The 537,976-nt window shown below is 50.7% G+C and overlaps 20 protein-coding genes and 2 long non-coding RNA genes across 56 annotated transcripts; 8 read left to right on the forward strand and 14 right to left on the reverse strand.

The window, feature by feature from the left end:
• Nucleotides 1–7,628: 7,628 nt before the first annotated feature.
• Nucleotides 7,629–14,723, reverse strand: LOC311441039. Its single transcript, XR_014695759.1, has 3 exons — nt 14,559–14,723; nt 9,527–9,616; nt 7,629–8,738 (listed from the first exon to the last, which is right to left on the reverse strand). It is a non-coding gene; the product is annotated as an uncharacterized lncRNA (long non-coding RNA).
• A 7,529-nt stretch (nt 14,724–22,252) lies between these two features.
• On the reverse strand, nt 22,253–57,538 carry TMEM121 (transmembrane protein 121). 8 transcript variants are annotated; one of them, XM_084527045.1, is made up of 4 exons: nt 38,254–38,509; nt 37,037–37,166; nt 36,039–36,926; nt 22,253–24,847 (listed from the first exon to the last, which is right to left on the reverse strand). In XM_084527045.1, the coding sequence occupies exon 4, from the start codon at nt 24,373–24,375 to the stop codon at nt 23,437–23,439; it is 939 nt and encodes a 312-aa protein (XP_084383171.1). In that variant the 5' UTR covers nt 24,376–24,847; nt 36,039–36,926; nt 37,037–37,166; nt 38,254–38,509; the 3' UTR covers nt 22,253–23,436. The 8 variants fall into 8 exon arrangements, with proteins under 8 accessions (XP_084383171.1, XP_084383170.1, XP_084383169.1 ...); XM_084527044.1 differs by having other exon boundaries at nt 36,352–36,926; nt 37,037–37,169; XM_084527043.1 differs by having other exon boundaries at nt 37,037–37,169.
• A 2,802-nt stretch (nt 57,539–60,340) lies between these two features.
• Nucleotides 60,341–68,686, reverse strand: LOC311441028 (uncharacterized protein). Of its 3 annotated transcripts, XM_084528667.1 has the most exons (9): nt 68,581–68,686; nt 66,509–66,574; nt 64,677–64,834; nt 63,551–63,658; nt 63,221–63,349; nt 62,914–63,124; nt 62,565–62,713; nt 61,451–61,785; nt 60,341–60,823 (listed from the first exon to the last, which is right to left on the reverse strand). In XM_084528667.1, exons 1-6 carry the CDS (start codon nt 68,605–68,607, stop codon nt 63,052–63,054), a joined length of 561 nt encoding a protein of 186 aa, XP_084384793.1. In that variant the 5' UTR covers nt 68,608–68,686; the 3' UTR covers nt 60,341–60,823; nt 61,451–61,785; nt 62,565–62,713; nt 62,914–63,051. The 3 variants fall into 3 exon arrangements, 1 of the variants encoding a protein (XP_084384793.1); XR_014695746.1 differs by lacking the exon at nt 63,221–63,349 and having other exon boundaries at nt 60,341–61,785; XR_014695747.1 differs by lacking the exons at nt 63,221–63,349; nt 68,581–68,686 and adding an exon at nt 68,088–68,359 and having other exon boundaries at nt 60,341–61,785.
• A 14,329-nt stretch (nt 68,687–83,015) lies between these two features.
• On the reverse strand, nt 83,016–159,148 carry TEDC1 (tubulin epsilon and delta complex 1). 3 transcript variants are annotated; one of them, XM_084527707.1, is made up of 8 exons: nt 159,022–159,148; nt 158,387–158,465; nt 151,816–152,018; nt 140,690–140,860; nt 134,696–134,794; nt 114,718–114,804; nt 110,120–110,332; nt 83,016–84,268 (listed from the first exon to the last, which is right to left on the reverse strand). In XM_084527707.1, the coding sequence occupies exons 1-8, from the start codon at nt 159,130–159,132 to the stop codon at nt 83,909–83,911; spliced, it is 1,323 nt and encodes a 440-aa protein (XP_084383833.1). In that variant the 5' UTR covers nt 159,133–159,148; the 3' UTR covers nt 83,016–83,908. The 3 variants fall into 3 exon arrangements, with proteins under 3 accessions (XP_084383833.1, XP_084383832.1, XP_084383834.1); XM_084527706.1 differs by lacking the exon at nt 159,022–159,148 and adding an exon at nt 158,852–158,982; XM_084527708.1 differs by lacking the exons at nt 114,718–114,804; nt 159,022–159,148 and adding an exon at nt 158,852–158,982.
• A 4,583-nt stretch (nt 159,149–163,731) lies between these two features.
• CRIP1 (cysteine rich protein 1) lies at nt 163,732–166,903 on the reverse strand. 2 transcript variants are annotated; one of them, XM_084527111.1, is made up of 5 exons: nt 166,714–166,903; nt 164,524–164,618; nt 164,364–164,421; nt 164,194–164,241; nt 163,732–164,075 (listed from the first exon to the last, which is right to left on the reverse strand). In XM_084527111.1, the coding sequence occupies exons 1-4, from the start codon at nt 166,751–166,753 to the stop codon at nt 164,201–164,203; spliced, it is 234 nt and encodes a 77-aa protein (XP_084383237.1). In that variant the 5' UTR covers nt 166,754–166,903; the 3' UTR covers nt 163,732–164,075; nt 164,194–164,200. The 2 variants fall into 2 exon arrangements, with proteins under 2 accessions (XP_084383237.1, XP_084383238.1); XM_084527112.1 differs by having other exon boundaries at nt 163,732–164,066; nt 164,190–164,241; nt 166,714–166,902.
• A 156-nt stretch (nt 166,904–167,059) lies between these two features.
• On the forward strand, nt 167,060–175,570 carry LOC311440335. The gene is made up of 2 exons (XR_014695343.1): nt 167,060–169,944; nt 173,138–175,570. It is a non-coding gene; the product is annotated as an uncharacterized lncRNA (long non-coding RNA).
• On the reverse strand, nt 175,182–185,726 carry CRIP2 (cysteine rich protein 2). Its single transcript, XM_084527108.1, has 8 exons — nt 185,580–185,726; nt 178,859–178,953; nt 177,253–177,310; nt 176,732–176,872; nt 176,575–176,643; nt 176,298–176,392; nt 176,081–176,138; nt 175,182–175,995 (listed from the first exon to the last, which is right to left on the reverse strand). The coding sequence occupies exons 1-8, from the start codon at nt 185,713–185,715 to the stop codon at nt 175,928–175,930; spliced, it is 720 nt and encodes a 239-aa protein (XP_084383234.1). The 5' UTR covers nt 185,716–185,726; the 3' UTR covers nt 175,182–175,927.
• On the forward strand, nt 183,715–443,374 carry NOTCH2 (notch receptor 2). The gene is made up of 34 exons (XM_084527072.1): nt 183,715–183,733; nt 358,599–358,713; nt 367,372–367,453; nt 377,090–377,349; nt 378,034–378,369; nt 384,432–384,554; nt 398,757–398,990; nt 399,832–399,987; nt 401,105–401,293; nt 402,414–402,527; nt 403,569–403,682; nt 406,951–407,184; nt 407,672–407,782; nt 409,439–409,631; nt 411,442–411,587; nt 412,838–412,957; nt 413,069–413,221; nt 415,902–416,130; nt 418,532–418,733; nt 421,459–421,612; nt 422,581–422,765; nt 423,607–423,739; nt 426,073–426,318; nt 428,406–428,518; nt 429,068–429,597; nt 430,355–430,702; nt 430,977–431,119; nt 431,862–432,072; nt 432,920–433,016; nt 433,377–433,545; nt 437,337–437,638; nt 438,010–438,157; nt 438,658–438,755; nt 439,631–443,374. Exons 2-34 carry the CDS (start codon nt 358,632–358,634, stop codon nt 440,972–440,974), a joined length of 7,299 nt encoding a protein of 2,432 aa, XP_084383198.1. The 5' UTR covers nt 183,715–183,733; nt 358,599–358,631; the 3' UTR covers nt 440,975–443,374.
• On the reverse strand, nt 192,598–273,416 carry MTA1 (metastasis associated 1). 4 transcript variants are annotated; one of them, XM_084527102.1, is made up of 21 exons: nt 273,276–273,416; nt 256,833–256,900; nt 254,316–254,409; nt 246,510–246,636; nt 246,269–246,332; nt 240,393–240,510; nt 238,767–238,869; nt 235,272–235,371; nt 233,650–233,838; nt 232,480–232,554; nt 224,241–224,299; nt 217,997–218,112; nt 217,030–217,181; nt 215,178–215,367; nt 214,697–214,786; nt 212,722–212,874; nt 211,476–211,511; nt 205,150–205,161; nt 200,827–200,858; nt 197,804–197,955; nt 192,598–194,300 (listed from the first exon to the last, which is right to left on the reverse strand). In XM_084527102.1, the coding sequence occupies exons 1-21, from the start codon at nt 273,301–273,303 to the stop codon at nt 194,162–194,164; spliced, it is 2,097 nt and encodes a 698-aa protein (XP_084383228.1). In that variant the 5' UTR covers nt 273,304–273,416; the 3' UTR covers nt 192,598–194,161. The 4 variants fall into 4 exon arrangements, with proteins under 4 accessions (XP_084383228.1, XP_084383229.1, XP_084383230.1 ...); XM_084527103.1 differs by lacking the exon at nt 205,150–205,161; XM_084527104.1 differs by lacking the exons at nt 205,150–205,161; nt 211,476–211,511.
• On the reverse strand, nt 276,537–345,748 carry PACS2 (phosphofurin acidic cluster sorting protein 2; the record flags this gene model as incomplete). 10 transcript variants are annotated; one of them, XM_084527073.1, is made up of 25 exons in its annotated part: nt 276,537–281,259; nt 282,225–282,338; nt 283,754–283,980; nt 286,484–286,619; nt 287,244–287,286; nt 290,741–290,783; nt 295,228–295,260; nt 297,092–297,200; nt 299,314–299,424; nt 302,792–302,946; nt 303,666–303,772; nt 305,259–305,363; nt 306,094–306,229; nt 306,965–307,086; nt 307,694–307,771; nt 309,068–309,158; nt 310,758–310,915; nt 312,109–312,168; nt 314,384–314,464; nt 315,233–315,306; nt 316,330–316,492; nt 318,766–318,891; nt 321,789–321,878; nt 325,335–325,422; nt 345,621–345,748. In XM_084527073.1, the coding sequence occupies 25 exons, from the start codon at nt 345,746–345,748 to the stop codon at nt 281,141–281,143; spliced, it is 2,697 nt and encodes an 898-aa protein (XP_084383199.1). In that variant the 3' UTR covers nt 276,537–281,140. The 10 variants fall into 10 exon arrangements, with proteins under 10 accessions (XP_084383199.1, XP_084383206.1, XP_084383205.1 ...); XM_084527080.1 differs by having other exon boundaries at nt 314,408–314,464; nt 345,621–345,745; XM_084527079.1 differs by having other exon boundaries at nt 306,094–306,226; nt 307,694–307,768; nt 345,621–345,745.
• Nucleotides 346,018–353,140, forward strand: SEC22B (SEC22 homolog B, vesicle trafficking protein). Its single transcript, XM_084527109.1, has 5 exons — nt 346,018–346,221; nt 346,390–346,499; nt 349,757–349,917; nt 350,693–350,839; nt 351,178–353,140. The coding sequence occupies exons 1-5, from the start codon at nt 346,147–346,149 to the stop codon at nt 351,330–351,332; spliced, it is 648 nt and encodes a 215-aa protein (XP_084383235.1). The 5' UTR covers nt 346,018–346,146; the 3' UTR covers nt 351,333–353,140.
• Nucleotides 443,375–445,243: 1,869 nt separating the features above from the next.
• On the forward strand, nt 445,244–447,156 carry REG4 (regenerating family member 4). Its single transcript, XM_084527110.1, has 6 exons — nt 445,244–445,434; nt 446,119–446,206; nt 446,292–446,404; nt 446,502–446,636; nt 446,709–446,814; nt 446,994–447,156. The coding sequence occupies exons 2-6, from the start codon at nt 446,143–446,145 to the stop codon at nt 447,065–447,067; spliced, it is 492 nt and encodes a 163-aa protein (XP_084383236.1). The 5' UTR covers nt 445,244–445,434; nt 446,119–446,142; the 3' UTR covers nt 447,068–447,156.
• An 897-nt stretch (nt 447,157–448,053) lies between these two features.
• On the forward strand, nt 448,054–451,303 carry HMGCS2 (3-hydroxy-3-methylglutaryl-CoA synthase 2). Its single transcript, XM_084527107.1, has 9 exons — nt 448,054–448,196; nt 448,324–448,772; nt 449,052–449,177; nt 449,378–449,542; nt 449,617–449,785; nt 449,899–450,069; nt 450,572–450,678; nt 450,791–450,916; nt 450,998–451,303. The coding sequence occupies exons 1-9, from the start codon at nt 448,093–448,095 to the stop codon at nt 451,102–451,104; spliced, it is 1,524 nt and encodes a 507-aa protein (XP_084383233.1). The 5' UTR covers nt 448,054–448,092; the 3' UTR covers nt 451,105–451,303.
• Nucleotides 451,304–451,792: 489 nt separating this feature from the next.
• PHGDH (phosphoglycerate dehydrogenase) lies at nt 451,793–455,232 on the reverse strand. Its single transcript, XM_084527106.1, has 12 exons — nt 455,012–455,232; nt 454,480–454,631; nt 454,305–454,370; nt 454,173–454,227; nt 453,998–454,096; nt 453,784–453,916; nt 453,529–453,677; nt 453,266–453,418; nt 452,997–453,129; nt 452,722–452,849; nt 452,334–452,562; nt 451,793–452,039 (listed from the first exon to the last, which is right to left on the reverse strand). Exons 1-12 carry the CDS (start codon nt 455,147–455,149, stop codon nt 451,885–451,887), a joined length of 1,590 nt encoding a protein of 529 aa, XP_084383232.1. The 5' UTR covers nt 455,150–455,232; the 3' UTR covers nt 451,793–451,884.
• A 1,787-nt stretch (nt 455,233–457,019) lies between these two features.
• On the forward strand, nt 457,020–487,323 carry PDE4DIP (phosphodiesterase 4D interacting protein). Of its 4 annotated transcripts, XM_084527116.1 has the most exons (44): nt 457,020–457,054; nt 459,224–459,473; nt 459,847–459,957; nt 460,529–460,605; nt 461,382–461,505; nt 461,582–461,736; nt 462,462–462,549; nt 467,647–467,766; nt 469,236–469,355; nt 469,597–469,689; nt 469,797–470,012; nt 470,467–470,625; nt 470,973–471,086; nt 471,300–471,437; nt 471,691–471,870; nt 472,139–472,333; nt 473,291–473,434; nt 474,504–474,579; nt 475,125–475,207; nt 475,385–475,501; nt 476,045–476,182; nt 476,438–476,550; nt 477,204–477,331; nt 480,485–480,576; nt 480,665–480,810; nt 480,896–481,211; nt 481,287–481,458; nt 481,568–481,684; nt 481,769–482,243; nt 482,440–482,675; nt 482,896–482,947; nt 483,163–483,380; nt 483,540–483,758; nt 484,234–484,434; nt 484,560–484,691; nt 484,826–484,945; nt 485,048–485,225; nt 485,296–485,420; nt 485,537–485,626; nt 485,740–485,897; nt 486,123–486,260; nt 486,329–486,467; nt 486,562–486,608; nt 486,799–487,323. In XM_084527116.1, the coding sequence occupies exons 1-44, from the start codon at nt 457,035–457,037 to the stop codon at nt 486,829–486,831; spliced, it is 6,363 nt and encodes a 2,120-aa protein (XP_084383242.1). In that variant the 5' UTR covers nt 457,020–457,034; the 3' UTR covers nt 486,832–487,323. The 4 variants fall into 4 exon arrangements, with proteins under 4 accessions (XP_084383242.1, XP_084383240.1, XP_084383239.1 ...); XM_084527115.1 differs by lacking the exons at nt 457,020–457,054; nt 459,224–459,473; nt 459,847–459,957; ... (2 more) ...; nt 461,582–461,736; nt 462,462–462,549 and adding exons at nt 463,156–463,547; nt 463,646–464,606; XM_084527114.1 differs by lacking the exons at nt 457,020–457,054; nt 459,224–459,473; nt 459,847–459,957; ... (2 more) ...; nt 461,582–461,736; nt 462,462–462,549 and adding an exon at nt 463,154–464,606 and having other exon boundaries at nt 486,335–486,467.
• Nucleotides 487,324–487,561: 238 nt separating this feature from the next.
• On the reverse strand, nt 487,562–494,518 carry PRKAB2 (protein kinase AMP-activated non-catalytic subunit beta 2). 4 transcript variants are annotated; one of them, XR_014695344.1, is made up of 8 exons: nt 492,255–492,715; nt 491,897–492,063; nt 491,073–491,166; nt 490,394–490,514; nt 489,120–489,253; nt 488,831–488,899; nt 487,987–488,400; nt 487,562–487,636 (listed from the first exon to the last, which is right to left on the reverse strand). XR_014695344.1 is itself a non-coding variant. In XM_084527121.1 (8 exons), exons 2-8 carry the CDS (start codon nt 492,414–492,416, stop codon nt 488,323–488,325), a joined length of 825 nt encoding a protein of 274 aa, XP_084383247.1. In that variant the 5' UTR covers nt 492,417–492,432; nt 494,384–494,518; the 3' UTR covers nt 487,562–488,322. The 4 variants fall into 4 exon arrangements, 3 of the variants coding, with proteins under 3 accessions (XP_084383247.1, XP_084383248.1, XP_084383246.1); XM_084527121.1 differs by adding an exon at nt 494,384–494,518 and having other exon boundaries at nt 487,562–488,400; nt 492,255–492,432; XM_084527122.1 differs by having other exon boundaries at nt 487,562–488,400; nt 490,400–490,514; nt 492,255–492,716.
• An 81-nt stretch (nt 494,519–494,599) lies between these two features.
• LOC311440338 (flavin-containing monooxygenase 5-like) lies at nt 494,600–498,596 on the reverse strand. Its single transcript, XM_084527118.1, has 8 exons — nt 498,271–498,596; nt 497,420–497,608; nt 497,179–497,341; nt 496,950–497,092; nt 496,434–496,633; nt 496,007–496,356; nt 495,595–495,667; nt 494,600–495,514 (listed from the first exon to the last, which is right to left on the reverse strand). The coding sequence occupies exons 1-8, from the start codon at nt 498,403–498,405 to the stop codon at nt 495,157–495,159; spliced, it is 1,611 nt and encodes a 536-aa protein (XP_084383244.1). The 5' UTR covers nt 498,406–498,596; the 3' UTR covers nt 494,600–495,156.
• Nucleotides 498,597–499,002: 406 nt separating this feature from the next.
• LOC311440337 (flavin-containing monooxygenase 5-like) lies at nt 499,003–502,258 on the reverse strand. The gene is made up of 8 exons (XM_084527117.1): nt 501,898–502,258; nt 501,501–501,689; nt 501,262–501,424; nt 500,889–501,031; nt 500,511–500,710; nt 500,046–500,395; nt 499,840–499,912; nt 499,003–499,713 (listed from the first exon to the last, which is right to left on the reverse strand). The coding sequence occupies exons 1-8, from the start codon at nt 502,027–502,029 to the stop codon at nt 499,368–499,370; spliced, it is 1,596 nt and encodes a 531-aa protein (XP_084383243.1). The 5' UTR covers nt 502,030–502,258; the 3' UTR covers nt 499,003–499,367.
• Nucleotides 502,259–503,629: 1,371 nt separating this feature from the next.
• PLPP6 (phospholipid phosphatase 6) lies at nt 503,630–507,554 on the reverse strand. 2 transcript variants are annotated; one of them, XM_084527127.1, is made up of 3 exons: nt 507,436–507,554; nt 506,132–506,564; nt 503,630–504,413 (listed from the first exon to the last, which is right to left on the reverse strand). In XM_084527127.1, exons 2-3 carry the CDS (start codon nt 506,523–506,525, stop codon nt 504,043–504,045), a joined length of 765 nt encoding a protein of 254 aa, XP_084383253.1. In that variant the 5' UTR covers nt 506,526–506,564; nt 507,436–507,554; the 3' UTR covers nt 503,630–504,042. The 2 variants fall into 2 exon arrangements, with proteins under 2 accessions (XP_084383253.1, XP_084383254.1); XM_084527128.1 differs by having other exon boundaries at nt 507,422–507,481.
• On the forward strand, nt 507,539–515,141 carry FAM78B (family with sequence similarity 78 member B). 4 transcript variants are annotated; one of them, XM_084527125.1, is made up of 5 exons: nt 508,079–508,155; nt 508,246–508,318; nt 508,499–510,186; nt 510,394–511,526; nt 511,651–515,141. In XM_084527125.1, exons 3-4 carry the CDS (start codon nt 510,077–510,079, stop codon nt 510,914–510,916), a joined length of 633 nt encoding a protein of 210 aa, XP_084383251.1. In that variant the 5' UTR covers nt 508,079–508,155; nt 508,246–508,318; nt 508,499–510,076; the 3' UTR covers nt 510,917–511,526; nt 511,651–515,141. The 4 variants fall into 4 exon arrangements, with proteins under 4 accessions (XP_084383249.1, XP_084383252.1, XP_084383251.1 ...); XM_084527124.1 differs by having other exon boundaries at nt 508,085–508,155; nt 508,215–510,186; XM_084527123.1 differs by lacking the exons at nt 508,079–508,155; nt 508,246–508,318; nt 508,499–510,186 and adding an exon at nt 507,539–507,923.
• On the reverse strand, nt 514,649–520,361 carry PRDX6 (peroxiredoxin 6). Its single transcript, XM_084527129.1, has 5 exons — nt 520,115–520,361; nt 519,837–519,993; nt 516,300–516,446; nt 515,645–515,791; nt 514,649–515,285 (listed from the first exon to the last, which is right to left on the reverse strand). The coding sequence occupies exons 1-5, from the start codon at nt 520,204–520,206 to the stop codon at nt 515,154–515,156; spliced, it is 675 nt and encodes a 224-aa protein (XP_084383255.1). The 5' UTR covers nt 520,207–520,361; the 3' UTR covers nt 514,649–515,153.
• Nucleotides 520,354–533,291, forward strand: TADA1 (transcriptional adaptor 1). The gene is made up of 8 exons (XM_084527119.1): nt 520,354–520,489; nt 520,562–520,653; nt 520,860–520,925; nt 526,578–526,675; nt 529,534–529,743; nt 530,700–530,851; nt 531,794–531,956; nt 532,839–533,291. The coding sequence occupies exons 1-8, from the start codon at nt 520,416–520,418 to the stop codon at nt 532,989–532,991; spliced, it is 1,008 nt and encodes a 335-aa protein (XP_084383245.1). The 5' UTR covers nt 520,354–520,415; the 3' UTR covers nt 532,992–533,291.
• Nucleotides 533,292–537,976: the final 4,685 nt, after the last annotated feature.

The following is a 537,976-nucleotide window of genomic DNA, read 5'->3' on the forward strand; positions in this document are numbered from 1 at the left end:
CTCCGTGTGTCCCCTCGGACCCCCTCCGGGTGGCGGCTGGCGCTGCCCTGCCACCTTCTGGGCAAGCCCCGAAGCGCAGCCGGGGAGCGCCGCGCAGCGCCGGCGTGGCGAGGCTGAAGGAGAGCCGGCAGCTCCTCTCGAGTGTCCTGCTCGTGTCCGGAGCTGTCTGCTCCTGCTCCCCCGAAGCTACTCGGGCTCTGCACCCTTTGCATCAGAAAGACGTGCTCGTGGCTGTTCGCAGCCTGTAGCAGAAGGCACCTGCAGTGCTCGCTGTGCTCCAGGCACCGCAGCCTCTCCGGAGAGCTTCGTGCCCCCAGCCCTGCAGGACACCACCTGTACCTGGGCACTGGCAGCAGCTCAGCACACACCCAGGAGGACAAAACCCTCCTCTTGCTGCCAGCCCTCTCGAAACAAGTCATCTGATGTACCTACAGCCAGCTACTCCGTAGCCATCATCACACACATTGCTTCCATGGCTGTACTGTGGCAGAGATTTGGGAAAACACACCGGGCCCTGTTTGTGCTCGGCAGGCCCCTCCTCCAGGGAGCGATAAGAACAAGGGCTTTTGGCCACATGCAAATATTTTTGTTATTCTGCTGGCGGTGGGTGGGAACGAGAAACGTCACAGAGCATGGCAATGGGAGGAAACGGGCAGATGGCTGATTTTGCAGCTCTAAGCAATAAATCGTAATGAAAATCGGATCTCCGGCAGGAAGTCAGATAGGAAAGGTAGGATCCAGCTCAGAGCTCAGCGCTGCAGTCTGCTTTAATGCCCTTCCACAAACTCCTATAGCAGCAAACTGTAGCAAGACTCTGCTAGGGTCGTGGCCCTGCAATTAAACAGCCTAACGAGTAGAGCTTACGCTGCTAACATCAAGTCCCTGCTGGCACAGAGCATCCCAAAGCTCAATATTCATCCAAAATGCATTCCAAGCATCCCTGAACACCGCAGTGAGGCTGAGCAGGGAGTCACCTTGTCCCCTGCCACCTGCACAGTCCCAGGAGGAAGGAGCGCTATGCGGTGCACAGGGGTCAGCACAGCAATGAGATGCATTTTCTGCCTAATAAAGCCCGGTGATTAGCATCTAAATTGCCATGATTGGGAAGGAAGCAAAAAGTTCAGGAAGGGGAGGAAGGCAAGCCTGCTGGAATTAAGGTCAGGAACTTGCTGGCATTTTCTGACATTTTGTTCTGATGAGCTGGCAGCGCTCATCAGCCAGCCACATTTTTGTATTTATTTTAGAGGTGTAACTGGGAACAGTTTCAGAGTTGCTTTTAAAGCCACAAGCCTGCCTTTGATACCTGCTGGAGTACAGAGAAAAACATTAACGGGACAGCCTGAAAACTCAGGTTTGGCCTTCACAGACACTCCGATTCTTCTCAACACCATTTCCTTTCAATTTGCAATTAGCCCAGTTTTTCGGAAGCCCTCCAGGGACCCCCAGTCTCGAAGCATTTCTGTTGCAGAAAGACAAACACTCGGTGCTCCTGAAATAAACACACCCCCTGGGGCAAAACAGGTGCCTGCTAACATCCACATTCCTCCCTGCCAGCCTCAGCCAGCCTCACCACAAACTGCAAGCAGGCAGCGAGAGCCAGGAGGTTTGGGACCGCCAGGAGGTTTGGGACCTCCAGGACCTTCCAGGGGAGCTGCAGGCTGTGCAAACCCGTCCCTGCGAGCCTCCTGCAGGGCTCCACACGGTGCCAATACCCAGGCCCAGCAGCCAGGGAGCTCCCACGGCAGGCTGAAGCATCGCTGCCGCGCGCTCAGCATTTTGCAGGCAGCCTGTGCAGCACTTACTCATCCTGTGCTAATCTCAGCGGCCCGTTAGCGATAAGCGTGCCTAAATGCCATTAGGAGAAAGTCAACACGCTGCATAAACACGGCTCTTAACCACCCTCAGCACAATCAGCCGTAGCAGCTCTGGGTAAACTTATCAATACACGTATTAACAGCCATTCATTCAAGAATAAGTGCTTACCTTGATATGTGGGGCCTCTTATCCCCACACGCACCCCACAGCTCAGCTCCAAGAACCTGGATGGTGGATGGGACTGGAAAGCACCTGCAGCAAGGCACCAAGAGCAGGGTGCAGCCACCCCCACTGCTGCCTGCCCCCATAAAACCACCACCCTACTGCACACAGACCTGGCCCCAGCTGCAGGGGGAGTCCCAGCTCCTTAAATCACCACTCTCCAGGTGCTCTGAATGAGGGAAACAAGATGCACCACGCTGCTGCTGCAGCAGGGAGGGGGGGGAATTAAAATAAAATAAAATAAAATAAAATAATAATAATAATAATAATAATAATAATAATAATAATAATAATAATAATAATAATAATAATAATAATAATAATAATAAAAATAAAATAATAAAATAAAATGCCAAACCAACAGCTATGGGGGTTGCTAAGGGCAGAGGGAAGGACCCCAGGTGCTCTCCATCCCAAGGGGCCACCTGCAGCAGCCCTCTGGGTGTGCAGCAGGGCACTGTGCTGGCTCTGCCAGCCATCGGGCTGAAATTCATCCACAGCTTGTCATGATGGTGTTCCTAAGGCAGGTTCAGGGCAGAAAGGGAGGTCTTGAGTCGGTTTTGTCTGAATACAGAGAATTTGCATGGCCAGACCTGCCCTCTCCATGGGTGCCTGGCCCCCTTGACCCCAGTCCGGAGAGCGTGGCTTTGGCCCTAGCTTTTATGGTGCATCAGGAGAGATGTGGAGACCTGTAGCTTTTGTAAGCTTTTACAGCAAGGAAGAGCAGCTTCTTTATGTGTGCAACAAGCCAGTAGCCATATTCGAGTGGAACATTACCAGAAGACCCCAGCACGAGGAGGAGCCGATGTCCTGGGGGCTCTCCCCCGTGAGCACGCAGCTAACTGGAGCTACCTGTGATGTGCTTGCAATTTGCCGGGCCTTGTTTGCTGTATAATCAGGCACACGGCCCCTTCCTTTAATTGCTGTGTAAGCTGCCAGAGTGATTAATTCTGACACATGCCAGATCTGTGGAGGATGTGTGGGGACTTCGGAGTGTGGCACGGCGGGGACAGGGACAGCCTCATCCTGCCCACCAGGTGACATGGGCAAGCAATTTGTGACGGGTCCTTGCTCCTGATAAATGGGTAAACAGGCACCCTTTTCGCCACGTACAAGGTCGTGTGTTTCAGTTCTTGGATCCCACCTGAATTTTCCCTTCCTTCTCCTTCTTGGGCCTGATCCATACCCGGCTGAAGCCCGCTGCAGCCAGCTCAGCCCGCTCGCAGCGCCGAGCAGGGAGTTAAAGAGGGCTTTGTTTCCAAACAATTGCATACGCAGAGCTTGGGAATCTGTAATTTAAACTCGGATCGTGCTTCTCTTAGCAGTGATGGATGGCTTTTTCCTCCTGCTCTGAGAGCCCTGGCGGCATGCACGGCAGATGCCTGCCTGATTTATGGCTCGCCTCCGCGTGTGGTGGGGAGCAGGCAGCCCGGCTCTCGGTCCCGTGCTCTCGTTAGGGTTTTTTTCCTGTTTGCCTCCTCTGATTGCCAGGGCTCCTCACTCCACCTCTGTGCAGCTGACTTGTGTTTATCGGTCACCCTGGCCTGGATTCAAACCATCTCTGCGTACGGCAGCAGGCTGGTGTGCCTTGTGTGCAGATGAAGCGCTAGGGACGGTGATTTTCTGAGGGGCTCAGCCAGTCAGGGGGATCAAAAAGGGATTGTGGGGACTCTGCCCTTCTAGGAAAAAAAAAAAAAAAAAGCCCAAATTTTCAAATCCACTCCAGCGGTAGGATGCTCCAAAAAAAAATAATAACCAGCCTAGAGCACGGGGATGGGGAGGGAGGAAAAAAACCTCCCCAGGTGCCGGAGCGCTCACCGCCTGCAGGGACAGGGAGGGAGGGGGCCGCACGAGAGCTAAAAATACATCTTCTTCTTCCAAAAGGGAATCTTGCTGCTTCGACTCTTTCCCATTCTTTTCTGTGCGAGAGTGGTTAATTCTCCTTGGGAGCCCATTCATGGAGCAGATGTCGCTTTTCTTTGTGTGATTAGCCCGAAATCAACAGAAAATAATCGTGTCCTTTACCAAATATTTGAGCACGCGATTCTAGTGCTGCAAGGTGCTTCAGCAGCCAGAGCAGATGCCGGAATTGCCGTCTGTAAGAAAAGTGCATGCAGATGTACGTACACGTTTAAAATAGCGTCACACGAGCTTGGGAGCTGGTGGGGGAAAAGTGCCCCTGCTGTAGAGGACATGACTACTGCCCACCCTGAAACCATCAAATCCCAATAAACTTGCCCTGAATTTGGTGGCATTAATGAGGGATGCCTGAGCCCATTTTGGGGGAAAATACACTTATTTCTGGTTACACCACTCCTGTGTATGTGCAGCAGCTGACCTGGGACAGCACCACAATGCAGGGACAGCCGTGCCACTGCTCTGCACAGAGCCTTGTCCCAAAACCACCAGCTGGCTGGGGTAATTGTTTCTTCTAGGAGAACCTTTTTTTGGAGGTGGTGTCTGTAATCTTCCTCCCAGACACACAAAAATGCATGTCGAGGGCCCCCCGGTGCCGTGCCACTGCAGGAACCTGGATCCAGCTCCATCAGGAGCGGCTGCCAGGCAGCTCCCTGCCTCCTGCCGAAACCGCTCTCCCATTGCAAAGCTGATTAACGGAGCGCGTCCAGAGTATTTAATTAACTTAATGAACCCTGGTGATAAAATTAGAGGCCTCTTAATTCCTTGTCCCCCCACTGCGGCATGCAGGTGAAGCAGCTCACGAAGCTGCTGCGACCTGGACACGTGCCTGGTAGCACGCAGCAAGCAGGGACCTAATCTCAGATTAAAAAAGAAATAAATAAAAATTGGATTCTGGGTGAAAAAAAGTTTGCAAGGAACTAAGAATCCCACATAGCCCCTGTGCTTGGCCGCAGCAGGCGCGGGGCTGCTGGTGCTGCTCTGCTGCAGCGATCCCGCCGTAGATGGCAGCAGCCGGCTGGGTTCGTGCTGGCCCTCAGCCTGCCCCTGCTCTGCGCCTGCTCCTGATGCTTGGAGGGGAGAAATGTGTGAAGCAGGGAGGGTTTTGCTGGTGTAAATGGAGCGCCGGCTTCATCGCAGGGAGCTGGCTGCAGTGGGGATGTCTGGGGGTGGGTCAGGGGGATGGGGTTTGGGTGAGCCTGAAGCCAAACACCGAGAAGCGTGCTGTTCCTCTGCTTGCAAAGCACCTGAAAACATGAGGGGATTTTGCTAGCGAGGGGAGCAAGGACCTGCAGCAGCCCCCACAAAAATCGGTGGTCATCCCCCTTTGCCATATCCCGGCACGCAAAGCACCCTTATCACACTCCCCTTTTCTCAGGCCGTGTGTGGGGCTGTGAACTGCAACCCCGGTGATGTCCTGCCCGTGTAGGACGGCCACGTGGGCTCAGTTGGTGTGAGCAGCCACCAGCATGACCACCACACACACCGAGACCTCCAGCCGAGCACACCAGGGCTCCCTGCAGCCGCTGCGGCCTACGAGTCCAGGGCTGCTGGTCCCCGGCAGAGATAACCCCAGTCCCCAGGGATGTACAGCAGCATATTTAACTCCATCAATTAAAGCACCTTCCTCTCCTATAGCACATTCCCAACACCCCTGGGACCCCATACCGCCCTCATCTGCCTCTCTGCTGTCAGAGGGAGAGGGCTCGGTGTGCAATGCCACAGGTACTGGCACCCACAGGGTCTGTAAATTCTCCAGCTCTCGCTGCTTTCTAATTACAGCCGGGTTTCTCTCGTCTCCGTCTGAAGATGGATTGTCACTCAGCCAGAAACTCAAGGCTTGAGGGAGGAATCATCGGGTGAGCTTCTCTGGCCGCTGCTCCGCAGACCGTAATAGTCCCTCCTGGCCCTAAAATGTATGAATCTATAAAACAGATAATTACTAAAATAGCTATGCCATTTCCATGTGACATAACAATCATTTAAAATGTGTTTTAATATACAAAATGTAAAAGGAAAATGTCCCGGAGAAAGACAAATGCCAAAGAGCATCAATTCTGCCACTTGCAGCCAGCCAAGAGGCTTTTTGTGATGGAAATACAGATTTTATGAAAACGAGAAAAGGCCCAGGTTCCCAGAAGCCCAGTTCCCTGCCCCAAATTACCTCCACATCTCCCGTAAACTCTGCAATTTGCAACCTGCTCCATAGTCAGGTGTGCAGTGAGAAGTGACAATACAAATGGGGGTTGAAATAAAAGTCTTATTCCCTTTGTGCCCATCCCTGCCATGGCAGAAGTTTGAAACCTGCTGTAGCTCCAAGGCCCTGCCTGGATTTCAGTATTCCTCTGAAGCCTCAGCGTCTGGGAAAAGGGAGGTGAGACGGGGGAGAAGCAATAGTTCATCTGATCAGGCTGCTCACAGCTGCAAGGGGATAGTAAATTAAAAAAAAAAAAAAAAAGGAAAAAAATAAATGAATGGGATTTTTTACAATTTTGAACTTGTAATAAGCTGCACTCATGTTTGTCCAGCAGATAAGCAAACAGATACTCTAAATCCAGCTAGACGGAGCTGTTCAGTGTGCCAGGAATGAAAATGGAAATGAAGTTTAATAAGTCTCCTGAACTCTTTTTCTGCTACCCTAAGAGACAACCAAAAGGCATTTAATTTCCTGCTAGCCAAGAGCACAAACTGCACTCAGTCCCTTTATAAACCCCACCAGGCATCTCGCTGAGTGATTGAAGGAGTAGGGCAGCATTTTTGGGAAGCCACAGGGGAGCTGCACCAACCCTGTGCCATTGCCCAGCAGCACGTCCCCTTCCCAAAGGCTCAGTGGGTGGACAAACAGTGATACAGGGCTGAGGTGACCATGTAGGCTCAGCTCAGGCTTCCCTTCTCAGGGCTGGATTTGCCACGGGAAGAAGTCCCTGTGGGTGCAGGAGGGATGCCCACGGGTGTCCCTCCTGCACCCCAGAGCACAGGGACAGTGTGTTGCAGGGGGAACAGGGCCAAATCCTGCGTGTGCATTTCTTGTGCCTCCTTTCTGCACAGGAGGCACACTTTCTGTATCAGACACGGAAGCTGGAGAGAGCCCAAAAACCGCAGCTGTGTTGAGCAAATTGGATCTTTATATTAGAAACCGAACTGGGGGGATCTGTGAATGAGAGCAGCTTGACGCGAGCTAGTTTTCATCTGAAGAGGGATGCGGCAAGGCAAACCCACCTCCCACCGTTACCTTGGCCACGAGATGACGGAGATGGCAGGTTGGTGCTCACTCCTGTCACATCTCCTGCTATCAGTGCAAATAGCCCCCGGGGATCCCACCCTCTCCAGCTGGTTTGGTGCAGCCGCCAGGCTTTGCCCATGGACCCCACCACGTGCCCCAGCCTCAGAAGGCACGGAGAGGTTTTTGGCTGGAGAGCAGAAGGGCTGAGACACACAGCAAGGTGAGACGCATCCCTGAGACAAGGTCAGAGCCCCTGGTCATGGCAGCAAGGCGATAACCACATGGAGCTGTCACTGCTGCCATCCTCTGCCGCCCACCCTACCCGGTGGCACAGGGCCGCACGGCGCTTTTTGGCAGGAGCGACATCCATTCTCTGCCATTCTCTGCTTCCTTGCTGCCCTTGAGTCGCTGTTAAATTTGTCAGGAGTGATTTATGGCCGTGTCAGCGAGAGGGACCCAGGCTGCTGGGAGGATGTGGGAGCAGCTCCTGTAAGGCCGTGCAGACCGGGCGCCTGGGAGAGAAACACACAGCAGCAGCCCAAAGTCTCACTGCCCGGGCATTGCTCTAATTGCTCTGTATTTCACAGCTTCTGACATCACCTGTGGGCATTTCCTACACCTTTCAAATGCTGCTGAGTCTGTTTGGCAAGGCTGAAATTCAGAGTGTGGTTAAGGGGGGGTCAATACCTCCAGCATCTCCACAGCGTGCCGAGATCTGACGCGCCGCGCTGCCTGCCCAGGGGTGCCACGGCCCCCACCTCACACAACCACCAGGGTTTGGTGCCTGGCCTCCAGCCTGGGTGCCTGCCCCTCCTGCTGCTGACCATGTCAGCCAGCTCTGAGGGTGAGGGTAAAGAAAATGCCCTTGGGGATGGGAATTGCTGCAGAGTATGGCCATAGAGGAATGGGAGACACCAAGCAGCCTGTGGGACCCCATGGGGCTGGTGCTCCCCTCCAGGCTCGGGGTGGGACCTTTTGCAAGACCACATCTTACACTTGGACAATTCCCTGGTTTTGTCTTTTTTCTTTTTGCTAATCGTTGGCTTCAGCACTCCTCTCCTCATGTTCCTGAGTGGAATTGTTTACAAGACATCGCCTGCTACAGACTTCACCAAGCTGGCCCCTGGGCTATGAAAGCATCCTGCATCCGTGCCCCTGCCTTTCTGTGATGCACAGGGAGCAAGGCTGTGAGTATAGCCCTGCTTTGGGGTCCCCAGCAGTGACACAGCACCACCAGAGAGCTCAGGTGGGGAAGGATGCATCGTCACTCCCAGCAGACCTTCAGAAGCAGGCACGGGGAGGTGACATTTTCCTTCTGCTTTATCACCGAAGCAATCTGGACAGAAAGCTGCTGTCTGCTGGAGTGAAATGCCACAGCTGCACCCAGCTGATGCGTATTTGCTCACGGAGAGAGCCCCCGTAGCCACTGATAAATCTGTAATCACCAGGAAAAACAGCAATGGAAACAACCCCACACAGGAGGCTGGGGGAATGAGTCCCGTATCCATGAAATGCACCCACAGAAGCATGACAGCACTGGAGCTGCTCCAAACTGCCATACCTATTGGTGAACAAAACACAAAACACACCAAATACAGCCGACTGCTCTTATTGTTGCTATTGCTGTCATTGTTATTACATATCACTTTTTAATTGCCTGGCAAATTCGCAACAGCTTGGAAAAAAAACACAAAGGGAGGCGTGTAATTTGAAATGCTAAAGAGAGCAAGAGTAAAGACAATGAGAACGCACCGCATCTAGTGGAATTACTGGAGAGGTGATGAGGACATTCTTAACCTTAATTATTTCAAATCAACTCATTTTGTAGAGTGTGTAGGTTTATGAATCAGATGAAACGTAAATTGATTCATAATTTCCCTTAATTTTCTGCTCTTTGGAGAATTTAAATCCATATTAACATAACCTGGAACAGCCAGTTACTAAGAGACAGGGGAAATTAGCATGGGCGAAGCTGGCAGAGTGGCATTTCGAGGCGCTGCAGCCCACCTGCTGCTCGGAGCTCGGGGACGGGGCTCATCAGCAGCCCCCCCACATCCCCAGCTCCTGATTGCTGCCGGCTCCCTTGGGGACAGCTTCCCACCCTACAGACACCTGGGCTGCAGGGCAGGGAGGTGAGGAGTGACCCAAAATGTGTCTCCACACCTTCCTGTGGACATTTGCCTTTCTTTCTGGGTCGCTGCCTGGGGATATCCTTTTTTCCCCATTCTTTTTAGGTGGTGTGGGGTGACATCCTCCCCAGGCATACACCAGTAGATTTCTCTCCACTGTCACCTCGTGCAAGTATTTTTGCTTCCAGTGCTTTTGACTTTTTAACATTCCCCTCATTACCTGCTCTCTCGGAGTTATCCTTCTGGTGCAGGTTTTCTGCTACCCCAAACTGCCCGTTAAGGGAGGTGTACATGTCAATCCCATGCAGTGCTGGGGGAAAAAAAACACACACACACAAGGTTCTTGCTGTCTTCCTTGGTAAATAAGAACTGCACAGGAATTTTGGCTGAAGACAAAGCTTTACCTTTGGGAAATAAGAAAATGCAACGGTTACCAGTTATGGGAAAAGCAATTTAGCCTGGGGGACTGCAGGGGTAGGGATGCCCATAGGTAAAATTGCTGCCTCGCTCGCTGTACCCGCAGGCTGAGGGGGGTGCGGGAGGAGGTTTGGGGGCAGCAGCTGAAGGAGATTTGTTTCTGCGGAGGAGAACAGAGCAGTGCTGCCTGAGAGAGGCGCAGTTGTGCCGTGGCAGGTGGTGTGGGAGCTCCTAGGAGCGGTGGCACTGCTGACCCGGGGACCGAGCAGAAATCAGCCCCCGTTTGGAAGGAGCAGCGGGGGAGGCAGGCAGGCAGGTCAGTGCCTCGGCAGGGTTGCCCCAGGTCCTAGAACAATCCGGATTCTGATTTCCTGGCACCTTTCAAGCACTGGCAGCTACCACCAGCACCAAACTGCTCTTTTTTGCCCTGCTCTGCAACAGAAACCTCTCACTGCAGCCCTCACTCATCCTACAAGCTCTCCTTCCTCCTCCTCGAGCCAGCTGCAGAAGTACCCCTAGGGGGGATTTGCCTCCGAGCCCCCGCTGCCAGCACAACCCTGGGCACTGCCAGGCTGAGGGCTCAGCCCCGTTTTGCATCTCCCTCCGGTGACATTTGGCTGCCAGTCGCTAAATCCCGGTGCTTTGTGCCGCCAGCAGTAAGCCTGCTTTCATTTTAAACGTGTTTAGAGAGGCTTTGGGCAAATCTCACCGACACAGTGAGGTTATCAGTCCCTTGCAAGAGCGACGGGGCAGCGGAGTGCCCATGTGGGAAGTGTCACCAGCTGCAGGGGGGTGCCAGGGTTTGTCCCCAGGTGGGATTGAGCCAGGGTGCATGTCCCCAGGAAGGTGGGCGTGGTGGGGACAGCAGCACACCAAGTCCCCACTGGGTGTTGGTATGAAGACTTTGGGATCTCTCTCACAAGGCACGTGAGGTCTGAGAGCCAAAGGGTTTCTCAGAAGGGATGCTGAATCCAGTACAAGGGTTTACTCAAATCAGAGGAGCAGAGGAAATCTCCATTCACCCGCTGCTGGTGGAGGAAGGGCTGCATGGGTACGCTCTCACCCATGCATCAAGCACATCAGGTAAGAAAAACACCAGGTCACAACAATATTCATTCCATAGAGCAGAATCAGTGGTGGAATTTGGGTCAGGATGGAGGCATTTCATGGCTGCCTTTCCCACATACAGAGACTGCTCTGCTGATGGCATGATGCAAATCAGCATTTTTGAGACCGGCTGCCCAATTACCAAGGCGGATAGATGATGGGGACTGTAAATGAGATGTATGCAATTACATAGCACGAGACAGGAAAGTAAACACCTCCGGGAGTCACTGAAAGACCTCAGGACCAAGCCACCACCGGGGCAGCTAGCCTGGCATGAAGACACATGAGGCTTGCAGCAGGGACCATGCTGGGATGCCCCCAGTGCTCACCCACCTTCCCCAGGGCCCCACCAGCTTGTGATGCTCACACTCAGGAACAGGGTTAAATAAAAATCAATCCCTCCTCTCCTCCAAATTCTTGTGCATCAACAATTACCTGGCACCTGGGGTCAGGCAGGGCAAGGTGGATGAAGGGGATCTGCACTGCTGGGCTAAATCCCTGCAGGGCTTTTTCTGAAGTCAGGACATGGTGTGCCTGGTGCTGCCCAAAAATATTTTCTCCACAGGCAGCTTTTCTTCTCCTTCAGGGCTGTGGACCCCTGTGTTCCTGCAGAGCTGCAGGCTGTGAGCACACACCAAGGCCAGCTTCGTGCAAGCAGTTTGAAGGTGAGATAACAGGTGTTTATTTCCCTGTCCTTGCTCCGCAGTGCTAAGAAATGCCAGTTCTGCCTAGCATCTTAATAAAAATGTACATCTTTAATTGCTTTCCTCCAAGTACAATTTTCCTTCTCTGTCCTGCTTGCAGAGAAGTTAAAACTGATTCAAAGGGGAGCTGGAGAATTTGCAGCTCTGGCGATGGGAGAGCTCAGAGCACATCCGTGCCCACAGAGGTGAGGAGGAAACTCAATTTAACTTGTTTGCAGGAAGCTTACCTGGGTCAGAAGGCACTGTGAATGTCCATAGGGAGCACACCTTCTCCTCTACTTTTTCTGAAGGGCCTCTCTCTGAAGAGCTTTTCTTCCTCTGGCTTTGGTTCCTTCTGCCTGCCTTCCCTCCACCTGCTGCCTGCTTTCTCCTGGGGTCCGTCCATCCATCCATCCCTCAGGACAGCCCTGCTCATCACTGCTGGCCACATTTGTGGATCTGAGGGCTTGGGAGGATCACAGAAACTTTCTGCTTGGACACTGAAAACCTGGGTGTGCTCTGACCCCAAGTGCCAGCTACTCTCACACACGTTCACTGCATTTTTCCCCACTAGAAGTTTGCTGAGTTTCCATTGCTGTCCACTGCGATGTCTTCATCAGCCGCTGTAAAGACCAATTTAATACCATACATCTCCCCACACAGGTGCTTAAAGACTGCAATCATATTTCTACTTACCCAGCTCTTTAATAAGCTAAGCAGACCGAGCTCCTTAAATCACTCATTGCTGTAAAGACAGCTAAAGAGCTTATTATCTCAGAGACTGCTCAGGGACAGCAGAAGTGACTTTTGACCTGGCTTCCTATGGAAAATGGCACCTAACCCTGTGCTGCCTGCCTCGTGCCCGTTTCTCTGCCCATCCCATCCCATTCTCCCCTTCCTCCTCCTCCTCCTCCCAGCCCGTTGTACCACATCTGGCAGAGGGACCAGGCACCACCCAGATGCACGCAGTGGCAGAGGTGGGGAGAAGCCCCCTCGCTGCCTCTCCCTCACCCTGCCCAAACCACAAGGGGAGCAGCGTGCCCCTAGCCCCCAGCCCTGCCCCACATCCCTGCGGGGTGCTCCCAGGCTGAGCCTGGCACTGTGACACCAGGAAATCCCCTGCCAAAGAGGGAATGGGTTACAAATAACCCCACAGCCACGGGATGAGCCTGGGGGAAAACACAGCACAGGGAGAGCTGCGATGCTTGAGGCCTGACCCCCAGGTGCTGGGGGGCATGGGTGAGCTCCTGGAAGGGGTGACAGGCACCAGGAGGAAAGGTTTGTTGTCTGCAGGGTGAGTGATGCCATGTTTCTATCCCCGTGCTAGAAATCTAAATATCTCTGCATCGCGGGGACTTCCCTGCCAACCTGCCTTGAGGGCTGGCCCACTCTCCTGCTTGACCCCAGGGGCTTGGCTTCTTTTAATCCCAGCTCGCTAATGGGATTAGTGCTGGCTGCTGATCCCACTGCCTGCCCTGAGCCAGCAGCAGCTCGCTGTCACGCCGCACTGCTTTCTTTTGGGGTCTGCGGCCTCTCCCACAAACAAGAGGTTGGGACGGTCATTAGCGCAGGCAACGAGGAGTGCACGCATCAGTAACCATGGCAACTCCCAGAGCACCAGCCTCCGGGAGAAATCAGGAATTAAGCTCACAGGGAAACGCTGAGGGCTTCACATACATCTAAAAAATAAAAAAAATAAAAAGGTCTGAAATAGTCCAGTAAACCGGGCAATTTGCAGCCCAAGTGGGAGCTGCTTGCTGAGATGTCAGGGATGGATTTGGGAGCACATCCCCATCCTTATGGCTATGCGTGCTGTCCCGGGGTCTGTGTGCCACCTGATCACACAGCACTGCTTTCTGAGAGCTGTCCCCATCCTTCCTGGGGAGCATTTTCCCCTCCCTGCCCAGCAGAAGGGGAAGGTTTGGGCACAATGGGGTCCAGCTGCCTCAGAGCCCCAAACCACTCTGCGCCCAGGGCCTGACATGGCTGGAGCAGGACAGCTCTGCCCTCCTCCTTCCCAGTGCTTATTTCCATAGGGATTGATCTTTAGGAAAAAATGATGCTGTAGCACAGCTTCCAGAGCAGTGATGCTCCACAGCAGAGGGTTCGGGCAGGGATGCCTGGAGCATCCCTAATTAACACTGGAGAAACAACCCCACCAGTTTGGGCTGTCTCAGGGTTTGGTGCCACTTGGTTTTCACACAGCTTTTAGATAAAGCTGTTTGCTGCTCTCCATGCAGGCATCGCAGGTTCCCCCGTAAATAATTCAGGCCCTGTCTTTGAGGACTCAGCACAGGAGGCCTTCCCCTAGCCACGCTGCAGAAAGCCTTCGCTCTGCATTCCTGAGAGCTCATCGCCTCATCGCTATTTTCCTTATCAGTTACATAATTGAGGAGGCGCAGAGCCACACCGCCGGGGAGAAGTTACTAGACGCCACCCCTCCGCAGAGCAGCCAGAGGAGTGCTGTTTGGCACTGCTGGCAGATCACAGATATGGAGGGGCCGCAACAATCCGCAGGCACCCAGGGGCTGCACCATGTCTGGGGTCTGCTTACACAGCCCAGGGCTGGGATGCCGTGTGAGCAATGTGCTGTAAATACCTGACAGCTGGGACCTAAAAGAAATGAAGCCCCTTCTTGCCGTTTCCTAAAGAAGCTGCTTTTCCAGAGCTGTTTTTTTCAGAGTGGCGCTCCCTGTGATGATGTTTGCCCTGTGCTTTTAGTGTAATCAGGCCCTAAGTGTTCACATGGGGATCTCTGCTGCTGCTTCCCTGAAGCAAAGAGATTTTGAGAAGGAAACCAGAGGGGGAACAGGGCAGGAACATCTGGCAGCTGGTGTAGGCTGGAGGGGACCAGCAGCCACGCTTGGAGGGCAGGATGGCCAGGCTCACCCCCAGCGGGGGCAGCCCACAAACAGCCCCAGCTCAAAAACCACATCCTGCATCCCCCCATCAGCTCCAGGGACAGCCCTGCTGCCCAGAACCAGCCGCAGCACGCACCCCACACAGCCCTCCTGCTGCCCAGATAACACACAGCTCCCTGCTTACCTTCCCTCGAGTACATCCATACACGAACAACATGCACAGAGCACAATTAAGAAGCAAATCTGCACATCCCATGGCATCACAGCTGACATAGCACAGGCTCTGGCTGCAGCAGAGAATATTTCCATCCACCAGGGAAGACACAGGGAGACAGCAAAACCCCCAAACATCCAGCTTCTAAACCACAAGGGGCTTAGGAGCTGCCCTCTTGCTAAATGCCCTGCCAATTATCGTCCCCAGCTGTGCCTGCAGCTGGGGGCCCAGGTGAGCACAGACCGCAGGGTGGGCACGCAGGAAAAAAATGCAGGGCTTGCAAGCATGCTCCAGTTAGCCAAGCTTTTACCAGGAACCCATGTACTCCAGCTGAAAAAAATCATCAGGAAAATTTTTAAGGATGAAAACTTAGAATTCGTTTGGAGCCCTGAGATACAGATGCTCGTGGCCCTCTCCTGCCCACCATGTGGTTTTGGTGCACAGGGTATGATTTGCAAAGACACTTAGCGTGAGCCTGGAACCTTGATCTAAATCCAAATTAAATGTGGTCCTTTTTTTTTTTTTTTTTTTGGCAAAAGAGGCTTACTTCAGATGAGTTTTTATCCTTACCGAGAGCACTTTGTCCTTTGCAAATTACCTGCAGGCTGGCAGTCCGTACATTTATTATGCAGGTAATTAAAGGGCCTTTTCCAAATGGCATGGCATCGTCTCCTCCTTGCTGCTCCTCGCGAGCCATGGCACGTTTCCTCTCCACACGCGTTCTGTGGGAACAAGCAGATTTTCTTGGGCATCCACAAATAAGAGGACCACAAACACCGACGCAGCACACCACCCAGAGCCAAGTGCAATAACCCTGCACCCCGCCAGCTGAGGATGCAGTGCCCTCGGGGCAGGTCAGCTGGGCTCCCCCCCGTCCCTTCCCTCCTCTCCCATCCCTCCCAGGCCACGGTGCACGGCCTGGGTCGCCCCCACTTTGCTTCCTGCCGGAGGCAGGCAGGGCCAGGAGCGGCTGGCAGGATTTTTTCCCTTTCAGGAGAAAACGATGAAAGATAAATTCTCTTTGGCCCGGTGCCCAGCCGCCTTTGAAGGCTGCTCTCCCCTGCTTTATTGTCTCCTTTGATGCGCTTGCTTTGATTTGAGCTGCGGAGGCTGTACCAGGGCCCTTGTGCTTTCCTGGCAGGGAGGGCCAGGAGGCTCAGGAGGGGGAGCAGCATCCCGGAGTGTGCTGATCTGCTCCCAGCTTTGTAGGAGCACCCTGCAAACAAGGGATGGTGCTGGTGGGGCTGGCTGTACCCAGCCCTGCGTCTTCACTAGCCCGCTGGGCTGTGGGATCAGCCCTGGGGCCAGCTGGGCGTTTAACACCGTGCCCCTGCTCACCTTGGGGCTTCCCGATGGGAAATGCTGCCAGCTGCAGCAGGCTGGGGCAGAGGTCTGATAGCGGTGGGGTGCCACCAGAACTGCAGCCGTGGGGCTGTACCCCCTTCCAGGTACTCTGGGGTCTGTCTGTGTGCCGATTTTCAGTCTGTGAATGGCACATGTCTGTACGGTGCGTGCGTTAATCAGCCTGACGGCTGGCACCACGGCGCGTGCCTGTGTGTAACCGTATCATGTCAACACATTCACTTTTATCAATCAAGCCCGTAAGTATATGGAAAAAACCTAACTCTCAGGGTTTGACAGGATTTATTTCCCATTAAAGCACGCAGATTGGAATTCCTCCTCTCCCTCGCGAGGAAGGCAGGGCGGCAGCTCCTGTGTCTGCTGCGAGGCCGTGCGGTGCCCGGGACCTGTCCGCCCGCGTTTTCCTCATCGCCATGCCCTACATCCTCCAAACGCTCTCAGCACCTCCCCAGCAGCGAGCTGCCTGTGAAAGAAGGCTCCTTAATTCGGGAGCGTTTCGTTGAATTCAGACATTTTGTTTTTCGTGGAAGTCGGCGTGGTGCCAAGCAGAGCTTTTCCTCCAAGCAATCCCTGCCCTCTCCTGCGCCGCCGGGCTCGTAGCCGCTACTTCTGAGCCAGCCCCGTGCCTGTGCCTATGATGAAGGGGGAAAGGAGGCAGATGTGGGTTGGATCCCACATTCCCCTGTTGCAGAGATCTGACTTGTGCTGTCTGCCTCCCCCCAGATTCGCAGAAGCCCCTGCAAAACTCGGGAGGCAGCAGAGCATGATTAAGGGGAAGGCGAGCTGCAGATGACACTCGTTCTGGAGAGCAGGGCTTCCCCCTCCCTGCCCGTGCTTTCTCATGGCACAGGACGCCTGCTGGGGGCATGAGTCACGTTGTTTCTGGTGATGGATGAAATTAGCTCCGATGTGAAACTGGAAATAAAAAGCCATTCACCAACAAGACAGCTGCACCGGCGCAGGGCTCAGGGCAATGATCCTCTGTGCCTCTTTCTGCTCTTGCGCTTTTCACGAGCAGCTCCGTTTTAATTAGATGGGATGCAGTTCTAAGTCAACTATAAATGATATTATCAAACTAATAGAGTGTGATCATGGCCCGGCTTTTATTGGGCTGGGAGCTGCTGCTGGCTGCCATGGGAACTGTGTATTTCACAGTGCTCCTCGGCTCTGCTCTGTGCAGGCTGACAGAACTGTACAGAGGGGAGGAAAGAGGTGAAGAACCCCTCAAATTCCCTTGCCTTGTGGGGATCTGATGTTTTTTTCTACCCAGAGAGCCTCCCACGGGGACCTCTTCATCCTCCCTTGCTGTGCCAGGACACCTCCAGCACCGCTCTCCATTTGCCCGGCTGCTGCCCTGCTGCAGCTCAGCTGGGCGAGGACCGAGATTGGTGAGGAAGGGAAGCAGAGAGAAGAGGCAGGACTCTTCTCCCGAGCTGCAAAGCCCACGTCGGAGCTGAATTGAGCAGTGTGTTCCCTGGCTCTGTCCCCAGAACAAGCCCCCTCTGTCCCCTCCGCAGGAAGCCGTGCGTGCCACACCGCCGAGCCCCGGCACAACGTGCCTCTGTGCCAGACAGAAAGGGGAGCCCCGAGGAACCAGGCCTTGTGCAGGATAGCTTCATTATAACCGTGGGGCTGCAGGGTTTCTGCCCTGCTGCCTGCCCCAGCCCTCCAAAAAGATCTGCCCGTGCTCCCCAAGCAAGGACATCGAGTACCAAACCCCACGCCCCAGCTGAGGTCTCCTCGACGCAGCCCCAGCTGCACTGATTTCTTTTTGCACGGGACTAATTTTTTTAATCAGAGCGATGTAGGACATGATCAGAAGCAATCAAAGGCTGGCAGACTAATTAATGTCAATCAGCACGGTTTATGGGTATCGGCCTTGTCAATCAAACTCGATGCTGGGTGTTGGTGAGATCACTTTTGCTTCCAAAGCTAACACCGTACAGAGTTTGTTCTTTCCTGAGACGCTCATTAAAACTACAAGTCCTTCAGGAGCCCGTTAAAGGACACACTTAAAAGTTCTCCAGCACTGACAATTACAGAAAAGTGCTTTGCTAAATCCTGCTGCAGATTAAATGCTGAACTGGCTGCCGTGCTCCTGGGCACCCTGCGAGGTGCAGCTCAGCCCTCCCGGGGCCGGCGTGCCAATGTGTCCTGCGAAGAACCCAGCAGCCTTCTTCCCGAATCCTGAAGCTGTCCTGTTTTTTTTTATTATTTTTTTTATTTTTTTTTCCCCCCAGTTTTGCTGCTGTGCTTGGTTTTCCTTTATCTTTTTGCATTCAGTGGCCCAAATCCAGCTACAGAGATGCCTCAAAGCGAGTGAAGACTTAATGTTGACTGGTTTTAAAGCAATAACAGATGAAATTCATTAATTTTGCCATACGCTTGGCATTGATTTGTAGGTGTCATAAAAGGGGGTGTGAGGTGAAAAGTGCTCATAGCCTGAGCGGTGCTGGGGGAACACCTCCCTCCCCTTGGCAGAGCCCCAAACCCAGGGAACAGACACGGGCGGCTTTGCCTTGTCGCTGGGGAGATGTCACCGTGGGCTGGTGGCATTGTGTTCCCAAGGGAAAACGCCTGCCCCACGGACTGCCAGGTGCCTAGGAGGTGTCGGGCTGGGGTTGCGAAGCTGTCCTTACTTCATGGTGGTGGCTGTGCCAGCTCCTTCCCACGCGGAGCTGGAGAGGCTGAGCCTCCGCCCCGCCAGCCTTTATGGGCCTCCCTGGCTCTGAGAAAGACCGGAATTTGTTTCAGCAACATCATCAAACATTACGGCTCAGCCAGCAGGTTCTCTAAGTGGCCACCGTTAAATTTATCTCTTTGATTGCTGGGCTCACATTATTAAACTCCGGAGCCGTATAACTTTATCCCTTCCGAACAGCGCTCTGCCGGGCGGAGATGCCTCAAGGACCCAGCACTCCGGGCTTGGCTCTGGTTGCGAATGAGCTGGGAACTCATTTGCTTTCCCCTCCCTCGAAGCAATTCATTTGCAGCCCAGGTAGCCCAGAGATCCTGGCCGTTCGAGGGGAGCCGAGCAATTCCTGCAGCTCCGTTATCCTCCTGGCACAAAACCACGCACTGACGCTACGGTGGAAGATCCCGTACCCTGTTAGTGCTCGGAGAATCACATTTTATCTAAGCAAATGCTTAATTGCTCCTCGTTGGACACCAGTCATGGGACATTAGGCATCACTAAAAGAAGGCTCTTAAAATATGAGCTGAGTGGTCTTTCCAGCTCCGCGTGGTGGTTACAGATGCAGAACTGATTTGCTTCGCTGTGTTTTGATCTTTCCATTTGCAGGTCGCTGGGCCACCACATCTCCTGCCCAAAGCCCGGTCACCGAGGATGCTTCTCCTCCGAGGGCTGCTGTCCTCTTCCCAGGGGGAGGTCAGGAGGAAAATTTTATGAGGATTTATCCTTTATTTAGAGTCTGGGACTCTCCTGGTACAGCTCACTGCCTACCTGTTCCCCCGTGTCCTGGTACATACAGGTAAAGATTTATGCTATTCCAGGTGCCAGACTCACCAGAAAGATTAATGAGAGATAATTTCTTACACAGAGGTTTATTGAGTTCCCTGAGTTCATTCGCCAGCTGTGAAGTGAAACATCTGAAAACAGTTTCTGAATACTAAGTTCTGCCTGGCACCAGTGCAGGAAGGGAACAGTGTCTTTTTCTGCTCCTGGCTCTGACTCTGCTGGGCACAGCCAGCTTCGTGTGCTCAGCCCTGAGATATCTGCTGGGGACAGAGGAGGCATTGCTGTGCTCGGCCCCTCAGCATCCTCAGCCCCACAGCCCCACAGCCCCGTCCAGCTCCATCCCCCTGCTGCTCCCCCAGGAGCAAGACGTGTGTGTATCAGCAGCTCGAGTCTCCTTCGGACAGAAGTCACTGCTGCTGGGGCTGGGGGAAAATGACTGCAATTACTAAATTGCCTTTTCAAAACTTCCTCCCATCAGCAGCTGGACAGGTGATTGCACAGCGGCCGCTGGAGCGTGGATATGTACCTAGCTGTTGGCCACCAGGCGCTAATTACCTTCCTCTCCTGTCTTGAGTGCTTTCCCAGCCACAGCAATGGGTCATCCTGCTAATTTTTATCTCCTTTGGACTCAGCGTACCATGCCCGTAATGAGTTTGCAGCTTTGCAGAGATGCTGGGGGCACATTTTCTGGGAATTGTTGCTGGGGCCATGCAGGCTGTGCGGCCAGGTGTCCCCACAGCCCCAGGGCTTCTCCTCTGGGTGACGGGGGATGAGGGCATCTGCTTCTCTGCCCTCTGCCCTCCCAGCTCTGGCAACAGGACTTCTCCACAAGGATCCCGCTGGTTCCTCACGTCCCGACAAAGAACTCGCAGGGATGTGTTTGCAAATGTGCTGTAACATCAGGGGAGCTCACATGGAAACACGCTGCAGTGCCAGCGCTTCCCCTTGCCTGCTCTTTGTCTCCAAAGAACTGCAGAAGAGGGCAATCAATATGCCTTGCCAGGGTCTTTTTAACGCTTCCTGAGACATTATGGTCGTAATGTTTCTCCAGGCTGCTGTGATCAATACATTCGAGGCACTGAAGATGTCAAAACCACATAAAATCTTTATTAAGGCAAAATTAAATGAGCACGCGTGAATCAGTGACTTAAATGGATATTACCCTTCCAGGACACCAGGCCTGGAAGCCAGACCCACGCGAAAAAAAAAAAAAAAAAAAACAACAGGGCATTCAAAGTTTGGATTAAATTAACGAGAAACTCCAGCTTTTTGGCACAGGGCATGGAGCTGAGGAATGCAGGGGGACGGGGATCCCAGAGCGGAGCTCAGGGTGCCTGCTGCCTTCCTTCCTCCTGCAGTGCTGGAGGGAGCTGGGGAGGTGTGGTGAGTCTGGGACGGGCAGGACTGCATGCCTGGGTTCATCCTGCTCAGCAAATTAGCCCAGATTTAACAAAATCAAATGAAATAAGTTATATTCCTGCATGCAGGTGGGGGTGACGGCACGCGGGGATGCGCTGGGTGGCACCGGGATGCGTGGCACTGCGTGGGGAGGGCACACAGCACCCTGCCAGGGACAGGGGTTTGCAATAAAAGGGAACGGGCAGCTTTTATGACCTGCCCGAATAAATGCAGCCTGGCAGCTTCCAGCCCTCCCCACCGTACCTCACAGAGCTCTCCAGGAGCTCAGAGCCATGGGGAGACCTGTGGGTCCAGGGGTACCTCACTTCACGTTCTCCTTTCACAGAGGAGCTGTTTGCCAACACACCTGCACAGCAGAGAGCTGAGAATTGTCTGCCCCAGCCTATTTAGCTGTAATTTAGCTCTCCGCACCCAGCAGCCAGGCTGGAGGCAGCCCTCCCCACAGCCAGCCGGGCTCCCCACTCACTGCGATGCCAGCAGAGCCGTGTTTTGGGGCCGTTTGGGAACCTTCCCTCATTTTCCGTGCCACCAGGGTTAGCCAGGGCACTGCCACCCAGGTCCACATCCCGTGGGGACTCCCAGGCCTGCTCAGAGGTTACGGCGAGGGAAGACGAAGCATTTGGCACACAGACACCTCCCAGAGGCCCGGCACCTGCAGGGCACTGCGAGCACCTGGGGGCCCCCCGTGCTCAGCGCCGGGGAGGAGCTGTACCATAAAGGCTCGTCAATTAATTACCTGAAAGAGTAACAGAACGTTATTAGATACTTGGGAGTTAATTGCACGGGTGCTAATCATGTGCATCTTAATGGCACCAGTAGAGATGCAATATGCACTTCCATAGGTATTGCAGAATAATTTAGCCATTTAATTAATTCCTGCTAATACCTTTTAAATCACCTGCTCTCTCCCTCCTGAGGGAGAAACTTCTCCAGCCAGATCTCCTGCAAACTCATGGTTGTTGGCAAGGATGCTGCTTTATTTCTCAGCGCATTTATTCCCAGCAGAGCCCCCGCAGTGTCACCCCCGGGTGACAGGGTGTCCGCGGGGAGCCTGACAGCCCTGCGATGCGCCGCTCCTAAGTTGGGAAGGCTGGAGCAGGGCTGCGTGAAACGTTTTGGACAGATCGTGACGGGTTGAAAAGATGGAGACTCAAATGACTTGTGGATCTAGGTCAAATCCAGCAAGCAGAGCCAGGAGAAAACGCGGAAGGAAAATGTAAACAGCAGCAGGCTTTTTATTCCGGTCTTCTCCAAATGAAATGCTTGGTTTAGAAAAAGCAAAAAATATCCAATTTTGGTGTGCTGGAGATGCAGTGTGACTGCTTGTCTCCCTTTTCCCAAGCCAAGGGAGTTGAGAGCTGCCTGAGGCCATGGGGCAGTGTTTTGGCTGGACAAATATTTCAGCTTTTGCAAGCTTTTTGCTGTTCCATGAGTGACTGGCACAGCACCAGGGGGCAGGAGGGGACAAGGGGTTTGGGCTGTAGGTGAGCTGCCTTCCCTGCTGCCCCCTCCCTCCCCACGTTGGCAGAAAAGAGACCACACGAAGCCATCGTTCTCACTGGGCTTTTATTGTCCCGCTGGCCCTCGCTTCCCACCCCTCTGCCCAGGGACCAAGCCCCTTGCCACGGCTCGGGGGGCAGAGAAGAGGAGATGTCCCCAAACATCTGGGCTGGGGACATCCCCAGGTCTCCACCACCCGAGCAGTGGCGAAGGGCAGCACCGCTTTCCCAGGCGTTTTTTGCATTATTTTTTTTTTATTATTTGAAATATTTTCTTTTAAAAATATAGTAGCTGTGGAAAGCAGCCCTCTTTACAAACTCTTGATGCCGGAGTGAAAGGCATCGTCGCCGTCCTCCTCGGTGCCTGCGGGCGCTGGCACGGGACGGGGGCTGCGGGGCGGGCGCGTGGCAACACCGTGGGGAGGGACGGAGAGACCCTCCCGAAAATAGAAATCTTGTGCTGAGTCGTCTGCAGTGAAGGAAATCCATAAAACACCAGCGTTAGGTCGGCTCCGGCTTGGCACGTATTGCTCCCGGCAGCGCCGGGACGGGGCTGTCCTCGCTGCCACCCGCTGCGGGGACAGCAGCACCGGGGAGATTATAAATAGGGAACTGTAAACACGACCAGTCGAGATAAGAGACACGTATAATCATGGGATTCACCGGTTCAAACGCCTGCCCTCCCCCCAGCCCCTGCACCCAGGGCCCCGTCCCCGCGCTGTAAAAAGGGCTCCGGTAATAAAATCTTGGGTCCAGGCTCGGAGTCGGGGTGAGGTGCTGGAGGAGTAGAAAGGGACGTCGCACCCTCAGCGGTCCTTGCTCGGAGGGGAGAATTTGGCAGGAGGGAGGGGGTTGGCTGGTTCAGGTCCTTTGCAAGTTCATTTGGTTTTCCCGGAGGACTCCTAGGGTTATACCTGAGATGAAGACGTCTAGGGGACCCTCCATAGCTCAATTACAACGCGGTTGGTGCTCCGTGCCCAGAAGAGCCCTCGCTGCTGGGATGTGTCCCTCGCGCTCGCCCCGTGCAGCAGGAGGGCAGCAGCGTCCCTCCCCGGGGGCTGTCTGAACCCACGCTGGGCAGGGGCACCCGTCATGTGTCCAGGATCTCGCTGGCGGGGGACGGCTCGTGGGGGATGCCCTGCGTGCTGTGCACCGTCTGGTTGTGGGACAGGGAGTTCTGCTGCAGCTCCAGGGCGATGGCGTTCTGCGGGAACTCCTTCACCTGCCGCTTGTACTCCAGGAAGGTGCACGCCTTCGTGGCGATGGCGATGATGTTCTTGCCGATGAAGATGGTGGAGACCCTGCTGTCCTGGAACAGGACCATGTTGATGGCCCGGATGAAGATGGTGACGATGTTGATGGTGACCAGGCTGAGGACGGGGTAGAGCATCATTTTCTGGGGGGCGATGTGCTCCCCTTGCATGCTGATCTCGCTGAGGGACACGCAGGGCAGGATCAGGAGGAGGATGTAGCAGTAGAAGAACATCAGCCCCTCCGCCCAGATGGGCAGGCCGGTCCTGTGCGGCTCCCACAGGTTGGCCTGGATGTCCAAGATGTCCAGCAGGTCGAGGGCCACCCAGAAGAGGCGCCCCCTCAAGTCCTCCTTCTTCCGAAAGGTCCGTATGTACTCCATGCTGTCCAAGGCCACCAGCACCAGGTAGAGCCCCGGCACGCAGATGGAGAGGAGCAGGGTCAGGGCCTTCCTGGCCACCGTCTCCAGGTTCTTCTTGTCCGCCTTGTAGTTCTGAAAGATGAAATACAGCTTGATCTCCAGCACGAAGATGTACAGGAACCACAGGATCATGGCGTAGCCCCGCTTGGCCGTCTTCACCTCGGCCCCGACCCACACGGCCACGTAGCGCAGCACGATGAGGAAGCAGATGTCCCCCACCAGCACGATGATGCAGACGCCGATCTTGCGGGGCCCCTGGTTCTGCTCCACCAGGTAGGCATCCATGAAGGCCATGCTGGTCATGATGACGATGGTGGTCAGGCAGACGTGGCGCTTGTCGGGCGGCGGCAGCACCATGGTGAGACGAGCGAGCCTCCGCGCCGGCACTAGGGGAGCAATCCAGCAGGAGGGGTACAGGGGGACATCAGCGGCCAGCCTGGGCACCGTGGGCTCTGTCCCCACCCCGAGGAGCCCCTGTGGCCACGTCCCCAGTGAGCTGTGCCCCGAGTCTGCCACCAGAAGCCAGGGCTCACACAGGGTCCCTCGTCCGCGTCCCCATCGCCGTCGCGCTCTCCAGCCCCGTGCAGTGAGGAGCCTCCTGACTCCCAGTCCTGGATCCTCCTGCAGATCCCAAGGAAATGTGGCAGGTGATCAGGCAGAAGGGAGAAGCTGGGAGAAGGAAGGGGAGGCAGTCCTGGAAGGGGGTGTCCCTGTGTCCTCACGGGGAACCACCTCTGCACTGATCCCGGCGGGGCTGTGCCGTGCCCACAAAAAACACCGTGCGCTCCTGCTGCGCCTGGCCACGTGTGCCTCCCTCCATCCCGTCACTCTGGAAAAGACAGAGGAGAAGGGGTGTTAGGGTCAAGCACAACAGCCCCCCAGCTTCCCCAGCCCTGCAGTGTGACCGGGGCACTGCTCACATTGCTCCCACCAGGCACTGTCCCCCCATGGGCACCCAACACCATGCCCTGTGCGTGCCATAACGCAGAGTGGATTTTTGTGGAAGATAGAGGCTGAAGGGAAGAAACCGAGCCTAAAGAACCACAGCCACCATCCGTCCCCTCACCTCGCTCCTTCCCAGGCTTTCAGTGAAAAATATACAGCCACTGCTCTGACTACTTTTAAACCTGTGCCAAGTTTTACAGGGGATTTACAGCCCGGGATGGATAACTCCAGGTAAATTCGGTCTTTCAAGAGGGAACGAACGGGGCGTTTCCTTTTCTTCCTCCCTTACCCCGTGCTCCTCCCGAGGACCTCCCTGTGCCGAGCAGACTTTCCAGCAGACCCAAGCTCAAACGCTGGGTTCTCTCCTCTCCCTTCAGCCCCTGCACAACTCAGGGCAGCCCGGGATGGGTTTAAAACCACGTTCATTTGTCACGGTGACCTTTCGGAAGGGGATTGTGGGCTGAGCTCAACCACAGGGCTCAGGCTCTGCTCTCCCTCGGGTTAATGCCTGTATCACCGGGGGCAAACACCTCTCTCTCCTTTTGCAAACAGTTCCCAGGCATTTGCTGCGCTGCGAGCTCTTCTCGTTTTCCAGCTGGTATTTTCCCCACCGCTCGCAGCCCTGCCTACATGGAAACAGGGAGGTCTCCAAAATTCCCCTCGGAGGACTACAAAAACGAGCAGGTAGTTCTAGAGCAGTCCTTACCCGGGAAGCCCCGAGTCATAATTTTTAAATGACATTCAGAAACCGCTTGAGAAATGTGCTGGATAAACAAGAAAATGAGCTTGTCAGATAGCCACGGGAGCACACGTGAGGCAAATATTTGTTTAGACAAGGACACACAACGTTTGTCTTCCCGCACAGCTCTCCCTTGGGCGAGAGCGTGAGCCCGGAGGCAGGGGACATACAGCAGCATCCTCAACCCTCACCAACGCAACCCCCAGCACCCAGCACTGTGTCTTTCTGCATCTCCTGTGCTCGCTGCCAGCTGCTGGGCACTGTGCATGGCCCGGGTTTGTCCCCACACACAGAGCCCTTCTCCAGGTATGAGGGGCCAGAGGCCGCCGGCAAGCCCCGAGGGCTGCTGTGGGCGGTGGAGCCTGTCAAAAGGCATCCTCGTTAATGCCAGCAGGCACTTCCCCGAGCCCGGCCCTATCTGGCAAATTAGTTTAATTATTTAAATGATTTGAATTCTGTCTATAAATAAAAGAGGGAGCGAGCGAGGCAGAAGTACACACACCGCTCTTCCCAGGTAGTTAGGATGCCGCATAGCTTAAAGCTTCATTTGCACTTTAATTGCTTTGATTTATTCCAGCTCTCCTGGATGTAAATCTGGAGCTCCCCTTCAGCTAGTCCTTCAGCAGTGCTGCTGCACCACCTTGCCCAGCACACCCCCCCTGCCTGCCCAAAGGTCACCACCAAGGTGCCCTGCGCTGCTCAGCGTGTCCTCGGGGACACCTCAATGCATCCCCAACCCTCCTGCTGCCACCTTCCCTCCCCAAACCTCAGGCTGGGGGCCAGGGGTTGCCCCCCAAGCAGTCCCTGGGCACTGGCCAAGAGGCTGCTCGTGCCCTGGGCTGGCTTCTGCGGCCAGCAGCTGCTCTCTGCCTCCTCCCAGGCATCTCAAGTGCATCCTGTGCAGGAAATGAGATTGAGGCAGATTTTTTTTTTTTTTTTTTTTTTTCCGGGCCCTGCCCACTAATTGTGTCTGAAGGAGGAAGCAGCCCACTTGCTAATGATTACATATAATTTGCCGTGTAGGCAGAGCGAAGCGGGCAAAGAGCTGCAAACTGTTCCCAGCCCCTGCCCAGAGCAGGCAGCGCAGCAGGGCTGGCAGGCAAACCAGCCCCTGCCTGCAGCCACGAGCGCATCCACACAGCAAACCCCTTTGGAGGGACCCTTTCTCCCTCCTTTCCCAAAATATAGGACCTCAAGCCAAAAGTACAAGAACCATTGCCTGTTGAGGGAGAAACAAAACAGCTTTGTTTCTGTGCTGGTGCCCACAGCACCCCCTTGGTGCCCCAGCTCCATGGCCACGTGCGCCCAGCTCAGCACCCCAGGGGTGCTCCAGCCGGGGCTCTCCTGGTGCCTGGAGCTGTGGGGAACACCCCCCTGCTCACAACCACGCTCAGCTGGGTGATGTGTGACAGGCGTGTCAAAAATAAAGCCCTATTCAGACATTTCAGGTGCTTAAACATAGTGTTCAGGGAAGGTAAATGATTCATTTTGACTTGTACAAAAAAAAAACGTAAAAATGATAATACCATCCTTCAACGCTATCAAAACAATTTACTGCTTCCCCAGTAAAACGTGCTGTTTCTTTAGAGGAATCACTTGGTGTTTCCAAGTCGGGGGATTTTACTCCAATCAGGCCCAAACCCCATGAGTAAAAGTACCCAAATCCCCCAGGCTGGAACGCCCAGTGCCCGCAGGTCCTGCTGCCAGCCCCCTGTTGGGGAGGACGCCTTGTTTTTGGCTGGCTGGGCTGTGCCATGCTCGTGCCTGGGGTGCAGCACATCGCGTGGTGACCTGGTGCAGGGGCAACTCTATTTCCCCAGCAGGCAGGGTGCATGGCACTCCTGGAAGCTGCCTTTGCAAAGGCGACCAAACTGAAATACACAACCATACCACCGGCTTGGAGCTCTGCTGGCATTTTCCTGGCTACAGAGGCATAACCGAGCTGCTCTGGGAGTCCCACCTGCGAGCAAAGCCCGGTGGCTCGATGTGCTCTGAGTTACAAATGGGCACGAAGGCGAACACAAGCCCAAGGCAGAGCAGAGCACACAGCTTGGCTCCGAGTTCGGGGGCTCGGGGCTGCTCTTTTACGCACGATTCACTGCCAGGTCCTCAGATAACCCCACGTTGTCAATGTTAGGGGGAAGGAAAACAAGGAAGCAGTGCACAGCCCTCATACAACCACTTTTCCCCACTGCCTGGGCAGCAACAAATGGGAGAGAAGCAGCAGTACCCCTGGCATCCTCTCGGCAGGGGTTTGGGAGGTGGGAGCCGGGCAGCACACGGAGCATCCCATGGGCAGCCTGCTGCTGCTGCTGCCTCCGGGCTGGCCTTTGATGAAGAGCAATGGTCCTGCTTGTAATTAGCACGAGGCAGCTGCCTACTGCTGTGGTGGAAGGGCAGGAGCTGAGCTGGTGACGGTGATGGAAGGAGAACACGTCTGCTGGCTCCAGCCTGGCTCCTGCCCAGCCAAGTGACACCGATCCTGCAGTGCCTGCGGGCTCCCACATGTCTGCACCTCCTGGGAGGTTTGCCTGGGACAGAGCCCCTCCGGAGACAGCAGGGCTCACCCTGCAGTGACACCCAGCCCGCTGCTCATCTGGGCTGAGACCATAAGCACCTCAGCCAGGAAAATTACTCCTCAACATGAAAAACCCCGGGGTGTTCCTCACCCTGAGAGGTGAAGGGAAGCCTGAATGATCTACAGACCCCCCTAGTAAAGGCTCCTCTGAGAACACCGTGTCTTTTTGTTGTATTCAAGCACAGAAAAGCTCACCTCACAACACAGGGGACAGCAAGCAAGGGAGAAACGGTGGGTGACTTGCAAAACCAAGGGAACCTGGCCTTGCCACGCACTCACTGAATTTATTTAGGCAAGGCTGGCCCGCTGTTAATTATCGATGGCAATAGCTCACCACCAAGAAGTCTTAGCAGGAAGAGAGCTCCCCGTGGCACATCCTCCAGCAGACAAACGTGAACGTGACTGGTCTTAAATTAAGTTGGGGGTCAGGGGGTGCCACTGCACCCCCAGTGCCAGACACTCCACAGGGTGACGTGCCAGGGCCATGGTGCTGGCCGGGCTTGGGAAGACAGAAGGCACACATGGCTGGTCCTCCACGTAGACACCGAGCTCAGGGTCACTCTCCCAACCCTACACACGTCCCAGCCAGCAGTGTGGGGGCAATGCTGCCACCCACTGCTCCGACATCCCCAGGAGACAAACAGCTCACCCATCTCGGCCCGGCGCAAGAGTAATGCCAGCCCAGAGGTCGCCAGGGAGACATTTCTCTTCCTCTGTTTTCCAGCTTTCCTTCTACCAGCCATCTAATAAATCTAATAAGATCTGTCTTGCTGGTGTCTAATTCAATTGCAGCACCCAGAGACCAGACTTCTTCCATCACTCACAGACCTAACCAGCTACATCCCTGGCATATGAGCCCGGCCACGGGGCTGCTGCAGGCTGCTCCAGAAGAGAGCAATTACCTGGGATCAGGACTCACTCTCCCAATCAATTATATGCCATAGGTTTTCCTTGGGTCACGTCTAATTGAATTATTTAGATGCTTGAACACCGTGGTCAGAAGCAGCTGACTGAAGGGCCTGAGGTCTGGGTGCTGGGCGAGGTGCCTTGCGTAGCATCCTGAGGTCTCCACAGCAACTCTGATTCCTTCAGGAGAAGACTTCCAAGGTTGCATGCAAAGCCATCACCCAGCCTTGATCTCCAAATTCGCTCCGGCACCTGGAAACACAGGAGTGGGTGGCTCTGCTCCACGGAGCATCCTGGTCTGCACTGGGTCCTGGTGCCATTTCAGCTGTGCTTGGAGGCTGAAAAAGCCACCAGCAGATCCCTTTCCCTCTCGGGGAGGCAGTGCCTGCTCCTGCGAACGTGAGCGCAGACAGACTGACGTGTGCTCTGCGGAGCTCCCAGCGGGACGTCTGGCGAAGGCTTCTGGTCTCCTCATCTTCAAAATGAGCACGCAGGCAGGATTCGTGCTCCTGAGCCTCCCCATCCCCACAGGGCCAGCACCCACACGTGGGGGCTCTGTTCTGCCCCTTTGATCCCGGGTCTGCTGGATCACGCTGTTCCTACAGCAGGGGCTGTAGGTTTTCAGGCTTTCTTCGCTAATGAATTTTTTCCTCCACCTCCACACACACACATACAAAAAGCCTTTTGCCAAATAAAGTGAAAAATTGATCTTTGCGGAGGGAAAACCCTGCTGAGGATGAGCACACGGGAAGGATCCCCACCCGGCAGCGAGCGGCAGCCTCTCCCCCAGGAGGATGTGGCAATTTGCTGCGCTGGAGCTCATTGCCAAGGAGATAAAATATTTATGGCCACTCTCCCTTGCTTTCCGTTTCGAGCCGTGGTGACTTATTTGTTACAAATTTACATGCATGTTCAAAGGCGTCCTCACATTCCTTCCAAGAACAAAAGGTTTGTTTCTCCACGCGGTGTTCTGCCAGCCAGGCCCGGCCACCCCATCTCCTCGGTGCCCGCGTCCGTCCCCGTCTCCAGCGCTCATTTTCCTCTTGGTAATGATTATCATTATGCTAAGAAAAATGGGTCATTTAGAGCGGCTTCTCCCCAAATGAAAGGCTGTGGGACACAGGATATCATTAAAATTCTAAACCTGGCTGCCAGCCTCAAAAGCTGGCTCCGGGCGTCTCTGCGGATGCTGAACCCCTTCGCGCCCGCCTGCCCCTGGATGCCCAGCGCCCTGCTTCCCTGGGGCCGTGTTCCCAGCTCCTGGGAGCACCAGGAGGGGCTGAACGGGAAATGTTTTGCTTGGAAAGGCGATGCAACTCCCGCGCGAGCCCGAAATTGTTGTGTGCAGAGCTGTAAGGCAAAGCTAATCCATTTTGCAGCTCAGCCGGCTCCTGAAAGATGCTATTTAGGGATGGGGAACCACGAACTGCTCTGCCCCCCGCTGCGATACAGGAGGGGCAGGGGATATTTGGAGGATGAGAGATGGAGACTGAGCCAAAACAGCTAATTTGGGACCTGTTTTTAACAAGGGAAACCTGCCCCGAATTGTCAACTTTTGAAGCTGATTTTTTTTTAATGTTTTTTAAATCCCACCGAGCACGGGAAGCACTTCTGCTGCTGACCATAACCCACCGAAGGCACTGCTGTTGGGTCTCATGTATGAACCACCAACTTATCAGCATGAGTCGCTGCCAGCCCTGCCCTGGGGTACCAGGGGCACCCAAAAACCATGGCCAGGTTCAGAGCCCTGAGACTACCAGGGAGAACGGGGCCAGAGACACGCAGGTGGGATGCAGAGCATCCCCAGGCAGGGCAGGGTGAGCATCGCTCCTCTGCGGGTGTCTGAACAACGAGTTAGTTTTGGTCCAGTGGTTAGGCTGAAAATCCAATACGAATTATTTCTCTTTGACCACCATATAATTATTTGCACTCGGGTTTTTCAGCCAAACACAGAACTGTGAAGAACGGCTAGGAGTCGATCTGAAATGCTTTGTTCAGCCTGGAAAAAGCTGTCCTTTCTCTCCACGGCCATTTTACCCTTCTCCTCCTCCGCTCACCTGAATGGCTCAACTTTAGATTGACTTCAGAATAGCGACATGGTTGGGCTCCTCAGGAGGAAGAAAGACGACGAGCACCACGTGGGGCACCCCGCTGCTCCCTCCACCAGGCTCCTGCTTCCCTCTCACAGCGGGTCAGCCGTGTCACCACCAGAGCTGGGACCTCCTTCCCCATCTGTCCCATTTACACACAGCCCGTGGCTGAGTAAGTAAGGAGCAGGTAAGGAGGAAAGGAAGAATGAAGCTCCTGCAAGAGCCACATCTGCCCCGCTGCTGGCAGCAGACAGGCACGGCGCATCGCTCGCCACCTCCCCCGGAGTCATTGCTTATCCCTGGCCTGCTAGACAGCATCAGCTGCAGGCGAGATTACAGCCGGACTGTTAGCAGTGATAGTAGGTGCGAAGATCCCATTACAGGCATCATTTCCTCTGTCAACACGCGGGGAGTTTCTATCACAGCTCCTGGTCGGGGCGCGCGAGCTCCCCGCAGCAGCCAGGCAGGAGCTCGTTACCCGAGGGCTTTTATGGGGAGCGTGCCCTCTTCCCCACGCTGAAGCTGGGGCATTGATATTTTTGGCAGGAATCGCCAGGGAAAGTCTCCATTTTTGGGTACAAAGTCTCCATTTTTGGGTACAAACACTGCATACCAGGAAAGGATCTCCAGGCCCTGACAATAAATGCTGGTTGGGCACAGAACCTGCAGAGGTTTTGGCACACGCAGTCCCCATGGAGAGCACCCGACTGCCACCCTCGCCCTCCTTTTCCACGTCACCCATCCCAGCAGAGGAGGGGAAGCAGCCACAAGGCTCCGTCCTCCTCTCTTTACCTGCACTTTGCACATCACCGCCTTATTTTAATCTTTATCTTTGGGCACATGGAAGAGATTTATGAAGGCAAAACTGAGCACGGCCTCTCCACCATCCCTCACCTCCTGCTCTGGAAGCGGCAGAAGACAGAAAATGCTCTGGCCGTGCTGGGATGCCAGCCCTGAACCTGAGCCTCACACTCCACCCCCAATTCCACCAGGAATCGGAGCGCTGCCTGAGAGCATCCAGCAGCCAACTGCCTCTTGCTGGCAGCTGTTCCCTTTGGCTCTGCATCCTCCTGCACACTCACGGCAGGAAAATGGGATGGGTAATTTAATCTTAGCCTGCTAGAAGCAAAGCAACATGCAAGCCTGCTCGTCCTCTCCTCTAAGTTTAGCCCGATAGTATATTAAAAACCTGCTGCTGGGCGCTCGCCAGCCCCTGCTTAGCTAAACCAACAGGCTCTGCAAAACATCAGAAAATTCTCCACCATCAGCCAGGACAATGCCGGCCCTTTGTCCCCCTCCTCCCCTCCGCTGTACAGCCCTGAACAGTGATGGATAAACCGGTCCTAGCTCACTGATAAATAGTTTATAAAAGGTTTGTAAGCGGTTTCTAGATGCTCTAATGAATAGTTAATCAATTCTCGTGGGGCCCACAGGGTCAGCAGATGGCTTATCAATGGCCATCAATTACGGCGCCTGCTGATGAGCTTATAAGCATCACTAGGAGTCCATCGATGCCAGCAGCGGGCTCAGAGCATCTACAAAGACTTACTAAATAATGCATGAACGACACAAGTTCCCTTGCTTAAAATCTGCAGAAGGCCACCCGAAATGGCATTCTTGGAGAGCCGAGGGAAGCACAACGAGGGAGCAGCGGCTGCTGGGGCTGAAGCCAGGCTGCCAGCAGCAGAGGGGCTAGCCCAGCGTGGCAGGAGGCAGGCTGCTGGAGGGAGAGGATTTCCTACATCCAGCTCACTCCAGAAAAATCGGAATGAGTGTCCAACCATGGGCTGCAGCGAGGCAGGCTGCCCCAAAACCCAGCTGAGCCCAGCTCTGTGGGCACAAGCTGCTGCCAAATGTGGCCAGTTCCTCCCCAGCACCCTCGGCCACAGGCTGCACTGGGCGAGCTGCTGCTCCCCAGGACTCTGCCATCCCCACGGGACTGCAGAACGTACCCAGGAGTTGTGCTGCAGCAGCCTGAGACAAACCATACGTGGCGCTTGGCCTCCCCAACAGAAGTGCTTTATTATCATTAAACGCAGAATAATTCGGGATGATAAAAGCAATTAAGTGTAAAAAAAGGTAATGATCCGTTGCCTATTGCATCCAAAAGGTATGAAAATCCCTCGTAAAATTATCACCCCAGCACAGAATCGGACCTAAATATCTTTATAATGTAAGGCGGCGAGCTTTGCTTACAGGCAGAACATTCACGAGGTGCTCAATGAGCCACCGGGGGCTTTCTTACCATTCCCAGATCTCCACGAGCGCAGAGGCAATTACAGGATGTTACAATCCTAACTTTTTTAATTGAAGATGAAAGACGAGAGAGCTCGGATAAAACCTGCTCCCAGGTCCATCCCGAAACGCACGTGCCAAGGAAACTTCACACAGACGGGGTCTGATTTGGGGGCTCTGTGGGACCCCCCTGAGCCGACCCTTCCTGCGCCCTCGCTGGCGGTGCCAAGCCCTGCAGTCATGGGGCTGGCTGAGGCTGGAAGCAGGAGGGTGTTTGTGGGAGGCAGCTGATTTATAATTTGAGAGCATTTCAGTGGGTCGAGGTGTCCAGCCCAGACAGAGGAAGCACCATGCTCTGACCAAGCAGCCGTCGCGCCATCTCCATGCCGTGCCACCTGGCCAGGGCAGACCTCACCCTGATCCATCCCTCATTCTGGGGTCTGGACATGGAAATGTGCTTCTTCAAGGCATTTTGCAGCATGTTACCACCTCACACACCCCCAGCCCCAAGCGTTTGGGTCTCCCGAGATGGATTATTCACTCACTGCTTCATGATCATGGCAATATTTTAGAAAGCGATCCAAACCCATGCCTTGTGCTTCGCTTGCTGGCTCCAGAGCCTGTAAGATTTGCTTGGCTCTCGTTTAGAGCCTTGTTCTGCAGCCACGAGTGCCAGATGCTTCCCGCTGCCTCCCAGCACAAGCCAGAGCCGCGCCGCAGCCAGCCGGGAGCCTGCTGCCCTTCGGCTGCGAACACAACCGTGGGCACCAGCTCCGTACCCAGCCCCTGCAAAAAACACCTCCAAAGCACGGCGGAGACAGGCTCGGGTTCAAAGCTAAACCAGGAATAAATACGCCTGGCAACACCACAAGGCCCATCCAGGACTGTGTGGCCACAAGCAGCATCGCCATCGCGTGCAACTGGAAGAGCCCCGGTGGCACCTGGAGCTGCGCAGGGCAAGGAGGCTCTGCAGGTTTCACTGACACCACGCAAAGAACAGGAAAAAAGAGCATGCAGGGGGAGGAAACCCCGCTTAAAGGTGAACTGAAAGTTAATATAGCTGCAGAAATGGGCTCAGACTCTCAGCAAAAGGGAAAAGGCAGGAAAGCAAAATGCTGAAAAGCAATTTTTTTTTTTTTTTTTTTCTGAAAAGCAAAAGCTCTCTGCTACTTTTCCCAGAGTGCTTTAAAACCTGAGCACATCCTAAATCCCTCGGAGCATTCCCTAGAAGTCTCTGGCCTTCCCTGAACTCTGCCGGTGGGCATCAGAGGGCGTGCAGGCAGTTTAATCCCCTGTCACAGCGCGTTTGGAGGCTGTGGGTCTGCCGGAGCAGCTCAGCACTGCCGTGCTCGCTCCCTCCAGCACTCCTGGGGCACGCTGCCCTGCGCCCCATCACGGCCCCCTGTCCATGCCAGCCCCAGCTCTGCTGGAAGCCAGCGTTAAAGCCACGCTTCGGTGCCTCCTGACTGCTGCTGCCCAGAGAAACAGCCCCAATTATAATGGCGTTATTAATATTAATATGTTAATATTGCAGGGCTGGGAGCCTGCGCTGGCACGACTGTGCCTACGCAGGGAAGAAAAGGATCGCTGGAGAGCAGAGAGATTGCTGACTGAGAGGGTAACCGGGACGCTCAAATTCAACAAAAAAAAATCATAAAAAGAGCGCGTGTACAAACACATTTATATCTATATGCAAGGCTATACGTCGTTAAGCTTAAGCATGGGGAGATAAAGTGGATCAGCTACAGTCCTGACGTCCTAAAATTAGTTTTTATGTAAAATAAGCACTTGCTTCACAGAGGGCAGTTGGTATTAAGATTTATTTTCATCCCGACGCCTATTACTGCCTGATACGCCTGGCTAAAGCCTAGGGCACGTGCACACAGCTGCCATTCATAACGTATACGCGGATCCGTGACCTAGCTAGCAGGCTGAATCGCCGGGCAATCTTTTTTCTGCTGCAGAAAGCTTGATAAGCATACAAGTCTGGGAGCAAAAAGGGAGCCTACGTCTTCACTGTGCAAAGAGGAGCTCCCGAATGGAGTTGTAGGAGCCAGAAGCAGCCCTGCACCGACTGAGGGGAAAAAACACCTGCCACAAGCAAGGAGATGGAGAGAGAAGAGAAAGGGGCTGGGGGCAGCACTGCACAACGCAGCCAGGCATTAAGGTGGGCGAGGGAGAGGAGCTGCATGAGGCAAAGGGCAGCACTGTCACGAGAGCAAACAAGGAGCTGGGACGGATTCAGAAAGCAGAAGGACAAGGCTTCGAGCCAGCCCCAAGCAGAGAGGGCACCAGTGTCACCCCCAGCATCCCCACGAGCTGCCAGCGCCCAGGCACAGGGCTCCCTAAATCCCACTGCCCCACGTCTCCCCTCACACGTGCTTCCCTAAAAACATCCGTGGCATTTCTCCACAGCCGCCAGCACCGACCTTCGTAGCTGCCATGGTGATGAGCGCCACGGAGAAGCCTATAAATAACACCCTGTGCCACACGCTGGCCCCTTACGGCCCCCTTCTTTTTCATTTACCTTTATCCAGGCATTTCCCAGGACAAGCCCGTGAAGCCCAGCAGCCGGCTGGCAGCTCGCAGGCACCTTGAATTAAACACAACGAAACGAGGCAAAAAAAGACCACCAGAAGGCACCGGGGGGGAGGTTGCACAGGTACACACCATTACAGAAGCACAGCCTCCGCCTCACAAAGAAATGAAGCCCTCTTCTTACAGCTCCTTCTGGCCAAAGCCCGGATTTCAGGCCCGAATACCCCCGTTCTGATTTTTGATCCTGAATGATCTAACAGTACCGAGGAAGGCAGCTGCCTCGTAAAGTCACAGCCATTCACCTGCAAGCCCAATTTTCCAGCAGTTTTTCAAAGTGAGGAGGTTTGGTCAGCTCTGGTTTGGTGCTGGGCTGACACTGGGCAGCTGAAGGCTGATGTAAATCGAGTCCCCAAAACAGGACCCGTGCTACCTGAGCTCAGTGACCTCGGGTTTGTAAATCCCAAATCCAAATGAAGGGAGCCACTTCTCCCCTTTCTTCCAGCATCCTTTGATGGATGGAGGCTGCTGCATTTGCCTCTGCTATTTTTTTCCCCGTATTCTTTTATTTTGCTTTTACAAAGAAATCAGCTGCCACGCAGTTTTCAAACTAAAAATTTCCTTGTGCATGCAGACGAGTTCAAAGCAACACGCCTCTCCTCCTTTGCATTCGAGGCACGGTCTGCAGAGGGCTGAGAGGCTTTCTGCCCAGCCTGCTCACACGGGGCACAGGGGATTCATTCACATCTCCCCTCACACAGCACCTCCATGGGGACGGGACCACCAGGACCTCGGCCACAAGGCAGGATGGGTGCCAAAAACCAGCACACTCAGCACCAGGGGAGGCAAAATCCTTGCTGGTGATTGCATGTGATGACTTCTGTGGCAAAGATGAGAAAAGCTAAGAAACCAAAGGAGAACCCCCCCCCCCAAAAAAAAAAAAAAAAAAAAAAAAACAAAAAACACAAGAAGGGGGTACGGAAAACTCACCTAAGTCACCTGCCTGTGCTGCTGCTGCAGGGAAGCAAAAAGTCACCCCAGGGCAGGGCAGGCTGAGGGTCTGTAACTGCTACAGGCACCAGGAGCTGGTGGTTTGGGTTTGCTCGCTGCCTTGCTCTGCCTGCTGCGTGGGGAGGGAGAGGGGATGCTCACACACCGCATGGCTCACAAAGAGGGTCGGGGGAAAGGTTCAGGGGAAGCAGCCATATATAAAGGAAAACTAAAAAAAAAAGCCATAAAAAGCCATATTAAGGATAGTCAGCTTCTGAACTGGAGGGACTAACGAGACCCCAGAGCTGTGCCTGTGTGAGGAGGTAACGCTATGAGCAGTTTAATAGGGCTGGCCTGAAGAAGACCCAGGGGAACTGAGGACTTCTCCCCTCCACAGGTACAGGATCTGGATCTGCTTGCAGATGCTTTGGCTGTAGGGAAGGAAAAGTGCAATGGGCTGGCGGGGAGCTGTGGAGATGTCCGTGTGCATCCCCAAAGGTGGCTGTCTGCGGACGCCCTGCACAGCTGGGCTCTCACACAGGTTTGTATCTGCAGAGCCGTCACAGCCCGGGCCTGCCTTGCAGCCAGATTTTTATGTTCCGTGCTGATTTCCCAAGGGGCTTCATTTGGGCTCATCATCCCCACAGGGATCAATAGGACGGCAGCTGCCATCCCAGCATCTGCAGCCAGCTTTGCCGAGCAGCAATGTGGGCTGCTGGATAAAGCGGGGGCTGGCAGCCAGGAGCACGGAAAAGCCAGGAGCACAGAAAAGCCAGGAGCACAGAAAAGCCAGCCCAGCTCCTGCCAGGAGCCACCACCAAGGACTTGGTGGATTGTCCACCACCCCCCAGCACAGGGGACGAGCCTCACCAGGAGCAGGGAGAGCCCTGCAGACCATGGTGCCCTGCTGGCCCCTCCACTCTGGAGGAGCTAAAACCACAGGGGAACACGCTCACACCCCACAGCATCGCCCTCAGCCTGACCCACGAGCACGTTTCCCCATTACGTGCTGCTTCAGCTCCAATAAAGCTCCAGGGGAAAAATTAAGGCTGCGTTTTGTCAGGTGGCTTGGTACGTGGTGATGGATTCCACCTCCAGTTATTAACCTCTTGCAAAAGCCCCGTGTTATCTCGTACGGCAGTAATATTAGGTTAAGCAGCTGTTGATAACTCATCTCCCCTTATCAGCGAGTTCCTTCGAGGCCAATATTTACTCACATCCAAGAGGCGTCGCTCTATTCCCAACGGCGCTCTTCGTGGAGGCAGACGAGAGCAGCTTTTAATAGATCCTGGGCACTTACGAGGCCCATTTCTGGGGAGAAGCCCTGCTGGCACAGAGGAGCAGGGGAAGCTCCAGCACAGACATCCCCAGGGACATGGGGTTTCGCCCTGCCAGCCCCAAAACACACGGAGAAAAGGCAGGAGGGCAAGGGCATGCTTCCTTCTATAGGTGCTGCACCACGGAGGCAGGTGAGCTCGTGCCTGGCCCCAAGCAGCCCCTGTGCCAGCTGATAGCAATCAGGTCATTATCCCTTAAAAGAGCCAGGAATAATTTATTAGTGTGTTTTGGGGAATTAGTGCATTTTGAGGAAAAACAGACATGCCCTTAAAATCAAGTAAGGGCAGTCAGCCGCCTTCAGATGCTCCTTTGCTCCTTTTATTTCCCCGGTCTGTCTCTCAATCACCAGCTGCACACCTTGTAATTTTTCTGCAGCGTGCACCTGAGTGGACGAGCACTGGTTTTATCTCACCAGGCAGTTATCCTCCCGGATTTCAGTAACAAACCGATCGCAGGGTCACGGGGGTGCTCGCCGTGTGCCATCGAACCACTTCAGCCGTGTTGTGCTCACTTCACCACGCAGGCTGGTGGCGTGCACGCAGGTTTTTGACGCTCCTTTCCTTGTTCCTTTGCGCTTCCATGCCCGGTCCGCTTGGTTTTTATGACGAGAGGCAAACTGAGATGTTTGCAGCTCCAGGAAGGGGTGTCTGGGAGCCCTCTGTCCCAGCCCCAGCTGATCCCATGCGGATGAAGGCAGAATTTTGGAAGGGTAATTCACACATCCCAAGGGGCATCCATGGCATGATGAAAGCTCTGTTTCAATGTCCAGAGGTCTGTGGTCCTGCCTGAGGGGTCTCAGCCCCGGCACTGTCTATATGCAAGGGCTATATGCAGGGGAGAGGAGGAGGAACCCCAAATCCCTGGGGTTTGAGAGGTCGGCGCTCAGAAAAACAGCCTGCAGGACTCACAGACAGCCCCTGCCACACCGCTCAGCCCCCACGGGGCAGGTGCCTGAGCCACGAGGACGAGCTGCCTCTGTGGTTTTTGTGCTCCCACTGGGTTGCTTTGTGGCATCTGTCCGGGGAGCCCATCCTCTCCTTCATTACCTGTGCTGGTATTCTGACAGCGCTGCAAAGCCGTAGGCACAGAGCAGGACCCCACTGTGCTGGATGTGGTGGGAGCAGGGATCAGAGAGAGGAATTTGCATCCAGGAGAGCCTCCCCCACTATTTATTGAGCACGAAATCTCACAGCTCAGGCGTGGGATGGGGACTGGGGGTGCTGGGATCGGCTCCAGGCATTTCCCCCAGCACAGGGGGCAGCGATGGCATGGGAGGCACAGGTTCCCAGCCCGCTGCACGGTCAGGACTCTGCTCACTGCCTCTCCTCCCCTCTCCTCCACCCATGATGACAAACACCACGTCGGCGATCACCAGGCTGTTTTAGCCAAGGGCTGGGGAGAGACCGTGGTTAATGCTCGGTCCATGCTGCGAGTGGCAGGGACATTGTAAGCGTGTCCCCTGACACAGTACCCAGCTGTGGCGAGTTTCCAGCCCTGGGTATGGTTACATTCATCATAAGGAATCTCCCAGCTCCTTGGCAATACAGCAACAAGCTCTCCGGGGCTGGTTTCGGCAGTTTTATTCCTAGGTAATAGCCCTCTGCCTCATTTATAGCTGTGTCTAGACACAAAGAGAGGAAGGTGCTATAAATACTTGATGTAAAAACCCTGCCTACTCCTAATTCCTGTGTTCCACATCCCGAGCCTGCTCTGAGAACAAGGGCACCAGGCGCTGCCACTCGCTAGCAGGGAGCAGCGAAGCCAGCCCTGCACGGCTGCGGCTTTCCATGGCCCCAGGGACAGCCCAGGGGGTCCCCAGGGGCAGGACGTTTTCTGCTCGAGTCCTGCTGTCTGCCACAAAACAGAAATGCCCAGGTGGGAAGGACAGAGGCGAGGCGTGCTGCAGGTATTCTCAGCGAGACACAGCCCAAGCAGCTTTGTTCCCGGTGGCATTTGTCAGTGCTGCCCTTCCAGGCACCCTCTGGCTACACAGGACACTCAAGAGGAAGAAATCAAGCTGACCCACAAACAAGAGGAAGGAGAAGAGCTCTCTAATCCTCTCTTTCCTTTTTTTTTTTTTTTTTTGGAGGCTAATTCATTATTGATCAAACCCATCAAAAATTAACATCATGGGATAAAACGCTAAAACGTCCGAGGCCTCTGAGCTTTCCAACAGCATTTACTGAGGTTTGCACGCTGTGTTGGCCGTGCCCATAGCCTCAGTACCACCAGCCAGCTCCTGGAAACCTCTCGGTGTGCTTTAAGGCTCCCTGGGGCACCCGAAATAAAGACTCAGGGCAGGGAGAGGAGAGCGAGTGCCAAGGAGGACGCGTGCTGGAGCTTGGGCAGACCCAACACCAGCGAGACCGGGCACAGCAGGAGCAGCGAGCGGTGGCCCAGGGGACTTGGTGGGGATGCTGCCAGGCTGCCCAGGTGCCAAAAACAGCATCCAGGAGGGTCGGATGCTCCGCCGTGCTCCCTGGGGAAGGGGTCTGCAGGTACAGGGCACACTGCATGAAAGGTGCTTCCCCAGCACTCCAGCGCCTTGTTTCCCATTATAGGTCTGCTTTTGACACTCCCCCACCCTCTTATCTAACTTTCTCTACAAAGCTCTTCTCCCTTTTTCATCTTTCTTCTGTGGTCCCTAGCCAGCAAAAAATAAAAAAATAAATAAATAAAAAAGAACCATATTTATTTCCTTTTTGGAAAGCCTGAGATTAATCAGACACAGCGGTCTGGGGACAGGAGGCTTCAACAAAGGTGGATCTTTTACAAAGAAGCCTGCATACTTTTCTGTGAACTCCTCACTTAAAAAATAGCTTGGTGCTTAAGGAAAGCAAGAAAAGCCTTTGTTTTTTCTGCTTTTAACGAGCCTAGAGGATGTTTTAATTAAGTTGGATAGGAATTTTCGGAGTTACTTGATGTGAAAATGCGAGCCTGTAAGAGCCGCCTTTGATGCTCGAGTTGTGTTTTAAACACTTGATGAGTCCTGCAGAGCTGGTAATCCTTTTAGCATAGCTAATAGCTGCTGCTGGAGTGCTCACGAAATCCTGCTTTGCTCGTGGCTCTGCTGAGCTGGATGGAGGCTTCCCTGCAAATCTGGAGCGCTTTGCGCATCCCGGCCCCAAAAGGTGTCAGGAGGGGGCCACGAAGGGCTCCAGCACATCGGATTGGGGTGATGCCAGGCCACCCTGCACCCAAAAGCACCCCCAATGTGTGCTGGGGTGTGCAGAGCCCCCTGCTGCCCCCACCTCCATCCCCTGTCTGCCCAGCCCTGCTGCCCTGGGCTAAGAGCTCCCCTTCCCAGGGATTTGGGTTCACCTCTCTCCATGTGCAGAGAGATGCCCCAAATCTTGCAAGGTTTTCCCCTGCTCCATGGCTCCGGGTTTGCTGGAGGGACAGGTAGGGAAGAACTGGCTTTGGGGAAATGCAAATATCTTCCACAGAGGATGCTGCAGGGAGAGATGAAAGCCAACTCGATTTGCATTAGTTCCGTAACTCTGGATGTTTTCCCTTCCCCGTTTAGACTGGAATACACACACACACACACATTTTTGCCACATAGCTCCTCAGTTGCCAGCTGCTCCTCCCAGAAGTTTTGAAGAAATCCCCGTTTACACACCAAGCTACTTGTCAAAGCATCCTCGGGAAGGCAGAGCGCGCTTCCCAGCCGGCTCCGATTCGGCACGGCCACGCTGCTGCTCGCGGTGGGCTCAGCCCCTCACCCCAAAACCTGCCCCAAAACCTGCCCCGTGCAGCCCCCCTCAGGTTCTGGCAGCGAGCAGGGGGTGCTGAGCTCCACCGCAGTGGCTGTGCTCTCAGGCAGCACGCAGCAATCTGTCACTTCGCCAAAGCAGAACGGGGGCAGGAAAGCCTTGAGGTCTGCGTGGTGAACAACTCGGCGAGCCGTGCTGCTCCCCAAGGCGGGTGTGAGGTTGTCCCCAGCCCTCCCGGGGACATCCCACCGCCTGCTCCTGCTGCGGGGAGACAGGGCTGTGCTCCCCTGGGTTCCCTTTGCACAGCTCCTCGGGCAAACCCCGGCTGTGCCGCACGCAGGGCAGGTTAGGGATGGTTTTGCTCTGAAGGCACAGAGGTAAACAGGATGGTGCTTCAGATCCGAGTACTGCCGGTGTCTCAACCAGAGGCGATTTTCTGCAAAACTGGCTGAAACAGGCAGCCCAACATCTGTTTTCATTCCGACAGCAAAAGCTTTGCGTTGGGAACGAGAGGAAAAAAAAACGTTTTATATTCAGCCCGATCTGCCGTTAGCTGCTGCAAAACCTGTAGAGAGCCCTAAAACCGCAGGATCCGAGCTTGTTTCATCCGACATCACGGATACTTGGGGGAAGGGGATTTCTGGGGGAGGATTTCGCATGCAGAGATGAGACCCCTGCATCCACCTCCGTTCCTGCAGACGAGCACAGGCACCCTCTGCACCCACCAGGCACACAGGGGAGAGGCAGAGGGCACGTGCTGCCCTTTCGGGTGGCTGTGGGGTAGAGGGATGGATGAGCATCCCTCCCTTTGCAACCCGGCACAGCATCAGTGCTGGCAGCCCGAGGAGCTGTGCAGGACCCCGGGACCAAGAGCCTTGGGCAGATGGGGGGGGGTCTGGGCACTACAATGGGCTCAGGACCACCCAAGGGTTCCCAGGATCATCTGAGGGTCCCCCCTTAACCAGATACAACACCAAATGGTGCTACCCAGATTTTGCACTGCGTGGCTATCAGACAGCATCTCCACAGCCCTGGGGACACTATGGTGAACTTAGGAATTCCAGCTCATCCTGAATATCCCTTCCCACCACAATCTAGAAGGCATTCTGGATCCTCTCTGCCCTTCCACCACTGCACACAGCCAAAGAGGCACCCAGATTCCTGGCAAGACCCCCCCCCAAGGGACACAAGAACCCTTGTGCCCCCGCCAGGACTCTGTCCCCCAAATTCCTCCAGGCGGGGAGCACCCAGGGGACACGCAGGGCTGAGCACAACTCCCGCAGGGGCTTGGGCAGCGCTGCGGATCCACGTCCCACGCCCACATCAAGCCACGCCAAGCCCGACTGCCCCACGGATGGGGACAGAAAGGGGCAGGGGCTGCGGATGGGGAGAGCTCCCGGGAGAATTCACCCAGGGAAAGCAGCAACAGGACCCCCAGCACCGCCTGCATCCACGCTGGGGGGAGGTTTGGGAGAGGGGAAGGTGGCAATCACAGCACCCCAGGGGGGCACAGGGCAGTGCCCCCCAGGCTGTGCTGCTTCCCCCACCCCGCTTTTTGTGGCTGTGAAAGGGAAGGGCTCGCAGCGCCGAGAGCATCCTCCCGAGCATCCTTCCCCCTGAGCACAGTTCCCACCCCACTCCCCACCATGAGGAGGGGCTGGGGGAAGTTGAGACTCCCCAGAGAGGACAGGGACGAGGCTCAGCTCCCACACCCTCCAGCTGAGGCCTATCCACAGCCCCCCCCCCGGCGGGACGGAGCGCCCAGCACCCCGAGCAGCAGCGGGATGCTCTCACCATACCCCGGGGGACCCCCAGCTCCCACGGCGCGCACCCCAGACCCAAGTTCGCTCCGACAGCGACGGAGGCTTCCCCCCTTCCTCCCTCTCCCTAAAACGAGCCGGGATGCCCAAAACCGAGCCGTGCCGGAGCCGGAGCCGCCCGATCTGTGCCTTACCTGCGGGGCCCGCTCGGGATGCTGCAGTGGGCGCCGTGGAAATGCGGGTGCCGGCTGCGGTGCAGGGGGGGCGGGCGGCTGCCCCCAGCCCTCCCGGGGGCCGCGGAGCCCCCCCCCGGCCGCCCGCCGCTCAGCCCCGCCGGCCCCGCACCGCGCCGCGCTCCGCCGGCCGCGGGAGGCGCGCTGGGGGCGGGCGGCGGGGAGGGGCGCTGGGGAAGGAAAGGGGGGGCTGCCCCCATCGCCCCCCCTTCGCCGGGAGGAGACGGCCCCCCCCCGGCCGTGGGAGCCGCCCCCGAGCCCGCTGCTCCAACCCCCGGCACCCCCCGGCTCGAGCATCCCCGGGGGTGGGAAGCGCTCTGCGGGATGCCGGCCCCGGCGCCGGTCCTAAACCTCGGGGATTTTGTCTCCAGTCCTTGGGATCGCCGCCCCCAGAGGCTGGGAGCGACCCCCGGAGGGTCCCCCGGAGGTGGGGGGCAGCTCACAGCTGGGGATCCCCGTCCCTGTTCTCGGCAGCCCCACAAGCAGGGGGCCTGTCCCGGGTCCGTCCTAGAGCCTCCCCAGCCCCAAAGCTGTCTTCAGCCCTTCTCCAGCCTCAGATGGAGGGGGCTGCTCGGCCTTCCCCCCCCCCAGCACATCCCACCCATAGCAAAGATCCTGCTCCATCCCCCGGGAAGCCCAGGCTGCCCCAAGCCCTGTTTTATTGTCACTTTTCCAGCCCCCCCGTGCCCCCTCCCAGCCCCACCTGGTGCCTTCCCAGCCGAGGGAAGGCACCTGTGCACTCAGGGGGGTCCTTTCCCCCGCAGACCTGCTGCTGCTCATTAGTGCTCATTAATTACCCATGGCCAAACGGCAGCGATGCACGCAGGGGCAGCGACACCCCCTGACATTTTGCACTGAATGTCTCCTTTTGGGTAACTTCCCATCGCTTTACCAAACAGCTCGCTTGCTTCGTGAGATGCTTCGTGAGATTCCCGGGGAGAGTTTTGGCCTCCAAGTGTGAAGACAACATTCTCAGCTGCGTTTGCAGTTGCTTCACAAAGCCATGTGTGTGTGCCCTGCGTGTATGGATGGGGCCACCGGGAGCAGGGGACCCTTCTCGGGCAGCCGAGCGCAAGCAGCTTAAGGCACCGAGTGTGTTTATGGGAATATCAGCTTAATCCGCTAACCAGATCAGCCCAACTGCCTGTGATGCTTTCCCCTGGAGTGCTTTGCTGCTCCTGCACCCGTTCCAACATCACCGTGGGAAGAGGAGCTGTGCCTGGTGCACAGCCACTGCCCTCCCACCTCTGGACCTGCTTTTTATCTAGGCAGGCCAGCCGCAGCCTCAATTCCCAGCTGTATTAAGGAGCACTGCTCAGAGGGACCCGGTGAGGTACGGCAGGGAGGCCTCACGGCTCAGCACCGAGAGATCCGCGCTGCGAAGGCTCGCGGAGAGGGACAATTTGGAGACCTCTCCGCGCGCTGCCGGTCACTGAGCGCACTCGTGCTGAATTATGCCACACTTACACAGCTCCGAGGTTGCTACTCCAGTGAGGCAAAGCCAGCCCTTATGCTAATTTATCTATTTGTTAGTTTAATAACTCTCACTTGCATTTACTGTGCGGCTTAATATTGTCAACGCTCCTCAATTTCGGCACAAGAGTGCTCGCAGGGTGAATTGTATCAGTAGAGGTTAATTTGCAGAAATGCAGCCTCCCAGCAGGCCGCACCAGGGCAGTTTGTACCCAGAGAGCTCCGTGTGTCACCACGCTGACCCCACGCACACCTGGTCACCTCTCGCCCTCTTCTTTCCATTTCCCACCCCGTCACCCCTCTCTGTTCCCATTCCTCCCATTTTTCCATCGCGTGCTCTCCTTCTGCTTCCTCCCTGCTCAGGGCAGGAGCTTGGGGAGTCTGACCATGAATCAAAGCCTCGGTTCAGCTGAGCTGATTTGGAACAAGGGGAGAGGATTTCACGGGTCCCTGTTCGGAAACACACGTTAGTTCGTCGCCCATGCCATAAATCTGCCCGTTGATCCTGCCGGAGCTGGAGGAATAATTGAAGCTAATTGATTTGCTGATCAGTGGAAATAAATCATGAATAATTTACCCGACGAATATTATTCACCCATCCGTAAAGCTGGTCAGTTACTGAAAATAATTATTGCAAACCCTCCATTTTTTCAGTCGGTGGCTCCGAGAATTTGCAGGCACCCCTCGCAGCCCCCGGCGGGGCTCCCTGCAGGTGCAGAGCCCAGGGCTGACAGAGCCCACCCCGAGCACCTCCCTCTGCCTCTCCCCCTGTTCCTGCATGGCTTCCTGAAGTGCCAGGGCAGAGCCAGCCTCTAAATCCTCTGCTCAATCCTAAATGTTGAAATATCCCCCACAAACCTGTGGTTTGTGGCATCCCCCCCGATGTCTGGCGCTGCCCCCATGGGCACTCTTGCACATGAGAGCACCAGGAGGAGAGGAAAGGAGAGGCTTTGGGGCTTTGTAAATTCCCTGAATTTACAGTTTATTTTCTAGTCCTCACGTGTTAGGATTTCTGAGAAGCCAAACAATCTCTGGAGGCTCTCCGTGTTATTTGCCTTCCAGCAGAAATCCTAGCAGATTCTCCCGTGGCTCCCAGATCTGGCGGGGGCAGCTCCCCTCCCTCTGCCTTTCCACCCCCAAGCAATACACAAGCAGCCTCCCCGTTGAATAAACATCGTCGTTTCCCCAAAACATCCTCTCTGAGTGATTTCCTGGCTCGCAAACATTCGCAAATCTGTTCTCTCTGTGGCGGGGGGCGGGGGGGGATACCAAGCAGCAGGAGCTGTGAGCTGCCTGGCATGTGAGCACTCCTGTGCCGGGCTGCTCTCCTTTGGGAACGAGAACCTCCTCTTCCAGATGAACCTGGCACAATTTGGAAAGCCCTCCAGGAACCTTCCCATGTTGAATTTTGGTGGGAATAGGATGCTGCTCTCTGCACCCATGGGGGTACTGCCGGGGAGCCCTGGCACCGGGGAGGGGACCTCACATGTGCTCCTTGGTGGGCAGGAGAGGGCACGGGGACACATCCTGCGTGCCCTGCTGGCCTCACCCCTGCAGCCAGCTCTGCTTGGCCTGCTGGAAATGATTTTGGTGATGTGCTGGCATTTTTCATGTTCAGATCTGCTGCTGTGCTTGCTTAGGAGGAGGATGGGCCTGGTGGCCCAGGCGGAGCAGAAAGAAGGGGGAAAAGTTTGCTCAAGACAACCTAATTGATCTTAATGAGACAGGAAGGGCTTTGTGCTGCAAACACCCGTGTTTGTTCTGCGGGCTTAATGCGATTTCTGTCTGGGTTTGATTACTCTGGGGAAGTCCTCTGGCCTAATAAACAGAGCCATAGGGAATTAGCACTGATAATTTCAGAGGCTGCTCTCAGCCCCAAACCGCACAGCCTTCCAGGGTGGAAGCTTACCAGGGGAAAGGTAATTACGAGAGGATTCAATTAGCTGCCAATTACCCAGGCTGTCCGGGCTGCTCTGGAGGGTGGGCAGGGGCCAGGGCTGGGTGCCCGGGCAGGGGACGAGGGTGACAGCGGGTCCCTGGGCACCCAGCCTGGGCTGGCACTCCCAGGAGGCTGGGAACCTCTCCGCAGCGAGCCTCGTGGTTTTCCCCCAGCTAACAGCGATGAAAGCTGTTGTTTTCAAGGGAAATGCTTTTCTTTTCAGAGCCTGGACGTTCGGATGGTGGCTTTCTTAGCAAATGCTGCAATTCCTGCTCTCCTCTAAACTGAAAGATGGGTCCGCGGCGCGGTGCCGTGCCGGCTTTTTATCGGTACCTCCTTAAACAGAAGGGGGGAAAAATGGCTGGATTTCACAGCTGCTGCTGAAAAAGTGGGCCTCAGGAGAGCAATGCTTCCTCTGAGACATCGCTCCGTGCCTGCAAGCGGCTGCCTGTCTCCGCAGGCGCCGGGGGTGACGTCCCTGTCTGAAGCTGTCCGAGGAGGTGGCTGCCGGTCACGCATCCTGCTCCTGCTCCACCAGGAGCCTCAGAAACGGCACAGAGAGGCCCCAGGACGCTGAGACCTTGATCACATTAGAAAAATGAGTGAGGGGCCGGTGCCCAGCTCCTGCTGCCATAACCAGTGCCACTGGCCGGGTACCTCCTGCTGTGCCCTCTCCTCCATGCCATCACAGCACCGTGCCTCCTGCCGGTACCGGGGGAAGCCGGGCTCCTGGGCAGGCTGCCAGGCACCGCCGCTGCCGTCAGAAGGACGCAAACCATCCGAGTCAAGCAATATATTCTTACGGCACCGGGAGGGGGAGGCAGGGTGGGAGCATTTGGTGAAAGCACAGCAGTTTCTTAGCGCTTCCCTCGCAGCCAAGAGGAATGCGGAGACAAATCACAGCAAGCTCGCCTTCCCTCCAACAGGAGGAGGGAAAACAAAATGCTCTTTTGTCTTTTGGGGCTTTTTGTCATCTCTGAGCTGGCAGAGATGCTCAGGGCAGGGAGGAGGCACCCAAAGCACTTTGTACCTGAGCACCTGCCTGGCCTCAACCCGAACTAGCCGCTGCCTTTCCATGTCAGCACAGCTCTGGGCCACCAGCCCCAGCTCCCCCTTCCTCTCTTCCTTCAGAGCACCAAGCCTAAAAACTCCCCTTTGCTGCTTTCTCGCTCCTTCAGACCAGAGATATTTTTTTTTCAGCTCACTGCTTTTTCTTCCCAGATCAATTTCCTGCGTTTCACATCGATTGCTGTCTGTTTTCCCGTTCTGGCTGTTGGTGAATTTTGCTTTTTTATTGCTAATTACTCCTCCCGCTCCTCTGCTGGCAAGAATACTTCCCACTTCATTTTCACCTGATGTGAGGACCGGTAGCCAATAGTCGATAGAGAGAAACATTTCCAAATCAGTGGCAAAATAACAGAGGATGCCATATGGGATATGGCTAATAATGCACGGGCAGCTCCCTCGGCACAAAGCGTTGCCACCTGCAGCAGGCAGGGCTGCGGAGCCACGCAGGTGCCCAGCCACAGTGCAGGTCCCTTCCCCAGTTGGTGAGGAAGAGGGGAGGCTCCAGGAGGGAGGAAGGCTCAAGGAAGGGCTCCAGCAACATGGCCCAGGCAGGGAGGTGGCACAGCCCCAGGACAGGGTGCCTCCGAGCTGCTTAAACCACAGCTGATGGCCTCAGGAGATAAATTATTCCAGCCCAGGGCTGCAGAGGAGCAATTTGGGTAACGAGAACTCGTGGCTGATGTGATGGATCCGTCACCTGAAGTTTTTTAACCCCAAAACCCAGCTGAGTCAATCAAGGGTTCACACCAAGGGAGCTGACCGTGCCCACCAGGTGCCCTGGGTGCCACTATGGGGTGGCACTGCCACCAAAAGCCTTTTCCCATCTTTCCTCCTTCCCCTTTATTTGTTTTTTTCTTTTGGAAGACCTAAATAAAGAGGCTGGAAAACCCTGCCAAAGCCTCCGCTAAAAGGCTTCAAGCTCAAGCTTCAGAAATCAGGAAACGCCGGTTTTATGGAAGTCAGGTTGACCTTGGCTCTGCCCCCATTTACATTACGATGCAGTGTTTAGTTAAACGATCACTTACTTCCTCCTCCTGGGGCTTTTCTCTCATTTCAGTGCACACGGAGCAGAATTAAAGTGGCACCAGAACCACAAATCTGGCCTTTCCCAACACCCCGGCACTTAGCTCGCGGCCTGAGCGCTGCTTGTTTAAGGGAGCTTTTCGTCAGCGGTACCTTAAATAAGTCGGCATTAGCTCCATTATCACCGAATTCATGGGATAATTAGATCGTGGTTATAACCGAGCAGCATATAGCAGAGCCTCCTCACCTCCCCCACCGCGAGGCTCCGCGCTTCGCCCAGGCACATTTTTTCTTTCAAAGCCAAATGTTGGTGAGCGCCCCGCGAGGCTCCCAATTCACATGCTGCAGCCCAGACCTTTATATTAAAAACCCATTTAAAGTTCCCCAGAAAACAAAAAATGGGCGAATTAGAAAAAGTTCGATGGTGTTAATTCCTTGCCCATTCATCCCAAGGATAGGCAAGCCCGGGATGCTGCTCCCTGCTCCCACACCCGCTCCCTGCTAATGGGCACTAATTTTCCTGGGGAGCTGGAGGTGTTGCTGTTCAGCGGCGCTCTTACAAATAAGTTACCGGTGCTTTGTGCAGGGAAAATGAGCTCATTTTCCGCACAGAGGATGGTGAATTTGCATCTCAATGAATGCTCTTTCCTTGAAGGAATTTTCCATGCCGGGACTAATAAATTCTTCTCTCGGGTGAGCGGTCTCACCTGTGGGACACGTGTCCTCGCAGCATCCTCGCACCCACAGAGGGATGGCAGAGGAGCCCTGCCTGCTCTCCCTGCCTGTCTCTTACCTCCCTGCCTGGACGGGACAGGGAAGGGCCCCAAAAAGCACCAGGAGAAGACAAACCACCCAGCTGCTCCCCGCGCAATTAGCAGGGCTAATTAGCTGGTGTGATGGGCAGAGCTGGGCCCACAAAACATTTGGTATTCCTGCCCAGCTCCCCGGGAGCAGGCACGGGGAGGGAGGTGGTGAATTGTCGCTGCCCAGGGAGGGCGCAGAAAATCGCAGTGGCGATGAACTGCCTGAATTATTTAGAGGGAGGCAACCTCCTGCCATATGTTGTGTGTCAGTACGTGGGGAACGTGCCGCAGCCCTTATGATAATAATCTCATGCTTCATTTTTTTATTATTATTTTTTTTAAAAAAGACCATTCTCTGGGAGCAGCAGCGCTCGCAGGGAAGAGGTCGGATGCCTGCAGCACCGGGGCTGGGTACGGAGGGCTTGGCGAACCACCAGGCTGTGCCGAGGAACCGACGGAGCTGGGGGTGAGCAAACGCTGCTTCGGAGGCGCTCCAAGAGGACTAAATAAAACATGAACTTCTCCATGGGCATCTGTGAGGTCAGAATTGATGCCAGGCCCTGGGTGCAGGACAACCAGGCATTCACTGACACCTCCTTTGCTCCCAGCCAGGACGGCTCCAGCCCCGTGCCCTGCTTGTGCCGCAGCGGTGGCGGTGCCCGCGGGTGGCCATCCCTCCCGAGGCACACAGAGCTCCAGGCAGAATTCCTTTTCATTAGCAGCCTTACAGGCTCTTAGGCAGCCAAGCAGCCATGCCTGAAAGGCTCGGGGGTGAGCTGGCCTTATTGCACAAAGGTGGCTAAGCTCCCAAATCCTATTAGAGGGGAGGGAAGAGCGCTGTGAGCAGCCCGAGGCAAGGCAGCCTCCAGCTGTGGCAACGAGAAGGGCATCACCTTCCCTTGGTGTCACCCCACCTCTCGCAGGGAAGGCTTGCAGCCTCCCAAAACTGTCCGGAGGCTCCCAGTACGAGCACTGGGGGCTGCCCACATCCCCCCCAGCTCCTCTGCTCTCTCTCCCCTCCGTGGCTGCCTTATCAGACCGAAAGCCCGGCCCCTGGGCTCCCCTGTCGTGCACAACCACGGCTGTGGCTTGATTGCTCCTGCTCATTGGCTTGGCTGGCGAAGGTTACTGTGCAAATTAACTATATTTAGCCTCCCAGGTTTCTGCGAGACACTTGACTCAAGCGTTGCGTGACATTTGGGTTTTAAGAAACATAGAGCTGCCCAACGCCAATAAAAAATAAGTTAGGGGGCAGAGAAGCAGGCCGGGCGAGGAATCGCCAGTGGCAGGAGCTCTGCAAGCAGCAGCATCCCCCTGCGGTGCCCAGCACATCACGGGGAGGGTTCAGCAGCAATGTGCTGCCCTTCCCAGCCTCACAGCCTGCCAGCCCCCAAAGCTCTCCGTGGGTTTTATCCTCTGGTACCCCCCACCAAGAGGTTCCCATCCCACAGCGGCTTCCAGGCAGCGCAGCTCGCAGCAGAGCATTGCAATAAAATTGAGTTATTCTGGCACGAGAAATGGCTCTCGGCACCATTCTTCAAGCTTTGTGCATCCTGTTCCAGAGCAAAGAGAAATCGCCCAGCGATCCATCAGAAAGGGGGAAATAAAAAACCTGGGGAGCTGAGGAGCCGGCTGGGTGGTGCAGCACCCGAGCAGCCCCCGTGCCGTGCCCCCAGCACCAGGAAATTTCTGACAAAATGCTCCGTGGTGATGTAGCTGGTGCACAGCACCAAGCAGGGCGGTCCTTGGAGAGGCTGCTTCCAGCAGGTTTTATTGCCTTTCCCTCCTCCTGCTTCAAAAAGTCATTTTGAATCAGTCAAAATTTGTCGAAACGGAATGGAATCAAATTTGACTTGAATTTTTTACATTCCCCGCCCCCCAAAAAAAAAAGTCTTTGGGGGTTGAAACATGAGTTAAAGACTTGCTGAAGCACAATGAGACTCAAAGTTTTACCCAAACAGCACCACGTGAAGCTTTTGAGCTGGGTTTGGCTGCCTGCTGCCGAGCACGAGCCCCCTTGGCCACGTCCCTGCTCCCCTACGGAGCTCCGGGTGACAAGCGCAGGAGCCTGCCCCCGGGGACAGCAGGAACAGAGCCCTTCCTGCAGAAGTGGCCTTAACTACACACTAAATTTGGGTTAATTATGAACACATGCTCCAAGATAAAGCTTGAAGGAAGAGCGGAGCATCGAGCGCACAATGAATCTAATTAACGCGAACGCAGCTAATGAGATTTGAATCTACACAATATTGCGCGGGTGCTCGAAACGGCTGCCTTTATGGGAGTCATTTAAAAAAAGTTAAGCAGGGTTGGACTCACAGATTAAGCAGCCCTGATGGCTTCCTTTAAAGCACGGGGTCTGTGCATACATTGCTGTTTCTCTTGCTTCCTCCACGGAGCTGCTCGTGGTCCTGCTGGTGCCCCCAGGAGCTGGCAGATCTGTGTTCCCAATGCTGCCATGGGGGCTTTGGGGCAGCTCCGGGGTTTTGGGGAGGGCTCAGGGCTGGAATCAGGACTGAGGACGTGGCCCAGGCTCTCAGGAGGCACCTGAGAAGTCCTCACAGCAGCCCTGGAGGTGGGGAGGCTGCAGGAGGGGGCTGCTGGCACAGCTGGGGGGTCTGGCAGCCCCCCAGGGCACAGAGCAGCCCCCTGCATCCTGATGGAGCGGCCTCAGCGTGCCGTGGGAGAGCATATGTTAAATAAGATGTACGGCTTGAGATGAAATTGCTTAGCCCATAATGGAAATGGACTACCCCGAGTCCTTAAAGCTGCCGCTCTGGCAATTTATTTCCTCATCAGCTGTGAGAGAGGAGGGAATCGCGCTCGGTATTTCATGCTCCTCGCTCCTGCTGCCTCTTGCTGTCAGGTGAAGCCGTGGGCCGTGCTCCTGGTGGCCTCCTTGTGCCCAGAAATCCCCCGTGCCCAACGCTGCAGGCTGAGGACAGCCCTTGGTGGGAGGGGGTCCGGCACCCTGGTGTCCCCATGGGGCTGCTTCAGCACCTGGGGAGGGCTTCGTCCGCCCAGCGCCTGCTTGCAGGGCGAGGGAACAGACTGAAAGGTGTGGGAGATGAAACAGAGAATTGCCTGGGAGTTTCAGCAGCAGCGCGTCCAGCAAAAGCAGTTGGCTTTGCTTAATTAAAACGACCGCGGTGCTGCAGTGCCTAATTAAACGCAGGCACCTGTGGCCAGACAGCCGCAGTGTCGGGCGCGAGCCGTGGGGGCACTCGGCGCCTCCCCGGCTCCGTCAGCCCTGCTCCCACCTGGGCTCCCCGTGCCACATCCAGGAAAGGATGCCCGCTTTTCCTGGGGCTGGCACCCGTGCAAGGAGGGTCCAGGTGAGGATTGCTCACGCTGCCTTCCGCGGGGATGAGGCGAAATTCCCCCGGAGCCCCTGCAGGGATTTTGTGAGTCAGTGCCGCGTTTCGCTGCAGCCCACCCATCTGTCACAGCGCCGTGCCCACGCAGAGAGGAGCAGGAAGACGCCCCGAGCTCTCCAAGTGGAGGTTTGGATTACCAGGGAGCCAGGAAGACGCCCTGAGCTCTCCAAGTGGAGGTTTGGATTACCAGGGAGCGCGGTAACTGGCAGGCACCGCGTGCAGTAATTACTGCTGTGAAAGGAACAGCACCGCCCAACAGGCGGCACGGGATGCGGCCCCGAACAGGGGGTGCCCGCTTCGAAGGAGCCTCGGGAGGAGGAAAGTGGGGTCTGAAAGGGAGAGAGGGAGCTGTGGTGGTGCTGCTGCTGCCTCTGCAGGGCTCGAACTCCTCCAGGAACCCGGCCAGGCTGTGGCAGGGCTCCAGCAAGAGCGCCTGTAGATCATTGTAATGTGGCCGTGTCTTAAAACTGCGCGCTGTGTGCAAGGAAGGGGTGTTGAGATCAGCCGATCTTTGTCCTTTTGGAAACCGTGAGCTGATCTATTTCCCTGCCCCAAAATCTCCGGCGGTTCGGCCGTGCTCCCAGCCCTGCTGCTCGTGGTGCCCAGCACAGCACAGCTCCTGCCACGGCCCTGCCCAAAGCACATCAATTCTCGTTGTGTTTCATTTGCGCCCCGGCTGCTGCGAGGAGCTTCTGGCAGTTCTAGCCCCAGAGCTGTGCTGCGAGGAAAAGGTCAGATCGTTGGGGCCCAGCACTTCATCAGGGCTGTGGTGGAAGGATGTAACGCTGCAGGTTGGGGAGAATTGGCTTCTTGGGTACCCAAACCCCCTCAGGTCACCGGTTTGTTTGCCAAGCTCCTGGAAACCTCATTTCTCTGTATTTCAGCCATTTCCCAGGGCCCTGCACAGCTGGGGCTGCAGGAGGCAGAGATCTTCCTTCCCATCACGCTCCCAAGCCCGATGGCTTTGGAAACAACACCTGACCCTCCCGTGGTCCCAAGGCCTCTGCTGAGGGCGAAGCGATAGCGCTAAAAAAATATTGTTCGCTGCTCCGTGAGCAGCTCGCTTGTTTGGCCTCGCCGCTCAGGCAGCACCAGGCACTCCGGGAAGCCGTCCCCAGCCAACGTCCATTTCATTTCGGAGCAAATCAAACTCTGCTTGTTTGCTTCCAATTGTTTCTGGCTCGCGACACGCCGAGGCAGCTCCAAACAGCGCTCCTCCTCTTGAATGCTGATGAGCACCAGGTCTTACCCAGTGATCAGGGCTCTTCCCCGCAGAATCGATGCACCAGGCTCTCTTAAAAGGCACGAGGGAAGATTTCTCTTTCCCTCCTACTTTTGGCATCCTTTTCTTGCTGCCTGTGGTCTTACGCAGCAGGGCAGCCCGATGTGAGCCTGCCTGCTGTGGGGTTACCCACACGGATGGGTAAAACTGGACCACAGGCTGGGTAAAGCCTCAGACATGGCCATTGCACCCATATTTATGGGAGCATCCAAACACGCGTGTGTTATCAGCCAGGTTATAGCCCTAAACTTAGTCTCAGAGATGTATTTTGAGCGGAGCTGTGACGAGAAGGAAAAAAATAAATAAATTCTTCCTGGTTCAGTGACTGGTGTGTGTTTTGTTTGCTTTTTTTCTTTTTAAATCCTTATGGTGCATTGAGCAAAGCACTCAGCACGACTCCGACGCAAACCCATCGGTTTTGTTCCCCGGCACTTACTGTCTTTATTTAAATGTAGCTTGATTTCTAAACGAAACATTTCTAACGGATCACTGGAGCCTTTCAGGACCGCTTCTGCTTAAAATTATGACTTAGAAGCCATAATATTTTTGGGGAGGGAGAGAAAACCCTTTGCCAAACACAACGTCGTTTAGGTGAGCCTGAGATAGAAAAGACCCCCAGGAGGAGATCTGCGCTTCTTCAGCTTTTCAGGAGCATCCTGGCTCCGTGGCACCCCTGGGGCTGGCCAGGGGGGCTCCGAAGCCTCCTACCCACCTCTCCCCCTGCCCCCTGCACCCCTAAATTATTCACCTCGTTGCAGAGCCCTCATGAATTATGGAGCCAAAACTTGGTGTCTCCTAGCAACATGTTCACTCATTCCACCACCAGCCCCAGCTGAGCCCCCCAGCCCCTCTCCCCCTGCCCTGTGCCCTGCTGTGGGGTCTGCCCAGAGCTCCCTGGCAGGGCTGATGCTGCCCCATGGATGCTCCCCTCCACCTGGAGATGCTCCAAAGCCCCTCGCTGCTGCCAGAGCTGCTCTGCGCAGGTGCCCATTGACCCCCCTGTACCCACATTAAGGGGTTGGTGCAGCCCCTCGGGGCAATTTCCTATTAAACGCCACCTTCTCCCCCTGGCTTTCATGCATAATTCAGAGGATCCTCTAAAAATAAAGTTCCCCAGGCAGCCTCTGCAGCCTGAATAATTTGCCTCCGGGATCAGGGCTTCGTTAGCCCTGGGGCCGCTCATTAGCAGCCAGGCTGGGGGCTGCTCGGGGCCAGCGGGGCACGGTGCTGCACAGGACCAGGCTCTGCTCCCTGCCTGCCCCTCGCTGCAGGGCCAGCTGGTGAAAAACCTCCAATGATGGTTTTTTTCCTCATTGCGTTGTCCTGAGTGACCTGCGCAGCGCGGTGGGGGCTTGAGAGCCTTGTAACACGGAGCCAGGATGGCACAGGTTGGTTGTTAGCAAGGTAATAGCAAAACGAGTATATTTACCTCTTCCATGGTGGCTTGCGTGAGTGCACTCTTTAGTCTGACACTAAATTTTGTGTTGAGGCCTGCAGAAGATGAAATACAGTCCTGCTGCCCATGGCAGCATGCTCCGAGTGACATCCTGCCCCCAGGCTTCATACCCTCGGGTAAGGAGAAAAAGCAAAATCTGAGTCTTCCCTCCGATGTCCCCTGCTCTTCTGAGATACCTTGGGGGTTTTACTCTTAGGTTGAACCATCCTACCGGTGCACATCTTTATCCATGCTTGGTGCCTCGTGGTATGGCACCTGGGAGATGGAAAAGACAGGGCTGGGAAAAGCTGCCCACTGCTGTTGTCAGCCTGCTGGAAACATGGAGATTTCATGTGCTGAGCAACGGACTGATAAACCAAGGACCTGCCTCCTGCTGTTAATTACGCCTTGCCAACTAATTACATCTCCCACTGCTCCGAGGAAGGCCCCTGCCACTCAGTAAGCCCACAAAGCTGCAACGAGGACAGGCAGGAGGGACAGGAGGGTGGCACAGTGCATCCCAGCTCTCCTGTGCGTAACGGCCTTGGTGGCAAGTCCCAGGAGAAGCAGAGCAGCCCAGCAGCTCTCAGAGGTTACTGCTCCAAGGCAAGAAGCCCTCTGCATTTTCTGCTGGTCTGGGGATGCTCACGGTCGTGCCTCTGGGAGAAAGCTTTCTCCAAAGGAATGGCGTTCGCAGGTTTTCCACTGCATTTCCAGACCAAGAGGTAAGGGGATTATAAATTAGAAAGCAGCCGGGGACCCTGCCGTACAGTGGTTCTTCGTTTAAAATGATGTTTCCAGGCTGATGGCATGGGACCTCTGCTTCTGATGCTTTTGCAGCAGCTCTGTCTCATTTCTCCTGCTCCACACCGACCCGAGCACTAGGGAAGGCAGGGGGGTGACTCCAGAGCATCGCTGCTGCCCGTGCCTGCGCCACCCGAGCACGGGGCTGCAGCTGGGAAGTCGCTGACACAGGTTCTCTTGGGCAGAAAATCAATATCCAGTTTTAAGATACTTTTCTATTGCTGTTGATTGCCTTATATTATACTAAGATACAGTACATTCACTTGGCTTGCTCCTGCATTACTTCAAAGCTCCGGAGTTCACGTCAGCGTTGAATACATTTTTTTTTGGCTCTTACCTCAGAGAAGTGAATTCTTCCCATCCCCTGACCTCCCGTGCTAGCAGAAATGATGCCTCTTCCTCTGCAGCTCGTGTTCTCTGAACGGCAAAATGAGTAATTGAAAGGGAGACAGCTGCTGGGGTGTGCAGAGAGCCCGAAATAGTTACGGCAAGCCACGCACATGCTGTGGGACGCATTTCCCTGCCTTCCCGTGCAGGGTGCGGGAGGATTTCTCCTTGGGGGAAGGCAGGGAGGCTGCTGGGGTGAGCTGGGATGCTGGGGCAGAGCCTGGGGGGTTGGTTATCGTTTTGGGGCATCCTGCTCCCTCCAGAGCCCCAAGCTGTGCTCTCCTGCTCCAGGTGCAGTTGTTCCCACTCAGCACGCTCATAGATACACAGCCATTTATTTACAAAGATGGCCAAAACTGTATTAATTCATGTAAAATATGAAGTATGGACAACACCTCCTGAAGGGAGGGGAGGGCAGCACCGGCCAGCACTGTGTGAGAGCTCTTAAATCCCACAGCAGCACAAACACCATGCATATCAATTTTCACTGACCCTTAAAGCCAGGGGATAAATTTGCTGCTTAAAAAGAGGCTTTTAATGCACTTTACATGCTTTAGCATCATTAATGGCTTAATGAATTAGGCTAATGCTGACTCTCGATTGGCACACAGGTCAACATACAAATGCTTCGCTAGCTCCGTGGGACCCAACAGGCAATTCCCATCTCCTTCAGACCAGGACACAGGCTGGGAAGGGGGAGATGTACAGGCAGTGGGAGGACAGATGGGTGCTGTATCCCTGGGGGGGGAGAAATGGGTGAGGGGGAGCAGCAAGGGAACAAATACCAGGGACAGAGCCTGGGATGGGGCAGTCAGGAACAGGAGTCCTGGTGGTTTTGTTTCCTGCAGCAGGGATATGTGCTGCTCCGAGACCACTTCTGGAGCATTTAGCCAGGAGGTCCTTGCTTTGGCCACCTGCCTGGGATGCTCGGGACAGTTCTCATCCTGAGAAGGACTCAGATGATGTCTCTGCCTAAAAGCACACGACAGCCTACTCCCAAACCTGCTGCCCAAATGATTTTTTCCTCACTAAGTAGAAGAGAGGAGGAACTGGTGCACTATAATGATTTTCTTCCCCGTAGCCTTGGCTGAATATTGATATTGGCTCGAGCACGAGGAGGCACACCAGCATCCGAGGAGCAGCAGCAGCAGCAGCCAGCCTCTCAGGGAAGCCTTTTATCTACAGCCCAGGTCTGGACTAATGGCTGCGAGGCTCAGCGAGGAGCAGAACAAGGATTTCTGACCTGTGTGCACACAGAAAATGAGCAGCACAAGAAAAATGGGTAGAAAAGTGGGTAAAATGCAGCGGATGCCACCAAGACACCAAGCACGGGACACGCAGGGAGAGCCAAGAGCACAGGGGCAGCTTGGAAAAGAAGGCTTGGGTGATCGCACTGCTGCAGGTGCAACTGGCAGCTGGGTGTTGGGAGGGATGGATGAATGCAGCACAGAAAGAAAGTCCAAGTAAAGCTTCCCGAGGAACAGCTTCGAAGGAAACGAGCCCCTTCCAGCTCCCCCAGAGCTCTGGGCTCCCTTCCTCCTGATCTGACAGTGCCTCGGGGGGGTTTTGCCCTGACACCTACACTCATTTCCTCCCTGTGCAACCTCTCCCTGTCTATCTGGCGCTCCCAGCAGCCTCAGGCCGGACAGATGAGTTATGTTTGTTATGGAGTTGCCAGCTGGAGGCACAACGAGCTGCAGCTCTGTCATAAATCATGTGCCTGGCCCCTCGTCCAGCTGGGGCTCAGCTACAACTTCTCCAATGCGAAAACCACCAAGGGTGGAAGCAACACCTTGTCCCGGGCAGGAATAAGCAGCCTACAGCTTCCAGCTTCTCCTAGAGCTTTGGGGCTCTAAAAACACCCCCTGGGGATTCAGCAGGACGTTGATCACAGGCTTTTGTCCATGATCCAGCACTGTAACCACCAGCCAGGTAGCACACACCGTGTAACTCTTCCAAAGTGCTCTGCAGATGCAGATGAAGACGCTGTCAGGACGCAGAGGAATTATGAGTGCTCACGAGCAGCTCAATGCCGTGCACAACCAGACTGATGAGCTCCTTGGATGAATCAAAAGGAAAGAGCTAAGCAGAGCCACGGGCCAGCGTTGGCACTTGCTGCCTTGCCTGCGCAGCTAAAAGCACGGGCAGGGAAACCTGGAGAGCTCAGGGAAGGGTCAGCTCTAAAAGCCACTTTACGGGGAGAAACCTAATGGGCTCAATCCATTTAGTTTGTCCGAAGATTGAGATGGCTTGAACACAATTCTGTAAGAATCTACGTGAGGAGATTATACTTCCAGGTCTATTTATTTAAGGGCTTGTTTATATACAGGGCTCTTAAATCTAGCAGGCAGAGCCATAAAAAAGATTAAGGGCAGGATGCCCTAATGTTTGTACGCAAGGAGAGCAATTGACCCTTAGAGGCACCACCACCTCTCCTGGCAAGATGTTCCATCAGCTGGAGCTTTAAAGGCAAATTTCAACAGCTCTTTAAAGCCAGGGCATAGCTGGAGGTAGAACCTCTTGCTAAGGCAGCTGCAAGGAGCGAGCGGTGCTGGGGCTGTGAGCAGTGCCCAGCTCCAGCTCTGGGAGCACAGCCCAGAGCTGCGGGGGTTCAGGCACCCACCCAGGGTGTTAGGGAGAAAATAAAGCTCTGCCCATGTCCCTCCTCGCTTCCCATTAGCTTTATTTTTCCCAGCTTTGTGGCTGTTCGACCAGCACGGAAGGACCCTGCTTTCAGAAGACCTCAGAAGCATTTCTTCTGCAAGGTTCCCCCAGCACCGCGTTACGCAGCGAGCCCTGGGCAAAGCCAGGGAAGCTTTGACTTCTCTTTAATGGCACCGTGCCTGCTCCCGGGGCTCATCACTGGCTTAGGGAGAGCTTGAAAACTGGCATCGAGGAGGACGGACCAAATGCCTCGCAGCGCTTTCTTTCGGAACGGGTCACTTCTCCGGGGATGTCTGCAGGAGCCAGCAGCGCCTCCGCCTCGCGCGCTGCCACCAGGGGCTGGCAGCTCTTCCTTTCCCGAGAGCGGATCAGATGAAACCCTTATCTCAATCTGAAACGCGATGGATTTCTCTTCTGGCTGCCGCAGCACACGTCAGAGGCAGATATTATAGCACAACACGGGCTGTGAAGCGCTAATCAGACACCTAACGGGAAATGCTTAGAATAATGAGCCGAAAAAAAAGCAGCTCTGAAATCCATTCCCTGTGGCAAAGGGGAAGCTGGAGGGAAGACAATTTGCCGTGGTCCAGGAAAGTGCTGTGTTTCTCAAAAAGAGAGATGTGAAACAGTCTTAAGCCTATCTCCTGAAAATTACTTAGCAGGCACTAACTCAGTTAAAATGGGCTTGATGGGATTTTTTGTAAAGCAGTGGGCCATTGCCTGGTGTTTATTTGCATGTATAAATAAGAGCGTGTACTGAAGAGGGGATAAATAAGGGCATGCATAGAGAAGAGGGAAGAATTCAGAACCCTGTGTCCTGGGCAGACCGAGGAGCTCAGGAGCCACCGGAGCAGCTTGGCCAGCTGAGCCCAAATCCGTGCGCCCCTGCTCCTCGCCACGGGCACTCTGTGCATGAGGTGGGCCACAGAGCTCAAAGGGAGCGCTGCTGGTGGGTGTGATCTCCTGAAATTCATGGTGAGAAATACATAGTGCGTCAGCATTATTTTGACGTGGCACATTGCTGCTCCCTCCCCAGGGCATGGTGAAGCTGCGTATGGCACCAGACCCGAGGGGCTCCCACGGGAACAGCGATGGGCACTGATGCACAATACCTGGCTGCGTTCATCCATCGTGGTGCTGGCAGCAGCACCCCGGTCACAGACCCTCCGTGGGACATCACACGCTATGTGCTGGACCTGAACTGCAGCCAGCTCCAAGAAATAAATGGCTAAAAGCGAGACAGAAAGAGAAGCTGCCTTTCTTGCCTTGTGGCCAACGCCTGGTGATCCAAGTGCTGGTTTCTCCATGCCGGGCTTGGCTGCAGGGATGGGGCAGGCACGGGAATGGGGCACCTCCAGGCCATGAGGCTCTGTCCTCCCATGAGATTTACTCCCCCGAGCAGCTCCCCCAGTTTTTTTGCTGCTGCACATTCACGCTTGATTAGTCCCTGGAAATACAGAACAATATTTCCATTGCAATTTATTACAGTCACTGAGACATAAATTCTGTAGGAAGGGAACAACGGGATACTGCAGAAAGCATCTTTCAGATGCTGTGCGGAGGGGTGGGGGGTGGGGGGGGAAGGAAAAGCAAACCCTCTCCATTTATTAGCTCGGAAAAGCTTATTGCAACTTCGTGCTGCACCACCACAGAGAAAAGGCAAGCGTGGGGAGAGCTCAGTGCTCTCAGCCCCGTGCACTCAGCCCCGGCCTTCCCCTCGCAGACACGTTGCCCTTTGCACTCCCTCGGATGCAGAGATCACCAGAAGATGTACTCCTGAATATTGAAAATCAATGCTTCTGTTGGTTTTTAGGGAGTTGCTCCCGGGCACTACACGTCAATATTGCATCAGATAAGGGAGCGGAGTATTTCAGGGGCTGAGGCTGCTCACTAATTGAGCGGAGCCGAGGAAAGCAAGGAGGCAGAAGAGAGGGAAAAGAGGTTTTAGAGAAAGAGGTGCAAGAGGATGGAGCAAGCCAGGACCGACTGCTTCTGCTCTCTTGTAAGTGACCTACGGTCCCCAGTGGGACTCATAAAGCCAGTTACACGCGCAGCAACATGACTAAAAAGGAAACCAAATGGCACTGTAATTGCTAGAAAGCCAAAGCCTCAGGGTGCCCAGCCCATTTAAGCAGAGGGCTGTGCGCTGAAATCCAGCAGATGAATAATAAGTGTAAGGGAAGAGAGAGAGAGAGAGATGGAAACGGCTCCAGCCACAAAAAATACCTCTGTGGAGCTGCGGGCAGGTGCTGGAGGGCTGCAGCTGGCGATGCTGAGGTTCCAGGCCCACGGGACAGCCAAGGGGGTAAAGGTGCAGCAGCAGCAGCCGGGGCTCACCGCGGAGAGGGGCGAGGGGAGCCGCCGTGGAGCAAGGGCTAGGGAGGAAGGAAGGCAGCAAACATTATAAATATCCCCCGAATGCTGCAGCTACGCTCAGTAGGAAGGTGTGAATCTCCAACTAGATGAGCAGCAATTAGAAGCAGCGCAGCAAACGGCAGGAAATGTGAGGAGAATGGTAATGCCGGCGGAGAAAAGCACGCGCTAGGGCGGCCTGCAGGGCGCTTCAGCAGCTCACCTGCGACATCAGGGCCTCACACATCAGCCCGAGGGGCACAGAGCTGGGATTTGAGGTTCAGCCCGCAGGGAAAGCCTGTGCACGGTGCAAATGGGGCACGAGAAAACGCCATCGCTGGGTCTGCAGTCGGTGATGAGGCTAACGTGGTGCTCGAGCCCCGCTTCGGAGGAGATGAGCCTTGGCACGGCTTCCCACCAGGCCAGACGAAACGCTGCAGTGAGACAGGCAGGCAGATACGGGCTGGCTACTGTCAGCATTTTCTGGAAAAGCAGCAGCAGACAGAACAGGGCCGAGAGCACGGACTGACCTGGCGGGGATGGATGTGCCCAGGCTGCGGGCAGGAGGTGGCACCGGGGGGCAGCACCCGTGGGTCCCCAGGGCCATTATTTCTCTGGGTGCTGAGCCTGGCAGGACGGACAGGTCCCAGCTGCAGCCCCTGGGGACAGCAGGGTGTGAGGAGGGGGCTCCAGAGCCAGCAGCACCCGCAGCATGCCCTGGAAGGGCTCTGGGGGCACTCGCTGCTAAGTAACACGTCAGCCCCGAAGTTAAGCACGCACCAAATAATTCATAAGGCGGCATGAATTATTGAATAACCTCTCATTATTGCCATCTTAATTACACACCATAAATTTCATACCTAAAGAATACCTTAACACTCTTGCTGAACCATATTTTACTGGGCTCTGATCCGAGGCTTTCAGCACGCCTGCAGGGCTCGAACAGGTCCACAATTCCACCATTTGCTCTGCAGCAAAACCAAACGATTTCAAACACCTCCCTTTCCCCAAATCCTGGGTAATTTCCAGCCCTGAATCACTGTGTTTCTGTCCTCTTACCGCGGCCGTGAAACCCCTGTTTAAGAGGAGGGGCTGTCTGGAAGCGGAGGGGCTGTTTGCAGGGCAAGGACGTGTTGGAAGGAAAGCAGAGCAGCTCAGCCTGCTCCAGCAGCTCTCCCCTGGGAGCAGCAGCGCTCACCTCCGCGCTGCATCAAGCAGAGCTGTGTTTCCCAGGACAGACACCGTGCTGGGATTGCCACAGGTGCCCCATTTGGGGGCTGTGTGCTTGGGCACGTTCCCCAGCACCGCCGGGGTCCCCCAGGAGCTGTGCTGCTCGGAGAAGAAAGGCTCCTTCTGGGGAAACGGCAGTTCTGCCTGATTTGTGCGAGTTTCCTCCTGCTTTTACGGCAGCCCATAAAACGTATCATCTGTCCTAAAAGACGTGGGCAGGTTATGGCAGGCTCGGCTGAGGGCTGCCTCGCGTGCTTCCCCGCTGGGGACCCCGGGGAAGGCTCCAAACCATCAACCCCATCCCGCACGCCCACGGCGCGTCTGCAGCTCCACCAGCACCCCGAGCTATCTGGGGACTCCGCAGAGAGGGCTTCAGCTGGGGGATGCTCCGCGCTCCCCGGGAGAGCAGGAGCCAGCCACAACTCTATTTTCAGCCGAGGTTTCCAAGGCATTTGTTTACCAGCACTGCCAACAGAGTCTGTTATCACGTCGGCGCTGCTGACAGCTCTCTTTGGAGCTGACTTTTGGGAGAAGGAGCCTAAAAAGCAAGGCAGCAGGGAGGCTCGGGATCCTGTGCAAACCGAGGCTGGGATGCCTGGGCTGGAGGCAGCGCCGGGGCTTTGCAGGAAGGGTGCTGCAGCCCTGGGCACCCCCAAAACAGTCACGCTGGTGATGCACAAGGAGGCAGGGGAGGCCTCCTGCAGGCTGCAGTGTCATTTCTGCCCTGTTCCCCTTGGCTATTCCTTAGGTAATTACCTGGAATATGCTCCTGGAGAGCGAGGGTGAGCCCATGAATGGGCATGGAGACGAGCTGGGGGTGCAAGGGGCTTCAGCAGCACTCGGGGCAGGGTGGAGGAGGCGATTCGGGGAGCGCTGCTTCGAGTTGCCAGCCTCACGTCACTGCCAGCCATTTCCTGGAGCGAGGAGGAGGTAATTAAATTGTGTCGGGGAAGGGAGACTGCACCGGTGGCAAGAGCATATCGAAGCTCCTGATCTCATCAGGGGAAACACCGGGCTCCAAATTAAATGCGCTCACCGTTTCACATACCCGCGCTCAGCGTCGTAATGAACCTGGGAATTAATTGTTTGCCCATTTATAACAAGTCCCCTCTCGCTCCGTGCCGCGCTCCCCCTCTCCAACCCCTCTGTAATTTGATATTCCGCTTAGAAAACAAATTGGCATTCATTGGAAAATCAATCTTTTCATTGTTTAACTCTCATGTCTCCGGGGAGCAGGGGGGAATGGAATTACATCCTCCGACGGGAACCCTCCCTGCGTGCCTGATGGTGGCTGGGGAGCAGCCTGGGGGCTGAGGGTGGCAGCGAGCGATGAGCTGCGGTGGGAGCAGCCCCGTGGGCACAGCCTGGCACCTTCGGGTCCTGGGGGGCCCCATGGTGTCTCCTCTGGTGGCCCCGGGCACGCTCAGGACTCTGCTTTCTGCCTGGACGAGGGCAGTGCTACCACGGCAGGCAGCCGGCCTGGCAGCGCCGCGGCTGCTTCCCGCGGAGATGCTTGCTGCCGAAACACAGCCCTAATTTTATGGGTAACATTGGTCGTCTTTTACGCTCTCCGCAGGAGAATGAACGGCCGCTTTTATGCAAAAAGGTTTTACTGCGGTATCAGAAAGCACTAATGAACATACAGAGCCAAATTACACGGTACCCCCCGAGCCTCCGCGCCTGGACAGAGATTTACAGCGCGACGAGCAGCAGGCACAGATAAAAGCCTGCAACCAAAGCGGGTCATACGAGTAATCAGGGACGATAAATTTCGGAAAAATTGAGCTGTCAGCCCCTTCCGTCCAGATGCTCAGCTCCATCTCAAAGCTGGGTAACTTGGAGCTGCAAAGAGTTAACACTGCAGCAGCTCGCGCCCTCGCCCAGCTCCTGGGGCTCCCTGCGCCCAGGCTGGGGATAGTGTCTGCACCCCCAGGGGCTGGTGTCCCCATAGGGAGTGACATTGGAGTCCTTGTGGCTGTCCCAGGCCAGGAGCTGATGTGCAAGCAGCAAGCTGGGGCCTGTGAGCCTGCAGGAGCATCGCTGGCACAGGAAGCCCCCTGCCAAGCACCCGGCAAGGGGGCATCAGTGATGCCTCGTGCTGGGATTGCCTTCCCTTCCCTTTGCTCATATTCTCTCTCAGCAGCAGCATGCGAGCGTTTTTGTCAGGCACAGATTAGGAACCATTCGTCATAAAAAAATTAAGGGGTATGGAAATAAAGTGACCTCTCCGAGGGCTTCAATTACGCCGCAAGGTAATTGTGTCTTCCCCACGCCTCCATCACGGTGTTTGGGAGTCTTCAGCAGCGACTCGTGTATTTATTACAGTTTAAGTATCCTTAGCCCTCAGCTCTTTCCCGTAATGAAAATATATAGTGCAAAAGCAGAAGCCGGCAAATAGAGCCTGAGCCACGTGGCCCAGCTGCTGGCAGCGGAGGGGAGCAGCACGGACCCCAGCCTCCCGCGGGGCTGCTGCCTCCAGGGAAAAGGGGGAAAGGGGGAGAGGCAATTTTTGGAGCTTCCCCTGTCCCTGCATTGATGGAGGGTGAGCGTATGGGGAAGGAAAAGTGGTCTCAAGGGAACGAACTTACTTTGGCGCTGTGGGATGAGGAGCTGAAGGCTGGGTCTGCGCTGAAGGTGCGACAGCAGAGAAGAGCCTTGGCAGATGCCACATGGAAAAAAAAAAAAAATACAAAAATCAATTTTTGTTTGTTTTTATCAGAAATACACAAAGTCTTACACCTTGGGTGAAACAGAGATGATTTAACAAGAAAAAAAGCATCGCAAAATCCCCAAGCTATAAATCACTCCCCTTGCAATCTTGCAGCAGAAACACGTGGCATTGCGTGCAGCATCGGGGCATGAGGCTGTGCTGCGGGGTGACAGCCCGGGGGAAAGCTGCTGGGGGAGCAGTGACCACCACGATTATGGTCAGGGCAGCCCCAGCCAGTAATACAGCTACTGGATGTTGCACTGGATTAGTATAAATTGGGGAAATTATGGGCTAAAGTGACCAGGTGGAAAAAAATGATAATTAAGTGATTGTGAAGGGCAAGCTAAGAGCTCTGTGTTTAAAAAAGAGTGAAGGAGACAATGTGGCCAGAAGGTTAACCTGCTAAAATACGAAAACAATAATCAGAAAGGAAAAAAGGTCCAAGAGAAAGATGCCAGGAAGCAATTGGGACGAGAAGCAGCGTAATAAGAAAATTTCCAGAGTTGGTGTAGACACTGCTCTGCCAAGGAGGAGACTTTAAATGGAGCTGGGGAAGGGAAAGCGGGTGCTGCTCCTCCCGCGAGCAGGAAGGGCTCACCGCGGATCAAAAAGCAGATCTGCAACGTGCAGCTGCCAGAGCTCCCACCCTGCTGCAGATGAAGCGATTTGGTCAGGTTTTGTTTTTAAATCTTCTCCTTTTGACCCCCAAAACTACAGTCAAGGGATCAAGAGTGAAGTCTGTTCCCTGGCCCCTGCAGGAGCCGCAGGGATGAGGGTGCAATTACCTGGAGGTGCACATTAAGCCCAGTGCAAGCGCACCCTGGCTGCTTTTCCTCCCCTTGTTCTTATTGATTCTTTTTTTGGCTTGTTCTTGCTTCCTCTTTTTAAAGATTTCTAAATTTATGGACAGCTCAAAGGGAGTGCTGCTGTCGTAATGAGAAAAAATCGCGGCTGTGCGCTGCGGCTTTCTTGCTGTTTCCTTGGGCCCTCGTTCCGTTTGTTTTCATCCGAACGCCATTTCCGTATAATGGTCCCAAACAATATTGCATTAGCTTTAATTCTGACCTTGCCTCAATTCCCAGCAGAAAATTGTTTCAGCTTAGAAATGGCCAGATTTACTCTTCAGGCCAATGAAAATAAGTCTGCGAGGCTGAAAAGAAGATGTCAAAAGCAGCCACTAAAGATCACTTTAAATGATAACAGTTGTATTTGAAGCAAAAAATAATATACAAAGATTTCATCTAGCAATTTTCATCCGTGGACAACAAAGTGCTTTACAGCCGAGCTCACTCTCATCAGCCCTGCTTTTAAAGGTGAGAAGAAATAGGGCTTCCGCTTGCTTTGCTGTGGTCCTGCAGCCCAAACCAGCTCGTGAATACGAGGGTCCTGGCTCTTGTCCTCCCCCCATCCCCTGAAATCCCTGCTGAGAATGCTGCAGAGCGTCTCCCTTTCATCACCTTGTCGTCACGAGGCAAAAGATTACACCTCTGGCCCGGCACCTCGTGCTCCTCCTCTGCACCTCCTCAGTGCTCTGGGAACGTCAGCGCTGCAGAGCTTGCGGCCAGGTAAATCCCAGCAAGAAATTGTTCCTGCAGGAGGCTTAATTGCAGCCATAAACCCCTGTTCTGGGTGGTGTTGGTACCACTATTGGTGATGCCACCCCTGAAATATGCGCCCACATCCCCTACCTGTCAGGGCTCCTTCAGCACTGCATTCACATCCCTCTCTCTAGTGAACCAGCATCAGGTAGTTACACACCTCTATGGCCATAAAAAATCATTAAAAAAAAAAAACAAACCATACAAAACTAAACCTATCCATCCTTGCAGAACAAACCCCTTGGTCACAGTTCTGCCAGCTGAGAGCTGTTTGTGGCTGCCTGCCTCTGCTTCTCTGAGTAACGTGGCCCCGTTACCAACCCCGAAGGACTCTGCAGGGTGTACGGGATACCTTACAAATCTGACATGCTGTCCCCATCAGCAGGGAGCACCCCAGCACGGCCCAGCAGAGCTGAGAGCTTCCAGTTGTGCCCGGCCAAGTCACGAGGAGTTATCCTGAGAAGGGGAAAAAAAAAAAAAAAAAAAAAAAAAAGGAAAAAAACACAGCTGCTTAAAAGTTAGAGGCAAACACAAAGTGGGATACCCCCCAAAAGGCTGCTTTAAATAGAGGCTTCACTTAATTTGGATGTCTTATTCCAGTGAAATCTTATCTGCGAGTTTCAGGGCTGCTTGGGAAATCTTGCTGCCTCACCGGGGAAAAGGCTGTTTAAAAAGGATTAAATCTGACAGTCTTAGAGCAAAACGTGGATTTTTTAAGACACGAGCAAAGCTTCAGGAGGAAAAGGTTAGTGGGCTGTTGCAGATGCAGCTGTGTTTAGGCTAATAAGGTTTAATTTCTAGTTAGATACCAACAGGCTGAATGTTAGAGGCCAGGCTGAGAGCCAGGAGAAGGCTGTGCTGGTGCTGAGGGCACCTCCCAACAGCCCCCCAGGATATTCCCTTGGCTGGAAAAAGCTTTGACAGCCCCTCCAGCACAGCATCCAGCACAGCTCCCACCAGCCTGGGGCTGCCCCTGCCCAGAAGTCGGGCTGGGCTTTATGGGGTGAGGTGCTTTGGGGGAAGCGGGACCTGCCTGAATCCTCCCCAACTCCTGCCCTGCGTCCTTCCCACACTGGGTGCCGACCCCCCTGGCCCCATCAATGCAGTGCCAGCAGAAGCAGGAGCATTCCTACGTGGTTTTCTTCCTGCTGCAAACTCCAGATCTGCAGAGTGGATGCATTACATGTACATTACCCAAATCCCAAAGCTGGATCAATGGGATGAGCTCCGTACCCCAGCAGCAGGTCCCTCTCGCTGGGCTCCAGCCCGGAGCTCATTCCCATACAGGCTGGAAATCCTCCCCTTCCCCACACCACAAGCCCCTCAGATCCCCTTTCCCACACCACAAACCCCTCAGACCCCCACGCTGCCCCCAGCGTGCAGGAAAATTGCTTTTCGACTCCACACTCACAGAAAGCAGCCGTGCGCTGCTTCCCAATACCAAACCCGCTTATAAAAACATGGTTTTGCTCCGCTCTAATTGCTTCAAATGAAGCAATTGCATTACGCTTGGTCCCTTCGCTGCACCTCTCCGCCAGACGCTCTCCACCAGCTCCCGAAATTTGCCCTCGACATGGATTAGATCTCGATGCTTGGCGAGCGGAAAGGCAGCAGCCCAGCCCCAAATACCTGGCTGGGATGGGAGGGGGGTGCAGCAGGTCCCCAAACCCTGCTGCAGGCTGCCAGCGGGTGCCAGGACCACAAGCAGGGGCTTCATTTAGGAACGGGACAGAGCAGGCAGCGCTCCGCCACGACACAGGGACACTAACCTGGCACTTAGGTGAGAAGTGGGATAAATAGGCTTACCCAGCTGGCACGCTGTAAATGACACAAGCTGGGCCGTAACTCACCCGGCCTCGTCTTCCACATCACGGCTAATGACATTTCTCATTAATAAGAAGCTTGTCACAGCCCTCTGCTCGCAGGCTGCGGCTGCGGGGCTCGGGGAATCCCTCCTTTGTCAGTGATGCCTGGAGATGCTCCCCTCCGCCGGCAGGGACGTCACTGCTCTGGGTCTGCTCCCTTCGTTTTCCTGTGTGATATTTGTTCAGCAGGCAGCGAGGGGCACGGACCAGGGCTGTGGGAGCAACAGGACAAGGACTTTCTGTGTTAGGGTGGCCCCAAATGCCCCCACGTCCTGGGCAGGAGGGCTCGGGGCTTCTCCCAGGCCAGAACCAGGTGATGGAGCGGGGATGCACACACACAAACACACACAGAGCTCCGTGTCTGTCCCATTGCCATGGAAACAGCCGTGACACCAGGCGCCGTTACCCGATGACTAATTGCGTAGCAAATGACTGAAACCCCTCCCAAGCCCCCCAGACCTGCACCTAAACCCCCAGCAGAGGCTGAGGCCTGTCCTTCAGGCACAGGACCTCTTTGGGCTCCCGTTTCACTTTAAATCCACATTTTCTGAGGACACTTCGGACCTCAGCGGCCACCCAGCTGGGGCTGCAGGCTGTCACCCAAATTCCTGAGATTTCGGGGCTTGGAGCAAGGAAAAGCCCCGAGCAGAAGGTACCTGGCTGAGGCAGCCGATGCGAGAGGCAGGCAGGGGCTCGGCTCTCTGTCTGGGTTGCTTTTAGGGGCCAACCACCATGAGGAGAGGCAGGGCTGGGGACAGAGAAAAGGCAGCACACGGGGCAGTACAGGGAAGCTGTCCCCAGCCAGGGGCTGCACCGACTGCTTGCAGACTCCTTAATCCATCATCCATCACCCAAAACATCCCCACTAGAACTAAGTCCTTAATATAAAGTCTGGCCATATTTTTCAGAAACAAAGCAACCAGTTTGCTTCCTCCCCTTTTTCCCCCTTTATACACAAAAGCATGTTTTCCCATTCTGGATGGAAAGACTTTTTTTTTTTTCCCGCAAAAGCTGGGCTGGGGGTGCTGGGGGCAGGCAGCCCGCACCAGCCCCACACAGCGCTGGGGTGGCTCTGGCCCCGCAGTGCCCATTAGCACACACACACCAGCGAGTGCCTAGGGGTGGGAGCTTCGCTCACCAAATGTGCTATTAAGATCCTAATCCATTTCATTAGTCCGTTTCATTTGACACGTAGTGAGGCTCAAAGATGCTCTGAGCAGCGGGGACAAATGCACAGGGCCCAGCCTGTGGAAAGATCAGCCTTTTCATTAGACCTCTAATTTCCTTTTCCTCCTGTGGGAATAGAAATGTTGTTTTTGCAGAGTTACATTGTTTAGAAGGAGGGAATGTGGTACTGAGATATGCTTACAGTGATAAGAAAGTTTAGCAGGCGACCTTGTAAAATGCAGACAATCAGACTCCTTAGGACAATTAGGTGAAAATCACGGTGTCAAGTCAAGTCAGATAAGTGAAGAAACATTACCACTTCAAGCAGTAAAAATGTCAAAAGAAATTTGAAATTTAACAGGCCGGCGACTGAAGGCCATGCATTGTTTGTGAAGCATCAGATAGATTGTGAACCTGGATTACCCACTCAGTGGGGAAACAGGGGAGGGTCCTGCCATCAAAAGGTATATAAACTGTGTTTTGGAACTAGTAGATGCGCTCTCTCCTGCTTGTGGGGCGCCCGCCATTGCAATCGCGAATAAATTACTACTTCACTGAGATCCTCGCCTGAGCCTAAGTTATTGGCTACGGAGTGTTTCTCACAATTTGGGGGCTCGTCCGGGATCCAGTCACCTACTGGGGAGCCCCACCGCCGCAGCAGCAGGAAGGCATGCCCCGCTGATTTCAGCGGTCCTGTGCATCGACGGTGGCGGTTCTGCGGAAAGCTGACAGAGGGCCCGAGACTGGTTAAAGAGGCAGGATCCGTGAAGTAGTGGGGAAAGGAAGAAGGTAGGCACTCCGGGTTTTTAAGAATCGATCCGGTAACTCTGTGCACAGACCAAGGTAAGAAATATTAAGTATTGCCTTGGGGGTCGGGTGATCTGGTGTATGGTAAGCCCTTGCACGGGGAAGTGCTGGCACTACACCAGGGGAATCTGGTGTACGGTAATCCTTGCACGGGGAAGTGCTTGGAAGTACACCAGGGAATCTGGTAAACTCAGGTGTGCGGTAACGCTGGCACGGGGAAGTGCTTGGCGGTACACCCCCATCTTTCAGTACGTTGGTGTGTGGTGCACTGCAGAAGGGAAAATTCTGTAGCACATACTGGCGAGGGTTAGGAAAGATGGGAAGTACGAGTTCCAGGGAATCTGGTAAACTCATAGGTGTGCGGTAACGCTTGCACGGGGAAGTGCTTTGCGGTACACCCCCATTTTTCAGTACGTTGGTGTGTGGTACACTGCAGAAGGGAAAATTCTGTAGCACATACTGGCGAGGGTTAGGAAAAATGGGAAAATATGAGTTCCAGGGGACAGGGAGATATCCCTGGGGGAGTGCCTACTAATAGTTCTTCCTGAAGAATGATAAGAAATTGGAAACATAATCCCAAAATTAGAGGGATTGTAAAAGAAAAATAATTAAAAAAAAAAAAAAAAAAAAAGGGTTAAATATTGTGTATCAGTCTGGACAAAAGAACCAATTAAGGAAACAGCAGTATTTTGGCCAAAATACGGGTCTGATGAAAATTCAGGCTTTAAACTTATGTGTAAACAATAAGATTCCTTTTTCAGAGAAGGAGCCAAGTTATGCTCCCTATAATCTTAATATTGAACTGGTGGCAGCAGCAGTCACTCCAGGAAGGGAGACAGGGACTGGAATTAACACTGTCCCTAAAGAAGGATCGTACTCTAGGCTCTGGCAAGAATTAGAACAAGGTAGAAGATATGTTGAGAATTTTGCCTTCCCTGATACTAACAGTACTAACGCTAACTGTGTATCCTCTTAGGTGAACTACCCCCTCCTCCTTACCAGCAGAGAGGTTAGGACTTTTTAAGAAGGAGAGGAAGTCTTTATTCAAGGACCCCAACAGCCTAGCTGAACAATTAGACCAGTTCCTACGACCTGATTTATACTCTTGGGGGAGGGAATTATGTCTATAAGTATGTTGTTTACAGGGAAAGAAATGGGAATGATCAGGAGGAGAGCTGCTATACAAGAATGGGAAAGAGCTCATCCTCCAGGACCAGGGGTAATACCGGCAGGGCAGAAATACCCACTTGCCAATCCTGGCTGGAATAATAATAGTGTGCAACACAGAAATTATATGAGAGACTTAGTGTCAGAATGAGAAAGTACTTGGGGATGAGACCTGAGGACCCAGTATCCCAAGGGCTCTTGAAAGTTCATTGTGTGATTAAAGCCTGGCAAAATACGCAGAAAATGCTTCAGAAGGTGGGGGGAATGTAGTGAACAGTCACTGGGGGACCCTCCTGCGGGAGGCCCTGGAGGGGTGTGTCTGGAGGGGAGATAAGAAGGGAAAAAAAAAAAAAAAAAAAGATCGAAACTAATGGTATTGACAGTGCAGCGGGTAGTGAGGCAGAGGGTTGGAGAAAGATGAAGAAAATCTTCAGGGGGAGTCAGGGCCAGGATGGAAAGGAGAGGAAGAGAGATGAAGGAATGGCAGGCAAAGAAGGCTGCCTGTGTTGTGGCCCGAGTCCTAGCAGAGACAGGCTTTGATAAGATGTTTTAAGTGTGGCCTTTAAGTGTGGCCAGGCTGGCCACTTCGAATGGGAATATCTGGAGTGGAAGAAGGAGGAAAGAAGGAATATGGGATGAAATATGCTATATTGATATGTTGTTTCAGTATCTTGGAGGGAAAAGGTATGGAATTAAGTTGGACCCTGACTGAGCCTTTGGTGCTGGTATTAGAAAAGTACAGGCTGGAAAAAGATAAAGGAAGTGTTAAAAGAGTTGCTGAAGGTGTTAAAGGTGTGGCATGTAATATTTAACAGAGCTGTTTGAAGTTGAATGAGCAGGGAAAGAGGATGTAGGCATTATCTAAGTAACAGTCTAGAAGTTATGGTATATTTGCATATTTGCTGTGGTGTTTGGTCAGTTTCCCAAGCATCGGGGAGGGGGGAACAGCCTGCTCCACCAGGGGCCTCTCCAGCGGCCGCAGGGGGGCTTCGGCTCCAGCGCCTGGAGCGCCTCCTCCCCCTACTTCTGCACTGACTTTGGTGTCTGCGGGGGGGGTTTCTCGCTCTCCCAACTGCTGTTGAGCAGCAGGTTTTTGTTTGTTTCTTTGTTTGTTTGTTTTCGTGGATGTGTTCTCACAGAGGCACGGACTGTGTTGCTCATGGCTTGGCTCTGGGCAGCAGTGGGCCCCTTAGGGCCAGATGAAATTGTCCCTTATCTGCCACGGGGAGGCTTCCGGGTTTTTTTTTCTCACGGGGGCTGCCACTGCAGTTTCCCACCCCCCCTACTCACAGCCCCCGAACCTTGCCATCAAACCCAATACACTGGGGAACAGCTAGGTCATTACTGACCTGTAAAGTATCAGGGATTAAATTAACTAATGAAACCCTAAAAAGTGATGGGGCTGGGATAACAGTGTCACTTTGGGGGGGATACCAAGCTGAGACTAGGGGATAAAATGATCACTGGGTAATTATTGTATGTACCCAAGGCAAGGACTAATTTGTTGGGAAGGGATTTGATGATTAAATTGGGCATTCAACTAGTAAATTGTTAGACTGGAATAACAGTGTTATTAATGGAGTGCTCTCTGGCCCTGAGAGCAAACATACATGTATATTCACCTCTGACTGGAAAGACCCTGAAATGGGGGCGGAAGCAACAATATAGGTGGACAATTTTACCTCAGGGGTTTACAGGGACACCTATCTATTTGGGTAAATTCTAAACAAGATTTTGGAGCAATTACAACCTCCCAAGGAGGTATTAATGTTAACAAATATGTGGATCATTTTCTATTGTCAGGACAGGAGAAAAGAGTTGTGAAGGAAGCTACTAACAAGCTATTCAACTTTCTGGGAAAGCAGGGCTTGGGAGTATTAATAAATAAATAAATAAATAAATAAATTACAATATGGAGAAAGAGAAGTCAGGTATTTAAGGCATCTAATGTCTGAAGGAAAACAGAATAAATGCAGAGAGGATTCAGGGAATTGTTGAAAATTAAGAAAGAACTAAAAAGTTTTAAAAGAAAGATTTTTTTAAGGAATCAGGAGCCATGAAGTCTGAAGGAAAATCGATACTCCCTGATGGGAGAAAAATGCTGAATAAAGTGATAATGAGGCAAATATTAACTGTTTTACATCAGAAGAGTCATTAGGAGGTGCAAGCAATGTGTGATGTTGTGCTAAGAAAGTATGTCTGTGTAGGAATATACACTTTAGGGAAGCACATATGTAGAGGATGTACCATATGTCAAAAGGTAAATAAAAAGGTGTTCTGTAACCCATCTAGAGGGGGACGGGAGCCAGTGGTTTGACCTTTCCAAAGTATACAGGTAAACTTTACTGAGTTACTTGTTTGTCCTAATTGACCACGTGACTAGATGGGTGTAAGCTTTACTGCAAGGGTTAAAGCAGGCCTTAGAGATTGAGTGGGATTTTCACAGCCCCTGGCACCCCTCCTCTTCTGGGAAGGTGGAGCGAATGAATCAGACATTAAAGAAGCAATTAACTAAACTAGTGTTAGAAACCCAACTTCCTTGGGTAAAATGCTTACTCCTACAGGTTTAAACAGCACCAAGAAAGGATATAGGAATTTCACCATATGAGATGCTGTTCAGATTGCCCTATCTGGGCAGAAGGGATGAGATACCACAATTCAAAATAAGAGAGTTTCCTTAAGAACTGTATTCTGGGGTTGTCTTCTTCTTTGTCATCTCTCAGGACCTGTGGGTTGTTGGCTCAAACCCCACCTTTGGAATTCCCCATTCACCACCATCATCCAGGAAACTGGGTCCTGATTCGGACCTGGAAAGAGTCAACTCCGGCCTGAATGGGAAGGACAATTACTGACCACTGAAACAGCCGTAAGAACTGCAGAAAAAGGTTGGACTCACTATACTTGAGTGAAGGCATCTGTCGACGCTAGTACCTGGGAAGCTGTTCCTACAAAAGACTTGTTGGAAGTTGAAATTGAAGAGAAAAATCTCGTAGTGGACTCTGAGCAGGATAAGAGCTTACAATTGTAAACTAACCTTTTATTTTCACAGGTAACTAATGAGTGTGACTTGTGATTGAGAGAAAGGACAGACCTATAGCGAACTGCAGTGCTCCCAAGGGGGGGGTTGTTATAGTAGTAGTGTACATCTTATTTTTGTATCGATAATTATTTGGAAACCTAAGGTTTAAAAATAATGACAGGGAAAAATTGATTACTAATTTTGTTTTTAGTGATTCTAGGCCTCAGAGAAGGCCTTGGTCAATTGGTAACTTGGAAAAGGCATGACCAGATAATAGCAAAAACGGGATACCCCATCAAAATATGGGTGACTGTGACAGAGGGTTATGTACCACAAGCCGTCACGTTTGATGCTTGTGAGGTGTTAGCTTGTGGAGATTTAAATGCCCAATGACAATTGAGCAGAAAGAACAAATAACTGGGAGAGACACAACAGCCAGATTGAGAATAGCTGTATGGAAACAATCCTCTATTGCCATCAGAGAAAGGGAGAAACTCAAGGAGAAAACAGGAGAGTAAACAGGAGGCCCTCTGAAATGTGGCAGTTCAAACATTTGAGATTCAAACAGGGTATGGGGACGTGAATGCCTGGATAGAATGGGTCAAATATACTGTCCAGAGTCTCAATCGTAGCTACTGCTATGCTTGTGCCTCGGGATGACCGATTGCCCAGATAGTGCCCTTCCCATGGGGGTGGACCAAAGACTCCCAAGGGATGCGATGTATGATTGCATTGTACCAAGAAAAGACTGCCTGGGGAAATGAGGCCTGTAAGTCTCTCTTTGCTGTTTCTTGCATGATAGCAATATCGCAGTTCCCCCTGCATTCTCTACAGCTATAGGTAACCATACAGCTTGCCTCTCACAGCAGGGTGTGAGTGCTACCTGGCATCTGGGAGAATTTGCCTTGTGCTACCAAGGACTTGATGGGAAACTGCTCAAGACTGGAGATCCCCAGGGCAGATCTCTGGTGGTACGGTGCAGGGAAGATCTTACGGTCCACCCTACCATCTAATTGGGAAGGCACTTGTGCACTTGTTCAATCAGCTATACCCTTCACCCTGGCATTTAAAAGAGAAACATCACAAATACCCAGAAGTAAAGGAGGCTTAGGAATATCATTTGATGATAGAGTATACATAGATTCTATTGGGGTACCTAGAGGAGTTCCGGATGAACATAAAGCCAGAAATTAAATTGCTGCAGGGTTTGAGTTACTGTTCTGGTGGGTAACAATCAATAAAAATGTGGATTGGATTAATTATTTCTATTATAATCAGCAGAGATTCATCAATTATACCAAGGATGCGATGAGAGGAATCGCTGAACAACTAGATGCCATCAGCAAAATGGCTTGGGAAAACAGGATAGCATTAGATATGATGCTCGTGGAGAAGGGTGGTGTATGCGTGATGCTGGGCAACCGTTGTACTTTTATCCGTAACAATACTGCCCCGGATGGCACAGTAACAAGAGCATTGCAAGGGCTTACTACCCTTGCCAATGAATTGGCAGAAAATTCGGGAGCAGACACTTCCATCACAGGATGGTTGAAATCTTGGTTTGGTAAATGGAAAGGGATGGTAATGTCCATATTTACATCCTTGATTGTAGTAGCAGGAGTTTTGACAGCTATTGGCTGTGTAAGTCCCCTGTGTAAGGGGACTTGTCCAGTGGTTAATTGAAACCACATTATTGAAACAAATGACCATAGATCCACCACCCTACTCAGATAAAATGATATTAGAGGAAATGGAGAGCAAAGAAAGCGAAGAAGAGGAAGATATTTACCAAATTACACTTAAAATAAATAAATAAATAAAAATAAAAAGAGTTTTTGCAAAAATCAACAGATTATAAAAAAAGAAAAGGGGGGAATTGTGGGAATAGAAATGTTGTTTTTGCAGAGTTACATTGTTTAGAAGGAGGGAATGTGGTACTGAGATATGCTTACAGTGATAAGAAAGTTTAGCAGGCGACCTTGTAAAATGCAGACAATCAGACTCCTTAGGACAATTAGGTGAAAATCACGGTGTCAAGTCAAGTCAGATAAGTGAAGAAACATTACCACTTCAAGCAGTAAAAATGTCAAAAGAAATTTGAAATTTAACAGGCCGGCGACTGAAGGCCATGCATTGTTTGTGAAGCATCAGATAGATTGTGAACCTGGATTACCCACTCAGTGGGGAAACAGGGGAGGGTCCTGCCATCAAAAGGTATATAAACTGTGTTTTGGAACTAGTAGATGCGCTCTCTCCTGCTTGTGGGGCGCCCGCCATTGCAATCGCGAATAAATTACTACTTCACTGAGATCCTCGCCTGAGCCTAAGTTATTGGCTACGGAGTGTTTCTCACACTCCTTTATTAGGTTATTTCCAAAGCTGCAGGGCACCCGGGTCATGCAGCTCTGGCAGAGGTGCCGTGGATTTCCCTTTCTGACAGTAACAAGACCCTCCACAGGATGTTTTGGGGACTGAAATGATTAAATACAGCTGCAAGAGTGCCTAAGCCTTTTCATAGGAGAAAGCCCTGAAGGCAACTCTCGGAGAGGCAGTGCAGAATTCGCTACAGACTGGCCAGGGGGCTGATAAACAGCCAGGCTGAGGGTGTTATCAATACATTTGACAGATGATCTGACACCTGTTTTTCAGTTCTGGATCTCTCCAAAACAAACAAATAAGACGATGCACGGCCCTATTTAGGAACCGCATGCTGCAGCGGGCATTTGGCACGGGAGGGAAGGCCAGAAGGTACCAAAGAAGCAGGGGGCAGCTTAACAACTTTGTTTCCCTTCATCCCAATGATTGCCTTTCAAAATCACTTAGAAAGGGCTACATTGCCTCGGCATCAAACAACTTACTCACCACGAGCTGTCAGACGAGGACAAGCCATGATTTGGGAACGTCGGTGCCCTGCACAGTGTTGGGGTCCGTCTCCATCCTGAGCCATGCTGGGGATGCTCTCCTACCTCATAGGGCATGGGGATGCATGCCCTACCTCAAGTTTATTGACTGTATTGAAATGCCACTGTTAGTTACATCCTGAGAACGGCTCTGTAAAAGCATCTTTCCTAAACACGTGGACTTCCTGCATAGAAATACACTTGAGACTGCATTAAACCTTCATGCTCTTGAGGAAGCGTTTAACAAAGTAATAATTTTATGAATATAATATTCATCTCGAGAACTAAATCATGGTAGTTCTTCAGAAACAGCTGTAAAAGCATGCGTGCAACTCCCTGAATTATTCCCACTGAGGAAAGCTGAATGAGCTGGGGACAGCCTGGATGGGAGCTGGGCACCAGGGCTTCATGGGACCAGCAATGAATTCAGAGATTTTTCTAAATGCACCATCTGCTCCAAAAAAATTAAGCACAGGTGAAGGATAAGAGGAAAAATCCCCCTCTCCAGCAGCCAGAACCTAATCACTCCCTTTCCTATCCTGGCCATCCCAGTGACCAGCCCCAGCCACGGAGCTGGGAGGCGCAGACCCTAAGCGCAACAATGGGGAGCTCATCTTTACTCACTGGTACGAGTTACAGCATGATGGAACAGCCTGCTAAGGCTGCTTTCTGGAACAAATGCTGCCCCCGTGGCTAATCGGAGGAATATTTCCTTCATTGAGAGAAAAAATTAATATTAGTTTTTGGCAGGCACAAGGATGCCAAGTAAATAAGGTGCAGTCAAGCTTTACGGTTACGGTGCCTTTTGGTGCCCCTTCTTGGCCCCGAAAGGGCAGCGATGAAAAATGGGGAATGCAAATGGGAAACTGCAATAACTGGTGCCCCGGAGCAGCAGGAGGCTGGCAATTAACAGCTGACATTAGAGCACAGGGCACAGCCCGACCGTGTCCCCGTGGTGCCACCGGTGGGTCAGCTGGCACAGCTCCAGCTCCCCACATCCTAAGGCACACAGAAAACACCCCGTAGGCTGAGCTCTGCAGCAGTGCTATGGCAAAGGGCAGTGTGAAATGCCCTCCTGCTCTCCGTGTCGGTGGCTCGAGGCACTGCTTGGCCAGGCAGGAGGTGCTGGGTGGTAATTTGGGGTCACGGAGCTCATCGAGGTGCTGAGGAACAGCCTCGGCACCGTGCACGCAGCCAGAGTGGGGCAGATGGGGTTACAGGAGAGCTGCAAGCAGCAGCCACGTGCAGAGGAGGAAAGGGAAAGCCTGGCAGCACATCCTGCAGGTGGCTGAGGGGCAGAGAAGCGAGCAGGATCACACACAGCCCCGCTAACTGCCACCAGCTCATCCTCCGGCAGGCACCGGTGGAGGAATCCCGCAGGGAACCCAAAACACTCCACGCTGGAAATCACTACTCCCAGCAGCTCTTATTTTTAAACATAGGTTGCAGCCCTTATTTACCAGCAGGCGCAGTGCTGTCAGGAGCACTGACTGCAGATGCCTCGCTTGCCTTTTGCGAAGTAAACCTCCTGTTTTGACTGCGAGCTGATTGATGCTCAGTTATTTGGGGAGGGCTATTTCTAGCTACGCGATGCAAGCCAGAGTTACCAGCCAATTAAGTATTTATGGCCAATTGCGTTTTCCTAGCAAGATGTTTGGAAAGCGGGCACCAATCGCAACAGAGAAACGGGTTAAACCGTGCTTTTCTATCAACACCCCCATGATGGCCTAAGAGGAAATGCACAGCCAACGTCCTGCAGGGGCTTCTCTTGGGGCTATGCTTGGAAACCACCACCAGAATGGGTGTTTTAGGGACAGCACCAGCAAGGCAGCCTGGCTTCAGCAAGTGTACCCCAGCCCCGTGCACAGCACCCTGCTGGGTGCTGGCAGAACCCCCGTGTCCTGCTTTTCCAGCCATCTCTTCCACCAGGCTTCTCTTTCTGAACTCACTTGGAAATCCTGCATCCAAACTCAAACCCAAGTGTCTCCTCAACAAGGACAACCGCTGCAGCCTCCTTACAAGAAAAAGAAAAATCACCCCTGCTGCCTGTTCCAGATGTTAAGGCATCACCATCACTGTTCTTTTCAGTTGAACACCCAGACACACACCCTTCCCTTTTCAGTTCCCTTAGGACAAAGCTCCCTGCTTCCACAAGGAAGCGCACAATAAGCCTGGTGATAACGGCGAGGGACAAATCATTTAACAGCTTGTATCGCTGCCTTTCAGTCTGTAGTGGGTTGTTTACAACCCTCTCCAATTTCACTGAAGTAATACTTAACATTTCCTGAGCATGCTCGAGCCCGTGGATGGAACGTACTGCTTGAGTCATCCGCCGCCTGCCGCAGCATCTGCCAGGGACCAAGCAGAGTTGCCTGCTCGTTGCTGGCCACTCGCCCCCGGAGCAGACATCTTCACCCTCCTTTTACAGCATCTTCCACCGCTCACACAGGGACGAGCCGGCTGTCCAAGGTCACTGCAGCCTTTAAAACCAGTGGGTTGTGACGTGGTTGTGCACAAGAGAAGTCACACACTTCCAGTGCCAATGTAGGAGGTGACAAACATCTCTCCGTTAGGTATAACCTCGGTTATATCGACCACAGTCACCGAGTTCACTTTCCTGACAGAGAACAGGGGCACAGGAGAGAGGGGGCTGCAGGTGTTGATTTCAAAGCCTCAAGAGCCCAAAACGCCTTGCTTACCTTCGAGGGAGCCTGCAGAACATCCGCTTGTTCAAACTGCTAATTGGTGCCCAAACCAAAAGGCAGCGAGAAATCAGCGCCAGAAAATTACAACCACATCTCTCCCTGCTCCTTGCATAACGCGTCTGAAGCAGATGATGCCAGCACAGCACCAAGGGTACAAAGGCTATCTTCTTTCTGTGAAGCTGCTTTCAGCTTCAGCCGAGACGTTAACGCCAGGACAAGCAGGAGCAGCTCCAACCTGCTGGCAGCTCCCCATCCATAACACAGCCACCTTGCCCCAGTGATTTGTGCCGTGCAGTAAACGCAGCTGTCGGAGATTCACTGTGGAAACTTTTATGCTTAGTGCACACACACATATATACGGACACAGCACACCATCATTTTTACATTTCACCAGGGAGAAAAATAATTCTCGGGGGTCAAGCAGGGCCACACGCTGCCAGCTCCGGTCTCTGCTGCAGTGGGATCCTTGGAGGAGCACTGAAAAGCTCTGCACTCAGAGCTGCGTGCTGACAAATATTTGGTGTTAGGAAATAAGTCAGCTCATGAGTTTCTGCTGTCAGTTTAAGTGGATGGCAGCATAATGCATTGAGGCATACAGCATTAAGACAACGCTGATAAGCAAGCTGCGAGCTAGACCCGCACTTGAATCCGAGCTCGCTCTCCCTGCTGAAGAATATTTGTCTGCTCATCTCTGCTGAAAATCCCAGGAGAACAAAGGATCTTTTGAGAGCAACGTTTTAAACCTAAACATGATGCAACATAAAAATTTCCTTGGATAAAAGCCGGAGGAGGATATGAAATGCTCAGAAAGAGACAGATGGGTGCTGCCATCCTTGTTAGGTCTAGGACACACTGGTGTCCTTCCCGTTCACGAGTAACTTTTCTGTGAAGCCTGTGTCTGAACAAGTGCTCTTGTGCTTCCAGTCTCAGCAGCCAACGCGCTCCCAAGGCCGTACCCACCGACAGTGGGGACACGTGCTTCAAACCAGCCCTGCTCAAGCCTGGTCCTTGGAGAAACAAGCTGGGCCACACATCTGGCTGAGCAGGGAGCCAAGAAGAGCTGTCAAGCAGCAGCCCCACCGAGCTGGGACAGCAGGCAGAGCCAGACCAAGAGGAAAGCCCACTGCTCACGGCAATTCAAAATGAGAAGCGAACTGTTTGCTTTTATACTCATTTATTCCTGAAAGTGTACAACTAGAATATAAAAATATTCCTTGGTGAAAGCAAAACAGAGAAGGGCAGGAAATGCATGCCAAGTGAAAAACATTTGCATATTCCACTGAAAGGAGCCTCCAGAGACAGAGCTCGGAGACTCCTCAAGCTTGGAAGCCTGGGCCATGCTTCTCCTTTACAGAAACTTCCCCAGAGCAGATCCATAACTTACCTCCCCGTGACTCATAACTTGGTGGAATTGGTTTCTAGTTTGTTCTCTTTGAGAACCCAATTACTTGAAGTGCATCACAGCAGCAAATGAAAGCAGTGTGCTGCCTTATTTATTATTATGCATTTGTTTTTCCTTACAGTGACTGCATTATAGCTGCCACAAATATGCAAACCAGATGAATTAAAACAGCTCGCTTTCTCAAACATTTCCAATCTCCGAGACTCGGTACTTCACACGTGCTCCAATACCTGGATTTTTTTTTGACTAATGAACACTTCTACTTGCTGGAAAATGTTGAATGCAATTAGTACTTCAATCTGCAGCCTCAAAATATGCCGTGTCTGGCAGCTGAGCATTCTGAAAGAGCCCAGTGCTTGGCAGAAGAACTAGAAATCTGAAAGATAAAAGGGAGATTTAAGCACACTCCCACTAAGGCCTGCTGCAGAATTTAATTGGCAAGGTTAGCAATAAAGAGGCTGCAGAGAGAACCACCAAGGTTATGGCACCAGTGCAAGTCACAAAGCAGTAACAAGTTATGATTCCCGGGCTTACAAATTAGAAATCACATTTGGTTCCTCACCTTGCACTCCCCCATACCGAGCTGCACAAATGTGTTCTGATCAAATAAGTCTACTCCTTTGCTCTTCTCAGTCCAGCTTTATCTCTTCAAGGGGAGATACAAATCACTCCGTCCAACCCTTCCGCAATTTCGTCCAGCCTCTGCCTGCACTCCTCCCGCAGCTGCTTCAGCTCTCTCTGCAGGCTGGCCTCTCTCATCTGCAGCTCTCTGATCACCTCTGTAGCACTGACAGCTGGAGCAGGCTCCTTGGATACAGATCTGCTGAAGCCTGTTTTGCTGGCAGAATGCTTGCTTCTATACACCAGCCTGCACAAGCCATGCACTTTATTTTTTTTTGGAGCACAAAGGTTTGAAAGATCCAGCAGTTTCAGTTCCACAGCTTCCTGGATCTTTCTAACAGTAGCAGGAAAGTCCTCTCTCTGTAGATCTTCTGCTCTTGCTTTCACCTGTAGAGAGGGAAAAAAAAAAAATAAGAGCAAGGTAGGTTTCTGTGAAAAACTCACGCCAGGAAACACCACAAAACGTCAAGTTTGGATCGGGATGTACCAAGGAGACGGGAGCCAAGTGTACACCCAAGTGCATGGCAGTGCAATCTGAATTAAGCTAACACACGGTTTCCATCAGGTAGCAGCACCAGAGACCAGAAAGCTGCCTGTGGTAATTTGTTTGCAGCTTCACAGTCCAGCAACCCCTCCGCCGATGAGTAATACCCAAGGGCTCTGCACTCGTCCCTCGCGCTGCCGAGTGGGTGGTTTTGCTTCAGAGCAAAACACACGGAGCAAGAAGGGAGATCTAGTGGAGTGACCTTCATCACCGTCGTGCTTTAAGCCACCGTGTTGTCATAACAGATTAATTGCTTCATGACTAACAGCGTTAATTAAGTTTGCAAATGCTTTCTGTACTTGGCAATGCGAAAAAGTAGGAACGACAACCGTAACCTAGAAATTCCTTCGTTCTCGTTATGGGGCCGCAAGTAGTACGATGAAAACAGGGGAGCAGAGACAAAGCAGTACAGGCTGAGAACAAGATGAACACCAGGCAACACAGTTTCTCTGCAGATAGGCCCAATAAAACAAAGCTTTTCTCGTGACAGAATCACCGTCTGGGTAAAAGCAATTGTATACGCTGGGGTTTCTCCAAAGCATTTGATTTAATGTTCTCTAACAATTTGATTTGAAGAACTTGCAAGATGGTAATTGCCTTGCCAATTTTACAAGTGGATTAAACATGAATTCGGTGACTCATCTCCAAACGTAGCTGTCAGTGGGAACACATCCATAAGGAGAGGTACCCTGCGCTGAGGGCCCTCGGGGAAATGGCTCGTGGTCCAACGGCACGGTGTGTCTCATACCATCTCCAGGTAGTGGTTGGAGTCAAGTTTAACAACACCCAGAGATCACAGGGGGAAATCCTGGGTGGGGAAGGGCAGCCTGGCACGTGGCAGTCCACAGAGGGGCCGTCCTGGTTCCTTCCCCACCCCATAAACATTTTCCTTTTTACCTTGTCACAGCTCTTCCAGTGCACTTCTCCATCAGCCGAACCCACACAGCTGGCAGCAGAGCAGAAAGACTACAGGGACTCAAAGCCTTCTGCTGTGGTAGCCAGCTGCCTAAGCAGCTCAGCAGAAAACCAGCAAGTCTTCAGAAAACAAAAAAACACATGGAAACCAAAGAACTCAATGCAGGTCACTCAATGAGACTCAGCCCAGAAAACAAGCCTCGTAAGACCTGAAGAGCTCCAAATATGCCATTTATGCAGAGACATAACTTGTTGGAGATCCTGGAAGTGAAAGAGTAGGTAGTGAGAGACCAGAGTTTGCTGACAAAGGCACAGGAAGATCAAATGGATGAAAATTTGAGTTAGATACTCAGCTTCAGATTAAGACGTTGTTTCCTACTATGAGGATAACGAACCATGAAATGCTCCACTGCAGCTCTGTGGGCGAATCCTTCGGCCAAAGCTCAGTGCTGATGCTACCCCTCCTTCCAGCCTCGCAGCTGCTCTGCAGCCCCTTCCTTCCCCGGCCATGGATGAGGATGAACTTCTCCTGGGTGTTTTCATTCTGCAGATCTGCATTAGGATGTTTGTATCTCACGCGTCAGGGCTCAGACCAGTCCTCTGTAAGGTCAGGGATATTTTGGTATCTCAAACACCAGAAATCACTCAGAGCTGCAATTGCAGTTGAATTCCTCCACTGACACCAACGTAGTGAGGGCTTCATTCACTTATCCCAAGCCTTTTATCAGAATTATCTTCATCTGTTTGGCAGCCAAGTAATTAATCCTCTCCAGAGTCTTCTGATGTGTTATCCCTCCCTACCCTCAACAAAGATCAAGAAAATCAATCAAGTCAGAAAAGGAGTAGGTTCCTCTGAATTTTTCTCAACATCTTAAAGGCTTTATCAACGCAGAACCATCTGTTAAAGGAGACCTCTGTTGACTGAGGCGTTTGAATAGAGAGCTGTAGCAGAGAGAAGTCTCTCCTTGCCCTTGTTCAAGAGCCAAGGGTCCCTCTTTATCATAATCCCTAAGGAACCCCAGGACACCTCTTGCTGTTGGCAAAACGAATAGCTGCTGACCGATCCTCTAACGACAATTTAGAAGAAACAAAACTGAAAAAATAAATTCAATGTTACCTGGGCTTGCCGCTGCCAATGAATAAATGGCAAGTGAAGTCTGCACAAAGTGGATTTAACACCGGAATCCAGAACGGGGAACATTTCCTCTTACTTACAGAGAACGAAATTACCAAGCAAACAGAGTCCACAAAACATTATTTATTTTTTTTCGCATTAAACTCAGGCAGAGCACTAGTAGGGCTGTATAAAAGTACTCCTAATGAAACATAGGTTTTCATACCAGCCAAAAATGGAGGATTTTATTACCTATTGTGAAAGCACACAATGGAAGAGCACGCTCCTCTCAGCAGTAAGTGTGCTGAGTTTTAACTCATCATAGGAACAGCTGCGATAGGAATTACTGTAGTGAAGAAGGAGCAGCTGTAAAGACAAGGACAATAACCTAGCTGTAAAGCACTCAGGGAAACAAAAGTATGAGGATGGCACTGCACATGCTGCCTCCTGTAAGCTTCTCTAAGGAGAACCAACGTTTTCTGGGACAGAAAAAATTCTAGATTAATTTGGTAAGAGAAAATTTCAATATAATGGCTATGAAATAAGACAGCAAGTTTTGTAAAGCGCTATTTATATCACAGAAATCTGGAGTTGGGTAACTAGTTCGGTTTATTTTTTGCTCTGCTCTTCCTGGTAAGAGTAAGTTCTGCAACCACATATGTTCACAAATATCCTTGTTGAACAGCTGAAGTCTCTAGAGGTTACCTTCAAGTAATGTTCTTCACTCTTCACATCCTGAAGACTTGTGAAAACACTCGATAACCTCCCTCCTGCATGGTTAATTGATGCTTTTTAACAGCTTGCTATCTCCCATTAGTCAGCACACAATGATTATTCTGTACTGCAAAACAATCTCAGCAGACCACCGCACATTAGGCAAACACACTACAAAAGGTAAGGAGCCTCAGCATTTTGTGCCTGCCCCTCTCTATCCTTTCAGTCTCAATCTAGCAGCTGGAACTTTGACTCCCAATTAGGCTCACGGTGCTGTCTGACAGCTGCTGCGCATCCTCTCCGAATAAATACAACAAGATAATCATCATTTCCACTGCTACAGGAACCACCTCATCCCAGAGGGACACTGCATGTTCTGAGAAAAGCCACACCAAACACAGAGGGAATCAGCTGATGGGAAATCCACATCTTCCAACTGGCACACACCTCGCTCTGGAGCGAGTACCGATCCGGTTAGCTCTTCACAACACTTTTGCATGCCTCTAAGTACAACGGAGCAGTTACTTACTTATCATCCTCCTGCTGGTGCCCTCCGACCCTGCCTCACCATGCCAACAACTCTGCTGGGGACAGGGGAGTGGCCACGCTGCCCTGGCTGCTCCTTGATTTCTGGAAGTCTTCCAGAAGGCTACTGCAGGCTTCAAAACATATTAAAAATTAAAAGCTAAAGGAAAAACTACAACAATTTTACAGGAGAAGGCAAGGCACAAGTGGCTTTGTCTTCTCGCAGGGACAGGGCCACAACCAAAGCTGTTTTTTTTTTAAAAAAAAAAAAAAAAAAAAAAAAAAAACCATATACTAAGGTTGAGGTCCAATTGAGGAAAACAGCCAGGCCAAAGCAGAAAAGGGTGAGCCCAACCCACACATTGCCACATCCGCTGGGAAAGGTGAGAAACTAAGAAACAAGGGGCAGGCAGCTCAGCTCGGTCCCCGCTGCAGCGTATTGACTTGTGTGCTGATGCACAGGAGGGACCTCAATCCTGCACGGACACTGTTAGCTCTCCCGCCACCACCTTTTCTAAAATTTCTCCTACCTAAGGTAGGTGGCTGGATGAGAAGGACAGCCAGTGGCATCTCAGCTCTTTTCAGCCCTGGGAATCTTCTAGCTTGGAATAAATTTCATAGCGATGGGTTTGGTGAGCACTTCTTGGAAAGGGTAACGTGTCTGACACTTTGCACAAGCTGCTTCCCACTTTCTCCGCATGTTCTGAGGTTTTGAGGCCAGAAGAGGACTACCCAGACTCGCTTTCTCTGGATGGTGTATGCATTTGTCATGGGGACAGTCCCAGCCTCCAGCTGCCCACTTTGTGGGAGGTCTGCTCTCACCAACTGCTGACGATGAGCAATCCATTTAGCTCATCCCATCTCCCCTCCAATATCAGCCCTTCCAGCCCTTCCTAATTGCTGTGGTTTCCTCAGCTCCCTCGCATTTGCCTGCACCTCGCTGGTAATGAGCTGCCTGGGGTTTTGTGTCTCATTCTGCATGGCGCGGAAAGATCCCCACGAGGCTGCTCTGCCTCCGAGTTTTAACAGCTTGCTAACAAAAAGTGCAATAAAAATGATGCAAAAAAATTGTTCTTTTTCTGCTAAGCAGCAAGACGGATGGGAACAGACTTGGGGAGAATTTGGCCAAAATGTACAACATCCTAAAATGATCCTATAAGATCTAGAAAACCACATGTAACATTGTTGAAATCATTTCCAGGAACGACCTAACAATAGTGGCAATCTTCCAAATGCTGGATGTCAATAATTCAGCTCGGAAAAACTTCACGTGGCAACCCAGAAGCCTCAAACAGCAAACACTGTGCCCCACTCAGGTACATGCATGAAGGAAGCCACCAGAGCTAGGGATGCAGCAACAAAAGGTCCAAACACCTTTTTCAAGGAAGAGAATAAGGGTGAGAGCACGGGAGCACTTCCATTTTCTGAACACGCTGCTTCGAGGAAGCAGCAGCAAACCAAATTGTGGAGCTCCTTTTGAAGTGGCTGATAAGGACTGGAATCATGTCACTATTTTTAAAACACAATCTCTTCAAATCACTCCAAGAGCACTGCAGAAATGGCTATAACAACGCTATTGTTCCCAAAACAAGCTGCACGAGCCTCCAAACAGCACATTTGCTGCCTCCAGTCCTATCTGACTACTCACCTCTCCCACATTTCTCTTATGAATGGAGAAGACCCTATATGCATATGACACAAAACACAAATTATTCTTCCCACTCAACACAAATAACACGAGATGCGATGCCAGTCCTTGCTAGAAAGCACAGTGCAACCTGCTCCTTTGTGCTCGGAGCCACAAGGAACGAACAAAAAAACTCAGATCTTGTCTTTTGGGGTTGGGCAGGGAAAGGAAATTAGGAAATATGAATGGATGAGATATCCACACCATTAAGTCACACTGCCTCTGCTATCGGGGGCGTAATCGCCCAACCCCTTTCATCAACTCATCCAGTTCCTCCGAAAACACCAAACAGCAGCCAACTCGCAGGATATTTATTCCCAAAGGAAGCACGCTTCAGAGCTTTACTTTAAAGCTATCATATCCACAACAGCCCCCTGTATTTGAGGAGCTGAAAAGGGTGAAGCGGAATATTACATGCTGGGAATTACTTGGTTAATTAGGGGAAAATAGAAAATATTTTGCAGGAATAGGAAAGGGCTGCCAGGCCAGCTGGTGCACTCACCTGGCTGGCTCTGAGCTGCTCCCCAGGGCATGGCAACATCCCAACACGGCACTGGGAGGCATTCCCCCAGCTACTGGAGCTGCCCTCCGAGCTCTCCATCTCCACGTGTACCGAGCAGACTCAGCCAGCAGGCAAGCATCACTTACAGATACAGATCTATGAGTAAAAAATGAAAGCGGGATAACGATGGAGATACGGGCATCGCTCAGAGACTGCCGTCGGGGATGCTGTGCAGAAATCCTGACAGCCGAGTGCTGGAAAACAGGCAGAGCAAAACAAGGCTGGTTTCGAAGTTTGCAGACTTATCCCTATCAGCCCAGCGGCTGAACCTTGCGAACACTTGTCTTCATAACGACTAAAATAACACAGCTTATAAACAATCATTATTTATATATACCCTTTGCTCTGTCTCAGGGTTTATCCCACCACCACCTCCTCCAAGAAAAGCCTTGCAGAACTGCTGACAGTCTATCTGGGATACAGGGAGCACGATAGAGAAGGATTTGCAGATTACTTTTAGGAAAGCCCTCTCTGCCTGCATGGAAAAAACAGCACCAAGTGCAAAAGGAAAGGGAACAAAAGGAAGTAATAAGCAAAAGGATCAAAAACATAGCAGGGGAAAGAGCAGAGTCCACTCTAAGCATAGCAGAAGGACCTGTAAGTATTAAATAAAAGAAGAATACAATAAAACCTGTCGCAGTGATCCCAGAATTCCCACCCACCACCTTTCTGTGTGCCTGTACAAGAATGCACTGACTATGGAAATACACTTTCTGCACCTTACTGCACACACAGGAACGGAGAAGTGCTGAAAACACCCACCACTGTCCGTCTGGGGAAGCAGATGCTCAAGCAGAGTTCACCCCAAACTTCGTCAGAGATGAGCAGGAACTGAACAAGCCACGAGCACTGCTCTCCACGTCTGTGTGGCTGTTTTCTGTACAGAACAGACAGTCATAACCCAAACACTGTGCATCTCTAAAGGCATAAAAGGGAATCCTTTTTCACACATAAGTGGGGTCAGGGCTTCACATTTCTTTAACAATGAACAAATAAAAAAAAATTGACTAGCCAAACTGTTTTAAGTCATACTTCAGTGTATGATAAATGCTTTCCTTCCATAGCAGGGGGAGACAGGACACGCCACGACACAGCCCTGTGAAATTCGAACACCTGCTGAGCAGCATCTTCCAAAAAAATCAGACCCCCAATGTTCAGAAAAATATCTAAAGGCACTTGCTGCTTATACAGAAAGCCACGAATAAAGTAACAGCAAGTCTCTGCAATCAGCTCTTCTGGAAGCACTACAACACTGAGGTATTTTTTAGAGTAAAACACCTGCTTCCTTATTCTAATTTCCAATTCATGTCCTCTAATAACTTGCCCAAATGTCATTTCAAGCCGCTATGAAAGCTATAGAGTTAGCACTGCAGCTCTGTAAACTTGTCTCATTGAATGAAGCTTCTTTGCTAGAAGCTTTCAAGGTTTTTAATTTTCTGCAGCAGTTTCTGCAACCTGAGAGAGTAACCAGTTAAAAACCCTGGAAACCATCATTTCCTATTTTAACAGCTGAACATTTCCTACAATGTCCTGCCTAAATGAGGTTTCTTTCTTCTTGTGTGATCCTTGATTGTACACAGAGAGATTTGATGTTCGTCTAAAATAGCCCATTTAATAGCAACACACACATGCATTTAGAGATTTAAAGCCAAAATGAACTGCTTAAGTAGACTAACCTTCTGCACAGCACAGGCTGCAGTATTTCACCTAGTAATTTCTACATTTTGGTAAGCTACAGGGTCTCTTCTAGAAACAAACTTTTTTTTTTTTTTTTTTTAAACACAAGCTCCAGTTGATCAAAACCCTACCCTATTGCAATGTTATTTCAGCAGTAAGATGTATTTATGGTTTAAAATGTCCGTCTTTTTGCTAAGTTCTGCCTCAGCCACTGCGTCTTGTTATGCCATTTTCCACGTAAAAAAAGACTTCTACTTTCCAAGCGCCACTTCTGTCTAGGAACTTACACAACATGGTCCAGCAATACCTTCGCCTTGGTTCAGTTACACTTCTCTAACCTCTCACCTAGAAGCACCAACTATCATTTTCTAATTGTGATGGTGGTGTAAGTGGGACCATCAGGCTTCGTTAAGCCCTGAATTGTGATCCGTACGTTATTCATCAGTAGCAGATAGTAAAAGTTACCAATAATCTATATGATAGATAATAATCTATCAATAATCTTTTCCATGACTGCATTACCTCCTGTTTCATGAGCCACAAAACATAGTCTGCATATATCCAATACCTGAAACAGTAAGCAGATCAAACTGGTTCAAGGTACATACGTGGGTATTTCTTACTGAAAACTCAAAGCTCTGGCTTATCAAATAGCTAATAGCTGCAGCAAAATTTCACTTTAGTATAATTACTGACTTTTAACAGTCAAATTCAGCGAGAGGAAAAACCTTAGGCCTTTGGAGTTGATGAAGAATAAACTGATATGAAAGTAATATTAATGGGTGTGTTATTTCTACTATAAACTCTGAAGACATTTCTGAAGGGTTGTAAAGCTGAGCTACAGCAACTGACAGAATATGTAATTATACAAGCAGCTGCATTCCAAATTTTGCCCGGATTTGCAATTTCCTGCAATTAGAGAGGAATGTATACATCTCCATCTTATGCATTTTAAGCAAGACACTCACTATTCAAATGTTAGCTGCCAGGCACACCTATTGTCATTTCAAACCAGAACGACAGGGAAGCCACGGAGAGGCAATACACCTACTTTATCTAGCAAGAGAAGGCCAGCTTTTAACCGGGGGAGGAGTTCTCCGAGGAGAAACTAAAAATATAATGCTAATATCAGAAACGCACAGAGCTGCAACCAACGAGAACAGCTACAGCAGCCTGGCCAGGCACCGCTGCTGCGTGGGATCCACGCTGTTCTCCAGTGGAAAGCTTGAGGACAGTGAGGAAGCACAGTAAAAAATATTTAAGAGCTCATTAGAGCACCAGAGAGAGATCATTTGGTGCAGAGGAGTAACCTGACCTCGCAGGGATGCACACCTCATTTCTGTCGTCGTTTTTGTCTTTCTCCCCCAAAACAGACCATCAAGTCGGTCTGCATTTGGCATCATGTATTAAAATACCACATTGATAGGAGTCAGGAAAATCAGTCAAGCTTAAAATGAAGGAAAAGGATAAAGGATTAAGAAAACAGGAAAGGAACGGCAGTAAGATTTTCCAGTGTCTTTACCAGAAAATGCAAAGTAAACCTGCAAATACCAGTGCGAAACACAAAAGTGCAGGACTGATAAGAACACTGCCTGTTTGCTGAGCCCATGAGTATCTATCGCACAGGAAGAGGGAAAGGGAAATTAATCCTCTTAGGCCCAAAAGCAACCAAACTCTGTGGCTGCTGTGAACTGTGCCCAAGGACTGCGGGGGCTGCAGTGGGGTGGGATTGTTAAAGGACACACCAGAGGCGAGCAGAAAGGGAGCTACTGCTGAAAACCTCCAGATACACACCTCTCACCACAGCACCACAAAGAAGTTTCCTGCCTTGCAGATATTTTCTGAAATCTCTGTTCCTCGGTTTTAGCATGAGCTGTTTGCATTCCCAGCGTTTAGCTTTTGAGGAGTATTGAACTCAAAAAAGAAAAAAAACAGATGGGGATCAAAAACATAATGTGATTATTTGGAGCGACACTGTTGGCAGAACCAGCCAGGAACAAATCCCAAAACAGTAGCTGGACTTCAGAGAAATCAGCAATCTCTGCATCACCTCTGCACTGCTAAAAAGATCCCAGCATGAAAAGAAGAGACAAAGCATGGACACAAACACGTAACAAGACTGCCAAAATCACCGTACTCTAGAGCCAGAGAGCATCTAAACCTCTTCAGCTACTTCTCGAGACGGTGTGTAAGCCCACCAGAAGGCAGGCATCCCACCATCCACTACAGACCCACTGCTCTTGGGAAGGTGGCAGGGCTCCAGGCAGGAGCATCAAACTTGCACGTTCTTTACCAGTGATTACAGGGAGATACAATTCAGGCTTGTGAAAATCTCATACGGCACATCCTAAAATGCAAGAGGGACGAGAGATAAATGCAAAGGGAACAAGAGATAGACACCTACTTCATTCTACTAACTGCAATATTAAAAAAAAAATACAGTCTAACAGACCAGCCTTTTATAATGAATGAGTCTTTTATAATGCATTTCTTTTTAATTAGTTTCATCTTTACATGTTAAATCTTTGCATTCATCTAAAGAACCACCTAAATTAATGTTGTAACATGCACATCCTGAAAATACTCGAAAAGCACAGAACGTCAGCTTTGGTCTGCTAGATTAGATTTAGGCACTCGCAAGAAGACTGCGGTGCTACTTTGAAAAAGACACTGACAACGACAAATTACTAAAGAAGGCAGCAGACAAGTATTGCTTCACGTAATAAATTGCTCACTTATTTTTCAATTTGTTCTTCCAAATTTTTATCTTGGGCAGCAGAGACAAACAGTGACGTCGTGAGATACCATCTCAGATCTAAGCGACACAGAGGGCCCCACTTCGCTGTAAGCACAGCTCTATCACTCTGAGCAACGTGAAAGTGGGCACTTCAGAAACCAAAGTGCTGCTTGTGGCTGGCACTTCTCTATATTATCCTGCTCTGGGACGCGAAGCTGAAAAGTCAAGCAATGCAGCACCTGTATACACAGCCCAAAAGAGGAATGTTTATACAAACCACTCCTCAAATAGACCGATGAGAGTAAGGTATTATCACCTGGTAATTCAGATTTTTGGAAAATGGTCTTTCTTATGGAAAAAAACTACATGGAAAATCAAAAAATAAGCAGTTTCTTCAAAGCAGTAAAATTCCAGTTAGTTCAAACCAGTTCAATTTCAGTTTCCTTGCCACCTCTGAGCGCTTTGAGTGACCGCTGCAGAACATCCAACAGCACCCAGCCCTGTGGCTCTCTCCCTGCTTTTTAGGGAACCAGGAGCTGTGCATCTGCCAAAGGTCACTGCAGCAACCCAGCCCAAACACAGCCATGGCATGAGGCAGATGAACAGTAACCCTCAGGTGGAGATTTGTCAAAATAAAACATTTTCAGAGTTTCAACGAAAAAGCAGATGTTTTTGAAAACCACTACTCGAAAAATTTAACCAGCCAAAGCAGTTTCTCTGACAGCTTTGGTGGTGAATTAGCAGCTGTAGTGGATGCGAGGCTGCTTGAACGGCCATCGTGGCTCTGGCAGAAGTTAAAGGCTGAGCCCCGCAGCGAGCCTGCAAAGGGAAAAATCCCACAGCTCTCATTTTGGAGAGAGACGATAAGATGAAGAGTTAAAAGTTGTGAGTTGTGAGCTCAGCAGTGTACTGTTGCCTTATTTAGATGCATTTCTGTCTAGGAAGAAGAGATCTGACAATATTAAATTACGGATTTACTTTTATGTCAGTTCTTCTACAAGCACAAGGGACAAAGAATCTGAAATGAGTTGGATATTTTTTTCTCTTATGATCAAGCACCCTCGACTTCAGGGCAGACAGCTGAGAGGAAAAGGCCAAGGTTTTAAGCAAACGGAAAACTTTGGAGTTAAGCTTTGAATGCACGAATACAAGCAGTCTCTTTCCCAAAAGCACCAAGCTCCTATCAGCTCACCCCAAAACCAAGCAGTACTGTGGAATACGCAAAATGCTCGCAGCTCCTGCTGGCAGAGGAAGAACTCATCCCAACAGGCAGCCCTGTGCTGTAAAAAGCAAGCCAGATACCCTCCAGAAGTTACTGCCCCAAAAAATACACTTGCAAAGGTTCAGTAAAGCTCCCTAATAGTGTCTCAGGTAGAACTGCTCTAAAAGACAGCAGCCAGCTGTGGTGTCTAACACAGTCTCTGCCTGCCAGGAACATCCCGGTGATGCTGGCCTTGTGGAAGAAGATGTACGTCCCAGGGGCTCACCACCTGCAGGACAGCCTTGGCTCCAGAAATCCAGCAGCTCTGTGGTCACAGGTGCCCCAAATTCCCACCCACCAGCCTCCAAGCTTTTTTGGCCATGTTTTATGTATGCCTTTAACTGTGAAAACATAAGTATACACTTATTTCCCTAAAAATGCACTAAAACATTTACAGTGGCTACAAAACGTGTTTTCTCATTGGATTTTTTTTTTTTTTTTTACAGTTTATTGTTAAATAAGGCTCATCTAAAATTTATTGGAGTATAATTCTTCAGCTGCATTTACTACATGTTTCATTGCCTTGGTCAGTATCCAATATCTTGGTAAATAATGCAAGTAAAATATTAACACCGGTTATCGATTATGCCCTAACCGATCCTGTCACCTGAGCAAACATTCTGCATTTTGGCAAAGGAAAAACTGCATCTTTCGGGAAGCAAGAAAAAATAATATTCCACCCACACTTAGTTCAAACCCCACAGTTCTGCGCACAAAACAGGAGACAGCACTCTAGTTTTTAATGTTTCTCTCTTCCCTATGGAGCTGGAGTCTTTCAGAATACATAAGCCCCATGAAAAATGTCAGGCTGGATAATTTATTTTCAGTTAGAGAGTTTTTGTGTGTATTTGAAATCAGTTTGCTGATTTAGCAACTGGTAGATAGAGTCTCTCTCACAGTTCAGCACTCATTCAGCAATCTGCAGAGCAAGTTACATCTGCAAACAAAGAGTATTTATCTTTTTCATCTGTTTGTATGCTGCAAGCTGAGCATTGACTATTCAAGTCCGACCAACCTGCTGAAGTCCTCAGAAGAGAGCAAGATTCTTTCAAAAACCTCCCAGCTCTGCTCATCTGCGGTAACTTTCCACGTGCTTTTACACGCTAGACTTAAGCCGGGCTAACGAGGGGCTGCAGGTCTAATGCAAACATTAGATCTGGCTGTTAAGAGGAGGAATGATGCACAGAGATGGCTTCATTCCTCCCTCCAACGCAGGGATGAGCACACTGCCCTCCAGGAGCAATCGCCTGAGTCTTCACTACAGCCTCCACGGGCACTTACCAAAAGCAAGCAGTCTCTCCCAGTGTGAATACTGATAAAAAGCTGCCAAATAAACCGGCACAGCAACAAAAAAGCGAAGGCAGACATGAACATCTTACTTCCTACTGCTTACAGCAGGTCCACGCTTTCTAATAACCTAAATCTGCTAATACCGCAGCAGTTCCATCAGCAGCAAATGTAATCCTACATTTAACTGGATACAAACTACACATAAAAGCCATTAGCCTTGTCCCTCCTTGCCATCCTCCCGTCCACATCCTCCACTGCTCCCTCTGATGATCTCCCTGGGTTGCCTCCCCCTAGCCGGGCATCTGGGCCCAGCCAACCATGCACTTCCAAAAGCTGCTCTCGTGGCCCTGCTAGTTCTTCAATTTCTTTTTGCATGAAAAGCTCCACTGACAGCTGCTCGGTGCTCCAGATGGAGGTTTTCAAATACAAAGTGGAACGCAGAAACAGTGGGACCAGGGCAGGGAGCATGCGGACTGCAGAAACACGCTGATGCTCCGAACCATTCCCCACTACTCCTTCCCTTCCCACACCCCAGGCCCCCTGGATAACTACTATCTGCTCGCTGCACTAATATCTTCATATTAACACGGAGCCTGGAGAACTAGAACAAACAGTAGAAAATGAAACGCGAACAATTTGCTTTATAAAAAAGTTTGCGTAGGCAGCTCAAATCCCACTGCTGCCCCTGGGCACAGTCACACAGGGCAGAAAGTGGTATTGCGTATTTCCCTCGCCCCCAGCACACACGCTTTGATTTTCACACAGGTTAGCAGTCCGACCAGGCAGCAGCTGCACAGCTCCTCCCGTGACATCTCTGCTCTCCGTGGGCCAAGCACACCAGCACGGGCACCGCTGTTTCTGGAGAGGACTCGGATGCAGAGGGAGCACGTTCCAGCTGAGGTTAATGACTCAAACTCTTTCCCAGCCATGCTTCACAGATGCACACATGAGCAAGTGCCATCCCATCATATCACCAGCTGAAAGGAGTCTGGCTTGTTTTTAAACCCGAGAGAACACAGATCCCACATTACCATGTCCCAAGCTTCAACAGAAGCTCAGTAGCAGGTGAGCATTTATGTGATTAAAACTGAAGAGATCGTCATTTGGGGTCAAATAACCTGCATCCCAGCTGATGGATGCCGGATGTTTAATACAGCCTGAAATCAAGCTCTCCCTCAAAGAGAACAGATATTAATATTTAGAAAGGGAAAAAAAATACACCAACCAACTAACAGATCTGTTTTGAAATTAGGAGATTTCATCTTTCGAAATGAGGAATTTCATATTTCATTTAAGTTTGTTTCAAAGCAGAGAAACCTTTTTAAAGCTTAACCATTTCACTCAACTTTTTGATCTTCTCCCAATCACCATCACATCACTGAAGAAAAACTGATTGCTTACCTAGGGCTGAATGGAAAGGAACAGAGATAAGAACAAGAAAGCCCCATATTCAGATCACACCTCTGCTGGTACAGGTATGTCATATGCCTCTTCTCCTCCAAGATACCAAACACATTACTGCCTGCAGATGGATATCAGTTAAAATGTCATATTAATCAGGGTTTCACAAATCACCCAAATCCCACAGCAACATTCAGTTATCTTCAATGTCACTGAAAGGGGAAATGGTTTCAGGGTCATTCCAAGCACATAACCAAAAAAAAAAAAAAAAGCTGCGGGCAGGGAGAAAAACAAAACCTTCCTAGGGAAAATAGCCTGTTTAATTTTTAAAAGATTAAAGATTGATAGCTTCCACTACTAGAATCACAGTGTACAAAATATCAATCTTGCAAGAAATAGATACATTGCCCTGATACCATATCCTGAATAATAAACAGTTATGCTTAGTGCTGCAAGCCACGCATCGTGGCATAACGTTGACGTTATCACACCTGAAATACCTCTACCTAGTCCTAAATCAATCGATCAATCACAGGTTCAGGTTTCAAGCCTAATCCAGTCTTAGAGCAGGTCCAACTCCTCTCCATCCATCCCTAATCCCTAACAGGTTGTCCTGGTTTCAGTTAGCACAGAATTAATTTTCTTCCTAGTAGCTGGTGGAATGCTGTGTTTTGGCTTAGAATGAGAAGAGTGCTGATAACACCCCGATGCTTTAATTGTTGCAGAGCAGTGCTTATACTAAGCCAAGGACATCTCAGCCTTTGCTCTGTCCTGCCAACGGGCAGGCTGGGGGGGTGCAGTAAGAGCTGGGAGGGGACAGACCCAGGACAGGTGACCCAAACTAGCCAAAGGGGTATTCCATACCATCTGACGTCATGCTAAACAATATATAGGGGTGGCTAGCCGGGGGGAGGGGGCCGGGACTGCTCGGGGTTAAGCTGGGCATCGGTCAGCGGGTGGTGAGCAATTGCATTGTGCATCACTTGTTTGTACATATTATTAGTAGTAGTACTATTATCATCATTGTATTATTATTATTATTATTATTATTATTATTATTTTCCTGTCTTATTAAACTGTCTTCATCTCAACTCACGAGCTTCACTTTCCATTTCTCTCCCCCGTCCCAGAGAGGGAGGGGGGAGGGTGAGCGAACGGCTGCGTGGTGTTTAGCTGCCGGTCGGGTTAAACCACGACAGTCTTTTTGGCGCCCAACGTGGGGCTCGAAAGGTTGAGATAACGGCAGATCTGACCAGAGTGTGTTAAACTAAAATTGGTATAAGTATTAGACCTGCTTAATAGTCACTTGTCATAATGCTGATTGCTTTAATCTCAACTGTGCTGCGCCTGTTTTCCAAATTGAGTATTATAGCACGTTATTTTCCGTATGTGCTCTCTGTCATGTTGTTTATCCTCTCCGGGCCCTGGTTTCAGACCGTTATGGTACTGTGTGTTGTATCAGTGGCTTATGAGATGATGAAATATCTGGCCATGACTCTAACCTGGTATTTGTACTCAGTAACATCTTCGATTCTATACTTTGGAAACTGTATTTTGGAAACTATTAGCAATTGTATCTGTTGCCTTTTTTCATTAGGGAGTCAATCTGTGGAGGGGAAAGGGGAAGATAATTTTTCTTACTTAATCACTCTCCCTTTCTCCTTCACCACCCCTGTACCCTCCTTGATCACTCTCCCTTCCTCCTTCACCACCCTCTTATCCTCCGAGTTTATTACAATAGCTCTCCAAGATATTGAATATCCTTGGGATACTCAGACCAGCATAGTCCTGTTGTTCTGCCTCCTGAATGCACTTCAAGTTCTGCTTAAAGTTAAACAACTACTTAGGAAGCTCATCCGGAGATCTGCCCGGAGGCAGTATAGTTGTGGGTGGCAGGGAGTATGGGTGGATATGGGCAGGCATCTAGAGCAGTTGGCACCCCCAGTGTGTTGGAAATTCACCCCTGAACAATGGCAAAATCCTCAAAAACTGGCAGAATGCTTGAAAAAAAGGTGTAATGATTCTGGCAGTTCCAAAGTAACACAAATCATTGTAACGTGCTGGGGCCTGGCTCATGCCTATCGAGCTGCCATTGATACTGCTGTCAACTTAGTGACAGACCCTGCGGCCACTCCAAACCCTGTGACAGATCCAACGGCCACTGTGACCCCTACGGTGGATTCTGCAGCCGCTCCAGTCCCAGCTCCTGCAGCCGCTCCAGTCCCAGCTCCTGCAGCCGCTCCAGTCCCAGCTCCTGCAGCCGCTCCAGTCCCAGCTCCTGCAGCCGCTCCAGTCCCAGCTCCTGAAGCTGCTCCAGCTCCAGCTCCTGCAGCTGCTCCAGTCCCAGTTCCTGCAGCCGCTCCAGTCCCAGTTCCTGCAGCCGCTCCAGTCCCAGCTCCTGCAGCCGCTCCAGTCCCAGCTCCTGCAGCCGCTCCAGTCCCAGCTCCTGCAGCCGCTCCAGTCCCAGCTCCTGCAGCCGCTCCAGCTCCAGCTCCTGCAACTGCTCCAGTCCCAGCTCCTGAAGCTGCTCCAGCTCCAGCTCCTGCAGCTGCTCCAGTCCCAGTTCCTGCAGTCGCTCCAGTTCCAGCTCCGGCCGCTACTCCAGTCCCAGTTCCTGCAACTGCTCCAGTCCCAGCTCCTGAAGCCGCTCCAGCTCCAGCTCCTGAAGCCGCTCCAGCTCCAGCTCCTACTGCTGCTCCAGTCCCAGCTCCTGCAACTGCTCCAGCTCCAACTCCAGCTCCTGTAGCCGCTCCAGCTCCTGTGGCCGTGTCAGAGAAACGAGCTGTAGCAGTGCAAGTTGACCCTGCAGAGGGCATTCCAACCCCTGTGGCAGACCCTGTAACAAAGTCAGAGAAACGAGCAGTAGCAGTGCAAGCTGCCCCTGTAGAGAAGGTGAAAATACGGTATAGAAATTCAAGTCGTTTAGAACGCAGAGAGTCTTCTGCCAATCCAGGTAAGGCTTCTGCCAAAACTAAGTATAGAGATGACGAAGATGATGACGACGCTGGGCCGTCAAGGATTCAGGAGGAGGAAGATGAGGATGCCGAAAGAGCAACAGTAACTACCCGAAGCCTAAACGAGCGCGAGCTACGAGATGTGCGAAAAGATTTTGGTCGCTGTATAGGTGAGCAGCTTGTCACCTGGCTGCTCCGGTGCTGGGACTCTGGAGCCAATTGTGTGGAATTAGACGGCAGGGAAGCCAAGCGGCTGGGATCCCTTGCTCGAGACGCCGGCATTGACAAAGCAATTGCAGATGGAGCACGACCCACCAGCCTCTGGAGGCGTCTCCTCTCAGCTGTGAGGGAAAGGTATCCCTTCAAGGAAGATATTTTATGTCTACCAGGCAAGTGGACCACTATGGAGAAGGGAATCCAGTACCTGAGGGAATTAGCCGTACGGGAAGTGATTTATGAGGATCCAGACCTCAAACAAACATCCACAGATCCAGATGAAGTCAAGTGTACACGACCCATGTGGCGGAAGTTTGTACGGAGTGCACCATCATCATATGCCAGCTCATTGGCAATAATGGCCTGGAAAGAGGATGAGGAACCCACAGTGGGTGAAGCGGCTAAACAACTCCGGCAGTACGAAGAAAGTCTCTCCTCTTCCTTACAGGCCTGCGTCTCAGCTGTGGAGAAACTTTCTGAAAAGGTTCACCAACTTGAAGAGAATCTATTGTCCTCCCCACCTGAACCAACCAGTGCCCACCGACCAAAGGAGAACACTTGGGAGAAACTTTCTGAAAAGGTTCACCAACTTGAAGAGAGATTATTCTCCTTCGCACCTGTACAAAGCAGTGTCTCAGCTGTCAGGGGTAGGCGTTCACCCACACAAGGAAGACGATATGGTGGGTACTCACCCCGTGCCACCCTGTGGTTTTACTTACGAGACCATGGAGAGGACATGAGAAAGTGGGATGGAAAATCTACCGCGACCCTAGAGGCACGGGTACGTGAGTTGCAAAAGAAAACAATCAGGAAAAAGGGATTCTCCGAAAAGTTTGCTGCTCCAACTTCCAGCAGACAGTCCTTCAAACACAGAAACGAGGAAGATTCTGACCAGGATTAGGGGGGCCCTGCCTCCAGCCAGGGGGAGGAAAGGGACAATCGAGTTTATTGGACTGTGTGGATTCGATGGCCTGGCACATCACGCGCACAGAAGTATAAGGCTTTAGTAGACACCGGTGCACAATGTACTATAATGCCATCGAGCTATAAAGGACCAGAGCCCATCTATATTTGTGGAGTGACAGGGGGATCTCAGCAGTTGACTGTATTGGAGGCTGAAGTGAGTCTGACTGGGAATGAGTGGGAAAAGCACCGCATTGTGACTGGTCCGGATGCTCCATGTATCCTTGGCATAGACTATCTTAGAAGAGGATACTGCAAGGACCCAAAAGGGTTCCGGTGGGCTTTTGGTATTGCTGCCTTAGAGACAGAGGGCATTAAACAATTATCTACCTTGCCTGGTCTCTCAGAGGACCCCTCTGTTGTGGGGTTGCTGAGGGTCGAAGAACAGCAAGTGCCAATTGCTACCACAACTGTGCACCGGCGGCAATATCGCACCAACCGAGACTCCCTGATTCCCATCCATAAGCTAATTCGTCAATTGGAGAGCCAAGGAGTGATCAGCAAGACTCATTCACCTTTCAATAGTCCCATATGGCCAGTGCGAAAGTCTAATGGCGAGTGGAGACTAACAGTGGACTATCGCGGCCTGAACGAAGTCACGCCACCACTGAGTGCTGCAGTGCCGGACATGCTGGAACTTCAGTATGAACTTGAATCGAAGGCAGCCAAGTGGTACGCCACAATTGATATCGCTAATGCATTTTTCTCCATCCCTCTAGCAGCAGAGTGCAGGCCACAATTTGCCTTCACTTGGAGGGGAGTCCAATATACTTGGAATAGGCTGCCCCAGGGGTGGAAACACAGCCCTACCATTTGCCATGGGCTGATCCAGTCTGCACTAGAGCAGGGGGAAGCTCCTGAACACCTGCAGTACATCGATGACATTATTGTGTGGGGTGACACAGCAGAGGAAGTTTTCGAGAAAGGGAAGAAAATAGTCCAAATCCTTCTGAAAGCCGGTTTTGCCATAAAACAAAATAAAGTCAAAGGACCTGCACGGGAGATCCAGTTTTTAGGAATAAAATGGCAAGATGGACGTCGTCAAATCCCAATGGATGTGATCAACAAAATAACAGCTATGTCTCCACCAACTAACAAAAAAGAAACACAGACTTTCCTAGGTGTTGTGGGGTTTTGGAGAATGCACATCCCAAATTACAGTCTGATTGTAAACCCACTCTACCAAGTAACTCGTAAGAAGAATGAGTTTGAATGGGGCCCTGAACAACGACAAGCCTTTGAACAAATCAAGCAGGAAATAGTCCATGCAGTAGCCCTTGGGCCAGTTCGAACAGGACCAGATGTAAAGAATGTGCTCTACACTGCAGCCGGGGAGAACGGCCCCACCTGGAGCCTCTGGCAGAAAGAACCTGGGGAAACTCGAGGTCGGCCTCTGGGGTTTTGGAGTCGGGGATACAGAGGATCTGAGGCCCGCTATACTCCAACTGAAAAGGAGATATTGGCAGCATATGAAGGAGTTCGATCTGCTTCGGAGGTGGTCGGTACTGAAGCGCAGCTCCTCCTAGCACCCCGATTACCGGTACTAGGCTGGATGTTCAAGGGAAGGGTCCCCTCTACGCATCATGCAACTGATGCTACATGGAGCAAGTGGGTTGCACTGATTACTCAGCGGGCTCGAATAGGAAACCCCAGTCGCCCAGGAATATTGGAAGTGATCATGGACTGGCCAGAAGGCAAATACTTTGGGATATCATCAGAGGAGGAGGTGGGTCGTGCTGAAGAAGCCCCACTGTACAACCAGTTGCCAGAGAATGAAAAGAAATATGCCCTGTTCACTGATGGGTCCTGTCGTATTGTGGGGAAGCATCGGAGATGGAAGGCTGCTGTATGGAGTCCTACGCGACGAGTTGCAGAAGCTGCTGAGGGAGAAGGTGAATCGAGTCAGTTTGCAGAAGTGAAAGCCATTCAGCTGGCTTTAGACATTGCTGAACGAGAAAAATGGCCAGTTCTCTATCTCTACACCGATTCATGGATGGTAGCAAATGCCCTGTGGGGATGGTTACAGCAATGGAAGCAAAACAACTGGCAGCGTAGGGGCAAACCTATCTGGGCTGCTGCATTGTGGCAAGATATTGCTGCTCGGGTAGAGAACCTGGCTGTGAAAGTACGCCACGTAGATGCTCATGTGCCCAAGAATCGGGCTACTGAAGAACATCAAAACAACCAGCAGGTGGATCAGGCTGCTAAGATTGAAGTAGCTCAGGTGGACCTGGATTGGCAGCATAAAGGTGAATTATTTATAGCCCGATGGGCCCATGACACCTCAGGCCATCAAGGTAGAGATGCAACATACAGATGGGCTCGTGATCGAGGGGTGGACTTGACCATGGACGCTATAGCACAGGTTATTCATGACTGTGAAACATGTGCTGCAATCAAGCAAGCCAAACGGTCAAAGCCTCTTTGGTATGGAGGACGATGGCTGAAATATAAGTATGGAGAGGCCTGGCAGATTGATTACATCACACTCCCTCAAACTCGCAATGGCAAGCGCCACGTACTTACAATGGTGGAAGCAACCACCGGATGGCTGGAAACATATCCTGTGCCTCATGCTACCGCCCGGAACACCATCCTGGGCCTTGAAAAGCAAGTCCTATGGCGACATGGCACCCCAGAAAGAATAGAATCAGACAATGGGACTCACTTCCGAAACAACCTTATAGACACTTGGGCCAAAGAACATGGTATTGAATGGGTGTATCACATCCCCTATCATGCACCAGCCTCCGGGAAAGTTGAACGATACAATGGCCTGTTAAAGACTACCTTGAAAGCAATGGGCGCTGGGACGTTCAAAAACTGGGATACGCATTTGGCAAAGGCCACCTGGTTAGTCAATACTAGGGGATCTACCAACCGAGCTGGACCTGCCCAATCAAACCTGTTACGTACTGTAGATGGGGATAAAGTTCCTGTAGTGCATGTAAAAAATATGCTGGGTAAAACAGTCTGGGCTACTCCTGCCTCAGGAAAAGGCAAACCTATTCGTGGAATTGTTTTCGCTCAGGGACCTGGATATACTTGGTGGGTGATGCAAAAGAACGGAGAGGTCTGGTGTGTACCTCAAGGAGATTTAATACTGGGTGAGAATAGCCCATGAACTGAATTGCACCATGTTAAATAGTATATTATACTGTATGTTATCACTACCATGATTACTATAGGTGACTAATTAGAATGTATGGAAAAGAGTGTAACCTGAGCATGACATAAATGGTATCGAATAAGGGGTGGATAGATGTCCTGGTTTCAGTTAGCACAGAATTAATTTTCTTCCTAGTAGCTGGTGGAATGCTGTGTTTTGGCTTAGAATGAGAAGAGTGCTGATAACACCCCGATGCTTTAATTGTTGCAGAGCAGTGCTTATACTAAGCCAAGGACATCTCAGCCTTTGCTCTGTCCTGCCAACGGGCAGGCTGGGGGGGTGCAGTAAGAGCTGGGAGGGGACAGACCCAGGACAGGTGACCCAAACTAGCCAAAGGGGTATTCCATACCATCTGACGTCATGCTAAACAATATATAGGGGTGGCTAGCCGGGGGGAGGGGGCCGGGACTGCTCGGGGTTAAGCTGGGCATCGGTCAGCGGGTGGTGAGCAATTGCATTGTGCATCACTTGTTTGTACATATTATTAGTAGTAGTACTATTATCATCATTGTATTATTATTATTATTATTATTATTATTATTTTCCTGTCTTATTAAACTGTCTTCATCTCAACTCACGAGCTTCACTTTCCATTTCTCTCCCCCGTCCCAGAGAGGGAGGGGGGAGGGTGAGCGAACGGCTGCGTGGTGTTTAGCTGCCAGCCGGGTTAAACCACGACACAGGTGTTTGTGTAGCCTGGTTTGTATAGGGCTTACGGATGGACACCACACCAGGAGGTGGTACTCACCAGGTAACATCCTCCAATGTTTCTCTGCCTTGGGCATTGGGAATTTTTTCCCTAGCATGTAATGAGAATGTGTTGTAATTTAAGCATGTTCTTGTCCCATTCGCAGAGGGCATGGGAAAAGAAAAAAACAACCCTTTTCTCCATAGAAACTTCTTCATATTTTGATACTGATTCATATCTCACCTTGGTTTTCCCATCTTTAACATCAAGACCCTCAAAAACCTGTGTGTTCCACACTTAAGACAATCGTCACTTTTCTCGTTTGGACTCTCCCCACTTGGTCTTCCCTGAAAAACTGGATATAAAGTAAGAACAACTGTACCTTGTTTCACCAAAGCTCTTTCTAACCCAGCACCCTGTCTCCAACAGTGTTGAACAGCAACTAGCTAGGGGAGAAGTTTAGGACTAGACAAATACATGTATATAACAATACTGGAAGACACAACTTCCTAAAATCTAATGGTCTGTAGCTGACATACTTCCCTGCCTAGAGAACATTTTTCGTATTTATCACTAACGATGAATTTTTTCCTTGGTGAATTTATCCAGTCGTTCCCTTTTGGTTCACTCATGAGAACAGAGGGGCAGCAGAAGAACAGCACAATTGTTTCCACCTGCTCTGATGCCATACACCCCTGTTCTCTGCCTCCCCTTCCAGTGCAAGGAGCCCTAACCTAGCCAAATGTTCCTTGCACAGAAATCCTTTCACACGTGGTCATCACCCCTCCCCATCCCTGGGCCTTTTCGGTTCAACCACACCTCTCTTTCAGCTCAGACAGCAGCCAGAACTGCACGCAGCGTTGCAGGAACAGATTGAATATTTTAAGTTCCTCTTTCTGCTGCTTTCTTTACGATTCTTAGGATTCAATTTGCTATTTTCACCACTGACATTTCCGCAGAACTATCGTTATAACCCCAAGAGCTCATTCACATGCCACGACAGCCAGATCACATAAACACACATATAAAAATTACGATTCCCCCTTTAGATGCATTTTTGTCACATTTATCTCCCATCCGATTTTTATCTGACATTTTACCGCTTCATTACTCGCTACCACGAGGGCCCTTGGCGATCCTTCCCTGTCGTCCTTCACGTGTGCTCCCAGTGATTTAGCCTCATCTCCCAGCTCGAGCATCTCGCTCGTCACCTCCTTTCCCAGACCACGCACACGGAGCAGCACGGGCTCACAAGGTCCCACTGGAAACTGCCTCTGCAGGCTGATCAGACGCCTCCTCTCTGCTGGCTGCTCAAGGGTAAGAGGAAAGGCATTCACAGGAGCAGTTTATTCTTGCTGAGAATCTGAGTTTATCAAATGTCATTTGAAAATGCAGTAAACGACGTCAATCCAACCTCCTTTGCCCACGTGCTCACTGGTCCCTCCAAGAGCTCCAACAGCTTTCAGATTCACAATTCCTCTCCTCAAAAACCGTGCTGGCTGTTCCCCAGAACATCACATTTAATCACATGCCCTCAATTCTGCTCTTCAGAGCAGTTTCCACTCAATTGCCTGGCACAGACACCCGGTGTACCAGTAACAACGGACGTAATTACCCTGTAGATTATCACGGTTTTCGTGAAGTCAAACGCAGTGGGCACAACAGCTATAATAAACTGTACTGTCCCTCATATGGGCACGATTGTGAGAAACAAGGTAATTTCCAGATGCCTCGATGTTGCAAGATAGAAAGAGAGAGATAATGACTGCTTTAACAACTGCAATAGCTTCTGTTAGACTGAAAAAAGAACACCAAAGGTAAGATTTGATAAGCTTATTTCTCCAGGGAGGAGACTGAAGGGGGCACAATTGATAGAGGAGCCTGCATTCAGCGAGCATCCTGACTGCAGGGGGAGAAAAGACAGAAAGCAACACATAAGCAGCTTCATCGATAGGAGGAAGGGCTGATATGAGGAGGATTGATAGAGGGCTGTCTGACCTCCAGGCTTTCCAAAATGCTGCCACGTAGCATTACGAAACGATTCTGTTCCAGGGGATGTAGAAGCAGAAGCACCTGTGATAAACCATCCCCTTAACAACCTAGCAAGATACACCCCGTTTGGTTCCCACAGTTCTATACTCGAATGACACTCACTGAATCTCAGGAATGCTGGAACGTGACTGGCCAAATCCAGTCAAAGCATCACAGTACAATGGAGAATTCATCAGCTAACTTTTTTGGACTTCATTTCCCAATTTGAACATAAAAAGGTTGTGTGATTTTTACATAATATTTAACAGGACGTGTATTGTTATATATAACAGGAGTCAGAGCATATCTTGCTTTGGAAATCAGATATTGGAAACTTTGCCTTTAGAATTCAAAGTCTGAGACATCCTGCAACATTCATCTCCACTTTGCCACACAAACAACTAAATGGGACCACACCAGGAACCTGCCTGGGTCCAGTACCCCATCACTGACAGTGACTGACAGTAACTGCCTAGAGATGACTACAAGACCAAAGCAAGTATATGTAGGTACTTCAGAATATTCTCCAGCCTGCAATGATTTGTATTCTGCAGCTCCCTAAGCTTGTAATTCACATTTGTATATTTGATAGGTTTTGATGGATTTCTTCTTTCAAGAACGTGTCCAACAGATTTTGAACCCATGTACACTGCTTGCATCCCCAGTGCCCTGTGGGAAGAATTCCTCACACCAAGTGAAGCAGCAGTTTCTTTTACTCATCTCTATCCAACTGATCCCGTTTACTTCCCTCTTACAGGGGAAGAGGGATCAGCTCTTCTCAATGCACTTTTCCCACACAAGACCCTGACCCTTCCTGAGCAAACACCTCCTGATCTGACACAACCTGCTACTTTTCATTGCCAGCTGATCTGTAACCCCATCTACCTATGCTTCAATCAAAAATTAAAAAAAAAAAATAACGCTTGAGTTAATACAGATAAAAAACAATGACAGTTTTGTTACTGTTCTACATGACCCAACTGTTCCTTTTGCTTCTTTTCCATCCACTGGTTTCATGGATTCCCTAGCATCCTTCTTTTCCTGTTTATGCCTAAAAAATATTATTAGCTTCTATGCTTGCATCTCCATCAGATCTTCTCATCATGCCAGCTTGTTAATATTCAGATTCACCTTCTATATCTACATTAACTGGTGCTTCCCAGTGCCCCCTACCCCAGCCCTCTGCCAGCAAATACCACGTACACTTCCTTCGTATCACCTGCTTTCCTCCGCAGCAAGCCTCCCACAGCCAGTCTGTTCTTGCACCAAATCTTGTACTCAGTTCCTTCTCTCACTTCACAGGTTTCAAACCCTTCTTATTCCTTCCCCCATCAGACATTTCAAAGACTACTAGCGCAGTGAAAGATGACAAGGTCTGGCCTCTCCCATCCTCCTTTCCCTCTGAACACCTACCTCTTAATTTTCTCACTCTAACCATTACTGACGCTTTCAACTTCTGCCTCTGTCCCCTCCAGGGGCTGCCACAATTTCCTCCTCTTCTCTTCTCCCTCTGTCCTCTGTAACCTCTATCCTTTGATGCCATCCCTTCCAAATGCAAGAACGCTTACTTTGTTTCAGCACGCTGCCTCTCTGGGACGGATGCCTACTTTGTGTTTGAAAGAGCACCTGGCATGCTGTGGGCATAAACAGACAACTTACTGTAGATCTGCAGCAAGGCTGACACAGAGCAGCAACAGGGAGGCTGCCCTGGGATGGGCTGCAGCAAGAGAGCTGATAAAAACAGGATCTGAAAAGTCATTAACGATCACAAATACCACCTGAAACCTTACCTTCTCCTCCCATGCCGACCTTCGGTGAGTTACAAGCTCGTGTAGCTGGTCGCGGAGAGCCATCAGATCTCTGGATAATTTGTTGATTTGCCCAGTCAGGCTGTCAGCCCAGGGGCAACACGAGGTCACCTTTGGCAGGCTGCTTTTCTCTATGTGAGCATCCTGTGGCTTGCACATATTTCCCTCTTCAGCCATATTATCTAACACAGTTTCCTAAAGGAAAAACAATAAAAGTTACTTTTCAGCAGGAGCTAAAATGCTTCCCCCCCCCCCCCCCTTCCCAGTAATCCACAGCTAGGAATTTACTGCTGCCATCTCAGGATATGGTTGCTCCACAATTTCACAGCTATTTTAAGAGAACCTCCTTAGTTCAATCTAATGTACTTGTAAGTTAACAGAAAACTTATGTTGCTAACCCAGCTTATTTTAGAAAGCACTGCATGCTGTGAGCTACTCTCCACTGCTATTACTAAGGCATGAAGTAACACTTCGGGAACAGAGATCATCAATACTGCAGTAGTTCCAGATACACCCTTTCCTCTCAAACTCTGACGTTGGATGCATTTCTGTAAGAAAGCAATGATCAGGACAGAGGGAAGTGCTCACACTGCTCAGGACAGTGCCACTGGCTACGTGGCACAGTAAGCTGCAGCACCCACAGGCCCACCAGTGTCCGTGTACAGCTCCAAGCCAAGGAACCCCAAGAGATCTCTGCTCCAGGCTGTCTTCAGAAATGGCAACCCTTATTTGAAATACTCAGAAAAAAATTATTAAGTTCAGAGTCCTTGAAATACATGCACCTGCACAATGTAGCACACAAATTATAATGCAGTCCTCAAGCCATGACGGGATAACTAAAGGACCAAGCCTCATCACTCAGAATTAAACACTTATTTCCATTTTGTTACCAAGACAACATCAAGTAGGAGAGGTCATAATCTCTTTTAAGGACATTATTAGCATTCAAAATTATCTTTCAAAAGTGGAGAAGTGACCTAAAAACAGTAAGAGGAAATTCAGCAGTTGAGCAGCATGGTCAACATGCGAGCAAGGGAAAAACAAATGCATAATTACTGACTCAGCAGCAACACTGCTGAAAGAGATGTCAAAAATCATACAGAAGTCACTAACGTAATTCTGATAAAGCCAAGTACCATTTCAGAGAGTATAATCATGAACCTTTGTGATAGAAGAGCTGACCGCAATACTGATGTACAGGTGACATGCCTGGAGTTAAACACAGACAAATGGGACAGAAAAACCCACGTGGGAGCAGCAACCACCACCCAAATTTGAAGGAATGGCCCACAAAGAAACGTTATGAAAACCAACTTTTAGCCTACAAACTAACAGTCTTCTCTGTATATAACATTGTTGTAAAGAGGATGGGACTTTTCTCTGCAGGCAGATTCAAAACTTTGGCTTAATCCATAGCCAGGGGGTTTGGGGCTGATATGAGAAAACTCTGCAATACAGCTAAGAATGGCAAAAGACACCCTGCAAAACCTCCTTTCTAAGAGAGCATCAGCACTGCAAATTGTCCCCAGCTGGACTGGAGGAGCAGCCTGTGATAACATGTCTGGACACTGACAGCCTTAACAAAGTGCACAGCAATAACACTAAACTTTTTTTCCTCCTCTCTTTAATTTGAAATTCATTTAATGACAGAATTTTAAAGTAAAACTACTGCAGTCGCTCCAGTTGCTGTAGTGAAGCCATACTCTGCCCTAAAACAACTGTTTTGTCTTGTTTTAAATGTTACATTTAAGAGCCACCATACTCGCCCTTTTAAGTCAGGGTGCTGTGCCACAGCCCATCAGTGGAAGCAGCAGCTGAAGGCTCCCCACACAAAGTCACGGGGTGGTAATGAAGTCCCTTGCTGCCTTCATGGAGTCTGTTTCATCTCCTTCTGCCTGACTCTTTGCATCCAGTGGAGGACACGCGACTGCACAGAAGAGAACGGATAGCAGAACAGCAAAAAATATGAAGAAAGAAAACGCAGAAAACAGGGGAAAGCTGGAGGGAAGGTCATCAGGACAGCAATGGAGAGCAGAGCCATACCCTAATTCAGGGACAAGCTAAGCATGATGCAGAGCCACACATCCCCAAGTGCATTCAAAGTCGTCTTTTTTACACACATTTACACCAGAAAACAGCAAACTGAAATATAATTGAAGCTTTCAGAAAATTTCATTAATGGGGACTGATCATGAATTCTTGGTGGCTGAAATTATTTATGATCTCCCGAGGCTGACTGCAGTGCATTAACTTAAAAGCAAATTGGTCCACTTCCTAAAATGAGGAGGTAAGGAAGGGGCTGTGCTTTCAAGCAGCAGGAACCTTCATGATCTCATACTTCATGCTGAGCATAGCAGCAGGTACACTTGAGGTTAAAAACGAAAACCCAGTCCTCCCTTTTCTATTTTACCTCTAATTTTCTTGAGTTCTCCATTTCTGCTCCGCATCTGAAGTTAAAACCCTTATGTTCCCCAAAAAAGAATTAAAATCTTTCTTTTCTGGTATGTAAAAAACTGGTTCTATCTGTTTTGGTAACAACTAAAAGCAACTAATTTCAGAGTTTAAAGTTAGTGAGAAAATATCATTAACAGCAGGCTTCAGATAACTGGCTATCATCTATATTTAGCAGTAATGTCTGGTTTATCAAATCCGAAAAGTTGTGGTGTTTCTTTTTTTAAATAATAATGTTTATTTCATCTGACAACCCAGAACTAAGACAGTATGGAAGAAAAATTCTCTTGACAGCTTGCTGCACTTGTTTAAAAAAAGAGAACCAAGCATGAAAAGATGTGGAGATACTAAATAGTTGTTTTCCTACAGAACCGTGCAACTTTAGCTGCTGAATCAGGCAAAGATAAGTCTGAGAGACATACCAATTTCAGAGCAATAGCTGGTAGATCCCTATTAAGGCTTGGGAGCCAAGCCAGGCATTAAGCCAGGCACTTTCCATTTGCAAATACTGAAGGATGCATTAATAGTTTGTGGGCAGATCTTTCCGAACTCATTTGAAATTACCAATTCCCTACCACATGCCAGAGTTCATCCACACCCAGGCAGAGAGAGGCTGGGTTTCCCCAAATTGTAAAGGCACAGAAAAGTCAAGGCACAGGGTAAAGGGAATGGAAACACTCTTCCTAAAAATAACTGCAAATAAGCTTGTAATTTCATGTCCAGTGAATGCTTTATATAAAGATAGAGTAAGGAATGTGACCAATGCATCTAAATTCAGACATCCTCATACAGGGAAGGCTGCAGAGCAGACAATGCCCATCAGTAGGAAAAGGTTCAGTCATCAGAGTAAGGAAGCTGTATCAGGAACCTGCTACACACCTTCCCCACAGCCACCAGGAAGACCTGGCAATAATTCTGCAAGAATCATCTCCTCCATCAGACCAGCAATATAATGTACGGATAAAATGGAAAGAGAAAATTACTGTATCCTCAAAGAGCGTCTCATTCCCATACATCATATGGGGAACACAACCATCACCAACAAAAAACACACCTTAGCCATCCAGCCTGTTGAATGTTTTGTTCAACCTAAACTTCAACTCTTACTTAATAGATGTGCTGGTCAGGTTTTCTGCAAGTATTTATTTAGGACTTAACTCAAGCAGCTGAGTTACCAACAACTGCAGTACTTCCCACACCGTTCAACATGTCAGAGGCAAAGATTTTGGTGAGTACACTGAAATGCCATAGTGCTTGCACCTACTGTTTGACTGCATGTCTTTGGGGACAGGTTTATTCTAGTGCTGATGCTTTCCCAACAGCTATAAGATGGTAGATGAGTAAGTCAAAAACCATCACGTAACTAACGGCAGTTCGATTGGCTCTACACTGGAAGAATTCTTCAAGACAGGTCAGATAACGTTACACTCCTCTGCCTGGCTTTTAGTGTAGAACAACGCATGTGGGCAATTAATAGTCAGCTCACTGATTCTCAGGATTTTGTAAACTCATACCACTAATGCAGTGCTCTAAAGAATTATTTTCAGCAACCGTAAATGGCCAAAAGTTGTAGAGAGAAGTGAGATGGATGCTACCGTTTACACTCACTTGAGAAATCGTAAGATGCACAGAGAAAGGCTTATTGATTTTCTTATGATCATTCAACACAGTTCAAGGGGAAATTGGCAATTTCAACATACTATTTGGCTGGGAAAAAATGAAGTTGTTTTCAATATCAGTTGCTTGCAAATTTAGTTGTTCTGAAGTCTGCAATAAAGCTTAGAGTCCCTCTTCTGAAAACCCATTTAATTTTAATAAAATGTACGAATGCTGTGTTTAAAAACATTAAAGAGATGAAGATCAAGCATTTTCATCTGTATTAACTTTCTGAAATTTTGCTACTCTGCCCTATATTTTCTCAGCTTAGCTGGGTGATTCTTTCTGAAGAAAACTGCGGGATGAAGGACTAAGAAACCATTCCTTACTTTACCAAGGCCTTTTTTCCTTTTTCTCAACTGCTGCTGAACAGTTGTTTTGCAGCGTTTTTGTTAAAAGGAGCCTTTGGAAGTGGTCAGCTCTTTGTTAGATTTGAGAAAGCTGCACCCTTTAAAATTCATTTGAGTCATTACCATCCACTGCCAATAAACCGGTTCCAGTTGCTTCCACTCCAGAAAGGCTTCTAGTTGCATGGTTTCCAGCTCCAGAAGTTGTACCAGCTAGAGGAAGAGAGACAAAGGAAAGAAAATCAGGTAACATTACTCACTTCTGAGTTAAATGAAATGGGCACTTGGTCTGAAGTACAACAAGAGAACTCCATGAGAAGTGTCAGTGGTACATGATACATGTTTTTTTATAGGACTACTGTAAAACCAGCTGCACAGACATGATTGAAAACCTGAAGACACCTCCCACAACATAACCAATTTATTCCTCATTCCAAATGTACAAATGTCATCAGCTTCTACACAAGTGAATGTGAATTTCCATATTATTTTGAAGTATTAAGGAGTCAGAATTCTGATATATTAACACCTAGACGCATGCCCATTTTAAAATCCTCCCTGAATCTCCCATAATCAAATCTCATGGGTTGGAAGGGACCTCAAGAGGTCATTGGGTCCAAACACCCTACCAAAGCAAGATGCCCAAGTAGGCGTCCAGACAGGCCTTGAACCTCTCCAGAGAAGGAGACTCCACCAGCTCCCTGAGCAGCTTGTCCCAGTGCTCCATCACCCTCACCGTGAAGAAGTTCTTTCACATGTTGGTGCGGAACTTCTTGTGATCCATTTTTTGACCATTGCCCCTTGTCCTGTCCCCACAAACCACTGAAAAGAGGTTGGCCAAATCCCACTGTCTCCCACACTTAGGATATTTGTAAACATAGATCTCCTCATACTCAATAGTAACAACCCCAGCTGCGGTATACTGCTCCAGGACAGCTCCTTTCCATCTGCTCCCATACCTGGGGAAAACTCAGAACTACAGTATCTCCATTCCTCCCTACCTCCTCCCCCAAAAGCTTTCATCCCACATTCTCACCACTCAAACTGAGTGGACCTCTGGTGCTCTGAAACAGAGGAACTCCGTCTAAAAATGTTATGTTTTATAAAACCAAATTGTCTGATTTGCTGCATGAGGAACTCCTCCGTTTACCTGACAGTACTTGAAGAAGTGAGAGATTAATGTTCTACCTACACAGTTACACATTTTTTGTAATTATATGAACAGCATGCATGTATGCACACACGTATATAGAAAAAGAGACATTCCAAGACTATTTATATATCAGTAATGCCCAAATTTTTGGAAGGAATGACAGGTGACAACCTAGGAATAAAACAGAGCTTACCAGCTTCAACAGTTTCAGTAGTGGCCATATACACAAACATTTTTAACACTGATCTGACACCAGCAGCAACTTTTTAAGAAACACACCAACAGTAACCAGCCTTGAAAAGGAGGATCAGTATGAGATCAGAAAAGCTACACCTGCCTTATGCAGACAGCTGACTTCTGCCAGCTTTCTTGGGGTTAGTTATTTACTACATACCATATAACTGAAGTAATTGCAAAGCATGAGTTTGCTTTGCAACTTTATTCTGCATATATAGCTTGGAGATAGAGAAATCAGAGAAGGGAATGCACTTGCAAAAGTAACTGCTGGAAATTACGAGCAGTTTCCTCTAAAACACTGCTGGATCCAAAATACAATTATTACACATTTGTTCACACAGCTGACACTTGGCATTACACTTACTGACTCTGCTAGTTTCAAGCTCAGCTGTTACACGAAAGGTGGAAGAATGGGTTTCTGTCTCATTTTTCCTACTCTTAGGTGTATCTGCAGCACAAATGGCTTACCTTATAGGATGTGACGCTGGCAATAAACCCAGATAAAGACCTGATTAATTATTCAAGCTACAGCTAGCGTTACTTGATTTTAAAGTAGCTTTGTAACGTGGTCATGAGCTGTATGTGACTGCAGTCCAAGCATGTGTTGTGACAGCTAAAGAGGACTGAAGACTAGAAAGAGGAATTTTTCACTTTAAGCCTTTTAAAAAAGGGAAACACTTAGGAAAAAATCCATGCACCACTTGCTTTCCCACCACAGCTGAAAGAATATGGTTCTGTAAATGACCTGCTGGAGCTAACTGACCTTAACAGCAATCAGAGCTTCCTGAGCAGTCTCCTAAGCTAAGGACTTTCAGGATTTTTGTTTGTTTTTTCTAAACTGTGCCACTAGTCATGCAATACCCAACCAGCTCACTGGAAAGCAGCCATCTGGCTCACTTACCTATCGCATCCTCACCTTTCACTAAGATGCTACCATCTCAGAAATATCAGGCCAACAACCCTGTGCTCAGTTGTTGCAGCCATAAATCAGTAACGGGATGACTAAGCTGCTGATTTTAGTGGGGACGGTTTTCAACTTAGCTGGAAAGCTCTGTGACAGCGTTAGGCAGCCTGCAATACCCAACTTTTTAGTTTCTGCCCCAGGACTGGATGGCACTGCTCCTAGATGGCATATCCCATATTCCATGCCATTCCTTTTTCAGGTCTTGCAAGACCCTGATGCTACTGCAGCGCAGAGAATAAAGCATAACACAATAAAAAACAACGCTGCGCAAATATCCTTGAAATACCTTAGCAAAAAACATAAAAGTGAGTGAGTGTTTGAGGTGGAGAGGGACGTCAGACTGCATATCTGCATGCCATTAATTTGGCACAAGGACAGTCCCTGCGTGACCCAGGCATGACTGGCTTTCACCCGCACTTGGCAAACAAACAGCTATCTGCCAGCCAGCTTCTTTCCCCCAAGCCTCATCCTTTACTCAAAGCTTCTAATGAGCATTTTTTGTTCTTTAACTAAACCATGCATTTCACAAATTTGAGGTCAATGGCACACGTTTTCTTAGTACCAATAACAGCTCACACAGACGCATCGACAAGCAGTTCCACTCCTACTGCTCTGTAAACACCTCAAAATGCAAGACAAATTCACAAACTGCAGCTAAAGCTGTCTCATTTTCACTGACCTAAGGACCCAGTTGTTATCATCCCTCTTAATGAAATTTCAAGACGAACAGCTTCAGAAGACCACTGATTTTGTCTCACGAACAAAGTGAAGCAGTAAGTCAAAAATGTGCCTCACACAATTATCTAAATGATGCTTAGGGGTAGCGTATGAAAATTGTCTCCCTCCACACAATTAAGTCAAAAGCAATTTCCTTCTTTTTTTTTTTTTTTTTTTGTGGATGAAGTCACAGCTCTAAAATACTTACACTGAGAGAAAAGGTAATGGCAAATTCAAATTGCAAATCTCTGTGGAGAAGTGACTCCATAATGAACACAGAGAAAATGCTCTGCAGTAACAACTCCTCTAAACCATTGTAACGAATCCATCACTGGTGCGAACGACTTGCAAGCAACAGCTTTTCTGCAGAGGCTAAACTGTGCTTAACTGAGATGTTTTGGAGCACTCTGCCAGGAAAGCGCAGAGCCATACAGATGAAAGCGAGCTGTGTACAGAAGATGCCAGCATCCCCTGACATGCAGGTGGGAGCTCCAGAGACAAACCCTCAGCATCCAACGTTTGGGAAACTGAGCTGCAAGAGACAGAGGTAACGGTATCCTCCAGGTGGTTCTGGATACTCAGCAATAGGCCAAAAATCCTCTTCGGTAACCACATAACCTAACTTGCACCGAAGTCATTATTTACACATATCTGAAATTATTTTTTCTGTTGAGACATTAATCTTTTTCGTATTATTTACGAGCATATTGCTGAATTCATTGATGCCTGCAGACTGTTACAGAAATCAATATTTAATAATTTGCAGCATAACGCACCCTGTTCATAGGCTAATTTCCAGAGAGCTCCCCGCAACAAACATTTCATCTCCCATGCCCACAGACCATAATTCAACTATCACACCAACTGCAAGAAGTATTTTTAATCAAAAATTGCTTTGTCTAAATACTCAGAAAGCCATCCCATTGTTAGCCACACATACAAAACAAGCTCTCAACAATAAATCATGTTTCTTGGCTCAGAGACACCAGACTGCTGATTCATCACCTATTCACGCGTGACTGTAGACAGACAACTTGCACTGGGCTCCAGCTCACTGCAAACCTCACTCCAAATGCCAACATCTCTCAAGGATGACTCAGGGCTCAAGACAGAGCTGGAATATGCCAGGTTTTGGAAGCTCGGTATGAAAGCTTATATGGGGAAGGTATCAAAAGATTGTTTCGTGCTTCTGTTTAAAATGGAAATGGTTTTATTCAACTTGAATTTTGGAAAGCTGAATACTATTTCTGAATAACTAGGAACTGTGAGAGAAAAGAAGTTCCTTACCAAGACAAGAAAAGGGTAAATGCTCTTGGTAAAGACAGATGCACCTAACCAAACACCAGATGAAAAAAAAAAAAAAAAAATACAGCCCAGTTTCATTGCCTATGCTACCCATACAAAACTCCCTTGCCAGAAACAAGCAAACCTAGACAAATCAGAGCCCCTCAGCAGGCTGTTAGATGGATAACATTTTGTTTAGGACAGCACGTACCCCCTGTATCGCACATTAGCAGGGCAAATTTTTGGGACCCCTCCACCAAAATGCAGAGAAAATCTTGATATCATACCCAGCGCTGGCTGGGACGAAAATCAGCACTGTAGGTGGACACACTCAGTGCTACAAGATTCAGTTCCACATTGTGATTTCTCCAGAAGCAAAGCTGGTTGAAACATTCCATACATCCCTTGAAGGCTGAAGCTAAAATAAATAGACCTGAAAACTAGCAAGTCACGCTGCAGTACTGTGAAGTACGAGGAGCTGAGGAGCAAAAACCTACAGCCCAATAGGCAGCCTCTAGCCACAAGGCAAATAAAGATCTGTTCAAGTCATTTCACAGGCAGAGAAATACTGTTGAGGGTTGAGAAAGAGGAGGAGAAACACTGCAACACAACTATCACAAGGCACATGGATCAGAAAGGCTCCTGGATGGCAAAGGTGGATGAGCACTTCTCCCACTGCCAGCTGTGGACCCCGTAAGGGACCTTGACCAAAACCCTAATAGGATAGGGAAAGGTTCCCTGTGGCTGCAGGAGCAGGTATTTATCATCACCGCTTCAGAATTGTAATGGCAGATTTTCTTTTTCCCCTCTGGTGCAAGGGAAGATCCAATTTGGATCTTCTGAAAATAAAAATACGTAAAATCTAAAATAGAGCAGCTTTGGATGGAGAGCATAATTCCAGATGCTAGGAAACGTGCAAAACCTCCAAAAACCTGACATAAGAGACCTAACTTTTCCACTCAGCAGCACCGGTTTTATACCACCACGGCTTGAACTTCAATTGAGTTATCTCAGTTTTACATTGCTGAGAGCAGGGAATCAAACCACTAGTTAGAAACTTAAGTGACAACGATCATCATTATAAAACATAATTGCTATTTGTGGACGGATTTAGAAAACATCTGTTTAAAATGAAACTGAAAGAAAATGGGATTTAGAGCAAACAAAATGAGGCATTTGGCACATAAAAAATTGCACATTTCAGATTGCTAGGCAATGAACTAGGAGGTACGAGCAGTGCCGCTCACTTGCAGGGGAGCAGGTCAATGAATGGACCACTTTGCATTTCTCCCCGAGGATATGGCACGTATTAAACACCTGGCAAAAAGATCAGGAAAAAAAGACTGAAGTGCAAGTTTTATACTTTAACAGCCAAGATCAAGATGAGCGAGAATAGAAGCACACGTTTTCTTCCCCAAAGGTATTTTTGATTTGGGGCATGTAACTTTGCATACCTGAGGAGCCAAGTTTCCAGGCAGTACTAAGTCCCTTCCAAGATCAGTTGAAGCACATTCAGTGGTACCCAAAAATCACAATTTACTTTAAGAAATGTCAGCCAGAGGATTTCAAAGGACAACATCAAATTATATCACAGTACTGCCTGACAGCTGTTCATATTGTGCTGCTATCCAGTACCCCCACATAGCTGGTATCAAAGAAAGACCATTACTCATCTGATTTTATTCAGACTGTTTCTGTACACAGAAGAAAGCATTATCCACATTCAGCTTTTTCTTTTTTTCTTCCCCCTGTATACTTGCCCATTTTACTGTATTTTTAACAGACCACAAAAACGCACGCAGAAATAGAAACGAGTCATTTCTAAACCACTTTTTAAACTCATTTAAATTCAATAAATTCAGAACTGAATGCCACATTTCTGAACAATTCTGATATCCCCGTTTCCCTATTATGTTCCCGCACTGGATGTTACCACCCCGTGCAGAAGAGCACGTCCCTTTTGCGCGTGTGGTAGCTGTCAGTGCTATCGTCAACAGGGGAATTTAGCCTTTTGGTTTCACCCTCCCCCCCTTTATTAGCCCATCTATCTTTGCCACCAGTTTATTATGCCTATCTACCGTGTCCTTCCTTAAGATCCTTATCCTGCGTTTGGCAGCGAATAGACAAAAACGCTATCCTTGCATAAAGCTGAAAAAATGGCTTTTTAAAACCAGCTTGCACTGCCAAACACCTACTAAGCCGAGATTGGCATTTTTCCCTCCCCTCAAGCTTTCGTGATTTCTCTTCAAAATAAAGGACCGTGTAGCACAAGTTGCGTACTGATGTCTCACCCTCCTGCTGGGGCTTCTCCATAGGAGTTCACCTGTTCTCATAGGGTACCACTGCCGGTCCTGAAGGAGCTCAGAGGCCAGACTCCTTGGTGGTCCTGAACCTTGGTCTGAAGAGCAGTGACAACCAGGGCTCCCCCAGTTCTGCTTCAAGGGACAGCTCATCAAGGACAGCGCTTACCATCCTCCGTGTCCGGGTCTGCAGCCCACAGCAGCCAAAACCCAAGCTCTCAGCACTAACCAATGTAAATGTTAAACAAAATGCAACTCTCACCCAAGAACAGGGAAAGAAACTTGAAGGATGGCCTTCACCACTGGAGACCCAGAATTAGGGCAGCACGTTCGTGTTACTTAAACAACAAAAAGTTAGTTGATATGCAGATTAGCATAAGCATATCCAGCTGGATATGAATACAGTTTCTCCCAGCCTAGCTCTTTGACAAGCCATCACAGCCTACCATGCGGGCAGGTATTTTCACACATCTTAATATATGCATTATTGACTAGAGAAACTACTTATTTGAAGTCCACTAGTCTCCCTTACATCAATTGATTTCTCTTCATCTTAACTTAAAGGACTGTGTTAAGAGAAGCGACAAATATGTTTTAAAAGACCCACAACTCTGAAAACACTTGCAAAGCATGAGTAGCAGCTGGTTTTACAGCTCTATTTCCTTGGTTAAAAACAAGATACCTGCCAGTAGAACTAAGTTAAGCCAACATAATGGGCCAACTGAACATAAAGTCTAATTTTAAAAGGCTATTGAAAAAAAATCTTTACCAGTCTCCTCTTAATCTGAGTTGCATTCTCACCTCAAAAAAAAAAAAAAAAAATCAGTTCATCTCTCCAGTAACAACTCAGCTGTGAGCAAAGTCACTGGAATACATGAGTTTAACTGTGGTTTGCTTCTTTAATTAGCATTAGCCTGGAGAACACAATAGCCCTACTTTGCTTGACTTTCCAGGTGGGTTACGTGTTGTTTTGAGGCAGTGGAAGCCTAGGCTGAACTAGAGGAAAACAAAGCAGGCGTTTTGCATTGAGGTACCAGGGGAGGGTACCCAACATAGCTGGCAGACTGGCCTGAATGCATCCATTTGGTCCAAGAGGGGCAACCTATACCGAGAAAATGGGGCTTTATCAGACATCCCCAGAGTCCTAAGCATGGCCTTGAGGTTGAATTCTTCTGCACGGGGGACTGGAAGTGCTGCACCAGGCAGTGCTGAGTGTCCACGATAACAGAGGTCCCAGCTAAAGAGCAGAAGACCATCATAGCTCGGTGGCATTTCAGGGTCAGCCTTCATTAACAGCCATACGTTGGCACAAGAGGAAAGTGACAAGCCTGGAGTCCCTTTTCTGTTAGAAGCTAATAACAGGTTTCTTTTCTAGATGAAAACAGCAGCAGCAATGACTCCACAAGCATATTATAAAAACGCTCTGCACTCTAGTGGCTACTGTTAGCTTCGAGGCACAATTGAAGAGATGGGTTATGAGTTTTACAGCTCCTCACCTTACGATTTTGTTTCCTGAGATTTAATTTGTTCCTTCAGGGCCCAGTACCTCAGTTAAGATCCTCTGGGCTGGACCAATGAGACCCTTTCAGAAGCCATCACCAAAGAATGGCAGCAAGTAAGCAACTCTGAATCCAAAGTCTCTTACCAAGGAAGGTTAAGAGATACCACGATGAAGTAGACAGCATATTTTTGCTGTTAATGTGGAGACAAGACACACCTTTAACACGGATGTCCCTGAATAGCAGCTCCTCCTGACCCAGCGGCAGGTGGGAATTTCAGCCAGCAGCTTACACTTCCATCAAGAAAGCATTACCCAGCACCAGCTGATGACAAAGCACCTCAACCTTGTCTCTCCAATTTATTAATTCCAGCTGCATTGTCTCAGGTAAAATTATATCTTACAGTATGTCGCTGTCACAGCATTCAAATTCTGTTAAGTGTGGCATAAAACAAGCAAAAGCACAAAAGCCACAATAAAACTAGTTGTCATCAGATCAGTTCTTCTGCCTGGCAATCACAGCAATGTGTCTCTATCAGTCAATCCACACGGTGCAATTCCTACCTCAGAGCAGTACGTATCTACAGTGTTTCAGAGATACCTTCACTTCTTACGGCTCAGGAGAGTAAGATATTGCTGCTACACAGCCCAACAATTTATGGAGTCCGTGATGAACCACTGCATCGTTTTTCAAGGCCCAAGAACTCTACGGGCTTGGTCAATAAAATATACCAAGTAATAATTCATCCAAAAAAATGGTGATGGCAACTCCAGAACTGCAGCTCTATTAACTTTTTTTTTTTTTTGTATGGATAAGTTTAGCTGAAGGCAATATTAGTGACAAATTGCAGCCTGGGGAAATTTTCAGATCAAGGTAATAATGCCATGAGGTAGAATGATTTGCTTTAGTGTTGCTATATAATGCTGCCAGTTCCTCCAACGGGACACTAATTGCAGCCAGAGGCCACCTTGCTTAAAAAAATATCTAAAGAAATATTTTAGCACTAAAACTGTCTGGAGTAATAAAAAAAAATAAAGCATCCTTCCCAAGAAGGGGCACTGGGAAAGTGAAGCCAGGTGCAGAGTTCAACAACTGAATGATTCAGAGCTGAGGGTAAGAAGCAAACGAACTGCTTGTCAGCTGCCAAGTAGAACCATGTAGATGGGAAGGGACCTCAGGAGGTCTCTAACCCAACATCCTACTGGAAACACAGTGCTCAAGGCTCTGCCAGCAAGTTCTGAACATCTCCAACAACGGAGATGTCTCCCTTTCTCCAGGATCTGCCCCCAGAGTTTGACCATCCTCACAGCATTTTTTTCCCCTCCATGCAGCCAGAACATCTCCTGTTCCCACTCGTGCCTGCTGCCCCTTCTGTCCCAGTGCACCTTTGGGAAGGGCTGATCCAAAGCTGCTAATTAAGCACTCAGCTCCTCCCAGCTTGACCTCTGCAAGTATTTTTTCCACTCCCAGCCCTTACCGAGCTTGCTGAGGCTCCCCTCATCCCGTTTCTCCAGCCTATCTCAGTCCTTCTGCGTGGCAGCCCTGCCCTCCAGCACATTGAATATGCCCAAAATGCTATTTATTGCCTGCAAACCTGCCCAATTTTCCACCCGTTATCATCCACTTACCCAGCCCATCTCTAACCGACTTGGCTATACAGATACAGGGATTTTCCCTTAGCGATACCCAAACACAGGCACATTCTCTGCCCCTACCTGCCTTTTTCAAAGCTCTTTAATTACGTGTCTCTGCCTCCTGCTGGGATGGGACACTCCAAGCTGCTTTGAAAGGGAGGCACCAGCAGGATCTGAGGGGACTGAGGAGGTGGAAGTGCCTGTCCCAGAGCAGGCAGGACTGAACCGGCAGGAACAGCAGGCATCAGATGGGCAGGAAACCACTGACACTGCAGACAGTTGCAGGAAAGGAGGAACACAGAGGGGATTGTTTTGATCATCCTTGTTCTTTGAGATTTAAAGCAGAGGTTTTGCTCCCACAGAGGTTTCCTTCTTTCTGCAGCATGAGGAAGAGTCACTCCATATACTTCTAGCCTCTCTGCCCTCCCTAAATTAACTCTCCCATGGCTACACAGTCATCCTGTCTCCTGTCACCAGCCTCAAACCTCCACCCAGACTTCTAGCTCCTTCCTGACTCACAGATATTCCCTGCTGTCTTCCAGACAGGAGCTGGGGGCCAAGTTCCCACTGCTTCAGGAGGGGGCAAAACCTCCAGCAGCAAAGCAAGAGGGACAGCCAGGGAGGTAGGAGAGGAAATCCTCACCCAGGACATCGGCTCTGTGCTCTGCCCCAACAGGAGAGCACACAAAGCATCCAAAGGCAAGCTCATGCATACTCAACTGTGCGTTTTTTTTTTTTCCCCAAAAATTTATCCCTTCTAAAATTGACTCAATTTTGCCTTAGAAAGATCAATGTATGTTATCTGACATTAATTGATTGTTCTTGCTATTATGATGCCCAGCCAGCCAGAGCCTTTCACTTTCTTAAAAAGGACCAGGAACCCAGCTACAAGTAGGCACTGCATAAAAGCAGCTTTGAAGCCTTCTGACCTCTAATCCTTCCTGATTTTAGATGTACGACAAGGGCTGCATCTGCTCTGCCTCATTTTTGCAAATGAATCTGATCTGCCGTTTCCAACAGGGTTTAGTAACTACTATGACAAGCCACGTTTTATGTGATAAATGTCAGCAAATGAACTGAAAATTAATCGTCTGTGGAATTTCGGGAGGAAAATGACACAGCAACCTCCCCCCCTCCTTCCATAGAGTGAGTCATTAAAATAAGGCAGAAATAAAATTCTTTGTTCTTTCCATGCAGCACAAGGTGGGCAGCACATGCTGTCACTGACAGCCTCTTTGCTCTCTTGGCACTTACTCTTTCCTTACAGCGAAATGAGAGAAGGAAAAAACGTTATCTGAATCGCCGAGTGTTCTTGATTTTATTTTTAAATTGTTTTCTCAGTAGCCACTCTCCTACTCTGTAGGAAATACATGACAACAACCAAGTCATCCCATTTGTAAAACACCATCCACTGCTGCTCCAGTAATTGTAAGGCAGGGCTTGCATGTACATAGCTGGAAGAAATAAAATACAACAGCTTTTTCCAATTTCTACAACCTCCAATGTACCAAACCTCGAGCCAACTGAGCTGTCTCTGAGAAAAGCAACAATAAATAATAAGTACTGTAGATTTTAAAGGTGATCTAGGCAGTCCCAGTGCTGAACATCCTCACACAGAAGGAAAACGTGCGTTTCCTAGCACACAGAGCTCATCCTCCCTGCAGGCCCTGAAGCTCTGCACATCCCCATGTGCCAGACTTCACAGAGCACAGCCCCGCAGCAGGCACTCTGCTCCTGTCATCACACCACCAAAAGACCAAACTAGAGATATGCAGCAAATAAATCTTTCAACCACCGTAATCCGTGGTGGTTTAAAGCCAGTTCCTGCTTTATCCTTCAGCTTAACTGCATCAGGACACCAACAGGAGAGCAGCACCCTGCTCTGCCAGCCCATTGGCATCACTGACGCACTCCAGAAGGCTCCTGACCCAGCTCATTGCACAGCACCACAGAGGCTGTATTTCGTTTGAGTCTGCAGGTGATGCTCATATTCTTTCTTATTTGAAAAACCACCATCAAAATTCCCATGCTTCAGATCATTCGGCTCCATTGAGATTTCCTGTGTGAGCCTCCAGGCCTGCTGCGTTTAGGTGCTGGAGCTGGGCTATGTAATTCAGCACGTTGTAAACTCTGCTCTCCTCTGCAATATTAACGTGTCAGCCCCCATGTTAGTTCTCAGCAATCTGACAACCATGCATACAAAACGTCTGAGGTGGCTGGAACAACAACACAAAACATTAAGTAATTTAACATGGAGGAGAAAAAAACAACATTGGCTTTGACTGGCAGTGTTGTTCAGAGTGCAGGGTAGTAAGTCTTACACTTTTAATGCACAGTGCACTAAGATAACTGCTAGGGCTGGAAACTGAAGCGTTCAAAGTCAAAAGCTGTCAGAATTCAAGCTACCTGAATAACATTAATTTGACCCTCCCATGGCTGTAAGGCCTAGCATTATGTGACCAAAATATTTCCCTTCATCACCTGTCTCACTGAGGTCACAGAACAGCTGGCTGCTTTTCCTTTCTTTAAATTGCATATTATTCTGCCTGTTCTTCAGAGGAAAACCATGGACTTATTTGCCATACATCACTGGAATCCCATTCTGAAGGCAGAATTTCTTATCTTCCGCATAAACAAGTTATCTTTCCTAATGACCCATGTGAGATGAGAGGTAAGCATTATTGTCGTTTTACAAATGGAAAATGAAAGCAAAGAGATGAAAGTAAAACGGTTCTTTTTCTTTTGGATACCTTAACGGAGACTTCTGAGACCTGATTTCCAGAGAATTTAAAAATTATTATAAAGCACTTCACAGATACATCTGCCTAACTCAATTCAACAGCTTGCAGAGATGCTTTAGGTAGTGTTGATCGAGTTAGCTCCCGAGCCAACGCAACCATGGTGTGGGGCCTCTGCTGATCAGCTCCAGTGATAAATCGAGGCGGCTGGCTCAGGATGCATTAACACCACTGACTCCAGGATCCACTCTAATACTTCAGTAGAGCTGTGTGCTGTGAAAACCATTTTGGGTTAAATCTGACATTTCTAAACGATGATGCCAGCACTGCCAAAAGTCTTGAAGGGCTCTAAAGCAGAGGGCCTACTAAGTTCAGAAGCAGCTACTCAACATTTCTACAAATCGGATCCCTGAGTATCAAAGTGGGCACATGAAAGCCATGAAGCATCCATCAGTGGCACACCATGGAAAGTCTAGCTTAAGTAACTTGCCTAGTGGAACTTCAGAGGCACAGAAGTACTGTGATCTTCGGGACAAAGCTCCACTGGCTTGGCCACAAAGGCTTCCTTCCTCTGGCAAGGATTCTCCTACTCTTACCACTGCTTCATCTTCAGCAACCGCTTTCTTCACTGCAGTTATAACTTGGAAACAAGACACTCTGCTCTAAAAATGATAAAATAGTTCTGGGATAAGACACCATAAAAATTACAACTGAAGAAACACTACTCATTACACTGCATCATCTTCTCTTCCTCCAAGTTGGACTATTAATATATATTTGTCTTTAAATATGTTTTTGAAAATTCCCCCTGCAGCACCAGAGATATCCATTGATTATCTGCAGGATCACAGTCTCTAGAGATAGGGGATACACTCAGACTCCTGCGTGAACAGACTGTCTAGCAACTGCAGCAGGTTGTGCACTGCAGCACTGGTTGCCCACTCAACCACTGCATGAGGGGGATGAAATATCTGCCTGCAGGCATGGAATTTCTCCGAATCCTGCCAGGTGCCAGACACGTAACTCAGGTCTCTACAGACTCACCTTTGCCATTCACACCTCTCTGCCCTTACTCTCCCCTCTCTGGTCCTCACTTTCTCATCCATATTCAATACCTCCTGCCATAGCATCTCTTTGGTGCCTCACCTGGGTCTTTTTTCACCCAGATAACCTGAATTCATTATCAGAACAACCATCTCCAAGGCCCTACATAACACAGGTGGTCCAGGGGCATCTCTTCCAGCTTCCGTCTGACTTCACTGCAAGAGAGCCAGAGCCAAGCAGCTCTGTCCATCCTGCTTTCATTCCTCCTCCTGTTCAGAGCCTGCAGCTGGGACTCCTGACACAGTCCATGTTCCTCAATGTTGGAATGGTTTAGTAAAAGCAAGCTAAAGACAGGAAGAGAGGAAAAACTGAGGAAAATATTTAGAAGGGCAAAGCACTTGCTATTTTTATTCAAAGCACTGTGGTGAGTGTAATTATGCAGATTCCAAACACTTGTCATAATTGACCTTTTCAAAACACGTATGTCCATGCGTCTAACATACAATTCATTGGTGAACCCTGAAATGTTGTTGTAAAGGTCATCAGTTCTAGATCTTCTTCTCGTTACATCACTAAAGAAATTAAGATGCACCTAGCAGCAATCACCAATGAAAACAAACTTGCTTAAAAAACAGGTAAAATTTTTGAAGCATTGGTTTAATAAAATAATTCTACCTTGAAAAAGTTCAGTAAATGGAAAATAAAAAAATACACTTGCTACAGAATGCATCAACTTATTTGTTCTGAAAATACAATTCAGCAATGCCAAGGTTTAAAGGTTCTGGTCACCTGAAGCCCTGTAAGCAGATTTAGCAAATGGTCAGAAGCCACCAACAATTCAAACTGAGTTTATTCTGGCAGTGTGTGGAGTAACTCTAAATCTCATTGTGTGCAGATCCTCTGGGGCTTGGCTGTCTCTTCCGCCCTATTGCTCCAAGAATTGTGTCACGGACCTCTCTGTTCCTCTGGGGAAGGTTGTTCTCCACCTTTCTGATCTCATTCACAGAAACACAGCTTCTCCCCGCACTGAAAATATGCTCATGCCGCAGTCTTTCTACAAAGAGCTCACACAGAGCCTGGCATAGCATTTAATAAGATTAATCTCCATGAAGATTGTCACAGAGAGATTTCAGAATATGCACAGAAAACACAAACAGACGACAAATGCACAAATACTCACAAGCCACTATGCAATTACTCTTGAAGTTTGTCGTATTTTCTGTGCAGAGTCAACCTGTGAAATTTCAAGTATATTTTTTTCCTTTCAAGAAACTGAAACACAATAGGTGAAGGTATCCTGAATTAGAACAGTAGTTAGAACATATACAATATGAACCCTGTTCCAGGACAGGATGACAGTATGGCTCTTACCAAGGGACTGAAACAATGAACATTTAAGAAAAAAAAAGAGCTGAGGGACAGATCAGGAGGAGCATAACAGAAGACGAATCTACAACAATTTATGCCAATGAAGACAACTTGTCTTTGAAGCTCAAGGTCATTTTTTCCCCAAAAAGAACAGACCTTTTTTTCTGGAATTTGCATGCAGTACAAGCCTTCACCTCCTGAATTAATCTTCTACACAGCAAAACCACGAACTGTAGCACAAATACTACTTTCTCCATTGGTATCTACGCTCTTTCAGAGAGATGTGTTGGTTCAAACACTTCTTTTACAACAGTTAGAAGGACATCATAAAATACGAGATGGTCCCATAGCAGGCTCTTTGAAATTCAAATAAGGCTACATATCCTTCAGCCCTACCACACAAGGCCATAACGGGGCTGATTACAGCAAGCACACTACACGCACTACACGCTAGCAGAGGTCTGTGTCAAATCAGCGATGGGACACAGTGTCAAGCTTCGCAGCAGGGTTTTAACTGCTTATTCTCACCTAGCGCCTGCCTGAAGCGCCTGTCAGCACCAAGAATATTTCATAAGGTCCCAAACGACCAACTATAAGGACACCAAATTTAGCCCGGCACACAGCAGCTGGAGTCATCCCGCCACCATTATTCCATTTTCATCCAGGACAGTCAGCAACTTAGGATCCATTTCTGGAGATCGTGTAATACTGGAGTAATTGTTCAATAACCAGCCGAATGACTTGCATTAGAGAACTTTTACTGCTCAGCCTTTACATACATTCCAGGAGGTGGTGCTGTTACTCGGATAGAAATGGACTAACAACTTGCACACATCATGTTTGTGCACTGAGAACACTGGACGATCATACCATTTCACATGCCTATGCAGACAAAATACTCCAGCAGATCAGGAAGATTTTATGCCAAGAAGTGCAGGAGCCCACAGGAGCATGCACATGATGCAAACTGAACACTTAATTCTGTGCAAAGCAACTTCTTAAATGCATTCAACATTTTTAAAAATTCAAAGCCTATCAAGCCCTAATATTCCCAGTCCACGTCTACTTGTTCTGAAAGGCACAGGAGCTCTTTAAGGTTTGAATTCATGAACAGCAATAAGTTATTCCTCACAGAGACTAAACCTGTTGTGTCGCCCATCTGTATCAGCCAGCTGGGACAGATGTTTTTAACAGAACCCGCCCAAGAGATTTAGTACCTACAATCAACTCACCTTACAACTTGATTATTTACCCTCTGAATGTCCTGATAAGAAATTATGGAGTCCCATCTGACTGAAGGAAGCAATATACATGGCGTTCGTTGACATCTTCTACTCACACGTGAACAACCCAGAAAGCAGACTCATGCTACGCCAACACCATCCTATCCCAGCCCACCCAATCTCTGCTGCCAGGAGAGCTAAAGCTCACCTGAATTTTTTATGGGTGTGGAATTGACCGTGCATAATGTACACAAAACCAGACAGGCTATTTGTTTGGTGTTATTTACTTCCTACCAAGGACCTTAGATCCTCAGGCCAAAGAAACTCCCCTTAAAACAGGTTAATAATCAGCAAGTATAAACATTTTCCATCAAATTTTGAAGCAAAATTATTAGCTATTCACACCCCAGTTCTTTGGCTTTCTCTGCACATCAATTTGGCAGACAGCTGCATTATTTATTTGCTGACACACACAGTAAATCGATCTACTGGCATTTAAAGGTGTCATCTTTACTCATTACTATTTCAATGACCTCTCCAACACTGCCAACATTGCACCAATGACCTGAGTTCTGACTACAGTTTTTAATCTTTGCTAATCACAAAACCAGCAAAACTGAATTCCATGCATAAAGCGATATAAGAAAGAGAAGGAACCAAAGGAATAGGCTGATTTGCTTCACAGTTCATTGATTGCTAGACACGTTCACAGTTTGATGAGAAAGTTAATTTAATGACTCTGAAGGGCAACATACATTTTTCAAACTCAAAGTACAACATCAGAGCTGGTGACACTGCAGTGCTGAATCAACTAGGTGGGCTTCATACACAAGGAGGGGATTATATCACATTGGGATCACAAGTCTGAAAAACTACATAATCTGTCCCACGTCACAGCCACTCCCTACAGCATCTTGGGAAAGACACACACGTAGAGGACAAGAACTAACAGGAGCATGCACACATCCCTGGAAATGGGACACCGGTTGAAATAACATCATCTCCCATGCACCAACATCTCTGGGCGGCACAGGAATCAAACAAGGCAGTGACCAATGACTCAAAACTGCACACGCAGATAACCACAGCCAAGTCAAATTGCAGGAGAAGTTGGAATTTTGATCGTGCCTCACTAGGGACAAACATAATTAAAACTATTACACTGGGAACGCTTCCAGCTCTATGAACCTGACGAAGACGTTTATGATGATAAAAGACTAATAACATCCAGTAAAATCCCTGTACATAAAAACATATCAAAAGAGTTTTATTGTCAGAAATTCAAGGGAAGAACATTTGAACGAGTTAAAGTGAATGTGCAACTGCTATAGAAGAGGGGTGGCACAACTTTTCCGTTTCATAAACTGAAGTTCAGCTTCATAGCTCTGTATTCTAGCACGCTTCCCCTGTCAGAACAAACATCTCTTGTTTTATTGCAGGTCAGAACATCTTATATCAGGATATTATAGATGAAAATGAACCCTTGGCTTCAATAAAACCAGTCCAACGTCCTTTCTGTGGTGGCTGATTTTTGACACTTCGATCTGTCTATGCATTTCTCTCTTTGAGAGGTGCCTAACGTGAGAAGGAATGTACAACACCATCCACCATTAAGGGGTGCATTACAGTAAGAAATGTATATGCTTGCTCTCTCTATTGATACATGCAGCAGGTTATTATGTGAGGTGACATTAACTGAAATGTCATATTACTCAAAGAGGAAAAAATTACTTCACAGTTTTTAGAAAAAACATTTGGCAGAGTGCTGCCATCTGCACCAATATCTGAAACCAAGCTATTCAAATATGCATAATTCACTTAATCTTATGAAGATATTTGAAAATTAGGCTTTTCACTATGTTTTCCAAAGGAGCAGCACTTTGCATACTGAGTACTATATCCATCTGGAAAACTGGCACTTGCAATAGCCTTGCCTTTTCAAGCCCGCAACACCTTGTTATATCGGGCTCTTCATACACACCAAGCATCTGACTTCTGGAAGCTGCTCTTTGGGAAATAAGGATAAGGGAGACAAAAGCTACTCAAAGGGTGACAGTTAAAATGTTAAGTCTCTTGAAAATATGTATACTGAAGCGTAGTGAGGACAGCCCACAACTTTTCCTTTCATTTTAGAATCAGGCAAAAAGGAATGTTCTAGAGGAACCCCTTTTCTTAAATAAGTTAGAAAGCTTCAAGAAGTCACAAATTTCACTTTTGACTATGCTGAGAAACAATTTCAATTTTGGACCAGTCCAAGCAGTAAGTGACATAGGAAAAGAACTTCTAATACACATGCACTAGAGCTGGAACTTGTCTGGGACCACACCTGCTAGAGCAGCAGACTCTGGAGATGGAAACTGGCCACCCACAGCTCATTTGAAGAAAACATCTCCTGTCCTGCTTCTGTCCATCTCACTGATCAACCATTTTGAAGGGGTGGTTCTCATTTTATTTATTCGCTGTTTAAACTTGGGAAAGGCAGAATGAAACTTTCACAGATTACAACCAAGCAACATGAATGCCCAGTAACATTCCTTGACTGGACCATCCTGTTTGAAATAAATACAGATTGTTTCTATTTTACCCTGATCTTCTCCCTTACAGTACACCTGAAGCAGAAATCCTGACTGTGTCACCAGGTATGACATCCTGCCTGCTCAAATGGTATGGTCTCCCACTTCCAGATTTATGGTTTTAACCCAAGAAAGGGAAGAGCATGCAAAAAAGAAGACTTTCTGAATGATCTATTGACTGAGCTGTCAAAACCAAACAGGCTTCATTAGAGTATCATTATGCTTTAGTGTAAAATATCTGTGACAATTTCAGAATAAGGCTTTGGAAAAAAGTGGTTGCAAAGTTCTTCTACACAGCCTAGAAGTTTCTTGTCCCAGCCCACCAGACCTTTCTGGACACTTACTAAGCTCAAAGTCTGTAAAGTATGGGCCTCAGAGGACCGTGCTGCTGTCTGCTCTGAGCTGCTGAGCAAACCACAGCAGGAGAATTGTGAAGAAGAAAAAAAAAAAAAAATCTCAAGCTGACCTGGCCACTTGCTCTAGGAAAAAAACAGTATTCCAGGAAAACATTCTAAACAGCTGAACCTTTTCAAGAGGCTGGATGCAAACGGTTCATCCAAAGAATACTCAGTGATGAAAGATTAATGTGCACTTTACTTTAGGGAGTTTGAACATAAGACCATCTCCCATCTTCAAATCTACTTTCCTGAATTTCTGTGTGTGCAATATTTACAATGGCCATTTTGACTCTTAAGGTGTCAGCAGAAAGAGTATCTTCCTTGAGTAAACAGACGTGATTAGACTGCAGAATCATGCCAAATACTGATTTTGTGAGGACCAAAGTCTTAGATTTCAATCTGGTTTTAGTTACATATAGAAGAACTTCCATGAACTGCTTCGTAAAACAAATGCATTACATTGTACTAAAACAGGCGAATTGTACTACTACAAACAATAAATTGAAACATCTATGGTAATCAAATATTTGAGAGCAGCAGAAATATATCCTTACAGCTAAAACAGCATGCTAGGAAAAATAATGTTGCCCTAGGAGTTTCAGTCTGAACGCAGAAGAAAATTCTTTTTTACTTCGCAGATGACTGAACATGGAACCAGGTCACTCAAAGAAGTCACAGCAGTCGTCCTGCTATTCTAGGATGGGTTTATTCTACAATCCTTTTCTTCACTGGCACTTTTAGTCAGGTCTCTCCCCACTGCCTATCTACGAGTTTTTGCAAAACCCAGCCTAATATCTATCTTCTGTACCCTTTCAAACAAGGAAAAAACATTTGGTGGATACCAGTTGTAAGTGAGGAGACAGACAGTTCAGTAATACCGGTCTTTAATTCTGTTGGAAATGGTTAAAAGTGTTGTGAGGAATACAGTCTTAGTAAAGATAAGTGTCCAAGTATTACAGGAAAAAGCATTACCTGCTTGTAGTTCTCTGGCTCTCTGATGAGATCCATTTCTGTGACGGAAAAATGTCCAAGGATCTGGTCCACGTGAGAGCCACTAGTGAGTAAATGGATCTGGAACAGATTAAAGATATTTGTCAGTATGATGAGCAGGTCAGTAACAACACTGTTAGCTGCCATCTGACGGCTGCACGGATGCAATGGTGACGTGAAGCAGCAGCTACAAGCCCATTCCCAATGGATAAGCACGAGTATAGCTACTACCACCACCAAAACAGACCTCTTTAAAGCATTCTGCAGGGACTCATGAGCACACTCCACAAAACAGTCTGTCCAACACTATTACAAGAAACACATGCGAGAATTGCTACTGTTGTCACCACAGTAAAAGTGAAAGATTGCTCTCTTCATTATGTCTCTGAGTCTTTTTCCTTGTTTCCTTGCTACACACACTCTTGAATGTAGCATGAAGGATAAAAACATTTACATAGATAGCAGAAGTCTTAACAGGGGTAAAGGATACCCTCAGGATAATTTGCGATTTATTCCTTTAAAGCAGGAAATGCTACCTTGTTACAGCAAGATTCTGTTTTGCTGCTGTATGTTCTTGTTTTTCTCTTCCCGGGACCTTGTCCCAGCTGCACTGGTGATGGTGTCATCAATTACTCGACGAAGAAGCTTCCCAAGTTTGTCAAGGGAACAATAAAAAGCAATCCCTCCTATACAGAGCTGATCCCTTTGTTACTGTAATAACCGCAGCTGCCAAACAAGATAGCAGTGCACATTTGTCAGACAATCGCTCATATTTCATTAATATTTCTGCCAGAAGACAGAGAATGTTTCCTGCTTTTCTTTCTTTATTCTAATATGAATTTTATCATACACTTGGGTATTGACAACTATTTTAAAGTTGACAGGCACTGGGCAATTATCAACCCTTCCTTGAAACTTAGGAATATTTTAGCATTCCTTTCCCCAAACTCACTTCTGGTGACAACCATCTGTCACATGTGCAAAGCTATGCAAGTTTAAAAATAAAAAAAGCACCTCCCCACACAATGTTCTTCCTCTCTACTCACCACTCCTCTCGGCTGCATTCTTGTGTAACTGCAGCAGCAAAACCCTTGGGCCCCAGCACCGGGGCTGAATTTCAACCCCTCTTGCAGCTAGACTACCAGCTAAAGCCCAAAGCAAATATCCTAACGCTGGAAATGCTACTGAGACAAAAGAAATGGGTGAGAAAAGGGTGAGAGACAGGGCATGTGTAGCTGTCGCTGTACTCAACGGGAACAGACAACAGAGGAGGCAGGTTCGATTTAACCTTACACTAACCTTCTTTGCTCCGGAGTACAGGCACAGTTCCTCGAATGCCACTTCTAGGAAGCTTCCCATACCAATTCCTAAATGCCCGTGAGCTTAGGCAATTTGCAAAGAGATCAGCTTGCCTAATCCATGTAAGAGAAGATGAAAAAGGGACTTGTTCATAGCTCACACGCGTGCACAAGAGGAAAAGCTTCTACTGCACTAAAGAATGCACCATTGAGATCTAAGGGCAGATTCATGTTAGGAAAACAAAGATTTTCAAATACCAAAAATCTCCAAAGAAGATTTATTTAACCAATGCAGACATTTACAGCAGACTTCACACCAAGATATAGGTGCACCCAACAGCTGCAGCTCAGATCACTCAAACTACCAATAACGTGGTCATCTCTCAGCATCAGTCTGCCCTGTTATTCACAACAAGACTTGTCCCTGCCCCTTTGCTCTTTTACTCTATCAGATATATAGACACCACCAATCTAATCCACTGTAATACATCTTATTTTATACTGCTTAGTTTGAAGCAGACACAAGAAACCTCTCCTTTCATTGGAGGTATTTCCCAGCACTGCTTTGCATCCCTCTTAACAGAACACAACTCTTGCTCTTACAGTTTCCAAGCACATTACAACCACTGTAGTCATTTTACCACAATCTGATAACAACAGTTATGTTAGAGTCCCTCTCCTATTGTCAGGAACTCCATTTAATATCGTTTTATTCCTACTAACCTATGCCCATAGTCCACAATCAGGTATCTACCTGCTTAACAAAATTCACATCTTAATTCAGCCTAACCCTCCCCTATTTCAGCTGTAATTTGTCCTAGTTTTCAGTGGATAGAGGATAGCTGAAAATACCCACAGGAAATCCATCAGCTTTGCAGAAACTCCACTATTTCTTCTCACATGCTGATTGCGGCACAATGAATTTTTTTAAAAAAAGACAATTTTAAAATATTCAGGTTCCTACCTCTTTGTCTGAAACTATACAAGGCTTCTCATTCACTTTTTTTTTTTTTTTTTTTAAGGTAAAGTGGCAATTCAAGGTCTAACAAAAAACAGCTGCTCTCCCCCATGAATTCAAGAGGGATCAAAAACCTGGCAGATATTCCACTGGTACTTGATAGAAAGAAGAAGAAATGGAACAGCAGGAGCCATGAGGCGTGCCTTAAGATGGTAATTTCTCCCTCATGCTTCGATATATTTGAATGCATACCAGGTAAATAAGTACCACTGAGAATTTTGAGGGAATTAAGGTAGAATTGCTCTATTATACTTTCAAAGCAGGCCAACCTGCCCATGTCGAGAAGCCATTATAACGTTATTCAACAGCTCACAGCCTCAGGCTGCAAAGCTCCTCAGCACCAGAGAGGTTAAGATTTCCCTGAGGAGGTCTCCATCCTCCAGCAGGCCACGTGTGCGTCTGTGAGCTCCAACAAGCCTCCCGGGAGCTGCAGTCGCTCAGAGCAGCTCATGAGGGCTGGCAGAGAGGAGCAGCTAGTCTGAGCACCTAACAAGCAGTTAGGCTGTAGATCCAGGGAAGCTCCCCTCCTCACTAACCCGAATTGCTTGCTGCACAACTTCACGCCATCAACCTTCAGCAGCTGCAGACAGGACAGAGAACACGGGGCTCTCAGCGATCCCAGACCCCAGAGACGAGGGTTTCAGTTACCGGCTGTGCACTTTAGAGAAAGAAGAGTCAGTTATTTTTCCATTTCACCTCCTATTTCCCTCCTACCATTCCTCTTCCCTTTCTCCAGGCAATACAGCGCTGTTTCATTATGACATGAGTCATCACTTGTAACCTGAAAGTACACGTCCCCCATCACCTGAGCAATTCAGTATTTTTTCCACAAAATCACAGAAGAAAAATCCTCTTGTATATCTTCAGTCCAGCCCCTTGCTCTGACAAGGCCTATTGTCAACACATGCATGCAAGTTTTGCAAACCTTTGAGGATGGAAATTGTTCATTATCTTTGCTGACCTGCTCCAACGCTGCCCATCATCCCAAACATGCTTTTTCTAACATGCCTGAACCTGCCATGCTACCACCTGAGGCTCTTTTCTCTTAGCCTGTCATCTGGTACTACTAAAAACAATACAGAACCATTTTCCGTGTAACTACTTGTCATTTAGCTGAAGGCAGCGATTTGCTGGTGCCTCCCACATCCAGACAGCACAAACCCAACTCCCTCAGCTTCATCTTGGAGACCACGTTCATCTTAGCTAGTCCTTCGCCATCTTGGTAGCTTCTTGTTGGATCCTCAATAAACAATTCTCATTTCCAATAGCAATATCCATGCTTAAAAAATAGCGTGGCAAAGCAGTCATTTCCTGAATGAGAACATTTTCCAAGCATGATGCATTTTTCTCAGAAAGCCCCAAATAGAGAATATGGTATTTTAAAGCCTGTGTGAGTCACAAAATGAAATCTGTGGATGTGTCGCCACTGCTTGGCAAAAACCATAGCTCATGATCAGCAGTAAATAAGACTGTTTCACAGCTGAGATACATAACCTGGTAAGTTATTAAACAGAGTAAAAGCCATAATTATCATTTTGTAGAGAAAGCCCTCTACATCTGTCAGTGTAATTAAAAATCATAACACTCATTAGCCTTTCGCATACCATGTTTGTGGTTTCTATGAGAAAAGCAACAGCTCATACAGGTCATATTGGATCAGCTCAGTCCTGTAACAAAGCAGAGTAGCTTAAAAGTTTTAAAACTAAGTTAATGCAAAAACAAAAGTTTTCTATAAAGAATCAGAAAATATCAATTGTTGTTTATGCAGCTGTTAAACTGTACACGTTATGTTCTGCAATACCATGAGAGTTAACATTAATGTGGCACTGTAATGAAATCCCTTCCAGCCACTTTTGCCTTTCAATTTTTCTGCTTTTAATTCAGACTAAAACATAAATCAGAGCCCTGCAATTTATTACAGCTCTGACAGAACTCCCACAGTCACACATACATACCTCACTGTGCATCATATCGGTGTGTGATCACCACTGGAGGAGCTGGACTCCAGTCCATCCTCGGGTGGAGAACTGCATCATATTTAACCTGTCTCCTATGTTCCTGACTGCATCAGTCCTAACATTAACATTTTCCCTCAGGTAGCCAGAGGGGGAAAAGAGCCCAGGTTTATCTCAAAGGACAGTCCCCATAGGAGGTCATCATGTCCCCTGTCAACAATTAAGCAGTGTTGCCTAATCAGCACCTCTTCCTTTCGGCGCCCGATCTGGACCATGAGAGAGTGTCTGTTCTCGAGGCCCCTGGTTTGACCTGCTCTTAATTCTTTCTTGCTCTCATTAACTGCAAGCTGAGGTAGTGAGACTGCCTAATGATTTGTTACTGCCACCTCCTAGCTCAGTCAGAGCACTGATGATGAGTTACGGAGATATTTGCCTCACCTACCATAAAAATCAGCGTACCCAAAATAGAGGTAGCTTTTCAAGGGGAGGAGATACCAATCATTTCATTTGAGCTTTACATCATTAAGACATCTCTTCCAACAGCATCACTGTCTGTAATCTCAGCGCAAAAGCCGAGGATTGCACCTGCACTTAAAGTGAATTGCTATCTTCCTTTCCAGCTCAGGAAAGCACATTCACTGTGGGCAACAAGAAGCAAAAGGTTACTTTAGATGCTGCACACACAGCACCTGATCTTTCCCTTGGGCTGTCAATCAGACATCTTCCCCAGCAATCAATTCATGTAAAGAACAAAATGTAACCTCATTACAGTTTTCAGCCTTGCTCTGTCACATGCAGGATTAAAGCCAAGAAGGCATCTTCATTCAAAAGCCTCTTGTTCTGATTCTGACGACTTTCTGATGTGCCTTCTTTGAGGAGAAGTTTCTTAAACCTGTTCTTAGCCTCAGAAAGATTCTCTATGAAGCTTCTGGGTACAACACCAAGCTGATCCATACAATTACCTGAAGAGATGTGAATGCAGAAGGTGGGGGGAGGCAAAAGAAAACACCACTGAATAACTTTTAGGAGTATTTTTATTTATTTATTTTAACTTGTCTCAGCAGTCGCCACTGCTGTCAACCTTGAGCCTACAGGTTGTTTCTATGCTAAGCAGACATGGTGCTCCCAGATATCTGCATTTCTCACGTGGTCACATAAACATTGTTTGTGAAGCGGAACGGAACGGGAATCTCAGCGATGCAGAGTGCTATTCTATCCCGATTTTAAAAGGAGGTAGGTTTTTTGGGTCCTGTTTGGATGCACCCTAGTACTGCAGAAGGGGAATCTGCATTTTGTTTTGCTGCTATCACTTTCAACACCCGTGCTCAATATTTTGAATGCACTCTTGTGATAAACTAACATCCAGAGTCACAGCTTGGCTCTGGGAGCCAAATGCTCTGTCACGCTTCTAGCAGGCGTTTTCTGAGAAACACAGAGACAGCTTACCTTGCCACAGAAGTGACTAACATGCTAACGTCGAAGGGAAACTTTTATACAACTATAACCTTATGAACACAGTCCGTGCTTTATTTTCTCATTGTTCTGCCCCACTGGGGAAAGGTGAGGGTATTTATATTTAGAGTAATTCACTTTTATCTAGAGAAAATGCCGAACTAGCAACCAAGAATAATTTATACATGTAGCACTAGCTGACGAGGCTTTTAAATAATAAACAGTGCCACAGCAGGTTACAGGAATCATTTACCTTATGTAAAAGTTTGCACTGCTCTTGGTGCTGAGCATGCAAACTCCGCCACTGGAACCTCAGCCTCCCATTTAGCCACTGAAGGTATCGAACGTCAACTCTGTCTTCTGGCCCATATTCAGGTGCTATTTCAGTTGTACCCTGCTCGCTCTGAGACAGATCGTCTTCACACTGAAAGCAGAAGAGAACACCAAAATATTTTAAGATAGCTTCAACATTTTCAAATCAATCAGTAGTGAAGAGCATACAACACAAATGGGGCAAAGAGGAAAAAAAAAATTCCCCAAACTCCAGCAGGCAGAGAGCAATTACAATCTTCTGGAAAACAGGACTGGGAACAGCCTAAAGGAATACTGAAGTCTGGAATTAGCATCAGCTTCTCAGCTAAAATGTGGTGAGCTGTCTCCTCTCTTGTCCTTCGTTTTCCATACCCAGGAAGACACAAAGAGAGATTCTGAAATACTAAGCATAATTTTCATTCTGCTGCAGCCAATAAATAAGCAAACAATCCAACCACCTTCACCTTCTGGATGCAATTTCTCCTTGGCTAATGGTACAAAGCAAGACATTTCTGTCATATTGCCTTCCCAAGGAACACGGAAGGAATTCCAGCTCCCCCAGACTTGCACAAGGAGATTTACAAACAGACCTCCTTCTCCATTTTCAGCTAAGACTGCAGATTGCAAATGAGTAAGAGAGGAACACATGGGCTGGCCCACTTCTGATGTCAGGAACACCACATAAAGGTGGATCTGTCAACTTCATCCAGCCTGAAGGAAGTACATACAGTAAGCAATCCATAACTCTACAGCATGTAAGTAGAAATAACACAGAACTGCAAGGGCCCAGAGGTTCAGAACTGGCATTCTCCAGCTAAGAAAGTGTCTCCCAGTTGGATTCAACACATTCTTTGAAGTAGAAACTCAAGAAGTCTACTTGAAATATGACTGTTTTCAAGAAAACACTTGAGCAGATATTTGTACCCATAGACCTCAACGGTATTTAAACATATGTGCTTCCCTGCTTCGCAGACTTTCACCTTCAATAAAATCTTATCGAGATTCAGCTGGCAGGCAAAGCTGCTTCCAATTTGGATCCGCAACTAAAAATGCAAACTGCAAAAATGCAGAAATACGGCAGTTTCAATCTTGCCTTAAATGCAGGTTTCAGAAGGTGTGCATCTGTAACGGTGATCAAATAACCCCTAATACCTGTTTTAACCTATTGCCGCAGTTGACAATGCCTCTAACACAATGACTGTTCCCATTATTTATAAGCACAAAAATGCTGGTCTGGTCACATAACAAAACGCATCGAGATTTGTTCCCTTCGTTCTATGGCTCAGATAAACACGTGCTATAAATCACAGCAGCAAAGGGTTCATAAAGGGCTTTTCCTTTTAAAGGCACAGATTTGTCTTGAGGAAAAAAAAAAAAAAAAAAAGAAGCAAGGAAAAGACCACCTCCTTTGCAGCAAGCGTGATGTCACTCTTTTTCCTCAGATGCTGTCAGCTTTTAGCACCAAAAACCAAAAAGCACTGAGCTGTGGAGCACTGCAGGCCTTGCTACAGCACCTGCACAGTGCAGATCACCTTGCCACCATCAGGTGAGGTTTGTGGACTATGAAATCATACAGATATGCTTACTGGGTTGGCCCTAAACACTACCCAAGCAGCTGGGTATTAGTACATCAGAGGAAACACACGTGTAAAGAACACTAAAACACTGCAAATAAGCAGCCAGCAAGCCACAGGGCCAAAGACAGAGCTCAGCACGTGACTCTGCCCTGCTCTCATAGCTGGGATTCCCAGACTGAAATATGCATTTCCCATCAATTACAGTTCAACTCCAACTCCCCTGGATTAGAGGCTTGAGAATAGCACAACTACTGCTCTCCTGGGGATTCGTTTAAGGAAGGAATGGCATTAGACTCAATTGCTTTGGCAGTAAAATGACAAACACCATGCAGAGCTAATTTTATAGTAGCAATCTGCCTTATTAATATTAAAATAAGCCAGCCAGCCAATGCATTTTTAACAGAAACTCTATTATTTATTCCACAAACTGCGCAAAAAATTTCCTTTTGCTATGAAATACTTAGCCTGTCATAAAGGTAAACAAGGTTAAAAAAAAAAGTCTTGCATATTATACTGTGACCTCAATTTCCAGAGCCATCTCCACAATCCAAAACTATTTACTGCTCTCCCAGTGCGAGAAAAATCACTAAAATACCAACCCAAGCTAGAGTCCTTGGTTCAAATATCACTGTGAATTTATCTAATCTATGCGGTAATTTGGGTGCACACCTGCGGTTACTTCTGATTTACAGAAGTGCCTATTATTTAGGCAAAGCCACAACAAGGCAGGTACCCAGAGCTCTCAACAGCCTCCCCTCACTTGGATGCTCCACACCAGCTCCAGCAGAGACAGCTCCACAGCCACTTACCAGAAGAGCTTTTTGCTTAGAAACTTTGCTGTAATTAACGTTTCTCTGATTCTATTTCAGACTCCAGCTACAGAACGGTGCCACAGGCTTGCAGGACAAATGCCACCTTATCACGTGTTGATACTGTGGTGCAGTGCTGGATTTTTGTCCCATTACACTGTCGATATCGCAGCAAACTGGATAACGCAGACTCACCAGGGCACCTGTGATCAGCACAACTGTTAAGCAGCAGCTCGCATGAAGCCTCTCCATTTCACTCCCACTGCCTCACCCCAACAAACTTTTCTGCCCTAAACGTTCACGGTACTGCTATAAGAAGATCTCAATGTCTATTTACTAGCAAACTTGGAAAACCCAGCACAGGCCTGATGACAGCACCACGTATATATTCACCCAAGTTCTCTTCCAGCCCCTTCCTGAACTCCCAACCTGCCCACACTTACCCACACCTTAAGCCCAGGCCTCCTGTGGAGAAAGATGCAGGCAAATAACCAGCTAAGCCCCGTAATAAGTGCATGCTCCAGGACAGAGCAGAGCACCAGCCCAAGGAAGGCAGCTTACAAGCTACAAAACCTACCCAAGCTCATTAAATCAACTCTGGTTTACTCAGAGCTAAGAGCATGTGTTTAAAATCACTGCAAAGCACCCTAGAATTTAGTCTCTGACACAAGTTTTGCCCTCAGCATTCCTTCCCAGGCTATTTCAAGCCCAGTTGTTATGAAAAAAGATACCAGAGCATTCTCAAAACACTTGAATACACTTGTGGCTAGACAATGCAAAAAGAGTTAACACGGCCCTCGTGGGGCACTCTGTGCTGGGAAGTTGGGATTCACAAAACACTGAGAAAAGCCACCAGATATAGAAGTACTTAGAAGAAAAGAATAAGGGGTGTGAGAAGGAAGGGTGTGAAAAAAGACACAGGAATGTATCAATTTAATTCCTATTCTATATATCCAAGCAAACAACTTTTATGCAGCTTGCTCAGAGAAAAAGTAAAGATTAAGAAGTTTCAACTTATGGCAGAAATAAAGCCTTCCTCGCTGGTTTGAAATACAAAGCAACTCCGTGTTATTGGAAATGAAAGAGCAATTTCACCCGCAGCGGATGAAGATAAATTAAACAAGCACTTTGTCATATAAATAGTTCATCAAAGAACAACATAAGCATCAATGCGTTAGCAGAAATTGAGAAGGGAACATTTTCTGCACGGCTTGTTCCCTTTGAGATATGAGCATTTTAGGGACCTGGGACGGGGCTGACCTTGGTCTGTTCATACCCTTTGAATAAACTCAACTCCAAAAATTGATTTAAAGTAAAATCCCTTCCAGATTCAGGGGAAATCTTGAGGGGAAAAAAAAAAAAAGCACAAATAGTACTTCAAAGAAAACCCTGTATTGGGCAACTTACTTAAACTTCTACAGCTTCCCAACTCACAGAGAGCTCTTAATGCTTACACATTCTTACATGAATGCAGCTACCATGCAGAACAACCACCACACTGCCTTATTTTGCCCTGCACACTCGATGGAAGTGCAGAGGCCTGTGCTGCCTGCATTGCTGTGAAACAAGGCTTCGGCAGGGCCAGCTCCCTGAGAGATGCTCTTCTGCAACGATGAGCTGCCATCTGTTGGTAAATGAAGGACCACGGCAGGCTCTGGTTCATCCCCAGCTCACTGTAGCTTCTCCCCGTGATGCATCCAAATCCCTCCAAGGACCAGCTCTCTGCTTCTGTATCTGGACGGCCACCAAACCGCTTGCTGCTCTTCCCGTGGCGAAGCAGCTCTGCTGGAACCTGCTTAACCCAGGGATGTATGCACCGAGCCTAATCCCCAGCTGACAGCAACCCTCGAGCACAGCAGCACAAAGCAGCAGCCTGTTAAACCCTCTAATGAGTGCTCCCACCCTCGTGCTCACTTCCACCCAAATTAATCCGTGCCTAGACACAAACTATTTACTCACGGGTGCTGCTCAAATCCTAGCTACCCTGTGCGTGCAGCCTCGCATCCCGGCGGTGGGAAGACGTGTGTCTATATCGCTCGCTGCAGGACTCAGGAGAGACAAAACAATCACATAAATCAGAGCAATAAAGTGCTTATGCAAGCTTTTACTGAGAGCTCATTCCGAGCTGCTCGTAATTCACACAATGGTTTTCATTTGACATAACATATGTTAATCAATGTAATTACATATCTTTAAATAGGGGAGAGGTGTTTTTTTTTTTTAATTAAACACCATAGCCAGAAGTACCAGAGCATCAGACCCACCTTCCTGATACAGCCCTATGTCTACCTGTGGGAGGGAAAACATGAAAAGGAACAACTCAAATACATGGATGCGAAAGGGGCAACACTATTTTCATTAACAGCTCCATCAACATTAATTGGATTTCCTCCTAGACAAGGCAGGATGCAGACAGCTGTGCGCATGAGGAGACAGGGATGGTGTAAGAAACCTCTCCCACGGGATGCACGCAGCAATTAGATACCCAGATATCCACAAACAGACGTGCTCACAAAGTAGAAGCGATACAAATGACTGCTTTATGTATTCAGACAACACACAGAAGCCAAATTACTGAACTAAACACCTGGTAAGGCAGCCCTAACCCACAGGGTCCCACGTTCTGCAGGGCTCAGTGAATGCAATACAGATAACGCCTTGCACTGCGCTTCTGCCTGAGGCTTTCTTTCCATGTCCACGCTTTCCTGAGGAAGAAGTGCTTTCCTTCAAAAGATCTTGCAGTGAGAGTTATCCCTTCTCACAGAAGTGGGACACCAGAAGTAGAGGGTGTTCCCATTTAAACCAAAAGGGCAAAGATAACCAGAAGGTACCAAAAGGTGCTGCCTGCTCCCTGCCACTGGAGGGCAGGAGAGACACCGAATAATTTTAACATTACTTGGCTTCCCCAGCACCCATTTTAGCAAAGGACACAGTACCAGCATCACCATGGCAAGGCTTCCCATGAGCACATCAGTCCTCATCTTCCTCTCAGCCTGTGAAAGCTAGAAGGGCTCTCAAAAAAAAGCTTACGAGCACATTCACTGTGTCAAACAAAAATAAGCGTTGCTAACCATGAATTTTCCACTAGTCTCTAGCAAAAGTTAGGGGAGACAAATTCTGCAGAAGAAACTTTAGGGATCCTGTGCCCTCTATTGAGCTTTCCAGGTCTTTAAAAATAGCGTACATTAACAGCTACTATAATAGAGCAACAGTAGCAGCAACAAGATAAATTGTGAGAGTTACAGTAAGACAGGAGGTCAAACAGAACAGAAGCGTAAGCAAAGGGAATGGGGGAGGCAAATCAAAAAATGAGAGCTGACAGGCTAATATAGCCCGTGAAAACATGGAAAGCAATTATGCTTCCAAGTCAGAATCAATAGGTTAATAAGATTCCCTCCTTTTCTCCACGCTGTAATAGGTTAAAAGGGAAAAAAACAGAAAACTGCTGTTTTCTGACAGTAGTGTCAAAGGTGTCCTGGTTCTGTACTGGGGTGGGTGGTAACGTCAAGCTGGGCTGCTACGTTCACACTTCCATCTAGCAGTGTGGTTTATGGAGCAGCAGGGCCAGGCGAGACTTCTGGAAAAAAAAAGGCATCCTGACAGCAAGATTAGAAATCAGGCAGAAGTCTCACACTATATTGGAAATAGCCAGCGAGCCAAGCTAGGCTGTGACAAACAAGAGATTAATCAAATTGCAAACCCAAGAGTCAGAAGGCACATTTAGTTTCATTTCCCCCCACACGAGAAGTAATGAAACCGAGTTCACTTTGGCATGCTAGCGAGACACCCATGAATTCCAAGTACACCAGCCATAACAGCTCTATTTGTTGATTACCACGAATTCACAAAAGGGGAGGGGAGTCCAATTTCACACAGAGGGCAAGAAGCAGGCAGAGGGAATTACTGGAACCAAGAACAAGTGTTTGTACAACATAGCTTGGTGATAATGAGGGAAATAACATCATTACCCTCATCTGAAAACTCCACAGCCTCCACACATAATTAAATTATTGGGCACATAGATTAATTTCAGCTGTAGAAATAATACCAGCACAGGCCACATACCTCCACAGGAACAGAAGGAACGCATGCCCACAGAGCACTGCTATTATCTGCACAAGCCATTGCACAGATTTGGATAAAGCTGTGGTATTATCAGTAAAATTTAAAAAGCAAAGCAAAAATAAAATCAGTCAAATGCTGGATATGCTAAAGAGGCAGGTTTATATCAATTATCTGCTTCTTAAAGAGACGGGGAGAGAGAATGAGAACTCTGCAGGTCTATTTTATAGGTTTAGTGAAGGACAGTTTTAGTGATGAGTGGCAGAGAAAAATAAATGAGCAATTGCACTTCCATTGTTACGGCCTTATACACAGGGTTCAGGCTTCACTGACACAACTAGATGTTTATTTTATTCTATTTTTCCTTCAGCTGTGGGCAGCCAATGCTTCTACCAGGTTTCTCTCAAGGTCCTCTCATTCTTTGTCTTCCTTCCTGGGTGAAGATCACCCAGACACTCTGCAAGAGATGTCTGGCACACAGTTTTGGTCAGCAACATGTCAGACTGCAAAACAAACACCTAAATTAGGCACAGAGACTCAGCACAACTAGCAGAATTCCTCCACAGGATGCAAGAACCCTAGTTTCATGGAGGAACCTATGCCTCCCTGCATTAATGGGTTTGATTTGGAGAGAAGTGGTGGTTGCTGCCCAGCCTGGCAGTTGTAGAAGCACTGGATTTGTCTGTGAATTTTCACAACTCAAAACAAATTAAGAAAATCCACCACCAACTGCACAGGCATGAAACCAAGCGGAAGAATCTCCCTGGAGAAGTCCATTATCTTGCCAAACTGAGCAGGACTTGCCACAGGTAGTTCTTTATGCAACGCTTTACAGGCTGGTTTTCAGATGTGGCGGTTTTTGGTCTGTTTTTAAACTTTCCCCAGCAGTCTAGGATTTTCATATGGAATCTATGAACAGCACCTGAGAGTATTCCTCACGTATGTGACTATCAAAAGCAACAAAAGATGCCACATCCAACATCTCTGCAGTGCTTATTTGAAACAGAAGTCCACACAGGGTGTAAAAAGCCTTTCAAGGCAGTGTCCATCAACTAATCACTCATGCTTTAAGGCCATAAAAACAGGTGAGAATGCCCAGGTAGACTTCTATATGTGTGCCTCCAACTCAGACCGCACTCAAGTCTTTACAGGACTGATAGAACTAGGGACTTTTTATCTACTTATATATTTAAAGGAGTTGACTAATGCAATATTTTAACTTTTCACTTACCACCTCTGGTGTCATCAACCTGCTGACAAACCCATACAGTAAATATAAAATGGACTTGAGCTACAGATAGAAGGGGCAGCATCTCCCCCAGTCCTGCTAGCTGGTGCATCCTGAAGGAGGAACATCACACCTGGCTCAGCAGAGACACTGCAGCACTGCCCTTCTAAAAACAGGAGCTGGAGGCCATGTGAGACAAGGTGCCCTGCAGGATTCTCCTAACACATCAAAGCCGTCAGCCCATATAATCATCCCAGGTTACTAACCGTACCTGTCCTTACCAATAACTGCCCTCAAGATTATTATTTTTTTTAATTATTTCAGACACACTAAGCACTACCTCCTAGCATCCTAACCCTTTCGTCATGCTTTTACTGTTGTTTAGCTCATAATTTTAGAAATCACTTAACTTTTGACTCTGAAGATCTAAGTGCCTGTAAAATTAAGCTTGTTGGATGCCTTCCCGAGCTCAGGATCTTAAAGCTCTGAACCCCTTGCAGCGGCTGAGCTCAATGTCCATCATGTGTCATGAATACCCTTGTCCTCTATAAATAACTGGCCCGAAATCCTTCAGATGGAAGTGTTCAATTTGCAGGGGGGAAAAAAACTGTGTTGCTAAGGAACAGCAGAGAAGAAAAGGCCATAGAGAGGTAATCTGAAATGAAATGAACTGAATTAATTTAATTGGCCCTTGATATGTTGGGTATTTGGCATATTATCAGCAATTTAGCTGCCTGTAAGCTTTGTTTCCAACATAGCCCGAAAGAATAGTCCTCACTGCATCCTTAATTTTGGGATTAGCTGCATTCTCTCCTCTTCATACAAAAGAGCCCGTCCACATCTGTGGATTTACAACAAAATTTTAAAAACAAGCCACATGCACGTCAGCTGAACTACAGCTATGCCTACAGTTCTTGAGGCTCCATGTTTTTAGACGAAGACAAAGGGGAAGGATTTTCTTCACATTTATTCTCTCTAGTAGACCAACAGATGTGCTTTCCTGGTAAGTACTGGCTTCCATGCTTTGCTGATTTTGGCAGAGATCTCGGCAGTGCACAGAACCAAATAGTATTTCAAGGATTTTTTGTTTTGCAACATTTTCATTTCAAGAAAATATTTTCAATTGTTTATAATACGTTTTAAAAAGGGCTCCATGTGGTGGAACATTTTTCAGGCTCTTTCTCAGCTGAGAGCTTCAGTTGTTTCAAAAAAAGAAACCGAAATGCTCTTTAAGACCGATCTTTCTCTAGAGAAAATTTTTCTAGTTGTCCTGCCTTTTCCTTCAATTTACTCAAACAGAAGAGAGTTGCAATTGCAGAGACTGCATCTCTGGCATGTTTAGAAATGTCTGTACAATCTGTTACGTATCTTCCAACACTTCAGTTTTAAGTACCAGAAAAGCCTGGTATTTAACATTCAGAGTCAAAATTGCAGCACTTCAGTTGTTCAAGCTGTACTTTAACTTACCAGATATCAGGTGTCAGAGTGACAACCTCACCTTCTTTCCTTCCTTCCTATGATTTCAGGGGGTTAAAACATTGGAAGGAAATTCCAATGAGCAGGTACCAAGGAAGGTATCCCACAAAGTAACACAACAATAGCTATCACACTTTTATTCAAACAGGTTTTCCTGAGTGGAATACAAGGAACTGATTCCTTACCATTAGAAGGTGTGTGACCCACCTATCTTCTGGTTCACACCCATCATTATCTCCTGAACTGCGCGCTTCTAGATCTTCACTTGCTCAGGTTTTATTGGTCAATTTGATTGGTTTTGTAATTATCAACCAAAAGATAAGGTATCTCCCTGAAAATTCGGTTTAACTGCCTCGTGATACAGAATCTCAAAGCACGCTGTTTACATGTCCTCCACCACTACAACCTATTATTTCTTTCCTTAATAGCAACTGTTTTTATAAGTTTTATTACTTGCAAGTTTTATAATGAAAACATTCTAGGTGAACACCGAAGAATACAATACAACAAGCCTTACATACATACACTGACTCCAACTCCCAGTTTATAAACTTTTTTGTCTGAGCTATCGAAAAAAAAAATCCAGACCTGTAAACACTGTTTTGGACAGTTATTGGAAAAAAAAAAGAACATGAAATAAGTATGTTTTTGAGAAACACAGGTGGAGCAGATTACAATTGATGCAAAAGGCACAGCAATAAATTGCTTAATGCCTCTCCATGTGGGCATATGAGATAACATTCTTGTACCATAGTTACTTCAGCTTATTTTGGAAAAGGCAAAACTTAGTCCTTCGGAGAAAATAGTCTATCTGCTGCCTTATTTCTTGAATTCATGTTGCTACTACACTTCATTCATCCCTCTTTTGTAATAGAAATTAAGGATCAGAAAAAAAAATCTCTGCTATCACACAACAAAAAGCAAGAAAAAACAAGAAGCTTACAGTAAAAGTGTCTTCACGAGTGTGTTTCTCCTAAGGTCTTCAGGTGCCCTTCTCATCACCAGAGGGCACCACCACTCACACCCAGCACGCCAGGCACCACCTTGCAGCTCTTCTGCTCCCTTTTTTGTGCAGCAGTTGGAGTGTAGTAAGTGTGGTCTGTGTTCCCAAAATACTGCTCGTAAGGTTGTTACAGAAATGACTCTTCCCTTTAAATTGTTTTCCATTTAGCAACACGTGCTCTTAAACGCAAGGGATGGGTTCTACAAGCAGTTATCCTTGATCCATGTTATAACATGGGCTTGGGGTTTTCTTTTTGCCTTCCCCCACCCCGATCACGTACATTGCAGCTGAAATAGACACACAGCTATCCTCACATTACTTCAGACCAGGTTTTCTGTATGCTAACATCTTTTTACTGATGGAAACACAACTGCATACCTCGTTATTCTCTCAAAGAAGCTACAAGGTCATTAGTTACCCCAAGTAACTAATGTCATTAGTCATGTCATTAGTTACCCCAAGATGTTTTCTTTACGTTCTGTTTGCTTTAGGATTACTTGCTTTACCCTGTGCCAACAGACCCAGCATTCATGGCTCATCTGTTTGCCTACTTCCACTTCCATGCCCACAGCCTGGACGCAGAGATCAGTGACGTGCACTTACCTGCACTCCTCCTAACTGGTCTCATCTATACCGCAAGGAAAAAAAGTAATCACAGCATTCACTCAGGGAGGGGAGTTTGAGAAAGAGAAGGAACCCAGACCACCTGCACACAGAAAGTTTAGGAAGGGAATGAAAACAGGTTCCAGCTGCTGGCCCCTGCAGCTTTTTTACAAAGCTAGAATAAGGCATTTATTTTTATAAGGGCACCACGATACCACACACTGTGCACTACACACTAATGATAACACGGCTTCTGTCACAGAACATTACTTAGGGGTGGACGAGGTGGAAGGACACAAACAGGCTCACCATGCACACGGAGGTTTCATCTCCAGTCCTCACTCTGTTCCGAGCCAAGAGCTGTTCCAAGAGGCTGATTCTGTGCAGCAGCCAGGAAAATGCCAGCAGCAGCTCCCGGCTACCTGCTGAGCCATCGGAGGGGAGCCGATGGAGCTCTGGTCTGCCATAGCCCTGGTACCACAGCGCCGACTTCACAAACCTAATTTGGGTATCTGAAAAGAAGAAAACAATCACGAATAACACACTGTGCTACTCAATGCGTTCACCCATTCAGTTCCACAAACTGTTGCTCTGAGAATAAGATTTTTAATTTAGCCTAAGGTTAATGGAAAGCAGTGGAGAGCAGGGTTTGGTACTTTATTCGACAACTGAGAAAGGAAAGTGGTAACAGGTAAGAGATTTCCTTATGCTGTCCCATTCTGACCTACAGAAATTACTGCTAAGGGAAATGAAAAATTCAGAGTTGAGATCAAGGCTTCGTGGAGATTAACAAAAGCAAAAGAGGTAAATAGCCACCCTCGCTTTACCAGGACTCCAATTCACCTATTCATTTTTTATGAGCCACCAAGCATCCCATGAATTAGTAAATACCTCGAGTCACTTGACTCCTGAGCGAAACTGGAATTTAGAGATAGGAGTTTCGCAGCCTGCTGCAAATCTCTAAGCAGCAGTGGGCAGGCAGAGATAACGCAGCACACCACGCTGCATACCAGCCTGCACGGGCTACTTAGTGCTCAGGAACGCTGCAATCCATATTCCTTCACACCAGCAAATTTTACCTGACAGCTACGAGACAGGCGCTACAGAACTGTGAAATACAGATGAAAGAAAGATAAAATTATTATACAAACAGGTTCCGGCCAGGAAGCTTCCGCTCTGTACCAGGTAAAGTCGTCAAAAGTGTAATAAAGAACATAATTAGGGGCCACAATGATACCCAGTATATGCTGGGGAAGAACCAACAGCTGCTATAAAATTAAGTCCTGCTGAAAAAGCTGCTGGAGTTCTGCAAAGGCAACACCAGGCGAGTGGTTAAAGATTCAACTGATGCAGGATATTGAAGCTTCCCAGAGGCATTCAACTAGCAGAAAGAAACGAAGCCAGAAGGGTGAGCTTGCAACAACAAGTGACTAGCAGGCAAGAATCAGAGGGTGGGAAGACGCGGTGGTTTCACAAGAGGGCTCTGAGCTAAACCTCTGCTGTCCAACTCAACGTGACAAGGACGATATGAGAGCGACAGAACGATTGGCGCTGACGTGCAATTACTCTGTGGGAAGGAATGCAAGCTGATAATGAAAAGCCTGGACTCGCTGCGTTCTGTGATTTGGAAACGACAGATAAAATTCCTTTAAAAATAATGAAAAATGATGCACACAACGGGAAAAAACAATCACAACTTTTCTGATGTGGCAACAGGCTTGGAACGGACCACTGCAGTCAGGAACACAATTTTGGTTTATACAATTTTTCTGACAATATAACACTCGACCCTCTATATATCCAAAAACATCCAAATGCAAGAAATCTAAAAAGAAACCTAGACAGAACACAGAAGAACACTATCTGTCTATACCCACAATGACCTCATGTCTCAAACTCTGTGTTATTTCATTTCTTCAGCCCCAAAAGGACCATGAAAGATTTGGAAAAAGGTAAAAGAAAGGATAAGTAAGATCACAAACCCAGAACAGCTTCATTTTAAGAAATGACCACACAAGCAAAGAAGAGACTGAGAATGAGTATGACAAAACTCTTCAAAGCAAAGCCATGCCCTCTGGTTTGGGAAGCCTACAATGTAGATTAGTGAAGGCTGAAAGATTTAACTCCTGGAAGCATCCCTGTGTACTTGTTCTGTCCTTTGCCCTGGGCATCCATTTTTGACAGCTGTCACTATTGGACAGAGCTGGAGGAACCTTCAGTTTGATCCAGTTGAGGCACTTGTACAAGGTAAGGAGAAAAGCTGCTCTCCTTTCCCAGTGTAATGCTTCAGCATCTTTGTAATGCTCCATGTAGAAGGTACACACACACCAGCAAAGCACAAGCCTCAAGCAATCAGGGACTGTCACTGCTGTCCTTAATTAACATACTCATTCATCACATTACATACTCATTTGCCTGCTCCTTGGCCACTTGTGCTAAAAACATCCCTCAGCAGCCCCACGCACTGTAATCATTCTTTTGTCTAGCATCAACTGCTGAAGCCCAAGAACTACATCACGAAAGACTTCAAAACAAAAATGAGAAAAACAATACTGCTCTCAGAAGGAATTGGTTAATTATAAGAGGCTCTCACAGTGAAAAGAGAGGCCTGATTTGCAAAATGCTAAGGGAGTCTCATCTACTGAAAATAACACAAAGCCAAGACAGAACGAGGAGCTGTAACCTGACTTGTGCTGGTAACCCTACAGGAGCAGGGCACTGCTGCAGCTCTGCTGAGGCTGGAAGGAGCTGGTGGTCACCAGCCATCAAGCTCCTTGTGCTTGGACAAAACAGAGGAAGATGTGTTTGAGATTGAAGAGCACCAGAGTGCTCTCAAAACTGATGAAAAAACATCAGGAGCATGATTAAGCAGGCAACGTGAGGTGCAGAGCTACTAAATTTTTGCTGGACTGGTGTTCTGCAGGGCACAGCTTCTGCACAGATGTGTGACAATTGTTTTTATACCTAGCCTGTTTTGGCACCACAGACAAAAAGGAAACCCAAACCTCTAAATGACTGTTTGCTCTTGCTGGAGAACCTGTGAATATTAAAAAACAAGCAGCTTCCCAGCATGATGCTGGGGTGGCAGAGATGCCCAGGGCTTGCTCAAAGCCTTGCCATAGACACACACTCCAATCACACGTACAGGAGAGAGCACTCGGATCTTAAGAGGTTTTATTTTGATCACTACTGAACGTTCTCATATTGGCTGGATTTTCACGCTGCCTTTTCCTTGCACATTTGTCATTTTCAAGAAAGGAACAGCTGGAGCAGGCTCAGGCAGAAACACTCCAAGAGGAAGATCAGTACCTACTTTCCCTCTTTCTCAAGGCACAGAAGTGAGACGTGCTGCCATCTGCAGTTCAGGGAGCTCCCTGAGGAATCACCTATCAAAGAGACAGCATAGGGCAAGCCAGGGTTTTGTTTGTTTGTTTTTTCCCCTCTCTTTTTCATCATTTCCCTCCCCTGGCAGATCACTTGGGACCAGATCCACCAAGGCATTTTGCCACCTGAATTTCTCTGTTGCTCTGGTTCTTCATCTCCCCTTTTCAGCTCTCTCTCTGCAATAGGATGCCCTCCTACAAGAAGGTATGAGTGGTGTGGGCATCAGGCAGGAATTGTGGGCAAGTGGTCCAGGCATGGATCTGGGACGGGGGCTCAGAGAGTCACAGAGCCTTTCTAGAAAGCCTAAGTGACCTTACAGAAGTCACTCGGTTCTCCCCATCTCCACAACGCTCTGCCTTGTAAGGACACAGCCCTGAGGTAAGTGGCAGTGGAGGCTATATAAGTACCAAAGAACAAGATGGATTCTTCCAAAACATGCAGCCAAGAGAGAGCAAAAACATCACGCAGATAAGCAGATAATGCCAGTCACTCGAACACCTTCTCTTTGCCAACATTTTCTTCCAGCATTTTATTAGGATTAGGCAATCCATATAGAAAGACCCACTCAGTCTTTCCAGCTAATTCCTTTCTGCATGCACGTTATTTATAAGAACATGTTCAGCACATAAAACCAAGCTGTGGATGAACCTCACGGTTCAGTTCTCTTAAAACTGTACTCCAGCTGTGCTCTTCTGCTTTATGACTCCCACAAAATGTCTCAGTGAATCACAAGAAGATTTTCAAATAAGGGTTAGGCATTGGTCTAGCAGGCTAAGAGGGAAAGAAACTAAATCCAGTACAAGAACAGACAGCTACGTAACTTCACACACTCAGACAAGAAGCACCTGCAGAGGTAGTGGCTGCTGCAGAAGATAATTTTCCACTTTATTTGTCAAACAAAAACACATTGCAGCTCCAGACCTCTTTCTTATACTAAATAAAATGGAGTTGCAGCTCCAGAAAAGGAACATCTCCTCTAACTACCGAAATGCACATTGCACTGCTACCTGGTGTGGCGTTAACCAGGTCCCTCGGTCCTCAGCCTCTGTCACGAAAGAGCAACGTGAAGCCACTAATTGTGACTTGCTTCATCAGTAAAGTCGTGCTCAGAGTGCCACTGCACAGCTTGCTTTGTCTTGAACTCCACTAATGAGAGATCCACTGCTCCGACACGCTGCAGTGGCTGGAGTGCATTAAATGCTTCCCACCACAGTTTAGGATGAGCGATTTGTAGTATAGGAAGAAAAAAATTCTTCTGAAATAAGAAACCAAAATATTTGCAGAATCTTATAGCCACTGACTGAAAGACTTCAGCAGGGTTTCTGGGTTATTTTTGCAAGAATGCAATGCTTTAAAACATCGATCTGTGGGGATTTTCTTCTACGTGATTTTTCAAATATTTTAGGTTTTGCCAGTGGGGCTGTAAAATGTATCACTCATTTAAAAAACATAATGCAGAATGTTTTTCTAAACAGCCTCACATTACACCAATAAAAAGGGAATGACCATTCAAAGCAAATCTTAATCTTCTCTAAAACTCATTTATGTAACAGAACAGAAACTAACAAAAGCTATTATCTTGAAACAGAAATACACCCTGGGAGTGCAACTTGGAAAGCCACTTTAAAAGGGTTTCCCAAATTAAAGGAACAATTTTTATGTGAAAATCTGTCTTTTTCCATGAGGCTAAATCTGCAAGAGCATTCTGTCCTTACAACGCACTGCTTTATCCTAGCATCTCATGAGCACAAGTGGCCCAACATCTTACACTCTGTCCTTGAAACACAGGCCTCGCTTTACAGAGTAAAGAAAAGAACCACTGTGGCCCTGGCAACATGCACAGACTACAGACCAAAACTTTAACAAGTTTGCCAAACTTCGGAAAAAACTTTTGTCCTAAAAAAAAGTAAGGTTTTTGTTTGAAAAAAAAAAACAAGCACAAGACCATTTGAATGTGGCTTCTTTTCCAAAAAGCTGTTCCAATGGCTATGCACACAACAACCCTCGTACTGGGTTCAAAGCCTTCCTCTGGGATATAGCAAGTGCTTGTGCTGGTTTTTAGCTAAGATAATTAAAAGGTTGTACAAAACCAGCAAAGAAAGACAAGCCTGTTCCAGGGACTAAAGCTCTAGACTTGAATTAGAGGAATCTGTTTCAATTCCTTGCTGTTCTACAGGGTCCCGTACAGAGCTGAGAAAGTTATTTAGTCCTTAATGAAGTGGAAAACTTGGTCTTTCCATGAAATAAATGCACGAAAGACCACAATTGCTCCAAAGGTGGGACAGACAGTGAAATATTGATCCTATTCACAGCAGGCAACTCACTCACCTGACAATCTACCAGCAACAACTGGGTTTGCTCTCTCTGGAGCCAGCAACCTGCCACACGCATCCAGGAATCCTGTCTCCAAATGCTGCTAGCTATTAGTACGGGAGCAGCCAGGATTCAAAGAGATTGCAACCTCACAAAGCTGCTGTGGACAGCCAATAAATTGACTTACCAAACAGTCGCACACAGCAGACTGCGGATGAGCAGAAAATGAAGGACAGCTGAATGAAAAGTAGCAGTCCTGTCTGTAAGAGAACGATGCCAATTCCCTGCTGAGCTACCAGTAAAACCACACAGGTGCTGCCCCACATTCCTTGAAACGTATCAGCTACAATGCTCAGCCTTTTTTTTTAAAAAAAAAAAAAAAATGTTTCCAGAGACATCAGTTTCCCAGCTCTTTAAGGGCTTAAACTTTTTATTTTTTTTTCCTTTCAGCTTTTGTGGACTGATTTTAAGCGGTTTTGGTGTGAGGAGACCTCTGTCCATCAAAGATGATCCTTTCCTCCTGCACTGAAAGGGCTCTGAATCCTGGAGTGGAGAGGGAAACCTGAAGAGTAGTGTCAAATTTGGAACGGCATGTATTTAAGAAAAAATTAGAGCTCTATCACTGTGAGAAGCCAGCCTTTATACAGCTTCTCTCTGTAGTAGAGGCCCCATCCAGAGATATTTATGGTCCCTCTAAAACACTCATATGCATTTTTATTTTGTTGTTTTGTCTAGAACTTCATTCTATAACACTGTCTTCATGGTTCATATGTTAAAATTCATTGCCCTGACATAGGACTTGATAGTAAATTAACCATAATATCATGTATCACATGCAGAATGGGGAAAGAACAGATCATGGGGCACATAAATCTATTTCTGTAATTATCTCTGCAGATTCTCAGAATACGTAAGGCCATCATAGAGTTTTACCTGCAGTGAAACGTCTATGGGAAGCAAGAGACCCTAGCAGACACAAGACCATCCCATTTTCCTGGATGCCAGGACCAAACAAGAGCATACCTGTCTCACATTTGTGCTAAAACAGCGAGGGCCAGTGGCATATACTAGTTGTTCGGAAGGGTGTGCTCCTTAGAGAGAGTGACCCGCCAGAAAAAAAGGTGCTAAAACACCAGCCCTAGCACTTCCCCAGGACAGACATAAACCGGGCAGCCACGGTTACCTATGGCATCAGCCTCGCTCCACTTGCCTCCGTGGATTTGTTTCAGGAGAGCATAGAGCAGCCTCCAGAAATCCAGGGTCTGCAAAAGAACGAGAGGAACACGGGGAGATCAGCACACCAAAAAAAAAATGTCCACCAACAGATTCAGCCCTAAATAAGCAATAAAGCCTGTAAATGAGCATCAGGGGTGGCTCGGGAGAGCACCCCTGTCCCATGCAGGGCTCGGGAGAGCACCCCTGTCCCATGCAGGGCTCGGCTGCCTGATGAACGCTACCTAGGGGCAGGTGCATGTGGGAAGGGCTGCCGGTGCTGGTCACACACAGCCCAGCACCGCTCCCCTTTATCCCAGAGGGGGCTGTATCTGCTCCACCACCACCACCACAGCACCCCCAGAGCTGCTGTCACCCCCATCGGCTTCACAGCCGGGAGGCAGAGGGCGATGGAGCTCCCTCCACCCGGCCTCACCGCCTGAGGCCGGTCCAGCTTGGCCCGGCGCAGGGCTTCGGGCACCAGGCGGGCCGGGGGCGGCATCGCCCGGCACAACGCCCCCACAGCCCCCGGCAGCGCCCGGCCCCCCGGCATGGCCCCGACCCGTCCCCGTCCCGTCCCGCTGCCGAGCCCGGCCCCTTCCGCACCATGGCCCCGGCCCTTCCGCGGCTCCCCCCGCAGCGCCCCCCGCAGCCCCGGAGGAGCCCCCCGGGTGCTGAGGGGTCCTGGGGGGCTCGGGGGGGACGGGCTGGGCACATTGAGGTGAATAAATGTTGGGAGCTGCCGCTAGCAGGCTGGAGCGCAAAGGCGATTAAAACGCCTTCCCCGCAGCCAGCCTCTGCTGCCTGCTCCCCCGTGTGGTGCTGGGGAATGGCGGCTGTGGTGCTTCTCCATCGCCCCTTCATGCTCGCTCCCTGCCCCTGCTCCCCTCCTTCCATCCTTCCCGAACTGATCCCTCATGGGCTGCCCACAGGCAGCAGCTCTTCAAGCACTGCTCCTGCACGGCTCCATCCCACAGGGTCCATCCCCCAGGAGCAAACTGCTCCAGCACGGGGCCCCCATGGGCAGCAGCTCCCCCCAGACCCCCTGCTCCTGCGTGGGCTCCCCTCCACGGGCTGCAACGTGGAGATCTGCTCCATGTGGGACCCATGGGCTGCAGGGGGACAGCCTGCTCCACTGGGGCCATCCCTGCAGCTCAGCTGCTACCAAAACCTTGCCACGTTCACCCAACACAGTGCCCTGCCACCCTGGTGCCGGGCCCTTGTGGTGCTTCTCCATTGCCCAGAGCCTCAGTGGAGCTGGGCAGCCCGCTTTCCCCTCCCTGCTGCAGCCTCCAGGTGGGAGAGCCTTCACGTGGAGCTGATCTCTCCCAGTGCCTCATCCCCACACATGTTCCTTGCAATGGGTGTGGCTGATAACAGCAGCAATGAGCGATGGCCAGCTCAGCAGAGCTCCCCGCTCTGGTGTCACTGCACACACCCGCGAGGTGTTCCATTTGGCAAGGAGGGCAGTGGGGACCAAACCAGGGAGGAAACCCCAGGGTTTGGCCTCTGCAGGGAGAAACCCGGGATGCTTGCCCTTCAGGGAGGCCTCCACCGCCTCCCCGATCTCTCAGCTCCCCTGGCGCCAGGCGGGGATCGGGGTGGCGGTGCCATACAGAGCCGGCGGCGTTTTGCACACAGCAGTGTCAGTTCGGGTCGTTTCCGCCCCGGGGTGACTCAGCCGGGGCCGAGGCCGCATGTTTGCTGCCGTGCCATGGCAACCCGCCACAGCCGCCCCGCCGCTGCCAGCCGTGACGGCCGTGTCCCATTGCCTCACGCGGATTGTATGTGATAAGGCTGTGGCACATCTGCGCATGCCACGGCTTCCTAGCGGCACCTGGGTGCCATGGGAAGTCACTCTCTGACCCTGCAAGAACACCCCATTTGCTTTTTAAAGCTATTTTTTTTTTATTTCTATCCACCCGAAGCACAGGTGGCAGGCAGCCTGTTTCTCGCCAGGCCCCCGGGCTGTGCATCCAGCCGTGCTTCCCATGCTCCGCCACCGCCCGGCAGCTCCTCTCCTCCTCCCTTCTCCTCCCTGCAGCATCCACAGCTCCGCAAACGCCCCAGCAGAGAGCAGCTGGCTCTCCTGCCCCTTCCCGGGTGGCCGCAGCATTTCGCACCCGCAGCATTTCGCAGCAGATGAAGTGGGCTGCATTGTTTCCTGCTGCAAGCGTTTACGGCTCCCTCCCTGCGCCCTCCCAGCTCTTTTCCACACGCGTTGCCTCCCCTCGCTGAGACGCCAGGTTGATCTGAGCGGGCTGGCAGCATTGCAGCATCCCAGCCAGGAGCAAAACGAGCCCGGCCGGGGAGGAGGAGCAGCAGCAGCAGATGTGGGAATGGGGTCGCAGAGGAGGAGACAGCTGGCAAGGCGCAGGCGGCGCGAGGGATGCCGGTGTTGCTGGGGTGGCCGGCACACATTTAGCAGGCTGTGTTGCCTCACACCATGGCTACAGATCTACAGGCCCCTGGGAGGGACCATAATACTTGCACGAATGCCCTAAGGCAGGTTTTCCTGGACATAGCAAGCTGGCCTGCAGCAGGCCCGCAGCGCCAAGACTTAGGGTAAGCTCCCGGCAGACAGATGCTTGAGATGCTTGAGGTAGGCGTCGGCGCTTCAGGCCCTCTGATGCAGGGTCTGCACTTTTAGTACATGAAATGAATCAGGAAGGATTAGGAAAAACAAAAGCCAATAAACATCTGCAAGCTTGCAATTCTCTGTTCTCAGGAGCTTCGCCCTTTTCACTACAGTAGCCAGGAAAAGGTTCCTCTGCACCTCGGGACATTCCCTCTGCCCTCTTCCCCCCGTTCCTTTAAGCCAAGATTCACCAAAGACAGACACAGAGGGCTGGTGGAAAGCTCTTACGCCCTTCTCCCCTGGAAACTCTCCCTGTTTCCTTGAAAACAAAAGGAGAGGAGTGAAGGTACAATGCAGTGCTGGTGCCTGAGGCCAACTTTTCACCACCAGCCCTCTCCTGCTGGCCACACTGTGGGACATAGCCCCTAAGGAGGGATGCTGAGGGCTTCCAGCCCAAGCTGTCCCCTGGCCAGCTGCAGGCTTAGGGACACAGCTGCCCTAACGCAGAGGGGACACATCAGTCTGGAGCAGGTGAGGAGGATACAGGGTCAGTCCCAGTGACCCAAAGGGCTCCTTGCTGCCTCCTCGCCCTGGCTGAAGATCCCCTCACATCTTACTGCGCAGGCACCCAGTGGGATCGGCCAAGCTGAGGGTCCCCAGTCGCCCTTTCTGTCACCCTTTCCTTTTTTCTTCTGTACAGAAAGCCACAAAGCGCGGGGCGGGGGGTAGGACCACAGCAGTTCAGTTTCTGAGCCCATCCTGTTTCCTGTCCTTTGCCAAAACCTCTTCTGCTTTCCTACCCAGCGCTTTCGGGCTCGCCCATGCTCGCCGCCAGAGGAACGGCTAATTTTGTTTGTTTTTCTGTCACCATGATGAAGTGTTTATAGCAACCAGCGCTCAACAATCCGCAACTATCACTGATCTCAGCCTCAGCTTCCGAAATCATGTCAGAGGAAGCACAGCCCCTTCCTCTGGGATCGGCATCTGCGATGCTTCATGTCACCAACACGGGGGCCTTCGCGCCAGGCATCACCATGCTGGAGATCATCTGGCACCCAAATGGTCACCTTGGGGCTCCCCTGACCTGCATTGACAGTGGCATCTCTCAACTGCTCCCCCAAAAAAGCCAGGATTTTCCCCAGTTTTGTGCTCTCCCCTCCTGGCACGAAACTTGTGCTTGCTATGAGCCCACCTCCCCACTGCCCCAGTGCTCTGCGCATTGGAGGAGCGCGTCTGGCATCCCATCTGAATGCCGTACAGCTGCTCCCTCTTCCTCTCCAAAACCAAATTGAGTTTAAAATCAATTTATCATGTATTTTCTTTGACCGAAGCGCCTTCCGGATGTGACCTGAGCCTGAACTGCTCAAACTCACGGCATCAAGCCCCTGGAGCAGGCGGAGAGCACTGGGAGGGGAGCATGCTGACGGCAAGTCCTGGGGCTACACGTGCCTCAGCAAGAGGATGGGCAGACAGTACAGCTGGAAGGTTTTTGCAGCAGGAATCAATATCCAAGGGCTTGTCCTTGGAGCTTGCTTGAGGTACCCCAGTTTTTGTCCCCCAGGCACGCTGCAGGATGGGTTTGTCTGCGTGCTGCATGAGGCTGCACAGACCCCACACAGCTCAGCTCCTGCATCCCTGTGGGCACTGAGAGCAGGCAGAGCTGTCCCAGCACCACACTCGCACTGTGCATAGGTGGCAGGGACCGAAGCAAAGAGCAGCAGGGCCCTGCAGGCTACAGCAACCTCAGGAAGCAAGGCAGAACCCGTTACAGCTGCTGAGACAGCCGTACTGCGCCAAAGCTGCTAAAACAGGATGAGTCAGGCACCTTCATGGGCCCACAGACAGCTCAGTGCTGGGAAGCAGCTCCAGGCCAGGCAGAACCAACCTCCTGCTTCCCACAGGTTCCTCGAGGTCCCCACCAAGGCACACTTCTCCCCGCAAAGCTGACGGGGCTGCGGGCACGGCGAGGCTGAGGTCCCTGCTCCGCCCCGCTGCCAGGGCAGGGAGGCACGGCTGCAGGCAGGAGAGCAGCAGGCAGCTGAGCGAGGTCAAATCTGCCTTCAACACAGGCACCAAGCATCTCGTTAAGCTTCATGCAAGAGCCCTGTGCAGGCGAGCAGCTCTCCTTCCTCAGAGCAGCACTCACAGCTCGCGGAGGAAGGAGGATGTGGGGTGGAGGGGAGACTTCAGACAGCAAGCACAAGGCGAGTTTGCAGATGGTTATCAGGCAGGGCTGCTTCTGACTCCAAAGATTTTGATACCAGGCTTGTACCCTGACCCCTGAGGGTTTGGCCAAGCCCTAGGAACACCAGCGTGATAACAAAACCCAGCAGTTTCTAACGAAGTGCATTCGTATAGTGTAGACAAAAATATCTGTGTGTGTTGTGTAGTGTACCAGAATATGTAAATCGAGTGGTTCACGCTAGGGAAAGGCACGGTTAAGAACCCATTTTCGAAACATCCGTCAAGTCGACACCTTTACATCTGTCGGTGCTGCTCTTCCCGCGGGGCAAAGGGGCCGAGGCACCGGAGAGCAGGAAGCCCGGGATGTATGACTTTCTGTATGACTGCTGGGGGTGGAAGCACCAAATCACAGCTTTCTTGGTGTGCCCTTCAACTGACTCCTGGCAGGAGCCCACCCTGCCCCACCGAACTCCCACCCCTGGGGCTGCACAGCCACGGGGCTGCCCGGGGACCGCGCTGGAGCCCGGTACAAAGAGCACAGCACTCACACGGGGGAAGCATCTCTCGGTCGGGGTTTATTAAAGACTGAAGTACAAGTGTGGCCCGGCTGCAGAGCCGGCTGCCAGAAGCAGGGCTGGGTTTCGGCTGGACGGGTGCGGTCTCCTCTCCAGGCGGCCTTCGGCGGTAGCGGCCAAATTTCCTAGGGGCAGCGTCCAACCTCCCACCCCTGCGGCGCTCCCTGCGGAGCGGAGCCCCTCTCCGCACCGGCCCCATCCGTGGTTACTTATTGCTTTCGACGTGCTAATGGAGTACAGAGTGAATGAAGAACGAAAAGGCATGTCTGCTGCGGCGGGTTTGTGCCGCCGGCGGGCTGTGCTGGGAGCCCTGGCTGTCAGACCTGCGGAGGGACGGGAGAGAGGGGACATCAGCGGTGACACCCCCGGGACAGCGGTGATTCGAGGCACAGCCCCGGCTGCCCATCGAGCCTCGAGGGAGCTCCAGAGGGAGGCACCAACCTGAGCTTTACTTGAACGTGTGGCTCTCGGCTCCTCCCCGGCCGAACCCTGCGAGAGAGACAGAGCGGGGTGAGCGGTGCCGCGGGGCAGCGAGCGCACAGCGGGATGGGAGCATGGAGCCCCCTTCCCTTCCTCCCTCCCTCCCAAAACCCCAGCCATGGTGACTTTACCTTTGGGTCCGAACAAGGCGGCATAGCAGGGGTGGTTGCAGTACGGCTTGCCATCATGCTGTGGGGAGAGAGGAGAGCATCAGCCCCGGTGCCCTGCCGGCTGCGCCCACCCCGTTCCCTGCAGGACGCCAGCCCTTGGCTGCCAGGCACCAAACCTCACCTCTGCATGGCCTCCAGATGTCAGGGTCTTGTTACACTTCTCGCATCTCAAGCAGGGCCGGTGCCAGTCCTTCCCCAGAGAAGTCACCTTCTCGGCTGCCACAGAAAGGAGGTGGGTTAGCTGAGGCCACCGAACGGGCACAACGAGGCGTTTTTGGCAAGCTGGCCTCCCTGCTGCCAGCCCCAGGGAGGACATACGTTTGGGGGGATTTTCTCAAGTCTGCTCGCCCGGCAAAGAAGCCCTGCAAGTGCCAAACCCAAGGCACGCACACCTCACCACGCACATCCAGGTGCCCAGATCCAAAACCCCAGGCAGGGCACCACGGGGAGCCCTCACCGCTGCGAGCAGCGTGGCTCATGGGGTCACCACTGCGCCCGCACGGACAGACCGACTGCTGTCCATCTTCCAGACAAGGCTTGGCCACTTCCTCCCTTCCAACATCAGCCTGAATGGGGATGAACCCCCCCCGGCCAGCTGGAGCCTTTTTACAAAGAGGACAGACGCTGGGCTGGTGGCTCTGGGGTGGCGAAGTCACCACTGCCACCAGCCAGGCCCCCCCAGCGCTGCGGTGACAGCTCTGATTTGCCGTGTGCTGTCACAAACCACAGCCGGGCTGGAGCCTGGCCGGGGCTCGGGGAGCAACGTGCTGCTTGCTCGGGCCAGGACGTGTTTATGGGGAGGGAGAACACAGCCTGGCTCTTTTAATTGCGGCCCAGCAGGGGAGGAGGGTGTTTTCTGCAGTATTTTCTGCGGATGCGTGTGCGCTCACTATTGGCAACTGGGGATTTATGAAGTGATAAAGCAGAGCTCCCCACGGGAACCCGCTCACAGCCGGGTCCGAGTGCTTAACCCATGCCTGCACAAGGTGGCCGAGCAAAGGGTTTCTTCGGGGCCCAAGTCTGCCCACAGCAGCTTACGCAAGGAGCCAGGCAGCGGCGCAGAGGTGGGAGCGGGGGCCGCACCCAAATGTCACGAGGCAGCCCCGGTGCCATCTCCAGCGGCACAAAGCCCCCTGTGTCCTCCCTCCTCTCCCCAACCCCGTGTGTCCTACAGCAGCCCAGGGCACCTCTGAGGAACAAGGGCCACCAGGCTCAGAAAACCCCGGGAGCAGGGCTTGCTCTGCTTCTCTTCCAGCACTATCTCCAGGCACAGAAATCACCCGGTGAGCTCGTGTCTCCAGCTCCTTTTGAAGCCTCCTGCATCAACAGAGCCAGTTTCGTAGGAACGAGCTGATAAGGGCAGGGCCAAACCCCTCCCTGGTCAAACAGCCCCGTCCCAGCCGCAGCCGCACCTGCAGGCACGGAAATCCCAGCTGAGAACAAGCTCAGAGCCTGGCTGCAGGCGGAGAGCTCGGGATTAGCCAAAACTGTGCAGGCAGAGGGCTGGGGATCAGCCAAAGCTGTGCTCCCCAGCTGCGGGAGGCCCTGGGTGGTGGGCATCACCAGCAGGCAGATTTGTGTGATGGGGGGAGCAGCTATGGGGCAGCCTCCAGCACTGTCCACACGGTTCAGCCTCAGATCTCTTTGGCCGAGCAGAAGAGGAAGCTGCGGCACACCCACAGGCAGAGCAGAAATAAGGCAGGGAGAGCAGAAGCGAGGGAGAGCAGAAGTCAGGGCACGGCACCCGGGTCACCGACCCCTCGTCTCGAGTACATTACGAGCAGGGAGTGTTCGAGCCTCTGTCAGCAAACCTTGACAAATGCAGCCAAACGAGGGAAGTGGGGAGGTTTGGCGGCTGGAGCCCGGCTGCTTCAGCAGCTGCTGCCGGCAGGGTGAGAGGCTCAAAGCCCCAAAACACACTCGGCAGGACCCCGGAACTTGGTCCCCAGTGCGGCAGCAGCAAACCTGCCTCAAACCCCACGGGCAGGAGGAAGCACAACGAGCTGAGCTCACGGTCAGCCTGCAAGGCATCCTGAAAACACCACGGCCACCTCACCCAGGCCACTTCTCTCTGGGGCCATCCCCTCGCCCTGCTAAACCTCAGGGGCCAACGGGCAGGATGTCCCCGAGCACCCCCGTGCCCCTCGCAGCGATTCTCCTCGGGTGCATTTTGGGGCCACCCAGGGCAGCCACAGCGCAGGGGGCACCCCGAGCACCTGCAGGACAGGGGTGGGTGCCATTGGGGTGCCCAGGACCCACAGAATAGGGGTGCCTAAGGGCTGGAGGGGGTGGGGGTGCAGGATGCCCTTACCGAAGTAGACCTCCTTCTGGCAGCGGGGGCACTTGGGCATGGTGTCGGCTCGGGGCTCGGCTCGCTTGTGGGATGCTGGGCGCCCGCACCGCCGGAGTCACTGCTCGGGGTCCCCGCCCCGGCCCGCCCAGATGTGGACCCGGTCCAGATGTGAGGTCCCGCCCACAGCTGGAGGCACCCGCCCCGGGCGCGGTCCCGCAGCCCTCGCACCGCTGCGCCCTTTGCTTCCCCAACCCCTTTCACCCTTTGCATCCCCCGCGCCCTCTGCGTCTTGCGCCTTTACCCCTGCTGCACGCTTGCACCCCTGCACCCCTCGCATCCTGCACCCCTTACACCCCACCTTCTACACCCTGAGACGCCGTGCCCCAAGCTCCCTGCCCACCCTGGTGCTGTGGAATCGCTGAGCAGTGCAGGAGTTGCAATTAGCGTCGCCAATTAACCACGCTCCCAAATAAAGCTCCCCGGGGCGCTGGCTGCAGGGCTCCCCCTTTCCAGACAGCGCTGTTTTCTCCTAGCAGTGTACAAGGGGTGTTTTGTAAAAGCCCACTTGGGCTGTGTCTGCTGCCCGGGGTAGGAGATAAGGAAGCAGGAGGGAGCCGGGGGGCTGTAGCCCCCCTCTCCCAGAGCCTGAGGAATGGCGTGGGTGCAGGACACGGCTCACCGCAAAGAGCCTGCCCATCTGCGTCGCCGACTTCTTGTCGTTTTATAAGAGCGAGGACTTGTTGTTCCTTTGTGCTTGGCTGCGAAGGAAATGAAAAGCCAATCCAAAGGTCTGTTTTGCATGAAGCAATCCTCCCCAGGGCACGTTGCTGCGCTGGAAAGGTCAAGAGGGCTTGTGAAACCCAGCGGCGGGACGCCGGGTGCCTGCCTCCCGAAATGCGAGGCACCCCTTGCCGCCCCCCCTGCAGAAACAGGGCGCTGCTGGTGCCCGAGCCCACCCGTGGGTGCAGGAGGAGAGGTGATAAGCTGCACCCAAGGGTGAAGATCGTGGGTTGTGGGATTGTTTCATGACCCCGCTGCGCTCCACACCGCCTTTGCAGCGGGCGCGCTCCTCCAGCTGATGCTCCCCGTCGCGCCCAGGCTCGGCGATGGCAAACCCACCGCACCCTGAAGACTCAGGGCACACGGGGCATGCCCCCCTCCCTCCGGTGACCCCATTTCCCCTTACACACATGGTTTCGAGGCTGCTGCCCGGCCAGGAGAGCCGTCCCCAGCTGTGCTCCCTTTTAAGGCAGGTTTTGTGCCGGCGGGCAGCCGCAGGCTGGCCCAGCCCCGGTCCCCACGGACCACGCAGCGCCTGGCCGGGCTCCTGCAGCGGGAGCGTCCCCCTGGCACCGCAGGCCGACTGACCCAGCCAGGCGGTGGGGACAGCACTCAGCCCCCCCCCCCTTGTACTTTTTCAAGCCTATTCATGCAGCAGAGAGGACACAAGGCCGGCAGGAGGGCTTGCAAAGCTGGCGCCGAGGAGCCGCGTGCTGCTCGCTGCCAACCCTGCTGGGATGGGGTCCGAGGCTGCCCAGATCCCCGCGGTGCTGATTTGGCACGGCCGCCCCGTCGGGGTGAGCACGGGGTGCCGATGGCACTGCTGGCTGGGGAGGGAGCACAGCAGTGCCACGGGGACCCGCAGGATGTGGCCTTGTGTTCATTTTATGGGGAGCGAGTTCATAAACGCTCCTACTGACGGTGTGTGAAACACATCAGCGGGGCGATAAACAGAGTCCCCGACAGCCCCCAGCCCACGCTGCAGCCAGCTGGCTGGAAGCACTCCAGCATTTGGGGCGAGCTGGTCGCTGCCCCTTCTGAGATTCAGGGTCCTCTGCATGCCCCAAATGCAGAACTCAGGCATTTCTCAGCAATCTGGTTCCTACAGTGACTTCCAGCACCATGACCGGGGGTATAGCAGCCCATCTCATAATCCAGATGAAATCCAACTAAAGGGCACGGGATGGCTGCAGGGAGAGAGCCACACTGCCCTGCAGGAGACAGGGGCCAGGGGCATCTTCAGCCAAGCCTGGTCCCAACCCAAACCCTGCATCAAAGCAAGGCTCCCCCACCAGGGAAACAGCCCGGCCAGCTCCAGCTGCCAACAGCCTCCCCAGCGAACTGCAGGTTTATCTTATCTGCAGACCTTGTTCCAGCTAATTCAGCCACCCGAGCGCAGCACACCCCAGCCGCCCGGTGCCCTCTGATACCAATCTGGGGGTGGAGGCTCCGTCCTGGCGCATCAGGCGCCAGCGCTCCCCGAGGGCACGGCAGCAGCCCTCAGACAAACCTGGGCCGTCCCGTTTGTTTGCGTGTGCCGGGGTGCTGCCAGGCAGCGATGGCACGGCTCGCTTTGCTCAGCTCCTGCACAGGGATGACGGGAAGGCACAAGCAGCTTCGCTCTGGACAGCCGTGCCCTGCGTGGATCAACCACAGGCCTTATTCGCGCCTTCCCCCCCCTGCAGAACCGGAGGATGCCTCTGCTCATTTCTTCCCCAACCTCAGATCCTCCCGAGCTGACCCGGGTCCCCTCCCTGCGGAAAATGTGACTAAGAAAAACCCAGGAATGTCCGAAGCACGTCGCCGCCGCGGGGCTCGGCCCAGTGCTTTGCAAGCGGTCAGACAACTGCAGCTTCTGCAAAATTCCCCTCCTCGGCCCTATTTCTGCCTGCAAGTTGCAGGCCCACTCAACCGAGACGATTTGTTGTAAACTATGTCCTCCCCAGCCCAATATGTGACTAATTTGACAAGAAAATTACAGGGCGGCTTAAAAAGCCCAGCATGGGCCAGGAGAAGCTGCCAGCTGTGGGTTCCCATGGAAAGGTGGGAGGGACGCCAGGGTGCACGGGGGGGCACGCACTCACCTGGCATTGCCCCCAGGTCTGCACACAGCTAATCCCATTACCTCTGCACCGGGAACAGCCGCACGGAGCAGGCTGTCAAGCCAATTTATGCCCTCAGGGAAAATCTGGGGTACGTCTTCATAAAGCTGACAGGTGGCTGAGGGCTGGGAGGGATCGGGAACAGGATGGCAGCGGGAGATGCCCCGAGCGGTGCCTGTGCCTGGCTGCACTGCGGGAAGGGACGGGGCTGCCCCAAAAGCTGGCTGCTGCGGGGGACATTCACCACGCTGGACCTTCAGTACAAAATGGTTTGAGACCGCAAAACACATTCCCTGCTTTTCTTGTGCAGACGCAGCCCAGAGTCCGCCCCCCGTGCCCACGGACAATCGCACAGTTGTTTCTCACAGTAAGTGCACAAACATTTCCAGCCCCGCTAAGGCTGCTGGCTGCCCACAGCAGGCGCTTGTTGGGCCAACACAAAACCTCGGGAGCATGGGCGTGAATTGTTATCACGCCGTAAATGCGATACCACGCACGCTGTAACAGACACATGCTCTTGCAGGGTTCAGCTCCTGCTCCTGCAAGGGGTCCAGGGCAGGCGGCTCATGGAAGCAAATATTTTTGGGTCCGTCCCCACAGCCTGGCCCTATGCCCATGTGTGCTCAGAGGTGATACACCCAGTGCCAGCAGCTCCCATACTGCTGCCCAGGATGGCAGTGGCACACGGGGCTGGGGCACACCGGTCCCATTGAGTGCATGCGCAGGAGGGTGCCTGGCTGCAGGTCCCTGCTTGGGGTGTGTCTGGGATTTCCAGACATGGGACAGGAGAACCTCTCCAATCCCTCCAAGTCCCAGCGACATGGAAAATCTCCTCAAATTTCATCCAGGCACAGCTTCCCACTGTCTCCCCGCATGCAGTCTGGCCAAAAAGCTCCGTTACCATCTGCTCTTCCCTGCAAGCTTTCCATTAGTGGCAGCCCCAGGAAATCTCCTGGCTGAAACCCTCCGTGGGAGGGTTTGGTGCACTTTCCTGGCATGGCCACAGCTGGTTCTGTTGCAGCGATCGCACCCGCCTGCAGCCAGGCTGGCTGAGGATGCTGCTACTTTGGGAAGCTGTCTTGGAGCTGGGGGTGCTCAGCACCCCGTGGGGTCAGCTCGCACCAGGGCCACCTCCCTGCCCTGCCATACCCCGCTGTGGGGATCAGCTGTGCCACTCAGCTGGGGCCAGCTGATGATGACAGGCTGCTGCTACCACACCTTTCAGTCCTGGTTAAAAATTCACTCGCTCCTAGCAGTCAAGGTGAGGAGAAGGGGAACAGAGTGCAGGACCCCCAGGCACCCCATTACTCACCCAGGTACAGATGATGAGTCCTGGTCCAACGCCCTCTCCCACAGCACAGCCCCTATTGTGGGGGAACGCCCTGGTTTACTGCCCCAGCAGTTTGCCCTCTGCAATGGAGCTGTTGATGTGATAACCATCACATCACGTTGGTGTGATAAGGGAGACCCACTGCCAGAAGACCACGTCCTCTGAAGCGGTGTCACACAGGGAGGGAGACAGACGGCCCAAATGCTGCGAGGCTGCACCCCTGTTTCAGACAGGGCTGCTTGGCTCTGCCTTACCACAGCAAGACAGAAGCAAGGCAGAGAAATCGGGACAGAGATAGCACAAGGAGAGGGAAGGAGAGGAGAGCAGCCATGGGTTGTGCAGCATGCAAGCCCCAGCAGCAGCACACACACCTCCATCCTATTAGCACAGCTATTCCTTCCCCAGATCTGCCCTGCATCCAGCCCCAGGAGCCCCTAGGGAGGTCCCCAGCTGCTCACACCACTGCAAATCTGTACATCAGTACACCACTGTACATCCATCAGCGATGTACAGGCTGCTGCAGAGCCCAGCAGCTTCCAACAGGCAGCCAGGGTCTGCACCACCACCGCTGCAGCTCTCCCAGCAGGCTGGCAGGGAGATTTACAGCTCTAATCCTCCTTTGCGTGGTTTCATGCTGTTCCTCCTGCTCCTCCTGTATCCCTGCCTGCTCTCCTACACCCTCTCCAGGATTTAGACCCATCACTTTAACCTCACCCTGGGGCCAAGCCGAAGCCCAGCCAAGCAAGCGAGAGCCGCTCCATTGCCTTCAGGGAGCATCAGAGTGCTTCTTGGCCCGCATGGAAGCAAGCTGTGCTCACTGGGCCCCTTTTAATACTCCCTCTTAAATCACACCTTCCAGCACTTTATCCCTTTTGGCTCCTACGTATCAAGTCCCCAGCAAATGCTTTAAATCTGTCCTGCTCTCCTGCCCAGCCGCGCTCCCAGCCACAGCTCTACATGGGTCAGCGCTGCTCTGTGGTGCTGCGGGCATCTCCCGGCCCTTGGGAGCGTCTCTAGATTGCTTTAGCAGTGTCTAGATTAATTACACAAGCGTAGTGCCTAGATTACTTTAATTTAGTGCCCCCTGGAGGCCCCGCAAGGCTCTCTAGTGCACTTTAGGGCACGCTCGAGGCCTACTAGGGCCCTGCAGTGTGCTCTAGCGTTAGCTGGAGGCCTTTCAAGGCTCACCAGTGTCCTCTAGGGTGCCCTAAAGGCTTTTCAGTGCTCCCTGCACGCCTCCAATGAACCTCCAGTCTGCTCTACAGCCTGTGCACGTCTACCAGGGCCCCCCAGTGTGCTGTAGCTCTCCCTGAATGCCTCCCAGTGCCACCCAGCATCCTCAAGGATGCCCTAGAGGCCTCCCAGTGCAGCCTTGAGTCTTGCTGCAGCTCTCCAGTGCTCTCCAGTACCTTCTGGAGGTCTATCACACCTTACAGGGTAGACTAGCATCCCCTGAGGGCCTCACTGGAGTTTACTCTATTCATTTTACTCTAGTATACTCTAAGGAGCACTAAAGGCCTCCTAGTGTGGCCCAGAGCACCCAGTACATCCCAGTGTAATCCAGCTCCCCACAGAGACCTTGCAGGGCCTTCTCCTGGGAACCCTCTAGGGTGCAATAGGAGGCTCCTAGGGCAACCAAGAATGCATTGGAAGGCCCTGGGAGGCTTCTAGGTCTCTCTAGAGGGCACTTGGAGGCCCCTGAGGCACATGAGAGTACATTGGTGCCCTGCGAGGCCTCTAGAGAGCCCTGGCAGGCTTCTAAGGGAAGCTAGAGCACACTGAGGAGCACTGCAAGGTCTCCAAAGGGCATTAGAATGCACCCAGCTGCCCTGGGAGCCTTCCAGGTGTTGCTGGACTACATTAGGAGGACCCAGAAAACTAAAGGGTGCACTGGGATGTCTCTAGGACTCTCTAAACTTCACTTGAGGCCCTGGGATGCCTCTAGAGATCCCTGGGAGACTTCAGCGTTTTGGTAGAGTGCACAGGAGAGCACAGCAAGATCTCCAAGGGGTGTTAGAGCACACCTGGAGGCCTTGGTAGCTTTCCAGGTGGTGCTAGACAGCGGAGGACAGCGGGGAGCCCTGTGAGGCCCTTGGCTGGCAGGCACCTATGGCACCTCTCCCCTGCACAGACTGGCTCTGACTTCATGTCACAGGGCTGCCCCATCATTCCTGCCCTCACCCAGTCCTCCTGGGACCACCATTTGAATGCTCATCATTCCCTTTTCCAGGTCACTAATAGGGACATCAGCACCCCGTCACCCAGACTGCCCCAAAAACACATCCAACATCAGTGCATGGTGGCACCCGGTGGGATCCCTGCTCTGTGCCCAGTGAGGAGAAGCCTGCTGCAGGGCACGGCGCCGTGCTGGGCTCTGCTGGCTCCCAGGGAAGCAAGCAAGGCTAATTGCATGGGATAAGTTCATGGCGCCTGGGGGATTTCCAGGCAAAGCTGCATCCACTTTGGTCTGTTTTCTTCCGTACCCTGGAGAGCATGTCTGTAATCACCAGCCCTCTCCAACTTTCTTATCCCACCAGCAAGTCCTAGCTGAAAAAAATAATAAAATACTTGACATCCCCGAGGGGAAAGATGTTTTCCAAGCCCCTTTTGGCAGTAAGGGGCCTTTTTCAGCTTACATAGGTCTCCCAAAAATAAATACAAAAATGCAGCAAGGATCAGAGGCTAGAGCTGCCCTGCCGGCTTGAGCAAAGCGCTGCTGTGCTGCACCAGGACCACCTCAAACCCTTGGCATGCAGCTGGATAACCCCATGTGGGGCCCCAAAACCCCACCAAGTCCTTCAGCTGCCTGCTCTTAGCACCCACCTCATGGGTACCTGGTGGCCACCTTCTGCCACAAGTGGTGCCCACTGCCCTTACCACGTCCCCAGGCTGCAGGGGGACACAGAGACAAATGTCACCCACCTGCAGCACAGCAGCAGGGCTCTTCCTGAGCAGAGGCAGGCTTCTCACTTGTGCAGAGCTGAATTTTGTCTATTTTTAGCTTTTTCCCCAATGAAACTCTCTTGAGGAAAAAAAAACGTAAGCAAGAAAAAAAAAAAAAAAAACACACAGAGAAGAAAAAAAGCCAACTCCACCCAAACAAAATAAAATCCTGCCTTTGAGGGCTGCCGCCTGGGAGTGGCTCACGTCACACTGTGCCATGCTCAGCCACCCCAGCCACGTCCCCACCCCACGCAGCCCAGCACCATGCCTCAAGCTTCATGTCCCCTCCTTGTGTAGGGTGCAGGCAGCACCTGGAGCACCAGGGGCACTGCTAGCAAAGAGGTGGGTTTATTAAGCTCGTTAATTAATGATGGTAAGTAAATAAGGGTTGCAAGGAGAGCAGCACAGCTTGATTGGTGCCAGCTTGCTGATGTGGCAACAGCTGTGACCAGTGCTGTTGGCATCCCTGCCACATTGCAGTGTGCCGGGGCCTCGCCTGCAACTGTATGGGGAGTAATGGGGTACCCCACTCCCAGCCCAGCTGCTGCACGGTGCAGTGCTGCACCCTTGTAAATGTCAGCCGCAGGACCAGGGAAGGAGCCTCAGAGGGGTCAGGTCCCCACGAGAACCCCACCAAACACAAACACACACATCCGCATCTTGGGCACAGGAATCGCTGCGGCTGAGCCCATCGTGCCTGGGAAAAGGCTGTGGGCTGCTGCTGCCAGGAGAGGGAAAGCCAGGAGCTCCTATGCCAGCAGCTCCTCTGGCATGGTCCTGCTGGGCAACAAAGCCCAGGGAGATGCCACCATGACCAAACGCTCCCTGTGGGCAAGGGAGCAGCTCCAGGGATGCTGCAGCCAGCGTTGAGGCTAACCAAGAACAGCCCTGCAGCTGTGCCACAAGGCTGGAAGACATTTGGGGAGGCAGCAGGCCCCGTTTTCCCCCACAAACAGCCTTTGGGGCACCTGCTGCTGGGAGGCAACCAGTGGTGCTCAGCTGGGCCAGGCTGGAGCTCTGCTTGTGGGGCACTGCAGGTGGCCACTGTGGGACAGCAGCACGGTGGGGGACAAGCAGTGGGGCATGAAGGAAGAAGAAAGCCCTGGGCTCCAGCCACGCTGTGCGGGGGGCTGTAGCAGCACTAAGTGACAAACCTGCTCTGCTCCTGCCTCCAGTCAGGCCATGCCAGGGTGCCCCTGGTGCTCCAGCCCCACTGCCCCGGCACAGGCTGGGGCTGCTCCGTGTTGCTCCAGGAGGAACGGGGCAGGAGCAAGCTGGTGGGAGGCTCCACGTCCTCCCCACCCGCCCCCAGAGCTCAGGCGCACACCGCATCTCTCAAAACCTTTATTGTCAGCAAATAACAAAAGTCCGGGGGCCCGGGGAGCGCACGGCGCTGGCGCCGCAGGGCCCGGCCTGGTGGGCAGCGCAAGCAGCGGGGCTGGGCGTGCGTGCGGGGGACGGGGCGAGACCCGGGCGGCGCCACTCTCTGCGGCCAGGAGCACACTTACAACGGCTTATAAATAAACAACCACGACGAGAAACCTCAGGCTCGGGGGAGCAGGCGGGGGGTACGCTGCCCAACCGAGCCACGAGCCCAATGCGCTCTGCCCCCGGACGTGGGGAGCAGCTGGGCCCCAAAGGGGCGCACGGGTGGGGATGCCCTGGGGGTGCAAGGATGGGGACACGGGGAGGTGCCAGCCCCTCGATTGCTGGAGCTGGGTGTGCAGCCTGGGAAGGAGCAGAGCCCCTAGGGGATGTGGGTGTCACCGGTGGTGGCATCCCCGAATGCCGCGGGAGGCCACGAAGCCACCAAGCTGCCTCCTGTGCTCGGGGGGTGGACAGAGGGAGGGAGGGGAGGGCAGAGCGCATTGGGACCGAGCAGAGCCGCCTTCAACCTTTGCCTTTAAACACTGAAGCTTATATTAGAGACTATGATATAGAACCCGGAGGGCAGGGCCGTCCTGCCCGCAGTAGAGACAGCAGGGAGAGCACAGCTCCGAGGCGAAGGGCCGCTCCAGCTACTTCTACGAGCGGGAGGTTAGTGCGGGGGCACCGGGCGGGCGGGCAGGGGGCTGCCCTACGGCTGGTTCTTCGCCTCGGGGTCTTTGTCGTAGATGTAGCTGCCCACGGCTCCGGTGTTGACGCCTGCAAGGAGGAGGGACACGCACAGGAGTGAGGACACAGGTGGGATGGGTGTTGTTCCCCTCAGTCCTGCGTCCCCAGCACTCACCCTTCGGTCCGAAGAGGATCCCGTAGCAGGGCTTGTGGCAGTAGGGCTGTCCGTCGTGCTGCGCCAGGCAAAGAGACAAAACGTGTCACCCGTGGGGACACGCGGCGCGGGACGCATGGAGCCGCTCTGCCCTCTCGTGGTGGCACAGCCCGGCTCGCTTTGGCACGGCTCGGCACGGGGTCCCCATGCTGTGGGGACCCCCTCGGGCTGCCCTTACCTCGGCGTGGCCCCCGGGGGTCAGCGTCTTGCTGCAGCGCTCGCAGCGTAGGCAGGGCCGATGCCAGTCCTTCCCCAGCGAGGTCACCTTCTCGGCTGCAGCAGGGACAAGCAGGGACGGTCACCCCCACACATCACCAACACGCAGGGGGCAGCCAGAACGCCCCACAAGGACCTCACCTCCACGCATACAGACCCCAGATCCCCTTCCTAGACCCCACACGCCCCAGGGGGCCTGTGGAGACCACGCACCGCCCGGTGCCCGCTCGCAGCCTTACCAAAGTAGACCCTCTTGCCGCAGCGTGGGCACATGTTGGGCTCCCCAGTGAAGGTGGTGACGCTGGAGGCTGGAAGACAAGGGGACACGAGTGTGGGACACCCCGGCCAGAACCCAGCCCAACACCCCTATTGCCCGTGCCCCCCACCCCTCCTCACCTTTGCTGGGTCCCTTGGGCGGCGCGGCGTTCACCTTCCTCTCCTCCACCTTCGCCGGGTGCTCGATGGGCCCCGGGGCGGTCTGCCCCTCAATCTGCGGCTTCTCATAGATGTAGGACCCGGCACCGCCGATGTTCACCCCTATGAAGGGGGACAGAGGGGCTGCAGCATCCCCAGAGCCACCCGGGGGTCTCCATCCTCCTCCCGGCCCTGTCCCACCTCCCCTGGGCACCCCCATCCCTGCTGAGCCCCAGCTCCCTTCCTCCTGCCCCAGGCTTTCTGCAGCCACTTGTGGGATGGGAGAGTGACTCCACCTTCTGTTTGAATGGAAAATTGTCTCTTTCTTTAATTAAAAAAATAAAAGAGAGAGAGAGAGAGACAGCTGTCAGGATTGACTGTTGTCAGGATCGATTCCCCCCTCTCCTATCCCTCTTTACGAAGCGGCTGCAGGTTTGGGATTGCTTCAGCCCACACCAGCCCGACTCCTAGGGCTTTTTAGGGCCACGGGGACCCAGACCTACCTTTGGGGCCGAACAGCGTCGCATAGCAGGGCTTGTGGCAGAAGGGCTTCCCGTCATGCTGGGGAGAGAGCAGTGTTAGGGTGCTGAGCACCGATCCAGCCGATCACCAGCCCCATCCCACCCCCTGCCCGGCCCCGGGACATCTCCACGCACCCTGGCAAGGCCAGGAGAGGGCTTCTGCTCAGCTTCACCTCCAGCCTCAGTGCTGTGCCCCTCGCTTGGCCCGAGATCAGAGGCCCCGTGCGGGCACAGGTCCCAGCCCCGCTGCCATCAGCCCCGCTATCGGCCCCGCTATCAGCCGGGCCGGCTATCAGAGGAAAGCACGAAGCGGGCGATAAGCACCAGGCCTCTTCTCCCATGCGGCCGCCCACGAGAGGGCTGCCAGGGCCCCAGATAACGTCCTGCAGCTCCACCAGCAGCTTCTCACGGCCCGCTGGAAGCGAGGCCAAGAGCGAAGAAAGAGCGTTTGTCCCTCTGCTTCCACCAGGCCCAGCGCCACAGCGCTTCGAGCCCTGCTTTGTGGCCCATGCCCCTGCCCTCTGCTGCAAAACCCCCGAGCCCAAAGCAAGCAGGGCGGCAGGGCAGGGTGAGAAGAATCATCTCCAGCCACCGGAGAGGGAGGTAACAGAGCAAAATGAGCGCAGCCCCTTCCTTCCCTTCCCTTCCTTCCCGGTGCAGCTGTGCAGAGGGAGAGGGCTCGGGGCCGGGCAGGCCAGCGGGCAGCTGGCTGGGAGCGAGCAGCTGCCAGGCAAAAATATCAGCGTCCCCAGAGCGCTGCGTGGCGGGAGGGAGGGTAAACATTTAGCCAGTCTCCCCGCGACACCTTCCCAACCTGGCCAAACAAGCTGGCTTTGGGGGGGGAAAAGCTGGGAAGGGCCAAATCCTGCTCCCGGCACAGTCACCGGGGGCTTGGCTGCCGTCGCCCCGCAGCAGAATCCGGCCTTATATGGAGAAAAGGCAAATTCGTGGCCTGAACCCAACCCAAAACGTGCACCCAGCCTCCCCTACAGGGCTGGGGGCTCGCAGCCCGGCCCCGGCCGGCACGGCTGTCCCCGCTGCCACCAGCTGCCCCTCAGCTGCGCCGCTAAGGAGCTGGTGACACTCTGGCATGACAGGCACCCTGCGAGATCCGGGGCACGGCGGGGAGCCACATGAGGCTAACACAGTTGCTCTGAGGGCTCAGCCCCTGCCATCGTGCTCCCAGGTCCTCGCTGGGCACGGCATTGGGCACCTTCCCCAAACTGGTTCCTGGGACTTCCCCCTCCCTGGGGCATTGGTGAGTCCATCAGTTCCCCCCCAGCGTGTCGGCACAGCCCCTGCCGCTTCAGCTTCTCCAAATATTTACATTTTAAATGGATTCGGGGCTTTTTTAGCTCCATTAGTAGCTGCGTGGGGAATGCAAGCAGCTCCCCTTTGGGGCGGCTGCTCCCCTTCCTCCATTCCTGCCTCCGGGCCCTGCAGGTACCAGCACCACGGGCAAGGCCACAGGGAGGCACGGCGAGCCCTGTGCCCCTCGGGCGCTGACTGCAAGCCAAGGGAAGGGCTCGTGGGCTGCAGGACGAGGGCAGGACGCCGGGTTTGGCCCCAACCCCCCGGCACCTCTTACCTCGGCGTGCCCGCCCGGGGTCAGGGTCTTGTTGCAGCGCTCGCACTTCAGGCAGAACTTGTGCCAGTCCTTGCCCAGGGAGGAGACCTTCTCAGCTGCAGGGAGACACGAGACAGCGGGTGAGCGACTGCCTGGCACCTCTGCACAAACCGGGGCACGAGAGGGGCTGCGTTTGGTGTGGGGCTGCCCCACCGACGTGCTCGCACCCCCTTCCCTCACTGCGCACGCTGGCCACTTCGCTGCAGGCACAGCATCCCCAGGGTGACAGCTCTGTGGTGCCACGGTTGTCCTCCCCAGCACGCCGCTCCGGCAGCAGTAGCACGTTCCTTCCTACTCCCCGTGTCTATTTTTGCTGCCGCGTTACCCCGCGCGGCCCTGCTCCATTCAAATATTTGGAGTTGCCATGCCCACCCGGCCCCACCCGGCCCGTCGTGCCGGCCCCGCCGGCTCCTGCTCATTTTCCTGCCTCCGGCTGGGAGGACGGGATGGCAGGCAGCCCCCGGAGTCACCGAGGAGGGATTTTGGCCCCGGAGGACACCCGGCTGGGGGTGCGCGGGTGCGACGTGCGTCCCTGCGCGCTGTGAACCCACAGAGCGGCTGGCTGCAGGCACCAGAAACGGCTCCAAAGCATCCAGTTCAGGGAGGGAAAACGCTTTGAGACCAGTCCCACAAATGCACCTCGTCTGGCTCTGCCTGCAGCATGGCTCCAGGGACCCCATCCCACATCCCCACCCGTGTCCCTCTGCGGGCTCGGGGAACCACTGCGGTTTGTGGGTCCCTTGCTCGGCCCCCAGCTCCTCCCCACCCCGCTCTGGGGTTGGGGTGTCAGCCCCTGCCCACCCACCCCTCGCACACACGTGCAGGCAGCGGGAAAGCAGCGCCTTCCCATTAAAGCCTCCGTAAAACGAAGTGGTAAGGGCCAAATAAAATATTTAACGAGCAAATAAAAGCACAACCGAAGCTCGGCCCTGCTTGGCAGGAACAGCTCCTCCATGGCGGCCTGTTTTCCAGCACCTTTCCCCCCCCCCAAAAAAAATATAAAAGGACTTCAGCAAATGTCTCCAGCTTGCATCAGGTCAAGTCAGGGGCCAAGAGCTGTGAGGGCAGGTCCTGGCTTCGAGAGCCACCCTCCTCCCAGGGCAAACAGCTGCGCCCGGGGCACGCCGCAGCACCGAGATAAGCCGAAATAACCACCCTCAGCACCCCAAACATCAGCCCTGGTGCGAGGCAGGGCGGCGGGCGAGCCGCAGAGGTGAAGGCAGAGCTCCCCAAGGGAAGCACGGGCTGGGGGTGCGGAGTCAGCCCGAAGCGTCGCCACACCGTGACCGAGCAAGAGGAGCTTCTGCAGCGAGCAGGAGGCAGGGGCAGGCAGGCTTTGCGCAACCAAAATCCCCGGCGGGGTCAGCAGGCTTCTCACACAGACAGAAATTTGCTGGAGCCCCGGGTTCGGCCGCACGCGGGTCACAAGGGGTGGCACACAAAGGAGACGCTTCCCCGCCAGCCCGGGGCTTTCTGCGTGCGCAGCAGCAGCAGCGGGGCCAGCACGAGCCCCGGGTATCCCCGCGTGGCCTCGGCAGGCTGCAGGGGCTGAACTGCGTTTGGCCTCGTGGCGACAGTGACCGGACAAACGCCCTGGTGGCACGTGGGTCACGCACGAGACCGGGCTGCTGGGCTGAACCCGCTGCAGGAGAGGGCGGGGGGACGCGCTGCTGCTGCCCGTTCCTCCCCGGCACACAGGGGAGGGAAATGGAGCGTGACCGGCTGAAAGCCGAGCCAGAGGCTCGGGGCCAGAGAGCCGCTCGGCTTTGTCACAGTGGCTGCACAGCCAGGCCATTTCGGCTGGGTCTCCTCCACCCCGTTGCACCCCTGGTGCAAAGCAAGGAGCCGCAGGAGGAAAACCCCAGCAGTGTTTTGCAGAGGCCGTGGCGCTTACACTTGCTCCTTCCTGCCCCGGGAGATGAGATTCACCCCCGATAACACCTCGGGCAGCTCTAACACCCTGCTGCTCCCCAGACCTCGCAGGCACCTGCAGCCCCTGGCAGGGGACAGAGCAGGAGGGACGAGGTGGCTCGGCGCACTGTCCTGCTCCTGGCACACGGGGACATCCCGGGAGCCAGCGGGGACACCCCTTGTCCTTGTGGAGAGACACCAAGCCCCCTGCCAGGCTGCCCAGAGGATGGTCAGATGTCCCCTGGCCGCAAACAAAGGCTCCCAGGGGACGGGGAGCAGAGCCAGGCGCTCAGACCCCACTCAGCCGGGGCGGCTTTCGGGCTGCATTGTTCACCCCGGGCAGAGGAAACAGCTTGGAGCCAGCCCGGCCCATTTCCAGGGCAGCGGCGTCCCGTTTGTGCGCGCGCGGCCCCATAAATCACTGCGGAGAGAGAGCCCCAGCGGCCAGATTTCCTGTCACACAGCCACGGCTGCTCCGCGGTTGCATCAGCTCCGGTGACGGCGCCTCCAACCTCATCCCCTGCCACAGCAGGGACCCCCCCGGGACCCCCACCATGGGCACCAAGGAGCCCGGCTGCAGGACCCCAGCCCCTCACCGCGCCCCGTGGCACGGCTCCATCCCCACACAGGGAAGCTGGGTGCCCGCTGTCCCCCCACACTATCCAGCACCCCTGGGGATTTGGGAGGGTTCAGGAGGGCTCTGTCTGCCTGTTATCAGCCCCGCCATGGGCTGAGCCCGCTGGCAGCAGGGCTCACAGCGAGGGTGGGAACCAGGCAGAGCGGCTGCCTGGCTGCCTCTGCTCCTGGGAGCCAGCCCGCGGCCTCCCCTCCCTCCCCTCCCCTCCCTTCCCTTCCCACTGGGATTTTCCAGCTGGCTTCCCCACTGGGGACGCCGGGACACGCGGCGGCACATCCTATCCCACCCCAGAGCCGAGGCAGATGGAGCAAGGATCGGGATGGGGCTGCTGGGGGAGCTCCACCCCGAGACACCGCGGCTCATCCCCTAATTACCCGCCGTGCCCGGGCAAGGCAGCCGGCGTGGGCGAGCGGCGAGCAGAGCACGCATCTTTTTGGGATGGGAACGGGGAAGGAGCCTCCCTCCTCCCCGCCTGGGGCCGGCTGCCGAGCCCTCGCCCAGGCATTTCCAGGGGCTGACATCAGCTCTGCCTCGCCGTGGAGGTGGCGGTGGCTGCGTGCCACCGAGCGGGGCCCGTCCACGCCATCGCCTCCCCGTGTGGACAAAGCCCAGCTCAGCCACAGGGATGCCAAATCCCCGCGGGGACCCAGCGACAGGCGGCCCCGGGGGAGAGGGATGCTGCCAGAATGGCTGCAGATGCGCTTCAAAGTGGTGGCAGGCACAAAGGAAAATTAAACAACAAAAAAAAAGAGAGAGATGAGAGCTGGTGCTGGCAGGGCACCGGCAGTGCTCCTGCAGGCACGCTCCCCTGGCTCACTGCGATACACAGCCAGGCATCGCCGTGTGGCTGAGCTGCAGCCCCTCGGGATGCTCCTCGCTGCTCCTTTCCCCCAGCCAGGGCCAAGCCCCAGGAATAAGGGGGATATTATACTCCCCCGGAGATGAGCGCTGCCTGCAGGAGCTCCAACAAGCTCCTGGCATCCACACCCCGAGTCCCCGAGCTCGTGGCTCCCGGGGGATGCAACTGGATAGGAAGGACTGTCTGCCTTTGTCTGCCTTCTGCCAGCCTCGCTCCTTCTGCTCGGGGCCCTGCATCGCCACGAGATGAACAGTCAGTGCGCAGGGTGAGCCCGGGCAGGCACACACACCAGCAAAACCTCTCCCGGGTATCTTGCCTCCCTGTCCCGCTGGTGCCCCAGGGGCTCGGGCCAGGCCTGCAGCAACGCAGCACGAAGAGAGGTGGCAGGGGATGCTCGGCACCTCCCCGCGAGCTGCAGCCCCGCAGCACGCCCCAGGACCTGTCCCCCAAGCTCCCTGCCCCGTGGCACGGGCACTGCCACCCCATCGCCGCTGGAAGCGGCACCAGGGCACACGCCCTGCTCTCTGTATTTGATCGTAACGTTACAGAGACAGATTTTCCATTACCCCTCGCTGGGGCGTTCCCGCTCCGCCTTTCCTCTCCTTTCCACCCCCCTCCCCGGTCCTGCCACCTCTCCCCATCCACGGGCTGCTACCAGGGACCACGAGGCTGGATGGAGGAGGGGGAAATCACACCAAGCACAAGCTGACCCAGTCCCCATCCCTCGAGCTCGAGGTGCAGCACAGAGGCTCAGGGCACCCCCAGCAGCCTGCCCAGGGGACAGGGACACAGCCACAGCCCCGCACCGAGCACAGGCCCAAGGCAGCCGCCGCCGTGCCGCGCATGGAGAGCAGCCCCTTTGTTAGGAGCCAGGTGGAAATCAAGCCCTCCTGCCTCTGCTGGCTGCCCACTGCAACGAGCAGCGCCTGGCCAAGGACGGCAGTTACTTATTAATTGCAGGGTGGCTTCTGCAGCTTGGATTTCTGCTCGGGCTCAACACGGAGAGCACCCTGGCACGCCGCAGCCGTGCCTCCGAGCCACCACGGGTGAGCCCTCCGAGCAAGGCTGGCTCGCACCCACATGCACACCCACGTGCCCGTGTTGTCCCCGGGGTTTTCGGGTGCCTCGTGCTCAGGAATCACCGCGCGGGAACACAGGAAGCTTCCCGCGCCGCCGTCCCGGCCATCCCTGGGAAAAGGGCAGGAAGGGAGGCGGAAAGGCTGGGTCACGGCTCCCAGCCCGCGCAGCCGGGGGACCCTGCAAAACTCATTTAAGGCTGGTAGCACAAAAGGGAGCTCAGGAAACGCGCGGCGCTTCGGCTCCGGGTGACGCCGCTCCCTCCGGCACCTGCCAGCGTGGGGGCAGCGAGCGCATACGGGGCCGGCCCCAAAAGGGGAAAGGTTGGCCGAGCCGAGCCGAGCCGAGCCGAGCCGCCCAGTCCTGCTGGAAACAGCGGCGAGCAGATCTGAACGCGCTTAAAAAAAAATAGAAAAAAAAAAAAAAAAAAAAGCCAGCAAACTATTTTTATATTTCCCTATGCTTTTTAAAGAATAAAAGCTCATTCTGCAGCTCAGGAAACGCCCACATCCTTCTGACTACAGGGAGGAGTCTGCTGGATTTTTCCAGGGAGCTCGAAGCAACAGGCGGGCTGGAAATGAGTTTTCCACCGGTGCCCAGTGCCGGTGGCTTGGCCAGCGCTCAGCCAGCGGCCCGCGGGACCCGGAGCGGGACGTGGTGGCATTTCTCACACGTGACCCCAAGCTACAACGCCAGGCATCCAAGACCCAGGGCTGCCAGCGTTCATTCAGCACCGGCGGCCGTGCTCCTGGGCAAGCCGGGCTTTGTCAGAGGGGCTCCTTGCTCTGATAGGGGCGGCCACGGAGCACCCCAAAGCCCCGTGCTGGGATCCCGCTGCGGGTAACCCCTGCCCCATCTCGTCCCGGCCCCTGGGACGGCTGGCACGGAGGTTTTGCTCGCTTCCCCTGCACTGAATAAACCCACACGGGTTTATTCCGTGGGAGCCTGGGCGGTTCCTCGAGGAAAAGCCGAAGACGTCAGCGGGGACGCGCTCCAGCCTATTTCAACACCGAGCAAGGAGAAGTTTTTTGGCCAGCTCCCGCTTTGACTCACTCCCACGGGGTGCCAGGGGGGACGGTGTCACCACCAGCCACCTCCCTCCTGCCACCCCTGGGTGTCCCCAAGGGGGACAAGACAAGGGGAGCCAACCCAGACTTGCACAGGGGTGTCCTGGCCACCTCCAGGGAGCTGCAGGAGGGAAGAGGGTGGCACACACACGGGGAGTAGCTCCGTGTCCCCCCGGCCATCGCCCCGACACATCCCCTCCGGCGGGGCAGGAGGAGCCGCGCTGACCCCATGCCGGCCGTGCCCAGCTGGCCGGACAGACGGGCTATTTTCTGCTTAAAAAGGAAAAGATTCACACGAGGCAGGACATCCAAGAGGCCGAGCCGTTCCCACCCCCACACAAATAGGTTTATTTAAAGGAGGAAGACAGCAAATTCCTATTTCTCCGTGTTTACTTGGAGATGGCCGGAAAGGAATGAAAGCTGCCGGGGCTTCAAACGCCCGGGCACCTCCGGCTCCCTGCGGGATTCCTCCACAACCAAACGGGACGGGGACGGGCCCTGGTGCCTGGGAGGGGCACACGCAGGTGGCACCCCCAAATCGCCCCGCAGCGGGACGCCCAACAGAGACCCCATTGCCCCCAGCCGGCCACCACCCCGCCCCGGGCACACTGAGGCAGAACCCCAAGCCCTGACCCTTTGGGGGCACCCCGCAGAACCCCAAAATGTGGGCTGCTCACCCAGCTGGGGGGGGGCTAAGGGGATCAGGACACCTGGCCACGGTGTCGCAGGGCGCAAATTGGCCGGGGTTGGGCACGCCTGCACCTGCCACCTCCTGCTGCCCTGCACCAAGGGACCCCAGCACCGGGAACCCCCCCGGGCCCATTTTCCCCCCCCAGGGTCACCTCCAACCCTGCGGACACCGGGACGCCCCCCCCCAACCTCTCCACGTACCCGGGGCTGGGCGCACCCGGCGCGCCCAGGACCCCCCTCCCCAAGCTTCCCCACCCCAAACCCGGGGGGTGCGGGCAGCACCCCCCAGCACCACCCGCCCCAGGACCCCCGGCAGCATCCCCCAGCTCGGCCGGGGGCTGCGGGGTTGGGGTGGGGAGGAGGAGGAGGGAGCCGGGCGGGGATGCGCTCCGGGCTGGGGGGACCCGGGGATGCAGCGGGGACCCCCGGGGGGGCGCTCACCGAAATACACGGTCTTGTCGCACTTGGGGCACTTGGATGCCATGGCTGGGGAGCGGAGCGGTGCGGAGCGGAGCCGTGCCGAGCCGTGCCGAGCCGTGCCGAGCCGTGCGCCCCGCTCCGCCCGGCCCCCGCCCATTGGCCGCGCTACCGCCGGGGGGGGCCCGGGGCGGGGCTGTGCGCAGCGCCCCTGCTTGGCACGGCTCGGCTCGGTTTGGCTCGATTTGGCTCGATTTGGCTGGGTTTGGCTCTGCAGGGCTCGGCTCGGCTCGGCACGGCCCCAGCGCGGCAGGTGCGCGCTGAGCGGGGTCCCGCGGGCCGGCGCTCAGCCCCCGGCCCCCAGCCCTGGGGGTGTTGGGGAGAGCGTGGGGGAAGATTTGGGGGCCTGACCCCTTCCCTGGGGGCAGTTCCGGGTCCCCCGCCCGGCTGCACGCGTGCTGGGGTGCAGGGATGGATGGGGTCAGGTCAGCACCACCACCCCGGTGCCCCTGCGGTGGGAATAAGGGGGTGCAGGCAGCAGCCCCCTGCCCTACAAAGCGCTGTGCGTGCACGGGGCCACCTCAGGCACGGTTTTTTCTGGATGGGATAAGCAAAAAAGGCAGATGAAGGGGCACAAGATGGGAGACCTTGATGGGGGAACAAGGGCAAGAGCAGAGATAACGCCGAGGCGTGGAGCACGGCACGTCTCCCCCCCAGGGCTCCCGTACCCCCACGGCACAGCACAGCACAGCAGCGCTGCCCACGGCCCCGCGTGCTCCTGGGGCCTTTCCCCTGCCAGTGAATCCCCGCGCCATTTTGCTCCGTTGCCATGGGAACTGCCATGTCAAAAATCCCTCCAGCACGGAGCGATGCGCGGGGAGCCCTGCGGTGCCGGAGGGGGATCCCGGGGAGCCCCACCGAGGGGCCCCGCGGCCTCGCTCGTCCCCAGTCCGGCACCCGTCAACAGGAAATCTGCCCGCGGAGCCCATTTCATTGCATTATTCATCAGCCCGCAGCCCGGCTCTCCCCCTGCTCTGCTCAGATAATTCCTCCTTTCTCTGCCGTCAGCTGGCGCGCAGCCGCCCGGCCCCCGGCACGGGGACGGCACCGGGCAGCGAACCCCGGCGCCGAGCGGCGCCCAGGGCCACGCACCCCAGCAGGGTGTGGGGACCCGCGGTGGCCAGGCGGCCCCGTCACTCCGGGCCCAGCTGCTGCCACCACAACGCGGGGCTTTGTCACCAGCAGGGTCCCCGTCCCCACCGTGGGGATGGTGCTCCCAAGGCACTGGTGGCCACCGCAGGCAGGCGGGGAGCTGCGGGCTGCTGGTCCCTCTGTGGCACGAGCCCACCGCACCCTACATGCTCTTGTGTCCCCACGCTGGTCCCAAAGGGGCTGGGGGGCCCCGCACTTCCCCCACAGGCCCATCAGCACAAGTCCCTCTCCAAAATGAGGCTGCGAGGGACAGCTCTGGAGGAGCAGGGCTCAGCCTTCGCTCATCTGCTGTCCGAATCCCTCCGTAGCAGCTGGAAATCTCAGCTGGTGCCCCAGCCTCGCTGCCCACAGAGGCAGGAGGAGAACAGGGAAGAGGAGGAGGAGGAGGAAGGCTGCACCCCCCCAGTGCTCACACACGGAGCAGCCGCAGGCGAAACCCCAGGCTTAGGCAGCATCCGAGGGCTTTTTGCGCTCATGGGCCGGGGGGACTTAAGGCAAATCACCTAAAGGTGCGAATCCCTGCCCGCAAATGCGCTAAATCCCAAGCGGATATGCTCGCTGAGGAGCAAAGTGGCTTTAGCTTGTCCCCTCTTAATCTGCCCCGCTCAGCTTCTGCGTGTCCCCACACCCACGGCCCTGGGGACGGCGGGACAGGTGACCAGGGTGGCACCGGGGGCACCCTCCCCAAGTTCTGCCTTTTTCCTCAGAAAATCGGGGTTTCCTCCCTCCCTCCCTCTCTCAGCAGCTCCGGGTTTCCCTGACAATAGGCATGAAGCCTCCCTCCCGCAGCCACAAGCCCCGGGGAGCTTTGTGGTGCAGCAACGTGGGCCACGCACCTCGCTCAGCGCCGGGGGTGTCCCTCCGAGGGGACCACCGTCCCCCCCCGGCAGCGGGTGACCCATTTTCCTGCAGTCTCACCCAGCCCAGCCCTGGGATTCCCTAAGCCGCCGCCGCCAGCTGGCTGCACGGGCTGGGGAAGCTGCACGGCACCGCGCAGGGCTCCTGGGTCACCGCTCCTCTGATGGGGAGCCCTGCTGGGAAGGGGTGAGGGGGAGCAGAGCTCCCCGACCCCACAGCACCGCGAGGCTGGGATCGCCTCCGCAGGAAGCCGGAGAGCCGGCCAGGACCTCGTCCTAGGGCAGGTCAACCAGAGAGCTCTCGGCCAGGCAAGAAATAAATAAGGGCTAACTGCCCCCCAGCTGCCTCGCCTCTGGCTCACCCCTCTCCCCCGCTCCGGCTCCCCTCCGCTCTCCCGCCTGCCTTCAGATGGGAACGCGGCGGAAGGGCCGGCGCTGCGCAGCCTTCCCCTCCGCGCCTTTCCCTCACATTTTCTGGCACCTCGGATCAGTTGGATGCGTTACAGGGCGAGAAGAGACTGGAGGGAAAAGGATTTAGGGGGAAAAAAAAAAAAAAGAAAAAGGAGGTTAAGGGGGAAAAAAAGCTGTTGCTTGCTGGGTTCGCCCAGAGGACAGTCATCGGAGCGCAGTCTTCCTGTCCCCCATGTCAGGGTCCCCCAGTTTATGGGGTTATGGGGTTATTTGTCCCTCCTAAAGCGCCCACATCCCTGGACAAGCCCCACAGCAGAATTCAGGGCCCCTGGGTGGGGGGCAGAGGCTGCAGCGTGCCGGGGCTGGCGGGCCCTGGGTCTCATCAGGTGGCACATGCCAGCGCCTGGGGCTCGGCACGTCACCACCTCGCCCCCGCGCCCGCTGCGCGCAGCCCCGGCCCCCCACTTGTCACTTCTCTCCTTTAAAAGGCATCCCAGGCCCCGCGGGTATCGCAGGGCAGATAGCGCTGTCACGGGGCCCGGGATAAGCAGGGCTGCGTCCTGCCTGCTCGTCCTTGCCAGTGACAAAGGAAGGATGTCCCCGCGTCCCCTTCCCAGGGGGCTGCCCCTCCACGCTGCCGCCGTCCCTGCGGGCTCAGCCCCCGGTTTGTCACCGTGGCCTGGGGGGCACCGGGCTGCTGGGATGCGCCTGGCTCATGGCACACGAGCAGGGACCCGGGCTGGGCACTGCTGAGGATTTCTCCCTGGGGAAGACGCGCTCCTGGACACCACCAGTAGCTCCCAGCACGGGGCAGCGACGTGTGGTGACAATTAAATGAGGGTACAGATGCTCCTGATAACAGCAGCGAGCTGCTTTCCTCGCTATAAACATCTCCTTGGCTCCAAGCTGCCAGCACTTACTGGGCCCAAGCACCCATTTGACTTCAAGGCATTTCCCCAAGTGCCCTGCTCGAGGGGAAGACAAACAAGCAGCCCTTGAGGACCCACTCAGGGCCGCGCAGAAGTTCCCAAAGGGCAGCTCCCGAGGTGCCAGCACGAGGCTGGGCGCCAGGGTGTTGGCACAGCACAGAGCTCACACAGCTCAGGCAGCGGGTGTTACGCCTCGGTGAGGTGGGATACGCACCCAAAAATGGGTCTGAAACCCCAAAAAAAGGCAGCAAAGCACCCAAGGGGGGAGTGTGCAGCACACAGTGGGGCACAGCACCGCTGGCCCTTCGCCAGTGCTGGCTCTGGCCCCGCTCTTCCATGGCGAGGACGGGGTGTCCCGGGCACAGGCTGTGCTCGGAGGCGGTTTTGGTGGCAAAGTTCAGCTCCTGGCTGCAGGAGGAGGCACGGGGCTGTCTGCGATGAGGGGACATGGCCAAATCCTACAGTGAGGGGCGCTGAAGGTGCCTCTCCCCGCAGGCAAGGAGGAGGCTGGGTCCACGGCACCATCACTTGCACCACCAAGGCGGTGAAATCTCAGGGTTGAGGCTGCTTCAGCCCTGTCCTCGTCCCTTTTCCAAGGCCAAGGAGATGGGGACGAGGCCCTGGCCCCAGCAGGGACAAGATGCAGGCCCAGGCCCCTTGCAGCCCTGCAGACTTTGCCCCTTGCCCAAGCAGCCCGGCTGAGCAGCCGCCTCTGGAATGAGCCAAAAAAACAGACGTTTCTGGGCACTGCGAGCCTGGCTCCACAGCCCCCAGACACAGGCACATAAAAATGCTAAATATTTGCTCAGAGGAGCGCTCGCCAGCTGCCTCTGCTCCCGCCTGCCCCCGCTGTCCCTCCTCTCGGGAACGGGGACGACCTCGGGCTGCTTTACGCCGCCTGCCGTGCCCCAGCCCTGCAGCTGCCAGCACCGAGCTGGAGCCACAGCGCGGGGCTCGCGCCGGCACCTGCTGGGGCTGGGAGCAGGGAGCGGAGGCGGAGAGGCCGGCCCGGGCCAGGCTCGCTGCTCCTGAGGAATTTGCCAAGCGAGCCAGGAGCAGGGCGAAGCTGGCTGACCCGCTGGGAAAGCAGGGCAAGGGGGGCACGGCCTTCCCGCGCTCCTCCTCGCAGGCTTCCCACGGTAAAAGCGGCTCGGGGCACGCAGCGCCTCCCGCTCGGCCCATCCGAGTTTACTGCCTGCCTCCCCGGATGCGTTGTGACCATCAGGTCCCCCTGCCGGGCTCCAACCCAAAACGTGCAGGGCCAAACCTGAACCTTTCAGTTCCCAGGAAGGGCCCCGGGGATGCGCAGCGAGGACCACGCTTGTTGAAGACGTGCTCGTGCCCCAGGGGCGGGGATCACGGCTGATCCCATCACCATTGTCTGTTGTAGGCTCTCACAGAAGAAGCTTTCACCGAGCAGCACATTTACAGAAAAAACACAAACAAACGGAGCAGTAACGAGGCAGCTGGAGGAGCCGGTCGTGCCACAGCTTGCCCGCTTGCAGCGTTCTCATTTCCAGCGTAATGCCGCTGCCAACGCTCCTTTCAGCTTCGGTGTGGTTTTAAGCCCTCGAAATGAAAACACGGAGGGTCCCGTTTCTGCATTAAACCCCTCCTCCCTCCGCCTCAAAGCAGACTGGAAGGTTTTGGGCACAGCCTTCCTGCAGGGTGGCACCCGGTGGCATTGGGGCACACCGACCCACACCGCTCCTCGGCTCGCCGCCGGCTCCATCCTCGTGCCAAGCGTCCGCCCAAGCTCTGGCTTGTGTAACGCCGAGGATCCAGAGCCTGGAGCTGGAGTGGAGCTGGCACAGGTTCCAAATTTCCATTTCAAGGGAATTTCGGCATGTATTTCGCTTTACAACTCCACAGCAGTGTCCCGGTTACAGCCCGCCCCCCCCGTCAGGGATTCACGGTGCAGAGTCGGGAGTTTTGGTCGCGCTTTTTTCTTTCCACGCTATTCCAGCAGCGCTGTCACCGGCAGCGTGCTGCCCTCACCTTGCCGTGCCAGGAGCACAGATCGCTGCGAGCGGCTACTGACAAGCCAGCATGGTGCAAAAACCCAAAGTAAAACAGCAAAGCAAGCTGCTTTTCCTCCTGGCTCTGCATCGTGGAGCAAACCTACCCCAAATCATCTGGCTGGGGCTCCCCCCGTTGAGCACGTGCTGTCCCCTTCCCTCTCAAGGGCTGCACAGGAGGTGGAGGGGACAGTGAAAAATAACTGCTGCCCCAGCTGCGTGTACCTGTTTGCAAGGCTCTACAGCAGGAAAATAAATAGATAAAAACATTAAAGACATTCCCTGCAACAGCAGCAGGGGAATGAGAACGTGATTTTCAGCAGAGGAGAGGTTGGTCTGGGAGAGGCAGGGCTCAGGCTCGGACAGGTCAGCGGTGGGACCGACCGCTTTGTGGCACTTGTTGAGACCTGCTCGTTTTCTGTGGTTGCTAAAGGTGCCTTCCCAGGCCTCTTCCCAAGCAGGTACAAACGGAACTAAGGTGGTGAAACACGAGGGAGCGAAGCCTGCTGTAATATATTTAAAAATGGCATCCACATTAAAGGCCACGCGAGGGATCCTTCAAAGTCACGGCAGCACAGGATATTCTCTCTACTTGCCCGGACTCATTTCCAAAGTAACCTCTGGAGCCGCTCCAGGAAAGCTTTTAAGTCGGTGGAAACTGCAGAGCTGGCACCCCCAAGTGGTTTCTCTGAGCCACTTCGTGTGCCCTGAGCTCTCCTCATCTCCCACCAATAGCTCAGACATCAGCTCCTCATCCTGCTGCGGATGGGCTGGGGCTGATTTGGACACAGACCTTTCAAAGCCGTCTCTTTCAGATTTCATTTTGCAACAGGGAGACTCCTCGGAGACCTTTCCCTTGCAGAGAAAAGCCAAGTGTTACAAAACCTTCCTGCTGTCAGCAGGATTTCTTACGTACCCAGAATTAATGCCGCAGGCCGACGAAGGCGAAGTAGAACTGCCAGAGGACTTTGGCACCGTCCTGCACCGTGCTCACGGGCGGCCCGGAGGCTTTTTGTCTGGTAAGCTCGGTGCCCTTCACACCGAGTATCCTTCAGGATCGGCCGCCCCTCCTGCTTGTAAGTCTTGGAGAGGAAAACGTGAAAGGACAAACCTCTGCTAAGCTGCACACCTACTCGCAGCCAGAGTAAACCTCGCCACTCCCAGGCAGCAACCGAGGACAGGCAGATCCCACTGCTTACCCCAGCAAGGAGCAAACGTAGAAACGTAGGAAGGAGGCACTCGGACGCCAGCAGGTTCAGCTGCTAACCCCCAGGGATTTCTTTCCTCCTGCCACATGTCCGAGCCGTGCCACCCCTGGGTGTGATGCACGAGGCACGGCAGACAAAAGGCTCATTCAGAGCTCCGGCGTGGCATCTGCTGCGGTGCTTGAAAGGAGGAGGCAGTGGGATTCGGAAGCGTCAGAAATATGTAAACGGCGTGCAAGGGGAATGGAGCCATGAACGGCTCTCACCCCGCTCCACACGGCTGCACGGCCACGCGAACAGCGGGGAGCACAACGCAGCCCTCGGGGGGGAAGGAAGGAGCGCGGGCACCCTGAGCAAGGGCCCCGGCAGCGGTTCCACAAGAGACAAAAAGCAGATGTTTCACAAAAAGCTCACTTTCCAGGTTTATTAAGTAAAGTTAACTGAATCGTTTTCATTTTGTGGGGATTCCTTTCTGTCTAACCCGGGGGGGGGGGGTCAGCAGAGCTGCACAGAATCACGGTTGGACTGTGATAACCCAAATACAACTTTGGCTCATCTCACTGCTGACACATATGGAATGACTCGGGGGTTATTACATGCTGTGTCTGCTTGAGGCAGGTACATGTACAGATCAGCACAAGTTGCAAATGATAGTTTACATCCTTTCAAAAACAGAGCAGGGCATTCAGCAAATGCACTGCCATGAGAAGACATATGAAAAAGAAATTATACAGACTTGCAAATACATAAGAAGTTCAAGAGATGCAAGAAACCTCAAACACAAGAAATGTCAAGGGGGGGGGGAAAAATAAAACACTTAACTTCAGACACAATGTGTTCAAATTAAAACCCAGCTGTAATTTCAACTCCCGTCCAAATGGGAAACGTACAGCAACGCAATTTAAGAGGAACCAGGTTTTGTCCTGGGGAAGAGATGTGTCCAAAAACACGGATGCACAAACAGGTTCAGAATTCTAAGCAAAATGTCCCTGGGCATTGGTGTACTTGACTCTTGGAGCCAGAGCAAAGCAATTCATTACACTTGCTGCACTGCTGGGCCTACTGCTGGGTCTCGGTGCTACGACAGCACGTAGGGTTCCAGGCGTCAGCGAGAAGGCAGCACGCAAACTGCTGGTTACAGAGAGAACTGCTGCAAGCCAGATCTCCCAGGGATCGACTAGAGTTAAGGACACCTAATTCGGGTAGCCTGGCCTCCACTGCACATGGTAGTGTAATGTTCTGCAAGGGTCTTCGGTTCTTAGCTCACTCCTTTCTCAGCCTGAGTTGTTGCTGTCTTGTGCATGAGCACAACTGGCCGTGCAAAATTATTCCAAAAAACAGAAGGGACAGGACCAAAGAAAACTGGCTGAACCTGGGGCTGGCTTTCAGCTCCTGTTTCCAAATATCGGTTAAAGGTTGGAAATTTATCTACAAAAGAAATAATATAAATGAAATAAAAAATGGCACCGTCCACAAAATTAAAAAAAAAAAAATCTTACAACACAGCCTCGTAAAAACGGCTTTGCAACGAGAGCTCAGTCACAAAATGAAGGGTTCTAGCTCTTCGTACATCGGAAGAGGAAACAAAGCTAAAAAGTACTAGTCCACATTCTCTTAATAAGTTAAACTTACTTTCCCTCCCCCTGTCTACAAAAGGGGTAGAAGCAAAGGGGAAAATAGGCTACCAAAAATAAAAATAAAAAGAAAGGAGAGAGAAGGAGAGAGCACGCGCGAGAGAGAGAGAGAGAAAGAGAAAGAGAGAGAGAGAGAGAGAGAGAGAGAGCAGTCTGTGGTCAGAGGCTCAGAGCAGGGCTGAGTTCCTTTTAAGGGTTTAAAAGATGCAAAACAGCTCCTCAGAAGTTCCCTCTCTTCAACAGTTAGTTCAATGCTGTAGCCATAGAAACTCAAGTATACATCGGAGGAGAGATTCTTTCGGGCAGATCCACCGGCGGCCAGAGCGCTGCTCAGCATGTGTTAATCCTCAATGATTATGGGTTCATCGTTCATGGGCTGGCGCAGCTGCACTGCCTGGATGGGCCGGAGGATAATGGGCTTGTAAGGGCGTCTGGCGGCTCGCTTGGCTTCGGAGGAGGAAAGCAGCTTGCGGATTTTCCTGCAGACAGAAGGGAAGAAAGGAGGCTGTTACAGAGACCCAGGGCTCAGGCATTGTGGGCTTCTCTGCTTCCCCGAGGGAAGCCAGGCCTGCACATGCAGGGGCTGCTCCCTGAGGGGATGGGCTGCTGCTGTTTGTTTTGGCAGCGTCTGCCCCAGGGAACTTTTGTTTTGCCCTGTGTAAGCCGTGCCAGTGAAGAGGCAACTGCTGACACTGGTCCAGAGCCCTCTCCCTGTCCCTGGAGAGGAGCAGAGGACGTCCTGCTGCAGTTTCACAGGACCGGGGTCTCCTGCTGTAAGCACAACACATGAAATAGTTACGGCAGCCAGCTCCCACACCGCTGATTTCCTTTGGTGCATGCAAACACACCCGGCACAACGTGCTGCGGACAGCTTTGTGGGAATTTCCAAAGCCTGGTTACAACAAATCCCTTCTGGCAACCTCGCTTGCTTCCCCGCCTGCCCATCCATCTCCGACAGAGCTCTCAGACATCTCCCGTCCCAAGCAGGTGCACGCAGCTGCCTCTTCAACAGGAACCCGGCCCGGCAGCATCTCGTCTCCCACGAGCTGTGCCCCGAGGCTGAGACAGTCACTAACGAGGGAACCAACCCCGGGGACTTGTCCTTCCCCAGCACCACTAACAGGGTGTCCCCCCTTCTTCTCTGCACGTGCCTGACCTAGGACCAGGCAATATTCGAGACTTGCATTTGTTAAGTTTCCCTACGCATTACAAGGCTGGCAGTGACTCTGGTCAGAGGCAGGAAGCAGATTTCCGTCAGGAGAGAAAGTAAAACACAGAGGGGGACACGCTGCAGGCTTGGAATTAGAAAAACAAGGTGGAAAGAAACAATGCAGAATGATTACTCGCTTCCTTCGGACAACACCAGGCTTAGGGCTAGAGGAAGTGCCTTGAAAAAAGGCAACGCAGCAACAACAATAAAATGTACGATATAATTAAAATGAGAAAATCATTTCCAGAACACGTTCCAGTGGTCAAAGATTAGAAAGGAAGGTGCTAAATATTCACAGCAGCAGCCCACCAGGACCCATTATACACACACAGCCTCCCTTCAGCTCAGGGCCCGGGATGATGAGGGGTGATGAGGAAGCCTGTCCTCACAGCCTCCTTCCCTCAAGGTTTAACCCAGCAGGAGAGGTCTGGCACCGCACTGGAGGAAGGGCAGCCACATGGCTTTACAATCCACTACTGGACCCTCTGTCCCCTATATTTTTGATTACTCGGCATTGTTGGGGCCAAATTTCTCTTAAAAAGACACATTCTCAGAAGAAGCTGGACAAAATACTCCCCCAACCCCCAATATACCCTTCGTGCCACCAGCACGGACAAACCAACACCTTCAGGTGATCATTTTCCATCAGCTGCAGTCCGATTTGGTTTCCTCCTTGTGCTTTTTGCCCAACTGAACAGAACAAACCTTCTATATATGTAAGAATAGATGGGTCTTCTGTTTTGCTCTGTGTCCCTGCTTCTTCTAAAGCTGACAGGACACGGGGTGGGGAAAGGAGAGAGCCGGGTGGAAGCATGTGGGAGCAGGGAGAACCTCGATGTGCTGATTTTTCAAACTCACTTGGCTGAAGCTGCCTTACTGTTGCAGGCAGTGGAGCTTCTTGCCGTGTCTGTGTGTGCTGTTAGACACCGCCACCAGAAATAGGTCTCTCAGCAGTTCTAGATTCTGATCAGGTCACACTCTGCCTCCACTTGCATAAATTATACGTGCCGAGCTCCGTACTGCGAGGCCTGCATTCAAAGACTTGTTCCTTTCAATCTACCAACTTTTCTCATTGCTCCCTCAAAGCTATCCAGTTTTCTAGCACCGTTCTCAGCAGCACCACACAAAAGGAGACAGAGAGGGGGGGTAACATTTCAGGAGAATCTACTTTCTGAGACAGAAAACACAGCCTGACCCTCAGCTGGAGGATGATATGCAGATATTGCAGTCAGATTGATTGCTACGGAGCCAACACAAAGCTCAAATTGTTTCAGAGCTCACAAACAAGCCTTACATTCTTGATGCTGGAATGCAGCAGATGGTTCAGGGAAAAGTTCGAGGTGAAACGCCCAGCAGAAAACCCGTGCCGCTTACAAAGCTACATCGCTCAAGCTTCCCTGCTTTTCAGCAGGCTGCCAAACATCTCTTTTCAGCACTCTGATCAGTCAGCTAAGCAGCAAAGCTCTTGGACAAAGAAGCCTGTTCTTTTTTTTTTCCCCTTTTTTTTTTTTTCTTTTTAAATGGAAGAGATACCGTCTCACTGAGCTGATGTTTATCACTGTGCTACGATTTCTGTTTGAGATGCGTCGGTCACTGATCCTTCCTGCCACGCTCCGTGGTCCTGTACAAGCAGACGATTCTGTGCCCCCGCAGCAAGTAGCTCTCATGCCTGATATTGATGAATATTCTCTCTGTTCTGTACTGACCAGAGAGCAGGACCTTGTAGTAGTTCTGAGACATTGCTACTGCAAATCTACAGCATTTCTTGTGGTTTGGACAATAAAGATGTCAAGAAGTGTTTTATAGATGTAGGATTATGAAATAAGCCTTGAGCATCCGAGGATTGAATCAGAGACTGAAAACCCTGCGCTTGCAACGGCATGTGAATTTGTCAGATCTGTAACAGGATCCCAGCACCCCTTCACCAGGGCAAGAGGACAACAGGAAAAAAGAAATGCCCTCAAAATTTAATTATTTCTCTCCCTTTGCTTTGTCATTCATATTGGAGATCTCACTTCTTACCTTCGCAGCACCTTGCAGGACCAGAGAAGGAAAAGAGAAAGGCAGGCTTGAGATAAGAACCAGGGTGAGATGCACAGATGCACGGCAACTTGGACATCACCGTCTCAGCCTGTGTTCAAAGCCCACCTTGTAACAGGCCCACAGAGCAGTCACTTGACACTTGAAACACTTTGCAGGCTGAGGAGAAGTGTTCTGGGAAGCACTACAGCAGAGATGTCAGCACACAAGGCGGCATTCAGAACGTGTGCAGCCTCAAAAAATGATTGTGGCCAAAACAATCTGTACCCGGGTAGAGACATACTGCAAGAATGGATAACGTTGTGCATAATTCAGCAGTTTTCAGTGGATGCAAACATAAAAAAGCTTTAGTAGCAAAGGAGAACCCTGTGTAGAGGAGGCTCAGACCCTCAGCATTACCCATGAGCCAGAATTATTCTGAGACACTAAGGTAGGACCTCCAAAGGCATCTATGGGTCTACATCACGTGAGTCTCCCACCTCAGTCTTCCTCCCAAGTCATTTTCAACATCTTAAAGGAACTGCTCAAGAAGGAGAATCTGCTTTCTCTGGAATGCAAGTGCCTGATTAGGCCTATCAGACATGATTAGATCAATCATAGTCTTTATCCACCTAAACCCCAAAAGCTGTGTCGGCATCCAGTCCGCAGCAGCAGATCTGCTGAAGAGATCCCTGCATGGAACAGAAACCAGAAGACTTCCCTTAAATCCTCTGAAAAATCCAAGCTTCTTACCTGGTTTCTTCGGTAGCCATGTAGAAAACATCATCTGGTGCATCAATCCAGTTCATCCTCCTCCTTTTCACTGGAGGCATGGATCCACCACGAATTAATCGGACTTTTGTTGGGTATGATTTCCCATTGAGCAGCAAGTTTCGGCTTGGTCCCTGACGTGACACATAAAAAAGTACAATTACGGACTGCAACAAACCTGCAATAGCATGTGATAAGCACTCAAACAAAGGAAAAGAGAGTTGAAAGTTTTCGTGTTAGTTGTTGAGAGTTTCTGGTGATTATGTACCCTCTTGCCCACAGATGAATAAAGAATTCACAAAAAAGCAATTGTCCATGAGCAGTAGAAGTTAGGCACCTTCGATATACAATAGGGCAGCGATACTCCAGCGACAGGACAAATAATAAATGGAAGGCATCACCGAAAATCTGCTTTTTGTGTCTGTAAGATGACATCAAACTTGAAAGACTGAGCATAAAGACTTAGACTTCAGCTACTACCATAAACCTAGAGCAACTCTAGTGATTTCAGGTAAAGAAATCTAGCTACACAGCATGAAATATAAAAACCAGAATTTACAGTTACCCTGGGGTCCAAAACTTACCCACATCCTTTTTGTTCTCAGGAGGTTAATATTTTAGTATATACTATCATCATTAAATAAGTTGTACATTGTTAAATAAGTTGTAAAAAGTTGTAAATCTAGATTTACAAAGCTTAACACCTTTCACCGTGAAATCATTTTGAGCATTGAACAACCCGGATTTCCCAAATATAACATATTTGCTTTGCAAATCAGCTACCATCTTCCAAACCCGCAGTAGCCCCCTTCCACTCAACTGGAAAAACATGAGCTGTTATTAAGAGAGGTGCAGATACAAGGGAGCAAAGGATTAAGCTTCGCAAATGCAGCTGTCCTTGATCATTTGAAGTCCAGTTCTGCTGCCCCTCTTCCTGCTGATAAGCGCATTGAGAAATCCCACTGAAATCAGTAACACTAGACAGTCAGGGGAGATACAAAATGAGGGCCCAGGAAAATGGATATGCGTAAATTAAAGCTGGTCAGAAAATGCCACAGTAGAAATTTAATGCTGGTACGTAACAGGCCAGAACACCTCCCCAGATGAGCATGAAATGGGAAACTGAGCATGCACAGAGGGAGATCTGGCTGGGGAGATCCACCTCGAAAGGAAAGGTGAGGACATGAGGTACCCACGCCCATAAATGTCAGGTTACAGCAAAAGCCCAGCCAAAGTTCTGCACATTGACTTCAGAAGGGAAGACTCTGGCTTGTCCATCAAGGAGGGGAAAAAAAAAAACAGCAAAACCACGTCTCTCTCACATTTTATCTGAGGATGGGAAAAAAAGGATCAATGACTTTTTTGACCAGCCTTAATTGACTATACTAGCCATATCTGCTTCTTGTAGAAAAGGAGGACTGGAGAGCTAAACTAATGAAATCCCACCTTTAAAAATCCTAAGCTGTTGCATACAAGTTCAGTAACAGTTTTATTTCTTAGTTGCCCAGCTCCATCCTATACACAACACTTTTGGCACCACGGCAAACCACTGAAATACTTCAAGAAGTGCTTTTATATTTGAAATTTATTAAGGAAAAGGCTTCAAGTGAAAGGCTTTTGTTCCCCCATCTCCAGATTTCTCCAAGAAAATCCTTTTGTGAGTGTTGTGAGGGATGTTTTCTCCCCATGTGCTATGTAGGCAGGAGAACAACTCCAGAGACGGTTCTTGGAAATACCTAGGAGGGGCACCCAGCTGCTTTGGGGTCGCCTTTTCTCTACCTGCACAGAACAATGGTTCAAATGGCACATCCTAAACGTGGCCCTTCGGGATCAGTGGCATATTTTATCAAGCAATCCAGGCAGTTCGAGGTTTCCTCCCTTGCAGCTAAGAAGCGTTGGGTCATCACAGATCTGTCCCCCTGCACTGAGCTGGTTTATGCAGCAGACACAAACAAGTAGCCAGTCTCCTCAGTGACAAGCAGTGCAGCTAAATGCAACGAGGAGTAAATAAATACAATTTACTACTTCCTATCGGATGCTCGAGTACCAAGCCAAACGGACGCTTCGTTATTACAAGCAGCCTAGCATGCTCAAGCTATAGCCTCCTAATACTGCCCGCCGTCCCAGAACATTGTTAGATTTAATCATCGTTGTGATCACTCTGCAGCGACCACAGCTCAGAGCTGCTGATTTACCCATGTCAGAGGGCCTCTGCTGACACTAATGCATCGTGGCAGCTCACCTACTGAGGCAAACGCCACTTTATCAACGCCAGAAGCAGATCTTTTCTGGGGGGAAAAAAAATAAATTATGCTTCAAGTTCTCTCCCATGAGCAGAGATGTAACGTCAGGGTCTCACATAAGCCATCAGCGAGGGGTAAAGCGATGCAGAGCCCTTGTGCTGGCCCCTTCACACCGAGGTGAGTTTCATGAGAAAGCATTTGGCCAGAGATGCATCAATCAGACTGGCTATTTGCTTCTGTCTTTTGATAAAACTCAGCATAATGGATGAAAGGCTAGCAATCATGTTTACTCCAGAAAAATAACAGAACGTAACAGAACAAGCATTCTCAGAAGACAACTCAAACACCAACTTCCTAAAGAAATAAAAAACAGAAACTTTTCCATACAAATCCTTCCATCATTTAAGCCTTCCTCCTTCAAGTGAAACACATTCCACCTAGAAACACCTCCAGACCTTTGCTATGAACAGCCACTCAGTTTCCCTACGAGCACAAACAAAACACGTCAATGAGATTACTTTGAACAGAACATCGATTGATTTGAGGTTTAAATTTTGTTTGACCACTTGGACCTTTCATATGCCCCAAAATATTATTTTTCCTTCATTTTTTCAACTTTTCAATGGCTCGGGAAGTATGACCAGCTGCAAACAGCAAAGACGGAAGTGAAGCACTACGGTTTAATGGGGTGTGCTATCTAGAGAGGGTTAATAATCATTCTTTTTTCTTTTCCCTGTTTTGGTTAAATGAACATTCTCTTACCATTTGTCTGGTTTGTCCGTGGTTAGGCAGACCTAACAAACAGGAAAGAGAATAGAGCTGGTAAGACCATTGCTTTTCCAAGACAGAAAAAGTACAAAATCAAAACACGCAACTATGATCGCAACGGTGTTGTTTTGCTAAAAATAAAGAGTTTTCTACCACGCTAACTTCTCCCCTCCTTGGAACGTGACTAAGAGCTTCCTTAACAACATGGTTTGACGAGCAGAGCCCCCACGTTAAAAGCACATTTCATTCTCAGTCTTTTCTCCAGTTTCTCACACCTTTCTTCAAACTACCGCTGCAAGTCCATCTCCTCTGTCAGATCTGACGTTTTCCTCAAGGCTTTGGGAAAATCTGATGTTCTGCTTTAGCTTTTGAGGAATTCACTGATATCAAGGAGGAGAAAGAGGAAGGTATTATACTGTCAAGACAGCAACAAACACAATCTCTCCTATCATCCCTGGATCCCCAGGGAACGATCCAGCTGAGACACGAGACACAAACTGTTAGCACACAGACTGCTCTGAACCTACCACCAGTAAACACTGCCCCAGGCTTAGCTCCATCCGTCACAGAGCACAGCACTCCACACAAAGCCCTCCTCCAGCATCACAAACAGCACCAAGGCTGGATTTTCCTAGACTGCCACTTGCCATACCATCAGATTCCCCATCACACGTGCACCAAACTGAGCTGTGCATCTACGAGACCTCGCAGTACAAACAAAATGTCTTGGGCCATGAGAGCAAAGTGCTGCTACAATGCAGCAGGGGATGGCACAGAATGGACAGAAGGATCTAATAAACAAACACTTCTTACCACCATTTAGTTTTCCTGAGATGCATGCTCCCAGAAAGCACAATTTCTTTAACATCAATGCACCAAACCACCTTTCTCAGCCCCTTCTGGCTGAAAACCAAAAGGGGCAGTGTAACAAAGCAAAACGGGTACTACAAATGCTGTCACTGGCTAGAGGTAGCTGTCAGTAGGAATTCTGCTTTCACATTCATAACAAGCTTCCCAGCACTGTCCTCTTGGTTTGGCTTTTGAGATCTCCCATTGTTAGCCAGCTAAATTGTGATGAAACAGCAGAGCCTTCTCATAACCCAGCAAAAATGGACTTTTACAGCGGATGGTCTATACTCCAACAGATTTCCTCGAAGTTCTCCATGGTAAAAGCAAACACAAAGTATTCATGGCAAGGATGCCACGAAGCACAGGATACAATAACATACTGGGAAGGAGAATGACACAACGAGGGACACTTTGAGCATCGTGCCATCACGTTAAATCAATGGTTTACACCAAGTTTATTTTTAATTCTGGAGAGATGTATGCAGTTGGCTACTTTGAACATGAAGACACAGACACAGCTTCACTTTCTGCAACGTTTTAGTGCCTAGGTATGCACAGAGATAAAGAAATAGTTGCCCAAAAGGCTTCCATCGGATCTGTAGAACAGATGTACCAGGCACCAAGTTAGATGACCAGCAACAACCTTTGGATGTTGACAAAGGCAATGTAAGCGCCAGATAATCACACTTTTTTTTTTTTAAATAAATAAAAAACACACAGGAGCAGCAATTGCATGCAAAACACAGCTGTGAGCAGCCGTCGGAGATGGATGGACAAAGAGCCCCACGGATGTTGGGAAACAGCACAGCCAGCAGGATGCAACCTGAATCTGTTGGCTTCGGCCCAAAGCGCTTGTTTTTTTTCCCTCCCCCTTCCGTACCAGAAAGATAGCATTTTCCTCCTTCGCGGGAGCTCTGAGAGATGTAAATCCACTGATGCTGGTCCCTGGATTGAAGCCACATATTTCTTTTTAACCACACTTAGGATTAGCTCTTTTCTCCTACTAAGAACACACTTGATGCCAGGAGCAGCCGATATGTGGCGGTTGCTGCTGTGATGACTAGCTCTGGATGCACAATAGACACTGAAATTGCTATTTCTAAGCACCAGAATTAACCCAGAATATTCCATAACGAGATGCTGAGACTGACACCGACCGAGGGCTGCAAAGAACCGCTTCCAGCTCTGAGCCCCAAAGCTTCAGCCCTCAAACAGTGAGGAAACAGTGGTCTCAAAACAGGGACACTCCTCACCAAAAGCTACAGCCTCCAGGATAAGCTCCCCTTGACAAAGCTCTGCTCCGGTAAATTAAGGCACAGAAAGTTACAGTTTCAGTACAATTTATGTTCTTGCTATCTGAGTCATAACGTACCAATTAACACGTTAATCTTAACTACCTGTGAATTTCCCCGTTAGTCACGCTTGGATAATTGGAGTTGGAAGGAATCAATATAAAAACAGACAAAAAAGACGAGCTTCAGTTTGCCATAAAAATAATTAAAGTACATGCACAGCTGAAGCGCTGCTTCCAAGTGAACAACCTTTATCCGTCACAGCCACCTAGGAGAAGCAGAAAGCTCAGCATCTGTAACCCATTGCAGAACAGCTGTCAAGTCAACAGGATGCATCTGCACTGGAAACAATGGCTTCTCACCCAGAATTGTTCAGTGGCTTCTGTGCAAGAGATGAGACGTGCGCCTCTAAGAACTAACCGAACTGAATAGCCCAAGCATAAAGGTCTACGGTGATGGCTCCAAGCAGGTCTTCCAGTCTTTTGCAGCCAAAGAAATTGGAATATGTTCTAAGAATGCAAGAGTATGTGGTGTTTTTTTGTTTATTTTCTGTAGCATGGGGAGAGAAAAAAAAAGAGGCCCTGGAAAACCTCCTCCTATACAGCTCTTCCTGCCAAAGCCTGTGCTATACATTGAAATAAAGAGGAAGTCCCAGAGGATTGAGTGAAGACGTGGTAAACTGGATGTATATCCGGAGATAAGCACAGACATCCTTTGCCACAGATGAGGCTACATCATCACTGAAACGCAACAAAACAACTCACCACAGTGCAGAGACTAATGGAAACCCTCAACGCATGCCTCCACTCCTGCCAACTTAGTGACCACGACCTCAGAACTGTTCCTCAGCCATAAAAGCACAATTACAGAGGAGATTGTAGTCCAAAACAGCCACAGCAGGCTCCTAAGGCCTAATGAACCTTCCCTTCCTGAAGTATCTGCCTGCAGACACCCCCTCTCAGTCTGCCTACCTGGTTCTGCCCACGGAACAATCTTATCGCGTTTGGGACTAACTCTTTAGATTTAATGAGTGGTGCCATTCAGATATTACAGACTGAACTGCAGCTGCAGGAGGTTTAGTTATTATGACGATTATTTTGAGGCCAACTCCACACAACGCCTAAGTGCCGTGTTGAGGAGGGGAGCCCAAACCCTGAGCAGCGTGCCCAGCACAGACTGGAGCTGCTTTCAGGTAGTAACTACATCAAGCACCAAGAAGCTGCAGAATAAGCACCAACCATGGCCTCTTTTCTACTTTAGTAGAAATCTTTTAGGGCTTTACCACACCTGAACCTTCACACTGTTGCCTGTATATTCACAGACGCTTTAAAAGCATGGCACAGAAGTCTGTAAAGAGCTGACCCTAGCATCAAGGAAGAACAGCCCAGCTTCCAGCCACTGGAAATAAACTGAAGTTGTTTAATTTGTAGTTGTTAGAACTTACTAACTCCAATCTTCAGCACATCCACCATGCACAAAAATACAGGTGCTTCATCTCGTGTGAACCTAATCTTTTTTTCCTCCATCCAGACATCAAGCAATTAGTCACACATAGCATTTTGTTTTTACTTCTGCTTACCTAAGAGAAGTATCATGCAGAACATGCAATACGCAGCAACATTCATAAGCACATCTTCAGTCACAATCAACACAGAGAATTCAGTCAATTCTTTCAAAAGTTTAAGATACAGGCTATACTACAATAAGTTGCTTTCCAAATCCACACTTTTTATGTGTTTTCCTTTTTCAAAAGTAATCTTCCTCCTGGGATTCCATCCTTCCCAGCAGGAACAAAAACACCAACAGTACCACATTTGTGAGCAAGCTATTAAAAATAAAAAACAAACATGCATGAATGAGGCTTGATGAACAAGAATTTTATTTCCAAGTTACTGGTTCACTTGAAAAAGCGTGTGTTGACATATACACACATACACAGTCTTTGCAAGCCTACAAGAAGGCTTTAGTACCTTTCTCTTTCTTAAACTGCCAAGAGTGTGTTACAACTGTGAGCAGATTGAGTGTCCAGCTTCTAACAATCAAAGGCTATAAACCTTCAGGAATGCAAGTGCAACAAGCAGAACAGACCATAAATTGTACCAAATACCACCTAGACTAACATTTGCTTAAAATTCTGTTGTATATAAAAACAATGTTAAAATTGCAATTTACTTACCTAAGTAAGTTCCTACCAAGATTGGCAAAGGAAAAGGAAAAAAAAAGATCTAAGGTTAAAAAAAGGAAAGGTTCACATAGTTCAGAATACAGTAGCTCAGTCCCATGCAACACATACAGAAACACAGACTGTTTTGTTCTAATGAAACACAGAACTGGTATGTGTTGGACAGATAAACCCAAGACAACATTAAAACAACCAGCAATTCCAAATAAATTCCCAAAAGAGTGGCTTCAATTTTGTATGAGCGAGCAGTGGTTTGTTACCCACCTCCTTCCACTAACCCCTGCATTAACCTCGCTGGATTTGGACAGCGGTTCCTAAAAAGCTCTGTCTAAAAGTTCACACTAGTGGTGCAGACACTCAGTCTAACAGCTCACACTTCATGGTATCTCACAGCTGATGTGCTTGGCCATGCAAAGCTGGACCTTCTGCTAAGAGCACTTCAAATGTCCCTTCTAATGCTGCCTGGGCAGTGACATCCAGCTACGAGGAGTCAGGAGCTGCCCTTGGACAGGTGTGTTCAGAACAGAGAGCCAGGACCTGTGTTTCAGGGTTGAGTGAATCACTGCTGTTCACCCTCTTTCCTAAAGGAACAGCGTGGTATATTCTGACTGTAACACACCAAGGGGTTAAAAAAAAGTCACAAAGCCATGCACCTCACTGCTTTAAGGTTTGTTCATTCAAACTGTAAACCAGAAACCACTTAATTATTCACTGTACTTAGAATTAGGAGCATTCTACTTTATATATGTATCATGTGTATATATATGTATGATATTTATCACATGTAAATTCCACTTATGCTTAGAAGTTCAGGCTTTGTACCATTAGGGTCATTCACAATTCTGCCCTTGCATTCTTATCCATTCATCTCCTTTCAGATTAATTGCACCTGCTCCCTACCAAAGCCTTGGGATATACACTCTACTCTCATTAAATCAACATTTGCATCTTCTTCCACGCCATCCCTCTTAAATAAAATGGTTTTCACGATTTGATTCATAGAGCTTGAAGCCCATCCCATGATTTCATTTCCAGATCTTTCTCCATAACACCAAAAGAAACTTGTCACAGCGTCATGGCTGAGCTGAAGACAAGTGGAAAAAAATCATTCAACATCTGAATACAAAATGCTAAAAAAAAATCTCAAAAATAATCTGCACTTTTGGCTTATAATCTAAAGCAAGGAAATTGCATAGGCATGTGGTTATTAGGGTCTCCAAAAAGCATTTCAAGCAACTTGTCATTCTTCCCAGCTATGCTGCTGCTGGCAAGAAACGGTCCTTGCGTTAAGCAGCACTGAGCACTTTTTCCTCTGTCGACACTAGTCAGCATTACACTGATCTGGATATCAACAGCTAAAGCCAGGACCTTTCCCCCAGTACTGCATTATTCATTAAAGGAGCAATATTCCTACTTGTTTACAGCCTGGATGGACAGATTTTCTTGGGCCTCATCTTTGGAAGAGCAGCCAGTGACACTGCTGATAAAGGCGGAATTTTAATGCAGCTTATGAATCCAGGTAAGTTTCTACAAGGTCCAAGTCAGCCAAGAAGAGACCTTCCAGATAAATCTAGTTTCCTACATAGCTGATGCTAGAGGACTTTTCTGTATTCCCACCCTCAATAGCTGTTTTTGATCAAGAACATTATTTCCATTTTCATGCTCATCTCTTGATAATTAAACTAATGCTAGCCTGATGAAGCTACGAGGCTTCCAGTTCCAGGAGTCCATTCACATTTCCCTGAAAGGAGCTGAGAGACAATGAACCAGAACACATTAAGTTAGATCGACGCTCCATTTTGCTTTAGAAATCCCCAGTAGCAGGAGCAAGGTATTCCAACAGTTAATTAACCTCACTCAAAAAATTGCAGCTTTTTTCCAGCCAAAGTTTTTCTGCCGTACCTTCTGGCTACTGCAGCTCATTATTCCATTCCCAGCTGGACTAAAAAGCCCTCTATTATTACACTTCTGCTGCTCCTGTCAGCAGAGACAAACATCTACAACTTCTGCTTTGATGGAAGTGTTTTCCATTATACAGTGTGTTTTCCAGTCTCTTCACCGTTTTCATGGCTCTTCTATAAACCCTCTCCAATTTTTCAGTGTTTTACATGGAGCTTGACCCACTACCATTTTTATCAATGTAAGTTCGTTGCTAGGAAAAGCCTTGCCTTTGTCCTGGCTACTCATTCACGTTCTCTCTCTTTCAGCCAATTTTAGAGCGCACGTGATGACCCTGAAAAACTAATTTGATTAGTTGAAAGCTAACACAGTGCAAGAGAGAAAAAAATTTAAGAGTGCTCCCTCCCTTCCCCCTGGAGGAATCTGTATGGAAGAGTATCACACAGACCCCATGCTGGATAGCTGGAAGGACAAAAGTAACCAGGGCCCAGGACATAAAACATCCCTTCAGCTTCCCTAGGGGATTTTTCATGGTGAATATTGTCAGGCAAGCTCCAAAACTTTAATGGAAAAAGGAATAAACTTATACATTTTTAACATCTCGCTGTATTCTTCAGCTTATGAGACTCCCTGTCCTTTTCACGCTCCAAAAATAGCAATCTGCAGGAGTTTGCCCGTGCCAGCCTAATGCTGGAAGAGTGCTGGGGAGGCCAGTGTATGCCTAATAATGCCTCCAATATGACTAAAAGTGGGAAAACAAAAATACAGATTTAAGAACTACACCTTTCTTTTAAAATAGAGCGGAGGGAGAGAAGAGAGATGAGTATTTCCCTGTTTTTGGACATCAAGCATCAGTCAAAACTCTCTGTACATGGCCAGACAAGTCATATTCAGAGTTCAAAGAAGTTCAGCTCTGCCGTGTTAAACAGGGATGATTCAGAAACAGAAAAGTTAAAGATATTTAGGTGGAGTTACACTAGCAAGAGAGAGACAAGAATTTCAAAGGAAAAATCCAAAGTACTCCGAAAAGTTCAGCAATTTCCAGCATTTCCATAATTAGCTGTACTAGTTCAGGCTGCAGCTTGGTAACAGCAGGCTCCTTTCTTTTCACCCTTGGCCTCTCACTGCCAAGATTCGCCGTTCCCAGCCTTTCCTTTGCTCCACCACCACCACTTCTCCTCACAGAGCCCATGCTGACCAGCCCGTACCCGCACACGGACTAGGCCTTCCTCCCACCTCCAACCTCCCCACCTCAGCCACCAATTCGGTACACAGAGCCATTTTAGGATTTAGGTTTCAATTTAAAAAAGAACAATTCAAGGAGCTTCATTAACCAGGCTTTTCTGAGGGCCGAACTCTAGCCACCGAGCACCATCCCTCACTGCCGAGTAGGAAGGCCTCAGATGAGGATCCTCCAGCAGCGCTGCCTGAAGAACACCCCAAAACCTACACACAGTTTGATTTTCAGCAGTATTGGACTGCCTAATTATAAACGAAGACAGGTGTTTAAATGCTTAGAAACCTGACCACCAATATCCACACACACAAACAGGAACCTTAATGCTTTACACTAAGCAAAAACACTACCTGCTATTTGGCTCGTTCCCTGCAAACCCATCTCTTATTTCACGTTGTTTTAAAACCTGGCCACAAGGAAAGCCTCACAGACTCATCACAAACCATCAGCTCAGCAACAAACCAGCCCTTACAGCACAGGTACCTTCTCCCACAAGCCTGGAAGTAACAGCCCAGCACCAAAAGGCTTTTATCACCGGTTTTCAGCCAAGAGATTTCAGCTGAAGCCCACCGTACAAGCTGCCTACTGCCACATTTTAGAGACTTTAACACAGTGACCTACACAAACCATAAAATATCTTCCAGGTGCCAACACAGCATGTCAGCAAGACACAGGGGAAGAAAATGGGTAATTCACACAACAAGTAGGTTAACATCTCTGAAAACTATTTCAACAGAGGTGGACAAAAGGTCTTTCTGCACCTAGATTTGTGCAGAAAGACTGTTTTCAGTCTCTCCATGCAGTAGTTTTAACACCAGCTTCTCTTTGCAGCACGTTCCTGGAACAAAATCACCCAAACCAGTCAGTATGCCACCATGTATCACTAAAAGTAGAGGGGAAAAAAGAAACCAAAAAAATACAAACACCCTTCCTGTACTGCCTATAGGAGCTCTGTAAATGCATCTATGTTTATAAAGAAGAATCTGACTGGTCATAACAACTCTCATTCATCTTTTGCATATATTTTAGGACTGTTATAACCCCCAAATCAGTCACTTCTGAATAGATAGGTTCATTTCAATCCTTGTTTACCACTCTCACCGGCTCCTAAATTCTGTTTCCGAGGCCTCATCACTCCCACTGCTTTGCACCCTTTCTCCACAACACTTCCACCTGTGCTTTCCCTCTCCCCATGCCTCCTCCTCACCCATCCAACCCAACTAATAAGCCTGTACGACTCCAACCAGAGCCAAGGACCTCAGTTCTGGCACAGCACGGGCAGCAGGCATTAGGTAGGTGTGCTCAGAGCCAGCAAAGCTTACCAGCTCACGTGCAGGGCAACTGGGAGCCAGCACAGAGGCATCAACACAGCTGGCTCCAGGCCACAAGCACTTCTACCAGACTTTCACCATCTGATCCCTCCTGCCCAGCAGATTTTGAGGTTCTTTAAACCTTCTTTCCTTGCGGGTGATCCCCCTCCTGCTCCATCTCAGCAAAGCTTCCAGCAGCCCAGGATCAGAAAACACTCCAGGTGTAGAAACTGCAGCATGACAAATGTTTTCCATTCACAGCTGAATCCCAACCAACAAGTTTCAGCTGAACTGCTCGCAAGAACATCTAGTCAACACTGACTACTCCAGCAGGTAAACAGATTCTGGATCTGAATCATACTTGGCTACCTAGCAGTTACAGGAACAACCAACGCTCCGAGTCTGTCAGCAGCTGGTTGAGCACAGAGCAGAGAGCAGCAAGCATCAGCGCCTGCACCACCTCGTGCACGGTTCACAGGAGCACACGTTCTGAGCAGCCTGAACAGGCACCTCACTGAGCTCTGCTTCGTGCAAACTGTGCAACACTGAAATATATCTGATGAAATAGGTATACCTGCAGATACAGGTTTTAAAACACTGCTACTAAAACACACATCCTCCATTTACAGTGAGTAAATATTCTGAGGTCATGAAATCCACAGCTTTACACAGAGACAGCCTGAAGGAAGGGGTCAGCTCTTCTTTTCTCCTTCGAGCCCCAGCATCTCCATGCTTCAGGAGTGTGTCATCTGCTGAGTGACTCAGCAGTCACCTTGCTGATGAGGACATTCAGCAGGGAGCAGCAGCAATGACCATAAGTAGCTCGTCACCAGGAGCCGTGGAAATTCAGAGGGCTACTCCACAGCTACATCCCTCGTTACCAAACAAAGCTTCTGAGGAAGCCAAACTGACTAAGTCAGAAGAGTTTGTTATTTTTTTCCAAAACGTAAGAGCACATTAAAGCCTCAGCAGCACAGCATCAAAGTGTAAGTTCCCAAGGACAGCAAGACAGCATAAAGATCACTGTCCTTATCTTTACTGTGTTCTCTGCATGCACTTACGTATGCATGCATGTATATATTGGAAAGTCATCCACTATCTCAGCCAAAACACAGAAAGCTTAACATCAGGGCATGCAGCATCATTATTTAATGGTAATGCCTAAACCTAAGTTTTTGTGTTTGTCTCACGTGGACATTTCTATAGCCTACCTATGCAGAATTGGTCTGCTTTACTGGATTTGGACAAGCAACGTCATATGTACATTTTCTGTATTATTCCAAACTAAAGCTTCTCAGGACAATTCTTTAGTCAAAAAGTTTGCTTGTTTTTCTCCCCCTGTGAAAATTTAAAAGCAATGTTTTCTACTGCAAGTAGAGAACATGCAGACAGCCTCACACTGGTGAGACTGCGCTCATGCTAGAAAATACAGAGGCACTGTATTTACTGGGACTTGATGCAAATACTGTCGTCTTTTTCTTTTGGTCAACATTACTCTTATGTAGTTCAGGATGTATGAAACTTCGATTTCTTAAAAGTCGAGCAGTGAAATAACACCTAGTTTCAAACCAACCATCACAGCTTTCAGTAGTTGCACAAAACTGCAAGAAAAGTGTTTTGTCAACTTGAGAAATTGGTCATCAGTTCTGAATATATCTTTTCAAGGCTTCAGTACGGTTGTATGACTTCTTGTCTGCATGTGAAAAGCCTGGAAGGTGAGCAGCATAACCACAGGTGGAAATGGTTACCCAAGGAACACAGACATCAACACAGAATGTACACACAGCATCATTAGCCACAAAGCAAGACAAGCCAGCAGATGAAACTAAAAGTCACTGTCCTAGCATAAGCTGAGCGCAGCTTCAAGGTCTTACCCCTGCTAGGCATCAACAGGCGCTTCTTCATGTTGCCTGACAGAGCACAAGTGAACAGAAAAGAGAAAAATATCACATCAGCAACCTGAACAACAGCAGTTTAAAAAGTTCTTAATGTTAAAACAGAAACAGTAAGATATCAAACGTCTGTAATTATATTTCAGATCAGCTATATATAATGTTAAAACTAAAGGTGAAAAATAAGAAAGATTCTGTTCAGCTGCATCAAAACTTCAGTGCAATTATCCTGCACTATGACAGCGTAATTCTACAGGAATAAGACACAGCAGGAGAGAATCCATTTTCCCTCTAAGGAAAAGCCTGTAAGGGGACGTAACTTAACTTTTGCTCACCCCTGGGAGGCCAGTAGAGATCTCTCCCGCTCAGAGCCACCTTGAAAGCTAATAATTCTACTCCCCTGTTAAGGAGAAATACCCCTCCATGTCCTTACTCATGTCAAGACATTTGAATAGGCCCTTTTATCCTCATCTGAGGAAAAAACTGCACTTTGTCTTCCTGACAATCTCAGGCAAGAACAGCTCTTCAGAACAGAGCCCTGCGTTCCATGCCAGAACATCCTGTGTCTACCTCCCACTTCAAACACCTTCCCCATGCCTTTTATCCTCGGGGAGACGAAGCCCACATTTCACTGAAGAGGTTCTCAGTGACAGGGCCAACAGAAGCGAACACTCTAGTTCTGAGCAAGGCAGAAGCAGGTTTATGGCACGCCAGGTCTGGCACTTCTGCCTCCCTTACCTAATCAGTAGCCTGCCTCTCACACTGCCTCTGGCAGCTTTTCTGAAACCCAGGTGATCCACACATTACAAAGCCACCTGGGAAGCACACAGCTACTATACCTACAGGTTAAAAAGCTGTGAACCTCACAAAGAAAAGGAAGCATCTCTGGAAATGGCTATAAATGTTTTCTTCATACTACTCATTTAAAAAAGAAAAAAGGAGGGAAGTTCCTCTCTCACTGCCCCCCTTGCAAGGTTGGTCCAGCTAGGCAGAGTTCCACTACCATGGTAGCCTTACGTGCATGTACCACCCAGGCAGCACACATCACGTCACACCCAAAATTAGAAATGCAACAAGCAACTTCTACGAAAGGGAAAGAAATAAAACCCCTACGAATAATAAACACTGAATTTATATCTAAGGCTATGATTTTAAACAATATCCTTGCATACTGAAAGGACAGAATAAGCCTACACAGACAATAGACATGTTGTAGAAGAATATTTACCATCCATTCCATTGTGTTGTTCGTAACTTCTTTTTCCCAGGATAGTTGGGGACCCATTATTAATGACAGGCGTAAACTTGGCAGGAGTCAGATTGTTGAGAGAACTGGATAAGCTCTTTGCAGGATCTGGTTTCGGAGGACACGGATGAGATTCTGTGGTGGAACAGCAAGGGGTCACTTTTATTAATGAAGATACTGGAATTACAAACCTGAAAGCAGCCTGCAAACTTCCACAGTGACAAAGTATACTTCCCCTTATACAGCAATTACCTCAGTCAGTAATTTTGATTGAGGATTGCTATTTATATTGATCATTTTAAGTATATTTAGGAATTCACTTCTACTGAAGATGTTAAAATCAATTTCCTAACATCCACTGTACCACATCACTATCCTAAAATAAGAGTTGATAACAAGAGCACCTTGTATTTATTTTCAAAACACTGTTCTCCAATAATTTGGTATAATTTCTGGCCTGTTCTATATTAAAAGCCATCTTTGGGCAGTCACACAGCACCCCTAGACTCTGAGAAAATGACAACTTTACCAGGTTAGCAAGGTTTATAAAAATATAGTTTTTAACCGACTGAACAAGTGAGGATACAGAGCACCACTAGAAAGAGCACAGAGCCTGAATTCAACCTTTTGGCTGAGGCAGAGACCAAGCACAGGCTGTCCAACAGAAAAGGTTTCGAGAAAGTTACAACTAACAGCAAGTGAGAGCTTCAAATGAGTGGCTCTCTCAGCCCCAACAGTAGGGTAACATATGACGTAAAGTATATTGAGCTCCAAAAAGAGAGCTACATTCTCACTAATCCATCAGCCTCCCTTCACTTCCTTCACTCCCCTCTCCCTGTGCAACAGTCACAGATCCTGACATGGTGCTACTGAATTTGTGCTCAGGTGAAATCTCAAAATCTATTGTTACATGCTCCACAACTATTAAGAGCGGGACTTTAGTCAACAGCAAAAAATCTCCCTTTATTTGCTTTATGTGGTCGTGCCATACATACCCAAAGGTTTCCCAGTCTGTGTATCTCATCAGTATTCAGCACTTAAGCACAACACTCAACAGAGAAGCAGTAAATATTTAATAAACCCTCAGCCTTACAATATTTCATCAACAAAAATGTTCAAAGAAACATAAAATTAACTCCAGTGTTTCTTATCAGACTAAAAAGGCAATCAATTTCCTTGATAATCTGGAAGCCTTCAAAGGACCACGGTCCAAGCTAGCTCTCCGTGGTTAGACTCCTGTTAGACTGCTGTTACACCCTCAGACTTGGCTTCAGGGTATCTCTAACAACCAGCAGCACTAGGGAAAATTATTTGTAGTCAGAGCTGGTATATCATGTTATCTGGCTGCCTCCAACACCTAAAAACTTACACTAAGGTCCTAGACAGAGCTACTTAGTACTCCGCCACAAATCAGCTGTGAGAGAGGCTCAAGTATTCAAGAAAACAGTAGAAAACAAGATGAAAATTAAGATGAACAGAAGCATATGCCCCATTGTCTGGCTCCTACGCAAGAACAGCCAGCAGCTGATTCACAAGCTGTGCTAAACCTGAAAGGCTCCCTGGAGGACCCAGCTGTAGTAACTGCCTTCAGGCTGCCCTAACATTGCAATAACGGACTGACCAATTGTTCCCAAAACATGACATTTATGCCTCCATTAGCAGAGGGCAACCTGTCCACACATGCATGAGACACCACAGCAAACTGTGCCATGTCCCACCCCTCATATAAAAAAGCTTCAGCTGCAGCTCAGCGAGCCCACAGTGGACTGGAGCAACTAGGGTCTGTCAGACAGGAAAAGGGGGAAGTTCACGGGGAGGTCTCAATTTTATTTTTTTTTAAATCCAGAACCAGCATCTAAACCCAAAATAAAAGGGAAAAAGAAAGGGCTAGCAGAATTAGCTAGTATGGTTTTCTGTTTATTTTGCAAGGGTATTTTTTGTTTGTTTTTTTAAATACCTAAATACCGGAGTACTGCTTCTAAAGGCTTTCGAACCACTTGCTTTAATAGCAATGGGTTTTCTGATGCCTCTGGTAAACGTGCTGTGCCTGTAAAACAAACAAAAAGAATTAGAGGGCAACGACACTTAGATATTGTAGTAGAACTAAGTGAATAACTCAAGTGTTCAGAAAGAGCTTTCCAATCAAAAAGAGCATTTACAGGTTGCATGCATGTCTTGGCAACAGGACGCAAATGCAGGAGAATGCTAAAGGTACCAGCAATCAGGAATATTTTAGAACAAATAACTCAGGAATTTTCACAGTATTTGTCTAGCCTGTCATCAGTTAGAACACTCCACGAGTAGAGCCAGGTTTTGTGGGAGCACTAACTGAGAGCAAAAGAACACCGGGAAGCTGCAGCTCCAACTTAAATACGTAAAGGAATCTCAAAGGGCTCCTTTGCCCTTTGCAAGTAGGTGCCAGCTGCATCACCACTCACATTCTGCTTTGATTGCTGCGCTGTTAATAGGCAGATAGGGATGTCTTGCAGCATGCCAAGGGCGTAAGATATCTCGACATAAACGTCTGGCAATTCTTGTCAGTTTTGTTGTATGGAGATAAAAAGCTTGTCGTGTCTTCATAGCAAACTTGGGGCTCCCACTGTTTCGTACTGGCACACCATGAGGACTCTAAAAATAAAGAAAAATAAATATAATTTTGAAGAGCATGGCTTTAAAGAACAGAAACTATATAAAATCACCTTCAACTCCCGATACACAGACATATGAACAGCAACAGTATTATAGAAGAAAATATTTTCAGCACAGCTATTTACCATTTCCTAAGTCTTATCCATCAACAATTTTCTTCTGAAATGTTTCATGGGATAAAACAAAGGTAAACATTTTCTCTTCACAACTATGTAGTCAGTTCTGTACTGTCCTCAACTTTAAAGCAAGGATTCAAAAGCCAGGCCAAGAGAAGTTGCCTGATGCTATCACCTGATTTAATACTTACAGAGTCAATAGCAAGACTCCCAAACTTTGGGTGTTTAGAGTTGCTCTGGATATATAATGCAAACTCCTTATAACAAATCATTTGTAGGAGGGAGAACACCACCAGAAAGCAGCTGTATGGCCAATTTACATCACAAACTCACTTCCCAAAGCAAACATTCAGCATGCAAGAACTTTTTTTTTGTCTCAAAGCTGCAGAAATTTGTTAAATTCTTACTCTGAACTCAATTTACAGAGCAGGCAAGTATTCACTACATGTAATAAAGAATAATACAGACAGACATTTATCTAGTACAGAGAGCAAAAGCAGTATCTTTTTTAATAAAAGCAACAAAGTAAACCAATCAAATAATGAAAGTAGTATCTTGTTATCTCAAACCTGCCTATGGGCGGAAAATAAGAGGAAATTTCAGCCTGGGAAGAACAAGGATTTCCCCTCTCAGACTGTTTGCATACTTTTTAACTAACAAACGAGCTATAGGGCTGATAAAACCTGGCAGCTATCTCGGCAATTAAGTAGCTTCAGAGGGTAAACAGAATGCTGGAAAGGACAGTGGCTAAAGAAAAGAAACAGAAAAGGAAGGCAGCAATAGGAAAGACTAGGAGAGGGGAAAGAAATAATCTAAAACCAAAGTACACTGTGTACTCTCCTTCTATCCATAGCTGCTGTTGTGACGCAGCCATTCTTTCCAGTCAGCCCAAGATACAATGCTTCAAGACTAAACTTTCTCTAAATTCAGAAAAATTGAGATTTTTTTTTAATAAATACAAAAAATGAAGCTCACAAAATGCTTAATCAAAGACTAAAAAAAAAAAAAAAAAAAGAAAAAAGAGGGTTAATTGAAAAAAATAGGAGGAAGAAGAATAACAAGATAAGGGATCTCTAAAAAGCTGCTAGCTGATTGGGATATCTAATTTTGAATGTGCCTTAGGAAAGGGAACAGCTTTCAGGAAATAATGAATTCCTTTATGGAAAATTAGTCCTCTTCCTCCTGCAGCAAAAATCATGGAAAGAGAATATCAGAAACATTGGCTGGCATTCCAATTTTTTTCCATGAAGTTCCTGAAGTTATCCCATGTATTTGATGGCTACTTTGCTAAACAAATAATGTGGGTTTTTCTTTCCGTGGGGGTGGTATTTCGCAACAAATTGCATACAGCTGAAGCTAACATGCCAGCTTTTGCAAGTGATAAAAAAACAAACTCAAGAACAACAATGGAGGTTGAAGGCATTCTTTTTCTTAAATATTTAAGAACAGTGAACAATTGATTACAAATTACATCACCTAACTTTCCAGACAAGATCACCAAGCAGCCTTTTTTGCTGATACCTACCAAATTATTGCGGTTTGGTCCTGGTCTCTCTCCATCTAACCGTGTTGGCATTTTCAAGCCACCGTATTTCTTCCAGTACGTCCAACAGGATGCACAGAGGCGACACTGCATGTTAGGGGGACCCCAAGAATACCACTGGTAAGACTGTGTGGCTAGAGATAACAAAGGTGGAAATTATATATATCCTTAAACAGGATCACTTTTCAGAGCTTATTCTCTTTAGAACTATCATAAAAGAAAACCCACACAAAGACAGTGCAAATCTCAAACAGACCTTAAAAACCTGCTGATGGCTTTATTGCCACCACCACTGTTAAATGTACTTGTTATTTCACTGAAATCAATTACATACATTAAAACCCTTTTAAAACATTAACAGAAAAAATGCTTACTAGGATGGGAAAACACCCTGCCAACAAAACTGAAAGCTCTCGTTTTGCTAGACTAATAGACAATTTCTGCAGGGAAAGATGGAAGATTCTCTCCAGGAACTCCCCAATACATTAATTTTACAATGGAAGAATGAAAGGTAAGTCTGTGACTTGACTTCTTGTGCTGTCCTGAATTCCAGCATCTCTAAAGGCTTCCCATAAAAGAGGGCAAGCATTAGTCTGTGAGTACCAGCCAGCAGACCAAATACACTGATATCCCATATTTTGGGATCTACTTTAAAATAATGAAAAAATTGTCAAGTTCACAGCTTGGTGATTAAAGTCTTTGCTCAATAGTAAGTGTCACATGTAATTGTAGGTAGCTAACTCCCCCTTAAGTACTTCACAATTATATTTATGTAAAACCAGCAACTCCAAACCCACTTTTGCTGGAACGCTGCTATATCAAAGTGTCCCCCCGCCATCTCAAAGCCTTCTCCCCCCTGCTCCCTCCTCCCAAGCACAGCATTTACTTTACTGCTTGCAATACAGCACTCGCTCTCTGTGCACGAGTGCCATGTCCGCATGTCACTTACTATAACAGCTTTCACAGGCCCGTCCTGCTCCCGTGTTCTGTGCCTGTACTCCAGTACCATTTACCACTCCTGGTTTGACATTATTTACATTGATCTGGTTGGGGTTTGGCTTGTTACTTAAAACACAAAGCAAAAAGGAGGACAAACATTAATCAAGGCATGCAATTTCCTAGGAGACTTAACAACATGGCCCAAAACATTTGAGATTGAAGACTGAAATTTTGTTCATCGTGTGGCTTTCAGAACAAGGAGCTGTACTTACCAGCAATCCGTCTTTCATGAATACACTCTTCTATGTCCATATTACATTAGTTCAATGCCATTTCAGAGACAAAAACCATTTTAAAACAACAAACCACTGAGGCAAGGGAGGTATCTTAATTACAGTCCTGAACGTTCTGATCAAGCTGGCAAGAAGATCCTATCTACAGATCTCTCCCTGTCCTCAACATGAAAGATGTTTTATGTGAATCTTCAAGAAGCAGCACAGGGGATGGAGAATGAGAAGCAGGCAGAGAAAGACCGGTTTCATTCAGGGAAGGATAACCCTGTGCTACAGTCACATATACATTTTCACATTGCCTTACTACAAAGTAATTCCATCTCCAGACCTAACATACAGAGGTGATCAGGAATACGAGCTTTCATCAAGTCTTAATCCATGACCTGAGCTTTTCCTAGGAAACCTCTAAGCTTCTGCTAAATGCAGAAAGTCCAAAAGTTCAGCAGCCACAGAACAAGAAGTCCATCAACATCTGTCATTAATAGATGCTGATAGAAAAACATCGCCTCCGCACATCTCTGTATGCTGCTGAAGGTGTTGGAAGGAACAAAAGTTAATGGTAGGAGCTGGGAATAGAAGGACAAACAAAACCTTGGCATAAAGAACAGTACGAAGAGTACAGGCACTGCAGGGGAAGATGCCAGAGAGGGAAAAGGAGACATTCACAAAACCCTTGACATGGGAGGGAACAAGAAGCACAGCGAATCCATACTGCGGGGACAGGACGTCTGGGGAATGGAAGAAGGTGGGACACACAAGAAGTTTCATTGAAGTAGTATACACAAAGAATTTATGAAGACACAAGGACTCCAAGCTGCTGTGAGGAGCTCAGCTTAGAGAAGCAACAAAAAGCAGGCAGCCTCTGGTGTGGGTTTTTGAATATAAGCCCAAACTCTAATGCCAGTTATGTTTCACCCATACTCTCTTACCTGAAAACTCAACGGAGTGGGCATATTCTTTTTATTTCCAATCAATAAACTAGGAAATCCACATATTCAAGCAGAAATACCTTAAAATGGGCTCTGTGAAATAAGTTTCTGAAAACTCATTTTCTTACACGTCAGCTGCAGACACAGGAGCCGCACCAATTTAAGTGGCCCACAATATGTTATGGCTCACGGCACCCAGCATTTTGTTCCGGAGTGTCACTACAGTAACCTGCTGCAGCACAACTTCTGCCATGAGTCACTAGCAAACGCCACGTGCAAACACGACCGAGATGCTGCAAAACAAACAGCCCTCACAGATGCAGTTACCAGCCAGGTTTGCTCCACGGGCAGAATAAAAGACTGGAGCAAGGAAAACTAAAGGCTCCACTCTGAGTTTTACACCTCGACATCAGGCATGTGGCTTCCCTTCCATACATCAATTTATCCTCTGAGAAGCAGCATGACAGGAGTCAGAAATCCATCAGCAGAGCACAAAAAGGCTTTGCTTTTCAAGCAGTGTGCTGGAAGCCCTGATGGGTGCAGTTGTAAGCAGCTGAGAACAGGACCAAGCATTGGCATGCTCAGCCAGAGCACTGGGTTCAGGTGAGGAAAGGAGGCTGCTCTCCTCCCAGGAACCCTTACCAAAGGTGCATTTCAAACCCAAGTGAAAGCAGTGTGTGGGTGAAAGCCGCTCCCCAAGATCAGCACGCTGTAGCTGTGACAGTAACTTCAGGCTTCAGATTTCGGAAGGCTGCAATAAGCACCACAAAGTGTCCTGGCCCCAAGCTGAGGTTAAGCACCACAGTGGGTGACCATCAAATTTAGGCAGCTGTTTTCATCTGACGAGAAGCAAAAAGCCCTCGATTGTTGGTGATTTGTTAATTAAACTTGTTTGATATCACCAAAGCCTGCTGCAGCTATTAACAAGAGAATTAGATGAATAACTGTATGAATCATTAGGCAACTGATGAAGCTGAAGTGAAAAATGCAAATAAGGTACTGAGAACATTGATGGTGTGGTAAACTATCATTTCCATTTCTTAAATCAGGAGTGGAAGCCTTTTAAATGGGTTTCAGCTGTGATGGGGCACTCAGTTATGCTAGAAGAGGGATTACAAAGCACAGGTTTCTGGGCTGCTATGCAGAACAGCCTCAACTACAGAGATGACGATGATAAAGCAAATGCAGAAAGATGACAACCATCATACGCTGAAGCCACACCACAAAACAAACAGACAAAAAAAAACAACAGAAGATATTCCCAAGCCTTACAGAACACTGAAATCCTCTCACTATATAACTACCATTTGAGCCACAGAGCAGTAATAAAATTTTAGTGGTTAAAAGTAACTATAAACTTAACACCATCAGTGAATGTTTCCAGATATTCAAGAAAACACAATTGTTCTGCTGCATCTCGAAGTAGTAAGAAATAAAGGCTGAGAAATAAGGAATGGGAACAATGTTTAATGCTTTTTAGGGAACATTTATGCTGTCTGCATTTAGGCATCTAATTCAAGTGTCTGGATTCCTTATCCAGGCACCGGAGTGGTGAGCTCTCATCACAGCTCTCACGATTCTAAGAATGGGTCTAATGACTGCTAGGCAATGCTTTCTGAAAATTAAAAGCTTTCTCCAACAATGTGGTGAAGGTCACCGTTTTAACTAGCAGAGCTACAGAGAAAGACCAGCATTACACTTACAAGTTTTCCCTGCTACAACAGACCTCTGCACCATTAAGCAGGGAAGGAGAAAAGTCCTGCTCTTCAGGCAGAGGACAACGAAGAAACACAAAAAGGAATCATCTTCAGCTTGTTAAGCAGTCTCTCCTTGTAGTGATAGAAAGCTTTGACCAATTTCCCCGTTGGCTTAAAAGAGGCAGAGGAAAACATTCCCCTACTTACGATGTTTGTGAGGCAGCATTCATGGGTTGTGAAAGCGCTCTGAGATTCTTGGATAAAATATTCCAAGCAGAACGCATTAATTTGCATTGACTGATGTAGTTAGAATTTACATTTTATATCAATATATTTTAGAGACTGGGGACTGTATTGGGCAATTCATTCTTCCCTTGCTGTTCTTACCACTTCTGATATCATCTAGATCAAAGCAAAAGAGAGGAAAGCCGCACAAAATTGCGTGTCTCAGCCTTCACGATTTGCAGATGTCCTAATCCCAAAAAGCAGCAGCTACCCAACCAGACTGTCATCGAATAGAAGCAAGTAACAGGTGCACAGGAAGCCCCTAAGATGAGTAAAAACAGAATATGAGTTCCAAAAAGGCTTGAAAAATATGTCTGGGGACACACTAGAAGAAACACAGAGAGGAACGAGAAAGCTCTGTGAGCCCTACAGTCGCATTGGTGGATGGCAGGAGGAAAAGAGTAAGAGCATTGAATTATACATTCAGGATTCTGCTACTGATTTATTTAACACAATTCCCATCTAAAACATTTTTTCAGTATTAACTGAATGCAGAATTCACCTTCCTTTCACCACAGAAGCATATTGGTGTTTTCCAACCCAAGGGATGCCTTACAAACCCACGCTTAGAAACAATGGGTTCAGCCACATCAACTACAGACGTCTGCCCCAAAACCAGGGCTCTTCTTGGAAGAAGCACAACAATTTATGTCCAACACCTAGGATGTTGCCTAAGGACCTGAGAACCTCACCTCAATTACCTGCACGACTCTGCACGGAGTACCTAGCCTCTCCGTGATTCAGTTCCTCATCTTACAAATTTGCAGTACACTCTCAGGCTAAAAAAACATCAGCTATAAAGTTTCACTGATAGATCTCATCTTTCACTGTATAATATGCATGTAGGATGATAAACCAACCTTGAAGGTTGCTTCTGTTGTTTTTCTTACTCTTTTTCCCCCTCCCATCGCTCTAGATTTTTCTGTTAACATCATACAAACAAATGAAATCCCTATCAGTGGAACCAAGCCAGGGACAAAAAATAAGGTTGTTTGAATTATATCCTTCTGGGTCTCTCTTTGCAAACAGTTTTACACCAGTTATTGCTAGAATGTTTCACCCAATCAGCTGATATGCTTCTGCACAGGTCATGTCACCTCCAAAATAAATTACTTGATGTAGCTTGTCACAACTGGATCATTATGGTTCAAGCCTCAAAACAGGAATGAGCTCAGTAACACGATAAGGACTAATCAATAACATTGATATTTAGATCCTTACACTGTGTATTGCTTTTACAAGCCAAGAATATAATCTTTTTCTAGGTCACAAGGTAATACAGATTCAATATGTTCCCAGTGTGCTGGATTCTGGACTGAAATTCATGTAGGAATAATCCCAAATGTTAGAAATGCGTAACTGTTGCACATTTACAGGTTTTAATAGGAAAAAAAAGCAGCAGAAGCATTCATGTGGGATTGTCAGGTACACAACTGCTACTTCTGATATGTACAAAAGGATATTGAAGAAAGAGATAAATTTGACGCCTGTTTTGTCAATTAACATGCGAGTTAAGGTACAACACTCACAAAATCAGCCGTGGCTGGAAATCAATGCAGGAGACAAAAATAGCAGGCACACAGGTAGAGAGAGACTTTTCCTGAAGCAGAGAGGTAAGCTGCTGATTTGATTACATTCGCTAGATAGCAACAAGAATTATCTTGCTGAGATACAGGGTGGAGGGATAAGATACCACTCCAGACAGTCATTATCAAGTGAGCACTGTAACCTTTCAAATACAAAGCCCTACCTACACACATTATAATCCAAGAGCAGCAGGAAGACTACCAGGCTTTGTCATCTGCAATATCCTTTTGCATTTGCAGTCTAAATTACGCTAGCTTTTGCTTTACAGGCTTATCACATTTTGAATTCATGTTTAATTTGGTGTCCAGAGTCCCCCTGCACAGTAACACCCTCCATAAAAGGCAATACTGTTGAAAAATCGCATGACTAGAAATCTATTTGGCTTCACACTGGATCTTACATCTAATTTTTGGTAAATTCACCTGAGATATATTGACACATTTCAGTTAAAAGAGAGGCAAAAAAGAAACCAAGGATCCTGTATTTTCAAAAGAAGTAAGAGACCATCTTGCAAGCTAAACACGTTAAGACTTCATTTTGCCTTAATTAACAGGAATACATAGTAAACCTTCCTAATTATTTGAAAATAAATAAGAGTAAAGGAGTTATTAGGAACATGGGAACATGTCTGGAAATGAAAGATGAAAAGAGGAAAGGCTGGGGAGATTTGAGTTCCACATTGTAACAACCACTGACTGGGTTAAGCAGAGGGAACACAAGTGAAGAAGCACAGTTTACTAACAATTGTAACAATTATAATTAAATATATATGTGTGTGTGTGTGACATTAGGAAACAACTATGCATTCATGCTCCACTGATGACAATAATTAAGAAAACCAGATGAATTACTATTAAAGAGTTAATTAGCTATCCTTTTATGCATGACTGTAGTGACCTGCTACCAAGTTCCCACTCACTTTCTGTATAAAAATAAAAATCAGACGATAAGTAATGACTGCTTCAGGGTGGCAACATTATACAGTATGAAGGAAACGAGCAACGTGACAGCACAGCAGCATCCTAACCAGGAACGCCCTCAGCTACCCGTGGAGGAAATACCCTGTGCTCCAGAAGCAGCAGGTCAGCTTGTGGGAGCAGCTTTGTCTTTCGTACACTCATAAGCAGCAGCACAGGCATACTGGGAGGAGTGCTGCTTTGTTCCAGGCAGCTTTGAAATACAACAGCAATCGTGTTGTCTTCCACAGGACTCCAACTTGTTTATTAGCATCTGGGTGCTTAGCATTAACTCAGCTAAAATAAAAAGGAATTCAAGCCTATTTAAGCATCAGCAGAAGGCTCATTATATTGGTAACCTAATTTAGTAATTCTCTGACATTGTTTGTTCAACTATGTCTCTCATTATATAATTAAAGCTAATATATAATACTGGCAGGCCATGGAAACTGCTACACCAGACCCTCTAATGAAATAAAACACAAAACAATACAGAAAGATACTTACTAGTTGGGTATATACACTTGTTTTAGCTTGCTTTCTGCTTCTGCTGCTTTCAATCGTTTCTTTAAAAAGAAAAACAGAAAAAAAGTTAGAATAAAAAGAAAATAAGGGCTATTTTACCTGGGAGTAAAGTAAGTCACCTGTGAAAACTTTAGCACTCGTTAACAAACAAGTAAGTTTTTTTTTTTTTATTTCACTGAGCAGCTATCCTTTTCCGACAGGAAAAAATACTCTGAAAACAATTGTGGGTAGCAAATGACTACATACACAGCACTTTGAAAAAGTTAACAAGATTACAAAACTACTATTTAGACTTTTTTTTTTTTATTCCCATTCATTCCAATACAAATTCATACACTGTTTGCCCCATAACCCTTTATCTTCCCCTGCAGAGAAAGATCCAACGTATCAGCCTGTGCTTGTCCTCTTTGATAATATGCAACAACTGGATAATAACAAGGACAACAAAACACCTTCATCATTTTTCCCCAATAGCTGAAACAATTTAAAGGGTTCGAAGGAAGACTTTTTTCTGCTAATAGTTTTTTTTTTCTTTTCTTTTTTTTTTTTTTTTTTTTTTTTAACTGATTGAAAACTGACTCACACTGGAGATTTTCTTTAAAACTTAAGAAGCCTACAAACTTAACTAAAAATGGACACAGCAACACCCAATAGATTTGTTAATTACGGTAGGTAATCACCTCACACTAAACATGGGCAAGCCATATATTTGCAATTTCTAAAGGTGAAAGGCTTCAGGTAGACAAAAACTACTTGATCATCCCCCTTGCAGACAAAAGGAAATAACCCCAGGCACAAATCTCAAGGACCAGGTAGCAAAGAACATTGAGGGGATGAAAAGGGAGAGGTCAACTCCACCAATCAGCTCCTTGTAAAAGAAAATAAATTATATGTACATATAGATATAATATATGTATATGTGTGTGTATATGTATATACGCACATACATACAGACGCCTTTCCCAGGAGGTATTAAGGAACATCACAGAGATGTTCAGTGAAAAACACGCACAAAAAGTAGCCTTTCAGAGCATGGGTACACAATTTTGTCTCTACATGGCCTTATTTTGATAAAACCCACCATTAACTTCCATCCACACTTCTGGAATAGGTAGATTAGAGGGTCCTTCCAATGGGACGTGGATGTAGAGGAGCAATTCCCCCAGAACCATACAGCTCCTTTCCTTTCTGAACATGGCACAAGAGGAAGACACCTAGCAGGAGCTTTACTAACTGGCCAAGAATTCCTTTTATTACTCAAACCTTCACTTTTTTTTTTTTTTTATATAAAGAGAGACATTCGAACGTTCATATTTTTTCTTTATTACACAAATTAAATGAATTTAGGATGAAAGAAACCTCTGGAGGCCTCTATGCCTCTCCTGCTGAAGCAGGGTCCACGCCCTTCAACATCCATGTCAGTACCAGCAGCCTGCAGACAGTAATCATGATGTTCTCCAGACAAACCAGCAATGCAGTGTTTGCTGGGGATTTTACACATATCCTAGGCAAACAGATTAGTTTAACTTTTTTCAAATTTCTGACACTTTTTGTGCTTTTTATTTCTATGCAGATACTGACTTTTGCTTTGGTTATTTTCCTTGAGGAAAAAAATGCCTTGAGGCTGTTCACTGCAAAAAAATAGGACTATACATTCTCTCTTTACAGGGACACTATGGACACATAAGAAACAATGAAGTAAAAGCTTCCAGTATGCATGAAGCTCCCTTTGATCAGAGGGGCAGTCTTAAGCAACAGTTCTCCATTTGACAGCCTGACAGTTTCTCACCTAAACTCTCTAGGCTCCTGAAGAATTCCCTCTTACCTTTTCCAGCAAATAACAGTCAATCCATCTTAGAAATCAAAGAATGAAGGTGTCAGACAAGAGAACAAGGACTGAGAAAAACAAACAGCTATTGGAAGGTATTCAGAGACTGTGAATATGCCTTCAGAAAGCTGCATCCAAAAGCAGACTTCTTGCTTCCCAGGTTGGTTGCTTCTGCTATATCTGGTCTCAGGCACAGGCAGCTACCCCAAAGCTGTCCTTGAGAAAGCCCAAACAGACCTGATGGAGCAGATACTTATCAATCCTGCAGCCTTGGAGCAACCAACAATACAGAGGTTCTCCCTCCGTATAGAGTCCAGAAATTCCGAGCTAGGCATTTTCAAAACGCCTTCCTCAAGTTGTTTTATCTAGGCATCAACAAGTGCTGTGCAAGTAAGTGGCTCTCCAATAGCACCAGAAACCCTTCTTTAACTTCCAGACAGATACTATCCCAAATAGTATCCTTCAACGGATATCCCAAATCCTCCTTCAACGAGATGCGTGGTCATCTTCAGGAGCTGAAGGCAGCTCCACGCTTAGCCTGGACTGGAAAACAAACCTTCTTCTCCTGTCCTCCCCAGGAATTACAAGGAAGTCTACCATCAGGTGCTGATAAATATCTCAAATACTGCTTGATGAACCTTGTACAAGAATCGTATTTCCCTGAGGCCAAAGCAGGAAATTCAGGGAACTTGCACTGCTAGAGAACTCTTTTGTTTTGTTTTTGAAATTTCCACTAGATATCTAGTGGAAATTGTTGGGGGGAAAATAGCTGCAGTGTTCTTGACAAAAGCTCCCAAGGGCGCTATCTAGAGACATCATGTTGTGACAGTCTTGGAAATCTACGAGCAGAAAAGCTCCATGCAAACACAAAGCATTTCCAGCAGCTGAAATATTCTGATATCCACAATCTGAAGTCATTTGCCTCGGAGGCATGGTTAATTTAGCTTGTTAAGCAACATTTTCGTAAAGAGTGATGAATGCTAACCTCACACCAGATTTTGCTCGTGACTGATGAATATGGTGCAAGCTCTAAGCTAATAAATGCCACAGCTCACCTGGGCCTGGCAATACCCCCTTTATCTCCTACAGCTGCCTTGAGATCGAGGCACAAGCCATACGAGATGTTCTGCCTTTATTACAGAGCAGGATACCAGGTTACCAGAAGGTTCCACGATGTACTGGGGCTAAGACGAGGTTGGTTTTGCACTAAGCATTTGTGGCCGTGGAGAATCAATAGAGCAGATCTCAGGAGCTTCCTGTTCTGACAGTGACTGAAAACAGAAGGTACAAGGAAAGGTGCCCGACACGTAGTCCCACACAACTTCAGCACAGCCCCTTCACAGAGAAGTGCTTTGCCAGGTCCTTTGCCAGTTACCAATTGATCTGTGCCTGAAGCATATTTATGCTATAAATTCTTAATGCTGCTGGATGTAGTTATGAATGTTCTCATCCACAAAAAAAAAAACAACACCCCGAGCATTTGTATCTTCTTCTAGAAGCTTGGCCTAAATGAAATCTTTTGTCTCTGTGAGTTATTTATAAATGCATATCTTAAGTATATCCTCATACTTACCTCATATTTTCCCTATCTATAACAGGGAGATGTTACCAACTTTTTTTTTTTTTTAATCCCACAGAGACCAAGGGATTAAAATACTTTAAAATCCTGTACATTCAAGTTGTTGCAAACACCTGTCCATCACGTAGCCTCTCCCCGGATTTAACATCTTTCATTCTAGAGTTTGAAAGAGTCTTAAAACTTGGCGTATCACAGCAAAGAAACGTTTGTGGGAACTTTCTAAAAAGTGAATGGCTTATGAAGTGAAAATTATAGAAGAAACCTAGGAATGCAAGAGATATTTCAAGGTCCACAATGCAAGAGTTGGGTTGGTAGATGGTGCAGGGGCAGCTCAGATATCCTCTAATACTTAGCTTCTTTTGGTTCATGCTGGGAAAGAAGAATAGCCTCAAACTTGCGCTTTCTGGATTTAGGGGAAAACTTTCACACTGCTTTCCTGCCCCCCAAAACACCTCTGAGCACACACACGAGTGCTGCCGGGAGGCAGGGAGGAGGCAATTAGTCCACGATGCAGTTGGCAGAAGTGCTTCCAGCTGCCTGAGCTCCTGCAACACATCTCAGCACTGGCATGCAGTACCTACAGCCTCTGTCACTTGCTTGCCAGAACTGCCATAGCTCCATGTTACTGTAGGCTTACTAGGAGGTGTTTTGGGATAACACGTCCTACGTCTGTGGAAAAGCATTTCTTTGATGTTATTTCTATTTTCCTAGCACATGGTACTTTATGAAGGCTGGTACATTAAGATGTCACACACGGCTCTTGGCTAGGTACAAAGGTTAGCTTTCCTTCATAAAGATGTTATCTAACTGCATCAAGACTTACCCAGAACTGCACCCTTTGCGCTCCCTACCTCATGCAGTCATATTTAATGGCACTTGCGCTTTCTCCATTACTTTCTCCTTTACCTTGTTTTTCCAACACCGTGCACACCTTAAAACTGATTCTGTCTCTTCCTCCTAATTCATCTTTGACATGCTGCAATTTTAAAATGGGACTTCCATGTAACAAAAAGACAGAGTAGAAATTTGTAATGCTTGATTTTTCTCTTCGAAGTTTCATGCTCCTCAAGCACAAATGAAAAAGTGAAGTCTAACTCTAAAAAACACATACAACTAATTCAAATTTGCCACTGCCATGCCCTGAGCAATTCTGAAGCGCATCAACAGCTGGAGAGTGGTATGCTTTAAAGGTTTCAAGACTTCCCCTCCTGATACACAAAACAGCAGCAGCACTTAAATTTTAAAAACCAAAAATCATCCTGGAACACACAACTGCATAAAAACACAGATTTTATTTTGAATGAAAACACAGGCATGCCCAAACATCAAAGAACTTCTAAAGAGCTTTGGAATTGCTGGGGAAAGCCAACACCAGCAGTTAACCAATGGATGCAATTTCTAGCCTGTCCAAATCAGAAATACATGCTCTTGTGAATTGACACATGAAATCTGTCTCAAAAAAAAAAAAGATTAATTCAAACAAGATCTGGGACACTGAATTTGGAATTTGGCCTTTCCCTCATCTTCTTCAGGACAACTCTGAAAGGACAGCTTTGGGGATCACTTTGGACATAAGTTCAGGACCATGCATCGGACCATGATTTCTGTGCTGACACTGCAGGAGAATTATTCCTTCTAGCAAGTCTCCGCTTGGAGGGTTTGACCTCCTCTTGAAGTGACTGAACTTCTAGTTAACGCTGGTAAGTGTCGGAAGTAAGGTGGAGTTCAAGCCAAATAGAAATCACTGTGTAAGAGATCCAAGAACATGCTCCAAAAGAGGTCATTTTGCATCCATCTCACATTATCCTACCCACAAGACAAGGAAGTGCTATATTAAGTAGGAATACCAAGCATCAGGCCTTCTCTTTCCCCTCCATACAAGCACAAACACTTGTGTATGCTGGCACACCTTCTGCTATTTATGTCCAGATTGTTCTGATTACTGGAATTCTTGGTTTAGGCTTGCACAGGACTCTGCACTACCCTTACTGTTCAGTTCTGAGAAGAGGTCTTTTGGGAAAGTCAGCTCAAAATTTAGCTTCCTCGAAGTCCAGAAACAGATAGATTCTTCTTCAGGATTATGACAGAGTGCTTTCTTGCTCCAACAAAATCTCAAAGGAAATACAGAGGGAAGTAAACAGTTCCCACTAACTGGTTTTCAAAACAAGCAGTTTGCTTGTGACAAAACCTTCATTATGAACTGGTATAATTCACAAAAATAGACGGTCTAAATAGATGTTTTTAAGTGCATTCAGCCAAAGAGTCTACAAGAATGAGCAAGTTAAGTTTTCTGGTTTGTTGTGGTTTTAAGACAGTAACATACAGACTTAGAAGGTACTTTAATCATCCCCTTAAAAGGAGGACAAGTGAAAGTGAAACAACTCAGGATACACACTTGTCATAGCCTTACTTTGCATGTTTTCAATATCTGAAGTATGAAAATGCTGTTAGCCCCAGAACCATTTTGTGGTATTAGGCTAAGGAGAGAATTCACACAGACAAAACACCGAAGAAACAGACGGAAAAAATGGTGAGGGATGTGCTTTGTCTAAGACTTAGGGCACACCAAGTAAAAAATAAATGCAATGCACCATTATTTCAAATACAACTCCCTATGCTTTCTTGGTGGTTATATATAGATAGCTCTCCCAGGCATTTTATAAATGTTTAATAGTATTATTTGCTTGTACAATCTGGGAATTTGAGATGAGGTCTTCAGCTCAGTTCAAACTTAATTGATGTGATATCTCTGTTCTGCAATTTCTACCTGTTCAGCTTATGCTCATGCTCTCTCCTAAGTGCACAGCCTCTAATTGGAAGTTTTCCCCAAGTCCCACTCCGTAGTACACTGCTGGGCAGCACACGTGAGGTACAACATTATCACCATTACAGAAAACTCACTGCATAAGAATACAGCAAAACAATATAACAAACTGTGCGTGGGGGCGTTACGTTATTGCTGCAAGAACAAATAAAGCTTTTTATGCAACTATCCCCTCTGCAATTTTGCCTTTATAATAAGAAAGTTCATAAAAGTGGAAAGAGCAAAAGAACTTAACTACTTCCTAGGGAAAGCACCATTTCTGTAGCGGTCTCGCTTTCCACAAAACATTTACTTTTTCTCTGTTGTCTACGACTGGAAGCAGCGTCTCAAGACCTTGATCTTACTGCTGCATACTACCACCCACCATGCCCCTAACCCTCCAGAGCCCTCGGGGCTGAAAGCAAACACCCGGACCACAATACTAACCTGTCTCCCACGGTATCCAAGAGTGGGCACCACAAAACCTGCTCTCAACCTCTTGTTTCTCAGCCCCCACACAGTTACATACCTTGAGATGTGCCGAAACAGAAACTTCAAAGATGCAAGTGTATCATCTTTTGCCTCTAACCGTTCCTAAATCCTACTACTGCTTGCTGGTTTGACTGCACAGGGGTGATATTTCATGCAACAGTCTATTTAAGATTCTAGTTTTCCCTACCAGACAAAATAACTTTCCTTACCTTTTCCAATACCTAGCACATTGCTAGATGGATTTTTATCTTTACAAGAAGAGAGGTGAGATAAAAGATGCACAGAAGGAGAAGACTAATTGATTCATTTCAGTGCAAATACTGAGTATGGGACAGGTTGAGTACACTCAGCTCTTGTCTCCTAAATAGCTATAGTCAGACCGTACAGCAGCACTCACTGTACATTTTGTCTCCACCACAACAGCTTCCATCACTGTCCCACTTTCCTACTAAGCATTTCCTTATCAGAAGGAAAAATTTCCATCCAGTAATGGACTTGGAAAATATAGGAAGGAATGAGGATGCAACTATTAATGCTGCTTAGTATTATTTAAAAAAAAAAAAAAAAAAAAAAAAAGTAATACAGAATTAATTCAAAAAGTATTCTGATTTGTCCTGAGTCGCCCTCTGTAATTTAAGCAGTATTGCAATGAAAAGATCACACCGCAGACCTTGGTGGCCAAGTACATGCCAAATACTGGTCAATGCCCCGGGCACTAAATCTTTATCATAGCCTGAGTATCTAATGAAGCAAGTCAAGGCAGGACATTTCTGAGCCTACACTTTTTGTAATACTTTAAATAGATGCCTAAACATTATACTGATAATTACCATAAAAAATACATTATGTATTTCTCCCTTTTAATTAATTTTCCTGTTAAATATTATAAGTATTTTTCAGTAACCGATATTCTAAAACATTTTGCATGCTTCTTGCATTGTGCTTTCATTATTTAAGGTACCAAGCAGCCTTTGTATTTAAACAAGTAGGAGATAAAAATGACTGTAAACACTAGTCCAAAGTTGATTCTCAAGTATAATGAGTCTGGGAATCTGAGCCATCAATGCTTCCCAAACACTCTACTTACAGCGCTTCCACGGGGGAGATTCCGTGCATCTGCATTCAAAGTCATGGACAAGCAGAGGTGGGGATACTGATGATTGCCTGTTGTACAGCAACTGCCCACTCCCCCATAAAAAGCTAAAACTGAAATTACTGCTGACCTTGAACCGAGTTACTGGCAGAGATTAACTCTTCCTCAAGCTACTGAATTCCAAAACAGACATTTGAAAGCTCCAAGTAGCAGCAAACATGAAAAAAAAACCACAAATGCCAACGCCACAAGTATTTATCTACAGAATGGCTGATGAATTTAGCGACAAGAGATTATTTGGTGCTTCAGATGATTACAGAATTCACCTATAAGAAAGGCTGAACCCCACAAAGAAGAACAAAGCTTGGTTTCAGTGGCAAGTAAAACAGCTTCTCTTGGAATGAGAGATGTGATTCTGACTCTTACCTGCTGAACGTATCTGTCTGTCGTTTTCCACATATAGTAATATTCTATTATGCTTGTTAAGGACTTCCATGGGAGCTAAGGACATAAAGGAAAAGCAACAGTCATTGCAGGGAGCTGGCGCACAGCCTCACTGAAATTCACAGGATTCCTGTGACAGACAGCTTAAAGCAGAGTTTGCAACTACTAACCCCGCTAGCAAAAAAACAGACAGTGCCTGTTATCTCCTCAGGACGTTAGATGCACATGGGCCCCATGATAAATTGCATGGCCTTTCAAAAAAAACAGTGCTTTCACTGTAGAAACAGAGCAGGTTACAGGTAAACCTTCATGCTGCATTGGCTCCACAGTAAACCATTCAAGAGGCACAATGTGGAAGGGAGCCCACTGGCTGAGACAGTCCTGCTGCTTGAGCAAAGGCTCAAGCAAGAACCAGTTATCACAGCTCCAATTTTCTCCGCTTCTATGTAGCCGGCCCATAAAAATAATAAATTAATAACTACTAACAGAAATGTGCCGTGCCAGCTGTTCTCTGCATGAAAAGCACAAGGCTTTCAGCAGGACCACAGAGTGTTGTGCTGCTTCCAAGTCCCTCCATCTAAAAGATTAGAGCACGGGACAGGCAACGCTGACACTACTCGCTTTGTTCTGAGGACTCGAGGCGTGATACAGTGAAACTTGGCTCTCTTTACAGTGCTCCATTCAAACTGCAGGCTGAACACCTAGGGTGGAGACTCGGCCGAACTACAGGATACTTCCCCTGAATGCCCAGAATTCCTTTTTTAAAAACTTTCACAGGGCCTTTTTTGAAATAATGTAAAAGCGACTAAATTTTCATTTTTTGGAAGGCTCAGTACTCCTTCAAACACAAATTAATCTACAGTAGCCAGGCTGTCACAACACTTTCCCAAATCTTCTCCCAGCGGTAGTGGAGCAGGCTATTTTAAATTAACATCTCTGAAGGAAAATCTATCATCGGTGATTTGAAATTCTGATCGTACACCAGGCTGTCTTCAGTACAAGGTCTGCCTTTCCCCAATTCACTGCAAGGCACATGCTCCAGTTCAAAGCCCTCCTCAATATGAAGGAAACCAACTCTGTTTAGACAAGCTGTAACCCAGCTCTGCCACTGATCAGACCCAGTCGCACCATGTGGGCCCCCGTTCTACTTACAAAATCTTGCTGAATGTCAGTGAAATCTTTTCCGTATTTTTCTAGTGCTTCCTCAAAGAGGTTTGCCTCCGAAGCAGACCACTCCTCCATTTCATCTCTGCACAGGACTGGCCCACCTTGTGGCACAAGCGCAGAGATCGCCTTGGAAATGTCATAGACATTTTTGTGCAAAGTGTCCATCGCATGGAACTACGTGGTCGTAAAAGAGAAAAACAAACATTAGGGCAAGAATCCAGGGCGAAAAATGCTTAGCAATGAACCAGCAGTAACACAAACCACGCAGTGAGATTTGAGGGTGCTGTATTCTACGTGCAGTAAAAACTTGTTTCAATCTGAGACTCATGATAATTGTCATTGTACAGGTCCAATATTCACTAACAACAGAGGGATTTTGGGAATGTGAGCATCTGCACCTGAATAACTGCTACCTTATCTACTACCCAGCACCAACACTGTAGCACTGCTGTAAAGAAAATGTAGGGGAGAGAGCCCCACTCACCAGGACTAAGCAGCCCTGTTAGGCATCATCAACAGATGGAGCACAACGACAGAGGACTGAGGGTGTGTTTTTTAACCCAGTTATCCATGCACTTTCTTTGTCCACAAATAAAATAATCCACAAGAATTATACATAAAAACGAATATTTAAACACACACTTGTCCCAAAGGTCACAAATCCCAAAAAGGATTTAGGTCACGTATCAGAGCTGAGTAGGAAGAGTTTCCCCCATGAGCAATTATCCCTCAGAAAGCTGAGCTACGACTGTCTGAGACTTGTGATTTATAAGGGATAAGAACACGTTGAGAGTGAGGAATTGGCATTAGTAAATGAAAGCTTGGCTTTATTTCTTGATTTCTGTAGTTTCAAATCAGGATGCCACTTGCCTCTCATCACACCACAGTTTTGTGCACAAGCATAATCAATCTCCAATGTTTTATCCTAGAATTTGTCCTACATACGATTTCACATTACTCAGTTATGAGGTGAGGCTTTGATAACAGTACTCTGGAGACTTCATAAATTTTATTCACATTTCTATTGAACTCTCTCTAGCATAGAAATTTAACTTTTCCCTTTCCTCTTATCTATTCAGAATCCTTTGTAATTTTAAAATATTAACAACAACATCACCACTCCTTAGGTAGACGAAAACGAAGCTCAAAGGAAAGAACTTGATCAACTGAAATTTCTTATCTGACCACAAACTTTTCCCCCCAGGACAAGTTTGCCCAAGGACGCCAGTGGCAGTTGGGGAAGCGATAAGGGGTGGCATTCTGGCACTACAGCACTGCAGGCAGGCAGATAATCACGTGCATTCTTTTCAAGACCGCTACTAAGCCCAAGCAAGAGATGTGCTATGAAGCATGGTCAAAAAATTTTAATTAAAAAAAAAAAAAATAAAAAAAATCAAGAGTTAACCATGATGGATCATAAAAGGCACAAAGCCAGAAAAAAAAAAGTTACTTCATATGTAAATAAAGAATTCCTTTACAAAGACAAGATCTGGTTCACAGCAGGCCACAATTACAGTCCATCTGTCCCTCTCCTTTTGCCAACTGTTATTGCTGAGGTGAATTATTTTACATCTCTCAATAACCGAAGGTCCTCTTAAAAATCTTACCAATGTGATATCCCTAGAGGCTGCTGCAGCACTCATGTGTAAACTTGGCTGTCTGACAGAACTACTGCAATCCAGGGCTCGGGCAAATGTACCAACAGACCTGAAAGAAATTAAAATGGAGCATTAACTTTGCAGGCAAAGCAAGCATAAATATCAACACCCAACCAACGCTTTTTGAGATCAGCAGACTCCGTTTTTCTCAGTAAAAAGATTACGTGGTTTGGCGCTAGTTCCAAGCCAGAGACCAGCCCTCTTCAAATGTGGTTTGTTATTAGAGACGCTTTACTGTACTTGCTTCATGTGACCACGGGTGCTTAGGAAAGAAAACAACGAGACTTGAAGATCACAAATGGAGGGTTTTGAACCATCTTATCCCCTATCTCTCAGCGCAGACCTCTGAATTAAGGTTTAACAGAAACTGAACACAAGTGAGCTTTATGAATGGCACAAAATCTTTTCCACAATGGCATGAGCAGTGCTACATTGTCTTAAAGTATGGAGACAGATGCCAAGACAAAACAGAGAGAAAAAAAAACACAGTAACAATCACTTTTCTAAGTCTCAAAAAATTAAAAGTCTTCATTTTACAACATAGTATAATGCTGTAAGCACATACATTATGTAGACTGTGTAGGAATATAGCAATTCTCAAATACTTCCCAATGCCAGCCGCTCCTGCTCGTTAGGCCACAATTCCCACGCTCCTCATTTTATCCCTAAAGAAATGAGCTGGAGAAATCTTTAACAGGAACATTGGTTCCAGTAATTCCCTCTGCCCTCGATGCTTACCGTGGCACACAGTTGGGAAGGCTTTTGCACAGTGAACTAGAGCTGAACTCCTCTGAGCAGCTACAACAACAACAAAAAAATCCGTTTTTCCCCCGACTCGGATTGCTTCCCCAGACTAGTTTGAGTGCACAGGGGGAAAAACTCTAGTGCCAAGCAGTGCATTAGAGGAGGAAAGGTAAATACTTAGGCAGGAGTCCGTCAAATAATGGAGTTTGGCCAAAAGCCAAAGCTGCCTCCCTCGCCCAGGTTTTGGTGCACACTCACAGCTCACCTCCTCCCCAGCCTCCTACTCACTCATCCCCGTCCCTGCTTCATGGATTCCCCATCTCCAGAACGTGTGAGCACCTAATTATCTGCTGGATCACTTTGCTGATTCTGGGCAGAAGCAATCTTTGTGCTGATCTGTTCAGTAAATGCAGCAGGCAGGCTCCAGCAGCTCTCAGCAAACCGAGCAGGCAGCAGCGAACGGCCAGAACTCCTAAAAACAGCAGCACCACCAGAAGCCTGCACGAGGTGGAAACCACCACCACAAAGCAGCTCTGCAGCCACTCTAAACCAAGCCAAGTCCAAAGCCCCATCCACGGGGGCAATTCTACCCTCTGCCTTCCTTCTGGGACCTCCTAACACCAGAACTGCGTGGCCGAGTGGCAAATTTAAATTAACACTGCTGAAAAACAGCCCAGAAAATGAGCTTGCTGTTGTTGATGTTGTTGGTATCTTGTACTTCTCTTGATTAGAAGCAACTGTGAAACTGCAGGCTTGTCAAGAAGCTGGAATACCCTTTGCTGGAAACATTCCAGCTCTCCCCATTGCTCCTTCATCCGCTTGTTCCGCACTGCTGGTGGAGATTATCCTCTCCCCACTTTCATCCATTTCCCTATGTCCATCTGATTAAGTAGAATTAATCTGTTGCCCATAAATCACTTAGTTCAGCAAGTTTGAATTTACTGTTGGCACAGGTCAAGGGAAACAGCAACGTATTGTGTAAGCAGAACAGTGAAACTTCAAGAGCTTCAATTTTATGGCGATTCCTTAGTGTAGACATAACACTAAAGATTTTATGAATCTTAAAAAAAGTCTAGACAACAAAAAGTACGTGCTTAACTAAAGACAAAAATGTACTGATAGATTCTGAACTGTCAGATTTTCTTCAATCTGGACAGCAATTAACATTTTTCCATCTTAACCTACCTAGTTTCATTCTCAGCTCCCCGTTATTGGACCTTCAGGCAAGGCCCAAACACCCACACAAAGGTTTTGAAGTGCTGCAATTCAGAGTAGCTGTTTTTAAAACTTTTGGCTGAAGTTCATAATAATAGCAAGCTTCATCTCCAAAGTACACAGAAAAATCAATACCGTTGCATATTTCTGAGTATACACATTTCTTGATTTCTTAAAACACATTTCACCAGCTCCTTGATTTTCCTCAATCCTTTTTTTTTTTTCTTCAGTATTTCCCTGAGCTTGTATCATTCAACATGTTGAAAACATTTACTGCCATTTCATAAACACACCCTTGTTGCATCATTCAACAGCTCCCGTCAGAACTAGAGGGCCCCGTCCAGACAAATTCTCATGCACAAGCTCTCAAGTTACCTCCTCAGGAGACATCCCATTACCTTACCCACCACGTACACACCAATGCCACGCTCGGGGAATTTCAGAAAATTCATGAGCAAGATAATTCAAGAGGGTAAAAACCAAGAAGTAGATGTCTGACAGCACCAGAGTCAAATCCAAGGGAGTACCTGAAATGTAGGCTTAACTCCATTTTCTAGGACTAAAGCCCTTGGCTGTGGCAGGCTGCCCTGCAAGTCAGGCTCTGTCACACACCATGCTCCATCAGCATGCTGTCAAGAGCAGCAAGCCAAAAACTAACAGATTGTAACCTTACATACCCCTTTCCTACCTGTATCTAATAGCAAACTATTTGATACTACAAACACCAGGAAGTCCAACTGCCTGTCTACTCACACCACTTTACTCCCATGCCAATACAATCTTACAAACTTACCTAAAAGACAGAGGTTGGAGAGCATTACCCTTTTTCTTTATTTTTTTTAGAATTACTCAGTCACCAGTTGCTACAAGAACCTAGGTTTTGGTACAGGCTTCTGTTTATACCACTGCACAGTACTGAAAAATTTCATGAGCACTTCAAAAAAACATTAATGGACGAGGATTGCCTTAGGCTTAAACAGAAGCATAAATTTCACCATCTGTACAGATTTGCAGGGTTTTACTTTATTCTGACTACCTACTGGAATCTAGGCATTAGAAAACATCTACACCATCAAAAATGCTTTACCAAACATCTTAGCTATCATTGCATGTTGAAATCTGACTGGGTTTGAAAAGGAGAGAAAACAGATACAGTAATGATCTGTCAAGAATCCAGTTCACTACACCTCCTGCACACTTGTCCCATTTGAAAACCCTCACCAATTACAAGACAGTTTTTACATAAAATACTTTTGATTTTATGTGTTTAACTTTGAGAAAGTAAAAACTGTAAATCTGAGTTCCTGAAGTCATGCAGTTCCCAGCAAGGAACATATGTAACATGTCCATCGCTTCAAAATGAAACCCATGATTCATGCAACCAAACCAGTATTCATCTTAGTAAAGCAAAAAGAACACAAAAGTGCTTGAAATATAAGTGTTATTAAAATGTACTTATTCAAAGAAGAGGTAAATTGCTCTTACCGTGCTACCACCAAGAACTGGTCTATCTGCTTGTCTACTAGCGGGTTAAAGGCTTCCCAAACTTTTGTTTCAAGTTTTGACTGATCTCTTCCATCGTCCTCACCTGTTTGAAAAACAAGTTAGAAAGGCTCAGTATGGCTGTTTTGGAATAAAAATACTCTCCTGATCTTGTATATAAATTTAATAGTAATTTATTAATTTAACCGACAGTCCATCTCACATATTCTGCCTAACACTTCTCAGTGACAATGTCATTCACCCATTTGGCTGTGACAATTCCAGCCTGACAGACACAGCTACCCTGCTCATCTGAAGGAGGCAATCAGGTGCAGAACTGGTTTCAAAGGCCACAAATAGTGGGAAACTGGGAAGAGTCTTCTTCAAACTAGCCAGCCTCTCTTCAGCCTCCTTCCCAGCTTCTCTCTTCTTTCTCCTCTACCTTGCAGCAGCTCCAGAAAAACAAACACGCTCCTGGCTGCTCTGAGCAGGCAATGAGTAGCTGGTTCAATCTGCATCAGCTGCTTTCTAATGGGTAAATCGTGGCATCAGATCCTCCTGCTTCTTTTTATTCTGACCCTACACAAACCCAAATACCATGGAAAAATACAGGAGTGATTGAGCTTTTTTTTTTTTGTGCTCCTTTTCAAACATCTGGAGATTATCCTTCTCTGAATCCCCGTGTTGGCCTGCTGAGGGAAGAAAATGCCTTTCAAATTAGTTCATCCTCACTTAGGAGGCTACCCCAGCTGCTGAATAAATACCACAGACAAATTAAACAAGAGTCCTGACCAATTGGTTTGCCTGTTCTAACATTAGCCTAACACTATCAGCAGAACTCCAAAGCAGAGACTGAAGGGCCTCGGTGCTTTTCTATCTCTGCCTGCACGCTTTGGCAAAGCCTCTTCCAACACCTGCTCTCCCAGGAGGACCTGTCTCTGCAGAAACGTTTTTCCACCCACTTCTGGATCTGCAAGGCAGTGCGAGGATCAGCCTGAAGCTACCATCATCCTGTAACCACTAACAGTCACTTCTGCTGGCCCCTCTTCCTAGGCTGGGGTCCTCGTGCTCCTTCTGCAGGGCTGCCTGAGGTTGCACACTGTGGCAGAGCCAAATTCCTCCTCCTGCCTGCTCTGCAGGTGAGAAATTGAGGCTGGCAGCCAACACCGCTGGATGGGGAGGGGGCTCTGAGGAAAAGGCACCCGGCAATAATGGGCAAATTGATGAGGGGAGACAGCATTTAATTGGCAATAATTTGGGAGGGGCTCACGCAAGGAAGTGAGGCTTGATTAAAAACACAAAGGCTTTACAGATGTGCTGGAAACATGCGCTTCCCATGGAAATTCTGAAGTCTCTTAATAACACGAGCGCAAGCTCCGAGAGAGCCAATTAATTCAATTTGTTTCAACAACTTTTATGATTTGGACAAATGCCCACTTAAAGACTGGTTTGAGACATAATTAACTGCATTCAGTGGGCAGCAGCTTCAGTCATACCAAGCCAGGCCATCGGGGTACGCATGACCTGGTGGTAGAAGCCTCCATCTCCCATAGGGGCCACGTACATACATGTAGAAGTGGCCGCAGTCAACGTGGCCTTTGGAGAATTTAAATAAATGATGGAAATTACCCTCTTTTAATAAGTCTGTTATATCTGCCTGGTATCTGTTTCCGACTCGAATTTCTCCTTTATCAGCGAGTAGGGTCTTTTGTTGAGGATCGTATACTAGTGAATAGAAGAAGAAATCCTAAAAATAAAACAAAAGAAAAAAAATAAAAGAGTATTATTAACTTTTATTTTTAGCATTGCATATATAGTAGCAAGCTTTTACATTGCAAGTTTGTTCTTACTAGCTATATATAGATTTTAAAATTGGGTGAACAAGCAATAAATGAACCACCAGTTTTAAAACCCAACTTTAAATTTTGCCTCTTTCTTCTGTACTGTAACAACTCTCCCATACAACAGCAGCTCCCCCAATATACACTCCTTGCAGTTGAAGCAAACATGGCTCATCTTGCACAAGCAGGGCTCAGGAGGGCCAGAAGGTAATTTTTGGTAATACCAGCTGGTTTAGGATGTGCAACTGCACCTTCCTGTTCATCAAAATGGCACTAATTAGATGCCAGTGAGTTATCTGTACAGGCTGAAGCCTAACTTCTGAGTGTTGCAGCTCCACCAACACAGCATCCCAAAGAGGAATCAAGCCCCAAACCATCTCCTTATCCTCTGCTGGAGCAGAAGCAGCACTGGGAGCACCCACACTGGGCACAGCACTCCAGAAGTGGTTGTGCAAGCAATGAGCAGAGGTGGAAATCCCTGCCCTCTGCCTGCTCCCTGCTCTCTTGCTAATAAAGACGGGGATGTGGTTGTCTTCCCTTGTCGCAGGGATGCACTGCTGACCAACCTGTTGCCTGCCCCCACTTAAGCATAAATTGCCATCTGTCCTTCTGCTGGTTATTGGGCGACGGGAAGCAGATCTGGCAGCAGCAGCAACTAGCTGCAGGTGGTAATACATTAATTTGTTGCTTTTGCTCCAGTAGATGAGAAAAAGGCTAAAAGAGCTGCTTGGCTTCCATCACCTGGGGAAGCACATACAATTAAAGCAAAAAGTCACACCAGAATGAGAATGTCCTGCCGGGGGGAGGAAGAAAACAGCCACAATTTTAACTACACGGTGTAAGTAATTAAACTTTTCTGCACAGGTAAGTACTTAGATATAGCTACTGAGTGACAAATTAGAGACCAAGTATGTAGCACAGGATATGAGGCAAGAAGAGAGCTCTGTTAGGACATGGAATAACAAACCTATCAAGATCTCCATCCACAGTAACAACATCACCAGGAAAGAGAAGTGTTTCTGAACAGAAACACAGCATGCACCATTTTTCACATCTCGGGTTTCTGGCTCATTTTCCCTTTCCCTTTATTTCCGTGTAAATAGCAGGCACCCTGTTTAAGTACATCTCATTTCACGTTCACCTCATTTTCTCCTTCCCTACATTTGTACGTGTCAACAGCATGCAACAGAAATTAGGACAAAGCCGGCATCAGTTCTAAGCTCTGCTCATCCTCACGAAGAGGTGGCAAGGGAAAACAGAGTCCCATAGAAAGAAAAAAAAAGGAAGAATCACTGTGAATTTTACCAGTACATGGCAAATATTCCATGGGCTAGAGATTCAAAGGTACACATTAGGTTTGTTTTCCCAGCCCTGCAAATTGCACACATTAATCTAAGACTGATGTTACATGGGTAAGGTCTCCCATGGTGGTTTGTTTTTTGTTTGTTTGTTTTACACGTGAAGCATCCACCATGCAATTATAGAATTTAAGAAAGTGAACTGGGGGGATACAGGCGAGGGGAGTGTGCAATAAGCCAGCCAAACCCACTTTGCTACCTGAGAAAGCACCGCACAAAAAGGTAGCACCGGTACAAGAGCACAGTACTAGAGGAAAGACTGGAATTTGCACTGATCTTCTCTATCTGAAAACGTGCTATTTGCCCACAGCAAAAGGGCAGGAACAATCTCATGTTGTGTTACAACAACAGGATAAAAGTCATAGCTAACACCTGGCAAAATGCTGCCCTAACACCCAGTTAAGTGAACTGGAAGGGTTCTATTTTGGGAGATTCAGTTGCATCCTAAATCAATAATATTCTTGACAGAATTGATTCCTGCTCCCACAGGAACCAAGGTCAATTTACATCAACCTAACATCAGAAGGGAGCTTCAGAGTAGAAGAAAACTCATTTATATTACAGCTGGGTAAAGAAATCTGGGTCTCTTGCTCCCTGATACATGCAGAGCTCAAGGTATTACAATACTGAGGATATATTGTCGCATAAACAAAATGTAGGAAAAGGTTTCATCTTGTAAGCTTTCACCTTTTAAACAGTGTTTTATTCGTTCCAGCTCCAAAACACCTAATTGTGAGACAAAGTATACGCAGTGAGACATGAATGCTTTTCAGGCACATTGCCCAGCAAATGCACAAGCCCAGCCTGTAGTATAACAACACGGGGGGCTCCAAGGAAGACCAGACTGCAAGAGATTTCTTAATGCAACCTTTGTTGGCCAGGAAAAATCATTCATCGTGGAGGGGTTTTCTCCAAAAATATTACAGACTGTGACATGCCCTAATGCTTCTCTTCTGTGTATTATTGCTGTGCACTTAGCAGACTAAGGACAATCACTCAATGAACAAAAAAAAAAAAAAAAAAAAAAAAAAAAGGAACAGGCTGCACGCTTCTGTTTGCCATTCTTCCCCCACCCTTTTCTGGGAAGCAGAGGCAAGGGAAGGCAAGCAGCAGTTCTCTACAAAATAAAGAAGTTCAAGTCTCTGGTCTCTTCTGCCCAGCTGGAGCCTTTCCAAGAGAGAGAAGATGGAAGTTTAGGGGCAGAAATGTGAATACAAAACAATGCAATCCCTAGAAGTAGTGCAATACCACTACCATCTTCCTCCACAGAAACATGAAATTCAGCTCACACTAATTTGGGGGGATTTTTGGAAACATTAGTAGGTTTAATGCCAATACAAACTACAGCCCAAGGAGCAGAGCAGATCCCTGTACAGACTAGAGTATAGGTGAGCTCTTGATCACCATTACGTGATACAAACGTGAGATTTTTCTGCAGGGTTTCACAAAGTGATATTCACAACAAAACAACACGGCTCTTCCAAACCCTCCATGCTCATTCTAGCTGTCAAAACTGTGTGTGTCGAGCTTGCAGCACTCAAGAAAAAGAAGGGCTTTCTGTTTTAATTTCAGATCCCAGAAAACATTCAACATGTTTGGGAAAAAATAAAGTGACCTGCCAAGAGTTAAAATTAAACCGTGGCTTTCTGCTTCTCCAAACTGTTATACAGACACATATGCTCAGAGCCTCCCTACCCAAGCCCCGGAGCTACCATTAGCTATAGCCAAGAACCAAAGCCACCAACTGCAGAAACACTGGAAAAAAAGGCTCAAAGTGAAAGTACAGCACAGAAAGAGTGGTTAGTTTATTACAGCTTGCAAACTTACCCTCCTGAAGTCAGTTGGGGTGAAGGGGGCGGGGGGGATAAGTTTAATTATATAGCGCTTTATTTTTAGGGGGTACCAAAAGAAACAGAAATGCCAGATATCTACCCAGCAGGCAAAATTCACACAAGTGCATGGAGGTATCCTAGCAGCGCAGTAAAATAAGTGGTACATATAAAATAGTTTCCTGCAGAATAGGGAAATTTAATGCTTTTGCCCTAAGTGGCTATGCCATTCTCTTGATCTCCTCAAGAACTCCATCTCTACACAAAATTCAAGTATTTTGTTGCTTTTTACCCTTTTTCCTCCTGTTCCTCAATTCTGCACAAACCCACTTTTGCCAGGCAGAGTAAAGAAGTCGCTGCTGGTCGCCTTTCTGCCCCTCCCTGAATTAATGGTGCAATCTTCGTGAGGAGCATGACACGGAGAGAGAGTGGAAGGATGAAAAAACAGATAACACAAATGTAATTTTGCTATGCTTACTATCTCCCGAAAAATTCCTGTCTGCATGTTTAACCTTCTTCAATGAAGACAGCCTTGGGCCAAAAACCTACTTTCGGTGGTCATAATATACAAGAAATCAAATGACAGATTCCCTAGAACTGCTTATGCTTTACTGACAGAAGCCACATTAAAAATATAAAAAAAAATAAAAGCACACTGAAAGCAGAGGATTAAAAACAGGAAGAAAAAAAAAAAGTAGAAACAACAGTTCAAAACAACACCATCCAGTGCTAGGAATTCACCCGGCAACAAGTACCTCCTTTTTTTAATCTCTTTACCCTCCACCCAAGCACATTTCTGTTCCTGAGCTTTTAATTTCTTTACCATCTGTCCAAGTTAGTTTGCACCACGGCAAAATACTGTGCTAAGTGACAGGACACATTCAGGGAACTCTCTCATTCTGTGAAATCTCTAAGTGCCTGCTCGGTTTAAAAATAACCTGCATCACTCATCTTGCATTCTGAGAGTTCAAAAGGATGAAAACAAGATCCCTTTCTATTCCTACATCTGCAACCAAGCACTTGCACGATTAGAGGCAGGCAGTTCCCTTCTCAAGGCACCTACCTGTAAAATTGCTGCTAATAAAAACGTTTGGGGAGCAACTGCGAAGGAACGCTATTTAAAGGGTGGGTACTGGTAAATCTAAAACTAATTTCAATTTGATTAACTTTTGCTTTCAAACGGGCATATCCTCGGCTGCTTGCTGGTGACAAGCATTTCTGAATACAACAGCCCTTGTTTGATGCGCTGCCATTTGGCAGCCCGGAGCACACTCGACATGTTTTTGGTTTCACATTCCAAAGAGAAGCCTGACTATTTAATCCCTATGCTTTGTTTAAAATTCTCTTAAACTGGAGCATTGGATTAAAATTAATCTTACATTTAAATAAATACTAAAGAAAGTTAAAAATACACTTAAATAAAACCCAATTATGAGACAGACTGCAATATGCTCCTTCCAAAAAAAAAAATAAAAATAAAGCTGTTTTCTTCTTGTTTCTTAAAGGCCAGTTAATGACCGTTACCCTACTGTTTCCAATTACAAGATTTCCTCTCTTGTATAACATTTAAATGTTTTCAAATCCAAATATAATGCTTGCAGATTTATTCAAGTAATAATACACTGAAATTGTTTACTAGTTGTTAGTAAAAGTTTAAGAGAAAAACTGCTGCTAATCTCCAAAAATAAAGCTTTCATACTGTCAAATTCCAAGACCACATAACCCAGAGCAGCCAGAGGTCTGGCCACATTTAAAGGTATATAAAGATATTAATAAAGGATTGCAATTGTAATTTTTAAAATCACAAAACACCTGGAAAAGTAAACCCCAAATTTCTATTCTGAATAGTGATTAACAGCAACACAATTCAGTTGCAAGTGATGATTTGAAGCACTCTTTAAGAGCCAGATTGCTAAAATTTCTGCAGGAGTCAGAAGTGAACTGACAAGTAGTTTTTCAAGGATCTAAACATCTGTAGTGGCAAATTAGAGGATTACAAGTAAATATTTTCAACAGTGAGCTCAGAAAACTGGGAGCTAAGCTTCTCAGAGATCTGAGGTGAGATCAGGCTTAAACCATATTAACATAAATATGTAAGATTTCAGGAGAAAGTAATACATAGAAACACAGTTTGCTGGCTTGCTCCCTCTTCTACAGTTACTTCACCTCCCACCCTGTCTAGCCTGGGGGCATGAGCCTTCACTTTGAACTTTCAGACTGCCGGGCTGATGAGCAAGAAGGGTTCCCTTAACAGGAGCAGATACAGCTTACTTGTCACAGGGATGTCTGGCCTGCTAGAAACACAAAGCTTTACATCAGAATGAAAACAGTATTGAGCTTGATACTTCCCACTACCAATGCCCGGCATGCTTAGAAATGAAGAACCATCTTTTTCTAAAAATTGTGAAAAGCCACCAATCCTAAATTGTGCCAAAATAAAGTGTTCAAGCTTGACAATTCACAAAATTGGTTCATACCTCCCGTTCCAGATATGATTTAAGGGATTCTGTCTCATTTAACAGAGTAACGCTGCATTTGCCTCTAAAAAAGAGAAACATATTTTATGAAAATACATGCATCTTAAATGCTCGTGTGATTCACAAGATGGTACTACTGAAGTTGTACACAAAATTCAATATTACATCGAAGAATACTTGGATAATATTAATGCCATTTGTTGTTTTTGAATAAAAAGCACTGGAAGAAGATGGCCATTACCTAATGTGTGTGGCTGGCAGAGATTCCAACTGTCGTGAGAGAAACAACTCACGATGTCTTAGCTGATGCTTCTGTTTCTCTGGCAAATCAACCATTTCTGGATTTTCCATCTCTTCTTCCATTTCTCCTAGTTATAAAGAGACAAAAATCGATCAGAGAGCACAGTGCAAGTATTCATTCAAGTTCAATCAGAAGAAGCAGCTCCAAAACCATCGCTAAATAATAAATGGACATAGCACACAGATGAAATCTAACTATGTCTGAATCCTCAAGTTCCAGCCAAATAAATAATGAGATAATTAGTGCAGATCCTTTAAGTTATGCCTGTGGTGAACTGTATTTATCATCACTGGAATGAAAGCACTCTGGGTCCACACTTGCCCTGGTCACACAGAAATCTGCCACCAATGGACAAGCCAAGCCCAAGGGAGAGCTCTTCTTGGCATCATCCCTGCACCGCTGACTTCATCGGGAAGAAGCTGATGCATGATGAATGAGGCACTAAAAGCAAAGTCCTTCCTCTTTGCCAGGTGTCAGCTATCATATGCCCTACTCCTTTTTCAGGTTATCAGTCACAGACTGTCCCAGCCCATCCTCAACAGCTTCTGAGGGAAATGCCCACGGAGAAGGCGAGATTGGTCATTTCAACTATTTTACTCTTTTCACCCCAACCACAGCCGATAGATCAGAGTCACAAGATGAACTGGAACCTACCCAAGTGCCCAAGGCCAGTCTTGCAGCCAGCCCTACCCCAGCTCACCAGGCACTGTCTGCAGTGCTGCTGCTCCAGGAGCTCGCCTCAGCCTGCAGTCAGAATCCACAACCCGGGGCTTGGAGCTTCGCTACCTCCATCCCACCCGTTTGAAACAAATGCCAAAGTAAATACGTGAAATCACACCCAGACCGATACACAATCGATCCTAAAACATCTCCAGGCATCTTTCTTGTAGGAAATACATTATTAGTGGTTTGTGTTCGTTAGCAAGCACCCAGTCAATCATGTAAAACTGTAGAAGGTAAAAGACTCCAAGAAAACTGCAAAGCTTCTCCATGATGGAGGACTGCAAAAGAAAATATCACTCTCTCCTTCCCTGTGAAATTCAGGCAGTTACTGTATTTTCCAAAACCACAGTACAGTTTCCCAGACTCTAGTAGAATGAGCTGTGAAGTCTCATACATGAATAGTAAAACTCCCATTTTACTGCAGCTGTACTCTCAAAGAGCAGACTTCTGCCTGCAGCTTAATTCAACACTTGTTGCCAAGAAACATTTCTAGTCAAAAACACAGACAGGCATACTTGTGATTAATGTACCCTAAAGATTAGTTAACTATAATCCTCACAGCTATCCCAAAAAGAAAGCAAACAGAAGGGAGAGAACTCCCTTTTTTGTAAAACATTAAAATTGCATTTACTTTTAAATAGGCCACCATTATGCCAAAGGGAGGGTGACAAAAAAAATAAATAAAAAAAAGATGTACCCTTCAGGTTCCCCACAATTTAGCACTCAGTTTTACTGTTCCAGAAAAAAAGACTTGTGGTTTATACGCCCTCCAGGTAAGCTGCTCCAGCAAGGAAAAAAACAGCAACAAAATTAAAGCAGACTTCAACATACAATATCTGTTATGCCACATGAGCTCTTAAGCATACAGCAGCACTTACAATTTAATATTTTCCTAAGAACTGGAACACAGAATTTACATTTGTGCCACAGTTTCATGGTTCTGCAATTTATTTACTGAAGTGGATTCTGTTTTAGTTGAAAATTAATATTGTGGCTGCTGACCTCCACTATAAATATACCGGCAGTAATCCACAAACAAGTCAGCAAGTTACAAGCTAGCTTGCTTAAAACGCAATGGATACTAAAATGAAAAGGCATTCATGCCTGCACTTACGAGAGTTTTTGGAGAAAGAGAGCAGTGCACTGTGTAATGTAGGAAAAAAAAAAAAAACACTGTAAGGAGCAACCTAAAATACTTAATACCTTCGGTATATTTAATAGCCTAGAGCTTTTAAAAATTACATTTAAAAAAAAAAAGACAACTGTGCCAGCCTTATCTATAAACAAAATGAAGCCACCCAGCAAAACCAAGTTAATCTCAGGAACTGCATCCCTTCAGCTAGGCTTGTCTTTCAGCTGCTGCTTTATTTATATGCCTAGCTTTTGTAATAAAACAAGGAAGGTGGGAAGCACACGGTTTCTTCTTATGGCAGTTCTGCTCTGCATAGTCTTTCAAAATAAAAAGGCACAATGCATTTTGACAAACGCGTTCTGAACCAAAGGAAGAGGGAAGCAAAACAGGGAAGATGGAAAGCAACAACCTAGATTCAGCACAGGAATCTCTGCCTTGCTGAAGTCGTGCAGAAGTGGCTTTGACAAAAACTGTAGCTAATGCCGCCTCGCTTACAGCAAAGGTTTAAGGCAGGCTGTAAACCACCACGGGGGCTGATGCAGCCCCTGGTTCCAGGACAAGCCCGTCTGACGCATCTGCATCTCAGCCCCCTATAGCTCCAGCTCTCAGCAAAGCAGGCTGTATCCTTGAGAACGGCGGCCCTTGAGAAATAAGGTCCATGTTTTTAAAAATAAATAATAATAACCATAAAGATAAACTCTTTTCAGAAAGACTTGCCCACGTTTATGGCAGCACTGTAGAGTAAGTGATGAGAAAGCACAGTAGGTGCAGTATCCTGGGACTTCAGGGCTCTCATAAAGGCTTACTTCAAAATTAATCTCTCTGCTTGATAGATGTGCTCACGCAGATTTAAAACTAAACATGTAGTCTTAGTACAAACAGTAATATGTCAGCTATGCAGAAGTAGCCAGTGGAATGCTGCAAGGAGTGCATTAGATTAAGTATTATTTGATATTTGATGACAGAATCATTAATAGCACATTAAGAAAAGCTTGAAGACAACTTATATTGGAAACAAGAGACAGGCAGATTGGACGCAAACAGCAAGACTCATGTGAAACCTAACGTATACGGGGAAAAATAATTAGAAAGAGTAAACTTTGAGTTGGCAGGAGAAACCCAAGAGGCAGAAAGTGTAATTTAAAATGATTGGGTGTATGAGATGCAAAATTAAACATCAATATTTGCTAGACACTAGAAAGAATAGCAATTTGATATAGATCAGACTGGGCTCTCTACAACATCAGAGGTAAAGGAACAGCCCCTGCTCTGCTTGCAGAGTGTTGGACGAGTTGCTACATGGCAGAATTCAGAAAAGCACAAAGGCAAACAATCCAGAAATCAGCTTTAGAGAGCTCACTATAATGTTTAGTTTGGGAGACAGGTACGTCTGTAGTAACAAAAGAATTAGGTAGCACGGCATCACTACCACTGAAATTTAAAGGAAGAACAAAAAGGATCAAAATATTGGGGAACAGAACGAAGTCAGTGGCACTGACCTGTTAAAGCTCCTTCAGTAGGAAGGCAGGATGTTCTACATGTGCTGCGTTTGAAGAGGTGACCAATATAACAATATAAGACCAATATAACAATATAACAACAGATTCCTTTTCCCAGGTCCACTTTCTAATGGTCTATATTAGACCTCCTAGCCTCATTCATTTTTTCCCTACCTACCAAAAATTTAATACTGACTCATAGCTATAAAAAACGAGACAGTTTTTAAACAAGTAGAAATCCTTGTACCTTGACAGTTCAGGAGCTGGCCACGGCATCAAGGCAACATCTTATCACGATCCCTTCCAAGGCTTCTCAGGATCATCTGTTGCAGCCATGGTCAACGTTGCAGGTAGGACACAGAGCAAATGGATGCTATTTTTGACATTAAGCACATCCTTCCTTGCCACGCCACCACCAGAACAGGAAATCACAGTTTCCTCCTCTCAGCAGGGCCAAAAATGTCCATTAGTAGATTAATAAACCCATCGTTCTAGAATCACATGTAAGTACTAGGGAGAAAATGGGGATGGAGGGTATCAAATGGCCAGGAACTTGTCTGGGAAGCTACCACCAAACTGCATTTGTGCTGGCTGGTGTCATCCAAAAAACCTCAGTGGACCCTTGTTCAGGCACACTGCTCTCACGCAACTCCCTGACTGATTGAGTACTGACACTTCGCTGCTGCAAGACCTTTATTTTTAGAAGCTTCAGCACCTGGAAGACCGGGCTGCCATGCCCGCCTGGCACCCACACATCAGCTGCTGAAAGCTAACCACAGAGCTGCCAAAAGCTCCCCGTGCCATCCAGCTCGCCCCAACTACTACCGACGTCGTTTTCCAGCCAGGACAAACACTCTGAATGAAGCCCTGCACGACAGACCACGCGCAACTGGAGCCAGCTGGGGCGGGTGGGTGGAAGGGAGGACGGGAGGTTGTGCTCCTGCTGGTGGAAATATTTGCTTAATTATGTAAGAAACTGCGGGGAGAGCATATATATAGCCACAGCATCCAAATAGTAGCTTGAGGAGTAAGCGATAAAAGGCAGTGTGCTCCGCTTGCATCAGGTTCTGCCTGCAATTCCGTTTGCATACAATATTCTGCCTTCAACCACTACAAAGTCTTTGGGCAAGGAACATTAAATAGTCTCCTACCGGTGAAGCGGGTTCATTTCGGAATCAGGTGGAGAAATGTCCTGGAATAATTTGCGAGGTGATTAAAGAGGCTTATGAATAAAAAGTGCTGGCAATCTATGGAAGCCATTATAAGGTTGAAAGATTTATAGGACAGCCTAGACAAGTTTTATATCATGTGATAAAAATAGTAAGATCACAGATCAAATCCAGGAATCAGGTTGCGTACATCAAGGTACTAATTTACAGCCACCAACTACAGAACAAGCTGCTTCCTGCTCATTTCTCTTCTTTATAAAGAATTATGAGAAAATACAGCATAACCCAGATTTTCAAATATCTGATGGATTATTCAGTTAGAGCATAAGAGCCTCTTTTTTCTTTTCTTTCCTATTAAATAAAGAAAATCAGACTTTGCAGGATTCGTTTCACAATCACATCTCTTTCCTTCTTTTATTGAGAGAAAAAACATTACAAAATACACCCATATTTTTCCATTCATGCTCTTGCCATATCTTCCCATTATTCGGTTCTCTCACTGCACTGATCTCAACAGTAGGTCTAAAATAAAGGCATCTTAAATATAAGACTGTGTGAATCCAGAAATGTCTGCAGTCAGAAAGCTCCATTAATCAGCTGAACAAAGGCAGTTAAAAGATCAGCGATGCAGATACGTACATCTACTGCAAATGCATCAAAATGAGGCAACAGGAGACTTTATGGAAATGAACTCAAAGTCAGTGGCAGTGTTGAGTAGCTGTACTGGAATGTTAACATCCACAAAATTTAATTTCATTATATCATGCAGGATGTAATTTTTATTTTTTTTTCAGAATAAAGAACTAAGTGCTGTCCAAAAGCTTAATTTTGTCTCTTCTCCCTCCTCATGAGGAAGAGAAGTTACACAACAGAACATCTATCTAAGTAAATGGAAGTAATTCAGTAGCAATTTTATTCTGCACCAAAAGGAAACATACTAGAAAAAAATCTAGCTACTAATGAAATTTACACTAAGCCTTAGCTGTCTCTGGTGAGCCTATTACTAGGACTGCTCCACAGAAGAAAATTTTCTGTCTTTCAAGCAGATATGAAAATGAACAATGAATTATTTGTTTACATTAAAAAGAAAACCTTCATTTCCTATTACAAAAAAAAAAGAAAAAAAGAAAAAAGAAAAAAATGAGCCTTTGCAGGCTGAAAGAACATACAGATGACTTGCAAGGAAGGCTTTTCAGTTTCCGCCTCAGACGTGCCTTCCTTTGAATCTTTCCTACCTGCTTGCTTTACTAAATCTAGTGAAGTGAGACACAGATGAAGGAATCAATAGTCATGTTGTTTATGGCGGCGCTCCTATTAAGCCTCAGTATTCTTGGATAAAATGAGTGCTGCTGCACCGAGGAGATCAAAAAAGCTTTGCCTGCTACCACAGTTCTGCGACACAGCCAAATCTCATCTCAATGCCCCATGACTTCTTCCAACGTAGTCATACTAACGCATTTATTTGGCATTCAATATACAACAGAAAGTATTTAAATTTAGGGGCTAGTTTTACTGCATTTTTCCCTGACAGTACTACAGTGGCAAGAACGCCTCAAAATACTGTATTAATTGTTAAAAACCCAAACCTGATTTGATCAATCCCCATGCCACACAACCCTGGAGATCTGTACTACATAAACATCAGACTATTTGTACATAGACTACAAAGCACATTACAAGACAACAGTACTTGGCAGCCAAATCCTAATTTTGACATGCCCAGATCTGATCGTTTCTTTTTCACTTATCTGTGTGCCTACAGGACATCCTTGAATTATAAGGATTAAAAAGGGTGCCCATATTTGTTTTTAGGTTGCTAAAAGTTAGCAAGCTAAACAGTTACATCTCACATACTTGATTATTTACAATTAAAATGAGTTCAGTAATTCCACCCGCTTACTTCCCCCCACTTTTAACATGCCCATTTTGGTACCAGTTTTATTAAACTGCATCTATCACCTCGCAAGGATGGGATGAGAAGAATGCTGAACTGGCAGAGGAAATTAGAACAAAACTAAATCTAACCCTCACTTGCAACTAGAATGGAGTCGAATATGCTGGAAGGACCCTAAATAAAGTGCCCAACACCACTGTGGGCATGGGTATATCACACTATTTCTCCCCCAGAGATGGACACTCATTTTGAGAGTTGGTTAGTGCACCATGCTCACCCCTTCCTACGTTCAGGATGCATAGTTTTACGTCAGCTCGTCAGTTATTTCTTGTATGTTGTTGTTTTTTAAAGTATCTGGATGTTCTTGCACTGACTTACCCTACAGATTTATATAGGCAAACAACTCTTGTTTTCGTGTGCGTTTTTTTTTTAGTATTTTTAATTTGTTTTTATAATTGGAGAGTTGTGTCACTAAGTTTTTGTTTAGAAATAAGCTTCCATCTCCGCTCAACTGTCTCACTTCCTTGACAGAGTACGTGCCAACATAAGCTAACACAATATTCTGTAAAATAATAAAATCAAGGCATACATGCAAAGGAGGCCAAACTAAGGCAGTACGAACAACCCTGCAAGTTTCGTAAGAGTTCAGTTTTCTTTTGTTGTTTTGTTTCTTTGCTTTTTAAAATCATAATTTAACTAGAGTATTCAAAAAAATGGTTTTCTGTTCTCAAGCCTAGACATTATTTCTCTTCCTAACAAAAGAAGCTGAGCTACTCAAAATAGAAATAGACTGTCCTAAAATTCACTGCTTTAAAATGCATTTACTCAGCATGTCACTAAGAAAAATATTACTAATATTGAAATGTAAAGACAATTCCTGTTAGCCAAGTTTCAAGTTGGCCATGTTTCAAGTTGATTTCCTACGATCAGACTATTTGACTTACTCTTAAGCAAAGTTTACATTTTTTTGTTCTACTAACCAAACAATTCATGGGCAAGTAATACAAGAAAGAGTGTTTTCCCTCACCCCGTCCAGTAGAGAATTCACTTTCAGGAAGCAAGTAAGATGCCTTTATTAAGCCCCAACAGGCTTTATCCACCCTCAAACTTCTGTTCCCCTCACCATGATAACCAAACCGTAACTAATTGAGATTTTAAGGAAGTGGGGTAGGGAAAGAGAAGTCAGCCAAACTGGTAATGCAATTTGCTGAGGATGAATACAGGGAAAGGATGTTTTAAAATAACACCACCAATACTTGTAAGTGCAAGAAAGTTCTACCCTAGTTCGGAAATTTTGCATAGAAATTATATGAACACAAAGAAGCTTACTTGCATGTTTATCTGCCAATACAATAAGTGTACTTGATATGTCTCTTCTTCTGTAGAAGCACACCACCTTTGCTTCCACATTCCCATTGGCAGTCTGAAAACGGAAAAAAATAACAACTGATTAGAAACCAAAACTTGAACTGTACATACTTAATTAGAAAACTTCATAAATAATCAGGAATTTTGCCACACAGGCTGCCTAACATCACCTTCTAGCATACTCCAGCTGCCCAGACTTTACCTAAAACACTACCTCAGGTGGGATCCATTCTAGAGAACAGGATCAGGTTTGGCCCTTCACTCCCAATTGTTTCTTCAGGATCACCATTTTAAGCAGTTACAGATTTTTCAAGGGGTGAGAAAAATAACTTACCTGCAGGTACAGCATACCAACAAGCCACTTTGCTACTTTCCAGGTGATGCCTGCATTTAGCAGAATGCACAAGCATCTTTACAATCCTAATAAAAGTAACTGTGAAATATAACAGAACTCAGGTTTAGGCTGTTCTCCAAACTCAGTAGGACAGCAGAAAAGCAAGAAAGAACACAGTCATTATTGCTCTCACAAAAGAAGTTCCATAATGCTTCCTTTCTCTGACAGCACTGGCAGGTAAACAATGACCAACACAAGAATCATTCCAAAAGGAGAACAAAGGAAGCTGCACCAGGCAATAAACTCTACACCAGTGGCAACATACAAAGAGGTCAGAATTTTTGAATGGTTTGCGATTTATTTTTTTCCTTAAAACTCTTAAAATGAGATTGGTGATGAATTTCTTGTAAGATGATAGCTGCTGAATTATGAAGCTGGCTTTATACAGACTCTAAAGGAAGTACACCTACTGGTTTGAAACTGACCCCGCCAACCTATTGTTTCCAAAATAAGTCAATAAATAATGAAAATGTAACTTAAAAGAGTTGTCTCCTACTATTGAAGAGTCCTTGAAAACCAGAATGATGGCACACAGTTTAAGAAACTAGAAGATTGAGATACGAATTCCCCTCCAGGAAGTCTCCAAAAAAGGCAGTGGACCAGCAATCTGTCCACAGGGAAAGAAACAAACAAACAAAACAAAACTGATATACACGCTTGTTGCTAAGTTGTAAAGGGAGGAAAAGTTTTATCTCTCATAACAACAGTTTTCCTAACACACACACACACAAAAAAAAACAGAGAATACATACACGCACAAATATTTTCACTTGCAGCCTACCAGTTTTTGTACAGAACCTGTGGAATTTCTATCCTTTTCTGTTAAGTAATCAAGAACTTTTAAATTTTGAGGAAATACAACACAAAAGCAGGAGTCATCTTGCAGCTGTCTGTGTTTTAACAATGTCAAATTATGCACTTTGGTTAATTGTCTGGCCTTCATTTACAGTCAGTGAAAACAAATGCAGGTTAAGATATGATTCATTTCAACCTGAAAAACCCATTTCGAAGAATAGGTCAGAGAAATTACAATTTAAGCAAGAGTTGCTCTAAATGAGAGGTCCAGGCTGAAAGTACCGTTATTTTTAAAGAGGGGAAATGGAATAAAGGTGGGGACGGGACCGACCCCACAAGAAACCCCACACACACCTCAGCACCCTGTAACTGATGGAATACAGCCACTAAGATAACATCCCAATGGATCCACTGGGAACATGTTAAGGAAGTTCCTATTATTTCCTTAATGGAAGAGACACAAAGTGTTCTGTAAAAAGATCTACGCTAAAAAGAAGGGGTTACGAGGATGCCCTAAACTTCAGGTTCTTTGTCACGTTGATACATTTTCTCCTCCAAATAACTGTTTCAGAAAGGCATGTTTTTCCATCCCTGTTGGCTGAAGAAAACACCCTATTTTTAGTCAGTTAATTCAAATTCAACACCAAAACAGCAACATTACACTCCTTCTGTATAGGCTGTAAAGTACACACTGGCATTAAACCTCAAAACGGTGTGTTTAGGACACAGCTAATGGCTTCAGATCAGGCTTCCCTCCTCAGCCAGGTAAAATTTCAGCACTGAAGACTTCAGCTGGCTTCCCACGTGCAACCCATCATGCCTGCTTTTTACATCTAAAGAAGGGGAAATCTGGCAAACGAAATAATACACTGACCCAAAGGACAACTAAAGAAGACAAAGTCTGAGGAAGCACATAATAGCTCCAACTCTTCCTGTTGAGTGACACTCCCCCAAGAAAAAACAAACTACAAAGCCCTCCATCCTCCTGGGAAGCTGTTATTTTGTCTTCCTATCGCATGATCTGGGTACAGAATGGAAGACCAGGAAAAACCTCCTGCCCTGTAGGTGGGCATAATCACCTTGAGAATGACCTCCAGTTGATGCTCTGCCCTTTCATGCCAAGGAGAACAATCCAGCAGGCCTCAGAGTGTTTCAGAAAATTATCACAACAAAAGTATTTTAAGCTACTAATTACCAGAGAACTGCTAAAGATTTGTTTTGATTTTAATCAAATCAAACAGATCATAAATTAAATCAGCTTCAAAGACTTGATGGCAAAAATTGTTTACCTTATTGAGTTCTTCTATTCTTCGTATCAAATATGGGTTACTTGAAGAGTTTTCAAAGTAGACGTAATCTGACAAAAGAAAAAAGATTCTTTAAAATACGAGCTGCTAAAAATCAAATAAAAAGCCCACGTGTATACCTGCTAAAGACACCATACCAAATTAATTTCTTGCCACAAGCAGCACTTCAAAATGTTCCCACTGTCCTGGATTTTAGGCGAGGAAATACAAAATCCATGCCAGTGTAAGAAACAAACACGGGCGCAATCTGAAGACCATTAACTCCCTTTCCAAAACACAGAGCTCTATTATCTGCCTGTACAGTGGGAAAGCAAAGCATATGATGGTCTGTCTCCCCTGATCAGGCTATTTCATTTTGATCGCAGTGTTTTCTTTACTTGCTTCCTTTTCTTTCATCCAAAAATCCAGCCACAACACGCTATCCTTCCTCTGCCCCCCAGCTCAGCTTCATCACACAGCCCAGTTACTTACTCTACAAATTGCTCCATTCTTTCTCTCTTATCTTTTCTTCTACTTCCTGCTCTTTTACACCCACATTATCCCGGAATAACCTCGACAGAACTCTATATTGTAAGCCAAATAGGTCAGAAATGCTCATATTCAAGCAGGATAAACATCTTCAACCAGAGGGCAAGAAGGCAGCTCTTCGCTAAGGTGGTGCTGTCACAAAACCCTCAGAGAGGCACCAAGGAATGCCGTATGAATAGCTCAGCATTGCTAAGCTCCAAGTTTTAACACTTCTCACAAAAACAGAAACAGAGAGCCTGGAGCAGACCTGGCCTTTGTCAGCCAGGACTCCAGAAGCAAACCTTCTGCGAGGCGAGGAGAGCGCTGAATGCAGCCACCCTTGGGTGCTGGCCCTGGGGGCAGTCTTGACCTGCCGCGGTTTTCTCATGCGCTCAGCTCTGAGAATGATCCCTCCAAAGATATTCTAGCCGATTTAAGACGATTTCCCTTCGGATGTCCCAGTTTATTTGTATTTGGAGCAAAACATCCATCGCCTTCGGGGCTCCGCTCAGGTAATCCGCTGAAATGAGCACATTAGCATGACCCTCCACTGCTAAATGGGTGTTTAGCGGTGCTAGCCCTGCCTAAATAGAGGCAACTACTTAAGCTGTTAGCTTCAATCTTCCCAAAATGCCTCCTAAAAGGGCAGAGATGGATGCTGTTAACTCTTCCTCTGGGTTGGGGAAGAGTCAGCCTCCAGAAGCTCCTCCCCAGCTCCGCCACAGAGCTGGTTCCTCTCAAAGGCAGCTTCCCTTCAGGTTCCACACCCGAGAGCAGGCTAAGGAGGCCAGGCAGGCCGTGGTTTGTGGAAAAATAATGCTCTGTTTACACATTAGGGATCAGAGAGGAAAAAAGTTTTCTCCCAAGCAGAAAGCCTCCCCTAGAAGGGCACAGCAGTGAAGGGCACGGGGCCTTCATCTGCCCTGAGATGGCTCCAAGCTCGGGGGCTGCCTGAGGACCCCCTGCCCACCCCCTGAAGAAGGCCAAGTTCCCTCATAATGCACCCTGCCCACCCCCAAAACCTCACTTCAGGTACTTCTGCTGAGACCAAACACAAACTCATAGCACTTGTTAGCACCCTGACTGAACAAACAGAGCCTGAAGGAATAGCAATGGCAGCCCCCAATTGGAAACACAACCCCTTGACTTCCAGGGGTTTAAAGTGACCATCACAAACCCCTGCAGTTCCTATCACTTCTCTAACAGCTCTTCTGAGTGTGCAACGTGTGCACATCCACACCAGCACGCTTTCTACCTCAGGTGAACATTAACACAATTTTTCAGTTAACTACAGTTTACTGAGTGTTAAAATCTGGCGTGGGAATTTAAAATAAAGTTTATCACAGACCAATGCCTTATAAATGGCTATTTCAGGTTGATGTCCAACAGTTTTGAGTAGTCAAATCCAAAAAAATCTGTTGTTTTGCCAAGCGCTAGGAGCGTCCCCAGACCTGTACCTCATCAGCGAGGGCACAGCCTTACACAAAGCAGCACACTGCTGGCAGAAAGGCAGCGATGAAGATGTCCCACAGGCATTCCTCAAGAGCAGACACATGACAGAGTGTAAAGGGGTGTGCTTAGGCCACTGCTTGATGACTTCATCACAAAATGCACGGCCCAGTACTTCCCAGCCACGTCTGAGGCTAACTGCACAGCTGTGTTAAGCATCTCACCAGCACCTCATGGGGACCCGTTTCCCATCACTCGCATTACCTGGAGAAGGGTCCCTGCCTCTCTGCGTGTAACGCAGAGCCCACTGCAAGTCACATGAAACAGAATATGTGAGCAGAACAGAGAGGAGCGATTTGCATTTTTTTCATACAGACTTTAAATACTTTCATCTAAAATTAAAACGCTATCTTGCGCAGAGAAATGCTCCAGTTGCTTGGTGTGCCACACATGCAGCAAGGAAATTGTGAGTTCGACAAACCACTCTCCAAAATGATAATGCTTTAGCAGGTGAGAGCACTCCTCTTAACCTGTTCCACGAGCAGCAAAACCCAGCCAAGGCTGGCTTCCTACACGCTGGATTTAAAGGAGGCACAGCACCACGCTCCATCAGCCCCTATTCTCCAGAACACCTCCTTTTCCCCTGAGCAACATTTCCCCTTCCTCTCCAGCCTCTTCCCATGCCACGTAAATGCGTCCTTCTCGTATTGCACACCCAATATGATTAATAACATTCCCAGTTTGCTTCCAAGACAGTAGCTATGTCTGTAGGTGCACAGAGACGCAGTGGCGAGCAGAAACCCACCACAGGCTCCCAGCAAAGCAGTTGTCGATGGGAGGCATCCTGTACGTGCACAACTGCCTGTCTGTGCCGTGGGCTGAAAGAGAGGATGGGGAAAGAGACCGAATTAACAAACCTCTAAATAACAGGAAGATGCATGCATCTCAAGCCCTACCACAGAACAGGAAGGAAAGAGTACACTTAAAAAAAAAAAAAGTCTAGGGACAGAAGAGTAGAGCCTGAAAAAGAGCAAAACAACAAGTCAGACCTTTCAAACACAACAGGCTGGCTATCCTTGCCAATTTATCGGCCTTCCTACCTACATGATGGAAGAAAAGACAAGCTTATCTGCTCCACATCCCACAAGCACAGCATGCTTCCTTGGAAGCAGCAACTGCCACGAGCACTTTGTACCAAGCCCACCCCTCAGCAGCCAACCACCCAGACAAAGGCAGTGGCTCAATCCCACACCTGCACAGCAGCTCGCAGCTTAAACTCATAATCCCTGAATTAATCAGCCATGCATCCACATCACGACAGTAATTAGCAGCATCGCTCTTGCGTATCGTGCAACTCTCTATGACCAGGCTGAAGCAATGACTGAGGAGCCTGACAATATCCCAGGACAGTAAGGAGCATCACACTCCTGCCACAAACTCCAAGCTTATTTCTTCCTTTTGCTTATACCGTTACAGAAGTAGCTGCGTCCCTGAAACAACCCCAAAAGCTTTTCCATCCCCCTGCTTTTTTTCCCCGAAGATGAGATAATACACAACTTACTAAAAAGCAATGTTATTATACAGATACTGAACTGCCGAACTAGGATGATGACCTACAGACCAGAGAAGATGGAAATATTCCACGAAGGCAGTAAAATAATTGTTCTCAATTAGCAATAAATACAACGCTTTCTTTTTGCTCACACATGCTTTTAAGACATCACTGCAAAACTGCTTCCCCCTCTGCCCTCTTCGTGTCAGCTGTTGATTAAGTCTGCGTTGGTTGGCAGAAAAGAAAACCAGAAGGGGGTACTGCAAAAGGAAAGAACATGCACTGTCTAGAGGTCATATATTTCTAAGATTAAGCTATGTCTGAGCTACTTAATAACCTTACAGGCTTTGAGGTGATCAAGTTGCAAAAATGCCCAAAAGTATTTTTATCCTTCCCAACTTGCATTTGCCTTTGAGGCTCCATGTGCTTTCTGAGGACCTGGCTGCACATTCCTCACCTTGCCTCCCGAAATTCCCCTCGCTGTGTGCCCTGCGTTAGCCTGCTTTCCTCGGGAAGCAAGGGAGGCTGAAGCCTTCCTCTTCCCACACTCACTAGTGCTGCTTGGTACGATGCGAATTTCTCAGCACGTTATAAATTAGCAACTCCAGGGTTGCAAACATCTCCCCTGCCCAATGCACAGAGCTGCTGCCCTGAATTGAAGATGAGCACCAAGAGAGTGGCTGAAGTTCTGACGACCTGGTTACTTTACGACCGAACTTACGGGAAACGCGTGCCTCCTCGCAGTCTGGATTTCCACATCAATTTGGGGTTAGTTTCTTTACGTAAGCTCCAGTTTTCAAATTATTCAGCAGCTCGCTCCTGGAGCTGTCAATCACCTTACAGTTTGGGTGATACAAAATCCATCGTGGTCTATGCTTCTGCGAAAGAGGAGGCAAGCTGGAGAGGCCAAGCTGCTCGCAGCCTATGAGCCCAGCAATCTCACCCAGGAGAGCCCAGGTCCCACTGCCTTCTGGCTGCTGAAAACCAGCACCACTCAGAAGGTGTCACCCCACGAGATGTTTGGTTTCAAGAGGTAGTTTCAAAAGAGAAAGCCTTACCAGCAGTGTTTTCATTACAGGAGATGCAAAACTGCAACAGCTGTTTCTGTTGCTAAAAGGATGAGGCGAGCCAATACACCTAGCAGCACAGAGCAAGCAGATATTTACAATTAATTTCTCTCACAGCTCGACAAAAGGAATCACGGATACTCTGTCAGCACAAGTCCAAGCACGCTTTCCAGACAGCAGCACCGCAGGCATGGGATGTGCGTGTTTGCCCCAAAAAGCTCCTTGAGCACTGCCACCACCACGGCCCTGCTCCAAACGGGGTGGAAGCAGAGCAAAAGAGCACACAACCTCTTCAGTACCAGCCGACATTTAGCAAGGGACTTGGCAGAAGTGAGCACCACCTCCTGCTGAAATCCCCACAGCCAGACAGCAAATCCTCATCGAGTTGAGCTGGGAGAGGCAGCCCGGTTAAATCAAGCTAGCTGTGCTCTTCTGACCAAAATGACCAAGTCAAAAGGCTTACGAGGACAGGGATCAAAATAAATCACACTTGTGTGAAATCTTTAACCGAGACACTCATCTCACAAGGCGCTGTGCTCGCTGGAAGAGCCCAGTGCTCACGCGGCGTGCTCCTCAGACGAGCTGCCCGGTCTCGATAAAAAGGCTCAGGCAGAGCAAAACTGGGAAAAACTACCGAAGCGACAAGCCTCTCTCACTGCTGAGGTAGAAAGCCTGGTTTTCAGCAACGGATCGAGATTAACAAACCACTGCACCACTTCCTCGGGCCCGAAGCCTGCAGTAAAGCTCCTAGATATAAATGAGCAGCGACACCCGGCTCGGGGAGTGCGCGCCCATCCAGAACAGCCACGACCCTGCCTCCGAGCAGGCAACGGGCATGGTCCCAGGCCAGGTGGAAGCACACAGGGCCTCCCTCGGCCAGCAAGGCCACCATCCTAAACAGCAGCAGCCTCTGGCAGGCAGTCAAACCTTTTAGGTCACCGCCAGGTCTAGAGACGGTGCAAACTCTGCTCAACAAGGCTGGGGTGGCTCCACGCACCGCCAGGTTATCCTCATGGACTCGCAGCTTCGCAGAGAGAAGCCTTCCAGAGGAACTGCTGCAGCCCTGCCCTTCCCCTCACTTACTGCTTTCCTACTGCAGCCTGCTTGGATTTCCTGGAGCAGGACCCCTGGGTTAGCTCCCACAGCTTGCCAGGTGTGGTGGACACCAAGGGCTGGCCGACACAGGGCATTACACGAGCACACTCCCTCCAAAGAGTCAGTGACGTCTAGTTGATTACACACTGAAGTTACACACACAGAAAATCCTCATTTACAAAGCTGTTTTGTCATTATATTAAATTTGTTTCTCCTTTTACCCTCCTGGAGGGCACGCAGGCGGTGTAACAAGGGTGCCTGTACGGCCCCAAGCCTATAGGGGCACATGAAAAAGACAACAAACTCCGTATTAAATACATCAGCACATCGCCTGTGTGCCGGGCACTGGTGGTGAGCAAGCACACAGCCTCTCCAGATTCTATCTGCTCTGATAATATGCTGTAAAACATCCCAGAATGACTTTGAAGACGTACGTTATGTATACAAGGATATACAGTGTGCTCAGCTCGACTTCCCCTTTTCAACTGTTTTCCAAGAAAAACACAACTTAAAAGAATGCTGGGGCTGTAAGATGAGTCAGGATACGTGCAAGGAAAAGACAGCTCGGTTTCATTTAATAAACTAAAGCCTCTACTACTGCCTATCAAATCCCAAGCACGCATCTACAGCCATATACATGCAGGAGCAGCTCAGGACTGCTTTGTACTAAAGGAAGTTGAGCCTCACGTATTCACAACACATGGCAGAAGTCCATGTTCTCACTTTCACGCTAACTTCTGCTCTATTTTCAATCATAAAGCAGAGCACAAGCTGCCATTCCAGCCCCTGACGGTGAGGATAAAGAAGAAACTGGTTAATTCATAAATACCCAGGTACTTGTTGCCAAGTCCTCAGGAACCACGCACCTGTGCAAAGGTGGGCAGAAGCTAATAAGCTGTGTAAATATCAGCACTCGGTCCATACTTAACACCGAGCCGGCGTGCTTGGGAGGAACAGGTGGCTGATTTTCCCTCGGTCTGTTAACCCACCTCTCTTCCACGTGCTCAACCTCTTATCTCTAAAGGTGAGTTGCCTTGACGAAGGTGATTAAAACCCTGAGTATCGAGAAGCAGGAATAGGTTTTGATCTCCTCCCCTGAAGAATTCCCAAGCTGTAAAATGTTCAAGCAGCACGGATTACGTACACGCATCAATCCTCCTCACTTGCCTCCAAAAACCCAGGTTCAAAATTCCCCAAACTGTACCCTTACGGTAGGAGCAACCCCTTGCAAGGTCCCTGTAACAGGGCTATGGATTATGCACACACCCATAAAAAATACAAACTCTTCTCGATGAAAGCTCTTCTGAATCGATACAAGGTACTGAAAACTAAACCTGAAATCCACTCCAAAGGACCTGTAAGGTTCCAAACAAAAACAAACATCCACCACAGAGCTCCTTCCTCAAGGTAAGAAATAACTCTACCTTTTTGGAGCAAAAAGGTATCTGTGTTAATGCCATGCAACTTGCTTGGACAGTTGCTTGATCCAGTTTTAAGGATGAAACATTAAGGGATTTGGAGCTTCCCAAAGGTTTTCTGCTCTTTGTTTTCTGTCATGTCAAAGGAGGGGGGGGGGAAGAAAAAATTCCTGTCCAGCTACCTCATCCTTTTCTTTTTTTTTTTTTTGTATGATTCTTAGTGAAACAAGGTTTATGCAACTCCATTATCCATGCATTAGTTCTTCTCTATTAACTCCTGAACCCTTTGTTCACTTTCAAACATTTCGCAGAGGAACAGAAGTCTCAAAGATAATTAAGTTCTGATCACCGGTCCCTATCTGAAAAATGGAGACACTGCAAACTACAAGTGAGGAAGGTAAGGCAGACAAAGCTACAAAACGGTTCCCATTTCAGAAACAATTAATAGCCTAGATTTTAAAGCAAATCCCTGGAGGCTCCCCAGCGTTTGGGGGAATTACCAGAAGTGCTCGCTTTCTTAGGCACCTCCCAACACCACTACTGCCAGGGCTGTTCGGGGCAGGTCCCGGGCTCGATTAACTTCTGATTTGATTCATTACGACCAAGTGCATTCCCTAAAGTTCACCGTCCCCGCCGAGGAAGGAGGCAGGCACTCTGCTAGCAGCAGCGAGCTACAGACCTGAGATCTTAGCTCTGGTCAAGGCACGGAGCTTGTACCTGAGGTAGAGGTGGTGGGTGGCAGAGGTACGTCGCGGGTCCTGGCCCTGAGATAAGAACTATGCCATGCCGAAATACCTGCTGCTGGAGACGCCAGCTGAAAGGGAAACTGTACAAACAAGACTCGAAAAGGGAATGGGTGAGAAACCTGGGAATAAAATCGAGTTTCCAGAGTACTTCCCCAAGGATGAGGGAGCAATTCTGCTCCTAGAAGCCAGCTGTAGGGCAGCCCAAGGAAACCCATCCCAACCAGTCCCCCCCATGCCCCAGCTGTAAGCGAGGCACGTTGCATGCAGCACCGACCTTCGGGTTCACCAACTCCCTGCGGGACGACACTACACGATGTATTCCTGGAAAAACACCACTGCTCTCCTGCTTTACAGCATCTCGAGACACAACAGCAATCCTCTGTTCTGTATTACCTCTTCTGCTGCTGCACGTCCTGAGGATGCAGCTCTATGACCGCTTTCTCCAGGAGCAGTCGCGAGCCTCTCATTTCAGCTGGGCCAGTGCAGCTCTTTGTGGGGCAACGCCACAGACCCGGCCGTGGAACGAGCCCAGGCTTAAAACCAAAAATCCTGCCCAAAAGCTGGTTTGTAAGGGACCACCAGGATGGTTTAATTTACAGCCAAGTCACAGAAACACTCAATAGATGGAGAAACCAGGTGGAAGGGAACTCCTTGGGGGTTCTTCTGGAGGGCAGGCAGGGGAGACGAGTATCCTCAAACCGCACCCTAACGCTGGGCTGCTCCTGCAGCCAAGAGAACAGCCTGTCCCACTGCGCCTCTCCTTCCTAAGGGCAGGGAAGAAAAACACTCTTTTCCACGAGATACACTCAGGCAGTGCCGACGATCAGAAGAAAACAGCTTCATGTTCCCTCCAAGTATCCCAAGAGCTGCAAAACAAGAACCTCTGAAGTACTTGGACACGGAGTTTGGTATCAGCCTCATGAAACAAAATAAAAAGTTTTTTGGGGTGGGCTGTTTTTTTTTTTGTTTTTTTTTTTTTTTTGTTTGTTTTTTTTTAAAAGAGCAATGCTTGAGTTCGGTGAGCCAACATGAATTAACTGCTTGGGCCACAGCATGACAGCCTATGAAGTGCAGGAGCAGGGTATCGGTACCAGACCAAAAACATCACGGCTCCACAATGTAAGACACGGTCCCAGTATAAATTGCTGCCATAGCTTTGCAGATGTTTCTTCGTTTAAACAGGAGTGCCAGTGCAGCTGATTCATCCCCCACCCTCCCATACCGCCCCCTCGAGTTGTGCCAGCCTCGCCTTGGATGGCAGGAGCGAGACACACACGTGGGAAACCCAGCCAGGCACTCACACAGTTGAAAAAGCTGAACTGAACCAAAGCAGTGCCCCGATGTGCTTCGCCACACCGCGCTGAGCTGCGTGAGCCCAGCGCCGAGCACCCGCCAGCAGGCGCTGCCCGAATCGACACCGCTACCCGCGGCAGCAGCCACAGGAACCGCCTCGCTCGGCTGCCTCGACTTTGCTCAGATGTTGACAGCTTCGCCCTGCAACAACAAGCCCCGTGCTAAATGGGGAATGGCCCCCTCGCAGCACGCTGGCTTCATGCTTGGTCGAGTGTCAGCCGTCCTCTTCCTCCCACACAACGTCCCCACGTTAGCTGGGGCACACCGTGTGTGGTTTATCGGAGCCCTTATCACGAGCTGAAGGCGATGCAGATCACATCTGGCAGCGCAGGACCAGGACTGTGAAAGCACAGGCACCGTCAAGACTAAGCAGCTTGCAAGTAACACGTGGAAGAGACAGGAGAAGTCTCAATTTTCCTTTTTTTCTGCTTCCAAACTCGCTTTAAAGCTGCCAACTAGCTTCTCCTTATCGCAGTTAACCTCGTACATCAATGACAAGAGAAATTATCTCGAGAATGCTCCTCCTGCTTAAAGATGATCCAGCCAAAGAGCCAGAAAATCAGCCTGCTTGCTACGCAGCCTGAAATCTTCGTGGGTCCTGCACGGGTCCTTCTGGAGGCGACTCCTCCTGCCTCCCTTGTGCCAGCGAGCAGACGTGGGGTTAGTTAGGAGCACCAAAAAGGAGCAGGTGAAGCCTGCAGGAGACCACGAGGAAAACCTCATTCTTCGAGACTGGAGCTTCTCCTTACGGTAGCGTGGGGATAACAAATTGAGGAAGTCTTCAGGTTTGCCACAAGGTACTGCTCGCCCCGACAGCCCACGGACACAGGAGATCTGTAAAAAAAATGACAATTTCCCACGCCGGCAGCAAACCAGACACGGATCGGCAGCAGCAGCGCTCGAGGAGCCTCCTCTGCTCAGCCAGGCCTAGGTCCCACCCAGCCTTTCGAGTTTATAGGTAAATAACATTTTTCGGGGAGGTCGAGCTGAAATCTCAAGTCTTTTGTGAAGCAAACGAAGCAAATCAGAAGCAATTCGGCTATTCTCTTTCCAGGACGAATTCTTCACTGAGATTCCAGTGGTTTCAGCACATCTTGAGGCACCAAATTGAGTTCAATCCATTAAGTATCCTCCCCAAAAGACCAGTGTGTCAGAGGAGCAGGAGCAGCACAAAGCACACATGGCATTTCCTGAAGCTCCCAAAAACAGCGCTTTTTCCCTTAAGTTCATCTTAGGCTTTACAGTCTATTTAAACAAACTTGGCGAAAGACAGCAAGAAAAAGGTTGCCACAAATATTCCCAGAGTAAATTTTGCCATGCTTGAGAATCCAGCACCAGTTTTGATGATCTTGCAACGCATTAAACTCCCGAAACGGCCACGCTGCATATCCTATAGGACAACACGAGGACCTTCCCTGTCTGCAACTGGGAATAAATTAAATTATTCATCTACGCACAAGAGTTCGACCCCCTCTGAACCACAAAGTTCCTTTTAAAATAAGTTTGTTGTGTCTTTTTTTTTTTAAAATGTGAAAAATTCTTCAATGTCTTCCCCTACTGAAATGCTTTCTTACACATTAAACAATTACAGGGGGAACTCATTAGTTCTTGTTAGCGACAGAGCCCAACAGCCCAAATTTGGTTTTACGAGTTGAGGAGGAGAGGAGGAACCAAATGGGACTTTAAAACACGCTTTGAAGCAGGGCTTCTTTGTATATTAGAGCTACAGCTGCAAGCTGTGACATCCTGAAGACCTGGAACTGCAGTGCCCTACAAAAGCACCTTTCCCAGCTACTCCAGTTACCTGAACTCCACTGGAAACTTGGGCACGACTGGTGAAAGTCTCGGCCAGCAACCTCCTTGGGAACGTGAAAAAATCACGATTTTGGAAGGAAATAAGATCAGTGTAAGATCCTGGCCCAGAAGTGACGCTGACTTTACAGATCACTTGTCAGAAGAGGCGCAGAACTGGATGGAGGCGACTCCAACAGGTTATATCCACTTTCAAGCAACCCCAAACTACTCGGGAGTAGTTCAGAAGTTGAACCAAAAACATTAACAACCACCTTATCCTCTTCTTGTGCTGCCCAGGAGAGATGAGGTGGTTTTATTTATTTAAAGTTCAGACATTTAAACATCAGAAGTTGCTGCTAGAAAAGCAGCAGCTAGGCGCAGGTTGTTCCCATTCACACACAACCCAAACCTCACTAGGAGAGACATTTTCTCACGGAAATGCAGAAAAGGAGGGACTTATCAAGTGCCTTCGCTTATCAGGTGTCTGTCATCCACCACCGCTGGAAGGCAGAACAGACAGACACGGCCGACGGGACGGAGGAAGCAGCAGGGGAGGAGCGCTGCAGCTCAGCTCGGCTGCCCACAAAACCCAGGGGAGCGGCCAGCCCCAAGCACCCCGAGCTGCCAAAAAACACCCAGCAGAAGCCCCTACAGACGCCGTCCTGCTGGGACAGGGAGGGGAGAAGCCACGTTCCCCCGTGGGGCAGGAGCTGAGCGGGTGCTCGCCAAGGGCACGTGGCTGCTCGGCTCCACGGAGCGCACCCACAGCAGCCCTACACACACATCAGCGGGGCACGCCGGGGCTGTCTGGCAGCTCCACATCACGCCGCGGTTCTTAACATCTTTCTTTCATCAAAGCAGTCCCGCCTGGGGGAGAGGGAAAGGAGGAGTGCAGAACATCAGATGAATTTTGGTGTAGCTAGAAGCAGCTAAAGGAAAAGGTGAAGGAACCCAGCGGCTGGAATGGGATGAGTTAGAAGCCGTCCTATATCCTTTAGGACCACCAACTGCAGAGACCCATTAGTAAGCTGCGAGAACAAACTCATTTTTATTACCTTTAGTAGTTATTTAATACCTCTCCCCACTAAGCCCACTCTCAGCTCAAGTTACCTTCAAGCACCCAACGTCAGCTCTAAGTTAGTAACTGAGTGAAAAGACAGCTCGCCCGAGCCTGTGCTCCTGGGGCACTCCCACTAACCCTGCTGAAAACCCCAAATATCCACATGCTGATAACAAAGAGGGACAGGAGAGGGTTTACATGTGCCCCTGTACTTAAATTATCTGGACTATGTGCTTTAGGCCTAGACTCAACAACATGCACCTTGCTAGCTCCGTACCCAAGTTTTTTTTAACAGGAAAAGCACAGAAAATTATTCCTGACATCACTACGATGTCAAGAGGACAAACTCAGCCACCTGCAGCAGCTCTGGGGCAGTACTATGGATGCCAGGAGCCACGAGAAGTTTGGATTCCAGGCCAAGGTATGTAAATTTGGGGGATGGTTACGCTGAAATGAGAAGCACGCCCGCAGCACGGACAGGCACACCAGCGTCGGGTCTAATCCAGCCACCAGTTATGGGGGAACCTCAGAGCATCACTTACCCTCCGTGTGTTGAATTCGGGTGGCACACGTGTGCCTGACTGACCTAGGATCACAATCGTGCCACTCAAACACACCTTAAACACACCATAAACTCAAAAGTAGTCATCGCTTTCTAACCTAGCACGCTCCCAAGCAAGAGAGTAACTCCTAAACCAAGAACACATAAAAAGCTTTTCATCTAAAAGCATAAATTGAACATTTGCCTCAGCAAAAGTGTTGGCTTCAGCGGTTCTTCCTCCATCCTTCCTCTCCTTTCTTTCCCCATCCCCTTGTTCCCAGCCCTCCCACTGAGCCCATTCAGCTGTTCGCACAGTCCCACGGGCAGCCAGATCGGGTGCCTGATACAGATTAAAAATAATCCCGGAAAAACACAAAGCGCGAGGAGGAGGAGGAGGAAAGGTGGAAGGATTCGAGTTCCTCCAATCGCTGCAAGATGGAAATGCAGAAAATCGTCGCTCCGCTGCGTCGGGGGAATGCCACAAGCCTGCAGTGGGGCTCGGTCCCTTACAGCCACCAGCAAAACGCTCGTGCTGAGGGTGAACTCCTGGAGAAGGTGCAGGTGAAGCAGCCTTGGGAAGGCAAACCCTGCTCTCCTCCAGGCAGCTGACACAGCACTCTCCTGAAAGGGGAGGCCAGCACTAGCTAGAACAATGAGCATCTCTCTCCCACATGCGTTTTTTCGTCAGAGGCCCCAAATTCCAGCCCAGCTGGTCCCAAGTTCCCTAGACCTGGTGTTTACCCAGCACTCCCATGTGTCCTGCGGTCGGGCAGACAGCCGCTCTGCCCCACGACTCCTTCCAGGCGAGGAGAGCCCCCTTCTCGCCGTGCTGCCGTTTGGAAAACCTTCATTCAGAACATCTTCACCTCTGCTAGGCTGGAGGCACACAACTCCAGGAGCTCCTTCGGGGTGAGTGAGCTCCCGTACTTCATTTCACAATTTGACAACCCAGCAACTTCACACGTATACAAGTTTTACACCCCCCCCACAATCAGCGTTAACTTACAAGGGGGCAATTTGTGTCAGCGCTGACCCCCTGCCCCACCAGAGGTGCACAGAAAGAACCTTAGGACCACGAAAACCAGTTGCTTTCTCTAGATGCCAGCACTCACCTTACCCAGAGCCTGGTACCCACTGAAGCAGCAGCCCCAAATCCTGCAGCTCCGCTACCCGGGTGCCCCACACAGGCTGCCAGGCTCCTCTATAATGGAGCTGCTGGGCACCAACACTAAAAAATGGCACTTAAAGCCAGTCTCTGTCAGAGAAGTGCAACCCACCCACTGGTTTACGAAAACAGGGATTCACAGCGTCTCACGACCAGCCCCGAAGCGATCTCCATACACTCCCAGGAGCGTTATTGATCTACGACAAACGAGCTGGTTTTGGCAGCTGCTCGGTCTGGAGTTGGCGCACACAATTTGGTAACCACAAGGATAGCAGCGGATTATCTGCTGAATGTTTCTCTTCCAGAGGGAAGTCTATGAAATGACGACGCACAAACCCCATTCAGGGCTTAACCCTGCCCTGGAGTCCGCGCACAACTCCCACTGACGGGAGCCACCAGCACCGGGGGCAGAAACAATTCAGTGACACAAACTCCTCGGGCCGAACAGAGCCGTCATACAGAAACAGCTGCATCTGCCCATGTGTTGGTCCTGGCCGTGTGGCAAACCCAGACTCCATCCATATGTAGGGTACCAGAGCGCAGTAACCCTGGCCACCGGCCAGCTGCCTTGCCCTCCGCCCGGGAAGGTTACGGAGCGAGGCCTGGATGCTGCTCCCAGGCACACCGAGGTGACTGAGACCAGCCAAAATACCAACGGGAAATCATACCCGACTGATCCGACTCACCACTGTGATGCAAAGACTGGCTGTGTGGCTAAGGAGAGAGCAGGGGTGTTGTAAGTGGTGTGTCAAAGGCCTCGTAGCCCCCCAGAGGAGCCTTCGAACCAAAGTGCTGAGATAAGGGCTGGGCAGCAAGGTGGATACGCACTGGGCAGCAGATTAGGAGGCTCACCAGATGAACACTGGGCTCCGAGGACTGCGATCAGCAGCACAGCCTTCACCTGGCTGCTAACAGCATCCCTCAGCACCAACACGGGGCCAGCCGTGGATGTTTTGCAATGGATTGGGACTGGAACACGCTCACCAAAAGTTTGGGGAGCCAGGAAAAGCGTGCCACATGCCTGAGGGCAGGGCTGCTACTCAGGGGAACTTTGACAAGCCAGGAAACGGGCTGACAAGCACCTCAGGAAGTTCAGCTAAGGCTAAGCAGAGTCCTGCATCTGGGATGGGATAACTCCCTGCAGCGCCACAGGCTGACTGCAGAGCGTCTCTGCCGAAAAACAACTGGAGAAACAACAGAGTGCCCAAGAGCCAGCACGCACCCTCGCAGCAAAGGCAGCCAACATCCCCCCGTGCTGCACCAGCGGGGTGAAGGGGTGGGTCCTGCCCCGCTGCTCAGCGCTGGGAAGGCCACCTGGAGGGCTGGGACACACGGGAGGCAGCGGGGTGGGCAGTGCTGGACGTGCAGAGGCAGGCTGGCTCAGCGGGGATGTCACTGCTGTCACAGCCAGGAGCGGGGGGCGCAGGGCTGGCAGGGCAGGGCTCTGCTCAGAGGTGCACAGGGAGAGGATGAGGGACGAGGGACGCCAGCTGCGACACCAGGAAGTTTTCCCTGGTGTCTGGGCGCTGTTATCTGCCCTGAGTGCGGCCGAACACTTTGGGCAGGGCCCAGGGGAAGGATGCCATCCCTGCACCGTGGTCCTTCGGGCTGCCACCACGGGGCGGGCAGGCCCCGAGCATCCTCCAGGCCAGCCTGCAGCAGCAGCAGGTGGCCTAGGGGCCTGCAGAGGTCCCTGCCCACCGCAGACCTGGCCGTGCAGAGCACCAGGGATGATATCCCACCCGAGAGTGGTGCCGTGACATTAAACAGCCGTGAATCCCCCCAGCTCCCCTCGCCCTGCCGCTCTCAGCATCCCCCATCCACCACCACAAGGCACCGCACACCAGCCTCAGACCCTCCAAGAAACAAAGCCGGGATGGCCCAGAGGCACATCTCATCCCTCCACGGCACCAAGAAGCAGGAAAAAAAAAAAAAAAAAAGTATGGCTGTGCCAAAAGGAGCAAAAAAACCCAGAGCACAAAGTGAGGGCAGGCCGAGAAAGCAGAAAAGTAGTGGCAGCCAGGCAGGGCGGCTCGGCCACCCCGGCTGTGTCGTCTCCCTCGCTCACTTTGCTCTGGTTTTACCCAACTCCGAAGGACGTGGGGTGTCTGGGGATGAGGGGGGGACCCCAAAAAGCATCTCCCCAAAAGCAGCTCCTGGGGGGGGGGGGCGAGAAGTTGCGGCGCACACTTTCTGCGAAGGGAAAATGGCTGAGCGCAGAGCTCCCCGCCAGACCACCCTGGGTGTTTATCTTCCCTAAAATAAAATAAAATCAAATCCACCCGCCGGGGCCCTGTGGCCTCTCCTCTGTGTTGCCGTGAGTTAAAACAAAGGGCAATCAGGAGAGGGGGGGGAGAGTAATGGGAGAGCGGGCAGGGAGGGGAGAGAGGCAGGGGGAAGGGAAGGGAAGGGAAGGGAAGGGAAGGGAAGGGAAGGGAAGGGAAGGGAAGGGAAGGGAAGGGAAGGGAAGGGAAGGGAAGGGAAGGGAAGGGAAGGGAAGGGAAGGGAAGGGGGGCAGCCCTCCAGCAGCCTGCCCATCTTTGTGCTCGCCTCCCCCCGCGCCCCGACCCCCCGCAGCCCGCCCCCATCCCCGGCCGTGCCCCCGCAGCTCCCCCCCGGGCCCCCCACGCGTGTCCCGGCCCCGCAGGAGCCGCGGGAGGGCGGCGGGGGCCGCTCACCTCCGACCCGGTACATGTTGGCGGCCATGGCCGGCTGCGGGCCGCCGCCGCCTCCAGGTGCCGGAGCCGCTGGAAAATGGAGGCTGGGGCGGGCGGGGGAGGGGAGCGCGGAGTTAAAGGGGCCGCGCCGCCGGGGGAGGGAGGGAGGGAGAGGAGGAGAGAGGAGGGAGGAGGCACCGGGACGGAGGGAGGGAGGAAAGAGGGAGGGCAGGGGCACGGCGGCGGGGAGAGGGAGGGGAAGGGGAAGGACGGCAGGGAGGGAGGCAGGGAGGGAGGGAGGGGAGAGGCCTGCGGGAGGATGGAGGGGGAGGGCGGAGCGTGGGGGCACACACACAGAGACACCACACACACACACACAGACAAACACACACAGAGACAAACACACACACACACGCAGCCCGCCTTGCACGCACACAGCCCGCCTCACACACACACACACACACACACACACACACACACATATATACGCACACACAGCCCGCCCGGCCTCACACAGCCCGCCTCACGCGGGCACACGCACACCCAGCCCGCCTCACACGCACACAGACCACCTGTGTGCACACCCAGCCCTCACACGGGCACATATATCACCTGCGTGCACACCCAGCCCTCACACACACACATATAACGTCTGTGTGCACACCCAGCCCTCACATGGGCACACATATACCACTTGTGAGCACAGCCAGTCCCCTTCACACATGCACATATATCACCTGCGTGCACACCCAGCCCTCACACACACACATATATCACCTGTGTGTACACTCAGCCCTCACACACATGCACACAACCTGTGTGCACACCCAGCCTTCAGATGGGCACATATACCACTCACGAACACACCCAGCCCTCACACACACACACAACCTGTGTGCACACCCAGCCCTCACACGGGCACATATACCATGTGTGCACACCCAACCCTCACACACACACATGTATAGCACCTGAGCTCACATCCAGCCCTCACACACACATATACCATCTGTGTGCACACCCAGCCCTCACATGGGCACACATATACCACTTGTGCGCACAACCAGTCCCCTTCACACATGTACATATATCACCTGTGCACACACCTAGCCCTCACACACATATACCACTTGTGCGCACACCCAGCCCTCACACAGGCACACACACAACCTGTGCTCACACCCAGCCCTCACACGGGCACAACCTGTGCGCACACCCAGCCCTCCTCACACACACACACATCTGTGTGCACACCCAGCCCTCACACATGCACACACACAACCTGTGCTCACACCCAGCCCTCCTCACACGCACATATACCACCTGTGTGCATACCCAGCCCTCACACACACACATATAGCATCTGTGTGCACACGCAGCCCTCACACACACACACACACTGCCTGTGCTCACACCCAGCCAAACACCACCAGTGCTCAACACCACTGGTGCTCACACCCAGCCAAAACCACCAGGCCTTTCACTCCCCGTGAGGGTGACGAGGCTGATGTCCCACATGCCAGGCCCAGGCCAGGCAGCGAGCCCTGACCCAGGGCTGTGGAAGTGCCTGGTGCTGAGCACGGTCCCAGCCCCAGGCCCTACCGTGGTCAGGCAGGGCCCACGGGTGGCACGGTCATATTCAACATAGCACCCAGAGGTGCCAAAATCTCCATCAGGCCCCACATCCCAGTAGGCCATGCCTCCACCTTCCTGGTATTGCAAGGAGTGAGCCAGGAAAGCCCAGCTGGCAGTGAAAATCCAAAAACATTCAGTTCATGGAGGGTACCACCACGATATCCCCTCCTTTCTGAGCTGTGCCCATGGAGCCGCTGCGGACACCACCATCCGTGCTGCATGCAGGGACCGGCTGCTGCCGCCACTGCTCCGCCGAGCGGAAAATAATTCAGTAGGACACAGAAAAATTATCCAGAATAAATATTTACAAATCGCATCATGGGGCACTTGGTGGTTGCACACCAAGAAGTGGCCAGTCATGTGGTGTTGACTGCTCTTGCCAGACGCTAAATGGGTTTTTAAACGATAGCAACAAAAACATGTCAGGACTTCCCTGCTGCTCCTCTTCCACGTTGAGCAATGGCTGTGGTCACCGCCGGGGCCTTGTGCAACGGCAGGAGGGCAGCTGGCTCCAGCAGACGCAGCCGGGGAAGGAGTGGGATCGTCAAAGCCCAGTCTCCCACTGCCAAAGCCCGGTCCTGGGGATGTCACCAGCTCTCCCCATGGCAAACACAGTCCTTCCAGAAAGCCCTTGGTGCGTTTTGATGGGGCATTTCTTGCATTCGATGCCTTTCATGCGGCACCGAGGGAAAGGCTGAGACCTGCAAAAAGAAGATGCCGGCGCTTCCAGAGCCCGGTCGGAGGCCGCCTGGCCCAAATCAGCTCATCCCAGCACACGTGGGCGAGGGCAGATTTCCGTGCCTATTGCATGCGAGCGGGCACACCCTGACCCTGACCCATCCTCGCTACACCCAGCTCCATTCCCCTCTTGCTCATCACCCCGCTCTGCTGCTCCCTGCTCCCAGCACAGCCCTCCCGCTGCTCGGTGGCAGCAGGGCCGTTCCTGCTGAGCTCCCTGCGGGACCAGGACCGAAAGGTCAGCCCTTCAAATTCCCTTTGCACCTATCTTCCCTTGCAGAAGACACGAGAGCACGTCCTGCTCCCTGGTGTTGTGGGGCTGGTCCTCTGCTCTCCTGAAGGGGAGAGGGCGGCAGGGCTGCAAAAACGAGGAGAGGACAGTGCTGTTGGGAGAGGATGTGCTGCTCCACCAGCTCTGCTGGGCAGCTGGAAATACAATGCAAGAAAAAAAAAAAACATGACTGTTGTTCAAAATTGGATTTCCTGTAGCTAAGACCCCTTGGGGGTGGTGAGACCTGCTGTCCGGGAGGAGCTGAGGGCATTCCCAGCCTGCTCATGCACAGGAGGTGATGCCTGGGAAGGCTGCTCTGACCATCTTTTCTCTGTCCTTTTCCTTACAGCAGTGGTGAGAAGTTGAACAAAGCACACCGTGGTCCTGCTCACAGGTCCCTGTACAACACACTGCAGCACCTCACTGCTCTGTCTCCCACGTGGCTCCAGAAGAAAACCCAGAGCTCAGTTCCCCCCATCTCCCACCCCACACTCAGGACAGAGGAGAAATGGCCACGAAGGGAGCTCAACACCTTGCCTTAAGGGACCAGCTGCTGGCAGCAGCCTCCAAGAGCATTTCCTACCAGAGACAACTGCCCCAGAACAGCCCCTGCCGAGAGATGACTCACGGGACGGGTATGTGCTTTCATGTCCAGTTTTATTAGTGTTGCATTAGTACCATAAAATAGTTGACGAGGTCGAGCACGTTGCAGTTTGTTCCAAAAAAAAAAAAAAAAAAAAAAAAAAGGCTATTTACACTTAATGTCTTCATAAAAAAAAAAAAAAATAGAACCCAAACAATACAACGATGAAACAGATGGACAACTCAGGAACCTACACAGTGGTAACGTCCCCCTGTGCGCTGCGGTCCGGACGAGGCTCGTGGCACGCAGCAGAGCACAGGGCTTCCCCGTGGCATCTCCAGCGGGGCAGGTGATGCTCTCTGGCCAAGGTGCAAAGCAGCAGCTGACTGCTGTGGCCAAGAGCAGAGCTCTTCCTTAAGGAAACCAGTCACCTGCTGCTTTCCAAGTTGGCGTGTCCCCTTCTCCTGCCTGTCCCACGGCTGCTGACTGTCCCTGCAGGAGGGTTTCCCCTGACAGCCCTGCTGAAGAGGCTCCAGAAATCCTCTGGGAGATGTTGCTGCTCAGTTCTGGCCTTCTCCCTACCTACTTGGTAAGCCCAGAGGGAGTGTCACACCAAAACGAGTCACCACACAGTGATCCACCAGACTGAGACCAGAGGAACGGGGACCTTGCATCCAACCTAGCTCCAGGGAAGCACCAGGCCCCCCAGCCCGGTGCTGCTGCACAGCAGGACTGCCCTCACCCCAGGATCCCCCAGCACATCCAGCAGCAGAAAGCCATCAGCTCTGCTTCCTCTCACCAGGGTTTTCTTAAAATTTGAGGTACCAGGTGCAATGCCCTAAGCCCTGGCTCTCCGCTGTTCCTTCCAGCACCAGTTCCTGGTGAGAAATGACCAGGCAGAGCCATTTGGGACAAGCTGCAGCTGAATTCCTACTACCCCTAAGCAGAACGAGGCCTTTGCTGTCATCTCAGGTGAGCAGGGGTCAGCGTGGTGCTCGGCCAAGCTGAATGACTGCACACCAACAGGCACAGCTCCTCCAGCCCCAGGAAGCCTCCAGCCTCCTGCCCCTGCCCACCCTGCAGGATAAAGCAGCAAGCACGTGCTAATAACACAGCGAAACACGGCCACGGGGACGGGGGCTCTCCCCAAGCTCATGTGTAATTAAGAGGGACTCCGCAGCTCCCGCTGAGATGTGAAGGGTAAGGAATGAAGTGAGCAATGACTGCAGCGCTGAGCTACACAAGCCACCCAAGACCCCTGCAACATCGCAGCAGGACAGCCAGCAGCCGACCGGCCCGGGCAGGGCCAGGGACAAGCCTTAGTCTCCAAAAAAAACGAAAGCAGAGGAGCAGGAAGCACAAGGTGCAACACGCCGCCACAAAACCCTTCCTTCTGTCCTCTGCTCTCCAGCACTGATAAACTAGGTCAGCCTCGCGCAGCACAGCGACAGCAGCGAGCCTCTTCTTGAGGCCTCACCTCTGAGCAAGGAGGAGCCCTGCTCCCACCAGCAACTGGGAAGGACACCAGCTGTGTTGAGCCCAGTCTCACCCGGGCTGGTGAGGTAACACCGGGGTGTTTCTTCCTTTAAATTGCACCTCTCCCCTTGAGCTGAACACGGGGCTACGCCGCCTCCTGCCCCCAGCCATCTGTCTGCACCCAGCAGCTCACACGCAGCCACCTCTCCCCCCACCACGCTCCCAGCCCCGGTGCTCACCCCAAATCCTGCTGGGAGAGCAGGAGCTCGCCTGGAGGGAGACCTGAGAGCTGCCAGACCCCCAGGGCACAAACCCCGCGGGGACGCAAGCCCTCGGGCGCGCAGAGCTTCCCGGGGAGTTTGGTTGTGCAGAGGTGGCACAAAACGCAAACCAAGGTGAAACGCAACAAGCACGAGCGCTCCTCTCACACACACACACACAGAGCAGCGCGGGGCAACACACATTTACAGGCAGGACCACGGAAACCCCGCGCTAGCTACCCTCTGGTTCTGTACAGCAGGTCGAAACGCGGGGAGGAGCACGGCCACGCTCCCCCCTCGCTCCCCAGTAAACAAAGTTATTGCAGGCGGTCAGTCTGTCCGTCCCGTCCCGTCTGATTTCCTCGAAACCCCTTTTTTTTTTTTTTCCCGATGCAACAGCCTCAATAAAATTAAAAAAAAAAAAAAAAAAAAAAAAAAAAAAAGAAGGGAAAAGCGATGTGCTTATACGCCTTATACGCCATCTCCCACGCTGCTGCTGCTAGGCAACGCTACTCAATCCTACAGCATCAGCTCAGGTCAGCCAGAAATGCACGAACCGGTGGACGCACGCCGCCGTTTGCACCGGAGCTGAGCTCCTGGCACAGGCAGACAGAGGTAGAGCTGCCCGTGGGGAGGAGGAGGAGGACAGCAAGAGGACGAGACGGCCTGCCCAGCACCACACGGCGTCCTCCTCCCGCGGGGGGCTCGAAGGGAATGCCCCGTCCCCGGCCAGGCAGGGTGCACTTGTGCTGGGAAAGGATTTTGTGAAATCAAACTCGGCGAAGCAGCCCCGCGACAGGCACCAGAGGCAGCAGGGATCACGCTCTTGCCTGGTGACCCCTTGCTCCCCGTCAGCAGCAGCCCCAACAGAGCACACCGCCAGCGCCCTGCTCCAAGCCACACGGGCAGGAGCCACTGAGCAGGACGAAGCAAAATCTCCAGACCTTCAGAAACCAAGGGTAAGGAGGAAAAAAAAAAAGAAAAAAAAAAAAAGAAAAAGAAAAAAAAAAAAAACTGACCAGTGGATGCTGGGAAAGGTTCAGAAGCATCACTGCTCTCTGGAAATGCTTTTGGAGCCAGACCTGCTCACAAGGCGGGGACCCAAAGGACCCCACCAAAGCTTCAGTCCCTCACCCCGAAAGGCCAGAGGCATCTGCTTTTCCACACAGCAGGCACACGCTGCTCCCTCAGCCCCATCTACCTGCTTCCAGTCCCTCCTGCGAACACCTCGGGAAGCCCAGAGAGCAAAAAGCCACATCCATAGCACCAGGGCTGCCCGGAGCTGCTGCCTGCCACACCCTGCGGGAGCATCCCCTTGTCCTTGCGAGATGCACAGAGCAAACACAAACACGGCCAGAGCCAGGCCAAAACGAGCCCCGGGCACGAGACACCACAAGCCTCACTCCTCCAGCTCCCCCAAGGACACATTGCTGCCCTGAAGGGACAACGAACCTGGCTGCCTTCATCCTCCCCCGTGTCCCAGCTGCAGCTTGGGACTGAATCTCGTGGCAAAGCCTCAGCCCGCAGGCAGCGCCCTGCAGGGACAAACATCCTGCTGGGAAGGGAAGGGACGCAGCCCGTGGGGAAATAAATGCCCCTGCGAAGGGATATCCAAAAAGCAGACGGTAAGGGCAGCTTCCTGCAGGAGGCCACTTGCCCACAGCACCCCTTGCGGAGAAATCCTGGGTGTTAGGCTGGGCAGGGTGACCATACACCCAGGCGAAGCCAGCAGCCAGCTCCGGGGAGCACGGCGCAGTGGGAGCAGGACAAAGGCAGAGCGGATAAAGCAGCCCAGGCGGCCTCACGCGTGCAGTCTGACAGATGGACGGGAAGGCAGCTGGACGTGCAGAGCGGAGCCGGCCCTGACTCCAGCCACGACAGTGATGCATCACTTCACAGACAACGGCTCACCTTCTGGGTTTGGGGTGGGGGTTTTTTTTGGCAATTGGATTTTTCACACCCCGCACCCCACACCCCCAGCCTCTTATTTTTTATTTATTTTTCTTTTTTTAGAAAGCGTTAAAAAAAATCTGCGGCTATTAAAAAAATCCTTTCCCTTTAGAGGCTGGGCGAGGTTTTATTGACAGGTAAATAACCGGTGTGAGTATGTAAATAGCAGCGACCCCACTGGCGCGGCGTCCCTCCGCAGCGCAGCCAGCGGCGGGGACGTGGTGACTGGCTCGGTTTGGTCGTCGTCACTGACCTGGGACACTGGAGTTCCCCTGCACCTCGTGTTTCCCTAATTCCTGTTCCTGCCCAACCCTCCTCAGGTGTCACCTCAGCACAAGCACCTGCCTGTCCTCGTGGCGGACTCGGTGCACCGAAGGGCGAGCTCCTCTCTAGATCTCCCTAGCCATGCGGTTTGTTTCCCAAACCAGACCGCTGAGCTCCCTCCAGCCTTGCTGATCTCTCGTCCTTTGGCAGCAGGAAGAAAGACTGGCCCTTGGTTTTTGCTAGCAATATGGAGGGAGGGGGCCAAATGCATCGTAACGTGCGTGCTCTTCTGCAAAATCTGTTCCAGCTGATCCGCGGCTCCCCAGCCCGCGGCGCACACCAATGAGGTCTCAGGTTAATAAGCAGTGCAGTAATTCAGCTATCTGCTTGGAAGTGGTAGGTGTTCTCGGGCAGGTTGCCTGCTCCTGCCAACTCCCCCACAGCTTTGTTGTCAGCACATCTATATTTAAGACTGTTTTGTTGTGTTGTTTTTTTTGTTTTTTGTTTTTTGCCTTTGTTTAAAGGGGTTTCCTTCCCTTGTAGTAAACTTAAGAGTTAATAGAAAAAAGTAATTCAAAAGTAATCCAAGCACATCTGTAATTAATTCTGCAGGAGAGGGCAGAGCGACGCGAGTCAGAGTTGGCACGCAGTTCCTGGCTCCTGGTGTGCAGTCCCTGGGACGGACAGAAGGTCCCTCCGCCGAGCGGGGCTAGAAGTTAGATTTGGAGTGTCCAAATATGCAGATGGGAAAGTGCTTGACATGAGAGGACCACTGTGCTGCCAGCTGAAAGAACTTGACGTCGTTCCACTCTACCCCATCGATCAGGACTGCAGGGGAGGGTTAAAAAGGAGAAGAAAAAAAAGAAGGTGAGTTAAAAAATAGCAAGTGGAAGTGGTCAGCCAGAAACGGCTTTGCTAGAAATCTCCCTGCAGTCAGCAGAGGGAAGCCTGGCCACGTTCTGCGCTCAGGGTACGAGCTGCTCTGCCCGGCCACCCTCCTGCTGTCTCTGTAAGTGGCTGCAGGCACGAGGGAAAAAGGCTCGAGTGCAGACCAGCTTCAGGGAGAACAGCTCAGGCTGCCCCAGACCACTGATTTCAGCTTCACCTGATCTGATCCCTCCAGCTTCCTAAACACTCTCCGCTTTCTTTTTCTGAGCAAATGTGCTCTCACAGAGATGGAGACGAGTCTCTCTTCATTGCACTTTTAAGGGAGATCTGTTTCCTGAAGAGGTGACGCATGTTCTGCGACCACCCCTTACGCTCACCCCTCTCACAGGGATCGGGCCAGAATTAAGGAAGGTGACCTAAAAGCAAATCTCTCTGCGGTTATCAGTGAATTATTGGGGATTATTAACTGGACAGGGTACAGACACGGGATGCACAGCTCTGCTGACAGGCACTTTAGAGCATCTGCAGGCAAACCTATCACTGTGGTGTGCCTTTGTGCCAGACTCCTGCCTAGAGGAGCAGGCACTCACAGCCCTCCACCATTCCTTCCCAGATGTGCACAAGGAGCCCTGAATGACAGGGAGGGGAGATGGAACCTGGCCCAGTCTTTGTCCTCATCCAGGGCACTGATTCAGAGGAGTCCCTAGGAGAGGGAGGATTTTCCCACATCCCAGACCTATTAAGCAATCCCCCACGCAGGCCACATGCAAGTGCTTCCCCAGGAAGGCCCCCATTACGTTGGCTCCAGGGCACAGGGCAGGAGACCAGCTCAGCTCTTTGTCTGCAGGAAGACATTAGCAGCTGAGCCTCACCCCGGAGCCTGAGGGGATGCAAGCCACACTTACCCCGCAGCATGTTCTGCTGATGTTTCGCTGTGCAAATCAACCTGCTGATTCCTTCAATACACTGGCTCTTTGACTCGACCTCCTTGTCTTTTGTTTTCTTGGGCAAGAACATCACTGGAAGAAAATCAAAGCGGCACAATGTGAATCTCTGCCACTCACGGGAGATGTACCACCACTCCTTTGGGTTTTTGCATTTAAACATTGTTCACGTCTCAAAATTCTAACCTTGATTTTAATTTTAACCCATTTGGCAGGTGACATTGCACCATCGCCTCTACACACGAAGACTTCAGGCCTGGCTGTCTCTCCAAGAAGCATTCCCAGCTCACAGCCAGGCCCCGCAGGGATGCTTCAGGGGGACTCCTGCTGCTCTGCAGGGACGCTGGGCTAACAGCAGCATGTGCAGCAGTCCCCAGCCAGGGATCTGCCGGGCGGCCGCACCACCTAGGGGGAGTCCCACACACTGCAGGTGGCTCCCAGGCGCAGCGCCACGCTCCAGCCAAATCGGGCACGCACCCAGGCCCTGCAGCCAGCCCAGCGATGAGCTCTGCTTGTGTCTCAGGATTGCTTCTCCCCTACAGACACGCCACTTTGGAGGGATGTGGCTGGGGGTGAGAGCTCTGGTCCCAGCAGTGCCTCGGCTATGATGGCCCTGGGCAGCCTGGCTGCAGTTACGTGCCCATGTCCTGCAGCCACGGGTCTGGGAGGCTCTGCAAACCTCCCCTCAGAGCCCCCAAACCCCTGCTCCCACCAGGAATGACTGCAGGAAGATGTTGCACCAGACAGCTGCTGGCAGTCAAATTCAAGTGCAGAACTGCCTCGCTGCTTCCCTGTAAGTGCTCCTCTGCAGAGCTGTTCACCATTCCTAATGGTTCACGTTACCAAGGCCAGATGTAGATACAGAATTACTGACACTACCTAAACTGCATTTTTTTGGTAAGAGAAACACACTCAAAGCCATGAGCTTAATCAACATCAGGCTTTGTTTGCACTGAGAACTTCTCTTTTATATCTCCTTGTCCCACAAAGCACTCAGTGCAGGAGCACCAGAGCTTGCGTTGCTGCAAACCTGCTGGGAGTGACACCACCTCCCCCAAAGACGAGCACAGCTAGCAAGGATTCGGCAGGTCTGGCTGTGACAGCCATACTCTAACACCCCAAACCCGTACCAGTGGGTTGACAAAGAACACAGGGAAGCTGTCCAGAGCAGCGCATCTCCTGGCTTTCTGCACAGCCACCCCCAAATGACCTTTCTGCGCCCCCACCTTTGTTCTTCTGGGCTTTGCCACCTTAGCTGCTCAGCTGGAGGTGTGAAGACATCCCCTTCTTACAGCACAACGAGGAGCCACCCCTTCAAACCATCACCTTACACAACCACCTCTCGTCTACAGACAGACGAGGGATTTGGGGGCTAAAAATATGAGTAAGTCACTGCAAGGAGGGACTGACAAGTCAGCCTCAGAGTGGCAGAACAAGGAGAGCAGCATTGCATTCCTGGCCTCTGGCAGCAGCAAACGCGTGCAGCCTACCTTTCTTGTTCTTTTCTTTTGTCACGACAGTCATGGACATGGTCGGAGTGGTGGCAATCTCACCGCTGGCAGGTAACCTGCTGACCTGGAGGGACCGGAAAGTGCATTTCAGTGTGTTTTTGGTAGTGGAGGGGTCCTTCTTCTCCGGGTCTCTCTTTCTGTCCACGGGTGGAGCTGCAATCCAGTAATCCACCTGCAGGCCCATCAGCTCAGCACCAAGGCTCTGGCTAGAAAACAAGACAAGATGATCATTTCTGTGCGGCAGGCAGCAAAGTTCTCCCCATCTGTGTTTTTTCAGAGTGGCCGCTGCTCTTGAGCAGAGGGTGAGAGGACAGGCACCTGTCCTAATGCCCCACCAGGTCACGCAGGAGCCCTGATTTCCAGGTCCCTGCCCCAGAGCTGGTGCAGGGCAATCGGCTGCACAGCCCTGCTGCAGGCTGGGGAATTCCTGTGCTAGGAAAAGGCTCTGCACGTCCTGCCATGTTTGCTAAACAACGGCAGATTTCAGGACACAACGTGCTATCCAAGACTCCCGCGCACTGTGTGGTAACAGACATGTGTCACCAAAACACGCTGCCTGCCTTTCTTGAGCCAGAAAAGGGAAGATGAGCAACCTGGGAAATTCCACCGCCCTCCCTGCCCGCCCCTTGCCTCTGCATCAGGGGTTCCCACGCAGTGGGCCTGCAGCTGACCTACAGCCCCTGCTTCTTCCCACACAACGACACGGTGTTGAATAATATGCAAGCACTCGACAAAATCTTATCTACCAGTCTGCTGGCTAATTACATTTAACTGTGTGCCCTGCTTGAGAAATGGCAATTGTTAAAAAAAAAAAAATATGAATCTGTGCTCTTGAATAAAATAAGCATCCGTCTACATCCCCTCTGTAATAAGAAGCTCTCATGTAAAACAAGGACGGACCATTGTTACAGTCCTCTCTGCAAATCATTTCCTTTTCTTTGTTGTTTACTCATCTGAAGCCAGACAGCAAAGCAGAGTTTATCTTGGATCACCAAAACCAGGGTTTGATTTCTCAGGACAACTTCCAAACTGAGATTATTATTTTTTTAATAAAAAAAGTTGCAGTTTCTCCGAGTCTTAAGGCTCTACATTTCTCATTTCAGTTGTAAAGACAAAGCATTTTTATGCTCCCACTTTGCCTGCACAGGACATCCTGCTCCATCTCTGGTTAAACGCATGGGTTAATCTTTCAGTTTGGGTCACCCTCCACCCCCCTGTGCTGTCACATACAGATCAGTGGAGATGGAATAATGTTGAACCTAAACTTCCTCATTTCTTGATGATTTTACCGCAGAGCACTAGGCTAAAAAGTACCCGATTCCCAAAGCCGAGGTGTTAGCTTCAGACGTGCCACCTCCACGCCTCGCAGCTCTTACAGCCTAACGGGTCCCCAAACCACTTCCCCATTTGAGAAGCCCGTGGGGAACTCACACGGGAGAAGCCAGCTCTGCTCTCCAGAGCCTGCACAGCCCCAGCAGTGCCAACCTGCTGCTGCTGGGACCTGCCTGGGCAGCAGGAGGGCTCCAAGGGGCTCAGCAGCAGGAACTGGGGGGAAGCAGGCTTCAGCCTGCCCCAGGAGGCCACTAACACCTTCCAGTCACTGGGCACCTGCTAATCTGGGACTTCCACATTTCCAGTTCCTCTTGTTAAAGGAAACTTTAACTTCTGATATCTAAAACAGGCTTGAAAGGGCACCACAGGGCTCTCTGGGGTGGTGGGTAAGTAGGAAATGCTGTTTAGGGAGCGCATGTGAGGCCAGTCTTGGAAGGCAGAGCCTTCTTTGGGATTACGGATGGCAGAGGGGATCCCTGTATCACCCCCTAGTGTCAACTGATGCTTCTGCTTCTCCATGAATGTCGGATCTGCTGATCCTGCTGCCACAGAAGTAGCAGAGAAAAACGTGGTCCCAATCCACCTTCCCTGCTGCCAGCATCCCCTTCCTTTCTCCCTTTTAACCGACCTCTTGCCAGTCTCACTGCGTCCCCCCAGGCCTCGTACCACAGGTTTGGTGAACCACAGCTCAGGATTCAGCAAACCTAGCACCACGGTCATCTTGCAAAACTTGAGCTTCTTACCTCCCTGTCTCCTCCTCCCCAAATCTGGGGAATCCGAGCTCTTCTAGTGCCTCCTCATAAGATGCTGCTCAGCCCCTTGGTCACATTACCTGTGCTCCCCTGCACCGTGTGCTTCTAGAGGTGGGTACCAGAACCACACACAGATTGTAAGACAGCTAAGGCAACATCTTGTTTGGCAACAAAGCAAGAGGCCTGCTCAGGGCAATTTTTTTCCAGTAATCTCCTGGTTTCCTCCCTTTACCTGCAAAATTTGCAGCTAAGCCAGAGCTTCGTGTTGCCTACAAGTGCTGTCTCCTTGCTATTCAGATATTCTCGGATGGAAACTGCAGCTCCATTATGCCACTGACAGCTGTCAGCTCACCACCCCACAGAGCACCTCTGCCCTTATAGTTCCTTAAAAACATTTTATAACAATTGTGAGGGATTAGGCTAGCTATGGAACAGGCATCTGGGTGATGTCCACATCCTGTGTATTAGGTATTTTTTTGGTCTACATCTCTCCCCAGCAGAATCCAGTCTCAAAGGGCAAATACCAGAAGAGGGAGAACACAAACCTTCCCAACCAGATTTCCTCTTCCCTGTGTGTATCATAGCAGAGGCAAGGGGGAGTGTAATGAGACAAAACGAGCTTTACCTTGAGGACGAGAAGCTGCCTGTGACAGACGGCGAGGAAGGTGGCGTGGGGGAGGCTTCTTTCACAGCAGGAGACACAGAAGGCGGGGTAGAAGAAAGGACACTGGAGCTTGAGGGAGCTGCATCATCAGAGTCACCTTGCAGAGAAGAAGCCACAGTTTGTCTGGGTTTGTCTCAGGGCCCAGCACACGCACGCTAGGATAACAGCTCAGTCTGTTTGCCCACACACCACACAGATCTCTGGTGGATTTGTTCAGGCTCGATCCAGAGATCGGCTAGCTCACCGGTTCTGACTGCCCCACATCCACACCACGTGGTTATTTGTTCTGTATTGGGGTAAGAAGCAAACTGGCTGCCCGTCCTGGAGTTCCCAGGGTTGGATTGTGTTTGATGCTGAATTTATTAGGTGACTGAGCTGCCCCCTCTGGTTTGGAGCAGGAACCTCACATAACCACAGCGGTGAACCCACCCCAGTGACAAGACACGTAAAAAAGGGGCTTTGCTCAGATCTGAGTGGAAGTTCCCTGCACGAGGGTGAGGGAATTTCAGCTGGCCTGAAGCTCCTCATACAGCATCAAGAAAAAAGGCTTCTTGGGGTGAGGATGGCCACAGTTAAATGCAACAGAGAACTGAGCGCTAATAAAAGCAGTTTCACCTTACAAAACCTCGAGACACAAACAACAGATAAGCTCATTCAGCCCATGAAATCAGCCTCCCGCAGCCCGTATGACACAAGAAAGTGCACACAAGATGCTTGTTACCTGACGTTGCAGAGGATTGTTCCACTATTCCAACCTTCACCACCTAGGAAGGGGGAACAGAATGGCACAGCTCTATGAAACACGAGTCCCATAAATTTCAGGAGCCCTCACCTCCCAGACTAAGCCCAACCCTACACCCCCCCTTGGCTCTGGCCCTGCAGAGCAGTGTAAAAGCATGCTAGGAAGCCGAGTCTTGTAAGGGCCAGGCAGGTCCCAGCTGCGTCCAGCCAAGCTGAACCAGCTCACCACCTTTCCCTGAATTATCCAAAAAACAGCACCGACCCCAAGGAGCTGCTACAGACTTGCACAGCTCTGACTAGCCCAAGGTCAGCCCCAGGCTGTGTCAGCTATAGGGGCTGCCCGTGACACCTGTGGGAACATCTCTTCAGCATGGCTCCGATGCAGCTGCTAACACTGCTTCCACCACACAACTGCAGCCACTTCCAGGGCTCACCATGGCTTGGGTTTGTTAGGAAACCACAGAAGTACAGTCTCTAGACAGAGTTTTCAAATCTCCAAACAAGAGAAGAGTCCAGCAAAGAATATAAAGCTCCTCACAAGGCCAGTGGGGCACAGACCAACTGTACATGAGATAACCCATCACATGTACAGCTCAGGACAACCCCAATCACACCGTAAAACAGACACAAATGTGTTCTGGTATGAACAACCACCGGTCAGTGCAGCCAGGAACAAGAATAAATGGCACGCTCAGAGAGCTAACAGGAACTTGTGGAACAGGGCATGCTGCAAGCAAGCTCCAAAAAACACACTAGGCCTAGAGAGATAAACAACCCTTGGAGATATAAAGCAGGGCCCTGTTGGGATAGTCTGCATGGGCATCATTACTCCGTGCACCACAGCAGAGACCCTTCTTAAGGGCCTTACACCTGTATGCTGGGCTAACGTCTGCACCATAAACGTGCTGACAAGTGGGGAAGAGCTGCAAAGTGACCTCAAGTCAATAAAACTTGTTTTGGAGTGAGAAATTACACAGCTTGGCCTATCTAGCTTGAGAACAGAAGACGGCTAAGTTCAGGATGACCATGTCTAGAGCACATCTCCAGGGAGCAGATTACAGGAGCAAAAAAGATCCCGTTATTAGAAGCAAACGAGTCTGCACAGTTCCTGGAGGGGCAGGGCTGTGCTGTACACTCAGCACCAGCTGCCAGAGAGCTGTCAGGTAGATTCTGTTAGCTCCAGGCTTGGAAAAGCCATCTCGAACCGCAGCTGTATGTGTGCAGTGGCTCCCCGAGTGGATGCCGGCTTGGGAAAAGGAGTTTGGGATCTTAGCAGGGGCTGCAGCTCGGTTTGATCACTCTCTGTTCAGAGGGGAACAAATCAGGCCCTGCAGTCCAGCAACCACTCGTGCTGTGTGAGTTAAACGTCAGGAGGATGTTTCGCAGACTGAGTAGCTGGGAACAAGAGGAGGGGAGGCAGAAGAGTCAGAGGAAGAGCGAGCAATACAGAAAATTGCCTACAGCCACCTTGATCTGCAAGCCAGAAAGGAAATCTCTGTTGGCCTTTTCCCTCCTGCTGGCTGCCTGATGATGCTCGAGCTCAGACACAAGAGGAAGACGAGGTTCAACACCTTCCCCTCCCTTCATTCAGGGAGGGGCTTGAGTCTGCAGCAGCTCCAACAAAGCCTCCATCCAGCCAACCTCCTCTCCCCTGGGGAAGGATGTGCATCCTGTTAACTCTCCTGGCACCTGGCTGAGGATGCAGCCTCTCTGCCAGCCTCTGTGCCCGGCTGGTCCCTCGTGAGGCTCTGCTCTCACCTCTTCGGAGCCCAGCTGAGCAGCACGGCACTGCCCTGCTTGATTCTGGATCAAACTCTGCATGACCCAGCTGCAGGACAGAAGATTTTGCAGCCTAGAAACCAACAGAGTCCAAGCAGCATCAGGAGACACAAAACCACAGATCGCTGGCTCCCTCCCCGCCTTGGCCAACAGCTCCAAGCAGGCTGCAGCTGAAGGACAGAACGGTTCATGGTCAGCTTTGTACTTGGTGAGAAGCCTGTAATTGGCCCTTAAGAGTCTCTTTGGACATGTCTCATGGAGAATTACTGTGTCAGGAATATGTCAGAGGCAGGAATAAGAAGCATTTAATTTGACCCTCTCTCCCAGCCAACGTAGGAAGCCAACCCATGTCTCCAAGGCAAAATTTGGGGAGGTTGGCAGCATTACACACACAACAGACCTGTTGACTCTTCCCCTTTCAGACAATCAAATCCAGTCTGGATAAAGTGCTGTGCTGTAAGTACAACGATTGTTCAAAAGGAGCCGGACAAACACTCCCATTGCATGTGGCACTGAACTAAATCAGCCCCAAAGAAAAGCTTTGCAGAGCTTAAACAGCTCCGGCAAGATGAATCCAGGAGCTTTCAAGCACTTCTGGGCTTTTCCTGTCACTGGGAAGGTGACCGGCTGTCTCCTAACAGCAGTTCTTCACCAGCAATCACAGGACACGTACAATATCACAGCAAAACTCAGCAGCAGGGAGCAAATCAGGAAGATGTGCCTGTGCTTTAGCAGAAGACATCTTTCCTCCAACCAACAAAGGTGTATCGGCATCACAGGAGCAACGCAGAGAGATTTGTGCTGAGATGAGACACCAGAGTGAAAGCAGGGTCAGCCTGAGTGCAAGAGTGGATAAACTCTCTGAACTCCATGGATCTCAGATTAGCTCTGATGCACTGACAGGGATACAAACGGGAACACACGAGGCAGCCCAACACAGAAGGCAAAACAAGACAACCAGCATGCAAGAAAGAGAAGCTACAGAAGAACAGCACAAGCTGTGAAGAGGACATCCAGCAGCTGAAGAGCAGTCAAGGGATATCCTTTGGGCCACAGGTCAGTGACTGGATACCTAAAACTTAAGGAATTGAAGAGCATGATCAAATCAAGGGAAGAAATCTAGAAAAGGCAGAGCACATTGTGCACAAACACGTTCTGCACGTGGCCACACAAGCTGGGAGCATGAGGACGGGAGGAAAATCAGGGAGCATTATCTCAATTTACATTACTTATATGTGTACTGTCTCTCTACATACTCACTTGTTAAAATATCTTACACACCTCCTGCCTCCGACAAACATAACCGTGGCATTGTGACCTCCCTACAGGGATGCACCCTCCATTTCCCAGGAGTAGAGGGGATGGTAAGAGGACTGGAGACTGCTCATGACAAGCACACAGGACTGACATCGGAACACAAATCTGGCTGAACGGATACACGGGGCAACGTTCAGCACAGCAATCCTGAGGCCAGGTTTTCAGGAACACAGCCCATTCCTCTGCACGTGGCCAGCAGTGAGTGACTCCCACTAACTCGGTGCTTTGGCCTGCAGCAGAGACAGGCTGCGGGTCGCAGCACTTCAGCATCACGCTTCCTTCTCTGGAGGGAGAAGAAAGTGCTCCTGCTGCACCCCAGAAAGCAGGTGACAAGTTGGTTTGAACCCCTGCGGCTCGAGACAGTAACCAAGACACACTCACCCCGACAAAGGGAATGAACTTCTGCGAAGATTCTTCATCGGGGCTAGAGGCAAAGAGAAAAGAGTTGTTAATAGCCCGCCTCCACGGGCACGATACTCACTTCGTACGTCGCATTCAAGCATGCAGCGGGGACGGACAGTATGCAAGCGCCAGTCCAAGGTCTCCTCTCACGGCCCCCTGCCAGCACGGGTGGGGAGGAGCACACAGCCTGCGGCACGCCTCTGAGGGGGAAGGCCCCTCGAGGGAAGCATCTCCCTTGTGCTGGACACAGAAAACATGCTTTAGGGGCAGACACACGGGCTCCTGCCACGAGGAGACGGGCCTGTGGCACGACAGGGCGGGGAGCGGGGCGTTACTTACTAGTCCCTGCAGCGCTGCGCACGCCCGGCCGTCACGCCTGGGGAGGGAGTCATACCTTGCACAGCCCGGCATCGCTACAAGCAGTTACAGCCTGCCACGGGGTTACAAGCCGTGACACGTGGTTACTGGGGCAGCACTAGCACGTATGGACACACACACACACATCACACACACACGCGTGTGGATGCACGTTCCCTGCCACCGGGAGCTTGCAGCCACGGAGACAGGCACCAGGGCGTACCGGGGGGGTCGGGACACAGCTGGAGGACAGCACACGGCTACACCAGGGCAGACAGCACGCACGCGGTGCCTGAGGACAGCACGGCTTTCTGCAAGCCTCTCCTGCTCTGCTCCTGCCTCGAGATTTGGAAGTCGGGGGGTGACGACAACTAGGCCAGCCATGAAGGCCACAGCCACACCTAGCAGGAGCCAGGGAGAACCGACAACGACAGGAGGGGAGGATCCGAGCGGGAACCCATGTGCAGCACTGGAAGAGGCCACACAGCTCAGACACACCGCGCTTCTCGGGGCCAGGCACAGGGAGCAGGAGCTTTCTCGTGGCCCTCCTCTCGTGCACCCCTCAGAGCACCGCAAAACGCAGGACCAGCTCCAGCACCACCTTCACCCAGAGCACTGCTGGGCACAACGCAAATATCTCACTAAAACGGGTATTTCTGCACCCTTTGCAGCACAGAAATGCACCAAAGTTGCCAACCACCCTGTGGCTACCGGGGGCTGCACCGTTTCCTCTAGGTCCTACGGAAGGAGTGGCACATATCTGCAGGAAACGTGACTCAGAGGTGCTTTTGCCTCCTCTCCTGCCTCACCTCCGCTCTGCCCCAAGACCTGCAGCCAAGCCGGGGCCTTTGCTTCCTTCCTGCCTTCAGCCCCAGGCACTACATCTTGCCTCCTTCCCCCAGAGCATAGCAAACAGAGCCCACCATTTAGGGTTGGAAGGCAGAAAGGCCACATCTTTCCAACCACGGCTGCAGGTCCCCTGGCAAACAGATCTCTACGGACATGAGATTTCCAGCTCCTCTTCTGCAAAGGGCAAGGAGACCCACACACAGATGTTGGAGAAGCACGAACAGCAGCTCAGCCTTCTGCTCCTTTCTTCAGCTCCACGGGCCATGAAGCAGGAAGAAGAAGCAAATCTGGGAGGGAGGGAAGCACCATCGTGGTCTCGTCACCCCACAGCCGCTGGGTGGCTTTGCTCTGAGCTCTTGAAAAGCAAACCTTGTCCAATTCCAGCAGGTAACATGTTCCTGCTCCCCTGGGAGCTCAGACTCTCACCACAGAGAGCCGAGGGGCAGCTGTGAAACGAATATTTTGCTTCAGCCACCACTTATCGCAGCTCACAGTGATGCACAGGCTGTCCCTGAAGGAATCCATCTGGATTTCAGCTGGGCTAGGCTAATCCTGGCACACGTCTTCTCGGGATCTCTGATCTCACATGCACGCCTCTGAAAACACAGCTTATCAGAGCAGCTGCTCTTCACATAGACCGAAGGACAGATGAGATGGCTGTGCTTGTTCTTCACTTTATCTCTTATGCCCTTTTCTATTTCTTATCCTTTGGGATCCCAAAACATTCATCCAGAATCCTCTCACCTTGGCCAAGGCCTTCCACCACAGCCCCTTATAATTTATAGCCAGGCCCTAACCCTTGTCTGTGATTTTTCAACAGCATCACTAATGCTTCTTCTCCATTTCTGAGGAATATAAAAAAAAAAAAGAGATCTGTGCAGAGAGGCTAGAAAGCAACTCTTCTTTATCTGGAATGGGTTTTGTCTAATTATTGGTACTGATTGTGCAAAATCCATCCACCTGAGATCAATCCTTCAAAGGTGAACTGTCCAGGAATAGACTCACATACTCCCTCCCCACCAGAAGAAATTAATTCAGATCGAACAAAGACACGCAGGCAGATTTAGATGCTTTAAGGCTCTTAGAAACAACAAGCCAAATCACCAGGAGTCACCCACCTGGCAAAGGGAAGGAATAATCTCTCTCACTTCTGGGACCAAGTACAAAATAAGCCACAAAGCACACAAAGGTTACAGTGAGGGAAACTGAATAATCGCTTCCTCCACTTATGCCCACCGTTAGCCTTTTCACATTTCATTCCAATTTAAGCAACGCAGAGCAGATTCATACACAGCCACACGACTGTGATTTCCTAGCAGGAGGGTCTCAGATATTTGCTTTATCCCAAGCGAGTCCTGCAGGGGATCAACAGGCAAGAAGGGACTTCACCACGACAGGACTTGCAGCCCTCTGTGCGAGTTCAGGCCAGGCACCAACCCTCCAAGGTTTGTCTGTGGTACGAAGCATCCTTCCCACGGAGGAGCTGCTGCTCTCTGCTGCCTAACGCTGCCCCTGTCCCCCCAAGTCTCCAGTGGAAGCTCTCAGCCAGCATCGCTCCCGTTCCCACAGCGGGCTGGCCATGCTCAACAGGACGTCCAGGGTATTTCCTGAGCCTTGACTCTGTCCTCTCCCACATTGCTCCGCCAGGCGAGGGGCACACAAATCCCTGTTACGTTTCCTTTGGCTTCATGAGGTTCACGCAGCAACAAGGCGGGTGATGTGGGCACTGCTGAGCCAGAGGAGGGACCGGGTCCGTCTTCACAAGCTGCGTTCACATTCAGGAGCTGCTGCAAGGTGGGTTTTAGCAGCAGCACTCAGAGAAAGGACCTGGACTCCTTGCCCTGCAGGCAGAAACCAGCATTACCCCTGCTCCCTGTTGCCCAGGAACCTGGCTCACCTTCCAACCCACAGCACTTCCTCATGTTTCAAGAGTCGGTTTAAGTTCTCCTTACAACACCAGGTTTTAATAAACACGTCACGAAGTAGGAACTAACCCAGCCCTCGCCCTGACAAGCGAGCAGCGCTTTCTTTTCCAACAGCCAAGCTGCTCCCAGGTTCATGCAAGTCCAAGCCACATGGCATGGGCTGTGCTGGACGCCAAATTACAGTGGGTGACAGCAGCCCAGGTACACAGAACTGAGCAGCAATCCAGCGAGCACCTTCTGACAGCGTCAGATCTCAAATACCACGGTGCTTTGTTCAAGAAAGCCAAGCAGAGAGAGGCACACCTCTGCCAGCACAGCCTCAGCTCCCCAGGTGCTGCCTTGCCAATTCAGTAACCACCAGCCCTCCCAGCGCTCAGGGACAAGGTCGGTCACCCAGTGCAATGCAGACAGGTCGACATGACAAGCATTTCCTTCCTGAACACCTTCCCCTCTCCCAGCCTCCCCAGTTTCAGGTAAGGCCAGCAGATGCTGCAAAAGAACAGGACAAAGCTTTGGCTCCATATGCAGCCCGTCACAGGCAGTGCATGCGCCAACCTCTCGGCATGACAGACAGAACAAGGGGACGGGAAAGACAGCAGAGGTCAGTCAGAATAGGGACAGCTAGCGATAAAGTTAGGAAGCGGCTCATCACACACGGCTACGTCCTACAGGCTGGCTAGCTGGCTTCGCTCTCCTTGGACCTTGGGCTTGTTTAACAGAGCAAATGCTAGGATCCTGGGAGATTTGCCTTGCAATTAAATTAAGGTAGGTCGTGCTGCTGGTTCTACCTGGCCCATTGCCTTGCAAGGTGGCCTTGGAGAAGCCGTTCCCCTCTGGCCTTGAGGGAGAACCCCAACTGGCACAACCCCAAACCCAGGGGCCCGAGGCATGCCCTGAGCCAGCGAGTGCCACCTAGAGCACTCCAGGTCCAGCAGATGGGGAATGAAAAACCTTTGCTCAGTCCTAATCCTTCTGGAGCTATGCTGCACCCTCTGATAGCTGTAACCAAGCAGCAAGGATTAACTAGCAAGTAGGGAAGATACAAAACCTACCTTCTAGGTGTCTTAATGCTCAAAGCTATTTCCTTAATAAGCCCTGCACTCCACTCAGTGTATGCCCTGGCAACCCGTCTGTGTGACCCAAAGGCAGAGCGGTTATTTTAATGATGCATTCTGCCAGCAAATGCCATCGTTTCAAAGCAGCGAGCAGAATTTAACCTGAAGCACAAACTGAGCATCCCAGACCTGCACGAACTGTTAAACAAGGCACAAAAGACCAGCTCATGGGTGGAAGAGAGACAGGAGATGGGAGAGGGAACCTAAAAGGAACTGATACCTTAGAGTAAAATCAAAATGAAAGCTCTTTTTCCTTTTCAGAAAGCAACCAAAGAAAAAGATAAAGATGTTATTATACTTACAACAAAGTGATGAATTCATAGATAGTGCTAACGGAAACACAATGTCTGTGTTCTTTTTCCACAGTACTGCCAATGACAGATCGCTGTATTTCCAAAGAAAGCCACGTAAAGAGAGAACTGTCCATCCCTCCCTGGGACAGCTTGTTCCTCTAGCTCACCCTGCAGTTTACCCATGTGGTACTTGGCTAAAGGTGGAAGCTGTTCCAAAGTGGCCACAGATACTAAAAGACTGTAGGCTATGCCACAGGTCTGACTCAGTCTCAGTGATCTCTTCCAAGCAACGTTCTGCAAGGTTGGAACTTGCAGCATGATCTGAACCATCTCAGCAGTGGCAAACATCTCACTGCAAGGTCCAAAAGGTCTAAAATCCAAATGGATGAGACCAGCTTGGAAAAGAGGTCATGCGCACAGCTGAGAGGGATGTGTGTTGCTGAAGTAGATTTCAGGTGGTTTTTTTTTCCAACAAAATACGCTAGTTGATCTTTCTACATACTCAAAATGATTAACTGTGCATCAATGACAAAAATGAACCTGTAACTGAATGGAGGAAGCAGTGGAGATTCATGCAGAACCCAGCAACTGAAGGGAGGAGAGAAAAAACAGCCCTCAGAAGGGGTTAATGCTCCACCAGGGGTGACTGACCTTTGTATTTGTAACTGTGGTAAGTCGTCACACCAAAAAGAACAACAAAAAAAGACTGAAGCTAAGAGCTTCAAGCTCCCCGTGGCTCTCCAAACTTCACTTTTATCAGGTTAACATTACAGAAATTCACAAGCACGCAAAGAGAATGTATTGTGTTTAATGGACCAGTCAATCTAGAATATTTTCATTAGGAGAGCATAATGAATGGGCTAAACTTCACTACATCATTTCTGCAAAGTAATGCAGAACAGACAGAGGATTGGAAAGGCAATTCCAACCAGCAATAAATATTTCCAAGAAGAGGGAAAAAAGTGACTCTGCCCCCTCCTTAAATCCTTCCCAGTTCTTAAGCAAATGAGGCACCAGTGATGGTTGTTAACAGACGAGCTGTTAATAGACCAGCTGTATCTAAAAGATCAGATACAAGCTGGGATGGGTAATCATTAATGGTTAAAACCATCCATGCCCCACAGAAAATTGCTGGTCCTGAATAGAGAGAAATCACATGTGGGTGTTAATTCTGCTCTGAAAAGTTATTGGGATCTGTGTGATTTAGAGTTTCTCATTCTCCACTGTGCCTCAGAAACAATCTCTCTCTCTCCTGCAGTGTTAAATTACTCTTCTTCACAGACAACGGCTGTATGAGGCTCTACATACTTCTGAATCTTGTTTTCAGACCCCAGTTCCTTGACAGGCTGTTTATCCCTCAAGAGCAGCTGAAATAAAACTTGGTCAATGTCAGCTCTCCCAAGTAGGGGTGCTGGTAGCCTGCAACTGCCAATTAACAAGGACTTTGTCTCTCCCCTGTGTGAAGGTCTGCTATTTATACTCCAAAAAGAAAGCCTTTCAGTTCTCTTGATACTAGTGCAAAAAGGCCAAATCGCATAGAAGATACTTTGGGGAGGGCACACCACAGTCCACAACCTTACTTCCCCAAACCTCGCGGGTCTCTAAAGAAACCACAGTGCTTAATGACCCACACTGCTGCAGGTTCACTACTATCTAAGGGCAACACATTGAGGCTCCCATGGTGTTTGCAGTTTGGAGTGACCTTAAAGCTGCTGGCACACAAGACGAGAAAAGCACTTCACTTCAACATGATGGCCATTCTGGAAAGCGAGCGTTTTGTTAGTAACATACCTTTTCTGCTTGTACGTCAGCATTGCTTCAGCAATGGGCAACTGGTGTGCACAGTTTGCCCCTGCTATATACTGCGTTATTCTGGAGACGACATCAGGTGCCTCTGGAACTGCAACAGAAGAGAGGAAAATCAACAAAGCGACTTCTCAGACCATCACCAGCACTGCCCTCCATTTGCTCAGCCAGGCAGCTGATGGTACCCAGCCAGCTTCATCAGAACTGCATCTTCCAAAGGAAGCTGACTGTGAAGGCGTCTACACAAAAGCAAACAACCTCCAGGAGTACCAAATAAAAACATTAGGAAGGCAGACCAGATACACAGGCATGTGGCACAGCACTATTTATTGAAGTGTTACCGTGAAACTTGTTAAAATACTTTTATCTGAAAATGTGTAGCTGCTTATTAGACTTTTTTCCATCCTGACTGTATATCTGCTGAAGTAGGTGCCTAGTTACCTCTCCCAGAGCTTTGGGTCGTTACTGTGCTCACACCAGCGTTTGCGTTACCTGATTTCCTACTGAACTCATGGCCTTGCTGGGCCCATTGGAAAGACACGTGAGAGGCACGCAAGGATGGAAGAGCACAAAGATCATTTTTGTGGAGCAGCAAGCGTGCCCAAAGTCTGTGAGAGTGCATTTGATTCCAGTTGACAGGAAGGCATTTCCTAAATGCCTTCCGTTTCCTTTTGTTTCAGAAAAAGCATCTCAACTGTGAAATCAAGGGAATGAAAGTTACCCTCACCAGGCACTTCCATGGTTTAATGAACATTTTCACCCAGAGTTTCTTACAATTTCTTGCTCAGGGACCAATGAAAAGCTATCATTATTTGCCAGATTGTCTTATGCCATCACAGGGCTTCTGTGCAGTTATTTTTATATATATATATATATGTGTGCATATATATACATATATATCCTATATTAATCTCTCTATATAAATATGGAGATTCTACAAGGCCTAGATGGCATAAAAATGATGATGCATTTTCCACATAGCACACAGGCAAGTAAAAAAGGCTGTAGCATACAATCTACAAAGAACAAACAAGGCTCTTGAGCTGAATCTCTACAGTAATGAAGTATCCCTAAAAGGCAGACACAAAAGCCGAATCTGTACTGACATTTGTCTCCATTTTCAAGGAATTAGAAGACAACTGTTCTGTGCATCTCTTCTTCCATGAGGTCATAATCAAGAAAAAATGTTTGGGTGGCACACGAGGAGACCTCTAGTCCAGCTCCCTGCTCCAAGTAGGGCTAACTACCTCCAGAACAGGCTGCCAAGGGCCTTGTCCTTACAAGTTCCCCTCTGCTGGAAAAGGCTCTGAACAATCCCTTGCGAAGATGCTCTCTTTCCTCCTCTCACAGCTAGAGGACTTCCATGAGCATCTGTTCCCTAAGGAGCCTCAGGCACCCCCTACAACTCCAACATGAGAACCACACTGCAACCCTTGCACCCATGCAAGTGTTCCAAAGGCCATGATGTTTTTTCCTGCTAGTGAAATTCCCATGGGGGATATGCCACCATGAGAGGATTGCTCCTCGTTCCAGTTTCAACCCTTCCTGTAGCCCTAAATGAAGGACGAAAATCCTCCTTTTGCCTGTTTCTCTCCATTCTCGAAGGAACGGAAGGAAAAACTGTAAGCATTAATATTTTAAGCAAATCAGTACTCTAACAAACAGCAAGGCTTTATGCTGGCCTAGAACAGATTCAGATCAGAACAGGAACTCGTTGATCTGACCTAGGGCAGCTCTCACATGTTACAAGCACTGGTGAAGAACAAAATTCTTTTTTAATGAGAAAGATCCTGCCAGCGGATTTCAGAAATGCCAAGGTCATTCCCCCGTGCAACTAACAGAAGTTAATCTTCCCAAAGTTTACAGTTTTTGGAATCTTTTGGGCTGGACAATTTCTGAAGGGTCACAGAAAGCAATGTACTGAACATGGTGGTCTGTGAGACCTCCTCACCACAGAACAAAGCTGAGAGCTAGGTAAAAACAGAGTGACTCAGAGACAGCTAGCGTCCTGGAGCCAACAGCTGTTTGCAAACCACCAAGCAGAGGACATACAAAGGTCAGCATCTGAAAAGGGAATGTGGTGGAGTTAGGAAAAAAGAGGAACAAAAACATTTGTCTGCTTCCTCTTATATTTACTTGACCTTTACTAAAATTACTTATTCGAGCCTTTTATCCCACACAGGCCAGACACAGACTCACGGTCTTACCAGTGGTCTGTGCTTCAAGTTTGTTGAACAGATCTCTCCAGGCTAGATCTTGGAAGAAGTTGTTGTATCTATAATCTACAGACCCCAGATACTTGGCCACTGGATGAGATCCTAAGAAAGAAAGGAAAACATGACAGTTGTTCTTCCCAGCATGGAACGCAGGTATATTTTTCTTTTTGTCTGCAAGGAATTAAATTCCAAAATCCAACTATACTAGACATCCCAGAAATAAGTTTCTTCAACTATAACAACAAAATGTAGTCCAGCTTATCTCTACAAAAGCATGCAAATAGACTTCCCAGCAGAGAGATTGCTTCAGCACCACTTTCAGTGACACCTTCCCTTCTCCCCTCTCCCTCCCGCCAAATTAAACTTTAAAAAGCCAAGGAAAACAGGGCTGCGAAACTGCTGAGGAAACAAATGATTTGGAAGACACGGAGGCCACGTGGCTCTCCATCTCCATCACTCAGTTTTGTGAGAGGCTGGCCCCGCAGCACTTCGTCCCTGCAGGCACTGTGGCCACAGGAGACAGATCCTTCCTCCAAACACCATTTGCACACCATTGCTCTATTGCAACAGAGGAGAGGAGATCACCTGCAACCAGGGAAAACCACCCAGGGAGCCTCATTTAATAGGAGGAGCAGCAAAATGGCCATAGATGCAATATATAAGCTATAATTAAAGACAGAAGTCAGAGCCCCAGGATTACAGTCCCGGTGAATGTTGGCACATGCATCAGGTACCTGCGTGCCCTAGCTAAGCCTCGTGCTCCTCTAAGAGCATGGAAAAGACCTCATTTCACCAACTTTGTGTCCTGCCTGCAGCTTGCAGCCCTGGCTGGAGACCTGCCTTCACCCTCCACCGAGCAGGGAAGGGAAAGCATTGAAGCCACCACCTCTGCCCTAGGAGAGGTGAAAACATTTGCCACTTTCATTTTAGGTGCCATGTGTCCCCAGCTCAGACAACCTGATCTTACAACAACTTCTCCAGCAGAGGAGAGGAGGTGTGCCAGGGCTGCTCTGCCCAGCCGCCACGTTTCAGGCTTTGCTCTTTCCATGCTCAGCATGAGCCTTGTACATTCACACTTTGTACAGGCCTCAGAGCTTCTCCTCAGCAGCCTATTTTTGTCCTTCCTGCACGCTGATTTCTCACATTAAGCCTCACTTCCAGAGACCACAACAGCTGTGTCATCGGCTGGTAATCGCTAACCTGACAGCTCCGGCCCAAAACACCCCTGATTGCTTAAATATGCTTATCGTCCGCATCTAAAGCTCACAGTGGAAAAACCCACTGCTTCTCACCCTCCAAACCAGTGCTCATTTTCAGACTTCCACACCACGTTTAAGCAGACGGCCCCTGAGTTCCCCTCAGAGTCATTACAAACCGAGGCCTAAGCTCTCCCCTGGAGCCTGCTGGAAATGGCTACTTTGAGCCTTGTAATTTCTTTTCCTGTGGCGTTTTTAGCAGCGCACGTGGAGCAGCTCGGCGTCACACGCTGGAGAAGTGACAGCTTTCCCACATGCTGGAAAAACACAGCACACATGCATGGCAGATGCAGCTGGAAACGAGTACTAAACAAAAGATATCCCAAGTTGTATCCCTGGGAGCTAGATAAAATGTTTTTTTTAAAAACTACGGTCAAAATAATCCCAACTTTCTTTTTTTCCTTCTCTTGCTTGCATCTTTTCAACTGTCTCTCCACTAGTTTGGGCATTAAAGGAGTCTTTCAGCCACAGAACTGGCAGCACAAAGCAGGACCGAATCTCCCAGTACAGACATTTACGGACAAGCAGCATTTCTCAGTGTCAGCAAACCACTGCAGGTTGGCTCTTCAGTCCCTGCAGCATGTAGCTGAAGGTAAAGCCACCCTAGAAAAGACTCCACCACTCCCTGCTTTGAAGGTGCTGCTAACAGCAGAAAACTTTTCCTTTAAGACATTTATGGCATGGTCCCCATCTTGTCTTTGGTGCTTTTTCAGTTGTCAGGAAGAAGACGTTGCTGCTCAATCACTTTAATGAAGTGCCAGAAATAAGCACTTGATCCAATCAGGAAATACTGCAGACTTCTATGGGAAAGGCCACGATAGGAGAGAAGTTTCTATATTTAAAGCACATTCAAGAAACATTCACAGTTCCATTTATCAATTGAAAGTGCTTTATTTTTTAAATTACTGAAGTTTTAAGGTTAAAAAAATAAACACAACAAAACCCCAAAACACTAGCTAAATCTTGTGCATGAGTTTCAAAAAGACGATATTTTCAGACCATTAAAGACTGAAGGACGGAAAACTTTTTTGTAGGCTAAGAGACAGGCAGCACGTGAGGACCCAAATCTTCAGCCACAGAGTCTCATTCAAAGCAAATTGGAGCCTGCAGAAATCTTTCCTTCTCGTGTTTCTGTCCCCTAAAGGGTTCTCTCTCCTATTGCTACCAACTACTTTGGAAACTAAATGCCTTCCTTACAGAAGGATCCAGGGCTCCTGTTCTTTTTCACTTGATCCTGCACATCTCACCACCAAATCAACAGCCTTCTATCCACTGCTCAGGGTGCCGGGCAGCTTGACTCCTACAGCAAATGCCATCAACTGGTCCCAAGCCTAGAAGACTGGAAAAAACACTTTTCAAGGTTACTGCTGCCTGTGTCATGTCACCTAAGTGCCCTGTTCACATCCACTGAAGCCAAGCCTTGGACTGGACCAACTTCTGCCATCACACACTTACAACACCAACATTGCCCAGATGCCCCTGCCCACAAGCACCAGGGACTGCCTGGCTGCCCAGGCCTCTCTGCTCCAGCATTCCTCACATTTTTGACTGTGACAACGAGACCCCTGATGTTATTATCAGTGCACACCACTTCCCTGGACACAAGAGATCCAAGCTGGGTTACTTCCCAGCCAGGCAGGCTTGCTGAGCTGTTGGAAGGGCAGAGATAAGGTGCTGGAAAACTGAGGAAAGAACCCGAGGAGAAGAGCACGTGAAGGAAAGGTCAAAAGATGCATGTAATTTGAATAATTTAAACTCTCAGCAGTTTCAGAGCCTTTTTAGCATTTTTCATCTCTACCCCCCTCCATAATAAACATTTTCTGTGTAAGCCTCAGAAAGGCCTGAACAGTTATTGCTTTGGGAAACACAGTGCCCAATGAATTAAAGATTTCAGTCAGGGCAAGAGTTTCTAGAACATTATTCTGTGCATTCACTGTACCATGATAATAAGGTATATATACGAGCCTGCCCCTGTGGGAGAAAGGACTCAACCCCTTATGTTAGGCAAAAGGTTTACAAGCAGACTTTGACATCAAGAATAAAGATGAAATTCACTCACACAAGAGCAGTGCAAGCATTAAGCAACGCTATGCCAGCATGAGATTTGCCTCATTTAACAACCTGGCCAAAGCTTTCACGAGGGCTATTGCTAAGGGAACACATCACATTTAACCCATTCATCTTTCTACGAAAAAGAATTGTTCCTTACTTACCTAGAGGGATGATCAAAAATCTCATGTAGCCGAGCCAGTCTGGGGTTTTGTGAGACAGCTGCTCTACAAAGAGCCTCAATACAGCACTGAGGTAATTCTGGGCTCCGGCCACTGCAATTTTAATGGGGTTTGGAGGCTGAGAATTGCAGTTACAGCTAGACAGAAAAAGAGGGAACATGTTCATAATTGTGCTTCCAACCAACTACATCAGAACAAGTCAAAAAAATGGGTTAATAACAACCAAGGCAGAAAAGAGCTCGTTCAACACACAAGGCAATATCAAAATCATTATCAGCAGCTTAAACATTGTTAACAAAATGCAACATTGTTCAGTACTTTCTTAATTGGTCTTCTTGCTTCTTTTTCCACACATTTTGATAGTTTACAAAGGGTTGTATAAACAATCTACATTGGGATGTACCCATTGCAACTAACAGCTGTGTTGGAACATATCTACAGCCCTCAATACATAGCTAGGAAATGCCTCAAGCAATTGAGGACATTATCTGGGAATTAATTTAAGGGAAGAAAAAAAAATTGTTTTTAAAGCTATTATCTTCACATGCTTTACTGGTTATTAGATCTGACATAGGAGGCAGCCTACAAAGTACAATCTCTTAAATTCAGTCAATGAAGAGAGATTTGTGTCCTCACACGTGGCAGAACAGCAACAACTTTGCAGGGCTGGCAAGTACTGAAGAACCACACAACTCGGACTTCAGGAGACTAAACTGGGGAGAAGTATTCCCCCACTGTTGGATGGAAAACTCCCTGAGCACTGGGGCACAGGAGCTGAGAGGCTTTTAGAGCTGAGGACTGCCAGCCCTCCTTCCTGCAGGAGGCTCACCAACCAAAGAAGCAAAGGGTCACTTACTATCGCTGTATCCTGGAGACAATAGTACTGAAAGCTGCCTGAATATCAGCTGAGGAGCATGTGCAGACCACTGGCAAGGTATGCTTTTGTAAGACATCTGATAGGTACTGAGGAGAGAACAGAACACGTTAAAGTCCTTTTGGCTACAGTTTGCCACGTGAAAATCTCACCTCCCCCCAGCCTCCTATGGATTGTCACAGCAAAGTGTGGGCACTCTCCCCATGTCCCATGTGTAGGTGACGCCGCTGTTTCCCAGACACCTTTTCCTTGTGCATCAGCCATAGAATGGCTTTTCCTCTACAAAGATGGAAGCACTGCTTGACAAACACGAACACTACATCCAAAACATTGCATTTCTGGCAGTGATGACTCTAGACCAGCAGTTCTCACGGCCGCAGGGAGCAGGGCAGCAGCAGAAGGCTGTTTGCCTAGCAGACAGCTCTGGGTAAGAGCAGATGCTCTCTACTTACCTGCCTGCAGACCTGCACATACGGTGCTCTCTGATTTAAAAGAACTTGACAAACACAATATTCTAATATTTTGCCTACCCTCGAATACCAGAACAACAACAAAAAATAGTGCTACATTCCTTGTGTTGGACCTTTCCCCCTCCATGCAGCTCAAAGGGAAAAAAGTTAACATACACCTGAAGTACATATGGATAAAATGTTGACAAGTGTCCGCAGTTATCTCACTTTCAAATTCTGCACCACTAATCCTCACACCCTAGCCAATGCCATCATCATCTCATCTGATACCATATACATTGCTGGAAGAAACCTGCACAGCTCTCTCTCCATCTCTAGATGGCATTTCTCCCTCTTCCATGCTTAGAGTGACTTGGAACCTGTAACTCAACTGGTATTTCTGATCTCTCAGACACTGAGACCCCAGTTCTACTAGAAGCAGAGAGCAGAACCAGCCAACGTAACTCCACAAACCTGGCACAAGTTCTACAGCCTACAGTCAACCAGTACACATTTAACTTGCCTTTTCTATATATTTCTATATATTTTATTGCTGTCTCAGACTGAGGTTCAGAAAGGAGCAAAATTTGTTTTGACGCCCCACCCAAACTCAAAGCAAATGATTCCACATTGCCAGTACAAGAGAGCAGCGCTCAGAGCTCTCCTTAACACAAACACCACACACCAAGAAAAGATGTGGTGATGCATCCCCAGACAAGAATCACAAAAATATGTGCAAATCAACAATGCTGAAGTATTTTCTCCTGTGGAGATCACCAGTGCCCAGCAACATCAGCCTAAACCAAAGATGTGTCCTCCCTGCTTCCTTTATCCCTTCCTACCATAGTGGAGAAGCAAGCTCTTGAGTGCAAGGCTCTAGCCATACCTGTTGTGCTGCTAACCAGAAGAAATGGCCTTTCAAAGAACAGAGAAAGTCTCTGGGAAAAGATTGAGCTGACAAAGCTTTACAAAATCCATAGCATCTCTTGGTGAAACTCTGTGTGTAGGCAATTAACCTTCAATTTATCGCCACCCCCATGAACCACCACTGCAGAATCTACTTGGTTAGTGGTAAAGGTCAATTCCCAAGAAGAACAGTGCTTCAGATAACGTCTCCAGCATTTACCTGGCCTTGCCAATCAGAAGTATTGACAAGAATAATGTTTTCTGGCAGCTGGTCATCAGAAACCAGGATGTGATTTAGTTGGTCATACACCGTTTTCCTGGGGATCTGGAAATGAAGACACAGAACAGAACAACAGAAGGTATCAGCTTTAATCCTCATACCAGCAGCTCCAGCTCCTGCAGTTTGAGAGTGGTGGCTCTGTGTGGGCTGGCCAGTTCTTGGTCACTCCATCAGCAACACATGCTAATGGACACATTGATTGCTGGCAGTGACATTTGTCAGCTTCTTCAGCACTGCAATATTCTGCAGGCTCCTTTATTGGCCACCTTGGTTTTGTCAGCCATTACTCCTTCTGCAATGCATTTTCCTTAAGTCACTTTATACCAACTAACAGTAGCTCGAGGAATTCTGGATTTACAGAAACCAGCAGCTATCTCTGTCAAGGAGGGAATTAACCGAATCCTGCAGTTAACAAGAGCATGGCACAGAGATATTCTGCATAAATCAGTCCCCTTTTGCAACTTCCCTTATTTCAAAGGAGTAATTTCCCTTATTTCTAAGGAGTAATTCCTCAAAACATCCCTATTTGTTCCTCATCACAACAATCTGTTCCAGTGTTTTCAATTTATGGCTGGCAACAAGCTGGCAAAGCCCAGCAGACAGCATGGAAGGTACAATTATCAGCCAAGAAGTAAATTTCCTCCTTCCTGGAGCTGTGAGGTCCTGTACCTTTCCAGCAGGGACAGCACTTGGGCCAGAAGGAAAGGGATCACAGGAGACAGATGGAGAACACAAAAGCCATGAGTGGCTGGAGACAGAGAAACATTTTTCACACCTGTAAGTGGTGCCGGGTGTCTGGAGATCGTTCATTATCCAGACTGTTTGCTCTTTCATTCTGTGGCCTCACTGGCTGCCTCTCCTTCAGAGATGTGCTTCTTCCCCGCCGTCCCGTCTGCTTCCCTTCAGACCTGCTAGAGAGAAATGCTTTCATTCCAGACCTGGCTCATATCTGAGCAAAATTCACCCCCAGACTCCCTAGATCACCCCCATCTGGCAACCTCAGCAATGCGACTCCAAGCACTGGAGATTCACACATGTAAACCTGAGCTAGCCTGAGACCTGTTAATTCTGCTTCTGATGGCGCAGAAGCTATAGAGCACATGGTGCAGCCACACAGAATGTTGTCATCGTGTCCTCAGAGTCACAGGCAGACTTCCACAGCAAGACACACACCACCACCACCACGCTAATCACCACTCCAGCATAATATGAACCATCCACACAAACTGTAGACTCACACCCAAAAGCAGCACAGAAATACCTCTTCAAAAGAGCATCTATCTGCTCACAAATAAATAACCAAATAAACTACATGGTGTGGTTGTTGAAGATCACGTTCATTCCCCTATTAGGGAACTTAGACCCGACAACCACCTTTATGGCCAAAATCTGCATCAGCTGATCCAACAACAGGGTCTTTGAGCATGCAGCCCCAGAGTAAACATCCCTGAGCAACATCAGTATTCCTTTTCAGGGTTCTTGGTATTCATTTATCAAGTGCCCAAGGCCCACCTCTCAAGTGCCTGAACACAAGGATGGGCTCCTTGCAGTCGATGCCTAAAGGCCATACCGAACAAAGGCTAGCAGGCTGTCCACGTCCTCCCAAGCAGCCCTGCAGCAGGTGCAATGCTGTGCCACTGCTCTACCTGGTGGATGGGATAATGAGGGACTCCGTCTTGGTGATCTTCCCGCTGGGCGGGAGCTTCTCAACAAACACATCTGGTGTGGGAAGCTCAGCTTCTTGAACCTCAGCTTGCTGGCTGGACTCCTGCAAACACACAGAACCAAGTCAGGAACAAACCCTTCCCTCCTTGTGACTACCACGAGGGCTGGCAGGAGGGACACCTGGCTGGGCTACATGCAGCCCGTCCCTTCCAGACACGCTACTCAAGGCCAAAGTCAATACGGTCTTGTTGAGAGAGAAATACATTGGAGAAATGTACAAATAGCATGTTTTCAGCAGAGCAACTTGAGCTTTGGGTTTTTTTTTCCCCCAGGACCAGCTTGATTTCTGCCAATTCAGCTGGAAGTAGTAGTTCTGCCTGACATAATGCACCAACCCCAAGAATACTTTCCAGGACGATTCACGTGCTCAGTGGCATATTTCAGGCCAGCCTTCCTCAAACCAAGAGAAAGGCTGTTTAAAAAGAAGGCCATGCGAAGCATTTTAATGTCAAAAGGCTGAAAGACAAGAACCTCCAACAACTGGGGTCAGGAGCAGAGCTCAGCATTATCTTCACTGCAGCTACCATTGCCTACATCAGCTGTGCTGTATACGCTGCTACATGAACAGGCAGACACATGCCACAGAACGCAGCTCACAGTTGACAACCAAACTGCCAGGAGGAATGGTAACAAGTGAGTTTGCAACTTACAAAAGAGACAGTGTCAGAAATACTGTCGCCTGGGTGTTTGGTTCCAAGAGTCTTTGACTTTTCAGGCACTTCTACCTGCTTGAGAAGAGAAAACCATTAGAAGGTACGACAGAAGCACAATTTTTCACCCATGCCGCCTGGATGAGGCTGTTCAAAAGTCACAGTTTAAATACTGCACAGCTCCGCAGCACAGCCGTGAGTGCTTCTGTTCACATCAGAACTGAATATGTTAGCGCAGGACATGGCAAGGCAGCAGCTGAATCCTGCTTTGAATTTAATGCAACCGTCGCATTTAAAAATCAGGTAACAAAACCCTACAAGAAGATCTGGCACCAATCCAACAGGACCCAGGCCCTGCAAGGCCTCCTCCTGTGGTTCTGCAGCTGTGGTACCAGATGTGGTTAGGCATTAACCAGCACAGACGGCCCTGCAGCTGCTTCACAGAACCAGCCTGGGTGCCTTCAAGCTCGGCGGCCTCCCTGCAATGCCAAGGCCTGGCACTGCTCTTGGCAACACAGCGCCGGATCAGACACAGATAAGAAACACACACGTCTCATGAATATGACAGCTTGTGAGACCAAGGGAAGGTGCTTGGGGCAGGGCCTCCACTGGAGGCTCTGTTCTGGAGCTCCTGGACGCAGGCAAGGCAGGTCCAGCCCCTGAGCCCACTTGCTCCCATCGAGGCTGCTCGTTAGCGCTGTGACAGGAGGCGCTCCAGCTCCCCCCCTTCCCTCAGCCTTAGATACTCAGTGCCTAAAACCCTCAGACAGATCCATTACTACACTGAGAGACATACTTTACACCACACAGTGTACAAGAGGCAAGAAAGTCCCCCAGAATTGGTGCTGATATTCGCTGTGCCTAGTACTGCCATCCAACAGGAGATGGAAAAGGGTGAGCAGCATTCACTTCAGCATTCGCTCCCAGCCACCAGGAAAAGCAACCTGACATCAGTGTGGTAAAGCTTCCTCCAAGCAGGGTCAGGGAATCCCTACAGCTCGCAGGCAACATCTCCCATCCTGGCTACTGCAAGTGCATTGAAAACGTGGAGATGCTCACACTATTAGCAAGTATTCAATACATAAACTGAAGGCGCTGACTTAACACTTGATTTCTGTTAAAAAAATAAAAAAATAAAATCACTCTTTCTTGACAGAATATTCACGTCTCTGCATCCAAGTCTTTGGAGGAGGTCAGAGAGGGTGCTTTAATTTACACATGTACATAGAGATAGCGCAGGTATCAAGGATGAACACGACAGGTTAGCACCGTGTGGTCAGAGCACTTTAATTTCAAAGGGAATGCAGATGGGCAGACAAGACCTTGAGGCTGCTACGTTAACTGCAGACAGATAACCTTCTTGAGACGACTTACAGGACTTGATGGCTCTCTCTGGCTCTTGATGCTGTGGATGCTACCAATTTCTGTCTGAGAGCTGGAGTGTGACAGTCCTTCAAAATAAGGTCTGAATAAGGAAAACAAAAACAGTCTGTTTTTATTAAGAGCATTAACAGAGAAAGTCCGCTATGTTCCCAGCAAAGAAACGTGACTGTTCCCAAAGTGTCTTACCACTCCTCTACACTTCCAGTAAAATTTACAAGCTACTTTTGATCCTGTGAGTGAAAGGAAGGGGAGGAAAGGTCTCCAGGACAGCAGGACAAGCCTGAAAGTCCAAGGAGTCCTGTCTAGCCCTGGCACTGACTGACCGACCTCCATGTACCGGCTCCAACATGTCAGCTGTCACCCACCAGATCATATTTATAAAGCGCTCACAAGGAATGCCTGCATGCTCTCACGCGACGCACCAAACAGAAGTTTTTACTTCCATAAAATCTGGGATGGGCCCACGGGCCCAGCATTTTCACCGAGCAGAACAGAACGCACATTCACCCCACACGAGCAGTTGTGCCTTTCCTACCCCCAGCACCAGGTGCAGAGTTTCACACTGCAGCTTTTGTTTCAGCTTCGCAAACGCTGATTGAACTACACAGCATTCCAGACAAGGTCTAGCTCTTGACTGAAAGACAGCAAGTGAAGGAGAATTACTGCCCCCCACCCATTCTCCGCTCCTGTGGGCTAAGTGACTCCTGGTGCTCATGTGCATTTTATTTCCAGCTTGCATCTGGACTTGGCTGCCAGCCCTGGGATCCAATTGCACATTTGCTCAAGAAGATAAGGTAGCACATGCAATCAGATTGTGCCTCCATGTAAAAAGGCAGATCATCACTGCAGGCTTCAAGACTCGATTACAATTCAAGGAACTGATTTTTTGTTGTTGTTGCTGCAGGAAAGAAATAATGCCTACAAGCATCAACATTTATCACATTCCTTTCGTGATATGAATGCAAGAACTGGGCAGAGGAAGCCAGAAAGCATCTCCCCAGGACCAACTAGAAGCGATCCACAGCTCAGCTCCACTGTGCTGCCATACACCAGCACCTACAAAAGCTGGTTCAAAACAGGCTTGGGTGTATCTACTTCTGCTGCAGTCGGTCACCCTCAGGCCCTGAAGAGCTCCTTTATTTCCTGCAGTTCTACTTCCTTAATCCCTGCAAAGACTTTCTTTCCACGTAGGGTCTTATCAGCTTTCCCAGAAAGACCGCCTTGCCTATCACTACTACTGCTTCTGCAGCTTCCAACCCTTCTTCTGCCGCAGCACCAGATTCCTTGCCTGTTTCTACCACCTCTTCAGAACATCTGTGTGAAGTTTATTTCCACTGCCTGCCTGTCAGCAGTTCCTACCCCTGTGCTCAGGTGACAGGCAGGCAGACTATTTGCAAAGGGAACGAGGAAAAAAGAAGAAGGGAAATTAGACACCCCACACCCAACCCACAAGCAATTATCAAGTTATCCTAACATATACTGCTGCTCTGACACCAGGTCAAGGGAGGTGGGAACAGGGTGGAGGGGTGAGAATAGAAACACCATCTAATCCATCTAATCTGTGCTGACACTGCACGCTGTCCCTCTTCAGTCCCAGCTCTCAGGAGACTGAGCCCCAAGCAGTTCCTCAAACTGACTGCTCTGCAGGCGTCTGCCCCAGCATCAGCCACCCCACACTTACTTTAACTTTGGCTTTGGAGTGCTCAAGACACTGTCGTCATCTTCCATTTCTGGCCCGCTGTCGCTGGGGTTCTCTATGTCCAGCGTGTCATACAGGAGGTCCAAGTCCTCCTCCACCTCTGGGACGTGCTCTGCTGGGTCCTGCTCCGAATCCAGAACCTATGTGCAGGAGAAAAGCAGGCATGGCTGACTCTGCTAGCAGTCAAACAGAGCCCGTGAAGTTTGGGGGTGAAGTTTGTCAGTACCTGTGTAAGCAATACTTGCCTCTTGGACTAGTTTTCTAGTTATTGGACTAGTTTTCTAGTTATTAACCATGGAGTATGTTCACTGGTCAACTCTATTCTGTAAACAAAGCCTTCAGAAAGCCCCTAAAGGAGTCCCAGTATTCTTAGAACAAGCACAGAATTGCAGGGCTCCCAACTGAGTAATCTGGGTTGGGTTTCACTGAAAAAGTTGCCATGACACATCCTAATTTCATGTTTGGTACCCAAGCAGGGAGAAATGTGACAAAAACGTCCACAGAAGGTGTCAAACCTGGACAAGGATCAGCTGCAACCCGCATGCAAACCTGAAGAGAACAGGTATCCCATGACAAAACTTCTCTAAAGTTTCTTCCCACATATAGAGTAAGCACAGCGCTGTACCCAGCTCAGAGCTTGCTTTTTGAGTGGCAGCTCCAAAAAACAGCAGGCTGAGACCTCAGATACGGGCGCTGACTCTGCTGAGCTGACTTGGGAAGAACAGCGGAGCTTACAGGGCTGTTGGGAAGAGTCAGGAAGCATGAGGAGTTGCTCACTCTTTCCCACAAACCACAGGATCTGCATGCAGACTGACAGCCAAGCGAGCTGTTAACTGTTTTTCTATCAGATCCTCAATGTTACACAGGTTTCTGGGTTCTGGATCTCTTTCATTTTTAGCTCTGACCAGACAGCTGTCTCTCCTGTGCATCCGCGTTTCCTATCAAAGTTTTTCAAGTCTTGCCTGGCTGTTCCAGTAAGATGATCAAACAGGCAGCAATTTAACTTCACAAGCAATATACATAGTAGTCTACTTGCCTTTGAAAAAGATAATTTCAAAGCCGTCTTTGAAATTAATGGGTACGAGTGATTATCAAAATCTGGTTCTGATAAAACTTGATCTACAAAACATTTGATGGCATTTTAAAGTTGGCCCTCGAGCTTCCATGCAAGGCCAGGGCATTAGGACAGGTCACATCAACTGCAGACTTGGAAACAAAGTGAAGTGAACTAGGAGGAAACAGGATAATGTTCCTGATGACTACAGCAGGGCACACACGGAGCAGTAAAGAGAGCAATATGCAGACAGGAAGGCTTCCAGCACGCATTACTTACCTCATCAGACACTTTAAACCTCTTCAGCAACGCCACAACCTTCTGTTTGAAGTTTTGTTGCTGCAAGTCAAAGACATTTTTACGTAAGTAAAGCATCAGTGAACTGCCTTCTCCCAGTAAGAAGCCCGGCCACATGACACGGGTGCTCTAGCTGCTGCTTCAAGTCAAAAAACTGCTGGCACCACAAACCAAATCTCTGCTATGCACATCTTGAAATCAGCTTTTCCACACCTATGGCACTTCCCTGCATTACAACAAAGTCCCACTCCACTAAACATTATGATAAGCCTTCTGGCCCCGATAGATGGCACCACTCTTGGCTGGACTCACAGTGGACAGCAAATTTCTGGCGAGCATTTGAGAGTCAGCTCCTACAGATCTCAACACTGGTGAGCCAACACAGGGCTCTACCCACAGACCCACAGACCAGACGTATTTTCTATCAAACTGTTTTTCCTGTTGCAGTTCAGGCTTGCTTGTACGACTAGTAGCACTGCAGAGAAGTTGCGAGGCTTGTCCTTTGCACTTGTCTATCAGAAAAATGCTTTCCAAGTCCAATACCCGCAGATCTAGGAAACAGCAGGCACCGAGCCCAAAATAACACAAACCCAGCTGCTGCACTGCCTTTGTGCTCACTTGCACACAAGAGCTATTTCTCTCCCGCAGGACCAAACAGCTGAGATTTATCCTGAGCTGCCCAGCCCTTCTCTGTCGCTGCCCAACCTCACACACACACTCTAAGGAAAAGGCACAGGAAGGCACAGGCAAGAAAGCTGGTTCAGGGCATTTGGAGTGGCATCCCTGTGTCAGGAGGAAAGGGAGGAGAAAATGGCTAGCACCAGGCCACTCTTTGGTGTAGCAAGCTGCTCACCTACTAGCTTGACTCTATCTCATGTGAGCTTTTCTTGTATGTCTCCCTGGTCCCACCACTCTGGCCTCGGACACTTCACCCCACCCCACTCTTCCAAACGTAGCCCTTTACCACTGAATGTAAATCCTGCAAGCTGTGCTGCCTTCTGGCCAGCTGAAGTTCAGGTGAAATAAATTCACCAGGTTCAAACGCTGTCCCCACTGCACTTGCAGGACCAACATGCTCTCATGCTCGAGCTGTGCTCTGACTCGGGATGTAAAGCAAAAACGTAAAAACGTTCATCACGCAGACCAGCGTGGCAGTCTGTGGAGGGAGCACACAAAGCAGGCAGTAGCTGAGGTGGCATGGCAAGAACTGAGCACTGGCCTGAATGCTTTGACAGCTGGCAGACAGGAGCCCTGGTGGGTTTGGAGCTGGGCTGATGTTAAATTTCCTGGCAGAACGTAACCTGGTCTTACACCAGCTCTGCACACCAGAGATTCAGTACCAGCTGAATGGTCGGGGACAGAAAGCCATTCTTATTAAGAAGAAGTTGCTCAAATATTAACTAAGGTGTGTGTTTTGCCCTGTGCTGTCACTAATGCCTGAAAACAATGCTAAGGACATGAAGCACATGAGCTAGCATACTCCTAGTCTATAGAGGATCTTTTTAATTGTACATTCAGGTCAAAACGGTGTTTATTCCAGACCTTCTCAAAACACAGATTTCAAAAATAGCCTCACAGAGGGTACAAATGAACTCCAAACCGACTCCTAAGTCCAAAAAGAAACCTAGCCCATTATGGTGATTTGAGTTATTGTCATCACAGACATGCACAAGTGCTTGTGTCGGCAGAAAGCTGCATTATGGTGCAGTCCAGCACAAGTCAGTGCTCCACACAGGAGTTTTACAGGCAATCACATGCTTGCTGTGAGAGGGCAGATGGCTGCATGCTACCTACCAAAGCCTTCAATATCCAGCTACTCCTTTTCCTCAACAGCACATGCACCACCTCAGGTTCATCGTCAAGCTCCAGCCCAACTGAGCTACTTAAATTTGTTTTGAAACCTTTCCACAAGTCTCTCCCATGCAGAGCACAAGCAGAAGAGCTTCCCTTGAAGCTATGCTTTCAGGACTTACGTGAGCACAGATTCTGCCCTGGCTTCGTTATGAGGCTGAATTTCACATGCTTACATGATTTCTGGAGCTCCCTCATCTTGCAGCTGAAGGACACTCACGGCACACACACCACGGACTGCCCCACTCCCTGCTCTGACAGCTTCTGCCTTCTCTTCACATGCTGTGACCATGCCCCCAAGCTCTCTGCTGGGCCAGCGTGCCTAGTGCTGCTGCTCCCACAAGCCACATGCACTGCAAATCCTGGCCAAACCCCATCAGTGTTAGTAAAACTAATTTCCACCGACCCTGGTTATGGACGTCGTTCTTACTATCGATCTCCGCTGCTTCTTGGGCTTCCCCAGCTCGTACTCATCATCATCCAAATCCTGAACAGAAAGAGGATTCCTTCGTTACCTTCGTGGCTTGGGGACACACGAGCATTTAAGTCCTAACAATGTTCCCTCTATGAACATGCTGCTCTATCTTCCAGGCATTCAACATTTGCTTTAATTGTTTGTGATTATGGTGGCAGAGGAAAAAGGAATTGAGCCAGGTCTGCAGAGAGCCAGAATACCAGAACAGAGAAGCAAAACGGCCCTAGTTCTACACTGAAGGAACAAGGATAGTTTCAGCCCCACGTTGCAGTGGGTTCCTCTCTCAGTCCCTCCAAGAGGTGGAGGCAAGTGATGCCAGAGTCTGAAGCAAGTCAGATCCAAACTCAAATGTATCTCATATCTACTCAGGGGTTCTCTGTAAGGACTCATTTTGCAGCAGGTATTAAAGACTAGCATCTGACTCGGATCCCACTGGCCCTTCCATGACAGCTGGGGCCTAGTTGGGCTCTTGGAATCCAGTCAGCATTACAGAAGCAATCAACTGATGCCTTGACCATTGAGCAGAGAAATGCATAGGAATGCCAATGTTTTAGTGTTTAAGGGGGCTCAAATCAACACATAAGATAAATCACAGCACAGTGGAAGAAATGGGATCCTGTGCATCTCCATTCTCCTTCTGCCACTGCACTGAACACTCGGTAACAGTCTCACACTGTCATGGTCTAGCTAGAGAATTAGACTTACAGCTTCAAGCACAGGCTGAGGATGTACATGCTCTACAGAACTCCTCACAGGGAGAAACCATGCCCTAAACAGTACCTGGCCCTGTACGGCATCATCACTGGCCTCCTGCTCAGAAGAGAAGCTCTCGTACTCCTCCTCGGAATAGTTGTCTGAAAGGGAAGGAAAGAGGGGAGAGATCCCATGAAACTCCTTTAATGCGAGGGGACAATCTCAACTCAGGAGCAAAGAAAGCCTACTAACAGCAATAAACCCAGAAAGGGGGCACACAAGGGGCCTGATAGCTTATCTTCTATCTGTGCCTGAACCAGTGAGATGGGAACCTCCTGGAGACGAGAAACAAGTAAGATATATCTAATATGAAGGACAAACCAGCACGCAGATAAGACTCCTTGAAATACCATCCCTTTTTACTCTGGGAAGAACCACCTGGCAGACAGCAGCAATTTCCTCACAAGGAAAATCATTTTTCCCCTTAAGTGGGCACATCTAACTTACAGAAACAAGTAAGACATGACAGGAGAGTCTCAATTCTATTGATGTGACACTTCAGGTGTCCTGCCTGTCCTCAGGCAGCAACACCTGCACGCACTACCTCCAACAGGTCACTCTGCTGGCAGTGAGCAGAAGCCTGGTACTACAAAGAAGGTGGAAGATCACAAGTAAAAACCCAATGACTTTCTTACACAGTGCACAACACTTGGATTTGCTCTCTTTAAAGCAGACCAGAGCCCACAGAAAACACGTGGCAGCTTTCTAGGTCTTACAGAGGTTAACGACATTTGTTGCACAACACCCAGAGGAAAAAGAAGTTGGCAGAGCAGCTTAAATGTGCATCTCCTGAATATGACACTGTTAGCCCTGTGAGAAGCTACAGGTTCTCAGCACACCTACCAGTAATGCTGGAAGAGCACACGTCTAACTTGCTGGATGGCTCAAGCCTGGTATGATATGCAGAAGAACCTCTGACAATCCCCAACTCCTGTCACCCTCCCTGCTTACACAGCAACAGGTTTGCAAAGTTGGTTTCCTTTGCAGCCATCAGTTACTGGTACGAAACTCATGCAAACCAGTTCTCATTTGTCCCCAGAAGCATCTAAGCTGTTTCCATCTAAGGTTTAACTGCAGCTAGTTTAGGAGACACTAGTCCTCAGAGCATGTGGTTGTACTCTTACCTGTGGACTTGATTTTCTGGCTGGGCTGCATTGTGCTGTCTTCGTGGTCAATTGGCTGACTTGACAAGGAGAAGATCCAGATTTCTGCTACCTTCACTGCAGCTTCTTTGATGTTGCTGAAGAGGCTTAGTACCTGGCCACCTTCTGTGGGGTGCTGCATGACCTGGGACAGAAATCAAGCAGCACCAATCTGCATTTAAATGTATTTAAACTTGCACCATTTGCATACTACGAGAGCTATTTATGTTAATAGAGTTACTTCAGATTTCCAAGTACAGAAGGAAGCCAACACTCTGCAACTGCAGAAGCCACTTGCAGGCAATACGCAATGCTAGCTGAGATTTTACTTGACTATTAATGCAAGTGATGGAAAGAAAGGAAAAATTTTCTGAGTGTGACAGCTGATTAGCTCATCCTTGAAGCATGATACTTGATTACCTCATTACTATGTATTTGCTTCCACAACACAGTACTGATTTGACTTATCAGGTTACCAACCTTCTGAACAGCTAATTAAGGAACTCACTTCTGTGTTAAAGCCCAACAGAAGAGCCAGCAAAAGCAAAAATTCTTGGTGGGACACACAGCAAAGTGTCTGAGAGAGCTGGCACCTGAATCTCAGAGGAGCTGGCCACCCTGAGTTAATGAAGAGGTGAGTTACAAAAAAAACAAGATGATGGAGGAGGCAGAGAGATATCTCAGCGTGGGTTTTTCTGCAGTTATCATCCCTTTGCCACCCACAGTTCACAGAGCTATGCCCTGAACTTAAGGCTCAGGTTCTCCTCTTGCCCCAGAGTCAGAAATTGCTTCCCCACCCCTACTTGCCTGCGCCTCAGCTTTCTACCGCACACCGGGCTGCCCTGTCAGCTCCTCACGTGGCTTTAAAATGACCTGAGCTGATGAGGAACATATGCCCCCTGCTCTTAAACTCTGCTCAGACTCATGCCTCCGATAGCTTTTCATTGCTTTCTTTTGTTTCAGCTGCCACAATAACTTTTTTTTTTTTTTTTTAAATGTACTGTCTCGGGGTCATTACCCTACAAACTGCAAAGAGGGTATAGGGTTTGTTTACCTGAAGTCTTCAATTTCTGAAGTATTCCAGATGAGCGGGAGTGCAACTATTTCCCAACAAAGTGAACCTTTGAAAATTTATGACCTTCTAACCTCAGTCAGCTGACATTACAGAAAGACCGAAAAAATAAGCCACACGCAGCAGCAAATGCCCAACACTTAGAAGCTCACTGATGGGTCTAATTAATGGGCCCACACATTTTCTGCCTTACAGCAATATTTAACTTCCAGCTCTTAAACAAACCAAACATGGTACAGGAAAAATGTTAGCTACAACACTATAAATTAGAATTTGGCTGATTCAAATGGGGAATTCAACATTTACTGCAAGTCTAAGGGAAGCTTAACTCACACACATGGAGTGTTCTTTATAATGAATTATTTAACACAGTAATAACTCTCCACAGCACAACATTATCTATTGTGGATGGTAACAAGTTGCTGATAGAATGTAGTCTGATGAAAAATATTGGCGTTAAACCGAATTTGTTTCTGCTAAGCACATCTCTAAATATGCGAACACAAACGGCAGAGATTAAACGGGGCATGAAATAATGAGCGTGGAGCTAAGCCATTCAGAATGCTTTAGTGAATAATTTAGCCATTCTTGGTTCCAGCATTAATTTTAAGAGTAAATCTGAACATTTTTATTATTTACCTCTCACGCACAGGTAATTCCACCTAAATTACCAAGAACAACCAAACAGGAATTGCAAAGGGTGTTTCAAGCAAAGTGATGAAAACTACATGATGCTGAACTCACACAGTAGCACAGGGAAACAGAGCAAACCTCAGTTGCTTTAACCTTCGTATTTCTTAGGGTTGGAAGGCTTGCACAAGTGCCCCTAACAGTTTTGTTTCTGCATATATGAAACACCATTTTTACATTTAAGAACACGAGACAAATGCATTAGTTAAACTCAACCAAATCAACTGGACTTTCTACTGTTTCTTTTCCAAAACACAGTAAAAAAGAAAATGTACAAGTATTTAAATACATGCTGAAGTGTCCTGAATACAACGGGGATTCATATTGCATTTGGGTGAAATTATTTGGACTCCCTCCAACTCAAAACAAAACCAAACAAGGCTAAAAAAATACCACAAATCTTGTAAGCTAATAAGCAACCCTCAAGAAACCCTTAGCTCTCAAGATATTAGCTAGAAAACACAAAACGTTATTGCTCAATACTAAAATCTTTTAAAAATACTTTTCTCTGACTACTAATTGCAGTTGTAAAGACAGTCACATGAAATCCATCCAGGTACTCCTCAATGAGGAGAGTGACAACACGGGGCTTAAAGAGAAGGGAATGGGGAAAATACCCCCCCTTGGAAGTATGGCTCATGCCAAATGCTGCTCACCTCAGCCATGTTGATAGAGCCAACAGCCAGAGTCTTGTAGCCCAGAATCGTTCGGTTCTTGTACCGTTTCCGCCGCTGCAGCATGATCTGAAGCTTGTTGCCTTCCCTCTTCAAGAAGTGAGGGTACTGAGGTTGGAAACACAATGCAAAAGGTTATTACGTCCCATAACATTATCTCCCAATTGCCTGATTCATGGCTCAATCCCATTCCTAGGGTTAACCCCAGGGCTTTTAGAAGTGCCTACATGAACTAAACCTCAACACACAACCCTCTGTTATCCCAAAGAGGCTCTCACAGGAGCTCTCAGCTCTGGACTTTCATTTCCCCAGCCAAGCACTTCATGCAGTCCTGATCCACCCTGAGGGAGCAGCCAAGCCACCTCTCACCTCAAAAGCAGCCTTGGCAAAGCTCTGCCAGAGCCCCAAGGCCACCCGAGGGACAGGGGGAGAGCTCGGGGAGCCCTGCACCTGCAGGAACAGTTCAAGCCCAGGGGTGCAGAGGAGCTGTTTGGTTTGTAAGGGCTGGGACCGAGGCTGGTTCCAAAGCAACGAGCAGCCCCCAAGAAATGGGTTGGGCTGCCTGGGCCTGCAGAAAGGAGAACCTCACTGCAGGGATCCTAACGTTGGACATACCTCAGAGAAAAATGCTTCATTTCACAGGCAAAAAGTATTTTTCCCTTGCTCTGGACATTCTGAAAGTAACTTGCTGCCTAGGAAAAAGCTTGATACATACAAGAGCTGGGTGTCACCAGAAACCTTAAGGTATTAATTTGCAGTCCAGAGCAGGCCTGGCTGCTCTGCAGAGAGCCAGGAGCAGCGGCCGCACAAACAAGCGGAATACCAATTAACTAATTGCTCTGCAAGGACGGGATCTTCTGTGCACTGCACGAGGAAGTGGCCACACAGAAGAGAGGAACACCAGAACAGTCCACGCAATTAAAAGGCCATCACAAAACACATCACACATCTCAACGTGCACAGCTTTCGGGACTGAACTGGATGGCTCAAGTCCATACACGTGCAGGTTCCTGATTTTCAAAGGTGCGTTTCCTTGCCACCTCTGATGAACATTCGTAGAGATGATTTCAATAAAAAAATACAGAGACACCCAGGCCACTCACCTCCTCGGCTAAAAGCAAGGTCCTCTGGAACAGCTGAGCCATTTCCACTGCACCACCAAGCTATTTTTAACTGCTGCCAGGGCTTATGAATTCTAAAGAATGGTTTCAACCAAATCTTTTCAGTAACTGCCAGTCCGTGACACAGTTTGGCTCAAAATCTTTGGAAACGAGATGTTTAGGGGAAGCTCCAAGCACCGCAAGGCACATCCAAGGGGTGAGAAGAGGGGACCATCACACAGCCCAGGACAGCAAGAGGCAAAGCAAGAAATTCATTCTGAAGCCCAGGTGACAAAATCCCCCCCATCTGGGAGGATCAAACACAGGAATTAAGTGCTCTGAAGATGGGTGAGGTTGTGCTTGGGATACCTAGGGAATTTCATTTGATCCTGAGAAACCCACGGGTGAGGAAGAGCAGTGAGGGCAGCTTACCTTTAAGGCAGCTCACCTGCCAGAAAGGCTACTGCTGCTCTAGCCCTAGCTAGTGAGGTGAAATGGGCTCGGACACACTATTTTTCCTTCCTCCAGCTGCGTAACAGCAACAGGAAACTCCTCCCTTCTGTTGGAGTGAGAGCCTGCCAGCCACAACGGGCTGCGCGCTGCTGTGCCAGCCTGTCCTGTCACCTCAATGCTGACGAGGAAACGCTCTGCGTAAGGAACAAGAATTGCATCCAGGAGGAAGAGCTGAGGAGGACGTGATTGTGAAGGTAAAAGGGGCTGCAGGTCCACACAGCGAGCACCGAGCAAGGCGTGGAGCTGGGAGAGCTGAGAGCGCAGGATGGAGCTGCTGGCTGCTGCAAGACGCCGAGACTTTCTCCCGCTGAGACATCCACACGCTTTTACTTGGTGGCCCAGCACCACTCCCAAAATATCCCAGGCACTAAATTCAGACTGTACCTGGCTCAGGCTGTAGTCATTAGCTAAGAGTAGCTTCCAGCCATCGCCCAATTAGGAAACAATAAAAGCTGTCATAAAAGTCCTGCTGTGCCATTTCAGGAAGGCTTCCCAGGCCCTGCTGCATCCAAGAGCACTGATCCTGCCTGCAGTCAGAGAGCAGCAGCACGTCTCTGCATTAAGCCTGCTCCTCTCACACCCTCCTTTCTGAGGGCTGCCAGTGTCACGGACATCCTCCTCCTCTGTTCTGGCTCAATTCCCAGCCCCTTCAGGAGAAACCGACTTAACAGCAGTGCTCTGTGCCCTGCTGCAGGATTGCTCTGAGCTGCAGAAAAACAAACGCGTTCCTGGTTGATTCCAAAAAAGCTGGGCAGAAACACTTGCTCCTTTCCGACACGGGACTGGCAGAGGGAGACGTGGCTCATCCTAAGGCTCTGCTCCCTGCCCTTGTAAAGCTGCAGCCCCCACGGCCACGCATCCTTATTCCCAGCACGTGGCTGTGTCATTCCTGCCCACAAGGAGGGCTGCAACGCTGCAGATAACCCAGCCTGGGGGCTGCGTCAGGACACAACCACGAACACCAGCCATCTGCATACCTGTCTGTGCAGTCCCGGGGTTATCACCCATCTGCACCGAAATCTCATCTGCTTTGAGTCTACCCAGGTCTCAGAGTAACAACCGCTCTGTCTCGCATCATCCCTGGAGCCTTTCTTCTTACCAGATCAAACTCTCGACTTCAAAATCTAGTCCCAAAATACAGATAACCCAGATCGGAATGCTTCTGAGTGTCTGTCTGACTGCTGCGTGCACGCAGGATCCTCCCTCCTGCTTGCAGCAAGCCAGCCTCTATTTACCTCGTTTCCCTACTCAGGAGGCAGCACCAGGGCAGGCTGCTCTGAGGAACAGAGCAACCAACACAAGGCTCTTGACCACAGACCCAGGAAGCACCAAATCTCACCGAAAAGCAGCAATTGCAGCGAGCACAGGCCCCGAGGCCGCGTCCCGCCCTACCTGCAGCGAGAAGGTCAGCGCAAGTTCCGTCTCCACGTGTCCACTCGGGGGCAATACAATCTCGTGAGACCGCAGGATGCGCTTGGAGCCCTGCACAGAAACAAAGTCCACGTGGTGAATCCCCCAGCCCTTTCCTTAACCACCCAACCCGACAGGCTCAGAGGTGAAATCAGGGGGCTCCTGCCCTCCCTGATACCACCCGGAGCTGCTTTAGGGCTGCATGGTCTGCCTCTCCCCAGGGAAAAGACGGGGCAGCAGGCTGCAGGCAGGGCTGGGTGCTGATCTGCAGGCACTGCTGGAGTGGCTCTGGCCTTGGGGAGGGGGTAGAAGATTGGGCTGAAATGGAAGAAGCCTCGAATGGCCATCCCAGCCCTGTCCCCTTTATAGAAAAACTGGGAAGTGTTTTCAGGGACTGCCACAGAGAAAGCGAACGGATGGATCTGACCTTGCACGCCTGTGAAATATTAATGAGATGAAAGGGAGATATTTGACTAATAAAGATTTGGGCATATTTACTGTCCCTCGCTGCAACAAAGCAGCTTTTGTTCTGCCAAACCCCAACGTTCAGAAGCTGTGAGTCAGCCCCCAGCCCTCGAGCTGCAGCCGGGGTTTATGATTTCAGCCCGTAGGTATCGGGCTCCGCAGCGGGGTTTGGAGGCAGGCTGCAGTGTCACACGTAACCCTCCGGCGCTGGCCACGACAAACTGATCTCTTCTCTTCCTACACACACCCCTCCCTGGGGAAAGCGGGGATTTCAACCTGTTCCAACAGCTCTGAGCGATTGGGATTGCAGAGAAAAGAAATCCCCTAAACGGTGCAGGGGAGTCTGGAGACGTGACAGGATTACTCCACACCAGCGCTGTTTGGGCTGCCATACGCTGAGTTACGGGGCTGCTTCCTGCGTGAGCATTTCATTTCGGGGAACGTTTCAGGGAAAACTAGCAGGGAAGCATGACAAAGTGCTGCCCAGCAAACGCTCCCGCACTGTTCAAACAGTGGCAAGTTTCAGAGGCCGCTGGCTCGCTCTTCTGCTGAGGCTGCAGATCTGGCTTTGTCCAGCCGGGCTGATCTCCCAGCAGCACGGAACTGCAGCTCTCCAAAAAGCACCAGCTGGGGAACTAGAGACAGGCAAGCGGGTAAACACGGCCCAGCTACGTCCAAAGCAGAACTGGGTATGGTAATTCAGCCCCAGAGAGCATCCCGAGACCAGGGAGAGAGGCCGGGACTCCTTCGCATCCCTTCCTCCCCAAACACTTTGGCAGAGGTGCCCAGCTCCAGGAAGCCTGCAGACAGGCAGCAGAGCAGGGGCAGAAAGCTGAAGGGTCCCCCCAGGAAAAGCAGCACGCGTGCAAGTGAAGCACGCCCAGCCTTGCTGCTGGCAACAGCGGCATCTGCTCCGCCGCTGCAAATCTCCGAGCAGTCACAGTCTTGCTTCACTCGTTACGCAACCCTAAATCTAAGGAAGGCCCAAATATAACTGCTTGGAGGAGACTGCAGCAGATAAATAGTGCAGCAGCTTGGGAAATGGCGTTGACAACTCTTTGAACGTCCCTGTTCGGGTGGCGGCGAGGAGCCATGGGAAAGGCAGGTGCGATGCTCTCATTAGGTCTGAATTCAGTCATCCCCTCTGGAAGGGCTCCAGGCCCTGACACCTCTCTCTTGCAATTCCCCGTGCAAAGACAGCGAGTCCTTTGACAGAGATCATATATTTGATGATCCGGTATCGCCAGCTTCAAACAATAGCTGTGTCAGACACCCGAGCGCTGGCAAACTCAGCGGCCTTAAAAGAGCTTGTCAGCACCGTAATAATAACCTGCGAGCCGTCAAGGGGCTTTAATAAGAGTGCCTCAAATCTGCCTGCCTCGGGGACAGCGGCAGTGCTGCCGACCTACCGTTAAATGGCACATCACGACGAGATAGGGGCGATGATCGAACCCCTATCGGTGCCAGGGACACCCGAGGTGAAGCCATGGGCACCCTCAGGACAGCAGTCGTCGCGGCCACGTTACCTCCAGGTCGGCTGGAAGGACAGCCCAAGGGCAAAAAGGATGGCCCAGGGGTGTGAGGCGCAGCCTGGGAGTTGTCGGAGAAGCACCCCAAACGTTCCCAGCAATACAGGAGGAGTCCTTTCGCTTTCCAGGTCTTCAGGGATCGGCCCCGCTGCAGAGGGGACTGCGGGAGAACTGCTCGGGTTTCAGCGTCTGACTTCCTATAGCAAGGCAGGTCACAGCGGGTATCCAAAATAGACAGGAAAGTCCCATCTGCTAAAACCCCTTCAGACTTGCAGCTCCGGGGCACCACTTCCAGCCCTTTCCACCCACAGAAGGTAGAAGCACTCAGCACCAGACAGGAGGAGAAGGTTTTCTAGCAAAAGCTGCCCAATTTTCCTACCCAGGCCTGACACACTTTACACGTAGATCCTTCACCGACAAGCCTCAGGCCCTTACAGCGATGCATCCACTGTCTTGGAGTACAAACATATGGAAAGCTTTCAGCCGTGATAAGCAGCATCTGACAGCCTGCAAACCCAGAGCTGTGTGTCTTCAGAGGTTCCCATCAGTTCAGGCGTGTGAAACTGCACCCTACCTTTCTGCTCCCTGCCAGGGGTGTGGGGACCCTCTCCAACACACAGGGACACGATTTTGTCCCAGCTGGACTGCTCACGGAGATGAGAGATATTGGCTAAATCCTCAGCTTCTGAATCCTTCTCTGAATCCTTCAGTTCTTGCTCCATACAGCCTTTGTGATTTCAACTCCCAAGCTGGATTTTGACACCACCAGAGCTCTGCAGGAGTTTGCCGGTCCCTTTATTTGCAAAGCCGCTGCTTTTCAGCACGGTTAATGGTATTTGTCTACTTAGAGTTCCGCCAGGCTTTTAATCAGTAAGTACTTCAGCACTGACAGTGGTGGGAGCACTCGAGCCCAGCTGATGCTGTGCCACAGAGTGGAACTGAGTCGCTTCCTTCTGAACCTGCCTCCAGGCAGCATGACCTATATGTAGGCACCTAATTAAATGGCACAAACCCATGCTGCAAAGTAGGTTATTTACTCTGGATGATAGCTGTTTTTTTATGGAAACAAATTAAAACGTACAGGCACTCAATAAATCCACTGACAAGCACCTGGCTACAAAACCAGCTTGGGCTCCTGAGAGCTGAGCTGCCCCTCGGCAGGAGGTGGCCCAGCCTCCAGACCCTCCCATGCCAGGACTGAGTTACCAAGATGTTCTGCCCTAGAATGGGCCAAAGCATGTTAAATACAGACTAGGCTTGGGTTTGGTGACAGCTCAGGAAGAACAGGTGACTGCATGTGATCTGTAACGAGCATCCTTAAGCTCACGCTGAGCCCTCAGGGAACAACAGGCTTCAGTCACAACAGTGAGATGTGGTAGGAACACAGGGGAAGGACCACGAGAGACTCCCCATATCTCCAGAATGCCCTGATGTAGGTGGGAAGTGGCCCGTGGCTGTTATGGACCCTCACATGGATGTAAGCAGCACGTTACCCAAGCAACACGTCTGATTCTCAGCACTGAGCAGCAATTACCTGCATTTTGACAGCAATGACCACAGAAATAAGCTCCTTATCCAACTCCTTTAAGACTACCAGTTTCTTTAGTGTCAAGCTGCACAACCTGCAAACAGGAACAGAAGAGAAACAGTTATAATCATGCCTGAAAAAGGAAAAGCTCCGAGCAGCTCTCACGCAGCAGCATCTCAGTTTGAGGGAGAGCAGACTCCAGCCACAAGGCACACACAGGTACAGACACAATGACAGCAGAAATACCCGAGGCTTCCCAGGCTTTTCAGACCGAATTTCTCCAGCCTTCCACAAATATAAGGACAAAAAAAATATGAGGTGGACAGCAGGTACGTCTGGCTGTTTGATGCAGACCCACGGCCTCACAGCACGGACCTCCAGGGACCTCAGCCTGGGAACTCTTGCTCCAAGTCAGACCAAAAGCTTTAGGGTCAGGGGAATTAAATTCCAGCAATACAAAAGCAGTGGGTCAGGCTAATTTTAAACTTGTTTACAAAGCTTTACTAGTTTGTTGGCTTTTTTGGTTTCAGGCTCCGCTCTCTCGAAGATCTCACTCCTACCTCCTGCCGCCGACCCACGCGTTCTCCTCCTCGCCCCCAAACAAAAGTGCTAACAAGTGGCTCAGACATCTCTAATGGGAAAGCAAAAAAAAAAAAAAAGGAGAAAAGAAAAAAAGCGAGGGCTCACGCAGTGCCCTGGCGCTCACATGCCACACATACGCAAGTAAATCACATTCTTTACCCAGGCAATGCTACATTGTTCTGGCTAAAGCTGTTTGCACGTCTGCCTTCCAGCACCGGGACTGGGCAGGGAGAGCGTTTGGCCTAGGTGCAGCTCGAGTTAAAGCTCTGAGGTAATGGGCCCGGGATGCTGGCACTGTCACAGCTTCGCAGAAGTTACCACCAGCTGGTTTAATTACGAGGGCGTGCCTAGAAAACAAACTTCGGGGAGGGCTGAACCTGAGGCAGACAGCTCAGCCTGAGGAAAGCAGAGGCCAGGGCAAGCTGCAGGGGTGGCTCTGGGGACCGGACACCATCCGTGACACGGGCCAGGAGCAAAGCCCGAATCCAAGCCCCAAATCCAGCATGCTGGAAGGCAGAGGAGGCTCGACCCGGAGTGCAGGACGGGGCACAGCTTTCCCGATGGAAGCAGCACACGTGGCTGCCCCCATCGAGCGTCCCGGCCGGGATCTGGAGGAAGGAGGCTGTGATGCCATTTGTTTGCTTTGCAACGCCGGAGCTGCAGGACAATTGCACCGGGCTTGCCAAAACCCACAGGGCTCTGGCCGGTCAGGTGGTGAGAGCAGAGGTAGGACAACACACTGCCATTGTCTCGGCCGACAGGCAAGGAACAAAAGCCTTTTCTGCCCAGCCCCGAGCTCGAGGAGGAAAAAGGTACGCGAGGAAACAATGGTGTTCTCAGCACACAGAGCACAGCACAAGAAGGGCGTTCTGTTCTCTGCTGGGCATTCCTTCAATCCATCATTTATGAGCTTTGATCAAGCCCTGTGGAGCACTTGCTGCTCAGAAAAAAAAAAAAAAAAGAAAAAAAATTAAAAGCCTCCTTTAGAGCGATCAGAAAAACAAAAGCAGTTAAAAAGAGACGGGACGCATCTGCTTTCTTTATCCCCCACTGCTGGACTGCTGGTACTAGAAGACACTTCTCACGAACAACAATGAAATGTTTATCTTCTCCATGAGGGGACAAATAAAGAAAAATAAAAGTAGGCAGTTTAAATCCCACCCAAACACCCTCACCCTCAACATGTTTAGAGTCCCAGGTCTTGAGTCTAAATTTGCAGCTTACAAATCAAAGCAGCCTTCAGAGTAAGTGGCAGAAAGGGGCCGTGCAGATCTCAAATTGTCACAAAAAGAGCAGATTTCAAGCGTGCCAGCACACCCAGAGCTGGGTGGCACCTGGGGGCCACTTGCCAAGCACGAACAGTGGCCACATCGCTGTCAGATCCACCCCTCAAAACCACAGCAGCAGGTTTTTAAGCAGGACAGAGACGGGAAGACCTGGAAAGATCTTAAAAATAATAATAACAAAAATAGATTGAGGCTGCATTTGGAAGTTTCATGGACGTACACGATCTCTGCAAACACGGGAACATCACCTGGTACACAGACACCTAACGGGAACTGAGGAAGCCTCGGGCCTGAGGCCGAAGGAGCTCCTGGTATTTTAAGCAGTCTATAAAAAGCCTGCAGCTGCACGGCCGCAAGCGCAGGCAAACGCTCCGTGTGTGTGCTCCGGCATCGATCCGCGGCTGCACGTGGGGCATTGAGCTAGCCAAAGCACCGAGTGAGCTGAAGCGAACGTCGGAAAGGGCAAAGGAAATCTGAGATTTCCACCCAGCCGAGTGTCCCTCGCAGGAGCAGCCAGGTCAACGCGCTGCACTCCCACGGCGGGGAGGCATGGGGTGCTCTCCTGACCCCTTTTTTCTGGGGTTAGCCCATCACGAGACACCCGAACGCCTCCTCCAGGAATAAAACACTTAACCTTTTTGCGGCAGCGCTGCAGGAACCCGGTTTTAAAGGGGAAACCTGGACCCGACCCCAAGGGCTTTGACTCGCCCTGCTCATGCAAGTGGTGCTGAACAGCTCCGCCACGTGCTCCTTGCTCCAGGAGGGGGTTATCTGCACATTTTGGTAACCATGATCCACCACCAAACATGCCCAGAACAACCCGAGAAGGCATCGGATTCTTTACTCACCGGGTATTTTGCTTTTGCATCCCTCAGAGTAAAAAGATCAGGAAAATAAATCCCCTCCAAGAAAGCCTCTGCCTCGCTGAATTAAATGTCTGGCTCTCCACAGGGAGCGCAGTAATTGCGCTGAGGCCTTGTTCACGCAGAGACAGTCGAATCAACAGGAAGGAAAAATTAAAAATTAAAGACCTGTATTTTAATTAAGCCCTCTGGAAGTCAAGAATAATAACAGATGCATCCACAGCTACCGGGGCTCCAAGCACAAGATGGGAGCTGGGGCAGGAAGACTCCAGCTCCCTACACAGGTGTCCTTTGCCCATGTTAAGCGCTGTGAAGAAACCGTTCCTGGAGGCAACCTCACTCCAGGAACGCTTTTTCTGAGCTCAGTACACACCGATCAGCTGGTGGAGGCAAGCAAGGCACCTGGTCACTGTACGGTTTCACTGCCCCGGAGGCGCTTTGGCAGTCCAGGACAGCAAGCAGCCTCCTACCCCGATGCTTTCAACCTCAACCTCGAGTGGTTTGCTCTCGAGCTGACACTTTACATCCAAGACAGGCCCAAAATAAATCGTGAGCCACTTGAAGGAGAAGTGGAGGGAGACAGCCGCCTACACACACACTTTCCCAGATAAACAGAGCCATTCTGCGCATAGCTCCGGGGCGGCTGTGCGGGCCGGGCCGGAGCGAGAAGCCCTGCACAGCATTTTTCCAAGGCAGCTGCTAAAGCAAGGTATGAACACTTGCAAAGCACTACCGACCAACTGCACACGCAGTTTCCTACGCCTGTTTTGCCCGGGCAGAGGGGTACAAGATGTGGTTGTACTTGTTGCACTCACGTGCTAGATGCAGGGCTCGGTACTGGCCCAGGGGAATTAGCCTGGGGAGAGAAGCTGTCCTCAAATGTCACTGATGTGTCACAGCAAGGCCGCTGCGGGTATCAATGGCAGAAAACACAAGAAGAGATGTTCTTCACTCTCCAAGGCTTATGAGCTAATTCCCTCAAATTATTTCATCTTGGTCCTGCTCTCTGGTAGCCTACAAACCAACCAGGAACAAATTAAACGAGACAGAGGTCGAGCACACCAATTTCCTTCGTGCCAGAAACATAACTTGTGCAACTCGCAGAGATGTCATGGGCCTGGATCCGCAGCCACCTTCTCCTTCCTTCACATGTCCCATCGAGCTAAACAGCAGGCTTTAGTCAGCTGTTTTGGCTACAGATGCATTCAAGTAAGCTTTAAGAAGCCAGGAAACAATTGCACAGCAAGTATTTTTCATTGTTCTTGTTCTCAAGGATCTTGAAATCCACTTCCCAGCATTAACAGAGAATTAAGCTCTTAAGATTCTCGAGCCTAAGACCCACAGAAGTGCTGCAGCAAGCAGGTCTTGTTCAAACAGGTAAGAGGATGGCAGCTTATTTTATGCAACAGGCTCTACCCAGGACCTCACAAGGACACACACGCATAGCCAAACACTGCCTTTTTACTGCTGAAATACTGTCCCACTCACTACAAATGGATTGCAAATGTTCTTGCTCCAAACTGAGCTCGCAAAAGGGGCGAGGGTGTCAAAACTTTGCAACGTGCATCATTTTGAAGAGATCCTAGAATTTTGCAGAGATGCCTTTACTATTTGAGGAGCAGCACACAATTAATATGACACAATGCTGAAACCACAGCTGAGCTTCGATATTCCAATCCAACATTTCAGTGGGAAAATGCAGAGAGCTCTTTGCTCTTCCCTCGGCAGGCCAAAACATTGCTGCTTGGCTCTGGGGGGCCTCACCCGAGGCAGGATCCTTGCACGCCAAATAACTTTATCACCAAACGTGGACTTGACGTATTTAATTGACACGTCTCACTTCACAGTGCTTCAGTCATCTCAGAAGGAAAGGGCACTGCAAGGGGTTAAAGTGAAGCCTCCACAACTCCAACTACTCTTTCCAGGTAGCCAAGCGAAACTGTGTGCTAGCTGGCAGCCGTTTCCCACCACATCCTGACTACCTGACCAAGACCTGAGGTCGCAGTCACATCAGCAGGACATCAGCCCATTTGTCACCACTGCTCGCCTCCAGCTACATGCTCAGAACTGTGCTACCGAGAAACTGAAGCTTTCCTTCCCTTCAAGAAGTTGTTCCAACAAGAGCTGAAGCTGCTTTCTTCACACATTCGGTGACCTCAGACACCATCTTGGTTCTCGCACATTCAGCTCCTTGAACTTCATTTTGATGGCTTCACATCAATCTACAGGACAACTTGGAGGAAAAAACACCAAGCAGGGATTAGGTCCGTTTCTCAGACAAGCGATGAAGCACAAAGGAGTTTGTCTATCTCACCTACGTGTTCACACCATGTTGCTGCAAAGCCAAGCACAGGCAGGAGATGAGTTAAACACACCTTTCTCAGCTTGCCTCTTCAAATCCACCACCACAAACAACCGCATGGCATCCTGACACGAACTGAGGAGCCCTCAGTACTGGTGGATTAGGTTTGACTGATGTTTTAAAAGTTTGGAGGGAGTAGGAAGGTGATAGTAGCTTTAAAGACTAAAGTAAGCAAACAGTGAAAAGCTGATTGAGGGTTAAGGTTCGTCTGACAGACTGTCAGGATGACATTTTCTATACTGTGGATGACACAAACACGTCTGATGTTTGTCATGCTAATTTAGTGGTAGCTGGAGTGACCCAAAGGCACCACTGCCAAGGAACAAGCAGCAGGATGGAGACAGACCAGGAACAGCCACATCCAGCTGACCGAAGGCCAGTGGTAGCCGCGTTTCTACCAAGCCCACTCTGGCCCAGAAAGCCTCGCAGCGCTGAAATGCCAGGGTCCCACCCCAGCATCTAATGAGAGCGGTCAAAGCTGCATGTCAGGGAGGGGGAGCCTGTACAATACAGGCTGGTCAGGCAATTTCTGGAGCCCGGGCTTCATAACTCAGCTGGCCAGCAACAAAAGGCAGGCACAACCCACTGCGCTCACGTGAGCCAGCTAGGGGAGAGGGCAGCTCCCCACCTTACAGATCAGAGCATACCCACATCGTGAGCAAACGAATCATGGCCCAAAACTAAGGGAGAATCTTGGAAGGAATGCAAAAACTGAATGGGTGGGTAGGGGGTGAAGAGGAGGCTTCCAGAGAAGGTCCAGCAGAGCGAGAGGCTCTGCATAAAGCTCTTACAGGCCAGAGAAATGGAAGGGGTAGAGAAAACTGATGCCAGCAGGAGCCGTGACTCGAGGCCCATGTCAGAAGAGCTTGCAGCACAGGGCTGCTCTGCATTACCAACCCATCACAGCGCTCTCTTCATCACCAGAGCTCAGGACCAGGAAGCCTCCAGAGAGGAAAATGGGCTAGGAAAGACAGACGGCGTCTTGGCACCCCTATATCAGGGCCTGCTCTCGGCCATGACCGATTTGCCATTTCTGCCTTATTTCCATCCACTTGGATTAGCTTCTATGATACCTCCTGGCACAGAGGCAAGCCGAACAGCCTGTTCTGGGGACCAGGCAGGATCATGGCAGATTGCCTCTCATTCAGCCATCCCTCAATGCACGAGCAACAGTCAGGCCTGGCAAGACCCTACAGGACATAGGCCTTAAATGCAGGTGCTCCTCTGACAGACCCACCTTACACCACTCCGAATAAACAGACTGTCTGAAAACTTATTCAGAGGGTTTTTATTGAGTTTTGTTCTTTCACAAGCTCCCTTTTCCCTCAGTGACCCACACAGGCCCAAGGCAGGTGGCCCATTCCCAATGCAGGCCATACTGCACCTTTGATTTAAGCCAGTTGCATTGAGTGCAAGATGAAAAGTTTTTTTTTTTTTTTTTTTTGCAAAGTTTGGCCTGAAATAAACAAGATGGGAGAACCACCCAGGCATAATTTACAGCCCAAATGGCTGCTTGCTTTTTTTACAGAGAACTCAAAATGTCCCGTAAGGGTGAAGACAGAGCAGCCAACAGCAGTGAAAAACATGAGCGAACTTTGATGGTACGTTTGGTATCAGCCAGCAGAGCAACCAAATATGCAAAGCATCCTGCTGCTGGGCTTGCTTTCAGACTGGAAGAACACTTCACAGATCCCAGCGCTGCTCTCACTGCAACACGCCTGCCATCCTGGCCTGCTTCCAGCCCAGGCACGTGCATCCCGCCGCCCTCATACCACGGGGCCAACGGTCCGCGCTGATCCCTTCCGTGCCCCACGTTTAATGCTCCTCTGCTGGCTGCGGAGATGAATGGGATGACAGTCAAAGACATAGGAGAATTCATCACCGAAGTTAGAACCATTTTTTGTGCACGATTCTCATCATGCCCCACGGCACCAGGTCATTTATGCACAGGTGCTTCACACAGGGGACTGCACTTCTGACAACTGATTTGCTCTCTGGCCACAGCTCAAAAGATGATTTCCAAGCCAAACAGGTTAAAATAGTTCTAAAAAGGAAGGTTCTTCTTTCTCAGCGGCATTTATTTAGGTTTGAATGGTGCCAGTTTTTACAAGGCAACAGCACACACAGCTGACAAAGCAAGCTCCATCAGCGCTAAATATAATCCACAAAGAACTCCAGATCCTGCCACTAAAGCTGGGGAACTCTATTCAGCATTCAACACATTAGAAACACTGGTTAACATCCCTCAAAACGGAACAAAACAACTCGGGTAAAGCAGCTAAAACATGCTATCCCTGGCAGATTTGCCTGCCCAGCAAGGAGGGGGCAAACTGAGGGGAGCTTTGCAATATTACCAGTGGTCAAGAAAGGGCTGAAACTGCAAAAGTACTCAGTTCCCCTTGGAAGAAAAGGAAAGAAAAGCCTCCTGCTGCCTTTGGTTGAGGCTGTGCTGTGCTCCACCATCCTCGCGTTGCTTCCATCAAATATTCTGGGCAGCGCTTGCTTATTTGCACACTGTCTGCAGGAGAGATAAGCCGGGAAACGAATCACAAAAGACCAGGAATGAGGGAGCTGGTGAGATTTTAAAAGCCAAATGCTTGAGGACATCAGCCTAGGCAACGTGGTTAACTGAATGGATAAAGTCGAACTACCACCGCTACCACCAGAGAAGGAACTTCAGCAGTAACCAGCAGCAGGATTTCAATTTCCAGACCCATCTAAACGGGACTGGAAAGGATTACAGGGAGAGCAGTGCCTAGACTGCTGTCAGGCACAACAAAAGCTCTGCACCAAAGGCCTTAAAAACTACAGAACCAGCCAGAAACGCACTAATGAGCAAAAAACTAGGACCTCTTGCAGTTTTTAAAGCTGACCTGCACAGGCTACTCGGCAGTGCAGCTGAAGCAGGTCTCACGTTGGCGAGGACTGTGATGTACCTTCCCCAGCTCCGAGGCAGGAATGTGCACGACCAGGCTGTCCCCCCAGCCTGGGGGACACCTGGGTTGCAGCGGGGCTGCGAACGCCTCAGGCTTTCAGAGCTCTTCTGATCCACTCCTAACAACACAGCTTCCTTTAAGGAAACCGCCAGTCCTCGGGTGATCTCAAAACGTCTCTCAACAACACTCAGAATACATCTTTTTTTCTCCCAATCTTTCCTTTCACATCTAAATATACCCTGCACGCTCTACTTTGAGGAGCCGCTGCTGAAATAAATAGCGCATGTTAGAAAATAACTCCCCACGTTGTCTATATGTTTTCTAAAAAAAAAAGAAACAACTACTCACAATTGAGATTTCACTGCATGGCTCACGGAAAAGGGAGGAAACCTGGCAACTCAGACTTTGCTTACCCTCTGTTTTGCAAGCTCACAGCACCTTTGGGCTTACCAGGGAAAAAAGGAACCACAATTTTTATGAGAGGAGTTTGGAAGATCTACCAGTACCAACTGTTTTTGGTGGCAGGCACAGCGTAGTGATTTGCTCCGGAGAAACATTTGCATTTGCTTAATATTCTAATCCTCTTCAGCAGCTGTCGGAAGTCGAGCTGGCAAGCAGAGATTCAATATTATTTTGATATTACATTTCTTCAGCACCACGGCTGGTGATATTTCATTCCTGAAAGCAGGAAGAGGCCAGCAAGGCAAAGCAAATGCCCGGGCTTGTTAGTTCAATTTGTCAAAGTATTTATTGAAATATCGGAGTGACTCGTGTAAGCGAGCAGAACGGTGAGCTGTGATGGACACCGCTCGGGACTTGTTCCGGAGCTCTGTAAGGTTTTTTAATGCTGCATACAAGCAATAAAAACAAGCGGTTCACAACAACCGTAACCCATTCAGTGCTCACAACCTTTCATCAGCCCTAGGAGCTCCCACCGAAGCCAGCCTTATCAGGTTAAAGTGGAGATGTTCTGCAGGAATGAGTGCAGATGGAGGTAAATGAGGCATGAACACGTGGATGGATGCGAGGCGGCATTAAGGCTCGCCGCTGGGAGAGGTTACCTAGGAGCACACCCAGCACGAAGACAGAGTTATCCACCTGTGAGCAGGACACACCACCAGACCGCTCACGGAGCACCAAGCCCACAGCCAGCCCAGGCTCAGCTCCCTGAAAACGCTCCCCTCTCAGACCTTCACCTGATGCAATCAGCTAATGCTCCGTGACGGCGATGCTCAGAGCAAAGAGGTATCAGCATCGCCTTGTGACCACTTCTCCTGTTTACGGATGAGTCAAGGAGCATCCTGAAAGCAGATACACACACTCAAGCTGTCCGAAACCACTTCTGTCACATCAGGGCCATCGGTGGGATGAGATAGGAGCAAGCTGTTGTGTACCACAACATATTTTGACCATCAGGACGGGATGTTTCCTTCCTTTCATACTTCCTTGACTCAAAGGATCGCACCCAACCTCTGATTTTTACCATATGACCACAGCCATTACCACATGCAGCAAGCTTTTTTTTTCGCCTAGTGCTACCTCCTCATGTCTTACAAGTAGCAGAACAATGCCTCCCATCTTAAGATTTTAGAACCAGCCTGCAAGAAGTCTCCCAGGGCTGTGGTTTGGCATGACAGCCAGCACCAAGGTAGTCAAACCCACACCTCTGAAGACACCACATTTCCCTACAGAGAACAATAAAAGGGTTTGGGGGGCTCTGGCATGTGACCCTGGCTGCCAGACAGCCAGTGTGGATTTGCTACCACTCTCTAGGTGTTTATTTTGAGCCTTCAGTGCCCCTGCTGTGAAGCAAAGGTCAGCTCATCAGCTCACAGCAAGCACCTCGAAACCGGCTGAAGGGAAATGAGAACTGAGGGGAGTGTGTGCTACGCAGAGATTTTACTAAGATTTTACTAAGAGACCTTGGTACGCTGCATACGTGAGAATTCTGACCCTGTGTGTATGTTCACAAACAGACAAATTACTGCGTCATTTCTCTGCTTTCACACTTAAATCAGCAAGAACACTGCATGTTGAGACACGGTCCCCAGGGACCGATGCTCGGCAGGGTCTGTATTTGCTGATGTGCCACCTCAAACACAGATCAGCTTCTACTCGCAGCAAGGCTGTTGGAGAGTGTGAATTCACTCACAGGAGGGAAGCCCAAAGTTCCTCATACAATAGGTTGGAAAATCTGGTGATAATATGGGAAGCAGGACAGCCCAGGAGACTGGCAGCAGGAGCAGCAGCAGTTTGCTAGCAGAGGACAGAAAACAGAGAAACAAAAGCTAGAGATGGAGCCTGCGTTCACTGCTGTGCTGCTTGAGAGGCCAGAACGGTGTGAGATGAGATGAACTGCTGAAGTTTCCTGAGCTTGGCGAATTGTGCACTCTAAGCTACACCAAACTCTGCCTTTAAACTGGAACAAGCCTTCCGTGTTGTCCTGACATCAATAAATCTATTTCATCTTACCTCTGAACAGATGCTGGCTCTCTGTATCGCTGTGATTCGCTCCCCCACACACAAATCCTGGCAGCACGGGGGCACAGGAACTGCAACGGAGTCCGATATGCCTGCAGCTTTCAGACACCGGGCTTTGTAATGCCCCATAAGGAGCACAGGATCACAAATGCATCTCGTTTGATGGATCCAGGGAGGATGGGGAGATGCAAAGTTTCTCCACATGGCGGGGAAGGTCGGGGAGAATTACCCAAACACGCCTTTGAACAACGTGCTGGAGAGCTGCAGCACGTAAGACTGGATATTCCTGATGCTTCAAACATCAATAAAACTTTTATCTGCTGCTTCCTTTGTTGAACCCCAGCTTTTACATACAGCGCAGCGAGAGCTAAGCAAAACCTCAGCTACGTACCCTGTTCTCGGGGCTGCAGCCATTGCATCTCCTTGGGATTTATCTTGCTCTGGGTAATTCCTCCCTGCACTCAGAGTAAAAGTCACGAGTGGTCAAAGCGTTCCCAGAGCTTCAGAGAAATCAAAGCCAAGTGTTTTCAACAAAATCCTCTTTTTGCTGCCACGTTCTGATCGCTTGGCTACTGGAACTGCAAACCTGTTCAGAGAGATGCCTTCACAATGAAGTGTCATTCAGAAATGTGTTTGCAGCTGTGCATATTTCCCCTCGGTCAGACAATCGGGAATTATACCTCAGCGCGTCCTTGTAGGAAAGAGGTGGGCTGTCAGGGGGACGGGGAGAGGGGGGAGAAAAAGAAAGGAATTTCTATCAAACAAAAGAGCTCCAAGAAACCGATGCAACTTTGCTGGGAGCTATTCCCAGCCCACTCAACATTTTTGATTGTATGCAGGCATACCAGAGCTCCAACAAGGGGCATTTTTCCCAGCTCAAATGTGAACCATCAGCAAATCCGGCCCCCACCAGAGAAAGAAACACGACAACCTAGTGGAAGCAAAGAAAAGGGGGGTGAAAGCATCCCATGGTTGGACTAACTCAAGAGTTTCTTCCGAGAGCCAGCCACGGAGGCAGCCTCACACACCTCTAGTCCCAGCTAAGCACAGCAGGACTCCAGCCTGGTTGTTCACCTTACGGACAGGGCAGAGCCATTTCCACCCCACTTAGAGGCACACAAGATAACAGGGTATTTTTCCCTGCCTCCTGAGAAGCCCTGCGAAGAGCTGTGTGCCTTCACCAGCATCCTCCAGAGGGTTTCCCAGTGCCCGTACCTTTAGGGTACGATCCTGGAACAAGGAAACACTTGAATCAACACCGCTGACTTATCACGGACTTGTTTTTTTTACAGACAACCAGCAGGACTTGCCATTTACACGTCAGAAAAACACGAGCGTGCTGATCGAAAGCCAGGCTGAGGAAATTCATCTCTGAAATCCCCTCTCCCCGGAGACAGCTCCACGTGCTCGCTTGAGCTAAACGCTCGCCAGGCTTCTCGCCCTCAAGCACATCCCCCTGGGCCAAGGGTAAAAACCACCAGAATGTTGTCCCAGGGAGCAGATTTATGCTCGGGAAGAAAAAAATCCTCTGCTCTGCTTTGGTATCTGCGAGCAACTGCAGATCTCGGTCTCACTGGGACCACGCACAAGCAGGCGGAGCTCATCCAAGCACCTGGAGATGCTCAAAGCCTACCCGTGAAGCAAGGACAAAGCCCGCTTGGTTGCTCCACTCCTTTAAGCAAAAAAAAAAAAAAAAAAAAAAAGCAGAATCTTGGCAGAAAGAAGATCCAGCTCCTGCCAGCCTGAAAGAGAAATCGGAGCACCTGAAATTGTGGCACGCTCTCAGGTGCGGCCCAGGGAAGAGGTGGAAGAGCAAACACCAGAGTTCAGCCCCCAGCAAGCCACCAGCGACATGAAATATATATGATCCACTTCTTGCAGTTCTCAGCTTTCCTTGCAAATCCTTCATTTTAAGGCACCGGGTGCAACTTGAGAGGGAAAGCAGCAGATCAGCTTTCTGGCAGGCAGCAAGCACGCGGAGATATTTTCAGGGAAGGGGACATTTTGGGACATTTCGGAACAATCCTGCTGGCAGTGAAAGCCGCCCAGCTGGGAGGAAAAGACCAGGGAGGAGGGCTGCAGGGCGGCCCCAAGAAAGCCACAGCAGACCCTTTAAAGTGTACATCAGAAGGGTGGAAAGAGCTTTGGGAGAATGGGATAGATGCAGAAGCTGGTGGCAAATGATGCTCCAACACCAGCTTTCTTTGAAGAAGGAAGCTCTTCCTGCTGTAGTTCATCTATTTAGGCTGAACAGAGATTCACACACCGGGAAAGGACCACGTACAGGACGGGCAGCTCCTGGGACAACAAAAAACCCTACAAAACCTCAGCAGTACCAGGGAGCATGGCTTCCCCCAGCAGCCAGCAGATGCAGTTGAGCGGGGCCGCTCCAGCCTTTAGACGCAGCCACGGCAGATGACCTAGTAAGGGCTTTTTCAGCCACATTTTCTATTCCCATCACTTCTCCCCACCCCGAGAGGTCACGCAGATGAAAACATCAACTTAACTAATGCCAGATGGGAGAGAAGTTAAGCCATATGAATCTCTGCTCATTATAAAATTACCCTCGTTCCTCGCAGAAACGTGGAAACGCTTACACTCACCGGCTGGCTATTTTGGACATAAACAGCAAACATTTCTGGGCTGTTTATAGCGTAAAGAAATTAAGTGCACATGGGTTTGACCATCTCTCCCAACACCACATGGCACACTCATGAAAAAAACAAGCCTGATTTAGAAGCTCTGCCAGGACCCCAACCTCCCCCAGGAGCCCAAAAATCAGGCTTATCAACTCGGTTATACATTTACTGGGTAAAAACTTAAGTGCAATTAATCTTGTCTTATTATTATTTTCTGCAGAAAGAACTCAATAGCTGTAATTTAATCTCCCTTCTGTGAGCCCCAAGATGTCAGCAAGGCAAGCAGAATTGAAACGTTCAAGTCCATTTTACTCCTGAATTAGATCAGTGAGGCCGAGGAGAGCTTCAGCACTGAACAAAGCACTTTTAGGGCAGGACACCCAGCCCTACGAGCGTCTGAGAGAGGGCTCTGCAGGGACAGAGCTGCTGGGGCTTTGCTGTGACAAGCAGAAGCTGCTTTATTTCTGCCACTCACCGTGTAGATGAAATAGGGAAGGGGAAGGAGCCCTGCTGCTGGGTCCCCACGGCCTGGAAACAAACCCCAGCATTGCTCTGCTGGGAACCCCGAGGTCCCCGTCCCCGTTACAAACCACCAAGCTGAGCCGGTGGAGGCTGCAGTGAAATCAGGACAGACGTGACGAGGTGGGAAAGGCTCTGCACGCGTATCTGGTGAGCTGGAAAGCCTGTCAGGAGATTGGAGCCCATGCCACCGGCACCCTTTTTCAGAGCAGCCCCTCCAGAGACGCGCAGATCGAGCTCTGGCGCAGCCCGCAGCTGGAGCGCGCTCTCCCCGAGGAAACTCAAGACTAACTGACCTCAAACGATCCTGCTATATTTGTAAAAACGTGTGCGAGGAGACGTCCTCCAACAGCCCTAGGACTTTGATGGGCTTAGGAAAGACAGAGAGCGTCTCGACGAGGTTCCTGCCGCAACAAGGTTAAGGACCAGCAAGCAAGCCAGGAGAAAGGAACCAGCCTCTCCAGCGTGGAAAACACAGCTCTGCTTTTAAAAAGGAGGACCTAAACCCATAATCCTATACCCAAACGCATCCAGAGAGATCGCATCCCTTCCAGCTGGTCCAGCAGGACCGCATGAGCTATTCACACGCTGACATTTCGAGCTGGGACAGACCTCCCCGCAGGCTCACTCCGCTGGTTGCAGGACGCGCTGCGAAAACGCTCAATGGGCAGCAAGCTCTCTGCAGCAGAAACACGGCCGAGCTCCTCCTCAGCTGACCCTCGGACGCTGCCAGGCCAGCTACAAAACCTGGTGGTGCTCTGGCTGGAACAGCCGCGTGCTGCAGGGAGGGGAAAACTGCCTGGAAATAGCCTCAGAGATCCCAGCCACGCAACCACAGCTACCGGGACCACACCGCTGCGTGCAGGGGCAGCCCCGTGCACCTAGCTGGGTGTTCCTGCTTCTCACCCACGCCACCTGCTAGGCTGTTTTTGTGGTGTTTTTGTGTGTTTTTTGTTTTTTTTTTTGCTGTGCTGGGATGCAGCAGATGGGCTGAGCGCCGCGTGTTTTTCTTTCCAGCAGCAGCCGTGTGCCCGCGCACGCTCCTCTCGTGGCACCGCCTGGCAAGCAGCTGCACGGCGAGGGAATCGCCCTGGCGCACGATCCCACGAGAGCTGCTCTGCGGCGAGGCACTGCCAAGCCACCACCTCACCGCGTTAACGAGCACCCAGCGGGGCCGACGTGCTCCCAAAGGCACGGACACCGCCAGCTCCGCGCTGCTGACGTGCCCCAACCCTTGTTCCCTCTGACTTGAAGCTGCATGTCACCAGCCTGTCACGACAGCACGGTCACAGAATCGGGGTGTGCAGTTTGGGATTGCTCACGGATGGGATGGAGCAGCCCTGAGCCTCTGCTGGGGCTCCGGAGCTGGGGTGTGCCCGGTGCCAGCGCACTCCCCGGGCTGTGCGCTCAGCAGAAAGGGGATACGGGCTGCTATCGGCTATATATAGATAAGGCTTCCTAAGAATCTCTTGACAGGGCTTATTCTCTGCTCTATATCTAGATCTGGCCGCCAGCCTGCTGGGAAACACACATCAGACGGCGTGTGTGCGAGCTGTGGCCATGAACGAGAGCGAGCCCTGCACTTTCCCGTGCAGCACCCCTAAAGCACAGGCCAGGACCACAGAATGAGCCCTGGGATTTTCCCCTATCTCCTCTTGCAGCCCTCGGAGTGTTTCCCTGCAGAGCTGAGGATCCCTGTAGCAATCTCTCTCCTGCATGAGAGATTTCCAGGCAGGGGCACCTCCAAGCCCTCGTGCTGCAGCAGTTTTGTCGAGAAATAAAAAGAGGAGGGAAACACTTCTGAACTGTCAAGCCTAACAGAGCAAAGGGATCCGATGGAAAGAGACAGAATCTTTCTCCGGAGGAATTTCAACAGCAGAGGAAAGCCTCTTGCTGAGCAGCGAGCACATGCCTGCCCTCACCCTGCGCACAGGCACGCACTTGATCCCCCTCCTGCACAGCCTCGCACCCTCAAACCCTCACCTCTCGGCAGCAACACGAGCTTAAAAACTCCGTCCTGGCTCACCAGGGCTGCTCCTTTTTGGGACAGAAGCAGCTGCCCAGAAAGACCTACAGGTTTTGGTTAAGCATCAGTACTTCCTCACCCCCTACTCCATTTTGCTTACCTTCTACAAGCTCCAGAGCACCTGAGTGCCCAAAAAGCGAACCAGCCACGGAGGGGAGTCAGATTTTACAGCCACCACACCGCCCCGAGCCCAGCAAACCTCGCCAGACACCAGCTGATTTTTACTTTTAACACACTCTTTGAAAATTATACAGCTCCAACCAGCCCGATTTTTGGAGAATCCCTCCTTCAGGGCTCCTGCGTGCCCGCTTCATCGTTTTAAACAAACGGGCAGTGAAAGGACCCACCGTCTCCTCGTGAAGCTGGCCGCGCGCCCTGCCAGCCTCCGCCTCGCCGCGCAGGGCTCTAATCCCATTAAACCTCGCCAGGAGAGGAGCTTCCCGCTCCCACGTTCAATTAGGCGTGTAAAGCCTCTTATCACCCGCACGTCGGGAGCCCTCTGGGCGAGACCTGCCTCTGGGAGAGGCGGCAGAGCCCATCTTCCTCCTGCTTTCCTGTGGAAACGGAGCTCCTGGAGGGCTCCCTCTCCCCCTCTCCAGCCAGGCAATGGAAAGGGAAGGGCTAACGGAGGGCCTGGCAACACGGAGCCCGCTGGCAGCCGGCCACCAATTCCATAGGAAATACCCTCCCTAGAAGGTCACCAGAGCGGTGGCAAAGTTTGGCCCGAAAGAATTGGGAAGAGCTGCCAAGCCGTGACGCAAACGGAGGCGGCGAGCAGCCCGGCTTCCTGCGCGAGGCCGGCACGCCGAGAGGCCGAGGGCTGCGAGGAGCACAGCGGCCTCCTGCCACGGCCCCCTTCTTGCTGTCCTTTTCTTTTTTTCTGGCAGAGAAGCGGGATGTTTTGTTGCCGGTTGATTAATCTCTCATGCAAATCACTTCGCTGCTAATTTGATGCGGACGCGAGCTCGCCACGGAAATCATCTGTGGGCTCGGGGCTGGTGAGAGGAGCAGCAGCAGCAGCACGGTCCCCTCCTGCCAGGGACCTGACCAGGGATTTGACCCCAGGGCTGCCAGAGAATGGGGACAGCCACCAGGGAGCCCAAGAGGAAGGTTCCTTGGGCACCTCCCAGCTGAAAGCCCCCTTCCAGAGCACCCCTGCCTTCTGCTCCCCGAAAAATCCCACCCAGAGACCTTTCGCCTGCAGCTTTCAAACTTTCCCAGACCCGCTCTTCATGCACGAGCTCAACCTTAGCTCAGCTAAAAGAAGACTCAGAATAGGTCTGATGGGAACTTTGACAAACCATTCAGCCCCTAAATGTGTTTTTTTCTCCGCTCAACACACGAAGCCAACAACTGCCGTGATAGGATTGAGGTCGGGAGCACGCGGGGATCACTTGGTACCTCCCAAAGGAGCGTGATTTTGGGCTGCTTCTTTTCCACGGAGGCTTCTTTTCCTCCTAAAACAGGACCTAGGGGCTCCAAGAGGAGAGGGGCCGTGCCTTACCCCAAGCATTTCGCTTCCACTGCTCATTTCTGGCTGCTTCTCCTCGCGCATCTCAGATGTTTCGCATCGCCTTAGCCAGCAATCTGTGTTGAAGCCTATCTGGCGCGCTCATTTGTATTCAGTTTCCTTCAGTGGTAACACACTATTCAAGCAAAATCAAAACAAAGCCTCCAAATAAGCGCTTGCAAGACGTACCTAGTCATCTGAGTAATTAGACGTCCTCCTGCTTCCAAATGCACCAAAACCCACAAGGAGCTCCCGAGGAGGGTGCCAGCAGCTCCCACCACGGCACCGCGATCGCCCGCGGCGGCACCCAGGGGTGAAGGAGCTGGAGGAGGCACAGCGAGAGGGGCAGAGCCGTGAGCAAACCCATGGATCTGCTCAGCTGCTGCAAACCCACAGCCTCAATCATTTTCTGTTGCCCCAGGGCCGTCGGCAGCAGGGCCAGCACGGAGCCCACGTGCCGCGAGGCCATCCCGCAGCACCGAGCAGCAACATCCAGCCCGGGGGACGGCTGCACGTGGGCTCTGCTCACGTTTCCTCACCCCACAGGCAAGCTACGGGGGCAAGGTGGCAATGAAACACTCAGGCAGCGCCCAAGCAGTGATCTCCAGCGTGTTTTTTTTCCAAAATTTCCAATTTTTCTTTCCTCTCCTTGTATTTGCACAAGGCATCAGGTCGCACTCACCCTGCCTGCAGTTCACTCCGCTCCACAGTCCAAGTCCAACCCTTAACGTGAGCTTTCTTAGTTATTTGGGAATTAAGGCAGTAACCTAAAGCAAACCCTGTCCTGAATGGGAGCACTGACCCTCCCCACCCCCTGTTCCAGCAGACCCTGCTGCCAAAAAATAAAAAAATCTTTCTTCCCAAGCCTATTTTCTTCCTCTGAACAGCCTCTGCGTGCTGCTTCCTCCTCCTGAGGCTCCCTCAAGACGGGACGGTAACCGTGGTCCTGCCATCCTCACCCACAGCTTCAGCAAGAGCACTTTGGGACAAAAAAGAAGAAAAAAAAAAAAAAACAAAACAATAATTCATAATTTTCAATGTAAGGAAACTGAGCGGAAGGGTTAGATTCTCTCAGCTGAGCATCACTCTTCATTTTTGTAGGTACAGGGAGAACTTTCTGTAAGGTAACCCTCCAGGAAGGAAAACAGCTCAAGCACAGAGGTAAGAAAAGGGAGAGGAAGGTAAGAGAAGGGAATAAAAGGAAGGCACCGCTCCCTCCCGGCCCCGAGCAGTTACACCCAGCGAGCAGGGCAGCCTGAGTCACGTTTCGGGGATGACTAAAGGAAAGTGCTCGCATTTCCGAGGCAGCCCCGTCAGGAACCCCAGGAGCTATACGTGCTGAAGAAAGATGTCAGGACTCATTTCTGCGAGCGGCAGAAGAGCAAGGGAGACCAGCACACCGCTGCGGCTTCCTTACGCTCAGACACAAACTCTGCAGAGGCACCGAGGCAGCCTTCCAGTTTTCACCAAACCTCCCCAAACCGAGCAGATTTTGGTGAATCAGGCGCCGAGGAGCGGTGCTTTCCTGGAAAAGGACCTGGGAAGGTCCTTTTTTTTTTGTCCTTAATCCAAAAAAATTAAGGAAGGGGGAAGGAAACAGCAGGAACCTGGGGGGAGCTCGCAACCGGTGAAATCCCACACGAGAGCCAGGCTGACACGCCGAGGCCCGCTGGCCTCCACATCCTCTTTTCACATCCCAGATGTCTGCACAAACACCAATTCCGAACGTTGTTTCCCCTGCAGGACGGTTTTCATCCCCATCCCTCTCACTTTAACCCAAAAAAACGTTAAAACAGCTTTGTGTAGCAGAGAAATGATTACACTGGGAACTCGAAACGCAGAGGTGGCAGCACAACTCGGGGAGCGCAGCCCGAAAGCCTCTCTCACGGCGACGTTTTGGGAAGCCTGCACCGAAATGCACCGCCTGCACCTAGCGTGGCACCGCAGGAGGCGGCGTGAAACAGCTGCAAACGGCAGAATTTCGGGGCCAGGCCTCGCACCCGGCTCCTGCGACAGCATTCGGACACGGCACAGCTCTCACAGTGCGGGCAGGAGCCGCAGCCCTGGCTGCTTCTGCCTTCAGCTCGGGGCAGCCAAACCCTCTGGGCACTTTGGGGACATCGCAGCCCCGCAGCACGGCCCGCGTGGAGGGATGGGCACTGGGACCGGCAATGGGACCCGCTGCCACACGGAGCAGCCCCCGTCCTCACGCCGCGTTTCGGGGTCATCCCCCGAGCTGCAGAGCGAGCACGCCGGGTCGGGAGCTCGCTTTGAGATCTGCAGGTATCAGCAGAAATGGAGATGCGGGACCCAAAGTCCTTGACGGTGACGGGCGCTCGTCGCGGGGGGGTTATTTTATATCAGGGACCGCTGTTATGAGGTTGGGGGGGTGGAAACCCCGCTACCTTGCTGCCCCATGGGCGAGAAGGGTTTCAAAGCAGCCTTACAACAAGGGGTCCGTGCCCTCTGCACACCACAACACGGACTCGTGCTGGAGCCTGGCACCCCAAAAAAAAACCCCAAAAGCTCCCCAGCTGCTCCCACCCTCTCCTATAGGGGCACAGACCCCAAATCCCCCCTGCAGGACCTGCAGCTGTAGGGGCTGGCTGCAAACCCCAAGGTTTTTCAGACCCGCCGCAGGGCTCGCTCACCCCAAAATGCAGGATTTAGGGTTTTTTCCCCCCAAATTTAGGGTTTTTTACCCAAAACCCCCCCTCCGGTCAGGGCAGGGCTGCAGGCTGCGGGTGGCGCAGGACATAGCGGGATGGGGCGGGTGGAGAGCTCCCGGGCTGCTGGGGGGGGGTTAACCCAGCGGGAAAATGGGGTGAAAAACGGGGAAATAGGGCAAAAGCAACGGGAACGGAACGGGGACGGCACGGGAACGGCACCGGTAACGGGCACCGGGAGGGGAAGGGAGGGGAAACGAAGGGAAGGGAGAGGGAAAGGGAAAGGGAAAAGGGGAAGGGAAAGGGGATGGGGAAGGGGGAAGGGAGGGGACCGGGCACCGCCACGGCCCCCGGGACCCCAGAACGGGGGCTGGGAGGGGCGGTGGCGGCGGGGCGGGGCTGGGCTCCCCCGGTGCCGTTACCTGGGGACGCAGCTGGGGCTGGAGCCGTCGATCTCCCAGGTGGCGAACAGGTTCATGGGCACCGGGCGGCCCAGCGCCCCCGCGCCCCCCGGCAGGCTGAGGCGGCCCCGCTCCGCCGCCGCCGCCATGGCCGCGAGCACCGGCACCGCGCCGCCCGCCCCGCCCCGCCCCCGGCGTCACGTGGGAGGGGCGTGGCCTCTGGGGGAGTGGGCGTGGTCTCGCTGCTGGTGGGCGGGGCCTCGCTGCGCCTAACGCCACGCCTGTGTTCGGTGAGACCACGCCCACTCGCTGCGACCACGCCCATACGGTGAGGCCACGCCCATATCTCACAGGCCACGCCCACCACACCGAGGCCACGCCCGCCCGCCGCCGCCACCGCCCCGGCTGCGCCCAAACCGGAAGTCGCCTCTCTCTCCGCCAGCGGAAGTCGCCGCGGCACCTTCCGGCCAGCTCAGTGCCGGCGGCGGCACCGGAGGAGGAGGAGGTAGTGCCCGGGCGCTGCGCGGCGCTGCCCCGCCCCGCCGCGATGGTGCTGCTCACCATGATCGCCCGCGTGGCCGACGGGCTGCCGCTGGCCGCCTCCATGCAGGAGGACGAGCAGGTGGGGCTCAGACAACGGGCAGGGCCCGCTGGGGTCCCGGGGCCGGGCGGGCGGGCGGGGTGTGCTGCCCGTGCAGGGGGGGTAGGCCGGGGGTAGGCCGGGCCGGGGGGCGCCCCTCAGCCGCGGCCCTCAGCCTGTGCCTCCTTTCCTCCCTCCTTCCCTCCGCAGTCCGGCCGCGACCTGCAGCAGTACCAGAGCCAGGCGAAGCAGCTGTTCCGCAGGCTGAACGAGCAGTCGCCCACCAGGTGCACGCTGGAGGCGGGAGCCATGGCTTTCCAGTGAGTACCGGGGGTGCCGAGGGGGCAGCCCGCTGCCGCTTCTCCGTCTGTGGCTCTCAGCCCATTTTGTAGCTCTGCCTTTGCTGAACGCAGCATGGGTTCTCCTCCCTTTAAGCATTCTCTGTTAGCTTGGGTCCTGTCTGCCTTCATTGGGTCCTCTCTACCTTTCACCCTTCCTATCTTCATTGTTTTCTTTCTACCTTCTGTCTTCTCTTCTTAAAAAGATGCTCCACACTTTCCCCTTCTCTTTCAGTAAGTCTTTGGTAAAAGCAGGTTGGCATTATCACCGTGAACCCCTTCTGCACAGGACTCTGCTCTCCATAAGAGCATACCTCGTAATGCATCCCCTTCCTGGGCCAAGGCACACAGGGCATCCCTGATTTATTTCTTCATTATATTTGCCAAACGTGTTTTTCACACCTGCTACGTTTGTCAAATGTGTTGCATGTAATTAATCTCCTTAACTATTGGAAAACTCTCAGCTTAAAAGCTCTAGGCTTTCTGCAGTAGCACATCAATGAAGTAACTCAAATATAAAGTAAGGAAAGCCTGCAGAGAATGTGGGTCAGGCACCCTTGGTCCCCAACGAATAGCAATGGGACAGGGAAGGAAAGTAGGAGGAAGAATTGACAGCCCGTGAAAGGCAGCAGAGCAGGCTCATCTTTGAGAAGAGGAAATGCTTCTTTATGTGACCTGTAATTAGCAGAATAATTGTGGGAGAATTGATTCAAACCCAAGGTCTCGTCAAGTCTCAGAGTTATGCTACCAGCAGGAATCCGTCTGTTAGAGAAGGAAGCCTCAGTGAGGCTGGGTGCTGTGTGGGGTGGCCAAGGCAGAGCTGTGCCAAGCATTGCTGCATGGCAGTGGGGTTGTTCTCTGTCCCCAGACCCTGGTGGCTGGGTAGATGGCCTCCGAATCCACGACATCTGGCTTTAGTTCTGCCCTCATGTACTGAGGGCCCTTCAGTGCCTCTCCTGCCCGACCCTTTTCTGAAGTGTTCAGGGATTCGGCAACGTGAGGAGACAAGAAGAGGAGATTTTGGGGAGAGCTGTCTTCAGCAGAAGCCACGTGGTCCCCAGGGCAACTTTTCTTGTGGTTGGCTAACGTACAACGACTGCTGCAAGATTGTTTGGTTTGGCTTTTCCCTTGGCTCTGCTTGGCTCAGACAGGGAGCTGTCGTGGTCTGATTGGAGAGGGTGGCACTGATTGGGGTTGTCTGCCTGCTCTTATCTGCTGTAGGGTTTGGGTGCTGTTCTCGGGGTTAACTGGGGAGCGCTGCTCTGTGTCTTCCTCCTAGAAATTAACACTTGATAGAATTAAAAAGTTTCTAAGAGTTCCTGTGGCACAAAAGAAGTGCTGCTTCTTTTCAGCTGGGCCGTTAAGGCAGTGCAGAGAAGAACGCAATCAGATCAGAACATCTCCTGTGGTAGTGGTGCAGGAAGGGGAGGAAACAGGGGAGTTGGAGATGCTGAAATAATGCTGAGGGCTGTGCTGTGAGTGAGCACAGCGCGTCTTGTGTTCTGCCAGGTCAGAGCTCCGACTGCTGAGGGCAGCACAGGCCAGGGCTGAGCCGTTTGTGGTGCGAGAGGAGCGTGGCCGAGCTTGCTGAGGTGGCAGTGGACGTTTTTAGCTTTGTCACCTCGGAGGAGAGATTGGTCGTGGTGAAGTGTAAAGCTCACAGAACGACTGCTGAAGTGATGGCTGTAAATATAAGGCGCAGGCTTCAGCTCCCAAAGCTGTGTCACCCTCCCAGCCACAGCTCCTGGAGGAACACCATGTGCAGGAACACCAACGTAGCTGCTGTGCTGCGGGTTGCGAGGTGACCTTTGCCTCATTAATGGCCTAAGGCTCCTACCTGTCATGTCGAAAGCAACCCTTGGTCATTGCCACTGATAGCAGGTCGAAGGATAAAGCTGCTCTCTCAAAATCATCCAAAACGAGGAGAGGAACCTGCTGGCTGTGCTCGGGTACAGAGGTTAGAACTGGCTGACTGCAAACATTGGCCCCAGCCGAGCAGACTGCGTGCTTAGGCGCTGGCTAAAGCTCAGAAGGTGTAAAATTCAGAGAGATGGCTGTGCGGGAGCGCTGCTCTGCTCGGGGGCTGAGCCTGGCAAAACTCTGCCTCCGGGGCAGAATGAGGTGTGCTGGCTTACCCTGGTGCTGAGGGATGGACTTCAGATCCAAGGTATCACCTCGGGGAAAAGCAACGGGGGATACTGGGTACTCGGAGCCAGAAGCAAGTTGAGTGAGGTGCATTTGAAGGGTTTGGAGTGTCTGGAAGCACAGCGGGGACCAAGTTGTTCTATAAGCTTGATGCAACTATTAATACAGTTTTTAAGCTACTTATTTAATGACAGTGCCCTCACGAGTAGGTTAATTCTCTAATATGCCATTAAGCTCTGCGCTAACGAGACCGCTACGTAATGGCCTTGTACAGAAAGTGAGAGGAAGGTAACGTACAAGTAATGTTTAAATTTCATCTTGAAAAAAATAAAATTTTCAGAGCGTATCCAGGGCTGTCTGCCAGCTCCACTGCCTTGGCTTTGGTAGAAATGTTGCTGCCTCTTCTTGTATTGGCCAGCTGAGGAGGGAAGTGGAGGAAGGATCACCCAGCAGCAGGCAATTGCAGTGAAACCCAAAGAACATCAGGGATCTTGGGGCTGATGCCATCCAATCCCTTACTTCAGTAGGGTTTTTAGCTGACTCAGAAGGAAACACCCCTCCCTGTTCCCTGTGCTGAGCGTGTGTGCTGGGGAAGCCAGCAGGGCCCCTCTAGCCCCAATGTTTTATTCAGCTGCCTTTGAGGTGCACGTGGATGGCAATGCCCCACTGACAGGTGAGTGCCAGGCAGAAAGGAGGCACCCAGAGCCCCAAAAGGGCAGGTGGGAGCTGGGCGCCCTGTCAGAGGGTTGAGACCGAGTTCCTGTGTGTGCCTCAGCCTCGTGGCAGGGCTTTTTGTTCGTGGGCCTCAGGAACTTGGCTGTGTGGTGATGTTTTAGAGCTCTGCTTGGCCACCTTCCCCTCTGCTCTGCTGGCAAACTCTCTTGTGCTTCCCTTCTTCCAGCTGCAGCAGCATCCTCCCTTTTTGTTCTGAAGTTATTACTCTTGTTACGGGTGTTTTGTTTTGGTGATACTCCCAGGCCAACTTTTGAAGGTGAAGGACAGAAGCTGATGTGTCCAGGTGCAGGGTATGAAGAGTGATGCCGGAGAGGATGGACCCAAAACCACTTGCTTAATTCTGTCTGCTCTTCTCCTAGCTACATCATCGAGAAAGGGGTTTGTTACCTGGTCCTGTGCGAGTCGGCGTTCCCGAAGAAGCTGGCCTTTGCCTACCTGGAAGATTTGCATTCGGAGTTCGATGAGCAGCACGGCAAGAAGGTGCCGACGGTCTCCAGGCCCTACTCCTTCATTGAATTTGGTGAGTTCTCTCTCCAGGGGGCTAGTTAGGAAACTTTTTTTTCAGGAGGCAGCAGCTGCAGGATGCTCACCAGCTTGGCCGGTGGAATTGGCAGTTTGGCCTCTTTTTAGCGCTAAAGAAGCGGGTGTTTTGCGTGAGGAATGCTTGTGAACAGAGAAATAGCAGGAAAATGGTAAATGCCCTTTGCTTCAGATTTCTCTAAGGCTTTTGGCTCGTCTCCAGCGCATGTTTGCAAGCAATCTGTTGGCTGTCTGAGCACTGCTCCCACTCCCTTGGCAGCTGGGCTGCTCTCCGTTCCGTGTTTTCTCCACGTTGCATCTCCAGGAGGTGGTGTGGAGCTACTGAGGTGCAGTAAGGCTTTCTGATACGGCGCCCTGGGTGAGAGGGAGTGGGATGAGAGTGCGAGGAAAACCAGTATCCATCAGTGTGCTGGGAAGGGAGGGAGAACTCCCAATGGCTGCATTGAGGTCTTGTTTTCCTGCTGGTGTTCCTTCCATTTACAGTGAGAGGTGCATTAACCTGAAGTTGAATGGTTCCACCCCCATGCCCTTTTTTGTCTGCATTTGAGGGTGTGTTTCTGGGAACACAATTCTCCAGAAACCCTGGGGGGTTTCACAGAACACCCCTGTTCCATCAGACCATTGACTGGAAGTGGTGGTGGGTCCTTCAGCTGAAGATGTAGGCTAAAGAAGGGGCAGCCCAGCTCGTCTTGCAGGGCAATCAGGTGCTTTTGGGGAGATCGGAGCTTCCCTCTGACGGCCCTCTCTCGTTCCAGACACTTACATCCAGAAAACCAAGAAGCTCTACATCGACAGCCGGGCGAGGAGGAACCTGGGCTCCATCAACACAGAGCTGCAGGACGTGCAGAGGATTATGGTGGCCAACATTGAGGAAGTCTTACAGCGAGGAGAGGCACTGTCAGGTACCGTCCGGCTGCTCTTCGGTGTGTGGTTCCTCGTCCCCTCCATCAGCTGGGTGGGGAGAGCATACCAGAGGGAAAGGTTTCCTAATTCCTGGGGAGAGCAACGGGCTTTGGGTTCTCCGTTTGGGTATGGTGCTGCTTCTGGGTGAGAATAGTGTGTCCCTGCCTCAGGTGGCTCTCATCCCAACAGGACAAGCACCAGAGCACTGCAGACAGGCACAAGGCGTGCTGCCGTGTGGTGTCTCAGCTGCTCCAGAGACCCTTACTCAGTTAACCCAACGTTTGGGGATCACCTGGTTGGGTTAATCTGCCCTTTCTCTGCCCTTTCCCTCCGACAGCTCTCGATTCCAAGGCCAACAACCTGTCCAGCTTGTCCAAGAAGTACCGCCAGGACGCCAAGTACCTGAACATGCGTTCCACCTACGCCAAGCTCGCGGCCGTGGCTGTGTTTTTCATCATGCTGATCGTCTACGTCAGGTTCTGGTGGCTGTGACTTCCTGTCGGCACCAAGAGGGAAAGCCGGTAGCCTGGCAGATGTGTGTGTGTGCGGGACACCGGTCACGGGGGATGTGCATTAGAATCCACGCAGGACCGTCACCTTGATGCGAGTGGCCTGAAAATGTTAGGTGGCACCTGAGTACCACACTTGTTAGCGAATCCGAACCGTAGGTGTAAAGGCTTGTTGTCTGCAGGCTTTTCCTCCGAGGCAATTTGCACTAGGGTGCTGTCGCCGCTGACCTCCCGAGGCTCTGCACCCCTCTGCGGGGCGAGCTCTGGGGGCAGTCAGTCGGTGCAGTTTAGCATAATCAACCTTCGGCGTCCTCCTCTTGAGTAGCTCTAGTGGGAACTGGACTCTAATGAACATTCCTTGTGTTGGCAATGGTTGTTTTTTTAGAATCTGGGTCTGTGTGTTTTTTTTGGGGTGGTTTTCTTTCTTTTTTTAAGACGACTCCCCCGTTTGAAGGCAAATACTGCTCTGTACATATTACAGTAGCTTTCACCTCTGTCAAGCTAGCTGTTGTTGAGTTTTCTGTCTCTGACGTACTTTCAATTGCTTTAGGAACAATTGGGTGGTAAATAATGCCTTAAATACATTCTGTCTAGCACTAGGAGAGGCAGTGAAATATTACCGATTCCTACAAAATTAGACTGCAGGTTTTGTGTCCACTTTCCCTCTCCTGGCAGCTGTGTATGACGGTATGTTTCCATGTGATTAAAAACAGGGTGTGTAGCTCAAGTGCTGTTGAAGCGGGCACAGTGCAAGCGATGTCAGCATTGTCTGTTTGTTTTTTCCCTTCTATCTGCAGATTCACTGCATTGTTTCCTTCCTCTTTGCTACACTTTCCTTCCAAAACGTGTCAAACTGCCAGCATTTCGGCTCTGGAATGCTCGTTTTCTTTCTCCCTCTTCCACCCAAAGCAGCCAAAAAAGCAAAACTCTGAATGTTGTGAAGAAAAGGCAGTGTTTCCTTAAAGAAGGCTTGAACTTTACATGAAGGATTCGAGAGGATAACTGTAAAACAGTGGAATCCTTTGGAAATGCCACCTTTTTTTCCTCTGGTCACCCTCTCCCTACCTCACTTGGGAAGTTGAAACTATAGGTGAATTAAAACACGTTATGGAGCAATAGTGTATCACTTCTTTCTCATGGGCCAATCTCTCTAGTTCCAGTGTAATGTGATTATTTTTTATTGTTGGTCTGGCTGTGCTAGGAGTACGATTTTATCTCTCAGCCTTTTTTTTTTCCTTTCAACTAAAAAACAGCAAAACCCCACAGGTCTTTCCCCTCTTCTCTGCACTCGAGTGTCTCTCTAACGTGGTAGGAAGCAGGCACTGTCACAATAAAGTTTCAGGGTTCCCCAGCACCTTTTAAAAGCACATTGTGGTGTAGTTCTGGGCGTGTAAACGTGACCTGGAAGCGTTTCCTGCCCCAGGTAGGGATCAGGGGGCTGTTGTCCTGCCTGGGAGCACTGTGGGGCTGGCAGGGACGCAGTTAGCACTCATCCATCAATCCCCCTAGCCACTCTGACCTGCCACGTAGGCTGAAATCATCTGTTTGCTGCATGATGCCAAGTCTTATGTTGTAGATTGCTTTACGATTACCGTTTTTAATCCTGACACGGGGTGTCCCTTCTGGGTGGCTGTCCCAGCGCTGTGGCTGTGTGATGGAGGTGGGCAGACACCGACCGTACCCCGATTGTTGTGACCAGGGGGTGATGCTCCTGCAGCGACCAGCGGCTCCCCGAGCAGCTGCCCGCTGCAGCCCCACTGTCAGCTGCGAAATAAACGCTTCTGAAAAGTCCCTCGGCAGCGTGTCTCGTGTTTTTATCATCCCTGAGAATGCTCTTTTTCCTCCCGGGGGCACAAGGGGGTGAAAATGACCCCGTAGTTAACCCGCAGCTCCCTGGCGCTGTGCCCTGCAGCCTGAGCTGTGGGTGCCAGCGCAGGGCGGGAGCTGCAGCCTGCAGATGGCAGTGCCTGCACGGAGCTGGCGCACGGTGCAGGGCCCCTCCAGCTCTGACAGGGCTCTTCCTGAGGGTGCTCTAACTTGTTGCATTGCCCTGGCCTCCCCGGGAGCCCCCAGCATTACTGGCCCGAATTATTTCTCAAAAAAAAATCTGTTTTGGGGTTTGCTCACTACTTCCAGAAGTGCAAAGGCTGTGGTGTGTGGCACGGAAGGACTGGAACTGGTGTGGGGACAGCAGTTTGCACCCATCAGCCCTGCAAATCCTGTCCCCTGCCTTCTCCTGTGCCCCTGCGGGTGTCACATCCGAGCCAGCTGTGTCTGGCACAGGCTGTGGAGCATCTTCACCATCGCTGCTCCCAGACAGCAGCGGTTTGGGCGCTGCAGGGTTTTGGTTTCTGTGTTTATTTGGGCACCAGCTGCTTCCCCTGCCTTCAACCCACTCCTCGCACTTGCAACCCCCTTTTTCAGACAGGTTCTGAGAAAAAACAACACACATTTGGCCTCTTTCTGGGGTCATGGGGGTGTTTGGCCTCAGATGGTTTCTGGCAGCTGCTCTGCCGTGACCAAATGTCCCGGTGGCACCCAGGGCTTGGGTTCAGCCCTTGCAGGGCCGGGTCCTTGTCCTCCCTTCCTTGGGGGTCTGTTTGGCACCCTGGGCTCTGTCTCTGTGGGGCTGGTAGAGGATACCCTGCAGAGCGGGGCTGGTGGGCTCGGGGGATGCCCACCCCTCCCCAGCCTGTCCCCAATTTTTCCCTAGTTCAAGCACAGTTGGGGTCTCCTGTGGGGCATGGGGTCCCCTGTGGGATGTGGGGTACCCTGGGGTTTGCCGTGCACGCAGCACCGAGCCCCACAGCGGCTGCCCCCAGCTGACTGTGGCCATGCCTGAGCAAGTAAACTCACTGGAGGGGATAAATTAGATCATATTAATTAGATCAGTTAGGTCGGGGGGGGTCCTGGTGAGCTCCGTGGTTCCGAGGAGGGCACCGGGACCCACGCCACGGGGGTTTCTCTGCCGTGCTGGCTGCCGGGAGAAGCCCAGCGTGATTTTGAATCATGGCTCGTAAAAACCCCTTGCGGCTGAGCCCTGGCGCTCTGCTCAGAGATGATAAACCCATTTCCTGTGTCATTTCTTTTTTTTTTTTTTTCCCCTTCCCCACGTCGAGATGCTGTTAGCTCTGCCTCCCACCAAAGCCCTCCCCAGGGGCTGCCTGCTGCCCCGGCACGCTGCAGCCCCTGGCACACCACCCGTGCTCGCAGGGATTGGGACTCCCCGGCACGGCCCGGAGCTGTAAGCGTGCCCTCCCTGCCACCTACCACCCCGGCCCCCGAAAATGGAAGTAGACACAGGATTTGCATAAAAGAGCAGAACTAAATGTGCTCGCTCGGTGACCTCTGCTGTGGGACCTGTGCATGGGCAGTGGAGCCCAAGGGAGCTTGGGGAGCGTGCGGCTCCCAGAGCCGAGGGACAAACCCCCACTGGTGTCCTGTCCTCACGCCTTCTGCTGCCTTAGGGGCTGTTTGGGAAGGGGCTGTCTGCTCTGGGTGCTGCTCCAGCTGCTCCTGGTAACCACAAATAAGTGAATTCTTGCTCCATCACATGCGCGGGGGCTGAGAAGGTCCCAGGGGTTTAGCGGCCACCCCGTACGTCACCAACTTTGGTAAAAGCAGCGCAAGCAGAGCCCCTCTGGGACAGGATCCCGCCGGCACGCTGGTTATAAATATTCCTGGGGCTCCTGGAGCGGGTGAGTGCCGCTGCCCGGGAGCCAGACGGCCGAAATTCCCCACGCGATTAACTGAAGGGCGGCGCACAAACAGCTCGGGGCGCGCGGTGCATTCCTGCGGGGCGCGGGGCTCCCTCCGCCCGCTGCGCGCAGGAATGAATGCCTTTCCTCCCCTCTTTTTAAAAAAAAAAAATCCTAGCAGGTAAGGTAATCAGCGCCAAAGCCAAGTCATGTGAGGTTTAACGGTTAACAGACGAGCCGCAGGACGAGCTATTTGCGGTGTGACTAGGATGCCAGCCCCCAGGATTGTGTCGGAGGCGCTCTCCCTCCTGGTTTTCTTCACCCTCTTGGTTGCTGACGTCTTGTAATTGAGCAAGGACCCAGCCTTCGTTTTCACGGGGTTCCAGATCTGTTTGCAAAAGGGGAAGCTTGGCTGCATAACTCAAGACCCCCAAAAGAGGGGCAGGTAAAAATAAGGGAACTTTTATACAGGCAGGCATCTGGGTGTGTGCTGAGCTGAGGTTTGAATGCCTGAACCACCAACAATGTCCCAGAAAGGTTAGTGCAAGAAAACACAATTTATTTTGAAGGAGACAATGAGTTCCTGCAAAGCTGGTGAAACCAGCTATCCCTACAAGGTACAGACCAGAGGAAAAGCAAAGCGCCTCTCACTGGGCAACCAAAAAGCACCTCGGGCTCAAACAGATATTGCACACTGCGGGGAGAGCTAAGGTGAGCATGACGGTGCTGGCACATGTTTCCACATGGCAGCGTGCCCCCAGTTTCAGAGTTATGAGCCAGCTGGTTTCGTGGGGCAGGAGGTGCCTTGCAGCGGGTGCAGGGACCCTGGGCTGTGGGTTCTCCTCTGCCAGCAGCTCCCTGGAGGCTGCACCATGTCCCCAGCACCATGTCCCCAGCAGAAGTCCTTGCCCCCAAGCCAGCAAGCCCGGGCTGGGGTGGGACACATTCTCCCTGTTTTGGGGAGAGGTCTGGGGATCACGCTGAGCTGGGACCTGCCCCACAGCCCCCCTGGTGGCCCAGCACCCTCGCCCCAGGATGGCAGCAGAAATCATTTTGGAGCGAGCCTTGCAACACACCCAGCTGCAAAGGCAGGGGCTGGGGCTCACTGCCGGCTTGATCTCCCTGCCTTTGTCAGCCAAAGTGGCAGGATTTCCCTAATTGCCACCACCGTTTAAATAGAGACACTGCGGATCTGCCTCTGTTCAGCTCTGCTAATCCCTCAGCTGGCACCACTTGCCTCGCCACAGCTTTCCGAGCTGCCCGCCACCCGCGGGGACCCTGCCCTCCTCCTCCCGTCCCCAGCACCCAGTGAGGTGTTACTGGTGTTCTCCAGGTGGGAAACTGGGAGCCAAATGGCACACCAGTAAGGCTGGGTGTCTGCAGCCTGCAGGCGGAGCGCGGGCTACTTCTGCTGGTGGGTTTCCCTGCGTGATGAATCTTTATTTGCATACGGTGTTCTTAATGGGGCTGTAACGGGGTGTGTAAGGTGAGGCAATGCTGAAGCATATTTTTAACTCCTGTGCAAACAGCTCGGTGCCTAATGAGGCAGACCCACAGCCCTCTGCGACAAGGAACTGCTTGAGGAGCTTTGCCTTGGGCACCTGCCTGCGTGCCCTCTGCTCGGCCTCTGCGTCCTCCTCCAGGACTTGGCTGGGGCTCCTGGGAGAAGTGGGAGAAACCAGCCAGGTCCTGGGGCAGGCAGGAGCGACACGAAGCTTTCCCTGACCTGTGTGGCTTCCCTCCATGGCCACATGTTTCAGGTGGAGCTGTCTGCCCGCCTGGCTGTGCTGGCGTGGTTGCAGATGCTGGCCCAGCTCGGAGAAGCAGCTCGCCACCAGGCCAAGCCAAATGCAGCTGAGGGAGCGCTGCCCGTTTCAAGGTCTGGGATAATGAGTAATGCTCCGTGCTGGGGGGAGCTGGAAATTGCAGCCTTTGGTGAAATACCAGAATTCCTCCCGAATTAGCTACGTTAGGGAGAGCGAATCCAAGCCCTCCCTGTTCTGCTTACATTCCTGCCTTGCTTTCCTCTCCTCCCGACTGGGTTTAGTGACCATTTTCTCTCAAGTGCTACTTGCTGCCATCCATATTTACATGCAGCAAGTAAGTTTGTACTCCCTAGTTTCATCTCAAACACCAGGCCTCTATTTTGGGACGCCGTCTCCCACCCCACACCCTGCAGACGCAGCCGAGCCCCAGGCCCGGCCTTCACCCCGCCATGTGGGGTGCTCAGGGGACCAGATGTGCCCGGAGCAGCGCCACAGGCAGCGCTCACAGCTGCAGGGCGCTGCTGCGTGAGGCAGTGGGAGAGGTTTCATCCAGGCTGCCCAAAAAAAAAAAATCACTGGGCACTGGTAACAATCCGGCTCTGTGCCTGGGAGGAGCCGTGGAGCCCCAGTGAATTAAAGGGGGAAAACACTGGGCTTTATTCATTGCCCCCCTCTCTCCCCTGAGCTCGGCACAATCCTCCCTTCGCAGGAGACGCAGGCCAGCATGCCATGTCAGCACATAACACAAAGAGCTCTCAGTCCGCGAGGAGCTGGAATCGCAGCAGAAGGATTTTTAACGCTTTAAATGATGGTTCGGGGCTGGAAGGGACGTTGGGGTTGAACCCAGGCACTCCCTACAGCACCAGCACGTGCTTCACAACCCTGCTACCTTCCCCAAGCCTCCTGCGGGGGAATTTGTGTCTCCTCCTGCGTCCTGGCGCCCTGTCGAGAAGCATTTATTTTTCACTGAGGCCGTGGGGCTGAAATACCACCATGAGCCCATACACCTGCTCTTAAGCTGTGGGAACTCCCACTCAGCCCAGAGCCAGCCTCTGGCAGTGAAAGCCATTTTCGGTTCTCGCTGGCCCCTACCCAGCAGCTGCCTCCACCCTGCGCGGGAAGGGCACAAAAACGCCGGGCTGCCTCTGCTCGGGGGCATTTCGGGTGGGCCACCAGCCCCGACTGAGGCACTGGAGCCACCTCAAGGGGACCACGAGGCGATGGGGACAGCGCTGTCCCCTGGGTGCTGCCCACAGGGTGACATCCCGAGGGCGTGTGGTGCTTCGTGCACGTTTTGTGAGGGCGCGTGCCTGCTGCTGCAGCGCTTACAGTGAATTTGTCAGAGAGTCTTCAGGACATTTTGGGGCCACCCCACAGAGGCAGCGCCTCAGCGGGCGGACCTGGTCCTCCATCCCTGTCACTGTCCCTGTGTTGTGTCCCTGTGTTGTGTCCCTATCCCTGTCCCTATACGTGTCTCTGTCCCTATCCATGTCGCTGTCCCTGTCCTTACCCCCACAGCCCTCCCTCACCCCCCCCTTGCCCATCCCCACCCCGCCGCCATTTTGTGCCCTCACCCCCCCCCCCACCCACCCACCCAACGGGCGCGCGCCCCCTGGCGGCGAGAGGGCGTGGCCAGGCGGGGGAGAGGGGCGTGGCTTGCGAGGCGGGGGGCGTGGCTAAAGGAAGCGGGGGCGGCGCGGCGCGGCCGTCTCCCTCCGCCGCGCGCCATCGGCGGGGTCGGGCGGGTGCTGCGGCGGCGGTGGCGGCGGGATCCTTCCGCGCCGTGCCGAGCCGAGCCGTGCGGGTCCGGCCGTGGCCATGGCCCCCGGAGCGGGGCCGGCGCTCGCCGCCCTCCTCGGCACGGTGCTGGCCGTGCTCAGCCGCGCCGAGCCGGCGGCCGGTGAGTCCCGAGGGAACGGGAGAAGGGGTCCCGGGGGCGGGGGAGGAGCGGCGGGGGGCGGGGAGCCCCGGGTGGGGTCCCCCCGGTGTCCCCTCGGTGTCCCCACGGTGTCCCCAGGGCTCCTCGGGGCCGGCGGTGGTGGCGGCGCGGTGCTGTGCTGGGTGGGTGTGAGGGCTGCGCGGAAAACCCAGCCGAAATCTTTAAAAAACACCACCACCACCACCAACAACAACAAAAAAAGCAATTTCCTGCACGCGATTTGCCCGGGTTTGCCCCAAAAAGGAGCGGAGGGCTCAGGCTGTGCCCGCCGTGCGCTGTGCCTGGCGTGCAGATGGGCTTTGCAGGCCGGCAGGAGGGCGAATCGCTGGATTTTGGGGCAAGGCAAAATCCCAGATTTAGCTCTTATTTGAGCCGTGCCTCGGTGCTGGCGGATCCCAGCTCCTCGTGCTGCACGGTGCCCGCCCAAGCTCTGCCCCTGCTGAGGGGCTTCGTGGCACCGTGGTGGGGTTTTCTCCCTTTGCTGGAGGAGCGGTGGTCGTCAGAGGTGGCAAACCCACGCTGGAGCCACCCCTGCTGCTCCCCAGCTTCTGGCCCGAACGCTGGGAGCGGAGCCGTGGCCTGAATGAATGAAAGGTGAAGTCACCCAAAGGCGTCCGCAGGTGCCCGCCCGACTCTCCCGATGCTTCTCGCACAAGGAGCGGCAGGTATCTGATGTCAGCCCTCTTGGTCAACACCGAGGAGGCTCCTGGATGTGCTCAGCGCCGTGGGTGCGAGCCCAGCGCTGCGGCAACTTGCTTTTCCAGTCGAGCTTCTCCTGGGGGTGTCCGAGCCTGCAGTCGGAGCTGCAGTAAGCCGGGGTGGGGCGGGAACACCTGCGCTTTTGGTGAGGACACTTTCCTGCTAATTACTGTTAATGGCAGTGATTTGTTCCCCGGTGGATCGGATGGAAGGAGTGGAACAGGAATCCCAGCGAAGCCCACCCTAATTACCCACCTTCACTCTTAACCTTGTCGCTGGCGGAGTGAAAGAACTGAGTTACGCCAAGCCCAATTTCACCCAATAGTAGTTGGGCATCAGCCCTCGTTTCTAATAAACTGCTGTGGACCTTGAGGTTGAGAGCACCCCACAGGCAGCGCCTCCACGTGGAGCACGCTTTGGGATCCTTGCAGGACTCCCTAGATAACGCTGACAGCGCTGGCCTGCTCGGTGCCATAGGGGCTCGCTGAGCAGCAAGTTTTACTTGATCTTTTGAAGGTGTTCCTGTATCAAATGGGTTCTGATCAAAGATGCTGATTTAGACTCTCAGAAGGGAGCGTGATTAGCATCTGGCTCGCTCGCATCGCTTCCTGCAGGGCACTACTTAGTCAGCGCGGCATTACGTGGAGGTGCTCTTGCTGATGTTCTCAAGACCTGAATCCTTGGGAAAAGAGGGCTCGTGCCTCTGGCTGCCTTTGGCACTCAGATCTCTCCAAATAGGTGGATTGGTGTTGTTTTGCCTCCTTCGTTGCCTCCCACAGTGATTCCTATTATTTTAGGTGTCTCGCTGCTGTTACCATAAGCTGCTATTTCCCTTCAACGTGATCCCGTCCTGCTCGGCCTCTCCCATTTTCGCAAACCGTGCCTGGGTTGTGAAAGGCATCGGAGCCTTTGGGCTGGATGTGGCCATCGAAATGTTGTCGTAATGGTCTGGGCGGGTGGGATTTGGACCTGCGTCCTTTCGGGAACTGGGAGTAGATGAGGCAGAGCAGCAGGACGCTGACAGCTTGTTTCTTCTGGGCTTGGGAATCTCAGATAACAGGAAAACCAAAGGGTCGGGATCTGCAACTTCAAACTTAAAGGAAACGACGTTGTATTTGTGCTCTTGGCTAATGGCTGCAATGCAAGGAATGATACAGTGATTATTCAATTCTGACCCATTAAGGAAATGTCATCTGTCTTGGAGGAAAAAAAAAAAAAAAAAACAACTCAAAAAACTCTTCTAAGCATCTGTGCTTAGAAGTCCTTCTAAGTAGTTTTATTCTTATTTTCTATGCATTCATTCTGAAACCATCTCGCCAACAGAAGCCAAGGGCTGTGTCTTGTCAGTGCCCATCCAGAAGAAACAGCGGCCGTATCGTTCTGAGCCCAGTCATCTGAGAGCTACAGAAATAATCATTCATTCTGTTTAGAAAATAGTCTGTTCCTAGGGCACATGTCCTTTTTTTAGACTGCATGCGGATGAAAAAAGAGCTTTGTATCTCAAAATGACACTGGTGTCTGCTGTTTGTTCCGTGCAGCAAGTCTTAATCTCGTTTCGCTGACATCACCATGGGCTGCGGTGGAAGGACAAGGAATGGCCCCGCGTTTCGGCGGGGGCAGGCGTTCTTAATGCTCAAATTAATAAAGATTTAGTGCTGGACAATGACGGAAGGCTATGGAGAACACGCAAGCATGGTTTCTGTCTGCCAGATTTCCATAGAAACACCAATACCTCTTCAGCTCTTTAAATGCCTTCACTACATTTTTATTGTTGAAATCTTTTTTTTAACTAAATGTTTTATGTTGCAGCTGTTGATTTTAGGCGTTTTGGCTTTGTCTGGAGAACTAGAAATATGGGAAGGCAAGGAGTAGTAGCTGTGGAGGAAAATAGAATATGTGGTTGGCAGACTTTTGAACCGTTTTACACATTCATCCTGAATTCAATATATGCTATAACTTCAGCTAATCAGTTGCTCTTCAACAGGAAAAGTGTCACACAAATGTTGGATAGAAATTAGTCATCTGACTGCTCCTTGGTGTAAGACCTCAAGGACAGGAAGACTTCAGTTCTACCTGTGAATTTGGGCAACAGTTCTCAGCACTGCCCTTAAGAGGGCAAATTGGTAGCTTTTGCCAGCTCCTGGATGCTTGAGCTCAAAACAAATAAATAAAAAAATCTAAACAAAATTTCTTATGGGCTTGTTATTCCAAAATCCACTTAAATGTACACTTTCTTTTTTTTTTTCACACTTCTCCTATGGAGTCTGGAGAAGCTGGTGAAGGAAACCAGTTTAGACGCTGGGGTTTTCTCTCTCTCAGGAGCTGCAGGACATTGGCTGAGTTCCTTCACACTCCTCAGAGCTCTGCTCAGCTCCTCAGATGCTGAGAAAAATTTTATTTCAGGCTTTTGTGATAAAAAACAGTGGCGGTCTCGTGATAGTCAGTTTGATTTAGAGCATTTTGACTTTTACAGATGATTTTCATGCAGCATAGACAAGCCTTGTCTTTAACTGCAACCTTCTGCTCATCTTGTTTAAATTCCCTGAATGATAACATTTTCTAAATCTGAGCTGAATTATTAAGATTTATTGTTTTTTTTTCCTAGTTCTTTTATCCCTGTGTGGCTGCTGTGGGGTGATCTGTACCTTCTCCCTCCATGTCCCCCTCACTCCCCAGAAAGAAGTTAATTTAATATTTTCAGCTAACACTTATTTATTAAAGGGTTCTTCCCCAGTACCTCATCTTGTTTGAACAGTAATCTTTCGAGGTTAGTGACTAACATAATGAGCTGTCTCTCCTTTGTGGTTTTCCTCCAAAACTTGGTTATCTTATGGTATTCTCCATGTTTGTGCAGCATTTAGTACTCCTTACCAGCTTTTTGAGCCATCGGTCTTTGCAGTTTACGTGGTGCCAGCTGCCACTGTGGAAGAACTTTGCTCCTTGGAAAGAAGCTACCAGTCTTCCTCTGGCACTGTGCTTCCTATTTCAGCATTTTCTTGGCTTCTTCTTTCAAGCCCTTTTTTTTTCTGAAGGGGATCAGGTGCTGGTTTCCACTCCCCTGGAACTTGGGGCGCCTTGATGGGTACCGTGGCTGGGGTTTCTGGCCTTGCTGATGCCTGATCTTCCCAAAGTGATTCCCCAAATGTTCTCGTTGCTGTGTATCAACTGCCTGGTGGCTTTGAATCCTTCTTCTCCTTCCCCATGGTTTGTAATGGGTGATGTTCCAAATGACAGGCTGTTTCTCCTCAATGTCAGTTGTGACAGTAAGCCCACTAAGTACAGAAAGATTATCAAAAACCTCTTGTCCTTCCAGGTCTCTAACATTTTTAGTCTGACTCTTCTGTGTGTGAAGTAGGTTGTTTTCAGCCATCTCCCCCAGGACAGCCTCTGCACCTATAGCTGGGTTCCAGCCAAATACGACAAGTCTAGATCCTTAAGGCACTGAGTTCCTGTAAACTGAATGGAAAACTCATGGGTAGAAAGAATAGAGACCAGTACAGCATCCTGCCATGGGGAAAGTTGGTACTGTGAGCTCAGCCCTGCTGTTAGCTGTCCGGGGGTCTCTGTCAGAAGCTTAGATCCCTGTTGGCAGCAAAGCCCTTGGTCAGAGCCCGCATCTTCGATGCAGGATAATCGGCCACACTTTGCAGAGCTACAGGAAACCAGCTTCGTAACGTCTCTTCCTCGCAGCATTAATTGTTTTGGTATTCTGTGTTTTTATTTCTGCTTGACTTTCTCTGAACTTGTGGGTGAAGAGTTTATTGGCCTTGCTTTCCTTTCAGTGCTTGCTGCAAAGCCCGTGCAGATTTTCTCTGGTTATGGCTCTGTTTCCCTATGGCAGCCTTCTCTCTTAAAGGCAGAATTGTGACACTTACAGCTTCTGATGTTAGACCTTTGTGATTTTTTTGTTTTCTAGCCTGGAGGGAGTCTGATTTTTTTAGTATGCAGATAAAGAATAGAAACCAAATTACAACTTTCACATCTTCTTGGCATCCTTAAAGAACAATGAGGCAGAAAAGTAACTTCTTTAACAGTCTCTCTAGCCAAAAAAAGATTAAACCTGGGCTCAACTGTTTCCATTTAAATGTGAGCCTTGCTGGATTCAGATGTTCAGAGTTACAGCACTTCTGTGTTTTTGTTTTTCTTCCCTGAGAGTAACACTTTCTGCTCGTGCTTGTTTTATGGCAGCAGCTACCTGTTTTTCCACTCTGGCCTTGGAGAATAGTGGTATGCCGGTATGGTGGAGAATATTGGTGGGCCTGTTGGATGCAAATTCCAACCTGGTGTTTTATGTGCAGGCATGCTCCAAGGGTTTGTGTGGACTCCAGGCCGGGTCACGTAGCTAATAGCATTCATCTCGGACATGCATAAAGCCCTCATCTGAGAGGCCTTTCAAACTTGGCTAGAATGCTAACTAGAAATTGGATACTTCTCTCCCTAAGTGGTGGCCTGCCCCCTTCGTGATTAGGGCTTAAGCCAGTCTCTTGATAGTCATGGGGTGTTTTCCCAATACTCCTGTGGCTCTCCCCAAAGTGCTGGATAAATGGTGAGGCAGCGTGGCGTCCAAAACGTTGCTGCTTGAACTCGGCCTGGGCGAATCCGGGCTCTGTCCATCCTGATTGTTTTGGCAAGCTGGAGCAAGGTCAGAAATCCAGCAAACTATTCCCCCTTGCTTTTTTTTTCTTTTTTTTTCTTTTAATACAGAAGAGAACAGTCAAAAGCAGTGCTTCAGACCCAGCCTTGGCAGCATACTTTACATGGGTGCGGGAGAAGTGGCCGACTGTTTTCTTCTCAAGACAAGAGTGTCCTCTCATGCTGTACACAATAAAATACTTCCAGTTAGCATGATGGATGTAGCAACACATACTCTTTATGCTGGCTGAGGTAGAAGATAGTTTCTGGTACTATTGACTTTTGAGCACAGCGTGGTAGGGTAGCAGAGAAGTAGCTTTTGGAGTAAGTCATGTTGAAATGCCTTGTTTTTGCATGGATTGTGAAATTGTTGAAGATACCATGAAATACAGGAAGACAGTGCTTTGTGCACAGAAGTGCTAATTCTGCTGTGAGAACTGTAGTCTTCAATTTGCCTTGCGATTTCTCTTTTAAAAGAGAAGTGATCATGTTACTTCTTTAATATTCATTTTAGGGTATTGTTGCATTTACATTAATTTCAGTTTTAGTTGCGTTTCAATGTTCAGTATTTTTTTCTTAAGCTGAAAAAGTACAAAAGAGTCATTTTGTCTTTTTTAGGTTTGTTCAGTTCTAGATTTTCATATGCACTGCATACTGCACCCCCCACTCACTGTATTTCTGTTAAAAAAAATTCGAGGGACTGCTAGTAGTCTAATGACCTGCTAAACAGCAGCTCAAGGCGAAAATAATTTGTCAAAAAACAGGAGAAAATTAATCATTACTTTGCCAAAGCCTCTGTGCTGTATCCGTGCATGGCCTAGCAAGCTACGCTGGAATCACTGAATCGGATCCTTGCTGGAACCCGAAAGCTGTCCCCTTGTTGCTCCCTGCGGTTGTGTTGGCGGCCGGCTTTGGCCAAGTGCTAGTTAAGCTTTTACTACGAGGGTTACAAAATCACCGGGGACGCGGGCACTCCAAGAGGTTACAAAATCCAGTTTGAAAGCCTGGGCACAAAAGAAATAATCCTCTGAGTGTTTGCTTCGCTGGCTTGATGGGCTTAAAAAATAAAAGCTAAAGGGAGGTGAGCGTAGGGAGGTGAGAAGAGCAACTCTCCCTCCCGGTTCTCCAACTTGCGGCGCAGCTCGCTGTGCTGTTCCTCCATTTCCTTGGGGTAACGGAGGTGGCAAGAGGCACCCAAATCATTAAAAGCACTTTTGTGAGTTCTGTTGAATGCGGCATAACTCAGTGGTGCTTGCTGAAGCTCATTTTTGCCATGAAAACTGCTGTCCCCGTGGTGTCTGGCCGAAGCGGGCGAAGCCTGAAGGCCTGTGGCTGCTGCTGGTGGATGGGATGAAACTTGTTGGGCAGGTGGGAATCCATGGCGGTGCGCTTGGCCACTGCAGGGGGGAATACCATCAGAAAATCTGTGGTAATATTTCTGTCGCTGAGTAACCCTGACCCCAGAGGTTATCTGAAAGGGGCTCGGAGTGGAATTTTGTTCATTTCCTCAGAGCTCTGCAGAGGCAGTGCTGTGGAAGTGCCCTGTGTTCAGAAACCAAGTTAACATGGAACAGGCGTACCCGTGTTGGGAGGAATATCATTCACCTTTTGGGACAAGCTGGTTTAATTTCACTCTGTCCTGTCAGGACTGTGAATGTGAAACACCCCTGTGTGCCCTGTAGCATTTGCTCCGGGTTATTTACAAATAACCCACTGAGCCCTGGGTGGTGGCAGCCAGGCTCTGTTCTGAGCAGCCCAAGAGCTGGGCCCGTCCCTTCAGAGACTGTTTGGACAGCAGTAGGTATGTGAGCAGGCAGCTCGAGTGGTTGGGTATTACTGATGCCTCTGGGTGCCTTCAAATTGGTCAGTGAGGCTGTTGAAATAGGGCATGTAACGTCATGGAAGTGTGTATGGAGGGGCAGGGGACAGGAATGGAGGCTGAGAGGAGCGTGAGACTTCTGGGTATGTGGGTAAAGTTAGGATGGGACACATCTTCTGATTCCTCCAGCTTTATCCACTGGTTCAGTACTGCTCAAGTGGCAGACTCTGGTCTAGATGGACTGATTAGATTTTTGTGGCTCTAGAGTGCCCTCTGCTCATGTGGGGTTTCTGTATTTATTGCCCTTCTGGTTGCTTCAGAACTAGCCACAACTCAGCTTGCTGCTTCAGGCCCTGGCAAAGGGACGAGTGCTTGCTGTGTCACTCCATCTGAATCGATGCCACTACAGTTTCCTGTAAACCTGGAGAAAAACTGACCAGCCCTGAGCTGAAGGGAGCTTATAAAAAACAAAACCCAATATTTTACATGGACAGATATCAATAGGACAATTGGGAATGGCTTTAAACTAAAAGAGGGGAGATTTAGTTTGGAGATTAGGGATAAATTCTTCACTTAGAGCAGTGAGGATCTGGCACAGGCTGCCCAGAGAAGCTGTGGATGCCCCATCTCTGGAAGTGCTCAAGGCCAGTCTGGATGGGGCTTTGGGCAGCCTGGGCTGGTGGGAGGTGTCCCTGCCCATGGCAAGGGGTGGAACTGGGTGGGCTTTAAGGTCCCTTCCAACCCAAACCATTCTCTGATTCTGTATCATACATAATGTCTTGTTTAAAATACAGTGCTGAAAATGGCAAGTTTGAGCCTCAGAGTATGTACTCCTTATGAATACCCAAGTCTTTGCTGGAAGACTTTAAGGTCTCTTAATGTTTTCATTTATTCTCAGACAGTCCTGACAGAAATCAGAATACCACAACAGTAATGATGTAGCAGCAGATTCTGGATTGCTAGAAACTTATACAAGGGAGCTTACGAGGGACAGATGCCCCTGTTTCAGTGCCAAGCGTCTCTGGAGATAGTAGAAAGGAAGGAGAAACTTTGAGACAAGCTATTGTGAAAGAAGTTCTAGAAATTGTTGCCTTTTACTTCAGATAATTTCATTATAAAATTGTGATCAGGAAGTGGTAACTGTCTGACGCTGGAAGTCAAAATACGCAAGTGCTGAAGTGATTGTATATGGCTTGCTGAAATTACTGCATACTTGGCTTTTACGATCTACCTAAAAGAAATTCTGGATGCATTTAGTAGCCTGGTGAACAAATCTGTATTTGATTGTTCTTTCAGTCTGTCTCTTTTGATGCTGCCAAAGATTAAATTGAACTATGTGATATTGTCTTTGGTTTTGTTCCAGTCAAATAAAATTTTTAGTTAAAGGATTAATTCTGCAAAATATGTTAACGAAGCTTTGACTTAACACGTACAGCTACTGAATTGTTTTTTTTTTTTCCTCCTTTCAGCTTTACAGTGTATGGATGATTCCAAGCCTTGTGTTAATGAGGGAAAGTGCATTCCTTATCAAAATGGTACAGGATACTGCAAGTAAGTTGGCTTAATTTCTATCCATTTTAATTGTCAATGTTCTGTCATTCATAGCCTGTAAAAGAAAGGAAATTTGGTTTAAGATTTTCTTATCAGGTGCATTCAGCATAATAGTTTTAGCAAAGTCTGTGTTTCTTGCTAGTGCATTGGTTCTTCTGTGTTAACTTTTTATAATGTAAGAAATCTAGAGTTCTCATTCATATTCTTGGGTTTGGATTTCAACTATTTGATTTCTTTGCCTTTGAATAGGAAGAGAGGTTAAATCAATAAGAGGTAAACACAAGTTAAGTCAGAACTTGCTCTCTGTCTTACAGCTTGTGTTAATTTATAGAACATCAGCCCAGAATATTTCCATTTTTTTTTTCGGAACTACTCTGTGCTTTGAAGAGCGACAGTTCCCTTTCCATGTGCTAGAAAGTAACAAACGTGGAAGCTACAAACAAACAAAAAAGCCAAACACATTTATCTTTTTCCTATAACTGATCTTGGGAAGCGTTTAAACCTGTTGTTAATGGAGCCTTCACTTTGTCATTGCATGGAAAACTGATCATCAGCAAGAGCTTTGGAGGAACATGATGTCTGGAGAATGGTATCACATCTGTTTAAATGTAGTTCATCTTTTTAACTACATTATTTAGATTCTTAAAAATGAAGTTATTTTGCAAAAAGATAAATCTTCCTTTTTTGGCAGGGCTTGTTTACTACATCTGCAGTAAACAGATTTATTTTCTAAACTGTGTTTACTTCCTCAGTGCAAGTTGTACCATTTTCTGGCACTCTAAATCCTTTCCTTAGTGCTCACATTCTTTCAAAATCAGTGAATTTTGTCATGTTGATTTAGCTCAGCAAACACGTGGCTTGGCCCTTCACCCTTTCCTATACATCCATCTTCCCTAGCTGCACTCATTAGTTCTTTCTGTGAATATGGTGTGCAACACTTGATGTACTTAAATTGCAGCTGTGGCACACAAATCATAATCTAATTTAAGGTTCTCTGCAGTTTCAAATAAATCCCTGATATGCAGAAAGGCCATAAAAAGGCAAATATGTAACTTGTTGTTCCCTGTTTTTTTTTTTTTTGTTTGTTTGTTTTGTTAGTTTTTGGCTGTTACTGCTTCCTAGGCTTTTCCTTTCTGTTGCTTTAGGTTGCTGTCAACAGAAATGAGCTGCCCTTCTGAAAAAAAAGTTGTAACTTTTCCTGCTTTTCCTTCCCATTTTAAGACTGAAACAAGACATTGTGTGATGTTAGTAGGTCTTTCTGATGAGCATGTAAGTGTGTGACTGTGGAGCCAAAGTATGTGGGTCATGATGAAGGTAATAAACAAGATTGGTATTGATGGTGGTGCTGCTTGTACCTTCCAAAGGACATTTTCTCCAACTTGCATGTTCCTGTTAACCATGCCTTAGACTGTTTACTTGGTTCATCCGAGTGTTTAACTTCCTTTTTGGTGTTTGTAGTGTAGTCCAGATCTTCACACATTTCTCTTATCACAGTGGCAGATTTGACCACTCTTAATTTGTTTAGAACATGGACCTATTTATACGTCTAATGTTGCCTTCCTCCTTTTTGTGCAGGTTTTCATGCAGATCTTAAGCCAAACCCTCCTTCAAATAACGTCTCAGTCCTTCTGCAGGCACCAGAGTAACTGGAAAGGCTGAGAGTACACAGAGATGAGTGTGTCTGTTTTCTAGTTGCGGCTCAAGAACGTTTTTGACAGAAAGGAAGGAAAAATAGACCCCAAAAAAAGAAACAACAAACAAGCAACAAACCAAAAAAAGCCCCAAAACCTCAGTTGTGGAGACTTTACCTTTAGCAGGCTGATTCTTAGCATCCTGTTTTGGTTTTAACTTTTTTTTTTTTTTTTGTTCCTGCACGATGAGGAACTCTGAATAGGGGAACTTTTTATCTGTTGTAGTAAACTAAATGACTTTCTGAATTTTGGATGCCTGTAAGAGCAGATATGTTTTTTTTCAGGAAACTGAACTTAGTAACAGGGCAAGTGGTTTGGCTTGTAGATCTGCAGGATAGCTCTCTGATTAGCTAAATCTCCACCCCTTCCACTTTTTTCAAGTTTTCTGCAGTACTTCCTTTGCTGGGCAGTAGATTATTACAGTAGGCTCTCTTCCTCTTTCTCTACCTCCTCTCGGCAAAGTTGTTTGTTCTAGCTTGTGGTCAGTCCATCTAGTTAATCTTGCTGTCTGTAAGAAACAAGCGAGCAACTGAAGGAGAACCTGCATCAGAGGTAATCATATGTGGTGAATAAGACATTGGTGACATGAGTGCTGATAAGCAAAACATCTACTCTAAATATTTGGCAAAGCAGCGAGTGGCAGCTTTCTTTGTCAGAAAATTGTGTAGCCTCTGCTCCATTAAAAGAGGGAGGCTTGTTAGCAGAAAACGAGCTGTGTTCTGGTGCATCTGGCTTCTGTTGTGGGAACGGCGAGTGTGACCCTTGTAAGGAAATTAGAACTGGATCTTTATCAGATTGCTCTTGCGAGTGCCCTTTAAGTAGCTCAGTTCCCCTGGTGATGCTACGGGCCCATGGCTGTCATTTTGTGGCACTGTTTGATAGAATTACTGACCTTCTTTGACCTTGATTTTATATTTAGAAAATTACACATTCTTGTGTTTTGCTTCTTCCAAGGGCAAAAGTTTTACTTGAGAGTTCTTTCTGTGCTCACTTGGAGACTTGTGTGGTGAGCAGGCAGACCGTACTCCAAGGAATGTGGATGTGTCTGCTGTAGAAATAAAAACGTGCTTTAGCAGAATGAGGGGAACCTGTCCTTCAAAGCTTTCTGGGTCCTGCTTTGGCAGAAAGCAGTTTCAGTCTGTGGTTTGGCTTGATGTTACGCTGCAGTGTTCTTTTTTTCTTTTCCTCAAAGCATCTCTAGGCTGCCTTTTGCACACTGGGGTGTTAAGCTTGAGGGAACCTTCTTGCATACCCTTGTCTCCAGCAGGAGAGTCAGGATAACATCTCGCTGCTTAATGCTAATTGTGAACATCATGGGAAAACCTTTCCTCTTGGGGGATAGTACTGCTATCTTTTAATATTTTTGTGATTGCAGGCAGGCTGAGAAGGTGTGGGTACAGGGAGCTGTTCCAAGTACAAGCAGAGCAGAGATGCTGGCTACACTGCCTGCTGTTTTCTGAGCACTGCAGGTGGATGTGGTAACTTGGATGGCGATGCTCCTGTGTGCTTGGCGTGGGCCAGGGCCCTTAAAAAGAGAATATCTTAGCTGGTTTCCCCCTTCTTGGCAGCTGTGACTTCTTCCAGCTTCCCTTCCCTGTGCCCCAGTGACAGGGAGCAGAAGCAAGACTGTGCCAGGCGGAGAAGCAGAAGTAGGAAGGAAGGGAGATGGGGTAGGGGTGCTCCAAGCCTTGGGGAGGAAGCTGGGCCTTGCTACTTCTCATGTTTTATAGGCTTCTTAGATTGGATTTTTGACCTTAGGACTGCTGCACTTTGTATGTGCAGAAGGGATTTTGGTACCTAAAGTCCTGTTTTAATGCTGGTGTCTTTTGTTGGGTCCTGATGGTAAAAAGTGCAGTAGTAACCGTGGCTTGTTTGGTGCATTAAACAAACGTGTTAAAGCAGGCTGATGCCAAAAGGGCTGTGTCCCTCAGCACATCCTTTTCTGCTTGAAGCTGTCAGGGTCTGCACAGCTCTGTGTGTTTCCGTGCCTCTCCAGCGAGCAGTCTTTTTTTTTTTTTCTATTCATGTGCTGAAGTTTGTGCATGCTTTTAATTTGCACGGTATGGGTTTTACCTCTTGCGTGCAGCTTGGCAACAGGAGGACCTCAAAGCATGCTAAACTCAGAGGCAGCAAGCATGGCAGTAAGGGGCTTCTAACCTAATTCTACCCCCCCTGAGTAACTTCAGCCCCCCTACCAGGATTTTGACCTACCTGTCTTTCCAGATGGGTTGTCTTAGATCTGAGTTAGAGTTCATTTATGAGGACTTCTGGGACTGATGACAAGATCCTAGACTAAGACTGTTTCGGGGACTGCAGCAGATATCTTCTCAGGATTGTTCTTGAGGGACTAATCACTCCTAGACCAGTCAATGGGGAATACCCATAGGAGACCTTGTAGCAGGATGAGGTCTGAGAGTTTTCCAGAAGAGGCTAAATGCAAAAGTTGAGAAGTTGTCCCTTTCTGAGAATGGGCTGCCCTTTCCTGTTCCCTTCGGTCTCCTTTTAGAAGTTAAAGGAGGCCCTAGAGACCGGGGCAGAGGAGAAAGGGGAGAGTACATACACTTCCCTGCTTCAAATCTGGGAAGAGCAGTGACTTGAGTCACTGGATCCAAACTTTGTTGTGATTCACCCATGCAGACCAAAAGCTGTTCGGAGCTCAAATGGTTAGAAAACGCTGAACTCGATGTTGCTCGTTCAGGCTTCAGCTGCTCTTATTCCTTTGTGTACAGCCGAGCTGAATGCTGTAGAAGTGCTTTCTGGGGACTAGAAACAATGGCTGTGTACTGCTTTAAGTGCAGAACGGAGAGGCCGTCCCATCCCATGGTTTGCATTCAAAGCATGACGCATAAATGAGAGCCTTGAGACATGGGAAGGAACGCTTACAAAGCTAACCAGAGGATCCTGTTCTCCCTCCTGAGAGGAGGTGTAGGTGTGGGAGTCGGAACCCGGGAGCCAGAGGGAAGTCTGGTTAAAATCTGCAGCAAAATAGTTGAGACCCTTCTCACGTTAGTCATCAGGCTGCGTTTTTTTTCCCCGCCGTGGAGGCATCTTCCAATCAAAGCCAGGGAGCCTTGGGCTGATGGGGGTAGAAGCGAGCCTGCGAGGAAATTCTTCCCCTCGCGCTCTAAAGTAAAACCATCTGCTTCCTTCTGTGCATCTCCAGATGATATCACTGGGCCCGAATAGGAAACTCCCATGAAAGTGGAACATCTGGTAGACTGGTTAAAACGGCCTATAAGGTACATTTGAAGGGATTCTTCTGACGAGTGTGCACAGGGAAATAGGGTATGGCAGATGAGGAGGTTTTTTCCAGCAGAACAGACGTATTTTCCAGCAGCTTTTTAAAAAGAAGAGCTAAATATTTGGAGGTAAATTCAGTGTAGCTTTGTAGCAGAAGAGACAAAAAATGTGGCTTTTGTGAGTCTCCTGTTTTCACTTGGTAGCATTCGAGTGAATGCGGCTCTGTGGATATGGGGATACTTCAGATTTGGATAAATACCTTCATTTTGTTTTTACGTCCCTTGTTTAGCTCCATGAGAGCCTGTGCAAAGGCAAATGCAGGCTGGAGCTGAAAAGGAGGAAAAAAAAAAATGGGTTGAGCTCTGACTAAAGTATTTGTGCTGGAAAGTAGCCCAGAGAGAGTAAAGGAGAAGCTTTAATTAGAAGCAGCTGCATAGCTGATGCAGCCCACAGGACATTTTCCCATTTCAAACTCTGTAGCTTTCTGAAATCATGATTTGAATTAAGTTGTATGTGAAATTTGTTCTTAAAAGATTAAATTCCTGTTGAAGTAGGTTAGGAGAGCTCATGTCCTTCCAGAAAGTGCCAGAACAAACTTCGTCTTCCTGTTTCTGTTTCTGAGTGTTAGGATGGAAAACTGAGGAGAAACAGTGGCTTTTATTTGGAAAAGATTTGGTTTCCTGTTCTGAGCATGTCATTTGGAGCTGACACAAGCTGCTACAATTTTAAGCTGCTCTGTAGACAAGTGGCTTTTTTTTTTTTTTTCCCTCCCCTTCCTAAAGAGCTTGAAAGAGTAGGTTGGGATGAGAACTAAGCAGGGGCGGTGGGAAGCTGGAGTTGCTGCTGAGGTTCCGAACAGTGGAGGATAATCATATCCTTTAAGAAATCTGGACTTAGACCCAGCTTTTTCAGTGTTTGCCTCTGTTTTTATAGAAACAATTTGGTGCCCAGCATGAATCAGGGGCAAAAGCTCACAGTTTTGTCTACGCCAGCGTTTAGAACTAAATCACTGGTATTTGTGCCTAGAAACGTTGTTGACAGGAGACACGGCTGAAAATCTGAGCTGTCTTCTTTTGTTGCTCTTTCATGTTCAGAAAGGGTTGCAGTGAATTGCTGGAGGGGAAAGTTGCATAACTGTGTGACTGAGCACTTCATCAGGAGAGCGAAATGGTGGGTACGAGGGCTGCGTATCCCTGACTTAGCATCTTTACGGAGGCAGGCATGTTCATCTGGCATTTTCTGTGAGGCTTTGCCCTATCCAAATGTAAAGAGCTTAAGTTAAAAGAGCTTTTGCTGTTCCCCGCTGGAAAATGCGCTCACGTTCTTCTGATTAGCCTCAGAAGATACTGGAACAAGCCTGGTCTTGGAGCGCTCTTCAACTTTCTGCCAGAATGGTTAGGTACAAAGTGCTGGGCTGTTTGTGGGTGATGGTTGTGAGTGTCATCGTGGAGCCCAGGTCTCAGCTTTCCTTTTTTCTCAGCGTGCCTGCGATGCTCTTACAGTGTTTTGGCTCCCTCCCCATCACCTAGGGGCAGCAGTTAAATGCCCCCCATGAAAAGGCATTTCGGGTGTTATCTTTTTGCCGTGTTTGGGTTTATTTTGTATTTGTTGGAGGAGTTAGGAGAGTTGGAAGCCCCCTGTTTGCCTGATGCCCTAGGAGGGGTTCTGTGAAGTCCTGCTTTTTTCTGTTTCTGTCGTGAAAATGAGGACTACATGTGCAGAGCCTGCATCTGCTGTGGGTCCTGCCTCACTGTGCCACCGAACGAGGCCGAGCTTCTCTGTCTGTGCTAAAACCAGAAATCCCTATCCTGAAACCTTGAAAGCTTCCAGGACTGAAGTTCAACTTGACTTCACCCCTTCGTTAGCTGCGTGTGGACGCCCAGAAACGTGATTTGGCTGTAGCTCGCCAGGCCGCGCAGCGCGTGCGGGCCCGAGTGCCGTGGGAGGCGAAGCGTCCTGCAGCTCCTGGCACGGCCCCGCGTGCTGGGTGCCAGCTTGCTGGCTGATCCAGCTCCCACATGGCCGTGATGTAGCCCGCTGGCGTTTGGGCTGATTTCTAACCCATATCTGTGAGGGATTTGGGATGTTGAAGGAAAAACTGCAGAACTGCCGCGGTTTAGGCCCGGCATGCGTGAAGGTTGTCTCTGGTGTGATGTGGCAGCAGCTTGTGCTGACTGAGAGCCTGCAGCTGTTACAGTGAGGATGGCACAAGAAGCAGAGGCTATTCTGCAAACAGCATTGTCTCAGAACTCACCGTCTGTGACTTTATTAATCCTGCCTTGCCCTGCAAAAACTCTCCTTTCATGTCCGTTCTTGGGTACGAAGTTGAAAGCATTAAGGCATGGTGAAAGGAGCCTAATTTGGGCGTGGAGAACGGTAAATTATGATTACGCACATATGACTTAGCTGCTTTAGACATAGGGCTGAAGCTAGTTAATAAATTTTAACATGAGAAAAAACAGTTGTGGTCATCTAGTAATGACCTCTTGCGTAACTCCGATAATAACCTCTCTGAATAGCTGTGTTTGAACTAGCGTGCATACTCTTTCTGCAAGCAGCCAATCGTGGTGTGCTTTTAAACAAGCATGAATGATGGAGAAATTCCACTGCAACCTTAAATGTGGTGTTCCAGTTGTTTCTTTCCACTGCTGAGAGCCTCTATGCCAGTCTGTGTCTGAAAGTGAAGTGTGTTCTATTTCTAATTGGGGTTTATCTTGCTTGAACTTCTCACTGCCAAGTCTCGTTATACCCGTGCCTTCTAGACTGAATTATTGTTAAATCTTTGTTTTTTGTGGGCAGTTGGAGCCTTTGATTAACTGTCTCCTTCCCTTCTCCCTCTGGAAGGGACTGAGCCACCTGAGCCTTTCATCGTGTACAGTTTTCTATTAATCATTACTGTTGGCTTCTTTGAATTCGCTTCAATTCCTCCTTCATGAAAAGCAGACACCGAAGCTGATTCGATAAGGGTTGTAGTATTATCAGCTGTGTCATAATCTCACTTACTCCTACTTGGTGTTGGCAGTCTGTACACCTAACATATTTCTGGGCAAGTTAGAAATTGTGCTAGGAATTGGTGTTCAGCAGACTCTTGAGAACCCTGAGAGCAAGTCTGCCTTTCCTAGCTCAGTGCCCTGTTTTGGGGAGAATGCTTTATAACATTCTGTTTTACATATATGACTTTGTAGTGCTAAAATGTATTTCAGTGACCAGGTTCTTAAGCAATGTGCTGCTCTCTGTCAAGAGCTTGTCTTCTCGTACCTTCAAGCTTGATCAGCACTGATGTTTTCCTTTGTCATTCGTTGATATAAGAGGAATGAGAGCAGGCCCCTGTAGCATGGCCCCACAGAAAACACACCGTTCTTTGATTTAAATGGAATTTTAAGGCCTATCAAGTTAGGTTTCTCAATCCACCACACGTTTTTAAATGCTGAAGGAAGAGGCAGTCTCTCCACAGTTAGGTTCTTAGGGCAAGAGACTTTGTCCATTTCTTGGAGCTGGAATCTCCTCTCTTTGAGTAACTCTTTGATTTCATAATTGTATCTATCCTGTCCTGAAAGGAAGCATAGCTGATGTTCACCTCTGAAGTCTCTGCAGTGAAATAGATGTTCTCTTACACAGCCTGTGTGTATCTTGGATTACTTAGCAGTTAAAGCATGCAGCTGTGCACTGCAGAAAAAACAGCAAGTGAACTCTTGCGTTTTGTATTTTGGTGGCATTTTCTTCTGGTATATCATCTTGCAGCTTCCCCCTACCTGAAAGAAAGAAATGGAACGGTGGGTGGCAAAGGAGGTGCTTGCAGGCTTGCTCGCCTGGGTCCTGGATCCCTGGAAATTCAATGGAAACTGCGTGGTACAAAGGCCAGTTAAAAGATGGATTACAGCTGACAAGCAGAGTCAGGCTGTATTGACATAAGTTTAGGTTAGAGAGAAAGAACTACAATTATTCTGCAATCACAGATCTTTGTATAAAAATATGGCCCTGGTTATAGATAGTGTGTGTGTATTCATTCTTCTGTGGGAGAGGGAGGAACAATGACCTTGTCGTTGGGGTGCGAGCCAGGGGCGTGGGAGACCTGACTTCAGTGCTTGTGTTGCTGGTTGAGAGCAGGCTTCAGCATGTCGCAGTCCCAGATTCACTTATCAACACGAGGATAACAATGTGTTCCTGTCTCACGGGAGTGCTGGGGAGAAAGATCTGCTGAGGATCTGGAGGCCCTCAGACACCGCATTTGTACAGGCTTTATAAATATTCTGGGAGATGGATAATACCTGGCGTTAATACCCGTTAGCTAATCTGCTGGATTTCATTCTGAAAAAGGGCGCTTTCTAGAAGGGGAAAGGTGCAAGGAGTTAGTTGTTACTCAGCAGTTCTTGAGCGCTTGGGTTTTTACCGAAATTTTGAAAGGAAGTGCAAGAAGTAGTTCTGGCTGTTAATGCAGCCCTGATTGTATGCAGCACTTCGCTATTTTGTCATGAATGATTTCACAGTCCAAACCGAAGTTTTCACTTGTGTCATTGACAGTCCTCAATCCCAGAAGAAGATCCCATCTGCTACACCTATGACCTTAGCGTTTGGGGCTCAGTGTTACTATTATTTATGGCAAATTCTGAGAGCTTAGGTGGTGGTGGGACTTCATTCCTGTTATCTTCCCAGGGCACCAAGGCTTAAGGTGAACGTGCTACAAGCAATTCCTTCTCTATTGCAGGTGTCGAGAAGGCTTTCTTGGAGACTACTGTCAGTACAGAAACCCCTGTGAAAGCAATACCTGTAAGAACGGGGGAACCTGTGAAACCACGTCTCTGATAGGAAAGGCTACCTGCAAGTGTGCTCCAGGGTTCACGGGAGAGGACTGTCAGTACTCTGAATCACACATCTGCTACGTGTCCCAGCCCTGCCTGAATGGAGGAACTTGTCATCCCCACGGCCAGGAAACATACGAGTGTGTCTGTCCTCCAGGTTACACAGGTGGGGTTCTGCGTTTCTGCCTTCAGACCCCCCTATTCTGTGAATTACTCGGTCCTAGAATGTTCTGGGGCAGCTGTAACGTGCTCTCAAATTTAATAGCTCTAGCACAGGAAATGAGAGGAAGTACAAATGAATTCATGACCAAAAAAAAAAATAAAAGGGGGGGGTTGGGGAGAGAGAGTCAAACTCCATAGCCTTTATACATAAACAGAAAGATATTTAGATCTTGTGGGGTTGTCCTCATGGGAAAAAACTGACTGTAGAAGTTATTCTGAAATGTCTTACAATTTGAATTCATAACCTACCTTTAAAAAAAATAAATGTAAATTCGGTGAGCAAAACCTTTCTATGGGAAACTTTCGTTTGCCTGAGGAGAAGCATGGAAACTCACTCCTTCCTTTCTTGAAGGGAAAGTAGAAGAGTATGTTAGTGTGGTACGATTTTAGGTCATGGGTTGTTTTTATAAATAACACCATCCCATATCTTGCTGGTAACCTATAAATAAAATGGCTCCCTACTGTAACCAGCAAGTTGATTTTGTTTCAAATGTTGTAAAAATGTATATAATTTTACATGTGTGGCTTAGAATAAGATGTAGCACACCAACCATCTTGACTTAGCATGAAGCATGAAAGATGGAACTGTTTTTCCCTATTAATAGCTGCTTATGCCTTGATCCTACAGGAAAGGACTGCCAGTGGATCGATGCCTGTACGTCTCAACCCTGTGCCAACGGAAGTACTTGTACAGTATCTGGCAATAAGTTCTCCTGCATCTGTCTGTCTGGCTACACTGGCCAGAAGTGTGAGATAGATGTGAACGAGTGTGCCACCTCAGGCCTTTGTCAGCACGGTGGGACGTGTGTCAACGTGCCTGGTTCGTACCGATGCCAGTGCAAGCCGGGCTATACAGGGCACCGCTGTGAGAGCACCTATGTGCCCTGTTCACCATCGCCCTGTATGAACGGAGGAACTTGTCACCAAACAAGTGACTTCACCTTTGAGTGCAACTGTCTGCCAGGTAAATGAATGGTGCTTATTCCAACTGCTAGGTTCTGTAGCCTTGGTGCTATGTTCCTGTTTATGTTCCTCTGAAAACTTCTCCCTTGGGGTCTGTGTGTGACACTGTTGTAAGATTGAGTGGAGAAATCTGAGCAAGGTGGGGAGCTCCGCTAGGATCTTGCTTTCTGGATATTAGTATTTCATACTGTGAAAGGGAGAGGGTTATTGGGTGGGTGAGTGGTGGGATTGGTTAGATCACAGCCAGAAGACTACAGATTTCTTTGGAACCCAATGAGAGACAAAGGTAATCAACTAGGTAAAAAGTGATGTAGATTCAAGGTTAGGGTGTTTCCTGATGCGCATTTAGAATGCCAGATTCTGTTAACACCCAGAGAGAGGTTGTTTGTGCTCATGAGGGTCACATTTAAAACCAGTCCTTGAATGAAAATGAACATTTGTCTCTTTATTCTCAGTCTCTATCACTAATACACACTAGTTTCCATTCCTTTCCTTTTCCCCTTGAGTTCTTCCAAATCTTACAGGGTGTTTTCCAGCTCACCGTACCCTTTTTGTCCTGTAACTTACCTCCAGGTAAACTATATTTACTTGGTTTCTGATGCTGTTAGTTTCTCTGAGCTCATGCACAGGAGAGATAACATGCTTACTCAGTACCATGGACTGATTGTATTGATTCTGTCTGTCAAGTCTGGGCTCCAGTCACCAAGGGCATCTGTCTCTACAAATGACCAGGTGTCACCTGCCTGGGACCCTGGCAGTCCCGTCCTGCCCTGCTCCCCCCCATCTACTTACCATACCAACCATAGAGCAGCACTATTTTTCTTTGCATAAGCGTGGTGTGTTTTTTTTTAGGTTCATATTTTTAATGAGTAATTCAGTCCATGGGAAACTGAATGTTTGGAAATGCTTTTGACTAGACTTCCACTTAAGTGTATTGCAGTCTGGCACATGAACGCTTAGTGTGTGGTAATCTAGAAAACTAAACTCTCCTCCCTTGAGCTTTTCTTTTCTTATTTATGTGAAAGATGTTGCTGTTGTATACTGTTGAGGACGAATGCTGAATTGACTGCATTCTCATGAGGATTAGCTGGAGTCGTAAGTATGTGTGGAAGGAGTATTTAGAACTTAAGTTGTAAAGAATACTTTTTGGAGGTCTTTTTCTTGAATTGCTAGCTCAAGTGACAATAAATACACGGTGCCAACCTTAGCTGGGGTATGCACAACAAATTGCAGGGTAGTCTGAGCAACCACGTGACTCTGGAAAAAAAAAATAGGAAAGTTGATCTTAAAATAGAAGGTTGTATCATCATTGTTTGTGTGAAAGCAAGTGTTTCTAGCTGTGCTTGAAGAAAGTGTTTAAACATACAGGGGCTCTGAAAATGCCATAAGCAACAGTTGCTTTCTGGTTTGCATCTGTTTAAATGAAAAACAAAAGCTGACAACTTCATCTTAAAATGAAATTGTCATCTTGATATCTCTGGATTAATGGCTTGATCGCTTCCATCATCAAAATCCAGAATTTTCTTAGCTTCTCTTTAACCAGTACAAGAAATCCAAGATCTCATGCAGAAGTGTCACTGTGGAGGGAAGAGGAAAGAAAAATCGAAGGGCTTGATCCTTTGCTGATAAGGCAGTCTGCTTTTGTGACTCTCGTGCAGGGATGTGAGTCTGGGTAGGAGCACACTTTCCTTTAGACAAGTGTGTGGGCTGGCTACACGATGGTCAGGAAATGAAAATGAGATTACTATAGTAACAGCTACACACCCACACTGCTCACAAGCGGTTTGGATTATTAGCTGGCTTTTTGGACTTCTAATGTAACATGTAGAGTTGGGGGGGGAGTTAGTGCTGCTATGAGGACCTTCACTTCTGTATTTCCTGTATCCATTTAAGCTGGCCATATGGTTTTGCTAATTTCATTTTTAAAACTAGACATTTGAAAAACAGGAGAGGGGAAAAAAAAAAAAAAGAGGTGGGAGAGTCCAAAATGTTTACATAAAACTGTTCGATAAAGGCAAGGCATCCAGCCATTTCTGTCCCCTTGGAATAAAGCATCCATTGTGAAATTCCTCAAGTTTTGGGATCGGTGGCCTATTGCACCCAGGGAAGAGGTGAACAAGTCCTGCTCATCTGGAAGACCGTGCCAAGATTATGGACTAGGAATTCCTCTTCAGACTCCCTCTCTGAATTGGAGCAGAGCTGATGATACTGTGACTATAAAAGGAATTGCTCTGGCCCTTCTTTTTGGACTGCCTTAAGATGTTACCAGTGTTAAGGTCATAGAGGCAGGAGGCAGCTTCAGCTTGAACTGCTAGAAGGGTTTTTTGAAATGATTTTTGTATCCTGTGACCTGTGAAACTGCTTTGAAGAAACCGATTGCACCAGAATAGCAATTTAGGCATAATTAAATTACTCCTGGTGCTGAAATGGGGTCATGCTTCCCATAGAAGCATGCATTTAAGTGAATTTCATTTTTTTGTGAATATAGATACTTGAGGATGAGAACTTGAAAATACGGTGAAACCCCACAGCTTGAAGTTACATGTCTCAGCAGCTTTTTAAAATTATTTTTACAGTATCACAAGTACTGTTCACATACAGTGTAGTCAAGCTGATGTTTTTCAATTCTCAGGTTCCCATTTCTGTCGTGGGTTTACACAAATCTTCCATTAGGTAATTCATAAAGTCCTGTGTATTAGGAGAAGTCAGCTTTTGGTGGCAAGTGTAAGTGAAGAGATGCGTGCTGTCAATGTTACATCTGTGTGAAAGGTAACTTCTTTTTTTTCCAACCATCCAGCGTAATTGTTTTTCCTCTGGGCTTTGCTGATTATTTATTTTGATTTCAAAGCAAGCACGTAGACATGTAAGCACGTTAGGTCATCGTAATAGAAAGTCATAGTAAAAAAAAAAAAATACTCCTGTGAAAGAGCCTTAACCTGAAGTACTAGCAACTCTTCAGATATAAGAGTGAGCTCATGGTTATAAATGTTTGACAAAAAAGGAGTTTTTTTGGCAACTAACCTTCACTGGAATGTTAAACAAGTCAATAGAGGAAGTTCTTAGCTGGGAAAGTGATTATTCATTGTTATCCATCAAAATAATTACCCATTAACTAAGATAAGGACCCCAGGGAATTCCAAGGGCTTGTTCAGGAAACTATCTGTCAGGCCGGGGCGGGCTGTTTACGAGAGCCGGAGCATTTCCTGGGAAGAGGAAATAACCTCGTGCTGCTGAGCATCCACCCCGCTGCGCTGCGAAGCCGCAGGGGTTCTGCCCCAAAACGTCCATGCCAGAACCAACCTGCACCATGCTATGGCATGAGGACATCTTCAACTTCTCATCGGCAGTCCCAGGATCTGGCAGCAGCTTAACTTGGTGTTTCTGTCCAAGCGTCCTGCCCCCGTGCTCAGTGGGTCCTGCACAAGTCGGAGGTGCTGTCTGTAGGTTGAGGTCAGGGAAGTCCTTTAGGATTTGGAGGGAGTTGGATTCACTGCTGTGGAGTGCCGATGACATAGGAGCAAACTTATCTGCTTGTATCCCTCTGTAGGAGAGGAGGAAGAGCATGCCTTTAACAGTGGGAAGGCTTTTCCCCTGGCGGTTCTCTTGCAGTTGGCTGTGCTGGGAGATGCAGAGCAAAAGTCTCTGGGAGGGAGAAGGCGAAGGACAACACGCTGCTCCCAGCACAGGGGGGAGCAGGAAGCAGTGTCAGGTGTCCAAATACATCCGAACAGCGAGCTCTTTGGCTCTCTGGGAAGGAGTCAGATGATGTAGCTGCAGAATCGGGTCCTGGGGCCCAGCCAGAGAAGGGTTTGTGTCTCAGCAGCTTCTTGCACGCTGTGGTCCGGTGTAGGTGCATTGGCCCAAACAGCCGCGGCTCCGAAGGACGGATCTGAAGAGTGAAAGTGAGCCTCGGCCAGCTTTATTTACAAACTAGGCAGGTCACAGTATTGCAGAGTGTGTCGGGCTTGAAACCGATGTGAAAGTCCCGCATTTACAGCTTGTAGATGGTCTGAAAGTAAGCCAAAGTCGTTCTCTAGAGTAAGAAGAATTTTAAAGGGGATTTGGGAGTTGGGAAGTTTCCAAAAAGGAAACTTGTGTTTTCTTCAGCTGTATACTCAAAATAGTGTCATCTTTACCATTTCAGCCCTTCCTGATTCATTTCCCTTGCAGATGTTTTTTTTTTCTGACTGAGCACACTTGGATGTGTGACACTTCTCTTGAACCTTTTGCTGCATTGTTGTTTTTTAATTTTTTTAGCTGCTTTTTGTTTCTGTTCCACCAGCTCTAGTAGTACTCCCCTGCTTTTGGGGTAGGATGAATGGCTTTCTACATTTGTGTGAGAGGCTTGAGGGCCAGCTCTTAGATGTTAGGATAGCTGGGGAAAGTGGCTTGGGGAGGTTTTAGTATTGAGGTGACTTCTGTGCTCTCATACGGAGCCAAATCCACGAGCCACGTTCTTTGCCTGCGGTACAGTGAGATGGTTTTGAATAAGTGCCTTCTCTCAGAAACCTATTTACCAGAAGGCAGGGCTGGCCTTTGGGTTGTCCAAGCTGAGAAGATAGGAACTTAACCCTTCTGAGCTTGTGGTTCTGGGTGCATTTCCATGCTGATCACATTGTTGGCATGAGCGCAATCTGTGGTCAGTGGGAGGATTCTCCTCCAGCTCAAAAACAAGCTGATAGGACACTCCTGTGTTTTACAGCTCAATCTCTGGTCATTTGTGGTTGCACAGTTTTAAATATAGTAACTCGATTATTAATTGTATTCCTTGGTAGTCATTCCTCAGCAGTTTTTGCCAGGAAGGCATTGCTGGGCTCGTTTGGATTAACCATTTATTTTCTTCATTTTAACCTTCCCTACTGCAATGAGGCCTGCAGGATCTTGGGAGAAGGTGAGAAGGGCTTTAAATAAAGAGGGTGACACTGCAGGTGTGCTAACGTTGAGCCTGTTCTTCCTTGCTGGTGAACCATGATCCATTCGATATGGCTCAGCGACAGTGCTCCTCCTGGCTTCTGACTTTACCTGTATTGCTGGAGGAGTTGAGAAAGTGGGAATGGATGTGAATCATCCCACGTCTCCTGGGAGTAGCCATCGTCTGGAGAAGTTGCTTCAGAGCTTTACAGTCTCAGCCTCATCTGCCACATCGCGGGGTCTGTGTTGGATCAGATGGTGCTTAGAGGGCTTGTGTAACTTGATGCAGATGTGTTGGAACTGTCTGCAACAGGGCATCAAACGTAGAGGGGGTTAAAGCATAGCTTTGGATGAGAGGGCTGTGTCATGTTAATATTACATTCCAAAGCAGTGAAGAGGCAGAGCTGATGTTTTGAATTAATGCATGCATTCTGGAATCATTTACTTCATCCACATTAGCATGCATCCACTTGTGCTTTGATAAATAGCTATCTCGTCCAGCACAAATGGCAGGTTTGTTTAATGAAGCGTGAGGTGAAGCAGCATGTGAAATCGAGGGGAAGATGGATTACTGGCAGCTCCCTTCCTCAACGTCCCTGCTTCCCCGTATTAGAAAGGAAAAGGAGCTCTACCACGGTGGAGAAAGGGTATTTTGCCAGAGTGACTGTGATCGTTAGGAGCCTTGATTTTCACTGTGGAAAGGTGTCTGGTTTCTTCTGCTTTTCAGTCAGGGCTTCGTTTATCAGCGTTGCTTGGGTGGTGACTAATTGATTGATTTGCCTAACGCTGAGGAGGGCCAAATGAGGAATTTGGGAGCTGAATTTTCAAAGCGTGGGTGATCTTACCTTGACATAGCCAAAGCACATGAACAATCCTGAGAGGTTCACACGATGAACGCCAGCTACTTTTTTGTCATGGGAAGAACTGGTCCTGAGTGGTGCTCTGCCTGTGTAATCTGACCTGCGTGCAAAGGCATTCAATGACGGCTCTGGCCCGCTTGCTATGTGGAGATCCATCAGGATTAGGTTAACAGGACGAGTCTTTAAGAAAAACAAACAAAAATGAGGTTTGTGGGGGAGCTGCACTGAAGATGAATTCTCTTTGAAAGACTGTGGAGCCCGTTTCACTCTGCTCTGTTTGTGCTTTGTCCAGGTTTTGAGGGGAGCATCTGCGAGCGGAACGTTGATGACTGCCCAAATCACAATTGCCAAAATGGGGGCATATGCGTGGATGGTGTCAACACCTACAACTGCCGCTGCCCACCCCAGTGGACAGGTAGGTACTGTTGAAAATACTTCCCTGTGGGCTGGATGCGCTTTACAGGAACGAAATGCAGGATTTCTGGCCTTCACTCAACATACAACTCAAGTTGCAAATGGCTGGATGTCGTTCACATCTGTACCTTGTTCTGCAGTCTGGGGGACAGATGTCAGTGAATCCTTCAGAAGATTGTTTACATCAAAGCCACCACAAAACGAGGCAATTTCCCACTGCACTGCTCGGCGTTACAGGCCTACATGCATGTGATTTTTACAGACAAATCGTGTGGGTCTTGAGCTGCCATGCAGTGCGACTCTGAGTTGCACTTCTGCTTGTATGGATTAGTTTGTAAGAGGTTATATATTTCACAGAAGTACAAAGCATGGCTTTTGTATTACAATTGTGTGCTTTTGTGGTGCTTTGACACGTTTGGGAGCATTTTTGATGTGGGATAATGATCCTCGTGTAGATAATGGTAACGCTACTAAAGAACAGGACAGAACTGGAGGAAGGCATAGGTGGGAGAAAGGGGGGAAGAGAAGCTTGTGCATGGGAAGCTTATGTTTTTGCTACCATTTGCCTACTGTGGCTGATTTTTATCTGGAGTTCTCCAACTAGCAAAGCTACTTTTGCTTCATAAATGAGTCTGTTTTACTCTGAGTGTGTCTGGGGAGGTGGGGGGGGAAATGTGAATTTCAAGAAACCATTATGCATGATGTAAGGAAGCAGCTTACAGGAAATTCAGTGTCATCTTTAGTCACAAAATGTCTCCGTACCTCAAAAATAAACAAATACCTCCGGTTTGGGTTTTTTTATTTTTTAGTCATTCTTAGCTGGCACACTTTTTCAGTTGGGTTCATCTTTGCCGCCCCCCCCCCCCCCTTTTTTTTTTTTTTTTTTTTTTTTGGAATTACAGGAAATTGAACAACCTCAAAACATTGAGGTATGGACTGAACATGCAGTCTTCCTTTTATGAAGTAAACTAAGGTATTTTGCCTTGGAGCATAAGCCTGAATGAACTCCTCTGGTTCTGAAGAACTTCTAGTGCATTCTTTGTGTCTAGAAAATGATGTTTGAAGCCAGAACATCTGCAGTGAATGGTAGTTCAGACAAACTTTGTGTGAAGAGTTTGACTACTAGAGACCAAAGGTTTTGTGTTGTTTTAGCTTTTCCCCTCAGAGAGCATCATTCTCATTATAAACTTGTCATTAACTGCCAAGGAGGCCTGCCAATTAAGAACCCTCATTAACTTCACTTAAGAATACATAATTTTAAAGGTAAAACCACATAAGAGAGGGAAATGCACCTCTCACGGCTTGCATAGCTCTCTGAAACCTGGTATAAATGGGAGAAAATGAGTCCTCCCCTTGATGAGCAAATACCCTTTCATCTCTACTGCCTCCCTGTCTAAATGGTGTTCAAGTTTTCCTGCAAAGGAAAACATGAAGAGAGTTTGGGTGGAGAGCCAGCAACCCTTCAGTGACCCCTGAAATACTGTTTCACGCTGCAGGAATTATAAACCCTGTTTTGTCTTCTAACATGTCAGTAGTAAATCAATCTCGAGATTATTCCTGAAGCACAGAGGAGATAATGGACCATGAGTGTGTACAGCATGAGCTTAAAATTTATGAGGGATTACTGTGATTTGTAGAGGTATCATAAACGTAACCTGGCTTGCGGGATTTGGGTGGGTGGCTGCTGTTCGCTGGGGAGGCCTTCTGCAACTCACCTGGAAAGAGACCTTGGTGGTAACGGGCTGTGATTCTCTTTGGTTTTGTGGTAGATTGTCTCTCTGATTAACCACTGAAGCTCTTTGCAATGCAGTTAGTTGTTCCCACTCCGTACATCTTCATGGGCTCTAACGCTGGGGGAAAAAAATCATTGGGCCCACGTTGTGGCCTAGCCTTGTGCTGTCTGTCTTCTGTCTGTGCAGGCTCTCCAGAAAATCTTACGTGTGAAGGATGCTTCCCTCCTGTGAAACCCTGGAAAGAGAGGCGCTCCCCAAGTTTTGTGTTCCCATGGCTGTATAAAACAAATTAGTTGAATGCTTTTTTTCTGAGAATTTCCTGCATTTATGGTGAAGTTAAGGTTATCAGTGCAGCAGCGGCTTTAGATAATGACTTCTCAAGGCCAGTGACTTCCTAGACTTCAAGGCTCAGGTCAATTGGGAGCGAAAACTGGTCTCACAGTTCAGAAAACAGCAGTTTGGCTGCTTCAGCTATGAACGTCAGAGCCGCTGGGGAATTGAACTGTCTTGTCCAAAATGCACGGCGCCAGTTTTGGTGTTCAAACTAAAGCATGAATAAGCCCAGCAGCAGCTATGCCTATTCATGTCACCGTGTTTGACATAAGCAGGGCAGCAGCACTGCTCTTGTCCACAGGATGCCTTAGTGATAACCATTCCCCTGCAGCATTACTGCTGGGCTGGGTGTTCTGGGGAGGCTGATGGCTAACAATGGCAATGAAGGGCTGTATTCGGGGCCTTTCTCTAAGCTGCTTTGCTTGAAAGCCTGTGCGCTGAAAACCTCTTGGCAAGCTTGCCTTTAAGAATCCATTTATAGCATCTGTAATTTTCCTTTTGCCCAGTAAATGTGTGGCCAAGCAATGATGTTCCATGACACCCCGAAAGTGTATTTTCTTATATGAATCTTTCTTTGAATGCACTTCAATCCTTTCCTGCATCTTCAGTGAGAGACCATGAAGATAACATTGTACAGAGACACGAGGTGTGACACTGAGGCTGGACACACACTAGAGCAAAGAGATGGAGGACTCTAGGATAGTTTGGAGAGAGGTGCCTTTTTCCCAAGGTTAAACTGCAGCTGATTCTGACAGCGGTAAGCTACAATAAAAGCAAGTTACTCAGCAATAAGGAAATATAGTATATAAGTGCAGGTCCATCTTTTGCACAAACATGGTTTATAACATTGTAAATCATCACTAAGGTTAGTGAAGAGGGGAGAACTGAACAAACAACTCTCAGAGAGTCTGTCCTGATAAATACTTGTAACGCAGCAGTGTAAAACAAAGTCAACACTTGGGGAAATCAAAAGCCTCCAATGAGACCTTGAGTTTACAGGACATTTTGTGCTGTTTAAAAATAATTAAAAAAAAAAAATAAGGCCCAGAGCCATGTGCTTGTAAGTAAGCATCAGTCAAAAGCAAAAGGATGTTAAATTTTATAAAAACACTTCCACTGTGTAGATGTGCCATCTTCATAACAGGTGTTGTGGAGTCTTTTGTTGCTAACACTTAACTTGTCAAGTGATCCTGGAAAAGTTTAAATCGGTCTGTTTGTTTTAGTGTTTATTTAATCTTTGCACCGTGGATGAAGATCTATCATGTTTGTGAACGTGATTTGTGCTTCATGGCATTGAGGAAGCCATTCTCCTTTTGTGTTAGAAAAATCAGGAAGAACCAAAAAGCTGTGCTCCATCCAGCAAAGAACAATTCTGTGTAAGGCGATATCGAAGCATCCTTTTCTGAAATAGAATCTGTTGCAATTCCTTTTGGTAACCATCTGCCTCTTGTGGTTCCTTGACAGGTGGTAGCCTGCACTACACAAGCATGCATTTTCTGCTAATGTCTTCTGTTTGGTACTGGAATCCACCTTTTGAGAGGCTGTTTGCTTTCCATCTCATTTCCTACTCTTCTAACAGAGCTCACTGCTCCTTTGTTGATGCGTGTGCCTTCTCTTTCTCATGTGCTGTTTTTTCCGGAAAGATAAAATCTTGCTTTTCAAAGACAACCACGGGAAATTCCTGCTGTTACTAATGTTTTTGTCACCTTCAGAGTTCTTGTATTTCATATGGTTATAATGATTGTCAGCTGCCCCAGTCTGTAACTGGCAAGATGATCTTGGATGTGTCTTGGGGAAGCTGCTCCAGATCTTTTCTGTTGTTGAATGTTAGCTGATTTTTTGTTTTGTTTTGTTTAAAGATCACTTTGTCTTGTCCTGGGCTACATCCTATGTCAGGACCGATGTTTGTTGTGTCCTTGCAAGGCACAATGTTGCAGACTCATTGGAAATAGATAGAGAGGCTTTTGTGAAAGACTGTAGTCTATTCCTATGTGCCAGGCAGGAACTTGGTATACTTCAGGTGTGATTTGAGTTAAAATGAGCCCAAAATCCTGCCTGGGTCATGTTTGTGGCACGTAAAGACTGCTTTATGCTGCTGTTTTGCCATAGTTAAACAAACTGGATGGCTTGCTGCTGTCCGAGTGTCTTTGCCTTCCCTCCCTGCTCCTAGGTACCCTTCCCCTTTCTCAGGGCTGGCTCTGGTCTTTGTTGGAGCGGGCCACTTTAACTCACTAATCTAGCAAAAAAATCCTGTCCAGCTGCCTTTTTTTTTTTTTTTTTTTTTTCTTGTTTGGGGTCAGGAATTAAAATTCATGGAGAGGTCTCACGAGTGAGCTGGTACAGAGAAAGCAATGGCAGTGCAGGGCTGCAAAGCTGCATGAAAGGTTAGGGTGTCCTTGCGAGGAGGTGGTGAGAGCGAGGCTTTAAGGGGTGCTCAGGGATTCCAGGCTACGATTCCGATAACGAAACAAGGCTGCCTTTAAAAGGCACCTGCTTACTGTGTTGATCTAGCCTGTGCAGCTTTGTGTCAGGAAGACTTTGGGTATTAAAGTAACGTGATAAAGCGCTGTCAGTGCATTTTGTTTGGCTTGGCCGAGGAAGACTCCTGCTTAGCTGTGGAAAGTTCTGGAGGATCAGCGTGAGCCTGGCCCAGGTCACCTTTCAGGAATGGAGCACAACAGAGTTCGGTATGCATCCTCCATCCAGTTAAGTCCTTTGCACTGTTTTCTCCTCAGGTGCTGCACTGGGAGCAGTGGGACGAGTCTCGGGGTCTGGGGGCCGTGTGATGTCCGTGCTCAAGCAAATCCTGGAGGGCCAGCATTATCCTGCTGCACTGCAGGCCTGGCCTGTTTGCCTCCTTTCATTTCTGGCCCTGAGGGTGAGACTCCCATGGCAAGTGTGTTTGTTTAGGCTTTGTTTTTTGCCTGAAAAGGGGGCTCCAGCAAACTGTGTATCTTAAAATCCAGGAGACTTTTGTCTCCAGGAAAGCACAGCGTGCTAACAGCTGACTCCACCAAAGAACTCCAGCACTGGAAGCTAGCTTAACTAGCAAATGTTTGTCTTGAGCAGAAAAGCTCTTCAGGCAGCAGGGCAATGCTTTTTAATTAAAATAGCTGCTAGCTTGGTCATATGCTCTTAAACACTAGCACAAGGGTTACTCTTTCTGCAGAGCTTTAGGCAGGAATTTTCAAACAGGGGAGTTAAGGATTCGATTCCTATTTAATTAGAGCAATATTTGCTCTCTACCTTCGTTTTCTTTGAAAATCCCAGCCTTAAACTCTGGGCAGACGTGACTTTTCTTTGCTAAGAAGGGAGGATAAACATCAAAAGGCTAATGTTTAACATTTTTATGTAAGATCGTACGCTCTGGTATTTTCTTTTGGAGACTTTCTTTGCTGAACACCAGCTTCCATATTAGAAAGTGTACAGTAACAAGCCTGCTTAGTGCTGGGGGGAAAAAAATACTGCCTTGCTGGAATACTGAGAGGCTTGAAATTTGGTGGCACTCCTGCCTGGTTGCCTTTCCCAGTTGTGCATTGATGGTGGACTTTTGGGTGCTTTTCCAAACTCGTATTAAAAAGCACTGAAGCCTGTTGGGTGCTAGCTGAGATCTGCCCGTGCCAAACTTGGCACGTTGGCCTGTGCTTAGCTGTCACTATCGCGAAATCTCCAAGAGGCAGCCCTCTGAAAGAGGCCGAGAGGGATTATGATTCTTTTTCTTCCTTCACGTTTGAATTGGCAAATACAAAGGGAGAAGGGAGCATGTGGGCAGGTTCCAGAGCTGGCAGCTCGAAGCTTGGGTGTACAAATGATTTGAAGCATCAGATGTGACCAAACTTGATCCTGGATGGTTGGTGTTCTTGTGATGCCTTGTTCCAGCATTGCGTGGAGCAGGCTGATTTCATAAGCTCCGAATTGACACCGTTTGTGCTTTATCCAGTGTGAACTCTCTACAGGTACACAACCTCCAGTTCGTTGCCTGCTCTTTTCTGTTTCCCCGTAGCAAGCCATGATGAGGAGGTAGCTGTAATAAAACACTTCAGGTGTTAACAGCCGAATTGATCCGATGACAGAACGACAGCATCTGATTTAGTCCATGCTACTGCCTCTTCCATTGTGCCTTTGGTGACTTTCCAGCCTGGGAAATGCTCTTTGTGATCGGATGTGCCAAATAATCTCTTGTGGAGTTGTCTTAAGCTTTCAGTACATCTTGCATGTGTTTGGCTCTCAAACAAACTAGACTAGACCACTCCGAGTCTGGGTTGGTGCGTGTGTGCTCTGAGACCAGGCTAATAGCTAACAGTTGTTTTATCTGCAGCTGCCTTGTTTCTGGCAGTTTCTGCCCCTTCCATCATCCTCGGAATGAGGTGATTTGTCTTTGGGTAATTAATAAAGATGCGTTGCTGAGCTAGCTGGAGAATATGAAGCTTTTATTGCAAGGTTTAGCTTCAGTCATTACGTTTTGCCCTGCAGGACTTTCTGCTTGTTAGGGATTTCCCTGGTTTACTGGATTTTCCAGAGGAGCTTAAGAGAAGGGCAGAATGAAGGGTAGCTTGGTGATGTGTGTTTCCTTTTGATTACTTCTCTATCTTGGCGCCGTACCCAGTCATTTCACCAGCCTCTGCCATATTAAACCAGTCTATCATTAGTGCACTCGTCATCTTTCTTGAACACTCTTCTGTTCCTTTGTAATGCTGCCTCTGAGGAGCTCTGTCCGAGTGGCCCTCCCTCCCTCCCCAGTAGTCTGCTGAGTGCTTTCAGGCGGTGCTTGGTGGATCAGGGCGTGCATAACTCTCCTAAAGCCCAGAGTTTTGTGTTTGGAGGCTGTAAAATCCCTTGTAAAAGCCCATTAGTTCCAGTACATGCTTCCTAGTGTGGTTATGAAATTAAACTGTTTCCCCCATCATATGAGCCTAAAATAAACACAGATGTTTGCTCACTACAATTGCAGATTGATCTTCAGTTGTGTTCAAACTCTCTATTAACCGCTTACATTTTATATCTTGGATATCGTTTGGCATTCTTCAAGAGGAAGTAGATCTAGATAAAAACAAAACAGAAAACACCAAAACAAAGAAGACCCCACCTGAAATTTGGGGATGGTTGTTACCTCTTTGCTGCTCTGTAGTTGTGTATTTTGAAGGGAATCAAGATGCTGTGAGATCCTTGGGAAGGAATATTTTTTTCAGGACTGTGATGCCCCTTGCTTTTACAAGAGGAAAAGTACTTGGCTTCAGCCATTTTTTCAGTACTTAAGGAAGACTTTTAGTAAACACATGCAACCGGGGAGACTTTTTGCAAATATAAGCAGCATGGTCCACCATGAACTCCTGCGTGTGCCTGGAGCTGTCCTCGAAGCTGAAAGTAGCAGTCATGTTCATCGGATTTCCTGCAGGAAGCTGTTGAGGTGGACTCATCAGAGGGTCTGGAATTTGGATGTGATTTGGACATGTGTGAGACCCCTGTCTGTCAGTATTGCCTGTTCATTGCTCTGTGCACTCTTGCTGTGTAAAGACACCACCTCTTCCAGAGAAGTTTGCAGTCCTTTGCTTTGATGATACCTTATGTCAGGAAAGCAAATCACAGCACGTGGCAAAATGTATGAAAGAAAACATTTGATCTTCCTTGCAATAAGTGTTGTATTGTACTTCTATCGTAATGCATCTGTCTCGGTAATATTTGCTTTGTGAGTCTCTTATGAAATGCTTCCCTTCAGCCAGCCTGCTGGACGCCGACCTCTACCCCAGTTTCGGCCTCTTTGTGAAGAGGTGGTGGCTTCGGTGCTGCAAAGTGTGTTGGTAGGCTGAGGCTGTGCCACTGCTCTTTTACAGCCGTTTGCATTAGTTATTCCTCCTTGTGGTCAGATATCTCATCGGCGATATTTATTTTTGGTGATGAAAGCTGTGGGTTGTGTAGAAGTCCCCACAACCCTTCCAGGGGAGCTGGAGTCTTTCCTCAAGGAGTGTCTAACCCAGGCTTTCAGCAAGAAGCCTGTTTGCTCTTCTATTTCATCTGCCACTTGTTGCATCAAACCGTGTCTGCTGTTGCACTGCCCAGCGACCTCACTTGGTTGAAGCTGTCTGAAGTTCTCTGGCTTCCTCTTGGATAATATAAATATTATTTTGTGAAAGATACTGCTGCCTACTGTTCATCTTTCAGGTCGTTAATTAGATGCTGCAGTGCCTGTATGTATCCATTAACTGTAACTTAGCTTTTTCAAGGGGTAAGAATAATTTTGTGGGTTAAAGATTAATTGAATGTTTTTACAAATGCACAAAACATGTGAAGTATTTTTTCACAAATGCCATTTTATTAGAAGTCCTGATGGTTCCACACTATCTTCCCTACGCTTTTCCATTTACTAAGGAGCCGTGCAAAACAACTTGAGGAAACTGATGTTTTGACCCCACAGAGCAATGTGCTTCGGGTTACTCAAGCAACACAGACGTTTTCCTTGCCTAAAAGGAAAGGACTGGACTGAGAAATGTCTTTCCCCAGACAGACGTGGTCTGCCTGCTGGCATCCTGAACGTCTGCGTGGATGGTTAGAGATGGGAAGGAGCAGTATGGTCCCCTGTGCTGGTTAACCTTCTGCTGTAATTAGAATTGGCCATTAACCCAAACACCGTTTCTTATCTCTGAGCCACTCGTTGAGCCTTGATAAGGTGCTGTTCACCTTGTGACTTAGCAGTGCTCTGAAAGAGGAAAAAAGTAAACAGTTCTAATGAGATGTGCTTCCTTCGGCTACACAGATTGCGTTCAAAGACTGTACAACAATCTTTGCAATACTTTGTGAAATAAATTTCTCTTTCCGAAAGATTGTACCTAAATATACTGGTTTGTAGTTTCCCGGATGGCCCTTCCATGAGATCTGGTAAGATCTTTGTGCATGGCAGTGCTAGTCTGAGACAAGCGGCGTGCTGCTTGTGGGATACTGAGGGGATGGATGGGGGCAGAAAAGATGCCTTGAAACCTGAGGCTTCTCTCCCAGTGAGTCTCTCACAGACTCGAGGCACAGTCTGTGATTCTTGCCGAATTACCTTTCCCTTCTGGTATCACCAAGCTCTTAAGATATTTTGACTTCCAGGTCAGTTTGAGTCCAGTGCTGCGGTGGTCATGATTTTGAGAGAAATGGATGCAGTGATCTCCTCCCAGCTCAGTTCTCAAGACACAGTAATGCATTTACAGCCTCCATCCTGCTAAATGCTTTTAGTGCATAAATCGTATGTGAGATCCCCTCTCCGGAGGCTTTGGCGTCTGGTGCTCCAGCTGTGCATCGGTAGTCTTTACTGCTGGAGAGCTGTTCAGAGGCCAAGAAAACTTTCTCCTTTACGGAAAATATGGTCTGCCAAAGATGAAGACCTCCGACTGAACTGGCAGAAAGTCCTGCCTGCGTTCAGCTGTAGGATCAGTCCGGTTTCCTGTCTTGGAATTGGGTTTTGTGCAAAGAGGAGGTCTTGGAATTGGGGTTTACGCGAAAGGTTCAGTAGGATCAGCGTTTGGATGCATCTGTTGTTGCTTCCCAGCATGGCTCTTTGGGTTTCTTATTTGTCCAGAGCTTAATGCTCCTTTGCTGTAGGATTGCACTCACTTAATGTGCTGCCTTACCTTTTACATCAGCCTTTATTTTTTCTTGTTATCACAAGGGCTCTAGGAGAACAATCTAGTAGTTTCTCATCAGTGAGGACAGGTACAATGACATGAGGGACCCTGAGCCACTGCATCCTGTGTCTGCCAACGGAGAATCTCCCCGAGCCCCTGGGCTGGCAGGGGGATCAGTCAAAGCAGCCTGGGCTACTTTATTCCTTGCAGCTTCTCTGAGGGGGAACATACGGGAAGTAACTAGTTTCATAGTGGGCAGAAAGCACTAAGAGCTGAGGGCTGTTCCCTTTTTCTACTTCTAGTTTTCAATTTTGAAATACCACATGGACCGGCTGTTTACTTTGTACAAGGTCACTCGGAACCTGAGTCGGCATTTTGCTGATTTCCCAGGCTCTGCAAATATCAAGGTCAGGTTAGGCTTTTATTAGTGTCTTGGAGTAATCTGTGCTTCCTTTCTTGTCATGTTCTAGATGCGTGTTCCTACATTCCCATTAAAATGCTGTACAATTAGGGTTTTTGAGCTCCAAGCGTTGTGTAAGGGCGTACCATCACTGGTTGACGCTGCATTTACGTTTCTTTTAGAAATGCCGTTGAAAGGAGCAAAAGCAGAAGTAAAGAAATACCTATAGAAACTTCTAGCTAAACAGATCAAGAGTTTGCACTTAGAAGTTGAATTTGGGTTCTGTGAATGAAAGACTCAGTTTTTCCTAGCAAGCAGAAAACAAGGTTTCCAAGTAAATTACAAGTAAAATTACAAGTAAATACACTTGGTTCAGTAACAGTTAAGCCAAGCTGCATCCCTCAAGTAAACCTTCAGAGATTTTTTTTTGTCAGTTTAAAATTAATGCCTGTTTTATGTCATATACTGGAAGAGCCGTCGGTCTCTGCTGTGGAGAAGCCATTCAGGAAGCTGGCAGGACAGACACCACATTGAAGACCTAGGCTGCTAAAAACAGAAGCATCAAATCTTTTCTTTGCAGCAGCTGTCCAAAATACTCATCTGCTTATGTCATTTGCATAAGGAGTCGAAGCCTTTTCTGAGGGCAAACCAGCCTTTTCAGGGCCCTGACAGCTTGTGGCCATCCTTTAGGCTCACTGAGAAGTAAGTGGTGATGCTCCTTTGAGGGAGGATGCTCTTTGAATCCATTTATAGATGCATGCAAATTTCTGAAAGTAATTCTTCAGTGCAGTTTTTTCTAATATTGACCTTTAATCCCATTTTATTACCACCTAAAGATTCAAAAATGCTGTCTGAGGAACCGATGGGTTTCTTAATAATGTGTCTTAATTTCTCTTCTGAAGACTTAGGGCTACAGAATGCATTTCTAAGCCACTCAACCCACACTTCAACAGTGAGAACTCGAGCATTTTCAGTGAACTTGAAATGGCTTTATATTCTTGTCTATTCAGCAGCTCCTTTTTTTTTTTTTTTTTTTAAACTAACAAGTGCCTTGGACTTCAGTACTCTGGCATTTGTAGTACTTTAAAAAAATAAAAAAGTTCCTAAATCATTCAAGACGTGTTACTTATTTTGCCTGAAGGTGATGAGACTGAGTACTTCTGACTGTAATTAGGTTGATACGCTCAGCTTGCCTTATGCTGCTTTTGACTGTTATATCTTTGGCCCAGAACTTAGTCTGGATTTCAGTTATAACTTCAATGGAGAACATGTTTTTTTCATTAAAATATCCAATAGTAAAGTGCACTAGTTAATGGCTCATTTACGCCTCTCTCATATTGAGTTTAATTCCCTTTGTTTTTAAAACAAACTGCATTACGATGGGGCTGTGTTTGATTCATGATCCCAATTAAAGACAAATATGATTGATCTAGTAGCTCTGTATTTTTCCTCTCTTGAGGGGGAGATGCTGATAGACCTAATAAAAGTTTGTTTAGTTTAGGATGGAAGAAATATGGAGTGGCCTAAGACGTGGTTATTACAAGTACATCAGTGATGTCACTTGATGCTGTCCTTTAGAGAAGCGGAGTAAAAGCGATAGGAAAAAATAAATAAGTCCTAAAATTTGATAATACTAGTGACACTTGAAATGGGAAGTTAAATAAACCCAGAGAGCTTGAGAGGGGTAATTTCCACATCTTTTCTTTTCTGCTTTTTTCTTAAAAATCAAAAAAAAAAAACAAAACAAACAAAAACTTTATACCTTAGGAGTGCTATTCAGTATATCGCAGGGCAAGTGACTTGGAGAAAGGCGTAGCAGTACTGCGTGGTTTGGCAACTGAGAACTGTCCACGCTCTAGGGACACCAAGTTTAAATTGGCTGCAGTCGCAAGAGGGATGTAGGTGCTGCAAGAATGTTTCTGCAAAACACTCATGCTGCGGATGAGCATTCGTCAGTGTACGTTCTTTGATCTGGGTTGGGCCCCCTCCAAGAAAAGAAGGAAAATATCTGGTATAATAAGCAAATAACGTCTTGATTATTTTTCTGAAAGGAAGTCAGTTGTGTTGATGAGTTGCAAGATACGTACGACTGCTAGGAACCAGTCTGAGATAACTGACTCTTTTCTGTTTGGTTACTGATAAGCTAATGGAGTTGTTAATATTGAAAGCTAATGAACAAATGACTTGGACTGTGACAAATGCACGGTTTTGTTTTTTATAATACAGAGAGCTGTTTTGTAGATAGCAATATGAAGTGTTAATTTCCCTCCCACCCCCAACTGTTTCACTAAGTAATCTGGGAAGTGAGGTAATTCTGAAAACTCTGTTGTTGTTACTACTATTAAAACTTTATTTCATTTTTTTTTCAAATGATAAAATCTTGGTTTTGAGGCAGCCTTGCTGTAGGAAGGAACACTTGCACAGGACAAAGTCGGTTGTGCAACTTCTTTCTTACTTCTTTTTTTTATTCTTTTGCCGCAAAGAGAAAAAATCCAGGGCTTACTGGACCAAAGGCTAAGACTTATTTATGTATTTTGAAAACGAAAGGAATCATGGTTTGAGTGTAACAACTAAAGATGGTTATAATGGTAGGCGTTTTTACATTTTGGCTGACAATAAATGTTTTAGTTCTCTATATCAGTGGACGGGGAGTGGTGATGCGTGCACTTGTGTCGTAATTTCTAGGCCATTATTAAATGCGGTGGCTATTAAGCAACATCTAATAAGTACTTTTAAATTGGCAATCCCGAATAAACCAGAGCCCAGGAAAATTGGCAGGAAAGATACGGGCCCTGCTCTTGAGTTTCTTATTCTTGGAATAAGAGGAGAATTCCAGACAAATATAAACGTGCACCTGATAAAATAGTTGCAGATGAAGAACGGGAGGATCTTGGTAATAGCAACGCAGTTACTTAAACTGTCTTGGCCCAAGTCATGGAAAGCTACTGCAATGAGGGAGGTCATGGTGTCAGCTGGAGGGGAAAGGGAAAAAAAAAGTCAAATGCAATCTTACTGTGTGATAAAGAGATCTTTTGGTGCTACGTATATCGCCCTTTTAAGAAGGGTGTTGAAAATATGTTAAAAGGAAATAGGGGGAAAAATAAAGCTTTCAGGGCTAGAGATCTAAATGTAACAAAGCTTAGAAATAGTTTATCAAAAAGAAGATTGTAGATCTTGACCAGTACTGTGTGGTTGTACACGTGTACCCATCTATCAGCCTGGGAAGAAACTAGCTGGTACTTAGCCATTACTTTTTTCTTCGTTGAAGAAACTCAAAATAAGAATGAATACCTTAAAACTTAAGTCAAAAAAAAATTTCTTCTGAAAAGTAAGCAATGCTGTAAGTATTGGTTGAAATAAAATATTGATGCAAGTGGTTGGTTTTCCGGATCTTAATGTCAAATCAAGATGGATGTGGATGAAGAAACACTTTAGAAAACACAAATTGCAGAGTTTCTTAGAGTTGAAACTGTGAAATTCTGTGCCCTGTGAAGCTGACCTCAGTAGGTCATACTCAGTGGTTCTTTTCCTTTATACTCTGGCGCAGTGTACATTTGTTTTCTTCCCCCCAAGATCTTTGGTCGTTAAAGTGTTTTACTGGAGAATAGTCATTTTGTCACAGTGGTGGTTTTGGGCTTTTTTATTAGCTTTTTAAGTTCAGCTCCCTCTTTGTAGCCATGTAAGGATGACAATTGACTTGTGTAATTTGACAGTGGTGCTGTTGGAAGTTCTTAGGCTTGTGCCTTTCTGAATGTCCTCAAAAATCATAGAATCAGAATGGGTTAGGTTGGAACGGCCCTTAAAGCCCACCAATTCCAAGCCCTCTGCCATGGGCAGGGACACGTCCCACCAGCTCAGGCTGCTCAAAGCCCCATCCAGCCTGGCCCTGAATAATTCCAGTGATTGGGAATCCCTTCCCTCACCCTGTTGGCCACAGGTGCAGGACCTTGCAGTTGGCTTTGTTGAACATCATGAGGTTCACACAGACCCAAGTCTCAAGCCGGCCAAGGTCTGAAATCAGAAGTGGCAGTCAATTTGGAGTAGTGTTTTGCCTGGTTATGCTGTCTGTGCTAGAATCTTCTTGTATCAGAGTGCCTGAGCTTTTATTAAACTTCTTCTTCCTTTCTCTGTATCAGGCCAGTTTTGCACTGAAGATGTTGATGAGTGTCAGCTCCAGCCCAACGCATGCCAGAATGGAGGCACCTGCACCAACCACAACGGAGGCTATGCCTGTGTCTGTGTCAATGGCTGGAGCGGGGACGACTGCAGCAAGAACATTGATGACTGCTTCACGGCCTCCTGTGCTAACGGATCTACTTGCATTGATCGAGTGGCTTCTTTTTCATGCATTTGTCCTGAAGGAAAAGCAGGTGAGGATGGAAAGCTTGGGTAGGTCTTGCACTTCATGAAAGATGCATCTTAACTCTGAAGTTCATGCACTTGCTTAAAACCTTTTGTTATTTTACACACTTTGTGACCAACCAGAAGGACAAAAGGAAGCACGTACTGTCCATGAGCAAAGACCTCTTAAACCTCCGTAGCTAGGGACAAAGAAGTATTTGTACTAAGCTGGAAGAAACAAAATAGTACAACTTATGTTGCAAGGAAAGCAGATGCTTTTCAGCCCATAGCAGGGGCTGTATTTGTCTGAGAATTCACGTATCAATGTGACTTGCTCTGTGTCATTCGTGGTAACTGTACTCTAGTAGTCTAGGAGGCAAACTTAGATGTTTGTGAGTGAGAATGAGCTTACTGACATAATGGGAAATATTCTGTTCTAGGGTAGGTTTAAATGTCCCATAACTACTACTGGAAATACGGGTGATCGGTATATTTGATTTAAGTAAGGGTTTTCAGCTTCGCGTGCACCTATGTCCTGTGCTTTTAGCTGTCAGAAAAATCATCATTCCTAAGAGAGAAGAGCTAGTTAACTGCTCCCAGGAGGAGATTTTGGTGGTAATAAGTAATTGCAGCACTCCAGGGTGCTGAAGAGATCTCTGAAGTCATGGAGTCTGTATTTAAATGTAATTTTTTATAAGTGTGTGGACAAATCCCTGTGGTAGTCTATGGGTTGAAGCCAATACGAAACTGTTTAAGTTTCTGGCTGTGGGAGTCTTCATCCTGGTATGTCAAATAGATAATTTGATTACATAATGTGTTCTGGTTGCTGTGTCTCACTTTTTTTGAATGGACTCTTGTCTGCCTCTCTAGGTCTTCTGTGTCACTTGGATGATGCATGTGTTAGCAATCCATGCCAGAAGGGTGCTCTGTGTGATACCAATCCTGTGAATGGACACTACATCTGCACCTGTCCTCAAGGCCATAAGGGAGCAGACTGCACTGAGGATGTGGATGAATGTGCAATGGGTAAGTTCCTTTTTGCATTCTGTGAGTACGCTCACAGTGGGTTGTATTGTTTGCTTCATAAACTAATGGAGGCACAATGATACCCTTTTTGTCATAGCTTCTCAGCATAAGTGAGCCTCCTTCCCTGCTCTCCCCCTTCCGTTTCAGTGTCTCTAGAGGAGTTTTAAATACTGTGTGAGACTTGAGGCAAAGAGCTCAGTCAGAGTGGCTGTCCATGTTTGAACTCCTAGCCTCTGGAATATGGAAAGCAGTGAGATGAGGGACTTGACCACTTTTTTATTGTGCAGTGCTGTGTGAGGAGTGTGCACAAACAGATGTGATAATTAAGCTGACACTTAAAAAAAACTGTGGAATAAAACAGAAGTACCTTGGTTTGCATGGGGGCTATTGCAGCTTCCTCTTGGTAGAGAGATACAAAGCCTCTTTGACAGCTGGAATAGGGCTGGATCTTTTGAGTTCCTTCTGAGACTGGTGATTGTGTGGGCTCTTAAAGCTGTAATTCTCTGATGTCATCCTACAGTGTTGCTCGGGGGATCAGTTGGGCTTTCACAGACTTGCTGATAGTTTTCTGTGTGCTAGTTCCTGCTACTAGAGTGTGCCACGTGAAGCTAGGACCTAACCAGCACGGAACTGTTAGAAAGCACTTCGAATTTCACTCCTTAGCCTGCCTTGGACTTCTGGACTTTTTTTTTCAGACCTGCCCTTTTGAAAACACAAGAAGGACTAGTTTGGTTGTTTTGTGGCTGTGGCAGCATCTCGACAGCCTCAGGAGTGAAGTACGAGATGACCTAGAGATAAAGCCTTCAGAGCATCAGTAACTCTAATCCTTGCCACTCAGTGCTCTGTTCTTAATAACTGCTGTTAGTAATATGGACCTGAGTTGCTCCTGTGGTCCACTGGTGATGGTGGTAATATTTCTTTTTGCCTCTGACAGGCAAGTAAGTGCTACATGGTTTTCTTCAGCCACAGTATCCTTTCCCAGTGGGATCAACAGTCCTTCCCTCTCTATTGCTTGTCAGTAGGAATGACCACTGGAAAAGACCGTGACTAATAAGGGATTCTGTGGCTTTCCTGGTCAGAGGAAACATTTTGCCAGACACACTTATCTTTCTTGCAGCAAATAGCAATCCGTGTGAACATGCTGGGAAGTGCGTAAACACAGAAGGCTCTTTCCACTGTGAGTGTTTGAAGGGCTACACAGGACCTCGCTGTGAAATGGACATCAACGAATGCCATTCAAATCCGTGCCAAAACGATGCCACCTGTCTGGATAAAATCGGAGGATTCACGTGTCTATGTATGCCAGGTGAGGGGAGCTTCTGACAAGGCTGGGACTTCCAGCACAGGTGGAAAAAAAAAACTCAGCAGGTGCAGTACAGGAAAGGTTGCCAGCTCTGCTGGGGTGGAACACCAAATTGCAATGGGGTGAGGCTAAATGAAGCACAGAGAACTTTCTGTGGTGGCACCAGCCAGGCGGAATTGGCATTTGTGTGGGGCGGTAGAAAGCAATTAGAGGACAGAGAGAAACTGATCTCTGTATCAGTGAAGGAAGTCAGTCCACCAGCTACTATACCCCGTGCAACACACGTGTAGAAACTTCTGTTTGCATAAGCAAATCAGGTGCAGACTTTTGGAGCCACTGTGTTTTCTGATATATATACATTCTGGATAAAAGTGTTCAGGTGTTTTTTCTGCTTAAAATACCTCAAACGATGCAAGTTCTCTTTGACCTAAGAAGCTAACTAAAAAAGTTAGTCAGTCGAAGTTGTGCTTGTCCAATATTAACATGTCCAGCATACCAATGACCTATGTAGTCTGCTATTTTGCTTTCTGAAAGAAAGTGGTAAAAAAAAGAGGGTGTACGTTGCCAGTTGGACAGTTGTATATAGTATTATGAAAGAATTGTGACCCCTGCAGGTGATTAGTTAATACCATGAAAACTAGAATGAATTTTGATTAATATCAAATCTGTTCTGAAAGGTAGAACCAAATATTTCACTCCTCTTAGCATTTTTCTTTTATTTGTCAGAAACGTGAGGGTTTTTTAGCTGTCTGCTGAGATTTTCTTTACTTTTTACCTTATATTGTTGTATACCCACATACATTGATATCTACCAAAGCGGTGAAACATAATCTTATCTAGTGGAAGAAAACATTAGCTGTGAATTCGGCACAACCTTCTCCTGTTACCACTGATTAAGTAAGCACATTCAGCCCCTGTAGAAAAGCACACAATCAGCACCCGTTTTCAACTTCTGGTGAAAATGTACAAGAAAACGTACCTCTTACCTCATAGGTTCTGCCCAAACTGCAAACTGTACTGCAGTGAAACTAGGATTGGACTTTCACCACTGATATAAGAGGCAGCTTTACTCTCAGGGATGCTTTCTAAGGCCTTCAGTCACTTTCTTTTCCTTAAAAAACAGGTTTTAAAGGTGTTCACTGTGAAGAAGATATTGATGAGTGTCTAAGTAATCCATGTGTGAATAATGGAGAATGTCTCGATAAAGTCAACCGGTTCCTCTGTGTCTGTCCTCCTGGTGAGTACTTATTTCTGGAAGCTTTTTTTTTGCTTCACCTTACCAAGAACTTGATAGGTAACCAGTGAGAGAGTGTGTGCTGTGTGTTTCGTGGGAGTTTCTGTAGCCTTAGTTGAGTATGAGTTAGTTGCATAATTCTAAACATGTTTTAAAAATCAGAGCCTCTGCATGCATTTTGATTTTTTTTTTTTTTGAGGTTTTCAAACAGAAGCAGGTTTTCCATCAGTATAGCTTGTGGTGCCTGCATGAAGAGGGAGGGTGGACTGGGTCTCCACTTCAGGGAAAATAAAAAAGGATAACTGCTGAGCTGAGGGGGTCAGCATTAACTATAAACATCATTGTCTTCCTGTTGGCTCCCAAAGTTTTGAGATCAGAGTATACTTGACAAAAGCCTGTTCTGCAACCCTTTTTACTCAATAATGACTTTCTGGCCCATATCCCACTCTTCCTTTGTTCCTTCCTCCAAAAAACATTCCTGGAGTTCTTGATTTTTTTTTTCCTATTACATCTTGAAGTGCCCAAGGATCTGCATCATGTGACAAAACCTATTGATAGTTGGATTATTTCAAGAAATGCATGTAAAGATACAGCACTGCTTTGTACCACCTTCTCTGCTGCTGTAGTAACTCCAGTCTGAAGGCTGTAGTAAAGTGTGTGTTATTGTTTTAAGTTAATGGTGTTGATTACTGGAGGAAGGTGTTTCTTGGTGGCCTCTCAGTTTTAAAGGCAGGCATGCTGGTCAGCAGTGGACAGCACTGCTGTTCCATTTGCTTTGTTTCTGTTTGACGTGGCCATCTCAGTTTTCAAGCTGAGGCTTCTTTGACCTGGAGGATAGGAACTATGTTTAGGCTGGTGGTTTGGATGAGGAACCAATCCACCCAGGGTGTGGTGTGTGTGCTTAGTGATGCAACTGAGTTTAGATTTACTGGGTTTATATTTATGTGGTTTCAAGGATTTGCTAATAAATATTTTCTCACAGTGCAACTATAGATTAAAAGCTTCAAATTGCCTCTGGATTTTCACCGTCTCTCTGCCTTTCAGGATTCAGTGGTGCTGTGTGTCAGATTGATATAGATGACTGCTCCAGCACGCCCTGTCTCAATGGAGCCAAATGCATTGACCATCCCAATGGCTACGAGTGCCAGTGTGCCACAGGTTAGTCTTGTGTTTGGAGCCCCTGGAATGGAAGTTGCATTAACCTAAGTACATGAAGGGGGTGGTAAAACAAGTGTCAGTGTTATTACTTTCTCTGAAATACTTCTCGTTTGTTATAAAGCCTTCTCTGCTCCTTTGCAGCAGAGAACAGCATTTAAGTATGGAAACCGTTTTACTTGTGATAATAATGAGTTCACAGTTGATGGGATTTCTGGCCTCCCTCTTTCAGCCCCATCACTTGCTTCCCATAGAAGGTGACAGCTTCTTCTATGGTACTATGGAATCTCCAAATGCAAAAACAGCATTGTGAAGCCTTTTATCTGGCTTTCCTTTCTTTGTTCAAAGTCAGATTTTATAGTATACAGCTGAAGAACAAGAGATGAACAGAGCAGTACCATTGTGTATTTTGATTTCTGTTGCTTCAAGCTATTTCATATCAAAAGTGGAAAACTGCAATGCAGTAAAAATTGTGCCCACCAGAAGTACCACCAGCACACAGCAGCTACCTGCAAGAATGTTATTTAAATGATTTCTCAGGCATCGTACTTAAACTTTAATAGATCTGTGGATGGAACTGAAGCTTTCTGAGCACACTAAATTCCTTTACTGCTTGGTCAATTGAACACTTTAAAGTGTCAGACTTAATTGTGGGATTTTCTTGTCTTTGAACCTCTAGGAGTAATATAGGTATATCTTTATCTTTAATTTTTACATGTAGTCAAATAAGAGGGTGTAGGCAGTTCAAAGCTGTTAACACTTTAATTCTCAGTAAGGACCAACTCTTGGTTGCTTTCAGTTAATGGTGCCTGGGGTTGCTCATGGTACACATTGAGACTGACCAGATGTGGAAGGTGCTGGCTTTAGTTCTTCCATTATGGAGGAGGCTGAAAGCCCCTGGAGCTGCCTCTATCCTGGAAATGTACTGCTAGGTCAGTTAGATTTATGTGCAAATTTTCTCATTTTGAATCATTACAGTAATCAAATTGTTAAGGCACATTCATTTGACTTCACTAACGTATTCTGCACTGTACAGAATACAGTTGAGATTAGCCTTAAAATTCCTCCACACTCTTATCACACACAGCCTCTCTCCTTTATCCAAAGTACCTGAAGAAACAACTTGTTGGAAGTAGGGCAGAGAAGTACTTCTAATCAGGAGAGGAATAACTAGTGTCAGAATTTTTCCTTTCCATTACTGAATTACAGAATAAGTTGTCACTTGCAAAAAGAAGCAGCAGCTGAAATGTTTTCCAAACTTGGAAACTATCTTAGAAAGTCTTTTTCAAGGTAGCATGTGGTCTGGTTGCTTTCATTCCCTAAGAATGCAGAGTTGTGCCATTAAGCCATTGCAGAGCTTATTGCAGAGTTTGGGGTTGTGTCTAGGAGCATGGTGTTGAGAGCTGTGCCTTGAAAGGCATGTTCTGAATTCAGGTATTAAACTACTGGGAACCAGCTCAGTACAGAAATGCTGTGTTTACCGGCTGAGAAGCGAAGACTACTACTACCAGAAAGGCACATGGTGTATGGAACGCTTTTTTTCTTTCCCTTTTGAGGAATTCTTATGTTCTGTGTTCAGGGTTTTTTTTCTAATCTAACTCTGCAAAGAAGGAAATCATACATCATTAAGGTGTGTTCAGTTAAGAGGTTGAGATTTATACCTGATCTTGAAGTGGTTTAGCTGAGCTACAGGAGGAGGCAAGGTGGTAATTTTTTTTTTTTTTTTTGAACAAATGTATATAAATATCATATTTAATAATGACATTTTTCTTTAAGACTGCAATATGGAATTCGTCTTTGGGGCAGGTCAGTTTCTGGAAAGTAACGTTTGAATATGTTCTTGCTCTATTAATCTCGTAATATGAGTGATGTATGTTCCCTGAGTAGTATTCACCAGCTGCAGAACTGATTGAAAACTGCAAAATGTTTGGCCAAATGCTGTACAGATAGCTCTATTTACTGCTTGCTTTTTGTCTTTTCTTTCCCTTCTGGCATTATTCCACTTCTCCTTCCCGGTGGTAGATCATGGCTTTTCTTTTCTTGAGTTGTCTTAGGTCTTTCATCCTTTCTTTCCCTCTTCCCTCTGTTTTTTTTTTTTTGCCACTGTTCGTTCTCTTTTCGGTTTGGTTTTCTTCCTTCCCTAACATCTTTTTATATCCATCTCTCTAACTAGCTTCCCTTCCCTCTCCCTACCTACTTCCACACCCATTCATCCATGCATACGTTCGCAGAACTTGGAAATGTTAGCCGTCACCTGGTATGTTTGACCAGAGAACTAGCCACAAACCTGTATGAAAAATGGGGAGCCTGTTATCCAGTTGTTATACTCAGGTGAGAATCACTCTTCAGCTGTTGAAATTGCCTGCAGCTTGGTTTGTATCCGTCTCCAGTTAATGTCTGAAATTTGAAGTTTTACCTTTCTTATCTCCAGTTGCTGGAAGGCAGCGTGAGCTGGGGCTCCAAAACCTCATCTGTGAAAGCCATTGATTTTAAATTGTCCCTTTCATATAGCTCTGCTCCACTGTGGAAAACAGGGCTCTTGAGGGAGTCGTTTGCTGTTCTTATCTTCCTGAACGTCCCCCCCCCCTTTTTTTTTCCATCTGGTGAATAGATTCTGTCTTCTGTTGCTCAGGATGTTTCCCAGCTGAAGCAGAATGAAACAGGCCAAATTGCTGCTTGTTTCATTGTTCCAAACTGAAGAGATTGCATGCAGTCTTTCATAAATTTGCAGTTGGTGTTTGACTGGAAATACTGAAAGGTTTCCCAACGAGAGGGCCAATAGACTTACTAAACAGAGCTGCTGAAGCTGCGACATTGAGCCAGGGGAGTTCCCCTGGGAAGGTTTCTGCAGCCTCTTTGCAGTAATTTCACATAGCAAAAAAAAAAAAGTCAAATCCCCTGGTATTGTGTAGAGGAAATAACAACAGTAGAGTGCCTTCAGATAGTCTGTACTGATGCATGTAAATATTTTGTGGAGATGTACGTGTTTGCTCTCATTACTGCTGTACTGAATACACGGAAGATATGCTTGAGATGTCAGGATTCTCCATGCAAGGTGTTCTGCACTGCTGTGAGCAGTGAAGAGACAGTTGTCTTCCAGGGCTGGAAAATGGACAGCAGTTGAGGTGCCCAGTTACCCTTGGTGCTTTGTCTGCCAGTTTCATATATATATGTGAATATATATATGACACTTCCTCTATTTGCATTATATTCACTGCAGCATTGTACCAGTTAACCTCTTTAATTACTCTAATTGATAATTTTTCCTTAGGTTTTACTGGCACTTTGTGTGCGGAGAACATCAACAACTGTGATCCTGATCCTTGCCACCATGGTGAATGTCAAGATGGGATTGATTCATACACGTGCATATGCAATCCTGGCTACATGGGGGCCATCTGCAGTGAGCAGATAGATGAATGCCACAGCAATCCTTGCCTCCATCAAGGGCGCTGCATTGATTTGGTGAATGGCTACCAGTGCAACTGTTTGCTGGGCACTTCAGGTACATAAAGCACAAGTGGGAGGCTTGGATTCTAGCAGAATTCAAGATTTAATTATTTCTTGTGTGCTAAATTTGCATATAGAATAAGCTTATGATAAGAGCGTAAAGCTAGTGTCTTTACATTAATTTTGGTTACTGCATTTTCCTGTGTTTGTGTGGATTGTCTAACCCTCACTGATACTGCAAGTAGTTCTGGAAGAATTTTTACCCCAAAATTCAAGTGCGCAGGTATACCTGGTATGATAAAAAATAGGTATGATTTTCAAAATGGCTTATTCTTACGTTTAAACGTTTAGTGCAAGTTCAGGGTTGTCGTCATCACTCAGTGACTTGAGTGACATTACTTGGCCTCTCAGTGTTTCTGCATCCTTTCATGCATTACTTTCTAGCAGGTAGGATTCTTAATTGGCTATTTCCAAGGGCTAATTCTGTTGTCCATCTTGAAAGATTTGGACTCCTTATTCTTGTAACATTTTTCTTCTTCCAGGAGTGAACTGTGAAAACAACTTTGATGACTGTGCAAGTAACCCATGCATTCACGGGGACTGTATCGATGGCATTAATCGCTACAATTGTGCTTGCAAACCTGGATATACAGGTAAAGTCATCTACCTGATAGCTCTGAGTTGTTTTGAAGGTAGGTAGACTGATAGCGAAGGAATCTGCTCTTTGCATGCTGGCTGCAAGGGGTTCAGGTAGTATCACAGCACAGTGAACCTTAATCTTTGAATCTCAGTGTTTTACCTTATAGCAAGTTACACCAAGCACAGAAATGGCCTAATCTGTGTTGTGAAATGCCACTCCTGTTAGCTAATTACATCCAATTCATGGTTCTTGGTTTTATAACAAATACGACCATGTGACCTCAGTATATTATTTACAGGTTCTTTATAGGGACAAAGAGATGATGAACAATATAGACAGGTGTTTGATTAAACAGTACCTTGGGCATTGACCACAAATAGTATTTCTCTTTCTGCAAAAGCAAAATGTGAACTCAGTGTTTTAATGAGCTGCTCTCCACTCTGAAGTTTCCAATTGAATAACCCGCTTTTTGCACTATTTCTGTTTCATAATGTGATCTCTTCTGCTTCCTCTTTAAGTTATGTACTATGGTAAAAGCAAGACTGAAAAAAGCAGCTTTTATTTGCCTTTAGATCTGTGTTCAGAACTTAGATCTACATCAGGACTAGTTCTGATGACTAAAGCACATCTCAACACTGTTTATAATGGACTTAATGTGTTTTGAGCCATGTTAGGATAATATGCTCATAAAATAATTGTCGTAAGGCAGTTGGTACTGTTTATAACAGTTTTCTCATCACGTTTGTTACTGTTTATTACTGAGTGATTCTAATTAAAATTAATCTGAAATGCATTAGAAACAGTGCTAAGAGGTTTCATGTGTCTTGTGCATTTCTCTTGGCATCTTTCTAATCTTCTGAAGCTCCTTTCTTCTATTGACTCTGTCATGGTGATACTCCTCAGTCCCTAGAGCAGGAACACGATCCTGATCATTCTTGACTTTGTTTTCGATGTTGTTGGCATACCACATTTATTATCCTACTCGCCTTCTTACTTATGCTGCTAAAATAATTCAGTAATATGGTGAATCGACCTGTTCTAGTACTTAAAGAGCTAAGGAGGCATGGGGCCTCCTTACTTTGTCCTTTCCTCATGTTAAACATGCTTCAATACTTATTTTGTTTAGCTTTTCAGCCTCACAAGACTTCAGGGTCACTACTTCAGGGATCTTGTACTCCTGGCACACACAGTAAAGAGAGGCAGGCAAAACAGGATATGGTATTCTTTAGAGTTCCTTTTACGCAATAAACCACAAGAACTGTATTTACTGCAGACAGCATGGCAGTATTGGTTGTTCAGAGGGTAGGCGATTTCAGCACAGAAGACCAGGGCTTTGATAAGTGGAGCTCAAGAGGTTTGTTCCAAGCATGATACAACGGAGTGATTTGGGGCCTTCTAATGAATATTAATCAGTGATTTTTAATGCAACTCAGATTCTTGAATGGTTTGTATATACTTGCTGAGCATAAGTGCTGTTTTCCAAGCAGAGAAAAGTGCTGCATCTTTCAAAGCATTTCTTTTCAGTTAAAGCTGCTTAAGTATGCAAGGCCTGTCCCTCTGTGTTGGCTTTATTGAGTTCCCTCAACATATGTTCTCACAGACTTGTAAGGCAAATGTTCTTATAAGAAATACTGCTTAATAATACTTTTTTGTTTTGTTTTGTTTCTAGGCCCACGCTGTAATGTGGATATTGATGAATGTGCATCTAACCCCTGCCATAATGGTGGAACATGCATAAACGAAGTCAATGGCTTTCGGTGTGTCTGTCCTGAAGGCTACCACCACCCTCACTGTCAGTCACAGGCAGATGGCTGTCTCAGTAATCCCTGCGTGCACGGTAACTGCACACACATCGTTAGTGGGTAAGTTCTTACTATCATGTTAAATTTGTCTACCTTCTATGTCTTTTTTTTTTTTGCCAGTTTCATCTTGACTTGAGGTTTTTGTTTGTTTTTTTCTTTTCTGTAATTTCTCAGTTAGATTAGGATGCCAGTTTATTTGCTGCTTGTGACGTAATCGCAGCAAGGTGTAGACCTTGAGTCACCAGCTGCACTCCGTGCTGTTTCAGCATAGGATTTTCTGCCCTGCACGGGCATGTAGCGCAGGGTGGACTGCCATTTCATAAAGGGAGGGGTTGATTATTCAAGTGAGTTCAATTAAAAAAAAAAAAAAAAAAAAAAAAGAAAAGGTCCCAAATTGAACATTTGGAGAGCAGTAGCTACCTACTCCATCAAAATCTAAAATGTTGATTATAGAGAATGTCTTTGTGGCTAGTGCCATTTGCTACCCAAATGCTCAGCATGAAGGAACAGCCAGATAACTTCTGAAATTAGGAGATAGGGAGCAGCTTTGGAAGAAGGCTGCCGGGGAAATTTAGGTGTAACAACCAATTAGAGGGGTTTATATAAAGGTACTTCTTTAAGGCTTAGGAAAGGAGCTCAGTATGAAAAGTCAAGAAGAAAATAAGAATTAGTAGTTCATGCCCTTCATCTTGTTCCTGTTTCTCCTGCAAAACTATTTAACATTTTGCAGCAGTAAAACCAGTCATTACATCTCTTAGGGAAAAGCATTTTTTTTTTTATTATTTTTTTTTAAAAGCAAGGCACCCTGTTTGACTTGAGGGATTGATAGTAAGCAGTTGCCTTTGGCCATTTCCTCTAGCAGCTTTCTCAAGACCAAGAGATTTATTGCTGAGCAGTGTATGTCTCTGAACAGTGTATCCGAGGCTGAGATTTCATCAGCTTTAGTCACACTGTTGCACGCCTGAGAGAAGAAAGGAAAGCTTTTTCTAGCCATTTTGATAGCAGCAGTTGTTACTGAATCATCCCGTCCGGGAAGACCAAATGCTGAGGTCAGGAGCCTTGAATGAAGACCTCATTTGTTAACGATGACTCTGTGCTAAATGAAAGACATGGGTCCTGGGAGCACAGGGGCTGTGGAACTGGCAGGTGTGGGGAGGGAGGATGTGAGAGTTCCCAACTGTATGAGGGATAGTAGTGTGTCCCAGACACATGCTGTGTCCTGGGAAGCATTGTCCTCACTTGGTGAGGAATTGATTTGCCATTTCTGGTAGCTCTGTAGGGCAGGATTTGGGATTTTCTTGGAGCTGACAGAATGCTGCCTTTATTTCTAATTCAGCCTCCATGCAAGCTTGGAAAAAAGTTGATTTGGTTCATCTTGTCTGTCATCACCTGCACTCATGCTTATGCCTGTGTACACCTTATGCTCAGGGTCAGATAAAATAAGTCTTGTCTGCACGATGGCCAGCATGTATTTTGGGTGGCTGGAGTCCAGGGTGATTCACTGACACCTTGGTTCTACGTCACAGGGGTGGAGTGCTGCTCTGCTTCAGATTTTGAAACATGGTGGAATAAATTGCTGCTGTTCCCAGGCAGCTGTTTCCATTTGTAACCACTACTTTGTATTAAATAAGCCTATTCATCTTTAGAACCTATTGTTCCCCTCCACTTTTTTTAGTCTTTTATTTTTCTGTCTTTGTTTAAATGCATTGTGATGTCTTATCAAAGCAGAAACATATTGCTGGCTGAGTGCTGTGTGGAAACTTAACAGGAGGGGAGAGTGTGGTGTTAAGTGTGAGTTGATTCTCAATATTTTGGAGAGAAGAGTTATATCAAAATGTTCTCAAATTGCTGTTGTTTTTGCCTTTTAAAGGTACAAGTGCGTCTGTGACCCAGGTTGGATAGGAGATTACTGTTCAACAGAAGGGAACGAGTGTAAATCAAACCCGTGCCAGAATGGAGGAACTTGTGAGGATCTGTTGAATGGATATAGATGTACCTGTAGGAAAGGATTCAAAGGTGAAAAATTGAAAATATTTTTTCTTTTGCCTTTCTGCTTTATTGTACCCTTAAAATTGTACCCTGTATTGTACCCTTTATTGTACCCTTAAAATGCCGTTTTAATCTTTTGATTAAATTTCATGGAAATAGGAATCAAGGGAAAATGCTGTGGTTACATGAGGTTGCATTGCAGTTGTTTCAGGTAGACATGATACAGTAGTGAAATACTTTGAAAGAGCATATTTAAGCCATGCTTGAACTTACTAAGAAACGTCCTGGTTGCAGTCAGCTTAATTTACTTTGTAAATTAAAATTTACTTTGTGAATTAACTTCTTAAAAGTTAAACTGAGCTATATACATGCACTGGGAATTGAAGGGGCATTAATCTGTTGGAATTCTAATGCTCCTCTGTTCGCAATAATTTTCTGAAGTGTAGAAACCCTTTAATGGGGAAATAGAGCTACTTGGAATGTTGACACCTTTTTTTTTCTTCTCAGATATCTAAGTGCAGAAAAGATACTTTGGGAGAGGGAAAAAAAAGATAGTAATACTGTAATTGTAGCATGAAAGCAGCTATTATAGGCATGCATGAGATGGATGAGTTTGTCCCATTCCACAAGACATGTTGCACAGGCAACACTGTTTAATGCACAGCTCATCGGAATGTGATAAGCTAATCTTTCAATGAAAAGGTTATGCCTGGTAGTGGCACTGTCTAAGAATGCTGATGAATTTTTTGCCCAGTGAATAAATGGCTAAGTCTTCAGTTTTTAGGAATGGCTTTACAAAAACTACTCAAAGAAGGAAGAAGAAAGTGTTAGAACTGGGTCATAAGGGTAATGTGAAAACTAGAAGAGCAAATAAAAAAATGTGATCAGAGTAACAATGGGAAAAGATATTAAAGAAGACTAAAACTTCGTATAAGCAGTAGTTACTGCATCTTTGTACCTTTCTCTATCTTCCATGGGCAGGAATTTTACACCCTTTGCTTCCTTGTCCTCCTCTACAGCTCAGTGCAGTGAGTTTGTCTTCCTGTCACTCCTCTCAAAATAACTTTGGTTAGTAGGAATTACTGTGTTTGCTGTCTGCTTGTACCCACTGAGCCCACGAGGAATGCTTCAATCTTCTGCTTAGATTTTTCAAAAGTGGAAATGCTGTCCACTGCTGTGTAGGATAATCATGCAAGTTGCAATCCTTTTTCATTCTTCTGAGAAGCACCGAGCCCTTAGCAGTATGTTCTCTTTTTTTTCCTCTTTCTGCACTCCAGGTGTCAACTGCCAGGTTGTGGTTGCTCCATGTTCCCCCGATCCATGTGAGAACTCAGGAATTTGCCAAGAATCTCCTGATTCTGAAGGCTACACCTGCCAGTGTGCCCCTGGCTGGGAAGGTAATGTGGATGTGGAACATAATGTACTTTGACCACTGAGCAGTGTTGGCGTTGAGCCTTTCGATCACTGACACAATGAGAGGTCTTACTTCTGGGCTCTCCGTGTTTCAGGGGAGAGATGTACAGTGGATATTGATGAATGTCTCTCGAAGCCCTGCAAAAATCATGCTTTGTGCCATAATATTCAAGGCAGTTACCTGTGTGAATGTCGTCCAGGCTTCACTGGAGGAGACTGTGACAGTAACATCGATGACTGCCTGTCAAGTGAGTATCAGTGGATTATTCTGTGTTTTCTCCTTTTACCTAGAAATAATTTTGCTTTACTGTTGATGAATACTATCTGACAGATGCTCAAAGGTCCTCTATAATCTCTTACCAGGGGTGGGGGGAAAACACCTTAAAACCTCAGCCTTGTAATACTTGCATGCTTAAGGCAGGCAAAATCCATTACATTTAGATGCTGGAAATGGACTATTGTATTCTAAGTGATGATTGGAGTTATTCTCAGATTCTTAACTTGAAATGAACTTTATGATTTCCATACGTTAATGACAAACACAGTTTAATGAAGAATTGCATTTGCCTGAAATTTTAATACGCAAACTTAAAGTAATATTGCAGGGCTTACCTGTATTTCAAAGTTAAGCTTGACTGAGGTGTGGTGGGAATCTGAGGCATAGCAGTCCTTCCTGAAATGTCTCTGTCTGACATAAGTATTCTGGGAAGAGTGGGTTCTGTTGCTGTTCCAGTTGATCCGTGTTTGAAAGCAAATTGAGCAGCGGGAAGGCACTGTATTCCAGAACAGGTATCAGTGGCAGGAGGCTCACCCATACAGTAGTGAGTCTTGAAATAGTTTAAATTACAAGAAAGTAAATGCTCATTTCATGCCCTCGACACTGATCTTTACGAGGGAAACCAAATACATACTGAATTATTTTTCTTGCTGGGCATATTCTGTATCATCAGATAAAACCAGTCTCCTGGAAAGTGTTTTATGTTTAAAAGCTCATCCATTGCTATTTGAAAAGTGCTTTATCATACTTCGGAGTCTATCACAATATACTATTACTTTTTTAATTGGCTGCCTATTGAAAAGAAAAAAGAACACTAGTTTTTATTGGAATAGCTTAAAACCAAACCGAAGTGTTTCAGACTTCAGGTATGAGTTTAGATAGTCGTGTTTTGCATTGAAAAAAAAAGTAATTTGTGACTGCTGTAGAGAAGAATCCAAGTAATTCCAAGACATCTGGCTCAGCCTGAGATTTTGCTTACCACTTTCTGAGCAAACAGGTACAGTACAAAAAAGTCACGTTGGTGCATTGATCCAAAACTTTGTTTCCTGAAGCCAGCAAAACTGTGGCTTGTCCTGTTAGGTTTTACGTGGGTGTCTGAAGATGAAAACATTTGAAGTGTTCATCATTCTTTCTTTAACAGCTGGAAAGTCTCTCTGAGCTGTGAGATTCATCCAGTGTTGTCTGTTATGTAGCACACCCATGAGGTTGAAGAAGAATTTCCAATTGCTGCTACAGCTGATTTCATTTAGCATAACAAAAACCTTCCATGGCTTGAGCCAAATGTCTTTAATCTATGAGGCAAACAAATCCTCCAATAACAGGAACTTATTGAAAAGTTGATACTCTAGTCTCCATTTTCTGCCAATAAATGTGCAGCACAGAGCATTAACGCACAGCTTTTGGCTTCAGTCATAAGTGGTTGGCTGTTATAGACACAATATTTTATAGCTGCCAGGGGTCTTGCTTTGAATGTGCTCTTTCTCTGCAGTAGTCAGATGACCTTTAAATGGATGCAGGTGTCTGTCTTATAACACAAGTTTTTATCATGTGAGCATATTTCTCAGTCAATAAATGAGCTTTAATTACCTTTCACATCTGTTTTCTTCGTTTACCAGCACAAAATGATCTTGTACTTACGTTGAACTGCAAATTTTTGGATGAGTTTATTTGCATTCTACAGTTTGTATTTTAGTAGTACTTTTGAAGATATTCATAGATTTAAAAAAAGCTACTGACATTTTTCCATATTTTCCTCCCTCCTCTCTATTTCCCTCACTGTCTTTACATATGCAGGCTTTTGGACTAGGGAAGGCAGAGTAGAAAAGGAAGCTGGCTTCAGAGCAATATCTGTCGTGGGAATGTAGCTCTTAAATCTTGAAGTCGAAGGAGCAAAGCAGGAAGAAACTACTGAGTGGTTGAGGTCTTTCAGGTAGATTAGTACTTGTGGAAGTAGAAGGAATACAGTAGTACGAGGCAGCTTGGACCAAAATATAGGTGATGCACAAATAAAGAGTTTGGTGGTAATAAAGTGCCAAGAAATACAGAGGTGGGAAGAATCCAAGGCTGAGTATGAATTTTTGGGCTTTTCCACCAGCTTTTCTTCAGTCAACTTTTGATGCTGTGAAGAATAGTATGTGCTTAATTATGTGTAAATGCTTATACATACACAAATTTACACATACACATTTGATTTTAATGGACTACTTGCATGCTTAGAATTAAGCATACAAGTTCCCTCCTCTGTTGAGGAGTGTCTGGACAAAGAATGAGTTAAGTTTTCTTGTGAAGAAGACTTGGGAAGGAAGAATAAATTGTTGCAGAGCTGCTGGTATTGTCTTATCAGTAGGCATTCATCAAAAAAGCAGAGCTTGAATTTTAGACTGAGAGACTGGTTTTGGTTGAACAAATCTCAGCAGAGAAACCTTTAGGCCCTGAAGCTTTGTCTTGATCCACACCTCCTTGTGAATTCATTATTGGTAATACTTTGCAATTATCTCTTCCACAAAGTGGCTAAGAAAAACTTGCAGTTTGTTACCCTCTGGGCTGTGTATTACTTCTTTTTTTTTTTTTTTTCTCCTTAAGGCTACAAGTATAGGCCTGGGATTTTACTGTTACCCACTTTGATGCTTAATGTCATGCTTCTGTTTTAGATCCATGCCAAAACGGAGCTTCATGTGTGGATGGGATAAACTCTTTCTCATGCATCTGCCTACCTGGTTTTCATGGAGATAAATGTCAAACAGATACCAACGAATGTCTGAGTGAACCATGCAGGAATGGAGGCACATGTACTCACTACGTCAACAGCTACACATGCAAGTGTCAGCCTGGGTTTGAGGGAACCAACTGTGAGAACAACATCGATGAATGCACTGAGAGGTGAGAACTGCAGTGCTATACTAAAGAGCCACAAAATGTGTGCTTGTGGGTTGAAAGCACTTTTAAAAGATGAGGATCTGCTTTCCTGCCTGCTGTCATTGGGACATGCTTGCAGTACATGTGAGGAAAGCTTGCTTACCTTGTGCAGGATAACAACAGAAAGATAGCTGCCTGTCAAAGTTGGTCTTGTGTTTGCAAGACTTGTTAGATTCTTAGTTCCGTTGTTTGAAGCTTAAGCTCCAAAGCTTAGAGGAATATGACAGTGTTTAACAAATGTTAAGACAGTAACAGATGTTTTATTAACTTAATAAAACAAATAATGTGTTTTTGGTAAGTGTTATTATAATGAGGGAAATGAATTGACTGATTATGAACAGTTACTGCGTTGAGAAAAAGAAAAACTGCAAAAATGGTAGCAATGGCCAATTCTCAGAATGGCAAGAAAGTTAAATTAGCACTCAGTTCAGTGCTGATAATGGAAGCCAAAAGGTAGGAAAAACTATGGAAAGGCAACCAAGCATTAAAGGCACTAAATCCACAAATTTTGTACTGGGAAGTTTTCATCATCAGAGAAACCTTTTAATGCTCGTAAATTAGCTGGGGATTAGCAGTGTTGAGATTAGAAACAGGTCATTTTAAGAGAAAGGTGGGGAACTGAGCTGAAATGCTCAACAGCTTGTCCTTGTAAGGTTGGTTCACTTGGTACTCTTTAAAAACTCATTGAGGGTTAACTCTGCGTATCCATCATCTTTCTGCATATTTATTTTAAGCTTCATTAGGATGGATGTAAGTAACTTTAGATTCTCAGATGGAAACAATTTCTAATACAGCCTGAAATGATTTAAAAAACAAAATATCTTCTGTTCAGTCTGGTTTCAGTAAATAAGGTGCCTAAATGTAGAGCTCTTGCTATTCTCAGGTGTTTTCTGACTGCAAAGCAAAGATCTTTCTTATCTTTTATAAAATTGCAGTTGTGGGGGAGGAAATATTTTAACATCTTAAGAATAGGATTGTGTCACTGATGAGGGTGTGTTTAATTTGCACAACAGTTGTTTAATCAAGTGAAGTATGTTGGGTGTTTTAGCAGAACGCCTGGTTCTTCCTTGAGGTTCATCCTGGTTGTTTTCCTTATCAGTCAGAATTGAAACCAGTCCTGCAGGTATGAATGAAGCACCTAGCAATTCTTACACGGTCTGCCAAGCTAAACCAGTCACACCTTCTCCACCAAAATTTACTGAGCCATACTTAAGAGCATGATGATGGTTGGTTAATTTGAATTTGGTTCAAATGATTCTTCCTTGTCTTGTGTGAGAACTATGAGAGTGCCGTTTTTTTTGGAGGTGGGGGCCTGAGTGCCGTGAAACATGCCAAATGATTTGCAGTTCCTGTCGTTTCCTGCTTCTGTCATGAATGTTAAGGGCAGGTTTTGCTCCTTGTAAAATGGAATTCAGCCCACAAGGCAGAAGAACTGCTCTGATAAATAGGTTGGTGTTGACATCTCTAACTTAATTACAGTCAGAACTTAGATATTTAAAACTTGCAAGGAGATGAATCAGTCACTTCTCTCACGGAAAGTACCCTTTGACAGTGCACAAGACAGATAACAGACGGGAATTCATTTTGTGCACTCTATCAAGATGATTATCTTGAGTGTGATCTAGGGTTATTTTCAGAGGAGCAGGAGATTCCTGGCAGGCATTTCTTTAGAGGAATAAACTGTAAGGAGTTAATTTTGCATGAGGTCCTAATTTTCCCAGTAAGTTCTCTGTAGGACATGTACTCTGGCAGGATTTCTTATGATCAGAAGGTTGGTGGGAACGATTCCTTTGATCCGAATTCTGCCAGTGCATATGTGAGTAGTTTTACAAATCAAGGACTTCAGTAAGGTTCTCATGAGAAGAAGAGGAAGGGATTTAGCAGTACCAATGCTTTCACATAAATTCAATGAAGAGCACGCTTGTGTTTTGCATGTTGTGAAATTTTTCCTTGAGAAAACATACCTTTCACTCCTTTGAAGCTTAAAAAAAAGGGCAAATTGTTTTCTCATAATTTGTAATGCAATTAGAATTCATAATAAATCTTGCGTACAGTTTATCAGCTTGAGCAAACTATGTGATTACAATACTGTTTATAGTGATATTGAACCTGGGAAGATTTCTTTCTATGAGAAATTAACTCTGTTACTAACGACTCATTGAAACCCTGGTTTACTTTTATGCTCATCAAGGTAAAAGACAGTGAACTGGAGTCTCACCAAATTACTCTTATCTTTTTCTTTAGCTGAAGCTTACTGGTGCACAGATGATCCTGCAATCTGGTTTTCTGTCTCATTTCAGTTATGTTTACATACTATCTCTGTTTATGAGCTTATTACATCGGACCTTTGCTCTCGCTCCTGCAGCTCCTGTTTCAATGGTGGTACCTGCATGGATGGCATCAATTCTTTTACCTGCCAGTGTCCGGTGGGATTTACAGGACCCTTCTGCCTCATGGAAATTAATGAGTGTGATTCGCATCCGTGCTTGAACAAAGGGTCTTGCGTGGACAGCCTAGGCACATACCGATGTATATGTCCCTTGGGTTACACTGGGAAGAACTGTCAGGTGGGTGATTTTTCCTTGCCCGTCCTGTACAGGCAACTATCTGTTGTTTGAAGTGTTCAACAGCAGAAGTTACTGGTTAGATGTGAGGCAGCAAACATGGCAAGTGTTTTTATCCTATCAATTTTGGTAAGAGGTAGTTAACCTGTTAGTCCAGGGAAAAAAGTTAGTCCAGAGCCCTCTCTTTAGCAGAGCAAATGCCCCTGGCCAAAACTCTGGAAGGAGAAAAATACTTGCGGTTGTTTTTTTTGTGTTTGTTTGTTTTGAAGCAGGTGTTGCTGGAACTTTCTAGGTAAGTGTGTTTTTAATGAAAACAGCTGTTAGTTTTGAAAATGCTGTATTTCATTTGAAGCATAAAACTGTCCTGATTTAAGACAGAATACTGCGTTTAAAGAAAAAATACCACTTAAATGGAAGAATATCAGCCTGATTCACAGGACATGGAAGTTAATTGTTCTCTTGTACAGAGTCGTATAGTTCTTCTAGGTTGATTAAAATTTTTTGGTTTTCCTTTCTGCATATAAAGTCAGCAGAAGTTTTGGGGCAGTAACTGAAGTGGTGATCCTATTCACAACTTCAATAAAAAGCTCTAGCCTTACTTATATACTTAAGTTCAGGCAATTTAGTTTTCCACAGTAAGCATAGGAGCTGCAAAACCATAATGAAAATGACTAATACCTATTAGACTTATGTAAATTTGACAGTTTGCCAGAAATACAAAGACATTGCAAGAGATAAGTTACAGATTAAATGGGAAAATGTTATTTTGACAATGTTCCAGTTTCCTTTTTAGAATTAATACATCTAATTTAAGCCATGATGCTTGGTTCTAAGTATAGAAATACTTGAATTTAAGTTGTGAATCTTGGCATATCACAGTGGAAGCACAGTGCTGATTTCCTTTTTCAAATTAGAATGATTTCTTTTCCTGTGTTTATCAAAATAGCAAGAATGATTTGAGGCACTTTCTTGCTTTGGAACAGCAAACACCATATTGGCTTCTTTCATAAGAGGTCTGAGTGCTGCTGCCATTTAAAAAAAAAAAAAAAAAAAGAATGGTGAATGTCTGAAACTACTGGAAAGCACTAAAATTTTGCAAGGATTTTGAAACTGTCTTTTGTGCTAATGTGTCTTCATACCACAGTGGGTGTTAGATAAGCATTTTAGTAGCAGTGGGGGATGTGCTTTTCCAGAAGTACGTTGCGAGACAGTAAATTGTCAGGTCTGCTTCTAAGTATTGCTAATGGAGGAAGTGAATGCAAAGTAATGAAGTGATATAAAAAAGCAGCCCCTCTGCTGCTCTAATTATGCATTCCAGGCACACCACTTAAACCTCATTGGGAGAATTAGTATTGAGAGTGATTGTAAAGTCCTGTGAAGTTTAGTAGTTCCTCTTCTGTTATGTTTGCTTTGTTATTACTTGAGAAAAGGATTAATGTTCCCGTCCCCAAATTAAATGTGGATTCTCAGAAAGTCTGCTTGCTTTACATTCAGAGAAGTTTGATCACGTTGTATTACTCCCTTTGTACAAGAAATCTGAACTTTCTAAACTTAAAAGCACTACTGAAAGCTGTATTGGAAAGAATTATAGATAACAGCTACACTGTAGTTCTTGTCTTAGGGGAAGATTGGCTTGACCTAATTAGCAAAGCTAAATACACAGAACAGAATCAGACAATGATTCATAAGTTATGGAATTTGCATGTAAAATAGCTACTCATTACAAATGCAGAAGCAAGAGGCTCGGTGTTTTTCTTCTTCACACCCAAATGAGTGTGATAAAACTGAATTCCAAGTTTCTTTTTGGTTGCCTGTGAAAGCACAGATTTTTCTCCTTTAGTCTTTGTGGGGAGACGGTTTGCATCTGAAAAGCAGAACTTTCTGCAATTGAAATTGTGTTTTGCAGCCAAAATTCAGTACTACTCACTTTACAAACCTCATCCTTCCCTCAAGTCAGCTTGAAATCAATCAAATAGCTGTATTGCTTTGAAGACTAAGTGCTCAAAAAGGAAGTGATAGTTAGTGGCTGGTTTATATTAAATCAGACAGTTATTATGAGCCCTCACTCCGCTTTCGTATGATGATTTACTAAGAATTTCAGTCTGTTTAGATACTGTACTCTTTCATATATGGAATCAAGAAAGAATACTCTGACCCATTTTCAGTTTCTAAAACAGTTCTAGGATTTCAAATGGATCTCCAAAACTCAGAGAGCATACTAGGGTAAATGGAGCCAAAAGCAAGTGTGGTGAGCTAATGAAAGGAAAAGCAAAGAGCAAAATGTGGAACACATCTGTTACCCTAAAAAAAAAAAAAAAAAAAAAAAAAAGTGGAGGGAGTTTGGGAGAAGAAAAAGGACCTGTTACTGTTGATAGCTGGAAATTTCCTACTAAAGTAGAAATGGAAGCCCAGCTTGAGATGAAACTGAATTTTCTTAAACCCAGCCAGCTAAAGCTCTGCAGCCAGCCAGCTCTGCATAGCAAGGTGTGAGGATCAACTTAGTGATGAAATTATGCTGCCACCTGGGGTTTACTTTCCTGTATGTTTGCTCTTTCTTAGACGCACAAGCACTTAGCTTAGACTTGGGAAGTACTGTCCCTTTCTTCCCAATACCATGTGGAACAAGTTTTGCAGAGCTTACCATACTTCCTTTGCCTCTTGAACTCTATACTTTGAATAGTGTTTGCTACTGCTCTTGCTATAGATCTTGTGTTTTTTCACTCTGCAGACACCTGTGGATCTGTGCAGCAGGTCTCCCTGTAAGAACAAGGGCACATGTCTCCAAACCGGAGCCCAGACTCGATGCGTCTGCCCTTCTGGCTGGACTGGTGCTTACTGCGATGTGCCCAATGTCTCCTGTCAAGTGGCAGCTTCACAAAGGGGTAAAAAAGCATCTTCGGTGTTTTAACTAAAAGCATGTCCCAGGGAATCATTAATCCACGCCTCCTTTTCTCATATCCCTGTGGACACAGCATGCGTTGGAAATCCCAGAGAGCTTCACCTCTAGGGGGTTGGTCACAGCCACTTAAAAGCTAGAAAACTCTCTGCAAGGTTGTACTGGGAGTCAAGGCTTTCTTGGTTTTCCATGACATAAGACACTGGTTTCTACCATTAAAAATATTTTTAAGAGAGAGATTGAAAAACTTTCAGAAGTCTATTTCACTAATACTGTTTTACATGGGCAGCCTTTTTGGAATATATTGGCTGTTTTATCCTTCTGCTAAATCCCAGGCAGGCCAGGTTTCAGACATGTTGCCTTTGTCTGTGAAAGGCATCTTATAACTCCTTACATTTCAAGGTATTTTCACAGAGAAGACTGGATACTAAGTGCCCAGTTTAGCTACAGCTAAGACTGTCCCCCCACATATTAATTTCCTACTTCAAATATTGCACATGTAAAAGATTTAAACTTCTTCCTGGAAGGTATCTTGGAGCCTAGGCTCTTGCATAGTGTCATGCCAGTTTCAGTCAAGGAAATCCAAATAAGCAGACTCCTTGGTGTCAAGCTCTGATAATTTTTGCAGATGTTCTAGGTACGTTGAACCTTTGTACTGAAACAGAAATACTTCAGAGATGTGTTTTCACTTGTTTTTCACTTGTCAATGGTAAAATAATGCAGTAATGCATGTAATTCATGCTAATATTGCTGCTGGTAGTTAATCCAAATGTGACAGAGCAGGGACTTTATTCACAAGGTGGTTGTGGTTCTGGCTCACTGTGATTTAAAGAGCAACTCTTCGATTTTTCAATTTCACACTTTCAATTCACTGGGTTAATTCCTGGCCGAGCTACCAGTGCTGATGGCAGGCGTGTTTCATGTGTTTGCTCACTTTATTTAACTTCGTTTCAGGAGTCACCGTGGATCAGTTGTGCCAGCACTCTGGTCATTGCCTGAATGTTGGGAACACGCACCGCTGTCAGTGCCGGGTGGGTTACACGGGCAGCTACTGCGAGGAGCAGCTGCGTGAGTGCGACGCCAGCCCGTGCCAGAATGGTGCCACCTGCCGGGATCACCTGGGTGGATACCAGTGCGAGGTAATGCACAGTGCTCTACCAGGAAGTGTCCTAAATACTTAAAGCATCATATTGCAAAGGCGTAGAAAGAAATCAAACGTGTGCAAGTGGTAGAATAGATTCTAAGGGAGATAAAAGCAACCTATACCTGGAAACAAATTAATTTAGCTGTGGCAGAAGCAGTGCTCCTGCAAGACTTCTCTAAAAACTGAACGGGAAGTGTGTTTGTAAGGCAGGTATAGTTGATAAGCATTAGAGCTCCTTGCTTCCTCAGAGGTGGGATTTCATATCTTGATTTTTTTTTTCTTGAGATGTGGTTTATATTAAAATAAATTTGTAATCCACTAAAGGAATGTTGTATTCACGCTGTTGGTGAATGGCAAAGTATCCCTTGCCTTTCAAATTGGGAATGCCATCCACTGCATTTCAAGTTCACAAGCTGATGCAGAGAGTACTGTAGACCATGAGACTACGGCATATCAACCTTCCTGAGCTTTGGAAAATGTCAGAACACCTTGGAAGCACATGCCCAGAAGGAAAGGATGGATCTTATGTAAACCCTAAGTCAAAATTTCCAAGCCAGTCTTGTGCTAAGAAGTTTCAGTATTTGATTGCTGTATTTTACAGAAAAAAAGTCACTCAAATTCAGACATGCATTGTACAGCCGAGTAGTCATGTGGTCAAGTTGTGTGTTTAAGCTGTCTGTCTGTGCAGCCCTTGAAATCACTTGCAATTGTACAGCTCCAAAGGAAGTTATAATCTGTCCCTTTGAAGATTCACGTTGTCTGTGTTAGCCTTTCTCAGATGTCTGCTAACGTATCTGTTATGAAAAGATAACTGACGCGTATTTTTATACTGGTAGTGTGTGCCTGGATACCAGGGTGTCAACTGTGAATATGAAGTGGATGAGTGCCAGTTCCAGCCCTGCCAGAATGGAGGAACGTGTATAGACCTCGTCAACCATTTCAAGTGCTCCTGTCCACCAGGCACTCGGGGTATGAAACTCAGCAATTAAGTGAACGTTAGAAGAATTAATTTTCCTTTCTGACCGGTTTCCTGACAGAGTCTAAAGGGAATGCATTATTTCCTTTGAAGAATGTTCCCAAAGTGCACTGAATCCCTTGAGATACATATTTTCCCTTTAAAAATAAATATGTAAATTAGGCTATGGGATCTGTCTTTCAGAGCTTTCTTTTTCTTTCTTTTAAAGGAATAGGTCATGACAGTGTCCTCTGAGAATAGATGATGCCTCTTTGGCAATGGGGATGGCCTAGATTGCCATTAAGGTCTCTCCCAACCCTATCTGCTTCAGTAAATCCAGGGTTTCTTTTTAGCTGAGCTGCTATGAAGTATACAGAAAACTTGCTTAGTTCTTCCATGATTTCCAGTGTCCTCATTTAAATTTTGGGCATGCATTGTCCTCTCTTGGAACCTTCTGTCCAAATAGTTTAATGCCTGTAGGGTAGTTGAAACTGTTTCAGCAACTTTGAGCTCTTTTAATAAAAGCTTTTCTTAAAAGAAGACCAGCTACATAATGGTAGTTCTCAGTAAGTATGATTACACAACTTGTTTAATACCATGTTTCTTGAAAACTAACCTTAATTTCCCTGTTAAATCTGACCACTTGGCTGCCCTACCTTCTAGTGTTGAAAATATTAAGGACTGCAGAGAGTACGCATTTTTTTTTTTTTTTGAACCCATGAACAAATGTTTTCTTACTTGACTTTTTTCCTGGCATCTTATTTCTCAAATCAGATTTTACATTCCTCTGAATTCACTTTTTATTTCTGAAGTGTGTCACCTCAATGTAGGCAAAATCTCCAGGTACATGTTAGATAGATATGAACCAGGAATTAAGTTGTAAGTACACTTACAATCTAACGTTTGCCTCCTACACATGGATATTGCCAGTTCATTCAGTTTAGCGTGGCTGTCAGCACATCTCACCAGTTTGGATAAGTGTTTATTTTATTGCAAATCATTGTGTTTAACAATTCTTTGTCTATTGTTCTTAATTTGGGCCTTCAGTGTAAAGGCAAAACCAGAGTTGTTTCATACGTCTCTGTATCAGAGCATGTATTTGTGCTGTTTTCTGTGCTGCCAGAACTTATGATGTACTAAAGACCCCTCCACCTTTGAAAGATTGTACAGGGTTCTGAATGTGCTTCTTTTAATTCCTCAGTCATTATTTGTTGAGATGAATTACTTTCTGGAGGTGACTTTTTTTTTTTTTTAAATGAAAGGAACTAGAAAAGATTGATATCATTATTTATGATGTAAAGACCTAATTTTTGTCCCAGGCCTACTTTGAAACGGATACTTTACTGATGCCCACGTAAGCATCTTCCATATGCAAGCAGATGGAGTTACTGGAGTTAATTTTTCCCACAGCAGCCCATGTAGTGTGCTCTGTGCTTGTAGCTGGAACAGCACTGATAGCACAGCGATGTTTTGTCTGTTGTGAGCAGTGCTGGCACAGCATCAGGACTCTCAGTGCCCCATCTTTCCCTCCCAGTCAGTAGATTTGGGGTGAGCAAGAGGTAGTGAGGAGGCCTTGCCAGGGCAGCCTACCAAAGGGATGTTCCATACCATATAGTGCCACATCTGGTGGCAGCTGGGAAGCCACCACAACAGCTTGACTTAGCATGAATCAACCGTGCTAACAGACAAGTCTTTGCTCAGCTTACCATCTCTGCTCCCTTTCATCCGTTATACCGTGTGGCTGAGGCAGAACCGGGACCAGACCTTTTCTCTTGAAAAGGAACCCCACAGGGAGAGGGAGCAGCTGCCATCACTCGCAGCGCTGAGAATTTACTGTCAGGCCCCAGAAGTCAAACTGCAGAAACGGCATGTCGGCCAGGAATCTGTGTTTTATCACGGTTGCTTTTCTGTTGGTTTGTTGCCTGGGCTAATGATACTGCTACAAATGATCTTTGCTGAGTTTTCGGGGTTGTCGCCAAGTGAAATGAATGGTGGGAAGCTTACAGCCCTGCGAGGGACAGCACAGGGCGCTCTGGCTGTGTTCAGTCACAGGGCTAAATTGAGTGGATCTTTTTTTGTTTTGTTTTTGTGTTTTTAATTATGCTCTTAAATTAAGTCAGGCATGAAAGCTGCTAAATACCAGTATGACATACCATTGAGAACAGTCTGGATCTAAACCACATGCTTCCTAGGTCAGATCCGAGGCTTGCTGACTGCACTGGGTGTGGGTTGCATTAAGCTGGGACCTTTACCTGTTTATATCTAGGACTGTGTTTCTTAAAAATTTGATAGGAAACGAGGCCATGACTCCTTATCCTCAAACTGCCTCTTTTACCACTTTTGACAGGTCGTTTCTGTGAGGAGAACGTGGATGACTGTGTTTCGGACTTGGGAGTACCCCGCTGCTTCAATGGAGGGCAGTGCATCGACCAGATCGGGGGCTATAGCTGTGTTTGCCTCCCAGGCTTTGCAGGCGAGCGATGCGAGGGAGATATCAATGAATGCCTCTCTAATCCTTGTAACCCCCGTGGAAGTCTGGATTGTGTTCAGCTGATAAATGATTATACGTGCATCTGTCGTAGTGCTTTTACTGGTGAGTATTTGTAAACATGCTTCCAGTTCCAGAGCGATAATCTTGAAAAATGGTCATTCTTTCCCTTTCTGGCAGTCATGCTATCTAGTCACTTCCCGTTACAATATCTGATCATTTCCTTATAGCATGTTTCAGTTTTTAAAACACTTTTTAGAGGGGAAAAAAATCAAAGAAATTGGATTTCCAGAGTTGTCTCAGACTAAAGAATCTCCTGAGGCACTTTGCTGCCAGGATTTTGTCTTCTGCGATGCTTTTCTCCTTCATAATTTCACATTTCTGATAGTGGAAGCGTAACTGTTCATGTGTCATCTTCTCTGTGGCTTTTCCTTTTGCAAAGCAGCGTATGAATTTTATATATAAATCACAGTTACAGTATCCATATTTAGCTTTTAGCCTCCTTTTATAACCCTCAGTCCCTTTTTTCCTTATATTGGTAGTGTGGCTAGGATGGAATACTCTGTGCATAGACAGGCTGTACATTCCTTGGTTATTTATCCAACTTTGAATCACAACTTTGCAAAAAATTCATACAACACAGACTTATGTCTGGCTCTCTCTAGACATCATCTTTGTCAGTATTACTGCTGTTCTGCTTTCTGCCTCCCACTGGGCATAAGTTTGAGCTAATAGTCTCCAGATGTGTCTTAACTTTCAGCTTCCCAGTCTGCATGTCAATTTAACTTCCTATGTATTCAGCTTTCCTCCATCAAAACCTTTCACTTTCCCTGCTTACCAGTGACCTTCTCTGCATGCTTTACCAGTAGTTTTTACTCCTTTTTACTTACAAAATTAAACACAATGAGATTTTTCCATTAAACTTGTGATTGTCAGATGCAAATAAATCACAAGAACACACATTTAAAGAGTTCATGCAGTAGGTTTTTGAATGCATTACATAGACTGACACAAGAAGTTCCTAAAAGAATGACACATGATGGAGTTGGAGGCAGGATAGCTGGTAGGGTACTGCTGTGGGATATTAGCTGAACACACAGGCTTGAATACAAACTCTTCTTTTATAATTTATGCCTTGTGTTGCTTCTGGCTCTCATGGAAGCATTACTGGAACTTGCAGCATGGGGAGTGCAGACCTGCAGCTCCTTAGGAGGAGCAGGGAGAGCTGCTGTGTCTCAGACATGAAATCTGTCTGGAAATGTTAGGCACAGAGGGGGAGCATGCCTCTTCCTCTAGCCGTTCGTCTTCTGCACATTCCACGTTGACCCTTCTGCCTGGGAGGAGGCAGGGGGAGCTTTGCTGTGGTTTGTGACTGATAGGATGCCAGGACTCTGTGGGCCATCCTGCCCTGTCTGCGAGCTTTCAGGCTTGGCTGCACATGTGGGGAGACTTCTATTCATATTTTCCTGGGGGGTCCAAGTCATGTTTAGGTCATCCTCATCTTTTTAAATGCTGGCACCAGAGCTTGACTCTGGGTGCTGCTGCTAATGCTAGTCAGTGCAGTAAGACCTCTGCCTAGCTGACCAGCATAAGGAGGCTGTCCTTGCTCATCCTGTTCACTCAGGTTGCATCTAGTCCTGAGGCCTAATTTTCTTCCAGGAAATCAGGTGCATAAGTGGGGTGATCTGTCAGGTGTTCAGGACTCCTTGCCTAGTCCAAGGTTGGGCACTTACGTTACTTCCAGTGTTAGGTGGTGCTGTAGATGCTCTTCTCCGTTTGTCCTTGCCAGTTGCTGTGTTGTTCACTCATGGTCAGAGAGTGATTTGCATTTGGATTTATTGAGCATCTCCCCAAAAGTGAAGAAATCTTTGGAACCCTTATTTTCTTGAGTCTTGTGCCTGGATGACTTAAGGGTGACAGCAGCAGATTCAGTATTTTTGCTGTCACGTGTTCTTGAGGAGGCAGACAAGGCGGGCTGTCTGCAGATAACCCGTGTAGATTTTGTTACAGCAGTAGTCTTTGGCTGCTACTTACCATATGTTATCTGAAGAGGTGTGCTTTACTTCTGGGGAAAAAGTTTCACTGGAGCATTTGACGTGTTGGCTGTTAATTAGCGTTTTGCTTTGTGACTGGTTTATGATGTGCACACGTACATTTCTCTGCTCTTTTCTCCCCACGTGTCTACACCTCAGGTCGTCACTGCGAGAGTGTGATAGATGTGTGTCCTCGGAAGCCGTGTCAGAACGGAGGGACCTGTGCTGTTGCCAGCAATATGCCAGACGGGTTCATCTGCCAGTGTCCTCCGGTAAGCACCGCATCCTGAAACTGGATTGCCTGCCTCATCTCTGGCTGCAGACACATGAGTTTCACTGGTCTGTTGTTGGTTACAGTTCTTATGCATACTTGCATGTGTGTCCTTGGACACTCTGTAGTTTATCTTTTAATTTATCTATCCTCAATTTATCTGCTTAGCTGGGAAACCCAGGGGTTCCAGGTACTGTAGAAGAATGATGTTGCCTGTTGTTACTCTCAAACAGCTCTGCTGTTGAGGAAGCATAGCTGGCTTTTCTGTCAAAGCTAGCATTAAATTTTAACTTATATTTTTTTTGCTATCCTTCATTCTTTGTACTTAGAGCTGTGAACAAGGAGAATCTTGCAGTAAGTCCATTCAGAAATGTAATAATGCAAGTTCCTAGTTTGTTCATGAAGATCCAGAAAATCATGGCACACTCTGATAAGGCTAAGGGAATTACTGGGGAGAAAGGGTTTGCATGGGACAGCTTGCCTCCTGTCTTCAGAATGGTGAAGAATAAGTTTTGAGCCTGTTTTTTTTTCTTTTTTTTTTTCCCCCTAGGGTTACTCCGGGGCAAAATGTGAGTTCAGCAGCCACAGTACTTGTGGGCAAGTGAAATGCAAGAAGGGCGAGCAGTGCATCCAGACATCATCTGGCCCGCGATGCTACTGCCCCACGCAGTCTGTGGGAGAGGAATGCCAGACAAAAACGGGCTGTGCCAGTGCCCCCTGCCAGAACGGTGGAAGCTGCCACCCTCGTTCTCAGCCTCCTTACTATTATTGTCAGTGTCCTGATCACGCCCAAGGCAGCCAGTGTGAGCAGCTCACACATCCCAGCCAAGAGCCTCTAGGATGTTTGGATTCCCAGTGTGCAGAAAAAGCAAAAGATGGCTATTGTGATGAAGACTGTAACACTCATGCGTGCCAGTGGGATGGAGGCGACTGCTCCCTGACAATGGAAGATCCTTGGGCCAACTGCTCCACTTCATTGCGCTGCTGGATGCTTTTCAATGGACAGTGTGACGAGTTCTGCAACACACCCGAGTGTCTGTTTGACAACTTTGAATGTCAGCAAAATAGCAAAACATGCAAGTAAGGCATAATCCCGGGGATGGTTTCTCTGTGTTGCTAATAAATCTCCTGCTAGTGCTTTCAACAGTGGGTATTCATACCCGCTGCTCTAGTTCCTTCCTTTGTCTCTGGTCCTGGTTCATACTCTGCTAAAAATTCGGATCAAGGAGTTTCTGCTGTTATATTACTTCTGGTCTCTTTTTTTTTTTTTGGAAAGTTCTGGAATTTGTATGTTACATACTAAATTGATAGCCTGAGCAATGGTGATGTGTTCACCCGCCTGATGGATGTGTGGAAATGTGAAAAAGGGAGCACTGCACCTTGTACTAGATCCTAGTAGTACCACCTTCTGTCCTGAACTCCACTGCATGCCTGCAACACCTGCATTTTTGTCCCAGCTGCTTGCTACCTCTGCATGTGTTTTCCTGCTTGTTTGTCGTGATGCTTCTTTCCCTTCAGTTATTTACGATAAATATTACAGCACGTGATTTTCCCTTGATGTGGCAGGAGGTGCTGTAGCTTTTTCTCAGTAGACAGAATAAGCAGCTCCCTTCACTGGTACCAGAAATGAACCACAGGGTGTTCTGTGCTCCTGTCTTCCACCCTGCCACCCTTATCCTGGGGTTACATCTCTTTGCCTTATGTCCTGAGCACAATTGTTAATTTACACCCACCACTGATGATTAGAAATAAGTGTGAGGCCTTCACCTTTAGGCTGCAGCTATGCAATACAGCATATATGTCCCATATGCTGCCCGTAACCCTTTATCTTTTCCAGGTATGACAAGTATTGTGCAGATCACTACGCGGATGGCCGCTGTGACCAGGGCTGTAACAGTGAGGAGTGTGGCTGGGACGGTCTCGACTGTGCTGGTGACAAAGCTGAGAAGCTGGCAGAGGGGACGCTCATCATTGTGGTCCTGATGCCCCCCGATGAGCTGCTGGGCGATGTCCGCAGCTTTCTCCGCACTTTGGGAACTCTCCTGCACACCAATCTGAGAATCAAGCTGGACTCCCAGGGAAACCCCATGGTATTCCCATACTACGGGGAGAAGTCGGCAGCACGGAGTCGGCGATCCCTCGTGGTCATTCGCAAGCACAGGGAATTAGAGCAGGAGGTCATTGGGTGAGTGGAAGCCTTTGTATTTCCCAAGCCTTGTTACACTGCTCTTACATGCCTGTTTCTAGGTGTCTGGGGCATTTTTGGACTATCTGGGGCTGTCACTCAACTGTGTTTTTTTTTTTGTTTGTTTGTTTTGTAATAGGAAAATGTAAAGTCATTGCAGTTGCCAAATTCAGTGTTGGGGTGGAAAGATGATCTTAAAAAGCCACAGTTTAACCTAGTGTTTTGGCAAAGTTTCTCTCGCTAACTTCTGTGCCCTCCTACTGTGTTTCTGCAGCACCAGGGTGTTCTTGGAGATTGACAACCGTCAGTGTGCAGAGGATTCGGAGCAATGCTTTCAGAACACAGAAGCTGCTGCGGCTCTCTTAGCTGCTCAGGCAATCAAGGGCATGTTGCCTTATCCTTTTGTGTCTGTCCAAAGTAAGTAATTGCGGAGGAAAAGTTGGGCTTGCAAAATGCACACTGCTGTTATTGATCATCATCTTAGTATGTCTCACTGTTCAGTGTGGTTTCTGCTCCGAGGGGTATCATCTCCTTAGCAAGGCGGAGCATATAAGAGTGGAGCCTAGCCATTTTAATGCTTGCAGAAACAGTAATCTTCCACGTGCTGCAGTGATCTTGGCTGTCCTAGAAACCACTCACATGCTCTAAGCCATGAATTCAGTGAGAAAGGTGCCATTGAAGAAAAATTGGTGCTGGAGCATTTCTCAGTCTAGCAGGTGTTTGTTTCCTCTGGCAAAATGTAATTGCCTTGATTTCTGCTCCCCACTCCCTCAGCTGCAACCTTTTTCTAGAGTGCTAAGAACACTGTTCCTAGCTGAGTCATGCTCCATATCTTTGTGTAGATTAGCACATCGATTCAGGATGGCTGTCATCAGCCAGCAGGAGGGACTCTCGAGGGAGAAGCAAGATCTTCAGTTCAGCAGCCATATACTGTAAAAATACTTGGAGAAACAAGATCAAGGGAAGCCGAACAAACATATGATATATTCTTAAAACAATCATAGCAGAGGCTAAAATTCGTCAAGCTTTTGTTCTAAAGATGTCACTTCATAGAAGCAATATCCTCTGTGGGGGAAAAACTGAGCTAGAAGTAGTTCATAGATCTGAGATTGTTGCCTCAACTTTGCTAATCTCATTGTACTTTAACTGGAATTTTTAGGTGAGCCCTTGTTACCACCGAAGACCCAGTTGCTTTACCTACTTGCTGTGGCAGCTTTGATCATCCTCTTAATCCTTCTCTTGGGCGTGATGATGGCGAAGCGTAAGCGTAAACACGGCTCGCTGTGGCTCCCAGAGGGCTTCATCCTGCGCAGGGATCCTAGCAATCATAAGCGCAGAGAGCCGGTGGGGGAAGATGCAGTTGGACTCAAGTAAGTTTGCATTTAGGCTACTAACCACGTGTTAATTAGCATGTTAGAGGATTTTAGGAACATGGTTGATAAATCTTTCATTAAAGATGCTTAACTCCATAGGAAAAACTGCCTTTAAGCTAAAATGAATTTAATACATCTGTATTAGACAGAAGAACTTTAATCTAATGTCCTGTAATCTAATCTCCTGGCTATGTTTGGTTTTCTGACGCTGTGTAATTCAGCAGTTAGGTGCTGTTAGTTGAATAATTTCCTTCTCTGTTAGGTGTGACATTTTTAGGTTGATAGGTGTCAATGAACTACCTCGATCCATTAAAGATACGGCTCAGAAATAATGGAAAGTTTTAAAAGACGAATTCCATTTATTCAGTTTTGACTTTCCGCTGAATTAACCAAATTGGCAGTTCAAAATACACAGCTCACTGTAGCTCCTGTGGTTCTGGGGGCAAGATGTATGCAGTCTGATTTATGCTCTGTGTGTTGCCTGGGAAGTCAGCATCTCCAAGCGTGACTGTGTGACATCTGAGATGGCTTCCCAGTCATGGGAGCATCAGGACCCAGTCCTGCAGTGTCCAGGTCGATAATTTCCAGTTGGAAATTACAGTAGCTCAGTGCTGTAGTTGTTCAGGTGGACAACTCTAATCCATATTGTGCCTGCTATCATGCAGCAGCTGTCTGATACTTGTTCCAACTGAGACTGTAGTTGTTCCTTTCTAATTTCTTGGTCCCTCTGTTTGCAAGCTACCACACTTTCAAGCATCCCATTTCTGCCTCTGTGGGCTCGTATAGGTAGCAGCAGTAGCGTATGATCAAGGCCATAAAGTAATGTGTTCTCCTTGTTTCTTAGAAATCTTTCAGTCCAGATACCAGAGGGTAACCTGGCAGATTCTGGACCAGCTGAACACTGGGCGGGTGATGGTGGACCTCAGCCAAAGAAAGCAAAGGTAAGTTGTTCCAAGAGTGGAATATCGCCCGCTTACAACTGATACTGCCTTTGTCTAATGAGGAGAGGAATTGTGTTAACTTCCAGAGTATGCCCCTTGTCCTAGATTTGCATTTGCTCAGGCGTTTGTAACACGTAACTAATGATATCTGAAGAGCTGATATAAGTAGAGACTTTCATTAGCTTAAAAAAGAGAAGATGAGAATCTCGGAATGGCTTGGGTTGGAAGGGACCTATAAAGATCATCAAATCCAACTGCTCTGCCAAGGGCAGAGACATCTTTGACTAGATCAGGAGAACTTTCAGTGACATTGGCCACCTGATGAGCACTTTGGAGCAACTGCTTATTTCCTCTGCTCAGGCTGAGGACCAAGCCTTGCTCCCAGAAGCTGATGAGCAGATCGACCAGCGCCAGTGGACGCAGCAGCACCTGGAGGCAGCAGATGTCTGTGGGAGCACGTCGCTAGCCCTTACACCACCTCAAGCAGATCAAGAAGTTGATGTTCTGGATGTCAACGTCAGAGGGCCAGGTCAGTACTCCTGAGTGTCCCATATGTTCTGCAAGCCAGGCACTGGCCTCCCTTATTTCCAGCTGCTGAGACTGCTAACCTTTAAAAACAATACGGGGTACACAGGGATACCAGCAGGACTTTTATGGTACTTGATAAAAGCTCGTGTGCACTCCAGAAAAGAAAGCTGGAGAGGTTGGATCATGGTCTACAGCACATGGGATATCATATGAACAGTACAGAGTTCACATAACAAGCAGTGTTAGGAACTAAGTTGTCTGTGATCTCCTTTATGACAATGCCTGACTAAAAGATGTCAGAATGCCAGAAGTGTGGAATGCAGACTTGTGCTGGAAGTAACTCCCAATTTCTCCAGCTGGATCACTGCAGAGATTTATGGCAGAGTTTGCTGAGGATCATTTTAGCAGGTCTTAAACCTGCACTGTTATCTGGGGTGGAAGCAAGGGCAGCCTTTTCCTGAATAAGATGACTTCTGGCAGAGGGTATGCCCTGATTAGCAGTGTGTGAGTAATCTGTGCTGGGACAGAGCAGCAATGCAGCAAGCGTTTCAATGAGTTCTTTTTAATTCAGTTATATCCTCAGCTGCTGGGTTCAGTGAGTTATTGATCACTGTACCACAACTCTGAACGTGGAAAGAACTTTTCCTTAACACACATGCATGCACATTCTCTTCTTTCTGCCAGACTCAAATTTTCAGATGCAGTAAAAGCTCTGAAAGCTCTGTTGCTTTTTATAACTGGAGCGCTAAGGCTGTGTAATCTGGAAAGGGACTGGGTGGGTCACATGATAATTGATTCCTGTCTTCTGAGGGAAGTCAACTAAGAATTTTATCCTGGTCAGAAGAGCTGAAAAAATGGTTCTTGTTCATACACAGAGAGTTGGTTCTGATGATCTTGCTGTTGCTGCTTTTTATTGGATTATGTGGAAATGTTTCCATGCAATTTAATGATGTCTGGAGCCATCTCTTGGTTCCCTTCTATTGTCTTTTCTTCTCCTTGACCCCTTAGCACTCCTAAATGCAAAGCACAAGGAAAGAGAGATTTCTGTGTAAGGAGTGTGAGAATGCAAACCATCAGTTTCTGCCAAGTCTAAGCTTTTTTTTTTTTAATTTTCCCTGTTGAAGCTGCTAGTTGTGTGGCGGGGGTAAAAGCTTTCCAAGTGCAGGCGGTAATGTTATTACATCTTCTGACTGCTTATGTTTGTGTCCTCTCAAAGCTTTGTCCAGCAATAGCAGTGGAATAACACGATCTAAGAGCTGTTTTCCTGCCATTCAGATGCAACTGAGACTTGAAGCAAGCTTCCGTAAGCTATTCCCTTCTGCAGCATCAGAAGTGAGCAGCTGAGTTGCTTTCAGTGGAAGAAACTGTTTAAAAAGTCATAAGTGCTGGAGTAATGGGTTAGTAAGGAGCGGTAGGATTCCTCAGAGCAGATGTAGGCATCCATCTGCCCTGGCCACCTTCCTCTCCCTTAGCAGGGAGAGGGAAGAAACGGGCAATTCTGAGATGCAGCCACCTCTGTCTCAAGCAGAAGCCCAAGAAGGGGGTCCAAGAGGTCCCATCTCCTATAGACTTTGCCAGTGGGTTCTCTGCATCCCAGCTTTTGGTATATTATTTGTGTATAGAGTCCTTCAGTTGTACATATCTGGTGAAATTTTAGGCTTTAAAGCCTTGCTCTAAGTTAGCTCTGGGCTGTGTTCTAGAAAGACAGCAAACAGAGTTATTTTTTATAAAATACTGCTTTCACCTTTGTCCCTCCATGCTGTTCTTTCTCTGTGTCCCCCAGAGTGCTGAGGACATTCTTTTCAGTGGAGTTATTGTCAGTGTGTAACCAGGGTAATGCAATTATAGGCATAACTGGTACCACCACCTATAATTAAAACTGATTAACTGTCCCTATTATTTGGCCCTCTTTTTCAGTAGCTAAAACTTCAGCGGTTCAGACTGGAATTTTCCATGCTGTGTGTCTGCCTCCAGCTGGATCTTTTTGAGTTCTTTTCCAGCTATTTCAGAACAAGCTTGAAGGAAGGAAAAAAAAAAAAAAAGGCATTGCACCCATGCCTTTTTCTTAATACTCCAACAAGTACTTAATTGTGACAGCCAAACTGGATGTGAGCTTTTTTGCTAGCCTCATAAAACTACCCGTGTGTGGCCAACTTAGGAAGCTCTGAAAAGAGCTGCACATACCTGGGAGACTTTCTGGAGGCTGGCAGCTAGTTTTTTGAAGGATTTAGTGCTCGCTGTAACTGTGTCCCCATACAGCAGCCGAGTGTGATCTGGCCAGGACAAACGCAGTGACTGAGCAAGTGCTTTTCTCAGGGCTGTAGTGGTAGCAAAAAGGAGGGCTCCTTTCTGTGCTCCATTTCTCTGCTCTTTGTATCAGGGCAGTACGGAGGAGACCACAGCCTGACTTGAATACTGAGTGTTCATTTGGGACAGGGGAGCAGAGCCAGCAGTGGGAGGGAGGGAGAAGCACAAAGAGAGGTGTAGCTCTGGACAACAGGCGAGGGGGTCTGTAGCCATAGCTGGGTCTTGGAACAGAACCCAGGTCTGTATGTCAACGCTTCTCTGCCTTCCAACAAATCCTGAGAAAGTTTAGTGAAAGGGTTTGTGTGCCCTGATTTCGGGCCGCTAGGAGGAGCATGCATCCTGCTGCCAGCCTGCTCAGGGAGGCAGGTCTGCTGCTGCAGCCATGATCTCTGCGGGTGGTTGATGTGGTTCCCAGCTGTAGAAGGAGAGTTTCTAGAGCTTTATAAAAGTTTTGGAGCTGTTCTAAAAAAAAGTGAGTTAGGAAAGCCTGACGATGAGAAGTTGGGAATATTCCCATGTAAGCATGCCACTTACATGAGGTTGTCATCGCAGTGTTTATCTGCACAGAATCCTAACTCTGTGATCACACTCTTCGTTTAGTGCACTGTAGATTGAGAGTAACGCAGGCAGGGAAGCTGTTGCCTATAGGGTCCAAACTGCCTCCTGCTTGTACATGGAATAAATCAGGCAGTTGCTCAAAGATAGTCTTGAATTTCTGCTAGCAAGCCACACTGGAGAAGCAAAATTTGTGCTCACCTTTGTGGTTTGCAGAGCTCCAATTAGCACAGTGCTTCAGTCCTGCTGCCATCTCAGTCCCTCTTACTTTCTAGGTGCCTAGGGTGTGGTAAAGTGTCTTACAAGCAAGATGAAGTTGATTCAGGCAGTCTTACTAGGGCATTTTTCAGCTTTAAGTGCCTCATTTAGCCAACTTCAGTGTCCTTTTAATGAAGACTTAAAAGATCGTAATAGATATGAAGGCTTTTGTCTGCATTTCTTTTCAGGTGAAATGCTACCAATAATCGGGTGAAAATGTCTGTGAAATGCCACCAAAAATTGGGTGTTAGCTCTCCAGTATTTTTTCCTCTATAAATAGTTTCTTTTCCCTAGATATGTTATTACAACATCCACATGAATAGTTATCCACTTGAAGTTTTTGATTTTATAGCTCTTGCTTCTCCGTACAAACTTAGCTAGCCTGTACGCTTTGAGGACGTTTTCCACTTCAGCAGCAAACTTGTTTTGTTTTATGATACTTCTTTGAGAATTATCTAAGTTCTGTTGTGGTTGGATTTAAGTATCAGAGTCCTGCTTGGAAGGAAAACAGGTGGTTAAGTCTGGGCTTTAAGTTAGGAGAAGAGGTTTGTGCTGAAGTGACCAGAGGGACTCTAGCTGTCAGTGGTCAAGGTGAGGCAATGCATTGGGAGAGGGCTTCCTTCCTCTGCTGTCACTGTTAGGTTAACGTGATCACCTCTCTTCTTTTCACAGATGGATGTACTCCTCTCATGCTGGCGTCTCTGCGTGTGGGCAGTTCCGATATTAGCGAGGATGACGAGGACGCAGAAGACTCCTCAGCAAATATAATAACAGACCTGATCTATCAAGGCGCCAACCTGCAGGCCCAAACGGACCGGACGGGGGAGATGGCGCTGCACCTGGCAGCCCGTTACTCCAGAGCAGATGCTGCAAAACGTTTGCTGGATGCCGGTGCGGACGCTAACGCACGGGACAACATGGGACGGACTCCCCTGCATGCAGCTGTAGCTGCTGATGCCCAGGGTGTCTTTCAGGTACAGCAACTGAAGAACCTTTTTAGAGTGTTTGCACACTGTAATATACGAGCCTTTGCAGGCTGTGCTCTGTTCACTCCCTGCCTTGCTCTCACACCTTCCACGGTGTGATGGCCAGGTGAAACTCCATCTTAGATCCAGTTTCCTCAGGTATTCTTAGCCTGAAGAGCTCAGCATGCATAAATTGTCCTGCATCTATTTATTAGGTCTGACTGCATCTATATCACTCCCTCGTTATCTGGGTTCTTGCATTTCATTGCTCAGGCTGCTTTTTCATTATAAAGTTGCTCTTGAGTTTCTTTGAAATCCTTGATTTTCCTCTGTAGCATTATTGGAAAAAATAAATAAATCTGTCTTGTTGTGTTGTCCAGATCTTGATCCGTAATAGAGTGACAGACTTGGATGCCCGTATGAATGATGGAACAACCCCATTAATTCTGGCTGCACGGCTGGCTGTGGAAGGAATGGTGGCTGAGCTGATTAATTGCCAAGCAGATGTGAACGCCGTAGATGACCACGGTAATGTGGATGTGATGAACCAGGCTGGGCAAATATTGTGGTGCAAGCAAGGAGGGGAGGGTTTCTGCTCTCTCAGAGGTTGGGCTGCTCCTAAGTTCCATAGCTAAATAGGACAGCAGACTCTCTGGCAGATGTCCTCCCAACAATAACAAACTGCAGGCTGCTTCAGAGCAGCTTGGTTAGGAAGTCCTGGGAAAGATGCAGGAGAAATGAGGGGTTGGATGTGCTGGGATTTTGTGTACAGGAGACATGGCTCTCTGGACAGGTTATTTAAAAATAACAACAAATAAATAACACACAGAAAGAAAGCCAGTGCTGGAAGTACCATTGTGTCTTGGGAATATCACACAATTTCCAAAGTGTAAACATCGCTTCAGGATACGTTCACATGCTGTGAACTGTACTGCAGTTGCTTGCTTCCCTCAGTGTGCTCTGTCCATCTTGGCTCTTTAGAGGATAATTCATCTGTTTTTTAACGAAGTTCTTGGGTTTCCCTGCAGGTAAATCTGCTCTTCACTGGGCTGCTGCTGTCAACAACGTGGAAGCAACACTAGTGCTGCTGAAAAATGGAGCCAACAGAGACATGCAGGATAACAAGGTAAGGTTTTGGTGGTGCTCAGCACGGCTGTACTTCCTATCTCAAAGCATCTCATAGATGTTGGAAGTGAACTAAATTCAAATTTCCTGAACTGGGTGCTCAGTACGGGTTTTCCAAACCTGGCCTGTGACTGGAGTTCTCCCCAAGTGCTGGATGTCCTGCATGACTTTTGATTTGGGGCAGCAGTTCTCCTTCTTGTTTGGCCATGTTCTGGGCATCAGTGCTGTTCTGCCCTTGTTGCAGAAAGGGAGTGCAATGCACAGTCGGTGCAGGGGAGCACCAGGGTGGACCGTTGCTTATGTAAAGCAGCTGGATTGTGGTTAGCCAAGAGTCAGATCTGGTGGCACAGCAGCAGCTGTGTCCTGTCTCATTACCAGGGATCCTAATGCAGGGAGGAGGATATGGGGCAGAAACCCCACTGTGTGAGAAACGGTCTGCACTGTGCAGGCCTCGTAGCTTTACTGCTGTTAGTTTTTACTTCATCTGAGTCCTTGACTTCTTTCCTCTGTCTAGGGCTTCCATTTTGAATCATTTTCTGTTGCCCCGTGGATTGTAGATCCCCCAACAAGCTCTGTTTCTGAGCTGTTTTAGTCCTTTTTAACTTTTCCTTATGGAGTACCATGGGAGAAAGGCAGCAGGTGCTTTTAAAGTTCCTCAGAGGACTCATGGCAGAACAGCACCCATCCTGATGGGATGGCTTAGTATGCATTTATCCCTCCCTGGTTGTTTAACCCAGGGTGAGTTGTTCTTGGAGGCAATTAACGAGGTACTGCAGTAGATCACACTTCCAGTTGTTGTGATACCCGTAAGAGCACGAGGTATATGTTGCTCCCTACCGTAACGAAGCTGCTAAAACACTTACTCTGTGCTTTCAGGAGGAGACACCGCTCTTCCTTGCTGCTCGGGAAGGCAGTTTCGAAGCAGCGAAGATCTTGCTGGACCATTTTGCTAACCGAGACATCACGGACCACATGGATCGTCTGCCCCGGGACGTGGCCCAGGACCGGATGCACCACGACATCGTGCAGCTTCTCAACGAGTACAACCTCGCGCACAGCCCCACCGGGCACCCCGGTGCCATGCTGAACTCTGCCCTCTCCCCGGTCATTTGCGGCCCAAATAGATCCTTTCTCAATCTGAAGCACGCTTCCTTAAGCAAGAAGTCGCGGAAACCGAACGCCAAAGGCATCATGCCCACAAACCTCACCAAAGACGCAAAGAGGAGAAGGAAGAAGTCCCTCAGCGAGAGCAAAGGGCAGTTCTCAGAGAGCTCGGTGACCCTGTCACCAGTCGACTCCCTCGAATCACCCCATGCTTTTGCATCCGAACCAACATCGTCTCCGGTGATGCCGTCGCCAGGGGTGTTGCATTCATCACCCAGCTCCCTGCTGACCGCTCCATCGGTGCAGGCCGCGCACTCGATGTCCTTCTCCAACCTCCACGAGATGCAGCCCTTAGGCCGTGGGTCCGGCACGGTGCTCCCGTCTGTCAGCCAGCTGCTCTCGCAGCACAGAACGACCCCTCCGAACAGCGGGCTCGGCAGGCTGCGGCCGGCCAACGTTTCCACCGAGTGGATGAACCGCATGGAGATGAACGAGTCTCAGTACAACGAGATGTTCGGCATGGTGCCGCAGGTGATGCATTCGCACCCCAGCGTCTCGCAGCAGAGCGGCTTGGTCCAAGCTGATACGAAGCACATGGGAGTGTCCAGGGAGTCTCTGCCCCCTATCATGACTTTCCAGCTGGTTCCCAAGGGTGGCATAAACCAGCAAGCACTGCCGCAGCAGGCCCAGTCAAACTGCGCTCAGAACATGGCCGGGCCTCTCAGCTCCATGTACCAGATCCCGGATTTGGCCCAGCTGCCCAGCGCCTCCTTCTCCATGGCTGCCATCCCTCAGCAGGACGGGCAGGTGGCTCAGACAATCCTCCCAGCCTACCACCAGTTCCAGAGCTCGATGGGGAAGTACCCCACGCCTCCGTCACAGCACAGCTGCTACTCCTCGGCCACAGAACGGACTCCTAGCCACAACCGGCACTTACAGGGGGAGCACCCATACCTGACTCCGTCGCCCGAATCTCCAGACCAGTGGTCAAGTTCCTCCCCGCACTCGGCCTCTGACTGGTCTGATGTGGCAACCAGTCCCGGGAACAACCAGCGCGGGCCCGCGGCCGCCCACATGTCGGAGCAGCAGCGGAACAACATGCAGGTGTACGCCTGAAGGCTGCCCGAGGTGAAGCCTGACTAAAGCGGACTCCAGAACTCATGAAGGTCTTCCAGGATGGAAATGAAGAACCATTGTAGTATCCAAGAGTCTTAATGAGCCCAGGATGTTCTTTCGTTGGAGGGACTGTGGTTGCTGTAAGCTTTTATGCTTTCCTAAACAGAGAACTGTAGAAGCTGGTGGTGGAGAAGACCAGCTGGGTCGCTTCTAACCAACTCCCATCCACCTCGGGTGTGATTGCTGTCTGCACTGGATTCTCCAGTCCGCTTTTAAACGCGTTCCACCACTTATCTGGAGAGACAGCTCTTCAGCTTAATGCATCTCATGGTCGTTTCTCCAGAAATTTAGCCAAAACCAGCTTTGTATCCTTATTTTGTTACTCCTTTTGTTACCTACATAACCGCTCTCTCCGAAGCACCTTCTACTAGTTCTCCTCGAGTTCAAGTTGCCTTGTTTTGACTCAGCTCAGAGCTGCACCCACATTCCTAGACCCCTCCTTCCCACGGCTCTCCTTGCTCAGCAAGCAAGCCAGACTTCCCAAAACACCTGCAGGTCAAGTGACTAGAGTCACCAGTTTCTGTCACGCAGCTTCACCCTCTCCTCTTTGAGAGCCTTTTTCTTATACAAACCTACTAATAACCCCTTACCATTCTCACTGCCTGCCCTCAAGGTATTCTGAGATTATATATACATATAGTCTTCTTTTAAGCCTTTTTATTTTATTTTTTAAAAAATTTTTCCTCCTGAAAATGCTGGTCTGACCTGTCTTCCCCCCGCGGTGGCCTGTAGGCACATCTCTCCCGAGCTGTATGTCTTCCTCGAGACACGCCTGACCCTCCTGACACACTACCCTCCCCGTGCTCCCGTCACGGCAGGCGTGTCTGTGACAGCCCTCACGCGCTCCCCTATCGGAAGAGATGCCCTGGATGTCATACAGGCCTGCTGATAAACTCTTGGGGATTAACATGAGTGTTTCAAAACCTAATAGTGCAAGCTCCCAGCATTCTTGCACGGCGCTCCCCTCCCCTCCATCCGAGGGCTGCCGTGTGTCCTGTCCTACAGGTATCGTATGCTGCCTCGCTGTGGTGTTATCGAGAAGCGTCAAGGATGTTGTTATATGTTTGCAGTGTGTGTCCTTCTGCGTCGGGAACGGTCTCCAGCCCTTCCAAAGCGTCCCTCTCGCTCCAGCCCTGGGGCAGTGCTGCCTTGTCCTCCCCTTCCCAAAAGGAAGCTGCAGCACTGAGTCCTGAGCAGGCTTCCAGCAGCGCAGCTGAAACCAGGAGCTGGGCTGAGCGGCCGACCAAATAGCTCAGAAACCATCTGGTGCAGTTCGGTCCACAGGTTTGGGGCTGTCCTCTGCTCTCAGCTCCAGCCTGTACTACAATTTCCTGACTGAGGTACGATGCCTACACAGCACGGCAGCGGCATCGAGCCCCCCTGGCGGCTTTGCAGTTCGGGAGAGCAGCTGTCCCTGACCCTAGCCGGACAGCCGCTGTTTCTCCCTTTTCCACAAGAGTAACACTTCCCTGAAGGGCTCTACACCACTCAGAAGTAGAAGTGTAGGTTTCTAGGGGTGGCTCGCTCCTACCTCTTCGGGGGAACCCTGCGGACACGTTCCAAAGAGATCTGGAGCTGTCGGCTGTCGCCAAAGGACAGAGGCGGCCGCTCCCCTCTGAGCAGCGGTTATTTAGCATCCTACCGTGTACAGTATTTTTCTCCGATGTTTCTTTCCATTCTAATCGAGAGTAAAGCTTTTTTTTTTTTTTTTTTCTAATTCTTTTGATTCAACTCAATGGTACATGAAGGCAGGGCCTCAGGAGGAGCTGGTTCCAGGGGCCGTGTTTTTCGGGCTGAAGTTTTTTGTCCTGAAGTTACTGCTTTTTCTGACGCACACAGCATTCCCCGTCACACTCGCCGCAGTGTGTACTGTGAAGTTTAGCTGCAACTGACTCAGATTTCCAGGCAGGAGCCCGCGAGCTCCTGGAGGTCTGTCGAGGTACATGTTTCACTGCAAATAATGAAGTGTTGCTACATCAATGCTAAAGAAACAAAGGGCTTTCCCTCGTTAGCCCCAAATAACCAAGTGCCTTTTTATATATGTGGCTACCATTTACAAGATGAGTGCTTTCTGTGGAACGAAGCCAGTTTCGTGCCTGGTGTGTTAATATGATGGCCCTCTGCCTTTCCTTTTTTAACTACTTGTAAAGATAATATCTCCTTAAGGTGGTATTTTATCTCATAAGTTGTAGAATAACCATTCACACAGCAGCATTTTCCTATATTAATAATGGAAAATATTTGCTTATTTTTACATTTTTTATAAAAGTCTTTTATGAAAATAGTTGCTGCAAAATGTATAAGCAATTTTTATTCCCAGAATAAAGAGTATGTGCCCGGTGTCTGTGTGCTGCTCTTCTCATTTGCCTTCCCAGCTATCATGGCACAGCCACTGCATTGTGAAGATGGGGTTATAAACAGATTTTCAGTGTGTGGCAGCTGTTTGGGCCCTTGAGAAGGGGAGGACTCGTCAGGACCTCTGCAGTCCAGGTCAGGAGAGAGCTTTTGGAGTTCAGGAGTGCTTTTTGCCATGGCTCAGCAGCACACCAACATCATTAGCTCCATCCAAGGAGCTGTGCCACGCTCAAGCTTAGCAGGAGGATCTGGGGGGGCGGTCCAGCTGGAATGGATGGGGAGGAACTGAGATGATCTTTTTGCGAGATGCTTTGAATAAAAGCTTTCGCTTCCCTGGGAGCTGGAGCAGGGCTGGGGATTTGTGACGATTCTCCACCCTTGGAAGCTGGGAAGCGTGGCTCTTCCACGCTGTGTTCTCAGACCTGGAAAGTTTCAGACTCGAACAATTAGAGAACAAATTGACAATGGCTTCATTCCTGGGTTTTGAGCAGGGAGCTGCCCCTGAAGCCTCAGGCTGAGCAAATGCTCACCTGGCAGGTTTTCAGCTCTGGCTGTGGACACTGGCGGAGCTGCTAGCAGAATTACAATGCCTAGGAGGGATAATAAAGCTGCTGGGGGGACAATTTCGGAGTTGAATACTCAAACAGCGTAGCTCCTTCATCTTCCAGCAGAGCCAGCTTGACGAGTAGGAGTCTCCAGGAGGCTTTCATCCACCTCCCACAAGATTCCCCATCCGTGCCAAAGTTGAGGCAGCTCCACCGAGCAGAGCAGCGCCTCTTGGGCACGGCTGCAATGCATTCGGGGCTGCTCAGGCTGCGACCTGCATCTCCTGGGGCTGGCTGTGTGTGTCTGCTCCTGATGATGAGTGGCCTGTGAGAACCTGTCCTGGTGCATCCAAACAAGCCTCATTGAACCAGCCAGGCAGGGAACTGGGGCATCTTTTATTTAGCTGAGGAGTAATGGAGTAGCCTCAGGCTCCCGGGGGGGATATTTCCATGCTGTTTCATAAAGCAAGGGTGAAGCCTCATCTTCAGGGGAGGGGTTGCTGTGTTCGAAGAGCGTCCCCATTAGCCAGAGTGGCTGGGCCCCATCTCCAAGGTCATCCCTTTCTCCTTGGAGAAGCGATAGCAGGCGGCCGCCTCCATCGGATCCTCCCTTTGCTCCCAGCACGCAGCGGCTGCATCGCAGCTGTGTGGGCGAGGGAGATGGGTCTGATCCTCCACCCTCCCTCATGGGGCGAGGGCCGGGCCTGCCAGCGCATGCTGGGCTTGGAGGAGCTGTGTATTTGGGGAGGCAGGAGCCATGAGAGAGCCCTGAGGGGCGAGCACGCGGCTGCTGCCTCATGGCGGGGAGCAGCGGCCATGTTGAGGCCCGGTGGGGCTGGAGGAGCTGCCTCCTCCTCCTCCTCCTCTTCTTCATCTCCTCAGAGGGCCGCGGGGCCCTGCGTCAGCGCTGGGCGTGGGGGCCGGCTGTCCCCACCGCTATCTGATGGCCCCCGGCCGCGGGCTGTCCCCGCGCCCTGCATCCTGCTGGCAATGCCGCCAGGCAGTTCAAACAAAGGCGGTGGCTGACGCACTGCGGAGCCGGGCAGGGCACGAGCCCCGCGGGCCCCGACCCCGACCCCATGGGTTGTAACCAGGGCCTGGGCACGGGGATGCTCAGATCACCCCAGGACGGCCTCCCCCGGGGGTCTCGTCCCTGTCCCCATCCTGTGGTGCGCCGGGTGGGCCCCCCCGGCAGGTGTGAGGCTGGAATGTGTGGAGAGGCATCTCCGTTTGCGTGGGTAATTCGTGCTAATTGCAGGGGGTTTATTGACCAACTAGGAGAGGTTCTTCCTGTCGCCGAACGCAAACAGCCGAGAGCTTGGCGGGCTTCCAGCGGAGGTGGAGGGCGCAAAGCGGTGAGCTGTAAGGTTTTTATGGTGGCCATCACCTCAGCTCGGCAAATAGTGAGCCTGACGAGCGCGGGGCTATAAAGGGCAGCTCCTCTCTCGTCCCGGAGGACTCAGCAAGGGGCTGTTATTCCTTCTGATCTCCGTTTGGCAGGTGAGGACAGGGACCCCCAGCCTGCACCCGCTGCTGCCCGCTCTCCCCAGCGCAGTGCCGGGGGGCCCGGGGGTGGTGGGAGCGCTGGGGGAGGCAGGCGCAGCCGTGCAGTTTTCAGCCCCGCGTCGACTTTTGTCACTGCTTCTTTGAGGGGAAGATGAGCTGGGTCTGCAAATAATCCCCGCTGCCGGGGATTAGGGCAGATAAAGGGGGAGCTGCGCTGCGGTGGCATGTGATCTGCCTCCGTAGCCTGGGTCTGGCGGGGATGCAAGCTGGGGGAGAAAACAAAGTCATGCACAGAGTCCCTGCAGCCCCACTGGCCCCTGCTCTGTCCTTGCCACTGCTGCTGCCCAGCACCAGCACAAGGCACGGGGTCCCTGGTCCGTGCTGGTGGCCGCACTCTCCCTGTGGTCCCCACAGAGCAGCGTGGCTCCCCTGGGTGCCCCTCACCAATGCCATCACCGATAGGGCTGGGACCCCCCTGGCGATGCCCCCTGGGGACCCTGAACCCTACTGGGGGCTGCAGCAGTGACCTGTGCCAGGGAGGGGACGGGGGCACAGCCCCGGGGTGCCAGCTCCTGCGAGGGGCCGGGCTCAGGCTGTAGCAGGGTGGGTTGGCGACCCCATGTGAAGGCAGCAGCCCCTGTCCCCGAGGGATTTGGTGACCCCCCCGAGCTCTTGCAGGGGACACTGCCAGAAGCGAGGAGGATGGTGGCAGCGGCCAGGCGTGCCCTCCTGCTGCTGGGCTGCACGGCAATCCTGCAGGTCACCGGTGAGTCCTGGTGTACACCCCGCGAGCTGGGGAGACGCTTCTGGCTCGGGGTGGGGGGCACGGGGCTGAATCTCCATCCCTACAGGTCTCCCTTCAGCAGGCGCCAGGTTCCTGGTCGACTGCCCCGAGGGCTGGTCCTACTACAAGACCAGCTGCTTCAGGTATTTCCGCCAGCTCCGCACCTGGGACGAGGCAGAGGTAAGCCCACCGGGGTGCACGGCCGGGTGTCCCCCCACCCCTGCAGCAGGGTTGCGGGGTGCCGGTGCCCCTGCACTGCCCCGTGTCCCCCCCGCAGGCACAGTGCCAGAGCAGCTACTCTGGAGCCCACCTGGTGTGGGTGGAGGAGCCCAAGGAGGCGGTCACCCTGCGCAGGGTCATCTCCTACTACCAGCGCTCGCAGCCCGTCTGGTTCGGCCTCCAGCTGCAGCAGGTGAGGGGGCGGTGGGTGCCCGCGGGGCTGGGGGCGGCGGGGCCGTGCCTCTGACCCTGCTCTCGTGCGCAGGGCAAAAGCTGGCAGTGGACCAACGGGGGCAGGTACAGTGACACCATCAATCTTCCCGGGAACGGTGCCCATGGGGGGGAATGCGCCCTGCTGACCCAAACCAGCGGTGAGTGCCTGCAGCCCCATGTCCCCATGCTCGCTCTCAGCTCGTGCCCCTTTCTCCTCTGGAACCCCGTGAGCATTTGGTGTCCCAGCTTGGGGTCTGTCCCACCGGGCAGGGGGAGCTGAGAGCTGCTGCCCCTCTCCTCCACCAGCCGCTGACCCCTCTGCACATTTCTCCTGCAGGTTTTTCCGTGTGGTCCAGCGCCGACTGCCAGCGGCGGCACCACTTCATCTGCAAGTTCACTCCCCCGCAGTGAGCGCCGAACCCCGCGCTGGCTGCACTCCTCCCATCCTACCTCTGCCCTTAACTCTTAAAAATAAACCCATAAAAAGAGAAGCATGCAAATTCAGTGTGTTGTTTTTGCAAAGACCTGGGCTGCTCTGCCCACGGGCGTCGGGGCGAGGCAGGGGCAGGAGTAGGGTGCTGCTGCAGCTCCCAACACTTCCCAGCTGCTGGTGCTGGTGGAGTTAAGTGGGGAGAGAAGTGTTTGGGGTAAGACCCCAGGGGCCATGGGACCTGGGAGGCATGGAGGGACACAGGGTGCATGCATAAAGTGTCCCTGGGTGGGGACAGGGTTGTCCTGGGTGTGCAGGCACAGGGGACAGGGCCCCCTCTGGGTGCAAACGGTTCCCGTGCACACGCGGGTCCAAGGGGCCATGTTGACAGTAGCACCAGGACCAAAGGTCCCCTCCTGTGCCACCGCAGTGCTGCTCCAAGCATCACGTGCCTGTTTGCTCTGCTGTTTTGGACACGGCTCTGCCCCCGCACACCTCATCTTTTTGCCCCGGAGCAGCCACACGTGAGAAAGGTGGACGCGTCCCAGGTGGCGTGGGTGGCACCGCGCACCCACCACCCTCTGGTCCCTTCCCCTGGGCAGCAGGGGAGGTCACACAGCACTGTGCACGCTGCCTGGTGGCCACAGATGGCGAGCCACCGGTGCCACTGCCACCACTGCCCTGTGGGCACAGCGCCGAGTGGGTCACTCACAGGCACCAAGCCCATCCCGCTGCTCTGCCCGGCTCCAGCCAAGCATGTCCTGAAGCTTTGGGACACAAAACAGAGACATCCTGCAAGTCCCCCCCTCCAAAGCCAGCGCTCGCTCTGCTGTCCCTGTCGTGTTGGCTGGTGCTCGGCGACCTTTGAGCACCAGGGCCCGGCATGCTGATAAGGGCCGGGGGGGCCACGCTGCCCGCCCACGGTGGGACCAGGCAGTTTATAAAAGTGCTGCGTCAAGCCCGTCCTGCTGTCCGTCCCTCCGTTTGTCCGGCGGCCGGGGCGAAGATGCTGCGCTTGGTCGGCCGCGCTGCGCGCTGCTGGGGGGCCAGGCGGGGGCCGGCGCGGGCACCCCGGGTGTCCCAGTGCCCCGCGGCCACCCTGCAGGCACGGTGAGAGCCTTCATGGAGAAGGCAGGGTGGGCACAAAGCCCAAAGGTGGGGGGTGTGACACCCAAGGGTGTTGGCGTGTCGGAGAGGGGGCCGCCACGGGACCGTCGCTGCTCCCTCTGCCCCGCAGCCTCTCCAGCACCGCAGCGGCGGCCGGCACGGGGACCTGGCCCAAGGACGTGGGCATCCTGGCGCTGGAGGTGTACTTCCCCGCACAGTACGTGGAGCAGGCCGAGCTGGAGCGCTACGACGGCGTGGAGGCCGGCAAGTACACGCGGGGCCTGGGCCAGCAGCAGATGGGCTTCTGCGCCGCCCACGAGGACATCAACTCCCTGTGCCTGACGGTGGTGCAGCGCCTGGTGGAGCGCGGCCGCCTCTCCTGGGACGCCATCGGCCGCCTGGAGGTGGGCACCGAGACCGTCATCGACAAGTCCAAGGCCGTCAAGACCGTCCTCATGGAGCTCTTCCGCGACTCGGGCAACAGCGACGTGGAGGGCATCGACACCACCAACGCCTGCTACGGCGGCACGGCCTCGCTCTTCAACGCCGCCGCCTGGGTCGAGTCCAGCGCCTGGGACGGTGGGCACGGACAGGACGTGGGGCTGGGGGGCAGCCGGGCACGGGGAGGGCAGCGTGGGGTGGAGGAAGGAGGCAGGAGGTGGCCTGGAAGCCAGGGATGCTCCAGCGAGCCCTGAAGGCAGCTGCTGCCCCTCCAGGCTGCCCATCACCTTCCTTTCTCCGCCACATCGGCCGTGGGACACCATGGTGCAGGGATCGGGGTGTCGGGGTGGTGCCAGGACCGCGGGATGGAGGCTGCTGCATGCTGATGTCCCCACTGGCCCCTCTGTCCTCCCCCAGGCCGCTACGCCGTGGTGGTGTGCGGGGACATCGCCGTCTACGCCACGGGGAACGCGCGGCCCACGGGAGGGGCCGGCGCCATCGCCATGCTGGTGGGACCCAACGCCCCCCTGGTGCTGGAGAGAGGTCGGTGCCGCTGCCGAGACCCCCGGGGACGGGGGGTGACAGTGCTGGGGGATGCACCCCAGGGTCCCGGCTGGCCGTGCCACCCTAGGCACCCGGGGAGGCCGGTGGGTGCTGTGGCCATAGCGGTGACGGGGTCACCGTGACGGGCAGCACCCAAGGGTGCTGGGACCCCGACACCCGGCTCTCCCCTGTGCCCCCAGGCCTGCGGGGGACCCACATGGAGCACGCCTACGACTTCTACAAGCCTGACCTGGCCTCCGAGTACCCGGTGGTGGACGGGCCCCTGTCCATCCAGTGCTACCTGCGGGCGCTGGACCGCTGCTACGCCGTGTACCGCAGGAAGGCGGAGAGGCAGCGGCAGCAGGGTGAGCGCTGCCACCGGGGCGCCCGCACGGCCCCGCAGCCCGCGGGAGGCTCACGGCCCCGCTCTGCCTTCCAGCCGGCATCCAGCAGCCCTTCACCCTCGACGACTTCAAGTTCCTCATCTTCCACACGCCCTTCTGCAAGCTGGTGCAGAAGTCGGTGGGGCGGCTGCTGCTCAACGATTTCCTGGCTGCCCCCAACCCCGACACGGCTGGCGGTCTCTACAAGGGGCTGCAGCCTTTTCGGTGGGTGCACGGGGTCCCTGCCGTGTCCCCCGTCCCTCCCGGTGTGCTGGGGACACCCCGGATTGCTCCTGGGGCTGCCTGCACGGGGTTCAAGCCGGGCTCTCTCCGGGCAGTGGCGTGAAGCTGGAGGACACCTACACCAGCAAGGAGGTGGAGAAGGCGTTCCAGGCGGCCAGCCAGGAGATCTTCAACCAGAAGACCAAGCCCTCCCTGCTCCTCTCCTCCCGCAATGGCAATATGTACACGCCGTCCATGTACGGCTGCCTGGCCTCCCTCCTGGCACAGTGAGTCCCGGGGGGCTGGCGGCGGGGAGAGGCCGATTTGGAGACCCCCAAATTTCCTTGCGTGCCACCCCCACGTGGGCACGGGCTCGCCTCCCGCCCCGCGCTGTCCCCGAGCCAGCGTTTCCATGCCACTTTGCTGGAGAGCATAAAGCCCTTCTGTCAGCAGCATGGGGATGAAAACCCCCTTTTTGTGCCCAAAGAGCCCCTTTTTGTGCCCCACCACCGGCCGGGAAGGAGCCGTGGGAACAGCCAGGCACGAGGGCAGTGCAAGCACCCCGGGATGTGACAGGGGACAGCAAACCTGCCCTGCGCCTGGCGTGGCAAAATTGCCCCGTTTGCTGTGTCCTCCTGCAGGTGCAGCCTCCCTTATCTCCCCCTGCTTTTGGCACCGCAGCTCCGGTTGCAATTTAATCCAGCCCAGCGTGCCAGGGCGCTTCTGGCTGAGGACGCAGCCCCTCACGCCGCCCCTCCGGCCCCAAATGGCTCCCAATTCCCCCCACAGGTGCTCGGCTCAGGACCTGGCCGGCTCCAGGATCGGCGCCTTCTCCTACGGCTCGGGGCTGGCCGCCAGCATGTTCTCGCTCCGCGTCTCGCAGGACGCCTCCCCGGGTGAGCCCCGTCAAGGGCGACGGAGCTGGGTGCCGGGAGGGGAGGGTGGTGTGGGGTTGCGGCCGGGGATGCTAATCCTAATCTGGGGACCCTAACCCTAACCCACGGCCAGGCTCGCCCCTGGACAAGCTGCTCTCCAGCCTGGCCGACCTGCCCACCCGCCTGGACGCCCGCAAGCGCGTGGCCCCGCAGGACTTCGCCGAGATCATGAAGCGCCGGGAGGAGACCCACCACCTGGGTGAGCGGGGCCACGGGGGGACGACCTCCCCTTTGGGGCCCCGTGGCCGTCCCCGCTGAGCCTGGTGCCCTGTCCCCGCAGCCAACCACACTCCCCACGGCTCCCACGCGGACCTCTTCCCCGGCACCTGGTACCTGGAGCGGGTGGACGACAAGTACCGGCGGCAGTACGCCAGGAAGCCCCTCTAGGGCACGGCATGGTGAGGGAGGACGCTGCCCTCCCTGCCTGTCCCCAGCCCTGGGACCCCGCTCCTTTTGGGGTGGGGAAGCAGCAAGCAGCCACTCGGGACCCCGAGCTGGTGGGGACGGGAGCGTTTTCTGCCCAAATGCAGGCGGCACAGGGAATAAAACGTGGGTGCGAGGAGGAACGCCCCAGCTCTGGCTCCCAGTCGTGAATGGTCACTGCTACCCAGCCCTCCCACCCCATAAAGGGCCCCCAAACACTGTGCTGTGGGATGGGATTTATCCCCGGGCACCCCACGTGCCCAAGGCGCGCGGCACCTCCCAGCCCCGTACCCCTTGGATAGGTGTGTGCCCAGCACCCTGGGGCCAACGGGGTGCCAAAATGCCATTTTCCCAGCTCCTGACAATGGCACCGTCCCCAGGGGAAAGCCTGGGGGGACAATTCCTGGTGGATAAGAGCGGGGAGGCCACGCAGGAGGGCTCAGCACTTCTTGGAGCGCTGCCTGGTCCCTGGGCACCGTGGCCAGACAGGACCTCGGCGCTGCAGCAGCGCCTGCAGAGACCTTTGCACCCTGAGCAAACAGTGCTGGGGGTGATGGGGCAGAGCCTCGAGGGGCAGAGGCTGCGGGGAAGGGATTAGGGTCAGCTACGGGGGACGCCATGGGGCAGAGCCGCACGGACGAGGCACGGCACGCTCTCTCCTGGATGTTTTATTATTTAGCACGGCGCTCGCCCAGCTGCTGGGGTGCTGCGGGCGCGGGCAGAGCCCGTGCTGGCGGTGCGGGGCTAGAGGTGGAGCTGGAAGGCCTCGGCGACGCGCGGCTTCAGCTCGGCGAGCTCGGGCAGCGGGGCCGACAGCCCCGCCACGCTCCACTGCTCCCCGGCCACGGCGCCCGAGCTGTGGTAGGACTGGAGCTGGACGCCCGCTTTCCCCAGCAGCCCTGGGCGGGAGGAGAGGGCTCAGGGTCTGCAGTCTGCCCTGCAGCACTGGGACCCCACGTGGCGGTGTGGGACCACGGGCAGCGGGGCTCTGCCCACCCCACACCCCCTCAAAGCTCTCTGATATTATCCCTTCCTCCACCCCTTCGCTCCAAGACCCCAACCCCATGCCCAAGCCACCCTTTTTCCACCTCTCCTTGCATCACCCCCTCGCCACCTTCCCCCTATTGACTCCGGGCTAGTTTTTGGGACCCCCATGGGCCATTCCCTCTCTCGGGGTGACACAAGGAGCTCACCAGCGAGCGTGGGCAGCGTGCTGGGCTCGGAGGCTTTGGCTCTGTAGACGAGGACGTGGCCGGCCAGCGGGGCCGGCTGCTTGAAGGTGGCCCCGCCGAGCTCCAGCAGCAGCGGGGTGCAGCCCTGCACCGTCCCCACCGCGCGCAGCGGGGTGCCCTGCAGGGACACCTGCAGCAAGCCAGAGCTGCCGTGGGGCTCGGGGGCCACGTCGCTGTGGCTGGCTGTGACCTGCGGGGCAGAGAGGTGGCTGCTCAGCACCAAAGTCCTCTATGGGGTGTCCCCGGGGGCCACGGCACCCATGCGGGGTCGTGCCGCTTGGCAAGGAGGGATGGATGGGGTTTGGGGAATCCATCAGGCTGGCGTGTGGAGCTCTGGGTGTGCACAAACCTTCAGGCCGGCCTCCTGGGCCAGCAGCAGGGCGTTCACCAGGGTCACCTCCTTCTGCCTGCCTCCAGCCAGCACGCCCGAGACCACGGCGGGCGCCAGGAAGCTGCCGGCATCCTTCAGGGGGGCCCCTGGGGTGCAGAGCCAGCAGCGGGCGGTGCGGTCAGCCCGTGCCCATCCTTATCCCGTCCCTCACCCCACTGCCCAGCCACCTCCCAGCCCTTTTTCCACCCCCGGCGTGTCCCCTCGGGGTGCAGGGTGCACCCTGCCCGCCTCACCTAGTGTGCAGAGCTGCAGGCTGCCCTGCGCCTGCTTGGCCGCCGCGCGCAGCACCGAGCCCAGCGCCTTGGCCAGGGCGATCCAGGGCTTGGTCTGGGGCGCGAAGGCTTTGCTCAGAGCCTGCCCGTTCACCTGTGAGGAGGAAGAGGAGCAGGAAGGGAGATGGAAACCCACAGGTGAGCCCAAAGGGTCCCGCAAGCATTGTGCCAAGGGGGACACCGAGGCACGGAGTGTCCCCGCTCCTCTCCCCGGTGCACGGGGGACTCACCACGCCGGCCAGCCCCCTCCCGGTGGCCATGTCCACCATCTGCATGGCGATCTCCTTCCCGCAGCGGCTCTGCGCCTCCCGCGTGCTGGCGCCCAGGTGCGGGCAGCAGATGACGTTGGGGTGGTTCACCAGCTCCCGATCCTTCGGGGGCTCCTGCCGGCACAGCCCCGGCCCGGCCTCAGCCCCATGCACATTTTGGGGGTGCCGGGGTTGGGTTGGAGGGGTGCTGGATGGGGTAGGGTTGTTTTGGGGACCCATCTCACCTGCGTGAAGACATCGAGGGCGGCCCCGCCGCACTGCCCCGACTGCAGCGCCCGCAGCAGCGCGCCCTCGTCCACGATGCCCCCGCGGGCGCAGTTCACCACCTGCACGCCCCGGCGGCACTTGGCAAAGGTGCTGTCGTTCAGCAGCCCTGTGGGGCAGGATTGGGGTCCTGTCAGGATCCGTCAGGACTGGGGATACCGGGAGGGATGCCCCGGACACCCCGCAGCCCCCTGCGGACCAGCCGAGCCCCCTACCCGTGGTGGAGGGCAGCAGCGGCGTGTGCACCGTGATGAAGTCGCAGCGGGGCCAGATCTGCTCCAGGGGCAGCTGCTCCACGCCGAAAGTGGCCGAGGTCTCGGGGGTGATGATGGGGTCGTAGCCGATGGTCTGAGGCAGAACAGGGCGGGGGGGGGGCTCGCTGCTACAGCCAGCACCACCCCCAGCACTGCCCCCTGCCCCGCTCCTTACCTTCATGCCGAAAGCCTGCATCCGCGTGGCCACCTCCCTGCCGATGCGGCCCAGCCCCAGCACGCCCAGTGTCTTCCCGTTCAGCTCCATGCCCATGTACTGGGGGGCGAGGGGAAGGCTGAGCCATTGCAGCCCCCCCCCTTGTCCCCCACCCCGCTCCGTGCCCGCCTCCTACCTTCTTTCGGTCCCATTTGCCTTCCCTCATGGAGGCTGCCGCCTGCGGGATCTGCCTGCAAGGGGGGGGAGGTCAGAGCGGGGCTGGGGGCTGTAGGGTGGACGTGACCCCCCCAAACTGCCCCACGCTCACCTGGCCAAGCACAGGATCATCCCGCACGTCAGCTCGGCGGCGCTGAGGCTGTTCCCAGCGGGCGTGCTGGGGACAGAGAGCGGTGTCACCGGCGTGGCCTCACCTCGGGGGTCACCCCCTGCACCCCAAAACCCCCCCCCCAGCTCGGTGGCACCGCTCTGGGCCCCGTTCTTACTTCATCACCAGCACGCCCTTCCTGGTGGCCGCCTCCACGTCCACGTTGTCAACGCCGGTGCCCGCTCTGCCCACCACCTGCAGCCTCTCGGCCGCCTCCAGGACCTCGGCGGTGACTTTGGTGGCCGAGCGCACGATGAGCCCATCGCAGTCCTGCCGGGGGGACGGATCCCGTGCGTCGGGACGGGCTACGGGGACGCCTGGAGCTCCCCGGGGGCCCGTCACCCGTGGGGGCGGCGGGGCTGGGAATTGCCACTGCCGGGGGCGCAGGGCTGGGATCGGCAGCGTGAAACCAGCCGGGGCTCTTGCATCAGACGGGAGGAGGCGGGGACGGGACCCGCTTGGAGAGGGGGCCCGCGACCTCCTCGACCCCACAGCGTCCCCATGATGTCCCCGTGACGTCCCACCAGGGAACAGGGCTGTGAGGCCACCGTGGTGCCCGCCTGGCACCCTGCTGCCACCCACCCAAGCCGGGGGTGACGGCCGGTGGTGTCCCGAACCCTGCGTTGTGCCCGGACCCCCTGGGCGCTCACCGCGATCTCCACCAGCAGCTCCTCCTTGCTCAGCCCGGGTTTCTCCAGCACCTGGATGCCACCGGCCTGCAGGATGTCCCTGCAGCAGGGGTCCAGGCTGTCGCTGATCAGCACCTTCTGCAGCTTGGCCAAGGCCATGGTGGGGACGCGGCGTTGCGGGGCCGTCGGGGTCCGTCCGTGGGGCTCCCGACCAAGAGGCTGCTGCGGGCCGCCCGCTGGGCTAAATGCTGCCAGAGGGGCACGTTTGTGGGGCTGCGCTGCTGCCTCATTGGATCCCATTTCCATAATCCCACCTCTTTTCCCTCCTCTCCCACCCCGCTCGCCGCTGGGTGGCTGCGAGCCCGGGGTCTTGGCCCCATTCCCGGAGCCCCCCACCCTGTGGCAGGGGGGATGATGGAGAGGGGAGCTCAGGAGGGGGCTGTGGTGGGGCCCCCCCAAGCCCTGAGCACCCCCGTGGGTCCTGCACCCCCCTCGCACCGCCGTCGTGCCTCAGTTTCCCTGCCATGGAGAGGCAGGAGGGGGGCTGTGGGGTGCCAAATGGCTGAACCCCAGAGCTGCGGGTGCTGCTGGCAGCCCCATCCCTGGCCCTACAGGGCATGGTGCCCCCAGCCCCCCAGCAATGGGGTGTCCCCAGCCCCACAGGGGGGGACAGCTGAGAGATGAGGCAGCGCCGTGCCCCCTGCCCGCCCCGGCATCGCGCCCACCGTTGAGCAATGCCCCGATAAGGGGCCGGGGGCACGGGGCCAGCCCCAGCCGCCAGCTCCCAATTACGTGGGGTGCCCGGGAGCCGCCCAGCAAACGCCCTCCGTGGGGCAGGAGCCACGGGGCTGCGGCCGGTGACCCCGTGGGGAGAGCACCAGCCCTATAGGGAACAGCGTGGGGACCCGGCACGGGGATGGAGAGGGGCGGAGGGGGTCCCCTTTGTCCTGGGGACAAAACCTCGTGGTGCAGCCAGCCCCAAACCCGCTCGCTGTGGGCTGTGTGTGCCCCGGCACCACGCACAGCCCACCACGGCCACGGCCAGGGAACAACCGTGACGCCACAGGGAGGAAAGTCCAGGGCGGCTGGCACAGGGCGAGGGACGGGGTCAAGGGCTGGGGCTGGAAAAAACCCGCAGCGGGGTCTGCAGAGCCCCTCGGAGGGGCGGCAGCCCCACAGACAGGGCACGGCAGCCTCGTGCGTGGCGTGGGCTGGGGGCACCCGAGAGCAGGACGTGTGGTGGGGGGGACAGAGCCCCCCAGGATGGCAGGGGGGCCTTGGCACAGCCCCGGCTGCTGTTAACCACTAAGACCTCGCTCCAGGCCCCCGCGATGGCACCTCCCTGGTGTCACCGTCCGGTGGCTCCTGGCACCCACGTCCATACAGCTCCTTGGGGACAGGTGGGGGACACCCCCTGCGGTGGGTGGGGGCTCCTTCGCTGTGCCCAGCACCCTACAGACCCCATCCCATGCCGGTGCCCATGGCCAAGCCACCGCGGTGGCGGCCTTTGCCGGCTTTTCCCGGTTGCTTGGTGCCCTCTCCTGGGGAGCAGAGCCCGAGGCACGGCCCTGAGGCTCGCTGGCACCCCAGGACCCCTGGCAGGGGCACAGGGGACACGGGATGGGTAGCGGTGCCAGCTGGCATGTCCCCGCGTCCCCACAGAGAGACACGGATCCTGCCCCTGTGCCCCACGCACCGGTGGGCACCCCCAGCGGGTGACACTGGGTGACACCGGCTGTGGTGGCAGCTGGGACACAGCTGGGGTGAAATTGGGGGGGTTCTGGGGACGTGGCACCCCACTGGCTACTGGGGGGGGGGGCTCTGAAGGAGGAGGAGGAGGAGGAGGAGGAGGAGGAAGGATGGAGGAGGGATGGAGGAGGAGGAGGGATGCAGCTGCGGGCGGAGCCGGCCGGTGCCGCAGAGCCGCCTCCCCGGCGCACGCTGGGGCCGCCCGGCAGCGCCTGCGGAGCGCCCCCCGCTGCCCCCCGGGTGCCCCCCGGGTGCCCCCCGGTGCCCCCCGGTGCGGCGGAGGCCGGGGGGCAGGATGCGAGCCCCGCGGCGGAGGTGAGGCCACGGGGGCTGGGGGCGTGCGGGGGGTCCGCGGGCACCCGTGGGGAGGTGGCTGGGGGTGGCCGCGGGGCTGGGACGCGCGTGGGGGCTGCGGGACCCCCCTCATCGCCCTGCCCGGCCCCTGCGCATCCCCCTGGGGGAGCCGCGGGATGGGGACGGGGCCTCATCCAGCACCGTGCCATGGGGACCCCTGGGTGCTGGGCAGGGCGTGCTGTGCCACACAGCGGGGCCGAGCTGCTGGGTGGCACTGGGGTGGCACCAGTATGGGGTCACTGCACGGGTGGGCCCTGCTGGGAGCAGCGGTGGCCCCGCAGAAGGGCCGTGATTTGGGGCGCAGGCTGCGGGGCTCTCCCCATCTCCCCCACCTGCCCGCTCCAGCAGCAGCAGGAGGTGAGTCCCCGGCTCTGCGCGGTGCCGGGCACCTTGGGGACGCCGTCCCACGGGGCACAGCCTCCCTCGTGCACCCCGCTGTGGCCATGGCCTTCGCCCCGTGGCACCCCGGGGTGCTGGTCCCGGTGCAGCCGCTGGGATGCTGTGAGTCAGCGGGTGCCGTGAGTCAGGGCCGCGTGGCACCCCTCGTGCCAGGCTGCCCGCGGGGCACAGGGCACGCTGGAGGTGCTGCCCGGAGGGTGGGGGGCCCCAGGGGTCTGCACCCCAGGGATGCACACCCCAGCTCTGCTCCGTGCTCCAGGGGTGGCACAGCCAGCATGAAAGGGCTCTTGTCCTCCCGCAGCACCGCCCTGTCCTCCCCTTTGCTGCTGCTGAATCCCCAGCCTTGTCCCCGCAGCCCGGCACGGGGCTCCCAGTTTGGCCGGGCTGTGGGAGCCACAGGGGCCTGGCACGCCCCTGCCTGGGTGTTTCAGCACCGTGGGCATCGTGCTGCTGGGCTCCTTCTGTGCCTCGTTGGGTGTCTGCGTGGGCGCTGTGCCCCCGGGTATCACAGCTCCGTGGTACCGGGTGTTTGGATATCGTGCGTCCTTGGGTATCGTGTCTCGGGGTGTCACGCTTCTGGGAATTGTGCCTCTTTGGATTGTGTGCCACTGGGTGTTTGGCCTCCTCGGGTGTTGTGCCTTTGGGTATCGTGCCTCTGGACATGGCGCTTCCTTGAGAATTGTGCCTCCTCCTGCTGCGTCTTGACTCGGGTACCACGTCTGCTCGGATGCTTTGCCTCCGAGCGTCCTGCATCCTGATACACGCCTCCAGCTGCCGTGCCTCCTTGGATGTTGTGCTTCTGGGTTTTGGGTCTCCACGGGCTTCATGCCTCTGGGTACCAAGCTGCTTGGATGTCATGGCTCTGGGTGCCTCTGGGTGCCTTTGGGTGCCTTTTGGTGGCTCTGGGTGCCTCTGGGTGCCGTGTGTCCTCGTGTATGATGCCTGGCAGGGTGTAGGACCATGCACTGGAGCCGTCGTGCTCCAATTTCCCCTCCTGGCAGGTTGTTCCCCTGCTCGCTGCCAGGCTGTGGTGCTGTGTGCCCTGCCCGTGAGGTGCCTGCGGTGTGCCCAGCTCCGGGGACACGGCCCTGGGGCACCCGCTGTGCCACACGTTACAAAAACGTGGGGATTAGGAAAAGAAAAATACAGAAAAATGATTTTGTTTTATTTTAAGGAAAAAAAAAAACACACACACACACACACAACAATCTGTTTTCTTTATTCTTTAAACCCCGAAATGACTCACGCTTCCCTGCTGAAAATAAACCTGATGGCGGCTGCCGCCAGCAGCGGGTGAGCCGCGATAAGGCGGGGGGGCACAGGGGTCCTCCTGGGGGGCACCCCGTGCAGCCCCCCCAGCTCCTCCCCATGACCCCAGGGAGGCTTTGGGGGATTTTATTGGGGGCTCAGGTGGTCCTGCTGCCCGCTGAGGGGGGTCAGGGCTGCTAATGGGGCCGAAGTGCTCGCAGCCGGGCACCGCCATCTGCGCGGCCCCCGGGGGCTGGTGGCGGCACGCGGGAGCACACGCGTGCACACACGCACACACACACACCCTCGCACGTGCACTGGCAGGCTTTGGGGTGACATTTGGGGTGAGATCGCCTCCGCCACCCCAAAAGCGCCACGGCAGCCACCTGCAAACCCTCTCCAGCAGGGGGAGAGGTGAAAAATGGGTGAAATTCCCCCCTTTTGTGGGGGAACCGTGTGTGTGACGTGGGCTCCTCTCCGCAGGGACCCCTGCCACAGTGACGTCCCCATGGCCAGCCGCATGGCAGGAGAGGACGCTGCGCCCCATGGGGACACCCTGGCGGAGGGGCCGTGGGGTGACTGCGACGAGGACCCCGCGCCGGCTGAACCAGGGGGGACCCTGCACCCCCCGGGCGCGTGGCCCCATCCCGGCCCCACAGCCCAGACGTGTCCCCTCCGGGACCTAGAGGAGGGTCCCCTCGCCCAGACGCAGACCCTGCGGGATTTCGAGAAGGTGACCACCTCTGGGGTCCTGGGTGTGCGTGTAGGATGCGTGCGTCAGCCCCAGCATGGGCAGGAGGGGACGGGGACCCCCCCGGTGCCGTCCCCGTCCCCGTGGGGCGCCGCGCTCCCCCTCGCCGCCCTCCTGGCTGACGGCCGGGGGCCGCCCGGGGCTCGGGTTTCACCACTTGTCTGTCCCCGCCGGGTTCCTCAAATAGCACCGGGAGGAGGAAAAAAAAGGAAAGGGGCCGTGGCGGGGGCACCCGTCACCGAGCTGCGGGTGGGCAGGGAGCGGCCGTGGCCCCGGCGCCGCCATGTGAGGGGTGCCGGGATGTGCCCCCCATGGAGCGCCGGCCATGGCTAACGGGTACCGCACGCTGTCCCAGCACCTCAACGACCTCAAAAAGGAGAATTTCAGCCTCAAACTCCGCATCTACTTCCTGGAGGAGCGCGTGCAGCAGAAGGGCGAGGGCAGCCGGGACGATGTCTACCGGCGGGTGAGCGCGCCCACGGGGACGGGGATGGGGACGGGGATGGGGACGGGGATGGGGACGGGGTGCTGCTGTGTCCTGGATTTCCCCCCAGTGCTGTCCTTTTGTCAGGAGAGGGTTTTTGGGGAGGAGATGGGGATAGGGACAAGCAGCCGTCGGCACGGGACAGGGACACCGGGAGGGCACCGGGCACAGCAGCAGGGCTGGGGGGAGTTTGCTTCTCGCTGCCTATAACCAGAGCAGGGAGAAGGACGGGGAGGGCAGGATCTGCCCCGCTGGTGGTAGAAATCCCGGTGCCCCCAGCACATGCTGGTGGGGAGCTGGCTTTATAAATAACCCGGCTGCTTTTCCAGCTGTCCTGGGTGGGTGGGCTCGGCCACATGGAGCCCCCAGTGCTATCGAGCGTCCGCAGTGCAGCAGAGGGGCCAAGAGCACCCAAAAACCTGCTGTGGGGCAGGGGCTGTGCCCCCGCTCTGCCTTTGATGGGCACAGGGAGCTGTGTGGGGCCGGGGGGTGCTTCCCCAGCACCTTGGGGTGAGTGTGCACGGGGTCACCCTGCGTCCCTCCGACCCCACAGAACATTGAGCTGAAGGTGGAGGTGGAGAGCCTGAAGCGGGAGCTGCGGGAGAAGCAGCAGGCACTGGACAAAACCTGGTGAGGCGCGGGGACGAGAACGGGGGGGCGGCCAGCGCGGCTCCGCTTACGGCCCCAGTGCCAGCCAAAAATAAAGGGCAGCACCTGTCGGCTGGGGGACGTCAGGAGCCCTGCTGGGTCCCTGCTAAGGGTGCTGCGTCCTGCCATGGAGTGCCAAACTATGCCGTGCTGTGCCATGCCATGTTGTACTGTGCCGTGCCATACTGTGCCATGCCTTGTAACACTGTGCCATGCTATGCCGTGCCGTGCTGTGTCATGCTGTGCCATGCCACGTGACTGTGTGCCATAATGTGCCGTGCCATGCCGTTCCATGCCATATAACGCTGTGCCATACCATACTATGCTGTGCCTTGCCATATAATGCTGTGCCATACCATGTTGTGCTGTGCCATACCATGCCATGCCATGCTGTGCTGTGCCATGCCATATAACGCTGTGCCATACTATGCTGTGCTGTGCCATGCCATATAACGCTGTGCCATACTATGCTGTGCTGTACCATACCATGCCGTGCTGTGCTGTGCTGTGCCGTGCCATACCATACCATGACATGCCATGCAGTGCCATGCCATATAACACTGTGCCATGCCGTGCTGTGCCTTGCCATATAACGTTGTGCCATAGCATGCCGTGCTGTGCCATATAATGCTGTGCCGTACCACGCCATGCCATGCCATATAACACTGTGCCATACCATGCCATGTCATATAATGCTGTGCCATGCCATGCCGTGCCATGTAACGCTGTGCCATACCATGCCGTGCCGTGCCTGGCAGGGTGGCCGCGGAGAGCCAGTCGAACCGCAGCGAGGCCGCGCTCCGGCAGCACTATGAGGAGCGGCAGCGGGAGTCGGAGCACGTCTACGAGCTGCTGGAGAACAAGATCCAGCTCCTGCAGGAGGTGAGCGCCGGGGGCCGTGGCGGGGCCGGTGCTGGGGGCCGGTGCCGCTCCCCGGGGCTCACCCGGTGCCGTGCAGGAGGCCAGGCTGGCCAGGAGCGAGGCGGAGCAGGCCACCGCGCTGGCCAAGGCCGAGGCGCAGCGGTGCCAGGAGCTGGCGGCCAGGCTGAAGGAGGCTGCGAGGGCGCAGGGGGACAGCGGGAGCAGTGACGGCCGCCACAACGCGGCACGGAGGTGGGTGACATGTCCAACCTCGGGTCCTGCGGCCCCTCACAAGCCCCACAGGGTGCTGAGCATCCCACTAGGGTCCTAAGCATCCCTGTAGGGTGCTGAGTATCCACAGGGATAGCGCTAAGCACCCTGGGGATAGCACTGAGCACCTCAGGGGTGGCACTGAGCACCCCAGGGTGGCACTGAGCACCTCAGGGGTGGCACTGAGCACCCAAGGGATGGCATTGAACACCTCGGGGGTGGTAATGAGCACCCAGGGGTGGCGCTGAACACCTCAGAGATGGTGCTGAGCACCTTGGGGGTGGCACTGAGCACCTCAGGGGTGGCACTGAGCACCTCAGCTGGGGCGCTGAGCACCCTGAGGATGGCACCGAGCACCTGGGGGTTGACATTGAGCACCTCGGGGGTGGCATTGAGCACCCTGAGGATGGCACTAAGCACCTCAGGGTGGCACTGAGCACCTCGGGGATGGCACTGAGCACCTCATGGGTGGCACTGAGCACCCAGGGGTGGCACTGAGTACCCTGAGGATGGCACTGAGCACCTCAGGGATGGTGCTGAGCACCTTGGGGGTGGCACTGAGCACCTCAGGGATGGTGCTGAGCACCCTGAGGATGGCACTGAGCTCCCAGGGGTGGCACTGAGCACCCTGAGGATGGCGCTGAGCACCCCGGGGTGGCACTGAGCACCTCAGGGATGGCGCTGAGCACCCCTGCCACCCCTCACAGGAGCCCCGAGGAGCCCAGCGGGGACCCAGCCGCCAGCCACCAGCTCGCGGGGACGCTGCCGGACCAGAATCTCGGCCTGGAGCAGCAGGTGGGCACTGTTGGCTGCGCTGGTGGCGGTGCCATGCCCGCTGTCGCGATATCGCCCGGTCTCTGTCGCCGACATCGGGCTGGGCTGGGCGGACTACAACTCCCGGCAGCCCCCGCGGGCGCGGCGCGGGCGCGGCACCGCCCGCCCGCCGCCATCTTGAAATGTGAGCCAGAAGCCGGGCGCCGCCGTGGCAGCAGCATCGGGGGTGGCAGAAGGGGAGGAGGAGGAGCGGGGCTGGGGCACGGCACTGCGAGGAGATACGGGGGGTCTGTGGGGAGATAGGGCGTGTATGAGAGGAGATAGGGGGCTGTGTGGGGATACGGGGTGTTTGTGAGGGGATACAGGGGGTCTGTGAGGGGAAACTGGGGGTCTGTGAGGGGATACGGGGGGTCTGAGAGGAGATAGGGGGCTGTGAGGGGAAACTGGGGGTCTGTGAGGAGATAGGGGGTGTCTGAGAGGAGATAGGGGGCATTTGTGAGGAGATAGGGGTCTGTGAGGGGAAACTGGGTGATTGTGAAGGGATACAGGGGGTCTGTGAGGGGAAACTGGGAGTCTGTGAGGAGAAACTGGGGGTCTGAGGAGAAACTGGGGGTCTGTGAGGAAATACGGGGTTCTGTGAGGAGAAGTGGGGGTCTGTGCGAACAGGGGGTCTGTGAGGAGAAACTGGGGTCTGTGAGGAGAGGGGACAGCCTTGGGCTGAGGTGGAGGGGATGGCGTAGGGCAGAAGGGCGCCGTGGTGCCAGGAGTCCCAGCGTGTGGCCCCCTCCCTGACGAGGGCGGCTGCGAGGTGCTGGGGGGCTCGGGGTGAGGGAGCGGAGCCCCGGGGGATGCGCTGAGGGAGCCGGAGAGGCCCAGGGAAGGTCCTGGAGAGCCCCCAGCAGCAGGCGTGGTGCCGGTCAGGAGGGAGGATGAAGGAAACGTGCCGGATTTGTGCCCGGGAGCTGTGCGGCAACCAGCGGCGATGGATCTTCCACACGGCGGCCAAGCTCAACCTGCAGGTGCTGCTGTCCCACGTGCTGGGCAGGGAGCTGTGCCGGGACGGCAAAGCCGAGTTCGCTTGCAGCAAGTGTGCCTTCATGCTGGACCGCATCTACAGGTTCGACACGGTCATCGCCCGCATCGAAGCCCTCTCCATCGAGCGCCTGCAGAAGCTGCTGCTGGAGAAGGACCGCCTCAAGTTCTGCATCGCCAGCATGTACCGCAGGAACAACGACGACTCCGGCGCGGATGACAGAGCCGGGGACGGGACTGTGGACCTCTCTAACCTGCCCGACGTGCGGTATGCCGCCCTCCTGCAGGAGGACTTTGCTTATTCTGGGTACGAGTACTGGACGGAGCAAGACGAGCACGGCCTGGAGCCCCACAGCTGCCACGCTTCGGAGGGAGCGAGCAACCGCCCGCGGCGCTGCCGTGGCTGCGCGGCGCTGCGCGTGGCCGATGCCGACTACGAAGCCATCTGCAAAGTGCCACGGAAGGTGGCCAGAAGCATCTCCTGCGGGCTGTCCGGCCGCTGGTCGGCCAGCATGGGCAACGAGGAGTCCTCCGTGTGCGACACGGCGGAGTCTGCCGGTGCCAGAGGGCCGGTGGATGGGGAGAGCATGGAGGAGGGCACGCCCGCGTCCTCCGTGGAGTCCCTGGACACGACGGTGGAGGCCGGCCCGCTGCAGCAGAAGGAGGAAGATGTGGATAAGGGGGTGAAGGGGAACGGCAGATGTGAGGATCTGGCAGAGGACCGCGTGACCCCCAGCTCGTCGCTGAGCGGGAACAGGCTGGAGCTGGCCCTCAGCTTGATCAAGGGGTTAGACTACAAGCCCGTCCAGAGCCCGCGGGGCAGCAGGCTGCCTGTTCCCGTCAGGTCCAGCCTGCCCCCTCCCAAGCTCAGCCGGGACTTGGCAGATGGAAGTGCTGCTGGTGGCTTAGCCTATGCCGGTTCTGGGTTCCTGACCGCAGAAAGAAAATCCCTGTCCAGGGCTTCTTTGGGGCTTCCCTTGGAGCTTTCTGAGCTGCAGGAGCTGTGGGACGACCTCTGTGAGGATTATATGCCGCTGCGGGTACAGGTAGAGGTCATGGTGCCGCCGTTCGACTGAGCGGCGTCCCTGCAGCTCGCCTCTCGAGGCCGTTCGGCATTCTTCCGTGCTGAGATAACGCAGATAGCCACGTGTAGCTGAACCAGGGGCTAAGAATAGGCAGCTCGGTCCTTTTTAGGTGTGCTCCGTTTCTCCCCTGTCATTCTCCTGTCATCTGTTTCCTCTTTGTGCTCAGGGAAATCATCCTGCCCTCCCTTCTTCCCTCGGCTCCCCCTGCGACTGCAGCGTGCTGGCTGGATCTAAGGTCTCCTCATGCTTTCTCACTCTCTGCTGAGAAAATCCCCATTTTCACTTCACCTTTCTCTTTTAGTGGATTTTTTTTACCCACTACTGAAGGGGAAACGTCAAGCTGCTGGGCACGTGTTTTCTTTGTCCCCTGGTAGTGGCACAGTGTCAGCAACGCCTGCCTCTGCAGATCAGGCTTCCAGCCCGCCTAGCGTGCAGATCTGCGGCGCGTGCCCTGAGGAGAAGGTGTTTTCCTCGCAGGTGGCTGTAGGGTTGGTGCTCTCCATAATTGGTTTATTTTCCGAGCCTTTGAAAGGATTCATCAATTAACAGCAGCTGTTGCGGAGAGGCAACAAACGCCCCCGCCTTCGCAGGGCATCTCGCTGCCGGTACCTGCCTGGCTGGTAGTCCTCGCGTGGCTCTGGGTTGCCCCTGTTTTGCTGGCTTTAATGAAATCTTCATTAGCATGCAGTCAAAAAGCTGAACTTGTAACTCCGCTGCCGCTTTCCTTCATGAATAGAAGGCCTCAGTCAGCTTCAATTCAGGACCAGCCGTGTCAGGCTAATTGCATCCACATTAGCGGCCTTAGTGCCGCCTAATTCTCTAGGTAGCCTCAGGGATTAGAAACGGGCTTGTTTATTTCTATGGCAACTGTCGCCGTGCTGAATTACGCTCCCCATTCGGCGAGTGCTGCTTGCTGGCCCAGCTGCTCGTCCTGGGAAACCCAGCAGAAAATTGCTAGGGTGGAGCACAGAGTGCTTAAAATCAGATTTTCCTCCGATGCGCAAAAGCTTCGTGTTTCTGGATGGTGAAGGAAGACAAAAGGCAGGGTGTAACTGCTGCTCCTGTGTGCCGTGGGGCTTGCTGCTCCTTTTCACTGCTAGGGATGGATCGGAGCAGGAAAATGGGCTTTCTTGTACCAAAATGTGGCACAGTCAGCGTGGTGTGCTCGCAGCTTCCCTCTGCATCACGCTTTGCCGTCCTGGCCTCGGTGCTGCTCTGGAGGAGCTTTTCTAGCCTCCAGCCTCTGCCACCGAGCCGTCCCTGCCAGGGATTCATCCTGCTGTGTGTTTCACTGCCCATTTTTTGCCGTGGCAGCAGCAGCTGCTGAGCAGAGCCTGCCCTAAGGGCAGAGCTCTTAATTGTTTGGAGGGTTTTAACAGCAGAAAGGGGAAGCTGGATGCTGCTGGTTAACAAAATGATTCTCATGTGCTTCTTTCTACAGACAACATTCTTAAAAAGAGAAATCTCAAAGTCAGGTACTGCAGCCCAATGATTCACACGCATAAATGCCTGTCTGATAATGTGAAGGGAACGTGTAGGACCACAGTTCCCTTATCATTTTTTGGAAGCTGCAGTCTCCTTTAAACTGGCTGCCGTAATTTACGATGACCAAGAGCAATCTGGTGCCTGGGGCAGCTAATCTCTTCGATACCATCTTCCTGAGCCAGCAGATCTTCCCTTTCACCACCACAGCTCCAGGAAGACGCCACCAAACCCAGCCTCCATCAGATGTGCTCTTACAGCTGCCTCGGCCACCAGCACAGCACCAAGGGAGGCATTGCCCTGCTGACAGCCCCTCTTTTGCCCACTGTTTGGTGCAGATGTGAGCTTGGCAGGCCTCGACAATGCAGTGCTTGTTGTTATTATCATTATTTTCTGAAGAAGTGTTCTGTTTCACGTAGCGTGCGCTGACATTGCTGGAGCTGTGCTGAGGAGAGGGCACTGAGGAGAGATTTTTCAGTTAAAATGCTGATGTAGGGTGAAAAAAAAATGGGGAGCCACACTCTGCGTGGTGAGAGACGGCTGCGCTGAGGCACGAGGGAGGAGGCAGCTTGGGCTTTGGGACTTTGGACTCTGGAGCTTGCTTTGCCTTTCCCCTCCCAGCTTTTAGCTGTTTGCAGGTTGTGTGGTTTATTTTTCCTTGGAATTTGCAAATGGAGAGGAGAGGGTGGTGGTGGTGGTTTTTATTTCCCCCTCCTGCCTCTCCGTGTTTTCTTTTCATCAGCCTTCTTCCAACATAGTTACTGTGGGGGAGATTCTAGCAGCTCTCCCTGTCTGAAGCCTCCTGGTTGGGCAAAGCCAGGATTATTTGCCGTGGCTGGTTAGGGTTTCACTGAAATCTTAAAACAGGAGGATAAAGAGGAGCTGCTGGTGTCCAGGAGCACTCGATGAGCCTGGGGGTAGCTCTGTTTGGATGCTGCCATAAACAGTTACCAGCTCACTGGGCAGGAGACAGAAAAACAGTGAGAAGGGCTGACAGGGGATTAGTGTGTGCTCAGCCAGCAGGCCGTTCCCGTTCCCAGTACGTGGGTACGTCTCGTGAATGAGCTCTCAGCTGTGGCACCAAGCTGGCTACAGCTCGTGGAGCTGAAGGGAACCACAGCTCGGTGCTGGCTCTGTTTGTCTGGAGCTGCTAGCGGGGCACACAGGAGCCAGGGAGGTTCCAGGGATGCGGTTTGGGTGTGAGGAGCAGATCTGTCGTCAGCCTGCAGACGGTGGTTAGAGCCAGACACGCGCTGGGCTCGTGGTAAGGGATGAGGAGAGGCAGAGCAGGAGCAGAGCCTCGGGGCAGCGGGGAGCTGCTGGCAGGTCAGGCGGGGAGCAGCCAGGAGCCAACCTGCCACCCAGGAGAAGGGAGATGCAGGCAGCACGCTCCTCTGGAGGCACACAGGCCCAGAAGGGCGTGTTTAAGCCCACGCTGCGAGGTCTGTGAGGGCTGGCAAATAAAACAGAAGCTGCTGCAGGACTTGAGCCATTTCTCTCCTATTTTTTTTTTCCTCAGAATCTACAAGATGAATGTCAGCAGCCAGCTCCAGGTGACCCCGCAGCCGAGGAGCACGCGTCCGATCTGCGTGCCACAGAGCTGCAGGGCAAAATCCAGCAACTGGAAGCTACCAACCAGGTATTTCTGTGTGTACGGCAGGCTCACGAGGCACAGAATTTTCCCCTGGCTCTTGGATTTGCATGGGCTGAGCAGGAGAGAAGGGCACCTGCCTTCTTAGACAGCTGCCTGCTTTTTCTTTTTTCTTTTTGCAAACATTAAGGGAGATCAGCACAGAGAGGGGTGCTGCTTTCATTTAGCTTTAATGGCCCTAATGAGTTTGCTAGAAAAGCCAAGTTGTCTTGAAACACATCAAATTTAGCATGTTGCAAGGGGTAAGATGTTCCTTCTTATGCTCTTGAACTCTCAGGTAAATTATATCCTCTGGGAAAACAGATTAAATGGGAGTAAACAAACAAAAACAATTAAAAAAAAACACAAACACCATTGGAATGGGATGTTTATTTATAATGTGGGGACATTGTAAGCTGTTGGTGCTGCCAGGTCCACAGAGGTTGACAGAGAAATAAAAGGTGTAGTTAATGCAGCTGAAGTGTTTAAAGGTTTTAGGGGGAGTGTCTCTAGAGAAGAGATAACATCATGAGTGTGTAAACTAATGAATAACAAGAAGAGATCATATGGCAGCAGCAGCTTTTTAAGAAACCGAGGCTTGATTCAGTTCCAGGGAAGATGCTTATCATCTTAAGACTAACAATACCAACAAGCAGTTGCTTAAATACACAAATTACATTGCTCCTATTCATCGTGGTGAAAGCAGAGCATCCTGAAACTGTTAGCGATAACGTCACTCTCGTTAGGCAGAAATGTCTCGGGCAGAAGTTTCTCAGGTTGGAAATCAGAGACAGGTTAGTGAGGAGTTCCCCTTTGCTCTGCAACCGTGCTGTTGGCGTCCTGGCACGCTTTAGGTTCCTTTGTGCTGGAGCCAGGAGGCTGGATAAGCCTCTGATCTGATCAAACGTGGCATCACTCCAACCAGCAGTTGCTGCAGCAGTGCCGGGGTGATGGAAGGAGGCAGGAAGAGAAGGGGCTGCAAGGTGGGAAAGGTGCAGCTGCAATGTTGTGGGGGGACCCCAGATGCAAAAGGCACAGTTTTTGGAATGTACAGCTTCTCCTCGTGGGGTGCTGTGGTTTGTTGTTGTTGTTCAGACCTACTGGGAAATGTTTGTGCTGAAGCAGCTCTTCCTTCTTAAGGGAACTAGGAATTGGGAAGGGTGCTGGGCAACGCTGAGCAACGCTGTCCCACGGTATGTGGGAGGCAGCCCGATCTGTGAACCCGAGCACGGAGCCTCCACCCTGCACATGCAGGCTGCGTTGCAGGGACTAGAGGCACTGAGAGAGTCTTGTGCAGGAACAGCAGAGGTTGTTTATTCACTGGTCTCCACCCAGCTCAAACTGTATTTACAGGCTCTGGAGGGTGACTCGTTTATCTTGACCTGGTGAATGCCTGGGCTGTAGGGACTTGAGCCAGGGTGTTTATATATAGCATTAATTAGGCAGGATGGACAAAACAACATCTTTTTCGTGTGCAGTTGTTCCAGGAAAAGCTGAATGAACTGAATGTTGAGTTAAAATCTGCCCAAGAAACATCGCAGAGACAAGACCGGACGATTCAGAGTCTGAACGAGGCCCTGAAGAGCAAGGAGAGTGAGGTAATAGGATTGGACGGGCGGGGTGGTGCTCACTGAAAGAGAAGCGTGCTAACCCTGTAAGCAGCCACTGGAAAGAAATGCGTAAGCCATCGCTGTGCATCCTGGAGCTCATGAAATCATTTCTTGCGAAGGTCTTACTGTTGTGTGGCGCTGCTGTGTCATAACTGTGCTGGAGGCTTGGAACTGGGAGGGTTTGTGCTTAGCTGGCCGCTGACTGGGCTTCCCACCCTTTGTCTCGCAGACAGAAGAGCTGTACCATGTCATCGAAGGGCAGAATGAGACCATGGCCAAGCTGCGGGACATGCTGCACAGAAGCCAGCTGGGACAGTTGCAGGTACGTGCTGGGAAAGCCCGAAACACATCTGGTTTGGTTCTGCAGGGATCCTGAGTTTTAAATTCCTCTTATGAAGTGAATCCCGAGTTTCTCTGTTTTCTTTTCAGATGTCAGAGAGCCCGCCCTCGACTCAGGAGCAGCAGGCGGCACTGCTGGACCTTCAGAACACGCTCTTCTGCACCCAGCTGGAGGTGCAGAAGCTGAAGAGAGCTCAGCGCCAGAAAGAGCATCAGCTGGCTGAAGCCAGGAGGGCAGCCCAGCTCCTGGAGACCACTGTGCACGAGGAAGAGCAGCAGAAAGAGGCAACCTGGAAACACAACCAGGTGTGACAAGCACTCAGCCTGGAACTCTCTGGGGTGGCAGGGGGTTAAGAAGCATCAGTGCTTTGCTCCCATTCATCGTTTCTGCCTGCACCAGCCTGGTCCCTGTCTCAAATGTGTCAGGGGGGATTCTCCAGCCTCCTGTCTGAGGAGTTGGAATCAACAAAGGCGCTTGTGCAAATGTCCATCTCCTCTTGCAGTGTTACAGAGCTAACCTCTGCTGCTGCAGGCTAGCTGTGATTGCCTGTAAGCTCTGCCTGTGGCCAGAGCACGGCATTTAGATGGATTTCCTGGGAAAAGAAATAAAACCAACTGTATTGCTGTGGAAGAGGATTTTGAGATGTGAAAGCATCGCAGGGCGTTTCAGGCTGCTCCCACGGCCCTTGTTGCTCTCAGCTCCTTCAGGTTGGTCTGCTCTTCGCCGGTCTGTTGAGGGCTGAATGTTTTTCTCTCGCAGGAGCTGCGTGCTGTGGTGCAGCAGCTGCAGGCGGAGCTGCAGGACAAGGCTCAGCAGATCCAGGCCGTGCAGTGGGAGAAGCACCGCGAGCTGCAGGCGCAGGAGCAGAGAGTTCAGTGTTTGAGTCAGCACCTGGCTCGCAAGGAACAGCTGCTGCAGGTGAGATGCAGGAAGACCTCAATTAAGCATGATCAGCCAGGGCCCCTGCTCCTCTCTCCTTTGGTATTTAGAGATGCAAAATCAGTCGGTAGCTTTCTTACGTGCCCCTCAAAGAAAATGCAAGAGATACTTCTACATTTCCAAGGTGAGGAAGGAGGTGTGGGTGTCCAAAGGTGGCAGCTCACATAAAAGCCTGGTGAGCCCTGACAGGCACAGACAGATGCTAAAATTCTTATACCCATCAACATAGGGGCTAGGAATTAGCACAGAGTTTCCTGTGCTGCTGTGTTTGTATTTGTTTTTCCTGGACTGCCAGTTGTAGTAGGGTGTGTGTAACACTTCTTTAGGAATCGAGGGAACTTCTGCAGTGCCAGCAAAGCTTGGGCAGGAGCCCCGCAGCCATGGATACCATGCTGGAGAAGCTGCAGCAGCGAGTCAGTGACAGGGATGCTGCTCTGGAGGTGAGCACAGGTGACATCTCCCCGGCTTCTCTGCTCAGTCTTTGAGCTGAGCCCAGGCCAACCATGTATTCTGCGTGCTCTTCTTGCTCCAGCCTTCCCGAGGAGCCCTCTGAAAGTCAGAGCATGAGGGCCCCACGCAGAAAGGGGCCCTGCAGAGCCCTTCTCCCCCATCCTGAGCATTTCCATCTTCATTTTTCCCTCTTCTCACCCTAGCGAGCAGTAGACGAGAAGTTCTCTGCCCTGGAGAAGAAGGAGCAAGAGCTGCAACAGCTCCGTCTCTCGATAAGAGAGCGTGGAGGCGACCTGGAGAGGCTGCGCAGCGTCCTGTCCAGCAACGAGGCCACCATCCACGTGAGTGCTTGTGCCTGTTGGGTCCCGTTTGGCTGTGGTGTGGAGCAAAATGAATCCTTGGGTGAATGTGGCTGGGGAGAGAGGGTGCTGGGGCTTGGCTTCCTCTGTCCCCGTGTGCTGGGCGAGTTTCTGGGTCACTCGTGTTTCTGGGCTGGGTGTAGAGGTGAGTGTGGTGCCTGGAGAGGGTGTGTGTGGTTTTGTTCGGGATAAAGTCCCTGTCCCTGCTTGAGCTGCTTCTGTTCTCTCTCCTCAGAGCCTGGAGAGCCTCCTGAAAGCCAAAACCCTGGAACTGGAGCAGGTGTCAGCAACCTGCCAAAACCTCCGCTGGCTCAAGGAGGAGATGGAGGCCAAGTCGTGCAGCAGGCAGAAGGAGCAGGAGGGGATCATCCAGCAGCTGCAGACGTGCCTGCACGACAGGAACAAGGAAGTGGAGGTGAGGCCTTGGCTTCATCTTCCAAGCCTTCAGCCAGTTTGTCTGCAGAGAGAACGCTCCCAGGCCACGGCCTCCTGGCTGCCTGCCTCAGGAGAGCACCTCAACCTGTGCCCATGCCTTGGCAGCTGGCTGCTTTCAGCACTGCTAAATCCCTGTCCTTGCTGAGACACTGTCTCGTCCAAGCTGAAGAGCTTTTCTTCCCCAAAACAGGTCGCAGCTTGTTGGTGGCGATGTCTCTCCATCTCTCCCTCTCTCTCTTTTTGTTCAGGAGCTCACAGCAACTCTGCTCTGCAAGCTGGGCCCAGGGCAGAGCGAGGTGGCCGAGGAGCTGTGCGTGCGTCTCCAGCGCAAGGAAAAAATGCTGCAGGACCTCCTCAGCGACAGGAACCGCCAGGCGATGGAGCACGACGCCGAGATCCGGGAGCTGCTGCAGGCCATGAGCGCCAAGGAGCAGTGGAGCAGAGTGAGTTTTGTGCAGTGCTGTGGTGTGGGTGGCTTTGCTTTGTGTTCAGCAAACGGAAACTGCTCTCTGGCTGCTGTTGGTGTTGCCCGGCTGGAGCTGCTGAGTATTTGAGAGCCACCAAAGTGCTGTTAGATCAGTCCCAACAGCCCACGTGGGAGCAGTTGTGAGAGGGGAGCTCCTGGAGCATCATTCAGCTGCCAGGTCCCTCAGTAAGCGGGCAGGGCAGGCCCAGGTGCTGTCGGGTGTGTGGAGGGGCTGCTTCAAGTAGGTGTTACCAGAGCAGGAGGAAAGATATTTCTTGTGCAGCTCTGAAGGCTGAGGAGGCTCTGCTCGTTGCCTTTTCACAGAATCACAGAATTTTCTAGGTTGGAAGAGACCTCAAGGTCATCGAGTCCAACCTCCAACCTAACGCTAACAGCCCTCCACTAAACCATATCCCTAAGCTCTACATCTAAGCGTCTTTTAATTTTAATTAAAACGTCTTTTTAATTTTAACTTAGACTTGAGCCAAACTATTGCATGATCCTGGGCACGTAGGAGCTGCGGCTCTTGAAGTGGAATCTACTCCTCCTCCTGCACACTGGATATGATTCAGTGCTAACTGCAATACTTTACATTGAGTTTCCTTCCCTAAAAAGGGGGCTGAAAGGCAAAGCTCCATCGCTTTGTCTCTCCTTTGCCTCTTTTTCCTCCTGAATGGGGTGAGGGAAACCGAGGGACTTGTCCCTCTGCAGGGCTGAGCCCTGCTGGCCTCCACCTGGCGAGCAGAGGCGAGGGGGCTGCAGTGGGGTCACTGCGAGTGGGCAGCAGCAGTAGCTCCCGGGCTGTTTGCAGAGCCCTTCTGCTCCCAAACAACAGATAAATATCGAGATATTTTTATTTAGTCTCTAAGAAAGGTGAGGGATGGGGATGCAGCTCCTGGTCACAGCCCTGCCTTTCCCTTTTTTCCCTGCTCAGACGGCTACCGAGAAGATGGCCCACGCCTTGGCTGAAAGGAGCTGCGAGTTACAGCTCCTGCGCCAGCACCTGCTGGGAAAGGAGCCCCTCAGGACCCAGTCGGCTGGTAGCAGTCTGCTGAAGCAGGACAAACAGCCCCTGCAGGTAAGAGTCGTGTGCTGTGTTTTTTGTTTTTTTTTTTTTTTTTTTGCCTGTGGCTCCAGAGAGAGCTCGTTGCTGTGGGAGGAACTGGGTGAGAGGAGGGCCACAGAATGGTAGCGCTGAAAGTGGGATTAGGGAAGAGGCTTCCTGGAGGAGGATGAGAAGAAACTGAGGAGCAGAAACGTTGCCTGGATGCTCTGATGTTGATTCACCGGCCTCTGTCGCTCCGTGCCTCCTTCTGTTTGTGTCAGGCAGCGTGTGGGTCCCCGGGGCACTTGTGAGGATGAAAGAAATGCACCCTCTGACCTTCCAGCACTGACCCCGTCCTTCCTTGGGCTGGGCCGTGCTGCTGCATTGTAATCCCCTCCCTGACATTGTCACATTCTGGAGGGGACAAGGGAGCTAATTTTAGATCCCCACTAATTCTTGGCAGAGCCTGCTGGGTGTTTGCTGTCTCTTCCACAATTGGAGTTGGTATTTTTAAAGCAGCTTTGCTAAAAACCCCTCGGAGGCTGAGCACAGCTCTAAGGCCACATATGCCCTGCTCCAGCTAGAGCAGCTGTTAATGGTTTAATGGTGAATGTCAGTTTGCAGCTGCTTAAAAACCTTCAACAGGTGGCTCATTTCTATTCCCAGGATGAAAGTGAGCCCTGGAGACCTCCAGAGATGTGTTTTTGGGCCAAGCTCTGTGTTTTCCTTCCTGCATAGTCCCTCTGGGCCACGTCCTTGGACGAAGACAAAAGTCTACCTAGAGTCCAGTTGAAAGATGCTTGCTGCAGCTGAGCGAAACCTGTTTAATCCTTACCATAAAGAAGCTCACTGCCAGCAACCTCTTAGGGAAAACAAACAAACAAAAACAAACCACAAGGCCAGAGCCCCGTTGCCCAACCATCCAGCTTACAGGTTGGGTGCAACTCTCTTGTCCCCACTGTCAGGCCAGTCCCTCTTCGTTGCTTTGTCACATTTCAGAGGCATCAACGAAGCAGCTTTGCTGCAGTCTGAGAGTCCTGGGGAAGCTGCAGGTGCTGGGTTCCCTGTAAAGATGTAAACCTGGAGGCTTTTGTGTTTTCAGGAAATGCTGCAGAGAGCTTGTGGAGCTACAGCCCCTGCCGGACCCCCGCAGGGGGACAGCTGCCTGACAGAGGGAGGTGGGTGAAAGCTTCTCTAAAAGTCCTCCAATGTGACCAGGGATTTTTGCTGTGCAGGGAATCGTGGTTACGTGAAACTGTCAGAGAGTAGAGAGTTTGGAGCAAGTGGGTGTTCTGAAATAAAGCTGTGCCTCCCCTTTGGGTGCTGGTTCAGGAATGTCTCGGGGGTGGGAGTGTAAAAAAGAGGCTGGTGTTGGGTTTGAGGTGAGATGCTTCAATTCAAGAGCCGTCCAGGGAAGGGGGGTTTGACTTTGTGGTTCAGGCAGGGATGAGAAAGGTGCAGCTGGTTTGGGTTTTGCCATGGGGTCAGGACACCTGGACTTGGCCAGGGAGGAGGCAGCAGGCCTGGGCTGTCGCTGTTGTCCTGGGCTGCTGTTTAAGAGTCGGGAAGGGAAGGAGAGTGTTGGGTAAGAGGCAGCGTGGTGGGAAGCACGAGCATCGTGGAGCTGTCTGACCAAAGAGAGGGATTGTGTCTTACCTGAGGTCAGCGGGAGCAGCTGGCACAGGGTGACCCTGCCGTAACCTGGCTGTCTTTGCACTCACAGCATCACCAGCAGAGCTGGAGAAGGATCTTGTTAACGCCAAAGAAGAGCTGGAGCTAATGGCAAAGAAGGAAAGGGAAAGCAGGGTGAGCTGGGATTTAAGCCTGTGTTGGTTTCCCTTGCCTATGGGGACCCTTGGGTGCCCTTCCCTGGAGATTTTGATCCCCCTACCGTGAGGGTGCCCCCAGTAAGAGATGGGGCAGCAGCTTGCTTTGGGGTTTTGGCTTTTTGAAAGTTTTCACAACCTCCTCTTCTGTCCCTAGCGGGAGCTCGCTGCTCTCCAGTCTGTTGTGGCCACGCAGGAGGAAGAGCTGCAGGTGCAGGCCTCTGACATGGAGTCCCTGACCAGGACCATCCAGATCAAAGAGGACCTCATCAAGGTGAGATAACGTGCCCTGCTGGGCCAGCTCCTTCTGCAAAGGCTGCAGAGGAATCCTTTCTTTCCCCACATCTGTCCCTCAACGTCACTCCGTTCCACTGAACGGTAAGATATCAGGAACCAAGCTGCAGGCTTGCTGTGGTAGCTGTGTCTGGGTACCTCTGCTAAAGCAAGGGGTCTCTTCAGAGCAACGTGGGTATCTGTTCGGGGATGGGATTGCTTCTGCTTTGCCTGCATCCCTCCTTGGACCAGAAGGCAAGGACCCCAAACCCCAAGAGGGCCATCATTTTACCTTTTTGCTCCTTGTGTACCAAAAACCCTTCTTCAAGAGTACTTCTGACAGAATGTGCTGTGTCCCTTCTCAATTCTTGCCCCAGGCAGTTGTCTGTGTTTAATTCACACTGGGTGCACTGGCATTTCTTAGACCTGGGTCTTCGCTAACACTGGAAACTTTGGGTAATGTGTTCCAGGGAGGGTTAGAAAGCTCCAGCTGTCCTTGTTATTGATCCCGTCCCCCCTGATCCCTCCTGCTCTTGGTTTTCAGGATCTGCAGATGCAGCTGGTGGATCCTGAAGAAATTCCAGCCGTGGAAAGGCTGACGCAAGAAGTGCTGGTGCTGCGGGAGAAAGTGGCTGTAGCGGAGTCACAGGGACAAGGGGCTACTGGAAGCAGAAAGCAGCAGGTAGCGTGCCCTGCAGGGCGAGTCTTAGTGTGTTGGTATTTTTGCTGATGCTCAGTTACTGGGCTGCTTCTCAGCCTCAGGACATGCCGAGGGGAGTTTGTTCTTGTCTTTTGTGGGGGGTGATGCTGCTTACCTCGATCCCTTTGATGTGAGATGTTGGTACATCGGGAAGGAGGAGCCCCCGTTCCTCTGGGGCAGCAAGGTGCCTCTGTGGATGTGTCTGAGCGTTGCATCTCGTCTCTCCTCTCCGAGCAGTTGTTACTGATGCTGGAAGGGCTGGTGGCTGAAAGGAATCGGCTGAACGAGGCTCTCCAGGCAGAGAGGCAGCTCTACAGCAGCCTGGTGAAGTTCCACACGCACCCAGACAGGTAAGCGAGGCTGCCACGGCTCTGCTTGGCTGCTGGGGCACGTGGGGGAGGTCTCTGGGGCAACCCCCAAGGCACCGATTGTTGGGAGACCAGATTTTAGGCTGTCTTCCTCTAAAGATGCATTTAAATGCTACCCAACCTCCCCACGTCGCCACGTTCAGGCCCTGGGATTTCCATCCCTGTTGCCTGCTTTGCTCAGCGTCTCACCCCCCTTTGGCCACCTTTCTGAGGCTGCTTTCCCTGCCCAATTCCCACCAACTGTTGGGTCGAGAAGCACCCGGACAGATCTCTATCCAGGCAGTCATCCCACAGTGGTGTGGGGCCTGCATTCTTTGTCCTCCACACTAATCCCCTGCCCTTCACGGGCCTGCAGCCTCGGGGATATTTGAGCTACCTGCCAGCAAGAGCAGCACGTAAGCGGAGTGCTTGGGTAAGTACCGAAGAACAGCTGTGCCTAGGAGCCCCCTTCTCCAGCCTGGAGCCTTTTTTGGGGATGGCTGTGCTGCGGGGAGGCCGAGAGGTGAGGCAGGAGGTGTCCAAGACCCTGTGGGAGCGTGCAGGGCCTGTGCCTGGAGTGAGAGGAATCCCCAGGCGGAGGGGCCGATTTGCGCGCGTGCTGCAGCCTGTCTAACCCTCTTCCCTTGGCCGCTCAGCGCTGCGAGAGACCGCGCTCTGCAGGTGGAGCTGGAGGGGGTCCAGGAGCTGCGGGGCCAGCTGGAAGAAGCTCTCGGAAGAAGCTTGGAGCGTTTGAGCAGGCTGGAGACACAGGGCGCCATAGGAGGTGGGGAACAGGAGCGTGTGAGAGTCCTCCCCCAGCATGCCTTCTGAGCACTGGCGCTCGCCCGCCTGCCACGGAAACGGTTCACTAACCGAGCCAGCCTGTCTCACTGACTCTGGGAGGGTTGCTTTGGGACTTAGAGTAACGGTACGCTAGAACCGAGGCAGGGCTTGTTGTCTCCTTTTTTTTTTTTTTGTTTTTTTGTTTTTTTGTTTTGAGCTGCTTTGGAAACGGCGATCAGTGCAATCCACCCGTGTCCTCGTGTATGTTCCTGTCCGACTCACCCCGGTGGCCACTGATGTATTTGCACATTCGAATCATTCCATTTTAGTTGATTTCCTTCTACTTCCCCTTCCTCCTCCCCCGTGGGCCAAATAAAGATTCCCTTTCTCCGAAGGAAACGCCAGATGTTCTCTATCATCTCCCAAGTGCATGAGTGTGAATTTTTGTACCTCCCTCCCCGCTTTTCTACCCAGTGACATCCCTGGCTTGGGTCGATGGCTGCAGGTACAAAAGGAGAAGGTGTCTGTGGAGCAGTGGGTGCCAGAGCAGTTGGGAATGGCTGCAAGACACAGTGGCACTTGCCTGGAGCTCTTTTGCAAGCCTTTGAGTGTAGGACCAATGATTCGTTTTGTGCTCAGACCAAATCCTAATCCACCACTGATGATTTTACTGATATTTTTGTTTGTTTGCTTACTGACTGTGAGTTGTCTCACCCCGGCTTGCAAGTGCCCTTGCAGGAGATCTTCCTTCTGGTTTTTGTTTTTGGACAGATGGTTGGGGGTGCCTGAGCCCGGAGTCTGGGCTGGTCTGCTCCCGTACGTCCCCGTGCATGTCTCACACACAGGTTCCACGTGCCCGTAGCTTTTCTAGGACATCTTTCACCTCCCCTGGGAGGGTTGGTGCTGATGTAAGAACTGCACAGCAATAGCAGCAGCTTTCCTAAGGATGCGACTCCCCAGTACAGAGGGGAATGGATCCAGTCTCGTGCTCAGTCACCTCCCAAAGTGTCAAGAGCAAACTTTGTACCTCTCTGGGCACCGCTGTTTCTGCTTGCTGGGGAAGCTGAACCCGGAGCAGGTGGAGCAGAAGAGCTCCATCCTGCTGGGCTGTGCCATCGGGCCCTGCCTGCTCTGCTGCACGTCCCCTTGTGCCCGACTCACACACCGTGTACCCCCCGTGCCTTACAGCCCTGCTGAGACCTTCCCTTCCCGGGCTGGGGCAGGGCCAGGAGGCAGCACGGTGCTCCCTTCCCTGCGAGACGAGTCCAGCAGCCCTGTGTGGGACAGCTGGTGCTGCCGGGCAGCTCTCCTCCTTGGTTAGCCTTTCCTCTCGTGTTTCATCTCATTCCCTTCCTCTCGCTTCTCTGTGTAGCGCCATCTCCTCTTTTTCCTTCTGCATCTCCCTCTGTAGGAGCCTTTTGTGTCCCTGTCCTTATCTTCCCCCCTTCCCTCCTCCATCCTGGCTCTGATGCCCGTCTCTCTGGGGAGCCCAGGGCCCCGTGCAGGCTGCCTGGCCCTGGCTGGCGCTCTGCGGGTGCTCTGGCAGCTCCCCTCTCTTGCCTTTTGCTCAGCTCTGTCCCTGCCCTCTGCTGACATCCCTGACACTAAGTGCCCTCAGAGCGTCCCAAACTTTCTGCTCTGCTCTTCAGGGCTTTGTTTCATCCCTGATGTAGCTGTTTCTGTGCTCTTTTGCCCCACAGAAAGGTGAGCCTGAACATCCCGTGCCTGAGGGCCCCCTCTCAAGCTGTGCTGTCTCAGAGCTTTCTGTGGAGCTCTCTCCTTTCTCTCTTAATTTCTCTGGAGCCCTTATTTCTCCTCCCCTGTTCCGAAGTGTCTGCTTGTTTCCAGCACAGCCAATGCACCCGGGGGCTGTTCTGCACCTGGGGGATACGTGCACTTTTCAAGCCATGCAGCTAATTCCCTTCAAGCTAGGCACGAGAGACACAGGAGTCTGAGACGAGCAGCGCTCAGCTTGCATCTCATCCATTTTCCTGGCAGTACCCAGCACTGAGCAGCCCCTCTCCTTCAATTTGCACCCTGGCTGCTGCTGCGGAGGGTTCAAGCACTCAGTGAGCTCCAGCACCAGCCTCCTCATCTTCCCTTTTTAAAATTATTATTATTTTTTTAACCTCCTTTTTGTGCCTCAGCCCTGAAGCTGTGGGTGATGGTGAGGAGCAGGGGGCCGGGTGCTGGCGGAGAGGTGATTCTCCAGCGTCCCCAAAGCCTCTGTGCTGGCTCCTCCCCTGCTCCAGCACATCCTGCAGCCTTTGTGCTGCGTCCCTTTTCCCTTCGCAGCTCCCCACTGAGCTGGGTGGCGTGTCCCCTGCCAGCTTTGTGTCCCCGGGGGGGTCCCAGGGCTGTGCTTTGCCTGTGCTGAGTGCCACCCGCTGCTTCGCTGGGGCGCTGCTGCCCCTTCCAGCTGCCTCTACGCATTTTGGGTGCCCGGCCTCGCCCCCAGGGCACGGCACCTGCAGGTTTGGCATCTCCCCTGCCTTCCCCTGCTCTGCCCTCAGGCTGAGCAGCTGCAGCTCCCGCAAGGCTTGAAGGGGCTGCAAAATGTGGCTCTGGGACCTGCCCAGGTTCTGCTCTCCCTGACCCGAACCGTCCCAGCCCAGGGGTCCTGAACCCAAGAGGAGCGGGCTGGGACCTGCGGCTGGGGGGGAGGAAGGTGCAACGGGCTGAGCTGCCCAGAGAACGGGGTGAGCCTTCATTTGGGGCCAGGAGTGGAGCAGAAAAGCGTGTCCCTGCTTGGGTCTGCGGGGCAGGGTGGGCCACAGCCCCCTGCCCACCCCACATACTACGGGACACGAGCTTCCTTTTAGCTCTCGGGGCAGGGAATTGCGTGGGGTGGGCACCTGCAGCCCCGTGGGGTGGGAGCAGCACCGGGGAGGTTTTCTGCACCAGGAGGTGGTGGCTACGGCTTGGGATGTCACCACGGCACGAGGGGCAGTGCCACAAGCTTGAGGTGCCACGGATGTGGACGGGGCAGCACGCAGCCAGGGGACAGCAGGCTCCAGGGATGGAAGGGACACCTCGGTCCCCTTGGGAGCACCCCAGTGCCAGGCACCTGCCCCGATGGCCTTGCCGGAGAGGTGGGGACAGAGCCAGTGCCACGCTGTCACCGCTCTGAGCACCCCGCTGTGCTGTGTCCTAGGTCAGGCCGTAGGGACAGACGGGGACGATGCCAGCACCGACTTCGCCAGCGGCATCGAGGAGGAGGTGGCTCGCAGCGCCGCGACCCAGCACGTAAGTTGGGGTGTGCAGCACCAGGAAGAGGGGCTGTGGGGCTGGGCAGCGCGCTGTGCCCCGTCACCCTCTGCCTCTGTCCCTCTAGAACAGCCCCCGGGTCACCAAGGAGAGCAGGGGCAGTGAGAAGGCACCACCAAGGAGCTCAACGCCAGGGCTACGGGCAGAAGAGGAGCTGCGGGAGCTGAAGGCGCAGCTGGAGGAAGCCGGCTTCTCCTCCGTGTCCCACATCAGGCAAGAGCCCCCCGGGGTGGGAGCAGGCGGGTGGCGGTGGCCCCAAGGGGATCCTCAGACCCCTCACGGCACCGTGTGCTGCCAGGAAGGCGATGCTGAGCCTGTGCCTGGAGAACGCGGAGCTGAAGGAGCGGATGGGCGAAGCCACGTCGCTGCTGGAGAGCGGGGAGCAGGAGGAGGCCGGGCTGGGGGGCTCCGCGTCACCTGAGCCCCGCAGGACGCAGCGCAAGGGTCGCGGTGGCCTCGGGGACCGCCAGGCTGGTGGTAGCGGGGACAGCCAGGGGCTCGCAGCGGAGAGGGGAGCCGTGCCCACCAAGCGCCCCGCGCTGGAGGCACGGAGCCAGGACGACGCGCCCAAGAGACCCTGCCCCAGTGCCCCTGGCGGAGGGGACGGGAGCCACGTGAGTGCTGCGGAGAGCGGGATGGGGACGGGGACGGAGGTCTGGGGGAGCTCACAGCCCCGTTTCTCTTTCCAGCAGGAGGAGGGCACGGCCCCAGGCGGGGGCTGGCCGGGGCTGGGTGCGGAGCTGCGCTCTCAGGTGGCGCAGGGGCAGAAGCAGTGCCAGGAGCTGCAGGACAAGCTGGCCGCCTCGGAGGCCACGGTGCGGGCACAGGCGGAGCAGCTGGAGAAGTATCACGTCCTGCTCCGTGAGTCGTGGGGCAGGAGGGATGGGGGGGGTCCGTGCCAAACCTGGCATGCCCCGTGCGTGTGTCCAGCCTGGGGGGGGGCACCCTGAGCTGACGGGGTGCCCGGCAGGTGAACCCCACGCCCAGCAGCTCAGCAAGCAAGTGCAGGTGGACTTCCAGGACCTGGGCTACGAGACCTGCGGGCGAAGCGAGACCGAAGTGGACCGGGATGAGACCACCAGTCCTGGTGAGGAAAGCTGGGGGCTTTGGGGACCCCACGCCTCGCCCGTATGGCACAGAAAAGTGACACCGTGCCCTGTCCCCCCCGCAGAGTGCGAGGAGCCGGACGTGTTCAGCGAGCCCAGCCTGGGCGAGGAGCTGGGGTCCCCGTGCTGCCTGGGGGTACCCAGGGCGGGCAAGGCTGCCCTGAAAGCCACGTCCCCTCCCGACGTGGGAGCCCTGTGCCAGCACATCAAGGACCTCAAGGCGCAGCTGCTGAACGCCAACAAGGTGATCCAGAGCCTGCAGCGCCGGGCCCGCTCCGTCTCCGTCACCAGCGGCTACACCTCGGGCACCGAGCGGCCCCCGCCGGGCCCCGCCGTGTTGGCCTCGCCGTCCCACAGCCTGACTGATGAGGACGAGGGCTGGCAGTCGGACGGCCGTGGCACCCTCTGCCCGCCCGCCCCGTGGGCACAGCACGACCTGGAGCAGCTGGTGCAGCGCGTGGCTCTCCTCGAGGCACAGCTGCCCGCCACCAAGCCCGGAGGGGGTTTTCCCAAGGAGCTGCAATCTGCTGCGTGGCCGGGGTATGGATGGGGAAGAATGGGGCCAGAGGGGGGTCTTTGGGGTTTTCTAGGGGTTGTCCAAGGTGGTGGCTTCTTGGTGTGTGCTCTACCCACAGCCAGGCTCTCAGGGACACCCCCACAGCATCCTGTCCATGCCGGGCTACCCAGAGGGGTGTCAGGCAGCCCCGTGACCCCCCTGTTTTCCAATCCCCCCTAGGAAATACAACTCGCTGATCCAAGCTCAGGCCCGGGAGCTCTCCCACCTGCGGCAGACGCTGCGGGAGGGCCGCGGGGTGAGCCGCAGCCTGGCCCAGCACCTGCGAGACGCCCTGAGGTCCTTCGAGGAGCTCCTCCGTGGGACTGACATCGATTACTACCTGGGCCAGGGCTTCCGGGAGCAGCTGGCACAGGGCAGGCAGCTGGCCGAGAGGCTCAGCGACAAGCTGGGCACCAGTAAGCGCCTTTGGGGCGGGTGCTGGGGTGTAATGGGGCGTGCTGGGGTGGAAAGGGATGCTTTAATGGGTGCTGTGAAGGGCTGGGACCGTTTGGACACCCTGTGCTATGTGGGCTACCTGCTCCAAGCTGGAATCTCCTGTGTGGGCTCTGTTTGGGGTACAGGCAGCCTGTGGTATGGGGACGCTGACCGGTTCATACCTGGCTTGTTTTTTTTCAGGAGATCGACAGGATGGGGAGGATAAAACCAGCCACGAGCTCCTGGCACTGAGGTACCTGCTCCTAGGGAGCTCTGGGGGGAGGACCTGCTCTGCAGGAGCACCCTGGGCTGCTCTGTCACTGCTCTCAGGGGTTCCAGGGTGCTCCGGGTGGGCGTCCTGGGGCTGCCTCTCTGGGTTTGGCACCCCGGGCTGCCATGCTGCATGGGTGGGAAGTCGGGGTGTCACGCTGGAGCGAGCACAGCCCCAGCGATGCCCCGTCCCCGCAGGCTCAGCCGGGAGCTCCAGGAGAAGGAGAAGGTGATCGAGAGCCTGGAGGCGAAGCTGCAGGAGCGCTGCGAGTCCCCGGGCAGCAGCCGCCCGCCCTCCGAGTCGTCCCGCTCTGCCACCAGCGCCTCCTTCGTGTCCGACGCGCTGGAGCCCTGCTCCGACGGAGACGCAGCCAGCGAGTGCAGCCAGTGCCACGAGGAGCCCGCCCGGCTCACAGGTACCACGGGGGGGCCACGACCACGGGCTGGGGACGTGCAGCACCCGGATCCCTGCTGCGGTGGGCACCCGTGTGGCTCAGCACCTTGGGGAGGACAGGACCCCCCAGATTGAGCCAGAGCTGCGTTAACACCTCTCTCCCTCTCTCTCCTGTCTCTAGGCCTTCACTTTGACTCCTTGTCCAAACCTGTTAGTGCCCCCCTGCCTGCACTGACCCCGGGGCTCTCCCCGTTCCTGCCCACGGGGCTCCCCCCGCCCGCAGCCCCCCCGCTGCTGGGCTGCTGCGGGGCCCCCGCCTGCTCCCTGGCCGAGGCGCAGCAGGAGCTGCAGGTGCTCCGGAGGCAGCTGGGAGAAAGGGAGCGCCTGCCTCCTGCACAGGGTTGGTGCCGCCTGCCCTGCGTGCTGCATGGCCCCCCCGGCCCCCTCTGCCCTGCCCTGGTCCTTCTCCTGCTCCCTGGGGCCACTGCTTTGAGGCCAGATCCCAATATTTTGGTTAAGGGACGATGGGGACGTGGCTCTCTTGCACCAAGGGGTGGGGTGGGTGGGATGGGCACAGCCTGAGGCAGCACTGGCAAGTGGTGCGGGTGCCTGGGCACCGTGGGGGAGGGTTGGTGTGGTTAGGTGTTGTGTAGGGGCAGGGCTGAGACCCCACAACTCAATTCATGCAATCAGTGCGTGCTGGGAGAACCTCTGCTCTTTGGGATGAATGGGTTTGAGCAGGGCTGGGGATGGGGACAGCGGGCTGCACGGCTGGGCATAGCAAGGAGGCTGTGGCAAGAGGGTTTGTTACCCCTGTTCTTCCTCCCTGCTCACTGCTCTCCTCCTCCTCACCCTTTTGCCCCGTGTGCGTGCAGGTGTGACTCTCCCCGTGCCAACAGCCAAGCCCACAGCCTCGCTGGGACCCTTCGGAGAGGGCGGCAAGCTTGCAGCCTCGTTCTGCCAGCACGGCGCCCTGCAGAGCCTGGCCAAGGCGCCCGGGGCCAGCGACACCCGTGTCCCCTGGGACGTGCCAGGGGCGCTGCCTTCGGGGTACCCGTCCAGCCAGAAGCTAACAGGTACGCTCCTTGGGGGCAGCCCGGGTGGAAAAGGGAGGAGGCGCAGCCCCAGGAGGGCTGTGGGGATGGCACGGGGCAGGCGGCGCAGCCATCCCCGCCCTGAGACGTCTCCCTGGCTGCGTCAGGGGCAGACCTGCTGGAGGAGCACTTGGTGGAGATCCGCAGCCTGCGCCAGCGCCTGGAGGAGTCCATCTGCACCAACGACCGGCTCCGGGAGCAGCTGGAGCGCCGCCTGGCCTCTACCGGCAAGGCCAGCGGTGCGGGGCTGCAGCGGGGCCAGCTCGGGGGGGGGTGGCAGGCTTTGCACGCCCCCATGGCACGGGGAAAAGCCCTCGGGCCCTGCGTGGCGCGGTGCTGCGGAGAGGGGCTCAGCACCCGTCCCCCGTTGCAGGTTTGCCCGGCGATGTGTTCGCCCAGGGGCCGGAGCTGGGGCTGCAGCTGAGCGGGGAGAACCGGGCGCTGCGCGAGGACAACCAGAGCCTGCGGCTGCAGTGCGACCGCCTCTCCCGAGGTAGGGCCGGGACAAACCCCTCGGGGGCTGAGTCCCCCCGTGGGGTCACCCCGCTCGCTGAATGGGGTGTTGGTGACGTCCCCGTGTGCTCCGTGTCCCCAGAGCTGGCACGGGTGCAGGAGGCGCTCCTGGCCGCCTGCTCCCGGGTGCGGGAGGCTGAAGCAGAGCTGGGCCAGAGGCGCGGGGAGCAGCGCAGGCTGGCGGAGGAGCTCAGCAAGCAGCAGGAGAGCATCCGGCAGCTGCGGGACGAGCGGCTGGCTCTGCAGGAGGACAACAACAGGTAAGGTTTGGGGCCGGCGGGGCTGGGTGGCGTGCGGGTGGCTCCAGACCCACGTGGCACCTTTCTGCAGGCTGCAGCACACGGTGACGCTCCTGCAGCAGCAGGGTGATGAGCACCGCCTGCTCCTGCAGGCCCTGCGCACGGAGCTGCACGTCTACCAGAGCCTTCCCGGCCCCGCTGCCGAGCCCCGTGCAGGTACAGGGCCCGTGCACAGCTCACCCAGCTCGGGGTGCCTGTCCCAGCAGCAGGAGGGAGGGAAGGCCCCCAGCAGCCCCGTGCAGGGAGCCCCAGTCTGTTGCTTCTTCTTCCAGGCTGCTTCCCGTCCCCTCCGGTGCGGGATGTTGGCACCAGCTCAGCAGCTTTCTCTCCACCACCCTCTAAGACATTGGTGCAGGTGGACGGTAAGCACCGCTGCTGAGACCGAGAAACTCGTGGCACACTTTCTGAGGAGAGAGGGCAAAGCCAAGCCCCGAGGAGGGCCGCAGGGGTCCTCACCCCGCTCTGCTCTCCCCAGAGACGCTCGGGGCAGACCCAGCGGTGAGGAGGAGCGAGGGACCGACGGGGGCTCACGTTGTGGGCCGCCTGGACACCTACCGCTCCCTGGAGCAGCGCATCCTGGAGGGAAAGGCGCTGGCCCGCGAGCTGACGTGTGCGACGCGCCCGGGAAAGGAGGTAAAGCGTGGGCAGGACGGGGCTGGAGCAAGGAGGGAGGCTCCGTCTGCGCCACGGATAAATCGGGCTGCTGGCAGCCAGGCAAGGTGGCACTGCGGGGCATTTAGGGCAGGATCTTTGCAGCACGGGGTCCCCGTAGCGGGCACGAGTGTGCTCGAAGCATATTGGAGGGGATCCAGCCCGGGGTGCCCCAGCAGCAGCCACTCCTGCACCCTTCTCCCACAGGTGCCGGGGTACGTGGGCGCGGGACAGCTGTGGGGCAGCGCCAGCACCCTGCAGCGCGTGCTGGAGGAGTGTGCCTCTCTCCTCACCACCTTCTGGAGCACCGTGCTGCCCGTCAGCCCTGCCCAGCACCAGGGCAAGGTGAGCACCGTACTGGGCGCTGGGATGGGGCCGGGTGCGTGCCGCTCACGGCCCTCGTCTCGTCCCAGGAGCAGGCTTTGCAGGGCGAGATCGCGGCGCTGCGTGCCCAGCTCCGTGAGAAGGACGATGCCCTGCAGAGCACGGCCGAGCGGCTCCGCAGCATGGCCCGGCTCAAGGACAGCATGGAGCAGTTCATCGTCAGCCAGCGTAGGTGGCACGGCCAAATTGGCCCCGTTCCTGCTTTATGGGGTCGCTCCGTGGCGCGGGGACCTCGCTGACCCTGTCCCCTTCTCCCTGGCAGTGACCAGGACTCACGGCGTGCTGCGCAAGGCCAGGACCAACCTGGAGGTGAGCCTGCCCTGGCCGCCAGGACAAAGCGGGGTGCCCTCACCCTGGGGACGGGCGTGGATGCGGTTCTGCTGGCTGTCCCCACCCTCTGCGTCCCTGTCCTCATCCCCCAAGAGCCCCCTGCAGAGTGTTGACCCCACTGTTGCCCTGCTGGCCAGCTGAGCACTCACCACGTGTGTTCCCTCGCCAGGTGAAGGCCCAGCAGGCCCTGCCCGTCGCGTGAGCCCCCGGCGGGGTGGGAGCGATGTCCCCGGCCACACCACGGCCCGCCAGCCACCGAGCCGTGCCGCCTCCAAGGGCTGGAGCAGACAGGGCTCAGAGGTGCCCGGCGCTGCCCCAAAACCAGGCACTGCGCAGTGGGTTTGGGGCAGCGCCGGGCATCGCCTTCCCTCCGTTTGCCTTCGCTTGGCGTCGCAGCAGCAGCTGCTGGCTTGGGCTTTGCCTGCCCCACGCTTCTGCGTGTGCTCCCTCCCACCCGTGGGGTGTCACGGCCCTCTGGCCCTGGGACTCGGTCCCACCCGTACCCCTGCTGCATGCTGCCCCTGCTCGTGGCTGTTTGTATATAGAGACAGGTACAGGTACGGATATCGGAGCTGCGTCCCAGGGGCTCCCCGGGCATGCCGGGGCCCCGGCGCGGGAGGAAGATGTAAGAAATGTCGTGTTCTGTCCAGCGGCTTCAGAGTCCCCAATAAAGCTTTCCTGTGGGTCCTGGTGATTCTGGCACGCCTGTCCCTGCAGCTCTGCCCTCCTCCCCAAGCCCCCAGGGGCAGTAGGCGGTGGCTGTGCCCAGGGGGACAGCTCTGACCCTTCCTGGAGCCCCCTCAGGGCAGCTCTGTGCCCTGTGGGATGCTCCCTTCCACCCAGGGGCTGCCCCACAACCAGCAGCCCAGCACCCGTGATGCCACGCAAGGCTTCACCGCTCCAAATCCCCCCTCCAACACCAGGCCAGCGGCACCGAGACCAATAAATACTGTAATAAATAGAGAAAACCCTGTCACATGGCACTGCTTCGGCAGCAGACGGTGCAGCTGGGGCACCTGCCGTGCCCCGCTCTCCTCCCCAGGGCCCCCCTTGAGCAGGCGCCCCTCTCGCTGTGCCGCCGGGGCGGGCGTTCAGGCGTTCAGTCCTTCGCGGCGCTGTCCTGGCAGCAGGGAAGCGTGGCTGCGTTTTGGCTGCTCCCTCCCTCCTGCTGCCTCAGCGCTGAAGCCGGCGGAGGGCTGCGAGCTCGAAGCTGGGGAGCACGAGGAGGGGGCAGCCCCGCAGTCAGGGCTGGGGGACGGGGACCTCCCGGAGCCCCCAGCCAGCAGCGTGGCCTTGGAGACTCCTCGCATTGGCAGCAGGAGGACGCGGTGCTGCTGGCCTGGGCTGAGGACGGTGCCAGGATGGCCTCGGGGCCCCTTGCAGGCTGGAGGAGATGGGTAAGGTGAAGCCCTTTCCGTGTCGGGAGCGAGGAAAGGCTGTTCTGGTGAGCAGCGAAGCAGCCCCGGACTCACAGAAGCCAAGGGGAGCTGGAGGTGGGTGGGAGCCAGGGCTTAAATCAAACCACACCAGTAGGATGGGGCAGTGGCACCGGCCCCAGCGGGCTCGGGCTCTGCGTCCCCGCCGGGTTTGAGGCTGGAGCCGGCGGCCAGTCCCCACACAAGTCCCGTGGCCCAGCGTGTGCAGACAAAGTGGCATTTCGTGTCCTGCGTGGGGGGGCGGGCGAGGCCCCGGCTCAGATGGGCTTGTAGAGCAGCGTGGTGACGTACTTCTTCTTGTAGCGGTGCGTGGCGCTGAGCACCATCACGCCGTCCTGCAGGAGGCACAGCGTCAGCTGGAGCAGGCGGGGGCTCCACGCAGCCCGGCCACACCACCCCAGCAGCAGGATGCCCCAAAAGAGCTGTGAGCAAGGGGCTCCCGCTGCTCTGTGGGGTCGGGGAGCCCCCCAGCGGGTCTCTGTTGTCCCAAGCCCCACAGCCAGCGAAACGCATCCACCCCGTGACAGGGCAAGGCGAGGGAAGGGTCTGGTGCAGATCCCAGCCCCACAGCACTCCAGGGAGGCAGCTACAGGGAAATTTGGGGCTGTAAGGCCACAACCTACACCCCTGCGTGTGCTACGTTTCGCCAGGGAGCTGAGAGCTCCTTGCGTGGGTCTCCCAACCCCCTGCCACCGTCTCCACCCAGGTCCCAGCTCCTGGGAGCCGCAGCTGCTCCCCTTTCCTCACCCAAGGTCCTGCCCTTACCTTGATGGAGAGCGCGTAGAGGTGGTTGAGCATGACGTGGTTGGGTTCGGGCAGCAGGGCTGGGTCACACTAGGACAAGAGGAGTGTCAGGAGGGAACAGCAGAGCCCCGAACCCCCCAACCACCACGGGGAGCAAGGAGCTGCCACCTCGGGCAGCCTGAGCTGCTGGGTGGCTGTCCTGAACGTGATCACGGCCCAGCTGAGTGCCAGGCACAGCAAGGGGCCAAACCAGAGTGGTGAATAGGAAAAGGTGACGTTATCTGCATGCAGGCAGCGTGCTGGTACCCACCGAGATGTTGGTGTCCTTGTTGAGGATGACCTGGAGGAGGTGAGGCGGGAGGATGGGGGGCGATTTGAAGCGCTCCTCGGGCCGGTACACGTACATCTCTTGGCCGTACGGGCCGGGTGGTGAACTCGATAAGTCTAAAGGGAGGAGACATGAGACGGATAAAGCAAGACTGGCAAGCCCAAGATGCTGAGAAGGACCCAAGAGGGTCTTTCAGGCATTAATGTCTTCCATCAGCCCAGCCTGGGGTTAGCATGCAGTGGGGCAGCAGTGCAGGCTTGTCACATCTCACGGCTCAAAGCCACAGCAGCTAGGGGGCAGGTGGCTTGTTCTGTTTCAAAGGGGTCTTCAGGCACTAGTTCCCCCTTAGCCACATATCCTATAGCAACAGACCAGACTTCTCACAGCACAATAAGCAGCCAGGCAAGCCCTGGGCATTTCCAAGGCTGGCACATGCACTGACACAACACAGGCAGCCTGCGGTATCCACTCTGAGACCCCTACAATACCCCTGTAGGGTCTCTCTCCCCGGGCCAAGCAGCTGGCCAGCCCCCGAGCAGCACCGTTTGCAGCAGGCACAGCTCGCTGGTGCTGCACAACTGCCTGACGGGGAGGTCCCAGGATGGGAATTGCTGTTTTTGGAGCCGTTCAGCCTGTGTGAGGGACCACAGGAGCATCGTTTGGGGACAGCCAGCGCCCTGAAGCGCTCCACCTCCTCGGAGCTGCTGCTGCTGCTTGCGGGCTTCTCTTCAGGCTGGGGCTGCCCCTGAGACGGGGTTTATGCCTGAGCTCCCTGCCAGCACTGCCCGCGCGGTAACCCAACCTGCTGCTGTAAGACGAGCGGAGGAAGGTTCGCGACGTGCCAGCAACAGTACAAATCGCCCTGGCGTGAAAACCAGGGGCAGCTGCTGAAAATAACCCGGCTGCTGCTCTCACCTAGCTGCCGCCCCGGGTCGGATGACTTACTCACAGCCCAGCGGACAGAAAGGGATGACGGTCCCGGCGCTCACCAGTCTGAAATGGCAGCCGCAGGCGGGCACCGACCCTGCCCTGGGACGGCGCTAGCACAGAGCAAGTTACAGCAGCACAGCCCCTCGTGGAGACGAGGCCGTGGCTGCGGGCTGCTGAGGACACGGGCAGGACACGCTGCCAAACCCAAATCTCTCCAGGCCTACGCCTCTGCTCGGGGGGTCGGTTCACCCCCCCCCGAGCAGCGAGTCTCAGAGCAGGAGGTGGAGAACAGCGCATGCAAAGCCGCAACGCCAGAAAAAACTCACCCCGACCTGAGGTTTCTGAGCTCTCCAGGGAATCCACCTTCAAAGCATCGAACACCTCGAAGTCAGACTTCTTGACGTGAATCAGGTTGTTGATTGTCCCCATCTGGCTGGTGACCACAGGCTGGAGAGAGCAGAGGTAAGACTCTTCCTGCGTTACCCTCAGCTGAAGCGCACCCAGATCCTCCCAGCCCACGCTGCCTTTGCTGTGTCATTATCTCAGAGCACAGGTGGCAAAAGTCTAGCTCTACTCTGCACTTGCAGATCTCTGCTGATTATCCTGGGAGGATTTCCCTTTGCTCCCAGGCTCCTGCATCACCTCCTGCTTTCATTCTCCTTCCTGCTACATGCTGATGGGCAAGTGTTCTCTCCTTCCCCGATCCTTTGTGAGTCAGGTTGGAGGAGAACCTGCAAGTGAATGCTGACTCGTGGCTTGTCCTTCCATGTAGCTGACTCTAAATGGGCCTTTAAAGGTTTCTGGGGTCTCACTGGCACCCAATACCTTCCCATACAGCATGTCCAAACCCATAGGAACCAGCCTCTGAAAGGATTTATGGGATGGAGCTCTCCTTTTATTTTGGTGGATATCCTCTGCTCTTCCTGCTCTCCCTCTGCTGCGGTCACATCATTCCTAATCCCCTGCCCAGGGCAAGATCTGCGGGGATAAAGCTTCGTGAGTTACCTCGGATGGGTCATGCACCCACTGGCCGTCCACAAAGAATTTGTACTGGTGCTCTCCTTCCGGGAGGTCCAGGATAGCAACGAAGTCATTGTGGCTGTGCAGAGAGAAGAGACGTGCTGCACCATCACCCCGGTGATGCTCTGGACGCTGCCCTTCCGTGGGGTTCCAAAAAAGAGCACGCTCAGAGCCCCAGCACGACCCAAACCCCTAGGAGCCTGGCCGCAAGGAGCACAGGAGTTCAGCTTGCAGCCCTGCCCCGCGTGCCCAGGGAAGCCGTTGTGTCAGACGCTGCGTGCAAGGCTGTGTGGGCAACACATCTAAACTTGTGCTGGCACTGCAGGGTGAGAGCAGGAAGCACAACAGCTCTGAATCGAGATAAACCCATGCCAGAGATTTGCTGGGGTTATGCCTGGAGTCCTGCACAGCGTTTCCAGGAAAAACAGAGATGTATTGCAGAGCAACAAGAAAATCACGATGGCAGGGAGACGTGTGAGGGACGACTCAACAGCCCCTGCTAGGCATGGAGTAAGGCCACAGCCCGGGGAAGAGCTCCCAGGGAACTGCAGCACACCTGGGCAGGGCTCTGGGGCCAGGGCTGCAGCCGTGTGGCATCCAGCTGGGAAAACAAAGTGGCCCGTCCCGTCCCGCCCCGTGCCGCTGTTTCACAACTTCCTACCACCACAGCAGCACCACCCCGGGGAGAAGCTGGCCGCGTGTTGGTGACCTCCAGCTCAGGCATTTTGAGCTGAGAAAAGCCAGGTGAGCAAGAGGAACAGCGCCCGGCACCGAGAGGAGAGCGCAGGGTGACCCGAGGGGCTGCCCACCTCTTGATGAGCGGGATCTTGGTGCTCCAGTTGTTGAAGGACCCGGAGATGAAGACCTCTTTGCCCCCGTCAGCCCAGCGGATGACAGTGGGGCGAGCCTGTTGGGATGGTTTCACCGACTCCTCCAGATCCGGCTGCCACGACACAAACTCCTTGTCCCCGGGGATCTGACAAAGAACACCAGAGCCTGGCTCAGACACGGCGACAACGGGGGCCACGCTCACTTTCCCCTCACTTCACTCGCTAAAATCCCTCTCCACGCAAACAGCCTGAGCCCAGCACAGGGCTCTGGGACAAGCTGAAGCGCCAGCCAGGACCCCAAACGTTAAGGAGTGTGAAGGCAGCAGCCATCCCCTACCTTGGAGTCGTGGGAGCTGAACACGCTGGGGTCGTCGGTGCTGCCCACCATGATCTTGTGCGGGTGCTCCTTGGCGGCGTGGGGCGTGCTGGAGCCGTCGGAGCGGTGGGACTTGGAGCCATGGCGCTCCCCGGACACTCTCTCGCTGGTGGTGTTGCCCATGGCAGCTCAGCAGCCCCTGGGGGAGGAAGAGGAGGGCAGCGTGCCTCTGCCCGCGGGCTCCCGCAGCGAGGAGAGGAGCGAGAGCACTGCTTCCCAGCGCCCTCGGCCAGGGCAGACTGACAGCAAGCCTAAAAAAGGCCCAAAGTTCATCCCCAGTGCCAAGTTTGGGAGCTGGAGGGGAGTTTAACAAACAAGACAGCTTGACCTAATTATAGCCCTATCCTTATGAACCATCATGATAGTTGCGCTGCTAATTGCTACCTTCTGAAGCAGATATGAGTCGTGCTGCGTCTTACACAAGCCCTTGCCAGGCAGCAGGGCACAGACAGGAAAAATAAAGCCAACCTTTACTGGCAGATCGGTTGCTTGGCACTCACAGAGCCTCTTTCACAGCCCCACAGTCAGGCTCTCCAGAAAAAAAATGCTATGTCCAGCAAGAAAACAGCCTGAGAGTGAAAGTAGCAGCTGTGTAACAGCTCCCAACGCGTCTCCGAGAGCTCGCGGGCAGAAGAGCAGAGCCTGGAGCCTGGCAGGAGCAGCAGGGAGCGCTTACAGCGCCCGAGTGGAATCGCCCAAGCTGGAGCTCGGCCAAGGCAAGGGGCTATTGCTGTGGTGCCCGCAGGAAGCTCAGCTCTGATGGTGTTCGTGTCTCGTTCACGTCTTGTTCAGGCTGCCACAGGTCCCGCAGCGGGTGGGATGGGCACATCCAGCCACCCCGGCACCCTCATCCCCATCTCGCCCAGCCTGGAGAAGGCAACGCAGGCCCAGCTGAACATGCAGCGCCCGGCCACGAGCAGCTACGCACCTCCTGGGACAGACACCAGAGCCATTAGGGTTACGAGGGAGTCTCCAGGCTCAGGTTTTCAGCAGCTGGGATGGGTCGGGGTTCTTGGCCCCTTCCCAGCTTTATTTTGCAGCTCCGCAGAGCAAGGCGGGAGGACGGCCAGCCCTGCTTCACCTGCTTAGTTGCAACATCTGGGGCTTTGTTTAGGAGATCGAGTTATACGCAGGGTGCCAGGCGAGGCTGCCAGCCAACGCCAGCCTTTAGCACATTACGGAGCAATTACTGAAGTATTTCTTAAATCCCCGGGGCTGGAGGACAGCTAGCCCACACGCCTACCCTCCTGCAGTGAGGGCCAAGCATCCCTGAGTGTTCAGGCTGGGAGAGGAGCACCACACACCCCGACACCTTCCCCCTCTGCCCCAGAGGAGGTTTGCCCAGAGGTTTGTGCAGCTCCCCACACAACCTGTCCCTGGGTGGGTGTTCAGAGGTTTTTCCCCCAGCACCTCTGCTACGGCTCCCTCACTGCTGGGCTGCGAGGCATGGTGGAAGGGCTGAACCTCTTGTATGGAGACAGACCTGAGCGACACACGCAGGCTTTCTCAAAGCTCCCCTTTCTCTTCTCTGAGAGGAATCCCCTCCCTTTGGCTGTCCCTACAGACCAGGCACCCTAAATGCTGCCGACACCACAGCCCAAGCAAGCCTCTGCAGTGAACCTGTCAGGCCCTGAGGGTTAAAAGCGATGGGGAGCAGCTCGTTGCTCAACGGGATAACGGCAGGGCGAGGGGGGACGGCTTTAAACTAAAAGAGGGGAGGTTTAGCTGAAAGGTTAGGAGGAAATTCTTCATTATAAGGGCGCTGGGGCGCTGCCACAGGCTGCCAGAGGGGCTGCGGGTGCCCCAGCCCTGGGGGCTGGATGGGGCTGGGGGCAGCCTGGGCTGGTGGGAGGGGGCCCTGCCCATGGCAGGGGCTGGAGCTGGGTGGGCTTTGGGGTCCCCCATAGGGACACAGCCCCCGAGCAGCGACACCGGGGGGGCTCCGGTGACAGCGCGGGGCACGGAGCGCTGCCACAGCCCCTCCGGGCACCCTCCGTGCCGCCCAGCCGCCACCCCGTCCCTGTCCCCGTCCCTGTCCCCGACCCCCCGGCACCCCCCCAGCCCCCGGCAGCCCCCGGCCGCGGCCCCACCTGCCCCCAACGCCGCCGCCGCCGCCTCTCCGCCTCCGCTCAAAATGGCGGCCGCCACCGCCGGCCTCTGCGGGGCGCTCTGCCCCGCCTCCATTTTGGGTGAGGGCGGCGCGGCTTCACGGCGGGCCGGCCGGGGCCGGGCGCCGCCATCTTTGCTGTGGGCAGCCCGCCATGGCGGTGGCGGGGCTGTGGGGACGAAGGAGGGGCAGAGACTGGTCCTTCAGGCCCGGGGCACCGGGAAAGGCTTTATTGCCTCTTTTTTGGGGCTTGCGTTGTTGGTGTCCCGGCCTCCGCAGCCCGCAGAGGTGTTGGGAGGTGTGGGGGTGTGAGCCCAGTCCCCAGAGCGTCCCCCCCCCCCCCCCCAGCAAAACCCCAAAGTGAGGAATAAGAACACAGAATCATAAAATCAGAGAATATTCCGAGTTGGAAAGGACCTACAGGGGTCATGGAGTCCAACTCCTGGCGCCGCAGGGGTGTACCCAAAATTTCTGACCATACAGCCACAGGACTATATAGCCATAGGACTATATAGCCACACGACCATATAAGTACATGACCATATAGCTATACGACCATATAGCCACACAACCATATAACCAGAGGACCATATAGCCATACGACCATATAGCCACACAATGATATAGCCACATGACCATATAACCACACAACCATACAGCCATACGACCATATAGCCATACGACCATACAGCCACACAGCTATATGACCAACAGCACAAGGCGGCCACCAGGACCCCAATTCCCCTTCCTTTTGGGCTAAGGCGAGAGCGAGACATAGACGAGCGTGGCGGCGATCAATCCGATGCTGAAGCACACCTTGAGGAGGTGCGGCACCGAGCTGGAGCGTGGCCCCGAGCGCCCGGCTGCGCCGCACAGGGGCTGGAGGACGCGCTGCCGCTGGGTCAGGATGGCGGCGCGGGCGCCCCGCCAGGCTCCCGGGCCCCGCAGGCGGTACTGGTAGGGCGTGCAGGGCCCCAGCAGCACCTCCAGCGCCAGCGGGGGGTCGGTGAGGAAGAGCAGGGGCAGGTTGGGCTTGACGCCCAGCTGGCAGGCCAGCTCGTCCATGTAGGGGATGTAATCCACCTGGATGGTGTGCCGCCGGCTCGCCACGTACCTGCGGGCAGGGAGGGAGGCTCGGTGTGTGGGCACCAGGGAAGGGGTGACGGCAGGGGGAATGCTTTGTAGGGTCCTTACCGCTTGGCCATCTTCTCCTTGGTTTGTGCAATGTCGGCCAGCATGGTGCTGGTTGGCGGCAGCTCCTGCAGCCCTGGGGAAGGAGAGGAAGGAGGGAGAGCCGTGCTCCCGGCAGATGCGGGCCTCTGTACCCAGCGTGGCCTCTGCTCGTGCTTTGCCACCAAGCAGGGAGCAAGAGGGAGGCATGTGCAAAGAAAGAAAAGGGAGAAAGTAGGCTGCAGGCAAGAAGACCTGTTACCAACCCCGCAAGATTAAAAAGTGCAAGGCTTGTTGTGAAATGCAGTGTTGGTTTTTGTTCCTACACAAGAGGAGAACAAAAGGAGGAGGAGGTGCCACCAGCTGCACCTGCTGCACGACTTGGCTTTGCTGCACCTGGAAGATCCTGGCTGCACCCTCCACCCACCTCACTTACCCTTGAAGACGTGGGTGGCCCAGCGACACTGGAGCTCCGAGATGGGCATGATGGCTCCCAGGGGCTGGATGAAGCCGATGAAAGCCAGTGTTGGCTTCTCCAGGCCGACGGGGAACATGAATTTGTAGAGAGAGGCCTGGTTCTCCACCACCTTCACACACTCCTCGAGGAAGGGGAAGGAGAAGCTGTACCCCGTGGCAAAGACCACGGCGTCGATGTCTTCCCTGGTGCCGTCCTCGAAGATGGCAGATGTCTCCGTGAACTCCTGGATGTTGGGCTTCACCCGCACCCTGCCCGAAATGATGCGGTTGGGCAGGTCGTCGTTGATGGTCGCGTGCTGACTGAGGGCCCTGGAGGACACAGACAGAGCTCGTGGGGCCAGGCTGGGGGCACCAGCAGGTCCCCGCGGCACTGCCTGGGTGCTCACCGGTGCTGGGGCTGCAGGCCATAGAGCGAGTGGTCAAAGCGGGCGTTGAGCTTCCTCTCTAGGACGAAGTTGCTCACGGAGAGGGGCAGCAGGCTCTGGAGGAGCTGGATGAAGCGGCTGAGGTAGGAGAAGTCGAAGGGGTAGCCACCTTCCGCCACCCGGTGCATCACCCAGGCCCCGCGCTTGGTGCTGAGGAAGACCTGGGAGGAAGGAGAAGGGAGGCAGCGGTGTCGAGCCACATCCCACTGTGGTCCTGTTCAGGTACTCTTCGACCCCACTGTGCCCCTTGGGTGGATTGAGAGGGGATGAGGCGCTTTGGATGGGTGCAGTGCTGGGGGGAGGGCAGATATTGTTTGGTGCCCTCTGGAATCGGATCGCTCTTTCAATAAATACCCTAGTGAGGGACATTTCATCTTGCTGCCGGCCCAAACTCAGATTGCTTGGGCTGGGAATAAAATCAGGCTGGGAGCAAAGAGGAGCAGGAGAGTGTCGAGCCTGGCTGGCTCCGCAGCTCACCTGCTTGGCCGTGTGGCTCAGCTCCACCGCGATATCGATGCCCGAATTCCCGGTGCCGACCACCACGACCTGCTTCCCCGTGAAGGCCCGCGGGCTCTTGTAGTCCCGGCTGTGCAAGTACCAGCCCTCAAAACTCTCCAGCCCTGCAAGAAAAGAGCAAAGCCGTGCTGGGTGCAGGTGGGTGGCCTCGGGAGAGGTAAGCACCTGGTGGCAGGGGCGCGGGGCGTACCGGGGAAGGCGTGCAGCGGGAGGTGCGCGTCGGTGTGGTGCCCGGTGCACACCAGCACGGCGTCAAAGACATCCGACTGCTGCTTGCCCTCGCTCTCGGTCACCACCTCCCAGCGGCCCGTGGAGGCGAAATCGGGGCTCTTGGACACGCGGCACACGCTGGTCTGGGCAGGGGGGAGCGGGAATCAGCGTCTTGCAGCCCCCCGACCCCTGTGTCCCCCCCCAAGGTCCCCGTCTCTCACCCCGAAGCGGACGTGCCGCAGTAGGTCGAAGCGCCGGGCGTACATGCGGAAGTACTCCATGATCTTGGAGTGGTGCATGTAGTTGGGGAAGTCGTCGGGGATGGGGAAGTCGCTGAAGCACATCATCTCCTTGGAGGTGTTGATGATGACGGAGCGGTAGATGCTGGCGCGGCCCTCCTCGGGCTGCTCCTGCGGGCGCGGGGCACGGCTCAGCGCCAGCCAGGGGGAGATTTGAGGGGTTCCCAAAGCCCCCCGTGGTGCCGCTGCCCCACGAGCCCCACAGGGTGCTGGTGTCAGCTCAGTGGCTGTTCCTGCTCTCAGTGTCTCTGCCTTGGCTCTGCTCCATCACTGTTCTGCACCCACCACGGGCAAAAGCAGCGTTGTTGTAGCCAAGCAGCCCCAAAACCCAGGCTGGTGCCGTGCAGCGTGCCCCAGGCTCCCGTGCTCGTGGCAGGGCAGGGCAGGGCAGCGAGGCACGCCTGGTTGGCGGGGGTCCCAGCGAAAAGAGGCAGCAGCAGCGCTCGGCGGGGGCAGGAACAAATCCGGGGGTTCCCCCGGGCAGGCAGCGCCTGGTGCCGGTGCGTGGGAGAGGCAGAGGAGCAGGGAGAGGAGCAGCCCGGGCTGCCAGGGCCGGGCTGGGCAGGAGGGGACGGGGACAGGTAGGGAAGGGACGCCAGCAGCAGCAGGGCAGCTGGGGAGCTGCGGGGTGGGCACAGGGGAAGGGATGGGTGGGAGAGAAGCCAGCGGGGAAGGGAGGGGATGGGGAGAGCGAAGCCGGAGCAGCGAGCCCCAGGGTGAGGGCTGGCCCCAGTCGCGGGTCCATGGGCAGCCTGAAATGGTGTGGGGCTTACCTGGAAGCGCCACAGCCCCCCGATGTCCCCGCTCCTCTCGAAGCAGGTGGGCTCCAGCCCCTCGTCCAGGCAGCATTTCAGGGCGCACAGGCCCGAGGCGCCGGCACCGATGACGGCCACTCTCTGCGCAGCCATGGCCGGCGGTGGCAGCAAGGTGAGGCTGGCGGGGGGCACAGGAGGCGTGTGGGGCCGCTCGGGCAGCACCAGGCGTCCCGGTGCTTCCCAGCAGGGGTGGCCGAGGGCAGCGGGGGCATTGCGAGAGGTTTCATCCAGACGTGATCTACAGGTTCCCACGGCGCCGCGCCACACCTCCCGCCCGCCCTCCCTCCCTCCGCAAAGGGGTCATTATCTTCGGGAAGCACTTCACCACCTCGGAGAGCCACCCCCAGGAATTTCCTGGGTGTGGGGGCTGAGCCGTGGCCCCGCTCCAAATTTTGGCAAGTCACGGGGTGGAAAATGAGATGGGGGGGATGCTCCGGGCACCGCTGCCAGCCTCGGTGTGTGGTGGCCGGGGCAGCCGGCGCTGTGCCAGGTCCCCAACCCGTGTCCCCATGGGGCCGTGTGTGACAGGGTGGGACATATCCGTGCTGCTGTCACCCCAGGCATCTGCTCCAGCTCCGCGTGCCCCAGACAAGGCTGCTTTGCCGTGGATGTATGGGTGTGTATGCATAGCCCAAGCTGTGCGTGTCCCCAGCACGCAGGGGGATGTGAATAATAGGACAGGTTCCTGGCTCTGTTTAAGACACTTTAATCCAGTTAGAAAATTCACCGTGCCTTCGCCGTGAAGGTTTTAGCATCGGAGGAGGCCCCTTGGGTATGCAGGTGACAGAACAGCCCGGCCAGTCCCCGCTGGGTGCCAGCGGTGCCTGAGCAGGGTGGGATTTTCCCTACACAAGGGCAGGGTTTTTCCCCCATCCCGCTGCAGCCGCGGGGCATTATTTGGGGCTGCCACATCTGGGAGGCTCCAGTGCCTCAGCTTCGCTGCTCAGGGCTGTGCCAGCAAGCGGATCGCCCTCCAGGCACGGGGGGCACGGCTGCCGTGGGGATGCACGGCCCCCCCCTGCCCTTGCCAACCCCACCAGGCAGCGAGCGGGGGCCTAGAGGAGGAGGAAGATGACGGCGAAGACGGCCACGGCCACGGCCAGCTTGCGGAGGAGCGGCAGGACGGAGGCCGAGCTGTTCTCCTCCACGGGCCGCGTCTGCAGGGGCTGGAGGACGCGCTGCCGCTGGGTCAGGATGGCGGCGCGGGCGCCCCGCCAGGCTCCCGGGCCCCGCAGGCGGTACTGGTAGGGCGTGCAGGGCCCCAGCAGCACCTCCAGCGCCAGCGGGGGGTCGGTGAGGAAGAGCAGGGGCAGGTTGGGCTTGACGCCCAGCTGGCAGGCCAGCTCGTCCATGTAGGGGATGTAATCCACCTGGATGGTGTGCCGCCGGCTCGCCACGTACCTGCGGGCAGGGAGGGAGGGCTGGAGCCCTTTCTCTGGTGGCACGTAGCCACGGGAGCCCACCGGCAGCCCCCGCTAGCCCACGGTGCCCCTGCCTCATCCCAGCTGGTTCCTGGCGGGGTCTTACCGCTTGGCCATCTCTTCCTTCTTGTGCTTGATGTCAGCCTCCATGGTGTGCCTCGGCGGCAGCGTGCTCAGCCCTGGGGGGAAGAGGCACACCTCAGGGGGCTGCACGAGCAAAGGCACGGCTGGCTGCTGCCTCCCAGACACAGCTGGGCACCGTCTGCCCCAGCTGTGGGGCTGCAGGCTCCGGGGGTGTTTTGCCTCGCTTACCCTTGAAGACGCGGGTGGCCCAGCGACACTGGAGCTCCGAGATGGGCATGATGGCTCCCAGGGGCTGGATGAAGCCGATGAAAGCCAGCGTCGGCTTCTCCAGGTCGACGGGGAAGACGTATTTGTAGAGGGAGACCTGGTTCTCCACCACCTTCACACACTCCTCGAGGAAGGGGAAGGAGAAGCTGTACCCCGTGGCAAAGACCACGGCGTCGACGTCTTCCCTGGTGCCGTCCTCGAAGATGGCAGATGTCTCCGTGAACTCCTGGATGTTGGGCTTCACCCGCACCCTGCCCGAAATGATGCGGTTGGGCAGGTCGTCGTTGACGGTCGGGTGCTGGTCGAAGACCCTGGAGGACACAGAAGGAGCTGTCAGGGCAGCGGGGTGGGGAGAATCTGCGGTGTCCTGCCCCAGGGGGGGGGCTCGTCCCCGGGGGTGGCGTTGGAGGGCGCGTCCCTCGTCACCTGTGCTTTGGTTTCAGGCCGTAGTGCGCGTGGTCGAACCTCATGTTGAGCTGCCGCTCCGCGAAGCCGCTCGCCATGGAGGAGGTGAGCAGCTGCTGCATCAGGGCCTTCAGGCGGGTGGTGAAGACGATGTCGATGGGGTAGCCCTGCTGCCCAACGCGGTTGAAGATCCACGCGCCGCGGCGGGTGCTGAGGAAGACCTGGGCGAACGGGAAAGTCACCTCCTGAGAGCTGTGGTGGTCGTGGGGACACCAAGGACCCCCAAAAATGGGTGTCCTCGTGGAGATGGTGGTCCCAAGCCTGCGGTGTCCCACCTGGGGACGGTGCCACCGGGCACGGGGACGCTCTGCCCGCGGGGACCCCGCTGCTGCTGCTCACCTGCTTGGCCGTCTGGCTGATCTCCACAGCCAGGTCCGAGCCCGAGTTCCCGATCCCGATGATAACGACCCTCTTGTCCCTGAAGTCCTGCGGGTCCTTGTAGTCACGGCTGTGCAGGTAGCGGCCCTTGAACTTCTCGATGCCTGTGGGGAGGGAGGAGGGATGCTGTGCCGGGCTGGAGGCCCCCCCAAAACGAAGCAGGATCCGTGCTGTGACCCCGGGGAGCCTTCCCTGGCTCTGCCAGACCCACCCCAGGGCCAAACCACGCAGGAAAACCCATGGAACCGGGAGAAAAAGCAGCGAGGAGAGCAGGCACAGCCACAGCACGGCTTTTTGGGGGCTTTTTTTTCACAGCGAGGGGCGCGGGGCGTACCGGGGAAGGCGTGCAGCGGGAGGTGCGCGTCGGTGTGGTGCCCGGTGCACACCAGCACGGCGTCAAAGACATCCGACTGCTGCTTGCCCTCGCTCTCGGTCACCACCTCCCAGCGGCCCGTGGAGGCGAAATCGGGGCTCTTGGACACGCGGCACACGCTGGTCTGGGCAGGGGGGAGCGGGAATCAGCGTCTTGCAGCCCCCCGACCCCTGTGTCCCCCCCCAAGGTCCCCATCTCACCCCGAAGCGGACGTGCCGCAGCAGGTCGAAGCGCCGGGCGTACATGCGGAAGTACTCCATGATCTTGGAGTGGTGCATGTAGTTGGGGAAGTCGTCGGGGATGGGGAAGTCGCTGAAGCACATCATCTCCTTGGAGGTGTTGATGATGACGGAGCGGTAGATGCTGGCGCGGCCCTCCTCGGGCTGCTCCTGCGGGCGCGGGGCACGGCTCAGCGCCCCTCTGTCCCCGGCCCCGTGCAGGTCACTGCCTCGTGACGGAGCCAGGGGGGTTCTGCCACCGTGAGGCTCCCCAGGACCCACCGGGACGTGCACGGATCCTGCCCCAGGACCGCCCCGTGGCCGGCTTCGGTGCCCTGCTGACACCCGCAGCCAGCACGGCTTACCTCCAACCTCTTACCTCAAACCTCCACAGCCCGCCGATGTCCCTGCTCCTCTCGAAGCAGACGGGCTCCAGCCCCTCGTCCAGGCAGGCTTTGATGGCGCACAGCCCGCTGCTGCCCCCGCCGATGACGGCCACCCGCCTCGCCATGCCGCCCTGCGCCACCCAGCCTCGGCCGGGGCCGCTTGTGGCCTGGTTTTATGGCGCTCGGCGGCGAGGGGGAGCCTCCCCTGCCCTCACTCCTCCCACGGAGCCACGGGGCAGGCTGCCAGCTCTTGGCTCGCTCCGGCTGCTTCGTTTTTCCGGCAGAGATTTGGGCCAGCAGCCGCCCCGGCACCCGCTTGGGGTCCCCCGCTGCGGGGGGCACCTCGGGGGGCTGCCCGGAGCGGGGCAAGGGGCAGCTCAGCCCCGCGGTGTGCACGCTGGAAAATCAAACATTGCCTTGAACTTTTACCTGCAGGATTATCGGGATCAGCCCAGACCTGCTTACGCCGAACGCCGCTGGTACCCTGTGGGTGGGTGAAGTGGCTCTGGCAGCCCCGGGGGCACCCTCCCCACGTCACCCACGTCCCTGCAGCCGTGGCTCGCTCCTGGCCGCCCCTTTCCCAGCCCCGCAGCCCCCCTCGGCTCTGCTGGGACCCCTCTGCCAGCTCCACGGGGCCAGCACAAGGAGGACAGCTCGTCTGGGCTTTCCTGCCGTCCCTCCCCACCCCGCTGCGCTGCGAAATGGCTGCACGGCTTGCTGTCGTGCTGTCCCCTCTCCTTTGGCAGCTGCCAGAGGAACCGAAAGTCCCCACAGGCCGGGACTCTGCCCCCGCTGTGCTCACGACCACAACCTCTGTGCTGCGTGGGACGGGCTGCCCGGCACCCTGCTGCCCTCACCGTGGCCTCGTGTGGGCATCAGTGCCATGGCTTTTTGGTTTTTTAACTTGATTTTTTTCCAGGGACTTAATGGCCACGAGCAGCCCCACCTGGCCCCAATCATTCCTCACACCCCCAGCGCTATTTAAGCATTGCCCAGAGCCCTCGCTCCCTGCCTGCCGTGCCTGCAGCCTCGCCACCATCAATTTCCTGATTATCTGCACTCTTGGCTCATTTTGCAAGGTACGGTGGGATCAGCCCTGGCTGGCAGAGTCCCTGGCAGCTCTGCTGTTGCCCTCTACTCCCCTGCGATGCCTTCCCCCATAGGGCAGAAGGGGATTGCTGAAGCCCTGTTCCTCGCCTGCCGCCCAGTGGAAGGAGCAGCCTCACCTTCAGGAGGGTTTTGGGGAACGCAGGCAGGGATCTGAGCAGCCCTGGGCTGGGTGAGGGTCATGGCTTTCCCCTAACCCCCCAGCGAGGCGATTCCCGCAGCAAGGGGGAACGTTTTAAGGCCCCAGGAGAGGGTGAGGCAGGAGCCGGACTCCCGGTGGTCCTCTCCTGCCAAGAAAAACTGGAAGAAAAGGTTGCCAGGATGAATGGTGGCAGTGCAGGGGAGCCGAGGCAGTTGGTACAGCTCCACGTTGTTGCCCCTGGGTGACTGAAAATCCTGTGGACGGGGGAAAAAAGAGCTGCAAAGCTCTACACAGTGGCGTGAAGAGCAGGCTGCTGCTGCTGGGGGCTGCGTCCCCATCCCCTGGAGATCCCATGGATGGCCCAAACCCCCGGCTGCCCCCTTCCCTTCCCCGCAGCACTGGGAGCCAGGTGCCCGTGTCCCTGTTGGCCTTGGTGCAGCGCCTAAACCAGGGGCGATAGGAAGGAGACGCATTGCTCAGGAGGCAGAGCTCTTTATAAACCCGAGGACAGCCCCCAGCAGCATCATCACCTGTATTTACAGCGCACAGCTAACATGGGAAACTGCAGGGAAACCTCTGTGAAGCCCCAGCTATTCCACCCACCGCTGGCTAATGCAGCAGGTGCCCGGCGAGGGCACCCTGATTCACAGATCAGCAGCGAGCTGCCGGGGGGTGCACAGACCCCTCCCCGGGCTCTGCGTTGTCCCTGGGGAGCGCTCGGCGCCTGGAGCAGGGCGAGACAGCACCTAACCACAGGCCTGGGAGCCTGCAGCGTTGCTAGTGTGAAATTGTGGCTGGAGAAATATCAGTTCGAGTCCCAGTAGCCCCCTTTCTCTCTGTGTGCGTGTGTGGAGAGAACGGGGTGTGAGCCTCCTCCTCCGGGAGGCTCTCAGTGGGTCCAGAGAGCAAAGAGGGCAGGCGCGTTGAGCGGGGAGAGCCAGCAGTACTCCACCACGCTGTACAGCCCGTAGCCCAGCAGCAGGCCGAAGAGCACGTCCGTCACGTTGTGCCTGCCCAGCATCACCCTGGAGACGCCGACGACGAGGGCCCAGAGCACCACCAGCACCCGCAGCGGCACGGCGAGCACCAGGTGGTGCAGCACGAAGCGGCACACCAGGGCGGCGCGGGTGGCGTGGCCCGAGGGGAAGGAGTACTTGTCCACCGAGACGGTGACGAACATGTCCATCTTGTTGTGCGTGGGCCGCGGCCGCCGCACGATGCCTTTCACCACCGCCACCAGCACCAGGTCCAGCAGCAAGGCTAGGAGGAGGAAGAGGAGTGAGAAATAAGGTTAATTTCCTCATGGGAAATGAGACAAAAACAGGAGGTGAGTTGTGAACTAAGGAAACGCAGAGCTACCAACGCCTGCCCAGAGAAGGCAGTCTGCTCATCCAGGCTTCTGCCCGAGCACACCTCCATCAGCACTCTGCTGTACGGCATTTATTGGTGTAAAACCCAGCATTTGCAGCTCAGGGCTCAAATCCTGCCTTGTTTTGAAAGCCCCAGCAGGGTTAACGTTCCCTCCTGCCTCTGCTGACTCAGCATGGCTCTGCACACCCTGCTTTGACCCAGGTAAATGATCAATCCACCTCAGCTGCGCCTTGGTGTGAGGGGGGGTCCCTGTGTCCTCAGTGGGTCTGGGGGCTTGCAGCTCCACATCTGGCTTCTCCCTGCTGCTGGGGGCACTGGTGTACAAGTTAAACACCCCATTTTTAAGAGCTGAGTAAAAGGTGAACTAAACAACAGCAGCTTGCTCCCAGGAGTCTAAAGGCTGCTGTGGCAGAAGTCAGAGGTGAAATGTCTGAGAAATGCTCCGTCAGGACTTGGCAAGAGCAGCTGCTCGCACCGGGCAGCGCCTTTGCTATCTCAGCCCAGCTTGTGGTGCTGGCAGGAGCTGCTTCTTCCAGGCAAAGCTTGTCTGAGAGACTGATTTCTGCCCTACGGCCTGTGCCTGGGCACAAAGTCCTTCCTTCGGTCACTTTAGTTTACTCCCTTTGGTTAATCATTTAAGAACAAATGTTATTTGTGTTTTTTTTTTTTTTTTTTTTTTTTTTCTTAGAAGTAAACCTAGTTCAATCACTTCTTTTGGGAGATTCAGCTCATTCCCCATGTGGGTGCTGCAGGACCCCAAGGTGGGTGGCTCTAGCTGGACGCAGCCCTGGTGCCAGAACAAGCTTGCTCTGAGTAATGGTTTTATACTAAAACAGGGCAGATTTAGATTAGATATTTGCAATAAATTCTTCACTATGAGGGAGGTGAGGCACTGAACAGGCTGCCCAGAGAAGCGGTGTTTGCCCCATCCCTGGAAGCGTTCAGGGCCAGTCTGGATGGGGCTGGGGGCAGCTTGGGCTGGTGGGAGGTGTCCCTGCCCGTGGCAGGGGGTGGAACTGGGTGGGTTTTAAGGTCGTTTCCAACCCAAACCATTCTATGGAAAGAGGGCAGAAGCCACCAGCTCCCTTCCCACCAGTGCTGTAATTTAGCCACGTGCTGCTAAATGGAAAAGATGCACTTCCCACCAAGCAAACCGAGATTCAATCACTGTGAGACACCTGTAATTTCCCAACTTAAAAGTTGGGAATCCAGAAAGGTCTGTTGTTCTGGCGCTACCGCTGCTTCAAAGCGAACAAAAATGAATTTACATATACCTCCCAGGACAGGATGCTGGAGGGAAAGAGTACAGCACCAGGTGTGATTAAAATGCATGCTTTGGGTGAAGTTTCCACATTGGCTTTTACAGATCAGTGCCTGCAGCGAGCCCACGGGCGCAGTGTTTGGAAACTGGAGCTGCCATCCAGGTGCCACACGGACACAGATGTCTGGAAGCTGGAGCAGCCACCCAGGTACTGCAGCTCCGGGCAGACATGCCAGCTGCTGGGAACCAGACGGCTCCCCCCGGGCTGTGACACCCAGCTTTTCTCAGCCCTTCCCCATCCCTCGGGCCCCATCCTCCCGCCGTGTTGGCCCCCTCCCGGCCTCACCGAAGAGCAGGTTGAGCAGCACCTCCCTGGCGGCCGAGCTGTCGCTCTGGCAGAGCCCGTAGAAGGTGCCCAGCAGCCAGGGGATGCCGTGCCCCGATACCTCCACCACCTTCAGCAGCGGCCGGGCGCTGCCCCAGGCCGAGGCCTCCCCGGCGCACACTCCCAGGCGCTTGGAGGCCCAGAGGTCGACGGCGAGCAGGGAGCTGAGGGCGATGCCCACGAAGGACGGGTTCAGCCTCATGCAGTCCTCCTCGGGCAGCGGCGGGGGTGCGGAGCCCCCGGACTCACGGCGGCGGTTCGGGCTGTCCGGGGCCGTGGGGCCGCGCTGGCTCAGCAGGGACACGAACTCCGGGCGGCCGGCGCGGCGCTCGCGGCTGCTGCGAGGGCTGGGCATGGCGCCGGGATGGGGACCGGGACCGGGATGGGACCAGACCTGGAGAGGCCAAGGCGGGTCACCCACTGCTGGGCTGCCTCCTGCTGTCACCTCACAGGCCCAGCTGCCCCCGGTGCCCCCCAGGTACCTCCCTGGTGTCCCTCAGTGCCCTTGGGTATCCCCGAATATCCCTCTGGTGCCTCCTGGTACCCCTCTGGTGCCCCCTGTACTCCCCCAGTGCCCTCCGGTACCCTCCCAGTATCCCTTCAGTGCCCCCAGTATCCCCCAAGTGCCTCCTGTACTCTCCCGGTGCCCTCCGGTACCCTCCCAGTATCCCCTCATTGCCCCCAGTACCTCCCAAATGCCCCCTGTACTCTCCCATTGCCCTCCAGTACCCTCCCAGTATCCCCTTAGTGCCCCCAGTATCCCCCAAGTACCCCTCTGGTGCCCCTTGTACCCTCCCGGTACCTCCCCAGTGCCCTCTGGTACCCTTCCAGTACCTCTTGGTGCCCTCCGGTACCCTCCCAGTATCCCCTCAGTGCCCCCAGTATCCCCCAACTACCTCTCCGGTGCCCCCTATATCCTCCCAGTATCTCTCCGGTGCCCTCCGGTATCTCCCCGGTGCCTCCCGGTACCCCTCCGGTTCCCCCTGTACCCCTCTGGTACCTCTCGGTGCCCACCAGTAACCCCCCAGTCTCCCCCAAGCCCCCCTCCGGTGCCCCTTGTACCCTCCTGGTACCTTCCCGGTACCCTCCGGTACCCCTCAGTGCCCACCAGTACCCTCCCAGTATCCCCTCAGTGCCTCCCAGTAACCCCCCAGTCTCCCCTAACTCCCCCTCCGGTGCCCCCTGTACCCCCCCGTTACCCCCCTATACCCCCCCGTACCCCCCGTTCCCCCCGGTGCCGCCCCCCGTTACCACAGCGACCGCACCGGGCGCCGCCGCCTCCTTCCTTTCCCCTAGCGGCGGTGCCGGCGGACGGTGGCCGCCGAGGGCCTGAAAAGCAGCGGCGGCGGCGCCTTCGCCCTCCCGGTGCCGGTGCCGGTGCTGGGCGGCGATGGCGATGATGCCGGGGCTGGGGGGGAGCGGGCGCTGTGCCCCGCGGCTGGGCGGGGGGTGAGCTCGGTGCCACCGGCAGGGAGGAGCAGGCAGCGGCCATGGGTTGCCTGCAGAGCGTGGCGTGCAAGGCGCGGGTGCGGCGGGAGCAGATCGTGGTGTCCGACGTGTCCGCCACCATCGAGCCCGCCGCCACCGCCATCGAGGAGAGCTCGCCCGTGGTGCTGCGCTACCGCACGCCCTACTTCCGCGCCTCCGCCCGCGTCCTCATGCCGCCCATCGCCCGCCGCCACACCTGGGTGGTGGGCTGGATCCAGGCCTGCAACCACATGGAGTTCTACAACACCTACAGCGACCTCGGCGTGTGAGCTGCGGGCGTGTGGGGTGGCGGCGGTGGGGTGCGTGGTGGGGTTGGTGTGATGTCTTAGGGGCGGGGTGAGGGGCTGCCGGGGGTCCCGGTGTCGTTGCGTGGTGGGGATGGGGGCTCTGGGGCTGTGCTGTAAGGGGTTGGAGGTCGCGGTGTGGTGCTGTGAGGTGGTGGGGTCCCGGCACTATTGTGTGATGGGGATGGAGGGCCTGGTGCCGTTCCTTAAGGGGTCAGAGACCCCATAGTGGTGCTGTGAGGTGGTGGGGTCCCGGCACTATTACATGATAGGGATGGAGGTTCTGGTACCATTCCTTAAGAGGTCAGAGACCCCATAGTGGTGCTGTGAGGTGATGGGGTCCCAGCACTACTAAGTGATGGGGATGGAGGTCGTGGTACCATTACGTGATGGGGATGGAGGTCCTGATGCTGTTCCTTAAGAGGTCAGAGACCCCATAGTGGACCTGAGAGGTAATGGGGTCCCAGCGCAGTTACATGATGGGGACGGAGGGCCTGGTGTCATTCCATGAGGGGCCAGAAACCCTAGTGTGGTTATGTGAGGTGATGGGGTCCAGGTACCATTATGTGATGGGGATGGAGGTCCTGGTGCCATTCCTTAAGAGGTCAGAGACCCCATAGTGGTTCTGTGAGGTGATGGGGTCCCAGTGCAGTTCCATGATGGGGACAGAAGGCCCTGGTGCCATTCTGTAAGGGGTCAGAGGCCCCAGTGTGGTGCTGTGAGGTGATGGGGCCCTGATACCATTACATGACGGGGATGGAGCCCCTGGTGCTATTCCTTAAGAGGTCAGAGACCCCAGTAAGGCCCTGTGAGGTGATGGGGTCCTGCTGCCATTACATGATGGGGACAGAGACCCCACTGCCATTCTGTGCAGGGTCAGAGACCCCAGTGTGGTCCTGTGAGGTGATGGGGTCCCGGTACCATTACATGATGGGACAGAGGCCCTGGCACCATCCCATGAGGCACCACAGACCCCATAGCAGTCCTGTGAGGGGGTGGGCCCCCAGCGTGGTCCTGTGAGGGGTCAGGGACCCCGGTGCCATTACATGATGGGGACGGAGGCCCCAGCACGGTTCCCCGCTGTCCTCCCTCGACACCATGACCTCGTGTCCCTTGTTGCCACCCTGCTGGGAGCGTTTTGAGGTGAAACCCTTTGAAGGCTCCACGCAGGTGGCTCAGGAGGACACCAAGGAGCACATCTGCAGCCAGGCCCGTCCCCGGCCCGTCCCACCGACCTCATTTCTCCCGGTTCCTTCCCCGGGAGCAGCAGAGCCCTGATTTCTCTCAGACAGTGAGGGGGGGCTCGCAGAAAGCCCCATGGGGCCCGCGTGGCCCCAGCTGGGGCTGGAGCAGCTCCCCCGGCCCCGATCTGCCTGGGGCCCTGCCTTTGCCTCGAGGTGCGGTGACGTTCCCATTTTTTTGGGGTAAAGATACTGGCATGAGGTGAGCCTGACCTGCCTCGAGACAGACCCAGCACAGGTGATCCTTGACTACCTCTCACTCTGGGTGGCTTTAAATTTAAAATCATGGATTCAGCATCCAAATCACGTGGGTTTTCCCATTCTTGGGACTTTAGGAAAGACGCCCGGGAGCTGGGCTAGGGCTCGCCAGAGCCAGGTGGCCGCCGTCCCCGTTCCCAGCTCGTAGCGGCCACGTGGAGATCCCCTGCCTCGCCGCGCACGCCTGGCGGTGTTCGTGTGGGCCGCAGCCAAGATTTTGGCTGGAATTTCCCCCCCCCCCCACAACCCCAGCAGCGCGGCAGGGATTTCATCACAGCGGCAGCAGGCGTAATTGTGATATTTAATTGCTGCACATGTGTCTCAGCCTATATTTAGGGGTGTAAGAACGGCAGACGGAGCTGCAGGCATGGGGGGAGCTGCTCCAGGCTCGGCGTGTGCGGTCGTGGCGGTGCTGCAGCTGACACACAGCGAGGTGTTTTTTTCTCTTTTTCTCCTTTCTTTCTTTAGATCCAGAGCTGATTAAGGAGAGCGTGACCCGCGAAAGGCTCAGAAATGAGTTTTGGCCCGTTTGGTTAGATGGCAGGTTAATTAAAATGCTGTTGTGCTGGCAGAGCGGAGGCTTCTGCTGGCCCCGACTGACTCAGCGAAGGAGCTGAAGACAAATTTGTGCTTGAATGAGGTCCTCGGTGGCTTCCTGCAGGTGGGAAGATGGTTCCCAAGCTCTGCTCTTGAGTCAGCGCTGCCGGAGGGAGGATCTGGTGGCTGATGCCAGAGACGGGCTCTGGTGCGTGGCTCTGGCTGGGCACGAAGCCTCCAGTGGCTGCAGGAGAAAGGGCTTTTTCTGGGGGATTTCGGACTGAATCGTTATCCCTTTATCTGTGCTCTCTCCCCCTGGTCTAAAGCAGGTGCTGGCACACAGGGCCTTGCCTCAGTCCCTCCCTTGCTGTCTCCAATTCCCCGATAACCTTCCCGTTCTCTCTCTGTTCCCTAGGTCGAGCTGGGAGCTGCCCGACCTGCGAGAAGGAAGAGTAAAAGCCATCAGCGACTCCGATGGGGTGAGCTACCCCTGGTACGGCAACACCACGGAAACGGTGACCCTGGTCGGCCCCACGAACAAGATCTCCAGGTTCTCGGTGAGCATGAACGACAACTTCTACCCCAGCGTGACGTGGGCTGTCCCCGTGAGCAACAGCAACGTGCCGCTGCTGACCAGGATTAAAAGGGACCAGAGCTTCACCACCTGGCTGGTGGCCATGAACACCACCACCAAGGAGAAGATCATCCTGCAGACCATCAAGTGGAGGATGCGAGTGGACATTGAGGTCGATCCCATGCAGCTCCTGGGGCAGCGGGCACGGCTGGTGGGCAGGACTCAGCAGGAGCAGCCCCGGATCCTGAGCAGGATGGAGCCCATCCCGCCCAACGCACTAGTGAAACCCAACGCCAACGATGCCCAAGTCCTCATGTGGAGACCCAAGCGAGGCCAGCCCATCGTCGTGATACCGCCCAAGTAGCGCAGCACCGGGGCGCGTGCCGACGCGCGGGGTTCCTGAGCCAAAGCAGACCTCCTGGGTTCGCCTGCCTTTCGTAGCTGCGCTTGGAAACACGGCTTCTCCTCAGCTGGAAAGAGAGCGTCAGCCTGGCCCGGCCGCCGAGCTGGTGGATCCCCCAGGAGGTGGATTTGAGGGCTGGTGGCTGGAAAAGAGGCTGGCTTGGCTAACCACCTCCTGCTTGCCTGCAGGGAGACGTGAGGAGCGAGAGCGCCATCCAACCGTGCCTGTGGCAAATGCTGCTTCCACCCCGCCAGCCGTAGAAGAGTCGAGACCACGCCTGCCAGTCGGGGCGGGGGGCTCTGCGCAGCCGCCCTGCCCCTGGGTGTCTCTACCTATGCATTTGGGATGGATAATCAGCCCGTTGTCACGCTCGCTGGGACTTGGCAGGGCCTGGGAGCAGCGCGGGAGCCCGGTGACAGGGGGCGTCTGTGCCCGAGAGGGGCTCCCCGCAGCGGGACGTTTTGCATGCATCTCGGTGTGTTTGGAGTAGTCGTGAACGTAGGAGGTGGCGTAGTTCATTCCCATCTTGGAGTGAGACCTAAGGGCAGGTTACCCGTCCCTTAGTTTTAAGGTGCACTAAATCTTTGCAGTTCCTCAACCTCCCCCTCCCCATCCCCGCCAGCCCTTTTCTTTCCTTTTTATTTTTATTTTTATTTTTATTTTTATTTTTATTTTATTTTATTTTTTTTTTGCAGAAGCAAAAATGAATCCTCAGCCAGCAGAGAAGCCGCGCGCGGCGGCGCCTGTTTACCCAGGCGCGGGAGAGCAGGCAGTTACTGACGGCGTTTGCGTGGTAGCCAAAAATCCTTGGAGGTACTCCAGGATTCGGGTGCTTCCACTGCCGACGGGAGCCCGTGAGCGACAAGTTGGGCGCTTGCTCATCTTCCCTGCAAACGCCTGCTCGTGTGGGGACCTCATCCGGAGCCACCCGCGGAGCTGAGCAGCTCAGGGGTGCGCACGGGGAGGAGGAGGGCGCGCTGCCTCGTGCCGCTGCAGCTGTCTGGCAGACAAGGGATTCCTTTTTACTTGCCTTTCTCCTCGCCCCCTGCCCTTGCCTCGCCGCCCGGACCGCTGGCATCGTTCTGGTCGGCGAGGAGGTGCTGGTGCTGCGGGCTGGGCACTCAATTCCCTGCTTTTTTTGGCAGGGGAGCAACATTTTTTCTCTTTCAGCTGTGCCCTGGTGGTTGCACCCTCCTGGATGCAGCAGAGGCAGGAGCCATGGCGGCTCTGCCCCTGCCCAGGGCCAGCTTCGGGCTCCCTGTGTTCCCCGAGGGGCCTGGGCAGACGAATGTGGCTTTTGCTGCTTTCCCTTCTCTCTTCGCTTCGCCCTGCTGTCCCTCTGTCTGTGAGGTTTTGCTGCTGCGGGGCTGTGGGGTGCTTCCCCAGCGTGGGACACGCACCCCAAGCCTCTGGGAGCCGCTCCCTGCAGGCAGAGGGACTCCCCAGGCGTCTTAGACCAAAAATCCCTGTGAAATCCCCGGGCTATTCATGATCCTTGGTAGCGTTCGCCACGGGTTTGGCTCCTTCTGTCCCTTCTGGAAGCGCCGCGTGCCGGCACCTCGAGCACTTCCAGGCGCTGTGGGCTGCGGCCCCGCTCGGCCTGGCGCAGGCAGAGGGGTTTGGTGGGCTGGGATCCGGCCGATTTCGGGTCAGTGAGGGCTGGGTGAACCCTTCTGCGAGGAGGGCGTGAAGGGGAGGCAGGCGCCGGGCTCTGGTTTGCTTTGCTCCCCTGCAGGGCGCCCCGTTTTTGGGAGATTCGGCCAGGGTTTTCATACCGACGCACAATCACAGCCATCGCTGACGTTTCCTTTCTCAAAAGTGTGCCTGGCAAGCCCTTGGAAACTTCGGGTCCAATTTGTTGTAAACTTTGAGGGAGGAGGCGGAGGGGGGAAGTACCTTTCGGTGCGAAATAAGAAGAAAAAAAAAAACAAAAAAAGTGTATTTTTGACCCGCTGGGGTTTTTCCCCCAGAGGCGATGGTCAGGGCAGCGGTGCTGGGAGCAGGGGGGTGCAGGTGTGGGGCCGCCTCCTCCCTCCTTCCCTGCTCCCAGACGGCGCCTCGTTATCTCAGGGAGGATCCCGAGGTGCCCCCTTCTCCTCCATCCCCTGGCGTTTTTGGGGCCGTGCCCCCACGCCGCTCGGGCGCTGCGGGAAGCGTCCGTCCGTCCCTCTGGCTTCAGGGCATGGCTTCGTGGTGCAGGGGAACGCCTGCGGGGCAGGCGCCGGCACTGCCGCCCCTCTCCTCCCCGGCTTATTTATTTATTTATTCCCCTATTTGTATTTATTTATTTATTTATTTGGCGTTTATTTATTGATTTGTATTTATCGACGGCTGGAACGCGGGGCGGGAGGGGGGTCAGCAGGGGTGGCTGGGTCCCCCCCTATATCTCCCCCCTCCCTTCCCCGTGGATTTTGGGAGCGCTGACGGGGAGGGTTGCTCGCGGGCACCTGCTCCCATCCTGTCCCCTTTCGGGAGGGAAGGGAGAACTGGGGAAAAGGAAGGGGGACGACGCAGATGCCTGCAGGGAGGACGTCCCGTGCCCGTCCTTTCCCCGCAGAAGCCCCCTCGTGCCCCCTCCCCAGGCGCTGCGCTCCCTCCCGTGCCCGTCCCTATTTATCGGCCCGGCCTCCCGGTGTCTTTCTGTTTGGCTCGCGCTGAATTTGCTGTTGCCAATTTCCGGAGATGGTGATCGGAGCGAGGACGCGTGGGTGTCGCTACGGAGGAAAGAGAAGATCAGGTATTCTGCTGCCGTCTGGGGAAAATCGGAAGGAAGAGGAGACGAAAGCTGGTTTTGCAGAGTGCCTTAAACACAAATGACTTTACCGAGTAGGGGGCTTGGACTTCTGTCTTTGGATGTTATTGCAAACTCGAACAAACGTCGCATTTCACTTCTCTGGGATTAAAAGCAAAACGTTCGACCTGTGCTGGAACCCAGGTGTTCTGTCTGCTTGAGTAACTCCGGCTGCCTCGGGCTGGCAAACTCGCAGGGAGCAGAGGGATGCAGAGGGATGCTCACTGCCCTCTTCCCTTGGGCAATCAGATCAAGGGGAGGACGTTTCTTGCCACGCTCCTGCAAGAAACCAGCAGCTCTCGCAGCTTGTGGGTGACTTGGGAAGCTGTCAAGCTTGGGGAGTGCTGAGAAAATGCCCAGAGAAGGGAGGTTTCCCCTTTGGAATTGCAGCTCCCCCTCCCACTTCTTGCAGAAATATTCCGTGTGTTGTCCCTGACAGCAATTAGGTATGAATGGAATTTATTTTGGCAACGAAAGGGGGAGTTCCCAGCCTGAAAGGCAGCTGCTTCTAGGCAAGGATGGCCTCAGTGGGGTGGCCTGGCTGGGGTCTGTGTCGGGGTGCTGGAGGACAGGCACTGGCTGTGAGGGCACTGGGAGATGCTGGGGTTTAGGAGCAGGGAGGAGTTTGAGGGATTGTATCGTGCCCTGGGGAGCTACCTCCTGGTCCAGGCTGGCGTTCCCCAAGCAGCCAGCTCCCTCCTTCCCCCACGAGGCTCCTCGAAGCAGGGACAGCACGGCTGCCCTGCAACCTGCTGCTATTTCCCCAAGTGCCCGATTTATAGGGCAGTCACAAGGCACCCCGTGGTGCTGCCACCAGCCGGGAGCGTGGGCGCGCAGCCCAGCCACAGCAAGCAAAATCATTCGGGTGAACCCCAACAAAAACAGACCAGGGACACCGCTCGTAGTCCTGAAGACCAGTTTATTCCCTCTATTCCCTCTTCCATAAAAGCTGAAAATAATCAGGTCAGCTTTCAGCAGGAGATGAGAAAGCAGTAAGTGAGAGATTTTTGTTCTGCAGCTCCTCCACCTACGGAGGGGACCCAACGCAGTTGTTACCGGGTTAGTGACGGCCGCTCCTAAAGGCACACGGCAGCTTGGAGCACCCTCAGCGACCTGCTGGGAGACAGGAGCCCAGCAGGACGCGCCTCGGGGCCTGGCTGCTGCCACCATCCCGCTCAGGAGCAGCTCAGCGTGAGCCGTGGAGCTGCCACCAGTCTGCTAACCTCCTCCTGGCAGGGCTGATTCAAGGCAAGAAAACACCCGGGGTTGTAGTTTGAGGGGCTGTGGGATAGGACATGAGGGCCGTGGGGTGGTTTAGTATGGGGGTGAGCTGTCAGTGAGTGTCACACGGGGCTGGGGACGTCGGATCCGGGCACGGGCAGCGCTGCCGGCTGCGTCTAGGGCCGCTCACTCGGGCTGCGGGGTGTAGCGCAGGTACTTCTTGCCCGACGGCAGGTCCTTCGTGAAGACTCCTTTCGGGAACAGCTTCTTGGCCTCCTCGTCAGCTAAGGTGGGCACAACCATGACGCTGTCGCCGGGCTTGGGGGGGAAAACGGGAGGTGTGAGAGCAGCAGAGGCGCTGGTGGATGCGGCTGCCCCCCAAACGCTCAGCCCCAGGCACGCGCCCTGGGAGAGACGCCAGGAACGTGGGTGGTGTGGAAAGGGAGAGCTGCACCCTCTGATCCAACGGGATCCCACAGCCCAACCCTTCCCTGCGGGGAGGAACAGGAGTTTGGGCAGTGCTATATCTCTGTGCTTGAGCCTGCAGCTCGTATTGCGGGGCCTCAGCACCTCTCCCTACCCCTCGGTGACCCCCGAGGGGAGCAGGCAGATGTTTCGGTGCACCTCAGCATCCCCTGTCCGTACACGGCCCGGCTGAGCTCTGCTCCCCTCCTCACCTTCCAGTCCACGGGGGTAGCCACCTTCTTGTAAGCTGTCAGCTGCAGGGAGTCCACCACCCTCAGGATCTCGTCGAAGTTCCTCCCGGTGGTGGCCGGGTACAGGATGGAGAGCTTCAGCTTCTTATCCGGGCCGAACACGAACACCTGAGCACAGGGAGGCAGAGTCAGGCTCTGGGGCCAGGCAGAAGGTGTTTGTCCTACTGCATCTGGGAAATTTGTGTCCTGTGTGACTTGGACAGGAGGGGTGGCCATCTCCTAGAGCAAACACCGACTCCCAGGCATGTGGAGCACAGCGTCTGCTCCGGGAGCTCCTCCTCCTAACGCTGCCTTGTTTTGCTCCTTGAAATTTCTTCCCCCTGGCCTTTCAACACAGGCAGAGAGGGGAGAGGGAAAGTCCAGCAGATCAAGGACTTAATATTCCCTCTCCGTCCGGACGGGCACGAGGACGAGCTGGTGCCAGCAGCATGACGGAGCTGTTGCCAGCAGTTCAGGGCTGCGCCAGCTTCTTCCCGCAGCACAGCTCCTGCTCCCAGCCCCGGGAGGGCAGCCCAGCTCCCCAGAGGGTCCCATCCACGCGGGTAAGCTGCCCCCACCTCGCTGCCCTGCAGAGGGGGGTCACCGGGCACAGAAAGCTGCCGGGCCGGGCACTCACCACACGAGCAGTCAGGGGCATGCCGTCCTTGTCCCGCTCGTCGGGGTCCAGCATGCCCAGCTTGACGGCGAGCTCCCGGTTCTTATCGGCAATGATGGGGAAGGGGAGCGTCTCCTCGGGCTGCTCCCCGTTGTAGGCGTTGATGTCCTGCGGAGACAAAGCCACTCAGATGCTCGTGCACGGGGGACAGAGGCTGAACCACACCGTGTTCTTTAAGGAACATTTTTTTTTTTTAACTGTGCTTAAGGAACATTTTGTTTTTTCACCCCGGGGAAAACCATCAGCTCCCACGGATGCTCTCCCTTGTGACCAGTTTGTGAGGCTGCTCCCCGTGCCAGTCCTAACCTTATCTGCTTCTCGCAGGAACTGTCTGTTGCCCATCTCTGAATCCAGTCTGGATTTGGCCAAAACACTGGTGTTATCTCTGTAGCTTGCAGTGCCAGCTGCACGCGTTGTGCCGAGCCACAGCAGGGCTGGAAAAAGCCTGCTCAGGGCAGCACGAGCAGAGCAGCTGCCAGCATGAAAGCAAAGTTATTCCAAGGTTTCTGCCCCAGAACAGAGCTGCCTGTTCCTTCTGTCCTCTTTATGCTACAGGGGAACAAACCAGACTCCAGCACGCCGCTGCTTTGCAGGATCAGCTGTGAACATTCAAGCCTCTCTTCCCTGGGCTTTAAGTGTGTGGGGCCCTCTGAGGAGGAACGTGGGGAGGGCAGAGTTGGAAATGCTGCCCCAGGCAATGCCCAACGCTGCTCAGAGCCTGCTGTAAGTGAGAGCAGGCAGGCCCTGTTCTGGCACCCCCAGGCTGACGGTGGTGATGTAAGGGGCTGTAACCCTGCCCTGGCTGCTCAGGATGCTGCAAGCAGGTCAAGTGATGCACCCGTGGCAGGATGTTGCCTTTGAAGCGTTTCTCTGTGCTTGCTTTCACCCCGAGGCCTTGGTGAGTCAGTGGTGTGCTGCAGAAAGGGGCTGTTCATCTGCTGGGCTGCCTGCCGGCCTGTCTGGGAGGGGATGGGTTCTGCTCCTGAGCTGCCTCGTGAAAGCAGAGCCGGGAGGCCAGCCCGTCTCTGAAGGCCCTGCGGAGCTGCAGGAGGCCGTGCAGGGAAGTTGGGCGGTGACACTCATGCACGCCTCTCTCTGGAGTGGGGATGAAGAGAGCTGAGAAGCCCTATGCAAATCTCACGGACTGTAACTCCTGGTAAAACGCACGTAACTTCACGCTGCAGGAAATCTCCATACAAAACGGCTTCATAACCCCCACCCTGTTTTGCAATACAACACACGACTTACTCACTTCCCTACAAACCATCTTTCTTTCCAGAGTCCAAGCCGAAACCAGACAGCATCAGCGCCATTTATCCACCCCGCTCACCCAGGCCAAGGCAGCAGCAATCAAAGAGGGGCCTGAAACCTCCTCTGACAACCCCGCGGCAACCACTCGGGAGCCAACCACCTCTCCACATGCCCCAGACCTGGTGCTGCCGAGGCAGATCCCATCTTTAATCCTGCTGAAGGAGCAGGATTTCCCTTCAGCCAGGTCTTGGAGCAGCAGTGCACAGACCGGGGAGCCAGGAGAGCAGGATTCATCTCTGGCCAAGGTACAGGCTCGTTGTGAGACCTTGAGCAAGCCCCTGGGTCGTGGCTAGGGGGTGGTTGAGAAGAGCCGTGACATCTTTGGCTGGGAAAGCAGAGCTGGGCAAAGTGACACCACAGCTCTGGCTCTGCTCCGCTCCACAGCCCTGCTCTTTGCTGCCAGGCCAGCTGTCCCGCCCCGCTTATCAACTTTCCAGGCCCTGTCTGCCCACTGAAACTTGGCACCAGAGGAAGCAGAGGTCTCTTTGTCGTTTCACGTGAAATTTCAGCCGTTTTTCCTGCCCATTTGCTCCCCTGGATGGAATGAGCTTCATCCAGAGAGAAAGCCCAGGAACGTGGGGGATTGTTGCACAGAGAGATCCAGCTGCCCCAAGTTTTGCTTGTTCCTCACACTCCTAAGACCTAGCGAAGGAAAATGCAGCTTCTAGATCTCAGTCTAGCACTTCACACAGACCACTTTTGTCCAGAGGCACCTGCCACCGAGGCGTGCTATCTCTAGCCAAGCTGCAGGGCTGGGCAGAACCTCTGCGGCCTCAGCTCCTACCAGCTGCCCTCCCAGTTCAGGGAACTCTCCTCCTGTTCCCACCCAGCTGGGGCCCAGTTGCTGGGCACTGAACAAAACCTGCCCCACCTTTGCTCTCCCTCTGCACCTTTTATTGCTCTCCTGTAGTCTGTGAGATGGGCAATTCCAAACACAGGCTGCACAAAAGGCCGCAGCCTGCTGTGGATTTATCCCCACCGACTTGATCTTTTGCTCTGGAGGACACTCACAGGTTTTCTTTCAACAGGTGCAGAGGAGAAATTTCCACACCAGAGTGTCTGAGGCCTCTCCCAGCCTGGCAGCAAGCTCCCTGCAGCTCGGGCTGCTGCCCTCTGACTTTCTCTCTGGTTTTTGGGCTGTTTTTCCAAAGGTGCTATTCCCACCGGCGCCCTGAAACTGCTCTGCAACTTTTCCTGGTTTTACCTGAGGTTGTGCTGAATCATTTTGGAGCACCAGCAAAGGCAGCTCGTTGCTCACCTCCTGCAGGCTCTCTGACTATGCTGAGCACCCCACGTCCTGCAGACCCTGCAGGAAGCTCGCTGCTTCCCTCCCTGGACACAATTTGGTGCTTCCCCCATCTCCCCGCAGAGCCGAGCCTTCCCTTTCAGCGCTGATTTTCATTTGAAAGCCTCCTGGAAATGTAGGGTCTCTGTGGTAGTCAGCAATACCCCTACAGTTTTTCAGAGGGCTCCAGCAAACCAGGACACGAGGCTGTGTTATGAACCACGACCCAAACTTTTGGTTGCATTTAATGGGATCTGCCCGGTGGTTCCAGCACAGAGACCCCACTCACTGCCGTGGGGTTTGCGTGCTGTTTGTCCCCTGCCCCTTCCGAGGCTCAGTGGGCCAGGGCCGTGCACCACCCAGGTACAGAGGTCAGTTTAAGCAACACCACCACTTGGCAGCTCCTGAAACCACTCAGTCCCTAAATAACGCCAGATTGTGCAAATTCTCACCTTTATCGCTCCTTATTTGCATGCGTGCCTCACTCCCGGAAAAACCGCGAGCACCTTCCCATTTCCAGAGTGAAGGGAGGCACGTAGCTCACCCGGGGGTTGCCAAACCCTGGTTTTACCCTTCCCAGAGCTCGTTTCACACCCCGTCACCTGGCCCCACACCGCTGTGATTGAGGTTTCCCATTGGTAGCTGTCCTGCTCCTTATTTCTGCACCATGCTTCCTAGGGATGGTTTTAGCTCGTGCACGCTCTCCCTCACTGATTTATGCTCAACGTGCCCTTCTGCCTCCTGCTTTCTCCCCCCTGCCCGACACCCCCTTTGGCCACCTCCTGCCCCATTGAACCACCCAGGCACCGAGTGCTTGCGCACACCCCATCCTCCCGCAGCCCCGGTCACCCCGCTACCCCCCGGTCACCCCGCTGCCCCCGGTGCCCCCGGTGCCCCCGTACCTTGCTCCAGGCCAGGTGGTCGGGCACGCTGTCGATGGAGAGGGCGATCATCTTCACGTTGCGCTTGCTGAACTCCGCCGCCAGCCTGGCCGCCCGGCCCAGCTCCGTGGTGCAGACGGGCGTGAAGTCCCGCGGGTGGGAGAAGAGGATGCCCCAGCTGCCGGCACAGCGCCACGGGGCCGTGAGGGGTGGGCACCGGGCTCCCCCCGCCCCGCTCCCTCCATCCCTAATCCCAATCCCAACCCCAATCCCAATCCCAAACCCGTCCCGGTGCTCACGAGTCGCCCAGGAAGTCGTGGAAGCGGATGCGGCCCTGCGTCGTGTCCGCCTCGAAGTTGGGCGCCTCGTCGCCCAGCAGCAGCCCCGGCATGGCGGCGGCGGCACCGATCCGGATCCCGATCCAAATCCCGATCCCAATCCGGATCCCGCTCCCGATCGCGGTCCCGCTCCCGGTCCCGACCCGAGGCGCTTCGGCTCCGCTCGGCTCCGCTCGGCTGGGCTCGGAGCGGGGGGCGTGGCCTCGCAAGCCACGCCCCCTCCCCCTGAGGCGGGCGGGCGGGCGGGCGCTGAGGCAGCGCCATGGCGGCCATCGTCAGCGAGCTGGAGGCGGCCAAGAAGAGCCTGAGCGAGGCGCTGGGCGAGAACGTGAAGCAGTGAGTGCGGCCCAGGACCCCCAAAACCCTCCCCATTTAACCCCTTTAACACCCGCCTTGCTGTGCCCGCAGGTACTGGGCCAACCTGAAGCTGTGGTTCAAGCAGAAGATCAGCAAGGAGGAGTTCGACCTGGAGGCCCGCCGGCTGCTCACGCAGGACAACGGTGAGGGCAGGGGCTGGCACCCCCCCCACCCCCCTCATCCCTCACCTCTGAGGGGAAAGCGAGAGCCCTGAGGTGTTTGTGCCTGGAGTTTGGGGCCTGGTGGCTGAGTCCCTAAAGGGAACAAGGCAGAACAGCCCCAAATCTGCCTCAGGTGGGTGCCTCACACACGGGTGTGTTACTGACGGGCTGTGTCTGTCCCCACGCAGTGCACTCCCACAACGATTTCCTCCTGGCCATCCTCACCCGCTGCCAGATCTTGGTGTCCGCGCCAGGTGAGTCCCACAGAGCTCTGCCAGAGGTAACCGGGCTGCAGGGTGTTAGCACCTGGGTGTGCTCTGCTTTTCTCAGCCTTAATGTTCGTGTTTTTTTTTGTCACAGATCTAAAAAAGCAGCCAGGTAGCGATCCAGGTTTCAGCAGAGACACTTTTATTAAAAAACAAAACAACCCTAACGTGCTGGCTGGCGGCCTGGCCTGCTGTCTGTGGTCGGGTGGTTTGGTTTCTCGGCTGGGTGTCTGTCAGGCTGTGTGCTGAGGGGAGGCGCTGCGCTGTCAGTGCTCTGCCTGGCTTCCTGCCTCCTCTGAGCTCCCTGCTGCCCCTCTGTTCCCCTCCCTCTCAGGGTCAGCATCCGAGGGAGCTGGATTTTCCTGACTGGTCCTGAAATCAAGGATAGATCTGATAGAAAAATGCTTACTGTGAATGCTTACCCCAGTCTTAATTGAGCTGTGGTCAATTAACGCAACCTCTGCAGCCGTGCTGTGTAACATTTTTAGCTCTGTAAGCACTTGGAGTGGCTGTTGTCAGAGCAATAAGCTAATTTTTGTGGCCTTCAAAAGGGCTCCCAGTCTAGAGATCTGATAGGAAGGACAATTGAGCTGCAATTTAAGATGTGAAACTGCCGTGTGGTAAGGGAGGGAGCCTGTAGCAGCTGTGGGTGAGCTAAGATCTGAGAGCAGCTTCTTGAAGTGAGCGAATACCTGTTGGTAGAGTACCTGAGGCAGCTGGAGGAAGAAAAAATAACGTAAAAGTGACAGCTTTTTGACACAGCTGGTCCTCAGCTACACCAGCTGGGCTAATAAAACGCCACTGCCCTCCCACTACCCCCGATGGAAAGAAACAAGCCTTGCTTTGTTTCCTCTCGAGTTCTCAGCACCTTTTCCTGAGGCCCAGGCCCATCCCTTCTGGCTGCCTGCACTTGTGGAATTCGTGAGATGAAAATACCACGAGGCTGAGTCGTGCTGTTCCTTGCTTTGGCCTCACTGCTTGCAGCGGGGTTATAAAATACGGGATGAGAGCACGCTTCCCCTGTGCACACCACCTGAAGTACAGAGTCTAAACTAGGTGGGGACGGGGCAGGGAGAACTGCTGACCCTATTTATGGGTTGGGAACACTTCAGCTGGGTGTGAGGGTGGAGCAGTGCTGCTTCTGGCTGGTGTTTGGTTGTTTTTATGTGTGCTGGGCTGATGTTTGTTCCTTCGTGCGCCTCTGTGGCTAACTGACCTCCGTTGCTTTATCCAGTCACGTAGTCCCATGCAGCCCTTTTGCAGCCGGTCTTTATAGACTTGAAGAGCTCAGACTTGTTACCTGCCTTCTCCAGGCTGCTCAGGAACAGGTTACAAGTGTCTTGCTGCTTTGTGCTGAGGCTCGTCCTCCACAGGCACCTTCCTTATGCTCATTATTGCTTCCTACCTTAATACCTTTTAATTTCAAGGCCCTGCAGGGACTTTTCCTCTTGTCCCTGGACTGCACAGATCTGCGTAGGTCGACTTGAAAAACTGATCGTGTGTGCTCTTAAAAGCTTGCCTCAGTACCCTGCAGGTAACGCTGTGTCCCTTGTAGGGTTTGTGTTGCTCAGCTCAGGGCAATGCAGACTCTTCCAGGAACTTTGGGGCTGCCCGGTGCTGAGACTCCTCAGCCTGGGCCGCCGGCAGATGTCCCACGGGTGTTTCGTGGGCCAGCCTGCTGCGTGCTGCTGTACCTGCAAACCCAGGGAGGCGCAGCACAAACAGAACGAGAGATGTTGCACCTGGATTTACTGCTCTCCCCCTAGCTGCCAGTCTGACACTTATTTTTTTTCTGTGCAAGAATGGAGAGGTAACGGGCTCTTATCTGTACCCTGCCTCTTGGTATGAGGTGTTTATGATTTATGGAGACAAGTACAAGCAAGTGTACTTTCCACCTTCATGTGGGAGGGACGAGGGGGGGATAAACATCTTTAAAATACTACCTTGTGCTTAAAAATATAAGTCACGTGGCTCGCGTTTCAGGTTTGTGTGACCCATTTGGAATGGGAAACCTTGCAGGAGGTGTTCTGAAGGAGAGAAATGAGTTGAGCCATGCAAACGAGCACACCTGATCCAAATTTTGCCTTCTCTTATTATTGTGTCCACCTGGGCTTGGTGAGCACCGGGTGACCGTAGCCCTTTGTGGGAACACTTTCCCCTTCCACCTGGCTAGGCTCCTGGTTTTGCGACCTCCAAGTCCCACTTCAGCACCCTGTGGATGTTTGGGACTTGGTGGAGTGGGAGGAAGGTTTGTGGCTGTCTGGATGTGAAGCATGACCGGTTCCTTTCGTTCCTGCTCAGCTCCCCCTGAGGATGCAGCAGGATCCTAAGTCTGACTTGTTGGCCTTAAAACCAGGTGGTGATGCTTCATCCAGCAGCACCCTTTGGGAAGGTTCCCTTAAATACCTGAGTGGCACCCAGCTGTAACAGGGCCGGGAATGTACCTGGAGAGGGAGAGGAACGGCCCAAAACACGCTTTCTAAACCACCAGACATTGCCTCTAGGTTGGTTTGAGGTTGGCAGTGCCAACCTAAGCGGCGTGGGAGACTGCTTTGCCTCCGTTTTCTGTTCAGAAGGGCTTTTCTGCTTGTCTGTCTTCCCCAAAGAAATTCTGTCGAGGAAACCCAGTCCAAAACCTTTCCTAACCTCACGTGGACTTGCTCGCTAAGCCTGCCTTGTTTGCTGGGTGAACACAAGCAGTACGTTAGCATGGCCCTGGAGTTAATCTCACTCGAACTGTTACCTCATTTCTTAGCTAAACGTTAACAGAGTAAGGCACAGACAGTTGCAAGCACTCGAGTTAATGATGTAAGGATGTAATTTAATTCACAGCAGTACTGAGCTGACAAAGAGATGGGTTAGAGAACTAGGCCTCTTGCCAGGGTAGCAGCAGCCTGTCATTACCCCAGGGTTGCCCCGGGCTGTGCTGGAAGGGCTGCCACTCCTGAGGGATAGCTTCGGCTTGCTCATGGTCCAGAGAGCTGAAAAGGGAGGAGAAGGAAGAAAACGGGAGCGTGAGCTGTAACCACAGGGACGTGCTTGGCGCTTGGCCCAGCCCCTGACCTTGCAAGATTAAAAATTTAAAAAAAAAAACAAACACACATTTTAAAAAAAAAAAAAAAAAAAAAAAGAAAATCAAATGAATGGGGGCTGTGAAATGGGGAACACATTTTCTGCCTGCTCTTCTCTCTCGTGGCTTTGTCTTGGTCCTTTCTTCCTGTCCTGGTGCAGCACGTCAGGAAAACCTGACGTAAGCTGCCTCCACTGTCTGGTGCTCTGGGTGCCGAGAAGAGAGACGAGGCAAATCGGAGAAAAACATTCTTATCTGTTCCTTATCTTTGAAGGCTTATCAGCAGTTGTTGGCATGGCTTGCTAACATTAATTTTCCTGCTATCGAGATTAAATAAAAAAAAAAAAAAAAAAAATTGCTAACACCTCTGAAATTTCATGCCTGAGCCAACCCAGCCTTGTCATTTGTGGCCAGGAAAGCATATACCGGGTTTCTTAGAACACTGGAGGGAATTTTTGCTGTCTTCATTTAGTGCTAGTTAGGCTTGTTGATATGAAAAGCTAGCAAAGGAGACAAAAAAAAGATTTTTGCCCTAGGCTCTTTATAACGGGGGCATAGGTAACGGTACGTCACCTGTTTGTTCTAGTCTGGCCAAGCTTTTGTTACAGGCTGTGAGTCCACTAAGATGCATCTTCCAGGCCTACTGCCAGGGACTGAATTCAGTAGCTGTTTAGTTTAAAACTTACTCGTTTCTTTTTTTTTTTTAAATGGCATTTTTAAAGTTTGGCCTCTGCTGTAACCTATTAGCCTGTAGTATGTTGTCAGGCAGAAGGTTATTTGCTACTTTGGTCTCTCTTTCCCTCTGCCCTCCAGTGGCACAGTTAGCTGAGGATACTTTGGTATGGGAGGCTGCAAAAGGGCTGCACGAGGCTCCTGGCAAGGAGGAAGGGCTGTGGAGTGGGGTAAGCTCACAAAGTAGAGATTTGTTTTTTGTTGGAAGCTTTAAAATGTCTGTCCTGGACGCACCCAGCCCTCCCTTCCTGCCTGAGGGGTCTGCTCTGCTTGTGGACGAGAGGAGGAAGGGAAAAAACAACTTGTCTCTAAAGGGCAGAACATCTCGTGAGAGCAGAAGCGATATCTTTGGTAGGTCCTAAAATGCAAGTTCTGAGACTTCTGGGAAGGGCAGGAGAGATCCTTGATGTGCTTGTCCGTGGTGTTTTCTCACATCCCCTGGTTAGGGTCTCTGGTGCAGTGTTGCAGCGATGAACAGCGACACGAGCTTTGATTTCTGGAGAGTGCCTACGTATTGCCCTGCCCTGTAACTGGCTGCTGGTTTTCAGCTCCCTGATAGGCTGTGGGGAAACTTTGTAGTGACTTTTTTAATAGAAAATGCCATCCCTATGCAAGGGTTGCTTCTAACCTCTTTTTAACAGTTAAAACTTCATAAACTTCATCTGATTCCTCTGCTTTAGCCTGATCCTTAAAGCCCTTTGTCAGGAACTGCTGCCGTGATGCACGTGAAGCGACGCGTGACCGAGGGCTTCCAGTAGCCTCGTTCCCCATAAACTGTGGTGTAATTATATTGACAAATCCCTGATAACAGCAAATAAAACCGGTGCTGTTCTCTGTGCTGAACCCAGAGCCGTGAAGCAGAGGCTGCCTCTGTAGCCACCAGGGGGCTGTCCAGACCCGAGGCTGCGGGGAGCGCTCCTTGGTGGCTCTCAGCGAGCGAACCCGGCCCGGCGCTGTGCTGAGGAGCTGTGCATGGGTGCTGTGAGCCTGGATGTAGGGAAGCAGCCGGGCTGGCCTTTCGGGAGGCGTTTTAGCTGCCCAACAGCACACGGGGCCCTTCTGTTAGGCTTAATTAGGTGGGGTGCTGCTTGCTCTGTCCTGTCTGCAGCTGCTTGCACTGTTCACACAGGTGTCGCTGGTTCCTGGCCTCAGCAGCATTTGCAGTTCTTTCCCCCTCTCCTTTCCCCTTCAGTGTGAGGTGAACAACCGACCTCAACACCTAACTAGTGCCTGAGGCAAAGCTTGCTAAAGTTGAGAAAAAACTGTAAGGGCAGGTGCAGGGGGTCAGGTGCTGACCAGAAGCATCCAGCTTGCGGCCAGAGCTGGTTGTGGAGCTCCGGGCAGCCCCGTGCCACCTTCCTGCTGGAGCTCACGGCTCGGTCCTGCAGCGTGGCTTTTCTTGGAGCCTGTGCTCATCTCTCCTTCCACCGTTGGTTTTTGTGGTGCGTGGCCAGAAATTTCTGCTTTAAGTAACAGGTAGTGAGCAAGTCGGGCTGGCAAGGGGCTGATGAAGGAAAGGCTGCCACGAGTGTGCTTCCCAACACACTCCTGACTTTGGGTTGTGGCTGTGGGTTCTGTGTTATGGTGCAGCCAGCGGTGAGGATGTGAGGGATACAGCCCAGAGCTGCAGCGAGTGGGGCTGAAAAGGGGCTGCCAAAGGGAGGGGGGGCTTGCCAAAAGAAACCTCTCACAAGAATTACTTCTTCTGGCTTGTGGCTGTTGGACTTAGGTTGAGGCTTAGCTGGAGGCCAAATGTTAAGGCTTTTCTGCACGGGCAGCATTACTCTGGCTCTAAAGCAGTGATGCCTGTCAAGATTTTTTTTCTTCTCATTTTGTAGAAGGTGCTGGATCTCTGCCGTGGCCAGGTGGCTCTGCAACTAAACCTGGAAAGCCCAAAGGAAAGAAGAAGATTTCTTCAGTTCGACAGAAGTTTGATGTAAGTGTCAGTGCTCAGATGGCCTCGGCTGCCTGAAGTGTTGTCAGGTGAGCTGCTCTGCGCAGCGTGTAGGTTTTGTTCCGCCCCAGGATGATGGGAGCACATCACACGTGGTCTGTGCTGCAGGAGCTGGCAGGTAGTGGCTGCTGCCTCTCCTGTGGGAGCCTCTTGGGAGAAAGGGTACAGTGTGGCTGACTCTATTAGACCTTGGAGAGCCCTGGGAGAGCCCCTAAATGTCAAAGCTGCACGAGCTTGTTGTATTCCAGAAACCAGCAGAGCGACTAGCTCTGTGGTCACTGCACTAGCACTCAGCCATGTCTTTCATGCGTTCATCTTAACCCTTCTCTGTAATATCGCCTTCACTTCACGCATCTGCTAAACAGAAGCAAACCTGACTTCGTATTTATTCTCGGGCAGGCTTCCCTGGTGGTCTGAGCCCCCTCCCCAGGGCTCTTTGTGGCCTGAGTGGTTAGGCAATGTGCCTTTGGCGGAATGCTTTGTGTAATCACGAGGAGTTTTCAGTTCTAAGCCAGGTGCCGCGTTCTGGTGGGTGACAGACGAACGCACGAGATCCAGGTTGTTTTGCAGCAGAGGCTCTGTGCACGTGGTGCCCTCACGTGCCTGTTCCGCGCTGCCAGCTCAGTGTGAAGGAGGGTCAGGATGGGGCGCTTGCTCTCGTGGGTGGGTTTGGTCGGGAAGTTGAAATGGCATTCATGTGTTATTTAAAGGTAGAGCGTCTGCCTCCGAGCCAGCTTAGTCAAGTGTCTGACCACATATTGATCCAGGTCAGTTCTCTGACGAGGCAGAAAATTAACCAAGCAAAAAACCCCAAATCAACCGAAAAAAAATCCCAGGTTTTTCTTGCTGACTTACTCAGCTGGACCGGCGTTCCTTGTGGTTAGATGAATGCCAGAGCTGGTGCAGAAGACAAAGCTGCGTAGGTGGGGGTAGGGGAGAAAGGTGGGCACACAAAACCTCTAACAAGTGTGAGACGCTTGCTTGGCTGAGGGAAAGTGCACAGCAGGCTGCTAGACAGTGTGCTTTAGAGACGGGGACCTCAGAGGGCTGTGAGTCCAGCTGAAGGCTCGTTATATTTAGATGCTGCTAAAATAGTTTGCATTTCTCACAGGAATGACCTGAATCGTGATGGCGGCTCGTGTTACCTCCTTGTTTTAAAACTTCATCGAAGCTTTTCAGTAGCAAGCAGAGGAGAGTTTGATAAGCGAGTTGTGGTACAGTGAAAGTCTCGCAGTTCGGTTTGCTTGAACACCCTGTGTTTCTGCCACGTGTTTATACAAGTGTTCCTGGAGTGTTTGATAGTAAATAGTCAATAAAAGTGCAGGTTAACAAGGCTGTGTCTCACTAGTGGAGTGCCTGAGTTGTGTGAACACAGAAGTGCCTCGATATTTACTGTCATGACCTTGCTGGGCAGAACAACAGCTATGGGAATGGCCACAAGTTTGTCCCAATTGGCTTCTGGTTTCCCAAACCGCATTCCTCTTAGAGTTGCTTACACTTGGAAGGCTTTTTTTTCCAGGCACGCAGCTTTCCTGTAATGAAAGCTTAAGTCTTCCAAATTACTGTGAGGGAAACCTGCTTTCGCATCACTGGTGGGTGGATTGGTTTTTCACTTTGAGTTAAATGCCACACTGTCCTTTGAATAAAGCAGGCCCCCTTTCCTCGCCTGAAACCAAGATGTGAAAACTCCACTTCGCTGTATGTTCATTGTTTATATGTCAAGCATGCGTTTGTCATGATGCCTCATGGCAGTGTTTATTCCCGAGCCACCCGATCTGTTGCGGAGAGCGGGAAGGCAGGAGTTCTGGGAGCACATGGTGGATGAGTCAGGGTCGTGTAGTTCCCTTGCATTTTTAGGGCTGGGCCAAGCATATGTCTGGGTCCAAAGATCAGTGGCTTCTGTCCGCTGCCTCCCTGTCTGCCTGGGGACTGAGACTTCACAGGCACCACCACGAGTACTCAGAGGCACAAGCACAGTGAGGGAATTGTGCTGGAATGCGTATCGGCTGGGAAATGTGCTACTTTCGGGTATGGATTCAAGTTCTGTGATGTTTTTGTCCCTAAATAACTGACTCAGTTCTCAAAAGTAGCCGTAATCCACGCAAACAGCGGCTGCTCAGCAGCACAGCTCTGCTTAGGGTACTGAAAGCGCACGCGGGGACCAGCGTACAAAATCCAGACCTGAAATTTGGCTGAGCTGTTGCACTTAAATCCTTATTCTCGATTGAAATGTAAGAATCACCCAAGCTCAGGATAACCGTCTTTTGTCTTGGTAGGAAACTACAGTTGCTAAACGATACGGGTGTATTTTTAGCTACTAGCAGAAGGCTTCTGCACAAGAAATGACTAAGTAGCTGAGAACTCCTCGGCATAGAAGGAAGTGACTGAAAGATGTGAAAGTCCACTAACATCATCACTGGCCTGAGCAGTGTGAAGAGATAAAAGGGACAGTGACCGCATTTGAGAACTGCAGGAAAACTAAATGAATGTAGCAGGTGGGAAGTACAGAGCAAACCAGAGTAGGCGACTCGTGGCACAGCTTCTTAGGCTGTAGAATTTCTTGCTGCAGGATGTGGATACCTGAAGTATAGGAGGTTCAGGGTGCTGCGAAACAAGCTCACGGGTTCTTAAATAAAAGGATATCAATGCTGGCTTAAATTTCTTCAGTCCCAAATCATCGAGAGTTGGAAGATTATGCTGGGGGGAGGCGGGGATATCACTTTGTTTGTTTTCCTGTGATATGTTGGCTCTCCAGTTGGAGAAGGAAGGTTTGGCTAGATGAGCCAAAGGCTCTGACCAAGGCTGTATCTTCTTATGCTCTAATTTTGCGTTCATCCCAGCACCGGTTCCAGCCTCAGAACCCGCTGTCTGGAGCCCAGCAGTTTGTGGCAAAAGATCCTCAGGAGGATGACGACCTGAAGCTGTGTTCCCATACCATGATGCTTCCTACACGTGGCCAGCTGGAAGGAAGGATGATCGTAACTGCTTACGAGCACGGGCTAGACAATGTCACGGAGGAGGCAGTGACAGCAGTCGTTTATGCTGTGGAGGTGAGACGGGGCCGGCCAGCAGTGGTGTTCCCCTTCTGCCAGCAGCAAAAGGCTCTGTGCACAGTACGGGGTGGCCTCCCTCACTGGAGGGAGGAAACCTGCTTCTCCAACTGCCCCGTTGCCTTGGGAGGAGTCAAATCAGAAGCAAAGGGCTTCTGGGTTTGTGCATCTGAGATGTGAAGCCTTGGGTTTGTGCCTGCAGGCATTAATTACAAAGTACTTGTGTATGAAGAACTCGAGTATGCTCAAGTAGCTGGTTTGGTAAGTGCTGCTCCTGTCACGCAGAAACAGTGATGGAGTGGCACCATTTTGAAGAGCTGGATAAAGCTACAGATGCACATAACTGGTGTGGAAGCAGCAGACCAGATAGTAGCTGCAGATGAAGTTCTTGGCCTCAGCAGTGCATTACCCAACATCTGGTCAGATCCAAGCGTTACTTGGAGCTGTTACTCAGAGCTCTGTATGGATGGTCTCTCCAAGTCATGATCCAGAGGTCACCCTGAGTTCCCCATGTGGGAGTGAGGCCAAATTTGTGAAGTGACTGACCGTTCGCTCTAGTTTTAGAGCTGGTACTTCAGTGCAAGTAATTGTTTAATGTGAATTGTAAGACCTCTTAACTTGTGAAAGGGGTCGGGGCTGGGAATTCCCTAGCATTTAAGAAACCTCCTTGTGACATTTGAAGCTGCGCATCACATTAGTCTGTGAGCTGTACTTTCATACAGTACTCGCACGCAATGCCATGTTCTCTGTGTCCAGCTCTGTCAGGTGGTTGAGAGAGAAATGCTGCGGCCTGTCCGGGTTCCAGATCTCGTTCCCCTCGTGTCTTTACGTCCCTGTGGTCACAGCAGCGCTGCTGCTGTCTTGTCTGTTGGTGTTGTGCTTCTTATAGCCATAACTTGCTAGGATGAACAACCCAGCACGTGTGACCATAATACCACAATGGTTTTTCATTGCAGAACCATCTTAAGGATATCCTGACCTCTGTAATATCCCGGCGGAAAGCCTACCGCCTGAGAGATGGCCACTTCAAATACGCCTTTGGGAGCAATGTTAACCCTCAGCCATATCTGAAGAACAGTGTTGTTGCTTATAACAACTTAATTGAAAGGTAAGGAGTTCTCAGCACGTGGTTAATCTCAAATGTAGTTTGCTGAAGTTACTCTGTTTGGTTTCTCTTACTTAATGGAATCTGTTAATAATGGTGTTCAGCTTTCACGCACAATGAAAGTAGCAGGGCTGTGCTGCTGAACAGGGAGGAAGGATGTGGGGATTTTTCAGCAGCAAAGTTGAGGGCAGTGGTAGGTCTCTCCTCCTTGTCTGTGCCCATCTTACTGGCTTGTCAAGGCGACCCTTTGCCTTCTGAGTATTCTTATTAATTATTGCTTGTAGTGAGCGGTACAGGAGCGAGTTCTCAGGACAACTGCCTGTGGGCAGAAGAGCCCAGCCTTTGTTGGGACACCACCATTGTGCCATGAGATGTAGATGAGGACCTGTGTCCAAATGTATAAATGTATTAACGATTCCTTTGCAGGGCTTTCTGGTCACTAGAGCTCCGGAGTCATCTTGGTTTCCAAAGTGTTGAACAGCTCGTGCTGTGTCTGGCAGTGTGTGTGTACACGAAGTTGTGTTTGTCTATGGCAAAGCTTCTAGCAGTTGACAGGAGGTCGTGGGTGTTTTAAAATTTGGTTATAGCACTATAAATGCAGTCTAGTCCAAACAACTCTGCCTTCCAGCTATGCTCTTTCAGTTTAATGTTTTGAGTGCCATCAAGTCTTAGACTGGGTGGAAACTCTTGGTTGTGAATAACAAAAGCTACCAAATGGCACTTAGTTATAAAGCAGGTCTGAAGCATGCTGAGGATCAGTTTCCATTGTTTTTTATTAAACTGGAATTTCACAGGTTTTAATTACAGATAATAGAATTTCATATACACAAGGGCTAAATCAGCAAGTACAGAAAAACAGCAGGAGCTTGACCCAGCATTTGGGTTTCTTCCCAAACTAGTGCTGTTCCCTTGACTGAAAGGCTTTCCTGCTTGCTCTCTGTACAGCCCTCCAACCTCTGTGACACCTTCTGCTGGTCAGAGTCTAGCTCCGCAGCCCCCACCTGATGATGCTGAGCAGCAGGCAGCGCTACTCCTGGCATGCTCTGGAGACACCTTGCCAGCATCCCTCCCTCCCGTGAACATGTATGACCTTTTTGAGGCGTTACAGGTAAGCTCTTCAACCTACACTGTCCTGTGTACCACCTACCACTCCAAATTTAGTTTACATGCATGGAGAGGGATTTGATTTCATCCTCCTGTCTGTTTCAGTCTTTCCCTCTCAAATTTACAATTATTCGGCTTTGTCTTGCTCCTGCTAGTAGGGAGCAGCTGACAGTCAACTCATGGTCTCAGGCCTGTTCTGCCCCCCTAGATCAGAGAGGGCTGCTGAGGAAATCCCTGTCTCTACATAAGAACTCTTCCTCTGCAGCAAGACTGCAGCGATCGTATCAGAACTGAGTTAGACTGAGGTTTTGATAGGAGTGCCCTGAATGACTTGTCTGGCACGTCCCTTTTTCCTCTTCATCTTCTGCCTGGGTGCTTAGAGGAATACTGGGGTCCTGGCACGCAGGCTGCTGCGGTGACCACCCCGATGCTGTGGAGGTGTCTGAGGTGGGCTGGATGCATCTTCCCCTGGAGATGCCTGACTGTGGGCCCCTCTCTTTTGCATTCAGGCTAATTAGAATGTCTAAAGCTAGCTCTGAGAAATTCCACCCCCTCTGTCCCTCCTTGATCTCTGCTGTTGTGAAAAGGCCTGGAGATTTTTATCTCAAGGCTGTGGAGGCAGAGTGTTCATAATACGTGCTGTAGTCAAGCGTTTGTGCTGTGTTTGGTCAGACAAAATGTTTTTTTTATGGTTTTGGATCAAAATAATGACTTCCTTAGAAAGTGGTGTAACAGGCAGCAGTTCTGTGCTGGCTGGTGTGCCAGTGCTGACAACTTCGAGCTCTCCTTGTGCTCCTGCCCTGCAGGGCTGGCTCTGCTCATCCTGTCAGACACAGGTTCTCCATGGGGAAACGAGCATGAAACGTGTTTTTGACCTCACCTCTAGGTACACAAAGAAGTTATTCCAGCACACACTGTCTACGCCCTAAACATTGAGAGAATTGTCATGAAACTCTGGCATCCAAACCACGAGGAGCTGCAGCAGGATAAAATCCATCGCCAGCGCCTGGCAGCGAAGGAGGGCCTCCTGCTCTGCTAGAGCCACGGAGCCAAGCTCAGGTGGCTCCAGTGCTGCTCCTTGGATTGACACTGGGCTGCTTCTCACAAACCTGTGTCGGCATTTCGAGGAAGATGTAAGTTATGAGTCAGCTTTTCCTATGGAAATATTACGGAGTTGTGGTGCACTTTCTCTGCTTCCCAAGAGTCGTGTGCCATGGAGTGCTTGCAGCAATCCCACTGAATTGGAAAGGAGGAACAAGAGACTTGTTTGCAAAGACTTTTTTTTTTTTTTTTTTTATAAAGAAAAATAAATGTGAGGGTGAAAAGAGTTGGTGTTAAAGGAGGTGTGTGTGTGTTCTTTGGGAGCATGATGTACCTGTCTCCTCACCTTCCCTTCTGAGCTCTGTCTCCAGGAGCCCAGTCTGACTTCTGTTGCAGCTGGTGGGATCTGTGCCATTCAAGTAGGAACAGGGCGGGCTGTTGGGAACTGAAGGTGGGAATAGTGTAAGGTGACATTAGCTCTCTTATACCGGGGGACTTCTGATTAGAAACTCCACATAAACAGGGTGAAGAGGGAAAGTCTTCTCTGGTCTGTCTCGTAGAACTGTTCTGCATCACAAAACATGAAAGGTGCACGCTGGCTGTTTTGGGGATCTCACCAGTTATCAAATATGCAGTAAAACCAAGGTTGTGAGTAATGCTTCTCCTGTCAGTCTAGTCTTTGTCCCGTCCCTGTCCTGGAGTAGTGGTGTTCAAATGTTTTAAGAGTTCTCTGGACCTGTGACAAGAGGTGTTCCCTATCTGTCAGGACAGCTGATGATTTAGCCACCCCAGCAAGGGGTGATCATCCTGAGGTGGGACAGCAATTTCACTCTTAATTTTGCTGGGGAGCAGGTCAGATCAGCACGTAGAAGAGGAAATTCACCTGTGGTGTTTCAGGTGCATCACCATCTTCCTGAGTCAGCTGGGTGCTCCTCAGATGCTGAAGGGAACAGGCTTCTTAAGACGTTAGGCATTTTCATATTACGAGTTAATTTGTTCCCTGTCTTAACCACAGCTATGCAGGTACCTTGGATGCCTTGGTTCTTTGTTCCTTTTGTGCCATTCAGACAGTGGAACTGATGCTGCTTCCTCTGGAAGATTATGAAAGGAAGCTTGTGATTGCCTCCACTCCCTTCTTATTTTCCCCTGGGAAGTATTTGGATGGGAGAGCTGTAATCTTTCTCTTTTCCTATGCAGCTTTTCTTTACTGCAACCCTGAGAACTGAGGAGCGTGCCTGCCCCTGACGTTTCTTCTCAGTTATCCTTTTATAATTTTTTCATGACCCATGTGACTTTTTGTTGGGCCAGGGTTGCCAGGAGCTGTGCAGCTGTTGCTGCGCTGTTTCGAGGGATTTGCTGTGGAGCTCGGCACAGCTTTTTGCTCTGCCTACACAGATATCAGTGGCTCCTGTCGTGAGAAGACCACTTGAGGACTATGGAAGCTGGGAAAGGCAACAGTAAAGAACTACAGTGGGGCCTGGCAGGATGAGAGCAGCTGTATACTCAGGTCACTTTTCTTGAGTTATGGCTGTGTGGAGTTAAGCAAGAGGGTAATGGGAGGGTGGAGAATGAAGGCTTCTTCTGCCCCCCTGCTCCCAACTGCTATTTTTTATTTAAGGGCTCAATCTGAATTGCTATATATGCTCATCTTAAAAGTTGACCCCAGTGGCTTTTACATGACAGTTCTTGAAAGCAACATTGAACCTAAATAACTGTATATGGCGAGATCAGCAAGTCACCCAAAGTATGGACTCCGAGGTGTGGGAGGGGGATTTCCCAGATAATTGTTATGTTTCTGGTGTAAAATGAAAGCGTTCAGTTTGTTTGCTAGAAACTTTGGGGCAGCTCTGAGGATTTCAGATGTGAAGGAAGCACGCAGCCTCTGACAGTATCACAAGTGAGTTCTGAAACACAACACTGGGTATGGCACAAGCAGTGCTGCTCTTCTGTTTCTGTGTGCTAGGAGGAAAGCTCCGCAGACGGAGCCTCTCGTTCTGAAGAGCTGAGCCATCAATTCCACACTGAAGAAAGTGGGTTAACCAGGACACCTACTGCACAGCAGAGGCTTGAATAAGGAAATCCTGTCAGCCCCATTTCAGGTGGGAAGGCTGAGAGGCTCATGTTCTCAATGCACTTTCCCATAAAATGTGCGAAGCGGTGCTTCGTAGGCTTCTGGGGCAATACAGGTGGAAGGGACACCTGGGGGCTGTTTTTGTTCACCTGCTGCTGAAATAAAGGGCTAACCTCAAAATTAGAGCTCCTGTCTCCAGATGTGAACAAAAGCGTGGTACTTCTGTCCCATGGTGTTGGAACACGCAGTGGCTGTGCTCACAGTGAAGGTTTTCATTGCATCTCACCAGAACATCACGTTGTTCCTGTGCCTGCTGGCTTCCAGCTCTTCCTGTGCTCTCCTTGTAGCTCCCCGTCAGAGCATTGCAGGTGGCAGTGCAATCTCCCTTCTGCCTTCTCTCCAGGCTGAACAAACCTCTTGCTCTCAGCTTCTCCTAAGCTGTGTGCTCTAGCCCAGACCATCTTGATAGCCTCCACTGAACGTGCTCTAATATTGGAAAATTACAGCCTGCATTTATAATCCAGTAGGAAGGGTGCAATGTACTGGAAGTTGCCACTCAAGAACTGCTGATGGATTTTCAGATTTGCAGTAGAAAGCTCTCAGATGCCACATGAAGAAGGGAAGGAGCCGGGGCTGGTGGAGCTTGAGAGGTTCACCTGGTTCCATTCATGTTACGAGCTTTGGGTAAGGATGGCCATCTGATCTCAGGATGTGGCCCATGCCCCTGGGAGAACAATGCAGAAAGGAAATCTTTCTTTTCCAGACAGTTCAGGCTGCCAGACCTGCCTGAAGCCTGACCTTGGGTCAGCTTGGTGCTGAGGAGGAACCTAGAACCGTGAACGTGTCCCTCTGCAACACCCTAAATAGTTAAACCGTGTTGCTCATGAGATGTGCAACCAGGGAAGATGTTTGTTGTTGGTTCAGAGCAGAAACATGAAGCATGACACTTGCTATCAAACACACACCACATTGCCTTTCCCTTAGCCTCTCACAGCACAGCCCTTCCCCTCTTCTCATGCAGCTGAGGGCTCTCAGTTGTTGCCCAAGCTTTGAGAGAATCCCCTGGCTGTGCAAAGCTGGGCTTGGGCCTGATGCAAAGAGGAACTCCTCTGAGGGACAGAAACGCTGCCAGCAGTGCCTAAAAATGCAGATCCTGGTTTCTCAGTAGAGAAAACTTTAATGGCTTCCTACCACCTTCCTTGTGCTTGGGCATGCTTGGGAGACATCTGGCAAAGGGAAAAAGGAGGAAATGAGACTGCTGGCATTTCTAAGAAACTGTGTGCTGTGAATGCCCAGAGCCCCAAAATAGGGTTGCAGAAATGCTCTGCTGTCCAGCCAACCCAGTAACGAAGGGAAACCTCGTTTTATGCTCTGGGTGTGGAAGGAAGTGTGTGACCGACTGCTGCAGATGGACGTCTTCAAAGAAAGCCTCCGCAAAGGAGGGGCTGTCTTTCTGCAGCTGCTTTCTCAGAACTGGAGAGGGGTGGTGGTGCCTGTTCCCTGGCAGGGATTTGGGAGCGGTGACGGGTGTGTCTTAAAATGATGTGCAGAAGGATTTGCAGGTAGTGCAGTAGCAGAAGGATGACAAAGCTCTCTTCCCAGCAGGAGGCATGGTGCCTGCTGCTAGAAGATGCCTTCAGCACCTTCAGCAGCATGATTTCAACTGGTTCCTGGAGGGAAATCACTTCAGAGAGCCAAAGGGTTTGTTGTGGTGTTGTCTTTCTTCATTGGTGTGGTTGCTGGTGTGGTGTGGTTGGCAGGAGGAGAGTTCACCAGCCTGCCTCAGTTGCTGCAGCAAATACCTTCAGGTGTAGCTGTGGCTGTAGCCTAAAAACGTGTTCTGTCCTTCTTCCCCTGGTGTTGGAGGTACACAGGTAGAAAGACACATTAAATACGATATAGAAACATGGAGTAGTTTGGGTTGGAAGGGACCTTAAAGACCATTCAGTTCCAACCCCGTGCTGTGGGCAGGGACACCTCCCACCAGCCCAGGTTGCCCAAAGCCCCATCCAGCCTGGTCTTGAACACCTCCAGGGATGGGGCAACCACAGCTTCCCTGGGCAGCCTGTGCCAGGGCCTCCCCGCCCTCACGGATATAAGGAAGAAGTTCTTTACTAATCTAAATCTGCCGTCTTTTAATCTAGAACCATTATTCCTTGTATTTGCTACATGCCCTGACAAAGAGCTCCCCCAGCTTCCCTGCAGGCCCACCTTCAGGTGCTGGATGGCTGCTGTAAGCTCTCCCTGGAGCCTTCTTTTCTCCAGGTTAAAGTTCAACCTTTGATAGTGGTCAGTCAAATTATTTGGTTATGGTCAGAGGTCCCAATCAGATGGCTGAGTTCCCCCTCCCTTTTTTATATACTCATGAAAGGCTGAGGCAGCATCAAGTTACACGTATTTCCCATCCACTTATAAGAATATTTTTTTCACTGAGAAATACCTCATCCAAGTGAAGTTCTCTTTTTACAGAACTTTAGATTCATTTCTTGCCAGGAAATGAGTTTTTGTCTCTAGATAGCATCTGGCTGCTGGGGTTTTCATGCTCACAGGTTATCCTCAGCCTGAGGATGCTCATGTGAAGCCTTGGAGGCTTGGATTTGTTCTGCCTGGGGGCAGTTTCAGTAAAAGGGCCGTGTGTTTGAGCGGTACGAGCTGCTCCTGGGTCTCGTTGGAGCACTGACCTTCTTGCAATAGCAGGGGGGTACAGCATGCAGCAGGAAATGGAAACCATCGCTGCGGTGTCTGCCCTGTGCCCAGCCCTCGCCCTTGCTGCTGGGGCTGGAGGAGGGCTGAGAGCTGGCTGGGAGGATGCTCGGTGGCTCGCGCCGCTCCCTCGCTGCGGTGCCACTTGGCGCCAGCCGAAATCATCACTGAAGATGGCAAGTATCAGTTTAATAACCGCCTTGATGGTA

This window comes from Aythya ferina (assembly GCF_964211825.1).
Source record: "Aythya ferina genome assembly, chromosome: 8".
NCBI classification, from domain to species: domain Eukaryota; kingdom Metazoa; phylum Chordata; class Aves; order Anseriformes; family Anatidae; genus Aythya; species Aythya ferina.

Bases quoted from the DNA above. Each gene is read 5' to 3' on its own strand.
- LOC311441028 (XM_084528667.1), bottom strand. From the start codon at position 68,607: ATGGGGACAGCATGTCAGATTTGTAAG. The intron at 66,575-68,580 runs GTATCCCGTACA...GCATCTGCCAAG, and splicing joins CAGCATGTCAGATTTGTAAG to GCTCTTCTCTGCTGTCGCAC. The intron at 63,125-63,220 runs GTCAGTCCGTGC...GTCTCACTGCAG, and splicing joins GGCACATCCATCCCCGCCAG to CGTTTCGTCTGGCCTGGTGG.
- CRIP2 (XM_084527108.1), bottom strand. From the start codon at position 185,715: ATGGGCGGGGGCCGGGCGGAGCGGGGCGCACGGCTCGGCACGGCTCGG. The intron at 176,644-176,731 runs GTGAGGAGGGGT...CTTGTCTTCCAG, and splicing joins GCCCAAGGGACCCAGCAAAG to CCTCCAGCGTCACCACCTTC. The intron at 176,393-176,574 runs GTAAGGCTGCGA...TCCCTGCTGCAG, and splicing joins CGGCAAGAGGGTCTACTTTG to CCGAGAAGGTGACCTCGCTG.
- TADA1 (XM_084527119.1), top strand. From the start codon at position 520,416: ATGGCGGCCATCGTCAGCGAGCTGGAGGCGGCCAAGAAGAGCCTGAGC. The intron at 520,926-526,577 runs GTGAGTCCCACA...CTCATTTTGTAG, and splicing joins GATCTTGGTGTCCGCGCCAG to AAGGTGCTGGATCTCTGCCG. The intron at 530,852-531,793 runs GTAAGGAGTTCT...CTCTCTGTACAG, and splicing joins TATAACAACTTAATTGAAAG to CCCTCCAACCTCTGTGACAC.
- HMGCS2 (XM_084527107.1), top strand. From the start codon at position 448,093: ATGCTGCGCTTGGTCGGCCGCGCTGCGCGCTGCTGGGGGGCCAGGCGG. The intron at 448,197-448,323 runs GTGAGAGCCTTC...TCTGCCCCGCAG, and splicing joins GCGGCCACCCTGCAGGCACG to CCTCTCCAGCACCGCAGCGG. The intron at 449,543-449,616 runs GTGAGCGCTGCC...TCTGCCTTCCAG, and splicing joins GGAGAGGCAGCGGCAGCAGG to CCGGCATCCAGCAGCCCTTC.
- MTA1 (XM_084527102.1), bottom strand. From the start codon at position 273,303: ATGGCCGCCAACATGTACCGGGTCGGAG. The intron at 246,637-254,315 runs GTAAGCTTCTTT...CTTTATAACTAG, and splicing joins ATTGGCAGATAAACATGCAA to GAGAAATGGAAGAAGAGATG. The intron at 224,300-232,479 runs GTAAGAGTCAGA...TTCTTTTTAAAG, and splicing joins CAGACAGATACGTTCAGCAG to AAACGATTGAAAGCAGCAGA.
- PRDX6 (XM_084527129.1), bottom strand. From the start codon at position 520,206: ATGCCGGGGCTGCTGCTGGGCGACGAGGCGCCCAACTTCGAGGCGGAC. The intron at 515,792-516,299 runs GTGAGTGCCCGG...CCCTGTGCTCAG, and splicing joins TGCCCCTGACTGCTCGTGTG to GTGTTCGTGTTCGGCCCGGA. The intron at 515,286-515,644 runs GTGAGGAGGGGA...TTCCCCCCCAAG, and splicing joins CTACCCCCGTGGACTGGAAG to CCCGGCGACAGCGTCATGGT.
- LOC311440338 (XM_084527118.1), bottom strand. From the start codon at position 498,405: ATGGCTGCGCAGAGAGTGGCCGTCATCGGTGCCGGCGCCTCGGGCCTG. The intron at 497,609-498,270 runs GTAAGCCCCACA...CCGCGCCCGCAG, and splicing joins GGGGGCTGTGGCGCTTCCAG to GAGCAGCCCGAGGAGGGCCG. The intron at 497,342-497,419 runs GTGAGAGACGGG...CCCCCTGCCCAG, and splicing joins TGCGGCACGTCCGCTTCGGG to ACCAGCGTGTGCCGCGTGTC.
- PDE4DIP (XM_084527113.1), top strand. From the start codon at position 463,458: ATGAAGGAAACGTGCCGGATTTGTGCCCGGGAGCTGTGCGGCAACCAG. The intron at 470,626-470,972 runs GTGAGATGCAGG...ACACTTCTTTAG, and splicing joins GCAAGGAACAGCTGCTGCAG to GAATCGAGGGAACTTCTGCA. The intron at 485,627-485,739 runs GTAAGCACCGCT...TGCTCTCCCCAG, and splicing joins GACATTGGTGCAGGTGGACG to AGACGCTCGGGGCAGACCCA.
- REG4 (XM_084527110.1), top strand. From the start codon at position 446,143: ATGGTGGCAGCGGCCAGGCGTGCCCTCCTGCTGCTGGGCTGCACGGCA. The intron at 446,405-446,501 runs GTAAGCCCACCG...TCCCCCCCGCAG, and splicing joins GCACCTGGGACGAGGCAGAG to GCACAGTGCCAGAGCAGCTA. The intron at 446,637-446,708 runs GTGAGGGGGCGG...TCTCGTGCGCAG, and splicing joins TCGGCCTCCAGCTGCAGCAG to GGCAAAAGCTGGCAGTGGAC.
- TMEM121 (XM_084527048.1), bottom strand. From the start codon at position 24,375: ATGGTGCTGCCGCCGCCCGACAAGCGCCACGTCTGCCTGACCACCATC.
- TEDC1 (XM_084527706.1), bottom strand. From the start codon at position 158,968: ATGCCGGGGGGCCGGGCGCTGCCGGGGGCTGTGGGGGCGTTGTGCCGG. The intron at 134,795-140,689 runs GTAAATGATTCC...AATCTGTTCCAG, and splicing joins AGTGCAAACTTTTACATAAG to ATCCATTTACTCACTAGTGG. The intron at 110,333-114,717 runs GTAATGACTCAA...TTTTTCCTTTAG, and splicing joins CGGTTTATTGGCAGTGGATG to GAAACTGTGTTAGATAATAT.
- FAM78B (XM_084527123.1), top strand. From the start codon at position 507,661: ATGGGTTGCCTGCAGAGCGTGGCGTGCAAGGCGCGGGTGCGGCGGGAG. The intron at 507,924-510,393 runs GTGAGCTGCGGG...TCTGTTCCCTAG, and splicing joins ACCTACAGCGACCTCGGCGT to GTCGAGCTGGGAGCTGCCCG.
- PRKAB2 (XM_084527121.1), bottom strand. From the start codon at position 492,416: ATGGGCAACACCACCAGCGAGAGAGTGTCCGGGGAGCGCCATGGCTCC. The intron at 492,064-492,254 runs GTAGGGGATGGC...GTTCTTTGTCAG, and splicing joins TCAGCTCCCACGACTCCAAG to ATCCCCGGGGACAAGGAGTT. The intron at 491,167-491,896 runs GTGGGCAGCCCC...CTCTCTGCACAG, and splicing joins AAGATCCCGCTCATCAAGAG to CCACAATGACTTCGTTGCTA.
- NOTCH2 (XM_084527072.1), top strand. From the start codon at position 358,632: ATGGCCCCCGGAGCGGGGCCGGCGCTCGCCGCCCTCCTCGGCACGGTG. The intron at 384,555-398,756 runs GTAGGTACTGTT...TCTCTGTATCAG, and splicing joins CTGCCCACCCCAGTGGACAG to GCCAGTTTTGCACTGAAGAT. The intron at 426,319-428,405 runs GTGAGTATTTGT...TCTACACCTCAG, and splicing joins CTGTCGTAGTGCTTTTACTG to GTCGTCACTGCGAGAGTGTG.
- PHGDH (XM_084527106.1), bottom strand. From the start codon at position 455,149: ATGGCCTTGGCCAAGCTGCAGAAGGTGCTGATCAGCGACAGCCTGGAC. The intron at 453,678-453,783 runs GTAGGGGGCTCG...CCTGCCCCACAG, and splicing joins GCTGCTGCCCTCCACCACGG to GGCTGCTGAACGACAGCACC. The intron at 452,850-452,996 runs GTGAGGCGGGCA...TCTGCACCCCAG, and splicing joins CCTGCAGCTCTGCACACTAG to GGGCCCCCCTGAAGGATGCC.
- LOC311440337 (XM_084527117.1), bottom strand. From the start codon at position 502,029: ATGGCGAGGCGGGTGGCCGTCATCGGCGGGGGCAGCAGCGGGCTGTGC. The intron at 500,396-500,510 runs GTGACGAGGGAC...TGTGTCCTCCAG, and splicing joins GGCCTGAAACCAAAGCACAG to GGTCTTCGACCAGCACCCGA. The intron at 499,714-499,839 runs GTAAGACCCCGC...CCCTGCCCGCAG, and splicing joins AAGGAAGAGATGGCCAAGCG to GTACGTGGCGAGCCGGCGGC.
- CRIP1 (XM_084527111.1), bottom strand. From the start codon at position 166,753: ATGCCCAAGTGCCCCCGCTGCCAGAAGGAGGTCTACTTCG. The intron at 164,619-166,713 runs GTAAGGGCATCC...TTTCTGTGGCAG, and splicing joins CCAGAAGGAGGTCTACTTCG to CCGAGAAGGTGACTTCTCTG. The intron at 164,422-164,523 runs GTGAGGTTTGGT...CTCTCCCCACAG, and splicing joins CATCTGGAGGCCATGCAGAG to CATGATGGCAAGCCGTACTG.
- PLPP6 (XM_084527127.1), bottom strand. From the start codon at position 506,525: ATGCCCAGCCCTCGCAGCAGCCGCGAGCGCCGCGCCGGCCGCCCGGAG. The intron at 504,414-506,131 runs GTGAGGCCGGGA...TCCTCCTCCTAG, and splicing joins GCTGCTCAACCTGCTCTTCG to CCTTGCTGCTGGACCTGGTG.
- SEC22B (XM_084527109.1), top strand. From the start codon at position 346,147: ATGGTGCTGCTCACCATGATCGCCCGCGTGGCCGACGGGCTGCCGCTG. The intron at 349,918-350,692 runs GTGAGTTCTCTC...CTCTCGTTCCAG, and splicing joins CTACTCCTTCATTGAATTTG to ACACTTACATCCAGAAAACC. The intron at 350,840-351,177 runs GTACCGTCCGGC...TCCCTCCGACAG, and splicing joins GCGAGGAGAGGCACTGTCAG to CTCTCGATTCCAAGGCCAAC.